Source organism: Notamacropus eugenii, chromosome 2, assembly GCF_028372415.1.
Source record: "Notamacropus eugenii isolate mMacEug1 chromosome 2, mMacEug1.pri_v2, whole genome shotgun sequence".
In the NCBI taxonomy this organism is placed as follows: domain Eukaryota; kingdom Metazoa; phylum Chordata; class Mammalia; order Diprotodontia; family Macropodidae; genus Notamacropus; species Notamacropus eugenii.
Window position 1 is genome coordinate 139,457,064 of NC_092873.1, and position 576,716 is coordinate 140,033,779.

The following is a 576,716-nucleotide window of genomic DNA, read 5'->3' on the forward strand; positions in this document are numbered from 1 at the left end:
TTTGCTTGTATTTGTGTGCACAGTGCCTGCCACACAGTAAGTGCTTTCCATGTTCTTGTTCCTTCCCTTCCTTTGAGGGAGGCAAAAGTAGGGAAGGGCAAGGGACAAGCAGTTTATTTAGGGTTTCAAGTTTCAGATTGGTGTCAGAAACACCAGGGAAAGAACAGCTCCAGCCTGTTTCCCTTCACAGTGAGTGGAAAGTGCTTTGCACACAGCACAGAGAAAGTAAAAACTTAATGAATGGGAAAGTTCTGTAGTAGGGAGATATATTCAATGTGATCTGAACGAGAGCCTGCCTTGATAAGACTATGAACATTCTAACAGTAGGTGCTGAGTTTCTTTGAAGAGATCAAATTGTAAGCAACACAAGGTTTAAGGTATGGTGTCTAGAGCACCTAACTTGTAATCAGTCTAGTTCAAAACCTACCTCAGACATCCAAGCTGTGTGAACCTAGGCAAATCACTTAATATCTTTCAGCCTGGGTTTCCTTATCTGTAAAATGGGGATAACAATAGTACTTATCGTCTCTGAGTTGAGAATACCAAATGAGACAACATGGAAAGCTCCTTACAAACTTTAAAGCGCTGCATAAATATTAGCTATTACTTTTTTCAGCAAAAACCATTTTTCACAAGCCCAATCTTACAAAATCTTTACAGTACACAACTACAAGATCTCAAAAAGAATAAAAAAATTATATGAACAAATAATTAAGTGCCTGCTAGATTCTGATCCCTTGAGATACAAGTACAAAGAATGAACCAATTCATACTCTCAAGATTAGATTCTAATGGGTAGATAATAAGTACATATAATAACAAAAGAGAAAAACATTTTTGATTCATGTTGATTACAAAGTAAGAGTAGGGTGAGAAAGGAAAAACAAACCATCCTAAATATACCTAAAAATAAGCCAATATGATAACATTATTATTGTCATTTAAAATATTTTAGCACACACTGAACTGCCTTTTTAAATCTTCATACATACGTTGGCAGGCGCAGAGAGATTTATCACCATCTCAGTGAATTTACACCTCACAAATCTCACACAATGATCCAAGTGTAGTTGAATGACCTGGGACATTAGCTAAAATCAGTAATAAATTCAATATTGTTGTCCTTGCAATATTTTTCAGCTTCTGGGTTGAAATAATTTGAAAACCAATCTTCAAAACTAGCTTTAGTAAGCCAAGCTTTCTTATTTAACTATGAAAGAACTGAAATTAATTGATGACTATAGCATCTCAGAGCTAGAGGATTTTGAGACCAATAAACAAGTATTGCTTTTAATTTTAAATCCTTTAAAAAAGTGTTAGACAATCCTTAGATATTTTTAAATACAGGTTGAGTATTTTTTTTCTTAGAAATATAAGTCCTAGAAGACATCTTTTTTCCAGAATAAGTCTGCTTTCTCCATATTAAGAATCAGTTGAACACTGTATCCATCTTTCTCCATTATTTTTTTCAAAACATTAGGATATTTAGCTGCCACATTCTCATCTCCATTGGCCACTTTTCTGGTCGTTTTAACATTATGTAATTAAACTTTATTTTTAAAGTCATTGAACCAACTAACACTTGAAATAAAAGTTTATTTACTTTCTACTTCATTTCTAGTTTATTCATTACTTTCAATAAACTTGAAGCTTTTGTCTGAATGGCTGCTCTTAGAGGAATGTGTTTTATTGCTCTCTCCATTCCATATAGTCAAATCAGTTAATAAACTTTTATTAAGGACTTATTATGTGCCAAGCCTGTGGTAAGCATCAGAGGTTCAAAAAGAGGCAATAGACAGATCCTTGCCCTTGAGTCTGATGGGGGAGACAATATGTAAACAAATATATACAAAGCAAATTATACAGGATCAATAGATAGTGCCAGAAGTAATTCTTTTGACTGCTGACAGGTTATCCTAGGAGGAACACTCTTAAAGCTGATTAACATGGAAATATCACACAGACCAATACACACTCTAGTTGGATAAAAACCAGACTTCATGACCTTAAGTTATAGTTGTGTCATTCATAACAGACTAGCTTGTATGGGGCAGCTAGGTGGTGCAGTGGATAGAGCACCAGTGCAGGAGTCAGGAGGACCTGAGTTCAAATCTCACCTCAGACACTTGGCACTCACTAGCTGTGTGACCTTGGGCAAGTCACTGAACCCCAATTGCCTCATCCTGGATCATCTCCAATCATCCTGATGAATATCTGGTCACTGGACTCAGATGGCTCTGGAGGAGAAGTGAGGCTGGTGACCTGCACAACCCTCCCTCACTCTAAACAAAGTCAAGTGCAAGTCATGTCATCATTTCCCTGATATCATGGTCTTCTTCAGCAGCAAAGGACAAACACACACAATTTGTAGTATAAAGGAACAAGGAGTAAGTTTAGTCAAAGCTATCAATACATGTTTTTGTCTTTTCACTCTTCCAAGTTGGAATTGAGATAGTTCAATTCAATCAACAAGGATGTATCCAACCCTACTACATGCCAGTGCAAGGCAGTAAGGATGCAAGACAAAAATGAAGCTTATATTCTGTCAGAAAAGATAACATGTACAGGTATTGGCGTATGCAAAACAAACACAAGGAAATTCTGTCAATCACTAGTAGGGGCAATCAGGAAAGGCCTAATTGAGCTGAAGTTTAAAGAAGCCAGGTTGTTTAAAGGCATGAAAATGGAAGGTGAAGGTTGTAAGTGAAGACCAACAGGCCAGTTTGGCTGAATGGCAGAGTATGTGAAGGGGAATAATATATAATAAGCCTGAAAAGGTAGGCTGGAGTCATGTTATAAAGATGGGTGAAATGGAGAAAGGAGTCAACAGTGCTAATCAAGAAGGTCTCACAATAGTCCAGACAAGAGGTGATGAGGATCTGGACTATTGTGATAGCTGTGTGAGTGGAGAGAAGGAAACAGGTGTAAGACTTTCTTAAGGTAGAACTGACAAGATTTGACCAACTAAATGCATAAGTTGAATGAAAGAAATGAGTAACTAGAAAGGTAGTAGTGCCCTTAACAGAAATAGGAAGTTGAGAAGAGTGGGTTGAAAGGGGAGGGAATGAACACAAAACAGTGATTTCCGTTTTGGGCATGGTAAATTTCAAAGCCCAACTGGTATCTGTTGTTGATCATAGTGTGAGGGATCTGACAAATGGTGTTTATTCTTTTCCAATAATCCACTTTGAGGCCCCAATAGTTTGTAACATCATTTCAACCTAACCATTTGTTTGAAGAAAAATTGTACCAGGGTAAAGCATCTGTCCATAAATTCTTTAAACTTAACTGAATTAAAGTATATACATTATCAGAAACAATATCATATGGCAGTCTGGAGGTTGCACATAATGGGTACACAGTTGTGATTGCTTTCACAGAGGTTTGAGATGAAACTAGGAATCATTTCAAAGAGTTGAAGAAGTTCTGGTAAAATCCTGTTTAAACAACTTTCATTGAAAGTTCTTGGCACATGCCATATGTGCATGTATATGTGCATATATGTGCATATATACGTGTAGATAGGTAGATAGATATTCCTTTAAAGTTATTCTAATATCAGAGTCAAGTTCAGGCAGTCTGGTAATTTCTAGCCAATGCTATCCTATTTCTGGCTATAAACCATTTCTGTATGTGTTCCATCTTAACTGTTTCAAAGTTAACAATTGTCCTCTGAAATAAGGACTCTTTTTTAATTCCCCTTTGTTGACAGATAACTTATGAATAGCTTGAATTCCCAAAGTACTTTTTCTGTTGGTCTCACTCTCACATGCAACCTCTCAATTCAATGCATGGGTCAAACTGGGATCTCACAAAGCCAGTCTTGAAAAAAGGTCAATCAAGGAAGATTCTTCTGACGTTAAAACTTTCAATACAGGCAACAAGCATGAATTCAACAAGCATTTATTAAGCATCTAATATGTATTTAGAAAAGAAAAAGAAAGTTTCTGTCCTCCAGGAGTTTATATTCTACTGGGCGAATACACTATACCATGCACACAAACAAATACAAAGTAATGTGGAGGGCGCGCTAACAAAGGGATAGATTGGGGAAGTCCTCTTGTAGGAAATGGCACTTGAGCTGAGCTTTACAAATTGAATTCCAAAAGGCAAAAGTGAGGAGATAGAAAATAGGATGCGGTAGGAGGGCAAGAAGCTGGACACGGGGTAGAACACAGAGCACGTGATACAGAGTAATGTGTAATCAATCTAGGATAGGTTAGAGCCAATTTATGAAGGACTTTAAAAGCCAAATGAAGATGTTTGAATTTTATCCTAAATTAGAGGTTCTTAACTTAAGCTCCATCAACTTGTTTTTTCATTCTATTGATAAGTGTACTTCAACATAATTTGTTTGCTCTGTAATTCTATTATTTTATTTTGTGCATTTTAAAACATTCAGAGGAGTGGTACATAGCCTTCAGACTGCCAAAGGTGTCCATCACACCATAAAGGATAAGAATCCCGGAGCAGAGGCAATAGGAAACCTCTGAAGCTTTGAAAGGGATTAGTGACATGGCCAGATCTGTGTTTTAGTGACCTCATTGAGTGTTATTCTCAGTTTGATGAAGTGTGTAGTCAGATACACTGAATAAAAGACTCCAGTGGTAGAAAAGAAAAATGTGAGTATTGGCTTATCTTTAGATCTTTAGTCTTGTACTCAGTACAAACTATAAAGGAATTGTTAAAGAAATAGTTGCATAGTTTCTTGACTCCTGTTTGTTAGGGTTTTGTTAGGGCTTCTTTGTCTATTTGCATGTTATTCTGTTCTAAAGTTGACAGTGTTCTTGAATAACATTTGAAACCCGGGAGCCACCTGGCACTTTATCCCTAATGGCAATTCTGGCACATTAAGGTGAAGTACCATTGGTAAGAAAGCAGTGATTTATGTTCATCACAATGTTCTAAAACAGACTTTATAAAGATAATTTCTTGATGTCTCAGAAAGCATACTCATACTTGCAAATATAGGGCCATAGGCATCTTTCTTTTCCTCCCAGTAAGAATGAGGTTGTTCAGAAGAATTTGAAATCTTCTGTAGAAAAAATGGTAGAAATTGGATAATTCCAAAAGTATGTTAAATGTATTTATTTATTTGTTTGTAGTAGAGGCATCATGAATTTTTAAGTTGTCTTCTTGAATGGGGTGAATTTCAGCTGCACTTACGTTTATTAAGAATGAGATGCTGTAAGGTCCAATTCATGCTTCCCTTTTCAAATTGCATTTCTGATGTATTGAAAGAAAGACTTGTAGGACCAGTGCGATATTCACAGAACCTATGGTGGCTATGAATATGCCAGTGTAATTCTGAATCTCAAAATATAACAGACTCTCCACATGGAAGACAGAACCAAAACATTTATTCAAACACCAGAAAGCCGAATCCATCATAGCAACAAAGAAATCTATACACAATAACAATGCAGGGGGTACCACCAACCCCAACCCTTCTGCCTGTTAGGACCTTCCCACAAATGAACATTCATAGCTTCATGCCTGCTTCCTCCCTCTCCCTCAGCTCTAACAGTTGTGTCCCACTTCCTCCCAGCTCTACTTCACCCTTCTTGCTCCACCCCTTCCTGCTCTACCCATTTATAAAACTCATCTCATCACAGACTCATGTGACTCAGGCTTCCATGTGACTCAAGCAGGTCACATGGGCCTATTAATGGATAGGAAAGATCTTCCCACTATGCAAAAATACATTAACAATACAAGGCTGTAAACTTCTTGCCACAGAGAAACAATGTATCATAATGGACAGACAGCTGATCTTGAAGTCAGGAGGACAAGTTCAGGTCCTGCCACTTATACATGTGAGACCATGGGTAAATTACTTAAATTCTGTGATTCTACAGAACCATAGATATTTCTAGATATCATTTAAGGAAGAAAAACCAAAACCAAAACCAAAAAAAAAGTTGGTAGAGAAATAACTACTTAAAATAAAAATTAAATGATTAAATATTTGGGGGAAAAGTTTCTAAGGAAAATAAGGACTAGAATAAATATATCTAAAAATTTATGGAAAAGTATTACTAAGTGGAGAACCATTTACTATGCACAACTTATTATAATTTTGTTAAGATACATCCCAAATTAATCTATAGGTTTAATGCTACACTCTTCAAAATACTAATGGGACACTTCATAAAATTTAATGAAGTAACAAAATTCATGTAGAACACAAAAGAATACGGGGGAAATAATGAAGAACAGGCTGTCAGATCTCAAAATATTTGTTGAAGTGATAACTATCAAAACTATGGATAAATAGAAAAATAAATCATTGTAATAGACCAGATTTAAACAAGATCTAGAACCAAATGCATAGGATAACCTAGTGTTTAATAAACCAAAGAACACAAAACATAAAACTACGGAAGAAATGCATTCTTCTAAATGAAATGCTCAGAAAACTGGATGGCAGTCTCATCACAAAACAAAAGTATTTGGAGTGGATCAGCATCTTATATATCATCATAAATTAAATCTCCAAATATTTTAAAATCACATCTTTGATGAAATTCAAGAATGGAATAGTGTTTTTCATAAATGTGGGGATGAGGGGGAAAAGGTCAACTAGACCTGTCTTACCCCCAAAAAAGATGAATTTCATTCTGCAAAAATTAAAAGCTTTTGCACAACTAAAAGCAATCTATTCAGAATAAGGAGGGAGGATATAGGAAGGGGAAAGTCTGAATTAAGCATTTTTTATAGAAGTCTGACATTCAGATTCCTAGATGTGGCACAGAGTAAGCAAGCACCCTTTAAATGGGAGCTCAGGGTAATAGAACAGAGGTGTGGCCACGCGCCCTGGGGGCGTGGCTACAGGTGGTGATTGGACGTCCCGGGAACGCCCCTTCCGGCTCCGCCCACGCGCTGCGTGCGGCCGCCTCTTGGGCGGAGGGAGAGCGGCCGCCAGGCCCAAAAAGTGACCCGCTGGAGGTCGAGCGGTGGCCTTGGCGATCTCGCCATGGCCGCGGACGGCGCTGTGCTCGCCCGGATGTTCATTCTGGGCCCCTATTCTGGCGCCTCGTGGGCCCCGGTGATGACAAGTAAGGAGCATTCTCGATGATTACCCTGCCCCCCCAAGGGCGAGGAGAGGTTTGCGGCCCGCCCAGGGGTCGGCGAGGGCGGTGGGAGCTGCTGCTTCCAGGCTTCGTCGGGCCCGGGGTGTGAGGACGTTCGGGGAGCTGAGCTCTGCGCTGCGCGTGTGCGCATGCGTACCTGAGGCCTGGCCTCCCCTCCCCCGTCCCTCCCTTCTCCTTCCCACGGCTTCCCCGGTGTTTGGGCTCTGAATTCTGACGGTCTCTCCTTTCCTTCCTTTGTTGTGGCCTTTTCCTTTCAGTTTCTGCCCTAAAGATGGCACCTTGTGGCCCCGTTAATCCGCGCCGACGCCAGGGGAGGGGGATGGGCTGCGCTCGCGGGCCTGGGCCTTGCCGCCCCCTCGGACAGGGGCAGCCAGCCCGCTCCTGTGCAAGTGAAAAGCGGCGCTTCGCTTCCGTGTCGTTCGGGGGTCTGCGCTGCCCAGTTCACGGGCCCCCTGGACGGGCTTTCCGGAAAGGCCGAGATGCAGGCTGGTCTGCCTTTTTTCTCCAGTGTGTCCCCAGTTTACAGACGAGGAGCAGGTGGGAGTTCAGTGGCTTGCCCGGGCAGCATTCGAACTCAGACCTTCCCGACTCCAGGCCTTGCCCTGCCTCCAGCTCTCCATGGGGGGCGGAGGGAGAGAGGAGATTTTAAGTAGGTGACGTAGGCCTGCTGTGCCTCGGCCTCCCACCCCGAGAAGGCTTCCTGGACCCCCACCACCCCCCGCACGCTACTGCGTGCTTTCCGAGGTCCCTTTCCTTGACACCGCCTCTGCCCAGTGTTTACCGTCGTCTCGCCGTTTGAGCCCCGCGGAATCCGAGGGTGATGGGCGTACGTGCTACATCCCATAGCGGTTTCTCAGGGTTCATCCAGTTTCGCCTTTCACGATGGACCGCCCCTCTCCTGGTCACCCTGTCCGTCCTTGGTTTCTGACGCTGTCGTTTCTCAATTCATCTTACAGTTTTCAGTCTGCTTGGAATTTCGTGGGTGTCTCCCAAGGCTCTGTCTTGGGTCCTCTTCTTTGTTCGGCTTCTGTACTGCTCCTTCATTGCCAGGTTGCTGACAGACTCCTCCACCTCAATGTCCTTTTGTTACCTTAGGTTCATTATAACCAAAACGGAACTCAGGCTGTTCACCATATCCAGCTCCTTCTAATTCTCTTTGAAGTAAATATTTCCGTTATTTAGAAAGAAAACCATTTAGTCCAACTCATGGCTAAAAAGGATTCCCTCCACAACATACTGGACACCTTTGTATCTCTCTTTTTTTTATTAATTTTGTTCAGTTAAGAAAACATTCCTGTCTTCAGCCTAACCACAATTGAAAAACAGGTAACACCCGCCCCCCCCCCCCCAAAAAAGAAAACCTCTTGTAACTAACCTACATTGGCCAAGACCCAGAGATGTATATTTCATTCTGCGTTTTGAATGACAAATAATATCCAGCCTTTTCTTGCTCACCTCAAGTGAAGTCTCAGCCAGCAGGTGTGGGGAACCTGCATCTTCAGGACCATACATGGCCTTCTAGATCCTTTGGGGTAGCCTCTTGACCGAGTCCAAGTTTTACAGAACAAATCTTTTATTAAGGGGTTTTATTCGGTGAAGATTGGATTCAGTCAGAGGGTTGCACCAGAGGATCTAGAGGGCCACTTGTGACCTCAAGGCTGCAGATTCCCCATCCCTGTTTAGTGCTTAGCATGTAGTGAGTTCTTAAAAAAACGTATATTAACTGAGTAGGAACTTGCTGTTCCTGAGGCAGCACGTTCTATTTGTATATCTCGCAGTAAAGTTTTTCTTTTTTTTTAAGCCTTAATTAGTCTCTTTATCTTTCTTGGATTACTTCTCATTCTGTTTTCTGTGTGTCATCCTCCTTCCACATGATAAGCATTCAAATAGTTGGAAGACAGTTATATACTAAGTCTTTCTTCTCTCCATACTAAACATCCTCAATTCCTGCATTGTCTTCATATGCCATGGCCTGGAGGCCATTTGCCATCATGATTCCTCTCTCTAGTACGCTGTCCAGTTTATCAGTGCCTGCCTAAAATGTAATATCCAGAAATGAAGACAGTACTCTATTCCTGATGTGGTATGAGGAGTAGGGTATAGTGAGATGATCACCATTTTATTCCTAGGAGTTTTGCTTCTCTTCATGCTGGCCTAAAAATTTTTTAAGCTTTTTTGGCTATTGTATGACTTAATTGGTCATTAGGCAAGGATCTCACATGGATATAGTAAAATTAAAAATCACATAGATCCTACCCTCAAGGAGCTTATGAGGAAGAAATGTACACCACATGCGCAAATTAAAATGTGATAAATACAGGAGAGGTCAAGAGATGGAGAGGGTAGGAAGAGATGGCTTTTACTAGTAATTAAAAGAAAAAATTTCACGGGACAGAAATGTAGAGGGTCTTTTTTCTATATTGATCTGTGCATGAGACCCAAGAACTGTCTGTCTAGTTTGGCAGAAAGGGAGTAACATAAAAAACTGGAAAGAAAAGTAGATTGGAACCATATTGTGACTACCAGAATAAGGTAGTAATATTGCATCCTGTAGGCAGTCGGGCAGCAGTGAAGGTCTTGGAACAGGATAATCACATGATCAAACCTGCACATTAGAAAGATTTACTTTGGCAGTAGTGTTAAGATTGTATTGGAGACGGAAAAGGTGATGCAGAGAGATAAATTAGGAAGCTAATATGTCCTTAAAAGAAATAATGAAGCCCTCAACTAGGACAATGACAGTAGAAATAGGAAGGTGTAGTAATTGTAAACTTTACGTTGTTTGATGTTATAGTTATTGTTTGATATTGTAGTTATAATGTTAGGACTCCAGTATGTAGTCACTTAGCCTAAGTGGTCCTAATGCTCATAAAAGTATATAGGCAAAGACAGACATTTTATACTTTTATACTTTTCACTCTATGTCAGGCTTAGATAAGACTTGCAGATTTTTGGGTGGAAGAAACTCTGGCTTCAAGGAAGTTTCCCCTGCTCATTCAAGCCTGGTGTAGGTAATTAACCTCTAGAATTTCACCACATTTGGGTCTGATTTGGAAGGCCCCCTCCCATCTGGAACCAGTTACCTGTTCCGTCGTGAGGGTATATAACTTTGCCATCTGAATCCCACCTTTGGGCGTGTTTCTTCCCCATACATTTCTCTTACCCTTGTCTTGGAGTTTCTTGCTTCTGGAGCCTCTATTTATATTGTCATGTAAGTTGTATGCGTGAGCTTTTTCATACCTGCTTGCTGCATCGCATAATAAAACTGGATTGTATCACCTTTCTGAGGATCAGGTTCGTTTGGGTTTGGTTTTTTTGTTTGTTTGTTTTTTAGAAATTCCTCATTCTAGATTTTTGCCATAACCTTGAGGTCAAATAAAGCAAAGGCAGTTTAAAAATGCTTTTAAGTAATTTTGAACATTTTTTTTTTATATTTTGAGTTCTATATTCTCTCCCTTCAGCCACTGTTCCACCCATTGAGAAGGTTAGCAATATTGATGGGACTCTGGGAGCCCTCTTGAACTTTCAGTGAATCTTCTCACTTGATCTGACATCCACCTGAGGCTATAAGCCTTTCTTTATCACTACATTCAAATCTGATTACCCCCTTCCCACCCTTGATCATCAAAATTCCATTCTCTTGGTTCTGACCTTTAGTCACAGTCCCATCAAGATCTTCCTTAAGACTCTCCGCTCCACTCATCACCCCACACTACTTAACCACCCCTAGATCCCTCCCACAATTTTCTTAATATAAGAGTCATCTTTCTTCCATGAAAGTACTAAGATTCAATATAGCTCAGATACCATCTGGTTTGCTTGTCAATACAAAGTGTCACAAATGCTCATGTTGGTATTTTGGGGTCCCAAGACCACCTAACCTCAACATTTTGATTCCCTGAGACTGGGAAAGCTGCTAATCTCAAATTCTTCTCCTGCCAAGACTGGAAGGTATGTAAGCCTCCCTCTTTCCTTATCTCCTCACCCTCCAAGCACCTGGGAGGTTCTTTTCAGGCCTGACCTCTCAGGTTCCATTAGGTTAGACAGCCAGGAGGCTGTCTCATACTCAGCCTGACACTCTCAGGTTCTGGGTCCAGTGCTTATTTTCAAGGCCAAGGACCTGGGCACACCTGAACCATGGAAGACAGGGACAGATGCCCTATCTGGAAGTGTATGCCCAATTCTTTCAAAATATCGAAATACCAACACACTTGGTTCTGCTCAAATGAATTGTACTCAAGCCATCTTTCAGCCAAAGGAAAACAGAGTTTATTGAAGATCCATCATATTGGGCAGACCCTTAAGCAATCTGAGAATTTGTGATTCTTGTACTGACAAGTGGACCAGATAGAACCTGAGTCCTTATGATGAGAGCCGGATTGAATCTGAGCATATTCTTGAAAGAGAGATGTCTCTTAAATACGGAAAGACAGGGATCTAGGGTTATTAGTCTAGTAGTCTGAGGTGACTGAAGAGGCAGTCCAGGGAGAGTCTATATGGGAGTGGCCAGTGGACTGGGGTAACTAGAGGGTAGACTTCAGGAACCAAGAGAATGGGATTAAGGATCGGAAGGAGCTGAAGACTACTTGGAGATGACAGACTATGGAGGGCTGGGCTAGGTTAAGGGTAAGGCAAATACCAGCTTAGTTGGGAAGCTCCAAGAAGAGTTCAAAGGGGCTCCCAGAGCCTATACCCCATCAATATGATTCCCATTATGTATGCGAAATTATTCAAAATGTATTTCCATAGTAGCCATGTTGCCAAGGGAAAAAAAGGCAAGAAAAACAAAGTGAAAAAATATTCTTCCATCAGTACTTAAGTTTATCAGTTCTCTCTCAGGGCGTGGATAGCATTTTTCACTGATTCCTTTGGAATTGCATCACTGTATTGATCAAAGTAGCTAAGTCTTTCTCAGTTGATCATAGCTAAAATGTTGGTGTTACTATGTAAAGTGTTCTCCTGGTTCTACTCTATTCACTTTACTTCAGTTTATATGAGTCTTCCCACATGGTAGAGATGTACTTGACACTCAAAAGGGTGTCAAGGAATATTTATTAGAGTTCAGAGGAATTGAGCACTTTGGCCAAAGCTGAATCCCCACTCTCCCAACCCCCCTTCAGGAGGAGGGAGTGCCTTCTACAGACATTATGAACAGGTAGCTTCCCAGTAAGGTTACAGGGAGACTACAACTTATTCAGATTAATGTAAACTTCTTATTCTGTTCCGAATTTTGGACTTCCCATGACACCATGACTTCGTGTTGCCACATGACTTTGTGTTCTCCTCTCTGCTAGGCTTTCCCTCAAACAGCTCAGCAAGCCTGGGAACAAGTTGCTGACCTTTAACCTGGCTGTGCTAGGTTACAACCCTGATCACCCAAAACTGGAAACAGAAGTTCCTTGTTTCTCACATTAATTTGTAAGTGCTCAGATTTCTTTTTATGTATCTCTTATCCTCAACTAACAGAACTTAACAGAGAAGATATTTGAGTGTTTCATAAAACTATAGTAAACTGAATTTTGGACAGATTTTTGTGACAGATGATCTTTTCTTGCTAAATTGGGATTTAACATTACAAAAAGGGTGAAAATTAAACATTTTTTAAGATCAGATAAATATTCTGTGATTCATGGTCACCCAGAAAAACATCCATTCCAATGCATACTTAAAAGGTTTATCAAGGAAAGGATTGATTGTTGATGAATAACACTGCTCATTTATAATATAATACCTTAAGGTTCTCACAGCATTTTTCTGGTTTAGTGAAAAGATGTTGGATATAAAGTCAAAGGACCCTGATTCAAGTTGTGGCTCTGCCACTTTTTATGTGATTATGGTTAAGTTATTTAACATCTGTGGGCCTCAGTTTCCTAATCTGTAAAATAAAGGTATTAGACAAAATAACCTCCTAACTCCCTTCTGACTCTGAATCTGTTTTTTATATGGGAATGCTGAGGCTCAGAGAGGTTAAATGACAGAGACCATTTCTTTCCAGTACACATGAGGGTGGGCCCGAGAGAGAAAGTCACCAATGTGGAGAGGAGTGCTTCAACATGAAGATTTCTGAATGGCAGTGTGGAAGATGAGGAAGGAGGCACTGGAGGGAGTTCAGGTGTGAAATAGATCAAAGGACTCAATTTTCCTATTTTGAGAGTTAAATTTTTAAAATACTCTATTGCTCTAAAAGATTATACTGTTTATAACTACTGCATTTATAACTAGCCTGTTAGTATCTGTGTTACTACTAGCTGCTATTTTATAAATAAGATAATTAATGGCAGAATGTGTACTTAATATACTCTGAGACTGAAATATGAATTTAGAGCTAGAATATGTCACCAGAATGAAAAAAAATTTAACTGAAGATGTGCATATATATTTTATATATATATATATATATAAAATGTATATACACATGTATATTATTTCACTTTTCTTAGCTCCCAAAATTTCTTCCAGCTGATAAATGTCTTAAATATGATACCTTTGATATGAACATATAAACCACGCCTGCACAGCTTGGCTGTAGGGAGGGGCCAAAATTAAAATAGGCTAAATTTATTTGGGCAGCAGATATGTTAAAACTAGAAACAGACCAGTTATTGTTGGTTGCTGTGGGTCACATGACAGAAGAGTGCACAGTAACAGCCCTGCATTTTTCGAAGGCCTGAAATTCTTTGGCCTGCCGCTTGTAGACTAAAGAAATATTACCTTGTATTTTATCTTTTATAATTTTATCAATTTAATTATCCAAGATGTATAAGTTTCTTGTAGGCTGGGCACCTTTGGCAGAGTGTTAATTTATATAACCTGCATGTAGTAGTCATTGTTATCTAATCAGTAAATAATTTCTGGAGCCTGAACTGAAGGGGAGAATTTGAGGAAGGAGAAAGTTCTTATGTCAGCTATAGTGATGACCCTTTTGTTAGTGCTGACTTGCTTTATAGTCCTTTAGAGATACCAGAACCCCCTTAATCTGAGAATAAAAAGCTTGAGGGGACTACAGTCTACTTGGGGAAGTAGCCATTTATTTTCCACTTACCTCTTTTTTTGACTACCCTTATTTTCCTCTCTTCATTTCTCATTTCCCTTTTTTGGGAGTGCCAGTAATCTACAGCCTGCTTTCTCTAGAACAAAGGGGTCAAACTCATCCTGCAAAACTGGGGACCAGATTAAAATGTAATTGGGAAATATTTTAACAAAATAAAAGTATAATATAATTTCTGATTTTCTGAGTCAATATGAAATACAATTCTATTTTAATTTGATACCATTAATCTAAACCTTTACTATTTTATGGAACTCTTTGGCAGTCTGGTGAATGAAGCCTTATTCACTCTTTCTCAGAATGTTTTTACTACGTAAAATTACAAAGGAAGTCAAGTATGAGGAAATACAATTATAAAAAAATTAAGTTCACTGATCCCAGGTATTTAACCCTTATCTCTAGGTGAAGAGAGTATGAGAGGGAAGTTACTGACCATGGCAGCTAAATGGCACAGTGGATAGAGTACTGAGCCAAGAGTCAGAAAGCCTTATCTTTTTGAATTCAAATCTCAGACACAGACCTCAGACACTTAATAGCTGTATTACTTTGGGCAAGTCACTTAACCATGTTTGCCTCAGTTTCCTCATCTGTAAAATGTACTGGAGAAGGAAATGACAAACCACTCCAGTATCTTTGCCAAGAAAACTCAAAATGGAGTCACAGAGTTGGACACAACTCAGCAACAACTGACCATGTTGGCATTGCCCTCTACCTTTTATTTCCATCAGGTTGTTTCTACTTTAGGAAGTTCACAGAGCATTAATGGACAGGCATAATGGACAGGTGTAAAACCATACACCATGTCAGAAAATGTCTTCCTAGTCTAAGGCAGCATATTGGAGTATTAACATTGGCGTATAAAATAAATAATGCTGTATCCAGCTTTGCTATTCAGTTAACATATAATTTTCAAGTCCTACATTAAAGAGAAAGGAGATACTGATCTGTCTTAATTGTCTTTTCTTTATTAAGTATCCACTAAGTTAGATGCTTTAAGAGATATAAAGTTTACCCAGTATTGTCAGTCTCTCAGATCAGTAGCATACATATATAGCTGTATTCACAATATTAAGTAATAAGTTTAGCAAAAGATGTAAAATTAGGGCAGAGCCAAAATGGTGGAGTAGGAGCACCAACCTGGCCAAACTCTCCTAACATTCCCCTCCAAACAAGTCAAATCAAATTCTGGAGTGGCATAGCCCTCAAAAGCTTGGGGTGAGGCTTTTTTTTGCAGCCTAAGACAACATAGGAAGTCTGAAAAGGGGGTCTGTGACAACTGGAGTGGGGGCTGGCCTGGAGTGCAGGTGTCAGCAGCACCAGTAATTGGCCTTGAAAGTGGCTTCAATAACAGCAATAATAGCTTTAGGAGCTCTCAGCTCAGAGATGGTAAGCAACTAGTCAGAACAGGGCACCCTGTCCTGACACTGGGTGCAGGACCGGACACTGTTTGGTAAGTCTATTGCAGTTACCAGTTGAAATTCTAGGGCAGAGAGGATCACTAGTGCTTAGAGCTGCAGGGGAGTTGGTCATAGTTCAGGGGTACAGAAGAACACTAGCACTTGTGGCTGTTGGGGATCAGAGGCCCTTTCTGAGTAAACACCAGAGCTTAGACCAGGAGAGCAGTGACTACACCTCTCTGGGTAATACCTCTTGGAAGCACCAAAAACTTATAGATATTCCCAGAACCAGCTCTGAAAACAACACCCAGAAACGTCTGAAGCTTTGGATAATACCTTCCTAAAGTTCAAGGGCAAAAATAGACTGGGGAAATGAACAAACAACAAAAAAAAACCTGACCATCAAAAGCTACTAAGGAAAATTAAGATATATACACAGAAGAAGACAACAGTGTAAAGACAACTTAAAAGCAAAGCCTCAAGGGAAAGAAATGCACATTGGACACCAGCTCAACAAGAATTCCTGGAAGAGCTAGAGATAAAATTAGTAGAGGAAAAATTAAGAAAAGAAATGAGAGTGATGTGAGAGAATTAACAGTTTGGTAAAAGAGGCCCAAAAAAGATTGAAAAAAGTAACTCCTTTAAAAAAAAAAACAACAGAAAAAAAAATTGACCAAATGATAAAAGACACAAAAATTCACTGAAGAAAAGAACTTAATTAAAAAGCAGAATTGGCCAAATGGAAAAAGAGGTACAGAAGGCCACAGAATTACTAAAAAATTAGAATTAGGTAAGTGGGTAATGACTCCTCGAGACATAAAGAGACATCAAGAAACAATTAAAGTCAAAGAAATGAAAAAATAGGAGAAAATGTAAAATATCTTATTAGAAAAACAGTTGATGCGGAAAATAGAATAAAGAAAGATAATTTAGGAGTTAATGGAATTCCTGAAAGACGTGATCAAGAAAAGAACCTGGATGTCATATTTCAAGAAATTGCAAAGGAAAACTGCCCTGATAACTTAGAATGAAAAGGCGAAATATAAATTGAAAAAATCTACTACCACTTTCCAAAAGAGATCCCAAAATGAAAACTCCCAGGAGTATAATAGCCAAATTCCAGCGCTGCTAAGCCAAGGAGAAAATGTTGGCAAACAACCAGAAAGAAGCCATTCAAATATTGGATAACCACAGTTAAGATCACATAGGATTTAGCAGCTGCCATATTAATGGAGTGAAAGGCTTGGACTATGATATTCTGGAAAGCAAAAGAATTAAGATTACAACCAAGAATAATCTACCCAGTAAAACTGATTATAATCCTTCAGGGGTAAGGGGTGTATGGAGAGAATGGGCATTTAATGAGATAAAGGACTTTTCAAACATTCCTAATGAAAAGATCAGACTAAAATAGAAAATTTGACATTCAAATAAAATACTTAAGAGAAGCATAAAAAAGGTAATAAACATGAAAGAGAAATCAGAAGGAATTTAAGCTTAAATGCTTTACATTCCTATATGATACATGTAACTCTCAAGAACTTTATCGTTATTAGGACAGTGAGCTGGAGAAGGAAATGGCAAACCGCCCCAGCATCTTTACAAGACGACCCCAAATGGGGTCATGAAGAGTCAAACATGACTGAAAAAAGAGACAGATTCTACATACAAGGCACAGATGTGAGTCAATTATGTTGGAATGATTTCAGGAAAAATGGATGAATGAGAAAAGGGATGCAATGGAAAAGAAAGTGAGTTTATACACTTACACACAGTGGATTTAGGGAGACAGTGTTAAAAAAGTCTTTTGAGGAAGGACTGGGTAAAAAGAGGGAAGGATAAACAAAAGAAAATAGGATAGAGGGGATATACATGGTAATTATAATTGAATGTGAATGGAATGAACTCATCCATTAAACAGAAGTGGATAGCATAATGGATTAAAAAACAATCCAACAATAGCTTTTTTACAAGAAGACACAGAGTTAGAATAAAGGGCTGGAGCAGAATCTGTTATGCTTCAGCTGAGGTAAGAGCAGCAGTCATGATCTCAGACAAATCAAAAGCAAAAAACACCTAATTTCAAAGAGATAACAAAGGAAACTACATTTTGCTAAAAGGCACCATAGACAATGAAATAATACCAATATATGTGCACCAAATGGCATAGAATTCAAATTATTAAAAGAAAAGTTAAATCGGTTACAGGAGGAAATAGACAATAAAATTATACTAGTGAGAAACTTCAACTTTTTCCTCTCAGAACTAGGTAAATCTAACCATAAATAAAAAAAACCCAAAGAGATGAAAATAATTTTTACAAGAGTATCTTTGATAGCTGGAGAAAATTAAATAGGATGAGGAATATACTCTTTTTCCAGTTGTATGTGGCATCTTCACAGAAACTGACCATAAGAGCATAAGAACCACAAACAAATACAGAAAAGCAGAAATATTAAAGGTATGCTTTTCAGATCATAATACAATGAAAAATGTTATTATTTTCTACCAGCAAAGAGTTTATAAAATAGATGGTCGTGTTTGTCCTTCGTTGCCAAAGAAGACTGTGCCATCAGAGAAATGATGATATGACTTGCACTTGACTTTGTTTTGAGTGGAGGGCTGTGCAGGTCCCCAGCCTCACTTCTCCTCCAGAGCCGTCTGAATCCAGGGACCTGATATTCCTCAGGATGACAGGAAATGGACCAGGATGCACTGGGAGACCTTGGGGCCTTTAGGCCAAGGTCTTTGCAGGTACTCACTTAGGGTGAGGCAACACCTATTCATCAAATAGGTCTGTTTAAGAAGTAGTCAGGGCATGGCCCCTTTAATGAGGTCTAGAAAACAAAGACTGGGTGGGAAACAGCAGTTACTATTGATAATCACTGTAAAGCTACCAGCAAAGAGTTTATAAACTAGATGGTACCATTTAGTGTATTTTCTTGTTGCTAAAGGGAGTTGGTAATAATGCTTATGAAAAATACCTAATTTTTGTTAATTTGCCTGATTTAATCAGTGCCAAGCATTGTCATCTATACTTTTACAGCATTTCACACGTTTCCTTCTCTCTACTCACATGACCACCCCTTTAGTTCAGATCCTTGCCATCTTTTCTTGGATTATTACACTAACTTCCTAATTGGTTTCCCTGCCTCAATTTTCTCCCCACTCCATCTTCCATACAACTGATTTTCCTGCATGGCAGATCTGACTATATCATTTTTACTCAATTATCATCAATGGATCCCCTTAGGCTAAACATATAAACTCCTTTTTATTTTTAAAGCCTTTTTGGTTTGGCTCCATTCTACCTTTCCAATCTTGTTAATACTATTACTTCCCTTTCCACTCTGTGGTCGAGCTATATTGGCCTTCTTAATATTCATCACGTGTGATACTCCATCTCCTATTTCCTTGCCTTTACACAATTTCTGATACCTGGAATGTACTGTCTCTTTCCTTTTTACTCTTTGTAATACTGTAGTTTTCATCAAAACTCAGTTCAAACACCACCTTCTACATAAATTCCCGACCCCCCGTCAACTGCTAATGCTGTTCCCTTCAGTTACTTTGTATTTATTTTTTGTAAGTAGTAGGACCCTGGAAATAGCTGCTTGCTGATGATAAGTGGTGCTGAAATATTAAAAGTGTAATTGTTTTGGCTCTCATTATTCAGAAACATCTCTTGACATTTGCACTGAAGGTCCAAAAGCAAGGTTGGGTAAAATGCTGCCACTGAACCGGCCTAGTAGTCACTGTATTCTTCACTGCCACTTACAGATAGTAAAAAACAAAAATGTCAGTTTGTTTAAGATAATCATCAATCTTTGATGAAACAATAAAAATTATTAGTTTTATTAAATACCTACCTCAAGCACATAACCTTTTAACATTCTTGATGATGAAATGGAAAGTACACATAAAAAGTTGTGGTTGTCTCAATAAAAAGCACTTGTGTGTCTGTTTTAATTTCTATTTAAACTACCTGCTTTTTTCATTAAATAACATTTTTACTTGAAAGAATAATTGACAAACTAAGGTTATTTGGAAACTACATGTATTTACAGATATTTTCTTGAAAATGAACCAAGTGAACCTGTCACTTCAAGTAAAATTCATACTTTCAGTTGAAAATGAAAATTTTCTAAGACTTGTATTTGCTACTGTGAGTTTGACACACTTTTCTGATACAATGGTAATATCAATGAATGTCATGTTTTGATATTATGTAATGAAACTTTTTAACATTGAGGAAGGCTGCATAACTTAGTAAACCAGTATTTTCCAAATGACCAATATATGATGTTATAAAATATGCATAAGTAAGTCATTCAAAGTGCAAGATAGACTCTTTAGATTTTAATATAACATCATACAATGCTGATTGATGGGATTTCACATTCCACATTGCAGCTAACCTTAAGAAATGACCACTCGTCAAGTTTTGATTTAGTATTAAAAATCTCTTCCCTTTTCTAACTACATATCTGTGGGAGGCCAGATTTTCCTCATATACTTCAACCAAAGCAACATTTCACTACAGATTGAATTGTAGAAGCCATTTTGAGAATCCACTTGTGAGTATAAATGGGTGTTGCAACCAAAAGGTTCAGAATGGCTAATCTAGAATTTAGTTTTTCTATGAATTTCTTCAGTTTTACAGAGGTCACTGAATTTATGTAAAACATTTCTATGGACAGCTTATTTTCTCTCTCTCTCTCTCTCTCTCTCTCTCTCTCTCTCTCTCTCTCTCTCTCTCTCTCTCCCTCTCTCCCTCTCTCCCTCTCTCTCCCTCCCTCCCTCCCTCCCTCTCTCTCTTCTCTCTTCTCTCCCTCTCCCCCCTCCCTTTCTTCCTCCCTGTCTCCCTCTCCCTCCCTTCCCCCCCCACCCCTCAGCTATGAAAAAGCAAATAAACCAGCCAACATGGTAAAAGAAGGAAACAAACATTTATTAAATGCCTTCTATGTGTCAGGCACTGTGCTGAGTGTTTTACAAATATCTGATTTGATTCTGCAAACAACCCTGAAAGGTTATTATTCCCATTTTACAGGCAAGGAAACCAAAGCACACAGGTCACATAGCTAGTAAGTGCCCAAACAGGATTCAAACTCAGATCTTCCTCAGTTTAAGCATCTAGCTGTCTCTTAACTAGTAATCCCATACCTCTAAATCAAAAGAAAGTGAATCCATTTTGTAATCTATTTTCAGTCCTGGGACTGGTTGTTAGAATTACTCAGGTTAGATTCCTTCAGTGTTCTTTTGCATAGTTATAGGCATTGCATGTATTATTCTTCTGGTTCTGCTTTCTTCACTCTGCAAAAATTCATCTAGTACAAGGATGCTGTAGAGTACCATGGAAAGAGCACTGGTTCTCAAGTCAGAAAACAAAACTTTCATCTCATGCTTATTGCTTGCATGTCCTTGGGCAAGTCATATAATCTCCCTAGGCCTAAGTTTTCTTATCTATGAAATGAGAGGTAGACTAAATGGACTTAGAGACTTTTTCCAGCTCTAGATCTATGATTTTATATTAACCATCATTTCTAAACCTTTAAGGTTTGCAAAATCCTCACGTTAACCTTGTGAGGTAGATGTTATTATTTTCCTCTTTTATAGGTGAGGAATTTAAAGTTGAGAGAATCTGGGATTTGTCCAGGGTCACAGTTAAATGTCTGAAGTAAAAATTGAACTCAGAAGTTCCCGACTCTTAAGTTTAGCACTCTATCCCCATTGCCACCCAGCTATATAAAAGTTTTCCCATCTTTATTTGAATTTTGCATATTGGCCTTCCTTTTTTTTGCATTGGAATAATAATCTGTTGCTTCTATATATTATGGGTGAGTCAGCTAATTCTCAATTGATGGGCAACTACTTTGTTTCTAGTTTTTTTCTTATTTTAAAAACTTTATTGTTTTGGTTTGGTTTTTTTTTACAGAAATTCAGGGCATTTAAAAAATTGTAACAAAGCCCAACAGCAAGAGATAGAAAGAGAAATCCCATTTAAAGCTAGGGTAGAAACTATAAAATATTTGGGAGTTTACCTGCCAAAACAAACCCAGGGACTATATGAATACAACTACAAGACACTTCACACAAATAAAGTCAGATCTAAGTAAGTGAAAAAACATCAGTTGCTTGTGGGTAGGTTGAGCCAATATAATAAAAATGACAATTCTACCTAAATTAATTTACTTATTTGGTGCCATACCAATTAAACTATCAGATAATTATTTTCTAGAGCTGGAAAAAATAGTATCAGAATTCATCTGGAAGAACAAAAGGTCCAGAATAATCAGGGGGAATAATGAAAAGAAATGCTAGGGAAGGTGGCCTAGTTCTACCAGATCTCAAATTGTATTATAAAGCAGTAATCACCGAAACCACTTGGTACTGGGTAAGAAACACAAGGGTAAACAAGTGGAATAGGCTAGGTACTCAAAACGCAGTAGACAATAAATAGAGCAATCTACTGTTTGATAAACCCAAGAACCCCAGCTTCTGGGATAAGAACTCACTGTTTGACATAAATTGCTGGGAAAACTTGATAAAAGTGTGGGGCAAACTGGGCATAGAGCAATGCGAATAAAATCCAAAAGGGTACACAATCTAGGTATAAAGATTGATACTATGGACAAATTGGTGGAGCAAGGAATGGTATATTTATCAGATTTATGGAGAAGGGAAGAATTTTTGACTAAAGAAGAGATAGAAAGCATTATGAAGTGCAAAATGGATAATTTTGATTACATTAAACTGAAAAGTTTTTGCACACCCAAACCCAATACAACCAAAATTTGGAGAGAAGTAGAAAACTGGGAAAGAATTTTTACAGCTAATGTCAGTGATAAAGGCCTCATTTCTAGAATATATAGAGAACTGAATCAAATGTACAAAAATACAAGTTATTCTTCAAGATAAATGGTCAAAAGATGTGAACAATTTTCAGAGGAAGAAATTAAAGGTATCTATAACCATATGAAAAAATGCTCTAAATCACCTTTGATTAGAGAGATACAAATCAAAACAACTCTGAGGTACCACATCACACCTATCAGATTGGCAAACATGACAGAACAGGAAGATGATAAGTGTTGGAGAAGATGTGGGAGAGTTGGAACACTAATACACTGTTGGTGGAGCTGTGAGCTGATCCATCCATTCTGGAGAGCAATTTGGAACTATGCCCAAAGGGCTACAAAAATGTGCATACCATTAGATTCAGCAATATCTCTTCTAGGACTGTATCCTCAAGAGATCATAAAAGTGGGAAAAGGTCCCACATTTACAAAAAATATTTATAGCAGCTCTCTTTGTGCTGGCCAAAAACTAGAAATCAAGGGGATGCCCATCAATTGGGAAATGGCTGAATAAATTGTGGTATATGAATGTAATGGAATACTATTGTGTTATAAGAAATGATGAAGAGGAAGACTGCAGAGAGGCCTAGCAAGACTTATATGATCTGATGCTAAGTGAAAGGAGAGGAACCAGGAGAACTTTGGTGCACAGCAACGACCACAGTGTGCGAGAGTTTTTTCTGGTAAACTTGGAACTTCATTGCAATGCAAGGACTTTAAAAAAATTCCCAATGATCTTGTAAGGCAAAATGCCTTCCACATCCAGAAAAAGAACTATGGAATTCAATCGCAGAATGTAGCAGATTAGTGTGTGTGTGTGTGTGTGTGTGTGTGTGTGTGTGTGTGTGTGTGTGTGTTGTGTGTTGTGTGTTGTGTGTTGTGTTTTGGTTTGTTAGATGATTTCTCCCACTCATTTTAATTCTTCAACACAGCATGACTATAGTGAAAATGTATTTAATAGGAATGTATGTGTTGAACCTATACAAAATTGTATGCCGTCTTGGGGAGGAAGGGAAAAATAATAATCTAAGTTATATGGTAGTGATTGTAGAGTACTGCAAATAAATAAGATTAATTAATTTAAAAAATTGTTTCTTGTTTTGTATATTCTTTGATTTTATTTGGAAAAAATAAAATTCCTTGTTACTCATCCTTACATTTGTCCACTTTCATAGGGTTCTTTCTGAGTAGTTCTTTGAAGAGAGCACATTCTAGTAAAGGACAGTCGGAACCAAGCAAGCAAACACTTAAGAAGCCCAAGTTGCCACAAGGACGATTTGATGCTCCAGAAGATTCCAGTTTAGAGCAAGAGCCACTAGAAAGTGAGTATAATAAAAATTTACACATATGTACATACATGTATGCACACAAACACATAGTAAAAAATTTACTTTTTTTGAGAGGTAGTGTGGTATAGCAAATAGATAGGTAGCCCCTATTACATAACGAACTGTGTGACCCTGGGCAAACTACTTAACCCTCTTAGTGCCCCAGGCACAGTGGAGTACCAAGTGTAAGTTGGAGAGTAGGTAGTCATCCACATTTATTACAGAGAAGTTTCTCACCAAGAGTCCTCCATACCAATAAAATCAAAAATAAAACCAACAATCCAAAAAAGAATTTCTTGCCCATTGAAGGAATTATTTCAAAGGTGAGAATAAGCTGAAGGCAGTTGTCAAATCAGTATATTAATTGTCAAACTTTAATAAAGTAATAAAGAATTTTGTAAGTACAAAATCATAACCCTTTTTATCCTGGACCACCAACAGAACCTTCTCAAGTGGTAAATAATTACTTTTTCCTCAGTGTTAATTTATACATCAATCTAGCAAACAACTCCAAAGATATGAATTATTAGTTATTAAGATTTTGTATACAGTTACCTGATAATGAAAAGACTATCAGGGGAGTGAGATGTCTTTAAACAAACTTTTATTTCTTTGGCAGTTTGTACAGGAACCAGTCTACCTTTTCTTGAGGATATTTACAATAGGGATAATAACCAGATATTTCTTGAATATGAGTCATTTCAGTGTAGTCGCAGCATAAAAAATATGTTAGTCTGGAGGAGAGTTGAAAATTGTGGTAAAATACATCATTATCAAAATGAAGTTTACATTGCTTTGTGGTAGAATTTTCAGAACAACAAAAAAGTTTTCCAAACTCCAGTGTTTGTTTATCTGTCTCAACATAAAGGCAACATTTAGGTAATACAAATAATTCTAGACCTTTAAATCAAAATTCCTTGCTCTGAATTCTGATAGGCTATTTCTTTATATATTGATACTGTCCCAGATAAAAAAAGTGCTGATCATGATACAAGTCCCTCCCGTTGGTGCCATTTCAATTTTGTAGTTTTGTATTAGTTAATATTTAATTTGTTTACTTTAGGAGTATAGTACCCACAAATTTTCAGTCTGTCAAGCAGATCAGTCACCATGTCAATAAACTTTGAAAGAATACTTATTAAAAATACACAAGACTGTCTCTTTATGACTTTCACCACGTTTGTGTCAGTAACTCAAGCTTTTTCCAGGTGACAACATAGAAATGTTTTAGAATTCCAGAATGCCAGTAACTTGTGGGACCAAATACTCATTCATTTCATATTATAAAGCACACTAACCATGAAATTATAGTTCTAGCCATCACCAGAAAGGATGAGAACTTCAGGGCACAGGTATTTATTAGGAGAGGGTGGCCACATACAACTTAATTGTGTTTGTTCTTATTAACTGCTGCCCCCTCTGAAAGTATTTTGTCTAGAGCTACATATGCCAGCTTCAATGGGAGAATTTATTGCAAAGCAATAACAGATATAAAAATGTGTTTTGGAGAATTTTCTCCTAGAATGGTACCTTATCAGAGATCTGTCCCTTGCTGTCCTCATAGGTGAATTTGTGTATTTTCTTCTGGGTCAGCCCTTTGAGAAATGACATTAGATAGAGCTTCTTTTTTTTGTGTTGCCAAAGAGAATTTTTGGTTGCCTGCATGTGTCATAAAGGGACTAGGAAACTCTTCTAAACTGCTCATATTTTGAGAAAAACAGCTGATGATTCCCAGCTTACCTTTCATTTAAAGTATTTCCCAGAGACACTCACATTCCAACTATCAAAGGCTAAAACTCAGGATAGAAGTTATCTCAACTAGAGGGCATTTTTTCCCAAAACATCATGCGGATAGGGAATAGCAAAATTCAAGAGTCAAGTCAGGTAATGAGTATGTGTAGCACCAACACAATATTTACAGCGCCTATGACAGCCATGAATATCCGGGTGCAGTTCTGAATCGTGAAATACCACAGAATTCACGTGGAAGACAGAACCAAATCATTTATTCAGATACCAGAAAGTCAAACCCATCATAGCAACAAAGAGATCTATACACAATAATAATGCATGGGGACATACCAGCCCCAACCCTGCCCCCTGCTAGGCTTTCCATAAACCAGCTCCATTAAACAAATCACAAGCAGGCTTCCCTTAAACAAAATGCCTTTCTCTCACTCACAGCCTGCTTGCCGTGTCCTTCAGTTCTGACTGCTCTCACTAATTTCCTCTGAGCTCTGCTCTAGCTCCACCTCTTCCTGTTCCACCCTTCCTGCTCCGCTTCTTCAGCAAACTCCGACCCTGTGCTCTATGTGACTTAGACTGACGTGACCCAGGCAGGTCACATGCACCTATTAATGTGAAAGAGAAAAATCTTGCCATTTTAAATTACCATTCTAGCATGTTTATCACATATTACCAAATAATTTTTTCAAAAATACTAACACTGTTGTCCTAAGAGCTGAGTAAAAGTACAAAAAAATATAAGACATAATGTTAAAGAATTGGTAGTCTGTTGAGGAGAGGAAAGCAACACACATACTATATATGTAGCACCATATTCAATACCTTCTCCCACAGAGACTAGATACTGTATCTTTAAGAGGCAGTGGAATATCGGATATTTATACTTTTAACAGGCATTATATGAGGAGTCTCTAAGGAGAACTGTTAGCATAGTTCCTAACACATAAAAAACATTATATAAATGCTAGCTACTAGCTATTATTATTAGAGAACTAACGTTCTTCTTGCAAAGAAACATGAAGAGAATTGTTGAGAAAGATCTTAATTGCTATCTAGAGACAAGTAAATGATGGGACTGTGTTTCCACAACTGAGAAATCAGCAAGTATGGTGATTGTGACTTTGACTGTGATCTTCCTCACAGCTGATACATTGCAAATAATTATTTAGCTTTGTTATACTGTTAATAAATTTTATTACCAGTAACCTTGGTGTTTAAGCCTAAGATACTTTAGGGTGTTTGATAAATAATAACAGGGATGGGGGAGGTTAGAGCTAATTAACTCAGAAATTATTGCAATTTTAGTGATTTAGTGGGAAGTATCAAAACATCCCCTTTTTTTTTCATTAGAATCCAAAATGAGAAATTAAATAAGAAAATGAACTGGTAGCTAGTAGAGCTAGGGATTATCATACTGTGGAGGCTACATAGAAATGAAGTCTGTGTTAAATCATGATAACACATACGTAAGAAGACATTTCAGGTGCAGCATTTCCAAATCATGAGGCTTAAAGTGTGGATGTGCCAGTAGAAGGCTAAATAGATATGCATGAGACAGTTAAGTTCAGAGAAGTCACAAGCATTTCAAAAGCAAAGTAGAATATTCCTTCCAGCTTTAAAATTGTATGATTCTGTGATTAGGAAATGGAAAGCCTAGAGGCAGTTGTAAAAAACAGTTTGAGTATTTGATAGATACCTGTTACTTTAAGTGATAAATATGTAAATTGAGTTCCTTCAGGATTCCTTAGCCAACATAATATATTAGTCAAGCTAGACTGAATCATTTCTTTCCCTCTTTTAAAAAAAAAAAATGTTGGGGAAACATTTTCAGTTCTTGGGAAGTGGCAGGCAAATTATGTAACTCTTAGATAACCTAAGCTGTACACAAAATAATAAGATGTTAAGTTCCCTCTTCTCTTTTCCACAAATGTGTACTCTTTAATTAATATGTCTAAGGTTCCTTCGTTTGTTGCTCACTGCCAGAAAGTGGTGAGGCATTTTGGTATTGCAGAGATGAATAAAACACTGCTTCTATTATCTAGGAGTTTTCATCCTAATAGGGGAAGTAAGAGATGCTCAACTTTAAGAAGGGTTTACATTGATACAATGATTTGAAGCCTTCGAAAGTATTTTATAGAACTTTGATCCTCAAGACAACCCTATGAGTTAGGTAGTACACATACTACCCCCATTTTACAAATGAAAAAACTGAGGCTTAGAGCTATAAAATCACTTGTCCAAGGTCATAAATCTAGTAAATAGTAGAACTGGGATTCGAACCCATGTCTTTTGACATCCTATCTCTGCTATAAGGAAGAATAATTTTTTTATACAAAGCAATATGTGAAAAATTCCTCAAGAAAAGTATAAACAAATTTCCCATTGGATAAGAAGTGGGGAATTAGAGTACTTAGAAAGAATATTTTTTAAAATAGTTGACAGTGTGTAAAGAGACAAAGCCAGATGAATTTTAATAAATGAGATGGAATTAGAAGTATCAAGGGACCAAAGGAGAAGTACAGATTAGAGAAAACATAGGCTGAATAGGAGTGGGGAAAAGTATATTGTAGATGCTAACAAGATTTGGAAAAACGAATATAAACTGATGAACATGGATTTCAGTAGAGGAGAGTAATGGTGGTGGAACAATACTTTGGAAATGGCAGTAGGGGCAAAAAGTATGCCAAACACTATACTTGCCCTGTGAGGAGAAGGGGAATGGAAGAAAGAGGACATTTCATTGAAGAAGGTTTCATGGAAAACGATCATATCTGAGGAAAGTCGGGTTTCAGTTAAGGCAGGGAGGTTTAGGAGTACTTCTATAAACAACAAAGGACATAGGAAGCAGTTTGCTGACAAAATAGAACAAGAAAGAGGTAGTATAGCATAGTGGATGGAGAGTTGACCTCAGAGCCATGGAAACTTGAGTTCAAGTGTATAACTGAACAAATCACTTCATCTGTCAATGCCTTAGGCAGCTCTCTAAACAGAGAAGGTACCAATCTGTGTGCGTAGTTTCCTCATTTGGGAGTTCCCTATATCAGTTAAATCACAGGTCTAGTCTCTGTCCTTATAGAACAGAATGAATGAATAAGTACATGTCACAGTGACATAATAAGTTTTTACTTTTGTCTAAAGGTTACACATTTTATGTACATTGATTCACATCTTCTTGATGTTCTAGCCCTTCTGGGCTTCAGCTTAATATTAAGGGGAGTCTTTGTCTGGTGGTTTGGTCAGAATTCTAAGTGAAGCAGCTACTTCTAAACAAGTTATTCACTTAAATGTGATGTGCTATGGAAATCTGAGCTGGTATAAACTGATGAACATGAATTTCAAAATAGGGCAGGTATTAGTAATGGAACAATTATCTAGAAGTGGCAGTACAGAGGACAGAGTAGCCTGATCACTGTAGAGAACACAGTATGTTTCAATGACTTGTATATGAAAAATAGAGTAATTGAAGAACATTTAGGTTAATAACTGGAAAAATAGGGATACTATGATTATGGAACAAATGTAAGTTTCCTAATCTTAGAAGATAAGAATTTGGTTATTAACTAACAACATAGGTAGATTGTTTGCTGAGAGGACCTAGAATCTAAACTCAGAAAAATAAGGGACAAAATAACAGATTTCAGAACTTTATCAGCTAAACTAGAAATAATAGGTGTTACATTTTCTCCTCATTAGTAAGTTCAGCTGAGCAGAGGATTAGTTTAGAAGCAGAAAATCAGAGAAGTCACCCAGCAGATCAGCTGCTTTGAAACATGTGTGCCCAGTGAGTCAAGCACAGAGTGGATCAACTCATCAGTACAATCATTCATCCAACACAAAAGCTATCTTTGTAAACGAATTTTAGTGGCCAGTTCTTGAGACAGGAAGAGGGTGTTGAAATTTTTAGTTCAAGAGTTATGAGTTAGAACAATTCCAAGTCTGAAACTATACTACAGAATGGTAATCATCAAAACAGCCTGGTATTGGATAAGTAATAGAATAGTAGTTGGTCAGGGCAACAGGTTAGGTACACAATATACAGAGTTAAATGACTAGTGTTTGATAAACCCAAAGATTCTAGCTTTTGGGGCAGAAATTCAACAAAAGCAGAAACTAGGCAAAACCTAAAATTTTTCAGCATATACTAAGCTAAATTCAAAATGGATGTGGGATTTAAACATAAAGGGTAATATCATAGGCAGATTGGGGAGCATGAAAAATATTACCTGTCAGATCTATAGATATGGGAAGATCATGACTAAACAAGAGATGGAGAGGATTACAAGAGGTAAAGTTAAGTATTTTGATTACATGAAACTAAAAAGGTCTTGCAATAGCAAAACCAATGCAACCAAAATTAAAAGGAAAGCAGAATACCAGAAGTAGGGTATTGCAGGGAGATTTATAGCAAGTTTCCTGATAAAGTTCTCATTTTTCAAATACATAGGGAACTGGACCAAGCTTATAAAAATAAAAGTCATTCCCTAACTGATAACAGTCAAAAGATAGGAACAGTGTTCAAAAGAAATCAAAGCTATCAATCAATAGTAATAGTAAAAAATGCATAAATCACTAAGAATTACAGAAATGCAAATTAAAACAATTCTGATGTATTGTCTTACACCCATCATATTGACTAACATGACAGAAAAGAAAATGACAAATGCTGTAGGGGATGTGGAAAAATAGGCTCACTAATGATGGAGCTCTGAACTAGTCCAACCATTCTGGAGAACAATTTGGAACTATGCCCAAAGGGTATTAAAATGGTACTTTTGACTTGACAATATCACTACTGTGTCTGTATCCCAAAGAGATAGAAGGAAAAGGGCCTATTTGTATGCAAATATTTATAGTAGCTCTTTGTGGTTGCAAAGAATTGAAAACCAACGGAATGTCCATCAATTGGGGAATGGCTGAACAAGTTGTGGTATATGATTGTGATGGAATACTATTGTGCTACAAGGAATGACAAGAGGAATGGTTTCAGAAAAAACTGGGAAGAATTAGATAAATTGATACAAAGAGAAGTGAGCAGAACCAGGAGAACACGTGTGCACAGTAAGAGCAATATTGTCATGATGATCAACAGACTTAACCAGTCTGATCAGTAATGATCCCCAGTTCCAAAGGACTCATGAAAAATGCTATTCCTCTCCAGAGAAAGCTTATGAACTCTTAAAGCAGATTGAAGCATTTTTCCACTTTATTTTTTTTTTTTTTGCAACATAGTTAATGTGGAATATGTTTTGCATGCCTTCATATATATGGTGGGTTTAGTATTTCTTAACCTCCTCAATGGGAGAGTGAGGGGATGGAGAAGGGAGAGAATTTGGCTAAAAATAAAAATTTTAATAGATATGTTAGCCCAAGCTTCATGTTTTCTATGCCAGGTTTCTATAAATAAATGTAAGACCATTCTCTCCCATAGAAACTGAGAGTGAGAACTCTGATTTATGTGTACACTCTGATATATTCATTATTCCTACCTTTACCTTGCGATGTTTTTATTGTGATGTTGTTATTTCTTTCACTTTGTTGTTAAGTAAAGGCTCTTTTTAAGATCTAATGTGCTATCTAGTGTAAGGCAAGTTGGGAAAAATGAGCTAGCTCAGTGAGTTAAAAGTAGGTGTTCACTTGAGGATGCCAGTTCACTTGTTTAGTGCTATATTTTTCTGCCTTGCTATGTCACTGTAATTGTGAATAATAGTAGCATATAAAGCATTGAAGACATAAGAGAAATGGTCAAGTGGGGAAAAAATGTATCCACTATCACTCATAGAAGTCTAAGATGTGGATAGGGAATTTACACAAATTTATGAGTTCAACAGTGATTCCCCAGAAGATGAGTGATCAAACATTTTGAAAACATACTCAAAATCATAAATGGAAATTAAAATAGCATTTGAGGTTTCACTTCATACCCTATAAATTGACAGAGTAGATTTTAAATAGGAACTCTGATGTAGAGACTGTAGGAAAACAGGCACATTATTAGATTTCAAAGAATTGTGAGTTGGTCCAACCTTTCTAGATATCATCTTGAGCTTAGGCCTCAAGAAGACAGAAGCCAAAATATTAATAACATTAATCTTTGTAGTATCAAAGAACTGGAAACAAATGAGTGCCTATCAGCCAGGAAATGGCCGGAAAAAAGTTTGTAAGTATAATAGAGTAGAATCAGACAATAAAAAATGGGAGATTTGAAGATTTACAAAGTACTGGGAAGATTTGCATGAACTGATACAGAGTAAAAAAAGCAAAACTAAAAGGAACAGTATACACAATGGTACAAATAATATCAGGGAGAAGAGCACAAAGAGAAAGCCAAATTCAGAGTAATTGAAAAACCAGTAGTGACCCCAGAGAACAGATAGTGAAACTTGCATTCTTTCTCATGGCAAGGGCAGAATATTGTTTACATTGTCAGAGATAGTCACTATTAGGTGCTTTGCTCATTTTTTTGTTGGTTAAAAAGAAGATTGGGTATAGTGGTGGGGTTGGGGAGAGTTAAGATTTTCAAAAATTATCTATGTAAAAACAAAAGCATCGACAGACTTTTTTTTCCTTTTTAAATAATGATAGCGTTGGCTCATTTGATTCCTTAGCTATTTAAGATAGTATTGAGCCAAATGACCTAATGAAAATCAGGCAGAGGGGAGACCAATTTAATATGATAAAAGTCTTGATTAACCAGTGCTCCATGTAGCATCTTCACACAGTAGGTACTCAGTAACAACCTCCCCTTTCTCCTCCCCTCCTCAACTGCATGAACTTTTATGCTGGTCAGTGCGTTGTGGTAGAGTGAAAAGTGTTGGATTTGCAGCTAGCATGTCTGGATTGAGGTTCTGACTCTGCTGCTTACCACTTGTATGACCCTGGTAAGTCCTCTCATCCGTGCAATGAGAAATTGGACTAAAATGATCTCTAAGAACCTTTATAATTAACTTTTGATCTTATAACTAAAATTTCCTCTCTGTATGCATATTTCAGGGAAAAGAGCTACAAATTAATAACAATTATTTATTTTAAAAAGCAATATCCAGAGTATGACTTCAGTTTAGTAAGCATTCAGTACAATCTCCTTTATCTTCTACATTCTACTGATGTATAATTAGCCAGGTGACTCTGGATAGAGCACTGGGCCTGAAGTCAAGAAGACCTGAGTTTAAACAGGGCTTCAGACACTTACTAGCTACGTGACCCTAAGCAAGTCACCCGCATCCCGGGATTGTTATGAGTATAGATGAAATAATACTTTAACAATGCTTTGCAAACAATAAAGCACTGTATAAATGCTAACTAGAAGAATGCAGGTGCTGAGGCGTCTGTGAATCACAGATTTAAGCTGTTTACCATACTTAGTAAGGGTTAAATCTTAAAGAAACAAGAGTTACAATGCTTAAAGGCCTCACCCCTACTTACTAAAAAATACAGTGAACTATACATACCTTTCTTCAGTATCCCAGTAAGTTGAGGTAATACATTATTGTTTTCCTTTTTGGTGTGCTTTCTCATTATTTTCTGTTGTACCACTCTAGTGAAGGCTCTCATCATCTTACTGCTTCATTACTACAATAGCTGCTAGTGAGCCTGCCTGCCTCGTCTCTCCTCTCTCCAATCTATTCTCCATTCAGCCACTAAAGTGATTTTCCTAAAGCTTAGTTATGATCATGTGTCCATCCTATTCTCCCTCACCACTGTCTGTGTTCAGTAAACTCCAGTGGCTTCCTGTTGCCTCTAAGATCAAATGCAAAATGCTCTGGCTTTCAAAGCCCTTCATAACCTAGCCCCTTCCTACTTTACCAGTCTTCTTACACCTTCTCCCCAACACATACTCTTCAGTCCAGTGATAATGGCCTCCTGACCGCTTGATGACCGAGACACTCCATCAAGTTCCAGTCATTTTCTCTGGCTATCCCCCAAGCCTGGAATACTCTTCCTCCTCTGTTCCAACTGCTGACTTCCCTGGCTTCCTTTAACTCCCAACTAAAATCCTACCTTATGCAGGAAGCCTTCCCTAATCCCTCTTAATTCCAATGCTTTCACTCTCTTAAGCATTTCTAATTTTCCTGTATATACACATATATGTATGTATATATAGCTTGTTTTGTATGTATTTGCATGTTGTCTCCCCCTTTAGATTGTAAGCTCCTCGAGGATTGTTGTTTAGTTTTTCAGTTGTGTCTGCAGCTCTTTGTGACCCTTTTTTGGGGGTTTTCTTGGCAAAGATACTGAAGTGGTTTGCCATTTCCTTCTTGTAATGCCAATGCAATACCCATAGCAGCTGCTATGGATGTGCATATGTATTTCCAGAGTAAATTCGCAAAATGTAAACTATCTTCCTCAAAGAGGAAACCAAGATATTTATTTAGATAACAGAAAGCCAATTCCACCATGGCAACAACAAACTTTGTATCAATAAAGGGAGCACAACCATCCCCAAACCTTCCCTCTGTTAGGCCTTCCCACGAACGAGCTCCCATAGGCAAAATTCTTCCTGTCTCACTCATAGTAGCTGTTCTGCCTCCCTCTTTCATCTTGCTCCACTTTTCCTGCACCACCCATTCAGCAAACTCCTCCTACCATCGGTTCCATGTGACTAAAGCAGTGGGCTGGACCAAAGCTCAAAGCAGGTCACATGGACCTATTAAGGGGAAGGGAAGATCTTCAAATTCCCTTACCATTACACCAGCAAAGGAGACAGAGCAGTCAGGATAAGACAAAGACTGTACGTACAGGAAGATTTTTAAGACTGTTCCTGAATAATCTAGACCACAATACTAAGTTGAGAGAAGGTGAATCTTAAAACTCTTTTAGTCTTCCCACCAAAAATCCTTGAAAGGTACTGATTACAATGTTAGAACTCTGGTTCTTCCTGTAATTCCACTGTTTTGTAGTTAGTTTTCTAGAAGAAGGAGTTTGGGGACTAGGGCAGGCAAGCTGTGGTTTCTTATTTATAATTGTGTGACTTTTTGCCTTGTTTCATCCTAGTAAAGATAGTGCATTGTAGCTGAAAATCATCTGTTAAAAAGGGAAAAGATTTTTAAGAATTAAGATGAATTCTCTAATAGATAAATTTATTGTCAAAGCATATGAACAGTTTTCTAAAGAATCTCCAAATCACTAGAGATTAAAGAAAAGCAAATTAAAACAACTCTGAGGTTCCACCTTACATCCCTCAAATTGACAAAGATTACAAAAGAAGAAAGTGACATGTTGGAGAGGCTACTGGAAAATAGGCATGCTTGTGTAATTAGTGGAGCTATAAATTGATCAGCTATTCTGGAAAACAATTTGGAACTATACCCAAAATGTTATAAAACAGTACATGGCCTTTGGCCCAATTATACATCTCAGTTTAGGCCCATAACCCAAAGAGATCAAAGAAAGCGCAAACTGGAAACTAAAAAAGTATCCTTCTATTGGGAACGTATGAGATGTTATGAATTATGAAATGATGAAATTAACCATTCCATAGGAATCTGAGAAGACATCTGTTAACTAAGACAGAGTAAAGTGAGCAGAACCAGTAGAACAGCTTATGTGACAAGAACGTTATAGAGAAAATAAATTCTGAAAAACATTAGAATGCTGATCAGTGCAGTGATAAACCACAGATTTAGAGGACTAAAAATGAAACGTCCCACCATAGAGGTATTGGCAATTAAAATGCAGAATGGAGTGCGTTTATGGATGTGGCTAATATGGAAATTTGTTTTGCTTGACTTTGCATATTTTTATGAGGGTTTTAATTTTCATCTTTTTATTGTTCAATTAGAGGCAATGGGAGGAAAAGATGATAACTGTAGTAATTTTAAAAGAAGAATGACTTGCAATGGTGTTTTTGAAACCTCTGTAATTCTCAAGAGATAACATCTTTAGAATTGCTATGATTCTGTGATATTTCTTCCAACTTTTCTGAGCTTTGCTTATATTTATATTTTCTTTCTCTTTAGCATATCCAGGTGATATCAATCCTCTTACAAAGGAAAAGGGTGGCCCCAAAGGCCCTGAACCTACCCGATATGGAGATTGGGAACGAAAAGGACGTTGTGTGGATTTTTAGTGGTCCAATTCTTGACAAAATGGTCTCTTCTTCTGAATGTAGTATATTTACATTCAACATGTTTAATTTCTTTGTGTTCCTTTCTTTAACTGACAAATCATCTGATTTGGAGAATGTCAGTCCAAAAATGATTAATTAAATTTTGGAAGTATTTCTACATTAGCACATTTGTTATTACAGATTTGTTAATGAAGAGATGATATTCAGGACTGCCTGTTAATTTATCAGTTAAGTTTAAATTGCTTACATAGTAAGTTCTATAATTTAAATTTTTATGGGGTTAAAGTAGTTCATTGTTTGAAAAGTAGAACATAAAATGCCATAAATTCCCAGATGTGTGTTTCTGGTTCTAGTCTCTGGTCTTCCTAGCTTAAAGTTGTGGAAACAAGTACTTGAAACACCATAATTGAGATCTTAAGAAATAATTATATAATTTATGCAAAATAATTCATTTCAATTCCACTAATTGAGAATTTGTGATAATTTGAAAAAGTATATTAGTAAAATAAATTAGACCACCATGCCATATCATCAGACCACCACCATATCATCTGAGGTTTTTTGCCAAGCAAGCAAGTAGCATAACCAGCATTTCAGTTAAACAAGTCCTCATTGAATACCTTCTCTGTACCAAAAACTGTGCTAGACTGGGAGAGGGGAAAATAACAGAAGGGAAAAAGAGGAATTGACCCTGGCCTTTAGAAGCATATGGTGTACTTGGGGTAATAATAGTATGGTTTTCCAAATTGTGGGCCATGCCACATTTGAACCACAAGTCTTCTGTCTGTAGGGTCAAGAAAGTTTGAAGCAGTAACCACAATTATTAAATGTTTTTAAATATAATTATTGGATAAATGTATCCTTTTATTTAATTAGAAACAAAATTCAAATCAAAATTGACATATGAAACTAGCATCAAATTCTTTTATGTTGGTGAGGGTGTGGTTGTACAGCTGAAGGCAGTGTGCCCCAACATAGGTGACATGCAGGGAATAGGTAGTTAATGGGGAAAGGACCCATTCCTTACACCAGAGGGAGGAATTGGGTACTTTTATCCCCCAATGCTGCTTGAATGCTCCCTACCAGCCCTTCATTATGGTAGGTGGGACTAGAGGAGGCCAGTTAATTGGCACTTGGACCATAAGCACAGCCCTTTCCTCTGGTGGGGGGGGGGCCTAACCTTTTGACAATTAATTCACTTCATTGGTTATTTTATATTTTATGCCACTTTTACTTTTATGTGTAAGGTTTTTTTTGTTATAAAATTGTGATAAATACTTAACTGTACTTGAATAAAATGCAAGCTAAGAAAAACTTTTGTGTAGATTGTTTTGTGAAAAGTAAATATATATATGATATATATAAAAAGCAACACCCCACTTTAAAAAATACACATATACGTACACACGTAATATGTACATGTGCGTGTGTATGAAATTTGGAAACTGTTGTCCTAGGGAGTAGCAGGTACAATATAGAAAAAACATCAGTGAAGAAGAACAGTAAACCATGGAAGACAGTAGGCAAAAAGAAAACCAGCAAACTCATCATGGCCTCAGTTCTATAAACAAATATAACTTGACTTCAGGGGATCATAGAGACATTATGGGATGAAACTTAAGACAAGAATATGTCTATAGGAACATAACAGCATGGGTAGAGGAACACTGTATATTAGGAAACTGTTCACATGGGAAATTTTATGAACCACAGTGGGTATGCATAGTGAAGATGGATGGAAGAAGAAGTATGATATTTAAAACACCAACTTGATGTGGAGTCATGATGCAGTACTAAGAACTTAAAATGTATAGACACTTCGAGGACTAATAAAGCAGAATTGCTGATAAATTCCTGACTTTTTAAAATGATTTCTTTCTCCAAAGGATATAATAAGCAGTAGACTAGATTTATGCCCATTGAGTATTGATTGCTACGCTAAAAATGATGGGAAAATCTTAAACAGAATCAAGAATTTTATCTTTGTGCTTCAGAAAAAAGGAAGAAATCACAAATGTTCTGATGCACATCCAAAATTTGAGAGGAGTGGATTTCATAGAGTTTTGAGAATAAGTGGTTGGTATTCTTTGGCTTGAAGAAAGTTAAACTTTCAGGAACAGTTCTAATGGCACAAGTGATTCTGTTGAGAAGGAATAAACTATCTAAAGAGATCAAAGTGGTTACCCTGGGAATTCGTGAACCAACTTAGATTTTAGATACATGAAGAAGAAAGCAAAGACAAGTAACTGAATATAAATATAAAAAAGCACTATCCTTCCTGAAAAAAGTCAATCCCAACTCACAAAGAATTAAAGCTGTTAATGAATATTAAGTACTACAAAAAGGGTTTGTTTTTTAAACAAAAGGAAATTTTTTTTTTAAGGGAGTGGGACCACTGTTTAACATGCACTAATTAATGATCACATTGATGGTCAGTGGTCTCAATAACCATACACAAAACCGTGGAGATCCCTGAATGTTTAAATACCTTTGGAAAAGGTGGTGCCCCAACAAGTGAAAATCAACCCTGATTGATGAACAATTCATGAAGGTGTGAACATGTTAATGAGGAAGTGGACTAAAAGTCTTTAGCTCCTCCTGCTGAGAACATGGCTTGATTATGAGGCTTGGTCACCTCCAGCAATCTGAAAAAAGGAATCTATCTCTACTCAGACCACTCTGGTTGGTTTTCTCCATAAATTGGGTTCCCCTAGACCCTAAGAGAGGGGTATGGTGAAATGGGCTTATTTCCTAAGGACAATTCACCTAGATTAGATTCTGTTTGTAAAGTCTTCTAGTTGGGTGGGGTTCCACCCCAGATCACCGAGCATGTACCTAGAGGATTTAGGCAGTGTCTTCTGTCAGCAATGTCCTTCAGAGACTGATTGATTGGCTGCTCCCTGAATGAGGAAATAGAAAGGGAAAACCTTAATCCTAATTTAATAATTGGTTATGAATATAATAAAAAAATAATCCCTTCTCTCAAAACCTTGAGTTGTCATTTAACTATTTCTGAATCCATTTAACCTTACTATCATCTAGCTTACATCTTTTCATTTTCACAAAGATTTTTGTCAGATGCTTTACTGAAACCTAGATTATACAAATGTTTGTATCATAAACCTGTCTGGTTACTTAGCTAAACAAAGAAATGTGGTTAATCTAGTAGGACCTGTTTTTGATGAAGCCATACTATTTTGCTAACTACCACCTTTTCTCCATGTCTTCACACCATTCCTTTGACAGATCAGTCAGGAATTTAAATCACCTTTACTGGCTTTAGCTTGTAGATGCTTTCCTGTTCCCTTTTTTGAAAATTTATTAATTTGCCCTTCTTGAGTCCTTCTCCAGTACTCATCTTAAGGATTACTAACAAATTACTTTCTAATTCAGAACAAAAAAATTTGTAAGGAAAAAGATCAGTTACATCTGTCAGTTCTTTCAATATCCTGGGATGTAATTTTAATAGGTCTAGTGATTTGCATTTGATGAGGGTAGTTAAGGCACTTTCAGTATCTCCTCATTTATCCTGGGTTTCAATTGACAGATATTTTTGCTTTATCTTTTCTAGGCCAGAGAGGGGAAGAAGGCAAAAATAAGGTAACTATCTTATTTTCATCATGTTATCATTGTCCAGTTAATGTTGAACAGTGATCCTACTTTCCTTTAAAAAGGATAAACAGACACTTCAACAGAAACTTCAATTGATTATTAATTACCCAGAAACTCTATCTCTTGGCTTTCAATTGGTCCCAGTTTAGTTATTATTGGAAGAATATTAACTATTAAATTGAAGTTTCTGTTGAAGTGTCTGTCCCTCTTTGCCCATGTATTAGTCAGCATTTACAGCTGACCCCTTCTCTCTAGTTAAACAGCTACTATTTTAGTTCAGGCCTTCAACTTTTGCTGTGATTAGTATGTCAGCCTCCTAATTGGTTTCCCTGCCACAAGTTACATATAACTCAAGGGGCAGAGCCAAGAAGGCAGAATAGAAGGGTGGACTTGTAGAAGCTCTGTCCCTACAGGCCCTAAAATACCTGTAAAAAATGATTCTAAAATAAATTGTAGAGCAGCAGAAGCCACAAAAACGACAGAGTGAAAGAAATTTCCAGCCCAAGGCAGCCTGGAAGGCCAACAGAAAAGATCTATTGCACCGGGCTTAGAGCAGAGAGCGGCCCAGCCTTGGCCATGTGGTGCTGGCAGGGACAGGACTGGAGCAGGCTTCAGAATGGCAGAATCACAGGTAGCAGCTATGGTTCTGAGAAAGATGCCAAAGACAGCTTCAAAGGTCAGGGAGAAAGCTCTTTCACTTGGGTGAGAAGGGAGCAGGGTCCTCCCCTAGCCCTGGCCCCAGGCGGTGGCAGTGTCCATTTTTGGAACCCTCAGCCTAAAGACCCTGGGGGAATCAAGCAGCTGATGTGAATCTCAGCCATGAGTGGACGCCCTGGGTGAGGAGGAGCACTGACTGGTGGAGCTAGTGGAGGCTTGGGAGAGGGAATTCTACTCGCAGATCCTGCGCAGAAAAGCTGGTGGTTACTCCCAAACCAGAGCACAGGCCAGGAGAGGAGTAAACTCCTCTCCTTTGATTGTGCCACCTTGGAGGAACTGAGAACGTACAGATCCGTAGAGTATACCTTCCTCTTGACAAAGGACTCAAAAGTCAAATAACTGGCTGGAAAAATGCCCAAAGAAGGGGAAAAAAATAAGACTATAAAGACTTCTTCCTTGGTGATGAAGTATTTTCTTCCATCCTTTCAGATGAGGAAGAACAATGTATACCATCAGAGGAAGACAAAAAAGTCAAGGTTTCTGTATCCACAAGCTCCAAAATAAATATGCAGTGGTCTCAGGCCATGGAAGAGCTCAAAAAAGATTTTGAAAATCAAGTAAGAGAGGTGGAGGAAAAATTGGGAAGAGAAATGAGAGTGGTACAAGAAAATCATGAAAAGTGAGTCAACAGCTTGCTAAAGGAGACCCCAAAAAATGCTAAAGAAAGTAACACCTTTAAAAATAGACTAGCTCGAATGGCAGAAGAGGTCCAAAAAGCCAATGAGGAGAATGCTTTAAAAGCAGAATTAGCCAAATGGAAAAAGAGGTTCAAAAACTCACTGAAGAAAATAGTTCTTTAAAAATTAGAATGGAGCAGATGGAAGCTAATGACTTTATGAGAAACCAAGAAATTACAAAACCAAAAGAATGAAAAAATGGAAGACATTGTGCAATATCTCATTGGAAAATCAACTGACCTGGAAAATAAATCCAGGAGAGACAATTTAAAAATTATGGGACTGCCTGAAAGCCATGATGAAGAAAAGAGCCTAGACATCATCTTTCATGAAATTATCAAAGAAAACTGTCCTTATGTTCTAGAACCAGAGGGTAAAATACATGTTGAAAGAACTAACCAATCACCTCCTGAAAGAGATCCAAAAAGAAAAACTCCTAGGAATAGCCAAATTCCAGAGTTCCCAGGACAAGAAAATATTGCAAGCAACCAGAAAGAAACAATTTGAGTATTGTAGAAATATAATCAGGATAACACAAGATCTAGAAGCTTCTACATTAAGGGATTGAAGGACTTGGAATATGATATTCCAGAAGTCAAAGAAACTATGATTAAAACCAAGAATCACCTACCCAGCAAAACTGAGTATAATACTTCAGGGGAAAAAAATGGTCATTCAATGAAATAGAGGACTTTCAAGCATTCTTGATGAAAAGACCAGAGCTGAAAAGAAAATTTGACTTTCAAACACAGGAATCAAAAGAAGCATGAAAAGGTAAACAGCAAAGAGAAGTCATAAGGGACTTACTAAAGTTGAACTGTTTACAATTCATACATGGAAAGATAATGTTTGTAACTCTTGAAACTTCTCTCAGTATTTGAGTAGTTGGAGGGATTATACATATATATAGAGAGAGACAGACAGACAGAGACAGACAGACAGACACAGAGGATACAGGGTGAGTTGAATAGGAAAGCATGATATCTAAAAATAAAATTAAGGGATGAGAGAGGAATATATTGGGAGGAGAAAAGGAGAAATGGAATGGGGCAAATTATCTCTTATGAAAGAGGCAAGAAAAAGCTTTTTCAATGGAGGGGAAAGGGGGAAGGTGAGAGGGAAAAAGTGAAGTTTACTCTCATCACATTTGGCTTAAGGAGGGAATAACATGCACACTCAATTTGATATGAAAATCTATCTTACACTACAGGAAAGTAGGGGAGAAGGGGATAAGTGGGGTGGGGAGGGATAGATGGATGATAGAAGGCAGGTCAAATGGGAGGAGAGGGTAATTAGAAGTAAATACTTTTGGGGAGGGACAAAGTCAAAAGAGATAATAGAATAAATAGAAGGCAGGATAGGATGGAGGGAAATGTAGTTAGTCTTTTACAACATGACTATTATGGAAGTCTTTTGCAAAACTATCCATATAAAGCCTATATTGAATTGCTTGCCTTTTCAGTGGGCATGGGTGGGATGGGAGGAAGGGGGAGAAGTTGGAACTCAAAGTTTTAGCCACGAATGTTGAGAATTGTTTTTACATGCAACTGGGAAATAAGAAATATAGGTAATGGGGTATAGAATTCTATCTTGCTCCACAAGAAAAGAGAGAAGATGAGGATAAGGAAGGGAGAGGTGTGATAGAAGGGAGGGCAGATGGGGGAAGGGGTAATCAGAATGCACAGTGTTTTGGGATGGGGCAAGGGAAAGATGGGGAGAAAATCTGGAATTCAAAATCTTGTGGAAATGAATGTTGAAAGCTAAAAATAAATTAATGTTTTTTAAAAAGTTACACCTAACATTAGTCCATCTATACCATTGTCCAATCAATTTTCCATAAATGCAAATCTGACCATGTCACTCTTTTCCTCAAACTCCAGTGGCTCTCTGTTTCAGGATAAAGATAAGCTCCTCTTTTGTTTGGAAGGCCCTTCGTAGCTTGGCTCCAACCAATCTTTTCAACCTCTTTTCATGTTACTACCCTTCTCGCACTCTGTGATATAGCCAAAATGACTTCTTTTGCTCACACATTCTGCTTAACTGCTTCTGCTTTGGCTATCCCTCATGTCTGAAATGTACCCTTTCTTCACCACTGTTTCATAGAATTCCTTTCTTCCTTCAGTACGCAGTTTAAGCAACACCTACACATGCATACATCAGAGAAGATGCTGTGCTCTATAAGCAAAGCAGAACTGAAACAGCTCAAAGGAAACTCAGGATGTGCAAATTTAGAGAATCCACCAGATTATTTGTGCTCAGTCTGTTGTAGAGCATTCTGAGCTTGTATCAGCCATAGTCAGACACACTGAAACTTGACTCTAGCATAATGATGATGTCATTTTGGTCCTTCTTAAAGAAAGAAAGTCGACCAATAAGCAAGACTGCTACACACCAAGGTCTCTTAACCTGAGTTTCATGAATCACAACAATTAACATATAGTGCTAACTATATGCCAGGAACTGTGCTAAACATTTTACAGTTAATATCTTATTTGGTCCTCACAAAAGCTATTATTATCCCCATTTTGTAGATGAAGAGATTGAGGCAAACAGAGGTTAAGTGCCTTGTCCAAAGTTACACAGCTAATAAGTATCTGAGGCTGAATTTGAATTCCGGTCTTATGACTGCCAAGTCCATGATCTATCCTCTGCACCATTTAGCTGCCCTATGAATTTGTTTTATTAATATTTTGGTAATTGCATTTCAAGATGATCAGTTTCCTTATTTAAAAAAATTATTGATGTGTTTTGTTTCTACATTACATTTGCAGATTATTCTCACTTCCTGAAAAGTCTCTTGAAACAAAGCAAAACAGTTAAATAAAACTAATATGTCTAATGTAAGTGTGTCTCATTCTACATGCTAAATCCATCACCCCTCCATGATAGATAGCATTTTTCATCATCAGTATCCTGGAATCACAGAGGGTCATTCTATCAATCATAGTTCTTTCAGTTTTCAAAGTGGTTTGTTTTTACAGTGTTGTGATTGTGTAAATTATTCCCTTGGTTCTGTTCATTTCATTCCTCAGTTGATAAAAGTCTTCAAAATTGTTCATTTTAATAATGTTGTAGTATAAATTGTTCTGGTTCTGCTTACTTCGCTGTGCATCCGTTCATTAAGTCTTTCCTTGTCTTTTTGAAGTCATCTACTTTCTCATTTTTTACAATGCAAAAGTACTACATCACATTAATGCACCACACTTTATGCATTTCTCAACCTACCCTCTTAGTTTACAATTTTTGCCACCACAAAAAGAGCTACTACAACCACTTTTTGTACATTTAGGGCCTTTTCCTATTTCTTTGATCTCAGAAGAGTATATATCTAGCAGTGCCATAGCTGAGTCACAACCATAGCTGGATACACAACACTTAGCAACTTTTTCTGTATAATTCCAAATTACTTCCCAGAATTACCCATTACACCAAAAGTGTATCAATATACCTGTTTTGCCACAATTCCTCCAACATTCATCACTTTCCTTTTTTATCTTCTTTACCACTCTAGTGGGTGTGAGGTAGAATCTCAGAAATGATATAATTTACATTTCTCTAATTGGTGTAACATTTTTTTTTAATGTGGCTATTAATAGCCTGGGTTTCTTCTGTTGAGAATTATTTGTTCATATTCTTAAAACCATTTTTCACTTGAAGAATGGCTCTTTTTCTTATAAATTTGAAACATTCCTACATATCTTGGAAAACTAGACTTTTATCAGAGAAATGTATTGCAAAGATTTTTTTCCCACCTCTTTCCCTTTTAATCCTAGGTTTATTAGATTTGCTTGTACAAAAACTTTTAAATTTTATGTAATCAAAATTATCCATCTTATGTCTCTATTCCTTGTTTAGTCATAAACCTTTCTGGTCTCCATAAATCACATAGGTAATTTTTTTCCAAATTTCTCTAGTTTGTTTATCATGTGGTTATATCTAGGTCACACACCCATTTGTAGTTTGTCTTCATATAAAGTGTGAGGTGTTGGTCTAATTCTAACCTTTTCTATATTACTATCTAATTTTCTCAGAAGTTTTTGTCAAATAGCAAGTGTTTATCGGATATATTTTATACCTAATCTGATCCACTGATAAAACTATAATTTTCTAATCTGCATAAATTTTTTTTACTAATTACTGCTTTGCAGTGTAGTTTGAGTTCTAATATTGCTAAGCCCCTTTCACTCCCTTTTTTTTCATTATTTCTCTTGAGATTCTTATGCTTTTTTGCCTTCATATGAATTTTGTTATTTTTTTCTAATTCTCTAAAATAATCATTTGGTTGATGTGGCATTGAATATGTAAACTAATTTAGGTAAATTCTTCACTCTCATATTGACTCATCCTACCCACGAGCAATTAATATTTTTCCAATCATTTAGGTCTACTTTATTTCCATAAACAGTTGTATTTATATAGTTCTTGTGGGTTATCTTGTTAAATAAACTCCCAAGTGCTTTATATATTCTATAGCAATTGTATATGGAATTTCTATTTCTTCATTCTGGGTTTTCTTGGCGCTATGAGCTGGTAAATGTTAAATACTGCCTCTCAAAAAAACAAATTAAAATATGTTCCCAACACACTTTTAAGTTTAATCTACATTATTAAAATTTTCTCCATCACTTCCTTAAATCTAGACAATCAACAAAACAATAAATCAAGCCCAGATGTGTAATGTTTGTCTGGTTTCTGAGAAATAATTGTTCACATTAAAAATTTAATAATTGGCTTTCTTGAGCTGATTCAGGCTGGCTCCAACACACTTTGATTATATAAAAATGCTAATGATTTATGTGGATTTATTTCTTATCCTGTGAGTTACTGTCTTAATTAATTTTAGGTTAATTTGTTAGGATTCTTTATGTACATTATCATATCATTTGCAGAAAGTGATCATTTTGTTTCCTCTTTACCTGTGGTTTTTCCTCATTTCTCTTCCTTGTCTTATTGCTATAGCCAATCTTCTAGTACTTTGTCAAATGGCAGTGGCAATAATAGACATCCTCTCACCTGAATTTTTTGGAAAGGATTCTAATTTTTCTTCATTGCAACTAATGGTAGCTCTTTTTAAAAAAAAAAAAAATATATATATATATATAATATTTTATTTTTTCACCAGTTACATATTAAAAGTTTTTAAACTTTTTTTAAGTTTTGAGTTCCAAATTCTACCCCTTCCTTCTTTCTCTTCCCCTTTCCCTGAGAGAGTAAGCAATCCAATATAATTTATACATGTGTAATCATGTAAAATATTTCCATATTATTCATTTTGTAGAAGAAGCCTCGAATTAAAAAAAGAATGAAAGAAAATTAAAAAATAACATGCGTCAATCTATGGTCAGATAGTATCAGTTCTTTCCCTGGAAGTGAATAGTATGCTTCATCATTAGTCCTTTGTGACTGTCTTGGATCATTGTATTGCTGAGGATAGCTAAGTCATTCACAGTTCTTCGTAGGACAGTATGGCTGTTACTGTGTACAACATCCTGATTCTGCTCATTTCATTTTCCACCAGTTCAAGTAAGTTTTTCTAGGCTTTTCTGAAATCATCCTGCTTGTCATTTCTTATAGTACAGTCATTCCATCACAATCATTTGTCACAACTTGTTCAGCTATTCCCCAATTGATAGGCATCCCCTCAATTTCTAATTCTTAGTCACCACAAAAAGAGGTGCTATAAGTATTTTTGTACATGTGGGACCTTTTCACATTTTTTGTGATCTCTTTGGAATACAGTCCTAGAAGTGATATTGCTGGGTCAAAAGGTCTTCTTGTACAAAATGAATAGTATGGAAATGTTTTACATGATTACACATGTATAAACTATGTTAGATTGCTTACTGTCTCAGGGAGAGAGGAGAGGAAGAAAGGAAAGGGTAGAATTTGGAGCTCAAAACTTAAAAAAAAAAGTTTAAAAAACTTTTAATATGTAATTGGGGAAAAAGCAAAATGTTATATATTTTTTTAAAAAAGTAAGCTCCTTGAGAGGAAAGATTGTTTCATTCTTTGCATTTGTGTCCTCAGTTGCTAGCACAGTGTCTGGCATATATACTAGATACTTAATAAAGGCTTGTTAATTGCTTTATTGATTGACTGTACCAAAGCAGTTTTGTTGTTGTTTAGTCATTTTCAGCCATATCCAATTCTTCATAACCCTTTTTGGGGTTTTCTTGGTAAAAATCTCAGAGTGGTTTGCCATTTCCTTCTCCAACTCATTTTACACATGATACTGAGGCAAACAGGGTTAAGTGACTGTATGAAGCTGGATTTGAACTCAAGTCTTCCTGTTTCCTGTATGAAGCTGGATTTGAACTCAAGTCTTCCTGCTTCCAGGCCCAACACTACCTAGCTCCCCACCAAAGAAGTACAATTAAGCAAAACAAGTGTCAAATCTGACATTTCTTTCCTTATTCCACACTTATACTTAACTACAATGATATCAAAAGTCTAGAGATATGTTTCACAGTTAGTTCTTGGAAATCACAACTGGCCACTGGATTAATCAGATTGCTAAAATTTTCCAACGTCATTTGTCTTCGTACTATTGTGGTCTTCATAGAAATTGTTCAAGTTTCACCTTTTTATCAGTTGCTTTCCTTAGTTTCTCTGAATTCATAATCATTATTTGTTATGCCATAAAATATTTTTTCCAGAGTGAATGAATCAGTTCACAGCTTCACCAACAGTGCTTTACCGTGATTGCCTTCCTGAACTTTCTCCACCATTTGTCTTTTTCGTCTTTTGTCATATTTGACTCTTCTCTCTCCCTAAACCACTCCCTCCTCTTCCAATCCTATCAATAGACAAATCAGATTCATGCTGTCTCCAAAACATCTATTGCATCCCATTCCTTCAGTGTACTCTCACAACAACCACTCAGGCCCAGGCCCTCTTCCCTTCTTGCCATGACTATAGCAATAATGTCCTAATTGGTCTCCTCTCTGCTCTACCCTTTAGTTAGTTAGTAAACAATCAGTTATTAATCCTTTACTATTTGCCAGGCACAGTGTGAAGCAGTGGAGAGATAACAAAGAAAGGCAAAAACATGCCCTCTGCCTTCAAGGAGTTAATATTCTGATGGGGAAGGCAACATGTAAATAACCATGCAAATATAAGACATATGCAGCATAAATGGGAAGTAATCTCTGATGGAAGGTACTAGTAGTTGGATGGCAGGGCATCTTGTAGATGATGAGAGTTGACCTGAATCTTGAGGGAAGTCAGAAAGAGCATTCCAGATGTGAGGCACAACCAGTCATAAAGCACAAAAATGGGAGATGGAAAGTTGTGTCTGAGAAAGAGCAAGGAGGCCAATGTCACTGGATGGTAGCGTACATGGAGGAGAGTAAGTAAAAGAAGACTGGAAAGAGCAGAAGGAGCCAGGTTGTAAAAGACTTTAAAAGTGAGACAGAGGATGTTACATTTGGTCCTGCAAATAATAGGGAACTACTGGAGATTATTGAATAGGGGAATGACATGGTTAGATTTGCTCTAGAAGATCACTTTGGCAGCTAAGTGGAGAATGGACTGAAGTGGGCAGAGATGAGATAGGGAGCCCAATCAGATGAGTGTTATAGTAGACCAGTAGGAGGTAATGGGGGCCTGCACCAAGGTGACAGCTATGTGAAAGAAAAAAAAGAATATATATATAAGACACAGTGTAAAGACAGAAATGGCAACCCTAGGCAATAGATAGCATACAAGAGGTGAAAGTGAGGAGTTGAGGATGGCTGGCACCTATATTGCAAGACTAAGTGACTGGGAAGTTGATGGTGCCCTCAAGTAACAGAGAAGTTTGAAAGAGGGGAGAGTTAGAGAGGAAAGATAATTAATTCAGTTTTGGACATGTTTTAAGTTGAGATATCTTTGCGACATCTGATTTTAAATGTCCAGTAAGCTATTGGTGATATGAGACTGGAGGTTGGGAGAGAAGTTAGGGATGAATAAATAGAAGTGAAAATCATCTACATAGAGATGATAATTGAGTCCATGGAAGTTGATAAAATCACCAAGAGAAATAGCATGAAGGAAGAAGAGAAGAGGATCCAGGACAGAGCCTTGGGGCTCACAATTAGTGAGAATGACCTGGAAGAAGGTAGAGCAAAGGATACTGAGAAGGAGCAGTCAGACAGGTAGAAAGAGAACCGGGAGAGAGCAGTGTCATGAAAACCTACAGAGAGGACCCAGAAGAGGTTGGTCTGTAGCATCAAAGGTTGCAGTAAGGTTAAGAAGGATAAGAATTGAAAAGAGTTCACTGCATTTATCAATTTGGTAACTTTAAAAAGTACAGTATCAGTTGAATGATGAGGTCAGAAGTTGGACTATAAGAGAACTGAGCATCAAATGACAGAAGAGGAAATGGAGGCATCTTTTATAGATAATCATCTCAAAGAGTTGACCCATGAAGACTTCTATGAACTGACACTGAGTGAAATGAACAGAGCTGGAAGAACATTACACACAGTAACAGCCACAGTGTCTGAGAACTGTTTCTGATAGACTTAACCTTTCACAGCAATACAAGGACCTAAAACATTTCTAAAGGACTTGATGCAAAATGCCATCCACATCCAGAGAAAGAACTATGGAGTTGGAATGCAGAATGAAGCAGACTATTTTCTCTTGTGTTATGTTTTATTTTGGTTTGGTTTTTCTCATGGTTTCTCCCATTTGTTTTAATTCTTCTATGCAACATGACTAATTTGAAAATGTGTTTAATAAGAATGTATGTGTATAGCCCATATAACATTGCATGCTGTCTTGGGGAGGGAGGGGAAGAAAATATAAAATTTATGGAAGTGATTGTAGAAAACTGAAAACAAATAAATTTTATATTTAAAAAAGAAAAGAATATTATATTATTTGCTACAGTGTATTTTTAAGAAGTGTTGATATTCATAGATAATTCTGAGTGATGTACTATACAACTACAGATTAAGAATAACAAAAACCCTTAAAAAAAAGAGTTGATCCATGAAAGGGAGAAAATATATAGTTAGAAAAATGGTAGGATCCAGATGGTAGAATCCAGCAAAGGTTTATTTTTTTTAAGGATAGGAGAATCATGGGTATGTTTGTGGGCAGCAGGAAAGTAGCCCATAGGCAGGGAGAGCCTAAAAATTAGAATATTGATGATGGAAGGGGCAATCTCCTGGAGAAGATGAAATGGGTACATATAGCAGGGTTTGCCTTGAGTAGGATAAGGGATTTATCAAACAAGGGTAAAAGAGATGGTAGGGGAAGACATCTAAATAATGTGAATTGAGGAGGAGGGGAGAATAGGGAACTCTTGATGAATGCCCTTAATTTTTTTTTGTAAAGTATCAGGCAAAGTTCTTATCTGGGAGATGGGGGTGAGGGGTGCTATGGGAGACTTGAAGAGGGATGCAAACATTTGGAATAGTCACTGTGTATATGTGTCTGTGTTTATAGATATCTATGTATATGGAATGGAAATTTATTGTTTTATATTAAATCTTCTCTTATGGTCTACTGTGTATATGGCAATGCTTTTTTTTCTCATTTTGTATTTAAGTGTAAAATTTTAAAAAATAATACAAAAAAAAGAGAAATAGTCACTGTGGTGAATGGGGAATTATGGAGATGTAAACAGGTTGCCTTGCTGCAATAAGGCTTCATTCAAGATTATGTAACATAAATTTATATTGGATCCATTCAGCAGTTTTTTGATTTTCTCCAGCTCCAATAGGAGCGGAGGCAGAGGATTCAAGTTGGGCTTGGCAAAACATTATCAATGATACAACAAGAGGACTAAGGAATTGAGTGTAAAGGACTGTGTAGAACTGAACTGATTCACCAACATGTCAGGATAAAGACAGGAGGATGATGTAACCTGTTCATGGATGATGGCCCGGGAAAGAACTGAGGTATGGAAAGATTGGAGATCATGATTAGAATGAAGAACCAGGTTAGGAGAGGTCTTAAAGCAGAGGAGAAAATGCAGTCAGTCAACCAACAAGCATTTATGAAGTGCCTACTTTGTGTCAGATGCTAGGTGTCTGGGGATATAAAGTACTATTGCTGGGGATACAAAGAAAGGCAAAAGAAAGTTTCTGTTTTCATGGAACTTACAGTCTAATAATGGGGGAGGACTGTACAGGTCACCAGCCTCACTTCTCCTCTGGAGCCATCTGAATCCAGTGAGCCATCTGAATCCAGTGGGGGAGGCAACATGTAAACGAATATTTACAAATGAGCTATACACAGCATAAATTGGAGATAATCAATAGAAGAAAGGCATTAATGTTAAGGAGCATTGAGAAAGATTTCCTGAAGAAGGTGGGAATTTTAGCTGGAACTTGAAGGAAACCAGGGAAGTCAGGAATGGGAGATAGGAGTGGGGGTGGGGTGGGGGAAGAATTCTGGGAGACTATTGTCATTCATCTGTCATCTGGTAATCAGCCTGGTGAAGTGCAGAAAAGTTGCCCACAGGAGATAGGTTTTGTTTTTCTTTTTTTTCACGGCAACTCTCAAAGATATTCTACTAAATTATGGAGAGGTTGTGGAAAGTATCCACACTGGCAAAATTATATATAGATCCTCAAAATAATGAATTTTGTAAGCAAGACATCAGGAATGTGTATCATAAAAATTTTCCTACATCTCATAGTATAATATTTAGCCTCTAACAATAACAAAATATTTCATGCCTCACTAAAAGTTATATTTAAAAATGAAAAGATGAATTTTGTAGCTAGGACATCAGGAACATGTATCAGAAAAATAGAAAATGTCAATCTTCCAAATACTTAAATATAGTTTGGTTATAGAAGCTTTCTTCCCTACCTATCGTAATATAAAATATTTCAACCTCTGGCAATAACAAAATATTTCATGCCCCACAAAAAATTATGCTGATAAAATAATGACAAGAAAATGGATAGATGAATTGTATATGCATTGTACATGAGAAGAAAAACATGTAGACTATCAAGTTTCTGATGACTCTTTTTATTTCTGCCTTCTCTCCAGTTTTTGTTTTTCCTCTAGCCACATTTGTTAGACTTTGTTAGTTTGGTAATCAAGAACATGCAAAAATATTTCAACACCATTGTTCAAAGAAACTAGTAATTAAAACCATCCTCTCCACCTCAGTTTATACCAGGGTTATATTCCAGCTCTTGGAGTAGGATCCAGGAGACTTAGCTTGCTGTCCAGACTGTAACACTTACTAGTTGGGTCAACCTGGGCAAATTATTTCATTTATAGCTTTCTTGTCTGTAAAATGAGGATATTGGACTAGATAATCTACAAAGTCCCTTCAAGCTCTAATATTCTATGTTGCTCCAGGACATCATTTGTAGTTGCTTGTTTGGAATTTGAAATACATTTTTCTGTAGGGATAGAATTTAGATGTCTATAAAAGTCTGTTTATCTCCTACTCAAAGTATACATTCCAAGTTTGATAAATGCTTCAGGTGTCCCAGCTTGAGAGACAATGACTTGTGGATGGGAGGAAAGAAAAAAACTAACTTAAAGAGTGAACCCCAAACTCCAAGGATAAACCCAGGTCCAGAGACTCTTGTGAGGGACCCCTCTGGGATTGTAGGTACAATGGAATGAAATAATATCATGCTATAAGAAGCAGTGACTTGGAAGATTTCAGAGATATATGAGAAACTTGAAAGTACTGATATAAAACAAACAATAAAAAACAGTGTACACAACTTTAATGTAAATGATAACAATACTAAAAAGCAGTTGCACTCAGATGAACCATATTCACCATATTGAACCATATCCATCCCAGGAACTGATGATGAAATATATATATATATATCTTTTCTCAACGATCTGGAGAGAGCTAAGGATGTGGACCTCACTTAGGGGGTTGGGAGGTTTAATGTATGTGTATTGGTAAGGAAGTAATAGAGTTTAGAGAAAATTATTTTGGTATAAAAACAAAAGGTAACAATAACATTTTTTTAAACAATAGCATTTTAAAAAATAAATAAAATCTTTCTAACTGGTTCCTTTGTCTTGAGCCACTTTCCTATTCAATCTATCTGCCATATAATTTCCTAGAAGGGAAAACTAAGAGATGATACTCTGTCTGCATAGAGCCAGAGTTAAGTCTGCAGATTCCTAGTCTTCTGTTATCCTTAGAGAAACAGGAGCACCCTGCCAAGATAATAGCTATGCTGAACCAAAATTAGTAACAATAAGAAAACCAGCAACTCTAGGAACCTAGTTTTTAACATATCAATAAAAGACAGCAAGTCCTGTAAAGCCAGTGTTACATAACAAGGAAAATATGCTTGTTGTAGGCATTCTATATTCACATGATCTACATAGGGATGGAAAGGAAGCTTGCATTTTTAGTCAAAGCATGCTATACATAAGTGCTTCCTAAATAGGTATTGATGGGGTGTTTGGGTGCATGTGCTTGGACCCCAATTCTAAAATCACATTTCTCTTTAAAAATCACATTTCTCCCTAGCCTCAAAACACTATCCCAGGCAGTTTCTCCCCAGCCCAAGGACACAGCCTGCCCTAGAAAAACTTTTATCTCTTTTCCTGATACAGTAGTCAACTGTACCTATAGAACTTATTAGTTTGAAGCAGCTGTGTATTGGCTGAACTGGCTGTGTACTGGGTCATAATGATATCTGCTACTCCCTAAGCAATTGTATGTATTCTAAACTTAGATATATGTATACTCCTTTACATGATCTTGTCTAACAAGACATTGATGAGAGCAGCCTTGTATTACTTAGTCAGTCCTGACAGTTAGTGATGGTTTCTTAGTGACTTAGTGACTTAGTGATGGTTTCAGGCCTAAAACCACACCTCCATGTAGCTGCCCGCTTCAGCTATTTCCTATGAACTCTTGGTAAAATACCTGTGCAGTAGATACCAAAAGTGCATGTTCCCTTAAGAACTAACCACTCCCTAATCCCGCCCTGAATCACCTAATTAGTATATTTGGCACATGTTTTTCTGTACAATATCTTATAAATAAACTTTATCTGTACCCCTTTCAAATCGCAGGTTCCCTAATAATTCTTGCCCACTGAAAAGAGTAATAAATCTTTACTACCTTGACCTCAACAATGCTTAAGTCAATAAATTCTTTCCCAGATAGCCCATGCAGGGAGCTCCATTGTTGGTGTTCCTGTACCCTTATCTCTTCAGCCCTTATCAGGATTGCTAGGTCCTAATTAGTGCAAATAATGAATCTCGTTCAGTAGTTTCCTATATTCATTTTGTACTTTTCAAAATTATGATTATGTAAAATATAGTCGTTGGTTCAGTCCAATGTAAATGTATAGTGTGAATTCAAATAATTCACTTCAGGGGATTCCATGTTCTCAATAATTGGGACCTACCTATCTTACTTGAGTATATCTTTATCTTGATCCTTTTCTTTACCTCCTCTTCCTTTTCTTCTCTTGCTTCAAATATCATTCTCCCCTTTTCTTCTTCATTTTTACTTTCCTCCTCCTTTTGACCTTCAAAATACTCTCTTCTTCACTTTCCACATGAAATTTGGGAAATTTCTGTCGGGATGTGGAAAAAAGAATTCTAGGTTTGGGGCTAAAAGACCTGATTTCAAATATCGACTCTATTTGCTACTTGTGTGAATTTATCAACTGCAGAAATTTTCGACAGAACTCAGGAAGGTTGTGCCAGACAATCAACTTTTCCCTGAATAGCAACTGCATTCACATGACTATCAAACCCCCAACTATATACTTTTCTGTTTAAAAAAGTGTTATCCTGGGTGCTGTGCTGTTGGTTGAGAAAGGTCCTTTCCCCTTTGTTTACCAATTATAGGCTTAGAGCTCAGTGTAGGTGTAGCTTTTATTAAAAAGGCAAGTCACTTGATGCCTCAGTTTCGCATCTTAAAATAAGAGGATTGAACTTCTTAGACTCTAGAGTCCTTTTCAACTCAAAGTTTGTGATTCTGCAACCTTTGGCTCCAATATAATCCAACAAACGTTTAGTAAATGTACAAGAATCTGTGTTGGAAAAGGGAATTAAAATAAAAAGCAAAAATTAATTCCTCTCCTTAAGGAGCTTTTATTGAGTTATTGTTCAGTTGTTTCAGTCATGTTCAACTCTTCATGACTCCATTTGGGGTTTTCTTGGCAAAGATACTGGAGGAGTTTGCCATTTCCTTCACCAGCTCATTTTACAGATGAGAAAACTGAGGCAAACACAATTAAGTGATTTACATAGGGTCACATAGGGTCTGAGGTAGGATTTGAACTCAAATCTTCCTGACTTCAGACCCAGTACCCTTTCAACTGTACCACCTAGATACCAGGGGAATGCAGTGTATAGATAGAAGGACATATAAAACAAATTGAGGCATGAGAGAGGATAAGGAGATCAGGAATTTACATGGTATCCTCTATTCAGAACTTACATAACATGAAGATAAAGTCATTCATTTGGTGGGATTTGAGTAGTGTCAGAAAGCTTCTCCATCTCCTGTTACAGAGCCTGAAATTTTATTTTTAGATTATTATTATTAGATATTCATTCCTTTAAGTTATAAAGGTCTTTTTGATCTAAAGACACATACACAAAAATGCAAATATCCCTAGAATACCTATCATCATCTACCACTTTATCAAGTAGCATATGGATATAAAAGAATATCCTTATGAAACCTTCACAGAAAATGGGGTTCTTATCCCAACTCACGGTCACACTGATAAGTCAGGTTGCCTACTGCAAAACTACCTACAGCTGTCCTTCAGATGTACTCCTGAGGAGTAGCATGCATCTTTCTCTAAGATGGGATGCCCATCAGTAAGTTTCCTGTTACACTTATATTGGTCCTCAGTCTTTATCAGGTATTAGTTGAGAACTTGATCATAGCTCAGAAATAGAGAAGGCATTTGGAGGAAAAAATGGAGAACTAGAAATAGCCTAGTAGAGGAGAAAAGTATAGGAGTAGGAGCCTGGGGTTGTGCAAGTCAGTTTACTTGAATCTCATTTTTCTTATTTAGGAACTAGAACTACTAATGTTTACATTATCTATTTGATAGGGTGGTTGTAAGGACTGAACAATAAGTGACTACAATGTTAATTGTTATGATAAAACAGTTAAAATTGATGGGACACCATAACTACATAGAAGACTAGCCTCTGAGCTAGAAAGATCAGGTTTTGCCTGTGATACAGATTGACTGTGGGTTCCTTGACAAGTCACTGAACCTCTTAATGCCCTAGGCAATTAGCTGAGAGTATAAACTAGAGAGAAATTGCCAACTTGTATTGGTAGAGAAAGTATTCTCCTGGAATTCCCTACATGAGTAAAAACAAGTCCATATATTCCTATAGGTGAAGTGGGAGAATTGGCCAAACATAGATTTTGTCTAATTTGTTTTTGCTCAAGGCCAAAATGTACTTTTGTACTAAAATGTACTTTTCCTAATTCCCCAGTTCTTTATTGCTTCCCCTCATTATCCTTTCTTTCAGATGAGGAATCTGGGGGGGAGCTAGGGCCAGAACTCAGGAAGGTTGTATTTTACAACCAACTTTTCATAAATAATACCTACATTTGTGTGACTACCACCCCACCCCCACCCCAACTGTATATTCTTCTGCCTGAAATAGTTTTATCCTGGGTGCTATGTTTGGTTGAGAAAGGTCCTTTCTTTTCCCCTTCATTTACTAATTATAGACCAAGACCTCAATGGAGGTGTAGCTTTTATTAAAAATGATCATATTCTGTTATCACCAGTACCAACTGATTATCAACTTCCACCTATAGGCAGGTAAGCCAGAGTCCCAGGAATAGCACCATCTTACAGATCACTGGCCCTGCTCCCAGTGAGCCCTGCAGTCATTATCCAAGGGAGCAAACCTTGTGGAGATGCACTGTAGCAGATGCTTTTACAAGTGCTGTATCCCTTACCTCCTCAGCTGCCAGGCCTAGAGGCCTGTGTGGGCTACCCGAGTCTTCTTACCTCACCTCCGAGGTCTTCGGTTGGCCAAAACCGGATGCTCATATGAGAGAAAGGACGTTCCAGAGTCGAACAAGGGTTGAGCTTTATTTCAGGGTCTCGGTTACAAGTGCAGAGGGGTCTTCCTTAGGAGGAAGAGGGGGAGATTTCCTAAGGAGGCTAAGATCTTAAGGGATTGGAAGTAGAAGTACAAGCGGGGAGAGAGGGGGAGGGGAGAGAGGAAAGAAGAGAAGCGGAGCCTACTGTCCTCTTGGCTCCTCACGTGCTAAGAGAGCTTTCAGGCTTCCTCAATCCTACTTAACCTTCAGCCGCATAGTTTGCATCTGAATACCGTGCTGTTAGGTAACTAGGTGTGCCCAGATCTGGGACAATCTCGAGGGCGGGGAGATCTCTCTCCCATCACGTTTCTCACGGGAAGAGGCGGAATTACTCGAGATAGCTCAGTTCACCTCGATCCCCTGCCGTTTCCTGGGGGGGGTCTCGTGAGAGCTCTAAGATTTAGAAGCTCCCACCTTTACCCGCCCGAGACTGTCCACACGGAATTGAGCTTCCAATCCCAACACTCAGCAACCACAGTTACTGACTACCTGGAAAAAAATTTCTTGCCTCTGATAAACTTGGCACTACCAAATGATTTGATATCAGAAACATAGTTTTTATCAATGGAAATGACACTGAAGAAGATCCATTGCCATCTGCTTTGCTAAGGCACTGCAAAGACCACTCTATTTTGTGGAAACTCTATTTTTTTTGTATTATACATATTTTTGTACAAACTCCATTTGTAGAAACAAATGGTCCTTTCCATTTGGCTTACCACTGAAATCTTCTACATCTGTTGCATTCCCCTTTTAGAATGGGAGTCCCTTGATATCAAGGACTATCTTGCTTTTTTATTTGTATCCTGCGGGCTTTGCATGATGCTTATCCCATAACAAGAGCTTAATTAGTGCTTTTGCATTCTGTTCCATTTCATTTCATCTCATGACATCTCAGACATGTATATCAAATATATCATTATCACCATCAGTTTTGTAGCTGGCCACTTCTAAGGGTGCTTCACTATGTGATCTGTTGAAAATTTCTTTGGGTGATAAATTGAGATAGTTTATTACTGGTAGATAGACAATTTATCCTGATGCCAAATAAAAATGGAATTGTTTATTTTTTCCCGCAAATATAGGAACACTTTGCCATTAGTATGTAGTTTCTTGGGGAATTTAGACGTAGAACACAGGGTTGAAACATTTTACAAATTCCCCACCTCCTCTTTGTAAAACAACATAATGAGATTTCAGTCATTGTAGAAGACAGCTTTTGTTTTTGTTTTTTTTCTTACAATCTGTTAGGAAAGAGATTGATTAGACAACTGTCAAGGATGATATATTCTAAAGTTTTGCCATCTTTTATGTTCAGAAAATTAGCTTTGACTTAAGTTCCTTCCACACATTTCTTTTTCCATACCTTCAAGGAAAATGAAATATGGTAGAGTTTGAGTTCTTGAGATCATAGATTAGGACTGCCTTTTTGGTCTGTGCAGAAAGATCCTATAAGTCCACTGCAGTGCCATCTACTCTTCTCACTGTCTGGCACATAGTAGGCATTATATAAAGGTTTTCTCCCTTCAGTTTCCCTTCCCCCTTTTAGCACCAATGCTACATTCACAGCATTTGCGGCAGCTATGAATATGCAGGCACAATTCTAAATGAAGAAATACCACAGACTCTCCACATGGAAGACAGAACCAAAACATTTATTCAGACACCAGAAAGCCAAATCCATCATAATCTATACACAATAACAATGCAGAGGGCAACCCCAGCCCCAAGCCTTCCTTCTGTCAGACTTCCCACAAATCAGGTCCCTTAAACAAATCAAAACAGGCTCCCTTAAACAAAATGCCTGTCTCTCACTCACAGCCAGGTCCGGGCTTGCCTGCATCCTTCAATTCTCACTGCTCTCTGACCAATTTCCTCTCAACTCTGCTCTAGCTCCACCTCTTCCTATTCTACCCTTCCTGCTCCACCCATTCAGCAAACTCCTCACACTACATGTGACTTAGGCTTCCATGTGATTTAAACAAGTCACATGGGTGTATTAATGAATGGGAAAGATCTTCCCATTTAAATTACCATTACACTCCTATAAACTAAAATTTATGGCTTCTAAATGTGAAAAAGATATACTCATAGGTGGTCAAAGAATAAATAGTTTTCAAAAGGAGAAATTCAGAATATCAACAACTATATAAAAGTTATCAGAATGCTAAGATAATGCTAAGATAAATAGAAATTAAAAGAACTCTGAGACTTCAACCCCATAGCTCTAGAACATGTAACTGGCAAAATGATGAAGGATAGAAATAGTAGGTGTTGGATGAAATATGGGAAATCAGTCACTCTAATCATTATTAGATCTGTATTCTGAAAAATAATTTGGAATTTGGGAGAAAAATGACCACACTGTTGATTCTGCTCCCTACTACCTTTTGTCTCTAAGACCCGACATCAAAGGCAAAGATGAAGGGTTTCACAATTACCAAAATACTCAAGTAGTACTTTTTGTAATAGCAAAACCTGGGAATAAAGTAGGTGGCCACCTATTGGGAATTGGATGAGCACATTTTAGCATACAAATGTGATGGAATTATTATTTCTTTTTCCATAAGAAGTCAATTAGTAATCATTATTATATGCCAGACCTAAAGAAATGATGAATACAAGAAATTCAGATAAACATAGGAAGACTTACATGAACTGATGCAGAGCAAAGAAAACAGAAACATTTCAACCATACACATAATGGCAACACTGATATAAATGAAAATTCTGGAAAGGCAGATGATTTAACATTAAATGCAATGACTAAAATTGATTCTAGAAGGTAGGTGACAAAATGGTACCTCCGCTGAATGCTACAGGTTCTGATAGCTGTGGTCACTGTTTGGTTGCTTTTACTTAACTGTTTTTCTTTGTTTCAAGGAAGGACTCTATATGGGGGTGAGGAACAATATATTTGGAAATGATTGTATGGTAAAAAGAAAAGGTATCAGTAAGTCACAATGAGCCTCCAGCCTTTCCAGATACTTTCTTAGTTATTTTAAAATATTCTGATAATTAGAAGTAGCATCCCTCTTTCTACTCAAGGTCATTTGAAAAATCTCTGTTCTGATTTTTCCTTAGTTTTAAAACAAAGAATTCCACTCTCAAATGTTGTGAAGTAATTATATAGTAACCTCCTACACAGTGACAAAAAGGCATGTTTCCTCTATACATTGTTCTGTAATCAAAGCATCTGTGCTCATTAGCAGAATGAGAAAGATTAAAAGTCTTAGAAGTAAAATATTACCAACATCTTAGACAAATAATTTGAGGTTTCAAAAGCTTGTAAAAAGATACATTTTTCTTTAAAAGTTTTTTAAATGTGAACTAGAAAATCATTAATACATATGATCGTTTCCACATGCCAAAAAAAAGTCTTTGAAAAAGAGGATTCTATATGAAATCATGAATCTATTACTTATAGGTTTTTTTAAAAATCTAGGTTAAATTGAACATGATAGGACCATTTAACCGCTTCTCTGTGTCACCTTCTGAACTTTTGCTCTCTTGCATTTTTAAATATTTCATCAATGCTCTTTTTCTTTTCTTCTGTTTTTTGCATCTCTACTGCTACTCCCATTCTTCCCCACAGTTCTCTTTCCCCTTTCCAAAATAAAGCCCTTCCCAGTTTAAAAAATATCATGAAGCAAAACAAATTTATGTTGTATTGATTTAATCTGAAAATGTGTTGCATTTTTTTCCCTACAGTCTATTATCTCCCCAATGTAAGGTGTGTGAATCATGTTTCATCATCAGTCTTCTGGAGCCATGACTGGTCATCGCACTGATCAGAGTTCTTAAGCCTTTTTTTTTTTAACTTTACATGGAGCAGTATGGTTACTAGGAGTCTGTTCAGCAGAATAGAATGCTCCTGCTACATGAGGAGATAATTGGGATCTTGATCATCATCTGTAGCTTAAGAGAGAGAACCTTCTTAAAAACCAAAGAGCACATGTGAAGAGTTTAATCATTTAATTACACTAGCAGGGCCATAATCTAAGAGTAACTTGAAAACTCAAGTTGTATCAGTAGGTGCATTTGCACATAATTGAGAAAGCAAGATGAAAAATTTTATTGTAAGTAAAATGATAGTCTCTACTTGTAATTATATGGATTTAGGGTTCATTTACACAGATAGGAAAATTATAGAAAATTATAATAAAACTACTAAAAACTATTTTAAAAATATTGCATCAGTGGATAAATTTGACTCACCTGGTCCCAGGCTTACAGCCTAAATGTCATCCTTAATTCCCCACTCTCTCTCATCCTCTGTATCCGATGTATGGTAGTGGAGCACTTGTGGGTGATAGCAAGATAAAGAAATCACTCTTGCCCCATCTCCATCTCTTTGTTTCCCTGGTTTCTTTCAAAGTTCCAGCTAAATTCCCACCTTTAACAAGAAATCTTTCCCAATCTCCCTTTAATATCTGTGTTATCTATTGATGTTGTTTCTGTTATATATTTGCAGAAGTCTGGTATTCGAATTAATCTGTAGGGACTACAGTTTTTTTCACTGGAGAAGGATATAGTGGGTATGCTACCATCCAGTGATGAAATATTTGCCCTGGCACAGAACATGCCTATTCTAGTGGCACTTTGGGGGTAGGTGATTTGATAGGGAAAAATCTGAGACTGGGAAAAGAGTAATGGAGATCTGGTGGGAATCAGCTTTTCCATGCCATTTGTCTTTGGTGGAATTCTGAAGCCAGGCAAAACTACCTCTCAGGAGAAAACCAACAGATTTTTTCCTGTATTACTAAACAGACAGAGTATAGAGTGATGTACATACCTGTTCTTACTCAGAGTAGAAGATTGATATAACTGGAGGAAGTTGAAACTGATGACACCCTCCAGGGTACCCTGACATTCTTGCATTCATAAGCACAGTTGATATTTATTATCAGTACATCCTGAGCAACTACATGTGAGTGAATTGCTACTGATCAGCTCCTAGCTGCATGTCACCTAGCACTGAACTTGTTTTTACTTCTCTGCTGCTTGAGAGGTTGGAGTGAAAAGCTGAAGAAGGGTTCCAGTCTTGGGTATTTAGATAACTGCTGTTACTATGTTTATGCTTTTTCTTACCCTATTGATAGCATGTTCTTTAAAGTAATGAACTTGGCAAAGGTGATTAAATAAAAAGTATATGTAACCTGAGTCCCAACAACCATTGGTATGGGACTTTTTTCTCATTGGTGGAGATCAATGTCCTACAGTCATGTGAGGTGCAAGGAAAGTTACTGAGAGTGGAAGAGAGGAGAGATTCAGTATCTTTAGACTCTCATTGGGTTCTGCAGACAGTTTGGGAACTTCTGGCTTCTAGCTTAACAAAAGAAGATGAACCATACCAACCCTACTTCAGTTTCCTGAAATGAGAATAAGCCTGGGAAGAAGCCAATGGGAGAGGTACTAGCAGTCTTCATCATGTCTCTATTCCCAGCTTGCTACACTAGAGACTGGAGCAACTAGGTGGTGCAGTGGATAGAGCACCAGTGCAGAAGTCAGGAGGCCCTGAGTTCACTTGACACTCACTAGCTGTGTGACCTTGGGGAAGTCACTTAATCCCAATTGCCTCATCCTGGGTCATCTCCAGTCATCCTGATGAATATCTGGTCACTGGATTCAGATGGCTCTGGAGGAGAAGTGAGGCTGGTGACCTGCACAGCCCTCCCTCACTCAAAACAAAGTCAAGTGCAAGTCATGTCATTATTTCTCTGATGGCATGGTCTTCTTTGGCAACAAAGGACAAACACACACTGGAGACCTTGGCGAATTTCCCCTTGGGGGAGATCTGAAATTCTCTCTCTTAGTTGAGCTGAGTTACCTCTCTCATAATGGGACAGCTCCTTCATTCTATGTTGTCTATTATATATTCTCCTACTTATGCTTTCTCTGATTTCTGTTTTGCTATTGGCTTGGATTTCTTTATTACTTATGATGAGTATTCATTGTGGAACTGGTATTTGGTGGGAAGCCTTGGATTATAAAGCTTGGATCTTCCTTTCTCCATTAATGAAAAGTAATAAGAAATTTAGTTTGAACCTGAAAACTACATCCCCTAGACTAATGATAACTAAGGAGGCAGATAGATGTAATTCTAGCCCTTTACAGTCTTTCTCTAAAAAGAATAGAGTGGACAAGCATTTGGCACCAACTCTCTGCTTCCCCATCTGTGAGGAATTAAAGTCTCTCTTGGAGGAAGATGGAGGAAGAAGAGGCTAGAGACATCTATTCTGCCTCCCTTTGAGCCACACAGTGACATCCCATGCTACATGTGGGTGACAGCTTCAATACATATATTTTAAACTATGGTAATGAGTTTGAATGAAAGCTCTAGGGGGAGAGTCTCACCCCAAAAATAGCCTCACCCAGCTGTAAAATGCTAAAAGGGAAAGTAGGTAGGGGAGCAATAATATGTACATTGATGACGGAATATAAAAAGGGATCCATCGCGGTATATATGGTAAGTAACCTTTCCTCTCCCTTTGTTTCAGGCTAGCTCATCTCTATCCCAAGGGGCCTATTTGGTCTAGGGGATTATTGACTGACTTCAGATTCTTAATCTCTTATATATTCTCTCATCAATCAATTTACAACTAGCTAAGGCATATCCAAAATTTCATGAAAGGTTTATGATTTCCTGGGGGAAGGAGGAGAGGGGAGAAATCATTACTCTGCCATCTTCCCTCCCATGACTCACTAGAAACTAGCTAGGTCTCCTACTTTTCCCAAACTGGTTTTCCCCATTACTGTATCCACATTGCTAGCATTGACTACGCAACTAGGGTCAGGGAGCACTAATTTATTTTATTTGGAAGGGAATAGACAATACATAAAGAGAGGAAAGAACAGAAGGTTGGAAGGATGCAGCCTGTTGGATATAGCAGCAGGGCAGTGACTTCACCTAGCTCTAGGTGCTATTTGACCAAAGGAGCAGAAGCTAGTGTTTCTTGGTTAGACCCCTTCTCTGTCATGGGAAGGAGAAAGAGATAGGCCTCAGAGGCATTTCTCATTTAAAGGGGTAGCATTTTTTCCACAACTTAGAGACAAAGAAGACAGATAACATCTCTGAGGGGCTCTCAGGTTCTCACTAATCATTGTCCTCCTCAACACAACAAAGCACCCTCGTTGACCTCAGCAGTAACGAAGCAGCATCTTGTCATTCTCTCAGAAGGTAACTGCTGGGATGTGGGTGAGGAGAGGGAAGGTGGGTGGGGGAGGCAATCCACAGGGAGAAAGAGGAGGAATGCCCAGGTGCCTGGTATCTCCCTACATGGTACAAGGATGGAGAACTGCACACAAAAGGTGAATGCTGCCTCCTTACTCCTCTCTTTTTAGCATTTTTCTCCCAGAAGTTTCTGCAAAACAGTCCTAGAACTTTCACTTGGCCTTTACGTCTGATAGATTCTGGAGGCAATTTTTGCTATCTGCCCCCCTTCCCCCACATCTCTTTCCTTTGGAAAGACCATGACAAACAGGTTCATTGCTGCTGTTAAAGCCAATGAGAGTATCTCCTTTTTCTTCTACCACTTTAACTGGGGTATAAGGGTAGGTGTGATTATGTTAGAGATAAGCCCATAACTGACTATCGAAATGGGATGTGGCCCATCTTTCCACCCTCTGATTGGTTCATCATATATTTTTGAGGTCAGACCACAGCCACTTCAGGGATAAGGCCCCCTAAGGGGCCCCAGTTCTATGGTCATAGACATACAGATTCTCAGAATGAGGAAGGAAAGAGGCTGATGTGGTTGCTTGGAGAACTCAATGACCCACTCAGATTTTTTTTATGTTTTTAAGGCAAGATTTTCTGCCTGTGTCATCCAGGTACTCCTTAGCATTTTGTGTTGCCTAGTCCCAGATAGCAGAACTAGGAGCAATGGGGTGGGAATTAGAGAAGCATCTTTCAATTTAATATGAGGAAAAGAAAAGGATAAAGAAAAAAAGTTGTTTTTTTTTTAACAATTATAGCTATCCAAAGGTATAATGAGATACCCTGGAAGGTAGTGAGTTCTCCATCCCAGCAGGTTTTTAAGTAGAGATTAGACAATATTTATTAGAGATCTTGTAGAGAGAGTTATTGCTCAGCTATAGATTGGACTAGACCTCTGACATCTCCTCCAGTTTGTTCTAGCTATAATTCTTTGATCTACTTTAATTCCCTCCATTTTGTCAGGAGAAGAAACTAAGACCCAGATATCATTTGGTTAGCTAGTGGTAAAATGAACATTAGAATTTAGGTTGAGTTAAAAAGTTTAAAACAGAGAAAAGAAGTTGTGCAGATTTAATATTTAGTTTTTGGTATTTGAATTGAAAGACTTATATGAACTAATGCTGAGTGAAATGAGCAGAACCCGGAGAACATTGTACACAGTAACAGCCACATTGTTTGATGACTGACTTTGATAGACTTAGCTCTTCTCAGCAATGAAGGATCTAAGACAACTCCAAAAGACTCATGATGGAAAATGCTGTCCACATCCAGAGAAAGAACTTGGGAGTCTGAATGCGAGGGAAGCAGACTATTGGCTCTCCTTTTCTTTTGTTGGTTTGTTTTCTTTCTTTCTTGTAGTTCTTCCCATAGTTTCTAATTCTAATTCTTCTTTACATCATGACTTATGTGAAAATGTATTTAATATGAATGTATACAATCTATATCATATTGTACGTCACCTTGGGGAGAGGGAAGGAGAGGAAAGGAGAGAAAATTAAAAACTCAAAATCTTATGGAAGTGAATGGTAAAAGTTAAAAATAAATAAATCAATTGTTTAAAAAAGAATAGCAAATGGTACATAATAGAATTGTGGTTTCATGTGCAATCATCTTTTTATTATACCATGTTATAGAAATGCTTGTTTTAGTCAACAAATTAAAAATAAAACAATAAACAAAAAATTTAAAATTTTATACTAATATCTTTTGGGGTTTTCATTACCTTTATTTCCTAATAAATGTCTCCCTTCCCTACTCAGTGAGTTATCTCTTATAACAAAGAACAAAGAAAAAAAAGAGGAAAAGGTAGTTTAGCAAAACTAACCAACATATAGGCTGAAGCTGACGGGATATACAATGTTCCACACCCATAAGTCCCCTCTCCACCATTTTTTCATCTCTTCTTGGTAAGAATCCATTATATCTAGCTGGACCCCAATCCTTCTGCTGATTGGCAGGGAACTTCTGACCTTCTCTGCTTCTAACCTGGGCCAGCTTATTCCTGCTTGGGCTGTTCCTAGGAACTCACAATGTTGATGCCAGATCAGTAGACACTTGATTGGCATTGGCCCTACTGCAGCATAGAATTCCTGAGGTTACTTGATGGACCCATTTGCCTCGGCCTCCTTGGTAGCAAGGATTACAGGCATGTGTCACCACACCTGACAGTAAATGCTTATTCATTCATTCATTCTTCAGGACCAAACTTGATCATTATAATTACAACAGTATGGTTGGACTTTTATTCTACTCATTTTTAAAAAGTTAAAACTTATCAAATATAAGAAATTAACATTCAAGCAGATGCCTTTATAACTTTGAAAATGAATTGCTAATCTGAACTTCTAAAAATATGTACCTATCCTATCTATTTTCTTCACTCCCTGCTGAGTTTGATGGCATTACTGTTGGAAAGAGATTTACAGTTGACTTGCCTGGAAATATGATCATCAGGGCTACACTATTAACTTAGTAACTGCCTTTTTGCCTCCAGGAATTTCCCACTTTATCATCACTGTATTCATTTCTTCATGCAATCCATTATGTTCAGGGAAACATTTAGCAGCACATCTTATTGTAAAACATGGAGAATACAAATAAATACGTATATCAACTGTTTAATGGTTCAGTTACAAATCATTTTCATAGAGTTTTGCTGGTGTTTTCTTAAGAGAAAACATTCATACTAACAAAATCATATTTTTAGAGAAAATTCTTCATCTTGATGACTAGAAAAAACATGCATGTGCAATAAATATAAGCAGAGAAAAAACCTCCCCCAACATATAATGCAAACAGATTGTTTTATTAGTTTTCTCTTATCTTGGTCCTTTCTTCTAGAATAAACTATAGAATAAAATATAAAATTCCCCTTTCTCTGTATTGGATTGAGCACTGGTAAATCACTGGATATGGTTTTAACAGATTTGAAGATATTCCATCATAAGTAAGGGTTAAATTAGATGACATTTGAGGTCTCTTCCAAATCTAGGACTCCTGTGATGATAAGTTCTCAAGAAAAGGCAAAAAGATTGCTGGAAAATCACAACACATAGAACCAGGGAACGTAAACTGGTAGGGGTTGAGAGAGAGAGAAATACTAAAAAAAAAAAAAAAAAGAGTATTTATCCTGATTTTGGAAGAAATTTCAGATTTAACAGATTGGTTTTTCTTTTCTTATTAATTTCATTTGTTCATATTACAAACATTTATTTAAGGGCCTTTTATGTGCTTGGTACTTAGCAGAGTGCTTGGAACAGAGTAGGGTCTTAATAAATTCTTATTGAGTTGACTGAAAGCATTGTAATAGGAATTGCAGCAAAACAAAGAAGAATGAATTGCAATGCCTACCCTCATGAAAGTTACGATCTTATAGGGAATGAGACATGACACACTCATAAATCAGAAATAATGGAATTCTTCTTCAACTCTGGACTTAAACATCCTTGGGTTCAATGTGAGAGCAGGGGAAATATTTCAATAGAACCTCCACCTAGTGTCTACTTGCAGACCAGGCAGGGAAAAGCAAATTAAATAGCAAAATGTAAAACTCCCTCCGTGCTACTCTCTTCAACTTACATTTGCTGGCTGGGTCCCCCAAGGGATATTCTGTGAATTTATGTTCCTAAAGCTCAATAACCTTAGCGATGCATTTGCTTTTACTCCAGTCAAAGGATAAAATTAGCTCAAAGCAAAGGCATTTACTGAAATGGCTTGGCCTGAACAGTAGTAGCAAACATCACCATAGTCAGCCTACCTAGAGCACACAAGTAGAGAGGCACAAAAGTAGCATAGATAAATGGCCAAGGCAACAAACGCTGGCACCATAGGATCCCAATGTCCTTTGTCTTAGTCATGCTGCTCCCATGGGCACAGAGTCTCTTTTGGACATGTCTCTCCCTGGGGCTGCTCTGTGATGGGTGTGGTATCTAATCTGGGCCACTTCCTGTGCTACAAGATGCCATTTGCTACTTAGAGATGTTTCAGAGGAGGCCTGACTGGGGCCAGTCCAAGGATTCAGGATGAGGAATGGAATGAAATGAAACTATCCCACACAAGAGTGAAAGTTTACTTCATAATTGCTTGGAAAAAGTACTCAGCAAGGCTATAGTGTTGAGTCAGATAGATGCAGCTCCCTTTGGAAAAGACCAGGCAGAAGAATGTGTGGGGTGGAAAGGATATGATGACTCACATAGCAGTGGGGCACCCCCATCGATTGGTGGAACCTACTCTCCTAGACCTCTCAAGTCTAGGTTTAGTTTTCCTATTTTTTAGAGAAAAAAAACTAGCCTAGCACATGTGTCGGGAACTCTGTTAGATGTTGTTGTTCCTGCCGCAGGGGAGTGAGGACATACTAGCTCCCTCCCTCTCTGCTGCAATATGGAAGAGAAAACGTGAAGAGCAGTTCCTTAGCAAGATCTGGGTCCTTTCTCTAAGCTCTTTCCAGAGATGCCTGAGATGACTCCTTGACTCAAAGCTTGCTAATGCTTCTTTTTAAAATATATATTTTTAAAAAATTTTCCCCCAATGACATGTTAAAACAATTTTTAACGTTGTTTTTTTTTAAGCTTTGAATTCCAAATTCTATCCTTCCCCCTCCCTTCTCTCTTCGCTCCCTAAAAGAGTAATCAATCAGATATAGGTTATAAATGTACAGTCATGTAAAACATCTCCATATTAGTCATTATTGCTAATGCTTCTTAAGGCCACCAAGGGCTGGCTTATCCTTCAGCAAACAAATGGTTACCCTCCCTACAAATTCATCAAGATGGTTGAGGAACTTCAGTACACCTGAAGGTTTACACTTTATACTTCCTTTATATTGATGCATCAAAGTTTGAAAGGGGTAAATCCTATATAAAAAACAAATGAGCCACTTAGAATTTTGCACCCTTTGCAATCTCAACTAGATCACTGGGTATGTGAACCACTCATGCCCATTACAAGCTGTGAATGGAACCACTTAAAATCTGAAAGATTTTACACCTCTTTGCCTGTGTTACCTACAGTTCCTTTGTGACAGGTGAAATATTAGCTGGGGTGTTGCTGTAAGCTGGGCCAGCTTTTCCTAAGATACCACTCTATGTTTCTTAGGCTAGGTCTTTGGTATTAAGGTATTGAAACTTTCCTGGAGACTTGATTGGCTAAGAGGATTGCCTCAGGTAGTCAGTGTGCCTTCCTGGTCACCTGACAATGAAAAGCCACCAGTAGCTCTAGCTTTCTCTCAGACCAGGCCATGAACTGGCAGCATAACAGAAATCAAGAAGCTATGCTCTACTAAATCAATGTGGTATTTTCAAAGATTAAATACTATTAAAATTAAGTACTATTAGATTAAATACTATTAAATACTATTGCCCTGCTATGACAAAGTAAACCTTTTTTTTAACTCTTAGTTGAACCACAAGGGTCTCATTTTGCTCCACACTTGGATTTAACCTTCTAAGGACACCAGCCTCAGGCCAAGCCTACAATACTCTTAAGTCCCATAATTTCATCCAGTGTGTTGGAAGGGACTCTATCAGGGGTCTCCTGATCAACTACCTTTTACAAAAGTATTTAATTAGAACAGGAAACATCATGTAGCAGGATTATTTTCTGAACTAACACTCAACTGAGTCCAATATCTTATAAATTTGTATGTAAGAGGGGCAAGGAATAAATACCTGGAAACTTGTGCTGTGAGATGAAGAGATGCGGTTTAGGACCAGCTATTTTGCATCAACACTGGAAAACCCCTTTTCAGTTCTCAGTTCCAATCTCCTGGCAACCAGCTGTGCCTCACTGTTCTACCTTTCACAAACCGTTGGTGTAGTTAGGATGTTCTTGTCACTGCCATTGACTGATGGGTTTCCAGAGAATATCATTACTCTTTTAGGGAAAGCCACCCAAGTCAACATGCCTCAGTGTCAGTCAGTACGCTCTGCTGTTAATTATATCATCTCACAGAGCCGGATCCCCAAAGCTCTCCTGAGGCAACTGTAGGACCAGCAGACACACCCTTCTCTACAGAAAAGTTCTCAGTCCTTCCTTTTAGCAGAGCTGGGATGGCAAAAGTCTATTCGCCTTTGCCCTGCTCTAGGATGTAGGAGACAGTGTACAGCCTTCCACTCCCAAACAAAAGCAACTCAGCACCTTCTGCTGAGTGTTTCTGATGAGAAAAACGTAGACATCATTTTCATTGTGCCCTTTGAGTTTTTATTATCCTAAAAAATGTCAACATCCCTATGTTATCGATTTGAATCTCATAACAACTTTGTGAAGAAAGTAATGTAAGTTTTATCACTCTTATTTTACCAGTGAGAAGTGAAATAACTTGTCCATGGTCACACAGCTATTCGGTGCCTGAGGTGGGCTATGAACTCTCATTCCCAACTCTAGCTTGCTGCCTTTCAAAAGTAAGGTTAATTGTAAACAACCGGCCTGGCACCTTTAGGGTCAATTTTCAATCTACTATTATTAAACCAAAAATACCTTAGGAAAAGACAAACAAGGAAGGGTAATGTAATTTGTGATGAGGAAGTAATTGCAAAATTGTATCTGGGGGAACGTGTCTTTCCTAGTTGGTACAAGACATCTGCTATTCAACTTTCAAAATCCTTCATCCTTGTAATGGTTTAAAATTTACCAGCTTTACCAGGAACAGCTAAGGTCAGTCAAATCTGTCTGAATATATATACAAGCTAATGCCAATTTATAAATGGCACATGCTACAAAAACCCAATTGTAAATAGACTATTTGTGACCAAAAAAGAGCGTATATACTTGGTAAAGTGATCTTGGAAATTATTTATTCCCAGTTCCAAATAGTGAAGACAGGAATTCAAGAAATTGGACCCTATTTGAGGGGGGTTAGGCCAGATCACCTTGAAGTTTTCTTCCTATTTTAAGATTCTGCTACTCTATAATTTTCATCAACACGGCTGTAGGGGGTTTTGATGGGACGGAATGTACAGGAGTGCGCTGGCCATTTGTACGTGCTCCTCAGAATCTACTGTCTAATTTTCAGTGAAAGCATTTACACTTTGGAAATCAACAAATGCTGCAGATCAGGGCTTAATTTATTGTTTTGTTGATTGTCTAGACTTAAGAAAGTGACGGAGAAAGGGTTATCAATGTAGAATAAACTTAAAAGTGTATTAGGTGTACATTTTTTCAGAGAGCTCGTTGTTAAGCGCTTAGCAGTACACTGTTGCATCCTGGGCCATGACTGGTCATCTTGATTTATATCTTGCCAGTGGACTTCGATGACCCTAGAGGACAGAGTGACAACTTTGCTCAGCTCTGCCTCACTTAAATCCAGTTCACATGAAAGACATCACTCTCATGATGTCATTGGTCCATTTTAAGAATGAAGCACAACCAACAAAATTATGAGCTCTCTGCTCTTGATACGAAATAACTTTTTTTCCTAGACCTTCATGAACATCATCAGATAGGATAGGCAAATTTGACAGTCCCATATCCCAGGTGAGTTCATGGAAAATATCTCTCTGGAAATATCTGTTTTATTTTTAATTTTTTAATGACAGGTGGCAGTATTTCAGTTTGCGATTATTCTCATCTACTAAATTAAGATTTGGCAAGAATTTTCATTCTTAATAATAACTGGCATTTACATAAGACTTTGAAGTTTACAGAGCTCTTTATCTACCTTGTCTAGGTACATTACAACAATATAGTGAGGTCGATTATATAAGTATTATTACCCCTATTTTATTATTAGAAATAGTAGTAGCAGTAGCAGTAGCAGTAGCAGTAGCAGTAGCAGTAGCAGTAGCAGTAGCAGTAGCAGTAGCAGTAGCAGTAGCAGTAGTAGTAGTAGTAGTAGTAGTAGTAGTAGTAGTAGTAGTAGTAGTAGTAGTAATAGTATACCTACAGTAAAGAAACTAAGGCCTAGAGAGGGTAAGTAACCTGCACACAACTGCAAACAGTTAATGAGTATCTGAGACAGGATTTGAACCCAGGCTTTCCTGAATCCTAGGCTAGCATTCTATTCACTAAAAAGTATTTGCCCTAACCTAGCACTCTGTTTTCCCCATCTGAAGCATCTGTGGAAGTGGCTGGATTGACTCTTGGCCAATAGAGGGCAAGGAGAAACAATCGAAATTGCACGGTTATAACTCTAGGAATGACTGAAAAGAAGCTAACAATATCCAAAGGCACCTGAACAGAAAATATCTGATGGATTCCAGCATTCACTCTCTATTGACAAAAGAATTCTTAAAAAGTTTAATAGACGCTCATATTGTCCTGGAAGTAGGTAGTACGGTGATCCTGATTTTACAGATAAACATGCTGACATAAAGGATTTTTCAAGAGATGTAGAAAAGTCAACAACATGAGTAGAAATGAAAAGTGAAGATCTGGGGAGTTTGGGGACAAATTTCTCTGACCTATCTGCTAGATTTCACAGGGTCATTGGATTAGAGCAGGAGAGTTAGAAAGATCCTTAGAGGTCATCTCATCTAATCCCTCATTTTTACAGGTGAGGAAACTGAAGCACAAGGAGGTTAAGAGAATTGTCTAACACAGGGGTGGGGAATCTATGACCCCAAGGCCACTTGTGGCCCTCTACATCCTCAAGTGTGGCCCTTAGACTGACTCCAAACTTCAAATGACAAAATGAAGTCTGTGCTTGGAGTCTGTGAAGTTTGGAGTCAGTCAAAGGGCCACACTTGAGGACCTAGAGGGCCACGAGTGGCCCTAGGGCCACAGGTTTCTCACCCCAATCTAATGTCACCCAATTAGTAGGGATCAGAAGCAGGATTTGAATTCAGGTTTTCTAACCTCAGAGTCAATACTCTTTCTATGGTTCCATACTCCTTCCTGGGTGAAAACACCGAGGCCCAAGGATGTTAAGTGACTTATTAAAAATAATAACATCTCTGTTCTCCAAATATGTATGTGTATATTTATATATGTACATATATATTTGTCTTTTTGTGGATTCTTATTAGGTAAAATATAGAAAGTAGGTAGTATTGCTTTTTGATAAGAAAAGAAAATAACTCAAGGGTTCAGGAAAAGATGATCAGCACTGGGAAACTTTTGATTTAAAAGGCCATTAATTGCTCTTGCTTAGATCTTTTTACATTATACTAAAGATAATAATAATAGCTAGTATTTATATTAATAATTTTAGGTTTGCAAAGTACTTCAGAAACATTAACTCATTTTACCCTTACAATCGTAGAGGGTAAATACTATTATTATGTACTATATCTCCATAACAATATCATTATGTCTTCTGTGTCTTTCCATTGATCCTTACCCAAGTTTCTTCTGTACTATATTTTCCCATAGTACATTTTACAGATGAGGAAAGTGAGACAGAGAAGTTAAGAGACTTGACCAGCGAGTGTCTAAAGCCACATTTGATTTAGGTCTTCCTGACGCCAGGTCCAGCACTTTATCTAGTTTGCCACCTAGATAAAGTCTTCTCTAGTTGTTCTTCATATGACAGAATAGCTAACAAGAAGAAATAAAAATGCTAATAAACATTTTAGCCATGTTCACTATCACCCTCAGTGAAACAAACAGATTCATATTGGTATGTGGCAGACCAATAATAGTAATTCTGGTGCTTGGAGTAAGCACCAAAAAAATGTACCTGAAGCACCTTCTCTGGGAAGCAGGGTGATAACAGGGGAAGACTGCTGGATTAGCAGTTGGAAGACATAGGTTCAAATCCTGGATTTTCCATTTTCTGTCTCTGCAACTTGAGGAAAGTCACTTAATTTCTCTAGGCTTTATAGTTTCCTCACCTATAAAATGAAAGTGCTGAACTGAATGACTTCTGATGTTCCTTCTAGCTCTAGCCAGGTCATGCAGTGGATAGAATGCTGGACCTGGAGGCAGGATAATCTAAGTTCAGATTTGGTTGTGTGACCCTAGGCAAGTCACCTAACCTCTGGCTGCCTGTTTCCTCATCTGTAAGAAGTGGATCTATTCTAATGAGAGGCTGGGGGACTTGACTTTATGTCACTTTTACTCCCAGACCATCTCCTCAACTCCTCCCCACCCCAGCAATCTAGCCAAAGGAATCCCCTCCTCCCCCACATCCAAGCCTATCTGGATGGTTGGTTGGTTGTTTTCTTTCATTCTCAAAGAGAACCAAAATGACATCACTATAGTCAAGTTTCAATGTGTCCAACTGTGGCTGATCAGACTAATATGAGCTCAGTATGCTCTCCCATAGTTCAGGCACAAATAGCATGTGTGAACATTTGGGGTGGATACTCTAAATTTGTGCATCCTGCCTTTCCTTTGTGCTATTTCAATTCTGCTTTGCTCACAGAGCACAGCACCTTCTCTGACGTGGGCATGCCATGCTGAGCAGTCCTGTGCCAGTGTCTCTCATGTCATACAATCAATTCCAATTCCACTTCTGACACATCTGATTGTATTGCCAGATCTAGCTCAGTGTTTGGGAGGCTCCAAAGGAAAACATGGGAGAGAAGCAGTATTAGACTGACTACCAAAACTGAAGGTCTACAGAGCTGGTGTGTTGACCTCGTTGTTGTATTCCCTGACATACACATCTGAGTAGAACACAATGGTCCAGAATTCATCTAGATTAGATTCTTTTTGTAAGGTTTTCTAGTTGTGTGGGATAACAATTCCACCTGGATAAGATAATCTAGGTGGGGTAAAATTTTGAACAAAGTGAGTAATGTCCTTCAAAGACTGGTTGTACAACTTACAAAGGTTTATTGTGAATGAGGAAATGGAAAGACAAATATTTTAATCTCAATTAATAATTGGTTATTAGTATAAGAGAATAATAATATTTTATCTCATGTATGATTGTAATGGAATGTTATTGTGCTATAAAAAAATAAGCAAAATATTTTCAGAAAAGCCTGGAAAAACTTACATGAACTGATCAAAGTGAAGTGAGCAGAACCAGGAGAACATTATACACATCAACAGCAATATTATATGGAGAAAAATTATGAATGACTTAGCTATTCTCAGCAATATAATGATCCAAAACACTCCCAAAAGACTCATGATAAAGGATGCTAAGTCTAAAATCCTAAAGGGTATGAGGTACAATATAAGATGAAACGAAACAGAAGAAAGGATCAGTAAATTCAAAGAAGAGAATATGCAAGAAGAAAGGCAGTAAGGAAACTGCAAAGTGAATTAACCACCGTTATTGGAAGAAGACAAATTTTGAGCTCATAGGTATTACTGATATTTTGTGTAATGAAATTTATGAGTGGAATATTGCTGTATAAGGGAAGACCTTATCAAAAAGAACAGAATAGATGAAAGTGTTGATAAGGTAGTATTATATATGGAAAGTATAAATAAACTGGTGGAAAGAGAGGAAAAGAAATATAGGAACTAGAGGGGGAAAATATGGTATAGAACATTTGATAAGGATCAATGGAAAGAAATAGAAGTGACATTGTTATGGAGACAGTACTGACCATATGGATAGAAGGAGTTAAATAAAGATTATGAGAAATACTGAAATACTTTAAATGTGGTAGAGAACCATGACATTATAGTGATTTTAGATGTTAGAGCACTCACTGCCCACCCCCCTTTTTTCATGTCTTTCCCCTACCCCTTTTCTTTTCCCTAAAACAAAGCTAGTAGGAATAAGCAAGGAAGCCAAGACTTTATATTTGAGTTCCAAGCCCCTTATTCCAGTTGCAAAGAGAGACTCTGGATTATTCTTCATTACCATTTTCTCTTAATTCCTTTTCTTGCCTAGATCTCTTGACATAGTAAACAACTGATTGCTTAAACCTGAGTTAATTTTAGAAGCTGCTCCTCTACTAACTGGCTCAGGAAAAGAAGAACCAGGTGGTGAATGACTGAAACTCTCACAAATTGATCTAAGTCCAAGTGGGTCCCGAGCTGGTTAGGTCATAGGCTACATTTTTTGGACTGAGTTAAGGCGACTACGAATGATAAGAATAACAAAAGGTAACCTGTTTTCCTTTTCAGGCGGCAAGAGAAGAAAGACAGAAGTAACAGATGGGATGCAAATAATATATAATGAGGAGGATAAACTAATCAACTTTTTTGTTTGATTCTGTCTTTTCTAAGAAGAAGGGGCTTAAGACTGGGGAGGATAGAGCAGAACCAGTTAGCATCAATGGGAAACCCAAAGTAATGGGGGTGTAGGGGATAACATAACAGTATCTAGTTACCCTCAGTGAGTTCAAAATTAATTGCTTTCTATGGTACTGAAAGAATTGGAAGATATGGTTGCTAAGGTGCTGTCAGTAACCCTTGAAAGATCTTGGAGAATGGGGAAAATACTGCAGAACTGGAATTGTTTCATTTTTTATAAAGGAGAACAAGATGAAATCTACAAAGTATAGGCTAGTGAGTTTGGTTTCTATCCCTTGCAAAACTAAAAGACACATTACCAAAAAGATGGTTGTAAGCATTCAGAGAAGGGATCAGGGATTACTTAAGGCTAACAAGACTTAATCCCGTCAATCAATGGATTAAGGGAAATTCTGTAGACAAACGATGTTAGATTTAGAGTTGAAAAGTTGTCACCTAGTCATTTTACAAATGAAAAAACTGGGCCAGAGATACTACGAAACTTGGCCAAAGTCACATATTTAGTTAGTAGCAAGAACTAGCATTTGAACCCAGGTTCAAACCCAACAATCTTTTCATTGCCTTTCTTAATATATCTAGATTTTAGCAGCTCACTTATAAAAAAGTCTCATTTAATCCCCACAGAAAAGATGAGAGCACAGTTATGTGCAATTTAGAATTGATTGAATGAACAGATCCCTAAAATAGTCTTTAATGGGCTGATGTCAGCTCTAAGAAAGGTCTTTAGTGGAGTGCCCTAGGGATCTGTTTGTACAGTGCTGTTTCATGCTTTTATTGATGACTTGGATGAAAGAAGGAAGACTTGTTAAACCTGCAGATGACATGAGTCTGAGAGGAATAGCTAGTACACTGGATAACAGCCAGGATCCAAAAATATCTCAGGAGGCTAGAATGATGAACTGAATCCATCAGATGAAAATTTAATAGGGATAGATTGTGAAGTTCTATACATGGATTCCAAACAAATGCTAGATAGGAGAGAGGCCTGACCAAATAATAGTTCCTGTGAAAAATATATGAGAGTTTTAGAGGCCAGTAAGCATAATACAAGTTAACAGTTTGACATGGCAGCTAAAAAAGCTGCTGTAATCTCAGGCTATATTGAGAGGGACGGTACTCAGAAAAAGAGGGAATAGTTCTGCTGTCCTCTGCCTTGGTCAGAACCACAGTTCTGGTTTCACATTTTAGGAGCAGATAGATAGATAGATAGATAGAGATATATATACATAGAGATACATATATATGTATGTACAGATATATACATATGTGTGTATATATATGTATACATATATATATATACTCATATATACATATATACACAGATTATCCTACATCTAGAGAAAGATGCCTGGGATGGCAAGAGGACTGGTGAGCATTATGTAGTAGAGATGCTTAGCCTGGAGAAGAGAGAACTTGGGGGGATGTATATTATCAATCTTCAAATATTTAATAGCTGTCTTAAGATTGATTAGGCTTACACAAGAACTTCTTACCAAAAAAAAAAAAAAATCCCAATGGAGGATCTCAAGGCAAAATGCCTGCCACACTCAGAGAGAGAAATATGGAAGTCACTCACATATTGTAGCAGATCATGTTTGTGTATGTGTATGTGTTTGTGTATCATGTTCTGATTTGTTATACGATTTCTTTCATTTATCTTAGTCTGACTACATAGCATGACTATAGTGAAAACATACTCAATAGGAAAGTATATGTAGAATCTATACAGAATTGTATGCAGTTGTGGGGAGGGAGGGGAGTAGTGGGGAGTAGGTGGGGAAGGATAAAATCGCAATTGTATGGCAGTGATTGTTAAACATTACAAAATTAAAAAAAAAAAAAAAAAGATTGATTAGGCTTGTCCTAGTTCTCCCCAGAAGGCCAAATGAAGTACCACAGATGAAAGTTGCTGAGACAGATGTTTTGCTTCATGTAGTTTGTTGTTGAGTCATTTTTCAGTTGTATCTGACTCTTTGTGGCCCCATTTGGGGTTTTTTGGGGGGAGGGGTAAAGATACTGGAGTGGTTTGCCATTTCCTTCTCCAGCTCATTTTACAGATGAAAAAACTGAGGCAGTGTTATATGACTTGCCCAGGGTGACTCAGCTAGTAAGTGTCTGAGGACAGATTTGAATACAGAAAGATGAGTCTTTCTGACCCCAGGATCCAATACTATTCGCTGTACCACCTAGCTGCTCTTTTATCTATAGAAATACTTCAAAACAACTGGAGTTACTAAAAGTGGAATGAGTTGTCTTCAGAAGCGTGGTTGGTGGCTCTTCTGGATCTGGGTCATATATCTGATTTGACCTGTCTCATAAGTGCAAACCTTTCAGGTTTGCATATGTGAAGGACTAAACAAAAATTCAGAGTGAATGATTAACCTATTTACTATACCAATATAACATATTTTAAAGTGGCTGGTTTAGGTAAATTGAATTAAATTATGTATATAAGCATTTGATAGACAACGTCATGTGGGTCCCCTGACACCTCCTCTTTTCCTTTTGCTTGGTTTTTTTTTTTTACTTTTTTCTACCTTTGCATTCCTGAGCCATGAGGCTCCTTTCCCAAATACCCCCAACCCTGTGATAATAAATATTTGGACAAGAAAAGGAATTGTCCTATGACCCACTTACCTCTGGGAATATGTAAGCAAAAGGTTCTCATGGACCTCAGCCAAAAGATCTTAAGTAAAGTTAAAGATCAAACATTCCAATCCAACATATAGCTTACTCCTGTCTTCATCAATCATGGATCTAGAACTCTTGAGAAGGAACACTGAAAAGGTTTCACCAACATATGACAGAGATGGGAAATTTTAAAAAATGGAGAAAATTATATTCTCCTTTTGTGTTACTTCCATCTCATAGCTTAAGCAGCAGGAGGTGATATTTGTGTTGACATAAGAGTTGACATAAGATTCAGTCTATAGGACCAGATAAGGACATATCTCATCTGCAAACATCTGACAGCACCATAGCAACTGTATTCTTAACTCATGGTTTTTTAAACCAAAACCCAGTTGAGTGTTCCTATAGCTTTCATTGCATTTTCTAGGATATGTAAATTTTTTGTGTGGTTTGTTTCTTCATTTCTTTTGGTCTGCTGACAAACCATATAATGACCCACTTAGAAAGCATTTGCCACTAAATGATAGGGGATGGAGAGGAGAGAATGGTCAACCTTCAGCCTCTGAAAACTAGCTCCTTGGACCTAGGAGTCAGTAAATTATACCTCTTAAATCAGAGGCTGGACAGCTACTGGTTGGAGATGGTATAGAATGTATTTTTGGTCAGTACAAGATATTTGTAATTTCTGAGGTTACATCTAAATGTGATATTTGGTGACCTATTCTATATTGCTCAAATTCAATTAATTTCAATAGCCATTTGTTTATTAATTAACAAATTAATTAACAAATTAATTAACAAATATTAATGGAATTGAATTGTGCTAGAAGGCAAAAGATACAATAATGAGTAGAAGTTACAAACAGAATATTCTTAGAGCAACACAAATTAATTAGAGCTTCCTTTTTAATGAAACTGCCTAAAAATTTAATGAATATTGCCTAAAAATGAAAGTTCTGCCTCTAGAAGTAGAGTTTACTGTCACTGGAAATTTTGAAACATTAAGTCAGTTGACCTACTAAAGAGATACTCATAGAAAGAATCCTAGCATTGGAAGAAAAGTTGGATTCAATGATCTCAAATGTCCACTCTAATTCTGAGGGCCCGCGATTTTAAAAGTTCTTGGTAACATAACTTGAATATTGCAGAGGAAAAATATTATGCAAATGAAAAACCCAAAATAATACTGTAGAAGGTACTAGTCCAGTCCTTTTCCTTCAGAATGTAAAATATTTTAAGTAACATACCTTTTGATGAGTTTTTTCCTTCCTCTACTACATTGTTAATATGTGAGAGACAGCCTGGCATGGTAGATAGAAAGCTGTCCTTAAAGGCAAGAGGCTCTGAGTTCAAGTTCTGTTGCTGCCATGTATTGACAATGTGACCCTGGGCAAGTCACTTAACTTTCTCTAGACAACTGTCTAGGACAATAAACTGCAGCGAAGCTGACCATTATTGACAGAGACAGGAAGTTCCCTATACCAACGAAATCTCAGGTCCAGTCCATTGCCTATGCTATTTGTAATGCTTTAGAACTACAAATGCAACTACAAGGTAAACAATACTTGGAAATGATTGCATCTGTCTTCAAATGTTTATACTTAAACCTTATAAAAACTTATAAGGCTTAATTTAGTTACACTATAGAAGACAGAGCACATTTACTTTATGGAAAATAAGTTTTGTGTAAGATAGTCCAATATTTAATCTGTGACTTAAAGTTGAATTTTGGTAAATGAGATCTTCTAAACTAAGTTGTTTCACAAATAAGCCCTTATGCAATTGATTTAACTCTTGACTTCTGAATTTGCTACTGTGTGATTTTCTATTTGTTTCTCTCTCTTCTCTCACAAGCACACATATATATATATATACACAGTACTATGAGTCATTGATCTATTTGAATCTTTGTTACTAAGAGCACTGTGTATTCAAATTTAGCATGAACAAAACTATTCTTGGAAGATGGAAAAACACTAAAGTTAACTTGTTAGTAAATCCTTTTATGAACTGGTTTTTTAAAAAAATTATCTTCTTAATTTGCATCCCCATAGGTGAAGAAACCTGAGATATTCTTGGACAAAAAAGACAGAGGACCAAGTTGTGTGTGATTTTACTAAATTAATAACCTTAGGGGATGTAACAGGCTAAGGCATTCTGACAAACCTAAATGGCTATATCCCTTTATTCCTGAATAAACTACACTAGTTGAAAAAAAGGTCATTGAGGGAGATTGTTTTAAAATTTTCAGTTAAGGTAATATTTAAAACACTGAAAGAATACATTTCTAAAATGATCAGTTTTCACCTGGGAATTGTTTGCTTGGACTATTTTCAGTTTAAATGGTTGCTCAGGCATTTTTACAAGAGTATTCCAGTGTTTTTGTTGTAGTGGGTAGAAGAATGAAAGTGTTAATATACTTTGCAAAAATGCCTCACTTCTGCTTTGGCTTACTTCATTCTCACAGTAGGATATGGTCCATTAGAGTTTAGATAATGCCAAGTAAAATTCTAAGTTGGATTCATCTTAGAAGATCTCACTGGGGACTCATGCTCCGATGAATAAAATTACCTTCTGTCCTTTTTCTCACTGAGATTTACAATGAAACAGTTGGTCTTTTCTAAATTGAGTTTGACTAACAATCTGAGAGACTAGCCAGAGGGCTAATGAGTATTGACAAATGATTGGACATTTGGCCAATTTTAATCAAATTAACTGTATACAGGGAAAACACTTGAAGACTAACAGGAAAACTAAAAGGGAAATAAATTGCTCTTCTATGCCCTTGTTGTTCTTCAGTCATGTCCCACTCTTCATGACCTTGTGCACCATAAAATTCCAATACCAGCCATGTGGTTTTCTTGGTAAAGATACTAGAGTAGTTTGTCATTTACTTCTCAAGTGGATTACGGCAAACTGAGGTTATTACTTGCCTCAGAGTCACATAGCTAGTAAGTGTCTGAGGTCACATTTGAATTCAGGTCTCCACTGAACCATCTAGATGCCTCCTTCTATGACCTACAACATTATAATTACCTTATGGTGGGTTTCTTGCCCCTGTTCTCATTTGAGAATGGGGCCACCTTGTGGTCAGTGTTATCTTAGATCCATAACTTCTGCAGGGATCCCGTCTCTTCCTGGAAGATGACTTTGGCATTTTTCTTTCCCCTCAGAAATTCCTTTTTCATTTATAATAACGGAGGGTCAATAATAGGTTCCTTTCCTATATATTAGTGTCAGAGTGGGTTTATGTAAAAAGGGCTGGATTTAGGAAAATCTAGGTTAAAATCCTGCCTCAGATACACATTAGCTGTGAGATCCTGGGCAAGCCACTTAACCTCCATTTTCTCAAGTACAAAAGAGGGATAATAAAACCATATAGGATTGTAGTGAGGATCAAATGATATAATGTACATAAAACATTTTATAAACTTTAAACTGCGTTTATTGAAAGATTTAAAACCAGAAAGAACTTTAGAGGTCCTTCAGTATAACACTTTTATTTTACAAGGGAGGAAACTGAGGTCCAAAGTGGTTCAGTGATTTGCCTAGGGCCATATGGGTAGTAACTGATAGAGCCAGGTTTCAAACTCAAGTTCTCTGCTTCCACTGTATCATATTGAGCTATAATTGTTAGCAGCCTCAAAATAATCCTTTTAGAATATTTTGTTAGGAGGAGACTCCCCCCAAAAATACTGAAGAAAATGACACTTTATAAAATAGACTAACCCAAATGATAAAAGAGGTCCAAAAAGCCAATGAGGAGAAGAATGCCTTCGAAAGCAGGATTGGCCAAATGGAAAAGGAGGTCCAAAAGCTCATTGACGAAAATAATTCCTTTAAAAATAGAATGGAGCAAATGGAAGTTAATGACTTTGTGAAAAATCAAGAATTATAAAATAGAACCAAAAGAATGAAAAAACAGAAGACAATGTGAAATATCTCATTGGAAAAAACACTGACCTGGAAAATAGATCCAGGAGAGGTAATTTTAAAATTATTGGACTACCTGAAAGCCATGATCATGACATGACATCATCTTTCAAAAAATTATCAAGGAAAACTGTCTTGATATTCTAGAACCAGAGGGCAAAATAGAAATGGAAAGAATCCACTGATTACCTCCTGAAAGAGATTCCAAAAGAAAACTCCTAGGAATATTGTGGCCAAATTCCAGAGTTCCCAGGTAAAGGAGAAAACATTGCAAGTAGTGAGAAAGAAACAACTCAAAGTATTGTGGAAATACAAACAGGATAACATCTAGCAGGATAACAAACAAGATAAGATCTAGCAGCTTCTACATTAAGGGATCAAAGGACTTGGAATGTGATATTCTGGAGGTCAAAGGAACTAGGATTAAAACCAAGAATCCCCTATCCAGTCAAACTGAGTATAATACTTCAGGAGGGAAAATGAATATTCAGTGAAATAGAGGACTTTCAAGCATCCCTGATGGAAAGACCATAGCTGAATAGAAAATTTGATTTTCAGATATGAGAATCAAGAGAAGAATGAAAAGGTAAACAGGAAAGAGAAATCACAAAGAACTTATTAAAGTTGAAGAACTGCTTGCATTCCTACATGGAAAGATGATATTTGTAACTCATGAGACCTTGCTTAGTATTAGGGTAGTTGGAGGAAAGATAGATAGATAGATAGATAGATAGATAGATAGATAGATAGATAGATAGATAGACAGATAGATCTAGGGCACCGAGTGAGCTAAATATGAAGGGATAATTTCTAAAAAAATAAAGGGGGGAGAGAGGATTATGTTGGCAGAAAGAGAAAGAATGGGGTAAACTATCTCACATAAAAGAAGCAAGAAAAAGGTTTCACAATGGAGAGGAAGAGGGGGAAGGTGAGAGGGAATAAGTGAATCTTACTCTCATAGGATTTGACTTAAGGAAGGAATAACATACACACTCAATTGAGTAAGAGGAAGGGGCTAAGGGTGTGTATCAGAGAATGATAGAAGGGAGGGAAGATTGGGGAAGGGGGTAGTCAGAAGCAAACACTTTTGAAAAGGGACAGGATCAAAGCTGAAAATAGATAAGTGGGGGGCAGGATAGGATGGAGGGAGATATAGTTAGTCTTTCACAACATGATTATTATGGAAGTGTTTTGCAAAACTACACATGCATAACCTATATTGAATTGCTTGCCTTCTCAATGAGGGCATTTGGGGAGGGAAGAGGGAAGAGAATGTGAAATGCAAAGTTTTTAAAAAACTGTTAAAAATTGTTTTTACATGCAACTGGGAAATAAGAAATATAGGCAATGGGGTATAGAAATCTATCTTGTCCTACAAGAAAGTAAGGGGGAAAGGGATAAGGAAGGGAGATAAAAGGGAGGACAGACTGGAGGAAGGGGTAATCAAAATACATGCCATATTGGGTTGGGAGGAGGGAAGATTTGGGGAGATAATTTGGAACTCAAAATCTTGTGGAAATGAATGTTGAAAACTAAAAATAAACAAATTAATTTTAAAAAATAGTTTGTTAGGTTGATCATTTAAAAAAAATTCCTTAGAAAAGTAGTAACCAAAACAATGCTCTTCCCTACTGAGAATCTACAAAACTCTATCTCCAAAGGTAAAACGCTGTTTGAGAAAATAAAGCTACATAATACAAAAGAAAATGGAGACAGCATTCAGTCAGAACTGTGACAGGGCTTATTTTGGGCCCAGTGACATTTTAAAATATTTTAATTTAAGCACTTGAGGACATCTTTCACACCTTTAAAAAGGTTCCAACGGCTGCTTTTTCTCAGGAATTTCTTTTTTTTTAAATTGGCCATGGTGCTACTTACATAGCTTTTGGAAAGTCAGCATGGGAATTTAGAACTCAACTTTCGTCTTCGTGGTCAGAAGAAAGCAACAGACTTGAGAGAGGAGACCTGGGTTCTAATTTTAGCTCCGACAGTTACTAGCTCTATGATGTTGGGTATCTGTTCTCTCATTTGCAAATGAGTAGAATTTAATACTTTTAATTCCTCACTCATAGTTCTGTTTTTTAAAATTTTATTTATTTATTTTTAGTTTTCAACAGACACTTCCACAAGATTTTTGAGTTCCAAATTTTCTCCCCATCTCTCCCCTCTGCTCACCCCAAGATTCTGATGACCACTCCCCCAATCTGCCCTCCCTTCTCTTATCTCCATTCCTTCTATTTCCTTGTAGGGCAAGATAGATTTCTATACCCTATTGCCTGTATATCTTATTTCCCATTTGCATGTAAAAACAACTTTGAACATTTGCTTTTAAAACTTTGAGTTCCAACTTCTCTCCCTTCCTCCCTTCCCCCCCATCCCCACTGAGAATGGAAGCAATTCAACATAGATTATACATGTATAGTTATGCAAAACACTTCCATAACAGTCATATTGTGAAAGACTAACTATATTTCTCTCCATCCTATTGTGCTGCCCATTTATTCTATTCTCTCTTTTGACCCTATCCCTCCTCAAAAGTGTTTACTTCTAATTACCCTCTCTTCCCATTTTCCCTCCTTTCTGTCATCCTCCTCCCCCCCACTCCTCTCCCTTATCCCCTTCTCCCGTATCTTCCTGTAGTATAAGATAGATTTTCATACCAAATTGAGTGTGCATGTTATTCCCTCATTAAGCCAAATGGGAACTCATAGTGTTCTTTTGGGGATATAAAGTATGCTTTGTAATACTAACATAGTATTTTGAATGTGAATAACTATTAAGTATGTGTTCCCTGACGAAGAGACAAGAGGCAGCACGTCAGGCAAGGCAAATTACCACTGCCACTACCTCCCCTCTGACCTTGATATTCCTCAGACTGCAACCTATTTCCAACCCAATACCAATATTCTAGTCAAAATTGAAGGGAGAAATCATTATGGAGAAAAGCCCACCTTCCTCATGGCCACCAACAATCACGGCTCGCCAACTGCCAGCAACAGAGAGAAGAGCATAGGAACTTTGGGAGAAAAGCCCCTCTCTCTCTTCATCCAGGCCTCTGGTCCTAGCTTTTGCCCACTACTCTCAGCCAGCATCCTGGGAAGATTACCCATTACTACCAATTGCCAGACAACTGAAACCCACAGAGCAGGCAAACCAGCCTCCTTGAAGCATCAAGGAACCCTGAGGAGGAGTTAAGAGTCAGCATGGGCCAGGAAAGTCAAACCACTACCACATTCATCATCTCCCCTCCAACCATGGTGAATATAGCTTAGAACACTGAACCCAAGAGCCTTGGGAAAAGCAATGTTTCTAGTCCAGCAACAGCTGGTGGTACAATAGATAGAATGTTGGGCCTAGATCAAGGAAGGCCTGAGTTCAAATGCAGCTTTAGACATTTACTAGCTGTATAACCCTGGGCAGGTCACTTAATCTCTATTTGCCTCAATTTATTCAACTGTAAAATGGTAATAATAATAATAGCACCTACCTCCCAAGGTTGTTGTAAGGATCAAATGAGATAATATTTGTAAAAAGCACTTAACACAATGCTTGGGACACAGTAGGTGCTTAATTAATGTGTACTCCCTTCCCTTTCCCTTTCTCAGTTCCCTCAGTCATCATCCTGGGAAGCAACCCCAGTGGAAATAAAGTCTGGCAGCTGCTCTTACAGGTGCTTTTACAAGCACAGCTACTGAAGACCAGAAAATAAAGTTCTTGCCATTGAAATCCTTGGCCTTATCAAATGATTCAACATCAGAAATTGAGGTGATTTTATCAACAGAAATGACATTAAAGAAGAGTTATGATCATCTGCTTTGCTTCAGTACTCTAAGGACCAAGGGACTTTTCCCTCTGATTTGCAAGTGAAACCTTCTCTACGTGTTGTCTCCCCTATGAGAATGTGAGCTCCTTGACATCAGGGAATGTCTTTTTCTTTATGTATCTCCAGCACTTGCCACAGTGCTATGCACAGAATCAGCTTAATAAATGCTTCATTCATACATTCATTCTCCTTGGTCATCAAGTCTTTATAGAACAACTTTGATATGCCCAACATATGGATGAAACATTACTTCTGCCTTCAAGAAGTGCATAGAGATAGACGATGACTTCACATGAGAGAATTATTGAAGAATAACAGGGAGCAGATACTGAATGCTAAATTGAAAGGTCTGAGGGTAGAAATTCAAAGAAGGGAGAAATCTGTATAAGTGGGGGAAAGTTTAATCAAAGAACTTGGATTTGAGAAGGGGATATTTAACAGGGAGAGTAGTAATTACTGATATGTGCGTGTGTGTATACACACACATATGTACATGTATATATTTATTTATATGCATTTGACAGCTTACAAAGGGCAACTTTTGTTGAGCCACAGAGAGTTTAAGTGGCTTGCCAACCCACACTCTACCTCCACCTCCCAAAGTCCTACAGTAACATTATCAACAAGAGGTCAGCTAGCTTTTGCTTGAAGACTTCTGGTTATAGAGCTCTCATTACCTTTTGAGTTAGCCCATTCTAATTTTGCATCTCTCCAATTATAATGATATTTTTCCTTGGAACTTCTACTCATTGCTTCTGGGTCTTCCTTCCAACGTGGAATAAACAAAATAAGCCTAATCTCTCTTCTACATGACAGTCTTTCAAATATTAGAAATAGCCACCATCTTCTTCGTATACATGAAAACGACTAGATCACCTTCTCTGCCCTCAATCCCAGTCTTCCTTTTCTTTAGTTTAAATGCCTTCAGTTTGTTCAGCTGAAGCTCATGTAGTTAGGCCTGCAGGACCTTCATCATCTTGGTGACCCCTCTCTGTCTGCGCTCTAGATTATTTATTTATTTTTTTGTTCATTTGTTTTTTAGGAATGTAAACAGATTAATTTTATTGAGTCCCTTATGGTTACTCTTTCATGGTTATCTTTTTATGCCTCTCTTGAATTTTGTATTTGAAAGTCAAATTTTCTATTCAGCCCTGGTCTTTTCATCAAGAATGCTTGCCTTGACAAGCATCTATTTCATTAAATCCATTTTTTCCCCCTGAAGGATTATATTCAGATTTGCTTGGTTGGTTATTTGTAATCTTAGCTCCTTTGCTTTCCAGAAGATCATATTAAAAAACCTCTGCTCCTTACTATGAAAGCTGCTCAATCTTGTGTGATCCTGACTGTGGATCTATATAATATTAGTATTGTTTCTTTCTGGCTGCTAGAAATATTTTTTCCTTGAACTCTGAAATTTGGCTACAACATTACTGGGGGTTTTCACTTTGGAATCTTTTTCAGGTGTTCAATGCATTCTTTCCATTTCTATTTTACTCTCTAAATTCAAGATATCAGTGCAGTTTTTCTTGATAATTTCTTGAAGTACAGTGTGCAGGCTAGGGGAATGCTGGGAATGTTCAGCTGGGTCTTGGCCTGTATTCACTATGCTCTAGATTATTAAAGTACTAATTAAATGGCGGGCAGCTAGGTAGCACAGTGGACAGTGTTGGGCCTTGCATCAGGAAGACATATTCCTGAGTCTAAATCTGGCCTCAGACACTTAGTAGCAGTGTGACCCTGGGCAAGTCACTTAATCCTGTTTGCCTCAATTTCCTCATCTGTAAAATGAGTGGGAGAAGGGATTGACAAACTGTTTCAGTATCTTTGCCAAGAAAACCCCAAATAGGGTCACGAAGAGTTGGGTGTGTCTAAAAACAACTCAATGGTAACAAAAACTAAAAAGTGGCCCCTAGAACTGAACAAAATACTCTACATTTACTGTGATTAAAGCAGAATATAGAGGAAGTGTCACTGTATTCTTGGAAGCTATGTTTTTCATTGCAGCACAAAACTTCATTACCTTTTTTGGCTGCTCATCCTGTTGACTCATATTGCATTTATAGTCTAATAAATCACCCAGATCTTTTTTCAGACAAACTACTAACCATGGTTCTTCCTTCTTATATTTATGAAAGTGATTTTTTTTACTCTAACTATAAGAATTCACATTTATGCTTATTAAATTTCATCATATTAGACTTAATCCAATATCTCAACTTTTAAGGTCTTTTTGGAGACCAGGTGTGGTGGCAGATACCTGTAATCTCAGCTACCTGGGAATTTGGGGCTGGTGGATCTCCAAGGGTTCTGGGCTATGCTGATTAGGTGTTTTCATTTAGTTTGGCATGAATATGCCTTTTCTCCTTAGGATACTTAGCTGGCTTCAACAATAATAATAAATAAATAATATTTATATAGGACTTTAGTTTGCAAAAAGTCTTGTATAGATTGTTTCACTTGATCCTCCCAGAAATCTTGTGAAATAATTATTCCCATTCTGTTGTTTGTTTGTTTAGTTGTTTCAGTCCTGTCTGATTCTTCATGACCTCATTTGGGGAGTACTTGGCAAAAATACTAGAGTTAATTGCCATTTCCTTTTCCAGTTCATTTTATATATGAGGAACTGAAGCAAACAGGGTTAAGTGACTTGCCCAGGGTCATATAAGTAGCAGGTACCTGAGGCCAGATTTGAACTCAAGTCTTCTTGATTCTAGGATTGCTCTCAATACTCAACTTAGTTGGTACCTAAGATGAACAACCTTTCCTGATGTCCTAGGTTGTTATACTCTTTCCTCTCTGTTTACATTATTCCCCTGGGAGAATAAAACCCCTTGAGGAAAGGGACTATTTTGTTTGGTTTTGTCTTTAATTCTTCCCTCTCTACATCCTTCCAACAACTGTTACCAAGGACTAAGCACTTCTGGTGTCAGGGCTTGCTGAGCCCTCTTCAGGGCTGCTCCTACACCTTTGGTATCTATTTATCACCCAACTCTCGTCTGTAGCTCCAAGAAGCTGTAACGTGTAGCAATCACCCTGATAAACCATCTTAGCAGATGGGCTAAACCAGATTGAGGGTAACTGACAGTCCTCAGACTTGTTGGTGAGTTAGTTCCCAGCATGGGAAGACTTCCTCTGGCAGAATGATGGATGAGAACACCTTGTTCCAATGGCCATTAAGGTGGTTAAAATTGGCACTGTGGAACATTTAGACCTTGGTCAGGTATCAAAGATATCAAGGTCATCCACTGCACCCCAAGCCATCACCAGTCATGTTTTAAAAAATATATAATTTATTTATTTTTCAGTTTTCAACATTCACTTTCACAAGAATTTGAAATAAAAATTTTCTCCCCATCTCTCCCTACCCCCACCCCAGGACAGCATGTACCCCATCTACCCCTTTGTCCAATCTGTCCTCCCTTCTATTACTTTCCCCTCTTCTATCCCCCTCCCCTCTATTTTCCTGTAAGGCAAAATAGATTTCTATACCCCATTGGCTGTACATCTTATTTCCCAGTTGCATGCAAAAACAATTTTTAACATTCATTTTTAAAGCTTTGAGTTCCATAATCTCTCCCTTCTTCTCTCCACACCCATCTTCATTAGGAAAGCAAGCAATTAATGCAGATCATACATGTGTAGCCATGCAAAACACTTCCATAACACTTATGTTGCAGAAGACTAATCATGGTTCCCTCTGTCCTGTCCTGCCCTCCACTTACTCCATTCTCTCCCTTGACCTGTCCTCCCACAATAGCGTTTGCTTCTGATTATCCCTTTCCCCAATTTGCTGTCCCTTCTATTATCTTCCCTCTCCTATCCCCTTTTCCTCTGCTTTCCTGCAGGGTAAAATAGATTTCCATTTCCAATGGAGTGCATCACCAGTCATCTTGATTATTGTCCTGTCACTGGACTTTGATGAGTCTGGAAGAGAGTGAGACTGACAACTTTGTACAACTTTGACTCACTGAAATCTACCTCATGACAGAGTCATGTCATTGGTCCTCTTTGAAAATGAAGAATAACAACTTTGACCATAGCAATTGCTTAATAAGTTTTTGTTCAGCTGAGCTGAAGGAAAGAGAATAAACATTAACTAGTGCTTACTATGCACTAGGCATTGTGTTAACTATCATCTCACTTGATCCCCATAGCAACCCTGAGAAATTGGTACTGTTAGAATCACCATTTTGCAGTTGATGGAACTGAGGCAAATAGAAGGTAAGAGACTTGACCAGGCTCACATAGCTAGTAAGTGTCTGAGGTTCGATTTTCAACTTGGGTGTCTTCCTGACCACAGGTACTCTATCCACAGTGCCATGTTGTTGTCTCCATGATGATGACTGGTTCAGTTTTGGAGATGTTGAGGTGATGGTGGAAAATTCAAATAGAAATGCTGTAATCTGCTGGTTTCCATTGTATATATGTCTATGAGGCTATAAGCTCTAGATGGGTAAGGACTGTTTTATCTAAATTCTGTGTCTTCTTCAGCATTTAGCACAGTGCTCAACACATAGCTGTTGTTGAGTCATTTCAGTAAAGTCTGACTCTTGGTGACCCCATTGGGTTTTTTTTTTGGCAAATATTCTAGAGTGGCTTGCTATTTCCTTCTCTAGCTCATTTTACAGATGAAAAACTAGTAGCTACCTATAAATATTTGGCTTGAATGGAAATGACTTGGGATTTTGGGAAAAATCAGTACTGTAGCTGGGCACCATCATCAGAGAAAGGCAAGGTGATGATCATGAAAAGCACACTGAACTTGTAATCATTGTTTAGACCTCAGGGAAATCACTTAACCATTTATTTGTTTACATATATGCTTCACATATAAAATATAACCTCCTAGAGATAATGGAATGTTTCATTTTTGACTCTATATTCCCGCTTGGGTGCCTGTGCTTGGACCCCAATTCTAAAATCACATTTCTTCCTAAAAATCACGTTTCTCCCTAGTCTCAAAACACTATCCCAGGCAGTTTCTCTCCAGACCAAGGACAGCCTGTCCTATCTCTCTTCCTGATACAATAGCCAGCTGTATCTACAAAACTTTATTAGTTTGAACCAGTTAAATACTGGCTGAACTGGCTGTGTACTGGGTCATAATGACATTTGCTACTAACTGACCCATCATATATATCCTAGACTGAGTCATAAGTCTAGGATACTCCCTTACATTTATCTTGTGTAACAGGACATTGATGAGAGCAGCCTGGTATTCTTTAGTCAGTCCTGACCATTAGTTGACTTAGTGAAATTTCAAGGCCTAAAATCACACCTCCATGTAGCCCCCTTCCCCCTATTTCCTGATGAACTCTGGGTAAAACACCTGTGTAGTAGATACTAAAAGCTCATGTTCCTTTAAGAACTAACCACTCCTTAACCACTCCCTAATCTCACCTTTAGTCACCTAGGTAGCATGTTTGGCACATGTCTTACTATAGACTATCCTAGATAACTTTAACTGTACCCCTCTAAGATTGCAGATTCCCTAATAATGCTTACCTGCTGAAAAACATAGTAAATCTTTACCACCTTGACCTAAGAATGTTTGAGTTCTTGAATTCTTTTCCAGACAACTCTTGCAGGGAACTCCAACCTTGGGGTTCCTCTACCTCTCCAAACTTCATCACCCTCACCTGGCACACAGTAAATGCTTGATAAATATTTATTGAATAGTTGAATCTTTAAAATGGAGGATTTGGACTAGAGTTCACTAAAGCTAAAGGCACAAAGGCCAGAGGAGAACCATTCCCCTTTTTTAAGAGGTGGTGTCCAGGTTTTCCTAGTTGCTAGTGTCTTTAGCTTTGAGATTATTGCTCATCTACTCCCTACATATATTATGTGTGTATCTAGTCATTAACAGGTTGCCTCTCCCATTAGAATTGGAGCTCCTTGAGGGCAAGGGCTATTTTTGTCTTTCTGTGTCTCCTGAGAATTTAGCACAGTGCCTGATATGCATTAAGCACTTAATACGTATATTTTGGCTGATGGATTAAACACCTAAAGTTAGGGTGTAGGAGGAGAAAGAAAGAGTCACTGAAGGGCTTAGAAGGGAGAGAGTCAGAAAATGCAAAGTCACAAGGGTCAAGGAAGGTGAGTTGTCAGGAAAGACTGAGGAAATGATTGACCACAGTGAGGCTAGATGGGCAGAAAAAACTTCTTGCCATTAGAGGACCAAAAGTGAAACAAGTTGACTCAGAAGATTCCCTCTGTAACTGCAGCTTTTGAGGGCAAGGCTGTCTGTCTGTCTGCTTGTAAGATATGTTGTATGGGGCTTATTTTTTGAGTATGATTTATACTAAGTGGCTGTGTTAAGGTACTTTCCAACTCTGTGATTCTGTGAAATGCCACTGGGAAGTCACAAAGAAGGTAGATAATTCAAGTTTTCAGATTTCAATTTTTCTCCCACCTGAATATAGAGGACAGAAGTTTTCTATGTATGTTGTCTTTTATTCCTTTGCTCCATTTTCCCCTAAATCAAATACTGTTTGCTGTGTTAAATATTACTAGTTTGTTAAGAAGGTGGAAGTGGGGTGGAAGCACTGGTGTGGTTCATAAGCCTTGGGGTGGAGAGGACTTGGCTGCTCTTAAAGGTTAGGATGGGAGCCAAGTTCTAGAGGACTTCATGTCTCCACTCCTACCATAGCAGAACACACCTCATTTGCAATACTGAGTTTGATAGCCATCTAAAAGGCTGGGAATAAAAGTCCACTTTGCTTTGTCTCCTATGGGAAAGCCTTCCCTACAAACAACTATACTGGGTTCATAGAACCACAAATTTAAAGCTGGAAGGTGTCTTCGAGCTCATTAAGTGCCACCATCTCATTTTACAGATGAGGAAACTGAAGCCCTGAAAAGTTAAGCATCTTGTACAATGTCACACAGCTGCTAAAGGTATGAAGTTCAAACCCAGGTTTTCCTTACTCCAGTTTTAGGGAGATAAATGATTATTAATAACTAATTATGGGGGACATCCAGGCTTTTCTCCTGTTCTATTTCCTTGTTTGAAGCCCAGTCTTTGAAGGACATTACTGACCTCTGCCAAAAATTTAGCCCACCTAGACCATCTTATCTAGGTGAATTTCTGCCCATTGTGTTCTATTTAGGTTTTGGTGGGGAATAAATTATTTGATTAGATAGCCTAAGGCTGGGGATGTTTTGGAAGTAGATACCCAATCAAGGTCACATCCCCCCAGCTCCTCATTAGAATAGGTCCACCTCTCATATAATATTTATTCTCTCTCATTATTAATCAATCAGAGTTGATTACCACCCTCAGGAACACCCACTCTTTCAAGGGCACCCACTTCTTTACGGGTTCCATGAGTTGTCTTTGGTTTATGGAAGATGACAGCCAAATGACCATCCTTTTATTAATAATATGCTAGCATTATTAATAAAATGATTGATTACCCATAAATTATGTCTCTTGAACCTTTTAAAATGTCACATTAGTGAGCTCTGTCCACTACAAAAACTATCTCAATTCTCATTTCAGAACAAGCATGAAATGAGAATTTCGTTTCACTATGGTTAACTTCAGCTCATTTTGCCCCATGTACAGTATAATCAATCTTTGCACTTAAGTGTAATGTCTTCTCTTGGCCTAGTAACTGACCCTGGTTCTCTGTACAAGCAAGCCCTGGCAGACACTTTCTGTGGAAAAGCATTATAGAGGTAGAGTTTGAAGGGAAATTACCTTTATTTTATAGATGGGAAAATTGAGCCCTAGGATCTTACTGTTAAGTGACTTGCCGAGAGTCATTCAGGTAGTAAATGGAAGAGTCAGGATTTGAATCCAGGTCTTCTGACTTACTATACACTAGCTGCTTGAAGGCTTGCTTTGGGGTCTGACCTTGTTGTTCTTTGAAGACTCTCTATTTCCTGACTCTGGGCAAATTTAAGCAATTTTAGCTGTCTCCTAAGCTTGGAATGCTTTCTCTCCTCATGTCAAGTCTCCTGGCTTCGTCCCAGTTAAAATTCCACCTGTTGCAGGAAGCCTTTCAGGATTCCCTTAATTCTATTATCTTCCTTCTGTTAATTATTTTCAATTTAGCCTGTATTGTTCATACATAATTGTTCACTTGTTACTTCCCCAGTTCAGAACAGGGACTGTCTTTTGCCATTCTTTGTAGCACTTTGTCTGGTACACACATTAATAAATATCTATTGACTGAGGACTAGGTTGGCTAGGTTTGGCCAACACCTGACAGTTGATCACCAGGTGATAATATCTTGGTCATAGTCACTCATGAAGAAACATCACCCTGGATCCAGTTACATGATATAGGTTCAGATCCTATCTCCATCACAACCAGCTATGTGATTTTTAGAAAGTCATTTCATCTTTTCTGATGGCTTAGTCTTCTTTTGTGCAAAATGAGAAAGTTGTAGTAGATGGGCTCCATGGCCCTCTTCTACCCTAAATTTATCATCCTCTGATGAGTTCCCTTATCTATAAAAGGAGAATATAGGAGTAGAGGGAGTTCTTGCTTTACATAGCGGACTTTTACATAGTCTAGTAAAGCAATTTTTATGAAATACAAATTTGTTTAAAATCATGGGAAGGGAGGCAGGAAGGGAGGACGTATGGGAGCCAGGGATGGAGAAACATGAGCAACAGGAGGAACAGGAATGGGTCCAAGCTAGGAAGGATGGAAGACAGATTCCTGGGTGGGTCTGCTTTCTTGGAGCTCAAGCCAAGCCCAATCCAGCAAAGACCCAGGTTTCTCTAGTCCATTGGGCTTTCACTTGGAGGGTTGTTTTTTTTTGGGGGGGGTGAAGGTACAGAAGGTTGTGGATCATGGAGCAGAAGGGCAGGAGAGAGAGCATAGTACTGTAAAGTTAATTTTTTTTTTTTTGTGGAATGCAGTTTTTTTTCAGAATTTTTTTATATAAAGTTGAATTTGCATAATGTGAATTTATGTAAAGGGAGAACTGTCTGTAAATGGTCTGAGAGAATCCTTTCCAGTTTCAGTTCTACTAAAATGTGGAGGAAATTAACCATCAATGTCAATTTCACGTACTCATTTAGATTCTGGAATTAGAATTTCACATCCGGAAACTTCCCATATTTTGATAATCCCAAAATAATAGAACCCACTTTTCTAAAGTCCAAGGTACTTTATTCTTCCCACTGAAACTCTAGGAGGTCAATGTGGCAAGTTCTGACTACACCAATTTTAAAGAGAAGAAAGCTGACTGCTGCTGAATCCAGGACTTCTGACTCAAGGCTGTATGGTTTCTTTGTATCATTTTTTCCTTTTGCTACTGCTTAAGACACAGTAGGTGCTCTAATAACGTCCTGTGGCTGACGGATGAACTCACATTACATATGCCCCAAACCTAAGCCGGGCAGCGAGCTGGCCAAGTGCATACAGAAGACTCCTCTTCCTGCGTTCACACCTGGCCTCAGGCACTGACTAGGCTGTGTGACCCTGGGCAAGTCCCTTACCCCTGTCTGCCTCGGTTCTTCATCTGTAAAAGGAGCTGGGGAAGGAAAGGGAAAACCACTCCAGTATCTTTGCTAAGGAAACCCTAAACGGTCCGGTGGAGTCAGACACGACTGAACAACTACAAATCTAACCTCAGTACTGCACGTCTTCCTGACTGACCTGGTGGGGGGGCAAGGAAGGGGAACGAGAAGAATCCCTGAAGAAGGCCTTTGCGCATGCCCGCTCGGAGAGCGCAGCCCCGGCGGAACCCTGCGCGTGCGCAGTGAGCCCAGCCGGCTCCGGTAGGGTGCGGGGAGCCGGGTGTCTTCCTTCAGAACCGGCCCGGAAGTCGGCTCTCGCCTCTTTTCCTCCCTGCATCCCGGTGGCCGGCTCGGGCGGTGCGTGCGGGCCCGGCGTGCTGCGAGGAGGCGGAGACACGTCGGCGCTGCCGCTGCCGCCGCCGCCTGTCGGGCCATCTCCTGGCCGCGCCAGGTGCATTCGGCCCGGCAGCTTCCCCGCGGCCCCAGCGCCAGCCCTCGGCTCGGCTCGGCCCTGCTCCCCCCGCCCGGCCCCCCGCGATGGCGACGCGCTCGTGCCGGGAGAAGGCTCAGAAGCTCAATGAGCAGCACCAGCTGATCCTGTCCAAGCTGCTGCGGGAGGAGGACAACAAGTACTGCGCCGACTGCGAGGCCAAAGGTAGCGAGCGAGCGAGGGCCGGGGCGGGCTGCGGGCGTCCTGGCCCCGGGCTTCGCCCCCTGGGGAGCTCGGGCCGGGGGCGCGGTCACGTTCCCGCCCCGCCCTCCGCCCCCACGCCGCCTGCTGGGGAGAGGGGCGCTGCCGGCCGTCGTGACCCCTGCCCCGGCCGCCCCTTGGTCCTCCGCTGGGGCGGGCCCGCTGGGGCGTCGGGGTCCCCTCGCCTTGGCCTAACTTGGGGTTCCCCGGAGGTGGAGGGGGGCGGGGGCCTGGGGATGCATGTGGTCCGCAGGAGGACCCTTTGGAGGGGCCGCCCTGCCCGGCCTCTCTGCCTGGGCGCGGGGCTCTGGTCATCGCTTCCCCCTTTTGTAGACCGGGTGCGGAGGGGGAGATGGCTGCGAGTGGATTTCGGGGGGCGCTTTCTGGCTGGTGCGGTGGGGGTGGACGAGGCTGATCACGAGTCAATGAACAGGCATTTATTTCACGTTCGCTCTTGGAGACGGTGCACCGGGAGCCTGGGGAAACTCTTCCCCGCCTGGCCAGATGCTGGAGCTGTCTCATGCTGGGCTGGGGGCGGGGGACAAGGCAGTTGTCACCTAAAGGTTAGAAATGCATTTTACTGGTCCCGAGGCAGAAAGCACCTGATTGTAGTTTGGGCAGTTGGAGATTTTTTTTTTTTGCCACAGACTGTGACACGGTTCTAAACACACACATATTTTTGGGGTACACTTATGTACCATTTCAGAAACTTGGGCATAAAAAATGTTTCAGTGACTTTGTAAGAAGCTCATGGTTAAAAAAAAGACTGTGGTTGCGTTGGCCTGTTATTCACTGGGAAGTAGGTAAATTTATCCAAAAGCAAAGACTATTCTTGGCAGTGTTTGAAATTCCGGGCATTATTTGACCTAGTCTTTTCCTGAAGCTTCATTATCCATCCCCCATATTAACTACATGAGTCATGTTTTAGTGCCTTGGTAATATAGCAACCTAACAGTCAGAAAGTTTCTTAACCTCTAGTAGTGAATGTGGGCATATCTTTTAAACCATTAGAATAAACATTTTGAATGTAATATTAATTTGAATGATATCTCTTCATCCTATATAACTTTTTGGGTGAAACTTTTGTATCATTTTTTCCTTCCCTTTTTTGGGGGGGTGGGTTAATCAGGGTTAAGTGACTTGCCCAGGGTCACACAGCTAGTGTCTGAGACAGGATTTGAACTGAGATCCTCTTGACCTGATCTAGCACTTTATCCACTGCACCACCTAGCTGCCCCCAAGCTTTTTTTTTTAAACTAAAGATATAATTTTGATGGCAATTGAAATTTTAAGTGTATCTGTTGTGGGATCAAATGAACTTGGGTATATGTTTGAGAATAGTTTCATGTGTAATGGACTGTTCAGTTCATCATTTTGTGTAATACAGTTTATCTTCTGTATAAATGAATGGAGTATTCTGAAAGCTAATATATACCATTTAATGTTGAAATAACAACTGAGTTTCTGTAGTGACAGTAATATGCACACCTACCATTTTGGGTAATATATTTAAATACATACACGGATAAATGGTACTTTTATTAATCTTATTTGCCAGACTCTGTCCTTAACTATTTGTGTAATCTTAAGCAGGGTGCTTTATTTCTCTGAGCCCCAGTTTTTCATCTGCATATTGAAGGTGCTGAACTAAAACCTTGGAGGGTCCTTTCCACTCTAAAATTTTATGAGACTGAGCTGATGTTGTATCTTCTGGTGCTATTTTAAAGCTCATATGCTCATTTGAACGAAAAGTTAACTTCTTTCTTTGTGTTTATCTTTTTTGTTGTTGGAGTGGATAGAAGTAATATAGGGCAAAATAATGTTTTTCCCTACTTAAACTTGGGGAACTCTGGAGTAGGAAAGAGGATATAGGAGGATGTGGCCTGGACCTTGGAATTCATTGGTATAGGGAAATCTTGGATAAGGAAACACTGCCTACCATTGTAGGTCAGCTCCTATCAACTTAGATTAATTGACTTGCCCAAAGTTGAATTGCCAGCATTTGTCAGAGGCAGCACTTGAACACAGGCTTTCCTGCCTCTGAAGCCTGCTCTTCCTCTGCTACCTTTCATTACACTGCAACACTGACTTCCAGATAAGGAAAGGGATATGATTTAATTGTTTCTTTTCTTTTTTTGATCTTTAAATCTCTTTTTTTAGTTATCTTATTTTAAACTTCATGAACACTATATTTAAATCTAACATACTTTTTAAGAATGTAGTTTAATATTATATAAAATATAAGTTTCTTTGACAGTGAAATATATTGTTGCTGAGGCCAGCACTTCATGTTTTAATTAAAATTGGCCATGTAATTTTAACACTTGAAAATTGATGGCAGCTGTGCACTTAATATTTTGGCTTTTGGATAGTAGAACAGAGTTATAGATTTGGATATATCAGATCTAACGTGAAATAGTGTTAACAAAAATATAATTACATAGCTAGAAGACCTTTTAAGCATAAACATACGGCATAAGCTATTTTAGTCTTGTTCTGTAATAATAGTCTTATCATGGGTTCCATTATATGTGTAAATACTTTCCTCTAATGAACCTCTCTGAGTTTTTTCATGGCCTTTAGTATAGCATGCAATCTCCTATTCAAATTTATAGCTAAAAAAAAAGTTTAAGCAAGTATTATTTGGCCTGTTGATCTCCAAGCATATTTACCAAAACTAAAACCCAGCTCCTTTCTTTCAGTAGGTTACAGAAATCTGTAAATCAGATTATAAAATCTTCCTGAGTTGTGAATCTATATTCTTTTCTTATATTGACTCTGTTCAGGAAGTCACTATTGAAAGAGGAAAAGGATGGTACAGACAAATTTCCTGCTGTTGATCCTACCCTTACCAAGACTGTCTGGTAACTTGGGAATGACAACAAACAGATGGAGCTATGTTTCCTCTCTCAAGTCTTCCCTTTGACTCTGTGGGAATTTGAGTATCCCTACTGGGCTGTTAGTTGGTGCTAGATTATGGAACACTTGAGAATTTTGGGCACCTTGCCAGTTTGAAATCTAGATGCAGTAGCTTGAAGCTTCTTCTACTAGGTTATGCCAAAATGAAGTTAAAGGGATTTGACATATATATTTGAAGCTCATTAATGAAAAATTCAGGTCACTTGTCTAGTAAGTTACTGGCAAGGTAACCATGTGAAAATATATAGATAAGAATCACTCAGGGATTCCAGGAGTAAACAAAATCTTAGGATTCATAGATGGAAGGGAATTTAGAGATCATCTCATCTGATCATCCTTTTTTCCAGATGAGGCCTGGAGAGATTGTGTCTTGCCCAGGGCTGGTTTGTTAAAGAAATCTTGTGCTTGCTGAGTGTTTTTATCTAGTTAAAAAAATAAACACTGCCAGGGTATAGGTTTCCAAACCTTTTCTGTTCTCCAACCTTTCTTCCCTAAAATAGTAGACTTGCATTTGATTTATATGGAACAGAAGTTCTTAGCTACCACAGAACTTCTAACTTGACCCTAGGAGGGATCTAGCCAGGGGTAGGGAACCTGTGGCCTCAAAGCCATTTGTGACCTTCTAGGTTCTTGGGTGCAGCCTTTGGACTGAGACTAAGTTTTATTGAACAAATCCATTTGTTAAGGGGATTTGTTTTGTGAAGTTTGGATTCAGTCAAAGGGCTGCACTTGAGGACCTATAGGGCCCCATGGGCCTCGGGGACACAGGTTCTTCACCCGTGATCTAGGTTTACATGCACCAAAATCTAATGTCTCAGCCCTTATTAGCTTTCTTTGTTGTAAAATGGGAACAATGAAGGAAAGCTGAACTCCTGTTTTGTGTCCAAGGAACATTTCACAAGTGTATTCCTTTGTACAATAGCTGTACTTACTCTCTTTTGGAGTGACATTGCTTCTGTGCTTGACAGCTGGAGGTTGCAATACCTACCTACATTCCTCTCAAACTTGTAGAACCACTTTATTTTCAGGAAGGGATCATTACTCTTAGTTGTAGTTACTTTTTTTTGGTCTGTCACTGCTTTGAAGAATTTTCACAAAGCCTTAGGTGTTATGATGGAGCAAAACTACAAAGGTCAAAACTAAAACTAATGGGTAGACTATCCAAATAGAAAGCTAAGTTTTTAAACTATTAGAGCTATCTCCAAACATAATGGGGCACTTTGTGATGAAATGAGATTCTTTGCAATGAAATGTTCTGGCAGGAGCTGGTTCACCGCTTGTCAGGGATGGCTATAAAGGGAATTCTTGGACTGGTGACTTCAGTGGCCTTTATAACTCCTAAGATTGTGCTGATTCTTCTACTTTAATTCCTCTTGTTCCTTCTTTTCCACACTTCTCCTTCCTTTTTCCAGCTGGTGTCTGGAAATATCTACTCCACAAATATCTACTAGTACTTTATGGTCTACAGGGAGATCCCAGGAAAAGGTACTTATTGTAGTCATGAAAATGTACCTATTTTTAAATCTACATGGTAGATAAGTGCTTTTTTGATCTTAAATTCCAATGGGTAAGAAAAGGAATCTCTAGGAGTAACAGATTTAGGCCAAAGACTAGTCCTAGAGGTTATATTTGGTACTTTAAAACTGATATAGAAGCAAAGTATACATGCAAAGTAGTGGAGGCAGCTAGGTGACTTAGTGATAGAGTATTGGCCTTGGAGTCAGGAAGATGAGTTCAAATGCAGCCTCAGACACTTATTCTCTGTGTGACCCTGGAAGCTATGGCATGTGCAGTGGTCCCAGTGGTCTCTGGTAAACTGTCTTGTCAGATACGGCTAAACTGTTGGAGAGGCAGGAGTCTTATCTAGTCCTGGTATGTGAAGGCTTTTCCTGGCAGAATGAGTATATTGAGAATAATGTCTTAATTTTTGTCCTGCCTCTGGACTTCTGGAAGAGACAGTGAGGCTGACAACAATGTACAATTTCGCCTCACTTAAATCTAATTCACTGGAAAATCAAGACATCACCTGTCCTGATGTCATTGGTTCTCTTTGAAAAGAAAGGATGAACAAATGACTTACTTAACCTTTGTTTTTCTTAATCCACTGGAAGGAAACAGCACTCCACTACCTTTGCCAAGGAAAAAACCCTTGGAAGGTATGGTCTGTTGGGTTATGTGAAGAGTAGGACGCAAGTGAACAACAACATAGGATTTTACTTATGGATAAGTAGCCACATTTCTTAATCAGATGGGACAGGGAAGGAATTTTTGCATTTACTAGACTATTGGATTTTTTTGGTTAGTTACAAGCTTTGTTTTTTAGCGATTTTCTCTAAGACCTTCCTTGCATTTTAAAATATATTTTATTGCTGTTATCATTTTTTTGTTGTCATTGTTGCAGAGTTTCAGAGAAAGTATTGACCTGTATCGGTGGAGTTTTTTCTACTGAGTTTCCTTTTCCAGTGAAAATCGTAGATCCAGTCCTTATCTTTCTCTGTTCTTGTTATTGGCATTTAAATTGTCATAGTAGGTATTCTGATTCTGCTTTCAATATTTATTTCTTTGCAGTCACCATTTAAAATGTCTTATGGCACAATAATTCTCATTTACATATTATAACATGTTCAGTCATTCTTCAGTTGTTAGATGTAAAGGTTATTTCTAATTTTTGCTCTTATAAATATGACATTTTAAAAGCTCCAGAGATGTAGTTTCTGAGTAATTAATAGTTTTATTACTAATGCTAGCGTATTATTAATAAAATGTCAGTGACACTCTCAAATGCTGGGAACCCCCTCCTCCCCTCCATGAAACGCACTTATCACTTACATGCCTTTGGAAGGGTGGGTGTTCCTGAGGGTGGAAATCAACTCTGATTGGTTGACAAGTAATGAGAGAGAATGAATATTGTAGTGAGAGGTGGGCCTATTCTAATGAGGGACTAGGGGACTTGACTTTGATCTTGCCATTTATTTCCAAATCACCCCCAGCCTTGGGCAATTTTATCAAAGAATTTACCTCCCTTAGACCTGAGTAGAGCATAAAGGGCTTACCCACCTGAATAGGGTCTGAAGAAGATTGTTAAGAAAGTTAATCCAATCTCCTTATCTGCAATGTCGTTCAGAGACTTAACAAACTTCTGAAAAAATCCTGGTCCTAATTCAGTAATAGATGATTAATATAAGAGAATAAGTCATTTCTCTTCCAAATAAGTGGATCATAGTTTACAAATCACTTTAAGCACCTTTGTCATGCTGCTTCTTCAAGGCCCAGGTTAGGTACTGTTTCCTCCAAGCTTTTCTTGGTCTTTGAGCTAGAAGTGATCCTTTTACCATCTGACCTCTGGTGCCACTGTTTGACTTTTCATATGCACTTAATCATATTACAGCTTGCATTATAGTTAGTCGGGTATTAATTTTCCCTGTTCTACTTCTCCTTCCTTCCTCAAATTTCTGGTGAAAGAGAAAGAACATTGGATTTGGTGTAGGAGAAAGAATGTTGGTTCTACAGTCAGAAGATCTGAGTTAAAATTCTACATATGATGGTTATGATGTGTGACCTTGGCCAAAATGTCTGTTTCCTCATCTGTAAAATGAAATAGTTGGACTAGGCGACCTCAGTGGTTTCATTCCAGCTTTAGAGAGAGCTGTGATCCTATATTTGACTTTGTTTCCGACCCCAGCTTTGCTACTTACGTTTCTGACTTGGGCAATTTCTCTCTAAGCTTTGATTTTCTCATCTGTAAAATGAGAGAGTTGGAAAAGATGACCTCTGAGTTTCTTTCCAAATCTGAATCTATGTTTCTATGATCCCTTTCCATCAATGCATCTCTAACTATATAGGCACTTGTTTACCGAATTGAACATGCTATTATCCACATTTTATAAATGAAAAAACTGAGGTACAGTGCTTAAATGACTGGCCCCAGGTTATGCAGCTAGTAATTTATGGAGCTCAACTTAAACCCAGATCTTCAATTCAAGAATCACAGAGTTGGACTGGATCCCAGAAGTCATCTAATCCAACCCACAAATGAATTAGAATCTCCTCTTGAACAAGGGTATTCCAGACTCTTAATAGGTCTGATGAAGCAGATCATTACTAACAACGAGCATTAAGGAAAGCTTCATGAAGGAAGTGTTGTTTAAATTGATCTTTAAAGGCCAAATAGTAATACAGTGAGTAAATAAAAAGAAGAAAGGAAAACATTTCAGGCATCGGAATAAGCTGGCATACAAAGGTAGGATTTATACAGTGGGTTCAAGGAGGAGAGATTAATCCATTTGGGATTATAGATTATGAACACAGATTATGAGCTGGCAGTATCTATGTAGAGATATATAGGCAGTTGAGATGTTAGGGCTGGAAATGTAAATTTGAGAGGTGAGAACCATTGAGTTTATGAATGGATAGAAATAAGAGGACTAACTTTGACTTTACTTTTGGCACAGAGTTGAATTCTTGTTGCTTCTCCTTCTAGGTTTTCTCACTGTTAAGAGAGTTTTGGTTTTTCTTGTCATTAAAAAAAGAAAAAGAGTCTTCAAAATCTATGAAATCTCCATGCATTCCTCCTCAAGAGAGGTCGAAGGTTCTTTCCCTTTCTACCTCCTATGCAGTAAGCATCTGCTCCATCTTGCCTGGAAGGACATATGATGATTATGGCTGACTTCCCGGAAACCTCTCAGAGAGTTCAGAAATCTCCAGTATTAGTGGCTCCAGTACTTCTGAGACTCACTTTGTCATCTAAAGCGGGCAGTGGGGTGCATGGAAGGAGCATTGGATTAAGCATCAGAGGTCCCATGTTCATATCCTGGCTCTACATTTAGTGCCTGTGTGACCTTGAGCAAGTTACTTAAACTTTGTCTACTTATTTTTCTCAGTCTGTAATGAAGGGGTGACTACATGGCCTTTAAGGTTTCTTGAACTCTAAGTATATGATACTATTATCTCCAAGCAAGTGGGTTATTCAGCCCCCTTTTCAGGATCTCCAGTGAAAAAGAATTTACTGCCTGTGGAGGTATCCCATTCCACTTTTTGCAACATTAATTATTAGGAAGTTTTTTCTTATATCAAGCCTGTATGTAACTTCTAGTTTGTTTCTCTGCAACTTCTGTATCTTACTCCTAGTTGTGCCTTCTAGCAGAAGGCACAAGCAGAACAATTTGTGTCATGTTGTTTAAGATGTTCTTCATCATGGTTCTTGTCCAGGGAAATCTGCAAACATTTGTAGTTCCCCCAAATCATAATCCTATCTTAAATCTATAGGTAACCTTTGGGTAGTTGTTTTGCTTCTGTGGTTTTATTGTTGTCAGTGGTTTTCCCCGTGATTTTATGGAAGGGCTGATGATAGCTAGAATGAGAATTCTTGGACTTTGATTTACAGCCTCCACTTCATAATTTTCTTTCTACTTATTATTTCCTTCTCCCCCATGACTTTAACAAAGAAAAGTAAAATTGCCTTCCTTGACCGCAGCAAGCTTGGTGTGGCACTGTAGTATGTTTTATAATACATGTGGTCTTTGGACTGAAAAGGTGTTATACTTGTGCTCTGTGGGAGATGGTTTTGAATCCAGTTACATATAGCATGCATAGAGGCTGTGTCCTTTCTAGTAGCCTGTTTTATTTACTTACTTTCTGGGTGGAGACTGTGGCAATTTGCTTTCATCCATCTCCCAGTTCTCTTCATGGGAAATAAACTGGTAAACTAGTTTGTTTGGTTCTAGTCACTGTTATTATTATGAATTAAGCTTTAAATACATGATACCTTACTAACCCAGCTTTATAAGTTGTTGATTAAACAAGTAGTTCCTGTCCTGATTATTGATCAGGTAAGTATCAGAGTAGGATTTTAGCATTGATCTTTTAATCCATACTAATTTATTAGAAGTATAATCTCTAGCACCTGATGTCAAGGAGCATTTTGAATACAGATAAGAATAGCACACATGAAGCAATTAGAGAACCATTAAGGTGTATAATGCCTATCAGTGACTACATTCATTAGTTCAGAGCATATTAGGATTAATATTTTGCCTTTTATGAGAAAACATTAAAATATTAGTCCTAACATTCTTTGGACAAGTAGAAGTTGTATGTTGTAATGGAATCTCAGCTTTAGTTTCATCTATTTTTTCCTTCAGACCTTCTCTTATATGATTTATTCTCTAGTCACTTTAAATAAACATAGAGAAGTAACTTAAACCTGGCTAAGTCAGATTATAGTCACTATTATCAGATGGCCACATTTTTACCATCTTAACTGAGAATTAATAGCTGTTAAAGTTTGAAAAACACCGAAGGAAGTTTTGCCGTACTGACTGTTATACTAGAGACCAAGTCTACTGATGATTCTGCTTTTTTTTCTCTTTAAAACATTGTTCATATTCACCTTTTTCTTCATTTAGACACTTTAGGAATTTAGAGTATGAAAGCACCTTTGAGATCATCTCGTTCAGCCTGTTTTTGCAGAGTGAGAGATTACCCACAGTTTTTTCAGTTGTCATAGACGTTTTTCTTACTTAGCTATTTGAAGGAAGAACCATATTTTACTCACTTTGTATAGCACACATGTATCGTTGTGTAGCAGAAGACTTATTGCGTCCACAATATTCATTCTAGCTCTCTCTTCTGCTAGTGTGTATTTTAGGTGATGGATATGATGTACATACGGGACTTCTGGGGAGAAGTTTCATTTCTTTATTTAGCGCATAGTAAGTGAGTACTGAGTATTGTCCTACGGAAGATAAAAAAAAATTAAATAAGGCATGGTTCGTTCCCTCATGGAGCTTCCAGTTCAGGAGGGGCATTATGAACCAACATTGATAGAACATACATCAGAACCAAAACCAGGGCTTTAGAGGGTTCCTTCCTGCAGTACAAACAGCCAGTGGGATGGGAAGTGCTTAAGGAATAATGTTCGTTACCCCCCTGATCTGTCTGAAAACAAAACTCTTCTCTTCAACTCTAAAGAGTTGAAATCTTTGGTAAACTTTTACTTGAATTGTTTTGCCTTTTCCTGTCTTTTGAATCTATCAATTTGACTGTCCTTTAACTTATAGTTGGAAACCTATTTTAGTTCTTAGATCTTAACTCTCACATCCTTTCGAGCTATATGAGTATCCTAGGGCTTTCCTTCAGCTGGACCAGAGTTAAACATGTATGTGGATCAGTGGTTCCCAGAAAAAACCACCTCTAGTACAGTGAGGGGAATCCAGCTGAACCTTTGGCTGAGACGGGATCTCCAGGCCTCTGGTGCGCCCGCAGAGTTTTTTTTTTTTTTTTCCTTGGCTCTGTCCTGCTTACTCTCCTCAGTGACCTTATGGTTTTTTGGAGTCCCTGCTTCTTCCTCATGGGGCATTGTCTGATGAGTCTGTGCTCTCTCAGGTTCCCTCTGTACCTCTTCTACCCCAATTGGATGTATCTTTTAAAATGATTTGTATTCCTTTCCTATTGCTGTGGGTGCATTTCATGGTGCTTGCTGGAAGGGACCGGTGAGGAGGAAAAGGGAAAAAGAAAAAAATGAGTCTCAGAGAGGTCTTGCAGGTAGTTGTGTGCAGAGACAAAACTCTCGCCTAGGTTCTGACTCCAAATCTAGCCCCATCTCCATGGTATCACTCTGCTTCTGAACATTATTGTATGATAAATGTATTAGAAATAAGAGCAAAAAGTGCTAGGTCAGCTTTGTTACGAGTTGCCCTAATCTCTATGAGATCCAGAACAACTTAGTCAGACCATTCTGTCTTATGAGACCACCCATGGTTACTTACAGGTCCTAGTCAGTGTGACTGGGGGCCCAAGTGTTGAAGATTGAGCTACAGAAGAGTTCCTGATTTACCATGTTGAAGAATTTTTGCACCCTAGAATTCTTCCTGTTGATGAAATCTCGGTCTGGGGGAAAGAAAAAGCACTGGCCTTTATGACATGCTTAAAGTATGTGAAGCACGTCACACATACATGTGAGTGGGCATATGTGAGAGAGAAATCTGTGCTGCTCTTGTAGCCACCTGTCTTTGGGTATCATGGAGGTATTCTACACAGGGCCTGCTTCCCACCAGGCTTCACCCCCAGCCTCTCTTTGCTGACTGTCTCTACTGCTTCCTGGCAGATGGTACACCTTTGTTTCATTTGCTTTTCAGTTACCACCAGTTGTTTTCAGGTCACCTACACCTTCTGTCATATCCACTAAGGAATTTGTGGTCAATAAGCCTCTCCCCTCTTTCTGTCACTTTTAACGTCTTCTGAGGGGAAGGGTAAAGGGTGTATTTGTTCTTATTTGTAAGCCTTTCCCCCCCAAAAAGAGAATGCTATCATTTTTCTGTGACTCAGGCTATCATTTTTGCCTTCTCTGTGCCTTAGTTGGAGTCCTCAGCTAAGGTTCTGTCTCCAGCACCATTTGCTTCTGTTTCCTCCACATATTGCCATTAGTGTATGTTCGTCCTTTGTTGCCAAGAAGACCATGCCATCAAAGAAATAATGACATGACTTGCACTTGGCTTTGTTTTGAGTGAGGGAGAGCTGTGCAGGTTACCAGTCTCACTTCTCCTCCAGAGCCACCTGAATCCAGTGACCAGATATTCATCAGAATGACTGGAGATGACCCAGGATGAGGCAGTTGGGGTTAAGTGACTTGCCCAAGGTCACACAGCTAGTGAGTGTCAAGTGTCTGAGGTGAAATTTGAACTCATGGCCTCCTAACTCCTTCACTGGTGCTCTATCCTCTGCACCACCTAGCTGCCCCCATTGCCATTAGTGAAATTCTTTCCTCAGAGGAGCCTGAGGTATCCTCACCCAATGGCTGTGCAGCCTTTCTCACTTAGCTCTTTTAGCAAATGCCTTTGAAGTTCTTTCACTTCTCAGTCAAGTCTTTCAGCCAGATAGTATAAGAATGTAACAGCAGCTAAGATCAAGTCTGTCCTTTGAATCTTCTTAGAACTCTAAGTTCAGCCCCTAAAGATGTGAAATCTTCTGCAAGCTGTTCCTTCAATTGTTTTGCCCTCTACACTCTCTGTCTCTCTCTCTCTCATCTATTGGTTCGACTGTCTTCTGACTTCTTGACAGAAGCCTGTTTTAGTTCTTAGGTTTTAACCCTACCTTCCTCTCTAGCTAGTCAAGTATCCTAGGGTTTTCCTTCAGCTTGAAAAAGAGCTGAATGATACTGTGGGTAGACCTTTTTTTTCCTTTTCTATTCAAATAGTTGTAATTGTGTTAGCTTGAGAAAGTTGAAAAGAAGCCTGGATGCCTTTGTCCAAATCTCTCTCCTCCCTGCCCCTTTATCACACTCCAGTTAATATTGTACTGTCTGACCTCTTCACTCTACTGCTCTTTGATGATGATGAATTTTGGTTTTAACATCTAGCTTCTCCACCTGTTAAATTAACTTAAATTGCTAGTTACTGGGATAATAAAACCTTATATTTTTACATTTCTGTGATACAGTATTGTCAAGAAAATACTCCTAATGCTGACATTTCTCAATCTTCTATCATCATGTTAATATAGAAAACTATTCATAGATAGGAAATTTTCTGTTTATATGTTGAAAGATTTTTATATTGTTTTTTCTTTACAAATGAAGTTGATTGCTATTGTTTTATGCTGTATTCAGTAATCTTGTTTTCTAAGTAGCATGCTTTTTAAGTAAACCTTTTATTGAATTTATTGTACTAATTTTGTAGAATATATAAAATGTTATTCTTTTTTGATTTTTAAATATGAGCAATATTTAAACTCTTAAATATTATCTACCATTCTCTTTGGTTTTTCTCTGAAAATGAATTTAATGATTTATGTGAAGATTCAGCATAGGCTTAGGCTTTTGATCCTGATAAAGGTATGTCTTTGATTTGAGTAATATTTTTTTCTCAGCCTTTTGGAATTCTCACAAATGTTTTTACTTGTGACAGAAAGACAAGCAGTTTGATTTTTATTGCATAAATGTGTTTTATTTTCATGTGACCGTAGATTCTTATGACAGATTTTAATTATCAGATTTCTTGACTATTTATTATATGCTTGGCACTTTATCAGGCTTGATAATAGTTTAGACTGATAAAAATATAGTATATTATGTTATGGAAGAGGTAAGCTAGACAAATTTACTGTTATTTAGAAGAACATATATGGGTCAAATACCTTTAAACTCAAAGAATTTGCACAAATTATTTTATCCTGGTGTTTCAAATTCAGTGTTAGGTCACTGGCTGGAATTTACAAATCATTAAGTGGTGGAATTCATCATAAATGAGGCTGTCTTCTAAACTGTACAAAAAGGGTTTTGTTGTTTAAATGTACAAATAATGTGTATAAGGTAGTCTTGCTTATTATACAGAATCCCCAGATAGTTAATTCTTTTGAGACTGGGCTCTTATAGATTGCTTAGATATTAAAGTATTAGGAGTTTGCTTTTTCATTTCATTTATCTGATGTCTGAACTGTTATTTTTAGATATACTCAAGGAGTGGTCTCTGTTGACCATAGGATCAAATTAAAACTCCATAGTCTTCTACTTAATATTTTCCATCAGCTCCTCTAATTTTCCATTAGCTGCCTCTCTTAGCACAAATCTTCGATGGTCTTGTTTATTTTTACCTCTTTACATAGTAGATGCTTAATAAATATTGAATGAAGAAATGTCATTATATATCCTATTCTCTACCTTGCCTGGCATGCCTGTTCTTTACCAAATCTTATCCTTCCTTATCCTTATCTTCTCCATTCAACTTAATACTTAAGAGCTATATGCAGTAGTCTATAACCCAAGTGTTTTAGATATTTTTCTAGTGTTTAATAAATTTGTGGTTTAATTGAAGTAGGTACTTTCTCCAAGTGGTGCAGATCACTTTCCTTATGTATCTTTTCACACTGAGTTTCATTCCTATCATTTCGACATTTGCCTATGTAAGATCTAGATAACTTAGTACAAACCTTTTTATTCTGTAGCCTGAAGATACTAGTTGGCAGTTGGGTTGTTCCATTTGTTATACTTTGCTGAATGATTTGCCCATCCATTTTCTGATTCTGCATTTCTGACACAATACGTTTTATTCTACTTAACTAAACACAAGTCCTCATTGGTAATATGCTGCTTTAGTCCACTGTGGCTCTCCTTTTCTCTTTGGGTTATTTACGTTGTCATGAATTCCTAGCTTTGGTAATATAATCAGCCTTATGATGTTCTCCTTACTTCTAATCTGTCCTCTCACTCTAACTTCCAAACAGTTACCAGATGAATATGCCTAAGACACAGATCTGGCCATGCCACTCTCCTGCTGAAAAGAACTTTGGTACTTGTTCCTAATGATGCTATAGATGCCAGGTTCAGGAATTTATATTTTAAAGCCCCCATAATCATATTCCACCTACGTTTTCAGAATTATTTAATATTATTATCCTTCACACATTTAACATTCTAGTTGAACTGACCTATTAACTATTCCAGATACCTAATATTCCATCTCATTTTCCTGCTTTCCCCCAGATGCATTCCCTCCTCATCATTGCCCCTGGAAATCTTGATTTTTCCTTCAAGGTTAAGCTTAAGTGGCACCTCATGCAGGAAGTGTTTTGCCTGATCTCCCCATTTCCCCCCTCCTCTTTATTATTAATGTTTTCTCTTTATTCAAATTATAATATATTTACTTTATAATATGTCCCTCCAGTGGAATGTAAGGACTTTTTTTTTTTTTTTTGGTATCTGTATCCTTAGTGCCTGGCTCATAGTAGGCACATAATGTTTGCTGAATTGAATGAGAAACCAAATGTTTTAGGGATATGAAGTATGTATCTTGACTTCTCTATGTGTTAGCTCTGTTGATTGTGGACAATTCACTTAACCTTTTTGAGCCTCAGCTTCCTTATTTGTAAAAAATGCTTTTAAAAATACTGTTTGTACTACCTCATGAGAGGGTACAAATGTTCTGCATTTGTACTTGTGACCCAAAAATGAGATGGCCAGTGACACACAGCTACTTCTCTTTACCATCCAAAGTAACATCTTTCTGGTATGCAGGGTACATGGAATAGTGGACTAAAATTCATATCTGCCTACCTTACAGGGTAGTTATGGGAAAAATACTTTGTAAACTATTAAGATTTTATGTAGTTCTTGTTATTTATAATAAAAGCACCTTGACTTTCAAGTCTTACCCCTCACCTATTATTTGAAAATTCTCAAAACAATTTAATAGGGAGAATCTGGTACTATATGGACTTCTATAATGACATGAGAATTTCACAACAATAAAACCTTCAAAACAGTGGAAGCTCTGTCCATCTCCTGCATAATGGTAAATAAATTACCAATAAATCTTCAGTTTATCTTTTTGTGTATTTTCAACATGATTTTTTCCATGTAAAAAACAAAATAAAACTGTATAAATATCCTTCATGTGACTGGGTATGCATTGTCAGTGTATTGAAATGGACTTTAAAAAAAACCTTTTTTTATCATAAACTTTATTAATTAACAAAAGCAAATAAAGATAAAGAATAAGGAATAAAGTAACATAAAGCTCGTAGCATTTTAGGAAAATGGAATTAAAGGAATTAACAAGCAAACAAATATTTTTATTCAGTGGCTTTTTTGAGTCTACCAGAAGTATAATTCTCTTTGGTTTTTTTCTTTTTTAATATGGCTTTAGTCAGTGTATAATTTTGGATAAGCTAATCTCTGTGTCACTTTATTTAGGTCTTTCTATAGTTTCTCGTATGCTTTAGTGTTTTTGTGGTGCCATAATATTTCTTATCTTTAAATTTTGTACTTTTGTAGCCATTGTCAAATCATTGGACATAGTTGTTTCCAGTTTTTTATTGTTGCAAATTACAGATTCATGGAATTTTAGTATTGGAAGGGTCCTTAGTAGCTCTCTAGTCAATGCATTCCAAAAAAGAATGTACCTCTACAACATGAGCAACAGGAGTTTATCCAGCCTCTGTTTGAAAATCTCCAGTAAAGTAATGCTTTGTTGGTGGAGTTGTGAACTGATCCAACCATTCTGGAAAGCAATTTGGAACTATGCCCAAAGGGCTATAAAACTATACATACGATTTGATCTGGTAATACCACTGCTAGCTCTCTATCCTAAAGAAATCATAAAAAAGGGAAAAGGACCCACATGTATAAAAATATTCACATCAGCTCTTTTTGTGGTGACCAAGAATCAGAAATTGAGGGGATGCCCGTCAGTTTGGAAATGGCTGCACAAGTTGTGATATATGTTGTAATGGAACACTGTTGTGCTATAAGAAATGATGAACAACTGGATTTCAGAAAAACCTGGGAAGACTTACGTGAAAGGATGTTGAGTGAAATGAGCAAAAGCAGGCAAACATTGTACAGAGTAATAAGAACATTGTGTGATGACCAACTCTGATAGACTTAGCTGTTCTCAGCAAGCAATACAGTGGTCTGTTCGAAAAGACTGATGATGGAAAATGCTATCCACATCCAGAGAAAGAATCATGGAGTCTGAATGCAGATCAAAGCAGACTATTTTCTCTTTTTTTTCTTTCTTAGGGTTTTTCCCTTTTGTTTAGATTTTTCTTTTCACAACATGACTAATATGGAAATGTTTATTATGATTGTACATGTATAGCCTGTATCAGATTACTTGCTCTCTGGGGTGGGGAGGGGAAGGAGAGAGGAAGAAACAAATTTGGAATTCAAAATCATATAAAAGTGAATGTTGAAAACTATCTTTACATGTAATTGGAAAAAATACTATTAGGTGGGGAAAACCCCCCAAAAAACAAAGAATAAAAAATCCCCAGTAGGAATGAAAACTCATGTTTTGACACTCTCCTTTCCATTTTAGGATATTGATCCTAAATTTGCTCCTTTTCAATGGTCGCCCCTTACTCTCATCTGTTATCCGGGGCCAAATATCGTGATTGGCCTCTAGCTTATCAGTTACTTTCTTACTATGGTACCCAGAGGTAAACAAAATGCTCTAGATGTGAACTGAACAGGGAGAATATAGAGGAAGTATCATTATTATCACTATCAAAATGCAGCCCAAGATCTCTTTAGCTTTTTTGGCTGCTGTGTCATAGAACTGACTCTTTGTGCTTGAAGTCAGAAACCTCTAGGTCTTTCTCAGCCTGAGTACTTTTGCACAAATAGGCTCTTAAAAAAAAACTTTTTATGATATCTTTAAGATAATAGTTTTAGCCGTGGAATTGCTAGTATGTTTGATTAGTTTTGCTACATTGTATGTTGCCACATCACCCTCCAAAATACTGATACCAGTAAATAGCTCCACTGTTAGTGTGACCGAGGAGGGCCTGTTTCCTTGTCCTTTACCAACATTGAAATTTATAATTTTTTTTTTTTTGCTATTTTTGTTGCCCTATTAAGTGAGGTAATATCTTAAAGGAGTGGCTTGATTTATAAAATAGCCTTGTTTTGAAGTATACTTTCAAATATTTTGAGTATAAGGATAAGAGATCTTTTCCTGTGTTGTTTCTGTTATAACTGCACCCTCTGAACTAAAAACAAATTGAGAATTTTAAAGCACTGTCTCTATTTACACACACACATACACACACACACACACAAATAAAAAAGATAGTATATTAGATCCTATAGCATTCTAGCAAGCTGATGCTATTATCATGTTATATTGGGACTGGAATGAGGCAGCTGAGTGGTGCAGTAGATAGAATGCTGTCCCTGAAGTCAAAAAGACCTGAATTTAAGTGTGACCTGAGACATTTAATAGCTGTGTAATCCTAGTCAAGTCACTTAAAAGGACCTCTTTGCCTCAGTTTCCTCAATTGGAAAATGGGGATGATAACAGTACCTACCTTGCAGAAGGACTGTTGTGAGGATCAAATGAAATAATATTTGTAAAAGTGCTTAGCTCAGTGCCTGGCACATAGTAAGTTCTTGATACCTGCTTATTCCCTTTCCCCTTCTAACCCTTTGTATAGAAAGTGGAGAATTCTTACAGGGATTGCTTTGCTATTGACTTTCCTCGAGAAAGCATTTTGAAAACGTAGATGGACATTCAGGATGACTGATGAATGTTGCCCTGTGAGAGACTAAAAGGTGGTGAATTTAGCAAGCTTGGGCACTGTATTAGAAACTTGAATAGTATTAATTATAAGATGGAATTTCATTTAAAGCAGGACCATTTTGGGTTCTGTCCAAAGGAGTTTATTTTATAGAAGTATTTACTTAAATTTAACAAGTATTTCCAGTTCTGAATTTCAGAATTTCAAGTGCAATACTCTATTCTAGGATGGTTCACTCTTCAAAAAAGGGAGTTAAAAATAGTGATTTTTGTATCATAATAGTAAGAATAGAGAGGCAGCAGTGATGGGATGGATAGAGAGTTGGCCTTGAAGCACACCCAGGCACACTGAGTTCTGGTCCTCGTTTTGACATATAGGCAGGTCATGATTAATGAAAATTCAAGAACATGAAATTTTATTTAGTAGGAATTATGAAGTGATACCAGGTTGCATTTACTATGAATCAAAATAGTAATGCATCATTTGTGAGCTAGTTGATGATTTGAACACACCACAGTGTGGTCAGTCTGCACTTGACTGTTGTGGGTGGATGTGCTTTGCTGCTTCATAAGTTGTCTCAAGAGCAGCCTTTGACATAAATAACAGAAAGATTGAATGTTTAAGATGAAAGTATTTTCAAATAGTACAGGAAAGAAAAGGCTTATTATTACATTAGAACAAAAATTTGATGTAACTGTGTCTTGAATGTAGTCATAGTAATTCTAAAATAAGAGATGTTAGAATGCCTGAATTTGTGCTTACAGGGTCAGACAAGAAAAAGGCAGTTTCATCAGTGTTTTGTGGTTTGCAAACAACTGCAAGGAATAGAAGTGGGACAAGGATGGAAATGGAGCATATCATTAAATATATGGATTAAAGAGTGTAATAAAAAACCAATTCTTCTTGGCAGAGCAGCCATTCAGACAAAAGTTTAAATGGAAATGAAGTTGATGGTGAGGAAGCTTTTACTGCAGGTATTTGGTTGATTTTGTCTCTTTAAAAATTGAGTTCAGATGCATAATGTTAAAATTAGTGGAGAAGAGGCCAGTACAGATGAGAAAGCAGAAGCAAAATATCATGATATTTTGAAGAAAATAATACGTGACATGAATATACTGATAACACAATTTTTATTGTTGATGAAAAAGGCTTATTTTGGGAAAGGATGTCTTTCAGAACTTCAATTTCTTTCTCTTTCTTTTTTTGTGTGTGCTTTTAAAATTTTATTGTAATATTTTTGTCCAACTGCATGTAAAAACAATTTTGAACCTTTTTAATTTTTTTACATTTGTGAGTTCCAAATTCTTTCCTCCTTTCTCTCCTTATTGAAAAGGCAAACAGTTTGTTAAGGCTATATATGTAAAGTCATACAAACCATTTCCTTATTATTAATGTTGTCAAAGAACACTGGAAAAAAAAAACCCAAGAAAAGTAAAGAAAGTTAAAAAGCCCAATATGCTTGGATCTACATTCAGATTATATCAGTTCTTTCTCAGGAGGTGAATAGCATTTTTCATCATAAGTCTTTTGGAACTGTCTTGTAACATTGTATTGATCAGAATATCTAAGTCACATGTAGGTGATCATCATATAATATTGCTTTTACTGTGTATAATAATGTTCTTGTGGTTCTTCACTTTGCATCAGTTCTTGTATTTCCAGGTCAAGTTTTTCTGAAATCATCATGCTTGTCTTTTCTTACAGCACAGTAGCATTCCATTACAATAATTTGCCACAATTTGTTAAGCCATTCTGCGAGTGATAGGCGTCCCTTCAATTTCCAATTTTTTGCCACCACAAAAAAGAACTGCTATAAATATTTTGGTACATATAGATCCTTTTCCTTTTTTTTAATTCTCTTTGAGTAAAAGATTATTGTACAATATGTACATTACCCTTTGGGCATTGTTCTAGATTGCTTTCCACAATGGCTGGATCAGCAGAACTTAACTTTCTAAGAAACAAAAAAACTCAGTCTGCGTTTAAAGTATCTTAAAGATAGCCTAATACTTTTATTGGGAGGTAATAGAGAAGGGGATTTTTAAATTAAAAGAAATGCCTGTTTATCTGTCTTAAAATTCTTGAGTTTTAAGGGGCTATAATTGGCAGTTAAATAAGAAACTATAGGTGACTAAAACTCTTTTTGAAGACAAGTTTTCAAGTTATTTTAGCCCAGCTATTGTAGGACAACAGTGTTGAGTTTAAAGCATTACTAATTTTAGGTGGTGTCCCAGTACACCTGGTTCATTGTGTGAGAATATGAGCGTGCATTTCCCGGAGCAATAGATAAATAGATTCTTTGTACCCACCAGTGTATTTATAAAGAATTAAAGAAAGACAAAACAGATCAGTCCACACTGTTAAAATATTTTAAACCACAGTAATGATGTTTTCATGTTGTCAGAGTAGGTCTTTAGGTAATTTTCATTAACTATAAATTTTTTTTAAATTTTGCTTTATTCCTCTTTGTAATAATACATTTGAATCAGAAATTTTTTATCCTTTGCTGTTATTTCGTTAATAAATAATTCCATTGAACTGGAACCAATTACCATATTTTACATGTAATTATAATTTTGAATAGTGCTAATTGGAATAATATTATTTTAGAGGATTCATTATTTGCACCAATCGGGGGCTAACTATTTCCTGTGTGATCCTGTTTATCTTGCATGAATGGTAAAAATTCTTTTAATCTTGTTATAATGAATAAATATTTTTAAGCATAATTTTTTGGGAGGTGGTTATCAAAAGTTCCAATAGCTTAAACAAATAGAGGAAAAATCTAGGTCAGAGTTTTGTTTTGTTTTGGTTTTTTTAGAGAAGCTACAGGAGTTCCTACCAGCTTCACAGATGAAATATAAATTCCTCTGACATTTAAAGCCTTCACAATCTGGATTCAAACTACCTTTCCAAGCTTATTGCACATTATTCACCTTCATTTCCCCTACATTCCAGCTAAACTGGTTTACATGGTATTCCTGGTAGAGAAGATATTTCATTTCCAGTCATCCTGCTTTTGTGTTGCCTGTCTCCTATGCCTGGGATGTGTGTTCTCCTCTTTACCAGTGCCTCATAGAATTCCTCACTTCCCTCAAAGTGTAGCCCAAGTGCCACTTCTGACAGATGATCCGCTTGGAAACCTTGGAATTACTTTGTATTTATTTGCTTTGTGTGTACACTTTGGGGGCAGGTAAGTGGCACAGTTGCTGAATCACTGGGCTGGGAGTCAGGAAGACCTACCTGAGTTCAGGTATGACTTCTGATGCTTACTGTGTATGACTTTGACAAGTCCCTTAATATCTCTGCTTAGATTCCTCATCTGTAAAATGGGTCTAATATAGCACCTACCTCTTAGGATTGTTGTGAAAATTAATAAAATTAAGCAGTATTGCCAAGTACTTTGCAAACCTCAAAAAACTATACACGTGCTAGCTAGTTCCCTTTTTTGTGTGTGTCCTTATGTACCCCATTAAAATGTAAACTTTTTGGAGGCCTGAGGACTTTTATTTTTGTATTTGTATCCCCAGTGGTGCTAGGAACAAAGAGGATACTTAATAAGTTCTTTTTTAATTTTAGTAATCCATTAAAAATCATGAACTTGACAAATATCAACAAATATGAACCAATATTCGTGTTTATACAAAGAGTAGAAAAAGAGACTTATCAGTGGTGTCAGATAAGAAATGGGGCTACTAAACAATACATGAAGATTCTTGTGGACCTCACATTGATTTAGAAGGCCACATATTAATATTATATATATTTTATTGTATTTTTATTTTGTTAAATATTTCCATTACATGTTGGCACCCATTTGACACCTTTGTTGTATAACACTGCAAATATTGTGAACAACTTCTTTTATTAAATTTAATACAGTAGTTCAACATTGCTTTGCTTTCTGAACTTCTAAACTTCTCTTTCTTTGCATATCTTAAAAATGTTAAATTAATGCTCATTCTTTTTTTTTTTATATTACCATTTCCCCTCTTTCCTCAAGAAAAAATAACCCTCTGTTGTAAAAAGAAGAAATATAATCAGGCAAAGCAAATCAACACAGTAGGTCACATCTGAAAATATGTATGTCATTCTGCACCTCAAGAACATTAAGTTTTTGCCAAGAATGTGAAATGTGATTCATCACTAGTCTAATGTGTCATGATTTGCTGTTGCATTGATCATAGTTCTTAAGCCTTTCACAATCGTTTTCCTTTGCAGTGTAGTTGTGCAATATAGTTTTAAGACATGAGACTTGAGGACCTGTAGGACCTGAAGTATAGACAGAATTGCCCCTTTATCTTCTTATTCTTTTCCCCAGTCTCTAAACCTTAGTTGATAAATTTTAAAGTGTGATTTTCCTAAAGTTGACCCATATATGGAGGAGAATCTGACTATTAGCATGGGCCTCTGGGTGACTTGTGAAGAGTATGGAATTCTGCCTAGAGTTCTTTGGCTCTGACTAGGGAAGATTTGCCCAGTCTTGCCTGGAACTTGAACTTCATGCCTCTTGTGGCCATTTCCCAGACCTGCGGGGCTCTCCACTCTACTCCCTGGCCTTGGGGTCTCTTCATCTCCTGTCTCTCCCTCTCTTTTCTGAAAGGGCCTATCTAGATGACTTGTATTTCTATCCTCAGCAGTTAGCAAAGTGCCAAACTCATAGTGAGCCATTTAATAAATGCTTTATCATTATCGTTGCCAGTAGCAGTCTACCCCCTCCCCAAATCCCACTTCTTACGAGGAAACATAAAAAGTTGGCATGTCATTTTGAAAACTTTGTCAACTTTTTAGGGTCTGGAGTGTTTTAGAAACTGAAAAAGAGACCCAGAATCAAGTGACAATTTGTTAGTGACAGAAACCTTTTCCATTACATGAATGAATAAATTATACTTTTGTCTTTCTGAAATTTTTTTGAGAGTGGTAATTTATCTGTTTGTCTGCCCCTCAAGAATATCCAACTTTGGTGCAAAATAAAAAGGGCAGTGGACTTCGACTTAATTAAATTCTTATCTGCTATAATTTTAATATATTGGCTTAGAAGAAATTGGCTGTAGTTTGGAAAAAAAAAAAAAAGAGCAGTCCCATAAGTATTTGCACAGTTCATTTAAGCTGAATTGGCAAAACTTCAGAATTTAAAAAAGTTTTTTAAAAATAAATTTTTATTGATGTCTTTTTATAACAGCCTGTACTTTTAAAATAATTTATGAATAATTTATAATTTATTAATATCTTTTTATAACAACCTACAATTATATTTTTAAAAATGCTGTTACATACATGGTTCATACTCATAATCTTTCTCCTTCCCCTACCTGTAAAGCAGAGGAAGAGGGGTACCTCTTAATTTTGGGGCCAAGCTTGGTCATTATGATTTCATAGCATTAAGTTTCTACTTTTCTATTTAGTTTGTTGTAGTTGAGAGATACTCACATACACACACATTTTTATATATATCCACATATGTCTGTGTATACATATATACACATACATGTGTGCATATACACATATTGTTTTCCTGTTTTTGTTTATTTCACTTTTTATCAGTTTTTTTTTACATCTTCTCATACTTATTAGTATTGCTCATACTCCTAACTTTTGTAGCACAATAATATTTCATTACTATTACCTAGTGAAATAGTGGAAGCATCTACTTCCAGTCCTACTAGAAAAAAGTGTTGTATATATATGAAGGTAATTCTTTTTGTCATTCAGCTTCTTGGGGTGCTTAGTAGCAAAATCTCTGGGTTTAAAGGTGTGGACATTTTAGTTGTCCTCTTCACATAGTTTAGTATCTGCATGCTCAGCATGATAACAGACATTATTTGATGACATAAGTATGCAAGTAATATATAGAATTTTTGAAAAGAGGGGAAAGGCATTTGAAAATATGAAATATCTTTATATTTCAGAAATGGATATAAAATTTGTAAGCTGGAACTGTTGTAATATGTTGTAGGATAAAGCCCGACTTAATGGCTTAATAGTACTATATTCAAGTCCATAAAAATACATTTTAAGCATAACAGCGTGGCAGAGGGCTGTTTACAAAGCAGCAATGTTGGAAATGGAAAAGTCTTTTGAGGAAATCAAAAGTTGGGCTATAACTGAGACTGGGCCAGAGCCTAAGGTGTTGAGTTGTAGCATATTAAAGATATTACAACCCCTGAGATTTGGAACTGACAGTGAGGAGGATGGCTATTTCCAGAATCAGGAACAGAATCCAGTCATAATCTAGAGAAACAGTTGGGAACAGAGCTTACCTTTTTTGTTTTCTAGGAATTCTGTGACTGTAACATGTAGCTGGAAATGGTAAACTCAGATGCATTTAGGCATTGTTTTTCCAGGAGAAAAGAAATGTATCATGTATAGTTGGGGAAGACACAACTGTGGTGGAATAGGACAACATCATTGAGCTCTAAGAACAGTGTGTATAGGGAGGAGGGTCATTGATTAGAGGCAAAACCCTATGGTTTCATGAGCAAAATTCTCACAAATTAGGTGGACTAGAAAATCACGGAGGCAATTTGGGGCACTGGAAACAGTGCTAGATTTGGAGTCAGGATGTGGGTTCAGATCTTCTCTCTGTTCCTTACCCCCTGTATGATCTTGGACAGGGGTTGCTTCACCTAGTTTTCTCATCTATATGACATGGAGGCTGGAGGAGGCAATTGGATTAGATAATCTCCAATATTCCTTTTGTCTTGAAATCTTTGAACCTCTTAAAGTCTTATCTAAAATGTCTTATGATTCTTTACAAGAGGTTGGAAGAATAGGCAACAACTTGAAACTTACAGAAATTGAGCTTTTTCCCTCCAGGTGTCCCAATGCTTTTTGATTGTAAAGAATTCTCCTTATTAATTTCCATTTGTATAAAAATGTCTGTAGTATTTAGCAGGGAAAAAGATTCAAACTGGGTACCAAGATTGTCTTGGGATTGACTAAAGGCCACAGGGGTGGGGAACCTGCCGCCTTGAGTGTGGCCTTCTAGATCCTTGGGTGTGACCTTTTGAGTGATTCCAAGTTTCACAGAATTGATCCTTTTAATAAGGATCTTTAATAAGGAACTTCTGTGAAGTTTGGATTCAGTCAAACTGCTAGCTGTATGACTCTGGGCAAGTCACTTAACCCTGTTTGCCTCAGTTTTCTCATCTAAAATGAGCTGGAAAAGGAAATGGCAAACCACTTTTGCCAAGAAAACTTGAAATGGGATCATGAAGAGTTGACCAAAATTAAATGACTCAACACTAGGTAGTGTATTACTATTCCCATTTTGTAGATGAGTAAACTGAGTCTCAGATGAAGTGACTTACCCAGGATCACACAATTGCTAAATGTCTGGGTTTTTCTTCCCACTGTACCATATTAGAACTTTAGCCTCGGAGAGTTCAGGGATACTTCCATGCTATGATAATGAAGCATTTAGGTAAGACTAAATGAGTGGTGGTCAAATGGTGTCCTTCTTTAGTGCAGGTTGGGGAGGAAGAGAAGGAGACAGTTTGGGACTTAAACTATAACCAAAAAATAAATTAAAAAAATATTTTAGTGGTGGTATTAAAAGTATAGGATCATAGTGAAAAGGTCAAACTGGCCTACAAGTCCTTTATTTTCTTGTGATTTTAAAAAAACTTAACAGCAATGAATATTTTCATATACATGGTATAATAGAAGATGATTTTATCTCTTAATAAATACACCTTGCCTTTTTTATGTGTATAGTAAATTCAACATAAAGCTTATAAAGGTTTTTCTACTGGTTTGCTTCTTTCTAGCCTTCTGTTCTTTTCTGTGCCTTAAAAAAATATGTTTCAGTGGCTCTTTTTTTCCCCTTTTGGTCCCTATCCCTTCTCCCTTTCGCCCCACCTACACTGGGAAATATGAGAAATCTCTTTTAGTAAATGTGTGTAGTCCTACAAAACAAATTCCTATTTTTGGATATGTCTGAAAAAAGTATGTTTTGATATGCATCTTGGATCCATCACCTTTTGTGTCAGGTGGTTCGTTATCTGCTCTCTGCAGTTATGGTTGGTCATTGCATTGCTTCAGGTTCTTAGGTCTTTGAATTAGAGCCCAGCTGGATTTCAAATTCCTCTAGGACATGAACTCTGTTTTTTATTTCTTTTCTATCCTTAGCACCAAGCACAAGCTGAATTTGGTTCAATAAATATTTAATGAGGAATACAAAATCATTATTATCTAAGACATGGAAGAAATTCTGACTGAGCTGTTATGCTGACCTGTTCTAAGAAAATCACAGTCTACCAAGGGTTCATTCCACTTGCCAAAAAATGGTAAACCTTTCATAATTACCTTGAGTAAATCATTGAAATGCCCATGGATGCCAAAAATATTCAGCATACTTTAGAAACTAGGGGAAAAATTACGACTAGGAGGTCAAAGCTTCTGGTACAAACAACCCATGACAGATAAAGGACATAAACAGAAAAGTGTTATATTATTCCTTGAGATTGGGAGGGCTGAAAATATTCATCCATTCAGTATACTGTAAGGGATATCAGGAGGCTGAAGCATTTCCTTAGACACTAATTATCTAACCTTCTCTCCCTTTCGATCAGAGTTAACTCAGACTGTGGTAACCATTTTTATCAGTTAATTACTAATTAAGTATGGTCATGTGGGTGTCTGAGCAGCAAGATTTAGTGAAAAGAGCACTGGATTTGGAGGAAAAAGACCTGAGTTTAGAATTCAACTCTGCCACATATATTACTTATTATGTGATGTTGAGCAAGTTACTTAGCCTCCTTAGGCTGCATTTTTAGTTTCTGTAAATGAGGCTAGACTAGATAATCTTAAAAGTCTTTTCTGTCTCTAAATTGTACGCTGCATTCCTATGATCTGTGAGTAAGAATAATGTAGAGGCAGTATCATTTGTTTAATGAATGTATAAAGGACTTGCAGCCATATGAAAAGTGTTCTAATAATTAGAAAAATGCAAATTAAACCAACTTGAATATTCCCTCTCCACCCATTAATTGACAAAGATTGTATCACAAAAAGAGAAAATGACATTTGTTAGAATAGCTACAGGAAAATGGATACACTGGTGGACTGTTGGCAGAATTGTCAGTTAATCCAGTTATTTTGGAAAGAAATCTGGGACTATATCAAAAAATTCATTAAACTGGGTATCTCCTTTGACTCATGTGATACCAGAGATCAACTAAAGTGGAAAAGTGTATGTACAAAAATTTTATAGCAACTCTTTATATTATAATGAAGAATTGGAAACTAAGGAGGTATACCCATCAATATGAGAATGGCTAAAGAAATTATGCCACATGAATGTAACAGAATAATAATAATTGCTGGCATTTGTGTGGTCCTTTAAGTTTGCAGAATGCTTCACGGATATCTCAGTGTTGGGAGGTGTGTTTCTATATACCCATTTTACATAGGAAATTGAGGCTGATAGGGATTAAGTGGCTTGCCCAAGGTCATATAGCTTCTACTAAGTATCTGACGATGCATTTGAATTCAGGTCTAACATGCCCTTCAGTGTATCACCTAGCTTACTGTACCACGTTACGTATGTAAGAAATGATGAAATTCATGGATTCAGAGAAACTTGGGAAGACTTCTATGAACTGATGAAAAATGAATTGAACAGATGGGTATGATTCTCCCCATCCCACTTTTTTAAAGGAGGTGGGGGAGTGGGAGGCAGAAGATAATGCTTGTCTGCCTTTCCCCTCTAAAAAAAAGTTTTAAAAAATCTAAATAATCCAGGTGGCACAAGTATGCTGGAGCCAGCACAAACTTGTTTGTGTCCATTGTTATTTCAGTGTGAGTATTTATACCTCAGAAATCAGAAGACACTACAAATTAAGGTTTGACTTAATGGTTGTCTAGACTTAAGAAGGGGATGGAGAAAATGTTAATAGTGCAGATTAAATGTGACATGGGCATATTTTTATTTTTTGGAGAGCCAGTATGCTACTACCATTTGGAATATAGGATATGTTCAGGAAGAGATAAATAACATTACAAAGGTTAGTGTAGGTTGTCCTGAACCTGTGTACGTGATAAGTAGATAAGTAGATAGAATTCTGGATCACACAGGGCTAAGACTTTGTGAAGGAAGTGTAAATGAACTGAATTATGAAATGAGGTTATGAGGTCATTCCAAACATAGGGGGTTCAGTAACGTATTTTGTAGAACAATAAGTAGACCATTGTCCCTGGAGCTAAGGGTTTTTATAATTTATACTAGAAGACAAAGGTGGGGAAAGGTAGGCAGATGGTGGTCAAATACCCCTAATTTTTATAAGGAATTACGCTTTATAGTGGAAAGCCACTGAATATTTTTTAGTATTAGGGTGGTATCTTCAGAGCTACATTCTGGGACAATTAGGATTGTAGATTTAGAGCTGGAAGGTAACTTAAGGGTTGTGTAATCTAATTCTTTCATTTTCCTTATTCATCTTCTGTTGATGCTTTTTAAAAATTATGTGAACTGTTATTCCCAGTTACCTTCTTTCTTCATAGTATTCTTCATAAAGAATAAACTGTAATGAAGAAAAACAATTAAAACAAACTGACATGGTAACTAAACGTAATAGAATATGCAGCCTTCTGTACCTGTTGTCTACCACCTCTCTATAAAGAAATATTTTATCATATGACCTCTGGAACCAAGATAAGTGTAGCACCAATGTGATATTCACATGTGCCAGAAATATCTGGTGCAGTTCTGAATCATGAAATACAACAGAGTCTCCCCATGGAAGACAGAACCAAAACATTTATTCAGACACCAGAAAGCCAAATCCAACATGGCAACAAAAATCTATACACAATAACAATGCAGAGGACAGCACCATCCCTGAGCCGTCCCCCTGCTAGGCTTCCCACAACCAGCTCCATTAAATAAATCACAAACAAGCCCTCTCACTCACACTAGCCAGCTGCTTACTTGCCTGCATCCTTCAGTTCTGAGTGTTCTGATCAAATTTCCCCTCACCTCTGCTCTAGCTCCACCTCTTCCTTCTCCACTCTTCCTGCTCAACCTCTTCCTGTTCCATGTGACTTAAGACTTATGTGACTCAGGCTTCCATGAGACTTAAGTAGGTCACATGGGCCTATTAATGAATAGGAAAGATCTTCCCATTTAAATTACCATTACAATTAGTCATTACACTTAATTTGCATTCTAATACCTTTGTTTATTGTAGTGATTGAATATATCATTCTTTTTAAAATTTTGCTTTACTTGGTTCATCTGATCTTTACAGTGCATTAATATTCTTTTTATATGCTGCAATTTATTTATCCATTTCCCAGTTCATGGGAAATAGTTTTTTGCCTCACAAAGTGCTGCTGTGTATATTTTTGCTTCTGGGTGACCTTTCTGTTTTTGAGCTCCATAGATCAGAAGGGCAAAAGGTATGAACAATTTAGTGATATTCTCTCCGTAGATCTCATATTCTTTTCCAGAACTGTTAGACCAGAGGTCCTTGGGGGTATTTGAGACCCTTTAGGGAGTTCTCTGAGGTCAAAAACATTTTTATAATAATACTAACATAATATTAAAGCTATTAAAACATTCCTCCTGCTTCTAACTATGTACCTGTGTGAGGCTGGATTTTTTTCATATATTTCAACCAAAACATTACAGTTGATTGAATTCAGAAGCAGATATGATACGGCAGACAGTAAAGAGATTTTGCAGAAATATGTAAAACTATTCCTCTCTTCTCACTAAATTAGTTATTTTTCATAAAAATGTTATTTATACTTACATATATTGAATTTCTTATTGTTTTAAAATATATTAATATTTTTAACTTTTTAAGTTTTAACTTCTAATACAATAATATTAAAAGATATAACTCCCATAAACATAAGTTCTTTGGAGTCTTCAATAATTTTTAAGAGTGTAAAGGAATCCTGAGAAAAAGTTCGAAAACCATTGTTTGACCAGTTCATAGCCTATTTTCATCTTTTGTCCCCTCTGGGATAAGAAGTGAAACCTCTCAGTGTTTTAATTTGATTTACTCTAGCTATGAAGAATTGGAATATCAGCTCCCTTGTTTTGTAAGAGATGGGAAACTGAGGTCCAGAGAGATCAAGTGACTTGCCCAAAATTATACAGGCAAGAACTGGCAGTTAGGGTTCAGATGCAGGTTACAGAACTATAAAATTTCAGAGTTGGAAGAGTTCAAATTTCCCCTTTTGCAGCTTGTACCCCACTGCTTAAATGCTTCCTTTTGGTGCCCCTTAAGCAGCCTGGTCTTCCTCTGCTCCTTCCTAGGGGCTTACCATATTGTTGCAAGATCAGCTTTAGCACTACTGCATCTCAAAACTCTGTAGTTTCGGAAGTCTGCCATCTGCAATTTCTCCAGCAATAAGAACTAGAGGTGTGTATCAGCATACTATGCTGGGCTTTGACATTGAATTGTTAATTACTAATAGTTGGGTCCAGCTATTCAATCATGTCCTTGTCCACCTGATTGCTCTATTGATTAGCCTTCATTTCTCTATTTTTTTTCCCTTAAGAATGGCATTGTGGACTTCGTTAAATGTTTTGCTGAAATTCAGGTAGTAAGTATAAATAGCATTCCTCTGATTTACCAGTCAGCAAAGTAAAAAAGGTTAGACTAGCATGTTCTGCTGTGGATGAAGCTAGACTTGACTCAGTGGTTCATGTCTTTTCTAGAAGTTTACTAACCATCTATTTATTTACTAAATCATTCTATAATTTTGCTAGGATGTGAGTCACATGTACTAGACTAGTATATTTACAACCTTTGTTTTTTGAAAATCAGGAAAATATCTTCCTCCAGTCGTGAGATGTGTCTCTCCTATCCCTTGTGCTCTTTTAAGGATCACTGAACAATACCTCAGCATTCACAGTTGTCATTTCTGTCAGTGATTATTGTTACCATACTATTTTAGTCCTTATTTACAAACTTCCTGGACCATTAATTATAGTAGCTTTCAAGTAAGTATTCCTATCTTGACATCTTGTACATTTGATCTGTCACTCTTGTGTAATAAAGCCTTTTAAGCTCTCCTGCTTAGTGAATAAAGTTTATACGCCTTTGTCAGTTGGACAACTCCATAAACTGAGGCCATCCTACAGTTTCCAGCTGTATCTTTATTTATCATCTGATCCCCAATGACCTTGGGGTCACACAGTAATCTGGTTACCTCATGTTGTATTGTGCACCTCTCATGTACTTTCCATTATACACACACACACACGGACCAATATCTCCTACACTGTAAACTCCTTAGGGCAGGGGTTGTGTCCTAGCACAATGTTAGGCTGTAATAAATGTTTGAATGGAATCGTTTGCTGTCTTGTCAGTTCTGTCTTCGTAATATCTCTTAAGTTTATTTGCCTCTTGCTTTAGTCTAATTTAGTCTTCTCCTAAGTGACCATTGAAACAAACTCTTTCCACTCTAGCCCTTGTCTTGAGATCATATTAGTCTTGCTAATACATAGGTATCACTCTACTGTGTAAACTGTTCAGTAATGCCTCCTGAATTACTTGCTGAATAAATTCTGATTGTAGCATTCAATCTCTCTACTTACTGATACTAGTTTAACTTGCTAGCTTTATCTGTCACTACATTCTGTCATTTACAGTTTGGCCAAATTGAAGTGTTTACTATTCACCTGTAGAAGGCCTAAATTTGAGTCTCACTCTGAAACAAACTTCATTTTTTCCCCTTCACTTAAATAAGACTTTATTTTTTTCTCCAATTACTTGTTAAAACAATTTTTATCATTTTAAAAGCTTTGAGTTCCAAATTCTATTCCTCTCTCTCTCCTGTCTCCCTTTTCTGAGACAGTAAGTAATCTGATTTAGATTATACATGTGCAATCATGCAAAACATTTCCATAATAGTCATTTTATACAAGAAGATTCAAACAACAATACAAAAAGAATGAAAGAGTGAAAAGTTGTATGCTTCAGTCTGTATTCAGATACATCACTTCTTTCTTGGGAAGTGAATAGCATGTTTCATCATGAGCTTTTGAGATGGTCTTGGATCTTTGTATTGCTGATAATGGCTAAGTCATTGGCAGTTACTGTCGTTGTTACTGTGTACAATACTCTCTTGATTCTCCTCACTTGGCTTTGCCATCATCTGAACTAAACTTCTTCAAAGTATTTACAAATCTGCTTTTGACATGTAAGGAATTTAAAAAAGTAAAAGCTTTCATATTATAATTAACCTTATTTCTTTTACAGTCTTTTCCTATGTTAAGCAGTGCTTTCAAAGTTATTCAAACTTATGTTTATTTTTGAAGTAAATTTTTATATTCCCCCAGATTTATAAAAGCCCTTGTGTTTTGTGTGAATGGAGATGAATTTTTGGTTTTGGAAATTTACTTCATCTTGGAAATATAAATATTATGTATCAATAGCCTTTGGAAAAGTTCTATTGATATTTCAGTTATTAATGACTTTTTGATCTTTGAGAGGTTTGAAATAGTCGTTTGAAGTGTTTGAGAGATACTGTTTTCTTATGAGGTCAAAAAAGATTATTTTTAGTTTATTTCAGTAATTTTTACTGGTGTTTTCAAGGTGGATTGCTGTTATAATTTAGCTAGTTATTTTTATGGGTGAATTTTGGAATCAGGTTTCTTTTAGATTCATCTGTGTTTCTAACCTTCTAAATCCCTTTTGTAGGGACTTGTAGAAGGAGCGAAATATGAGTTAAGAAGAGAACTAGTTGAGTATCTCTGTGTGGTAAACATCTAATGGTGCCAATAACCTTCTATGTGATTAGATAAGGCAGGGAGCAAATAACAGTACCTAAAATGAAATTCATTATATTTTGTCAAGAAATGACTGATTACTGATGTATTCATTCCCAAATGAGGTGTGTATGTGTTTATATCTATGTATATATACACATACATTCATACATATATACATGCATACATATATATGTATATATAGTTAGACCATGCATGACCTTGTTAGAGCAAAAATAAAAATTAATGAAAGTAGTAATAGCTACTAGCATTTATATAGCACTTTACAAATATCTCAGTACTAACAAGACAACACTTTGATTCAGCTCCACTTAGAAGGATAATGAGAAAGCTTATTACTGGCAACTAAAAGCGTTCCACTTTTTCCTGTTTGAGAAATAGTTACTGTTGCTCCTGAAAAAAATGGAAAATGGAGAAAAGAACAGGCTGCAACACAGACTTGCACTATTTATTGAGGAATTTTAACCTAACAACTTCAGTTATTATGACTATACAAAAAATTTGCAATTGTGTAGCCATAGACCTGGGTTGGCATTTGAACTCCCTATCTCCATCTCCAGTTACTTAGAGAACAGCACCTGAATGTTCCACTGAGCAACTCAAAAACTCCATGTCCAAAACCAGAATTTATTGTGTTTCATCTTAAACCTGGTCTTTCTTTTGAAGTCATTGTTTCTCCCTGTGGTATCATTATTTACTCTCCCACATCTAAAACTTTGGGGTTACCTCCTAGTTCTTTTTCAGGCCCTGCTTAAGTGCTGCTTCCTTTAAGAGATCTTTCCTGATTTTATCTCTCACTTCTCCCTCTCCTTTCTCCCCCTCTCATTTATTTTATGTAAGACTGTTTTCTTCTCTGTAAATAATATTGTATTTGCCAGTAGAATGAATGTAAACTCCTTGAGGGTGAAGATGATTTTGTTTTTGTTTCTCTATCCTCATGACCTAATAGGGGCTTAATAAATTCTTGTTGATTGATCCTTGAATCTATTATTTTCTTTAATTTACTTTTAAAAAATAAAATTTTGCTATCTTTGTTTTTATATCACTTAAGTTTGCCATTGTGTCTCTTTGCCTTCTTTTCTGTTTTTCATATCTAATTGGTTACCAGTGTATTTTCAAATCTGTTTCTTAATTACAACTGACACCATCCTAATACAAATCCTCAAATATTATTATTTGTTTTTTTCCCTCTACCCTCAGCCCCTTAAATCTGTCATTCATATTTCTGTATCGAGTATTATGCTTAGTAAATGTTTGTTGGTTGATTGGTTCTTTACATGGGTTAATTGGTTACATTGGTTCATTTACATTGGTTCTTTATTGGTTAATACAGAATAATTTTTCTGGGTATATAGATCTGGTCATGTTACTTCTCTACTTAGAAATCTTCATTGGTTTCCTGTTGCCACCCTCAAGTAAAATTGATACTCCTTTGTCTGGAGCTCATGACCCTATTTCTTCAGCTTATTTCATATTATTTTCCACCGTGTAACCCCCAAGGCTCCAGAGAAATTGTGCTGTTTTCTATCCCCACCATGCTCTGTACTTTTCCAGTCCACAGCTTTTGCTCATAGTGTTGATTTCTCTTATCTTTTTGCTGCTGAATATTTTTTAACCCATCTCATCCTTTAAAGCCCAGCTTAAAAGCTCTTCATGTCTGTAAAGCCTTCTTTAATTTTCATACTCACTTTTTAGTAAGTATGAAGCTTTCTGACAGACAAACATGTGCCTTCCTCTGACTTGGGTGCTACTCTCAAAGTTGTAAATTTACTACTATACATTTTGACTTCTTAATTTGTTGAAAAATTTTAATTCTATTCCTATTTCAATCAACTGAGCAGTAATTCTAACTAATGCAAATTTTGTGCCATTTCTGGACAAAAATGACAACAAAATGGGTTGCTACAAAGCCTACTTTGAATTCACTTTTTGTCTTGTGTTTTACTGTTCTTTTCTTTGATAATGTGGCAAAACCTGCTATTTTTACCTCCTGTGGTACAGAAATGGTAACCTCTTGGTATTCTACATTAATCATTTTAAAAGTCACTTACCTTGTAGTTTGAACATTAGGTGAACCTCTGGAAACAAAGACCTATCTACTGGCTAGCCAAGCCTTTGGTTTCCTTAAACCTGTAGTTTGCAAGATATTAAAGGCACTAACTGAGAGAAAAATCTATGCACACTAATGAAAAGCAAAATATTCTCTATTCATTCTTAGTTGTAAGAAAAAAACTTGATTAGTACCTTTAACACTATTTCTGATAGCACAGCTACAGTCATGGAAGTATTTTTTGATGATAATAATAGTTGGAGGAAAATACAACTATGGCAATTCATTTGAGAGGACACTCAGAGTAGTTTTCATAATGCCATAAATTTATATTATGTAAGATTTAGAAATTCAAGGAATTTTGTGTTATTTCATTAAATCTTGCTGCAGTATATCGAGCAATTTTCTCATAGTACATTCCAGGGCCTTTTAGTGAGACGTAAAAAGGGGTTATGAAATGACTTCAGTGTATTTAAGACTAGTATTTGATGGACAGAACCTACAATTAACAGAAAGATGATGATGAGGGGCTCCACCAAGTTGGTAGCAATGTCAGAGGAGAAAAGGGGACAAGGATGTTGTGAAGATAAAACTTTTAAGGCTTTGGCAACAGATTGGATATAGGGGATGAGAGAGTGAGGTTTCTAGGCTGGATGACTGGGAGGATGATGGTATCCTTGACAGTAATAAGGAAGTTAGGAACAATTGAAAGTTTGGGTTAGAGAGATAATAGAATCAGTTTTGGACATTTTAAGTTTAAGATGTCTGTAGGACATCCAGTTCTAGATGTCTGTTTGGAGATGGGAGCCTGAAGATAAGGAACTTGGTTAGATTTGAGAATAAATATAGAGCTGATAATTGTATCCATGGTAATTACCAAGAGCACAAAGTAAAATAGTATAGAGGAAGAAGAGAAGAGGGGCCAAGATAAATTCTTTGGGACACCCAGATTTAATGGGCATGACTAGGATGAAAACCCAGCAAAGGAGACTAAGAAGGAGCTGTCAGATAGGAAGAGAATGTAGGTCTTGAAAACCTAAAGAGCCTATCAAGGAGATGAGGATGCTCAACAGTGTGAAATTTTCATTGAATGATGAGATTGAAACCCAGACTGTAGAGAGGTAAGAAGAAAGGAAGTGGAGGTACTTATTGCAGGTAAGTAATTCTCATATTCAAAGGCAACTTTCCATGCGACTTTTTATCATGCCATATTATATTGCCTGTGATATATATGGAAAAAAAAAAAAGGAACCATGAAAAAAATTGTAACTTATGCACCAGCATTTGTTGAAGAAGATTGGGGAGTAAAAAAATGTGAGGGAATCAGTGAAAATCACCAAATTAAATCAATAAATGCTTGAATACTTGATGCCTTAAGTACAAATGGACCCAAGGGAGGATGGCAAAAAATTTGCCAACAAATATTTTTGAGGAGTAAGAAGTGAATACAAAGGCTTATAAATTAAACCGAATACTTATATCTTTATATCACAAATGCTTTGTTTAAAAATCAGTCATGTAAGTACCAACTGTATGCCAGCCACTGTGCATGGTGCTTAAAAAGGTGCTATATGTAGTGAGGACTAAGTAATGTCACACGCACATATTATTGTATTTTAAGTTGGCTACATAGAATTGTGAACTTATTAGAACAACAGAAACAAAATTTAGTCCCCAACCAGAAGATAGAACAAAATGAGCAAAGGATATGGCATGAAATTGAGGCAAATTGACATTGGCTTATTTAAGCAAAATGTTTTTTTGGGCCATGAACTGACTTGATTTCATTGGTGTAGAGAGCTTATCAATGAGAAAGGTTCTTTCTACCACTTCCTTCTTCTACTGAAGGCAGACACCTGCTCTGTAGCTTCTGGTCTTTGAAAGTTGCTTGTGGGCATTTATGTAGTTAGGTGACTTGCCCAGGGTCACATAGAAGACTCAAACCCACTTGTTCCTGTTGATGCTGAAAAATAAGAAACAAAAGAATGGATGTTGATAGAAACTACCATCATTTTCTAAGAAAACCTTTTGAGAGCAAGGACAATCTTTTACTTTTCTTTGTATCTGCGGTGCTTAGGACAATCCCTGGAACATAGTAGGGTTAATAAATGCTTCTTGACTGGAGGCAATACATTCTTGAAGACACTGAAGAGATCTGTTTTCAATGTTTCTGAAAGAGCAGACTGATACCAAAGGTTTTGAAAAAATTTAGTACCTTTTTTGTCACCAAAAAAAAGTATACTGAAGATGCTCATCAGCTGAAGAATGACTAAAAATGTTGTTCATGAATGTGATGTATTATTGTGTTTTAAGAAACAATAAATACGATAGCCTAGGGACTAAAGGCTTTTGATCAGTAAGATATCAGTGGTTGAATGAAGTATTTTCCAAGACTGTTGCAATTGTATCATCCTTTTTCCATCAGATGAAAGTCATACTTACACATACTAAATAACATATCAACTAAAAGACATGAAGCCAGGTCCTGAGCCTAAGTCAGACTTAATGGATTTAAAGGCACACGAGCTCTGCCAGTCATCCAGTCAACCTATTCTGATAAGTGTCTCTCTGAAGCAATGAATGAACTCTTCTTTATCTCACTAAAATCCTAATGCATATTTACAAAGATGTCCCACATATTTACTGTACTAGCTTCAGAATGAATTTCTAAAAGTGTGTATGATTTGAATGTGTGAAAGAATTTATATGAGTATTTAAAATGATTAAAAATAAATGCATATAATTTGTGCCTATTGAAAAAAAGAAACAATAAATACAAAAGAAGTGTGAGGAGATTTGTGTGAACTGATGCAAAGTGAAAGGCACAGAAAAATATATACATTGAATATAATAGTGTAAAAGAGAAAAAAAAAGACAAGCCAATTGAAACTGAATCCTGCAAATTTATAATGAGCAACTCTGGCCTGAAGAACAAATGTGAAGCGTTAACCCCCTCCTCCATTAATATGTTGACTAGTTTTGCTGAATTCTTTCTTTTTCCTATTTTTAAAAGGGTTCACTTTTTGGTATACAAAGGAGAGGAAATAGATACATTGGCAAAGTTAGGTGATGTAAATAATCAGTGAAAATTTATTTTTGGAAAAAGCTACTGAGAGAATATAAAATATTGATCTATACATCTGCTTTTCATCTTTATAAAATTTTTGTAACAGTTATCTAGGCTTGTACCAAGGGCTTCTTCAGTGAAGATATGAGAATTACTGCAAATCTAGAGTACCCCAGAAGAAGAGTGCAGCTGCAAAAGAGAGTTAAAAAGAAAGAAAAGAAAAGGATTTTCCACAAGGCTACATGAATAACTGGGAGAAATGAAGCAAGAGGAAAAAAAAAAAGGAAATAAGAGTCAGAAAAATAAGTTACATGGAAGAGAAAGTAGTAAAAACCTTGCCCTGGAAATGGACTTTCTGAAAATTAGAACACACTAAAAAGGAATCAGTGACTTCATGAGATAGCAAGAAAAAATAAACTAAAAAAGAGAAAAAAAATGTGAGGTAACTGAAACAGCTGATCTGAAAAACAAGTCAAAGAGAGGTAGTTCCAGTTTAAAGAAACCATGAATTATGGTTAGGGTCACACCAAGACCAAGAAGCTTCTACTAAAATGCAGAAATCTGGGATTACAGTATTTCAAAAGGCAAAAGAAATATGCTTACAAGCAAGAATAGCTTTGCCTTTCAGAACTGAGAATAATTCTGTAGGGAAATGAATTTTTATGGAGTACAGAACACTCAAGCATTTCTGATGAGAAGACCAGAGCTGGATAAGAATTTTGAAATACAAATACTGGAGCCCCAAGAAACCAGGAAAGGTACTAATTTATTTGAGCGATTTGAAAGAGCTGTAAAGATGTAGTTCTAACAGTCTAATAAATGGAGAAGAAACGAGTGTTTTCTCTCAAGCTTAATGTTTTCAAAGAGCATATTGAGGGAATTAAATAAGAAATGATGCAGAATAAATTGAGCAAAAACAGGAGAGCAGTTTATAGAAGGATAGCAACCATGTAAAGAAAAATAACTTTGATAGAAAAGAACTGTTGGTGTGACCTAACCAAAATCGTATTTTAAACATTATTATCCTTATTGTACAGATGAGTAAACCAAGGCTCAAAAACTTTACCCATTGTCACAGCTAAGAATTCAAAGCCTAATTCGAGGAGTATTTCTACTATCCTGTACTATAATTACCTGAATCTTTTTCTAATGCCTACATCTCCCCAGTAATTAACCGCAGTATGAATAGTAACCTCTTTCTTTGACAGTTCCTGTAGTTTTTCAACCATATTTCTGGAGAACCTGTGATAGACTATGTTGCTCACCTCCTGGCAAAGAAGGTGAAGACATACATTTTTAGATGTGGGACCTCTATGGATTCATTTTGGTTGACTATACATATTTGTTACACGGTTCCCCCACCCCTCATCTTTCTTTTTAATTGGGGGAGGGATTGTTTAGTAATAGTGATGCCAGACGTACAGAGGGCCGTTGTAACATTTAAAAAAATGCCAGAAGAGAAGGAAACACAAGTAGTTTTGAGTACAGAATTTGGTTATCAGCATTAAACTTTTTTCCTAACAAAGCAAATGGAAAGGGTTTTAAGATAGAGGATTATTAACATTTCTAGAGAAACCAAAAGAGGGTTTTTAAATTAACTTCCACAAATGTTTACTGAAGGACGAGATTTAGTCTTTTTCTCGAGTATTCTTTATGTTTTACATTGATAGTATTTGTCTTTTAGGCTTTTGACTTATGTTCCCTGAGAGTCAGGTCAATGACCTCATGTATTTTGTAGATATGCGCTGTGTGTGTGTGTGTGTGTGTGTGTGTGTGTGTGTGTGTGTGTGTGTGTGTTTGAAAGAGATGCATCTTATATTTTTTAATTTCTTAAAAATTATTTGGTTTATGAATTGGACTACTTTAAAATCATCATCTCCACCTGCACTCAACTTGCTTCCTTTTATTCTCATTCTGTTTTGTTTCTTTGGAACCAGCCTTATTCTTTGTCATTTGGCTTTTTAAACCTTTGGGCATGATACAAGTAAACTTTTGTGATGCATTTCTGCCCTCTATTGGTGAAAATGACTTATTGCTCTAGGAAAAAAATGCTCAGGAACACCATTTGTTTGAAGTTTAAATTTTGAATTTTAAGAGTGATCATAAATTTCCATTTGATGAGAATAATTTAGAAGAATTACATTTTATTTAGCATGATATAAATATTTTTTTAGTGACTGGTTTATTCTTGTTTTTGAATTAGTAAATTTGTTTCCAATTTCACAGTATATTTGAGGCTATATCCACCCTATATCCTCTATCTATACTTTCTGTGAGTTTTTTCTGGGTTTTGGGAAATGGAATCTAGCTTTGGGGCTTTGGCCCTGTTCCTGAATCTGATCTCTGAGAAAGTAGGCATCATCAATGAACATTAGTTCTAATTAGAGTTCAGAGGGTTTAGCTCTGTTAAAAGACCTTACCTAGAGACTTGGTCCAACTTATCTTATTTTACAGATGAGAAAACTGTGGTCCAAAGGAAAATGAAGTGACTTTTCAAGGTCACATAGGTAGTAGTAACTCCTCTGAATCCAAATCCAACACTCTCTACTCTCCCTATTGTCAGAATTTTGAAATCTACGTCCCATCTGCTGCTCTTCTATAAGTGTTTTTTCTCCACTCTGTAGTGAGCCTCAGTAAGTGAGGAATTATTAATACATTAATAAATTATTGAAATTAGAAGGGATCTCTAAGGTCCTTAAAGTCAGCTGATACCTGAAACATGAAACCTCTCTACAGCATGTTCATTAAGTAGACATTCTACCTTCACTTAAACTCCTATAGTTCTAGTTTGGAATTCAGCAATTCCAGAGTCAGTTCTCACCCCATTTTTGTGTAGCTCTAATTGTTTCCACCCCACTGGTTCTAGTTTTGCCTTTTGGAGGCAGTCCTTTCCTTTGTCGGCCTTTCAGATATTTGAAGAGTGCAAATTTAGTCTTTTAAATTTTTTCTCATCTGTAGTCTAAACATTCACCTTTCCTGTAACAAATTCTCGTATGACTTGTTCTCTTACTATTTTGTTTGGTTACATGTTTGTTACTACTTATTAGTATTCTTCCTCAAATGTGTGGGGTCAGGGGACACACAGAGAATGTTCCAGAAGTTGGTCCAGTTAGGGCAAGAGTATTATCACCTTTCTTGCTTAGAACTCTAAATCATTCTCTCCTTTCTTCCTCACCTCTCCTATAGTTGTCTTAGTCTTTGGGTGCATTAGCTTTTAAGGGTGGGTGGGGTGTTGGCATATTATCCTTTTGACTTACTGAATCTATAATCCCTTCCAAAATTCCATAGGTCTTTTTACATGGATTGCCTTATAGCCTCTTACCCTGTATTTCTGTAGTTGTTTTTTTTTAAACACAGTATAAGACTTTTAAATATAACAAAAATATGTTTGTATTGATAAAGGAAGTTCTTCATCAGGAACTCCTTAGACTGATGAAAGCAAAGATTGGATGAAAAAATTGTCTTCCTATTTATGACCCATCTTTCTAAAGCCTGTTGAGATTTTTGTGTCATATAAAGCATCAGAATTCAGATCATTGCAATGAATAATCTTGACTGCAGAGATTTAATGTTGAAACAGACCTCTGTCCTCTTGGTAAAGAGATAGTGGGCTGCAGGTACAAAATGTGGTAGATGTTAAATATTGTCAAATGATGTAGGTTTGTTTTGCTTAACTATATTTCTCTGTTACAAGATTCAGTGGGGCAGGATGGTATTAGGGAACACTGATATTTTAAAGTAAAAACATCACTAAAACTTTTTTCAAAGAAACAGATTAGCAAGGAATCAGTAAAATAAAAATTTTAAGGTGAAATGAACTTTGATCAAGATAGAAATATTTTTTCTCTTGACATTACTATCTTCAAATTTGTCAGCATGGTAATTAAAAATCAATCAAATTTTAAATGATTCTCAAGTTCATAGTTATTAATTTATCTTCAAGCATCTTGAATGTAAAATTCAGGAAGAGATTGCTATTGAGCAAATATAGATATTAGTGACACCTGCATTAAATAGAGGAGAAACATTTTAGGACAAAAATGAGTTTCATAGAAACCTGAAAAAGGAATGGCTTTAGAAGTATAATTTGAATCTTGCTATATCACATTGCTTAGTCTGAATTAAAATCCTGAGCATTTTTATCCCTTTTAAAGTTTATCATGTCTTTTGTCCAAAGCAGAAAACAGATGAAGGCTCCAAAAAGAAAATTCACAATTTGATAATAATAATAGCTGACATTTACGTAGGGTTTACTGTATGCGCCAGACACACTACTAAATGTTTTATAACTTATTATGTCACTTAATCCTTACAACAACCTTGGGAAGTCAGTTCTGTTATGATTCCCATTTTACAGGTGAGGAAACTGAGGCCAGCAGAGGTTAAATGACTTGTCCAAGGTCACACAGCTAGTACATGTCTAAGGCTGCTTTGAACTTAGGTCTTCCTTACTCCAGGTCTGCTCAATCACTGTGTCACATAGCCATGGGATTATAAAAATTTCTGAGATACAGTTTTGATAGAGTATGATTTTATTATTATTGCTTTGTTAAATATGACCTTAAACTGAAAAGTAGTAAAGGCTTTGTTTGTGGTGGTGCTTTGGGGTTACAGCTGGCGCTTCCTATTTTTCCCTGTGATTGCCCATTCGTGACACAACTTAATAACACTTTTACCTGTGAGCACCTCCATTTATATTGAAGTTTTCCTTGCTCTGACCCTGGAATCCTAGTGTGTGTGGGCCTAGGTTATGAAGCAAAGGTCCTTTTGGACCAGGACTGATTATGAAGAGAATCCTGGATCTGTGGACTAGTTCATTTGTTTATTCCCTTGACGGTCCTCTACGTTCTGTGGTTCCACATTTCCCCTAGAGATTCTAGGAAGTATTGAGGAAGCCTGGGCCAAATTGGGCATTCCCCAAGAGAAGTTTCCAAGCTGTGTGTGTGGGTTGTGTTCTTCCTTGACCCAAAAACGTGTCCAAGTTTGTAGTGTCCCCTTGGGGCTGTTCTCGGGAATATGCCCCCCCTGCAGTCCCCTCTGACTCTGAAACTGGAGTATGTGTCTTAAATAAAACTATAGGACCAAAGCCACCTGTGGTATAAATACAAGTATCATGTTTGCCATTTTTATTTATCCTTTTAAATGCATTCACTAATCTCAGGTGCTGAGAAAACAAGATAAAAGTTTTGGGGCTAGATCCGCTTTGAGATCCGCTTTGAAGTTAAGAAGAAAGCTCTTGTCTGCTTACTTTCCTGCAGAATGAATGTAACCTTTTTAAGGTTAGGGATTGATTTTGCTTTTGTATCACCAGTTTCAAGCTTGATAGTGCAATTACTGTAGGTACTTTTAAATAAGTACTTGTTGAATTAAATCTTTTCTCTTGGAGTTGGGTGGGGATGAGGGAAGAGTGTGGAAAAAGCTGTAGCCCATCAGCTGTTTTATCAGTAGGGTGGGCTCAAGGTCCTGGAAGAAACTCCAGCAGAGCCTGTGAATTACGGTTCTACTACTGCCAGGTCAGCCCCCGTTTGTCTTTTTTTTAGGGGAATGTTGGAGGCTTTTGTGTGTGGGGATGGTGGGGTGGGGACGATGGAACAGGATCAGGGAGAGAGAAAGTAAGTGGAAGGGGTGGCAGGGTGAAAGGAATAAGTTCCTTGATGATTTTTATAATTTTCAGCTCTCTGTTTGTCTTCTTGCTTCCTCAACTCCCATTACTCAAAGGAAGCATGATTTCTGAATTTCCAAGCCCCTGCCTGCTAATAAGCTTTTTCTGTTGCTTATTCTTAACAATGTTAAACTTGATATGAGGTCTTCCATTCTACAATTCAAGATAAAAGGGCTTAAAATACAAAGGCGTAGTTGAGATAATATAGTTAAATACATATTTGCTAACGTGTTATCAGTTAGTGAAAAAAGAAGCACATAATTGAGGAAAGAGATTTAGAGGATGAGAAGGCAATCGGTTTCTTATAAAGTAGAGAAGGGGTCATTGGAGGTTGGAAGACACAGGAGAGGGTGAATTGAAACATCTCTGTCAGCTTAACAATTTTTCCTACAGTTGACTTTGATTACCTCTAGCAATGCAAATAAAAAATGAAGTTTAGAAATATTTTTCTTTTACTGATGTGGTTTATTAGGAGTTTATGCCATTAAGCTTGTCTGATACATTTTAATACTGCTTTAGATAATTAAACTTTAAAAAGTTGCCAGCTTTGTTATAATGTAACTCCATTGTCAGAGGATTGATTAATTAAGATATTGTAAAACATTATGATGCTATCAAATGGCTAGATTTTGGGGGGATCGTTTTCCATCCAAAATTAGACTTTGACTTTATATAGAGTTTTAGATTTCTTGTTTACAAAAACCAAGTAGTTTTTCCTATTAATCTTATTAACTGTAGGATTTTTGGTTTTTAACAGTCTAGCACAGTTCCCTGGGCATAGTAAGTGCTTAATAAATGTGTTGTTACTGCTTTTGTTATAATCTAGATATTATCTACAGATGAGTCTGGGGGCAGATTTTCTTTGTTTTCAACCTTCCCAAACTAGGTTCTGGTTACAAGAGCCTTTCAGATTTCAGCCTTTTAAAAGCCATAATCACTCAATTTGAACAAAAAATAGTATTTGCTCTTGTGTATTTAATGTAGAGGTTCCTGCTAGGTACCTTTTCCATGTGATCTTCTCCACAAGAGGGAGCCCTTTTCCACCACTGGAAGCCAGTTGTGATACTATCATAGAATTTGCCACTGAGTAGTCTTAAATTAATAAATATGTTATTTTAGTGATATTTCATTTCACAGATATAGGAATGGTACATTTAGACAGGGTATAGACAGCAGAAACCTCTTATTGGTGCACATGAGCAAATGCTATTTTTATTCAAATTCAATGATCACCATATAATACTGGAACTCAAAGGATCTTATAACCAGTGCCTTGTTTGGGAGAGTTGCAAAATAGAAATATCCTCAGCTCCATTTATACATAAGCATGTGACTTTTAACAAAGAAGTGATGTTTTATGTAAAGATCAGTTTGGACATGCAAGCATATTTTTTAAAAGAGGTTGGAGAATTAAATTCTGTTCTATTGTTTTCTTATTAAAAAATAAGCCAACCAAAAAAAAAAAACCACCTCCATGGTAAAGTGTTTAATAACTTGTGGGATGTTATTTATTATCTATTCCTCAATTTTCCCCTGAGAATATAAGCTGATATAGTATATATAAGCTAACATTAGCTTATAAAACACAAGTCAATGTTATTTTATTTATAGATGGTCACATTAGGATAATAAACTAAAATGTATGATCAGTTAAAACTTTTTAATTATTACTAGTACTAATGTATTGGCTTAAAAAAAAATTTTGTTATCTTGAGTTAGAAGTTGTCCACATTTCTCTCTCTGTCTCGCTTTCTCTTTCTTTCTGCCTTTATTTCCTTTCCTCCCTCTTATTTACAACCATGATTGGTCATATTGCCTTGGGTTTCTTAAAACAATTGCTAAAGGCCAGTCTGGTTTTGACTTGCTCATTCAAATTTTCTTTTACTGTGTTTGTTGCTATGGGATACTAGACACAAAAAACTAAAAGGAGCATGTGAACGCAAATAAAATTTGCCTATCCCATCACAGAGCTTTCATTCTAGCAGGGGAACAAAGCATTAGAAAAATAACCATAATAGAAGGTATAATGTTGAAAGTGTAATGAGACATACAAAGTGCTGTATTTAGATACAGAACAGATTACTGCTGGACAGGGAGGTGGGAAGACTTTATAAAGGAGGGGATATTTGAGGCAAAAGAAGATGGATGGAAATCTGATAGGCAGTGCTGGAGGGGAAGGACATTCTACATGGAAGGAAGGAGCAAAGTAATGGAGATTGAAAACCTCAAGATATTTTTGAGTAAAAGCTAAAAGTCTAATTTGGATGCAGTATGTAGAAGTCATGAACTGTTAAGTAACAATAGAAAGGTAACTCAGGGTCAAATGTTAGAGGTTTTGAATGATGAGCTAAGGAAGTTTGATTTTTTTTATAAGAAGAGCAGTTATCTACTAAGAACATTCTATAAGGATCAAGTTAAATAGTTCTGGAACCTAGACACTGAGGAATATTGGGGCTTTGGATCTTGCTGGTTTATAAAGTCAATTGGGGGCAGTTGGGTGATGCTGTGGATAGAGTGGTGGGCCTGGAGCCAGGAAGACTCATCTTCCTGTATTCAAACCTAATTTCAAACACGTAGTAGCCATGTCACCCTGGCCAAGTCATTTAATCCTGTTTTCTTCAGTTTCCTCTTCTGTAAAAAACCCTTGAGAAAGAAATGGCAAACCACTGCAGCATCTTTGCCAAGAAAACCTTAAATTGAATTGTGAAGAGTTGAACATGACTGAAAATGACTGAACCACAATAGTGAAGTCAAATTTAATTTTTTCTGGTTTTAAGTTGGAATAAAACACGTTGAGGCTTAGGAAGGAAGAAAGGAAGCAAACATTTATATGATATAGTAGATTTGTATGTACAAGACACAGTGCTAAATGCCAGGGATACAAGTATAAGTAGAAATAAAGACAGTCTCTGTGCTCAAGAAGCTTACATTCATATGAGGGAAGATGACACACAAAAAGAGAGCTGTTGAAAGAACTTTGTTTTGAAGTCCAGAAAGTCAGGAATAGGGCAGGGAGGAGAATGTAGGCAGGTCAGCTTGGGCGCTCCCACAAAATGGAGGCTCCAGTAGGAACTCACCAGTGGCTGATGGCTTTGTAGAGAAATATTCCACAATAGTGGTAGACTGTAACTGGGCAAGGAAGCCCCAAGTGCTGAGGGAAGTTCCAAGATGAAACAGAAGCAGAACAGGCATGGTTTTGAAGTCTAGAAAGTCAGCCAGGACTGAGAGGAATAACCAAGAGATCTCTTGTTTCTAGATTCTCAAGCTTTCTTAATTTGGGTCACTCAAAGTGAGAATGCTATTAGACCTAGCCTGAAAGGGCCAGGGACTCACATTGCTTCCTGGGCCATCTCCAGGCCACTGGACCCAGATGGCTTTGGAGAAAAAAGTGAGACTGGTGACCTTGCACAGACAGCCCTCCCTCACTCAAATCGAAGTCAGCTACAAGTCATGTCATCATCTTGATGTCATGGTCCTCTTCCAGAACGAAGGACAAGCACAATTTCGGTTACTAATGTCTATGTATGTGACAAAAAAGAAAAGCAGAATAATAACTTAAGATTGCAAAAGTGTCTTTTCAGAGGTTGACTATTAGTTTGGAAACTTACATGCATGCTATTTACTCTTCATGTAAACAGTTCTTTACTTATAAGGTGAAACTAGTGAACCAGTAGTGCTTTATGAACTTTTGAGTTGATGTTTTTGGCCCAAGGCATATTTCAGGTTTTGAATTCCTGTACTTCTAACATTCTCTCACTGTGTCATCCAAGGGAGCTACAATAGTATAGTGAAAAGACTGTAATATTTAGAATGTGAGGACCCAGATTCTAGTCCTGACTGTTGATAACTTGCTGTGATCTGTGATGAATGAAAAGTTTGAAAGACATAGTTTCTGGGTAATTAAAAATGGATTTATTCATTATGTCTAGCAAATATGCCAGTAGCCCTTTCTAAAACCAAAGACACCTCCTAGAGAACATCCAATGTTTAAATATCCTTGGAAGAGTAGGTGTTTCTAAAAGGCAGAGATAAATTCTAATTGGTTAACAATTAATGAGGAAATGAATATTATAATAATAGATAGGCTTATTCTAATGAGGGGCTAGGGAGTGTGACTTTGATCATGTCACTCTTGGACAAGGAAACTCATCTACCTCCACCTAGACCAATGGGCCAAATTCACCTAGATTCTCTTTATCTTTTAATTAGACAAGTTGACTGGAGTCTGGTCCAAGATTGAGGAGAGTGTTAACCCATTCTCATCATCAACCTGCCTTTCAGAGGCTACCTTGACCTTTAAATGAGGAAATAGAAAGGGAAAAAATCCTGAATCTCTGTACCCCCTATATTAGTAATTGGTTAATAATTATTTCTCTCAGACCCTATGCAAATCTCACTTCTCTGGGCCTCAGTCTCCTTCTTTCTAAAATGAAGGGGCTGTAGTCTTTGGCTTCTAAGATATCTTCCAGCTCAAAATCTATGATCCTGTGAAAATTCCTTAAAAACAATAAGGGAATTGGTAAAGTTTTTTTTTTTTTAAAGAAAAGAATGTCAACTCTTGTTTTATCTTAGTAGAATTATTTGTGATAGTTTTAAAGATCTCAAAATGGTTTCATCTCCTTCTCATGTAGTGTTACCTCCTGGATCTGTTGCGGCTTCTCCAATTTTTTTCTCTTCAAATTCTTAACATTTTTATTTAAACTTTTGAGTTACAAATCCCTCCCTGAGATGGTAAGCAATCAGCTATTATTTATACATGTGCAATTATGTAAAACATTTCCATTATTAGTCATTTTGTACAAGATGACTCAAAAAAAAAGAAAGTGAAAAATATGCTTCATTCTGTATTCAGTCAATATCAGTTCTTTCTCTGGAGGTATGAATAGTATGCTTCATCATTAGTCCTTTGGGATTGTCTTAGGTCATTGTATTGTTGAGAATAGCTAAGTCATTCACAGTGCTTCATCGAACAATGTTGCTGTTACTGTGTACAACATTCTCCTGGTTTTGTTCACTTCACTGTGAGTCAGTTCATATAAGTCTTTCCAGGTTTTTTGAAATCATCCTGCTTGTCGTTTCTTATAGCACAATAATATAATAATATTCCATTACAATCATATACCACAACTTATTTAGCTATTCCTCAGTTGAAGAGCACCTCTTTGAAAGAGATGTAATTTCAATATTAATCAGAAAGCATCAGTTATATGTTAGGCACTATTCTAGGCACTGGGATAAATATGAATATACTCTAAGCAGAGGATAATTTAAATGTGTAAATCTGTTGCAAAAATATAAAATTATATTTACATGTATTCTGTCTCTTCCAAAGCTACTATAAATTATTTTGGATTTTTAAAATTGTTTGTTATTTTTTTAGTATAAAACTGATTTTACAGATAAGGAAACTGAGGCAGAGGTTGAATCTGCCTTTTAACTTAATGCTTATAGCTGTTCCCTTTTTTTAGAGGGAAACTTTAAAGTCTTTAAATAAAGACCCAAGTCGTGATTCTGAACACCTATTTTCATTCTGTATTATTATATCTAATATAAGAAATGTGGAAGAATGGGCCTTGCCAAGTACCCAGTAGTTAATCCTTCAGATCAATAGGCCTCTCTTCATATGCCCTGCAGCTAAACTTTTCTGCTTAGGTTGAATTCTTTTATATAACTTCTGATTGAGGGAACCAATCAGAATGGAAATTTCTTGAGAGTAGAAACAGTCTTCATTTCATATTTGTATCTTTAATGCTTAGGTAGCACAATACTAAGCACATAGTGTTAAATGTTTTTTCCATTCATTTTCATATTTAGTGACTTACTTGAACTTTCATAGTATCTTGTATGTTAAGGCTAGTTTTTACATTTATTGGTCATGTTAAAAATAGGTTTCTGAATTCATGCCCCCCTCTCCCCCGTAAATGCCTCTTTCCTTTCTAGATATAAATGAATCAGCCAGAATATTTGAATATCCACTACATTCCGATTGTTATCTTGTTGCTCGAGTTTGTGTTTACTAAAAGAAATGCTTTAAATTAAACTTTGTTTGAAAGTAGTATCCCTTGTATTGATCCTATGTTTGGGTTTAAGAAGTTTGAGTCGTAAACATTTCTTGTTGACTAAACCAAGCCAGGAAGAAGTACTTGAGTAGACTTCAGAATTAGAATTAGTATTTCTTATTCAGTTAGTAAGCTTTTATTAAGTGCTCCTGTGTGCCATCAAAGTGCTTCATATGCCAAGGAAGGCAAATGACAATCCCTGTGCTTGGGGAACTCCCAATATAATGAGGGATACCTAATGCAAATGAATATGTGCAAACTAACCACATATAGGACACTTAGGAAATAATCCAGAGGGAACCCATTGGAATTTAAGGGCATTGGCAAAAAGACTTTCTGTGGAAGGTAGGATTTTAATTGGGACTTGAAGGAAGCCAGGAGGAGCAGATGAGGAGGGAGGCATTCCAGGCAAGGTGGAAGGAAACAGCCAGAGAAAATGTCCAGGTTTGAGAGATGGAGCATCTTGTTGTTGAAACAATAAGGGGTCAAAATTACTGGGTGAGAGAAGAGGATGTTAGGGTGAGGGTAGGGGTGGAAGGTATGTGAAGATTGGAAAAGGGTGGAAGAGGGGTAGTTTTGGATGGACTTTGAAAACCTAACAGGATTTTGTATTTGATCCTGGAAATTCAGAATAGTAATCTTCCCTGCTGACTCAGTCCTTCAGAGGAAAGGGTGGTGATGAGGTGTGAGAACCAACACTGGTTAGATGTTTCCCTCTTTACTTCTTTGTTCTAGGCTGTTCATTGTATTAGCCTTCTAAATGCCCTCAGTGATCCCTTTTTTCTTTATATTTTACATTCCTTTATGCTCCTGCTGAAGTCACCTTTTAAAATATATGTCTGTTTTTAAGGTTTCATCTCATGGAAACTCCAACCTCTTCCATCCACCTAGCCGTATTCATATTTGTGTTATAGGAATTGTCCACATTTCTCTCAGGCCTCTGCTTTGTGATAAACTCTTTAAAGGCAAGAAGAACTAGGGGCAGTACCCAAATAGTACACCTTTTACGTAGTGGGTGTGCATAAGTATCTGTGGAATTGCCTTAGGCCAAGATAGTGATTTAATTCCGGTTGAATTATCTGCTTGTTGATAGTTTTATACCAGCACGAAGTGTCTGCTCCTGTTATTTCCAAACTATCAACCTTAATATGTTATGGTTTGTGCCTAAGTGTGTTCTCAAAGTATTTCTTCTAATCTCCTTGTGTTCTAATGACTTCGGAATTATGCTGTTGTTCATAGCATATGCTATGCCTGTGGCAGAATGTCATATGATAAACATACTTGATCTGGATTTTAAATAAAATTTTCAAGAAACTACTGTAAAACTTGAAGACTTTTTAAATATACTAAGTTGGGAATAGAGGAGGCCATTGTTAAGCCATTTGATATTTAAAGACAAATTATATAGAGTTATAGGTCATTTATCAAAGGAAATAAATCCTTATAATAAGAGTTTTTTCATATACCTCAGAATTTTCAAATAAAAGTTCAAACTGTATTCTGGAATTGCAGACTAATTGGCTTTATAATGTAACACTTGGAAGACGCTCAGATTTTGTTGTTAGACCTTTTTGTAATGCTGTCTCATTTATTCCTGACATGTACTTGGGAGATGCAGTGTACTGTATCGTGTCCTGAGTAGCAAATGCAAGTATCTTAAAAGATAACTTAATTGGTAACTGAATATGAATGTTGCTGCTGATGTAGATTGATGGACCAGTGGGCTGATTGATGTGACATTTTCTGATTTATGACACTAATCATTTTTAGTTCTAACCTTGTGATAGAACATGAAAGTTATTTCTGTTGTATTGAATACTGATTTTTGTTTTTGTGCTTCTAATTGGTTATCCAGATTTTCATTATGTGACATTATACAAATGTGTAAATTAGATTTCACAAATTTATATTCATAAAAAGTTTGTTGTGGATATTTTTTCATTCACTTATTTACTAGAGAAATCCCCCCCTTTTTTTGTGTTGCCTTGTTTGCTCCTTAGAACAACCATATTTAGTGAACCAGAACCCTTAATTATCTCCACTCCTCTCCTCTATTTCATCCCTCCTCCTACTTACATTTTTGGGGGGATACTGTTTGCAGAAGTGATGGGGGTCAAATTAACAATCCTGTTGCACAGATCTACTATACCTTCCCAGCTCAGGAGGCTCTCCTGTGTCTTCTTATTGCCTCTAGGATAAAATATTGATGGTCTGGTTGGCATTTAAAGTTCTTGCAGTCTGGCTCCAGCCTACCTTTTCAGACTTATTGCTCATTGTTCTCCCTCCATTCAGTCATTTACTCACTCTACATTCCATGTCTGTCTTCTGGTTTCCTGCTCATAATATTCTGTCTTCCATCTCCATGCCTCTAAACAGGTTATATGCTCCAACCCTGAAATGTTCTTCCTCCTCTTAGAATCTCTAGCTTCCTTTCAGGGATTAGCTCAAGTGCTATCTTTTATTCTATTATCCCCTAATTGCCAGGTTTTTCCTACCGGAAATTGTTTTGTATATTTAAAAACTTTACCTGTACATGTTGTTTCCTTCCAGTGGAATGCAACCTTAGCCAAAGGGTTTGTGCTTGGCCCAAATAGGTACTGAATAAATACTAGTTGAAATAAATGAATGAAATGAATGAAAGGAAGGGTCAAACTGCAAGGTGGAAGAGTAGAATGGACTTTAATTTCACTTTTCCATTTCTAAGCTGTTGTAAACTATTATTAAATTCGTTCTTCTGTTGCTTTCTTCTCCTTAATTCCTACAGTGTAGTTATGAGTGAACAGTTCAGGTGTGCATTAGGGTGGATATTACATTTCATTGAAATTTATTTTTTCCACTTCAGTCCTTTCTCTTGTATCATTCAAGGGGAAATGAATAGACCACAAACAACACTGGTAGCCAAGAAGTCTAGACTTCAAATTTTAGACAAATTGCAAAACTTAAGGGAAAAAAAAGCTAGAATATTTTGGTATTCTTAAAATGGAATTATTAGAGAGGCAGTGTATAGCACAGGAGATAGATGACTAGATTTGCTGGCTCTGTCACCCTGCGAAAATCTCTTAACCTCTTAATACCCTAAGGAAACCTTCTGAGACTGCAAATTATAAGTTAATTGCAGATCTACTAGAGGGAGTTTGCATTCCCCCAAATGCAAATTTTAATTATTAGGTTTTTCTATTGTTCAACTTTTATGTGTCAAGAATAGTTTACAACAACAGTAAATAACAACTTGAATTTGTATAGCACTTTAAGGTTTGCAAAAACACTTGTATAGCTATCATCTCACTTTGTCATCCTCAGAACAACCCAGTGAGGCAGGATGCTATTATTATCTTTATTTTACAGATGAAGACACTGAGGCAAACTGATTAAGCTACTTTGCCCCAGGTCATGTGGCTGGTGTGTGAAGCTGATTTGTACTCAGGTCTTCCCAGCTCCCAAGTCCAGCAGTTAATCCACAGTACAATCCTCAATAAATGCTTAGAGATAAAGTTAAGTTTGATGCTATTAACATATTTTTTTTTATTTATTTGGAGAGGGGAAAGCAAGGCATTTGGGGTTAAGTGACATGCCCAAGTCACACAGCTATTAAATGTCACATTTCTGAGGCTGGATTTGAATTCAGAGGCTCCTGACTCCAGGGCCAGTGCTCTATCCACTGTGCTACTTACCTGCCCCCATTAGCATCTTTAAGAGACTCCGTTTTAGAAACTGAGATGAAGAATTTAAAAAAAAAAATCTTTGTGGGGAAAAAAACTTAATTAAAAAATACCTGGCAACTTGATCCGATAGCTTGTTGCAATAATTTTTGTCTTATGCTTACATATTTCTTCTTGAGTAAGTAAATAAATATTCTTGTCAGGTGCTTAACTCTTGGTTCCTACTATCTAGCTCCATTCTCTAACTTCTTGAAAAAGTATGGTCATGACAGATATCGTCCAAATACTTTAAAAGAACAAAAAATAATCTGTTCCTTTTAGGTAAACAACCTTGCTTCATAATTAACGTTTTTGTAGGTTGCATTTGTAGTTTGTTACAGAAAAAGTGATTTGCCTAAAGTAATTAATAAGTGACAGCTGGGAATAGGTAGGACTGAGATCTCTCAGCTCTGCTGTAACTATGCCATCTGGCAAAATGATGACTCTAAAATGTATGTTTTATTGTGTTTATATGGCACAGCATCATATACGTCTGATTTGTACATTATTTTATCTCTTAATTTGACCTGGGCACATCAGCATATTCTCATCTGTTCTCCTGCTACCTATCCTCCTTTCATACACCGTCCCTGAAAAAACACTGATTCACCTGTAGCAGGATGTTGTCAGTGTTTTGTAATGCCCCAGGGCCCACCTCTTCCCTGTTACCTCCACCTGACTTGTGTCTTCACACTTTTCTCGTGTGTGTGTGTGTGTGTGTGTGTGTGTGTGTGATTGATCTCTGATCACTCTCTTGTTTGTGCTGTCCTTGGTTGCTGCATTTCTTCAGCCCTACTGCATTTCTGTTGTCTGGTGTGTTGGAGCAGCAAATAATCTCCTCAGGTCTAATTTTCTTTCAAACAATGTTTCAAATGCCTCTGGTTTAAGCTCATATTTTCTTAGGTCACCCTGGGCTGCATCCTGATCTCCTTACTCTTTGGAACACATTATTCCATTCCCTCCTGTGTTTTCTAGTGGTTGGAAAATAGTCTTGTGATAGTTGAATTTCCTTTGTATTTGAAGATCTTCTGGTTGCCTGTAGAACTTGTTTTTGAATTAGATTGTTAAATGTAATCACTGTGGAGTTTACAGCCTTGGTTTTTTGTTTTTTTTTTTCTGGAGGGTCTCTGAATTCTTTCACTTGATATTTAACTCTCTGTTCAGAAGTTGTGGAAAGTTCTCTTATATTATTTCTTTTGTTATGTTCTTTGGGAAGACCCGTGATCCTTAGGTTGGCTCTGTGTATCTTCAGGTTCAGCATGTTTTTTTGGATAATAAACATATTTTTCTTTCATTAGTGGTTTTTTATTTCTCTTCTTTTAGATCATTCTTCACTTCTTTGTGTTCTTATCCATTATCTGTTATTTTATTTTTGTTTCTTTGTTGAGAGTTTCCATGGCAGATTCAAGTTTTTCTATTCTGCTTATAATTTTTTTTATGCAGGCTGCAAATCCTGTTCTCATAATTCTCGTTTTTCTTTTAAATTTCTCAGGAACTGTGTGTTGTGTTTCTTGTGAGCCCTCAGTTTTGGATCATTTGCCTTTGTTTTGTAATAATTTATTCGTAGTTTTTGAACTCATTCAATAGATCTGGAGGGCCATAATTGCTTCTGATGTTAAAACTTTCCTTGTTGATTGATCATTTAGGTTTAAGGTCTTTGAGTTTTTTTTCTTTCTGACTTCTTTGGTAATTTTAGCCACCCCTCCTCCCTGCTAATTTTCCACTATTGCGCACTTTTCTGATTCTGTCCTCTCTGATGATGTTTTCCCTGAGGATTAGATCTCAGAGCAACTCAGCCTTCTTTCACACTGAGCAGTTCACCAGTCTAGGTCTCTGCCCTAAGTGGCTTTTGTTGTGACAGAACTGATCCAAGCTGGATGCAGAGTGTGGGAGTTAGGAAAGGTTGTTGAGTGAGCTCAGGGTACATGTCTGTATATGTTTGTTCATTTGTTTTTTAAACCTTTTGGATTCTGGTTGACCTAGACCATGGAAACAGCTGAATTACTTTATATTTGGTGTAAAATTTGTCCTCTGGAGAGGTTTGAAAAAGTCTTAGGGATCAGAGAAAATGCCTAGCCTTCTATCTTGTTGATCATGTGATCCAGAAGCCCTGTTTTTATTAATACTGACAAAATTCTATTTAATATTTGCTAAAATATGTATTCATATTAGTTTGGGAGTTTGCCTAATTATTTTGTTTGACTACTATATTTATCTTATTTGTGGAGTTTTTTAAAGTAATAATTAATTTTGCATATAGGTATATTCATTTGTGTTTCATGACAGGGTATAGTTGAGGTAATAGGTAAAATATAAAGAAATTGGGTGAAGGAAAACAGTTTATTAGTTTTCCTTTTAAAATGAATTGCTGAAGAGGTAGTGGGTTTGATTTTTATAAAAATAACTTAGATTTGCTCTGTTTTAGTTATAGGTTAAATTAGTAGAGAAATGGGTGAGATATCATTGATATGAAAACCTTGCAAAGTATGAATCCTTTTGTGGGCATTACTTTGGTATAGGATAGCACAAATATTATGAATGTCTTACAACATCTCTCATACTAGATAGTTTTAATTTATTGGATACTTTATTACATTTAAAAATTTATACTTGAGCACAATATAGTTTTTAATCCTCACCCCTATCATTGTCATCATCATCGTCCTCATTATCATCTTGGTCATCCTTATCATCACTGCTAACAGTAGCAATAGCAAAGGAGATGACATATAGTGCTTTAAGGTTTGCAGAGTGCTTTACATACTTGATCTCATTTAATCTTTGCAGCGATCCTGTGAAGTTGATGATAATATCATTTTGAAGATGAAGAAACTCAGAAACCAACTGGGGTCTGGGTTTAAGTGGTTAAGTGATTTGCCCGCTAGGGTCACACGGCAAAGGAGCCTTCAAGGTCTTCCTGATTCCAGGTCTAGGGTAGCAAACGGCTTCCTAACATTTGTAGAATTATATTTAATTGATTTTTTTATGTTTCTTAAAAATTTTTTTGGTTTTTCGAATTTATTGAGTAGGCCTTCTTATCCCAGGTAACAAATATTGCTAAAAGAAATAAACAATGATGTCTTCAGTTTGGATATAGTAGAGTTAATCTTTCTAGTTAAATTAGAATCATCAACTTTAATGTAACTGTGCCTATTCACTTATTTAGTCTACCACTAGGTTTTCAGTGTCTGAGTTCCAAGAGCTTCACATTCTTGTTATAGACATGATGATGAATAATTGCTGTCTTTTCTGAAGTTTTTAGCTTAAGCATACAAAGTTAATTGCCATATAGAATTTTAAAAAATAGTTTCTAAGAACACTGTCTCCATTTGCTTTTTCAAAAATATTGATACTGTGGTTCTGATTGTTAGAACTCATAAAGAACATGAATCCAGTGACTTTAGTTTAGTTATTTTTTTGGAACAAATGATAATGGTAAGGAAATTTTTCTAGCTACCTTGAATGCTGGACTCTAATTTTACTAGGACTAAAATCTGTTTATCCTCAAGAGAATATAGTAATTCTTTTGGGTTTATTTGTGTGGTCTGTCTGTGTGAGGTGGTGGCTTTGTTAGTGACAGAACTCAGGAGAGGATGACAAAATTATTGATGGTGACAGTACTCTTATTTTAATAGAACCTTGACACTTTTGACTAAATGATGAAAAACAGGTTAATCCGTTGTGTTAATACTCTCCATTCTCTGAAGATTAAATCAGTATGAAGAGGAAATATTTAATGATGTTTTTTATGTATAAATCTGATTTGGTAGTGCTGACAAATATCACAGATTTTAAGTTAAATTTAAAAGATTAAATTGAGTTTTGTAGTATGTTCAGTATTATTAGAACCACTCATATTTAAAAGATCATCTCATTCTATTACTCATAGACATCTGTTTACCTAATTGTGTGGCTGGCTGCTCCCAAACTGATACCGGATTTGGTTTACTATGCGACCTATCTTTTATATTAGAAGTGTAACTAAAGCCTTTTATATTGAGTGGTGTTTGTCATAACTTTTGTTATCATCTAGTTATATGTTGGTATCACTAGCACCTAAATCCAATGTACTTAATAGATGATTAATTATACTTGTTAAAATGAAGGGAGAGTTATATCTGTGTTCCCTTTACTCAAGACTGCATTTCATTGTTGTTGACTTCAGAGACAAAAATGCATTCAGCTCATTCTCTTAGCTGTGGACATGGATAGGGAAACAATGGATAGAGAATATGTACATGTAATTCACAACCTCTTCCAACTTACCAATAATGTTATCTTGGAAAGCAGTGAACTTTTTGTTACTGGAATTGTTAGAGCTTCACTTTCAATTCTTCTCAATTCTACCTCTACAAACTCTACAGCAAACAACCTCTACAGTTCTTGCTTCTGTCCCCTTCTCTACTTTAGACCCTTATCACTTCTACCCCCTACAGTAGTCTTCTTATTGATTTCCTGGCCTATAGACTCAACCACCCTAGTTCAGATCCTCCTTACCACTTATTTGAACTATTGGAATAATCTTCTAATTGGTCTTTCCCAGTGGCTTCCATATGCCTTTCAAAATGACATTCCAAAAGCCATGTGTCTGATCATGTTCCTACTCAGTAAGCTCTAGTAGGTTCTCTGTTAGCTCAAGGATCAAACAGAATCTGTTCTATTGGGTGTTTAAAGAGTTATAACTTGCCTCACCTTTCCAGCGTTGGTTTCCTTCCTATATTCTGTGGTCCAGTCAGACTGACCTTCTTAATATTCTCACACATGTTCCTGTAGCTGTTCTTCACTCATTGCACATCTTCATTTTAGGCACTCATTGTCCCCTATGCATGGAGCAGTTCTTAGAATATCTTGTTTCCTTTGAAACCCAGCTTAAATTCTACCTTGTGTGTCAGTCCTTTCCCGTTTGCTCAGCTATTTGTTCTTCCTGTCTTCTGTCCCAAATCTTCCTGCCAATAATCCCTTCTCCTTTTCCATTCCATGTACTCCTGTTTTCATCCTGTGCAGGAGAGAACTTAGAGTGCCTGATCTCTTCTAACACTTAACCCTACTTTTTTTTCTACAGTCATAGGCCTAAGTTCCTCTAGCTCCTTGGGGACATATGGCCACTCACGTGGTTTTTGGATGAGTTGGGAGTCACTTATTAGAATCTTTTTAGTAATAGGGAGGACCATTAGGTATTACCATCTGCCTTTCCATTATATCCCCTAGCCCTACCATTTCTCATCAACTAGATTTCTTGGCTGCCACTGGATCCTAAGGACCACCAGTGTTCTTTCACCCTGCCCTGTAGCTGAAGCTCCCCTATTTAGAATGTAAATACGAGAGCATTGACTCTTGATTTTCTCTTTGTATCAGCCCTTAAGTTAGTGTTTGGCACACAGTAAACACTTAACTTCATTTATTCTTTCATATATTTATATGTGTCCCTCTTGTATAACATAAAGTTCCCTAATTTTTGAGTTTTGTATCTTAGTTCCAAGTGTGGTAGGCACTGAATAGATGCTTTTGATTGATTTCCAAGGAATGCTATTGAAGAGATTTTTGTATTAAGTGGGAAATTAGACTAGATGATCCCTGAGATCTTCTGATATTGGCATTAAGTATTATTCATAGCAGCAAAAACCATAGTGTGTCTATGGTCATGATCAGGTGACTACCAAGGAGAAATGGCCTTGGTATCTTCTGATTGACACAGAACCGTATGTAGTTGTAATATTAGCAAGAAGGTTTTGGACCAGGAACCCAAAGCCAAATTGGGCTTTTGGCTTTGGATAGATTGCAAATATTTGGCAGTTTTGCTTAGGAGGAGTCAAAGTTTTGAGAATGAATTTGAAATAGCACTAGTTAGTATTTGGTTTTTAAAATTTTCTTTAACATTGATGTAGTTGTTGAAGTTGGTTGCTTTTGCCTTTTCATTTTTGTATGAGATATAAGGAACTTGAAATTCTAAATTAATCACTTAATGATTATAGGCAGTTCCTGATTACTGTGGTAGACTATGGTCACTACTGTAAAGAGTATCATAATTATAAAAGTGATCTTAGAAATTGTAGGAGTTTTTCCCTCTTTCAGTAGTTATGCATTTTAATGCAAAGCATTTATTTTTTAGTACTATTATTTTATTTGTTTTCAGTGTTGTACAATCACTTCCGTATATCTTAGATTTTTTTCCCTCCCTGAGACAGCATGCAGTTTTATATAGGTTCTACACATACTTAATGCAAAGCATTTAAAGAAGGACTTCTTGTTTTGTTTTTTTTTTAAAAGTAATTTTCTAGTATTTCTGAGCTCAGGTTCTTTTAGAGTTTGTCTTTTTTTTCCCCAGGGTTCTACATGGTCCAGACCCAGTTCTTGAAACTGTTCTCTAGAAATTATTTTATACGGTTCCATAAGTTTTAAGAAAAATGAGAAAAGTCTCATGATTGGCAGGATTGTAACAAGCAGAGATTCTATACTTTGTATTTTGTCGATCCCATCTACATGTTCCGAATTGGAAAAAGAGTCCTCTCAATCCCAAAACAAAACAATTTTTCTAATTTCCAGTCAGTCATATACCACCAGATGGCGCTCATTATCAATCCAAATGATCCCGTTTACTCTGTCGTTTTATTTTATTGTAGTTCTTGTCAGAAGGGAGGTGGAAAGTTCTATTTAAAAAGAAAAATTGGATTAAAAATCCATTTTTAAAGAAAAGAATAGAATAGAAATAATTGAATCAATGATGTATAGGGTAAAGATAAAGTAATAAATTAATACTGAACCTGATTTACTTAGGAATTTAGAAAAAGTAGCCTCAGAATAAAATTTAACGTCAGAAATATAATCATTTTCTCATACAGATTTGATCTTCCCCCCCCCCTCCCCAGGCTATCCTATTTGATTAGTACATATGAGCTAATTTTGATCATCATATCATATTTTCTGCATTCTATAGGTTAAATTCTTTTTATCAAATTAAGGAAATGTCAGTTCATTTGTTTTGTGGGAATTTTGTTTTTTGAAACTTAAAAAAAAAATTATATATAGTCATTTAGCCTTTTTGAGCCTTAAGATATATAAGACTCTCCATTAGGAATATTTTTTCCTGTACTTCATAAAACCCTCAGGTGTTTAATGCATACTGGCATATAATGACCAAGTAAAATACATATTTATTATTTTCATTACCTATTTTGCCAAATTGTGGAGGGGAATGCCCATGGCAATGAAATCACAGATTTTTGAAATAGTGAAGTTATTGATAATCATTTAAATTAAATGAATTTGAATACATTAGCCAAGTAGAATGTAGTTTTATCTATATTTAGAAACATTATCCTCTAATGGGTGGTATTAGACTCAGCAGATTTGAAAGTGCACTACCTATGTACACCTGGATAAGTCACTTAATCTCTTATTCCTATTCTTTAAATTGGGAATGATAATTTAGTGCCTACTTCAGTGGGTATGTTATGAGACTCATGTGATATCTGTAAAGTGTTATAAGAATGTAGTTATAACAGAAACCACGTGATTATCTCAAAGATGCAGAAAATGCTTTTGACAAAATGTAACACATTCCTATTGAAAACACTGGAGAGCTTAGGAATAAATGGAACTTTACATAAAATAATAAGCAGTATCTACCTAAAATCTTCAGCAAACATTATATGCAATGGGGATAAGCTAGATGCATTTCCAGTAAGATCAGGGGTGAAGCAAGGATGTCCATTATCACCACTATTATTCAACATGATACTAGAAATATTAGCTGTAGCAATAAGGAAGAAAAAGAAATTGAAGGAATTAGAATAGGCAAAGAAGAAACTAAGTTATCACTCTTTGCAGATGATATGATGATATACTTAGAGAATCCCAGAGAATCAAGTAAAAAACTACTTGAAATTATAAACAACTTTGGCAAAGTTGCAGTTTGCAAAATAAACTCACAGAAATCTTCTTCATTTCTATATATTACTAACAAAGCCCAACAGCAAGAGATAGAAAGAGAAATCCCATTTAAAGCTAAGATAGACACTATAAGGTCTATAAGGGAGTCTACCTGCCAAAACAAACCCCAGGGACTAAATGAACAGAGTTACAAAATACTTTTCGTACAAATAAAGTCAGATCTAAGTAAGTGGAAAAACATCAGTTGTTTGTGGGTAGGCTGAGCCAATATAATAAAAATGACAATTCTACCTAAATTAATTTTTACTTATTCAGTGCCATACCAATCAAACTATCAGATAATTATTTTGAAATGGTAGAAAAAATAATATCAAAATTCATCTGGAAGAACAGAAGGTCCAGAATATCAAGGGAACTAATGAAAATAAATGTTAGGGAAGGTGGGTCTAGCACTCTCAAATTGTACTATAAAGCAGCAGTTATCGAAACCACTTGGTACTGACTAAGAAACAGAGGGGGAGACCACTGGAATAGGTTAGGTACTCAAGGCACAGCAGTCAATGAATATAGCAATCTGTTGTTTGATAAACCCAAGGACCCCAGCTTCTGGGATAAGAACTCACTGTTTGACAAAAATTGCTGGGAAAACTTGATAAAAGTATGATAGAAACTGGGCATAAAGCAATGCCTGACACCGTACACAAGAATAAAGTCCAAATGGATACATGATCTAGGTATAAAGACTGATACTATAAATAAATTAGGGGAGCAAAGAATAGTATATTTGTCAGATTTATGTAGAGTGGAGAAATTTTTGACCAAACTAGAGGTAGAGAATATTATGAAGTGCAAGATGGATAATTTTGATTACATTAAGTTGAAATGTTTTTGCACAAACAAACCTAGTGCAACCAAAATTAGGAGGGAAGCAGAAAACTAGGAAAGAATTTTTGCATCTAGTGTCTGTGATAAAGGTCTCATTTCTAAAATATATAGAAAACTGAGTCAAGTGTACAAAAATACAAGTCATTCCCCAATTGATAAATGATCAAAGGATATGAATAGGCAGTTTTCAGAGGAAGAAATTCAAGCTGTTACATGAAAAAATTTTCTAAATCACTTTTGATTAGAGAGATGCAAATCAAAACAACACTGAGGTACCACATCACACCTGTCAGATTGGCCAACATGACAAAACAGGAAGATGATAAATGTTGGAGAAGATGTGGTAGAGTTAGAACACTAATTCATTATTGGTGGAGCTGATCCAACCATTCTGGAGAGCAATTTGGAACTATGCCCAAAGGGCTATAAAAATGTGTTTACTCTTTGACCCAGCCATATTGCTTTTGGGACTGTATCTCAAAGAAATCATAGAAATGGGAAAGAGTCCCACATGTACAAAAATATTTACAGCACCTGTCTTTGTGGTGGCCAAAAACTGGAAATAAGGAGATGCCCATCAACTGGGGAATGGCTGAACAAATTGTGGTACATGAATGTAGTGGAATACTATTGTGCTATGAGAAACGATGAACAGGAAGACTTCAGAGAAGCCTGGAAAGACTTACATGAACTAATCCTGAATGAAAGAAGCAGAACCAGGAGAACTTTGTACACAGCAACAACTTCAGTGTGGGAGGAATTTTTCTGGTAGACTTAGTACTTCATTGCAATGCGTGGACTTAAAAAATTTCCAGTGGACTCTTGAGTCATAATGCCTTCCACATCCAGAGAAAGAACTATGGAACTGGATTGCAGATAGAAACAGATCATTTTCTTTTGTATCATGTTTTGTTTTGTTTTATGGTTTCTTCCATTCATTTTAATTCTTGTACGCAACATGCATTTAATAGGAATGTGCATGTAGAACCTACATAAGATTGTACACCATCTTAGGGAGGGAGTGGGAAAGGAAGGGGGAATGAGAGGGACAGAGTGGAAAAAAATCTAAGATATATGGAAATGAGTGTCGAATGCTGAAAACAAATAAAATAATTTAATAAAAATGAGGTTATAATCCTAAAAAATAAAAAGAATGTTATTATTGTTTGTTACACCAGATTACTGCAGAGAAACCACATTGCACCTTTAGCAAAAGTGTGGAGGTCCAGAGTGGTGTCTGAGGAAGATTGCCAATCCCTGGATCATGTGGAGTTGGAGTGGCTGTGCTGGGAGATCTTGAGCCTCTAACCTTTTGTATAGAGACTGCCTCCAATACCTTTGTGTTGACCAATAGATGTTTAGTAACATAAGTAAGACTGCAGTGTAGTTACTTATAGCTGCCTTAAGCCACACATAGATGTTTGTTTTATAATCGTGTCATACATACTGAAACTATAGAGCAATTTATTATTTTTACAGTCATTTCCTGTTCTATTCCTTTAGACTAGGGTGGGGAATCTGTGACCTTCCATGTCCTTGGGCCTTTTGACTGAGTCCAAGTTTTGCAGAACAAATCCTTTTATTAAGGGGATTTGTTCTGTAAAGTTTGTAGTCAGTCCAAGGGCTGTACTTGAGGTCCTATTGGGCCATGTGGCCTTGAGACCACAGGTTCCCCATCCCTGTTTTAGACTGGCTGGTATTGGATTCTTTTCCTTAACTATCCACCTTGCTTCTGGCCTATTTCTCATGCTGTAACACTGGGTTCACATTTATTACTTATATTTTTTCTTCCAACCTGCAGAGGTCTTTTTCTATCTGCTCTCTTATTTTCCTTCTTTTCCTCATCTTTTTTCTCCATTTCTGCTTCCATCCCCAGGCCCAGCCAAAGCTATATATGAATATCTTTTTTAAAAATTTTAATTTTTTATTCATTTTTAACTTAAATACTAAAAGATCAAAATATCATTTCCATGTACACAGCACAATCCAAAAAGAATCTCCATTTCATGTTGTTTTGAAAAACTATGTAGTAAGTATCATACAGTTTTCAAAGCTATCCTGCTTTTCTTTGCTTCCTTCTGAGTTTACTTTTGTTCTCTGCTTCCTTCTGAGTTTACTTTTGTTCTCTGCTGTGCACAGATATGAATGTCTTCTAAAAACTTCCTTGATTATCCACTTAAAAATTATGTGCTAGTATTTCCCAACATATAGAATATACATAGTGCTTATTGCATTTGTGAAAAGACCTCCATGAATATGAATATCTTTTGCAAAGGATAAGGGAGAGAAGGCCCTTTTTTTGATCATGGTTTTCAGATAGACCAATAATTTTTAGCTTATCCCTCCTGGATCTATTTTCCAGGTCAGTTATTTTTCCAATGAGATATTTCACATTGTGTGCTATTTTTTTCATTCTTTTGGTTTTATTTTATAATTTCTTCATTTCTCATAAAGTCATTAGCTTCCATCTGCTCCATTCTAATTTTTAAAGAACTATTTTCTTTGGTGAGCTTTTGGACCTCCTTTTCAAGGCTTTTTTTTTTTTCTTCCAAATAAGGTGTTAAGATTAAGTCCGTGGAGGAGTATTATAGTATTTCTTTTTTGTGTATTATTTGTGCTAAAGGTCCACTGTTGTCTCTGAACTCTAAAATTCTATATTTATGAAAACCCAGATTGATGGAAAATATCACTTATCCAGAATATGATGCAGTTCAAGACTGCTAGAGCTAGCCTTCAGTATGTACATATATCACTATTGGGGCAGCTAAGTGGTGCAGTGGATAGAGCACCAGTGCAGGAGTCAAGAGGACCTGAGTTTAAATCTCACCTCAGACACTTGACACTTACTAACTGTGTGACCTTGGGCAAGTCACTTAACCCCAATTGCCTCATCCTGGGTCATCTCCAGTCATCCTGATGAATATCTGGTCACTGGATTCAGATGACTCTGGAGGAGAAGTGAGGCTGGTGACCTGCACAACCCTCCCTCACTCAAAACAAAGCCAAGTGCAAGTCATGTCATTATTTCTCTGATGGCATGGTCTTCTTTGGCAACGAAGGACAAACACACACATATCACTCTTATTTAAGATTTCTTGAAATATTATCTATAGAGACATTTTTTATCCTTTGATATTATTACTGCAAAGTGAATCATAAAGCAGAGACACATACATGCTAGCCAGAGATATTTGTCACTGTCATAGTTTGTCAGGCATTGATGGATTGTGACTTGTTGAGATTGTAGAAATGTCTGTTTATCTATCTGTCTGTCTGCCTATTTATCTATCATCTGATGCAAACTGTACCCATCTTCATATTTTTATTCTCAATTTACTTTTAAAGCATCTGATCCATCCCTATGGGGCCTTTTTGCCCAAGGAAAGGATGTTAAAAGCCACTTTCTATCCTTTTCTCGTAGATAAAAAGGTAAATACAAGTGTGGTGGATTCCCTTTTCTTGTCGATGAGCATGATTTTGATGATAACTTTATGAAGTTAATTGTCAGTTAAATCTTTAGGTTGAGAGCAGGAATGTCAGCACAAGCATAATCTCCTGATTTGTTAGCAATTGTGGGGTTTAAAATATGTGTTTGTCTTTACTTTCTACTGGTTAGAGCTTACATTTCTTGAGTACATTCTACACTAGAACTGAAGGTTTGTTGAAAGAGACTCTTCTTGTAGTCCATACTTTTTAAAAATTTATTTATTTAACTTCTAACATTCATTTTCACAAAATTTTGGGTTCCAAATTTTCTCCCCATTTTCCCCTCCCCCCACCCCACAAGACTGAGCTTTCTAATTGCCCCTATCACCAATCTGCCCTCTCTTCTATCATCCCTCCCTTCCCTTGTCCCCATCTTCTCTTTTGTCCTGTAGGGCCAGATAACTTTCTATACCCCATTACCTGTATTTCTTATTTCCCAGTAGCAAGAACAGTACTCGACAGTTGTTCCTAAAACTTTGAGTTCCAACTTCTCTTCATCCCTCCCTCCCCACCCATTCCCTTTGGGGAGACAAGCAATTCAATATAGGCCATATCTGTGTAGTTCTGCAAATAACTTCCATAATAGTCATGTTGTCTAAGACTAACTATATTTCCCTCCATCCTATCCTGCCCTCCATTGCTTCTATTCTCTCTTTTGATCCTTTCCCTCCCCAAGAGTGTTGACTTCAAATTGCTCCCTCTTCCCATTGCCCTCCCTTCCATCATCCCCCCTGCACCCTGCTTATCCCCTTATCCCCTACTTTGCTGTATTGTAAGATAGGTTTTCATATCAAAATGAGTGTGCATTTTATTCCTTCCTTTAGTCTAATGTGATGAGAGTAAACTTCATGTTTTTCTCTCACCTCCCCTCTTTTTCCCTCCACTAAAAAGTCTTTTGCTTGCCTCTTTTATGAGAGATAATTTTCCCCATTCCATTTCTCCCTTTCTCCTCCCAATATATTTCTCTCTCACCGCTCAATTTCATTTTTTTAAGATATGATCCTATCCTATTCAATTCACTTTGTGCTCTGTGTGTGTGTGTGTGTGTGCGCGTGTGTATGTGTGTGTGTAATCTCGCCCACTACCCAGATACTGAAAAGTTTCAAGAGTTACAAATATTGTCTTTCCATGTAGGAATGTAAACAGTTCAACTTTAGTAAGTCCCTTATGACTTCTCTTTGCTGTTTACCTTTTCATGCCTCTCTTCATTCTTGTGTTTGAAAGTCAAATTTTCTTTTCAGCTCTGGTCTTTTCATCAAGAATGCTTGAAAGTCCTCTATTTCATTGAAAGACCATTTTTTCCCCTGAAGTAGTATACTCAGTTTTGCTGGGTAGGTGATTCTTGGTTTTAGTCCTAGTTCCTTTGACTTCTGGAATATCCTATTCCATGCCCTTCGATCCCTTAATGTAGAAGCTGCTAGATCTTGTGTTACCCTGATTGTGTTTCCACAATACTTGAATTGTTTCTTTCCAGGTGCTTGCAATATTTTCTCCTTGACCTGGGAACTCTGGAATTTGGCCACAATGTTCCTAGGAGTTTCTCTTTTTGTATCTTTTTCAGGTGGTGATTGGTGGATTCTTTCAATATTTATTTTGCCCTCTGGTTCTAGAATCTCGGGGCAGTTTTCCTTGATAATTTCATGAAAGATGATGTCTAGGCTCTTTTTTTGATCATGGCTTTCAGGTAGACCCATAATTTTTAAATTGTCTCTCCTGGATCTATTTTCCTGGTCAGTTGTTTTTCCAATGAGATAATTCACATTAACTTCCATTTTTTCATTCTTTTGGTTTTGTTCTGTGATTTCTTGGTTTCTCATAAAGTCATTAGTCTCCATCTGTTCCATTCTAATTTTGAAAGAACTATTTTCTTCAGTGAGCTTTTGAACCTCCTTTTCCATTTGGCTAACTCTGGTTTTGAAAGCATTCTTCTCCTCATTGGCTTTTTGAACCGCTTTTGCCAATTGAGTTAGCCTATTTTTCAAGGTGTTATTTTCTTCAGCATTTTTTTGTCTCCTTTAGCAAGGTGTTGACCTGCTTTTCAATGTTTTTCTATCATCTCTCTCATTTCTCTTCCCAGTTTTTCCTCCACCTCTCTAACTTGATTTTCAAAATCCTTTTTGAGCTCTTCCATGGCCTGAGCCCATTGAATATTTATTCTGGATGTTTGGGATACAGAAGCCTTGACTTTTATGTCTTTCCCAGATGGTAAGCATTGTTCTTCCTCATCAGAAAGGAAGGGAGGAGATATCTGTTCACCAAGAAAGTAACTTTCTATGGTCTTATTTTTTTCCCCCCTTTTCTGGGGATTTTCCCAGCCAGTGACTTGACTTCTGAGTGTCCTCTCCACACCCACCTCACCTCCAGATCCGCCTAGCCAGTGCTTGGGGTCTGAGATTCAAATGCTGCTCCCCAGCCTCAGGGCTTTCAGTGGGGGTGTGGCTACTATTCAGTGTGAGATTAAGTTCTGGTGCTTAGGTGGGGGCAGGGCTGCCACATGGGGCTCAGTTCCCTCAGGGGGTTTATGCAGAGACCTTCAACAATGGATCCGGGCTCCTGGCTGCTTTGGGAGCCCCAGTCCACTGCTGCCTCTGCTGCTGCCTCCTGAGGGGGCCTGAGTTATGGGGACCCCCGCCCCCCTCTCCACAAACTGAAAAGACCCTCTCACAGACCTTTGGCATCTGTGGGTGGAGGGATCTTCACAGCTACTGGAGATTCTGTCCCTGAAGCCTGCCCGGATCTGCTCCTCTCAGTGCCACACAGCCAAGGCAGGGCTGGGCTCTGCTCCGGTCCGGTGCGGGACGGACCTTTCACCTTTCATGTCGGTTTTTCCGGTCTCTCTGGAACAGAAATCTCCTCCACTCTGTTGTTCTGTGGCTTCTGCTGCTCCAGAATTTGTTGGGAGTTCTTCTTTACACGTATTTTATGGGCTGTGGGTTCGGAGGTAGCATATGTGTATCTTTCTACTCTGCCATCTTGGCTCCTCCGCTGTAGTCCATACTTTTACAACTACAGTAAGTACCCATGTTTTTTTTGTTTTGTTTTGTTTTTTACATTGAAATCAAAAGTACCACCTGTTAAGTAATTCAGTAAACAACATTTCATTAAAGTTGTATTTACTATAGGGGCTTAAAAATATGCCTACCATCAACTCCTGTTTTAGTCGGGACACTGAAGGACTCATTTAAATCTTGGAATAAAAATATAATATTTGAAGTTTGAAGATTTTAGCATCCCATTCAGATAATTAATATTCTGGAACTTTTTTTTGCAATGGTTTCAAATTCCTTTACATTATTGCTCTTGATTCCTGAAACAGTTCTCTTCATGCTGAGGGATTTTTAACATACTAGGGAAAGATAATGCCTACTCTGTTAAGGTTGATATTTCTTTCTCTCATCGTATAGCACTAACAGATTTCTTTCACTATGTATATTCACCATTAATAGGAACAATATATTACATAATCAGAACATGAAATTAATTGTTCCATACCTAAATTTAATTTCCAAAGAACAATCTTTTGTCCTTTTTTGGTTCATATAAAGGCTTTTATTAGAGCTAGGAAATGTGCTGTGAGCATTTTGAATGATCAAAAAAGTTCAGATTCTAGTGATGCTTCATCTTCTAACCTCTAGCATATAATTGATGGAGCATTTTGAAACATGGAAAACAGCATATTACCACTCTTCTGTTAATCAGTATAGTGATGAATTTATTGAAGTTTATAATCTATGAAGGAAACTTTGGCAGTCAATAGTGTTGCCACGTGTCATCCTTTTGTAACAGTACAGAATAACATGAATTTGAGAGAGAATTATTCAGTGACAAACTAGGCCACACTGAAACATAGGGTAGTCGCTTTAAAATATTAAGGAGTTTCCTTTACTCAGTTTTCACTATTTACCTCTCATTGTTATGAGTAGCACATTTCACATTAAAATTGTTTTAAGCAAGATAAACTGTCCATCATTTTGCTGAAGAAATGGGAAACTTTTTTAGAGGTTAAAAATAATTGTGCCCTTGTGTCTCTTTTGTTCCATACCTATACTTAAATTTCCATTTTCCTTTCTTTTTTTTCTTTTTCCTTAGTGTTGCTTTTGTAAATGGAACTATTTCTTATAAAACGTGTGGAGAGGTTATGTGACAATCTGAAAGAAAAATTAAAGGGGGTTCAATATAAATTTATGCAGATTTTTAGTTTAAAATAGTATTTATAGGGAGTTTTCCTAGATTTTTTAAAAGTAACCAAATTTGACTATAATATTTAGTGTTTCTCTAATTCTTTTCTTTTTGAAGTTAGACCTGTAGTTGAACCAAATGTTGAGGAGTTTTTGCTTGCAGATAATGTCAGATGTATAATTTAGGATGCTGACATGACAGGTAAACAGCTTCATGATTCTTTGTAATTTCATATACTCAATCAGTAAGCACCAGGCACTTTGCTAAACACTGAGGATACAAAAATGAAAATGAAGTAGTTATTGGCTTCAGGAAGCTTATGTTATATTTGGGGCAAACAATATGTACAATATTAATAAATAGAAAATACATACACAGTAATTTGAAATACGAAACAAACCAACCAGCAAACTGGTGGGAATCAGCATAGACCTAATGTATCAACTGATACTTGAAGGAAGCTTGGAATTCTAAGGTAAGGTAAGGAGGAAATGTGTTCCAAGTATGGGAGACAAAGCCTTTGTAAGTTGAAGGACATGGGAAATGGAATATCACGAACAGGAAACAGCAAGTAAATAGGTCACTTGGGCTGTTGGGTATAGGAAGTATGAAGGCAACTTCTGTGTAATAAATCTGAGAAGATGGGTGTGAATAGGATATATTGTGGAGCCGTATTTTGTTGGGCTTTAATGCTAGAGGAACCACTGGAGCTTCCTGAGTAGGGGAGAGAGTGACATGGTTAGTGCTATGATTTGGGATTGTTTTGGCACTCAAACAGAACAACAACAAAAAAATGGTAGTAGTGGTAGGGAAATTAATTAATGCATCTGCCTCAGTAAATTTGGTTGTGCCTTTTTAGGAAGCAAAGAAGGACACTCAGAAAGGACCTTATCTGCTAAATAGTTCAGTAGGAAAAAAAAACATGTTTATTGAAGCTAATACTTTAGTCGAGTTGCTTGACTGCTGTGTGCTTACCGTAGTTCTAGAATCTGTGAAGCACATAGCAGAAAAAGACAGTTCCTTAATAGATAGAACTTTTAACCTAATTAAGCAAAATTAGCACATGCAAGAAAAAAGGCTGTAGTTAACTCCACCCCCCAAAGGAAGTAACATATTGGTTTGAGCAGTTGGTTGGTTGTTGTCCTTTGTTTTTGAAGAGTACCAAAATGTCATCACCATGATAAAGTGATGTTTCAGTGTGTCCAACTGTGGCTGATCACATACAAGGTCGGATTGCTTTACCACAGATTGGGTACAGATAGTATGTGTGAATATTTGGGATGGATACTCCAAATTTGTGCATCTTGTGTTTACTTTGTGCTGTCTCAGTTTTGCTTTGCTCATAGAGCACAGCACCCTTTCTGATATGGGCACGCCATGCTGAGCGGTCCTGTGCCAGTGTCTCCCGTGTTGCACAGTCAAATCCAAAGTTCTTGAGAGAGACCTTGAGAGTGGCCCTAATGTATCACTTCTTCTGACCACCATGTGCTCACCTGCCCCATGTAAGTTCTCCATAAAATAGTCTTTTTGGTAAGTATACATTTTGCATTTGAACATTGCGGCCAGCCAATTGGAGTTGTGCTCTCTGAAGCATAGTTTGAATGCTTGGCAGTTCAATTTGAACAAGAACTTCAGTGTCTGGTACCTTATCCTGCCAGGTGATCCTCAGAATCTTCTTAAGACAATTAAAATGGAAGTGATTCAGTTTCCAGGCATGGCATTGGTAGACTGTCCATGTTTCACAGGCATACAGTAACGAGGTCAGTACAACGGCTCTGTAGACCTTCAGTTTGGTAGTCAGTCTAATACCTCTTCTCTCCCAAAAGCCTCCCAAACACTGAGCTAGCTCTGGCAATGTGTGCATCATCCTCATAGTCAATGTGTACATCCCTGGAAAGTACGCTACCAAAGTAAGTGAACTTATCCACAGCATTCAAAACTTCTCCATTTGTTTCAATTGATGGTTCCACGTATGGATGATGTGGTGGTGGCTGATGGAGCACCTGTGTTTTCTTGGTGTTAATTATTAGGCCAAAATTAGCACAGAGGCAGCAAAGAATGGATCCATATTTTGTTGCATCTCAGCTTCAGCGGCTGCATTGGGTGCACAATCATCTGCAAACAGAAAATCATGCACCAACACTCCCTCCACTTTGGTCTCAGCTTGTAGCCTTTTCAAAATGAAGAGCTTACCATCAGTATGGTAGTTGACCTTGATGCTGTGTTCTTCCTCGTTGAAAGCATTTGTCAACATGGCTGAAAATATCATGCTAAAAAGCATGGGAGCAAGCACACAGCCGTGTTTTACTCCACTGGTGATGGGGAAGGCACGAGAGCATTGTCCACTCTCCAGACAAGCATGCCATCATGAAATTGACATACAAAACTGATGAACTTCTCCTGGCAACCATAGTTTTCCATAAGCCCTCACGACTAACAGTGTCAAAGGACTTGGTCAGATCTACAAACCTTGTATATAGACCTCTGTTCTGCTCCTGGCTTTTCTCCTGGAGTTGTTGGGCAGCAAACACCATATCGACTATTCCTTGACCCTTTCTGAAGCCACACTGGCTCCCAGATATATGACCAACTTCTATGTGAAGGGTCAGCCTATTAAGGAAGACTCTAGCAAGAATTTTGTCAGCAGTGACTAAGAGAGAGAACCTCCCCCTGTGATTGTTGCAGTACAATCTATTCCCTTTACCTTTTTGATGAATGCAAATATTTAGCTTGGGAAGGGTAAGTCTGTGATCAGTCCAGCACCCTGCACCACACATTGCCTTTGTCACTCTTACATCTGGTCTGTCTCTTCTTATAATCACATAGTCTATTAGATGCCAATGTTTACTGTGAGCGTACATCGATGAAGTTTTATTGTGTTTAGGTAAACAGAAAACAGTGTTAGTGATAAGAAGGACATGCGATGCACAAGTCTTCAGCAGTAAATGACCATTGCTGTTGCTGTTTTCAACTCCATTCCTCCCTAGGACTCGCAGCCAAGTCTGGTAGTCTGAGCCTACTCTAACATTAAAGTCATCCAGAATTATAAGCTTGTCCTTTTTTGGCACATTGATGATAAGGGTCTCTAGATCTTAAAATTTTTCTTTGACATGGTGGGAGCATAGGCAACGATGATAGCGGCATGGCATTTTCCTGCGAGTGACAATCGCATTGTCATGAGTCATTCACTCCTTTTGGCAGGCATACCAGCTTGCTGGGTAGATTAGTTTTGATTACAAAACCCACGCCAACTTCATGGCACTCCCTTTCACTGCAACCACTCTAGAAAAATGTGTATCCATTTTCAACTTAAATAAGCTGGCCTTCATTTGCCAGCCTTGTTTCACTCAGGGCTGCTATTTGGATGTGATACCTGTTGAGTTCTCTTGCAACAAGAGCAGTTTGTCTTTCAGGTCTACTGGATTTTGTGTTGTCTATGAGTGTGTGCACATTCTATGTGCCGATGGTGAGCGGAATCATTTTTGCAGATGTACATTTTTGTGTGTTTTGACCGCATAGTGGGATTCCCCCCCTGCTGTGGTAATCAGGCCAGGGTTGGATAAGCAGATGATGTTTAGGGCACCTTTTCTAGCTCCATTCCTCACACCAGGAGGTGAACAGTGTGATCCTTAAAAGGCTGCTCAGACACCTGGGGCTGCCGAATTCCATTGCTGCTTCCAGTGAGAAATGACCCTATGACCTAGGCCACCTATGTGCAGGGTTGTGGCTACACCTCCCAGTGTATCTGCACCTGCTGCTTCATCACTTGCCTGTTACTACAGGACTTTGAGGCATAATAGTAAAATGGTATGGGTGATGTCTTTTGATTCCTGTGTAAAATGGATTTAAGTGAGGCAGAGTTGCACGAAGTCATCAGCCTCACCCTTTCCTCCATAGTCATTGTATTCCAGTGGTAGGACAGAGTCAAGACAGTGATGGCTCAAGATGCAGTGTATGATCTTGGTGTCTTTTAACCAAGCTCTAAGAGCTCCACATCACCTGCTTCAGCTGCCTTCATGGCCATTGGAACAAATTGTTCTCATCTGCCTGTTCTACCAGAGGAAGTCTTCACATGCTTGGGGTAGACACCCCCTTAACTCACCGATGGTTTTGAGATCCCTTGATTACTCCCAACCTGATTTGGCCCATCTGCTGAAATGGTTTACTAGGTGTGGCCGCTGCACATGCTGCAGCTTCTTAAGAGCCACAGGTGAGAGTTGGGTGGAACAGGTGGACATCAAAGGGGTAAAGAGCCCTGAAAAGGACTCAGCAGCAATCACACCAAAGGTACTGGTCCTCCCTGAACACACCCTACACCCCTGTTTGAGCAGTAGGCCTTCTTTGAATATGATACTTTGATTCTATGATCTCATCAATAGGGGTATTTCCTCCAGTAATACAGATATCATTCCATTCATGCTATCCGTTTTGTGTAACTCTTATGCATGTATTTCTGTATATCCTTGACAAGGGTGGGGTGGTCCTGTGTGGTAGGGAGTTTATCATCCTCTTCACATTGAATACCATTTTAACATGCAAACTGTTTGCTTTAGCCACCTGACCTGCTCACCTCTTTTCATTTTATAATTCTTTGACATCTTTTATGGTTCTTCTGTTACGTAGTTTATAGTTGTAATTTGTTTTAGTGTATTCATACTGACTGTGTACCTTTCAGTTGCTCTTTAGGTAGCCTAAAACTTTTATTTTTTCATGAAGGGAGCAAAATTATTTATTGTCACATAGCTTCATGTTGTTAAATAGTAGTGGACTTTACTGTACAGAGGAGCACATTTCTGATTTACAAGATGTTAACAAGCATCCAAATTCAAGGTTTCTTGCAGGGCAGTGCAAGCATTTTTCCCAGTGATTGTTCATGGCTCAGCATAAAGCAGTCCCCTTTTACTTTTGTAGGAATGTAGCTAAAGACAATGCCAAATGCAAAGAGCATATGGCAATAGGACTTGCTAGTTCTACATTTCATTTCACTGGTAAATCTAGTGTTACCTATAGCAGTATTTCACTGTGTGCATAATGAAAACACACCCGTTGAGTTTTCTTTTTACCACAATGTTCTAAGGATCAGGAACTTCATAACCTCAATTTCCAAGAAATAATGCTTGATTACGTTTCACATTTATTTCAAACTAATAAAATTTGAAGGAGGAACAAGTCAAAATCTTGAGGATTGAAAAGGCATCCTTTGGCTTCTGAAAGGGTACGGAAATGAGGTTAGGTTAAGGTAACAAATCACAACACACACACACAACCCAAAACTTTTAATTGTTTAAAATTCTATTCTCAGGCACAAGCTGGGTGGTCACCAAAAGCACTGTTAGATTTTTTTTGGATACTTTACCAGTGAGAAGCAATGTTTCTGGCTGCTTCTGTATGATTAGGTATAAAAGTATGAAATACTATACTTTTGGAAAGATTAAAGTTTTGGTCCATTAAAGTGGGAATTGAGTGGCTGTACCATATTTCCAGTGCAATATTGTGAAGGGAAAGTTGAGTAATGGATATAATCAAAGAGATATTTGACCAGATTGAGGATAAATAAACAATCCCATCCTTTGTTGCCATCCATGAAACAGAGGGTGCACTGTGGAGTGTTTGATTTTGAGTCAGGAAGACCTGAGTTCAAATCCTGCCTCACACTTAATAGCTTCGTGACCATGGGTAAGTCATTTCACATCTCTTACCTCAATTTCTTTACCTGTAAAATGGCGGAATAATAATAATAATATCACTTACCTCGCAGGGTCGTTTTAAGAATCAAATGAGATAATTTATAGTGTCCAAAAAATTTAGTGTAGCTATCCTCTATTAAAACGTTAGATCCTAAAACTTACAGCTGCAGTAAGACTTTTGGAAGGTCTCATATATAAAGTGCTTTACAAACCTTTAAGTAGTATATACATTTAGCTATGAAACATAGAATTAGAAAAGGAATGGTTCCAGTGGGTTTTTGGATGACCTGTGATAGAGAATGATAGTGGAGAAGGTCTGTACAGATTGAGGGATGTGAGTGATCACATCAGTGTTTGTGATGTTCATGTATTCAGTTGTGTCCGACTTTTCATGACCCCATGGAATGTAGATACCAGGCCCCTCCATCCTCCCCTATCTCCATGTCTGAGCTCATGTTCATTGTTCCATGACACTTTCTATTTATCTCATCCTCTGCCATCCCCCTCTCCTTTTCCCTTCGATCTTTCCCAACATTAGAGTCGTTTCCAGTGAGTCCTATCTTCTCATTATGTGACCAGAGTTTCAGCTTCAGTATTTATCCCTCCAATGAATAGTCTGAATCAGTTTCTGTAAGTATTGGCTGATTTAATCTCCTTGTCATCCAAGGGATTCTCAGAAGTCATCTTTAGTACCATAATTCAAAAGTGTTGATTCTGCAGTGCTCAGTTTCCCTTATAGTCCAACTCACAGCTGTATATTACTACTAGAAAATCATAGCTTTGACTATGAAGATCCTTCTCAGCAAGATGATGTCTGTGCTATTTAGTATGCTATCCCCAATTCCAAGAAGTGTTTTTTTTTAAATTTCATGACTATAATTGCCATTTGCAGTAATTTTTGAGCCCAAGAATATAAACTCTGACATTGCTTCCCTTTCTTCTCTCTCTGTTTGCCAGTAAATGATGGAACCAGTTGCCATGATCTTAGTTTTTTAGTGCGACGTTTCAAGCCAACGTTTACCCTCTTCCTTTTTCACCATATCAAGAGCCTTCTTAATTCTTCTTCACTTTTCCTCGTCTGAGTAGTACTGTCTGCGTATCTGAGACTGTTTATTTCTCCCAGCAACCTTAATTCTGGCTTTTGACTTCTCTAGCCTGGCGTTTCACTCGATGTACTCTGGATATAAGTTAAATAAACAAGGTGACAGTGTACAGCCTTGTCATACATCTTTCCCAATCTTAATCAAGTAACTTGTTTCATATTTAGTTCTAACTGTTGCTTTGTGACTGGCATATACGTTCCTCAGGAGACAAGACTGACTGTCTGTGGTTCTTTCATCTCTGAGAACTTGCTGCATTTTGTTGTTATATGCATAGTCAAAGGCTTTAGTGTAGGCAGAAGTAGATGATTTTCTGGAACTACCCTACTTTCTTGATAATTTTTGTCATGATATATGCCCATCTTTACATGAAACGTTCTCTTAATATCTGATTTTCTTGAAGAGATTTCTTGTCTTTTCCATTTTATTGTTTTCTTCTATTTCTTTGCACTGCTCATTTAAGAAACCTTATCTCTTTGTTATTCTCTGGAATCCTGCATTTGGTTGCTTTGGCTCTTTCCTTTTTTTGGATAATATTTTGTTTTTTCCCAATTGCATGTAAAAACAAATTTTAACATCCATTTTTAAACAGTTTTGAGTTTTAAATTCTCTCCCTCCCCAGCTATTTGTAAAAACTAATCAGACAGCCATTTGCTTTATTGCTCTTCTATTTCTTTGGTACATTTTTGTTGCTGCCTCTTATACAGTATTTCAAATCCCTGTTTATAATTCTTCAGGCACTCTTATCTACCAGATTTAATCTCTTAAATCTATTCATCACTTTGATTTCATGTTCATAAGGGACATTATTAGGTCGTACCTATATGTTCTAATGTTTTTCTCTACTTTCTTCAATTTAGGTATGAATTTTGCGATAAGAAACTCGTGATATAAGCCACAGTCAGTTCCAAGTCTTGTTTTAACTGGCTGTATAGAGCTTTTCTACTTGTAGCTGCATAGTATGTAATTAGTCTGATTTCAGTATTGACTATCTAGTGATGTCTATGTGCAGAGTTGTCTTTAAGGGTTTCTGAAAAAGAGTGTTTTCTTTGACCAGCTAGTTATTATTATTTTTAGAAGATGTTGTAGGTCTAAGAACTGATGAATTTATCTGAGGTTGTGAACTTAGATGACTAGAAGAATGGGGAAGTTTAGAATGTAAGTTTTGAATGTAAGATAATGGATTCTCCTTGGGAGTGATGAGTTTGAGCTGACAGTGGAACATCCTGTTTTGAAGTGTACAGTAGGCAGTTGATGAGGTGAGACCTAGCTCAGGAGAGAGGCTAAGCCTGGATTTGGAGATCTGGTAGTTATTGCCATAGAAATGGTAATTGAATCCATGGGAACTGATGAGAGAGAGTGACAGAGAATAGAACAGAAATTTGGGAGTACATTCATAGTTAGGAACTATAGCTTAGGTAGAGGTTAGAAGTAGCAGCCACAAGTAGGTATCTAAATAATATACATTTGTCTCTTGATGAACAAAGCTACGTCTTTAACTCAAGTATAGAGATTATTTTTTAGAATCTCGATTCACAGAGTAGAGATGCTTCTTTAAACTCTAGCTCAGCACTTCAGTTTATCATTTAGGAATTTTAAATCTGGCAAGGTAAAGTGAGTTGTTTAATATCATGCAGCTAAATAGTAACATAGCTAATAATAGAGTTGAGTCGTCTGGACCTTTTCCCCCTTTGCAACTTGTATTTTTTCCAGATAAGTGAAACTTTTGTCCTCTGTAGTTAAGGAGCTATTTTGTTTGAGGTAAATCTGCTCTCAAAAAGCTGTATTGGCAGTTAGAGGTATTGTGCGTCAGATAAAAATTTAAAATGGCAGTTTTTCTTATTAGAATAGAATTGTAGTATTTGTAAACAGTCTTATTTCACTAACCCAGACTTGCAATGCCTGCTTACTGGCTTTTCATATCTTAGCTAGCATAGTAGATGGTAGTTTATAATAGTTTAAAATGACACTTAAAAGAAAAAAAAGACGGAGTCCATTTATTAATATTGTTTGCCAACTAATAGTCTTGTTCCCTATTAATAGTCTTTAAAATTTCCCCCCACTTAATAGTATTTTATTTTTTATAATTACTGTAAAAACTGTAAAGACTGTAAAAACTGTGAAGACAGTTTTTAGCATTCCCTTTCGTAAAATTTTGAATCTATACATGTACAATCATATTAGATATATTTCCATGTTAGTCATGTTGTAAAAGAAGAATTAGAACAAAAAGGAAAAACCACAAGAATTAAGAAAACAACAGAAAAAGAGAGAAAATAGTGTGCTTCAACCTGTATTCAGACTCCATAGTTCTTTCTCATCATGATTCTTTTGGAATTATAAAATGACACTAATTAAACTATTGATCTGAAGGAAGGGCTACACACAAGAACATATTCCCTCAGCAAATACTTACGATAAGGAAGTGAAGATAAAATAATAATTTTTCCTTCAATTTTTTTTTTTACCTTTTTTAAAGCTCTAAACTGACAGTATATCTTTTAAAAGTTTCAGCTTTTAGGAAAAATCTAATATAGTAAACACATTTTAAATCAATATTGTTTTCTTCCAGAGCTTATTTTAAGACCCACTTCTCAAAAAGTTGAGAGGAAATAGTTTTCCAGAGTAAGACTAACCAGATATTACAAAATCAATGCATTACAGTTGACCAACCTCATGAAAGAAAGAACTTTCATGAATTTAGAAAGTAAGTAGTTTCAACTTCAGTTGATCTGAGAACTGTGATAGCAAAGTGTGCTAAATGTATGTTTACCCCATCTTTTGGAATTTCTTTTAGCATTATATTACTGTATTTAGTCAGAATTTTTGACCTTGTTAGGGGAAATGTCATGAAGTTTCTGGTTTAAATGAGATGCATGAAAAGTTTCACTCATGAATTGTTTTAAAATGGCAGATAATTTTAGCTAGTGTTGACAGAAATGAAAAAATCAGAAGATGATTTAGATTTCTGAAGAATGGTTTGTAACCTTTTTAGTATTAGCTAAAGCGTTCTTCTTAACATGTTTAAAATATGTTTGTAATTTCTATTTACTTGTACTAGGATTATATTGAAAATCAGACTTTCTAAAACATAGAAATAATACATCCTTTCTTTTTTTCCTTTTTGTGATTTAGGTCCACGATGGGCTTCCTGGAATATTGGCGTATTTATTTGCATTCGATGTGCTGGAATTCACAGAAATCTTGGTGTTCATATATCCAGGGTCAAGTCAGTCAACCTTGATCAGTGGACACCAGAACAAATACAGGTAAAGTTTACTTATGATGAAATTTAATGTTGCTTATAAAGTATTGATTATAAAAATATTTGTGTAAAATATTTCTGAGATATATGTAGCTCCTGAGAACTAACATTAAAAGATATTACTGAAAATTGTATGTATGCCCTTTTGAAGGTACTTCTTCTTAACCTAAGATCTAAATACACACACACATACACACACTTAGTAGGATTTTGATGATTTTTCTGCATTACATTTTACTAAGGTTAGAAAAAGTGATAACCAAAAATAATCAATTCACCTCCTTTGCTTTTTGTAAGAAAGCTCTCTTAGAAACAGTTTAGGAGTATCTTATTTGTAAAAATCAAGAAAGGCTGTTTTTGCACCTGACATTTTCCCCATCCCTTTTTTTAGAACAAGACAAAATGGTACATCTCATTCAAGTTCATAATCAAAGATAATATCTATCTCTTATAGTTTGGTGAATCCTGACTCTACTTTTTTTTGAGCCCGTCTTGATGGAGGGGTTACTTGAGTGTTGTTGATTCTAGGGTGAACATTTCTAATTTTAATAACCTTGGTATTATTTCCATTATCATTTTTTATGTTTTGTAAGAAAATATTTTGTTTTGTCTTTAAAAATGTAAGCAGTTGGAATACTTCAGATCAACAGAGATTTATGTTATAGCATACCTGCTATGTGCATTGCATTTCTTAAAGGTACAGCTTTTCTGTTTTTAAAAGATGGGGGAAAGATTAAGAATCTATATAAGTTGGTGGTTATTTCTGCTTGACTAGCATGGGTACAACTAGAAAAAGAGACATTTTAAACCTTGGATAATTAATACAAATAGCATGGTGAAATTATGCACATTTTAATCTTGGATTTATCATGAGCTACATGGAGATTTTGGGGGAAGGACAGATAAAATAACTTCTTATTTGGTTTGTGTTCTTGTAAACTTCTTAACTCTCTGCGGTTTGTTTCTTTCATTGCACTGAAGTAGCTTTTAATGATCACTAGTAATCTCGTCATTTTCAAGGCCTGGGACCTTTCTCTGTATTTAGTATTTCTCCTGATGTGCTTTATGTCTTTTGCTATTTGTCCTTCTCCAGTCCTCAAAGTTCATTCCTTAGCCTTCTATTTTTTATCTTGTGTTTCCACCTTGGAGAATTCACGGGTTCTCATGACTTCAGTTGTTAGCTATGTATGTGTTATTTCTAAATCTGAATCACTAGCCTTGAGGTTCATTTCAGAGCCTTTACCTGCCTCTTGGTCTTCTTCAGTTTTGTTTTACATTGATCACATTGATCTTGAGATGACTGCAAGATACCATGTCACCATCTCACCAAACTGATTATTTCCTAATTTTCAGTCACTGTGTGTCAAAACCTTAGTCATTTGACTAAGACCTCTTCATTATCTTAACCTTGTTACATCCTTTAATCATTGAATCCTGTCAGTTTTTCCTTTGTAACGTTTCCATCCTACTGCTGCCCCCCTTATCTTGGCCCTTAACATCTCGTGCTCCAGCCTTTTGCAGTAGTTTCCTAGCTGGCCTGGTTTCTAGTTTACTTCCTTTGAGTCCATACCAAATTCACAGTCTAATCTGTGAGCTCCTTTAGAGTAGACAGTGTTTTTTGCTTTTCTTTGTACCTCAGTGCTTAGCATAGAGCTTGTCACATAGTAGCAACTTAATAAATGCTTGTTGACTTACCAGCCTAGATTTCAGTTCAATTCAATAAAATTTTATCAAACACCTACTAGGTACCAGAGGTACTATGCTAAGCTCTGAGGATACAAATAAGAAAAAGAAAGATAGTCCCTGCCCTCTGCCCTCGAAGAGCTTACAATTTAATGGAAGACGATAACATATAAAAGGAAGCTAGGAGACATATGGAGGGTGGGATGTTGAGAAGGACATCAGAACATAAGATGATTTTTTGATCATAGATTTTTCTGCTTAGAAACTTTATATTACCTCTTCATTGTATATAAAGTCCAAGCTCCTTAGCTTATAATTTAAAACCAGTCACGTTATTTTCTTAATATACCTTTCCAACCTTAACTTCAACTTGTATTCTTTTCTTTTAAAATTTTTTTTATTTCATAATTTATGTATTTTTAGTTTTCAACATTTACTTCCATAAGTTTTAAATTTTCTCTTCTCCCTAGGACGGTTTGCAATCTATTATGGCTCTACACATATGTTCCTATTAAACACATTTTCACATTAGCCATGTTGCGTAGAAGAATTATAACAAATGGGAGAGATTTTGAGAAAGAAAAAACAAAGCAAAAAAGAAAATAGCCTACTTTGCTCTGCATTCCGATTCCATAGTTCTTTGTCTGGATGTGGATGACATTAACCATCATGAATCCTTTGGAATTGCTTTAGATCCTCACATTGCCGAGAAGGTTTAAGTGTATCAAAATAAGTCATCGCACACTGTGGCTATTTCTGTGAATAATGTTTTCCTGGTTCTGCTCACTTCACTCAACATTCATGTAAGTCTTTCCAGGCCTCTCTGAAGTCTGCCTGTTCATCATTTCTTATAGCACAGTAGTATTCCATTACATTCATATACCACAACTTGTTTAGCTATTCCTCAATTTCCAGTTCTTGGACACCACAAAAAGAGCTGCTATAAATATTTTTGTACATGTGGGTCTTTTTAAGATGAACTCTTTACTCTACAGACTTGTCTATACTAGGTCTTCTGCACATGATCTTATTTTATTATTCTCCCCTGGTCCTCCCTCAATGCCAGATAGACTGTAACCTTCCAGCAGTTCTGTTAGTCTGTCATCCATAACCCAAATGCTCCTGCTCCATTCCAGGTTGTTGAGGGCAATTTATTAGATTGAATATTTCAATTGTGATACAGGGAAAGCCAATTTCCGGAGTTTGATAAAGTGTTCTATGATGCATATTCTCAGTCTGTAGGATATGACTATAAAGAGATTCTTTAAAAAAGAGAATCATATCAGACCTTACACATCGAGATAAGCCATCCCCTTTAAGGTAACTTATCTTGGGAGAATTATGCTCCTATTCCAATGATTCTGCTGTGGTACATCATCTTCTAAAATCACCCTCCTGTGGTCATGCCTTCATTTCCCATAAACTGAATGTAAAAGTTGACATTATATGGTCAAGTGACCTAAAATGGTGTTACTCACCTGGGCCACCCCCTTTCCTCACTAGAAGTAGCTCTGAATCACTTTTATTGGTTATTTCCAAAATTCAGATCTCCCTCTCAATGTTACATGCTCTCTTCCTCATTTCTCACATTACCAAATACAGCAAAGGCAAAACATAGCATATTTTTAAAGAGGCATAATGTAGAAAATTTTGTTTTAAAATTTTATTTTCAAAAAGCATAATTCAGCTAGAGACATAATAAATTGTCAATAAATGTGCATGCGTAAGTGTATGTTTTTGTATTTAGGGGTGTAATGTCTCTGGAGATTGCATACACGTTCATTTACAAACTTGTTTTTTTCCTCCTTCATTTTGAATGTTTTTCGCAAAAGAGCTTACTTACTTTTTAACAAGGCTTTTCACCCATAGCTTTATGGGCATGAATTACTTTTAGATGGGTTAGAAAGCTTTTCTGTATACTGAATATTTACCCAAATATTTAAATTTATGTTTAAAAACTGCAGAGCAGAGGTTTTAGAGTTGGGAGGGAGGGAACCTAAGACATAATTTAATACAACCTCCTCATTTTGCAAATGAGGCTGTTGAGGCCCTGGGAATTAAACATTTCTTGTTTATTAATACAAAGACTTGTATAGGCCATAGGTAGTGGAGCTAGGATTCAAACTTAATTTTTTTGTTTCCACATTCAGTTCTCAAAAACCTGTACATCATCACAACATAATATACCCAAATGAAAAGTTTACATATTGGAAATAAGCATTTATTATGTGCTCACCATGTGTCAGGCACTCTGCTAAGTGTTGGGGATATAAATACAAGCAAAAAGAGTAATAATCGTTGACCTCAAGAAGCTTACATGGGAAAGGAGCACACAAAAAGGAGCTGAAAAATGGTGCAAGTGGTTTAGGGACTTTTTTTTTTTTTTACATCTAGAAAGTCAGGAGCAGGATGGGGGAGGGGGGTAGGAGAGAGAGTAATGATATAGCAAGACAGCTTGGGACCCTCCACAAAATGAAGGCTGGGAAGAGCTTACCATTGACAGCATGGTGCTAATCATTATGTAGAGATATTCCACAATGAGTAGGCTGCAAGTATAGTACCAGGGCAAGGAGGCATCAGGTTCTGAGGGAAGTTTTAGAATGAGATAGAAATATAGGCATGATTTGGAAGGCCAGAAGCTCTTGAACAGTGCCAGGAAGGCAAAATATTGCATATTTTTAAGAGATGCAATGTAGATAATTTTGTACAATGTATTTTCAAAAAGTATAATTGAATTCAGGATTAGTTAAAATTATCTGCAGTATTTTCTTTTTCTTGGTGTTTTTCATCTCATTTTAAGTTTCTGGAATGCTAGGTAGAATCACTTTTTTAGAGTTTTATTTTGCAAAATACTTCTCTATTGTCCTTGTAGTTCTCAAGTCACATGTAAAAAGAGATTTCAAGATGTCTTTTAGTGGCAACCTTATATTAATTACTGTGTCAAAATAAAAAAAAAACAAGCCCACTAAAGTCTGGTTTCTCATTAAACAATGCTTTGATCTATAAACTACCCTTTCACTTCATTCAGAAAATAATTCTTAATATCTACTTTGTGAAAACTACAGCATTAGATTGTGGGAAATAAAGAGAAATATATATTTCCTATCCTTGTAGAGTTTAGAAGGGAGATAAAGCAAATGTTAATGTGATCACCAGAAAGTTTTTATTAATTGGCAAATTGGGCAATATTAATTTACATTTAATTATATTTTAATTACATCACCAAAAATGTATTTATTAATTTTCACATGGAACATTGATTAGGAGCTAGCTGAGGAAATAGAGGCCATGGAAAGAAGGATACATAGTTCTGTTCTTTCCTGGGTAGCAGCTTGTTTTTAAGACACAGTATAATGTATTAGTAAGAGCATTGGATTAAGAGTATATAGGTTTTTGTTATTTTAAGTTTAACTCTTTGGGTTTCAGTTTTATCATCTTTAAAGGATTTGAACTGTATGATTTTCTAAGGTGCTTCTCAGCTCTAAAGTGCTTTAATTCTCTCCATCAACAAACATTTATTAAGTATCTTGTTGTGTGCAGGCTGCTTTAGTAGGCTCATTTGAAAAAGTTAATTCCTGCCTAATGGAACTTTTAGATTGTTAGGGAAATAAGCTCCAAAAACAGATAACTATAATATACAATATTATATAAGTTTATTAGAGAGTTGTCAAAGTGCTATGTGAACTCCAGCAGAGAATGTGCTATATGAAGTTCATAGAAAAAAAAGAGATTCATGGAGGAGGTAGCATTTGACCTGTGCTTTAAAGATGAAAATGGGTAGGAAAGACATTTCAGGCTTAGGAACCAGTGTGAGCAAAGGCTCAGAACTGGGCAAGGGCGTAGTACTTTTGGATTGGGTTGGGGGGAGGAGCGGGTAGAGTAGTCAAGATCTTCTGGTGTATAATCAATATTGAGGAGAGTAGTATGAGACAAGGCTGGAATGATAAGATTGTTCTGGTCTGAAGTAGGACTTTTAATGTCACAAAGGGGTATGTGTTTTTTTCTCAATTCTTCAAATTTTACTAGCTCTCTTTTGCCTCCCAAGTAGTGAAATTGACCAGATAAATCTGACAATTTGGTTTTTAAATTTTTTTTTTTTTGGTGGTGGTGGTGGTGGTTAGGGCATATGAAGGAGAAAGATATGAAAGATATGAAAACCAGTTGGGAGATTATTACAGCTGTTTAGGTGACAATGAAGGCCTATACAAGGGTAGTGGAAGATAGGAGGGAGTGGATGTCAAAGATGTCAAAAAGAGATGGAATCCATAGGACCTGGCAGTGATGGATTTAGAAATGAGAGATGAGGACAAAGGAAAAGCCACAGAAGATCTTGAAGTTTTGTACATGGGACACAAGGTATTTAGAAAAATGACTGGCAAAAGGTAGACCAGATTTGAAGTGTGGGAAATTATAAATTCAGTTTTAGACATGTTGAGGGTCATGGTGATGGTAGAATATTTAAGTAAAAATGTCTTGAAGGTAGCTGCATAATGGGGACCTGAGTTGGGACAGACTGCAGATGTAGATTTTGGAGTTGTTTACATGGATTTCTAAAGTAGAGAATTGTAGAGGGACAAGAGACAGATTTTGGGGGAAATATCTATCTTTAATAGATTGGAATGAGCAAAAGAAAAGAGCAGTTGTAGACAAAAGACCAGAACCAGAAGAGCTTAGGAATTTTGAAGTCAAGAGAGTAAAAAATATTCAGTAAGAAAGGGGTAGTCAGTGCTTCCAAAAATTTATGTTGGTCAAGGAAGATGTGGTCTAAAAATAAGATAATTGAATTTGGTTATTGGAAGGTAATTGATCTTTGGAAGAAAAGTTTTAGGGAGTTGTGTCTGAGCCAGATTACAGGAGTTGAAGGTGGCCCTTCCTTTTGTCAAGGTGAACCCCTCTACATGTCCAAGTAATCCCATCCCGGGTAATCACATTCTCCCACCTTCTTCATTAGATTAGACCACCTCCTCTGTCATCTCTGCTCTCTCACTAATCTGTATTCTTTCCCAATTTGTTTCCCTACTACCTGCTAACAGGTCCATGCCTTGTCTACTTAAAAAAAACAACAACAAAAAACTCTCACTTTATCCATCAATCTAACTGGCCATTGTCTTATATCTCATCTTTCCTCTCTTTCTTGGCTAGAGTGCTTGAGAAGGCTATATAAAATAAGTGACTCCATTTCCTTTCCTCTTATTCTCTTAACTCTTTGCTGGCTTCAGACATCATCCAACTGAAACTACGCTCTCCAAAGTTATTAATGATTTCTTAATGGCCAAATCTAATGCCATTTTCTTAATCCTTATTCGTCTTTACATCTCTGGAACCTTTGTCAGTTAACCCCATCGCCTTGTTATTCTCTTCTCTAGGTTTTTGTGACACTGTCCTTCCTTGATTTTTCTCTTACCTTTTTGTTTCTTTCTATTCTCTTTTGCTAGATCTTGTACTCACTAGCTGTGAATGTTTTCCAAGGCCCTGTTCTGGATCTCTGTTCACTTTATAGTATTTTGCTTGGTGATTTTATCAGCTGCCATGGATTCAGTTATCATCTCTATGGAGATGATTCTCAGATAGATTTAATCAGAGCTAACCTTATTCCTGACCTCCAGTCTTACACCTCCAGTTGTCTGTTGGACATCTTGAGAGGATTTTCCTGTGGTCATCTTAAATCCAGCGTGTCTAAAACTGAATCATCTTTTACTCTCCCTCCTTCACTCTCAACTTTCTCTTATTCTAAAGTTTCCCTATTACTTTGAAGGGGCTCCACCATCCTCACAATCACCCAGGATTGTAAACCAAGGATCATCCTCAGCTCCTCATTCTCTCTCATTGTCTCCCCAGCCCCCTGTCATATCCAGTTAGTTATCAGATCCTTTAGGTTATACCTTCATGATGTCTTTCGTATGTGCCACCTTCTATCCTCTTACACTCCCACCACCTTGATGCAGGTCCTCATCATCTCACACTTGAATTACTGCAGTAGGCTCTTTGGTTGGTCTGCCTGTCTCAGAGCTCTCTCCATTCTAGACCGTCCTCCACTTAAGCCCAAGGCTAAACTATGTTACTGCATCATTCAGTCAGTTTTAGTGCTTCCTGGTTTTATCCAAGATCAAATAGAAAACTCTTTGAAAGCCCTTCAGTATTTGGCTCTGTCTTGCCTTTACAATCTTCTTATATCTCCTTGCTTTTCCTTGAACATATACCCATCATTTTGACTCCCACCTGGACATTTTCCCTGGCTGTTGTTGTTGTCCTACAACTCTTACCCTACTCATCTCCATTCTCTGGCTTTCATGGCATCCTTCAAGTCTCAGCTAAAGGCCTTCAAAAAGCCTTTGTGAGTCTTCATTTAGTACCTTCCCTTTGAGACCATCCCCAATTTATCCTATATATGTCTTATTTATACATGGTTGTTTGCATGTTATGTAGGGTCTGTTTTATGCCTTTTTAAATATTTTTACGTATTCATATATATGTATTATATATGTTAATACATTTAATATATTTTTGTGTTCCCAGCTGGCACGTAGCACGTAGTAAGTGTTATAGTAGAGTGACTGACTAATACTTGTTAATTTGAGTTAAGGAGTCTACGTAGTGAGGAAGTTTTGGCTTTATACATAGATAGCTTTTCTAAGAAGTGTAGCAGTAAAAGGGAAGAGAGAAATGGGGAATTAGCTGATTCTGATAAAAGGGTCAAAGAAAAGACACGGTTTTGTTTTTTTTTTAAAGGATTGTAAAGATATAAGCATTTTTCTAGGCAGGTAGAAAAAACCCATGGAAACAGAAAAGATTGAAGATTCCAGGAGAGTAGAGGACTAATATAAAAAGGTCAGGAAAAGAAAGGAAGTAATGGGATCAAAGGTATAGACAGAGGGATGAACTTTAGGAGTCTCTTGTTGCTTAGCCGTTTTCAGTGGTGTCTAACACTTCAGGACCCCTTTTGGGTTTTTCCTAGCAAAGATACTGGAAGAAACTGAGACAAATTGGGTTAAATGACTTGTCCAAGGTCAAGTTCCTGAGTCTGGGTTTGAACTTGGGTATTTCTGACCCCAGGCCTGGTGTCCTATCCATTGTGCCACCTAGCTGCCCTAACTTTAGGAGTAGGAGTACCTTTTCTCTAATTCAGAGGGAAAGAGGGGAGCCACATAATCTTCTTTAGAAGGGCTGCGGTACAATTTGTAATTAAAAGAGGTCAAAAAATCTGCATAACTCTTTGATTTGGTGGAGAGGGAATTTATCTGAGAATGTGAAAGACCTGGGCTTAAGTGTCAACCCTGACAGTGCTCCCTATATAAACATGGGGAAAGTTACTTAGAAGAATGCTTGGGGAACTGAGGAATTAAGAGTGAGTTAGGGAAGGGAGTTAGGGGTTGATCTTCATTGCTAGAGTTTCTTTCTGGGAGTTCCTTATACCAACAAAATCACAAGTTTGGACCCATATTAATAATTTGGTATGATAGTAAATATTCTGAAAATACTTAGAATCAGTCTGGGTGATTTTTTTTTCTTTAAGACTTCCTAGGGACATCTCAAAGTGGCACAGTAGATAGAACCATGGCACACTGGATAGAGCCATCAGCCCTGGAGTCAGGAGAAACTGAGTTCAAATGTGACCTCAGACACTTACTAGCTGTGTGACCCCGGGCAAGTCACTTAACCTTGTTTGCCTCCCCAGGGGAAAAAAAAGACTTTCTAAAAACATACTGCTTTGTTCTAGACCTGTCAATTTCTCCATCCTACTACAGCTGTTTGGATGTTTATAGTCCCAAGGATTATGTTGTAGTAAAACCTATATTAAAAATGACTTAACAATAATTGGAATTCTGTTTTTGCTCTGTTTAGTAATAGTTTGCTATCTTATTATTTCCTTCTTTCTCCAAAAAGAGAAAATCAATTTTTTAAAAAAAACTTTCAGTATGTGTTCTTGGTTCTCTTTACATTTTCCCCAATTTAATGTTCACAGTAATGATCCTCTCAAGAAAGGTAGGGTTAGAAGTGTGTGCCAAATGATGATTATACCATTTATATTTTCAACACTAAATATTTAAAAAAAGAAAAAGTTGTTTCCCAGAACATCTTAACTTATTGAGACTAGAGATGGTTTCTTTTTTTGTGTGTGTATCTCTAGCATGCAGTGCCTTGCACAAAGTAGATGCTCAGTAAATTTGTAAAATTTATTGAATTCTGGTTAATCAGAGTTTTTCCATTAAACTCAAGAATGAATAATTCATACTTGTTTCTTTTTGAAACAGTATAATGAAAAGCTAACCTTCAGAATAAATACTTGATTTATTTATTCTGTTATAAATTTTTCTCAATATACTTGTCTTGTTATAATGTTCTCAGGACTACATAAACTACCTCATTGGACTGTTCTTTCAGGATTTCAACTAAATTCCTATAGATCGGTTCTGGGATGGACTCATCGCATACTCTCTAGAGATCAAGTAATGACCTATAAGTTTCTAGTGTACCTATAAATTTCTAGTTTTTATGTTTTGCCATTTATTATGTCATTTGTTTCTCACTGAGTGTCATTTAAATACTAATTGATATGAAACTTGATCAGTAAGTAGAGATGATAACAATGTTACTTAGTTTAGTTCAGTTAGTTATGTGAAACTTTTCAGCTCCTACAAAATCACAACTTATAGTTATGTTTAGTTAATTGCCAATCAGGAAGAATATGTTCTCTGAAAGTTATTTACTTATAACCAGTAGCCATTAGTAAATATGTTGATATAGGCCATTCAGTTATGTTTAAAGACTCTGAGCAGCTCAAAAAGACTAGTAGTTAATTCCACAGCACCATTATTTAGTTATGCAATGTGAGCTGGGTGTGTGGTTTATATTATTGACCTTCCTTTCCTGTCTCCATTGAGAAAAAAAATTCCCACCCACCCCCTCCTGAAAATTTTTTTTTTTTATGAAACCTAAGGGAATGGACTCTGTAACTAATATTTCCTAAGAGTTCCTGAGACCAAAAATGGTGGCCCTTCTCTTCCAGCAGCTGGAATCCAAAAGATCTTGAAACCAGTCCTGAAAGGCTTGCTCCTATGCAAGAAATCCTGATGACTTTTGAGAGGAAGATAGAGAACTATTCTGGAAAAGTTCAAGTGGTAGTAGAGGTGAGTTACTGACTTGGAGAATGTGTTTAGGGACTATAAAAATTCACTTTCTGTTTTTAATAAAATATTTTAGAAAATTATATGCAGTTGAGGCAACTGGAAATTTCAGCCTACATGTTCTAGAGAGATCCTAACAAGTATATAATGGTGGATGTAGGCACTGTGCCTTTATGTTCCTCCTCTCACTCCAACCCCTGTGCTTAATCTTTGTAAATGAATGCTGTATTTTTTATTTTACCTTGAATTTTATGTAAAATGTTAATAAAATGTATTTTTTTAAAAATTTTGTGCTTTGAATTTTGTTTTGAACAACAAATTCTTTGCTTTATTAAAATGGAAAGTGAACATGTGCAGGATGGAAGTCAACATACTGAATTGTTTCATAAATATTACAGTTTTTTTGAAATATCAGTAATTATATATTGACAGTTTGAAAGGATATGAAGAATAAGGATAATTTAAAGTTTATTAACGAGGCAATAAGAAATTTTATGACCTGGAGGTTTTTTTTAAAGAGGTATTTGCATGGACATAGATGTTCTGTAAGACAGCAAACTTGGAGGATACAGTATTGGGTCTGGAGGCAGGAATACCTAGGTTCAGTTCTTGCCTTTGATGCTAGCTAGATATATATCCATGGATAAATCACTTACTCTCCCTTACTTTCAGGTTCCTCATTTGTAAAATAATGATAGTAATACCTGCAGTAACTACCTCACAAGGTTGTGAGGCTCAATTAAATGTAAAGTGTTGTGCATTTACATTTATTTTATATTATGGATATGTGTTGAAGGTAGAATTTCAATTTTCAACACACTTAGACGTATCTCTTACATACTCTTCTCAAATTAAAATGTAGACGTTTAAAATCTTATAAAATAATTGAAGTAAATGCTTACATCTTCCAGCAACTGGTACTTAAAGGCCATTATTTTATGATAAATGCTGAGAAATCTCTCTCAACAAAAACTTTTTCAGCCTTTCCCTCACTATTGAAGCAGCTAAAATTCAGGCACTTCCTTCTAGCCAGAAATACTACAGCTTCTGCTACTGTACTTATGTAGTCACAGGTTTAGAGCTGGAAGGGACCTTAAATGTTATCTAGTCATCATTTTTATGAGAACAACATGGACCCAAATTTGCCCAAGGTACATAAGCAGTAAGAGTCAGAGCTAAAATGCAGACACAGATTCTCTGCTTCCAAATCTGCCACTTCTTTTCAGACTACTTGTTCTCATAAAAAAGGGCTTAACCCAGTGTGTGGTATATAGTGGTGCTTAATATATGCTTGTTTACTGACATGGAGCAATATCATGGACTTCCCATCTTGACTGTGAAGGAAGAATTTCCCAAATCCTTTTGATGAAAGAATTCTTTTCAAGAATTTGCTGAGACCAAAGTCTCAGAATATTATTCTGAATTTATAAAGAAACTTGGGAAAGGGAGAGGTATCAACATGTAGAGGGAAAGAGAACACAACACAGAAAACAGAGTTTAGGAACAGAAACCAAACTTTTCCCCCAGACAAGTGGAAACTTCCTAGTTAGTAGTATATTTCATGGTGTATTCCATGTAGCTACAAATGCACATGATCCATAAAGAGCTTTTTCTTAAACATTATTAATTTCACATAAAGGAACTTGTCCTCAGTAGTCATTTGTTAAAGTATATATAGAGTAGATATTTAAATTTACTTCTGTAAATTTGACATGTACTTATTAGAAAATGTAGACTTTTGAATTTATTTTAAATAAAGTAACCTGAGCAATAGTTAAACTTTTTTGAGTGCGTCACTTGCTATACTTTCTATGTTACAAATAGCATCTTTTATCATGACGTGATCACTTGCCTATTATTTTCTTTCTTCTGTTTAATTACAAACCCTGCCCCCTCTTGATTTTTATTATCGTTTCAAGAGCATATGTTTCTCTCATTCTTCCTTGCTCATTATTACCATGCTTATGCTTAAGACTTTTGTTTTACCAAAAAAAATTTTATTCCCTACTGTGTTATTCCTAACTACAGAAGCAACCCCAGTGAAGCAATGAGTTATTCTTTTGCTTGTTTGAAATTAATATTGCTTCTTATGCTGCTAATTCCTTTTGTCTTCCTGTTTTTCTTGCACATTTTTCTGCTTTTTTGAGTTTCCTTCATGTTTACTCTTTATCCCTTTATAAAAAAGTTCTTTAAAAATGCCTTTCTTCAGTGGATTAACATTGATTTTTATACATTTCAACTTAGTACTCTGAAGACAGGAGGAATGCAATAAAAAAGCAAGCAAATTATATTTTTTCAAGTGATGAAACTGTTGAGATTCTTCAGACTCCATGTAAAACATGAAGGTTTTCAAAGCTTTTTCATTTGAATTTAAAATAGAAAGTGAACATGTGCAGGAAGGAAGTCAACATACTGAATTGTTTCATAAATATTACTGTTTTTCATGTTATAGCTTTAAGAATGGAATTAGAAGACATTTTTAAGCCAGAAATGTTTCAAAACATACTATCTTGATCTTTATTAGTACCATACTGTAGGAGGTTATATGAAATTCTAGTTTTGTATAATGTCTGTAGTAAGGAAATTTTTTCTTTCTCTGTCATACCCCCATTTCTTTTTGGGTGGGATGAAGTTGAGTCTATCAAGGCACAAATGGTTTGGGATATGCATTATAAACCTTATTATATTGTCTTACTCAAAGCCATCCCTCTTTCAGACTTTCATATTTCTGTCAAATATGCCCCAGTCCTTCTAGTCACCCAGGTTCAAGATCTTAATCTCATCTTTTTTTTGTGTGTGTGTGTGTCATCTTTAATATCTCTCTGTCACTGCAGTATAACCAATAAATTGCCTCCCACCACGTTACTTTCCTATCTTGTTTTCTCTACTCACACAATCACCATCCTGTTTGAGGCCTTTATTATTTGTCTCTTGGGCTACTGTAGCAGCCTCCTAATTGGGTCTCCTTGCCCCTTTCTCTTCTCTCCCAGTTCATTCTTTGAATACCTGCCAAAAAGTGATTTTTCTAATTACTCTTATTGATCATGTCATTTTTTTCTCTTAGGCTCTCTTTTGACTCTAGGATCAGATATAAATGGTATCTTTTCTAGCCCTTCACAACCTGGCCCAAACCTACCTTTTCAGTCTTCTTATTCTTTCCCTTTCCTCCATTCTACTGTCAAGCCAACTGGCTCACTTTGCTGTTTTTTACATCCGTACAGACATGAATAAGAAGTTAAAGTATGATTCCATCTGTAGTTACGGTTGCAAAAGAAGAGAGAAATGAGTTTAAGAGGAAGAAAGTTTTTGCTCAGTTAAAATCAGAAAACTCATTTTTTATGTTTTTTTAAAACTTTGTATCACAAATATCTATACACAGATAAGCAACTACTGAAAGCTGTTGTTCATTGTTATGAGCTCTTGCTGGTTTGTTGTATTAGGTATCTTTCGATAAAAGCATTTAAAAAAATTTGCCTTCTTAGCTATGTCCATTGATCAAATTAATTGAATGGTTATTTTAAAAGGCCTGTTATTTACAAGTTTAGACTCTCTCTCAGGATATGTACAGGAATTTTCAGAAACTAATGAAGCATATTCAACAACTTTTGCAAAAAAGATGATTACTAATAACATGTTTAGTGAAGGCAAAAAGTTTTTTGTACCATTAGAATTAAAAAGTAAAATATTATTTATTTTATCTTTATCACATCCTTTAAAGTTTTTGTCCATGTTTTATAACATACATGATATATGAATAGTACCTGTACACAATTTATAAGCATGTTGTGTATGTGCTCAAAAATTTTTTGTGATACGTATGAGCAATTAAATTTAGAGAACATACTTTAGTGTAGTTCAAGCATTTCCAGTTCCTAGACTTCCATGTGATTAGACCTGCTCAGGATCTGTAGGAAGGGGAGGAATTCCATTGAGGTATGTCTTATTGGTTCTTCAATACTGGTGAATTTAGGGATGGGGAACCAGTCTGGTTAAGAATTGGAGATTTCTAGCCTAGAACTTTCCAGAGAGAAGATGGAGGTATAGGACATTCTAGAAAAGAAGCAAGGCAAAAGGGAGAAAGGTTACCAGCTAGGAGAAAGAGACATGACTAAGGAACAGTAGAGGGCTTGTTAGCTGTTGAAGAACTTGGCCAGAAAAGCCAGGTGTTTTTCTGGACTAGTAAAGTTAATAATTTTAGTTAATCACAAAATATGTTTAGGTTCTATCAGTGTACTTCATACCTACATTCTTCAGAACTATGGACTCCATGTGAGGGGAAGAAGAAATTGTGCATCCCTACCTTCCTAGACTCCCCTAAATTGATAGGAACCTCAGAGGTCATCAGTCCAATCTATACCAGTTAGGATTCCCTTCTACAACCACAGCAAGTAGTCATCCTGTCTCTGTTGGATGACCACCATGTGACTGGGCTCTTATTATCTTCCACTATTATCTTTTAGATAACTCTGATTAAAAAAAAATTCTTCCTTTGGAGCTAAAAATCTGCATTTGCAGTTTCCCCCATTTATTATTATTAATAAGCCAAAAAGAATGTCTGATCCCTTGTTCAAGAAACAGCTCTTCAAATATTTGAAGACATGTGTTGTTCTCACCTTTCCCTCAGCAGATATTTTCTTTTCCAGGCAAAGTATTACCAGTTTCTTTAACTAGACGTCACAGAAGTTAAACATATTGACAAAAATAACCCATTTATATAGTACCTTAAAGTTTACACAACATTTTGAGAAAAGGAATACCTTTCTAACAGATAACCTTCTAACTCAAGACTTATCTAAGTGTTCCTTTATAGGGAATATTATTTCCTCTCATTTTTTTTCTCCTTTTAAAAATCAATGTCCTCAAAAAAAAAAATTGTTGTCTTTAGAATGTTTTTTTTTTCCCAAGGAAAAACATTTTCGTATTTTGAACACCTGTAGAAAGTCAGCTCCTTGAAGAAAGGCACTATTTCATTTTTGTTTTGTATTCTCAGGACTCTTCCCAATGCCTGGCACATAGTAGGTGCTTAATAAGTAGAAAATCTTCCACTGTGAAATGTTGTGAAAGAGTACCATTTTGCCATGACTGTTTTTTAAGACTAAAGGAAATATCGTTTTTGATACTCTTGGCTTTTTGTGCCTGTTTGCAAAGACTCGTCTTGACCCTTTTTGCTTTCTTGGCAAGATACTGGAATGGTTTGCCATTTCCTTTTTCAACTCATTTTATGAATGAAGACACGGAGGCCAACAGAGTTAAGTGACTTGCCCAAGGTCACTCAGCTAGTAAATGTCTGATGCTGGATTTGAACTCAAGTCTTCCTGACTCCAGGCCCAGTGCTCTATCCACCAAGCTATCTTGGTTAATAAGGAACTGTGTAAAACATTCACAAAGGGAGGCTGACCTGAATAGTAGAACGTCATTGTTACAGACTCCATTAAGTTAGTGTGTGAAGGTCTTTGGATTTACAATTAAAAGGATTATATGGAAAAATCAAGCATATATAAAATATGTCCTTATAATGTCTATATTGATGCTTCTTCAAGCTCCCTAACTTCCCAATTCCTCAGTGTCTTAAAATCCCAGTCTCCAGTTATACAAGGAGATAGTTACATCTTGTATCTCACCATTATTCACAGGTTCTACTTTTTAATAAAAAAATCTGATATTCTATCTGTAGAGAACTATATAGACTATAACTTATATCATTACATCTCCACTTATACCTCATTCCTCTAAAACCTATTCTTTTCCCCAGTCATGACTTCCAATGCCACTATTTCCCAATACTTTACCAGCCCACTATACCTCTTTTAACTTTACTTTCTTCCCCTTCCTATCTTGACCCTACACCAAACCAGTTCACCCCCATGGTCTGTATTTACTCTCTTTGGTCCTATCACCTCTATCCCTTTCCAAACATTAGTGCCAGATTATTCTTGTCATCTGCCTATTCTGTTCTAACTCACTCTCCATTTATCAGACCTGGAACAGGTCACATAATGTTAAATACATTATAAACTTATGTTACCTAAGTTCACTGTCCTCACATCAATGAGGCACTCCCTTTACTTTCCTCTGATTCTTCATCTCACTTCCCACAGAAACTATTTCAAGTCCTTTTAGTACTCAAGGCTCCCACATCTCCTTCTTCCCCCTCACAGCTGAGAACTTCAACTTTTTTCCCCCCTGAGAATATTGAGGCTATTTGATGTGAATTTCCCCTCTCTTTTTCATTCCCAAAGCTCGTGATTTCATGCCCCCATAACTGTGGATGTTCCTCTAGGTTCTGCCTTGGGCTCTCTTCTCTTCTCTCTCTGTACTCTTTGTCTTGGAGATTTTGTCATTTCCCATGGGTTTAATCATTTCTCTACAGATTAATTTCAGTTTGATATATCCACTTTCCTGAGATTCAGTTGTATTTCTTTTGCCTGTTGCACAGTGCCAAAGACATCTCAAACTCCACATGTCCAAACAAAACTCATTATCTTTCCACCCAAACCTACCCCTCGCTTTTTTGAGCTTCTCAGTGGTACATGTTTCCTTACAGTTTCCCTATAATTTCATAACCTTAGATTATCATTTTCCCTCCCCGCATATGTCCAGTCACTTGCCAAATAGTGCAATTTCTACATCTTCTGAATCTTTCAAATCTGACACTTTATGTTTACTGACACAGTAACACCTTGGTTCATGCCCTCATCACATCTTGCCTAGTTTTTTATGAGGAAAACCTCTAAGGGAGAGATGGTGTTGGAGCTGAGCTTTGAAACTAGGAATTGTAAAAGGTAGACATGAGAAGAGAGTATTCCAGGCATGAAGCACAGCTTCTGAAAAGGCATGGAGATGGGAGATGTCGTGGCCCCTTTGAAGACAGCAGGAATGTCTGCAGCTAGTTTAGCCTGACCAAATAGTACATGAGGAAGAATAATATGATTACAGAGGTGAGTTGGAGCTACTTTATGAAGGACTTTGAATACCAAACAGAGGAATTTGTATTTGATCTTACAAGTAGTAGAAAGCACTGAAGGTTATTTAGTAGGACCTGTGTTTTAGGAATATCATTTTGGTAGTTTTAAAGTGATCTTTGATTCTTCTCTGAATCACTCTATACACTCATTTAATTGCCTTATCCTTGCAGTTTTACATATGAAATGCTTCTTTCATTGGCATTCTCCTTCCCAATCTCAACAATAACCACCTCAGTTTAGGTACTCTTCCATATTAAAGTATTTGAAAAGTCCCTAAACTAGTCTCACTCTGATTTTTTTTCCCTCCATTTCATTCTTTTCACTGCCCCTCAAGTAGAGTTTTCCCATTGTACTCTTCTAATTATGTTGCTCCTCCCCTTAGAAACCTTCACAGGTTCTTTTATTGCCTTGTTTTGAAAGCCCTCTGTAATTTATTTTTTCCATTTTATCCCATAATAACTGCCCACTGCATATCTATGTTTCAACCAAAGTGGACTTGATTTCTCAAAGATTATTTTCGTGAATGGGGGAGTCGTGTGTGTGTGTGTGTGTGTGTGTATGTGTTTCTTTGCATCTCTAGTGCCTACTACAATATTTTGTGTATAAAAGGTGCTTTATATGTAACTATTGCATAAATTAATTCAGATACTTGTCTGTAGTGCAGAAGAAGTAGAGCAATTGTTAGATTTTAGTACGGCAAAGTTTCCCTTCTTTTCATGCTATGCTTTAAGCATGAAGAATTCAGAATTAGTGATTAAATGATGGTGACTTCTGGTATAATTAATAAAGTGATAGTGACTTATGTAAATGGATGAATTTTCAGTGTCTTTGAAATTTCCAACGTTTGAATTACTCTTTAGCTTGTGTCTTTGGTTAAAAGATAGGAGCCAGCTTTGTTCTCAGAGGCACAGGCATGTCCCTTCTGTAGGAGAAGTAGAAAGTTTTTAAGAATTATATTTTTCTTCATTTAAAAATTGGGAAGAGGAGATTATGCCCTATGGATTAGTTTGCTCTCAGAAACTAGACTAGTATTTCCTGTAGCCAGTCCATCACTCTTAACTCAAATTCCTTGCTGCTAGAGACAAGAGGCTTGCAGTTTGAAGATAAATGTGAGAAAAAGCTTAGTTTTTTTTCCAAAATTAATGCATGCAATTTATCAGCGCCATTTCTACACAGCCAATCTGCTTTTTCTCAGCATACCAGGGAAATTGCATCTTTAATTTCCAGGAACATGCAACTTTTTTGGTCTCCTAACAATATACTTCCAACAATTATCTCCTATTTTGAGTAATAGAAGTTATAAAAGAAAAATAAATCCAATGCTTTGCTCATTATGCAACAGGAAAGACTTTTATGGGCTCCTAACTTGCATGTAAAATTTCAGAATACCTATTATTTACAATATTTGAAGATTTTCAGTATACTGTAGAAAGAAGACTAGAAGTCAGGAGACTTGCATTTTACTTCCTTCTCTTCTGTTATGATGCTGCTAGGGCATAAACTAGATAGAATGCTGGACCTGGAGTCAGGAATACCTGAGTTCAGATGCTGCCTCACACGTTTATGAGCTGAGTGATCCTGAGCAAATCATGAAACTTCTCTTAGTTTTAGTTGAAACTCTACACATTTGTAGAATGGGGATAGTAATGCATCTACCTCACAAGGGTGATTATGAGGATCATATATAGTGCTATAGGGAAGTTATTGAATCTCACGTTCCTCATTTGTAAAATAGAAAGTGGAGTGGATGATTTCTTAGTTCCTTTCTAGGTCAGGAATTGAACCTGTTGCCATATAGAACAGATAATGAAACATACCTTCATCCTTTTGTCACAGCAGGGGAGCTACTAGGACAGACTGTTTTATACATTGTCACATGAAGCCATTGTCAGCTTTTAGGGGGTGGGGAGTGGTGATTATCTGTTCTTTGTTACAGGGGAAGGTTCATTCTGGCAGAGGTGGTCACAAAGCACCAATAATACAAAAAAATGCAATAGTCATAGGATCATAGATCTAGAACTACAGAGGCTATTTAGTCAACCTTCCTCTCCAATTTAAAGATGAGAGAATCGAGGGAGGTTAAATGTCTTATCCTGTCTCACAGAGGTATTAAATATCATAAGATTTGAATCCAGGTCCTCACACTCTAGAGACAGTCATCCACTGTTCTCTCCAGTGTACCACCCAGAATTAGGTGGTTTCTAAGGTCCTTCCAAGCTTTTAAAAAAAATTATTGCTGTAAAGCCTCTACCTTCTGATAACCCCCTTCTCCTGTCCCCCAAACGGAACAGCCAAGATTTGTCATTTGTGGGTTGAAGAAGGGAGTTTATAGAGGTGAGGACTTTGCTTTAGATTAGATAGTTTAGAATAGTGAACTGAAAAAAAAAAAAAGACTAAACTGAAGAAATTTTCCTTACTAAATGTCAGGTATTATAATTGTATTACAGAAGGGTGGAATGTCCTAGAATGCCTAAGAAATTTGAAAAAAAACAATTCAACTTTTCCTGTTATTGATGAATTATATGACCAAGTCATATGATTTAATATTTACTTCCTCCACAAAATAGGGATTAAACTAACCAGTTATTTGGCTCATGTTGCCCTTGTTTTGTTGGCTATGAACCAAGTGTTTTTAGTATCAAGACTTACTAATTTTGATGTACTGCATTTGTCATTTCCATGTTGAGGTACATGTGACAGTGCAGACTAATCAAAGAACCTTTCTGGATTAAGCTCAGGAGCCAAAAACTAACTTCACATGAGCCCTAAACTTGCATCCTAATGATGCTTTCTGAAGTCATATTAGACCATAATACTGTCAGTTTTTACCACAACAAAAATATCAAGCAGTATTATTTTTATTTTCTGTCTTGATGACCAAATATGAGGTTATTTTCAGCATAGTAAATGGATATACATCTTAGACTTGACCATGTTTGGTGTATTTTTCTTCTGTCATTGAGTGTTTATGTATCAAATATAATCATTTGTATCACGCTTTATAATTTACAAAGTGCTTTCACATGGGTTCTTAATTAGCTACCGGTTAATGATCATCCAAGGAAATGGCATGCTTACATTAAGGCAGACAGATTGTATGTTTTCCTTAAGCAGTGATTCTTGATGTATTTGGTGCAGGCTGTTTTCACTTGTCTTATATCATAGAATAATACATATCAATATGGTGTTGTCTTAGCAACTTGCTGACACACTGAAACATCATTAAAAGTTTTCTAATTTATATCATTCAGAAGAGTCCAGTGTATAACTAACTTGCCAATTCCTGAAGGTAAAATCAGAAAGTAATTTTCTCCTTCAGCCTCATAAAACAAGTGGAATTGTAGATCTAGAGCTGAAAACCCTGGAGTATATTTGATTTAGCTATTTTCTTTTGCTGCTTTTGTTCTGTAAATATATTTTCTGGGTTAATTTCTTTGTGCCTATTTTTCTATAAATATCTTTTGTATCAAATATTTTTAAAACTTAGACATTTGAAAAGCCAGGTTTATATATGTGCAAATATAAAAAAAATTTTAAATCAAACACAGCACACTTATTTCTCCGAGTCATCTCAACAAGCATTTATTCATTGCTAACTATATACCAAAGTATCATGGTGAAGGCAAAAACAATAATCTTGCCCTCAAAGAGTTCACATTCTTTTGGCAGAGACAAGAAAACAATCATGTGCGACATTCATACACACAAGTATAGTCTCTTGTGTGTGTATATATACACATACATACATATACAGTTATCTCTTCCACATCGTCAGGGTTAGAAGCACAGTATCCCCATGATCCAGAAAATCTGTGTAAAATTTTTTGGCCCTCTCTTCAGACTAAGAAGTTTTCCAGCTTTGCGATTTCCTTCTCTTTTTTCTTGATATTATACAATACTGTATATATTTTATGCATTTCTGAGTTTCTAAACTTTTTCTCTCTTTATCTGTTGGTCTTCGTGTATTATCTGCAACTTCTGTAAAACTGCCTCACAATTCTCATTCAGTTTCATATGCCACCCTGTGATGTATTGAAATTGTGATGGGGAAAGTCATGATGTGGAAGAGATAGCTGTATATATACACACATGCTAAATTGGAGGTAATCTCAGAGGGAAAACATTAAGAGACAGAGAGAGAGAGAGAGAGAGAGAGAGAGAGAGAGAGACGTGCTCAGATGTGTATGCTTGCACATGTTTGTGTGTGATCCATGCAAGAAGATGGTATCCAAGCTGGGTTTTGAAGGAAGCAACTAGAGATCTAAGGAGAAAGAAAATTTTAGAACAGCCAACAAAGAGGCATGACATCAGAAAATGGAATTGTTGTGTTCAAGGAATAGTAGGAAGAAGGCCAAGATCTTGGAATGGGTGGAAGGAAGGAAAAGCACAGGAAGAATGGAAGGCAGGAAGCAGAGGAGGTTGTATAAGACTTCAAAAGCCAGAGTTTTATATTTGGTCCTGGACATGATAGGGAACACTGGAATTTATTGAATGGAGAGGTAACATTATCAGATTTGCAATTAAACATCATTAAGCCACCTGAGTGAAGAGTAGACTGGAATGGGTCAATGAGGGAAAACAATCATAACTATGTCAGTAGTACTGATGTGAGGTGATGAGGGCCTGAATAAGGATGGGATGCGTATAAGCAGAGAGAAGGGAACACATATGAGAGACTCTGAAACGATAGGACTTGGCAACAGAGCGGTGAATATAAGTAAAGGGTCAAGGATGACAAGCCTGTTGTCAGCTTGGGTCACTGGGAAGATGGTAGAGCCCTGTCAGTGATAAAGAAGTTAGGGAGAGAGGAGGGTTGGGAGTAAAGATAATGAATTCAGTTGTGGATATGGAGTTTGAGATGTCTACCAATCATCCATTTATCTAGTAGACACTTGATGATGTGAGACCAGAGATTAGAAGAGAGATTAGTCCTGGGTAGATAAATTTGAGAATCATCTGCATTGAGATGTTAATTGAATCCTTGGTATAACTGATGAGATCACCCATAGAATCTAGAGAAGAGAGAAGAGGGCTAAGGACAGACCCTTGTGAACAACACACCACACAGTTAGATTAGTGGGCATGACCTGGATGAACATCCAGTAACGAAGATTGAAAAGGAGCCAGTCATATAGGTAGGAAAACCAGAAAAGAGCAGTGTCATAAAAACCGAGAGAGATGGGCCACAGTGTCAGAGGCTGCAGAGGGATCAGGAGGGATATAGCCTGAGAAGAGGCCATTAAGACACCACTGGAGAGCTAAGAGGTGGCAGCTGAGATCATTGGTAATTTTGGAAAGGAAGTCACCAATAATAAGTATGTGCCATCATGAGTAAAGAAAAAATCATGCAATACATTCAATGATTTTTTTTTTTTTGGTATCCTACTGCTTTACATGACAAACTACAAAGTCTGCAAATGAATATTTTTCTGAATAAATCTGTACTTTAGAAAATTCCATTTTCCCAAATAAGCCCATCATGACAACTTAGGTACACAGAAATAAAGATGTTTGGAAAATCAGCTTGTTGAGAGAGTGGATTTTGAAGTTGTCCTTGTATACCTCTTTTTTTCCCCCAGGTTATTCTGTTCTTTACATTACACCTTCCTGATCAAGTTCATTTTTAACTCAAGAAATCACTTATTAGAAAACAGTAGCATACTTTTAGTTAATTATCTGAGCTTCATAGCAATACTGCTTTTGAGGTATGGGCTAGTTATCTCTTATGCTCTTTTAAGAGAATTTTGTCTGAAATACAGATTTAGACTATGGCTCAAAAATAAATTGCACATTTGGTTCACCTTTGGCCTGGATAGTTTATTGATCATATATGCTTCAGACAACCACCAAAATTTTGTAATTTAAAAATTCATATTCTTGTGTTTAAACTTGATTCATTCTGGCCCACTACAGTGTTCTAGGTGAAGACAGTAGTTAAATGATCATGAAATGTCTGGAGTCAGGAAGACTTGAGTTCAAATGTATCCTGACATGCTTACTGGCTATGTGACCCTGGGCTGGTCACTCAAATTCTTTGCTTCAATTTCCTCACATGTAAAATGAGGATAACAACACCTCCCAAGATTATTGTGAAAATCACATGAGGTATTAATTGTAAATTAATGTGCCAGTATCTGGCACATAGTAAGTGCTATATAAATGGTAGCTGTTGTTATTATTCGTCTCTGGATGCAAGTAGCACTTTACCATTTTCAAAGCATTTTTCTCCTATTACCACTTTGAGCCCTTTAGTGTCCTCATTTTACAAATGAGAAAACTGAACTTAAGGGAAGTTAAATGAGTTATATAAGGTTGTTGAACCTAGGTCTTGAAATGTATTAGTTGATCAATTAGTTCCTTATCACTGGACATCTTCAAATGGAGTTTCAGTGACCATTTATTTAATCTAGAAATTTTAGAGGTAAATTCCTACTTAGTTCAGTGTTGGACTAGATACCTTTATTTATTTATTATTTACCTTTATTTGTTTGTTTATTTCCAATTGTAAGAATTTTCTAATTCTAAATTTATTGCTTCCCCTATTCCCTAATTACTCTATACTGTTTTAATAGAAAGAAATACAGCAATCTGACAGGCTTACCAATAGCTTCTCTTCCTCTCTTCTCACCTCTCACCCCCTTTTGCATATTTTGCATGACAGGTTAGTTTGTATTGAATACAAATGTTGGAAGGATTTTAAAGCGGGTGAAAAAGGTTGTACTAATTTATATTTTTCTTTGAGTATTTCTTATGAATCTATAGAAATACATCCCACAAAGAATGTGTTAAACCATCTCAAATACTTTTAGTCAGCTATATATGCATTTGATATTTTTTGCAATCATAGTTGATATGAGACAAGTATATATATTTAATTTTTTTAAACTAAAAGATATTACTGTGTCTAAAGCTATGGAAATATATCGTGTGTAATAAATGAATAGCTTTAATTTAAAATTATTTTTCTTTGAAAAAGAAATGTATTTTGTTATAGGTGAAGACTCTCCATGGCTGTTATTTTAAAAGTACTCAAATGTGAAGTTATTTGTTCATCTCTGATCAATTTTTTTTTTTTAATTTTTAAATTTCAGTGCATGCAAGATATGGGAAATACAAAGGCAAGAATGCTCTATGAAGCTAATCTTCCGGAGAACTTTCGACGGCCCCAAACGGACCAGTATCCTTTTGATGTTTTAAAAGATTAAAACATTTGTTAATTTATTTGTCTGACCTTGGTTTGCCTAATAATTTTTAGGAAGATGGAGATTTTATCATACTGTTATTCTTTAAAGAAGGAAACTGACATTCACCTAGCACAGTATTTAGGAGGGTCTTAGGAAATATTTTTTATATACCTATACCATTATTGATTGTTATGGAACACCAATTCAGAAATCCACTATTAACTATAAGATTTGATGCCAGGTTTTTTGTTTTTTTTTTACTTTGGTTAGGGAGGCACTTGTGTTTTTAGATTATGATGGTATTCTTGGATTATGAGCACAATGAGTAGTGATTTTCTTTTTATCATTTTAAAAAGACATCTGCATTAAGAAATTATTATATTTATACAAAATGGTCCTTCACTATATCATAATAAAAGACAACATTCATTCTTATTTATGGATTACTATGGCAATTTGCATTATTCTTTTACTACTGATATTCCTGCTTTAGGAGCCCTCAGGCTCACATCCTAGATGTTGTTCTCAGCCCCTCACTATCTCTTATCACTGTTGTCAAGGCCTGTCAATTTCACCTTTACAGCATTTTCAAATATGCCGTCTTTTTTCCTTTAACACTGTTACCACTGTGGTGCAAGATCTCACCTCATACAAGATTATTTCAATAGCCTGCACTAACAGTGACCCTATCTCAAGTCTCTCTCCACTCCAATCCATGCTCCATTTAGCAAACAAACTGATTTTCCTAAAGTGCAGATCTGACCATGTCACGCTCCTACTCTGTCAGCTCCAGTGACTCCCTATCACTTTCAGGATCAAATACAAAATCCACCATTTGGTGTTCAGAACCCTTCATGACCTAGCCTCCTCCTACCTTTCCAGTCTTTTTACACCTTACTCCTGCCACGTGTTCTTGATATAATAGCACTGGCCTGCTGATTTCTCCTCAAACAAGATGATCCATCTCCTGACTCTGGGCATTTTCTCTTGCCTTCCCATAAGTCTTTCTATATTTCTACCTCCTGGTTTCCTTTGCTTCCTTTAAAGCCCACCTAGTATCTTATTTCCTACAGGAAGCCTTTCTTAATCCCTCTTAATTCTAGTGTCTTTTCTTCATTAGTTACTTTCTGTTTATCCTGTACATGGCTTGTTTGTGCATATTTGTTTGCTTGTTATCTCCTCTATTAGATTTTGAGCTCCTTGAGGGCAGGGGCTCTTTTTTGCCTCTTTTTGTATAATCAGCACTTAGCGCAGTGCTTGCCCACATAATAGGCACTTAATAAATGTTATGGATTGACTGACAAGTTTATTCTTCACTTTATCTATGAAAACTCTTCAAACTACTATGAATAATAAAATGTAAACTCATCATTTTTGCAAGGTAGAACATGTGTATAATAACCCTAAAACAGTGATAGTTAAGGTTTCTAGAAAGTCTAAAGTACTTTTGTTTAGGTATCCACATAATCGCCATTTCTGCCTATAAGCATCAAAAAATAAAAACAATGCAAGTATTTCTTTTCATTTGTAGCAAAATTAGACCATTTAAAAATTTTCCTACTTGGAAAAAAGTCAAGTCAGAATATTATAAATATATTTGAATTGAATTGAAAGTATCTCATTTGTTTTTCACATCTTGAAACAATTTACTATTGTATGTACTGGTGATATTTTAATTATTTTATATTGTAAATAGTTTCATGTGTCACTTAATGTGTCACCTGTTCACTTTAGGACAAAGACAATGTCCAATTTCTTTCCACTTGACAGGACACCAGTTATCTTCTTCCCTACCCAGTAGCTTCGGGTTTTTTTGAATACTTTGGGTGAACTGCTTGATCATAGTATTTTGCTTTATAATATCCTCTACCTAGAAAGTCATTTAAGTCATGTATCTCCTTACCTCCAAGTAGTAATCAAATAAACCTTTGATCATAATCAGAAAATCATTTCGTCATAGCCTATCTTGCTACTGTGTGTAGCCATCCATAAAATCCTTCATGGGTGATAAAAAGATTTGATAGGGAGATTGACTTCATCATTGACCTAATTCATCTTATACATCATGAAAAGCTCTAGAAAAACAAACCTCAGTTCATTACAAGTTTTTTTTGTAGAAAACTTTTCTATATTTATAGTACTCCTTGGATTCAAGTTGTACTTTGGACATATACTGGCTGTAAGCCATTTTAACCTCTTGATGGCAACTCATTGTAAGTTGCAGAGTAGGTGACGTCTTGCATTGGTAGAGAAAAGTCCTTCATGGAATATTCCCTATATCATTAGAATCACATATCTTAGCCAAAGAAGATTATATTTACTCATGTGGGAAACCATTTGCAGTATAAGTAATAAAACTCACTTTGTTGGGTCTGTGATTGCATCAGTTTTTGTACTCCCTGTGATGATCCAGAGCCATGTTTGCCCATTCTGTACGGCCTTAGTTAGTCAGCAAGCATTTATTAAGTATTTTGTCCCAGACACCTGTGCTGAGTGCTAGGGATACACATACAAGCAAAAAGAAAGATAATTTCTGTTTTCAAGGAGTTTACTTTCTAAGGGGGGAAGACCACCCACAAAAGGAAACTTAAAGGGGGGGTGTGTGGAGAAGGGGACAAAGGTCCTGAGTGTGGGGACATGATGGAGGAGTGTAGCCTGGCGGAAAATAAAAAGATGGCTGTCCTGGTTGTCCTCTTTAAATGGAGGTTTTGGGAAGAACCTTCCATTTATAAAGAGTCCCCAGAGGTAGGGTCCTTCCAAGGTGTGAGTTCCAGAACTGAAGTGATTTTTCTAGATTAAAGATATTGCTGGGACATGGTGGGGAAGTCTAAAAGAGGTCAACCTGGTGGGAAATGAAGTAGCGTGGTGGTCTTTGTCCATGTCTTCTCATAAGTCTTCCAAAGGGTGCTCCCCTAGCGTAATGGAAGCCTTTATCTAAATCCCTTGACATTGCATAGTAGATAGAGATAGAGCATGTGTGTGAACTGTCTCTATTATTTAGGCTGCTTATTCCGCATAATTCTTCTTTGGGAGGGTATTGCAGCCACCTTACCTTTGCCTTTTGTGTAACTCTCAAATTTTAATTTAATATAACTAGAGAGTAGTGATAAGATGGATAGCTATACAGCATCCCTGGAAGAATGCTATTTAAAAAGATGGGTTCTTATTTTAGGGGGAAGGTTGGAAAGAGGAGGTCGTTAAAATCACTGTCTGGTTCATCCAGAGCAATCTGCTTTGCTCACTTTCTCTAATCCTTTGTCCAGTATTGTCTCTTTGTAGCATCTGTCTACACAATATGTGGTAGACCAGCTCTGTGGGTCCAAATGTTTATCAGTCTTTGGCTTTCTTCATCTGTTTGAGTTTTTATTTGTGCCTAATTAGGCTGAAGTAATGATTGTGGATTTATTCTTGCTCTTGCTGCCATCAATGCAAAGTTAACCCACTGACCGGAGCATTTGGAAGATCTCAACCTCTTTCACTTACATTTAGATTGAAATCTATTATACTCGAAGCTACCTTTAATAATCAGTTCTAGAGTCATTTCTTCTGTTAATGTTTCTTAGAATCTTGTGTGATTTTGCTATTTGATTGAGAAACACCTTCTTAGAGGAGAATCTTTCAGGTGCCATTTTGCTCTACCAAATCGAATTCTTTTTATAGACAGCAAACAATAAGTACAATAGGATCTTAAATTCTTTGCATTTTTGAGTTAATTCTGTGACTATAAAGAAGTATCCTTCTGTAGAATATCACTTGACAAAACCTACATATTGATTTTTTGTATTTTATCAAGGATGACCTTAAAAACTGGATATGTTTTTCTCATAAAATTTTTGTAGCAAAAGTAAGGTCCCTATGGGTTGGAAAGTAGGGTTGTCATATTGTTATTCTCTTGATCAGCTTTTTCATTTTGGGAGGAAAGTTTAATTAGATCTGAAGTTTGTTTTCAGATGTTTCATATGCTTCCTTTTTTGAGATAACCTAGAGAATAATTTCTTCAACATTTAAAATTATCATCTCCTCCATGGAGGTCCCTTTCTATATATTGGTCTGGTCTAGCTGTTCTTCCCATCTTGGTTTCATTTAGTGACATTTCTACTTTCTCGTGCAGGGTATCTGAGACATTTCATTTTTGAAATCTTTACAGAACTTTTCCAATTTTTGTCTATTATCTTCCTTCCAGTCTTATCTTTTGGTGCCCTTGGGATGACTTTCCTATAATGATAATAATGATAGCAGAAACAACTAACACATTAGAAAGTTATGTACCTGGCACTGTGATTCTCTAAACATTTGGTTCTCATACCAACTCTGGGAAGTAGTTACTACTATTATCCCCATTTTATAGATGAGGAAGAGGCAAATGGATTAGATGCCTTGCTCATGATCAGACAGCTAGTAAGTGCCTATTTGAATTCATGTCTTCTTGATTCTAGACTCTCTGCTCAGTTCACTGTGCCACGCAGCTAGCTACCTGGGTAAGCTTTTTCTTCATTTCTTTTTGCTCTTTTATGAAATCGTAAGGTTCAAAATTTTCCACCCTCATCTTCTCTAATATTTTACAAATGAATTTGTGTTATAAATCATTCTCTGTGTTTGTAGAGATCAGATGGTTATTGTCTGAGGTAGCTTTTAGATGTTCTTGTTCTCTGCATTATGACAATTGACTTTTGTTGGTTAAACTCCTTAGGATATAGTGATAGTCCATGTTGATGCGTGCTGCTTTATCCTTTGCCTATACTTATTTTTTAAAATCATGTTTGGTATTTTGATTTTGATCTTTAGCAAACTACAGACAACTGATTAGAAAATTGCTTCCGTTTTGTTAGTTATTTCTTGTCTCTTAAAATATAGTCAGATTTCTTTTCTGTGTGTGACATTTTTTGGTGCTCAACATATCTCGTACCTCCTGGCTACTTTTCAAAGAAAGTATTCATGATACATAGGTGTGAGGGGTCATGGACTATTATTGTAAATCTTGGTGGCCCTTAACACATTGCACAATTGGATATATTTAAGTTGATACTGTGCATAATTTCAGTGTTAGTCTCATTTGAAACCTTGATTTCTTTTTAAAATAAATAATTGTATATCTGAATATAACGCATATGTACACACACATATGTATATATTTATATTTGTATGTGTTTATGTGCATATTAGGAAGTAAATAGTGTTTTTTCTCTGGTTACTGGAATATAATGCAGAGGTGTCAAATTCAAAGCCGAGACCACTGCAAAACAAGTGAGACCCAAAGCAGATTAAAATAAATTGAGAAATGTTCAACAAAATAAATAAACACAATACAACATAGATAATGTTAATTTGTAGTTTTCTGAGTCAAGTAGGAACCGTTTCTATTTGAGTTTGACTCAGCTGTAAGGTTTGGGAGAGGATTTCTAGTGATGGTGTTTGACATTCATCTTGTTTGCATCTACATTGCAGTTCTTCCTTTAATTCATGTCATGTGTCTTTGTATTTCAAGTATACTTGATTGTGATTTCATGAAACTTGTTTATTTTCCATTTCATTTCAATTCATTTGAACAAATGTTTGTAAAGTGCCAGGTCTGTGCAAGGCAGTTTTAGACTAGGTGTTTTCCTCTTTCTAAATGATAAACTTTTCAAAATCACTTTTAAGATGATGTTCGTAGCTATATGAGGAGAGTGCTGAGCAAAGTATTATTTTTTAAAATGTTTTCAATCATTCTGAAAAAAAGAGATTGTTTTTATTCACAAAATGTACCTAGTGGTTGTTATTTGCAACAACTAAAAATTGTAAATTCTTTAACATAAATTACCTGTGGCTAGTTGGATTGTATACAAGATGGCTGCTGCTTGCTTTGACTTTGGTACTGGTTTCAAATTATAATGGAACCTTTCTAACTTTAACACAGTGACTCTCCCTCTTCCCCCTCATCCCATCCCATTTAATGTGCTGCTAAAAATTTTTTGGAATTTCTCTCATTGACATAGCAATGTTGATTTCTCTTACTGATTCCTTCATTCATATATAAAGGACCAAGAGGTGATGCTTATATTTCAGTAATAAGTTACCTATTATTTCTCACATTTATCAGTCCTCCTGTCCTAAAGCAAGATACTCATGGAACTGCCTGACTTGTATAGATGCTTGCCTTATCCTTATAGGCAACCAGAGGCAAACTGAGTTAAACTGCAGTATTTAAACTAGCATAATATGGGACCTCCCAAAAACTTAACAAGATTTGTCACTTTTTAAAAGCTTTACAATTTTCAAAAGTCACGCAAAAGCTCCTGTGAAAGTGTAATTTCTCATGTGGGATGTGGTTAATTATAGGCTGCATGTACCAGTGCATGACAGATGATAAAGCTTTACATTAAGCTTTTCATTATTGGGATTTTTGGTCTTATCTATAAACTTTAATTACTTCATTTTCATGAGATCTATTGTGCAGCAGAGCTAATCAACAGTTCTCCTTTGAGATTATTTGAGCTTTTCAGAGTTGTTCTACTGTCAGTAGTATGTGCCTAGAAAATGGAATATTGTGTTCTATGGGAGTAGATGGTAATTTAATTGTCTTCAAAAGTGGTGAGTATCTGTAATGAGAGCAGAAATGTTAATATGTGTGTGTGTGTTAAAATATAATACATGTATTGTTAAAAAATTTCTGAACCCCCAGAGTGTTATTTTAAAGGCCTTTTATGGGGAAGGAGATGTGCGGAAGAGAGGGAGAAAAAAAGGTTGCTCTACTGAATATTTTTTACTTTCATTGTGAGAAGGGTTTTTTTTTGAACTTCAGGTTACAAAACCTGTACATTTAAATATTAGTGGAAAATGTAGTCTTTACTGTTATTTCTTGACTAGTTATAGTGTCATTTTTCTCATGTTCATTGTTGTGTTATGTTGATTCATATCAAAATAGCTTTAAGTCCTCATGAAACTTGGCATCTGAATAGTGGGCAGTAAAGATAAAATATTTCCCGATTTTATTCTCTCAATTTTAATATTAGCACTCATTATGTAAATGTTTGATGATATGGAAGATACTGTATAAAGAAAGTTGCATTAGCATGTTTCTTGACTAGTTCTTTAGGTGTTTAGAGCCATAGACAGTAGAGGAAAGCAGAGAAAATGCAGAAGATGAAATAGAACAAATATAAATAGTCAAAATAAAGTTTTAAATATTTGTTTTACATATACGTGTGTGTGTGTGTTTGTGTGTACGTGCGCTTCTTTCCTTTACTATTCTGGATTCTATGAGTAAAAGAGACTAGCTTTTTAAAAATAATAGTGAAGTCAACCAGGGAGTCTTTAAATTTATGAATATTTCATGAGAGAAACAATCGATTTTATTACCAAGTTTTAATACATAGTATAAATCAGATAATGCACTCAAATATTTAAATTTGTCATTAATTTCCCTTCTTAGAAGACAAAATATTAGTCTTTATTCTTCAAATCTCTAAAACAAAAATGTGATTTGAATTTTTAGTTCTTTAACAAGTGAAATATTTCTTATTTCAGAGTTTAGTATTCTTAATACTGGCTTTAATTTTCTTTTGAGTACAAAGTGAAAGCAGCCACAGGTATAATACTGAGTAAATTTCTGTTTTTGTATTGTGAAGAAAAAGAAATCTGACTTCTCTCTTGCAAACCTTGCTTCATAAGATACTGGATTTCAAAGCTTACCCATCTATTTACTTCCTGACTACTAAAATTTTTTTTAGAAAGTAGGGAATTGGTGAATATGTTATTTAACATCCCTGAGCTAACAAAAGCCCCCAAATCATATGGAATATCTTATATTGTGGCTATTTTTGTAGTTAAAAGATATTTTTATAAATATACCAAATAGTAGTTGCCCAGTGTGTGGGAAAATGTTCATTAACTGTCTAGGTAAATGGTTTTTAAGGTATTCCTGAGTCTATGTACCTCAGAAGGTACCAGTCATATTCACTGGGTTATTTACCTGGAGTCTATTCCTTAAAGATATAGGTATAGCATTACTTTCTAGTTTTTGCTTTTTTTTTGCTATCATTATCAAATAATAGTTAAACATTTACTATATATGGGCTTGGCACTGTGTTAAATGTTTCTCTGGTAGAGTAAATATTTGTGTTTTCTGCCTTATAAGTTAGTGTTCAGATTTTGTTAATTATTTTGTCAATCCATGGCATGCTATATGAGAGTTTTAATAGACACTGATGGAGATTGGCACCTAGGGAGATTAGGGAAGAGAGAGTGGGATTTCAGGACAGATATGTCAGACTATGGTAATAAAGAAAGAGAAGAAAATCCAGTTATAATGGTAGCTCATCCCAGAAGTCTTTAGTTTAGGAAACAGGATAAACTCGTCTATTTATGTGATTTCAGGAAAAGATGTGGATTCATTTGGGTTAAGGTGATTAATGATTTCTGGAAAGACCTCGCATAAAGAAAAGCCAGACCTGCCCTTAAGAAAAAGCTTCATTTGTTGTTGTGATTTGGATCTTTATGTCTTGCAGATTTGTCCCAATCCCCTTTTATTTTTCCCACTAGAAAGTCTATTCTGTAGTATACAGTAACAGCAACATTATGTGATGAGCAACTATGATAGACTTAGCTCTTCTCAGCAATGCAGTGATCCAAGACAATTCTAAAAGACTCATGATTGAAAAGGCTGTCCACATGCAGAGAAAGAACTATGGAGTCTGAATGCAGATCAAAATATACTATTTTCACTTTTGTTTTTTGTTTTCTTGTGGTTTTCCCTTTTGTTCAGATTCTTCTTTTCCAACACAACTAACTTGAAAATATATTTAACACGATCCACATGTATAACCTATATTGGTTTGCTTGCTGTTTTGGGGAAGGGGGAGGGGAGGGAGGGAGAAAAATTTGGAACTCAAAATTTTATAAAAATAAATATTAAAAACTGTCTTTACATGTAATTGGAAAAAATAAAATGCTATATACAGGAAAAAAAGAAAGTGCTGTCCTAGGATTATGTATTTTAAAACAAACAGGTGCACCATATTTAAAGTCTCTCCTTAAACATGGTATTCTCTTAACTACCTGACCTAGTCTTCCTTAGATTGTACTTAGTTCTCTGGACCTACTCTGAGCTCTTTATTGAGGCTACCTGTCAGTTGGAGAGAGTCAGATAAGCATAATCATCAGGTATGAATAACTGACAGTAACTAGTTTGATATATTATTGTCATAGACAGTATTTGAATTTTAATAAGGTTCAGTGCCTTAACTCGAGAAAATGAAGCTTTTATGCTAGAATTTCAAGTATTGATGATACAGTTTAGTGGGAGAAATATTTTTAGATAGGAGAACTTTCTGAAATAAATTAGAGGATTATAGATTATAGAACTGAAAGAGACCTTAGAGTTTATCTAACCCCATCATTTTGTACGTCAAGAAATTGAGGCCTAGAGAATTTTAAGAGAGTGACACTTGTCGAAGGTCACACAGGTAGAAGGTAGTAGAATTGGAATTTGAAATCAGATTTGTAATGCCAAATGCTGTGCTCTTTTCATAATGAATGGACGAGCATGAAGCACCTTCTATATATGAGGCACAATGAAATCATCCTTGCCTGCAAGGTAACATGTATGCACATAATTACATAAAAATATGCAAAATAAATACAAAGTGACTGTATGAGTGAGACATTAACAGCTGGGACAGATCACTTAAGCAGGATATTCTGTTTAAATTAAGTTGGATCATAGTGACACACATAAGTGAAAGAAAGCACCACTGACTTAATTCTTGTTGCTTTCTTTTCTCATTTCCCAACCTAGCAAAGCAGCATAATTACCCGTGACTATATTAATACACAGGGATACCTGTTTGATACACTGAATGACATTACGTTGAGAACCAAAATAAAAGGCTAAACATGCTTTATATGTCTCTCTAGTGTTCCTTTCTGTTTTGTTCTGTCTTATGAGCCAAGAAATTTCCTCATGGGTATTAGGTTGAGAGAGTTTTGTTGCTTAAGAAAATCTTTCAGAAGAAAATAAAATTTCTGGAAATAATTGTAAGAGCAAAAGTAGATTGCAAAAGTAGGGGGAGAAGAGGAGATTCTTAGTATAAGAATAGTATGAAAAAAAGGTACAGAGTTGGGAGTGGGAAAGTTCTATTAAGGATGAATGTCTCAGCTTTGGTAATGTGGGTCAAGAGAATGGGTCAGAAGGAAATAGATATTGCCACATAATTTTTTTCCTTAAGTTACTTGTTTTCAGAGCAGTGGAATTTTTCATCAGAGATAAATATGAAAAAAAGAAATACTATGACAAAAATGCAGTGACTGTTACCAATGTAAGTACATTTTCCCCATCTCTTCCTCTCTACCAAATGCTTAGTTTGATGTGTTTGTATTAATGTATCTTGTATGCTAAAAATAGAGACTATACTTCTGAATTGAAGTGTTATAGCTATGGATGTAAAAAAATAAAATTGGACTTGACGCCTGTATTTACTTCATACATACCATTAGTGTGATTTAGCAAGTGAAAAACAGATTTGTTGTGTTTTTTTTAATTTGGAAAAATTCTTTTCTGTGAGTATGCCTTCTATCAAGGATGAATGATACATGTCTGTATTTTATAAGTTTCTGTCTCTGAAAAATTTATCACCTGGTGGCCAGTCTCTTGGTGAGGAGCTTTTCCAGGCTTTTTTGAGCTGGTCCTCAGATACCACAAACAAGAAGTCGCTGTGTCACCATAGCGAGGCAATAAAGTAGAGCTTGAGTGGCAAATTAAGAATACATTTCATAATTAAGATGGATTCAGTGTAAATATGGAATTGTGAAAAAATGTAAAAAGATCAAGCTGATTACAAACAAGTCTTTTTTTTTTTAAATAGCAAAGAATTTAATGGTACTATAACCAGTAGATCAAATAGCAGCTGGCCACGAATTCTTTTAGGTAGACCAAGAAGGCAAATGCATAAGCTTTATGACTTAGATAGTTGGCCAGAGTCTTTGTAGATTATTTGATAAGTAATTAATTTTAACTTGAGCAATTTGGGCTAAGATTTTGTTAGGAACCTTCGTCTTTGTGTGTTAAGATAATCTTAATTGCTTGTTTTTTGAACCAGACCTGTAATTTCTTTAGTAAAGGAAATTCCCAAAGAGGTAACTTTCCATAAATGCTTTCTGACCTTTCTTTGCAACTTAGAGTTTCTAGGGGCATTGAAAGGTTAACAACAGCAACAACGACTAGAATTTGCACAGTGTTTTGGCTGTATAAATATTATCATATTTTATCCTCACAGACCTGGGAGGTGGGTGATATAGTTGTCTCCATTTTACTGATGACAGAACTGAAGCAGATGGGGGTAAGTGCATTGCCCAGGGTCATGCAGTTGTTGGCGTCTGAGGCTGAATTTGAACTCCAGAGCAGCTAGATGGTTCAGTAGATAGACTGCTGGGCCTAGAGTCAGGAAGACTCCTTTTTTCTGAATTCAAATCCAGCTTTAGACACTTATTAGCTTGTGTGACCCTGGGCAAGGCCCATAAACCTGTTTGCTTCAGTTTCCTCATCTATAAAATGAATCTGAGGATGACATTGCAAACCACTCCAAGTATCTATGCCAAGAACACTCCAAAAAGTCATGGAGAGTTGGACACAATTGTAAACAACCAAACAGCAGCTTCCTGACTCCAGGGTCAGAATCCTTGCCTCCAGTGACACAGCCAGCATATGTCAGAGGCAAGACTTGAACCTTGGGCCCCCTCTTAGGGTGGCTAGCTATCTACCCACTCTGTAGCACAGTCTCACAGTAATTTCTTAGGATTGAGGATAGGGACTGGACCTGTGATTTCATTGTTATAGAGCAAACTTGAGTGAGAAAATTTCTTCTACCAGTGCAGGTCAGCATTTTTTCTAGAATTCTTTGGAGAATTCCAGGGTCTTGTAACCAAAATGGATCACAGGAAGGACTGGCATTCAAGTCTTCCTGGTATCAAGGCCAACTCTTTATCTATTGTGCCTTCCTCTCCTTTTTGGCAAGTTGTTATAAATAAAATTATTATTGATTGAACAAAAGCTCAGATTCTCGTTCTGGTTCTTTCATTGTCAGTTATAAACAGCTTGGTGAATTTTGGAATATATTTGTCTCTCTTGTGAACCCTGTGTGTATGTGTGTTTGTGTGTGTCTCTGTGTTTTTGCTTGTTTCAGGATAGTTGGCTTGAACAACTTCTTTGTTTTCTGTGGTGGGAATAGTAATTGAAACCGTAGAGTAGGTAGAAGATAAACCAGTTTTATGCCCCAGGATGGCCCATTGTGAAAGGATTACCTTGGTTGGAATAGCCCAAAGCCAAGATTCTTCTCATTGCCTAAGGATCACTTGAGTGTAGTTATCTTTCAGTAGTTAAGATGTTATAATGATTAAAAATATTACATTCATTCTTCTTTGTTCTATTTCCAATAAATTTTTTCTTCTTTTCAATTAATTACAGTTTAAAGCTAGTTGCCTTTACAGTTTAAAATTTTTAAGAGTTTAGATTTAAGCCCTCCAGTGATATATGCATGATAAAACAATTAATGTTGAGAAATTTAGGGAAAACATTTTTGTCCCAATTTTTCAGACAAGTTAAATTTCCTTTTTTGGTTGCATGAAAACAGTTACTAAAAGTGAAAACAAATTAAAACTACAGAAATCTTTTGGAATGTAATATGGCTGCGAAAGAGGCTCATTCTTATGAAAGCAGTCATCATTAGTATGCTCTTCAGAATGTCCCAGTAACTGTTGTGGAACAGTTGTCTAGGAGTGAGTCATTCTTTTGGTTTGTTGTTTTTATTCCAGGAGCAGGAGGAAAAAATCTCCAAAAGATTTGTGGAAGGTAACTTGTAGTAAATTTTAGACCAAAGAACAAAGAAGTGAGAGTAAATGTAGCATTAAGTCTGATTTTATTTCATGAAGGTTTAAGTAAACCATCTTTTGCTATCCAAGTTTGCATATTTCTAGGACTGTTTTTGCTGATTTTATTATATATCGGTGAAATGTGGAGTACTGCTTCCTCTGAAGTGCTAAGGTGAGTGTCCCAGTGGTAGTGATAGAGAGGCTCATGATCAGTATGAGCAACTTGAAACACATAACCAGTGAAGAATTCCAATAAAAGACATCAACAAGGAATTTTGTGATTGAAGGAGTCTCATGTGGCAATAGCCAGGGATCTAGTGTCTTCCACTGGTGACATCCCTTGTGAGGAAGGGTATTAGATGGCTCCTCTGTGGAAAAGAAATTTTGAGATAACGTGTTATCAGGATAGGCAAGCTTGGGTGAGATGTGATCTGCATTGTTACAGAAATCTTCCAAAATCAGTGACAAACACATTTGAATGCTTAATTATATTTGGATTTCAGATGCAGTTTTCTACGTTTAACAGCCTTTAAAAATCAATTTTTTCTTGACATACATGTTACTTTTTCTTTCTTCCCTGTTTATCAAGTTATCTGTATGTAATGTTGTGCAACTACATGCTTTAAAGTTGTTGAATGAAGATGTATGGGTAAATAATTTGAAAAGTGTCATCTTTTATTACAATGCTTATGCTGTTTTAAAACTTCAAGGGGAGCAATTTTTATAGTCTAAAATTTAATTAAACTACAGAACGGTGTTTTTGGTGTTTAATAAATTATATTGAGGATTTTTGGGGAGAATAATTTTGTTAGGTCCTTAAAATATTCCTATTAGTTTATGCACATGGTGCTTTTCTTATTCAGTGAGTTACAATTATATTACACATTTACGTCTGATTTGTATTTGGTAAGAGACTTCTTTAGTAAAAGATGTAATGAGAATTTTTATTTAGTTCAATAAGTACTTACTAAGTATCTACCTTTTAAACCTCTCTGAGCTTCTGTTTCCTTATTTGAAAGTGGAATACTTCTACTAACAGCCTGTTTAGGGTTATTCTGTGTTTTGTAGCCATATGCTATCAACAGGAGATTTTCGGTGTTGGTGGTCAGGAGTATATGGGGTGTTCCAGGAGGACTAGCACCTCTGGTGTAAGGGCTTGCCAAGCCCTTGCACCTCTACTTATCTTGCACCTTGCTTATCTACCATTGGTGTCTACTTTTCACCTAACTCTAGCTTGTGGCTTCAAGAAGCTGTAACACATGTAGCAGCCACCCACAGCAAACCATCTCAGCAGACAGGCTAAATCAGCTTGAGGGTAACCAGTAGGCAGGCCAGTAGATGAGAACAAATTGTTCCATTGGCCATGAAGGTGGTTGAAGTAGATGCTGTGGAGAGCTTAGATCGTAGTCAGACATCAAGGATACCAATATCATCCACTGTAACCAGGGCCATTGCCAGTCATTTTGACTTTTGTCCTGCCACTGAACTGCAGTGACTCCAGCGCTGCCTTACTTAAATCCAGTTCACCTATGAGTCCAAACATCATCCCTGATGTCATCGGTCCTCTTTGAAAACGAAGGACAAATAACAGCAGCAGCAGCTTGGAATCATTAAAACACCCTTCATGTTCCCAAATATGATGCCACCTTTCTTCCAATTACACAGTTTTGGGGCCATTTGAACATCTGTATCTTCTAGACTGATCTAAAATGGATGTACTCATGGACTAGTTAATGGGTTTAGAAGATAGAAACAATCTATCATGAGCTGTCTCTTCTTTGGTAGTCTGTAACTCTAAACTTCTTATCATCCCCCCATTTTCTTTTCCTTTGTCTCTAATTTTTAACAACAAGGTGGCCTTTCTTCTGGTATTTCTACTTGTGTACTTTTCCTCTCAGGAATTCTTCTCCTCCAATTATCCTTACGCTGTTCCTAATTTCTAATTTGTCTGTATCTACTGTTTCCTTTCTTACACAAACATACTCAGGTTTCTTTGGGAGAGCAGGCAGGTGCCCCAATTTAAGAAAAAAAGGAAGAACAGAATCTACAAACTTGAGTTTGAATTTGATTCCTGGGGACATTTTACAATGGATTCTTAAGGAGATAGTTGGTGAGTGTCTAGATAGAGAAGTGATGATTACAAAGAGCCATTATGGCTCTGTCAGGATGAGATCATGCCAGACTAACTTACTTTTTTGACAGTGTAACTAGTAAGGACATGAGAAGGCTTTTAGTGCCTGTAGTTTACCTTTATTTTTTACAACACCTTTGACACAATGTCTTATATTATTCTTGTGGAGAAGATGGAGAAATGTGGATTGTACAGTAAAACAGATGGATGTAGACTTTGTTGGACAGCCAATTCAAAGAGTGATTGTTAATGGTTAAATGTCAGTGTGGCAGGAGGTCTATAATAGATTATCTAGGGACCTGTGATTGTCCCTGTGCTGTTTAACAGTTTTATCAGTGAACTGCATGAAGGCTAGATTATATCCTCATTACATTTGCACATGACTTCTAGCTGAGAGGGATAACTAATAAAATGAATGATAGAGTCAAGATCTAAAAGGTTCTTGACAGGTTTGAGAAATGGGCTTTATATCTTCAGATGAAATTCAGTAGAGATAAAATCTTGTACTGGGGTACAAAAAAACCAATTTCACAGGTGTACTATGGAAGAATCCTGGGTAGACAGTAGTTGGTTTTGAAAAAGAGCTGGGGATTTAGCTGACTGCAAACTCAATATAAGCCAACAGTTAGAAAACAGTAGAAAAGTCAGTGTGATCTTGGGTGACCTTAAGAGAATAATGGTTTTTGGGAACAGGGAAGCAGTTCCTTGTCACACCTCAACTGGAATGTGGTATTCAGTTTTCTTTTTTTTTTTAATTTATTTATTTATTTTTAGATTTTGACATTCATTTCCACAAAATTTTGAGTTCCAGTTTTTCTTCCCTCCCTCTCCCCGTAATACCTTGCATTCTGATTGCCCCTTCCCTCATTGTACCCTCCCTTCTATCACACTCCACCCTTCCCTTATCCTAATCTTCTCTCTTTTCTGTGGGGCAGGATAAATTTCTATACCCCATTACCTGTGTTTCTTATTTCCCACTTGTATGCAATAATAATTCTCAACATTCATTTCTAATACTTTGAACTCCAACTTCTCTCCCTCCCTCCCTCCCTACCCATCCCCACTGAGAAGGCAAGCAATTCAGTACTGGCTGTATATGTGTCGTTTTGCAAAAGACTTCCATAATTAATAATCATGTTGTGTAATACTAACTATATTGTCCTCTAGCCTACCCTGTCCCCGCCCTTTTTTATTCTCTCATTTGAGAGAATTCCCTTCCCAAAAGTGTTTACTTCTAGTTACTCCCTTCTCCCATTTGCCCTCCCTTCTGTCATCCCCCTCACCCCACTTGTCCCCTCCTTCCCTACTTTCCTGTAGTGTAAGATAGATTTTCACACCAAATTTAGTGAGCATGTTATTCCCTCCTTGAGCCATGTGTGAAGAAAGTAAGCTTCACTTTTCCCCTCTCATCTTCTCCCTTTTCTCCTCCATTGAACAGGATTTTTCTTATCTCTTTTATGAGTTATAGCCTACCCCATTCCATTTCTCCCTTTCTCTTCCCAATATTTTCCTCTCTTACCCCTTAATTTAATTTTATTTTTTTTTATGGATATCATCTCTTCTGATTCAACTCAGCCTGTACTCTCTGTCTATATAGGTGTGTGTGAATGTGTGTGTGTATAATCCCTCCACGTACCCAAATACTGAGAAAAGTCTCAAAGGTTACAAATATTATCTTTCCATGTAGGAATGTAAACAGTTAAGCTTTAGAAAGTCCCTTATGACTTCTCTTTGCTGTTTACCTTTTCATGCTTCTCTTGATTCTTGTGTTTGAAAGTCAGATTTTCTATTCAGTTCTGGTCTTTTCATCATGAATGCTTGAAAGTCGTCTACATCATTGAATGACCATTTATTCCCTTGAAGTATTATACTCAGTTTTGCTGGGTAGGTGATTCTTGGTGTTAATCTCAGTTCCTTTGACTTCTGGAATATCCTATTCCAAGCCCTTCAATCCCTTAATGTAGAAACTGCCAGATCCTGTATTATCCTGATTGTATTTCCACAATACTCGAATCTTTCTTTCTAGCTCCTTGCAATATTTTCTCCTTGACCTGGGAACTCTGAAATTTGGCCACAATATTCCTAGGAGTTTCTCTTTTCACATTTCTTTCGGGAGGTGATCGGTGGATTCTTTCAATATTTATTTTACCCTCTGGTTCCAGAATATCAGGGCAGTTTTCCTTGATAATTTCGTGAAAGATAATGTCTAGGCTCTTTTTTTGATCATGGCTTTCAGGTAGTCCCATAATTTTTAAATTGTCTCTCCTGGGTCCATTTTCCAGATCAGTTGTTTTTCCTATGAGATGTTTCACATTATGTTCTATTTTTTCAAACTTTTGGTTTTGTTTTCTAACTTCTTGGTTTATCTCATAGTCGTTAGCTTCCCTGAACTCGATTCTCTCTTTTAAAGAACTGTTTTGTTCAGTGAACTTTTGAACCTTCTTTTCCATTTGACTAATTCTGCTTTTTAAAGACTCCTTCTCTCCATTGGCTTTTTGGACCTCTTTTTCCAGTTGAGTTATTAGCCTCTTTTTAAAGTGTTATTTTCCTCAGCATTTTTTTGATTCTCCTTTAGCGGGCTGCTGACATGCTTTTCAAGGTCTTCTGTGACCTCAGGCCATTTTATATTCATTTTGGAGGTACTGGGGGCAGAGGCCTTGACTTCCTCTGACAGTATGCCTTGTTCTTCCTCATCTGAAAGGATAGAAGGAGACACCTGTTCACCAAGAAAGTAACCTTCTGTGGTCTTATTTTTTTTTCCTTTTTGGGCATTTTCCCAGCCAGTTACTTGACTTCTGAATCCTTTATCAAGAAGAGAGTCTTAGTACTTCTTCTCTCCCCAGTTTAAGGCTGAGATTCAAATTGGTTGCTCAGGAGTGGGTCAGCCTCAGTGGCTGGACAGTAGACCCAGGCTGCTTCCATGGCCACTGTAGCTGCCCGCCTCCTGCTGCTGCCACCACCTGAGTTTAGTGCTGGGAGAACCCCGTTTCCCCTCTTGTCCAGCTGGGAAAGCCCTCCCGCACTGACCTTTGGGGCTTTCTTTGTTGCTTATGGGTTGAGGGATCTGGGACCCTCCCTGCTGGGAATTCTGCCCCGGAAGTCTGTTCAGGTCCTGTTCCTCCTCATGCTGCGCAACTAGGGCTGGACTCTACTCCACTCAGCATCCTGTGAGATAGACCTTTCCTCTTGGCCTTCCAGGTTACCCTTGGCTGGAAACCTTTTTCACTCTGCTGTTCTGTGACTTCTGCTGCTCTTGAATTCATTGAGAGTCATTTTTTACAGGTATTTTGTGGGCTGTGGGGGAAATGCTAGAGTATATGCATCTTTCTACTCCACCATCTTGACTCTGCCCCCAGTATTCAGTTTTCAAAACCATGGTTTAAGACACAGTGATAAACTGGAATATATCCATAGAAAAGCTACTCGGATGGTGAAAGGCCATGAGTCTATGTCATAGGAGGATCATTTGAAGAAACAGAGTATTTATATTTAGCCTGTAGAAGAGAAGACTGGTTAGGGGAAGGGGTAGAAGATGGGGGGTGTTAGATCATAATAGCTGTCTTCAGATATTTTAAGGACTGTAATATGGTAGAGGAATTTACATTTTCTTGTTTGGTCCAAGAAACTGCAATAATGGGTAGACATTAACCATGGAATACACTATTTCAGGAGGTTCTCAATCAGAGTCCTTGAGCATAAGCAGAATGACTATTTATTGGGTAAGTGTGCCAGTGTGTTTTTGTTTGGGGTATGACCACTAAGGTGGAATGGAATGGAAAAATATTAGTTAAAAGTGCCTTTTATGTAACTAATGCTATGCTAAGCCATGGGATTACAAATGGAAAAGCAAGACACTTCATGTCCTCAAGGACCTGACATTCAGTTAAGAGGAAACAACACATATAGAAGGGTTCAGAAACCTTATAACAATAGGGTTTTTTAATGTTACATTGATTTGTGATTTCATCCTTTTGTACTGTTGCAGAAGGGAAATCCGCTGTTCCTCATTCTCCATATTCTCTTACATGTCCCTGTGTAAATTGTCTATAGAGATTCTCTGCAGTGTTTGGGAGGTCTTCTTCTGGTTCTTTGATATTTTCTATGTAGTAGTGCAGCATGCCAGCTGCTTATTCTTTGTCTTTCATTCTTGAGAGGTGACGACCCTTCCTCCTTTTCTGGTCTTTCATACATAGACTAAGGGAGGGATCTTAGAGTCAGAAGAAACCTCAGAGATGATCAGGTAAATACAAAGAAATGTATTCTTTCACTCTGCTTTCTGGTGTACAGATGTTCTTAATAAGCCACAATTTATGTATACCCATCAGGCATCTTTGCATTACCCTCTGAGTCACCTATAATTTTTATGAGATCATAGCAATAATCACCAAGATTTTATTTTTTAAAAAATAGTCTCTAAAAAAGAAATTAGCAGGCAGATTAATAAGTATCATTTAAAGTAACTGCAGTTTTGACAAATTCAGGCCAACTCAATTTTTCCCTCCTACACAATCTAGGACTTACCTCATTGTTCAATTGTAGTACCTTTTTAGGATACGAGAGGAAGCATGATGTAGTGCAGAGGAGTCAGACTCGGGCACTTGCTTAGAACCAGATTAAAATGTACTTGGAAAATGTTTAACAAGTATAGATACAGCAAAACATAATGTTAATTTTATAATTTCCTTGATCAGTGCATGACTGGTAGGAATGAGTTTACATAGTACAAATCTTGTTTGAGGACAGCCTTTGAAAAACCATTTTTTTTTTCCCCTCTTCACTCCTAAGATCTTAAGAATATATATTCACATTTGAGGGGGAAGATGTTGTGGAAATATTGTAAGTTTGAAATCAGGTGGCCTGGCTTTGAATACCAGCTGTGCCACTTACTACCTGTGTAACCTTGGATAAGTCTCTTAATCACTCTAGACCTCAATATCTTCCATCTGTACAATGAAGGGTTTGGACTACATGACTTCTTATGTCCCTTCCAACTATATGGTATGGGCCTGTCAGGAAACAATGAAAATGTATTAGTATTTGTTGAAAAAAGTTGAAAAATGATTGAAATGATTTGGAAGTTATCTTAATTGTTTTAATTTAAATTTAATTTAGAATAATTCCTAAATGTTTTATTGTTGTTTTGTGTAGATTTGGTTTAATTCAGCAAGTATTTTTCAAACCCCTAAAATGTTAAGTACTACACTAGGTATTGGCAATTCAAAAATGAAATAGACCCTACTTTGAAGAAACATTCTGTGTGTGGCATGACTTACATACAAATAAACCTGTGCTTCATAAGGTTATCATGAGGTTTAAACAAGAATGCATGGATGGTGCTTTGCAGTCTTTAAAGGGCTATGGAAACACCAGTCACTGTTGATATTCTCGGTAAGAAGTGATAGCAAAAGAAAGAGCCAGACAAATTGCTCTAAAAATATTTGAGGATGGAGAGAACTCTTTCATCTTAGGCATCAGGGAATCCACAGAGAACTTGGTACTTGATTGTAGCCTTGAAGTAAGATAAGAATTCTGAAACCCCCAAAGATGAGGATTTGCATTTTAGACATGGGGGACAGCATATGTGAATACATAGAGGTTGGAGGAGGTAGCATGTAAGAGCAGAACAGCTAGGAGTCCAGTTAAAATGGAACATGCAGTATGTGAAGATGGATGATGTAAAATAAACTAGGTTAGTGCTAGATTGTGGAGGTCCTAAAAAGTCAAGCTCAGAAAGTTTGTATTTTATCGTATTGGTAATAGAACTTTTATCTTCAGGAAGAGCAAGATAAAGGATGGATTGAAGAGGGAAGAGACTGCGGATATGGAGACCAGTTAGTAAAGGAAGCTGTTAGAGCAGTACACATCTAGAACTAGGGTTATTGCATTGTGGAGAGAAGGAGCTGCCTGGGAGAAATGAATGAATGAAGAAATGTCAAGATTTGGAAGTCGAGTGGATGTGGGAAATGGAGAGGGAGAGAAAGAGTAGAAGTAACAAGGAGGCCAAGGTTACAAATTTGAGTTCCTGAAAGAAGTAGAAATGGAGGTGTGGATTTAGGACAGAAACTTTATTCAGTTCAGGTTATGTTAAGATTGTGATGTTTGCTAGATGTTCATGTAGTTTAATTGTCCTGGAGTTTAGGAGAGAAAGTAGGATACGATAAGTAACTTTGAGAGTCATATATGTATGCATAGTAATAATAATAATATTCAGTAGTCATTGAATCTATGGTGGCAGACGAGATAACCAAAACAAAGCTCATGGAGAAAGAGAGAGAAGAAAGTCCATTCAAAGGCATACAGCCTTTAAATTTATTCATACTTTCATTGAGCAAGTATTAAATACATTCTATGTACCAGGCACTGTGCTGTGGAAAGAGGGTTATGAAGAAAAAAATGAAACAATTCCTGCCTTCAAGAACCTTACATTTGATTGGGGGGGTGGGGAATGACAACATTTTATATATATAAATAAAAAAGAAATACTTACAAAATAAATATAAAATAATTTGGGTGGGGGAGGGAGATAGGTTAGTGAGAAAAGCTTAAAATAGAGTATTTTGCAGCTTTGTAATAACTCTTTACCTTTATAGAATTGAAAAGAAAAACTAGATTTTTTTACTTTTTAAATTTTCTTGGTTATACTATAATTTAGAATTAATTAATCTAGAGGACAAAATGCATTCTTTTTATATCTGCAGAAATAGTTTTAATGGTTCAAATTCTTTTCACTAATTTCTGATGAAAATAAATCATTAAATATATTGTTATGCTTTAATTTATCCTTAATCACATTTTGAGCGATTTGCCTTTTGCATTGAAATTTATTATATATACCAAGGCAGCATGGTATAGTGGATAAAGTGCTGGACTTAGAGTGAATAAGATCCAAGTTTAAGTCTTGCCTCTGATACTTATTAACTGTGTGGTTCTGAGCAAGTCTTTTAACCTCTCTGAGTTCCAATTTCTTAATCCACAAAATGGGGATACAACTGTACCAAGCTCACAGGGGCTGGGCAGTTAGGTATCCCGGCAGATAGAGTCCTGGGAATCAGGAAGATTCGTCTTCCTTAGTTCAAATCTACCCTTAGGCACTTAGTAGCTGTGTGACCCTGGGAAAGTTCTTTAACTCCATTTGCCTCATTTCCTTATCTGTAAAAGGAACCAGAGATGGAAATGGCACACCGATCCAGTATCTTTGTCAAGAAAACCCCAAATGGTGTCCTAAAGAGTTGAACATGACTAAAAAACAACTGAGCTGAACAAGCTCACAGGGTCGTTGTGAGGATGAAATGGCATGATTTATGTAAATTATTTTACAAAACTAAAAGTCCTATGCAAATGTGAGCATCTATTATTTTATGTGACTTCACCAGGGATCTAAGTGTTCCACATCAGTGATTTTTTTAGTTGCCTGATTTATTATTTCAACTACCAACATTTCTGTGTCTTAACTATTTTTGATGGAAATTGATTGTTCAAAGTCTCTCCAATAATTCACTCTAAAATGTCACACACTTTCAGATTTATATAATTTATCTATTTCTTGATGACTACAGGAAATCATGACTTAAGTGGTTCTACTGCTACAATTTAGTAAATGGTTTTCAAGAGGTGTAGTGGTTGATAAATCCATAACCCAGAGAACAACATAGTGATGAACCTTGCCAGCCTCAGCCAGATTTGTCCTCAGAGAACTGGCTATCACGTTTCCATCTTGGTAGAACTTGATATAATATACGGTCCTCTGGTATTGCCTTTGAGAACTCAGCATTACCTCTATAACTGTCTGCCCATCCATCCATCCCTCCCACAGAAAGTAGTAGAAACAGTATTGGATTTGAAATAAGAGGAGATAGATTCCAGTCCCAGCTCTGTCTGTTACTTGTGAGACCTCAAGTCAAATCCTCTTTGAACCTCAGTTTCCTCAGCTATAAAATAAGGGTTTTGAACAAGGTGTTTTCTAAGATCTATTTTAGCCCTAAATCTTAAGTTTTAGGATTGATTAGTTCTCTGTCTATGAGTACAGTGGGCTTTGTGAAAGCTATATGCTTTAGAATATTTGTTTTAGAGTATATTGTAGATGATTAGGGTTTCTGTAAGTTAGAGTGCCTACCCTTTTAATTTGTATTTTACATGATTGACAGACTTAATCATCTATAGCAGGGGTGGGGAACCTGTGGCCTCGAGGCCACATATGACTCTCTAGGTCCTCAAGTGCAGACCTTTGACTGAATCAAAACTTCATTTGTTCATTTGCATGTTGGAAATAAGCAAACAAGACACATCATGGTTTGGTTTATTATTTTATTGGTTGTCTAGATTCAAGTGATGAAAAAATGTTAATCATGCAGATTAAACTAAAAAGTATGTTTTGTGCAATATTTCTTTGCCTGGAGTTGTTAAGCATTTACTATCACATCCCTGCCCAGTGTCAGACTGCCAGACTAAAGACCCAAGGGGCTATTTTCCATTTTCTTGGTCCTGCTTTTCATCTGCCTCACATCTCTGTCTCAGTGTACCCAGAAGGGCCTCTTAGGGAGTAGCTGGGAGACTGCTCTTTTCTTCCCCTTTTAATAGAATGTCCCAGCCTTTACATCTGTCTGGGTTTTTTTGTTCACCTTTTCCAGCCTCTGGGGCAGACAGGATTCTTTTCCACAATCTTTCTAACTCACCTAAGGCAGTTATTTGCTTATGTTGGATTGTTAAATTGAATTACTGTAGTTGGTATTTGAAAGGATGTTATCCCCTATTCAGGTTTTTTTTTATTTTTAAGGAGTGAAGGCTTGACAATTATACCAAGTATTAAGAATGTTGACAAGAAAAATTAATTATTCCATGAAATGAGATATTTGTAATTTTTCTGAAACAATATTTCCATATTCCTTGATTACATATGTTTGCTATTACTGTCTTAAACTATGTGTATTTTTTAGCATTTTACCAAGAAATTGTATGCAAATCAAATTAACTTTTAATTAAAATCATTCTTTTCCCACCTTAATCTTGTAGTAAACACTACCATTATTAGTAATTTTAGTGCCATATGAATATCATGAAATATAACATAGTGCATTATAATTTTTATAGTCAAATACGTTTGTTTATTTTTTAAAATGTGGCAATGTAGGAAGTGGATATTATGCTTTGAAAAGAATACATTTTAAATTATTGTGAATTACAGCTATGGACATTCAGTTGTCAGATAAAATGCTCTATAATTTTTGGAAAGATCTCCATTTAGGATGGTATAGTGGGAAAATATGTAACAAAGACTAATATTGTTCTCAGTATGGAAGAGGGTTCAAAAATTAATATAGTTCATGAGTGCATGCCTTGCCTTAAGTGGTTTATGAAACCATTTCATTTAGCAGTGCTGATAAACCATTGTTTTACTTTCTAAAAACCCAAAAGAATTTTGATTATGTGAATATCTTAAAATTAAATATGACGTTTCTTGTGGAATTGCCTTCATTGTGTGTTGTGGATGCAGTTTTGTATGTGTGGTAGGCCAGAACAAATGAAGGATTTGTCCTTCTTGGGCTTAACAGTTTTTTATTAGTCTTTAAATTTTTCCTCTATTATTTTATTCAAAAGATTATTTAAAAATATACCTCTTCTATTTTCCTCAAAATATTCAAGATTGAAGTTAAAAAATAAAGCACAATATTTAAATTACAGCATTAGCCTTGGTCTCTTCCCTTCCCTGGATTATTCTTCCCTCAGGCATGGTTAGGACCATGTCTACCTATCCTTCTTGAGAGTCCTTGTATAATAGAGTCTTTATTTGGAGGCAGGAGACCTGGATTCAGATCCTAGACTGTTGCCCTTAATAACTATGTAATCTTAATCATCAAAGTGTAAAGTTCTAATACAATGTAAGATTTATGAAAGCGCAATTAATGTTTCATTTTTTATTCTTTGTAACCACAGCACCTAGCGCAATGCTTGGTACGTAATAAAGTCTCCTAATAAATTCTAATTGATTGATCAAGTCACTTAACCTTTCTCAGACTTAATTTAATCCTTTCTAAAAGTAATAAAAGCACTACCTATCAATAGGAATGCTGCTTTATAAGTCATCCTCATCCTTACCCTCATTATTATCATTATAATAACTTGTGGTTAATTCTTCTTTGGACAGTCGCATATGCTCTTTTCTTCTAACTTTTCCAATTGTATCTATTATTCATATTTTCTTCTACTGTTTCATTTTAAAGTCACATTCTTTTGGAGGTAAAGCAGATATATTCCCATTTAAAGATAAGAAAACTGTACCCAGTGATATTAGGTGTATATTTAGGGTCAAATACTCTACTGTGACCAAAATCCAGATCTTCTAAATTATTTAAAAAGAAACAAAGCTAATGTATTGGTATTTTATATGTAAATCTAAGCTATTACCTGCTTTATAGATGTGTTGCAAAGATGACTGGTGGCATGATATTTATAGAATACTTTGAGTGACTGTGGAATGGCACTAATACTACATAAAAATGACAGATAGAGGATTCTTATTGTACTGTTTTTAGAGAGTACTTGAAGGATAACTAGAAACTCAATCACCTGAGGCATATATGGAATCAAAAGACTTTTCCCCAAATCCACATAAACACTATAGTTTATGGCTAAAGCTGCCATTATTCATAGGGGCAGCTTTTGCCTTATAGCAATAGTGGCATCACCAAACTCCAATAAAAAATATTAAATGCCAAACCGGGGCCCTTACAGCCTCTATAGCCTGTCACACTTGAAGTTCACAATAATCCTTTGCTTCTGAAATCATTGTTTTGAAAGTGAGGAGAAAGTACAATTCAAGTAACGTAGGCCAGCAACTATATTCAGGGCCTTCTTTGTCCTAGGTTTGGGAGTCCTATATTCTCAGTATGTTTTTGCAATAAAAAGAGAGATTCAAAGAAACTAAAGGGCCAGAAGTATTTCAGAAGTTCAGTTAGAAATTTAGCTTCATTTTATTGTTTTAGCAAATTGTATTTGCTTTATCATTTCAATATAATCTGAATTTACTAGTACAGAGGTTTGTTTTTTTTTTTAAAGTAGGTGGTTGTGTGGACAAGTGGTAAAAGGTCAAGGGAAAAGTAAGCTTTTAGAGGTTAGCTATTTAAAATTATTTTCAGTGAGTATTTGAGTGTAAATTTGTGTAAGTGTATTTTGATGGAGCTGCTAAATTAATGCAATTTTTAATCATTGAGTCAATCAATAAGCAATTATTATAGTCTCATCCTGTGCCAGGCACTGTGCTGTAAGCTCCAGGGTTACAAAAACAAAATGAATGAACTGTTATCCCCAAGGAACTTACATTCTGTGGGGAAGCCCACATATGAAGTACAGCAGGTATTTTTTAAGCTCCAGAGAGGACTAATCAGACACATCTAAAGGTCTGCCTACTTTCCAGAGCTTCAGATTAATCCTTTCACTTGGAGATTAGTCCTAACTCCCCCCTTCCCACCTCCCATCAGAAATAAAAGGATGGACCCATTGCCTCATTTAAAATATCCACCAATTGGGATTGCCTTGCTTTTTGCCAGGGGAAGTCTAAGATACATCTTGTCAGCCCTCTATCCTTTTTTGTGTCTTTTGATACAAATGGCCGTGTGCACAGATCCCTTTATTAATAGGTTTGGTGCCCTATTAATAAGCTGTTATCACCCTCAGATAATTGCCTCAGTTTGCCTGTTTGTTAAATTTAACTCGTGACGTAGTTTTACCAATTTTTCCAGTCCTTACCTGAATCAGTATTCATTGTTGACATTGGCCTGTAGTTCTAGCATAGATGTTAGAGCTGTATTTGTCTCGAGTGAAATATGGTAGTGCGTTTACTTTCTCAGTTTTCAAGAATAATTTGTGTAATATTGATGCCTTACCTTAATCCAAGCTTAGGGTTCAGTAGAGGGACTTTGATTCTTAGTGGATTGACCCTTGTCTCCAGTGATTCATTTACCCCAGTGAAGACAGTGCATTATGAAAGAAGAGAAAAGGTATATAACGCTCCTCAGAGTGCTAATAGGAGAGTCTAGTGGAATAATAGGATCTCCAAGGTCATTTAGTACAGTCCCTTCATTTCACAGATGGGGAAACTGAGACTTAAAGAAGTTAAAGTAACTTGCCTAAAGCCATACAGGCAGAGACAGGAATTGAATCAGTTTTCTCTGACTCCAGATGCAGTAACCCTCTCTTTTGTACCATGATTTCAGAAGCACAATACTTTGTTAGACAGTGGTCTGGTGTTATAATAATAATTTAAATCCATAACTTCTGACTTTAATTAAAAACCTGTAGTGGTAATGACAACTATTCAAATGGTTGGGAATTTTGTGAAGGACGAGTTAAGATAGTAGGCTAGGGGAACTGGAAAGGGGAGCTGGGACATTAGATCATCAAGCAGAACCAAATGTCATTTCCACAAGGAAAGGTACTATATTTTTTCCTGTTGGTCTCCAGAAGTTCTTTGTGTGGAAGAGGTATTCAGTAAATTCTGATTGAATGAATGAAAGGGATAGGATTTTTGCTTTGAAATTTTACTTCCAGGAGAAATAGGTTTGTCTTGAGTAGGATGTTTATTGATTGTTATGACCTAGCCCTCTCCCTTTTCAGACTTCTTACACTTTACTCCCTTCCATGTACTCTTTGATTAGTGAAACTGACCTCTTTGCTGTTTCATAAACAAGATTCTCCTTTTCTTGGTTTTCTCTGGTTGTTTCCATGCCTGGCATGCTTACCCTCTGCCTCTTGGTTTCTCCAGCTTCCTTGAAGTTTCAGCTAAAATCCCATCTTCTACAGGAAGTCTTTCCCAGGCACTCTTAATTCTAGTAGCTTCCCTATCTTATTGGCTTCCAATTTATGCTGTGTATAGCATAAATAAAAATACATAAAAATAAAAAAAAACATACTGTACATAGCATAAATAAAAGTGTATCTCCCTAATTAGACTGTACTTCTTAAGGGCAGTGATTGTCCTTTGTTTCTTTTATCCTTAGGGAATAGCACAGTGCCTAATATATAGTAGGCGGTTTTAAATCATATGCTTTAGACACTAGACTTCTGGAAGGAAGAAGTGAGATTGCTATGTTAAAATTCAGGTGCCTAATTTTTATTTTGATCTGGATAAGACCATGTAACTTTTATCTGGAGATGCCTTTAAGTTAGGCCAATTCTACCCTCACCCCCACCTCCCTTACAGCTTTAAATTGGCTCAAGCACCTGGACAAATACTATTGAGACCTTAGAGTTCTGGAATATAAAACATAGAAGAGGCTATTTTGGCTTGAAAAATGTTAAGGGCAGGTGTTACCAAGTTGGCTGTCTTGATCATAAAATAGTCTCATTATTGCTCATGTGGAATATCAGATTTTGAGTAGAACTGGATTCAGAAGGGCCTATCAGGAAGTATTTAGCTCTAAATGTTCCTCCAAGTGGCCAAATGCATTGATATGTTGTTTGATATTGTTCATTTAAATGTTGGAGAATGTCTGCCAAACATAATAACTTTACTTTTAGTATAGTTGATACCAAGCTATTCTTTCTGGGAGTTTTTAACAGGCTCAGCTGCTACTTAAGGGTACTCCTAGTTTGAGATGATAAAAAAAATATATCATACATTACAAGAGAATGCTTGCTTGTCTTTCTGTTTGCTAGGGCTAGAGAATATACATCCAGTAACTATATTGAATATAAAGGTACAAGGTACAAAGAGGAAGATTTCAGATGGGTCTTAGCATGAACTTCATACTAAAAACTGACCAGAAGTGAAATAGACTTTTTTATTAACTGCTAGAGATAGCCCTCTTTTAGGTCCCTTCCAATTCTGAGATTCTGAGAAATAAAGCTAAAACTGTTTTATTGCATTTTAAATGAGAATTTTAACCATCAGTCTTTTCATTGAACTTCTGATTATCTGCAATTTTTATTCTTCTAAAATTGTGTTTTTCTACCAGAGATGTCAGACTCCTAGAGTGCTCTGTGGACTGCAAAATTCCAAGGTCAACTGGAACCAGATTAAAATGGAATTGCAAAATGTTTAATAAAATTAATAAAAATACAGTGCAACATAAATAATGATAATTTGTAACTTTCTAAATAGATATGCACCTTGTAGGGATCTCTTTCTGTTTGAGTGGCTATACCACTCTTCTATATGATATTCTTACTAATATAGCAGCGTAGGGAGAAAGTTTGTTTTTAAAAAATGGATCAGTGGGAGGGCATATTGTAATTTGGCATTGTTGAAAATGCAGTATAGCCACTTCTTCTCTTTCTATTCAATTCTTGGCCCAGTTCATTATCCATCTGCTAAGTCTATCTAAGGTTTGTATACCGAGTGCATGTCATTATATGGTTAATTTTTATTCTTCATCAACTTCATTTTTCTTGTGTGGATTACTAAGGTGATTTCTCTTGAATAACCATGTATCTCATTGAATGGCTATCCTGTGTTAATCCAGAACTCAGTTCAATCAGCATAATGTCATCTCCAAATGGGAGCATCTAAAGAAGTTTACCATTCAGATCAATCAATCAGCAAGCAATTTTAAAATGCTTGCTGTGTGTTAGGCCCTGAGTTAGGTGTTGGGAATAGTAAGACAAAAATGAAATCATCTCTGCCTTCAGGGAGCTTACATTTATAAATGTATATGAAATGTATAAACTAAACTACAAGATAATTTTAAAGAGAAGGCACTACTCAAAAGAATCAGGGTAGACTTCATAGAGAAAGTGGTATGGGGGCTTCACTTATGGAGGAAAATTAGTTTGGCTAGCTGCATGGAGTATGTGAAGGGAAATAATGTTTAATATGTTTAGGAAGGTAGATTAGATCCTAGTTGTGAAGGATTTTAAGGGGCAAATGAAGAAATAGAACTTTATAGATATAGGGAACCAGCTAGAATTTACTGAGCAGGAATTTTCATGTGCTTTGGCACTTTCCCACTTTGGCAACTGGGTAGAATAGATTGTAAATTCCTCTTTTATTTGTAATTTGTGCAGAATGTGAGACTGGAAAATACTATTAATGACTGTTTCCCCCTCTATTAGGCCTGACTTGTTATTGATGCTGAGTGTCATTGAGCTATGATCTCTGGGCTTTTTACATCTCTTTATGGTAGTGACTGAACAGGGCAAATGTGGTGCCTTGGTGGAGAAAGTTTCTACAAGCTTGGGAGAAAAGGGGAGGAGAGAATGAGAGGGGACAAGGCAGAAACTTTATAGAGTAGAAGGGTCCTGTGAATTTTTGTTTCTCTTCCTATTTCCCATAGGGTGTTAATAATACCCAGTGTATAGATGGCAGGCAACAAATATTTGTGGGAAGAATAAATGAATAAACTAGGTAAATTCCATAGAAAATTTACCCTCCTTTATTTTCTTCATTGTGAAGGAGAGCATGAAAACCATAGGGATGAAATAAAGCCTGAACTGATGAGCATATGCTATCACCATTTCAAAGATTTACACATATTATTTGCTTAAAATTCCTTTTACATTTCCTCTTAACTCTTGAAAACAAATTTTCTCAACTATATATTTGAATATTCATTTTAGTTGGCTGTCCATGGCATTCTGTTCCTTTCATTTCACAAGAAATCATTTTTAAAATCAATTGACTTTTCATTGAGTATCATTAAAGTTTTGTGATTGTAAATGTTTATTTTATTATAATATGCAGTAAGACATTCCCCCCTTAAAGATAGTTATTCAAAGAAAAATATCGCTTTATTTTTAAACTTCTAATAAAATTAACGCAAGTATGAGACATACTTCTTTTAGGACAATGACAATAGGATCACATACCATTGTATTCATTTACCTGAAAATCTAACATTTTTAACAGATTATTACTAGGACAGTTGAGAATTGATTTTAATCAGGTCATTATTGGCAGAGGTTATTTAGTGTTCTTGAAAATAAAGAAACTTAGGGGGTGAAAAAGTGATTAGATACTTTGTAACATTTATTTTATTTTGACAATTTATTTTATTATGACAGACAATCATAGTCAAATGGATAACTTAGTATTGAAAAAAAGCCCAGCCGTGAGTCTGGTCTTTCTATGTTTGACCAGGCTCCTCACAGCTTTGCCAGCCCCTTTCTGTACACAATTGCAGAATAACTTCAAACTGCAGTGCGCTGGTACAGGTGCACTATGTTGCTCTCCCAGTTTGATAGAAGTACAGGAAATCTCAAAGCTACTCCAGAGTTGTTGATTCAGTTCAACTTTATTTATTTTTTTGGTGCAGTCAGGATTAAGTGACTTGCCCAGGGTCACACAGCTAGTAAGTATTTGAGGCCAGATTTAATTTCAGGTCCTCTTCACTCAAGAGCCGGTGCTTTATCAACTGTGCCACCTAGCTACCCATCAGTTCAACCTTTTAATAGAATTACAGACCTCTAAAGTCTTTTTTCAGTGATAAATAGATTAATAGCCAGTCAGATAGAAAAATGACATTTATTAAATATTTTCTATGTCCCAAGTACTAGGGTACAAATACAAGGAACAAGACTGTTCCTGCTTCTGATGGAGAAAGACTCTACCTAAAGGGGATCTGAAGGAGGTGGAGGAATGGGAGAAAAAGCTGTGGAGGCCTGAATCCAGGCAAGATAAGGTAGAAGCTTGCCTTGGGTGGATCCAGGTATGAAGTCCAGTTTTCCCTTTGGCAGACAGTAAGGATGGTAGTGAGACTGGAAATGAATGGAGAAGTCATGGCATGGTGATCATGGGGAAGTTTCAGGTATGTGATTTTGTTATGATCCCTTAAACGCATTTTTTTTAATAACCACTTATGATATTGTGGATCTAATGAATTGGAAGCATTATAGTAAGGACTGGCTATGAAAAAGTGTTTTGATTAATTGTTTAAGGGAGGTAAATGCTATATGACACACAGTGTTAATCTGTCTGTGGCTAATAGTGTTATTTTTTTAGTGATAAGGTGTTGTCACTGAGTGGCATTCCTCGAGGCTTGACTCTGGGAGATCCTGCAGCCCAACTCTCTAAATTTTCGTATTACTTTATTTGAACCTTTCTCATTCTCTCAGCATATTTGAATTTGAGTTACATTAATTGTTTATAGATCTTAACTACTCTACTAATAATATTGTATGTTCCATGAGGACACAGATGACCTGGTTGTCTGAGTTTTGTATTCCTATCTCCTTGATGCTAATAATGATTTATACATGGTAGCTGTTTAATAAATATTTGCTAAATTTGTTGATAAAAGCCTGTTATCACTAAAATGATAACAGTTCCAAGTTTCTGTTTCTGTTAACTTGAATTTTTTTCCCCTGAAGGGTGTTTTCATTCATTTGTTTATTTCCACCCCTGCAATATAATATCCTCATTAGGATACTCCTAGGCATTTGATGATGGGAATTGGGGTTACCAAAAAAAAGTCTTCTAGTGGATAGATAAAATTAATGCTTTTTCCAAGTATAATCTTCAGGCCATCCTAGATGTAATTAAAAATAAAAAAATCTATACATATGTTTCTCATTACAGGGTAGTCTTATAGTCTATGATTATGGGGACTATCAGTCGTAACTGATAATTGACTGACACCACTGATGTTCCAGAATAGCTCTTAGCTCTAACCTCATACCTTTCCTCAAGAGTAGAACTTTTAGAATTCTGTAAAAAGGTCGAACATTTAAATTCTTGGTTATAAGGGATGGTTCTCTGAGAGGAAGGATGGAAAGAAACACAGAGGGAGATCTAGATTATTTTAAAAACAAGGAATTAACAAAACATCTATTTTAGAATTTGAAATTCAAGCCTGGAATATAAATTTAAAAGGAAAAGTTGACAGATTTCACACTGCAGAAAGGAGTTTCAGAACTATTGCAATTCTCATACACTTTTAAAAAATAGGAATACTTGGTGACCTTGAGCTTCTTTCTATGCTTTACTCCTCATCTTTTCCACACCCTGCCAAATCCTTTCCATTTTCTCCCCTTCTCCTCATAGACTTTTTTCCTCTTGTTTCTCTATTCCCCTGTACTTTTCCATCTCTAATCTTCTATTTTTCCTTCCTTTCATGTTTAGTTGTTGGTTTCTAGACCTTTTTAACCTCTCCCAGGTTTGTCTTTTTCTTAACTACACGTGATGTAGAACTAACATTTTGTTTTGTTACTTAGATTTATTGCATAAATTTTTAGTTTGCTTGTTTTAAAACTGAAAAGATGCTGAAAGGAAAATTTTATATTTCATTTATTTTGCAAACAAAAACAGAAAAATTGCACTGAAATTAAATTGTGTTTTGTTTTTATGTGATTCATATTTGTCTGTGGGTCAGTAGACTTTTATATAACTTTTCCTACCTCTCTACTATGGAAGTTATGCTTAGTTTCTAGATCAGTCTCATCAATAATACAATAACAATAGCTGGTATTTTATAGTAATTTAAGGTTTACAAAACATTGCATGACATTATCTCAGTTGTTTCTTATTGGAGTAAGTGTTATTATTCCATTTTATAGAAAAGTAAAACCTATAGTAACACAACTGGTAATTAATTGTCAGAGGCAGAATTGCAATTCAGATCTCTTATAACTCTTTCTTTCTACTTTACCATGCTGACTCTTGATTACATATATGCCATAGCTATGGGAGGCTTTAGTAAAAAAGGACAGATTGATCTCTTAGATGATTTCATTACATATCCTTCCAGTTCTAATATACTTTGTATGTAAAATGGTAAGAATGAAATCCTGGTTAGGATAAACTACTGTCAATTGAAATTATAGTTTCAAGCATAGTTTGATTTTCCTGTGCAAGGTCCAAAGTTTGTTGTTTCGTATTTTTCCTAATTTCCTAAATTTCTTTTAGTAGACATCATATAACCAGTTTGGATGATCAAAACAAGGCCATTAAGATTTGTTCTCATATAAATATACGGTAATCTACAGGGAATAAAAAGACCTTCTAAAGTCTATTGTCTTTAGTTATGGTTTCAGAATTAATGTCAAAGCTAACATAATAACTGGAGGATTGGCTGAGTACTTGTCATTTAAGTAATGTTATTTTGACACTACATAATGACCTATCTATAATAGCACCATTTATTTTTAAAAATTCCTTGTAGGCACTATTGATATGATAGGGCAGCATAGAGATGTCAGTTTTATGGCTCTGAAGATCTACTACACATTTTGTAAACGTATTTCAGTTACATTTTGGCAGTAAAGAGAGCAGGAAGATAATGCTTCCATTAAAGTGATCAACTACGCATGTAGAAATTGGGTGGGAAGATGTGTGAAAATGCTTTTAGATGAAACCCATTTTCATGTGTAAATTGCCTCTGTTGCGTATATAACTGTCTCATAATGCCTTCGGGTAATTCAGTGAGTATGGCACTGAAAATAGTGGTTGTACACGCGGATATCAGAGAAGAAGGTATATAAATTGCTTTATAATAAGTCTGGCTGTCGACTCCTCAGATGTTATTTTATATTAACCCACTTTTTCTGTATTTTTTCCCTGTTCTTTTAAATAGTTGATTAAAATTAAAATTAAATCTTTTACCATTCCAGATCTTTTTTTTACTTCTCATTCTTAAAAATGTTACCATGAATAAAAACAAAAACTATATTCTCTGTCCTGCCACATGGGATGATGTGCCTTCATACTTCAGAACATTAATATTTTAATAGTTGGGTTGGTTAAAACTGAACAATGAAAGAAACCTAATTATTTTTCTCATTTGTAGTGTAATATTATCCAAATACCTTTTTAATTATATGCCAGTGAATTTCATTATAAATCATGCTCTCTTATTTGATAGATCCTTTTACTTTTAGAAATGCCACCAGGAAAATATTAAAGACTAATTTTATGCTTTTTTCTTTGTTGCTTTGTTCTTCTACTGCTAACTAGACTTGAAGTGTTTCTGTTTCTTAGAAATACATGAAATTGCATTTCTTTGCTTTTTCTGTCACTTCTGATCACTTTCTTTGCTCTCCTTTTTATCCTTTTCATCTGCTGTATACAGATTTCCTCCTCTGATGTTCTTCAGCCTTTGGTATCCTCTCCTCTGCAAGCTGCTGCTGAGAAAAACAAATTGGAGGTATCTAGTTTTGTAAAAAGCAGATTGCATTTTAGAACACCTACTTTAAGTCTGCCCTCCTCCCCTCTTTTATTGTGTGCCATAATTTGGGTAAGATAAAACATGTTTGATTATATTTTTCTGAGTTCCCAAAATTTAAAGTGCATCATATTTCTATTTTCTGGACTGCATCTCCGTGTATACCTATAGAGTCAGAGTCTTACTCCATACTTTTAAAAAAATTATTGTTTTGTGTACTTACCTCTAATCAATTTTTTTTTAGATATTTCCATATAATTACTGCTGAGTTTATCTGTTTTTAGTGCGTTCTGTGGACTAGCTGTCTTTTAATTTTCTTTTAAAGGTTTCATATCTATAAATATTGGACAGAGATGTTAAAATATCTTTATTTTATCATCAAGGAAGTGCGGCCGGGTCAAATTTAAAATGTTACAGTAATGTACATTATGGGAGTTAAATATATATAAATGTTAAAACTAAAAATACAGGATGGAATGAGAAATATTACTTTTGCTTTCAGTAAAGAGTTTTAGTAGTATGGACTGGATAAATTTTCTAGATTAAGTTTTGATGGACTGGTTGCAACTTATGATCTATAATCTTTTTTGAAGTTAAATGTTTTGAAATAGCTGTTCAGGTAATCCTGGCATAAATGTTAGTATATAAAATTCTGATGAGTAGGAATTACTTCGTTGTATTTATGTCCCAGGCACATAGAAAGTACTTAATAAATACTTACTGATTCATATATACAATTTCTAAAAGAGCTTTATTGTAGAATGGTCCTAATCTGAATAAAATACAATTTAATATCAATAAATATAAATTCTTACTTTTGGGTTAAAAAAAAAAAAGACTGCTTCAGAAGTGGGGAGATGTGACTAGAGAGTAGTTTATATGATAAACTTGAGGCTGTCAATTGCAAGTCATTAGTTCCTCTTCGAACTGGTAAATCAGGGGAAATGCAGAGGCACCATTGTATAATCCAGTCTCATTCACTCACTAGATATGTGACGCCGGACTGTTTGCCTCAGTTTCCCCACCTGTAAATGGGGTTTTTATGAAAATCAAATGAGATAATAATTGTAAAGCTCTTAGTATAGTGCCTGACACATAGTAATGAAATTGTTTATTGATAATAATGATGATGATGACAGTAATAATAATATGGATAGAGAGCCAGCCTTGAAGCCAGGAACGCTCATGTTCAAGTGTTGCTTCTGATACTTTGCTTATATGTGTCTGGGCAAGTCACTGACCTTCTTTAAATGGGGTCATGAAGGGTAGGGCGAGACTTGAAAATGACTGAACAAGTCGCTCACCTCTCAGTACTCTAGAACAGTGGTGTCAATCTCACAGAAATGGAGGTCATTAAACTGCAAATAAGGATCCGTACAGGCCACATACTAAGAAACTCACATACTATCTGTGTTTTATTGTATTTTTATTTATTTTGGTAAATATTTCTCAATTACATTTTAATCCAGTTCCGGCCTGTCTTCAAGGCAGCAAACTGCATGTTTGATACCTCTGCTCTAGATAACTCTTAAGACTATAAGCTGCAGAGAAGTTGCCACCCAGCCTTAGTGGAGGCTTTTTCCTTGCCTGGAGTTTCCCTATATCAGTGAAATCTCAGTTACAATTTTTATTTTTACTGTAGGCACATGGGTGATAAATGGCTACAAAAACAAAGGGAATGTTCTCTTAGCCTGCATTAAAGGTCATCATGTCTAGGACCCGTCCAGTGTTCTTCTCTCCCCTGCCCTTGTCTGATCACATCTAAAGCAGTGTATTCATTGCTGGTCTCCCCATTTCAGGAAGGGCATTGATAAGCTGGAGGGCATCAAGTGGGATGTATGTTTGCTCTTATTCTACTTTCATTTTGAACCATTGAGCATTTTATAGGATAGGATAGGACCTATACCATAGGCGTAGCCTAGGGTGCTACAGTTGTCGGCCTAAATTAGCATAAGGGTATTGGACGTATACCAATCTTGAGAGAGGAGCAGTGGAAGATATGCATATTATCCATGTCTTGATAGTGTGCTAAAAACAAACTGGAGAGCTGCTTCTGAAATATTCTGCCTCATTATCTCTGAACCCAAAATTTAGAGTCATTACATTAGTACTACAGTTCAGTGACATTTTGGATTATATAGATTTCTGAGTTAATTTGGGAACCTAAGAATCATTTATAATATTGCTTCGTTTGGGAATATGTGTGTGTGTGTGTGTGTGTGTGTGTGTGTGTGTGTGTATATATATATATATGCATATGCACACATATATACATGTACTGTAGGAGGTTTCAAATAGGTAGCCTACAGAGGAAATTTTGGAGCATAGTTGAGAATGTGCAGGTTTTATTTGCTATTGTAACCATTTGCTATTGTATTATGGTTATGATATATTTTTAAAAGAGCATTATTCTGAAGCACAAGTTAGATAGTTTTATTTCCTCCAATATAAAATTAGTGAATTTTTTCTTTGCTATATTTATATCTCTCATTCTTGCTAAATCCATACTTGTTCTGATTGTTAATTTAATTTCTTTCCCTTTAAAAAAAGAGGACAAAACATTACATTAATTGCTTTTAGTAAGTAGTACAGTTCAGCCTAAGAATTTTTAAGGAATTAGGGAAATCATTTGCCAAATAAAACATAGATAAATCTGACTTACTCTTTTCTTTTGCTTTTTGGTAGGAGATACGAGTCTTTGCTTTGTATCTCATATACATACATACATACATACATACATACATACATACATACATATATATATGTAGAGAGAGAGAGCCCATTGAGTAGAAATACTTTAATAATATTAATGTCTGTTGCTTAAATATTCCGTTGCTTTTTTGATTTAGAGAATCATCTAAGCATGTACAATCATTTTTATTGTTTAGTCATTTTTCAGTTGTATCCTACTCTTTGTGACCCCTTTGGGAAAGATACCAGAGTGGTTTGCCATTTCTTTCACCACTTCATTTTACTGATGAGGAAACTGAGACAAATAGGGTTAAGTGACTTGCCCAGGGTCACACAGCTACTAAGTATCTGAGGCCACATTTGAATTCAGGAAAAGGAGTCTTTTTGACTCCAAGCCCAGCACTCTACCTGTTGTGCCATCTAGCTATCTTGTATAATCATAACAGCTTGTTTTTGTATCACTTTGCAATTACAAAATGCTTTCCTGCTAACAGTTCACATAAGAGTAATACCTATATTATATGACCCATATTTTGCAAATGGAAAAAATGAAACTCAAAGGTGGTAAATAATTTGAACAAAATTTTATAGCTAGTTTGTGAAAAAATTCAAACCAAGGTACTTCTTTTCACAGTACATCTTGCCTATTTCCCTTTCTTAACTATTAGTATTTACGTGGACATTAGTGATTCAGAGCAAAATTCTTAAAATGTGAAGTATGTTTTTGTGAAAATAATGCTGATTTGTTTTAGATTGATAGTTTATTGGTGCTTTTTCTTTTTAAATTTTTTCCATCATTCTCATTTCCATGTGACCTGCCACCTCTTCCAATTCCCACTCCCAAATTACCCCCCTCTAGTTAAGGAAAACAGGTTGAAACATTGACTATTTCTGACTGTGTGTTTTATTTTGATAATTTGATTATAATCAAACTCTCTTTTTTCAGAAAGAAAAGGAGAAAAAAAAAGAAGAGAAAAAGAAAGAGAGGGAGCCAGAAAAGCCTTCAAAACCCATTTCAGCTGAAAAGGTAAAACACATTCTTATTTTTGGAAAAGAGAATAAGGAATTCTTGTGTATTTAAAAGTGATAGTCTAAGTATATCACTATTTATTAAATTTACAAATGGGTACCCAGTATCTCTTACATACAAGACACTATGCTCGGTAGGCATGATGGGCTAAGGCTGTGAAGGAAGAAGGATGTCTAAGATATTGAACCTATTGCAAAAGAGCTTATAGTTTTGTATACAAGGTAGGATATGTACACAGAAGACAAGGCAATAGGTGATAAATAATAAGAGGTAAAAATAAAGGCCTATATGAATTTAGAGGAGAGAGAATATTTTTTGCTAGGATGATCAGGGAAGGATCCATGAAGGTTTATTCACTCAACAAATGTTTAACTACCTGCTCTATACAGAATGTGGGAGATACGTAAAGCTGTTCCAGCCGTTAAAGGTTTATAGTCGTTTGTGTAACTGTAATATATAACATTATATATGAAGTTAATTAAGGAGTTTTTAAACAAGGTACTATGTAAAGTCTGAAAATGAAGGGCTTTAATGATTTGGAAAATCTGGGAAAGCTCCATGGAAGAGATGCCATTTGAGCTGAACTTTAAATAATGAATATGAACTTAGAAGGGCAAGGGAAGACCTTCTAAGGGTAATGAAAAGCATGAGCAGAAGTAATAAGTGGGAGAGTATAGAGACTATTTAAGGGGCAAAGACTAGATTAGAGTGTAGAGTATATGGAGAGAAGTAATATGAAGAAAGCTGAAAACGTCAATTAGTGCCAAATTACGGAATCTCTATTGCATTGCCAAGGTGTTTGAACTTTATTTAGAAATTAATAGGAAAACTTTGAAGATTTTCAAATAGTGGAGTGATATGGCCATATTTAGGAATTCAAAAGAGTATTCTGGCTGTGGTATGATGGGCTGAACTAAGAAGGGGCAAAAAACAAGCAGGATTAGGATTCTGCTACAGTGGTCTAGTCAGATGGTATTGAGGGTCTCTATCATAGTGGTGGGGATGAGAGTAGAAAACTGAGGATGGGTCTAAGAGATGTTCATGAATTTGAAAGGAATTGATAACAGATTAATTATGAGAGGTGATGGAAAAGAATGTTTCAGTAATAGTCAAAAGGTTATCAACATGGGAGACTGGATGAATGTTGGTAATTCATAAGCAATAGTATTCAGAAGGGAGGAGCAGGTTTAGGGAGAGAAGTAAGTTTGGTTTTGGATACATTGAGCTTGAGGTGTTAGTGATACATCTAAATAGAAATGTATTGCAAATATGGTTCTCCTCATCTCAGAAGGAAAGGTCCAGATTGGAGATGTAGATTTGGTAGTCATCTGCTTAGAAGGGCGGTATTTGATTCCATTGTAGTGAATGGAATTGTCAAGGAAAGAAAGCTTAATGAGTTAAGAGAAGGGAGTATGAGGATGAAGCCTTGAGGATTGCCCTCTTTAGTGAGTGCACTACTGCATGAGTTAGCTAAATAGAAAAAAAGTGGTTATAGAAACAGAAAAATCTAGAATAGTTTGGTGCCCTTCTTTCTTTCCTTTCCTTTTTCTTTCACCCCCTTTCCCAGCCCCAAGTCATCCCAGATCCTTTCTAGGACTGCCACCACAGAGGTTGTACTTCCCCTTTTCTACTTGACTATTCACAGGATTTAAATGAGCTGATCTATTCTTTCCAGTAATATGGAGGACTCTGGCTCCTATGAACTTATCATCTACCATGCTTTTATGCCCTCTGGTCCCCTGGCATTGGTATCTGACATACTTAGCTACCTAAGGACCCTTAGGCCTTGTCATCTACTTTGTTGCTGCATTCTTAGGACTTTGAGGCTCCTTTCCTTCTGCTGTGCAGAATGAGCTTCTGAGAGAAGACATAGGGATGTCATTTATACTTAAGGCTGAGAGACTGGGTAAATGGGATAGGAAACTAGGAAAACTAAAAATGGATTAATATTTTTGGCAGAATTTAAGCATTAGAACATGAGCAGATTTAATCTGCCTGTGTGAGAAGTAGAGTTTGGTGTTTTGGAGTATTTTTGTGAAGTGTCACCACTTGGTATGCTGCTGCTGGTAGCGGATGGTGGTAGATGTATATTAGATGTATTTTTGCATGTTTGCGTGTGTGCGTGCGTGCGTGTGTGTGTGTGTGTGTGTTTTCTGGCTCTGTGCTATAGGGTGTGAAAGCTTGGACCAATGGCTAATTAGTGAAAAGCCTTTATAAAGTCTCTCAGCTGCACCCTTTAAAGACTAGGTGGGATTTTAAAAGGTCAAGATGGGGAAAGGAGAGCATTTCAGGTCGTGGTTAATATTGAGAAAAAGACAAGCTATGTACTTAGACATTTCTCTGTGGCTGGTCATATTGTGGAAGGATTTGAATGGTTGTCTTAGAAATTTGTCCTGTGGTGGACATTTGGAAACTTTTGAAAATTTCTAGTAGGGTAGTTTATAGGATCAAAGTTATGCTTTAGAATTTTTCTGGCCAGTGAATTGAAGAAAGAATATAACAGAGGCAGAAAAACCATTCTCATCCTCACCCTCCAGTGAGTGAAATTGTCTCATTTATAAGGTTATTGTGGTAATCTACATGTGTTAATAAAAATCCAAATTAGAGTAATACCATTGAGAATGAGAAGTGATACATTGCAGATGGAAAATTTGTCGGGACTGGGAGGTAAATTGGATGTGTGTGAAAAGGAAAGGAGTCAAAGATGACCATGATGTTTTGAATTTGAGTGACTCAGAGAATAATAATATTACTTGAAAGTTTATATAAATTGTTTCATTGATGTTTTCTTTAGCAGAAAGAAGGCAGTCAGGAAGACAGTTTGGAAGAGAAGAAGAGAATGATTTTAGACCTATTGTGTTTGAGAGATCGTCTGGGTGGAATTGTCAAACAGGCAGTTGAATTTAAGATTGGAACTTTTGAAAGAGGTCAGCTGGAAATGTAGATTTGGGAAGTTATCAGTGTAATATTGATAATTGAAACTGTCATAGTAAATGAGATCACTTAGGGAGAAAGAAGACAAGAGGGCAGAAGACAGATCCTGGGTATGTCCACAATTGGAAGTAGGAAACGAAAGGTACATACAGCACAGGAGACGGAATGAGAAGTAAAGTAATGGGTGAACCAACATAGTATATGCTCTAGTATTGTGTCAGCAATGGAAAGAAAGTATATGAAGAAAGAGGTTGGTGGCTGGTGTCTAGTTCAGCAAGGTCAGGGAGATTAAAGAATTTAGTGCTTAACAAGGCATTACTGACCTTGACCTTAGTTGGAGATTATTTTAGTAGAATAACAGAGACCAAAGCCTGGTTATAAGATCATGGAGAGAGAAGTAGATGCAGCTAGCCCAGGCTACGCTTTCTAGAAGTATGTGGTTAAAGTTAACCGAGATCTTAGCATATTTGTTGACTGGTAAAAACCTGAAACTTACAATCTATGATGAGTTGATTTGAATGGGTGGGTTTTTTAATGTGCATGTTTTCAAGAATGGTGAACTAAGTAACCATTCCACATTTTTAAAATTCAGGAGGCAAATTATTCCTTTTAGAAGCTCACTTAAATGATTATTTCCTCTTTAAAATAGCTTATTTTATGTATGTACTAAATCAAGATTTTTCTCCTTACACTTAAGGCATTGACTAGGTTGTATTATGTATTTGTCAGCTGTTTTTGAAAAGAATAGTTGAGAGATTTCTTATTGGTAGTTTCAAGGTGATTTGATTAATTTTTATTACAAAAGTGATCTAAACACTTGATTTAGATAAAAACTTAGTTTTTCTAGATTACTGATAACAAATAGAAATCCTACCCACCATGACCGTTAGATCAGAAACACTTTGTAAACTCGTTTTAGGATCATCATCTTTTCTCCTTTGAGTGTCACCAGCCAAACTTAAACATTGACTTTGATGGGAAATGAGAATAATGCAAATGAGTTGGGTCAAGATTGGAGAGGAAAAGTAGATGAACAGAAGAAAAGTAATTTGCTATGGCTTTTTTTTTTGATGAATGTGCTTTAAAATGGAAAAGACTAAAAAAAAAAAAAAAACTGAACCAGAATACCACTTAATATTGGAATAATTACTGTATTGTTATTCTTCATCAGAAAAAAATGTGACATTTTGCATGGGAAATCCATCAATAAGTTTGGCACTATGTTAAGTGCCTTGTAGAACATATAAAATATAAAACCTAAGGTTCTTATAATTGTTAGGTAAATAAAATTTACATAGATAAAATAATTAGAAAATAAAATACTATGCTGCCTGATAATAAACTGTGTGATATAGCCCAAGTACTATAGAAATTGAGAAGAGAAGAAAATTGAATGTAGGTTGGGATCATCAATAATATTTCACATAAGAGAGAGAAGAACTCTTTCATCTTTATGAGCCTAAGTTTTCTTCTCTCAGGGATTCTTAACCTATATCATTCTTTGACATTCTGGTGAAGCCTGTGAACCCTTCTAAAAATGATGCTTTTTAAAGAATAAAATAAAATGCATAAGATCACAACGGAAACCTTTGTAATTAAAGGATTACAATACAGTCCCCCTGAACTCTATCCTCACATGTTTTGGGGATTCATAGACTCTAGCTTAAGAACTCTGCCTTATAAAAAAGATGAGAAAAATTATACCAGTCTGTTTACCTCTCAGGGGAGTAAGGAAAATTATATATAAACTTTTATGTAACATATGAATATAATTATGTATTGTCAAATGAAATATTTATGTGAAGGCTTTTTGTAAACTGAAAGCACTTAGAGATTTTTATTCATTGTACCTTTATGCCAAGATAATCTCCCTCTTATAATTTTCCCAAATATTAATACAAATAAAGATAGACTTTCTCTTCCATCCTGAACCAGTCACTGAGAACAAACATCTTCTTACTTCCTTTACAATTATTGGATCCTTTCCTAAAAATCTATTTTATGGAATCATAGATACCAGAGTACAAAGGATATCTGAGGTCATGTAATCCAATCCATACCTAAATCCTTTGTAGCTGCATTTGCAGCAGCTGTGTTACAGTGGAAAGTATATTGGATTTTAGGACATAGGTTCACATATTAGCTCTGCTGCTTAATACTTAAGTGACCATGGGCAAGTAAGTAGCCTAACCTTTCTATGTCCATTTCCTTAGAATACTTCCAAGTTCTCTCCTAGCTATAAATCCGTGGTCCATATGCATTTCAACAAGTATTTATCTAGCCTCTCCCTTCCATTTGCCTTTTCCTTGTTTCTGGCATTGACAGTTGTTGCTTGACCTGACTTATAACAATCTGGGTTATACTTAGGACTCCTTAAATTCTGTTTGTAACAATATACCTCTTTCTTGAGTCAGTTTATTTGGGACAACCTTAGTTATTAGGAAATTCTTTGTTTTGATGTAAAATTTTTGAATAGTTCTGGTCTTAAGACATAAAACTATCTTCTTGCCTTCTATTGGTCTTGCAAAGGCCCAGCCCTTTGTGAACTATTTATTGCTTGAACTTTTAGCTATAGGAAAGTACAGAGTTTACTATCAGGTATTATCTAATCCCCACTAAAGTATATGCTCATGAATTTTTAATGGTATATATTAGTGGTATATACTAGTGATTAGCTATGTAGATTTTAGCTTGATCAGTATTTTTATCTTGAATCAATCGTTAGTTCTAGTAATCCTCATTAGAGACTAGGTTAAGGACATCAACTACTAGCCATCAAGATTTGTTCCTTTTACCAGAGGATAAAGAGGAATTAATTATAAGGAGAGGCATTCCATTGTCCAGGATTCTGCTTCCTGGGTTCCAGCCTTTCCTTTGCTTCTTCAAGGAATTGAGAGTCTTTTCAGAGGAAAGGTGGTCTGTGTAAGACATATTTGATCAGGCGATTCTTTGTGAGTTGGTGCTATTATCACAGTACTGTACAGTACAACTTAAATTGCTGTTTGTGTATGTGTTGGAAATGGTAATGGTAAGGCTTTTGTTTAGAGGATGTAGATTTGGGAAGTGATAAGCTGAAACCAAATGGTGTAGTGGAAAGAGTGCTGGACTGGGAGCTAGGAGACCTGAGTTTTATCTGTTTTTTTCTCCTGCTTATAACTGCATATAGGACTGTGGATTTTAAAACAAATTTAAAAAAATCTTCCTGAGCCTTAATTTCCTTGTTTGCTGAGCCTTATTGAAAATATAGTCCACTCTAGGGCTTGTTCACCCAGATTACTCCTAGCTCTGTTATCCTGTTCTATCTCCTCAAATCTTATCTTAGAGAGTTGAACTCTGATTTCATCTATGTAGAGAACTTTCACCATAGAAACTCTCCAGTGATGCACATCAGCAACTCTTCTCTAACTTTTAGTGTTAGATAGTTGCCTTGGACATTGAGGGGTTATATGATTTGCCCAGAGTCATGCCAGAGTCAGGACTTGGACCTAGGTCTTCTTGAATCTTGCTGTTTGTCATTTTAGCTCTATCATAATTCTTGCTGAAATACCATGAACTCAGGATTAGATTTCTCAGTCAATACTTATGAAACATCAGCTCTGTTCCTAATTACTCTTCAGTATTGATTGTTATAGTCATAATTTATGCTGAGTATGAATATAAAGTTCTTTGAAATGCTCCTCTTTATATCTTTTTTTTCTAGACTTTTTCAGATGGAATTAATTTTTTGAACATTTCAATAGCTTGAAGATCCCTTAGTGACACTATTCTGAATGAAATGATCAATTTCCACTACAAGTGTAATTAATTTCATTAGTCCAGGCCTTCATCACTTTTTACCTGGACTTCTTGTCTCAAATTTCTCCCCTCTTCTGTCCATTTTTCATATAGTTGGCAAAATGATATTTCTTAAGTGCAAATCTGACTCACTCTTGCTCAAATTCCAGTTACTCACTATTTCTTCTAGGGTTAATATAAGCTCTTCCTTTTGGCTTCTAAAGCCCTTCAAAGCCTGTCTCCAACCTGCATTTCCAGCCTAATATATTGTATCACCTTTTAGACTCTGCTGTCCAGTTAAACTGAAATTCTTGTTAATGCTCACCCAAGATCCGTCATCTCATAATACCATGCCTTTGCACTGGCTGTTCCCTATATTTCAAATGCCTTCCCCCTCCTCCTGTGACACTTGGAATCTTTGATTTCCATAAAAATTCAGCTCAAGTAACACTTTCTACAGAAAGCCAGTCTTCATTCCCTGAGTTGCTAATGCTTTCTCAAATCAATTTACCCTGCATTTATTTTGTAGATACATATTTAGTTAAGTTCCCCCAGAATGTAAGCAATTTTGTGTTTGTATCCATATTACTTAGCATAATGTACTTAATAACTGCTAGTTGATTGACTGAAGTACTAAGAGTACTTTAAATTAATGACATTTATAGCATAACATCCTATTTCAGTTTTTCTATCATTATTTCTCTTTTGCATGTATTTAAAGAGTTAACAGAAAAATCTTTTTGCTTTCTTACTTGCTTACTGAAGAATTTCAACACTTTAGTTCACAAATCAGACTTCTGCATCCCCAAATCAGTAACTACAAATGTTGCTCTTTCATTTGAAAAAATAAGATTTTATAGACCATATTTCAAATGACCTATTTATTTTATTATTTTCTCTCTTTTTCTTGAATACATTTTACTGTCAAGACAGGGGAGGTGAGGATATCGTGTAGACTTTGCAAATGCTTTATTTAGCCCAAAGCATAATTTGGACATATTCTTTCCCACATAGTTAAAATCTATTTGTACAGTAGATTTACTAAATGTGAACATCTTAATTTTTCCAGCATATCTTCCTAACAAAACCTAAGTGTGTTATTGTCTTTAGTGATTACTCTTCTAAGGTTTATTCATAACCACAATTGTCCTCTGTTGTTAACATAGTTAATAACCTAATTAGTTATAGTTAATAACAAAGTTAATAACTTTTCAAATTTCTGCCATAACTATTGGTATCCCCAAACTGTTACGTGTTTCTGTTCTTGACATAGTCACCTATCTTTTTATAATTTGGAATTTTTAGTCTCATTTTACAGTGAATAAATTACTGTATAACTAGTATCTGTTGAGAATGGTACACTGTTGTGTGAAAACTTTTGAATATACTGATGCTCCTTTTAGTTCCAAGAGACTCATCTTAATTCATAACTTCTCTACTTTATAGGTTGCTTTTTGGCTTTGTACAAGCATATTCTATATTAGATCCAGTAAGATGAGGAACACTTCACTAGGCCTGTTCTTCACAGGCTCTTAACTGTTTCAAACATATGTTGGCTGGAACAAGCTTTTCAGAGTTGGTCAAATAAACATTCCTTTCAAAATGTTATCACTGTGGTTTACTTTATCACTTGAGTAAAACTTGAACATCATGATAACATTGGAAAAGAATGCTAGACTTGAAGCCAGAACACTGAGATTGAAATCCTTCCTCAGCTACCAGGTATGTGACTCTCAGCAAGTCACAACCTTACTAACTTCAGTTTTTTCATCTGTAAAATGAAGGGGTTGTACTACATGACCTTTGAGGTCTCTTCCTGGTACCAAATCTGTGAATTACTTGAGAAACTGATGATGAATTTCTGTAGCAGAAAGATTTTTCAAATTTAAAAGTCAAATCATAGCATGTACTATTGAGTAGCATGTATCTTAGGCTAGTAACTCTTTGACAAAAGATGCATAAGTTAGAAGAAATCCAATTTATACTGTTGCCACCAATTCCTAACAAAGTATTTTAACAGCAAAACTGTTGTGTTGTGCATAATGGTCACTAACTTTGTTAAAGTTGGTTTAATGTGCATAAAGTCAAGACGTTTTAACTTGAAGTTTGAAATTTGAATTCAATTTGGCAATAATAATTTGCTGAACTTTTTAAAACATTAAATCAATGTGGAGAAGAGAGTTGGATTTAGAAGCCATTTTAATGCTGATATTACAGTAACTGAGTGGGTAGGTTTTTACTACTAGAACTCTCTATATATTTTGCTAGGTTGTTATTAACAGTTCATGTAGAACTAGTATTTTGACTAGTATTCTGAAAAGTCTCTTATTTTTAAAAAAGTAATTAATTTATTTTTAGTTGTCAGCATTCACTGCCATAAGATTTTGGGTTATAAATTTTCTCCCCATTCGTTCCTCCCTTTCTTCCTCCCTACACTTGCATGAAATTTGATATAGGCTCTACATATACATAATATATATAATAATATACATAACAAACATATTTTTACATTAGTCATGCTATAAAGAAGAATTATATCCAGTAGGAAGAACCATGAGAAAGAAGAAACAAAACAATAAAAGAAGAGGAGAGCCAATAGTCTGCTTCCATCTGCATGCAGACTCCAGAGTTCTTTCTCTGGGTATGGACAGTGTTTTCCATCATGAGTCTTTGGGAGTTGTCTTAGATCCTTGCATGGCTGAGAAGAGGTAAGTCAGTCAAAGTTAGTCATCATACTATATTGCTGTTAATGTGTAAAATATTCTTCTGGTTCTGCTCACTTTACTCAGCATCAGTTCATGTAAGTCATTCTAGGTTTTTCTGAAGTCTGCTTGTTCACCATGTCTTATGGAACAATAGTATTTCATTACATTCACATATCATACCTTGTTCAACCATTCCCCAGTTGGTGGACATCCCCTCTGTTTCCAAGTCTTGGCCACCACAAAAAAGAGCTACTATAAATATGTTTGTACATGTGTATCCTTTTCCCATTTTTATGATCTCTTTGGGATATAGACCTAGGAATGGTATTGCTGGATCAAAGGGTATGCACAGTTTTATAGCCCTTCGGGCAAAGTTCCAAATTGCTCTCCAGAATGGTTACATCAATTCACAACTTCACCAACAATGCATTAGTGTTCCAATTTTCCCACGCCTTCCCCAACATTTATCGTTTTCTGTTTTGTCATGTTACTCAATTTGATAAGTGTGATATGGTATCTCAGAGTTGTCTTGATTTGTATTTCTGTAATCAATAGTAATTTAAAGCATTTTGAGAAGTCTCTTGTTTTTGGACAAAGTCACAGTGATACACCTATCCTTATAAGAAACAAATGGTTTTTACTTGTTTTTCTTTGCCCTAAAAGTTGACAATTCATGATTTATGTAACACTTTTCATTTACAAAGTGTTTTCATTATTTGAACACGATGAGATGTAGGTATAAATCAGTCAGTCGGTAAACATTTATTAAGTGCTTACTATAGGTCAAAGCATCAAGCTAAATGCTAGGATACAAAAAGAGGCAAAAGATAGTCCCTGCCCTCAAGCTTGCAAAAATAAGTACTGCAGGTATGATTTCCTTGATTTACAGATAAGGAAACAGATTTAGAGAACTTAAGTGTCCTAAAGCCATATAACTAATATTCCAGTACAGCAAAGTGTTTGACTTTGACTAAGAAATTTTGACACTTGCCGATGTGAAGTCTGATACTTTCTTATGATAGGTACAGTTACCACATTTTTTATGGTTTCAGTCTCTCTCATGCTTTATAGAACACCTGTGATCTCACATGCCAAATCTCTTGGACTTTCTCTGATAATGCCTTATTCTTATGATGAAGCCTCTTATTCTGCTTTATTGCTTTTGATACTTTTCTCTGTCTTCTTCTCTTTCTTTTGAAACTCTTCCAAGAGTTTTTCTTCCTTTGATCTTTGTATTACTTTACTCTCTTGGCTCTCTGGAAGAAGAATTCTCTGTATCCTTTTCTGGTTTTTTGTCTTCCTCTTCCTCCAAAACTGTGGGTGTTCTTCAAAAGTCATTTAATCATTGGCCCTCTTTTTCTCTCTGATCTACACTCAGAGTTTAGACCAATTTTCTTGGTTTATCCTGACAGTTCCATGCTGATATTATTAGTTTTATCCTTTTACCTGAATGTATTTTCATCTGCTTACTACATAATTTCAGTTTATGTTTTATTGTCAACATATTCCAATTATCATTATTTTCCCTGAATTAACACCACATTCTTTTTTTCTTGCTCTTCGTTAACATCACCACTATTTCATTAGCCGAAAGGTTAAAAATTTTGGTGACATCAGTTTTTTCATGTACAAAATGATGAATTTGAATGAGATGATTTCTAGGGCCTCTCTTCAATCAGCCAGCAAGAATTTAATAAAATCCTCCTATGTTTATTCTCTTTATGGGTTCAAAAGGGGAAATAATGGTAATGACTCCTGTTTGTTATAGGGTTTACATAGTGCATACCTTATAACACAATAGGATGTGTAGTGCAAGTATTATTACACTTTCACAAATGAGGAAACTGAGCCTCAGGTCATATTGTTGTCTAAGGGTCATAGTTTCAGAGATAGGATTTCAATACAGGGCTTCTGACCCTGACCCAAGAACCACTAGGTAATAATCTATAGCCTGTAAAAACCTCTCATTCACTCACTGTAAAATGACTGTGCCCTCTTGGAGTTTGAAGGCATTTTGGAATCAATAAATAAGTTCATGGTCATGACTAGATAGTTTTCCAGATTGAGTGTCCAAATGATTTTTAGAGTAGCTTCATATTGGAAGCCCACTCACTTTTCTGATGATTTAATTATTCTTCTTTGGATTCCTCGTTACTTCTTGATTTGGGGTCAAAGTATCAAGGTTCAGTTTTCACTTCTGCTCTTTACTGCCCATAAGACTTTGGGTAAACTGCTTCACCTATCTCTACTTCAGTTACTTCGTCTCTGAAATGATGTTGTTGGGTTAGATGGCCTCTAAGGTTGCTCTCTGTTTTAAATATGTAATCCTAGGATCCTTTTGTTACCTTGCCCTTGGGTGGAGAGAGTCCTCAAAACTGCGTACTCTTCATTGGCTTTGTGCAAAGGTAGGTGGTTGTTGTTGTTGTTCTCTCCCCTCCCCCCATTTTTTTCCCCTAATTTCCTTCTTTATGATGCTCAACATTTTTGTTAGCCCTTCAGAAGTTTTCCCTTAGTAATTCTTTAGATTGAGGTCATGAAAGAACACTTTATATAGTGACTCGTAGATTTAAGCGATAACTCATACCCTATCATCTTAAAAAGCATAGTTTAGATTATTTTTTTTCTTAAATCTCTTACATTAAAGTTGTCCGCAATAAAGCTCACCTTCCATTTCTCTGCCTACCCACATAACCTCTCCAGATTTCCCTGCAGTTTATCCCTGTCAGCTCAGTAACTCATTATGTGGAAGAGCTTATCTGATATGAAAACTTGAAGACTTCATTGTGTGTCTCTTTCAAATGATTTATAAAAATGCTAAATTACTAAGTAATCCTCCAGTTTTTACTTTTTCATCTAGATAAGGCCTTGTTATTTTTGCTTTTAATTTTTTTTTTTAATCCTCCATGATAACTAAGTATTTTTAGTACACCTTGTCAAAAGTCTTTTCAGAATGTAAATTGCTTGCAAATGTACATGAGGATTTCCTTGTTAAAGTACAAGTCAGTCTAAGTTTTAGGGGTATCTTAGATACCACTTCAAAGGTATTTGGATCCTGGAATATCTGTAAGGTTATACTTTGGAAAAGGAACTCCAAAAGCAGTATTCTAATGAGACACTAGTCTTTTTCCCTATATGTAATGACACATCTTAATGGTAAGTATGGTTAGCTTATATCTTGATGACAAAAAAAATCTTAATTCTATACAGTTATGTGAAAGGGAATGAGTGCTGCTTGGACTTCATATTTTGGTACACCAGAATTGTGCAATAAATTGACATTCTACTGATTAATATAGAAGCATATGAATTCTTTTGTGGGGAGACAATGCTGTGGCCTTGACCATGATACAGCACTCAAAATATTGGGCTGAGAATTATTAGAAGAATGAAAAGTGACCTTTACTTAAGCGATTAGAGTTCTTTTTTGATTATAGGAACAGAAATCTTTTGACAATACTCAACTCAAGTGCTACTAAGAAAAACTTTAGTTTTAAGAGAAATTTTTAGTAAATATAGGAATGAGTGAAAGAGAAAATAAGCAATGTGATTTAGATAAAGTCAGTTTTTTAAAATGACTTATAAAAATTTTTTTTATAATTTTTTAAAATTATTTAACTTTTAACATTCATTTTCACAAAATTTTGGGTTCCAAATTTTCTCCCCATTTCTCCCCTCCCCTCCACCCCAAAATGCAGAGCATTCCAATTGCCCCTATCATCAGTCTGCCCTCTCTTCTAACATCCCTCTCTTCCCTTGTCCTCATCTTTTCTTTTGTCCTGTAGGGCCAGATAGCTTTCTATACCCCATTACCTGTATTTCTTATTTCCTAGTAGTAAGAACAATACTCGACAGTTGTTCCTAAAACTTTGAGTTCCAACATCTCTTCATCCCTCCCTCCCCACCCATTCCCTTTGAGAAGGCAAGCAATTCAATATAGGCCATATCTGTGTAGTTTGCAAATGACTTCCATAATAGTCTTGTTGTGTAAGACTAACTGTATTTCTCTCCATCCTGTCCTGCCCCCCATTGCTTCTGTTCTCTCTTTTGATCCTGTCCCTCTCCAAGAGTGTTGACTTCAAATTGCTCCCTCCTCCCACTGCCCTCCCTTCCATCATCCCCCTACCCTGCTTATCCCTTTCTCCCCTGCTTTTCTGTATTGTAAGATAGGTTTTCATACCAAAATGAGTGTGCATTTTATTCCTTCCTTTAGTCGAACGTGATGAGAGTAAGCTTCATGTTTTTTTCTCTCACCTCCCCTCTTTTTCCCTCCACTGAAAAGTCTTTTACTTGCCTCGTTTATGAGAGATAATTTTCCCCATTCCATCTCTCCCTTTCTCCTCCCAATATATTTCTCTCCCACCCCTTAATTTCATTTTTTTAAGGTATGATCCCATCCTATTCAATTCACTCTGTGCTCAGTGTGTGTGTGTGTAATCCCACCAACTACCCAGATACTGAAAAATTTCAAGAGTTACAAATATTGCCTTTCCATGTTAGGAATGTAAACAGTTCAACTTTAGTAAGTCCCTTATGACTTCTCTTTGCTGTTTACCTTTTCATGCTTCTCTTGATTCTTGTGTTTGAAAGTCAAATTTTCTTTTCAGCTCTGGTCTTTTCATCAAGAATGCTTGAAAATCCTCTATTTCATTGAAAGACCATTTCTCCCCCCTGAAGTATTATACTCAGTTTTGCTAGGTAGGTGATTCTTGGTTTTAGTCCTAGTTCCTTTGACTTCTGGAATATCCTATTCCACTCCCTTCGATCCCTTAATGTAGAAGCTGCTAGATCTTGTGTTATCCTGATTGTATTTCCACAATACTTGGATTGTTTCTTACTAGCTGCTTGCAATATTTTCTTCTTGACCAGGGAACTCTGGAATTTGGCCATAATGTTCCTAGGAGTTTCTCTTTTTGGATCTCTTTCAGGTGGTGATCGGTGGATTCTTTCAATATTTATTTTGCCCCCTGGTTCTAGAATCTCAGGGCAGTTTTCCTTGATAATTTCATGAAAGATGATGTCTAGGCTCTTTTTTTGATCATGGCTTTCAGGGAGTCCCATAATTTTTAAATTGTCTCTCCTGGATCTATTTTCCAGGCCAGTTGTTTTTCCAATGAGATATTTCACATTATTTTCCATTTTTTCATTCTTTTGGTTTTGTTTTGTGATTTCTTGGTTTCTCATAAAGTCATTAGCCTCCATCTGTTCCATTCTAATTTTGAAAAAACTATTTTCTCAGTGAGCTTTTGAACCTCCTTTTCCATTTGGCTAATTCTGCTTTTGAAAGCATTCTTCTCCTCATTAGCTTTTTGAACCTCTTTTGCCAATTGAGTTAGCCTATTTTTCAAGGTGTTATTTTCTTCAGCATTTTTTTGGGTCTCCTTTAGCAAGGTGTTGACCCACTTTTCATGCTCTTCTTGCATCTCTCTCATTTCTCTTCCCAGTTTTTCCTCCACCTCTCTTACTTGATTTTCAAAATCCTTTTTGAGCTCTTCCATGGCCTGAGCCCATTGAATATTTATTTTGGATGTTTGGGATATAGAAGCCTTGACTTTTATGTCTTTTCCTGATGGTAAGCATTGTTCTTCCTCATCTGAAAGGAGGGCAGGAGATATCTGTTCACCAAGAAAATAACCCTCTATGGTGTTATTTGTTTTCCCGTTTTTGGGCATTTTCCCAACCAGTTACTTGACTTTTGGTTCCTTTGTCAAGAGTAGGTTATACTCTGGGAATCTGTGAGATCTCAGTTCCTCCAAAGTGGCCCAGTCAAGCATGTACTGGTCTGGACGCAGAGAGGGATTTTTGTGCCCAGAATCTTAGCAGTTACTTCTCCACAGTCACCTGGCTTCCAGTTCCCCGAAGTCAGCACTGGGGGCTGATTTTCAGATAAGCTGGATGGGCAGGGCCACCATTCAGTGTGAGACAAAGACCACCTTGGCCAGGGCCTACACCCAGGACTGAGGTAAGACTCAGATCTTCAGTGCCCCCAGGGATTTTTACACTCCAACAATGGAGGGTCTATAAGGGCTGCTGTGCAGCCTCTGTGGCTGCTGCCTGCTGCCGGAGCTATGGGAGAGCCCTTCTCCCTTCCTGGCCAGCTGATAAAACCCCATCACTGACCTTTGGCGCCTGTGGTTTGAGGGGTCTGAGGACCTGCTGCTGGTTCTGGAGATTCCACCCCCAAGGTGTCCTTCTCCCAGAGTCCTCACGCCACGCTCCTCCGCCAAGGCTGTACTGGGCTCTGCTCTGGGTCCGGGGTGCGACAGACCTTTGGCGTTGGTTTTTCAGGTCTCTCTGGACCAGAAATCTCCGCCACTCCATTGTTCTGTGGCTTCTGCTGCTCCAGAATTTGTTGGGAGTTCTTCTTTACACGTATTTTATGGGCTGTGGGTTAGGAGCGAACATATGTGTATCTTTCTACTCTGCCATCTTGGCTCCTCCCCTTGACTTTTTTAAAGGTAGTGGAAAAAATCCAACTTATATGGTAGTGATTGTAGAACACTGAAAATAAATTAATAAAGATTTTAAAAAAATACTCTAAATCACTGTTGATTAGAGATGCAAATCAGAACAACTCTGAGATTCCACATCACACCTATCAGATTGGCTAATGTGACAGAACAGGAAGATGATAAATGTTGTAGAAGATGTGGGAGAGTTGGAACATCAATTCATCATTGATGGAGCTATGAGCTGATCCAACCATTCTGGAGAGTAATTTGGAACTATGCCCAAAGGGCTACAAAAATGTGCATACCTTTTTACCCAGCAATATTGCTTCTAGGACTGTATCCCCAAGAGATCATAAAAATGGGAAAGTGTCCCACATGTACAAAAATATTTACAGTAGCTCTCTTTGTGGTGGCCAAAAACTTGAAATCAAGGGGATACCCATCAGTTGGGGAATGGCTGAATAAATTATCGTATATGAATGTAATGGAATAGTGTTGTGTTATAAGAAATGATGAACAGGAAGACTTCAGAGAGGCCTGGAAAGACTTATATGATCTGATGCTGAGTGAAAGGAGCAGAACCAGGAGAACTTTGTATACAGCAATGGCATAGTGTGTGAAGATTTTTTCTGGTAGACATAGAACTTCATTGTAATGCAAAGATCTAAAAAATTCCCAGTGGTGTTTTAAGGCAAAATACCTTCCACATCCAGAGAAAGAACTGTGGAATTCAGTTGCAGAATGTAGCAGATCATCTTCTTTTGTATTACATTTTGGTTTGTTATATGATTTCTCCCATTCATTTTAATTTTTCTATGCAGCATGACTGTGGTGAAAATGTATTTAATAGGAATGTAGTGTAGAACCTATATAAACTTGTATACTGTCTTAGGGAAGGAGGGGGAGGGAGGGGAAAAAAATCTAAGTTATGTGGTAGTGATTGTAGAACACTGAAAATAAAAAATAAATTAAAAAAAATTGTGTGCAGAAAAATGTATTTTTCAGCACTCTCTGGTGAAAGATTACAGTTTTTCAGTGGGAACCCACACCCAATTTTCCATAGGTTTTTGACTTCCACACTGTTTTCCAGGAACATTGCCACTGTGAAAGTTGAGGATTGACTGTAAAAGCAACATATGATCCCAGTGTTCTTGCTACAGTCCTCTTGTGCCATCTGTCTTGGTGTAGTGGAAAGAGAACTGGATTTGGAATCAAAAGCTCTAATTCTGGATCTTGAGTCCCTTTACTAGCTGTTTGATCTTCTATAATCCTCTTGGCTTCTCAGAGCCTCAGTTTCTTTATAAAATAGCATTTGACCCCAGTGGCACTTGGAACTTGTGAAATTTTGCCTGAATTGATAGCTCTTAGAGTTATCGATTATCAGTTATAAGATATCAGTAGCAGAGAAAGAGCTACAGTTGTTCTCTGTTCTCCTCTTCTCCTTCCACCACTGGTGGAATGTGCATAAGGAGGTAATAATTAATGTAGGCAATAACTCATTCTAAATGTACACTGCCCTTTGGTGTATGAAGCAAATACACATTTTCCAAATAAATATTGGATCTGGAAGTTTGAAGGAACTTAAAAAAATTCGATTTTATTGATATGTTTTGGTTTTCTATCATCTTCATTAGAGATGTCCAACTGAAGGCCTAGAAGTGCTCTAGAACCAGTTTAAAATATAACTGGGAAATGTTTAACAATATAATTAAAAATATAGTGCAACATAGAAAATGTTAATTTGTGATTTTCAGGTCACATACTTGAATATTTGATTGAATGAATGAAGGAAATGAATACATTTTGCATTATTCAGTTCAGGGATCTGCTTGTATTTGAGTTTCACATCACTGCTCTACATTTTCCAGTATATCCTTCAACTATCCCTTTCTAGGTAGCCTGCATTATTTTAAAAAAAAAAAAAAAAAAAAAAAGAATGCATGGAAAAAAATCAGTAAAACTAGCCAGTATCTCAAAAAAGCCTATTGTTTTGTGTACAGTGTTTCCCATCTTACATTTTCAAATAAGCAGGAGAAGAAGTGAAGTTATTTGGTACTTTTACATTTCAGCTTTTCTTGCCTTTTTGAGATTTTGGTTTTTTAAAAAAAATTGTTTTGTCTCTCATTTGGAACATAATTCATTGAAGAAGAGATTATTGTGAAAACTTGACTAGATGATAATCATTTGAATAACTGATTGAGTTGTAGATACTTCCAAGTTACATTCATATTTATGGATGGTTTTTGTCATTCAAGGATGAGAGCTGAAAATGGAAAAATTCATTGAGCTTCTGAGTCATGTTATTATATGGGAAAGATAGCCTGGTGGAGTGGAAAGAGTACTAGCTTTGGAATCAGGAAATTGGTGTTTGAATCTTCCTTCTGACATTTCCTAGCGGTATGACCACCACAGCAACTCTCTTAACTTCTCTGAGCCTGTTTTCTCATCTGTAAAATGGGAAATAGTATCTCTGGCACTAGCCCCATAGTGTTACAGAGTTCTTACTAGAATTTGTGAACCTGGGCAGCTCAGCCTCTTGTTATTTTATCTGTTAAATGAAGGTACTTCCTAGGTTCTTCCCAGTGCTAAGTCTATGATCCTATGGAGTAAAAATATGTAGGCATACTGTTCACAAACTTTAAAGCTATTTTTGTTGTCATGAGCATGAAATGCATGTAAACATTCCTAGTTTTTTTTGTTCAGTTGTTTTGATCGTGTTGGACGTTTTGTGACTCCATGTGGGGTTTTCTTGGAAAAGATACTGCAGTGGTTTTCCTTCTCCTGCTAATTTTGCTCATGAAGAACTGAGGCAAACAGGGTTAAGTGACTTGTCCAGGGTCACACAGCTAGTAATGTCTGAGGCTAGATTTGAGCTAAAGGCCTGGTACTCTATCTGCTGTGTCATCTAGCTGCCCCAAAATATTCCCAGACCTAACTCAAAAAAGCCTGATGAACTGTTATCTTATCTGTGAGGTTTTCCCCAGTTTCACCAGTGACTGATTGTCTTTATCCACTGAGACACTTAAAACTTGTCTCCCTTGTATTTTCACAAAATCTTGATATGTTCACTTTATTCTTAACTAGATTATACTCTGTTTGAAGATTGATCTGTGATCACATCTTAAGTTCTTTTTATTTCTCCATCTCTAGCTTAGTACTTTACTTATTACCCTATAATCTTTATATATTTTAAAAATTATTCTTGTCTATTTCAGATAAGACTGAAGTTCCTGAAATCTTGAACTGTTTTTTTGTTGTTGTATAGTTGAGGCTAAATCTTCGTGATCATATCTATCTCGGCGAAGATACTGAATTAGTTTGCTATTTCCTTCTCTAACTCACTTTTACAGATGAGAAAACTGAGGCAAACCAGGGTTAAGTGACTTGCCCAAGGTCACACAGCTAATAAGTGTCTGAAGCCAGATTTGAATTCAGAAGATGAGTCTTCCTGACTCCAGGCCTGGTATTTTATCCGCTGGTTGCCCTCTGAGCCATTTACATGTATGTAGGTGATACTCATTTATGGCATTTCAAATATGAAAAACAAGTTCTCTCTGCTTCTTCCCACTTCTTGTTAATCCTTTCAGAGGTTGGTAGCCCCCTCCAGCTATTCAGACTCATTTAACTTGTTAAGAGTTTCTTTTGTCTTCTGTATTTGCTGCTTTATGTTTTACTCAGCCCTGGTTTTGTCAATAGGATCATTTAGAAGTAATAAATTTTGTTAAAAGTTCATTTTTTTTCTTGTAGGATTATATTCTACTTTTTAAAATCAGTTAATAAGATCATAGAGTTGGAAGTACAATAGAGGTCAGATAATCCCACCTTAATATTTTACAGATAAAGGCTCAGAGAGGTTATATAATTGTCCAAGGTCACATAGATAGAAAGTGATAAAGCTGGGATTGGAACCTAAATCTTCCTTTGACTTCAAATTCATCACTATATCTACTTCTTTAGAGAATACATTGGATATACATTATAATCTAAATATCCAGGTAATTTTATGTTACTTAATGTATTTGACAACATGAGGTTAATAATGATAGGAGTAAAATTATTGTGAGATCTAAAGTATATTAAAACTATGTAATATTTTAGCTTTACAAACCAGTTTTAATATTTCTTATTTCTGTCAGTTTTATTAAAATATCTTTTTAATTTGAATGGAAATTTTGAAGGGCAAGAAACATGACATATATTTGTATGCTAACATTTAGTCAAATGTTCCATTTCTCTTTGAGTGAGTCTTTCATCCAGTAATCATTCAGTTTCAAAGATTATTTTAAAATGTGACATTTAAACTTTTTAAAAGGAGAATTAATTTACTTTACTAGTATTGGTGATATAGTATACTGACCTATGATAATGAAGGTTGAAAAAGTCAGACTTCTAAATGTTGTTCACCAAAGGTCTGTGCTTCTGAAGTAGTAATAATGAGCAATTAACATAACCAATATGAATTAGGAATAAAATTGATCTTTCCACTTGCTGTATTTTCCTAGAAGTCTGAAAAGTAATGAACTGAAAATAAAACAAGCTTGAATAATATAAAATCATTGGGATGTTGTTAATCTAGTGTCAAGACATAAATCAAGTGACTCTTACCCCTTTTCCCATTAACAAATCCTCAAGCTACAGTGACAGGAGAAAGCCTGAACAAAAGGAACAACTCTGTGAAGGCTCCAAAAACAATTATGATTATTCCCCTTAAGCCTAATGTTATAGGGGAGAGGAGCTGGACCTTTGATTTCATTGGTATAGAGAAGAGTTCTGTGAAGCTTATAGTCTTGGAGAGTTGCCAAGAGCCTTGAGAGATTACAAACCATGCCAGGGTCACAAAACTAATTTTGTTAGAAGCTAGGTTTGAATCCAGATCATCAGACTTCATTGATACTGTTTCTTATCCACAATCATGTGGTCTCTCTTGAGCCATATAACTTGTAAAATATATTATGCATATATATAAAAACATATTATGATTTATTTTTTACAGTTTTACATATCCAGTAGAAGATAAGTTCCCTGAGGGGAAGGATTATTTATGGTTTTTTCTTTAGATCCTTTCCACCTATTATTGTTCCTTATTCATAGTACTGCTTATTAAATTGAGTCAAGGTAGTAAGACCAAATGACTAGATTCCCTTTTGTTTCAATAAGCACTTTTTAAGTGTCTGTTATATGACAGGCACTGGGGATACAAATGAAAAGAGTGAAACAATTTGCGTTTTTAAGGAGCTTACTTAATATGAGGGGAGGCATATACCTATGTAAAAACAAACTTGTACATGATAATTGTATCCAAAGTTATTAGAGAAGGAGAGGACACCAGCAGATTCAAGGATCAGGAGAGTTTTTCTGTAAAAGGTAGAACTTGAGCTATATCTTGAAGGAAGAGGGGGAATTCTTTTAGGTGTGTTGAAGTTCCTTCTAAACACTGAGGACAGTCAATGCAAAGGCAGTATTGTCTGTGAAATAGTAGTCATTTTTTGAATGGCCATTTTGAATAGTAGTCTACAATATTCCTCTATTTACAGTGACCACTTTAGTTTAGCCTAACTCTTTACCACTTTGCTGAACTATTATAATAACTGCCACGGACTTTCCCTACTCCAATCCATCTTCCCTCCACTCTGCCTCCAAAGTGATTTTTTAAAAAACTATAGGTCTGATCAGGTAAAAATTTTGTTTGACTTTTAAACCACTTTACCATCTGGTCCTTTCCTATCTTCCCATTTTTCTTACATATTACTCATCCCACCATCTACATGAGACTCCCCCTCCCATCTCTGTTCCCTTACGTGAGCTGTCCTTCATTCCTGGAATGCACTTCTAGCTCATTTTTGCCTTTTGGAATATTTAGTTTCCTTTAGCTCCAGCTCTACTTTCTACATTAAGCTTTTTTTGAACCCCTCAGTTACTAGTGCACTCTCTTGCAAAAATATCTTGGATTCAGTTTGTGTATATTATGTTTATATTTACCATATTCTCTCCCCCACTAAAATGTAAGCTTCTTTTTTTTTTTGGTCCAACCCCTTATTTTATTTTTTTAATTTTATTTATTTTTTTAATGTTCTACAATCACTACCATAAAACTTAGATTTTTATCCCCCGCCACTTGCCCCCCACACCCCCCTCTCTCCCCACGACAGCATACAATTCTATATAAGATCTACATATACTTTTCTATTGAATACGTTTTCACTATAGTCATGCTGTATAGACGAACTAAAATAAATGGAAGAAATCATATAACAAATCAAAACATAATACACACACACACACACACACACATACACAAGCATGATCTGCTACATAGAATATAAGCTTCTTAAGGGAAGCTTTTTTCCTTTGTAATTCAAACTCTTAGCGCAGTGCCTGGCAGATGGCAGTCACTTTAATAAATGCTTGTTGATTGTTTGTCATTGATGTATTGGGGATTCCTCTTTAGGTTCAGGATGGTCTAGATAAATTCTGAGGTCGGTTCCATTTCTTAGTTTCTGTGATTTTGTTCCTGGTGAAAGGCTATCCTAAAGTTGGGTAAAATTTTTTTGGTGGTCTGATCTTTTTATTTTTATTTTTTTAATTTAAATTTATTTATTTAAGTTTTCAACATTCATTTCCACAAAATCTTGGGTTGCAAATTTTCTCCCCATTTCTCCCCTCCCCCTACCCCACAACGCCAAGCATTCTAATTACCCCTATCACCAGTATGCCCTCCCTTCTAACATTCCTCCCTTCCCTATCCCCATCTTCTCTTTTGTCCTGAAGGGCAAGATAAATATCTATACCCCATTTACCTGTATTTCTTATTTCCTAGTTGCAAGAACAATACTCAACAGTTGTTCCTAGAACTTTGAGTTCCAACTTCTCTTCATCCCTCCCTCCCCACCCATTCCCTTTGGGGGAAGGCAAGCAATTCATATCTGTGTAGTTTGCAAATGACTTCCATAATAGTCATGTTGTGTAAGACTAACTATATTTCCCTCCATCCTATTCCTGACCCCCATTTCTTCTATTTTCTTTTTTGATCCTATCCCTTTCCAAGAGTACTCCCTCCTCCCACTGCCCTCCCTTCCATTATCCCCTCCACTCTTCTCCTCCACTATCCTGTATTGTAAGGTAGGTTTTCATACCAAAATGAATGTGCATTTTATTCCTTCCTTTAGTGGAATGTGATGAGAGTAAGCCTCATGTTTTTTTCTCTTACCTCCCCCCTTTTTCCCTCCACTGAAAAGTCTTTTACTTGCCTCTCTTATGAGAGATAATTTTCCCCATTCCATCTCTCCCTTTCTCCTCCCAATATTTTCTCTCTCACCTCTTAATTTCATTTTTTTAAGATATGATCCCATCCTATTCAATTCACTCTGTGCTCAGTGTGTGTGTGTGTGTGTAATCCCACCAACTACCCAGATACTGAAAAATTTCAAGAGTTACAAATATTGCCTCTCCATGTAGGAATGTAAACATTTCAACTCTAGTAAGTCCCTTATGACTTCTCTTTGCTGTTTACCTATTTTCCAGGCCAGTTGTTTTTCCAATGAGATATTTCACATTATCTTCCATTTTTTCATTCTTGATTTTCTTGCATCTCTCTCATTTCTCTTCCCAGTTTTTCCTCCACCTCTCTTACTTGATTTTCAAACTTCTTTTTGACCTCTTCCATGACCTGAGACCATTTCATATTTATTTTGGATGTTTGGGATACAGAAGCCTTGACTTTTATGTCTTTCCCAGATGGTAAGCATTGTTCTTCCTCATCCTAAAGGATGAGAGAAGATATCTGTTCACCAAGAAAGTGACCTTCTATAGTCTTATTTTTTTTTTCCCCTTTTTTGGGCATTTTTCCCAACCAGTTACTTGACTTTAGGGTCCTTTGTCAAGAGTAGGATATACTCTGGGGATCTGTAACATCTCAGTTCCTCCAAGGTGGCCCAATCAAGTGTGTACTGGTCTGGGTGCAGAGAGGGATTTTTGTGCCCAGAATCTTAGCAGTTACCTCTCCACAGGCACCTGGCCTCCAGTTTCTCCAAGCCAGCACTGGGGGCTGATTTTCAGATAAGCTGGATGGGCAGGGCCACCATTCAGTGTGAAACAAAGACCAACTCCCCTAGGGCCTCCACACAGAGCTGAGGCAAGACTCAGCTCTTTGATGCCCCCAGGGGTTTTTACGCTCTAATAATGGTCTGGTTGCTGTGCCTGTGTATGTGGCCTCTGCAGTAGCTGCCTAAGGCGGGAGCTATGGAAGGCCCTTCTCCCTTCCTGGCCAGCTGAATAAACCCTGTCACTGATCTTTGGCGCCTGTGAGTTGAGGGATCTGCGAACCTGCTGCTGCTGGGACTGGGGATTCCGTGACTGGAGATTCCACCCCCAGAGGCTGTTCACGAGCTGCACCACATGGCCAAGGCTGGGCTGGGCTCCACGCTCAGCTCCGTGTCCAATGCAACCAACGTTTCAGTGGGCCTTTCAGGTCACCCTGGGCTGGAAATCTCCTCCACTCTGTTGTTCTGCACTTCTACTGCTCCAAAATTTGTTGAGAGTTCCTCTCTACAGGTATTTTATGGGCTGTATGGGGAGACCCTGCGTATGTGTATCTTTCTACTCCACCATCTTGGCTCCACCCCCCTGGTCTTTTTATTAATAAGTTTAATTGATACTACTATTTTTTTGTAGGTTGCTGTGGACATTTGATGCTACATTGATGCCCTCTTTTCATTGATTTCCTTTTAAACGATCTGCTGATTTCCCTCCTAATTTCTTAGCCACATTTTAACATGTAGTATTATTGGTTGATATCCTTTTTTCCAGTGAATATGAGTTCTTTGGTTTAGCAACCTTTGAACTGCTATGTCCATGCCCTCTCTGCTACCTAGATATAGCCGAGACTATAGAGTAGTCAGTTGGGAGGTAAAAGGCAGAATGTAGAACAGAATTCAGTACTGGATTATTATCATTTAGGCTGCTTTTAAAATTTCACTGGTGCCAGTTGGTTCATGACCCCAGTTATGTCTCATAGATTGTCAGTAAATGGCACAGTGCTGGCTATAACTCAATGACTGTCTCAAGGATTTTTCTATAATGTTTACAGCATGAAGATGGAGTAGTCTCTCAAAGCACCCAAAACATACATTAATAAATATCAGCTTCCAAGTTCATTGTTGAATCCCTGAGTGTGGCCACATAAGGTATAATGAATAAAATTGAATGAATTCTTTAACTTTTCAGTATTTGGGTAAGATGCCATCAACTTCATGATAAGCATTTTTGTTCAGTAATATATTAAGATCTTAGTAAAATATGGTGTATTTCTAAGATTTTCAGTATTGTATAAAAGCGGAAATGATGACTAGAAAAAGCCTTGAGAGTAAGTAGACTGTTATGTGTTAGTAGTAAAAATCCCATTGTTTCAAACGTCTATATACAAATACCCAAAAGTTTAGACAACAAAGCACTATGAAAATCTTAGCAATTATTATTATCTTTTTTTTTTTTTTTTTTTTTTTATTTAGCTTTTAACATTCATTTTCACAAAATTTTGGGTTACAGATTTTTCCCCTTTTCTCCCCTCCCCCCCCAAACACCAAGCATTCTAATTGCCCCTATGACCAATCTGCTCTCTCTTCTATCATCCCTCTCTGCCCTTGTCTCTGTCTTCTCTTTTGTCCTGTAGGGCCAGATAGCTTTCTATACCCCTTTACCTGTATTTCTTATTTCCTAGTGGTAAGAACATTACAGTTGATCCTAACACTTTGAGTTCCAACTTCTTTAGCTCCCTCCCTCTCCACCCCTTCCCTTTGGAAGGCAAGCAATTCAATATAGGCCAAATCTGTGTAGTTTTGCAAATGACTTCCATAGTAGTTGTGTTGTATAGGACTAACTATATTTCCCTCCATCCTATCCTGTCCCCCATTACTTCTATTCTCTTTTGATCCTATCCCTCCCCATGAGTGTTGACCTCAAATTGCACTCTCCTCCCCATGCCCTCCCTTCTATCATCCCCCCCCCACTCTGCTTATCCCCTTATCCTCCACTTTCCTGTATTGTAAGATAGGTTTTCATACCAAGATGAGTAGGCATTTTATTCTTTCCTTTAGTGGAATGTGATGAGAGTAGACTTCATGTTTTTCTCTCACCTCCCCTCTTTATCCCTCCACTAATGAGTCTTTTGCTTGCCTCTTTTATGAGAGATAATTTGCCCCATTCAATTCTCCCTTTCTCCTCCCAATATCTTTCTCTCTCACTGCTTGATTTCATTTTTTTTTAAGATATGATCCCATCCTCTTCAATTCACTCTGTGCACTCTGTCTCTATGTGTGTGTGCGTGTGTGCATGTGTGTGTGTGTAATCCCACCCAGTACCCAGATACTGAAATGTTTCAAGAGTTACAAATATTGTCTTTCCATGTAGGAATGTAAACAGTTCAACTTTAGTAAGTCCCTTATGACTTCTCTTTGCTGTTCACCTTTTCATGGTTCTCTTCATTCTTGTGTTTGGAAGTCAAATTTTCTTTTCAGCTCTGGTCTTTTCATCAAGAATGCTTGAAAATCCTCTATTTCATTGAAAGACCAATTTTTCCCCTGAAGTATTATACTCAGTTTTGCTGGGTAGGTGATTCTTGGTTTTAGTCCTAGTTCCTTTGACTTCTGGAATATCCTATTCCATGCCCTTCGATCCCTTAATGTAGAAGCTGCTAGATCTTGTGTTATCCTGATTGTATTTCCACAATACTTGAATTGTTTCTTTCTAGCTGCTTGCAATATTTTCTCTTTCACCTGGGAGTTCTGGAATTTGGCCACGATGTTCCTAGGAGTTTCTCTTTTTGGATCTCTTTCAGGCGGTGTTCTGTGGATTCCTTGAATATTTATTTTGCCCTCTGGTTCTAGAATCTCAGGGCAGTTTTCCTTGATAATTTCATGAAAGATGATGTCTAGGCTCTTTTTCTGATCATGGCTTTCAGGTAGGCCCATAATTTTTAAATTGTCTCTCCTGGCTCTATTTTCCAGGTCAGTTGTTTTTCCAATGAGATATTTCACATTATCTTCCATTTTTTCATTCTTTTGGTTTTGTTTTGTGATTTCTTGGTTTCTCATAAAGTCTTTAGCCTCCATCTGTTCCATTCTAATTTTGAAAGAACTATTTTCTTCAGTGAGGTTTTGAATCTCCTTTTCCATTTGGCTAATTCTGCTTTTGAAAGCATTCTTCTCCTCATTGGCTTTTTGAACCTCTTTTGCCAATTGAGTTAAGCTAGTTTTCAAGGTGTTATTTTCTTCAACATTTTTTTGGGTCTCCTTTAGCAGGGAGCTGATTTGCTGTTCATGCTTTGACTTCATGTCTCTCATTTCTCTTCCCAGCTTTTCCTCCACCTCTCTAACTTGATTTTCAAAATTCTTTTTGAGCTCTTCCATGGCCTGAGCCCATTGAGTGGGCTGGGACACAGAAGCCTTGATTTCTGTGTCTTTGCCTGATGGTAAGCATTGTTCTTCCTCATCAGAAAGGAAGGGAGGGAATGCCTGTTCACCAAGAAAGTAACCTTCTATAGTCTTATTTCTTTTCCCTTTTCTGGGCATTTTCCCAGCCAGTGACTTGACCTCTGAATATTTTCCTCACACCCACCTCACCTCCTGATCCTCCCAGCCAGTGTTTGGGGTCTGAGATTCAAATGCTGCTTCCAGCCTCAGGGCTTTGGGCGGGGGCAGGGCTGCTATTCAGTGTGAGATTAAATTCAGATGCTCAGGTGAGGGCAGGGCTGCCTCTCAGGCTCAATTCCCTCAGGGAGTTTATGCACAGACCTTCAACAATGGATCCAGGCTCCTGCCTGCTTGGAGAGCCCTGGTCTGCCGCTGCCCCTCAGCTTCTGTCTCCCGAGGGGGCCCGAGCCATGGGGGCACCCCACTCCCCCCTCGACCCACCAAAGGGACTCTCTCACAGACCCCCGTCACCTGTGGGTGGAGGTACTTGTGCGGCCGCTGGAGATCCCGTCCCTGAAGCCCGCTCGGATCTGTTCCTCTCGGTGCCGCGGCCACGGCAGGGCTGTACTCAGCTCCCAGTCCCGGTGCCCAGTCCGCAGCACGAAGGACCTTTTACAAGAGGTTTGCAGGTCTCTCCGGAACAGAAATCTCCCTCGCTCCAATGTTCTGTGGCCTCTGGGTGCAGAATTCGCCGCGAGTTACTTCTTTGTAGTTGTTCTATGGGTTGTGGGTTCGGAGCTATGTGTATGTGCGTCTTTCTATTACGCCATCTTGGCTCCGCCCCCAGCAATTATTATTATCGTGGAATCCTAATGCAGAGGGCAAATTTGACTTCATAGGTATCAGTGAAACTTACTGGGATCAAATATGTGACTCTGGATGTGGGATTAGGGTTGCAACTTACTACCGTTTGAGTAAGGGCTTTTTCTGTGAGTTCAAGGACTTTTAAAATGAGGAGCTTGATTGGTTTCTTCAACTTTTTTCAATGCCAAATAAAGGCATTCAGTATGATGGTAAAGGCCTTTCCAAGTAAATGAGAATGTGGTAATGAAGCGTCTGCATTCAGAATAGGAAAAAGGCAAAAACCCATGCCCGGGATGTAATATCCAAAGCATACTCTGTATCGCTGAAAAAGGCCTCAGGAAATCAGGAGGTGGATGTGAAGTTCTGCATCCAATTTGAGGTAGTGGTGTGGCAGCTACCAAGATGGCTTCCCAGCTTCTCCTTTTTTGAACAAGAAAATCTCATTTTTGTAGGCTGCAAATGGTCCCTGCTTTCCAGGATTATAGGATAGTGATTCCCATGGAAGCAAGATATTTGCTATCTGTTAACCTTTACTTCCAGACCTGCTTTTGGAATTTTTAAGTACTATAATTGGTTAAAATTGATTTGAGGTGGGCTAATGAGGACAATGTAGGGGTTCTTGTCTGTGAACCCACGTATGATGAAACTGGGCTCAAGTGGATGCTTATTTATGAAATTTTAATTGGGAAATGGGAGTCCTTAGTTGTTTTTAGGAGGAAAAGCAAAAGAGACTGAGAACCAGTTAAAACTATATAGTTATTCAAGATGCTATACATTTGATGTTAGCATGAGTATTTCCAGTATTTACCTCTAAATTTTCCTGGCTACTGTCAGGAGAATGGCCTGGGATTTTTTCTCTCAAGTTAGAGTCAAAGGCCCTCTGATGGGTATGTTTATAACTTTTACCCTTGGGATTATTCTTCATCACTGCTGACTTAAGTACTAAAGGGAAGTGGAGAATAAATGTCCAATATACCTTTACATGGGGGAAAAAGTCTGTTTTTAGAATAACTATACGTATATGATTATGTGCATGTATTTTTTATCAAGGCCCATCATTTGCATTTTGCAGAGGAAAGATCTAAGAAGCAAATATATCCTTTTACATTTCATAAAAGTGGCATGAAAACCACAAACTAGAATTGAATCACAGCAATCATAGTTTAATGGCTCTGCAGCAGATATGTTTTATTCTAAATAGGATAGTTAAAAGTGGTGAGATGTGGCAGGGAAGTTGCTTTGTATATTAAGAATATATTATCATGTGAAGAAAACCAGGAACCAAAATGGATAGCATTTGTGAAGATCAGTGGAGGGAGAAACAAGTGATTTTTTCATTGTCTAATTCAGACCTTCCTAGAAAGGAAATCTGAGGAGTTGAGGAGGAAGATATCAGCCTGGCATAGGAGCCTGATAGAATAGTGAGGCTTCAGGTATCCAGGTTTGACTAGAGCTTTCCCTCTACCAAAAGCAGAGTAGTTAATGAATTCTTGATTTTACGTAATGATTATTTCATCCCTTCATTTCAATTCAACATTTGTTTGTAGTACCAATGTGATATTCATAGCGCCTATGGAGGCTCTAAATATTTCGACGCATTTATGAATCGTGAAATACAACGGACTCTCTACATGGAAGACAGAACCAAAACATTTATTCAGATGCTAGAAAGCCAAATCCCAACACCAGGAAACCAAATCCATCATACCAACAAAGAAATTCAACTTAGTAACTAGGAAGTCTATACACATTATCAGGCCTTCCCACAAACAGCCACTCACCAGCTTAGGTGTCTGCCTTTCTCTCTCTTTCAGTTCTGACTGCTCTCACCAGTTTCCTCTCAGCCCTGCTCTAGCTCCATCTCTTTTTGTTCCATCCTTCCTGCCCCACCCCTTCCTTTCCATGTGACTTAGACTCATGTGACTTAAACAGGTCACATAGGCCTGTTAATGAATTAGAAAAACCTTCCCCTTAAGAAGCCCAATTATATTAACTATAAGCAAAAATGCATTATCGATACAGTGTTAAGTGCCAACACTGTTCTGGGTGGAACAGAGATGAATACCAAAGCTAGACTTATTGCCTAGACTGTATGTCCCACTATGGCATGCATGTGGACACAACACCTACTTTATGTAAATAGTACACTTCAGAAGGCCTCCACCTCAAAAAAGGGCTGAATATAAAGCTGCAATTCAGATGTCATTTTAACTTTATAAAGGCAGGTTCTGAAAGGAAAAAAGTGTAGAGAAGTTGCAAGAAAAAGGGTAGCTTCCTGTCAAGGAAAACCCTGTAAAGAAAAAAGAGTTAGTCTTTCAAGAAAGGAATTCAACCTATTATTGACAGTGTTCTTTTCCGTCTTGGACACAAGACCATCTACTACCATTGTCACTTGTTTACTGTCCATTTTTTTGTTGTATCTACCTGGGACAGTATTTCAGTGAAGCAGCAAACAAGAGGCTGGAGATTTGGAAATTTTCATCCCTATTCTGCTTCTGACTCTATCTGAAAAATGGAGAGGCATTGATGGTGAAGACTAAAATTCGTCCTTGAAAAAGTAAAATGTTAAATTTGGACTTTTTATGGTCATTGAGTTCTGAAAGATATGTAGCAATGAAGCACTAGTAGTTCTTTTAAAAACAGAAATTTCAAATGATTTTTAAAAAATTATATCAACGAGTCTTCCTTTTTCAGTGTCCACCACACAACTTATAATCTCACGTTCTAGGCTGCTGGTATTGGTATTTGTGGGTTGGTAAATATTTGAATTCTGACCTGAGTTTTGCAATAAGGGATGCCAAAATAGTTTCAAATTTATGTTTTGTTTTTATCTACTAATTTTTTAAATCATTCACTGCAAATGTTACGTAGAATCCAGGTATCCTGAAAAATTCTTGCAAATTTCAACTTCAAAATATCTATCTCTGCACCATTAAAATCATATTCCTAAAGGTTTTTTGTAGTTTGCCTAGGAAATAATTTGTAAATTTAGATGAGGATAAAAAGTAAAACAGGTTCCAAATGTATCTAATGTGCATGTACATTGTACTTGCCCAATAAACATCTTGCTTAGAAATACAGAGAATATAGACAGCCTTGTTGAAATATCACTTTTTTTTGTTTACATCATGTGAAAAATGTTTATTCCATTCTTTTTTTTTTTAAATTTATTTTTAACACAGTTTATAACAGATAAAGCAATTCAAACTTTTGGTCAGGTGATACATCTTTTTAAAGCATTTACAATATGGACCACAAAAGAATTTTTTTTTTTTAACATAAGCCAACTAAGACACAGATATTTATGTTGCTAACTTCACAATCTCTTGATCTAATTGTCTCCACAGTATTACTAAGAATAAAAGGACCCTAACTTAATGTTGTTGGTCTAAAGTCCTATGCCTAATAGCTTAATTTTATACATACTCGGATGTTCCTCTACCCATAATCTATAATTGAATAGATCTGGTATTAAGCTTACAAACCTTTTGACTATAGGAAATTGCCACCAAGAGTAGGAACATTGCAGGGAAACATTATCTCCCCAACTTCATGTCTATTCCAGGCAGGAGTAGATTGTCCACTTGCATTCAGTCAGGCTTAAAGCCTGCCAGGTGTCAGTGGGGAAATTGAGTCCGGAGAGTCCCACCTCAGCCCATGCTGAACAGCTGCTCTCCCACCCTTCCTTTGAGATCACCTATGCAGTTCATACCAGCATCTCAGCACACTGGCATCATGTAATGGAGGCTCAGATCTCCTTTCTTGGTCCCATACCTGGAGTTAGACTCAGACGAACAGTCACTTAGTAGTCCCATAGCATCTAAAAATGGCAGGTTCCTATAACCAGGTTTAAAATATGATTATAGTTTCACTTTGGCTAAGGAACATCTTTTAGGCAAGTCTTAAATGGCTTACATGTCTTTCTATACATGTTCTAGTTCCTGATTAAATGGCAATCATAAAATCTAATTTACCATTAAAACCTTGACTTTTCCATCAGTGCCAAATTTTATCAGAGGTTACCTTCCTCTTGGAAAGTTAGGCTGAAATTCTTTTTCCAAACTGAAGATGTCACTGATTTATTCTCAGTAATTAATTGTCTGTTGTTTTAATACTAATTGCTTTTACCTCACTTTGTAACATGACCAATTTTTCTCCCTATCACCCCCCTTCCCCCACTTCCTAATACCTTGCATTCTGGTTGCTCCTTCCCTCAGTGTACCCTCCCCTCTATCACACCCCACCCCTGTCCTATCCCCATCTTCTCTCTTTTCTTGCAGGGCATGATAAATTTCCATACCCCTATCCCTGTAATTCTTATTTCCCAATTATATGCAGTAAAAATTCTCAACATTCGTTGCTAATACTTTGAATTTCAACTTCTCTCCCTCCCCTCCTCCCTCTCCAGCCCTATTGAGAAGGCAAGCAATTCAATACAGACTAAATATGTGTTGTTTTGCAAAAGACTTCCATAGTAATCATGTTGTGTAATACTAATTATATTGCCCTCTGACCTACCCTATCCCCCTTATTTTTCCCCCTACAATTGACCTTGTCCCATCTCTAAAGTGTTTATCTCTAGTGACTCCCTTCTCCCATTTGCCCTCCCTTCCAACATCCCCTTTTCTCCACTTGTTGCCTCCTCTCCTACTTTCCTGTGGTATGATATAAATTTTCATATCAAATTTAGTGAGCATGTTGTTCCTTCAGCCACATGTGGGGAGAGTAACTTTATTTCCCCGCCCCCCTCCCCTTCTCCCTTATCTCCTCTATTGAACAAGATTTTTCTTATCTCTGAGTTATAGCCTGCCCCGTTTCATTACTCCCTTTCTCTTCCTGGAATTTTCCTCTTTCACCTTTTAATTTTTATTTTATTTTATTTTATTTTTGTGTGGGTGTGTGTATGTGGATATCATCTCTTCTGATATAACACACCGTGAACTCTCTATCTATCTATGTTTATGTGTGTGAGTGTGTGTGTACAATCTCTCCAACTACCCAAATACTGAAAAAAGATTCAAGAGATAAAAATATTTTCTTTCCATGTAGTAATGTAAACAGTTCAGCTTTAGAGAGCCTTTTATGATTTTCCTTTTTTTTCTTTCCCATTTACCTTTTCATGCTTCTCTTGATTCTTGTCTTGGGAAGTCAAATTTTTAAATATGGACCTGGTCTTTTCCTCAACATGAAATCTTCAAATTTGTCTCTATCACTGAATGTCCATTTTTTCCCTTGAAGTATTGTATTTAGATTCGCTGGGTAGGTGATTCTTGGCTTCAGTCCCAGTTCCTTTGACTTCTGAAATATCCTACTCCAAGCCCTTCATTCATTTAATGTTGAAGCTGCCAAACCCTGTGTTATCCTGATTGTATTTCCACAGTACTCAAGTTGTTTCTTTCTAGCTGCTTGCAGTATTTTCTCCTTGATCTGGAAACTCTGAAATTTGGCCACAATATTCCTAGGAGTTTCTCTGTTCTGGTCTCTTTCAGGAGGTGATTGGTGAATTCTTTCAATATTTATTTTGCCCTCTGATTCTAGAATATCAGGGCAGTTTTCCTTGATAATTTCATGGAAGATAGTGTCTAGGCTCTTTTTTTGATTGTGGCTTTCAGGTAGTCCAATAATTTTTAAATTATTTCTCCTGTATCTATTTTCCACATCAGTTGTTTTTTCAATGAATTCTTTCACCTCTTTAATTTTTAAAATTTTTGGTTTTGTTTACTAACTTCTTGGTTTAACTCATAGTCATTCCTTTTCCCTGGACTCAATTCTCTCTTTCAACGAATTATTTTGTTCAGTGAGCTTTTGAACCTTCTCCTCCATTTGGCTAATTCTGCTTTTTAAAACCTCCTCCTCATTGGCTTTTTGGACCTCTTTTTCCAATTGAGTTTGCCTCTTTTTAAAGCTGCAATTTTCCTCCGTGTTTTTTTGGTTCTCCTTTAGTAAGCTGCTAACTTGTTTTTTAAGGTCTTCTATTGCCCGAGCCCAGTTTAAGTCCCCTTTGGAGAGAGGGTCATTGACTTCCTCTGACAGTATGCCTTGTTCTTCCTCATCCAAAGGGATGGAGGGAGACACCTGTTCCCCAAGAAAGTAACCTTCTATGGTCTTATTTTTTTCCCCCCTTTTCTGGGCATTTTCCCAGCCAGTTACTTGACTTCTGAGTTTCCTCTCCACACCCACCTCGCCTCCCTGAAATATCACTTTTGACTTAGTCATTTATGACAACTTTTAAATGAGAAAAGGCATGTCTGCTTTAGAATAATTGGAAATGGAAGAAATGCTTCATCATGCGAATGTCCATATTACTGTTCTAGTAGATTAATAGCCCTTTAGGGAGGGTGATCTGCTAATGAGCTGGCAGTGTGATGTACTAAAAAGAGGATGTGGTAGGAATCTAAAGACCTAGGCTCAAGCTTCACCTCTTCTACTTTATTTGTTATGTGATTCTGAACAAGACATTTTACTTACTTGAGTTTCTTTACTTACCACATAAGTAAAAAAATACCTGTAACTACCTGTCTGTTAGTATAGTTTTATAAAATGTATGACATACAAATTTTTTAGGAACTGATTGCCTTCTTATGCTAGCCTGAAGCATAATCCTGCCTCCTTGAAATAGATAGATGGTAGACAAAAACTGTATGGCAAAGACTTTGCAGTTTCATTCTGTCACCTTTTTTTTGCCTCTTCCCATAAATTCATATTGTTCAAAAAAGCTTTGGGCATTTGGATTAGCTACCCATCCACCAAATTCTCCTAACATAACCCACATTCTGAATAGAATTTAAAATTGTTCTCTTTAATCCTACTTTACTCATCCCTTGCCCTCATCTCTCTGTTTGCTATATCCTGTGGGTTTGTTTTCTTCTTTTTTTCTCTGTTAAATTTAGCCTTTCTCACTTCTTGAAGGGTATGGAGTCTATTGGATTGGATTTTGGGGCTGGGCCTCTCGAGTTTTTTTTTTTAATTGTATTTGTTCTCCATATTAGAACATCAAAAAGTTTTAGAATGTGGTGATATTTTATAAATCATTGAGTAAATTATAGAATGTTAGAGCCGGAAAGGACCTTAGATATCCTTGTAGTTCAAACCTTTCATTTTATAGAGGAAGAAAAAACAGGCCAGGGGAAATGAAATAACTCTAAATATCCAAATACATTCCATTAGCACTGATCAAGGCACAGAATAATGACATATTAGTAGTGGCCAAATAGTGCTTAGAATAAGGTCAGAGATTCAGGTTGTACTGGAGGGATTTACAGAGCAGTTTAGCAGTGCATTTATGGCATTGGTGGTGGTAGAAAAGTAAAGTACAGTACCATATTTTGAAATTATCAGATGATCATGGTGTAAATTAAAAACAAATATAGCTACAAGTCCTCTTAGTATTTGTATTTAACTCTGCCAGGTACTGCTTCTCACTGTGGAAGGAACTTGAGTTCAGATAAACACTAATATGCAATTTAAGGGCTGGCAAATTATCCATTTTTGTGTGTTGAAGGCCCTCCTTTTCAAGATTCAACTTCTTTGTACTCCTTTCTCCACTTTTCCCAGTCAAAATGATCTTTTCCTTTTATCCTTTTGCTTTAGTCTCTCCTTAGTAATTTGTACTCTCCCTCTATTCCTCTTCTATCTTGATTATTTACATAACTGTCTTTATGCTGTCTCCCTTTCCCCTCCTAGACTCACCTTTTTTAGATTATGAGTTTTTTGACAACAAGATCAGTCTGGTGTGTTCTTTTTTGTATCATCAGTGCCCAGCGCTTGTCTTGAACAAATAGGTCTTAATGTTTGTTGGATGAAAAAGTTTGTTTTGTGTGGGGTAGCATTTAATACAAATTTTTCTACTACTCAGTTTTATAGTTCTTTGTGTTTGAGGATTCTGGAGTGATATATTTTTGTGAGCAAGGAGAATTTCTGAATTGATGGTGATAAGTATGCTGTTGGGGTGTGTGTGTGTGTGTGTAGAAAGAAAATGAAAACTTCAGATATTATATGTGAGGTGATTTTTAATCAGTGAGAGAAATAATTCTGGCTAGGTTAAGTAAATACATTCATTTACTTATTTGTTTACTTTGCTATTTAGATCAGTACAAATTGAGTTCATTTGCTTTCTTCTTCTTTTTTATTTATTTATTTAACTTTTAACATTCATTTTCACAAAATTTTGGGTTCTACATTTTCTCCCCTTTTCATTTGCTTTCTTATAATAAGCATGTGTTTAGAGTCTGGCTCTTCACAGCTGTAGAATGGTACTTAAATAAACAGTTCAAAATCCCTAGACTTCTACTCTGTAAGTAGACTGAACTACAATACTTATACCAGCTAATCAATATGGCTGACAGCAGTTCAGGGGAGTAATCAATATTTGCTGGATTTAGTGCTCTTAGATTCTGGAGTTTGAATTCTCCATCTTCTTCCCAGGGAAAAACCAATTTTGCTCTACTTACAGCAGTTGTAATTCCTGTTAGGATTTTTTCCTAGTACTCTGGAAGACTTGAGAATGGAGGATAAAAACTAATGTTTTTTTCTTTAAACTTAACCAATTGTACTTTGTGTGTGCTTCCTTCTATAAGAACTACCTTTTGCGGTAATGTCAGAAATTCTACTATAGAAGTGAATATTTTAGGTTCAGAATAAGTGAAAATATAGTAGCATAAGTTGATTTTTATAAAGAAAAATGCCTTCCATTGCAGTTTAACAGGGTACAATATATTTGAAACAATTTTAATAGCTATGGTAAAGTTCTTGGTCTATTCTTAGCTTGCTTTGCTTCCTATTGAAAATCGAACTGTTAAAATGGAATTTTGTGTTATAGAAAGCTATAGTCTAAATATATGCTCGTGTACTTTACTAGTTAAATGTATACTAAAGTGCCTCAAAGGCTAAAAAAGGAAGTTACAGCTAACGTTGTTATAGCCTTTTAATATCTGCTCATTATTAAAGTAACCATAAGGGTATATAGCTTGTACTGGGGAGAGATGGTAAGGGGGAGAGTATATTTTCAGTCCTACTGCAAGCTTGTAAATTGCTTACATTTTTTTCTGTGTGGAAACTCTAAAATGTTTGTGCAATCATTTAAAGCTTTATTGCAAGTGAGGCAATTAAAAGGGAAAAAATCCAATTACTTTCCATACAAAACTTACACTTCCTTACCCAGTGAAAGATGGACTTTTTGTTCAGTAAGCATGCAAGCTTTACAATCCTACTTAGTAAATTGAAATTACCTTAAATAGAAAGAAAATAAGAAAAAACCTGCCTCAATAAATTGCTTTTATTGAAGCTACTTTTACAAAATTAAAGTCAGCACTCAGGTTTATTAGTAGGGAAGGTAGAAACCTTTTGAAAATTGAGGTATTGTTTAAAAAGACATTAAAATGAAGTCGCTGACCTCATGTACACATGACCTAGATTCTTGCATTCTGCATTCATGCATTGTAGAGTCTGCGTTAGGGAAGATGATACCTTTCATGAGTGTGAACTCCTTACAGCTTGTGGGCTCATTAGATATTGGTTGATTCTCTTCCATCTTAGACCTGAATGGGTCATTGAGCACATTGTTTTGCAATATGGATTAATTACTCTTCCACTCAGAGTAGTCCTAAGCAGTTGTTTCTTGAATATTGTTCAGCCTGTACATAGCTGCCTACTTTTTCTTTGTATCACATAGAACATCCTAGAACCTCTCCTCCCCCTCTTTTTTTTTTTTGATTCTTGAAGGTATATCACAGTTGAACTCAAAACTAAGGTTTACTTCAGTGTCCTAGGATTAGACCTCACACTCAAATCTACTGCTTATCTTAATCAATTTTAAAAGCTCAGTGACGGGGCAAAGCCAAGATGGCGGAGTAGAAAGCTACACATATGCTAGCTCGCCCCCCACAGCCCATAAAATACCTGTAAAGAAAGACTCTCAACAAATTCTAGAACAACAGAAGCCACAGAACAACAGAGTGGAGGAGATTTCCAGCCCAGGGTGACCAGAAAGGCCGATGGGAAACATCTGTCCCATGGACATTGAGTGAAGTTCAGCCCAGCCTTGGCCACTTAGTGCGGCGTGGCTCTGGAAGGAGGATGTGAACAGGGTTCGGGGGCGGAATCTCCAGTCCCAGTAGCAGTGGTTTGCAGATCTCTCAACCCACAGGCACCAAAGGTCAGTGACAGGGTTTTTCAGCTGGCCAAGAAGGGAGAAGGGCATAGGGCCTTCCCATAGCTCCAACCTCAGGCAGCAGCCACAGAGGCCACATCAGCAGAAGGCAGCAGTTCCCACAGCAGCCCCTAGAGTAGCACACATCCATTGTTGGATCGTAAAAACCCTGAGGGCACTGAGCAGCCCATTCTTACTTCAGCTCTGTGTAGAGGCCCTGAGGGAGCTGATCTTTATCTCACACTGAATGGCAGCCCTGCCCATGCAGCTCATCTGAATCTCAACCCCCAGTGTTGGCTTGGAGAAACTAGAGGCTAGGTGGTTGTAAAGAGGAAGCTCTGCTAAGATTCTGGGCACAAAAATCTCTCTCTGCTCCCAGACCAGTGTACACGCTTGATTGTGCCACTTGGGAGGAGCTGAGATCTTAGAGATCCCCACAGTATACCCTACTCTTGACAAAGGATCCTAAAGTCAAGTAACTAGTTGGGAAAATGCCCAAAAAAAGGAAAAAAAACAAGATTATTGAAGGTTACTTTCTTGGTGAACAGATATCTTTTCCCATCCTTTGGGATGAGGAAGAACAAGGCTTACCATCTGGGAAAGACATAAAAGTCAAGGCTTCTATATCCCAAACATCCAAAATAAATATGAAATGGTCTTAGACCATGGAAGAGCTGAAAAAGGATTTTGAAAATCAAGTAAGAGAGGTGGAGGAAAAACTGGGAAGAGAAATGAGAGAGATGCAAGAAAATCATGAAAAGTGGGTCAGCACCTTGCTAAAGGAGACCCAAAAAATGCTGAAGAAAATAACACCTTGAAAAATAGGCTAACTCAATTGACAAAAGAGGTTCAAAAAGCCAATGAGGAGAAGAATGCTTTCAAAAGTAGAATTAGCCAAATGGAAAAGGAGATTCAAAAGCTCACTGAAGAAAATAGTACTTTCAAAATTAGAATGGGACAGATGGAGGCTAATGACTTTATGAGAAACCAAGAAATCACAAAACAAAACCAAAAGAATGAAAAAATGGAAGATACTGTGAAATATCTCATTGGAAAAACAACTGGCCTGGAAAATAGATCCAGGAGAGACAATTTAAAAATTATGGGACTCTCTGAAAGCCATGATCAAAAAAAGAGCCTAGACATCATCTTTCATGAAATTATCAAGGAAGACTGCCCTGATATTCTAGAACCAGGGGGCAAAACAAATATTGAAAGAATTCACCGATCACCACCTGAAAGAGTTCCAAAAAGAGAAACTCCTAGGAACATTATGGCCAAATTCCAGAGTTCCCTGGTCAAGGAGAAAATATTGCAAGCAGCTAGAAAGAAACAATTCAAGTATTGTGGAAATATAGTCAGGATAAGATCTAGCAGCTTCTACATTAAGGGATCGAAGGGCATGGAATAGGATATTCCGGAAGTCAAAGGAACTAGAACTAAAACCAAGAATCACCTACCCAGCAAAACTGAGTATAATACTTCAGGGGGGAGAAATGGTCTTTCAATGAAATAGAGGACTTTCAAGCATTCTTGATGAAAAGACCAGAGCTGAAAAGAAAATTTGACTTTCAAACACAGGAATCAAAAGAAGCATGAAAAGGTAAACAGCAAAGAGAAGTCATAAGGGACTTACTAAAGTTGAACTGTTTACATTCCTACAGGGAAAGACAATATTTATAACTCTTGAAACTTTTTTCAGTATCTGCGTAGTTGGTGAGATTACACATACACATACACACACACATATACCCACACACACACATAGAGACAGAGAGCACAGGGTGAGTTGAATAGGATGGGATCATATCTTTAAAAAAAGGAAATTAAAGGGTGAGAGAGAAATATATTGGGAGGAGAAAGGGAGAAATGGAATGGGGAAAATTATCTCTCATAAAAGAGGCAAGTAAAAGGCTTTTCAGTGAAGGGAAAAAGCGGGGAGGTAAGAGAAAAAACATGAAGCTTACTCTCATCACATTCCACTAAAGGAAGGAATAAAATGCACACTCATTTTGGTATGAAAGCCTATCTTACAATATAGGATGGTGGGGGAGAAGGGGATAACAGGGTGGGGGGGATAATGGAAGGGAGGGCAGTGGGAGGAGGGAGCACTCTTGGGGAGAGATGGGATCAAAAAAGAGAACAGAAGAAATGAGGGGCGCAGGATAGGATGGAGAGAAATATAGTCTTACACAACATGACTATTATGGAAGTCATTCGCAAAACTATACAGATATGGCCTATATTGAATTGCTGGCCTTCGCTATGGGGATAGATGGGGAGGGAAGGAGGAAGAGAAGTTGGAACTCAAAGTTCTAGGAACAACTGTTGAGTACTGTTCTTGCATACAACTAGGAAATGAGAAATACAGGTAATGGGGTATAGAAATTTATCTTGCCCTTCAGGACAAAAGAGAAGATGGGGATAAGGGAAGGGAGGGATGTTAGAAGGGAGGGTATATTGGTGATAGGGGTAATTAGAATGCTCAGTGTTTTGGGGTGGGGGGAGGGGAGAGATGGGGAGAGAATTTGGAACTCAAAATTCTGTGGAAATGAATGTTGAAAACTTAAATTAAAAAAATGAATATTAAAAAAAAAAAGAAAGGGAAGTTGGTAGTCAAAGCAGAGGAGGAAGAGCATTCCAGATAAGGGGAAAGCCAGAGAAAATGGCAGAGACGTTATATGTCTTGTTTGTAGAATAACAGGAAGGCCACTGTCACTGAAGGTATGAGACTAGAAAGGGAGTCGATGGCTAGGTTATGAAGGGCTTTAAATGCCAACCAGATCATTTTATATTTGATCGAGGAAGCAATAGAGAGCCTCTACACTCCATCCCAGTGGAAATATGTGGTGTGAATGATGAGGTTCAGATTCTGGGAACTCCCATTGAATATTCCCACTTAATCTGACCTTTCATACTCAAATCAGTTGCCCTTGGTCTAGCTGAATTGCCCCACCTGCTTCCCACCCAAGCCCTCCTTGTCTCCCAATTGCCTCCAGCTGTTTCCCCCTTGGTTACATTACTAGTTACCCTAATCTCGTCAAGATTCGTCTTAGACCCTCCTCCCAGACTACTAGAGCACTTCTAGATTTTTCCTAAGGTCTTTTTGTATATAAATTCCATCCCACCTCCATGAAGGTACTCAGATTCAGTCCATCTCTGACTCTGTCTAGCTGAGATTCTATCTGGCCTGCTTGTCAATACAAGTGTCACAAATGGCAAGGCTCATTAAGAGTCAACCCAATATGGTGAACCTTTAATAAACTTTATTTTACTTTGACTGGAAAAAAAAAATAAAAGCTCAGTGACTCAAAGCTTGTAGAACTGGCTTTGTTAATATGGAATAAATTTCGTGAGCAGATTAATTTGTGGGGGAGAGGAATGTTTTTTCCACTTTTCTATAGGTAGCATTTTCAGGTGTCTTAGGTTGTCCCCACCCATTTAGTATTACATATATACAGTAAGAAAATGACTTTTGGATAGACTATATGTTTAATTTGGTTTGTAGCAGAGCACCTATTTTCTCAGGCATCCAAAGGTTTATTCATGTTCATTTGAGTAGGATTTTAATTCTCCAATTTTTCCTAAGAAATAATTTTCAAAGGGAGGGAACATGTTTTTGAGTTTTGCTTGTAAGCTGAATCAGTGAGTCTGAGCACTACTTATCATCCTGTTAATGGAGAATATTAGGCATTTCTATATTGTCAGTTCTTTTTACATCTCCTTGGTAACAGACATTTGCAGGGGTGCAAAGATCTGCCTTAAAAGTAAGCACATACTATGATATTGTCAACATACAAGCTTTGGATGATGGAAATCAGGATGACTTTAGTTCTGGATCAGAGTTAGTTGAGATAAATTAGCTTCACTTAAGCTGGCTATGTGTAGAGGTTAAATGTATTAGTATGGAAGGAGATGTCATATACACATAAAGCATGATTCCCATATTCTCAGGAGATCTCTGATTAAACTTTTTAACAATTCCCTTACAAATAATTTTACCAATTAATTTTCTTTTGTGCTGGCACATGCCAAGATATTTACATATTATGGGAGTTTCTCACTGTTCAGATATGGCAGATAGCTAGAGACAGTGACCTTGAAGATAACAGATAAAGGATAAGATGATTAATAGGCTAAATGGGAATGTACAGGCAATCATATATCAGTATGTAGTGAAGAGTTGTTATCAGACATTTTTGTAGAGAATAGATATTTATATTCCTTCTCAATCTAGCTTGTTTTTAACAATGTGGCATGTATTGCCTTGATAGATTAGATAGGTCTGTTTTTAGATAGATAGTAATAGTAATACTAGTAATAATAGTGATAGAGTATGGAACAAGCAAATAGATATATCCTACCAATTAGTGAATTAGTCCTTTTTTTTCATTTATTATTTTAACCTAACAGAAAACAAGTGGAATTCCTAACTTAGAAATCTTATATAATTGTACATGTAAAGCTCACTGATTCTTAATTTCAAAAAACATTGTATAGAATTGATAGTTACTTAGTTGGGTGGGCGAATTTAACAGATTGCATTTTCTTCAGTTGTAACGAAAGTTTTTCATTCCACATTTATCCTCAGACCATCATACTTAAACTATCTCAAAAATATCCAGAAATACTACCCCTCAACTACTCCAGACTAGAAGAAAGGCAGGACCAGGAAGGACAAACTTAAGCCTTCCTTTTTCTTGTCTGTCTCCTTCCAAAGCCAGAAAAGGAAAGATAGAAAGTAGATCAAGAAATAGTGAAATAACTTGAGGCATTCCAATATACCTGTGTCATTCTGAAGTTGCTTTGTGTCTTTGTAAAAGAATTTAGCTTTTCTCAGAGGAGAGGAAGAACAAGACACATTCACTGTAAACTTGTGAGAGCCCTGCAAAGGACGGCTGTGTAGTGTGATGGAAGGAGCACTGTCTGTACAGGCAAAGGACTTGGGCTTAAAGAAATCCTGTCTCTGAAGATTCCTACCTGGGTGACTTTGGGTCAGTTTACTCATCTATAAAATGAGAGATTGAGCTTGATGATATCTGAGAGTCTTTTCTAGCTGTAGATATGGAATCCTAAAGAAGGAATGAAGACAGTTAGAGTTAGACTCAGAAGAACAGTCACTTACTAGTCTCATAGCATCTAAAAATGGCACGTTCCAATAACCAAGTTTCAAATATGATTATAATTTCACTTTGGCTAAGGAACATCTTTTGAGGCAAGTCTTAAGTGGCTTACATGCCTTTCTCTTCATGTTCTAGTTCCTGATTAAATAGCAGTCATAAAATCAAATTTACCATTAAAACCTTAACTTTTCCATCAAATTTTACCTGAGGTTACCTTCCTCTAGGAAATTTAATCTAAAATTCTTTTCCCCAAACTAAAGATGTCATTGATTTATTTTCAGTAATTAATTCAATCAGTTGTTTTAATACTAATTGCTTTTACCTCACTTGGTAACATGTCCAGTTTTTCTCCCCATCACTCCCTTCCCCCTGCTTCCTAATACCTTGCATTCTGATTACTCCTTCCCTCAGTGTACCCTCCCTTCCATCACACCACACCCTACCCTTATCCCCATCTTCTCTCTTTTCTTGTAGGGCAAGATAAATTTCTATACCCCATTCCCTGTATTTCTTATTTCCCAATTATATGCAATAAAAATTCTCAACATTCGTTGCTAATACTTTGAATTCCAGCTTCTCTCCCTCCCCCCTCCCTCAGCCCCACTGGAAAGGCAAGCAATTCAATACAGACTAAATATATGTTGTTTTGCAAAAAGACTTCCATAATAATCATGTTGTATAATACTAATTATATTGCCCTCTGTCCTACTCTGTCCCCCCTTGTTTTCCCCCCACAATTGACCTTGTCCCTTCTCAGAAGTGTTTATTTTTATTGACTTCCTTCTCCCTTTTGCCCTCCCTTCTAACATTCCCCTCACCCCATTTGTCGCCTCCTCTCCTACTTTCCTGTGGTGTGATACAGATTTTCATATCAAATTTAGTAAGCATGTTATTCCCTGCTTCAGCCACATGTGGAAAAAGTAGCTTCATTTTTCTCCTCTCACCTCCTCTCTTTTCTTCTCCATTGAACAAGATTTTTCTTATCTCTTTTATGAGTAATAGTCTGCCTTGTTCCATTTCTCCCTTTCTCTTCCTGGTATTTTCCTCCTTCACCCTTAATTTTTATTTTATTTTATATTTTTGTGTGGATATCATCTCTTCTGATTCAACACACCCTGTACTCTCTCTCTATGTGTGTGTGTGTGTGTGTGTGTGTGTGTGTGTATGTATGTATGTATGTATAATCTCTCCATCTACCCACATACTGAGAACAGATTCAAGAGTTATAAATATTTTCTTTCCATGTAGTAATGTAAACAGTTCAGCTTTGGAGTCTTTTATGATTTTTCTTTCCTCTTTCATGCTTCTCTTGATTCTTGTCTTGGGAAGTCAAATTTTCTATACAGATCTGGTCTTTTCCTCAGTATGGATGATTGAAAGTCCTCTATATCATTGAATGACTATTTTTTCCCCTGAAGTATTATACTTAGATTTGCTGGGTAGGTGATTCTTGGTTTCAGTCCCAGTTCCTTTGACCTCTGAACTATCCCATTCCAAGCCCTTCGATCTCTTAATATTGAAGCTGCCAGATTCTGTGTTATCCTGATTGTATTTCCACAGTACTCAAATTGTTTCTTCCTAGCTGCTTGCAGTATTTTCTCCTTGATCTGGGAACTCTGAAATTTGGCCACAATAGTCCTAGGAGTTTCTCTGTTATGGTCTCTTTCAGGAGCTGATCAGTGGATTCTTTCAATATTTGTTTTGCCCTCTGATTCTAGAACATCAGGGCAGTTTTCCTTGATAATTTCATGGAAGATAATGTCTAGGCTTTTTTTGATCATGGCTTTCAGTTAGTCCCTTAATTTTTAAATTGTTTCTCCTGGATCTATTTTCCAGGTCAGTTGTTTTTCCAGTGTGATGTTTCACATTATCTTCTATTTTTTCAAACTGTTGGTTTTGTTTACTCGCTGCTTGGTTTAACTCATAGTCATTCATTTCCCTGAACTCAATTCTCTCTTTCAACGAATTATTTTGTTCAGTGAGCTTTTGAATCTTCTCCATTTGGCTAATTCTGCTTTTTAAAACCTCCTCCTTCTTGGCTTTTTGGACCTCTTTTTCCAATTGAGTTTGCCTCTTTTTACAGCTGTTATTTTCCTCAGCGTTTTTTTGGTTCTCCTTTCATAAGCTCCCAACTTGTTTTTTAAGGTTTTCTATTGCCTGAGCTCAATTTAAGTTCCCTTTGGAGGCAGAGGCCTTGACTTCCTCTGACAGTATCCCTTGTTCTTCCTCATCAGAAAGGATGGTGGGAGACACCTGTTCCCCAAGAAAGTGACCTTCTATGGTCTTATTTTTTTTCCCTTTCTTGGGCATTTTTCCAGCCAATTACTTGACTTCTGAGTTTCCTCTCCACAGCCACCTCGCCTCCAGTTCTGCCAAGCCAGCACTTGGGGGCTGAGATTCAGATGAGTTGCTCCAAACCCTCAGGGGCTTTAGACAGGGCCAGGGCTGCTATTCAGTGTGAGATTAAGAGAAGCTGCTCAGGTTGGGGCAGGGCAGCCACACAGGGCTCAGCTCCCTCAGGGGGTTTACAAAGAGACTTTCAACAATGGATGCAGGCTACTACCTGCTTTGGGAGCCCTGCCTGCTGCTGCCTCTACTGCTGCCACCTGAGGAGGCCTGAGTTATGGGGACATCCCGCTCCCTTCTCAGTCAGTTGAAAAGACCCTCTCTCTGACCTTTGGCTTCTGTAGGTTGAGGGATCTGCGCTGTTGCTGGAGATTCTGTCCCTGAAGCCTGCTTGGATCTGCTCCTCTTGGTGCCTCATGGCCAAGGCTGAGCTAGGCTCTGCTCAGGGTCTGGTGGGACAGACCTTTCCCATCTGTCTTTCAGGTCACTCTGGGCTAGAAATCTCCTCCACTCTGTTGTGCTTCTGTTGCTCCAGAATTTGTTGAGAGTTTTTCTTTACAGGTATTTTATGGGCTGTGGGGTAAGAGCTACTGTATGTGCGTCTTTCTGCTCCGCCTCGAGTTAGTCTATTTTTTAAAGTATTTTCTTCAGCATTTTTTTGAGTCTCCTTTAGCAAGCAGTTGACTTGTTTTTGATGATTTTTTTGCATCACTCATTTCTCTTCCCAATTTTTGCTCTACTTCTCTTACTCGATTTTCACAATCCTTTTGGAGCTCTTCCATGGCCTGAGACCAATTCATTTTTAGTGGAGACTTTGAATGGAGGAGCTTTGACTTTGTTGTCTTCTGTTTGCATGTTTTGGTCTTCCTTGTCATCAAAGTAAGATTCTATAATCTGATTCTTTTTTTTTTGGTTTTTGCTCATTTCCCCAGCCATTTACTTGACTTTTGAGCTCTTTGTTAAGGTAGTTCTTTGCTTCCAGTGGGGTTGAGGGCTGTACTGTCAGCCACTTGATCCCCCCACAATCTGTGGACCTAGAGTTCCAGAAACAGTGGCTGCCTGGTGTTCCCTCTACCCCCTTCCCTCTATGCAACCTTTGGGCTGGGACCAGACCACTCCACTCTCCTGTACTGGTCCCACAGGGTTTTTCCACTGACCTTTCAATTTGTTCTCAGTGTTTTGGGGTCATGAAGTCTGGAAACTACCACAGACATGAGAGCTTCAGTACCCCCAAGATCTGTCCCCTCTGTGCCTTCGTGGCCCATACTGGACTGTGCTTTTCTCCCAGTGTGGCGCAATAGACATTTCCCAGTGACTTTCCAGACTGTCTTGGGCTAGAGATTTGCTTCACTCCATCATTCTGTGGGTTCTGCAGCTCCAGAATTTGTTTAGTCATTTTTTACAGGTATTTGGCTGGGCTTGGTGGAAGCACTCTAAAAAGTCCATGCTGTTACTGTGCCAAACTCCCTCTTTGTTACTGCTGCATATTTTGAGGTTTCGTACATAATTCAACCTATGGTAATGTGTTTTGTGTGTGTGTGTGTGTGTGTGTGTGAATAAAAAACTTACTTTGTTTTTAGAGGATTCAATTAAAACACTAAATCTACATTTTTATAGCCCCATTTTTCTATGCGAATGACCACTAATTAGCTTAGAGATATTCACTGTTGAAAAGTACATTTCACTGGACTTGGGAATAGTTCTTGACTTAGTCTTTGTTTCATTTCAACTTCTATAAACCTTTGTTAAGTAAGTGCCTGCTTAATATAGAACCTTTTGCTTAGCCTAAAGATAAGAGAAATACAAAGATTAAATATACTTCATGGAACTCACATGCTTGTCCTCCTTTGAGGTGTAATAAATAGAGTGCTAAATTTAGAGGTGCAAAAGCCTGAATTCAAATCTTGCCTCTGACACTCATATCTATGTGACTCTGGGGAGATTATCTCACCTTTCTGAGCTTTAGTTTATCCCCATCTTTAAATTGAAGGTAATAAATATTTCTTGTAACTATCTCATAGATTTGTTGTACATCTGAGATAATATGCTTAAAGTATGTTTAAAACTGTATAGCACATTGTGAATGCTGGTCTATGCCATTTTGGCTCCATTATAGCACCCTTACCAAAGCCAGGAGTGCAACTACTGTTATCATTATAATCTTCTTATGCTTTATGCCTTGAACTGATGTCTTTAAAGTATTAGTTCATGGTTCCTCATCTTATATATGGAAATAGAACTCCCTTTACAAAAGTTGGCATTCCCACATATAGTATAGATGAACCTATTTAATGCCTATTTTGTCTTTCATCCTCATTTTATAGAAATGTATTGACCTTTTCACCGCAGGCCACACTTCTTTCTCTATCTATGATAACCTAAGTCCTTTGAAAGTGTCCTGTGTAGTTGTTTTTAGTTTCCAACAGTAATGCCATCTCTTAAAGTCATCTCACTGAAAGAAAAGCTTGAAGCAACAGCATACAGTTCATTTAAAAGGTGTTACTTTTAAAGCTTGTTAATTCCGTCCCCCTCTTTGAGTATACTTTCCTCCTTTTCAGCTCTCCAGCTTTGTTATAACAATACACACACACACACACACACACACACACACACACACACACACGCCCAGTGACTGTTTGAATAATGTGTTTCTTAAGCCATTTAACAACCTGAGAATTGTGACTCTGATGATCTTTGCCTTTAGACAGGTTGGTGTAACTTGTTAATATCTTTTATATCTCATTCCTTGTGATACTTCAAGCAAAAACTACCAAAAAATTTTCTCCTAAAAATAAGCAAAATGTAGCATGGCAAAGTGGAGAAAAACACTAGGCTGAAAGGGGGAGACCTGGATATTAGTGTCAGTTCTTGCAGTGATCTTGAGTCACTTCTCCTTAAGGTCTCAGTTTCCTCATCTGTAAATTAAGATTAGACCAGATTATTTCCATGGTCTTGGTTGAAACCCTTTGATCTTAAGAGTTCAGTTTTAAAGGAATGTTGAACATTAACAGCAACATTGTACAGTGATCAACTTTGATAGACTTGACTCTTCTCAGCAGTGCAATGATCTAAGATGGTTCCAAAGGACTCATGATGGAAAATGCAGTACATATCCAGAAAAAGAACTATGAAGTTTGAATGTAGATCAAAACATACTATTCTTTCTATCTCTGTGTCTCCCTCCTCTGCCCACCCCTTTCCCCATGCACTCACCCCCTGTGTTTTTTTCCTTTTGATCTCAATCTTTTTTTCACAAGGTGGCTAATGTGGAAATATGCTTAATATGATTGTACATTTATGGCCTGCGTAAGATTTCTTGCCCTCTTGGAGAGGGGAAGAGACGAAAGGGGGGGGGAAATTACAAACCAATCTTATAAAAATGAATGTTGAAAACTTAAAAACTGAATAAATAAATATAGAGGAATGTTGAGTACAGAATAGTTAACAGTTTGAGGTAATTATTTTAGTCTTAAATTTTTTATTTACAAAAATTAATCTAAATTTTGAATAAATTCTGTGGCATTTAGAGTCCCTTAATTTTCCATTTTATAACATACATGAATGCTATTAGCTAAATCAGTTCACTAAAGCTAGCTACTACTGCAAAATTTAGAGGTTTAACTGATATACTGTTTATTTAAGATGGAAAAGGGAAAAATGTAGGAGTTGGTAAATAAAAGCATTTTTGATTCAATTATAGTCTGTGGGTAGCATTATGAATTATAAGTAGATTGGTTGGTAAAGCTTCTACTAATAAAGGTTTTAATAATTGGAATGAGACATCTGCTCAATATGAATCTAAGGAAATTACGTTTTATAGAATTACTCTAAGTAGGATTATGTTCTCGTTATAAAAATTTATTTAATAAATTATAGATGTCCTAATTTTATCTACTCATAGTTGGCTGCATTCTCCATTTGTTAGAAGACAAATTCCATATACAGTGCTTTTAAGGGAAGAAAAATTCAAAGCCAGAGGGTTTCATGAATATTATCTGTAATTCCTAAAGTTGAGCTTCAGGTTAAGTGAATGTGGCTAGAAAGGCAGAAGCAGGTCCAGACAGGTTAAGGGACTACAGAAATGTGTGTCCTGCTTATCCAAGAAACTCCTGCCTGCATCTTTTTAGTGATTTTCCCTATGACCTTAGTATAGGAAAGAGGATTTCTGTATGTAAGTCTTGGTAAGGGAAAATATTTCATAAAGCATAACGTTATCATCTTTTAAAAACTTTTGGAATAAGCTAGGTACTCAAGACACAGTAGGCAATGAATATAGCAATCTACTGTTTGATAAACCCAAGGACCCCAGCGTCTGGGATAAGAACTCACTGTTCAACAAAAGTTACTGGGAAAACTGGATAACAGTGTGGCAGAAACTGGGCATAGACCAATGCCTGACACCGTACAGAAGAATGAAGTTCAAATGGGTACACGATCTAGGTATATTAATACTATGGACAAATTGGTATTTATCATATAATGTATTTATCAGATTTATGGAGAAGGGAAGAATTTTTGACTAAAGAAGAGATAGAAAAAATTATGAAGTGCAGGATGGATAATTGTGATTACATTAAACTGAAGAGTTTTTGCACAACCAAACCGGATGCAACCAAAATTCGGAGGGATGCAGAAAACTAGGAAAGGGGGCAGAGCCAGGATGGCGAAGTAGAAAGACGCACATACACACAGCTCCGAACCCACAAACCACAGAACGGCTAGAGGGGACCAACCCAGGGCGAATTCTGCACCCAGAGACCATGGAATATTGGAGCGAGGGAGATTTCTGTTCCGGAGAGACCTCCAAGCCTCTCGCGGGGGGTCCTTCGCGCCGTGGACTGGGCGCCGGGACGGGGAGCAGAGGGCAGCCCTACCACGGCAGCGACACCGTGAGGAAAAGATCCGAGCGGGCTACGGGGACAGGATCTCCAGCGGCCACGCGGGTCCCTCCACCCACAGAGGGACCTGCAAACCTCTCGCAAAAGGTCCGTCGCGCTGCAGACGCGGAGCCCAGCCTGGACCTGCGGCGGCGGCCGTGGCTCCGAGAAGTACAGATCCGAGAAGGCTCCAGAGACGGGATCTCCAGCGGCGGCACAAGCCCCCCCACCAACAGGTGACTGACAGGGGTAGGTGAGAGAGTGTCTTTGGCAGGTCAAGAGGGGAGTGGGGTGCCCCCATGGCTCGGCCCCCCCAGGAGATAGAAGCTGAGAGGCGGCTGCAGACAGGGGCTCCCCAAATGGGCGGGAGCCTGGATCCATTGTGGAAGGTCTGTGCATAAACCCCCAGAGGGAACTGAGCCAGAGAGGCAGCCCTGCCCCTGACCACCTGAACTTAATTCTCACACTGAATAGCAGCCCTGCCCCTGCCAAAAATCCTAAGGCGGGAAGCAGCATTTGAATCTCAGTTCCCAGGCACTGGCTGGGAGGACCAGGAGGCGAGGAGGGTGTGAGGAGAACATTCAGAGGTCAGGTCACTGGCTGGGGAGAATGCCCAGAAAAGGGAAAAGAGATAAAACTATTGAAGGGTACTTTACCGGAGAAAAGACACTTCCTCCCTTCCTTTCTGATGGGGAGGAACAATGCTTGCCATCAGGCAAAGACACAGAAATCGAGGATTCTGTGTCCCAGCCCACCCAATGGGCTCGGGCCATGGAAGAGCTCAAGAGGAATTTTGAAAATCAAGTTAGAGAGGTGGAGGAAAGACTGGGAAGAGAAATGAGAGGAATGAGGGAGAAGCATGAAAAGCAGATCAGCTCCCTGCTAAAGGAGAACCAAAAAAATCTTGAAGAAATTGGCACCTTGAGAACTAGCCTAACTCAGTTGGCAAGGGAGGTGCAAGGGGCCAATGAGGAGAAGAATGCTTTCAAAAGCAGAATTAACCAAATGGAAAAGGAGATTCAAAAGCTCACTGAAGAAAATAGATCTTTCAAAACTGGATTGGTACAGATGGACGCTAAGGACTTTATGAGAAAGACATATCAAAGAACATAGCGTGCAGATTCGAAAAATGGAAGATAATGTGAAATATCTTATTGGAAAAACAACTGACCTGGAAAATAGAATCAGGAGAGACAAAGTAAAAATTCTGGGACTACCTGAAAACCATGATCAAAAGAAGAGCCTAGACATCATCTGCCATGAAATTATCAAGGAAAACTGCCCTGAGATTCTAGAACCAGAGGGCAAAATAAATATTCAAGGAATCCGCAGAACACCGCATGAAAGAGATCCAAAAAGAGAAACTCCTAGGAGCATTGTGGCCAAATTACAGAATTCCCAGGTGAAAGAGAAAATATTGCAAGCAGCTAGAAAGAAACAATTCAAGTATTGTGGAAATACAATCAGGATAACACAAGATCTAGCTCCCTCTACATTAAGGGATCGAAGGGAATGGAATAGGATATTCCAGAAGTCAAAGGAACTAGGACTAAAACCATGAATCACCTACCCAGCAAAACTGAGTATAATACTTCAGGAGAAAAAATGGTCTTTCAATGAAATAGAGGATTTTCAAATTTTCCTGATGAAAAGACCAGAGCTAGAAAGAAAATTTGACTTTCTAACACAAGAATGAAGAGAACCATGAAAAGGTGAACAGCAAAGAGAAGTCATAAGGGACTTACTAAAGTTGAACTGTTTACATTCCTACATGGAAAGACAATATTTGTAACTCTTGAAACATTTCAGTATCTGGGTACTGGGTGGGAGTACACACACACACACACACATGCACACACGCACACATACATAGAGACAGAGTGCACAGAGTGAATTGAAGAGGATGGGATCATATCTTAAAAAAAAAAAATGAAATCAAGCAGTGAGAGAGAAATATTGGGAGGAGAAAGGGAGAAGTTATATGGGGCAAATTATCTCTCATAAAAGAGGCAAGCAAAAGACCTATTAGTGGTGAGATAAAGAGGGGAGGCAAGAGAAAAACATGAGGTCTACTCTCATCACATTCCACTAAAGGAAAGAATATAATGCACACTCATTTTGATAGGAAAACCTATCTCATAATACAGGAGAGTGGGGGACAGGGGCACAAGCAGGGTGGGGGGGAGGATGGAGGGGAGGGCATGGGGAGGAGAATGCAATCCGAGGTCGACACTCATGGGGAGGGAAAGGACCATAAGAAAATAGAAGTAATGGGGGACAGGATAGGATGGAGGGAAATATAGTTAGTCCTATACAACACAACTAGTATGGAAATCATTTGCAAAACTAAACAGATTTGGCCTATATTGAATTGCTTGTCTTCCAAGGGAAAGGGTTGGGGAGGGAGGGAGCTAAAGAAGATGGAACTCAAAGTGTTAGGACCAAATGTAATGTTCTTACCACTGGGTAACAAGAAATACAGGTTAAGGGGTCAAGAAAGCTATCTGGCCCTATAGGACAAAAGAGAAGACGGAGACATGGACAGGGAGAGAGGATAGAGGAGAGAGCAGATTGGTTACAGGGGCAATTGGAATGCTTGGGTTTGGGGGGGGAGGGGGATAAAAGGGGAGAAAATTTGTAACCCAAAATTTTGTGAAAATAAATGTTAAAAGTTAAATAAAAAAAAAAAGAAAGAAAACTAGGAAAGAATTTTTGCAGCTAGTGTCTGTGATAAAGGCCGTGTTTCTAAAATATATAGAGAACTGAGTCAAATGTACAAAAATACAAGATATTCCCCAATTGATAAATGGTCAAAGGATTTGAATAGGCAGTTTTCAGAGGAAGAAATTAAAGATATCTATAATCATATTAAAAAAATGCCCTAAATCACTATTGATTAGAGAGATGCAAATCAAAACAACTCTGAGGTACCACAGCACACCTATCAGAATGGCAGACATGACAGAACAGGAAGATGATAGGTGTTGGAGAGGATGTGGGAGAGTTGAAACACTTGTTCATTGTTGGTGGAACTGTGAGCTGATCCAACCATTCTGGAGAGCAATTTGGAACTATGCCCAAAGGGCTACAAAAATATGCATACTCTTTGACGTAGCAATATCACTTCTAGAACTGTCTCCCCAAGAGATCATAAAAATGGGATAAGGTCCCACATGTACAAAAATATTTATAGCACCTCTCTTTGTGGTGGCCAAAAACTGGATATCAAGGGGATGCCCATCAGTTGGGAAGTGACTGAATAAATTATGATATACGAATGTAATGGAATACTATTATGCTATAAGAAATGATGAACAAGAAGACTTCAGAGAGGTCTGGAAAGACTTTTATGATCTGATGCTGAGCAAAAGGAGTGGAACCAGGAGAACTTTTTGCACAGCAATGGCCACAGTGTGCGAGAGTTTTTCCTGGTAGACTTGGAGGAACTTCGTTGGAATTCAAGGACTTAAAAAAATTCCCAGTGGTCTTTTAAGGCAAAATGCCTTCCACATTCAGAGAAAGAACTATGAAATTCAATTGCAGAATGTAGCAGATCATTTTCTTTTGGATTACATTTTGGTTTGTTATATGATTTCTCCCATTCATTTTAATTCTTCTACACAGCATGACTATAGTGAAAATGTATTTAATAAGAATGTATGTGTAGAACCTATATAAAATTGTATGCTGTCTTGGGGAGGGAGGGGGAAGGTAAGGGGAGGGGAGGGAGAAAAAATTCTAAGTTACATGGTAATGATTGTAGAACACTGAAAATAAATAAAATTAATTTTAAAAAAGCCTTTTAAGATGTCTAAGTGAAAGATATTATGTACTAAGTAGCCATAGAGAAGAACTGAGAATGTGGGTCTACGCAGTATGTTAGAATGCTTCACTGTAACTGTCGATGTGCAATCAAAATCACATCTTATTCTTGAACCCAGATTTCCTCCTGAGTTAGAAAGTAAGCATTTTTAATATGGCTGTACTGTAGACTCAGGTGAACTTAGACCTTTAAACTAATTTTTACGTTAAGGCCTTTGCCACTAGAGAATATTTGGTAAACTTGGTTATTTACTTAAAAATTTAAGTCTTGAAAATGCAAGCAACTTTTTATTTATTAAATGTCTGTCATAGAGGCAGGAGTTTTTCCATCACCATTTTGGTTTAGATACCACCATACAGTCAGTAACGCGATTTATGAATGTTCTCTTGTTGTGGGTGTTAACTATAATTGGTGATAGGTATAGTGCACACATGAGTAAAAGAAATGGTAAGGTGGCCCTTTGTACCTTTCCAAAATATGTTTTTCTCTAGTTTTACTGACAGTCTTGCCCTCTGAGTGTAGGAAGACCAAATTTGTTCTCTTTCACATGATAGGTTTTCATTTGAACAGAACTCCCTCCCTCCAAGCCTTCTCTTTTAATGTCCGAACCTTCTCATTTTCTTAAGTTAGTCCTTTTGTGACATGATCTCCATTCTAGTCACTATTACAGTTATCCTTCTGTGACGCTGTCCTAGTTTATCAATGTCTTTTAAAAACTGGTGCCTAGAATTTAAAGTATTATTCTAGATATGGTCATGTCAGGGGCAAAGCATAGTACGATACTCATCTCCTTCACACTTTACACTGTGACATTTTTATGGACCAGTGATTTTATCAAGTGAGTACTGTATCTACCAGTATAGATCATGTGCAGCTATGCTTTTTTTTTTTTTAAATTTTGTGAATTCTCCATTCCCTCCCTAAAATCTTCCAGTGCGCTGGAGTATTTTTATGTTTCTTAACATTTCATGGGAAACTCTCACTACTAAATCACAAAGGATACATTTCTGTGATGATGTCTGTAGCCAGTCAGTAAGCATTTATGAAGCGCTTTAATATGTGTCAGCTGCTGTACTAATCTCTGGGGAATACAAAGAAAGGCAAAAATGTGTCCTTTCCTTTGCAGAAGCTTGCTTTCTAATGGGAGAGACAACATGAATACAACTGTGTATGAGCAAAATATATATAGGATAAATTGGATGTAATCTGTAGGGGAAAAGAATTAGCAGTGTGGGACAGACTTAAGAAGGCTTCTTGCAGAAAGTATGATTTGAGCTGAGTTTTGAAGGAAACCATAAGGTAAAAGTGAGGAGGGAGAAGAGTTTTAGGCATGGGACAGCCACTGAAAAAGCACAAAGTTGGGAGATGAAGGATCATATATGAGGAACAGCAAGGCCAGCATTGCTGGGCAGAGAGAATATGGAGGTAAATAAAACGTCAAAAAAAAAAAAAGCCTAGAAAGCTTTGATGAGTTTTACAAGCCAGACAAAGAGGGTTTTTTATTTGATCTTGGAAATAATAAGTAATGGGGAGCAACTGGAGATTTTTGAGTAAGAAAGTATATATCATTAAATATTTCATGGGCGTGAGCACATTATATGGACTCTCCATCTCTTTTCCTTCCCTTTTGCTATATGACCAGTCTGTCTCCTTTTCCTGATGATGCATTTCTTTGATTATATTTTGTCACTTTTTGAATGCAGATTAATGTGCTATAGCTTTCTTATGCCCCTTGTAATATTTTCAGCACCTTTTGAATTCTTTGGGGATTTTCATGTTCCATGGCATAGATAATCATGTAGTTAGCTTCCCTTGGACAATAGTGGATTTTAAAAGATATATTTTTGTCTCAGAAAACAAACCATGAAACATGATTTCTCATACCTATCATTTATCTTAGTTTGAATGTTTAATTCCCACAACTAAAAGTTGGTTCACTTCACTTTAGGGAGGATCACTTTAAGAGATGATAGACTAGAATACTTTACTCCCTTAACAGCCATGAGACATTTAGAGCCTTGAAAAGGAATCTTAAACTTTCAGCTGTTTTCATTTTAGCAATATTTTTTTAAAAAGATTCTTTTGTACTTTTTATTTTCTGTTGATAGTTTGTAGAACCTTTTACAACACTGAAATTGTGGGATGGAACTAATAGAGGTTGCATCTTTCCTTTACCAGACATTGGTAGATAAAATCTTGTTTTACATGAAATGGACCCTGATCTGTGGAAGGAGAGTACCAGGTACAGATTCAGAGGACCTAGATTCAAATCCCAGTCTTTCTGTTTACTCCTGATGTGACATGGGTGTAACCTCTTAACCTCTAAGTTTTATTTTTTTCTCAGTGATTTTTTTAAATCATAAAGGATTTGGTCTCGTGTCCCTTCAAATCCTAGGTCTGTGATACTAAATATCAGCAAAGACTTGCTTCTCATTGACTTACTGAAAGGATACATTGAGAAATATGAATGATTGAAAAAATGGATCAATGTATTTCAAAGATATAATTAATTTTTAAAAATCAAATGTTTACTGTTTGTGTTAGGATTTTAGGAAAATACAGTCAACTCATTTAAGTAGTTATATGTGTTGATATATTTCTTTGAAGTAAGTGGCCTAATCTTAAGACAAATCTACTCAACACTCTTTTTATTTAAATACCTTTAAAGTAATGAGATTAATTTCTGACTTTTACATTGGTAAGCAAAGCAGAGTATTATTTAAATTCAGCCTGTGTGTTTCTGACTAATACATGCAAGGGAGTGCTTAATTTCTTTTAAAAAAGGTTATAGGGTTGCATTTCAAGTTAATCCTGCCATGCATTAATGTGTAACAAAATACTGCTTCTGCATGATTTTAGGAAACAGAAGTCAAGGGAAGAAGTTGAATGCCATCTTTTAAAATGGAAATTCTTTTTGCTTTTATTAATTTGAAGAAGAGCCTAGATGATATTAAGAGTCACAGTGCTCTTTCATTGAAACATTACATCATGGATACACCTTGTTTGACCTTCTGAGCCTCATAACAAACAGTAGGGTACCTAAGAGTGGTCTTGAGGTTTGTGTGCTGAGATACTAATGTATATACACTCAATGGAAAAATTTGTTTAGCACTTACATGTGTAAGGTACTGTGCTAAGGGTTGTGGATAGAAAGGTAAAAAATGATCAGCTCCTGCCCTTGAGGAGCTTTCATTCTGTCCAGATAGAAATTTAATGTGGTTTGGGGAAGGAAAGCAGTAGCAGCCAGGGATACTGATTCTTGAAGGAATTAGAAAGAAGCAACAGATTCTGCGAGATGGTGGGAAGGAAGAAACGTATTACAGGCAAATTGGCCCTTTATCTCGTCCTCATATAGAAGACTCCCAACTCCAATCCCTTGCATTCACTTTCCCTAGTCCTAAACATCCTTTTTTTACTCCCTTTAATGATGATACTATACTATGGGATCAAAATCCTCTTGCTCTATATCATCTCTTCCCTCCCTTAAAAATAGTAAAAGATCTAAAAATCAGTCATTTCCACTTGTGAATTTACTGATGTGAACTGAAGTAAGTGTGTTTTAAGTATTCTAGTTCTGTTTGTAAAATTTGCCCTTTGTCAGAGAAAGGTTGGAAGATTTTTAAAATTTTGTTTAGCAAGGCCTGTCTTTGTCCTTCCTAATGAAGTATTTCTACGCCCCTCTAGGGGATGAAATGAGGAACCAGCTTTTGTCTAGGGAACATATTCTCAGACAGAATCTAGAGACCAGGGTCTTAGTTCCTGTGCTGCCACTGACTATCCTACTTGCCTTTGGGACCTCAGCTGGATAAGTCACTTGTCTTCTCTCAGTCTTTTTTTTTTTTTTTTAATCTGAAAAATGAAGTGGTTGAATTCTATAATCTATAAGATCTCATTTTAAGTTAATTGGAATATCCAGTTTTCCTTGAGTAAGTAATTTTAAAGTAGATTTAAGGAAGTCATTAAAAAAAATAGAGATCATTAAAGAAAACAATTTGAATCATCATTTGAAAGAAATTGCCTATGTGGTGCTTTGGAGTTATACTTTCTTCAGAAGATTTCATAGTCCTTGTTTAATCAGTCAGATGAGTAGGTTGTACAGATGTTGGAACATAATGTTGGAATATAATAGGATATGGCTGAAGACAAAAGTCTGAAAACTGATTTTCTTCTCAGCTTGATGTTCTGTACCCTAAAGTTGTTAAAGACTTGAGTACTAGCTAAAATTTTGCTGAGGAGAACAGGAGATGTTGTAGAAGATAAAGAATAGATTTGGTCCTGGAGATAATAGATCAATCTACTTAACTGAAATAGCTTAGAAAATTGGATTAAAGCGTACAATAATCCATTAACAAAACAGATCCGATGGTTATGTGAAGATATATCTGACCAATTTTTTGTTGTTAAGTCTTCTCAGTCGTGTCTGACTCTTCATGTGATCCATTTGGGGTTCTCTTGCCAAAGATACTGAAGTGGTTTGCCATTTCCTTCTCTAGCTCATTTTACAGATGAGGGACTGAGGCAAATAGGGTTAAGTGACTTGCCTAATAGAAACAACTAATGAGTGTCTGAGGTCATATTTGAATTCAGGTCCTCCTGACTCCAGGGCTCATAGTGGGCAGTCTATTCACTGTACCACCTAGCTGCCCCTTGATCAGAAGATTCCTTCTGTATAAAAGTGACAAGGCTTGAAACTCTGGAGGAAGCAGGAGACATAGGGGTTTTGGTCTCATTAGTTACATTCTTTGGAAGGCAGACAGATCTGGACCACCGAGCCTAACAGCTAGCTAGAGTAGCATTTCCCAGGGAAAGGGATTGCTACAGAGTCAGCCTAGGAGTGGTTCCTAGGTGGCATGCTGATTAGGTCTCCTCTGCATGGGATGTTATTTAATAAAAATAAAATCAGAGATAAGACTTGAGTGAACAGATAAAAGGTAGGTACGTTTGGGAAATCAGAGGAAAATGCTAAAAAGTAATTGCAATTAGTATAGAAAGTTGATCTACCAGAAAGAGGATGTACGATAAAAGGAAAAAATACACTTAAAACTAGAATTCACTATTAATAACAAGTTTAATAAAAGTTAACAAAAAATTTTCATTCACTGCTTGGTACCATAATTTTTGAGTGTTGTTTTGTGATATTCAGAGATAATTTTGGTTTGTGGTAATAACAATAGCTAGCATTTATATAGTGCTTCAAGATTTGTAAAGCAATTTACAAATATTATCTACTTTATCCTCACACCGTCCTTGGAAATAGGCACTATTAGTTTACAGGTGAGAAAGCTGAAGCACAGAGAAGTCAAGTGACTTGCCCAGGGTCCTATAGCCAGTAAGTGTCTGAGGCCAGATTTGAACTTAGGCCTTACTGACTTCAGGTCCAGTGCTCTAGCCACTGCTCCACTGTGGTGCCCTCATGGTAACGTATGTGACAATTGCTTTTAAGTTGTAGAACTCATGTTAACAGAATTAATGGTGATTATTAGAAACTTACATTATTTAAGAAGCATCCACAAACCTTATTGTTTACTTTTTAAAGCCCCAGAAGAAAGAAGAACCGAATCAGGAATTTAAAAAAAGCACCAGCCCCAAAAAGGCAGCAGAACCCACTATTGATCTTTTAGGACTCGGTAAGTAATAAATAATAAAATCTTTCATTTTTGTTATGGAGCATTGAAAGAGACCTTCATTCAAAATGAACATAATGGCTTTATCTTCAATATGCCAACAGATACCATGGACTGAATTTGAAAATGCTATGATTAAGTCTACTGAGTTCTCCCACTATAAAGGAAATCTTTAATAAGGGGGCTGGTGTCTGTCAGCACTGTCTTCACTGAAATACAAGTAATGAGCTCCTTAGGGAAAGGAGAGATATCAAAGTAATCTTCAAAGGCTTCGTAGACTATGACATTTCAACATTTAAAATAGAAAAGTGGGATTTGGTGTATATGTGAGCTTTTTTTTTCTTTTTAAAGTAACAGTATGCTATGGTGTGCTTATTGTATAATGTGCTGATAATTTTTAAGTTGGCTAAAGCCATCTTCCATATTCCATGCACAGTTCTAGTATCTGAGTTTATTGTTCATTTTTGTCTAATGTCCCTTTTTCCTTAGGCTAGCAGATAACAATATGGACTTTGTCTTATAAGTAAATAAGCTTTGATTCAAGAAGTGCCAGTCATTTGTAGCATTTATCTACAAATATTGTCAATTCTTTTTTATATTCCTCCTCAGAGGATTTGCAAAGCAACCATAATTTTCAGCAGTATCTGTGTTTCATAGCAGTAATGAATTTTTCTTTCAGTTTGGGAAAAACTAAAGGATAAAGTAAGACATTTGGAAGGACTTGCTTTCTGAAAAAAATTATTTTAGTTCTCTTTGGGTAAATTCTTTCCTGTTTTGAGAATCAGTGTTATTATATTTTATTCATTTCTTTAAAAGCTGGTATATATCATGCAAATGTTTTTCCCTCCAGAAGTAAATTTCCTAATGTGGTAGTGAAAAGTAGTATGATAGATACATAAAAAATAAGTGTAATTTTGAAAATGGAATTTAAGACTGGAGGCTATAAACATAATTATGTGAAGTTGCTAGTCCTCGTAATTTCTGTATTCCTTTTTGTACTTTGGCTTATGAAGGACAAGGGAAGAAAAGGTTTCTGTCATATTCCAAATTAAGACTGTCTTATTAAAACTAACCACCTTATAAGATTGTTGTAGCATTTCCAGTTCACTTGAGTTGGTATTGTGGCTGGTTTATTCATTTATAATTTGTATCTGTCTTTAAAATATGCGTGACTACTCCATATAGGTAATATTTACATACTTATTATTGGTATCCCACGTTCTCTACAGTGAAAACTTTTCTATGATGCTACATAGGTAAAGTAAAGATCATTTGAGAGTAACTAGTTTCTTTCTTGAAATGAAGCATTAGTTAATTGAGGTCATGTTCTTTCTTATCCAGCTTTAGTGAATCAGGCTAAATCGTATTCCTTTTGGCCTGTTATTTCATGTCCTTATAAAGTATGATCTACCCAGAGGTATTAATCTGTCAAAGCATCAACTGCAGTATAAGTGGTTTGTTACGGTGGAAGAACACTGCATTATGGAGTCTTAATACTTGGGTCACTTCTCAGGCTCTACCATTGAATACCTGGGTGCGCTTGGACAAATCACCTACTTTCTCTATGCTTCATTGTCCTCATCTATAAAATAAGGGGATGGGATTAGGTAACCTCCAGGGGGCCTCCAGCTTTAAATTTAAGAGGACCTTAGGATCCTTAGCAAGTAGTTATACCTGTGAGAAGAATTATTTCCTCTTCGGAGATTGTTTCCAGAGCAGCAAGGTCACTCTTTACTTATATTACCTGAAAGAAACTAGTTGTTGCAAGTTATGGAAGTAGAAGCTTTGGAGCTAAAAGGAACTTTAGACATAATCCAACCTGACTCTCATTTTTGAGATGATGAAACTGAGCCTTAGGAAGGTTAGTTAAATGATTTACCCAGAGTCACATAGTTAGCTGAAGTAGGAAGGGCCCGAAAAATAGGATCTGGTTCTTTCATCCCAGAAACTGATTTCAGGCCCTAGTTGTGTAACTGACCAAAGTTCTTTGGGGTCTTTTTGAGTTACAATGAGATAGGTAAAATAGGTAAAAACAAGTCCCATTTTACAGATGAGGAAATTGATATTTAGAGCTCTGGTGATTTGCCCAAAGTCATAGAAATTACTATGTGTCAAAATCAGGTGTCAACCTTCAGTTTTGTCTCTATCACATTTTTCTCCCTTTTACATACTCAAGATTCACACCCTTTCCCTCCATCTGTAGACCCTTAACACTCCTTAACTCTTCCTCAGCCTTTTAGGGAGAGAGTGATGACCTTTCTTATTTGATTCCATGTCCGGGGCTCAAAGGATTGAGAGTTCAAAGGGTGCAGGGAGTGATATGCTACATATACACACACATGTGTATGTGTATATTTACATATGTGTGTATGTATATGTTGGGGGGGGAGTTGTCTTAAGACCTGGACCTCCACAGCGTGCCCAGAACCAAAATTAATTCTTGTGCCTACTTTAGTTCAAATGGTTCAAAAACTTTAGGGCAAGAGCTAAATTATCCTTCAGAAAGTCATAAGGCTATTGCCTGAAGAGACTCATAGAGTCATAGAGTGACCACATAGAGCTTTTAATCCCATCTGAACGGTAGTCCTTTCTTAGAACATCCTTGCGATGAAGGCCGTTCAGTTCAGCCAGAACGTTTCTCTGGGTGAACTCACTGTCTAAGAAGGTGGTTCATTCCATTTTTGTGTAACTACTTGTTTATTGTTTATTGTATATCTACACATTCAGCCCCAGGCTCTCTCCTGAGCTTCAATATTATCTTCCCAATTGCCTGTTGGATATTTCAAACTAGATGTCCTGACAACATCTTCATCTCAACCCTCACGTCTTCAGACTTCCTTATTTCTGTCAAAGGCAGCTCCGCTCTTCTAGTGTTACCCCTTCATTATCTCAGTATACCCTCACTTTTCCTCATATACCCATATCACACAGCTGCGACTTTAGTACAGGCCCTCACCACCTGATCTTTAGATTAGTGTGGCAGTTTCCTGATTGGTCACCCTGCCTTGACTCTCTCACCCTTCCAGTCCATTCTATATCTGCAGTCAAGATTAATTTTCTTTAAGCTCAGGTCAGACTTTGCTGATGTGACTTCACTACTCATCATATACCAGTGACTTCCCCTTGCCTCTAGAATATAGTGTCATCTCCACTGTTTAGCTTTTAAGGCCCTATGCAGCCCGCCTTTATCTGCCATTTTAGTCATACTACTACTTTTCTTTGTTTGTCACAAAGGACACTCCATCTCCCCATCTCTGCCTTTGCACTCTCTGATCCTATAATGTACTTCCTTCTCACCTCTACTTCTTAGTCTCCCTCTTCTGTTAAGATGCAGTTCAGATACCCATCTTTTGTGATTTCCTACCTGCTACTGTCCTCCCTTCCTTGTGTGTTTACACATGTGTGTTTGTTAACTTAATATTTGTTCTGTATTTTATATTCACTTGTCAATTCCATTAGAATATAGAAAACTCTTGAGAGTAGGGATTGTTTAATTCTTTGTACTCATTTCTCTGGTGCCTAGCACAATACTTGGTATGCATTAACAAATATTTTTAAATTGATTTATTTTTATTGTTTTGTTTGTTTGAACCTGTGATCTCATTAGTGTTACGGATTCCCTGTAAGGAAACTCCCTTTACCAATGCAGATCAATAACTGTTGTGGAACTTTTGGTCTTAAAGAGTTTTTTTGGAGCATTGGGGAGGATAAGTAACTTTCCCAGGGCCATGCAGTATATATTAGAGAGGGGACTTAAACCCAGCTTGGTCTGACTCCAAGGTTAGCTATCAGCTCTGCCATACTGTCAGTTGTTGCTTTTCTTGAGCAGAAATTTGCCGCCTTTTAATTTAGTCCTAGACATAGTCTGCTAAGTCCTTCCTGCTATGCAAATTAGTGGTCATATATGCTGTTAAATGCTTATAGTGCTAAGGAATCCACCATTATGATATATAACGTAAGTATTATCTTGCTAATGGAAATCCAGCTCAGGAAATAGTACCACCATAGATATTATCAGTGCATGTACGTAGTCTTCATTGTCTGAATTGTATCGATTTAAATTTACCTATTTTCTCTTGCTTGCACAACTTAATCTAAAGAATTTGTCATCTAAACAGTTCACTAGTCTTTTTCAACAAAAAACTTTTAAAAATGTGGCTATGTGGGTATAAGCAGATAGACATAATCTGAACAAGTAGTCTTTATTAAAATGTCTTGAAGCTGAGTGTCAGACTCTTAGAAATAGGTACAACTTAAGAATGTGAGAAAAGCTAATATTCTTTAAGAAAACAGGACTTTTTATTTTAATGCACCATTCAGCTGAAATGGCAAAGTTGAGAGGGTATGATAGCTTTAGTATGACACAATTATTATCATCAAATCCAATTCTTTACCTAATAAGGGAGATAAACAAATTGCCTTTTTCACCATAACAGTCTGTTTCAAGGAGAATTGTATATAGGCACTTATTTGGAAACAAACTTTACAAAATGCTTTTAACTCATCTTGCAAGTTGAAAATGTACTAAGGGGCAGGAGTGGTAAAGGATTACTTTTAAACTAAAAAGTATAAGAAAACAGTTGAAGAGGGAGATAAGTTACAGACAACTAGGGAATGGCTCCTAAGCACTGATGGTTCCTCAGACCCTTCTACTGCCATTTGGCCAAGTCAAGTAAATATAAGTTAATTTTAAGGAACACTGTAACCAGAGTGACTGAAATTTTAGTTACGGTTTCCTATGGTTTTGTAGTTGCTATATTTTTAAAGCGATGAGAATGATAGTAGGTGCCGGTGTAGTAATAATTGCTCATACTTCTGTAGCTTTTAGGTTTGCAAAGTGCTTTACATGGTGTGTCTTTGATCTTTATAACAACTCAGAGCTATGGTAGTGTAAGTATCATTATCCCAACTCATTTGATGAGCTGATGCACAGAGGGTTTGTGATGTTACCTAAGGTCACACAGCTAGACCTTTATATTTTGGTTCTGTAACTCACAGTCTTGCTTTTCAAGAGGTTTGTTTCCATTAAGGATAATTTGTTTAATTACTTTTGGTGGATGCCTATTCCTTCCTTCTTTGGAGAAGATGGATGACAAGGTTTTTAAAAATGGTTAGGGTTTGTTTGGTTTTTTTAAGTATAATCAGAACCTGTGGAGGTTATGAAAATGTAAATGTGTATGTATCAGTGAAGTGATTGATAAAATAGTCCCCTGAAGAAAGTGATTGTGCTCAGAAGTAACCTTCAGCCTCTACTAGAGGCAGGCAAGAAAAGTGAATGATTTCATAAAAAATTTAAGATGGTAGGAGAGCTGAAGAAGGAAGATGAATTGGCAGGGTAGGAGAAGCCTATGAAATGTAGAACAGAAGAGAAGTTTCAAAAGGAGCAGGATCAGTGTGATGGCTCCAGTATGGGGGGAACATAAGAATAGTGAAAAGATCCCACTAGAGTTGTTGTTATGTTCATCCTTTGTTTCTGAAGAGGACCATGACATCAGGGAAATGATGACATGACTTGTAGTTGACTTTGATTTGAGTGAGGGAGGGCTGTGCAAGGTCACCAGCCTCACTTTCCCTCCTGAGCCATCTGGATCCAGTGACCTGATTTTCATCAGGATGACTGGAGATGGCCCAGGATGCAATGGGTAACCCTGTCCGTTTGAGGCTAAGGCCTTTTCAAGTAGCTCAGTCACAGAGATGGACAGAGTAGAAAATTCATTTTTCCTTAAGGGAAAGTACTAATTAAATATCATAGGCCAAAGAGAAGATAGCGGGGAGTGGGGTGGGGGTGGGGTTAGGGAGGTCGGGGGGAGGATTTACAAGAAAGAGGACAAGCATTTGCAAACCTTGGGAAGGGGCAGCAAATGTCAGTGAAATCTGAACGCAAGATCAGGAGGATAAGTCTAGAGTCCAAATAGGAATGAATCTTCTCCTGAGATTAGACAGGGAAGCTGAAAAGATAGCTTGACCTGAGACTAGAAAGCTGGCTGATAATACCTTTCATATTTGTTTTCTGGCCCAGATCTATGATTCTATCAGTCTAGGGATATTTTGGTGTGGAAACTCCTGATAATGATAGGTCAGTTGTAGCCTGTAGATTGAGAGAGTTGCTTGGGATACCAATTGAATAAGTGGGGTTTTTTCTCCCATGATCATATACATAAGAAAGTATCATAGAATCATAGATTTAGATCCTAAAGAGACCTCAAGAGGTCAGCTAGTCAGAGGCAGGATTTGAATCCAGACTGACTCCAGTTCCTACCTTCTATCCACTTGTGATGGCAAGCAAAGTAGGATCTTTTGCTGTTTTTGTTTTAGTATAATCAGGTGCCTCTGATTGAATCTTGCCTTTATCAACCAAGAATCTTTACTAGGAGTAAAGTACAGAACAAGAGTTACTTTTACTAGAAATAGTATATGTATTTGTATTGTTAATTATTATAATGTAATTAAAGATCTTCCTCACCCATTAAGGGGCCTGCCCATTAAGGGGAGTTTGATTAAGGAAGATTTGTAGGAAGGCCCATACCTTTTGTTAAGTTTCTAAGGAGGCACTCATTCTCAAGGGTTGGGAATGCCCTCAGGCTCTAAAAAATGTATAAATACTCTAAGGTGAGGCTTTACTTTGGGGCTTACTGACTGAAAGTATTTGTTTGGCCATATGAGACTCTGGGAAGCCTCTAAGCAGCCTATCAGCTTTGAAAACCCAGATATTGGTGTTTTTCTCTCTGGTAACTCTATGTATGTAATGGTCAGATAGTTGGATCTGTCTGTTGATTTATGATGTATGTATTGCTTGTATCAGACATTTGGAAACTATGTCTCTTGATCTGTATTTTCTCTGAATTTCTAAGTGAATGACATGTGTTTGATTAAAGTGATTATTGATCCCTCAAGTTGCTTCCCTTTTAGAAAAACAGATCCAAGAACCTGTGATAGTAGGCCTTCCTGTGTATGTTGGGGTGCTTGCTTTTACACCACTATGCAGTATTTCCTCTCTTTAATACTACTTCTGGTCATTGTATCCAGATGGCTCAGGAGGAGAAAGTGAGGCTGGTGACCTTGCACAGCCCTCCCTTACTCAAAGCAAAGTCAAGTGCAAGTCATGTCATCATTTCTCTGATGTCATGGTCTTCTTCAAAAATGAAGGATGAACACAGCAACTACTTCTATTTCATTATAAGTCAGTGAAAGGGTTGATTGAGGCCATTTAAACATGCACAGTCTTAATGCTTGACCTGTGTTATAAGATAAAGGTAATTTATGTGTGTTAATGAAAGGGTCATGCTAAAGAGAGACTAATTTAGACCTAAAATAATATCATTAGTAAATATTAATATCATTCTTTTCTAACATTTCTGTAGCACTCTAAGATTTACAAAGTAAATCTGCTATGTGCCATTATTATTCCCATTTTACAGAAGATGAAACTAAAGCTGACAGATGGTAAGTACTTTGCCCAGGATCACACAGCTAATGTGCCTGAGGTGGGATTCCAAACCCAAGTCTCACCTGCTTCTAAGTTTAATTTCTTTCACCTAGGTGCTATAGTAGCTAAAAGTGGTAGACATGGAGTCTGGAAGAACAAAGTTCACATTCTGCCTTAGAATTTATAACTTTGTGGCCCACAGCATTTAACCTGAGGCTGACACTTAGCCTCAACTTCCTCATTTGCAAAATGGGGATAGTAATAACACCCACCTCACTTATTGTTGTGAGGATCTGAGGAGATAATATGTAAAGCACTTTACCACCAGCACTAGGGCTGTTACTACTGCTCAGCACTACTTTGATAATTTAGACCTAAAAAGGAATGTTATACTGTGAAAATCCCTTCATCATTGTAGTCATGTTTACTTATGATTGTATTTTGCTAGTTTGTGTAGACAATACAGATAAAGATGAGAGAAGCCAGAAAAAGAAAGACTTGGCAAGCTTTGATTTGTAAGTACATGGATTATTACCATCTGAGGTGCCAGAGGACAAAATGGAAGGCAGAATGAGGGCACTGCTTAATCATGACCTTGAGCAGCAGCATTATGTTTTATCTAGAAGGGATTTTGGTACTAGTTAGACCATCAAGAAACCGTGGTGGGGCAGAGCCAAGAAAGACACACATATGCAGGCTCTCCCCACACAGCCCATATAATTCCTGTAGAGAGGAACTCTCAATAAATTTTGGAGCAGCAGAAGTGAAGAACAATCGAGTGGAGGAGATGACCTGAAAGGCCAACGGGAAACGTCTGTTGCACTGGACATGGAGCGGAACCCAGACAAGCCCAGCCCAGCCTTGGCTGCTCGGCACAGAATCTCTAGTCGCAGTAGCAGCGGTTCGCAGATCCCTTAACCCACGGGCGCCAAAGGTCAGTGACAGGGATTTTTCAACTGGCCTAGTGGCAGCAGTTCCCACAACAGCCCCTACAGCAGCCCACATCCATTGTTGGGTCGTAAAAACCCTGGGGACACTGAGCAGCCTGTTCTTACCTCAGCTCTGTGTAGAGACCCTGAGGGAGCTGATCTTTATCTCACACTGAATGGCAGCCCTGCCCATGCAGCTCATCTGAATCTCAGCCCCCAATGCTGGCTTGGAGAAACTGGAGGCTAGGTGGTTGTGAAAAGGAAGCTCTGCTAAGATTCTGGGCACAAAAATCTCTCTCTGCTCCTAGACCAGTGTACACACTTGATTGTGCCACTTGGGAGGAGCTGAGATCTTAGAGATCTCCAGAGTATACCCTACTCTTGACAAAGGACCCTAAAGTCAAGTAACTAGTTGGAAAAATGCCCAAAAAAGGGGAAAAAAAAATAAGACTATAGAAGATCACTTTCTTGGTGAACAGATATCTTCTCCCATCCTTTGGGATGAGGAAGAACAATGCTTACCATCTGGGAAAGACATAAAAGTCAAGGCTTCTATATCCCAAACATCCAAAATAAATATGAAATGGTTTCAGGCCATGAAGAGCTCAAAAAAGATTTTGAAAATCAAGTAAGAGAGGTGGAGGAAAAATTGGGAAGAGAAATGAGAGAGATGCAAGAAAATCATGAAAAGTGGGTCAACACCTTGCTAAAGGAGACCCAAAAAAATGCTGAAGAAAATAACACCTTGAAAAATAGGCTAACTCAATTGACAAAAGAGGTTCAAAAAGCCAATGAGGAGAAGAATGCTTTCAAAAGCAGAATTAGCCAAATGGAAAAGGAGGTTCAAAAGCTCACTGAAGAAAATAGTTCTTCAAAAATTAGAATGGAACAGATGGAGGCTAATGACTTTATGAGAAACCAAGAAATCACAAAACAAAACCAAAAGAATGAAAAAATGGAAGATAATGTGAAATATCTCATTGGAAAAACAACTGGCCTGGAAAATAGATCCGGGAGAGACAACTTAAAAATTATGGGACTCCCTGAAAGCCATGATCAGAAAAAGAGCCTAGACATCATCTTTCATGAAATTATCAAGGAAGACTGCCCTGATATTCTAGAACCAGGGGGCAAAACAAATATTGAAAGAATTCACCGATCACTACCTGAAAGAGATCTAAAAAGAGAAACTCCTAGGAACATTGTGGCCAAATTCCAGAGTTCCCTGGTCAAGGAGAAAATATTGCAAGTAGCTAGAAAGAAACAATTCAAGTATTGTGGAAATACAATCAGGATAACACAAGATCTAGCAGCTTCTACATTAAGGGATCGAAGGGAGTGGAATAGGATATTCCAGAAGTCAAAGGAACTAGAACTAAAACCAAGAATCACCTACCTAGCAAAACTGAGTATAATACTTCAGGGGGGAGAAATGGTCTTTTACTGAAATAGAGGACTTTCAAGCATTCTTGATGAAAAGACCAGAGCTGAAAAGACAATTTGACTTTCAAACACAAGAATGAAGAGAAGCATGAAAAAGTAAATAGCAAAGAGAAGTCATAAAGGACTTTACTAAAGTTGAACTGTTTACATTCCTACATGTAAAGACAATATTTGTAACTCTTGAAACTATTCAGTATCTGGGTAGTTGGTGGGATTACACACACACACATGCACACGCACACACACATAGAGACAGAGTACACAGAGTGAATTGAAGAGGATGGGATCATATCTTAAAAAAATGATCACAAGCAGTGAGAGAGAAATATATGGGAGGAGAAAGGGAGAAATGGAATGGGGCAAATTATCTCTCATAAAAGAGGCAACCAAAAGACTTATTAGTGGAGGGATAAAGAGGGGAGGTGAGAGAAAAACATGAAGTTTACTCTCATCACAAGGAAGGAATAAAATGCACACTCATTTTGGTATGAAAACCTATCTTACAATACAGGAAAGTGGGGGATAAGGGGATAAGCAGGGTGGGGGGGATGATGGAAGAGAGGGCATGGGGAGGAGGGAGCAATCTGAAGTCAATACTCTTGGGGAGGGACAGGATCAAAAGAGAGAATAGAAGTAATGGGGGACAGGATAGGATGGAGGGAAATATAATTAGTTCTTACACAACATTACTATTATGGAAGTCATTTGCAAAACTACACAGATTTGGCCTATATTGAATTGCTTGCCTTCCAAAGGGAAGGGGTGGGGAGGGAGGGAGGAAGAGAAGTTGGAACTCAAAGTTTTAGGAACAACTGTCGAGTACTGTTCTTGCCACTAGGAAATAAGAAATACAGGTAAAGGGGTATAGGATGGAGACAAGGGATGATAGAAGAGAGGGCAGATTGGCAGACAGGGGCAATTAGAACGCTCAGTGTTTTGGGGTGAGGGGAGGGGACAAAAGGGGAGAAAATTTGGAACCCAAAATTTTGTGAAAATGAATGTTAAAAGTTAAATAAATAAGTTAAAAAAAATTATCAGGGAAAACTGCCCTGATATTCTAGAACTAGGGGGCAAAACAAATATTGAAAGAATTCACCTATCGCCTCCTGAAAGAGATCCAAAACAAGAAACTCCTAGTAACATTTTGGCCAAATTCCAGAGTTCCCAGGTCAAGGAGAAAATATTGCAAGCAACTAGAAAGAAATAGTTCAAGTATTGTGGAAATACAATCAGGATAACACAAAATCTAGCAGCTTCTACATTAAGGGATCGAAGGATGTGGAATAGGATATTCCAGAAGACAAAGGAATTAGGACTAAAACCAAGAATCACCTACCCAGCAAAACTGAATGTAATACTTCAGGGGGGGGAAATGGTCTTTCAGTGAAATAGAGAGCTTTCAAGCATTCTTGATAAAAAACCAGAGCTGAAAAGAAAATTTGACTCTCAAACACAAGAATCAAGAGAAGCATGAAAAGGTAAACAGCAAAGAGAAATCAAATGGGACTTAGTAAAGTTGAGCTGTTTACATTCCTACATGGGAAGAGAATATTTGTAACTCTTGAAACTTTTTTCAGTGTCTTGAGTAGTTGATGGGATTTCACATACTCTCTCTCTCTCTCTCTCTCTCTCTCTCTCTCTCTCTCTCACACACACACACACACACACACACATGCACAGAGCACAGAGTGAATTGAATAGGATGGGATCATATCTTAAATGAAATTAAGGGGTGAGAGAGAAATATATTGGGAGGAGAAAGGGAGAAATGGAATGGGGAAAATTATCTCATGAGAGGCAAGTAAAAGACTTTTCAGTGGAGGGAAAAGGGGGGAGGTAAGAGAAAAAAACATGAAGCTTACTGTCATCACATTCGACTAAAGGAAGGAATAAAGTGCACACTCATTTTGCTATGAAAACCTATCTTACAATACAGGAAAAATGGGGGGGATGATGGAAGGGAGGGCAGTGGGAGGAGGGAGCAATCAGAAGTCACCATTCTTGGGGAGGGACAGGAACAAAAGAGAGAATAGAAGAAATGGGGGGCAGAATAGGATGGAGGGAAATATAGTTAGTCTTACACAACAAGACTATCATGGAAGTCATTTGCAAAACTACACAGATACAGTCTATGTTGAATTGCTTGCCTTCCCAAAGGGGATGGATGGGGAGGGAGGTTGGAACTCAGAGTTTTAGGAACAATGCCAAGCCTAGTGGCCTGTATTGGGCTACCTGAGTCTTTCTTACCTCACCTCCGAGGTCTTCGGTTGGCCAAACCGGATAAACGTATGAGAGAAAGGACGTTCCAGAGTTGAACAGGGGTTGAGCTTTATTTCAGGGTCCAGGTTACAAGTGCAGGGGGGTCTTCCTTAGGAGGAAGAGGGGGAGATTTCCTAAGGAGGCTAAGCTTAAGGGATTGGAAGTAGAAGTACAAGCGGGGAGAGAGGGGGAGGGGAGAGAGGAAAGAAAAGAAGCGGAGCCTACTGTCCTCTTTGGCTCCTCACGTGCTAAGAGAGCTTTCCGGCTTCCTCAATCCTACTTAACCTTCAGCCACACAGTTTGCATCTCAATACCGTGCTGTTAGGTAACTAGGTGTGCTCCAATCCGGGACGACCTCGAGGGCAGGGAGACTCCACCCATCAGGTATCTCCGGGGGAGAGGCGGAAATACCTGAGCTAGCTGAGCTAGCTCAGTCTGACCTTCTCGAACCCCCGCTGTTCATGGAGGGCCTCGTAAGACTCTAAGATTTAGAAGTCCCACTTTTACCCGCCCGAGACCGTCCACACGGAATTGAGCTTCCAATCCCAACAGAACAACTATTGAGTATTGTTCTTGCATACAGCTAGGAAATGAGAAATACAGGTAATGGGGTATAGAAAGTTATCTTGCCCTACAGGACAAAAGAGAAGAGGGGGATAAGGGAAGGGAGGGCACATTGGTGATAGGGGTAAATTAGAATGCTCAGCATTTTGGGTGGGGGGAGGGGAGAGATGGGGAGAAAATTTGGAATTCAAAATTTTGTGGAAATAAATGTTGAAAACTTAAATAAATTTAAATACAAAAAAAAAGAAACCGTGGGACAGTGGGACTACATTTTTGAACAAATTTTTTTTTGTTCAAATATTTCACTCAATTAATGGTTTTATCACTGTGGGTATTTCTTCTAGTGATGCAGATCAGTGATGTCAGACTCAAATAGAAACGAATCTACTACAACACAGTACATAAGAATCCCTGCAGGCTGCATATTGACTTATCTGCATACTAACTACACATTAACATTATCTGTATTCTATTGTATTTTTATTTATTTTGTTAAGTATTTCCCAATTATATTTTAATTTGGTTTTAGTAGCATTGCTACCCTTGTGTTTGATATCTCTAGTGTAGATTACAACCTAACCCATCCATCCATACTTTCTCATTAAATTTTTCATGTTCATTTAAAAACATTTTTCTTTATTTTATAGCTCAGCATGATCTGAGGGTATAAAATGATATTCATCTGGAGTATGTCTGTTTGCTGAGATGTGTGATGAAAAGGTTGGCTTAACTAAAGGTATCCCTTAAGCAATTTCATTTTGGTAGCTCTCGGGTCACTTTAGATTTGTAGCTCTCTTCTGAAAAGATTACGGTGACCTTAGGGTTTCCTTCATCTAGCAACATTAACCTCTGAGGCACTGTCGGACCTTTTATTCAAATAAAGATCAGATGAAGGAATTTGAAGGAGTTTGCTTTAGAAATGGGCACTATTTGGCAAAAGAACAATAAACATATACTTCGTTTATTTCTTTCTGTGCAAAAACTTTATACCAACTAAAGTTATTGGTAATGGATTTTGTTAGATCTATTTTTCATTGAATCCAAACATACACTGTTTTAACATTAGGAGAATATATTTTTAAACTTTTTTTTTTTTTTTAACATATAACCCTGGTGCCCTAGCTCCCACATTATTAAAAAAAATTTTAAGTAGCTGATTTTATGAGGAAAATTATCAAGACACTTTAATTCAACAAATATTAAGTGGAGGTGCTTAGGTTCTGTGCTAGGTGCTATAATCTCATAACAGTTATTGTACCATTTTGTTAAGTAAAACATAGTTCATTATAAATTAAATCTAAATTTCAGTTTTGAAGCTGGGGCCTTAAGCTCCAGGACAACAGGACATAACAAAATGTATTGTACATAATAAGTTAATGAATATTTGTTGATTTGAACCACTCTTTGAATAGAAATGAAAAGGGTTGTTTTGTTTTTGTAATAAATCTGAGATTAATAATGATAACTTAAATGTGTTGATACTGAGGTGAACATCACTGGCTCACAGAAAAACCACTTGAATAAGTGTTGTGACTACTTTACATTTCTTTCTTTTTTGTGGGGTGTGCAGGAGTAAGAATGCCTCAGTAGTTCCCAGTAAAGTATTGGACCTGACAGTTTTCATTGTATCAAGGGTACACTCAAGGCAGCTTGTTGTGGTTATCCAAAAAATAGTAAGGAAGAACATGACATCCATTTGTTTATTGACATACATAATTGTCCTAGAGTAGTATTCACTAAAGCCTCATTGCTTTTTGATGTTTTTTTAAGATTATTATTGTTTAAGCAGGTAATGACAGAACAGGATGAATTTGGTTACTATTTGCTGAATACCAGATAGGTTGCCACTGTCCTAGGGTAGTTCTTTGTGTGTATAGTAAGAATGGGATTTAGTCAGTAAATAGAAAACAGGGAGACTGAGCCTTCTGAACTTATGAAGTTCATCTAGGCCTTCTGCCTGTGAAGGCATAGATGAGGTAGGAGAGAGATTATAGCACTGAATTTCTAAATTTTTATTTTCCTCCATGGCTCTGATTTGAAGTCTGAGGACGATCAGATATTTCTAATTTATGCAAAATTAAATGGACTGCAGAGAATGATAAGCTTTAGGTTTGGAATATGATTTTATATTTTTATACACTACAGTTTTTATTTATTTCAGGTAAATTCTGTTGGATTCTTGATTCCCCTTGAAGACAATTGAAAAAGAAAACCAACTAAACCAATGTGTCCGTATTGCATTGTACCATAAGATCTGTCAGTATCACTTATATAGTATTTTGTTGCTCTCTAGGTTAAGAAGTAGGACTATTCAAAATCATTAAGTATAGATGGATTGTGGAAAATTATCATCTAGTTCGTAATTAGAGATAAACTATAGGTATTTTCTTGTTGTTTTCTTGGGGAAAGATGCTGGACAAGGAACTTTTTATTCACTTGAGTCAAATAAATTTTACATGAGTAATGTAAATGAAGGAGTAGGTTTGGCATATTCAGCACATAGTTAATGTAAGTTCACTATGTACAAGGCATGGAAGAATAACACAAAATTGACTAGACATAGTCTTTCTCCTCTAGGAGTTTATGATCTCAGTAACAAATGATTTCTGTATGATAAAGACTAGCCTTAGGGACTGTGTCACATTTCAGATGTTAACTTAAAAAACCACCAGTGTCATATGAATGTACTAGAATAAAGTCACACATGGTACATACCCTGTAGTCTTCATAGATATAGCACTAATTAAAACAATAAACTCAAAACATTTTAGCATTTTTGAAAAGATAACACTTTGTGTACCACAGAAAACAAATTTGTCCTTGCATTTTCCCTTAGGTGCACACTGGCCATTTGGAGAGTCTCAAATGTTAATTTTGAACCAAAGAAAAAAATTGACTTACATGTTCAGTTCCTATTTTTTAAAAATCCTCACAGAAATCTTAAAGGTGAGAACTTGTACAAACTGAAAGTCCCTAAGTTTTTGATTTTGTGCCTGCTTTTAATACTAAAGTTTCCCCTATTCCTTCCCCTCCTTTTTAAATTGCATTGTCCCAATTTCTTCTATTTACTCAGTGCCTTTTCAAGGGGCCCTTTGTGCTTCAGTTTTTCTTTAGGAAGTAGTCCCTTGCTAAATTTCTTCCATTTGCCCTAGGCTTTTTTTGTACTTTGGATCTCCCATTATTTTTATTGGCTACCAGTGCCTCTGCATACTGATTATAGAGGCCTACCTCTTTCTGTTACCATCCTGTGCTCTATAGAAGAGCAAAAAGTAAAATGTGTGCGCCTGTCTCTGGTGAATGCTGATTAGCTACTGACATAGAGGTACACTTTATTTTGTAGAGGCATGCTTGGCTATGTACGATTCTGGGGTTCTTTTTTTCCTGGAAAAAGATTTATATTGGTCTGAAGACTGAAAATTATTGTGATACAGATATATTTCTTTTGAACATTGGGTGATAATCTGTATGGCTACTAAATGAGTAGTGTGCTCGAATTGTGGAGCTTGGGGTTTTTTTATTTTTAGATGCCCTTCATTTCAACATGTGAAAAAAGAGAAAAAAATGTATTTTAAATTCATTTTGAGTGTTTCAACTGAATTTTCAGTCCTTTGTTTATATTAAGCATGATGGAAGGATACAATGAATTTCTAATGATCTTGTATGAGTATTATTCATGCGATGTGGGGATACCTCTAAACTACCTGAGATAATCTAGCTTGCTTCCAGATTTGTATCTCAGCAATTTCTTTACTGTCACCCAAGGAAACTGGGTGACCTTTCTTATCCTCCACACTTGAGCTGGGTGCATATTGATTGAGTCAGACACAGAGAGATTTTGAATGATTTTACACATGGTTTTTTTGATTATCCCTGCTTCTGCACCCTTTAGTGAACAGACTAATAATCAATAATACACTGCTGAATTATTCCTTTCTGTGCAATTAGGCACGGCTATAATCAATTTTCATATATATAGACATATATATGTATAGTGTGTGTGTATTGTGTGTGTGTGTATATATACATATGTGTGTCATGTATTTTGCACAAATAATAGGATCACCTCCCCCATTCTTCCCTCTGCCTACCCTCTTCCTTTCAGCCCTGCTGAAATATTGAATATGGAAAAGATTAAAGGCGATTCAAAACCAACTGAAATATCTACACACTAAAACCAACTGAAATATCTACACACTTTGTAATAAAGCTGTTTTGGCTTGTGATAAACACGATAAAATGACAATTGAAGCCCATTTAAAAATGCTTGTGAAACCTTGGGCACAGTGTCTGGCACATAATAAGGTTTTAATAACTGTTCGTTGGCTTGCTTACTTCCTTTGAAAACTTTGCTAAGTTAGAAAGGCCAAAAAAAAAACAGTTTAAAAAATGGTAACTACTTGGGCATGAACTTATTTATGCTTCTCCCATAATGATTATTTGTAGAGTTATCTGTACGTTTGTCCTAGACAGAGGATTCTTCTACTTAGCACAGGCTGGGATTTCAAGTTGAACGTAATACTATATGATGAGACAGAGTCAATATGAGAAAAGAAAAGAGTTCTGAAGGAGAAAAATGTATTTAAATATATAAAGTGATCTGGTACTTAGTTTTTCTGCATAGACAATCTGCTGTACAAGAACAAGGAAATGTGATGGTGTCAGAACCAAGATTTATGAAGATTTATGATTGGCAGTGAGGGTAGCGTTTATCTGGGAATATCAGAATAATTGCAGTTGGGAAAAGGAGTAATTGAAAGGGTGAACAGAAATGCATAGTAAGAACTGAGGCAGTATGAAGGGCAGCTTGGGGGGAGGAGTGGTGGTAAGAGAGGGAATATTCATAGAGCTTTGAGTTAAAAGGGCAGAGTCCTGCTTACTTTATTAGGTAAGTACCAACCAGGAAAACCTACTTCAATTCACTGAAAACTGTTCAGGTTTGCTTTAGGTATTTTCAGGGCTATTGGTTGCCCTATCCTAAATGGCCATATGTGGTTATCTGATTTTATAGGCTCCCATGGTTAGTTGTATGGAAATAAGCAATCATAACCCCCATGGAATATCCAGATTAGATATGAGGCAATTATATATATATATATATGGAACCTGGCTTAATTTTTATGTGTGTTCAGAATCAGAGCGTTCAAAGAATGTTTTAATGAATAGTAAGGGCATTCATTTATATTTAGAAATATCAGGTGGCTGTTTAGATAAAAAAACAAACCATTTTTATTAGAGTTTAATTTTCATTTAGAAGGTATTTCACTCTTGTGAATGTGTTGGCCAGCATTTCTTTGTCTCTTTCATGGGGTTGACTGTCAAGGAACAGTTATAAAACAAATCTTAGTAGCATCCTGTTAGAACTCAAGACCTTGATGATGATCCATTCTCTACCATGGATGGGTTTTTCAGAGTCCTTGAAGGCCTGCTTTAATGTTATGTGCTGTAGGTAAAGCAGCAGCCTTCTGCTACAGAGCCACCTGTGGTTTATCTGCAAGCTTCCATATCTTCTTTATCCGATACATAATTTGTCAGTCTAAATATTTAAGACCAAGGTCTGAATAGTAAACCAAGTATTGTTCCATCTTTTCCCTCCTTCCTATTTCTCTATTTTGATTCCCTGTCATCCTCATCTCCCTCAGTATTTAAACATACAAAATCAGGATACAAGATGCTCTCTCATTTGCCAAATAAAAGTAGTCTTTTCCTGTACCCTCTCACTCCTTGTTGTGAAGTTGAAATAAATTTTGAAGATTTGTGAGATAAGATTTTAAACTGTACTCTGTACATCACCATCAAATACCACTTTTCCCTTTGCATTATTATCTTGCATGTAGAGAAGTCTGAACACTGACAAAGGCTTTTAAATTCATAATTTCATTTGATTTTTAAAATAGCCATGTAAGTGAGCAGGATTACAGCATGGCCAGTGACCTTGCTCATTGTATTCTGGCTGTCTAGCACAACATCTTGTACATTAGTCGATGCTTAATTAACTTGTTGTATTGAACTTTACAGATGAAAAAACTGAGGCACAGAAAGCTTATGTAACTTACCCAAGTTATAAACATCTAGTTAGTGGCAAAATGAGAAGCAAAATCCAAGGATTTTGAATCCTAGTGCACTGCTCATATCTCTCTATATGGTGCTGTTTGGGGGTGTAATATGGGCCATATAAAAACTTTGAACAAATGCTTTGAACAGCCTGCTATCCTATCCTGACTTTACTGTCAGCATATATACAATCTATACGTGCCAGATAGACCACATATGTTGCTTGGTGACAATTTTCTCCCCAAGAAACATGACATTATAAACAAGTATGAAGCCAAACAGCACAGAAATTGAGAAGCTGTCATGCAAATAGAAATTACAAGTAGCTTATGGTCCTATAATTAAGGATAAGAAATGGGAATAGAATACAAAAGGTCTGGCTCATCCTTTTTACACTTATTTTCCCATATGTTAAGGATGCAAAGTTGTAGACAGTTTAAAAATACTCACAGATGCTGTGTGAGGTAATGGACGTGATGTTGTGAATCACTTTGCCGTGCAGTTATGTCTGAGATAGAGCTGCGTCTACTCTTTAAAACAGACTTTAAATTTCTGGTAGTCAGACTCTTTGTTAAGAGTCAAATTCTAAGGATTGATAATCTACCCCAAGATAGATTAAACTTTTGAATTGTTGAGATTCTTTATTGCTAAATATGAAGTTAATAAGTTGTTTTATTTTGTTTTTTTCCTGGTTTAACTTTATATAATATGCGGAGTAGAATAGAGTTAAAAATCTAAAATACCCCTTTAAGGTTTGCAAAGCACCATACAGATGCTATCTCATTTGATCCTCACAACAATTCTGTGAGGTAGATGCTATTATTATGAGCCCCATTTTACAGATGAATAAACCAAGGCACACAGTGGTTAAGTGACTTGTGAAGGGGGTCACACTGCTAGTGAATATCTGAGGGAGAATTCGAACTGAAGTCTTTCTGGCTTAAAGTCTAGCATTCTTGCCACTGCGTTAGCTGGCAGTTGGATTCAGACTCAGACACTTATTAGCATAGGCAAGACTTTACCTCATAGGCAATTTCTTTACCTCAGTTTCTCCATTTGTAAAATGGGATAATAGCATTTACTTCAGGATTATTGTGAGGATCAAATGAAATCATGTGTGTAAAGCATTTTGCAGACCTTATAGCATTATTATAAATGCTAGCTATTATTATGTAAAATATGTATTAATAGAGTTCTGATATTCAGATTATTATTGTCATTTGAAAGGGATTCAATGTAGACAAAAATTTTGTTTTTTTGATGTATTTTCCAGTTACTGGTTTACAAACAAGTTTGCGTTCATCTCATGTATGTCTTATATTCTGATTATTTTAATTGTTAATTGAAAAGCTTACTCTCAGTTAAATCCTGCATGGTATAACTTTTGAAATTAGTAATAACCTCAGAGAAATTTTCTTTGATTGCTTTACCTCTGAATAGCCCATAACTCTTGATAGATAGATATATGATAACTACATGTATTAAGTTCCCTTTTTTATAAAATTATAATTTTGGTAATGTGGTAGTACAGAAAAATGATTTGGAAATAAGTGCAGATGGGTAATCTTTCCAATTAACTTAATTTAGGTCTAACGGGCTATATTTTGCAAATTGTATATTTAAATTATTTTATGCAAAGCCTCATTCATTTGTAATAGTGAAGGGTTATTGTGAATTGCAAATGTTTGAAATGAATGGGAAATAAAAGGATGCCAGATTTCAGTTATACTTGGAAAAACAGAATCTCTATTAGTTTAGAGCAGTCATCTCAATCTGGGCACTGTGAAAGAGTTCCAAGTAGATGGTGGAAATTGGAACTCTGAAGCTCTCCCAACAGCTGTTTTGTGTAGTGGCAAAATCAGCCAGATCTCTGTGCAGTGCCCAGCCTCTGTGCTGTGACTTTGCTCTGTTTCTGAATCCTGCCTGCCTGTTCAGCCTCCCTAGCCCACCATGTTGTTGTAATTTCAGAAGGGATGTAAAATTTTGGAAGAGGGCATATTGAGAAGTGATACAGGAAAGTTGAAGTCACATAGTTTGAAGGCCACTAGTGTAGTCCTAAGTACCCTGAAAAGTCATCCCTGATTAGAAATTTGCTTCTTTAACAGTACTTCATTCACCAGAAGCAGCTGTGCTGAAAAACAAAACAAAGTGTTTTCTCTGAGAATTTTCAGAAAACTTACAAAGGAAGTACTGTGTTTTTGTTTGTTTTCAAATCTGGTTAGTTTTATTATGGAGGAACATGCAAATTGGGACCTAGGTGATTTAATACTTAGAACTTTAAAATGTTCTTTTTTTAAAAAATATAGAGACTGTTGTTAAAGGCAATATAAATCTTAATCATTTGTAATTTTAAAGATTTTTTTTTTTACTTTAAAATGAGAATCTGTACCTTTTTTTTTTTTTTAAGATGGCCCTCCTGAAGCACCTGTGACAAATGGCAGTACTACTACCATCACCACTACCTTGAATGATGACCTGGATATTTTTGGCCCTATGATCTCTAATCCTTTACCAGCAACAGTCATGCCACCAGCCCAGGTATGTTGGAGGGATGTAGTTTTGAACCCTCATTGCTTGTTATCCCCCCAGTGCTTCCGAAAAAAACCTGATAAGCTAAAAAATTCTTGTCCTTTAAGAAAAGTGCAGTTACAGAGTAGAGAATCCAAAGCCTGAAGTTCCTCTTGAGTAGATTGTGGACTTTCCTGGAGATGGTATCTGGTGTTATTTGAGAGGTCATATCCTGTTTGTTTTTAAATTTTAAAATTCATTTTAAAAAAATTATCAATTTAACAAATACATTCACGTGCACAAAAGAGAAAAAAGAGGGTAATCACCTCTTTGAGAAACTATCTCTAGCCTTCCTCCTACCCCCCCCCCCCCCCCCCCCCCCCCATCTTCCAGGTGTTGCGGGGAGGAGCCAAGTATATCCTCTTTTGTTATTAAGAAGTTGGGTGTGTTTCAGGTTTTTTGTTGTTTGTTGTAGTTGTTGTTTCATGGTCCAGGCCAAACTAGTGATTCAGACATAGGATTGGAATAAAATGAATATTAATGTTCACTGACTATAAAAATCAATACAAAATAAATTGATTTTCAATTAGAAATTTTAAAAATATGCTATAACTCTAAAATAGATCCTGCCCTTCTCTGCCTCCATAGGCACCAGTGACGTAGCAAGCTGAGCCTTTTTATGCCTCATTTAACAGGAAAGCCATGCCAGTGGTCCAGGCCCTTGTCCATAGCCCAACCGAATTCCAAGGACAGCCTCCTTAAGGGAATACCATCCCAGCTTACAAAACAAATATCATTTCTGTTATTACTAATCTTGCTAATTTTTTTTTTAATACTTATGTCAAACTATTTTGTATGGATACATTTATATTAATGGTGAAGTAATTTGGTTTTGGTAATGCAGGATTTTAAAATCACCTTAATAGAATTTCTTAAGGGGAAACATGCGCATTTTAAAGATCTATTCTACCATCAAGAAAAACATACCATTTGAGTCATTTTGAGTTTCATTTTAAACTCTTTATTTCCTCCAAAATAGGCAACAACATATTTTCACTAAAATGTGTGTGTTATTCATATTCACAGAACATAGATTTCAGGCTGGAAAGACACATGTTAGAGACCATCTAGTCCAGCTAACTCATTTTATAGAAGAGGGAAACTTCGTCCCGCAGAGGTTAAATGACTTACCTAAGATCATACAGATAACAAATAGCAAAGGCAGGATTTTACCTAGAACTAGGTTCTGATTCCAAATTCTCTTTTCACTATACCACATGACTGTCAGTAAATTCTTTTTAAGTAGGAGATGAAATTCTGTGCCAAATCTGATTTATTTGGACAGCAAGCTTAATAAGAAATCCATCTCAACTTTCTGCTGCATCATCAGAAAATAAGTCGTTCTCATTAGAAGCAGAGGCGCTAGTATATTTGAGAAGAGATTTATCTGAAATAGCCTTAAAACTCATTGTCAACATTTTATTGCTTTGGGAAAATCTGTTTTGTGGAAAGATACCTTTTGATTTTATGTCTGTCCCTTTAAAACTCACAAAATATTTAAAAACTTTGAAGTTATATAGTTTAATTGATGATGATTGCTAAATCATTTACCTTTTGATTGTGCAGAAATGAGTGTGCATGAAACAATAAAAAATTGAAACCACTTCGGTATTACGGCTTTCCAAAGAGAGATTTGGGATATTTGACAATCTGAGCATGAAAAGCAATTTATTTGCTGTGGCATTCTGGTGAGGCTGTTATATTTGCCAGGCTTCTTTGGATTCCTTTGGAGTGCTCAAGTTGCTTTGCAGTAGGTCTAAGAATTACCTTCTCTATGTTAGCCTCCAGTGTGCCATGTGCAGAGTCTGCTAATTATATCTAAACCAATCATTAAACCATCAAGACTGAAACTTGTGAAAGGGGGCTCTGAGCACAGAACATTCTTTGCAGCATTGCTTTTCTTAAGAGAAGATCTTTAATATAGTCTGTTTAATGACCCTCAATATACTGGACGGAAACTATTTTTAATTGGCCTGCTTTTCTTTTGTTACAGATGTTTTCCAATCTAAAGTATATATAGCTTGTACTTATATTGACTCGCACAATATGAAATTCTATGAGTAAATATTCCAACAATTTTCAAGGTTTATAATTTTGATTAAATGGTGATCATAGATTCAAAGTATAACTCATTAACACATGTTTTTAAATAGTGTCTTCTAAATGAAATTTATGACACTCGAACCTCTAAAACATTTGAAATTGGTCAGTTCAGACTGGACTTTTCCTTGCAGCTATGGAGATGCATTTATAAGGTTTTCTAAGTTTATATTTTAGGGCTTGAGCTTATGATACTTTTAGCACAAAGATCCCACTTAGATCTAGGACAGTATTTGGAACTTTTGCCTCCCTTCTGTTACTCCACACTGGATGCTTTGAACCTTCACTGTAACACAAGTGATTTATTGCATTACATAATTGCCGGCTATATGCAATGGGGCAATAAAATATGTACATTTATAAAAAAAAATATTAAAATGTGCTCTGACTGCCCCTTACATAGAATCTAATCATCATAGATATCTCTTGACAAAAACCACAAAGGTCTTCCATAGTACAGGGTCCTCTGTTGCCCTCTCCTATTAGTTAGAACAAAGTACAAGATTTCTCTGTCTTCCCCCAGGGAAGTTAATCTAGTTTTTTTACCTTCCATTTTGGTGTCCTCAGGGAACTCCTAGCATGTGACTGGTTAACTATATGTTGGGAGAAACTATTAGGGAGCTATAGAACCTTAATATCAGTAATTCTAGGACTACTTATATCCAAACCTTTGGGTGGTAGAAACTGTCCCCAGAGGACAAAGTGCCCTAAACTTGTTTGAGCTGAGCCACTACAATCCAAAAGGAAGCTGCCATTTTTGGTAAGAGAAGCATCGCTGCCCCAAGCACACATATGATAGACTCATTGAGGCCACTTCTTTATCTGGCACCTTTTGACATGATGAATAGGTCAGCAAAAAAGGACTTGTATATTTGAGTGCTCACTTAAAGCATACTATTTGATTTAGCTGTGTTAAGGTTCTGTCCATGTGAGGGAGGCTACTACTCATTGTCAGCAGAGAAAACATACATTACATTTACAAGCTATTGAAATGAGAAGCGTTCCAGTGAGAGCTCTTGAGTAATTAATCCCCTGCTCATGGCTGGAGTTTTGACATGATTTTGTATCTATTTAACACAACTTGAAAAAATATGGAGGCTGCAGTGTTGCAAGCAAATATCTGATGATGATGAGTAAAATAAACAATAAAAGTCAGATAATCCAAAGAGAACCAAGAATTACTCACAAAGACACAAACTCAGGCTTTGTTTGACTCTACTTGAATTCATTGGTAGCATTGATTTCAGGGGTCTTAATGATATTCAAAGAAAGTCTTACTGTGTGAATTACTTTTTAAAAATGTTTAGACTGCCCTGATTGTAATGTCCTTTTTCATGCCATGGGTATAAAGTTTTTGGATTTTTCAGTTATAGAGATGTTGTGGATATAATACTTATCTTCTGTCTCTTCCTCATTTTTTTAACTTGTAAAAGAATCTTAGCAACTTAATTTTTATAACATTTTCAACAGAATAAAAAGAGCTAGAAGATGTAGGGGAGAGGGAACAAAGCATATGTATAAATACTCAGTTTATTTTTTCTTTAGTTTTTCCCAGCTAATAGAAATGGTATGTATGTATTTGTTAATTATTTCCTTGGGAAAATGACTGAAGTTAGCCACTGCTTGAAAGAAATAATTTTGAACCTTTCAGCCTAGTGAAAAAGAGGATAATTCTTGTGCTACAAAAATTTAACCAATAGTTACTTCCACATTTTTCTCCATGGGAACCCAAAGGTTTGTATAGTATGGTGTCTAGGGTTTCTCTGAAAGAAAGCCACATGGTGGCCATCACCACAAGGTGATCGGTTGAATGCACTTCTGTAGCATATACTTGCCCTTCATTCATTGTATTTATGTCCCCATTGCCCTGCACAGGATCTAGCATATAGTAGGCATTTAATACCTTCTGATGGATTGAACAGAAATGAGGTTTCAATCATGGTGTGGGGAGACAAAAAATACTCAGAAAATTTGACATTTATGGGAAGAGATAGTACTATTTAGCTTGCTTTTATGCTTAAAAACTTCAGCAATCTGCATTCTTATTGGTGTGGATATCCCTCCACTAATACAGTTCAGAACTGTTCTACAATTTAGAAAATTGACCTAGTGATTCTTATTCTCCGCAGGCAACTGCCTTTCTCACTGGCCTTTTCCACCAGAACATGGTGTTATGCTCAGGAGTGGCCTCTAAGATTCAGTTTCTTGTATATACCACAGTGAAACATCAGTAGGGCTTTGGTGGAACTAATGTTTGATTTTTGTATAGCTGGGATACTAGTAATTATTTTTTGGTTTGGACCGATGATTTAAAGAACTCCCACTGAGTTCCCTTTACCAGTATAAAAATGCAGCTTAAGAATTAGCACCTGGTGGTACTAAAAGGTCAGATGACTTGCCCAGGGTCATAGTATCTGATTCCTGGTCTCAGGTTGACTAACTTCAGCCCTCTGTGCGCCACTTCTTATACTGTTAAAAGTTTTTATGTATAAAATGTTCATTTAAAAATTTCACCAGTTGAAGAAACGACTAAGTATTTTTAAGTGGTATGGACCAACAAATAAGAATCATACTGTGATGTACCTTATAGTATTATGAAAGTTTTAGCAAATTTCAGAAAATATTTTTCAATTAAGTTAATTAAAACCTTGGTTAGTCATGATGTTTGGGGCATTAGAAAGGTTGTTTTTGTTAGTCAAGTTAATCATTGTATCCATGTCCATTTCATCTTATTTTTTTTTTAACTCTAAATTTTATTATTCTCCTTCCTCATCAGGAGCATACCAAATGCAATTGAGTCTTTGATAATTGGAGATTGTGCTATGCTATAGGGACCGTCTTTCTCAATTTGTATCATTTATTTTTGACATTATGGAATTGGGTAACCCCAGGGTATATCCTAAAAGTTGTTCAATTTAATAGAGTAAATGTTTATTAAGCACCTGTCATATTCAAAGCATTGTAGACACAGGTACAAAAATGAAATTACCCCTGCTCTCATGGACTACATTATATTATAGGGACCAGATTTATATCATACTGATTTGCCACTGTCTTTCTTATAAAAGTTGTACAAAATGTGCAAAGGTAATTAGGCTGATCACAATTCTGAATACATTGAAAGCAATTTATAGATAATATAACACTGTGGCAAAAGGTGAATCCAAATTTAGGTTTAAGATTTTATGTGGATTGTGAAGAAAACAAAGGGGACTCCTTGCTCCTGTATTGAACCAACTACAGTACTACATCTGCTTTTAGAGATCTCCTTTAAAACAAGGGATAGCACATCTTAAAAGTGGCAGTGAAGGAGGGGAAGAAGGAATGGGAAACCCCAAACACCCGATTCCCTGGTCTAGCACATGCCCCTTTCTAGTACAGACAGCAGCCACCGCTAGACACACACTAGAGACTCAAAACACTAGATTCTAGTGATTAGGTAAGATAGCCTGACAGCATTACTGTAATTAAGAAGTCTTGAAACTCTAACTTTTATTTGTGTGGGTTTGTGAATTATCCTGTTATTTCCCTTAGTAATTTTATAACTTGTTTATGTATGGATTTTGAGCTACCATTAAATCAGTGAGCTGTGATTTAATTTGTAAAACTGCTCTAAAGTTTTTTCTGCTGCCTATTTTGATGTTTGTGTTTTCAGGGAGCCTCCACAGTACCAGTAGCTACCACTTTAACTGCTGGCTCTGCGGATCTGGATCTGTTCACTGAGCCAACTACAAAATCAGAAGAATCAGCAAAGAAGCAACTATCCAAAGACTCCATTCTATCCCTGTATGGAACAGGCACCATTCAGCAGCCAAGTGCTCCAGGTTAATTTTCAAAGCTGTTTTCAAAGGTTTCAGTTCCATATATGCAGGTTTTAGATATATAAGTGCTCAGAAATTCATCAGTGTAATATCAATTGTATATGTCCTCTATTATTTAGATGTGAGATGGATGCGTTTACTCTTGCAATTTGCACAGCTAAGAAACTGAAATGAAAACAGCATTAAATTAAAGGGCAAGTATAGGATTCAAAAATTTTATTCATTTAGAATTAACAAGCTGTTCACATATCACTTACAGTTTCACAAGCTTCTAGAAAATGAATTTTCTTGGATTGATAAAGTTTGATTTGCATGAAGGTTATAGATGAAATAGTCTCTGCATGTAAACAAAAGCCAAGGTGAATTTCATATATGTTCTAATATTGCTTGAATATTTTAAAATCATCATCAATATAATGAAATCAATATAAATTTTATTGTATACACAGCTTGAGTGTATTTCAGGCAATTTCCACTAAAACAGTGGAACTATTCTCTATTTAAATGGAAACTTGACTCTAAAAGCAATCCATCAAAGCCAAACTATATAGTCAACTCTTATTTATTTATACAACTGAAGAGGAACAGTGTTGTGAGTAATCTTAAATAGCAGATAATTGCAAATCATTTGTTTGGGGGTTAGCAAACTTATTCTATGCTTAGGGTTTTGCTCATGGCAATTTTAATGTAGTTTATGTAAGCTGGTAAGGAGGTGACCTTCTCAAAAGTGTGCTGGGGTAACTAGTAAAATCAAACTAGATTGGCATTTCAATTTTTCTTGTTAGAGATGAATAGAATAAACAGGTGTACATAGTCCACAGAAGGATAATAGAAGAGTGACTGAAGTTGTAAGTAGAAGCAGAGTGTTTAGATTCCTTTTCTTTTTTTTCACCTATAATGTAGGTATGTTTATGGGCCCTTCAACTATGCCATTTACCTCACAAGCACCAACTCAGTTTCAAGGCTTTCCATCCATGGGAGTTCCTGTGCCTGCAGCCACTGGAATCATGGGAAATATGATGGGCCAATCAGTACCCGTCATGGGACAAAATGCAAGCATGATGGTTGGCATGGCTATGCCCAATGGGTTTGTGGGAAATGCACAAACTGGTGTGATGCCACTTCCTCAGAATGTGGTCGGGTCCCAAGGAGGAATGGTAGGACAGATGGGAGCAGCACAGAATAAGTTTGGTATCCAACAAGCTCAGCAGCCCCAGTGGAACCTCTCCCAGGTATGAGGCTTTTGTTTTTCAGTTTAATTCTTAGTTACATGCGCTGCTATGAAAGAAATGCTATTTAGCCATGGGTGATATTTTAATATTTGAGGGCTCACAAAACAAGTGAGTTTAGAAACCTCTTTGGGGGTATTAACATGGTATCAGCCTGGATTCAGAAATCAGCTGATGATTCTAGATATTAAAAAATCAGCACTGTGACGTAGTTTAAAAGGAAGTATCTATCCATACCCCGTTCCTAGCACACTGCCTGAACTATATTGGCACTTGATAGATACTTGAATGTCTAATATGAACCTATTATAATGTTCAAAAGCGGGATTTGTAGAAACCACTTCTCTTGGCTTTTGTGCCATAGAAACCAAAGTTGTAACAAACTCTTTAGCTTTTTCCATAATTGATTTTTAAAATCTATCTTATTCTATTAAATCTAAATCTATTTTAAAAATCTTTTTAAATGTTCGTATATTAGGGAAACATTATGGTCAAATCACTAACATGTGAAAAGTCAGATTAAGTCTGGTGTTCTGTTGGGATGTTATCAACCTAAACAAATTTTTCTTCAGTGTGCAAACGATGATAGATCATTCATTCAGGAATTTTCCATTTATTCCACCACATTGGATAATTGATTCCAAAAGTATTTCAACTAGCATTTCCTTTTGTATTAAAACCATTATACAGAATGTTTTCTAGTTTCTAGTATTGGGTGAATAAGCTCATACCCATTCTCTCTCTCTCTATATATATATATATATATCATATAGATTTTTACATGTGAATTCATACTTTTTAGACTAAAAACTAACTTTTTCATTGCAACCTCCTATGAAAATGCCTCTCCTTTGTCCATTTCTAAATGTCCTCTATTTTGTTATTTTTCAAATGTGACTAACCAGAATGCTGTATTCTAGGTGCAGACACAGCATGGATTCTTACAAAAGTAGGATGTTGTTTTCTTTTTCTAATTTGCTTCCTGGTACTGCCCAGGATTAGGTTTTTTAATTGGTTTGTCTCAGCAGCATACTAATACAGGGAACACTGTATATGGCCATTCCCTTTTTCCTGGGCCATAATTAACAGTTTGAAGTCCTCACCCATCCAAGTATAGGTTTTTTCCCCTTAAATACATTCATCACTTTGTATTTCATGCATTAAAGTTCATCTTCCCCTTTTCATATAATCATACAAGACTTTTCTGCCTATTAAGTCTTAGTGTCATCTGCAAACTTTGAAAATGACATATTGTACACTCATTTTCCTTTCCAGATAATTTGTGAAAATGTTGCATAAGCCTGGTTTCAACACCAATTCCTGGGGGAATAATATCCACTGTAAATATGTTTCCATCCAAAGAAATTCTCATTTATCCCCTTAACTTTTAAAAACCTAACTCTCTGTTGGTGACAAAATACAACTCTCAATTCCTTGGTAGCTTGTTGCCTCAAATTTTTTCCTTTGAGCAGCTTTTCATGTGAAATCTTGTTAGACTTAATAAAGCTCCACAAAGTGGCTCTAGGTTTTGGGCTCATCCCTAAGGTTTATGTATTTTGTGACCTTTAACTTGGTTAATAGGTTACAGCAACTTTGCTGGGTTCAGACAAGAGACTCACCAGTCTACAGCTGCCAGGATCTCATCTGGAGCCCATCTTTAAGGATGCATGTGAGAGCTTCCAGTTCTAGCCAGAGAGGAGAAAAGGGGGCAGAAAGGCAATAAGACCCAGAAAGTTGCGCCTTTATTATATTTATTTACATTTTACTACCATTCTAAGTTTGCTTGGTGAATGAATATTAATCTTTAAATATTTCATAAATATGAGAAATGAGCATAAACCCAATTTATCAGTTTGCTAGTTAGGAGATTCATGGATATCATTTTTTAAACTTGAGGTTTTTAGAATATGTACAGGATCTAAATCCCTATCTTCAAGGAATCTCGAGAGACTACAGCCAGCCAGACAAATGTATTGATCAGGGCAGATAGTTTCTTCACTGAGGATTAGATGCTGCATTTTTGGACAAATGAGTGCCTTACTCTTGACTCACTGGTACACAAGGACAGTAATTTTAGCAGTGCTACGTAGAATCTTTCTTTATTAAATCTGAGTTGCCCCACTTGCCATCTATCCTGAGAGGGTGAGGTGCTTGAAATAATCATTAGTAGAAGATGCATATAAACAGTTTTATAACACCTATCCCTTCACTGAAAGAGGGGAATGAATTGCTCTCGTTAACTGTTTGACCTGCTTTATAGGATATGAGCTAGCATTATTGCTTGTCAATTTTGAGATATGCTCCAGGATATAATCCAGCCAAGTGTATAAGGTTGACTTGAAGTTTTCTGTATAAAAATGCAGGCTTCAAAATAGGATCACAAAAAAGCTCATCTCCTCCCAGCTGCTAAGAAACTGAGCTTTTGCTTTCATGCGTATACCACTCTGTACTACTGACAGATGGCAGAGTTACCCTCCAGTGACTATTGCCATCAGGCATGAGGTTTGGGGGTCTCTTTACTTCAACTCCTACTAAAAGCAGTAATATGGGAAGTAATTGTTCTACCTACTACACCTACACCAATTTGGGCAAGATTGGTCTTAATCTTCAAGTATCATATATACCATGACATATATGATAGTCAAGTAAATGTTAGACGCATCTCAAAATCTTTCCTTTATGCTAGGACTTTGTCAGACAATTCAGGAAGATATCATTTATGATCAAATCTTTGTTTTGGAGGATGTGTGCAGACATCCTATTTTAGTTCTCAAAAAAGTCAGTTCATTAAAGGCAGAAATTTTGGAAGGGAACTATATAATACCTGTGCCATGCACTTTCAGGATAATAGACATAATTTAGGACCATCTGACTTCATAAATGTTTGAATTTTTAAAATATTTAACCCTTATTTCATCGCTGAAATTTAAAAACTTCCTGTTGAATACATTGCTACTGTAATATTTGTAGTTTTTATGGCTACATTCCTGTGGTTTGCATTAAAAAAATAAAAATAAAAAAACACGTTACATTGTTTACATCAGAAATTGGATTCAAAAGCTCAAGATAAGCAGCCCCTAAACACAGACTATCCAAAAGAACCGTATCCATAGAACTCATTATAGGCAAATTGGCTTGGGTATTATTATAGAACATACTTAAGTTTATTTTGGCACACATAAGTAAAAAATACAGCAGTTGCTCACATATTGATGTAAAAGTTGATCCAGGCTGATATGTACAAATTTAGTCTATAATAGAGTTTTGAATTGCCTTTGCCCAAATTTGAATATGTGCATATTTTCTATCTAGCAAGTAAGTGAGAGTAGTCAGACTGCTAACATTTAAAAAAAAACAAACCCAAAGCACCGCCCTAAACCATTCTTTTCTGGCCATGTCAAACGTCTCAAGCTTTAGATTTGGTTTTATTAGGACTCTTTTGCTAGACATGTCTTGTTTGTGACTTTCCTCTTTGTAGCTAGTCTAAAATTCTTTAGAAGACTATATGATATGAATACATTTAAAACACATGTGCCTTCCTTCTCACCTTTGCTTCTCTTAAAACTAAGTAGGCTTTATTTTTCATATTTAGTCTGAGGCTAAGGCTTTTCAGTGTCTGTTATTGGCAGTTCAAACTGCTCAGACCAACATGAGCACATACTTCTTACATCTGATTATTTTTACACTTCACTGGCCTGAATGTTGGTTACCCCTGTAAAAACTTATTCTTTTGAAAGTAAAAGAAAAAAAACCACACACATCCTTAAAATAAAACTTATTCTAGGCTACACTCATCACATTTGGGGGAAAGCATAACCTGTGTCATAATAATGTAATACATGAATTGCCAAGAAATGTGTACTCAATATTTCCCTTCTCCTTAACTACCAAAAGTACTTCTCTGTTTTACAGATGAATCAGCAAATGGCTGGAATGAACATCACCAGTACCAGCAGTGCTGTGGGTTTTGGCCAACCCCCCAGTACAACAGCAGGATGGTCTGGAAGCTCATCAGGTCAAACTCTCAGCACACAGCTGTGGAAATGAAAACTGCAATAGAAGTTTCATCCAGAATTATCACCACCTGACATTCCTTGATAAATGCATCTAGTTCCCCTGTTTATTCATGTACAGATTCTTTTTCTTCCTCCCCCCAGTTGTTCATATTAAGAATTAACTGACTCACCGTATTGGTCTCTATTGATTAAATTTGATGTGGTAAAAAGCAGGTTGAGAATCCATATTGACGTCACTGGCAGCTTTTTTCATGCTACACATGATTTCATAAACCATATTCTCAAAGAAGCTGCTTAGTCAACTTCCATGATCAGTTTTATTCTCAATAAGATTATAGGTCTACTGTTTGCATATAAGGGAAGTAGTTATCATGTTAGTAATACCTCTAACAGTATAAACCCTGCCCCCAAAATAGCCAGTAATCCTGTAGAAAGGTACTCTATGAACCGATGTTTAATCATATAAATAGAATGTAAATGTATCACTGAGCACTGTTTTCTAGTGTATCAAAATTCTTTTATTTCATCATTCATTTCACTGTGATGTTGTTATGGTGTGCTTAACAGGGAACATGGTTAGTGAAAGGAAGATAAACCTGGATGTTACCACAAAATTTAATCTGTTCAAAGAATAAAGAAATCCCGAGTCTTTTCTCTGAGTCTTCTGTAATTGGGATTACTTCTTATGTACATAGTGCTAAGCTGCAGAGCACTTCTTGCACTAGATGCATACAGGGTAGCTACAAAATAGTACTTTTAATCCTTGAAGGTATATCCAGGTTTATGACAGTAATTGTGTTTACATTTTATGGTGCCTAGTATTGACAAAATGTTATTTCCCTATATTAAACAGATGAATCCATCAGCCTTTCTTGTGCATTTTTATTTCCTTAGCTATGTTTTGCCACTGATCTTGAAGGAATCACTTAGTACTGAGAGGTCAGGAACAGCACTATCACTCATTTGTTCTAAAAGCTAGTTCAGTTTCACCAATTAAGGGGGAGAGGAAGAGAAGCAAGAAAAAAACTACATAAAAAGCAAGTCGTTGGAAATCTTCCCTTGCAGCATCATTTTCTCTTGACAATATATATGACTGTAACTGAAGTGGTGAGGGGAAACATGCAAACCGAGAGAAGACAAAACATCCATTTTTACACCATCTGATTTGTTTACACAGAAGTCCATCAGGGCTGTTGCACTGTAGAAGAGTGAGCAATACCTGAACGCTTTTGCAGCCTAAATTTCAGGAGGCATCTGTTTTGCCCCAACCATCTGTCCATCATGGTCCATCATGTCCATCAAGCCCTGTTTTCCCTCTCCAGGTTAGACCTCAATTTTAACTGTGTCCAGGTGGTACTTTGGCTCATTAGCTAGATTGACCTTTTCTGTTCGAGTGTGCCATACCAGAACCTAAGGGAAAAGAAAAATGCTAGTTTAGAGTAGGATGCCTAATTGTAATTAGATTCAAAGTTAAGTAACACTGGTAAAATGAAGGAATACCTTGGTGCAGTTGTTTGCTTTTGGTTCCAGTTCCTCAACTGTTGTTATCTGTTTTAGAAAATCAGATTCTTGCATCCCTGGCTGGGACCCACGGCGTTTAAATACAGCTTTTGGATTGGACAAGATCACCTGAAGGCTCACAGCAAACCCTTTGTGAAAAGTAAAAAGGTTTCAAAATTCAAAAACTGGAGTACTTGAATTTTTATCCATCTTGGTTAAAAAACAAAAAAAGCCAGTTTTTACCACCACTTAGTCCAGGACCCAATTCCTAGCCCTTTCTCTATGAATTTAGCCACAGAAAGACACTAACTCAAAGATTCATCCAGAGTGTAATCCTGTATCTCAGTGTCTATCCCATGTTCCTGTTTACAAATACAGAATTTTCATAGTTCTATTTCACTTTAAGAAATCTTTCTGGACCCATCTCTTAAATAAAGTACAGGATACAAACAGGAATCCAAATCCATTCTGGTTCCCAAAACTCTCTGAAAATAAACAAAACCAATAATGGCCTGAAAAGTTCTACTATGACCTCAGCTTCCAGAAGAACTGAGGGCATCTCAACTTAAAAAAAAACAAACTTGCTAGATATTATCTGAGAGACAGTGTGGTGTAGGGGACAGAGTCAGGAAGGCCTGGGTTCAAATCTCACATCTAGCATTTAACAGCTATGTGGCCTTGGGCAAGTCATTTCTGATGTTCTCTAAGTTTCCTTTCAGTTCTGGATTCATGATTGGAATGAGCGAAACCTGAAATTCCATCAGTATGATCTACCATTTCATTGTGCACTCTGCATCAAAATTAGTACTTATGCTAAATATTAAAATAGTATAAGTTCATGTCCATATAGATTTCTGCCTTACTAGCCTGAACTCTGGGAAAAGTTTAATGTAAAATGCAAAGATCACACAAGGTCATGCTTGTTTCTGGTCATAGAATTTCAGAGCTGGACGGAAAAGTCAAGATGAGTTTTTTCACCATTTTTGAATAACATTATGCTGTAATTTATTACACGGTGGAACAATTATACAACGAAAACCAGACTTCTCAAAGAATCCATTAATATTTACTGCGCAGTGTCATCTCCAATCCAAAGGCATCAGTGTAATTCAAACAAAAATGGAACACTGTGAAGGCCCACTGATTCAAGTGCTTTATAATGCATCCTACCAAGTACTTAAACAATTGGAAATTAGTCAGCCCTGTTAGAAATTCCATGCTTCCCTTTTCTCTTTCATACCATCTGGGGGGGAAAAAGGCATATGCTGAGAGGTTAAACTATTTAACAATCAGAAAATGCATAACTTTTGTGATGTCTAAAACAATGAGTAACTTGACCTTCTTGATCTACCTTTTGGGAAATGTACCTGCACTGACTTCCCCCTTCCCCACTTTATTTTTTCCAATTACATGTAAAGATAGTTTTCAACATTCACTTTTTTAAGATTTTGAGTTTTAAATTTTTTCTCCCTCTCCCTTCCCCAAGAAGGCAAGCAATCTGATATTCTACATGTACAATCATATTAAACATATTTCCATATAAGTCACCTATGCTAACTTAATGGGCCTTTTTCTGAACACTGGAGCAGTCAGCAACTCACGCAAAAATGCACTCAGAACAGCAGATGGGAGATGAGATAACATAGTGAAAATGATCTACTCTCATAATAACTCAATTGCTTAGCCAGTATCGCTTCTCTTTAGTGCCCATATTCCCCATTTGTGCCAGGCAGGCAAGGAAAATCGCTTGTCTTCTCTAGGTGTCAGTTTTCTCATCTGTAAAATGAGGGGGTTCAAGAGAAGTATACAGTGTTTATATATATATATATATATATATAATCTGACAACTCTTAAAAGACTAGTTACAATGAGAACAATCATCCAGCATTTACATTCAAGTAAGTATCCCCTGATTACTCTTGTTTTAGAATGTCTCAAGATTTTAATTTATTTGGAAGGGACAAAAACTTGTGAATAAAAGACTTGAAAAGACTTCTAAAACATCTGTATCATCAATGTTATACAAGGGCCTGGGGCCTTAGGACAAACACAGCTAGATGGTTTGATAGATGTGACCTCCTTAAGTCTAGAATAAGCAAATTTGTCTATTCCACCTCTCTCCCAAGTATGGTATGGACTATACCATGGGAAGTGAGCCAGTACCTAATTCCATTTAGCTTTGGTAGTGATGCCCCTTCTACCCATTTTCAATGAATCACTGTCATACCTACACGCAAAATGGAGTAAAACTTCAATCGTTAAGGCAAAAGCTGGGGGAAGGATACCAGCTAATTTCTTGTTAACTGAGATATCAGGAAGATCCTACTGTTGGAGACTAAAAACACATCTGTCCACTTTCTTGACAATAGAATTCCACTCAGAATATAGTCTACCTAAACTTTTCTTTGAAGATTAAGGCCATTATTGGCCCGATTCTGTATAATAGTATAACTCTAGAACAGTAAAGACAGCTTATTTCAAGAGTTTAAGGTTTATAAAGTGCTTTCCTCACAAAGTCTGTGATAGAGTACAGACATCATCCCTGTTTTACTGATGTGGAAATCGAAGCTTCAAATGGTTCAGTGACTTGCCCACAATCACACCGTTCAGAGAGGTGTGCAAAGACAGCCATAACTTGGAAATGTTGAAAGAAAGGAGGGAAGGAAGAAAAGAAGGAGCCCTGTTAGTTGAGAACCAGTTAATCAAGGTTTTACCCTACAAGAATATGTCTATAAATAGTTTTCTTGCTAGTGTTCTTAATTTTCCATTCTAATTACATCACAGACTCATAAAATTGAAAGAGATTTTAAAGATCTAGTCCACCCCTCTTTCCCTCGAAAAAAATCTGATTTAAGAGAATAAAGATTCGTCTAGGTGGGGGTGAGGCAGTATTAGTCACTTTAACAAATGGAAAACCTGCCACATGGCTTACCCAAGAGAACTAGAGCTCCAGATTTTGTAATAAACTTATATTTGTACCACAACTAGATTCTAAACTGCTTGAGGGTCATTTTTTTCACTTTTATAAATTCCCTCATGAACTACACAGTCTAAAAATTTGTACAACACTACGTTACCTCAGATCCTCACCACAACCCTGTGAAGTGCTATTATTCTCATTTTGCAGATAAGGAAACAGGCTGGAAGGAGGAACTTTGCCTAGGGACATATAGCTAGTAACATTCTGAGTTAAGGTTTGAACCCAGGCCTTCTTGACTCAAGTCCAAGATTATCTACTGTCCCACCTGGATGGTCACAGTTCAAAAGAATTGAAATTTCAGATGGCCCAAGAGGCAATGGAAAGATGCATGCTGGCTGGAGTAGGCAAGACTCACACCCTGAGGTAGGTAATAAAAGATATCGCCCATGACCTGTGTGTATCAGGAAAAGCAGGTGGACTGGTCATGCTGTCAGGCTAACATGGTATGTGTGTTTCATCATTATCAACAAACTATTAAAAGAACCAGAGGTAGATCTTCAATGTTTTGGGTAAATCTTTTATGGGAAGACATGAAAAAAGACCTGTATGATAAAAACAAAGTATTTTAGCATATCTCTAGGAGCATTGAGAACACAAAACTTTGTGAATAGCAGGCACATTTTATCAATATTAGTCAAACTAAATCAACATTTTACAAAGCACTTTCTCACTTGCCTTTATGAGAGCCCTTTGTGATAACTGGGCAGCTATCACCGTGACTTGTTCAAGGTCACAGGGCTAAATTACTGATATAGTTTAGACCAGAACTGGAGTATTCTCACTTTGTACAATATGCTTCCTGATATGACCACTTGAACTTTCTGGGGCAGCAGATCATTGCTGTAACTCTCACTTTTAAGAGTATGAAACCACAGACCCAGCCAATCACCAGGCAATGGTCTAGAGCCAAAGGTGGGGAACTTATGGCCTCAAGACTGAGTTTTACAGAACAAATCCTTTTATTAAGGGGATTTGTTCTGTGAAGTTTGGATTCAGTCAAACAGCTACATGTGGCCTCAAGTTCCCCATCCCTAGCTGGACTCTTGACCATTGGTCTAGATTCTACAGCAAGTCTGTACTGCAGCTGATAGGCCACTTAAGGTCACTTGTGGCATGCCAAAGGATTTCTGGAGGGCTGTGAAAAATACAGAGGAAAACATCCTTTGTAGAGGACACTCTGCTCTTTAAACATTCTACTTTTTAATGAGGATGATAGCCATACCACAATCAAGTTAGCCAGCTTAACATCATTTTGCAACAACAATAAAAATACAAAATAAATAGGCCTCAAATGAAGATATGGTAATGCTATTGGTCCAATCCACAGAACAGAATTTATGCCCACTTAAGTCTATGTTTCTCACAGATTAAATCTACGTTCCTCACTCGTTAATTACAACAAGAGATATCTGGCACAGTGAATAGTAGGCTAGGCTTAGAAATGGGAAGTTGTTCAGTCCTTTCAGTTGTGTCTGACTAATCCATTTGGGGGTTTTCTTGGCAAAGATGCCATTTTCTTCTCCAACTCATTTTACAGATGAGTAACTGAGGCAAACAGGGTTAAGTGACTTGCCTGGGGTCACATAACTAGTAAGTGTCTGAGGCCAGATTTGAACTCAGGAAGATGAGTCTTTCTGTCTTTAGGCCCAGCACTCTAGCCACTGTGCCACTTAGTTGCCCTGGAGTCAAGAACACCTGAGTTCAGATCCAGCCTCAGACACTTACTGGGCAAATCACTTAACCTCCCTTTGTTTGCTTTCCTCATCTGTACAACGGTGATAATAATAGCACCTACCTCACATAATTGTTGTAAGGCTAAAATGAGTATTTGTGAAGTGCTTTGCAAATCTTAAAATACTATTAATGCTATTAGTTATAATAAGTTACATAGTATGTTTACACACATCTCACTTATTCTTCACAAAGATCCCATGATAAGTCCTACAATTATTACCTGCATTTTACAGATGAGGAAACAGACTCAAAATATAAGTTGCCCCTTATCACATAAGCACTTTATAATAAATGTTCAGATTAAGGGGTAATATTTTCATCAGCAGCAGATCATTCACATCAAAGAAGCATCTAGTTGGGTGATTGTCACACTACTCCCCCGCATGCCCACTGGATGCTCAGCAACTGCAAACGTCAGAAAGCCTCATTGTTTGTGCTGTCAAAAAGCCTATTAAACAGCATATACAACCAGTCCAGCCCACTCTCAGGATTTCTTATTAAAACTTCAGGTCTCCACAAAGACAATTTTGAAGATTTTACAGTCCAAATTCAACTACCCTAGAAGCATCTCCAATTTATAATATTGATATAGATCTGACAATCCTCCACCATGCTGTTTCCCTTAGTCATGTTTTCTTAGGACCAATGAACAACATTTGACAGGCTATGTCTATACTTTCCATGTTGACTTCAAGCCAGTGAATGTGTTTGCACATTCTCTTTTCATGAAAAAGAGGACCCCAATTTGTTGGAGGCTAGTTTGAAAATGGTATGTGCACATTTTAATCAAATTCCTCTCATTCTCTTTTTCCTTTCTTTTTCTTAAAAAGTACTCAAAGGAAGTTCTCCCAGCTGTTAAGACAGAGGTCCATGCTGGATGTGCAATTTACGGAGTTTGACAGACTGAAAATAAAATTCTTTAGCTGTGAAGTATTCTTGGGCATCATTTGCTAGAGGAAGAGAAGGGGAATCTACCATTAAATGAATCCATGGGTAGCAAAGTTAGCCAGAAAAAAAAAAAATCCTGTTACTCATAAATCTTCACCTGATTTTATCCATTTTCTAATCAAAAGTAAATAAGACAAGCTTTTGGAACATCTATCTCAGTCATTTTCATCTATTTCTTTCTGAACAAGGTCTTTAAAGGAAGCAGTGCAATGCTGCCTGTCAAGAGCCAGCTATGGCTAATTAGGCCAAGCACTCGGATGCTTCTCCTGGCATCCTGTGATTTACAGTGCCAGTCTGCGCAGTCAATAGCCTAAGTGTTTCTCTGTGCTTTCCTGGGAAACATGAGGATTGAGTTCTGAGCTGATTGTACGTTGATATTTGATGTACTTCTTGGACAACTATTTTCTGAGTGACATAATGACAATTTCTTATCTCCAAATGCTATATTTTTTTTAAAGTGTGATTTAAAAGAAACTATTTTGGAGGGGAGGGTCCAGAAATTTTACAAAAATCTCTGTTGTGTCTGGAGATACGCCAAGGCAGTATAGAAACAGGGTCAGATTCACTGCTCTAAGCCAGCTGTAGAAAACATGAAATAATCATAAGATTGCAATTCCAAACTCTCTATTTTAAAATGTGCAAACTGAGGTCCAGATATGCTAAATATCAAGTGGCAGAGCCTACCCACATCTGATTTGGAGTCCAGTTCTTTTTCCATTCCAGCATGCTGTCTGTAGATTGTATTTCTTAACTTTATTATGATATCCCACTGCTTAGGGAAAAAGTTACCAGAGCACAGGAATCACAGTAAGGCTCCACACTGAGCAAGGGACCCACCAAGAGAACCGGTACAGAAGCTTACTTCACTCCTTCCTACTCTCATTTAGCCAACAGTTAAGATTCTGCCAATGACATCTATTAATTACTTCAATGTATTCCAAGAAGTTTAACACATTTATATCTACATCTCCAGCTACAGAGCTGGTAATAGACATCTCTCTCCTACCTTCCATTACTCATTGCCTCTTTTTAAAAAAGTATATCCTATTCATTAGAATAATTTTTATTATGGATATATATACGTATATATATATATGTATGTATGTATGTATGTATGTATACACACATTTTTATGTCCCAAAGTAGCCTGTGGTAATGGCACCTTTATAACCTGAATACAAGAAAGATAGTATTCTACTAAACATTCTCTCTGGTCTCTATACAGAATAATCACTCACTAAAACTAAGGTACAGGAGACAAACAGCATTGAATTTGAGGTCAGAGGACCTGGGTTCAAATATAAACCCACTAAATTGTTTTCTAATCATTAATGTTCCTTTACTGCCTATTCTACCTCTGACCTGGCATTCTACCTCCCTTCACTGGGGTCCAAGACTTTGGTGATAATTTATCATATCAAGCCTGACCTAGACCCACCACACTTCTCCCTGGCCATCTTCATGTCATGATGAACAGCATATACTCTTTCTGTTATCTCAACCAACTTTATACCACTAGCCCTAGGAACATTAATCGAATCAACATTACTATTCAGAAAGAGGATATTCACTTGCTCTATTGATCTACTCACCATCCCTGTGACTTTTCTGACCAAAATACTTTTCCCTGGCCTCCCTCTCATTAAAGAATAATTCCCTGAGGGCAAAAACCATCTTGCTTTTTTGTATTTGTCCCCCCCAGCACTTAGAATAATGTCTGGTACATGGTAAGCATTTAATACATGCTTTTTATTTCATTCATTTCTAACTCTGCTACTTGCTACTAATTACCTTGGGTAAGGTAATTACATCTTTCTAAGCCTCAGTTTCCTCAACTATAAAATGGAAGGTCTGACCCTGATGACTTCCTGAGAGTCCTTACACTTCTAAACCACTCATATACCACCATATTAGCTGCCTGTTCCCTTGGGAACAACCCCCTCCCCTAAGGCTGATGCGGTAATGGTTAAGTTCCTGAACTGAAACCATTATGTATCATAAGAAGGTCCAGTCATGCTGCTCACCACCCTCCACCTCCATTTATTGTTGCCTGACCCCCTTTACACCTTCCTCCCCAGTATCAAACTTTACCTTCCCTTATTAAATGTGAACTGTTTGAGAGTAGAGAGTGTCTTGTTTTCTTGGTTTTGTATTGCTTAGCACCGTGCCTATCACACAGCAAATAATAAATGTTTTATCTATCTAAAGTGCTTTGTAAACCTTTAAGTGTGTGTATATATGTATATGTATATATGTATATATATATACACACATACACACACACACATACATATCCTATATGCTTTTATTATCGTTATGATCCTACAATCTCCAAGGCCTCTTCCAATTCATTACGAAAGTACTTTCTGAAAGCTGAGTCAAGTGAGTTTTACTACTCTGCCACAACATAATTATGTACCCTTTTCTTTACCCATCTAGAAACTTACTAGAAGCACACACGCATGTCCGTGTGCACGCACACACACACACACACACACACACACACACACACACACCTCATCTCAGAGCTCACTGATGAAAGTGACGTGATAGGAACCTTTAGGACACCTACATTCCTCTAAGGAATTTACAGAACTGAACTGTTACTTGCTAAGGCTGTCTGCCATTCTCCCAAACTAAGAGCATAATTTCAACATGCTCATTATAAACAAATTCCAATTTAAGGGAAAAAATTCGGATGTCTCCTGAAGTTGTGTGTAGTTTTTTTTTTGGAAAGTAGAGGGAAAATGTCACAGTCCTATGATTCCATCCCTATAGGGAACTCCCTTTGAGGAAAACTCCCCCTAACAAGAGAGAGACAAAGAACTGGTTAAATGCTTACTATAAACCATGCCAGGACATGGGAATTCAAATACAAGTAAACAAACCAGTCCTTGGCCTCAGGGAGTTTATATTCTAATGGAAGGAGACAACACATGGGGGGGGGGATGGGGGGATAGTTTGAACCTTGTAACTCAAGTCAAGTAGAAATCTGGGTCTAGGTAAGGTAAGGTGACAGCTCTCCTGTTAGAGCTTGGAATGGGACCAGGAGTGGTGGAACAGTCTTTGTTCTGCAACTTAAGAGCTTTGTTAAGTTGTCTGGTGCACCTGAGAGGTTCAGTGACTTGCAAAGGATCAGAAGTGAGCCTTGAAGTCTATGAGACCGGCCCTTTGTTGTGTGGTGGTGGTGTGTGTGTGTGCGTGTGCGTGTTTCACCTCTACCTGTTTCCCTCCCCACAAACTCCCAGTGGTTCAGTGTTGGGCACCCAGAAGGGATGGTTGTAGGAGTCCTGTGGCCCACAGACAAGGGACCTAGGGGAAAAAAGGGCTTTGTTTCACTAGTTTCCCTAAACTATCTATTTGGAAAAGTGCCTGGAGAATCATCATTTTCCAGTATTACCACTTGTTAGACTCAGGTCAAACACTAGAAATCTGCAAAGTTGCTAAGCGGCATGCATCGCCAAATGACCCTTCTTTCCTCTTACTCACAAAATGCCATCGGTCTGGAGAAGCCCTGAGCATCATCACTCTGGGCTGGAGCCTAGTATGTTACAGGGAGTGCAGGGAGTGGTCACTGCTGGGATGAAGACCTCTTCCTAGGTGAGGCGACTACAGGAAAATAGGAGGACGAAGTTTAACTGGAACTACACCCATCTGAATTCGGAGCTTGTTCTTAATCATTTTCCTCCATGGAGGCAGTGGAAAATAGGTAACGTTTTATCATCTGCTAATGACCAACCAGGAAACAAGCATCTCCGATCCTTAAATTAGCTCACCTTTTTGCACAGGGCTATTGATTGAGATTTTGATCCCTTACTACCAGATGCTGTTCTGCTATCCTGTCATGGTCTAATTTAAAGAACTGCCATTTAGTCCATTTAGCAACCATGGTTCTTTGTGAAATGAAAGGAAAGTGCATTTCTAAGTATTTTCTACTTAACCTGTGACAAATTCATTTAATCCCTTCCCTGAAAACAACCAGTTGTCATAGAAGGCTAAATCTTCTATGGAAACAATTACAATGCTGACAGGGACAGAAAAGTCGATCTTGGGAACAAAAAGAAATTAAAGAGGCTTAATTAACTGAACCACTAAAAATAACCCTGGAGGTTTTCTTTTTTGGAGGGGTTGCGGGTGGGAGAGGGAAGACTAGTAACAGAGAGCTCAGCTGCCCCTTTGAATCAAAGCAATTCCTTTGAAAAAAAGGAAGAAACCATCTAGCCAGCTAACATTCTGCCAGCACATGCGCTACAAGAAGATGCCTGTTGGATGTCCAATGTTGGAATTCTAAGTGCTTTCTTCCATCTCCAAGAAGATATTCCCAGTACACAGTCTAGGGGAGTACATTCATAACCCTGCCTTACCAAAGATAATAGGACCCTTCTAGGGTCCTATTACATATATATCCTGTCATAAATTGGACATACCAACTAGTGAAGCATATCTAAAAATAACTACAATTCCAAGCTTTAGTTGGGGTTTAAGTTTTTGAAGCATCTCTAAAAATTATTTCACTTCTTTAAGATTCTGAGTTTTAAATTTTCTCTCCTCCTTCTCCTTCCCCTTCCCAAGATAGCGTGCAATCTGATATAGGCTCAAACTATATATTCATATCAAACATATTTTCACATTCGTTATGATATAAACAAGAATTAGAACTAATGGTAGGAACCATGAGAAAGAAGAAACAAAACAACAAAAAAGAGGAGAGCCAATAGTCTGCTTCCATCTGTATCCAGACTCTCAAGTTCTTTCTCTGGATGTGGACAGCACTTTCCAACATGAGTCTTTTGGAGTTGTCTTAGATCCTTGCATCCTGAGAAGAGCTAAGTGTATCAAAGTCAGTGATCATACAATGTTGCTGTTACTGTGTACAGTGTTCTGGTTCTGCTCCCTTTACTCACCATCAGTTCATATAAATCTTTGCAGGTTTTTATGAAGTTCATCTGTTTATCATTTCTTATAATAGAATTTTAACCAAATATTTTATTGATGCTTTTTACCCCATATCAATGTCACTTCTCAGTGGTGGAATATGAGGCCCTCAAATATCACCCTTCTGCATAATCAAGTAGTACAACTAAGAAAAACAAACCAACCCACTTGCCCTACATTGATGATGTATGCCTCATTTCACATCTGCTGTCCACCACCTCTCTACCTGCTCCTCATCAGTCCACTAAAGTTAAGTATCAGTCTTTCCATTCATTCTCCATCTTCCTCCTTCAGTAGACCTGTAAGCCTCTTCATGTAAATTTAAGCATCCCTCTGTATAATATAGTTAGACTTTAGAAGTCTATTTTAAACAACGTTTATTTCTCCCTTTGATCATACTTTCCACCCACACCACCCATTTTATACAGCTTCCAAAAGCACTTTGTAGTATGATGTATGTTCAATAAAGATGCTGTAGATAAAATTCATCCCAGCTCAGATTTGAAAGATTTGAACTACATGACATGAAAGCAATGGTTACACTCCAGAATTGTGAGTGTACAGCATTGAGGGAGGGCTGAAGGAGGAAAGAGTGGAACAAGGGCAAAACTCTGAACTAACAGCCAAGAAAGCACCTTTTGCACTTTATCACAACCATCCATCTTAGAGGATGATGACATTCTCATTGGGAGGTGGGGGGATTACTGCTACTAGATTCAAGACAAAGATTAGCAATTTGGAGAAATACAAAGTCAATTGTGCCTCGAGTAGCTATTCATTGCTTGGATATAGAACTCTTCCCAGAGGTAAGTAAGCACAGGAACAGGTGGCTAAGATGCAAATGGAATCATCCCAACCTAGCATGCATTCATACTTTATAAGCAAGATATCTGGACACACAGGCCATTAAAATTTCCAGGATCTATTCTTATAGGCCAAAATGTGTGTATAGCTAAAAATTAGTTGTATGTAATGTAGCACTCTCTTGCACATATATATATACACACATGTATATGTATACACACACACACAAATGCTGTTTATTCACTACCATCAGTTGAAAAGAAGGTGCTTTTCTAAGGACTGGATATGAGTCTGTCGGGGATGGTTGGGTTCTTTCTTCTCCAAAATTAATAGGACTGTTTTGGAATTCAACCCTTATTTCACAATTAGAAGCCACACTTACTGACCCTAACTTCAGCTTATGTGTCATATGAGTCAACTCCTAGTCATCTGGTTTAGAAAATAACCCAATTTCCTGCTGGGAGCCATTTTATGGCTAATTCACTAACTTCTAAAAATAAAAGGGTGAGAAAAATGAAAGTAAGGAAATTCAAGTATTTCACTGTTACCAGTCTTAATAAAGCCTACAGGGGAAAAGGTATGAGCACTAATGGGCTATGGCATACTGAGTTTTCAAGTGACTTTCACTAAGTTGTAGAAATTTAGAAAATTAACCACAAATTACTTAGAACTAATTTAGAATTAATTATTAGAACAAATTATTTAGAATCTAGTCCAACTTCCTTATTTTTGTTTTTTTTTTGTTTTTGACAAGGAAACCTAGGACGTTTTCATGTTATTTAGAAGCTTGTAAATGTACATTTATATGTATACCTGTTGCACATTCAAAATTAAGTGTTAGTTGTACTAGAATTTTGTATGAGTCAATCTTTAAGTTGGTTTTAACATAGTACAAAAGAAAATAAAAGTTCAAAGATGTTTCAATGAAGTTATAATTTAGGCAACTTTTTAAAAGTTATTACAGCAAAATTACAATAATTTAGAAAACTGAAGGTTTAAATGTCACATTATACAAGTAAAAATATACAAGTAAAAACCCTGGATTTTCTTAACAAAGTAAACTCTCATTTACCTGAAATGTAAACCTTTTGATCATATAAAGATCAACGGCAAGTTGACTAAGAAGCTAGTCTGGGAATGAGGAATACCTGGATTTTTCTCTATTCACTTGTTTGAAAACTGGTAGCTAGAAATATAGAATATAATCCAAATCTGAGTTAATCACAATATTTAATTAAGCATAACATTCTCATTTCTCAACTATTCCAGATAAATGGTAGTTTATCGTGTATATTTAAAAACCACCATTATACACGATTGCAAATACTGTCTGTGCTACAACTCTAAGAGGAGTAAAGGATAGGATGGGGGTGGGGAGCTGACCTATGATTTTAAATCCCGGATGAGGAAGTTTCCTCTGCCACTATGGGCACCAATACATAGCCTATGCAATTTATAGTCTTAGAAAGTAACCTAGATCACTGAGAGATTAAGTGACTTACTCAGGATCACAAAGTTCCAGATGGGATATAAAGATACTTTCTGTGAAAGTGATCATAGCACTGGGTCCTAATTTTTTTTTTAACTGAAGAGTTACTGTACCCTATTGAGGAGCACCCTGGGGTGCTCTATGTTTACAGGTGTGTCTGTGTTGGGGAGGAAGTTGGAGGTGCCTGTTTATAAAGCTCACCACTTGAAATCTCAGTGATTTGGGAGGCCTGTGACTAGCAAACTGACTGACCTATCATCATTTAGGTATCTAACAATAGTGTTTATTCAAGTGTGTACTGGTAGGACATTAACAAAACAAAGAAAATTAGATTTTGGAATGATCATAGAATCTTAAGTGTTAGAAGGTACTCTGAAACTAGTTAGTGAAGAAATATCACTTCTACCTTCCTTATCCTTGACTATTTGAACAGATCTGGGAACACTAAACTACTTCATGACGCCATCAAATTCTGTTCCCAGGCAGATCATTGTTACAATGAAATGAATAAGACCTTGTTCATATTTCATGCACTTCTAAAAAGTTAAGGGAAGACAAGTGTTTTAAGTCTTGTCCAAATGGTAAATCACTTCTCATTTTCTTTCTTTAACTGATTAGAGCAGGAGTCTGCCATCTTTATATGAAGACCTGTGCCAAAGTCATAGAATCACTGGATCACAGACTTAAAAATGAAAGGGGTATTACAGGACATTTTTAGATCAACACCCTCATTTATAGTTGAGGAGAATGAGGTCCTAAGAGGCCAAAAGACTTGCCTAAATTCACACAGGTAATAAGCAGCACTGTTGGTTTGTTAGTGTCTCATGCCTGAGAGTATGGGAAGCAATGGGCTGTCTAGGAGGCAGTTATGGTGTGCTGATAGGGCAAAAGATTTGGACTTGGAGGACCTGGGTCAGAATCCTGCCTCTTTTACTCACTACTTGTATAATCTTGGGGAAGTCACTTCATGTCCCTAGGCCTCAGTTTCTTCCTCTGTAAACTGAGGGGCTTGGACAGGAATTGCTGGGGAAACTGAAAAGCAATAAGGCCAAACCAGCATCTTACAACACATACCACAATAATTTCCAAATAGATATCCAACCTAATATTAAAGGTCCTAATAAATGTTGAAGACCTAGTAAAAATGTTGGGAAGAAAATAAAAGGAAATTTTCACAACCATAGCAAGGGGGAAAATCCTTAACCAAATAAATAATAGAGGTGATCATAAGGGATGAAGTAGATAATTTCAATTATGCAAAACGGAAAAGCTTTTTCAAGACAGGCACCTTACAAACTGTTCCAAATCACTAATAATGAGAACAATATAAATTAAACAGCTCTGAGGTTTCACCTCATACCTGGTGAATTGGTGATGGTGATAATAACAGAAATAATCAATGTTAGAAGGGCCACAGGAATACAAGCACACAAGTAGAGTGTCTTTACAGTTGTGAATTAGTTAATCTCTCTGGAAAACCATCTGGAATCATAGAAGAAAAAACACCAAACTGCTCAACTCTGATCCTGAGATCCCACTGCTGGATAAATATCTCAAAAAAGTCAAAGACTGAAAGAAAAGTCCCATATATACCAAAATATTCATAGTAGCACTTTTTTGTGATGGCAAAGAAATTGAAAGAGTGAAGACACTCATGAGTTGGTTAATGGGTGAAAATCGCTGTGGTACATGAATGTAACAAAATATTATTATGAGAATATGAGAAACAACAACAAAAATGAGAAATTCAGTGAAACACATGGAGACTTGTGTGAACTGACACAGACTGAAGTAAGCAGAACCAAGAAAGCAATATATCCAACTTTAACAATATAAACCAAAGGAATAATAAAATGAAGTGAATGTTGTATGATACAGTGGTTAGTCTTGGCCCTGTAAAAGAAATGAGGAAACATAACCCAATCTTTTGATTGCAGAGGGTAGAGGACTAGGGCGTAGAGTCATTCAGCACATGTTAGATATGGTCCAAGAGGTTGTTGGTTTTAGTTATGTTTTCTTTTTCTTTGTCACAGGGGAAGGTTCACTGGCAGCAGAATGGAAGTGTGGGGTGGGGGCGGTATTAAGAAATGACTGTGATATAAAAAAGAAAAGGCTCAGAGGCAGAGCCAAGATGGTGGAGTAGCAGAAAGCAACAGAATAATTTTTCCCCTCAAAATTCCTCCTAAATACACCAGACCAAAGTAAATACATCAGTAAATATACCGGACCAAATTCTGATGGGAAAACCCAAGAGATAATCAGTGAGACATTTTGCTAGCCCAGGTTTGCAAAGAAAGACGGAGAAGCCTATGGACACTGGAGATAGGGTGTGAACAAAAGAACCATTCAAAGAGCACTCCAGCACAGAGAGAGGTGGGACAAGTGGGGAGGAAGGAAGTGTCTGAGACCCATATAGGGCACCCCTAGACTTGTACCAGGGTAACTCAAAAAGGAGAGGTGCCAGTTGGCAGCTTTCTCACCCAATACCCAGTTCTGAGTCACAGAGCCAGGGCGGATTTCTGTCATTCTACCCCCTAGATTAAGCCTAAGGCTCTGTACCAAGAGAGTATGATATGGTCAAAATCCAGGGGCAGAGCAGAGTCTCTTTCCCAGCTTCTATCCCAATCTGAAGCCTACGCAAGAAAAGAAACGAACTATGGAAGACAGGATGAGAAAGGGAATTAACAACTTGGCAAAGACCTACAAAACCCTGCCCAAGCAACATGTTTCCTGAAAATTAGAATGGACTAAATATGACACCATGATACAAAAACACCAAACAACTAAAACAAAGTCAAAAGACAAAAGGTATCTCACTGTAAGAGACATCTTTTGTAAGTATCTTGTCTTGTTTTCGTCCTTCGTTGCCGAAGAAGACCAAGGTATCTTGTAAGGTTGTAAAAAACAATTGACCTGGAAAATAGGCTGAGGAGAAAAAAATTAAGAGTTAATATCATAAACATCATATTTCAAGAAATGTAAAAACAAAATTACCCAGATCTCTTAGAACCAGAGGACAAAGTGGAAACAGAAAGTTACCTCCTTAAAGAAAGCTCCAAATGAAAACTTCTAGAATCATAATAGACAAACACTAGAGCTCTCAAATAAAAAAAAAAGAGTCAGAAAGAAAGAATTCAAATACTAAAAAGTCACAGACAGAATCACACACTAATTTACCAGCCACCACTGTAAAGGAGCCGAGAGCTTAGAATATCATATTCTAGAAGGCAAAGATATATAGGCTTACAGTTGGGAATAACATCCAGCAAAATAGAATAATCTTACAGAATAGAATTTCCCCTACAGAGGAAAAAAATGGGACAAATGAAAATAGAGAACTTCCAAGTATTTCTGATGAAAAGACCAGAGCTAAGTAGCAACTCTGAAGTTCAAACACAGGAGTTAAAAGAAACATAAAAGGTAAACAAAAACAAGAGTATAGGCTAAACAATGAGATGACGCATGTTCCTTCATTGAACCTTATCATTGTCAGGAATGACAGAGAGAGTCTAATTAGAAGTAATAGGATGTTTTGGGAATGGTTCTGTTATGTCTTGATGGACTTAAGAAAAGAATGGGAAGAGAGGGAAAGAGAAATGCATTAGGTGGGAAAGGGTAAGGAAGGTTAGGGAAAATTAGCTCACATCATTTGGGTCCACCAACAAGAAGGAGGAAATGGCTTACACGAACCTTACTCTCAAGTGAGCAGGTCAAAGCTACCCACCTCCTGACTGAGGGTTCATGAAGTTAGACCAAGAGTACTGAATGAGACGTGCTTTTGGACATGCCCAATGCAGAAATTTGTTTTTGCTTGAATAGAGATGTTTGTAACAGGGCCTTTATTTTTCTTTGATTCTTGACTGGGGAGAGGTTTAGAGGGGGCAAAGAAGGTTGATTTTTGCTGATTTAAAAAAATTATAATTCTTTTTAAAAAAGACATCAAAACCACTTAAAAAAATAAAAATGGAGATGCTGGAGCAGATACATCCTAAGGTCCCTTCTAGGTTGAAACTCTATGATACGTGTGTCACCATTGCTGGAATTATTATCCCACTGACTGGAAATTCAGAGGTAAATGGGGAAACAATCTTATGTACCCATATTGGACCTGTAGTTTCATCAGGGTGGGGGAATTCTATGATTTAGCAGCTAAGTCCTAGGGAGTGGGCTGCTCAAAGCAAATTAAGGGACTTACTGAACATCATGTAGCTATTATCAGAAGTGGGAATTGAACACAGGTCTTCTTGACTCCAAATCTAGTATACACTGCATTATGTTTCTGCTACTAAATCACACATCTGGAGGTGCTAGATTGGATAGAGCAGCCTGTGGATTGGGCCCAAAGTCAGGAAGTTCAAATCTAGCCTGAGACAAGTATTAGCTATGAGGCCTTGGGCAAGTCACTTAACCTCCGCCTATCTCAGTTTCCTTAATTGTAGGGAGGATAATAAGAGCATCTACCTCCCCCAGTTGTTATGAGGATCAAATGAGATAATATTTGCAAAGTGCTAAGCACAGTTCCTGGCACATATAGGTACTTAAATGCTTATTCTCTTCTCTCTTATTCCAAAGTCAGAATTAAAATCTGCAAATTTCTTAGTTCTTTTTGAGTAAAATCAAGCATGTGACAAGGAAAATTATATCTTTTCTATTTAGTGAACATACAATATGCGATTTTGTCAGTCTTATTCAATGGAGAACAGTGTTTGTTTATTCTCATGGAGAGAGTGCCCTGTCACACCGATTGAGTTACCAGCTAAAGTGAGTTTAACTAATGTTACCAAAAAAAAAACCCCACCTCGTAAATTAACATTTTATAAATGATAATTTCCTTTGAGAGCTAAGCAGCTTTTGTTTATTATTTTTCTATTTAGCCAAGTGATACAAGAACGAGCATATCCTGCTTCCAAAGGAGTTTTCCTTTAATTACGATTTCTTTACTTTTTCACGTCCTTCCTTTAAAAGCACCAGTAGGACTTTTTGTGGCAAAGAGAATTAGGGAAAGTATATACCCATCAGTTAGGGAGTATTCCTGTACCTTACAAGACAATAAATATGAAAAATACAAAGAGATGTCAGAAGACTTTTATGAACTGATACAAAGTAAAAGTAAGCAGAATCAGGAAAACTGTATACATGATGACAGTGAAAATGTAAACGGTATGGATGAAAACAATAAAGCCAAAATAGAAAGTTGCAACATTGTATCGGCTAGTCCTGACCCCAAAGAGGAGAGATGAGAATGCATTTCCTTTCCTTTGTAGAGGTGAGAGACTTGGATATGGAATACTGAATATAATATGTAAACTGGTTGATTAATGTGTTAGTTTTGCTGAACTGATTTTTTTCCCCCTCTATTTACTTTTCCATAAGGGTTAACTTTCTGGGAAAGGTACACTGAGAGGAAAAAGTGATATAAAAATAAAACAACAAAAAATTTTAAAAATAAAAAGATAAACTGTTTTGTGGGAGTTTATTTGAATCAATGGCCAAGGTTTCCTAATGTGAGGCTATAAATATAACTATAAAACATGAACATTTATACAAATGGTATAGCAGGTGGGTCCTAAGAGAAACCTCCTAATTGGCGTTTTTATGAATTTAAGTAGAGAAAATTTGTACGTGTCTATAGATACAAGTGATTCCTAGGATCACAGAGCTGGAAGAGATCGTGGAGGTCATTAAATCCAACCCCCCTCATTTTAAAGATGAGGAAAGTGAGGACCAGACAGGTTAAGTAATTTGTCCAGACTCACACAGCTAGTAAAAATAGCTGAAGCAGGATCTGAACTCAGGTTTTCCTAATTCTAAATCTAGTACTCTATCTATTATAGTATACCACATTAGACGGGGAAATAAGTGGCTATTTCCATCCAAAAAGAATAAATGAGATATTATGTGACTGAGCTACAAAATATGCCCATGGGAACATAGCATGACAATATTTCTAGTTCAATATGAATCAACATCTAAAGAATATTTTCTGTTTGTATTATGAGTGTTCCTCTTGGCTACACCCATCTCACCCTGTTCACACCCTGAAAGGAGTTTAGCTGCAGCATATAGTCTAGAGCTGGAAGGGATTTTTGAACTCATCTATCCCTAAACCCTTATTTTAGTGACAAGGAAACTGAGGCCCCTGAGGGGAAATGACTTGTCCAAGGTCACAGCAGGGGCAAATAGTTGAGCCAGGATTTTAAAATCAGGCCTCTTGACCCCAAACCCAGTATGGTATAAGGGGACTAGCAGCTAAGACATTGGACCTGGAGTCAGAAGATATGGGTTCAAATCTGTCCTCTGATACTTTCTAGCTATACGACCCTGGGGAAATTTCTTAACCACTCTGGGTCTCAGTTTTCTCCTCGGCAAAATAATAATGAAAATAATAAAATAAAAATACTCATAGTTCCTACCTCAGAGTTATCATGAGGCTCAAAATGTAAAATGCTTTGCAAACTTTAAAAGTTATTATGTAAATAACAGTAATCACTATTATCCTTCCTACTAATACCACTAGCAGTCAATGTAAGGGGGGAAACTGAAATTTTATAAGCTACAGAGAGTGTTTACCAGACCAACTATCTCTGTTAAAAACAAAATGAAATGAAACTTTTTAATTCTGGGATGGGTCAATTCAGTCCAAAGGAGCACCAAATGGTAGATTATTCCCCCTTCCTTGAGCAAGTAAAACTTCTACTTTTGCAGTTCTGTAAATTGTCAAGACAAAATTCTCTCCAAGCCAGAGCTGCAGGGCTCTCCCGGAGAGGCCACACATCACTTCTGTGACAGTCACAGTGCACTGGCCTGAGGACAAAGTCTCAAGTCAGTCCCTAAACCCTGCACTGAAGGACAGGAAATGGGGCTCTGAGGCACATCAGCTTATTCTATGTGGACATTTAACATCTATATCTTATTCATGCAAAATGGTCCCTGACACTGAGCTACCAAAAACAGCTTACTTCGATTATTCATAGCACCAAAATGGTAGGAAGGTTATTTTCTCTTTCCTCCACTTTCTTATGCTATTTATATCTGCCAGGCAAAATTTCCTTTATTTTGACTAATATGGAATTTAGGATCATTTGATTTAAAACTAGGCTGCTATTTAGGTGTGTATTAGGAGATGGGGGACTGGACCTGTGATTTCATTGTGATGGCGAATTCTTAGGTGAGGAAGTTTCCTCTACCTATTCAATCTGGCATCTTTTTTGGAACTTATAGCCGTGGGGTAGCTAGGTGTCACAATGGACAGAGTAGTGGTCCTGAAGACAGGAGGACTTGAGTTAAATCCAGTCTCATATAGCTGGTAAGCCATGTGACCCTGGGCAAGTCACTTAACTGCCTCCCCAAAGCTACAACAACGAACACAGTCTTAGAGTTTCCTAGAACGCTAAAGGTTAAATGATTTTTCCAGGCTCACACGCCTAGTACATGTCACAGAGAAGACTTTAACTAATGTCTTCCAGACTTGGAGGCTAGTTCTCTGTTCCACTACTGTCTGTTGTTTTCTGTCTGTGTTTCCTGTAAGGAAAGGGTTTGCTGAGGAACAAAATTAACAGAGGCAAAAAACACATTGACAACCAAGTTATTTTCAGCTTTTCGCTATTACAAGTAAGTGCTTTCTCATTTACAAATCACTTTCCTTATTTCACCCCTGTGACATTATCTTCTTGACTTCTTTACTGGCCTTGCTCTTGACTCTCTGACCTCCTCCACCTCTGAACCAACAGCCTTCTCACTAGGAAGATGCCTTTCCTCCTCTGACCCCTCCTCTGATTGATGAGTTCCTGCCTGGCACCAGTCTTTCATGAAGAACCCAAGCCATCCACGCTGCTCTTCCTAGCTCCATTCCTGACTTTTCCATGTTTCTCCTTCATGAATATTCTCCATCCCCTCAACTCCACTTTCCAATTCCCTTTTATGTGTTGTGTTCTGCCATTAGAACGGAGGCACCTGAGGGTAAGGACCATTAGGGGGTAAAGAGGGGAGGGTTGTATGAATATCACTGTTGCTTATCACTGTGTCTGGTCCATAATAAGTGCTTAATAAATATTCTCATGCTCTCTCTCTCTCTCTCTCTTGCTCTCACTGCTCTCCTTCCTTCCTTCCCCCAACATCTACCCAGGTCAGGTACTATTTCCTCAATGCAACTTTCTCTGATTTCTCCAGTTAGAAGTGATGCCTCTATTCTCAGACCTCTAGAGCCACTGTTTCACTTCTACATGCTCAATCCTCTTATACACTGTATATATTTTAGATCCATGTCTCAATGTTCTTGGTCACATCTGACCCAGATCAGTCTCTTCATTGTTTAGGTTTGATATTGAAATAAAATAAGTCATTCATAGATTATTTAATAGTTAACAAAAGGAAATACACATATACAGTAGGAGAAGGAGGGGTTTCAGCAAGGATGGGTATTGAGGGCACCCTGATCCCTTGAATCAAGCAAATCTCTCTTGCCTCAGTTACTCACTGGGGATCACCAAATATCAAAGAAAATGGCTGTAGCTCCTCATGGATTTTTTGTACCTAAGGGTCTCCATCAATAGTCAGTCATCAGTCAGTAAGTATTTATTAAGCACATATTACATAGGCCAGGCATTTAGCTAAGTGCTGAGAAAGGCAAGTGACAGTGCTTGCTCTCTCGAGGAATCCACAGTCTGATGGAGAAGACATGTATATAAACTATGAGGGATAAATTGGGATAATCAACGGGAGATGGCACTAACAGCTTGACCCTTTAGTCGCCTAAGCTAACCAAGTTTCTAGGACATTTTTCAATACTTTTTAAAGAAAAACCAGCATAACTTGCATGAGGGCAGGGGTTAGATTATGGCTCCTACCACACTCACCTAACACCTTCCCATCCCATGTTGAGTCAGATGACCTACTTTCAAATCTCTGCCATGTACTATATGTCTGGCCTTGAGCACGTCCCTTTGGCTCTCTGGACCTCAATTTCCTTAGCTATAAAATGAAGTGGTTGGAGTAGATGAGCTATAAAATTTCTTCCAGCACTCAATCTATGATCCTATGAACCACAAAGAAGGATCCTGTATAACCAAATCTTTTCCCTTGCTCAGAGACAGTTAAAAGAAACAAGGTTTCACTTATCTAGTTACATGTTTAATTCTGTACAAGTGCTTTCTCTGGTTCATTCCCATGAACAGGATCTCTGGAAAACAGACCATAGATCACAAGCTATAATGAAAGTTCTTGATTACTATTTGCCTGAAGATAAGCACTGAGAGAACCAGGAACGTTTTTATTTTTGTCTTTATATCCCCCTAGCGCATAACAAAGAGTCTGTCCCACTGTAGACACTAAATGACTTGTTCATTGATTGACTGCCTGATTGTTATCAGACAGAAAGCAAGGATATTGGAACTAGGTTGGTGAATTGTTTATAACTACTTTACTCTGCCATCAAGTATCATCTACCCTTCAGTTCTTCTCGTCCTTTCTCAAACATCACAAGGCCTCAAAAAAAAAAAAAAAAAGACCATCAAAACTACAAAATTATCCAACAGAGGAAAGCACACCTCCAAATCCAAGAGCCTGAAGAAAGGGGAGGCAGGATGGCTGAAAAGCCTCTCTCTTTTCCCTACTAAGTTCAAAATACTTTTCTTTATTCAAATTAACAATTTATTGAACACCAGTTTATTAGTGCAGCAAGACACTGTCTTAGGTACCATGAACACAAAGATAACAAATAAATTAGTCCCTACTATAAGGAGCTTACATTCTACTGGGAATGTTACACATACACAAAGAAAAGTCCAAGTAATCTGAGGAAAAAGGGACAACTAAAAAGAAGTATCACAGAAGGTCTCATCTCATGAGGGAGCTGGCCTCTAAACTAAACCTTAACGGAAGGCAAACCTTCTTATGGGCACACATGAGAAGGTTCCTTGAACTCTAGCATAGGGAACAGCTTGTGCAAAGGCAGGAGATGGAAAGTCGTGTGTCAGGAAAAATTAGATTGTGTAAATGGGAGTAATATGTAATTATCCTGGAAGGGTAGACTGAAGCTAGGTTAGACAGGGCTTTAAATGCCAGAAGAATCTGTATTAGAACCTAGAGAAAAGGGAGCCAAAAAGGCTTACTGAGCAAGGGAATGACATGATCAGACCTATGCTTTAGGAATATTACTTTGGTAACAGTATGGAGTATGGAATGGAGAAAGAACTGGGTTCAACTTCTGCCTCTGATATGTACTTGCTGTGTGATGCTGTCCAAAGCACTTCATCTTTCATTGACTCAGGCAACTATGACTAAGTTACCAGATAAGTTGCCTGGATGGCAGTGTATGTGGAAAAAATAGAGAAAAGGAAAAGAGGAAGGGAAGGAGAAGCAGAAGGAAGGAAGGAAAGGGAAGGGAAGGGAAAGGAAGGGAAGGAAAGGAAAGGGAAGGGAAGGAAAGGAAAGGAAAGGAAAGGAAAGGAAAGGAAAGGAAAGGAAAGGAAAGGAAAGGAAAGGAAAGGAAAGGAAAGGAAAGGAAAGGAAAGGAAAGGAAGGCAGATAGGGAAGGAGGGAAGTAGAGAGGACAGATTTACTAAGTGCCAAACACAATACTAAGATAAGAGCTGGGGATGTAAATACAAAAGTCAGACAGTCTCTGTCCTGAAGGACTTTACATTTTAATGGGGGAAATAATGCCTATATGGGAATGGTGGCTAGGAAGCAGGATTTGATCCACAGAGTGACCAACTGACATAGTCCCTTTCTCCAGTATCATGGTAGTATGGTACTATCAACTTGATTACCAAATTCAAAACAGGAGTTTGAAAGCCTGGGTGGAGAAAGAGTAGTAGAAAAAGAGACGAAGTAGATGATAAGACAGTCAGGATGATGGGATAGGGTGGGATAGGGTGCATGGTCTGAAGTTGGCTAGATATAGTGAGTAAATTGAGTTGGCATTCATGCACTCACAAATCAAGATAGCTCAACCCAAGACAGAAGTTCTAAAACTGAGTGGATCAGGTTTCTCATTTAACCTGGGATTATTCTTTGATTAGTCTAGATTTGAGGTACTGTTCTGGGTGGGGAGAAACTGGGTAGATTGCAAAATTACCAGGGTAAACAGCTGGATGAAATGTGAAGATGGTGAATTTTCAGTTTTACCTGCTGATTAAGGGTAGTAACAGTGGGGTCCAAAGGTCTGGCTGGTTTTAGAAGGTTGAGACATGCTTTAAATATTCACCTTCTAGTCCTCAAATAAACAGGGCTCACTCTAATAATGAGCTCCTCTCAATGGGAGATAATCTGTTTAGGATGTGTGAGTCATTCATTGATCCTGGAGTGGAGAAGGAAAAGTGGAGCAAATGGTAAGCCTCTGGTCCTGACTGATGGTCAAGCAAAGCAGGCTCAACCTAAATGGTTATAGAGGCAACATCAAGAAGCTATTACAATAGTCTTGGTGAGAAGAGCTCCTAAGCTACCACTGAATTAGGACAGAAGTATACACAGAGAGAAAGAGATGTGCACAAAAGGCATTGTGAAGGCAGAATATACAGGACCTGGCAATCTATTAGGTGAAAGTGAGGGAAAGCAAAAGTGAAAGAAAGTACAAAAGGTTCTTGACCCTGATAGACCAGTAGAATACTGGAACCATTAAAAAAATAAGGAAGTTGGTAGAAACTGGTTTTGGGTTGGGTCAGATAGATAAAGAGTAATCTGGGACATAATGAGCTTGAGATGAATATCCACTGTTTAAAAAGCAGCTGGAGTTGTGACACTGAAATTTATGATGATTTTGTGGCTAGATACAGAGATTCAGGAGTCATCTGCAAGGAGGTGCTAACTAGACTCATGGAGTTAATGGGATCACCAAGGAAGATACTACAGAGGGAAAAGAAAAGAAGATGTAGGAAACAGGTTTGAAGGATGCACATACATAGAAATGGGAGGAAAACAAAGAACTTGAAAAAGCAAATAGGAAGTACTGATCAGGTGGATAGGAAGCAAACAATGAGAAAGGAGTGTCACAAAAGTCAAGGGATTAAAAACTTTCCAGAAATATTTTTTCCTAGACCTTTGATTTCATTAGTATAGGGAGCTCCCAGTGAAGAATTTTCTCTAACAATCAAGAAGTATTTATGAAGCACCTCCTACCTGCTAGGCACTAGAGACACAAATGCAAATTAAACATTCCCCACTCACAGGGTACATGCATTCTAATGGGGGAGACAAATACACATAACACAAAGTGAATAGATACAAATGTAAGCAAAGTAAGTAAATACAAGGTAATTTAAGAGGAAAGGCACTGGCTGTCAGGGGAGAGCAAGCAAGGTTTCATTTAGAAAATGGTAGTTAAGAGGGGCGGAGCCGAGATGGGGAGTAGGAACACACAGATGCGCTAGCTCCGAACCCATAGCCCATGAAATATCCGTAGTAAAGAGCAGCCAATAAATGTGGGAGCAGGAGAAGCCACAGAACAGCAGAGCGGATAAGATTTTTGTTCCAGAGGGACCTGTAAACCTCTCGCAAAAGGTCCGTCGCACGGCGCACGCGGAGCCCAGCCCAGCCCTGCGCCGGCACAGAGAAGAGCAGATCTGAGTGGACTTCAAGGACGGGATCTCCAGCGGCCGCGCGGGTCCCTCCACCCACAGGTGACGGGGGTCAGTGAGAAGGTCTCTTTGGTGGGTCGAGAGGAGAGTGCCCCCATACTCAGGCCCCCTCGGGAGGCAACAGCGGAGGTGGGAGCAGACCGGGGCTCCCCAAACAGGCAGGAGCCTGGATCCATTGTTGAAGGTCTCTGCATAAACCCCCTGAGGGAACTGAGCCCATGAGGTGGCCCTGCCCCCACCCGAGCACCTGAACTTAATCTCACACTGACTAGCAGACCTGCCCCTGCCCAAAGCCCTGAGGCTGGGAAACAGCATTTGAGTCTCAGACCCCAAGCGCTGGCTGGGAGGATCAGGAGGCAAGGTGGGTGTGAGGAGAATATTCAGAGGTCAAGTCACTGGCTGGGAAAATGCCCAGAAAAGGGAAAAAAACCAAGACTATAGAGGGTTACTTTCTTGGTGAGCAGGTTTCTCCCCCCCTCCTTTCTGATGAGGAAGAGCAGTGCTCACCATCAGGGGAAGACACGGAAGTCAGTGCTTCTACATCCCAGCCCACTCAATGGGATCAGTTTGGGGAAAAGGTCATAAAGAGCTCAAAAAATTTTCAAAATTATGTTAGAGAGGTGGAGGAAAAACTGGGAAGAGCAATAAAAGACTTGTAAGCAAAGTATGAACAACAGATCAGCACCCTGCTAAAGGAGACCCAAAAAATGCTGAAGAAAATAACACCCTGAAAAATAGGATAACTCAATTGGCAAAGGAGGTTCAAGAAGCCAAGGAGGAGAAGAATGCTTTCAAAAGCAGAATTAGCCAAATAGAAAAGGAGATTCAAAAGCTCACTGAAGAAAATAGTTCTTTCAAAATTAGAATGGAACAGATGGAGGCTAATGACTTTATGAGAAACCAAGAAATCACAAAACAAAACCAAAATAATGAAAAGATGGAAGATACTGTGAAATATCTCATTGGAAAAACAACTGACCTGGAAAATAGATCCAGGAGAGACAATTTAAAAATTATGGGACTACCTGAAAGCTATGATCAAAAAAAGAGCCTAGACATCATCTTTCATGAAATTATCAAGGAAAACTGCCCTGAGATTCTAGAACCAGAGGGCAAAATAAATATTGAAAGAATCCACCAATCACCACCTGAAAAAGATCCAAAAAGAGAAACCCCCTAGGAATATTGCGGCCAAATTCCAGAATTCCCAGGTCAAGGAAAAAATATTGCAAGCAGCTAGAAAGAAACAATTCAAGTACTGTGGAAATACAATCAGGATAACACAAGATCTAGCAGCTTCTACATTAAGGGATCGAAGGGCATGGAATAGGATATTCCAGAAGTCAAAGGAACTAGGACTAAAACCAAGAATCACCTACCCAGCAAAACTGAGTATAATACTTCAGGGGAAAAAATGGTCTTTCAATGAAATAGAGGACTTTCAAGCATTCTTGATGAAAAGACCAGAGCTAAAAAGAAAATTTGACTTTCAAACACAAGAATGAAGAGAAGCATGAAAAGATAAACAGCAAAGAGAAGTCATAAGGGACTTATAAAAGTTGAACTGTTTACATCCCTACATGGAAAGACAATATTAGTAACTCTTGAAACTATTCAGTATCTGGGTACTGGGTGGGATTACACACACACACATGCACAGGCACACACTCATAGAGACAGAGTGCGCAGAGTGAATTGAATAGGATGGGATCATATCTTAAAAAAAAAATGAAATCAAGCAGAGAGAGAGAAATATATGGGAGGAGAAAGGGAGAAATGGAATGGGGCAAATTATCTCTCATAAAAGAGGCAAGCAAAAGATTTTTTTAGTTTGGGGAAAAAGAGGGGAGGTAAGAGAAAAACATGAAGTTTACTCTCATCACATTCCACTAAAGGAAGGAATAAAATGCACACTCATTTTGGTATGAAAACCTATCTTACAATACAGGAAGGTGGGGGACAAGGGGATAAACAGGGTGGGGGGGACGATAGAAGGGAGGGCATGGGGAGGAGGGTACAATTTGAGGTCGACACTCACAGGGAGGGGCAGGATCAAAAGAGAGAATAGAAGTAATTGGAAGCAGGATAGGATGGAGGGAAATATAGTTAGTCTTATACAACACGACTATTATGGAAGTCATTTGCAAAACTACACAGATTTGGCCTATATTTAATTGCGTGCCTTCCAAAGGGAGGGGGTGGGGAAGGAGGGAGGAAAAGAAGTTGGAACTCAAAGTTCTTGCCACTAGGAAATAAGAAATACAGGTAAAGGGGTATAGAAAGTTATTTGGCCCAACAGGACAGAGGAGAGGATGGAGACAAGGGCAGAGAGGAATGATGGAGGAGAGAGCAGAGTGATGATGGGGGCAATTGGAATGCTTGGTGTTTTGGGGTGGGGGGAGGGGACAAGGGGGGGGAGAAAATTTGGAGCCCAAAAATTCTGTGAAAATGAATGTTAAAAGTGAAATAAATAAATAAAATTTTTAAAAAAAGCCACAGTTATGATAAAAAAAAAATGGTAGTTAAGCTGCATCTTTGAAGAAGAGACTCTATGAGGTGAGGAAGGAATATGAGCCAGAAATAGGGGAATGCTAAAGCAAAGGCAAGGGGATGGGAGATGTCACATCATGTGTAAAGAATGGAGAAGTGTGGTAGAAGGGATAATGTCCAGTGAGTCTGGCTCAGTTGATGATAGGTTATAAATGGCTTTAATGGCTAAACAGAGTTTATATTTTATCCTATAGGCACTAGCAAACAATGGGAAGTGACTGATGTGGGGAATCACATGGTAAGATTTGCAACTAAAAAAATTATTTTGGCAGCAGTATACAGAAAGGACTGGAGCAGTGAGAGACTTAAGAAAGGGAAAACCAACCTGAAACCTTGTAATAATTGAAGCTTGAGTTGATGAAGGTCTGAAATATGATTTAACCTGTGTAAGTGTGGAGAAAGCCCAAAATGGCAAAGTATGGCAACTCAATGGGACGAGTGAGCAACTGAGGATAATAAGATCGTTCCAAAAGTTTTCATGTAGTTGTAAGCTGTGAAAGCTTAAAACTTAAAGACTTTTGGGACACCCTGTTTAGAAGTGGTTGCCAATGCAGAGTGGTACCTTCTTTGCAATGTATGGCTGCATGGGAATACTGATCACAGAGCTAGCATGTGTCAGAAGCTGACTTAAATCCAATTCCTCCTGACTCTGGGGAAGATTTTCTATTTACTATGCAATGCAGCTTCTCATATAATAAATTACATTTCTAAAAAGATTTCATTATTTAGACTTCACAAATTCAGGTTGGCCTTCCCCTCGTAGGACTCAATTATTCAGATCTCACTTTATTTGCACTCTTATAAAGGATTTATGAACCAACAAAGAAGGTACAGTGAAAAGACAGTGGAGTCGGAGGAAGCAGAAGAACCCAACTCGCTCACACAACTATTCCAGCAAAGACAGAGGAAAAGCACCTGACCAAGTGGTGATTGGGGAAAGAAAGGAAGAGCAACATTGGGTTCCTTTTTCCAGCTCATGTGGTCACAGCATGACAACCAGAGGACTATGGGCCCTGGAGGGGCAGGTTCAAGGTAAGAAGGCTCTCAGAGAAGTTATCCAGCCTTAAACTAAGGCTGGTGCCTACAGCTGTGGATACATCTCAGGGAAGGCAGACTGCTGGGGTAAGCCTGCTGTTGGGTCACTGACCCTGCTGGGGATGTGGGTTCAGTATTTCAGACCCTGACAGAGGCTGAGCTCTACAGATATATTTATTCATTCATTCATTCACTCATTCAAGGCATAAATCTATGCAAGGGCAGGGACTTTCTTTTGCCTCTCTTTGTACACCCAATGCTTAGCATAGTGCCTGGCACACACAATGCTTACTGATTGATTTTGACCCTAAAACCCAATTTAGGAAATATGACTTGGAAAACGAATAATCAAAGAAATTACCAATAACAAAGAAATATTAAGGATCAAAAACATAAACCTAGTAGATGAGAATAACTCTGAAACATAACCAGAACTTCAACAAAAAAAGGGAGTGAGGGGAAGGAGAAAAAAGAAAGGAAAAGAAAAGAAAAAAGCATAACTTAAACATAAGGTTAGGTAGAATTTCTAGAAGTGAAGTAACAGTTTAAAATTATATTGTAAATGAAATAAGATCTAGGGGAAAAACTAGAAAAGGGAGCTCTAGAGGAAAGATAGAAACAGACATGCAAATAAAAGACTGCTTAAGAATCAGAGTGGAACAAATAAAAACCAATGACTAAGACAATAAAAAAATACTAGAACAACAAAATAAAAACATTGAAAAAAGCAGAAAATATAAAGTATCTCATATCAAAACAAATGAACTGGAAAGGATGTTAAAAAGGAAAAAAAAATCTGTCACTAGACTATCTGAAAATCATTACCCAAAAAGCACCTGAATACCATATTTCAAGAAATCAGGAATGAAAAAATGCTCAGACCTATTAGAACCAGAGCATGAAGTGAAAAGAAATCTACCTGTCACCTAAAAGAAATCCCCAAATAAAAATTCTCAAAAATAACTGTCAAAATCTAAACTTTGAGGTCAGAGATAAAGCACTACAAGCCACACAGGGCAGCACTTGGTAGATATCTCTATTAAGGAGAAGAGAGCTTGGAATAGGATATTTCAAAAGACAAAAGATTAAAGCCTGCAACCAAGAAAAACAAACCTGGAAAAAATAAATATAATTCTATATTGAAAAAAAGTGGATCTTTAATGAAATAGTATAGAAGAGGGGAGGGTCGATGAAAGTAGACTGCCATAAGTATGAATCATTGGTGCTAGGCACAAAAAATGAAAAGATTAACAAATATGAAATCAAAAAACCATGTAACCTATAAATAAAACTACCAGCTAGGGTATTGTTTGGCAAAAATATATTAAATAAATTAATCATTGCTTAGTCTGATTTTTAAAGAGTAAGAAAAAAACAAAACTGCCAATATCAAAAATGAAAAAACCGAATTCAAAACAAATGATGACAAAAGAAATGAAAAAGTTTAATATTTAAAAACACATAAAATACTCAGGTCATCAGTATAAGAAATAGAGAATTCAAATAGCTCATTCTCAGGAAAAAAAAAGGAATAAGCCATAAATGTATTCCCCTAAGGAAAAAACCAAAAACAAACAAGATGGATTTATAAGCTGATTCTACCAAATATCCAAAGAACAACAAATTCCAATATTACATAAACTCTTTGCAAAAATAGGAAAGGAAGGGATTCTATCACATTCTTTATATGATATGAATATTGCTATGATACGTAAACCAGGGAAAGATAAAAGAGAGGAAGCAAGCTATCACTAATGAATAAAGATAAAATTGTTAAAGTAAAATTTTAGCAGGAATATATAGCAGCATATTAAAAAGATTATTTGTATTATAACCAGGTTGGACTTATCCCAGGAGTATAACACTGGTTAAATATTAGAACTATAAGTAAACATAATAAAACATATTAATAATAAAAACCACATGACAATATTAAAATAAACAGAAAAGGCTTTTTGACACAAAATACTAATTTCTGATAAAAACATTAAAGTTTAGTAATAATGGACTATTATATTATTCTTAAATATGGCAAATAATACCTATCTAAAACCAAGAGCTAGCATTATATGTAATGAATGGGGAGAAACTAACTATTGAAACGAAAAGGTTTAATATTTATAAACACATAAAATACTCAGGTCATCAGTAGAATAAACAGAGAATTCAAATAGTTCGTTCTCAGGAAAAAAAAAGGAATAAGCCATAAATGTATTTCCAGCCTTCACAATAGCCAGGATATTTGCTATTAGCACTATATTTGATGAAATGCTAATTATAGTAAAAAGAAAAAAATTGATAGATTAAGTATAAGCAAAGAGAAAACAAAATGATCACTTTTTAAAGAAAATCTGATGGTTTACTCAAAGAATCCCAGAGAGTCAACTAAAAGTTAACTGAAGCAATACCTTTAGCAAAGGAGCAGATATATTGGAAAAAATATGAATATCATCAGCCGTTCTGGGTATTACCAATAAAAATAATCAGTAACAGATTAAAAAAAAGAAATTCCTTATAAAATAATTACAGAATGTATGAAACATCTGAGAGGTTACCTACCAAGTCACACACATGAAACAGGAATACAACTACAAAACATTTCTTATAGAAATACAGAAACCTGAATAATTGGAGAGATGTTAACTGCTGCTGGTTGAGCTAGGTCAAATCAATATGAAAACATGACAATCCTATCCAAGTTAATTTACTTTTTCGGTGTCATAGAAATCAGATTATCAACGTTTTATATTATTAATCTAGAGAAACAAAAGGTCAAGAATTGATCCATTAGCAAATTGATTTCCTTAAGGATCAAAGGAGTGAACTGGAGAAACCAATAGATTAATAAGGCTTTATTAGCAATTGCTACTTATTCATGAATAATTTAGAATGCATATATACCTTTGTAGAAATAGTCCTGTATTAAGCTAACACTTTTCCCAAAGGTTCCTTTTGTCAAGTTTAAGTAGATAAGGAAATTCTCTTTTCTTTAGCTCCCTGAAGTAAATTCTTCTTTCCAGCAGCTACCACAGGTGTCATAAAAACTGCATTCAAAACCACAAATGTCTGGCTACAAAATAAGATAGCTAAGGCAATCTCAGTTTGAAAGCTGGATGATAGGTGTAGGTCCTAATCCAATAAAATACTAGATTTAATAGTTGTCATACTCCAGAAATGCCTTGTTATGCCCCTGACATGCTCACACTTCAAAAGTTGGCAAAAGATCCAAAGTACGCTCAATTTGCTTCAGTAGGTGCCTAGCCTAACCACAAGTCAAGTGACCTGCCTTGCCAATTGAATTATGTTTAAAGTAAGTTCTTCAAGATTTCTGTGACCTGTAATTCCTCTTTTTCTATTATAAAAATGAGCTCTGTAAATTATCATTTGTTTCTGACTATTGAGGGAAGCAGAAGACCTGATTTGGTGTCAATTGCTAGCCTTGCAAATAAATCATTATGCTTGGAAGTTTTTGCCTCAGACTCTTCTATTTTAGGTAATAACAGAATAAATGGGAAAATATTTTTTTCAAAGTAATATGAAAAAGGCTTAACAGTGCTATATCTTAAACCATGCTCCAAAGCAGTAAGTACTAGAACTATTTGTCACTTATTAAGGAATAGATAAGCTGATCAGTGGATATGGATGGAGGTAAAACATACAAAAGTAAACAAATATGGGGCCACGGAGTTCAATTAAACCAAAAACCCTGACTATTGGGGCAAGGACTCACCATTTAAAAATAATTCTGTAGAAAATTACAAAGCAGTCTGAATAGACAAGCATCTCATACCATATACCAAGATAAGTTACAAACAGATACATGACTTACACATAAAAGATCACATCACAAATATGCGAGAAGAGCAATGAAGGAAATACTTCTTGCAAATACCTATAAGGGAAGAGCTTAGGACCAAGCAAGACATAGTCTACTAGAGTACAGGGGAAAAAAAGCAGACAATTTTCAATATATAAGACTTGAAACATTTTCACACATACAGAATGTAGTTAAAACTAGGAAACAGTTAACTGGGGGAAATTTTTGCAGGATTTTTCTCTAATAAAGATCTGATATCCAAGATAAGGAGCTGACTGGAATACATAAGGACAACCAACATTCAAGGAATATGAACAGGCAGATCTCAAAGGAAGAAAAATACAAGCTATCAATAACCACAAGAAAAAACACTCAATCACTAATAGTGAAGTGCATTAATACAACCCGAGAATTTGAGAGAATTGTGGGAATTGAGTGAACCGCACCAACTTGTGACTCAATTCTAGATGTAGCTGAGTTCCCTTTCTTTTCAATTATGGGTCCAGCCAAATTTGTGTCTTGTGGGAAAACTTTTTCAATTACAGGAATTGTGAGAAAACTTTATAGCACTGTTAGAACCTAGATCTGTATGGCTGGGAAGCTGGGTCACCTCTACCTGCTGCTTAGAGATTCTTAATTAAGGACCTAGAGGTTATGCTGACTGGAAATGTAGCTAGATCTAAAGATTAATGCAAGGAGTTTTCTCACAATTACGGATCTTAAGCAACCCATAAGTCTTATCGGAAAACTGGCCACCTACTGGTCAATCAGTTACGGTTTCCTTGTTCCTTTGATTGAATACAGATAGCTGGGAGCAGAAGAAGTGACACTTTCTTTTATTTCAGGGAATTGTACCTGTTGGCTCTCTGCCTTCCAACTTGGTAAGTTCCTAATCTTACTTAATCTTGTATGCTGGTTTATATACTCAAGTTTTAATTTTTTTCTTTCAATGCATAAAAATTTATCTACACCTGCATTTGAGGTCTAGTGCCAAGTGGAGGAGACATGGTCCTGCTTTGTTACACAACTGGCAAGCATTGCTTAATAAATGGATATGCTCAGAAGCTCAAACCTTTGTTTCTTCAATCAATTATTTCAGATTCTACCTGTCTCAATTCTATTGTATACCCCTCAAATTGGCAAAAATCACACAAAAAATAAAAAATAAAAAGGAAAATGGTAAATGTTGCAAAAGCCATAAAAATGATGCACACTAATTTATTATCAGTGGAGGTATAGATTGGTCTAGACATCTGGAAAGCAATCTGGAATTATGTTCAAAGGTCCCTAAACTGAGAATACTCTGACTCAAGGATATAATTATTAATCCTTAAAGAGATTTTTTTTTAAAAAAAGAAGAAAAGTATCCATATAAGCAAAAATACTAATAGCACCTCTTTTTGTAATGGCAGAGAACTAGAGGCTGATGGGAGTTTCTATCAGCTGAGGAATGACTGAACAAATGATGATATGTAATACAATGGAACATCACTGTGCTGTAAGACATGACAGAAAGGATGGCTTCAGAGAAACCTGGGAAGATTTGCATCAACTGACTCAGAGGGAAGAGAGCAGAATCCAAAGAACAACTGACAACAGTAAAAAACCACCCAGAATGACTAATCAATGTAATGACCAGCCTCAGTTCCAGAGGACCATCAGTGAATCAAGCTACTCATCTCCTGACAGCAAAGTGGTAACATCAAATGCAAAACGAGATATTTTCAGACATGGCTCATGTCAGGATTTATCTTTCTTGGTTATGCATATTTAATACAAGGGATTTATTTGTATTTCTTTCAAAAAACACTTTTTTGGGGGGCAGGGAAGTTTTACGAGAAGTGGAGAATTACAACAGAGTTGCCAAAAGGAGACCAAAGAGAAACTTGGAAAAACAAGGCAAGCATTTTCAAAAATATACAGAAGAGAAGTCAGTAGGAAATGTAGAGAAGTAGGAAAAGTATATAATTAACATGCAGAATTTATTGTATATTGGGAGAAACAAGTTATATGTTGCACAGATTCACATTTTCATATGCAAATCCTCTTTTTTTCTGTTCTACTTTGATTATTGAAATGCTTGTCTCATTTAGCATTTGTTAGGTTCAGAATAAAAAAAATGGCAGCATCCCAGGATATAAAAGACAAAAAAAAAGTTTACAGTCTTTAAAAAAATATCATAGTCACATTGTGTACAAAGTAGACAAGAAATGCTTCCACATTTTTTATAGTCGCATTCGTTCATGTAACCATTATAAGGTTTTTAACAATTACAGAACCATAGTTTCAGAGCTTTATTTCTCTACCTTCTCACACCTGTTTTACAGATGAGGAAATGAACACTTTATGAGGATTAAGAGAGTTGACCAAATTTACAGAATGAATGGTAGCTATTGGTAGAACCAGACCTGGAATCAAGGTTTCTTATTCCCACTTGGGTTCTTTCATTCCATGTTGCTGCACCTCTTCTACCCTCCCCCAACTCTTTTTTTTAGTTTTCCAAAGATCTGAGATTTCACTGGACTAAGTCTTCCCTCTCCTGATTCAGGGAACAATCAGTGGATATCTAGATGCAAGACATGGGGTGGAACTGCTGCTCTGCCACACACTTGCACAAAGTGAGCATTTTATAAATAAATGCTTCTTCATTTGATCCTTCATAATACCTGCATGACCTTGGGCAAGTCACTTAACCCCTGTCAATCTCAGTTTTCACGTCTGTAAAATGAGAAGGTTGAATTGTATTACTTCTATCATTACTTTAAGCTCTAAAGCTATGATTCTATTATCCCAAAATCTCTCTTTCTCATTTACTAGATTATTTCAAGAGTTAACTATGGCTCTGGTGGCTCATTTTATTATTTTATTATCTTTTAGAACTTATCTATGCTGAACCAAAGACACATAAGTTCATTGCCAAGTCTGCAGGTGACCCCATTCTGGCTTAGGAAGCTCAGATGGAGTTTGAGGTCCACTGACACAGCTTTTTAAGAACTCAGGGTCCTTGCCATATCAGGAGGATGTGATGGAGGTCTATAGGACAGGTTCCCTCCTTCTCTGAATAAAATATGAGACACAGCTCACTCAATACAAAAATGATTTTTTTAAGGAGGCAAACACAGAAATTTCACATAATTCAAAACGTTCTTTCACCACAAGTTCTGAATTCAGACCTCTATCAGATGCTGTTATTACAAATTTCAATCTCTCAAGCAACCATTCTACAGAAGTGACAAGATTCAAAATCTGACACGCCAACAGAATTGCTCTGCATGTCAAGCCAAATTAAAATATTGGTCTAAATTGTTTCACTTGAGAGTATGTAACTGCTTTGTGTAACTGGGCCTATGACTGAATCAAAAAAAAAAAATATTTACAAACCAATACAGCTATCTCACAGCCATATAAATAAAGAGAAGTTGTACAGTGCTAGGGAGAGGACCAAGTCTGCCTTCGGGATCTTTATCAATGCTTCAGTCTGTCAACAAACATGAAGCACTTACCATGTGCCAGGCACAAATGCAAAGCTATGAGGATATAAAGAAATGCAAAAACGTACTATCTCAAGCTCATGTTGTAATGAAGGAGACAACACATAAGTAACTATGTACAGACATATGGAAGATAATCTCAAAAGGAAAACACCAGGATGAAAGAGCAGAAACTGAGAAAGACCAACTGAAGGAAGTGGGATTTGAAGGGAAATTTGGAAGGAAGCCAAGGGAGGTAAGAGACCTTAGTGAGAGGGCAGAGTACACTAGGTACTTCAGTGCAAGAGCAAGAGAGGGAATCAGGCTAGGGAAGTGGTACTTTAGTGTATGTAGATGGAAGTAAATGACATTATTGTTATTTTCTTAATTGTTATTATTATTAATAAAAATCACTGGCATTTATATAAAGTCTACTATGTGCCAGGCACTGTGTTAATCACTTTACAAATATCATCTTATTGATAGCCTTACAACAACCCTGGGAGGTAGGTACTTTTATTATTCTCATTTAACAACTGAGGAAACTGAGGCAGATACTGGAAACAGGGAAAGACAATGCTAGGAGATCACTCAGAAAACTACTGCAGTAATCCAGGGGTGATGAGGGCCTGTATTGGGGGAAGGGTAGAAGAAGGTAGTTTTTTGAGTGGAGAGAAAAGAACATATATAACAGAAGGCTTATCTATCATTCATTCATTCATTCAACAAATATTTATTACCTACTATGTGCTCAGCCTAATGTAAGCTTCTTGTAGGCAGGAACTATGTTTGTACATTTCTAGCACCTACCACAGCGCCAAGTACATGACACACATTTAATAAATGCTTATTGTTTGACTGACTGATTACAAGGCACTGTAGTGGGATCTAGGGAATACGATGGAATCCTTGTTCTCAAATAGCTTACACTCTAGGCACTGTATTAAACACCAGGGATACAAAGAAAGGCAAAAACAAAAACTGGTGGAGACAACATGCAAATAACTGTAAAAACAAGATATATAGATATGAAATTGGAAAAAATGTCAGGGGGAAGGCACTATCATTAAAAAGGACCATGAAAGGCTTCTTGCAGAAGGTGGGATTTTAGCTGAGAAATGAAGAAAGGTAGGGAAGCTAGGGGATGGAGAAGAGGAAGGAGAGAATTCCGAGCACGGAGGGGGATGAGCCAGAAAAAATGCACAATGAGAATATCCTTCCAGCCCCACGCTGGTTCTCTTGCTATTTCTGACACATGAAATTCTATCACCCTCTTCAGGCTATTCCTTATCCCTGAAATACATTCCCTCCTCATTTCTGTTCCTTCGTATCATTAGCTTCCTTAAAAGCCTAGCTCAAGTGCTTCCCCCTATATAGGAGACCTTTCCTGGCCTCACCCACTTGCTAGTTTCTTCCCCATCAAAATATCACCTCATACCTCTTTTGTATATACTGTACTTGCATGTGTACATGTCTCCCCCTAGAGAATGGAAGCTTCTTAAGGTCAGGAATTGTTTCATTCTTTTTCTGTCTCCCCAGTGCCCATTACAATGGCTGATACATAAAAGGCTCTTAATAAATGCTTATTGATCTGAAGTTTTGAATTTCTGCCACCAAGCCTGGCCTCCTGTTCTCTCCTTCACTGAGCTCAAAGGAGAAAATGCTCTCATTCCATGCTGTCGTTTGCACTTATTCATAGTTTTTACAGAGTTACACTTCTCAAAAATTCATCATCATACATAATTCTTGAGTTGAAATGTTATCCAAATTCAGGTAGTAGGGAAAAGGATTAAACAGTAAAGTTTGGATAAATAGTGAGAGCAGCTATCCTGGGTACTAGCTTGTTAGGATGGAAACAGGTTTCTTGACACTACTGCCTTCCATTTTCCCATGATGTATCACTGGACCTCCATTACCAAAATACTAATAAGAGTAACTCCCTTTTGGAAGTCATGTAATTCCTGCAATCCTTCTCTAGTTAGGAAAACTGCTGTTGCCACATTAGAATTCTGAGCACTGGGGATTCTGTCTTGCAGTTGAGATGTACACACAAAACATTGACCAAGCATGGGCTGACAGAAAGACAGAACTATGCTTTACGATTGAAGATTGATGACATCAATTTTGAAGCTTTTCTGCCTTCATCTAGTGGGTTGTAGATGTCAATGATTTTTCCACTACGCCTTGTGTTTCAAAGTATATCCTGCCACAGTTATCACTGTCATCATTTTATATATCCCACAGAAAATGAGTCATTTCATGATAAAGCAGCTTCTTTGGACACGTGTCCTGTCAAAGGCCCCATTCCACTTGCTAGCGCTGGTTACAGAATGCAAACAGAAAAGACTACATGCAGAAAGTAAATAAACAAAAGATTTATAATCCAATTTCATATTTTAGCAACCACTTCTTAAAAAAGAAACAGATATGTACTGCATTTTTTAAAAAGTCTTGTACATACTGGAGATAATCAGTGTACACAGGATTAATTTTCATTTTTCAGTCAACCTACCCTCTACCCAAGAGCAGAGGTAATAATGGTAGTGAAATACATATGATATAAGCATTTTCTACTTGCTTAATAAATTGCCACTTTTCCTAACTGACTACATTCAATGGTTTGTTAAATGTTCATTAGGCCAAAATAGTGAAAAGTGTAATTTCAGGGGCATGTGGATTCCAATTTGTTTTTTAGAGTTATAATTCTTGTTTGCATGGTTGGGTTTCTAAACAAAAAGGGGATAAGAACAAGATTTATGACAAAAAAAGGATGCCACTGGTGCCCACTTACCTGCCATGTCTATGGCGAATGGCCTATCAGCTCTCCAGCCTGTGTACCAGCCCACGACTTTGCCATTTTCCACTAAAGGGCGTTCATAGCGCCGCCCGCCGACAAGACCCACTGGCCAGACAGAGACCTTTCGTGTTGTACGCATCTATGAGAAGAGAAAAAAAGCTCTGATGTAAATATTTTAGGAAATTAATTACAGAAGGGGAGCATGGAAGTAGCCTTTTGTATCTATCCTTAGAGACCAAATCTGGATATTTCCGATTATGGAAAGATCTTTGACCCATCAGCTACATTCTGCGTTGCTAGATTAACGCAAAATTATTTGCAGGCTTTGTGCAAATAACTGAGAACAAATTCATTTACGTATTTGTTTGGAAGACTCTGGCTCTGAAAGTAGTAAAGTGAGGGTCAATATTTTTTAAAAAATCACTAATGAATGTCAGGCTCTTCATCTTCTGGCTTCATTTTTAGTAACATAACATCATTCAATTTCCCCATGTCACTCCCTACCCCAATGCTACCTTTTTTAGAATTTCATATCTACCTGGAGAGAGGGAATGTGGCATAAAAGATAAAAATCTGGCCTTGGAGTCTGAAAACTCTGGGTTAAAGCCAGGCCTTGGACTGGGACTGCCTAAGTAACCCTGGGCAATTCACTTAACATTCGTACCCCCGCCAGGAAATTCTAAGATTTTAAATTGCATTAAAATGTAGAGAATCATACATTTTTGAGCAGCTCAAAGTGGGAATTTTTCTGGTTTGGATTGTTCAATGGGGAGAAAGGGAGACTGAGCAGCAGGGACAGACTATAAATATATGTAAAAATAAATAAATTTATTATTTTTTAAAAAGACTGTAAGTTGCAGAAAAGACAACCAACCATCTGCCCAATTTCATTGGGGATTCCCTTTACCCATAAAATCACAGGTCCTGTAAAAAACAATTACCTAAAAGCTAAAACTTCACTTGGTTGCAACTAAAACTTTCCTTTCTTATAGTAACACAGATTCACAAGTATCTTGGACTGGGTTTAAATTTTATATATATATATATATATATATATATATATATATATATACACACACACACACACACACACACACACACACACACACACACACACACACACACACACACACACACACACACACACACACACACACTTTATTTTATGGTCCAAAAGGGCATTAAGTACTCTTCAAGACGCCAAGGTTTGAATCACAGAATCTCAGAGCTGAAAGGCACTTGAGAAGCCACCTAGTCTGGTCTACACCTGAAGAATGATCTGTTCTATAAAAATCCTGGCAAGTGGTTTTCCAATCTCCACTTTTATCCTCTGGTAATATATGACTCATAGAGATGCAGCATTTTAGATATTTAAATGACACAATCTCTGAGTTAGAAGGGACACCAAAGATCATCTATTCTCACTTGTATCAGAACAGAAATCCCCTATACACAATTTCTGACAAGTGGTCAATGGATCCAAATTCCTGTTACCTTCAAGTCTTACGACTTGCTGTGTGTGTGTGTATGTTCGTCTTTCGTTGCCGAAGAAGACCATGCCATCAGAGAAATAATGACATGACTTGCATTTGACTTTGTTTTGAGGGAGGGAGGGCTGTGCAGGTCACCAGCCTCACTTCTCCTCCAGAGTCATCTGAATCCAGTGACCAGATATTCATCAGGACGACTGGAGATGACGCAGGATGAGGCAATTGGGGTTAAGTGACTTGCCCAAGGTCACACAGCTAGTGAGCGTCAAGTGTCTGAGGTGAGATTTGTACTCAGGTCCTCTGCCTCCTGTACTGGTGCTCTATCCACTGCACCACTCAGCTGCCCTATGACTTGCTAAAACATCAGGGTCAGAAGGCTAGCGGACATTAACAATAGGAAGGACTCATTTAGCCTGTTGTAAATCTCACTGAATAAAAACTCATTGAATCCCCTTCGATTAATTGGTGTTTTTGTTGCTAGCCTGTTGGATAAATCACAAAAAGGATGCTGATATCAGGCATTGTTTTCTGTTGGGGAAAAAAGCCATCCTGAATACTAACCATGCCAGCTAGGTGGCAGCATGAGCACGCAGGTGACATGGAATAAAAGCACTGGGCTTGGAGTCAGTAAGACTAATGCTCATGAGTTCAAATCTGGACTCAGATACTTACTAGCTGTGTGACCCTGGGCAAGTCACTTAGCCCTGTTTGCCTCAGTTTCCTCATCTGTAAAATGAACTGCAGAAGTAAATGGCAAACTACTCCACATCTTTTCCAAGAAAACCCCAAATGGGGTCACCAAGAGTCAGACATGATTGAAATGGCTGGATTGGATAAAGTATGAGACCTGGAATCAGACCTCAAACATTAGTTGTGTAACTGTAGGCAAATCATTTAACCTTTCTGTGTCATTCTCTATATCTGTAAAATGAAGCTAATAACAGCACCTACCTTACAGTATGGTTGTGAGGATCAAATGGGATAATATGTGCAAAGCACTTTGCAAATCTCAAAGCTTTATATAGATATCATTAATGTTATTACCATGATGAGCTCAGGACAACTCTAGCTGTATGACCCTGGCTAAGTCATTTAACCTCTGCTTCAGTTTCCTCAACTGTGAAATAGGGATAGTAAAAGCACCTCTCTCTTAGAGTTGTAAGGATCAGATGGGATCATATTTATAAAAACACATAAATGCCGGTTATAATAATATTTTTATCATTATTAGTGATTTGGTCCATTTTCCTACAACTTCTGCATCTACAAAACATCTGCAGTGTAACAATCACTGATGTTCAGAATCGCAATCCTGAAACTGTATAAGACAGCATGAGAAAGATGTAGACTTCTTTCTTTCCTACTGATCCTTCTCACACATTCTTTGCCTGACTGGCCTGCTTTAGTCTTCCCAGATGCAGCATTGTCTCCTGTGCTTCCCTGCCTTTATGAAGGATGTCTTTCCTCATCCCCACTCCCATCTCCCTGAATCCCTTCCCAGCAAAATGCCTAGTACATCTTAGGTGCTTCATAAATGCTTCTTAAATTGAACTGCAGTCAATTGGTCTCACTAAAGCAAGGCTGCAGGCATTACTGAAAGTTTTTAATGACTTTTTGGGAGGTATTAAGAAGAGATAGGGATATCAAAAACAGAAAGCATCGACAAAACATTAAAAAAAACCCCAGTAAAGTGACACCAAGACTGGTTAACCCTCAGCCACAACACCCCATTTCTCAGCCACTCAATGGAATGGAGGTTTTGTCTAGTGAATTCTCCCTTCTCTGAACACATAGTACTTGCTGTCTCTCATGACAACTGCTGTGTACTACTTCTTGTATTGCCTAGAACAGTTGTTTAACTCTTGTATCACTACTTAACCTCTCCTGTATTTACCCTTGTACTTCCAAAGGATGTGAATGCCCAGGAAAAACAAAAATCAGTTTTTCATTGTGTGTATGTGTGTTCTGGGGGAAGGGCAAGTCTCTCACAGCTCTAAATATAATGTTAGAATTTTATGAACAAAGCAATTTAAATCTATTGCATTTTTATTTAACATTATTTTAGACTAACAAAGTGACTTTGGATCTGTAAAAGATACTTTAAAAAAAAGGATTAGATACACTTAAGTTTCTTCTCAGATTTCCATTTTCTTGATCCCCAAAATGCCCCTGACTACAGACATTCCAAGAAAATTGCATCCCTATTCAGTCTTTACAATTAAATTTTAAACTCTTTGATGGCAAGCAATGCACCATGTCAGAATTCTTTGTATTCTCCCAGTACTAGAGAAAGATGCTTTGCACCTAGAAACAGCTAGGTGGTGCAGTGGAGAGAGTACTGAATTTAAGAGTTAGGAAGACCTGAATTGAAATCCAGCTTCAAACTCTTACTACATGTGTGATCCTGGGCAAATCACTTAACTGTGCATCAGTTTTCTCATCTGTAAAATGGGCCATTGTGAGGATAAAATGACTGTAGAGCACTTAAAGCTAATATTTAGAAGGTAGGCAATAACCCAATAAGTATTTTTAATATTTTTATTTTCAATTTAAATACAAAATGAGAAAAGAAAAAAAAACCCAAAACATTGCTTCATACGTAGAAGACCATAGGAAAGAATTCAATACAAAACAATACATTTCCATTTCAAGAAAACCTAGATAGCAATAAGTATTTATTATGTACCTATTATACGCTAGGCAACCATGCCAGATACAAAAAGAAAAGTGAAACAGTCCCTACGTTCAAGGAGCTTAAGTTATATTGGGGAGACAATGTGTACACATGCAGAAATACGAAAGATAAAAACAAAGTAATTTGGTGAGAGGAGGGGGTCCTGGTGGTTGGAAGGATGAGTAAAGGCTTCATTCTGAGGGTGAGGCTTGAGCTGCTGAATCTTGAAGCAACAGAGATTCTAGGGTTTCAATCTGTACTGGGCTTCTCACATAAGAGGAGAAGCTGGCAGAATACACTTTAAAACCAACTTTGCCTAGTCTAGCAACTTAAAAGATGGCAGCCATTAGAACTGGAACCCATTACATGTTGTTTCATAGCAGATAGGGTTCAACCAATATCTTTCAAAATCTCCAGAGAAAGTACTACTGTAAGTCTTACACGCATCCCTGTTTTACTTTCCTTTAGGATGAAGAGAGTGAGAGGGAGTTGGTGTCTGTTAGCTAGAGGTAAACTAGGAAGATCGATTTCTTTTTCTGAATATGTTAAAAGAAATCATGATTTGTCACATTACACTTCACAACTGAAAGAGCTCCAGATGCCCTTAGGGGGAAAAACACATTTTTGTTTGTTTTCCAGGACTCAATGTTGAATTCCCAATCACATTCATAAGCACATAATACTGGCCTATGCATCCTCTCTTCAGGAGAGAGCTTGCCAGACATTTCAAAGGAAAATAGTGCAGCTATTTACAGAACCTCTTCATTTCACCCTTTCGATATATCCTTTGTTCTGTGTCCTTTTCACTCAATCTATGCTCTTTAAGGAATTCCTTGACAGCCACTTTCTCTACAGTGAAGGGGGAACAAACGTAACTCACTGTTACCATTAACTATAAAAATGCTTTCATTGAATGAAAATGCTCCTAGGCACTTAAAAGTCTAGTTAGTCCCTTAATGTGAAGCAGCAGTTACATGAAATCTACCACATTTTACACCTTATACGTCTAAATAGCAAAATGTAGGATTTGGAAATCAAGGTCCAGTCAGAAAGGAGGGGACTATTTTTTTTTAAATAGCTTTTAATAATAGCATTGCCTGCATGTCTGGCTTCCCTTCTCCTTCCACTAAAGCAACAGGGAACAGCTAGAAAAATTTCTGGATCTTGGATCAGAGGACTTGGATTCAAATTCCAGCTCTGCTACTGGAAGGTTATCTGTGTGACCCTGGCCTTGACCTGATACAGTCACCTGTGTGACCTTGGCCAAGCCACCTCAGATTCTTCTTTTGTAAAATGAGGGTGCCGGACGAGATGGCCTCAAAGGTCACTTCCATTTCCAAATCTACAGCCCTTTCACCAAACTTATCAATTTGACCAAGCAGTTCCTCCTTTCTTTTATTTTTTTCTGCTCCCTCCAGTCCCAAATAAACCCACATGCTAGTGTGAAAAGATCAAAAATAACCAGCTATAATTCACTGCCAGTATTCATTCCATAGGTTCATTGGCCTGGAAAAGACATAAAGGTTATCTAGAAACAGACGGACACTCCTCCAGGCTAAACATCATTTAGGTCAGCCCAGGGATGGTGTGAATTTATGCCTATCCTTAAAAATGTCCAGGGAAGGAGGCTCTGTGACCTTTCTTTTCTCCAGTGTCTGTTGAACCTTACCAACGCTTGCTTCTTTCTTGTGTATAACCCAATCCTTCTTACAATCATTTTAGCTTATGTTCTGGCATCCACTCAGGTTTTGGAGCAGAGTGCATCATAGTCTCTTCATTTACTTAAAAGTTTCATAAGACTGTGTCTTAAGTAACTGTCAGATTGTGTTTGGGATAAAAGAGGGGAAAAAATTAAAAGATCATCATTATCTAATCTTAAAGTTTGCAAAGCACTTTAACCTATTTGTGGGGAAAACTGGCGTTAAAGAATTTTTTTTCTGAGAAATCTATGGCTATCTAGGGGGCAACTCATGGATAGATTGCCAGACTCTTCTTCTTGAGTTCAAATCTGGCCTCAGATACTTAGTAGCTATGACCCTGGGCAAGTCACTTAACCCTGTTTGCCTTAGTTTCCTTATCTATAAAAGGAGCTAGAGAAGGAAATGGCAAACTACTCCAGTATCTCTGCCAAGAAAACTCCCTAAATGGGATCATGAAGACTTGGATACGACCAAAATAACTAAACAAAAACAAAAATGACTATCATTTTTCCAAGGTTGTTGTTGTTGATTCATGTCAGTCTTGCCAGACTCTTCATTACCCTATTCAAGATTATACATGTAGTTTCTTACTTCAAAGATGATTAGCCCTATAAAATGGAAGACAAAAGAAGACCTGGCATCGACTTGAGTTCTTTAAAAAGAATCAGAGAGGCTATCTAGCATATCTTAGAAAAGAATGAGAGTTTCTAGTACAACTCTGACAAGTAATCATGTCCAGCTTATCCTTGAAGATTTCCAATGATGAAAAATCCCACTGGATAACCCTGTTAGGAAGTGGCTCCTTCTAGGGAGCTAAAATATGCCTTTCTTCATCTTTTCCTCATTCCTCCTAGTTTTGCCTTATGTGGCTAAGCAAATAAGTCTATTCCTTCCTTCAAGGAGACAGCCGTTTAAATATCTGAAGGCAGATCCCACGTCCCCACTACATCTCCTCCTCTCTAGGCTAAACAACCAGAGTTCCTTAAATCATCCCTTACACGGCATGGTCTCCAGTGGTCAGTGTCTCTCTTTTATGTGACATCCAGAATTGAACAGTTCTTCAGATGTGCAAATTAGCAGGGTCAAACACATTAATGAAGGAAAGAACACTGTAAAAAAATCATGTCGGGCACTTAGAGGTCCATTCAGCTATACATAGGAATAAGTTCTCTACAATCTAAAGCTAGGGTCCTTTCCCTGGCATCTCCTGCCTATAAACATCCTTGATGTATTCCCATCTAGCAAGTAAATGAGGCTTATGTGTTTTAACACTGGCCATCATTTTGCTATAGAATGGACAACTAATAATACATCTGCTATTTTTTTTCTTTTTGGTTATGCAGTCTGTCAGACATTTCCTTCAAAGTGGCTTTTCCCTTTTTTTTTTTTTACCGTTGTTCATTCTACATGTTGCTTTCTGTGTCTGATTTCACTATATCTCCATGGATGCAGCTTGACTGTTCAGATTCAGGCAATTCAGTATTTCCATGGCACAGAAATTCTGAGGGCCATCAGTCAATCATTTAACGTAGCAACAGCTTTTAAAAATACTTGCAAAAGATTTTAACCAGCCACCTTATTTTGCAAATGATGATAATCATCACAATTTAAAATAAACAATGAGCAATGAATGAATCAGAAGACCTGATTTCTTTCTCAGCTAATTACCTGGTTTAATGTTAATTAAGCAAGCCACTATCCTCTCTAGCCTCAGTTGCCATGTCTAGAAAATGAGGAAGTTGGATTAGATCTGTAAGCTCCCTTTCAGATCTAATTCCTGTGTGTGTGTGTGTGTGTGTGTGTGTGTATACACACACTACAAAAACTAGTCAGAATTCTCTACATACAATTATTCTCTCTTTGTAACCTTCCTCCAGCTTGGGACCACTCCAACTTCTGCTGAAGATTCTTCCCATTTTTTTTTTTTTTTTGGCAATTGGAGTTAAGTGACTTGTCCAGAGCCACATAGCAAGTAAGTGTGTGAGGCTGGATTTGAAATCAAATCCTCCTGACTCCAGGGCCAGGGCAGTTGTCACCTAGCTGCCCCCTTTCCATTGTTTTCTAAACCAATACAACCAGTAACCATCTAGTCTCTGCTGAGAAAGAAACCATCAATCACATTCTAACCTACCACTAGTGACAATGATACATACACACACACACACACCTACACACATATATACACACGTGCACATATAAGTGACACAATATGTAACAGACAGATTAGTTGCCATGCTTGTTTCTTTTCTTTTCCCATTATATTAAGTAAAACTGAGCAGTGCGAACACTTATGAGATTTCACCATAGTGTTTAAAAGCTGAATCTTTTTGTCAAGTGGAAGGAAAAGCAGGAACCAACACATTTAATTCCAATTATGATATTATTGAAGAAAAAGTTCCATTTCATTATAGGCTCATTCCTTCCATAAGCTTTCTGCCCAAGCATGATAGTCTTATAAAGCTGAGAAATCACTCAGAAGTTCAATTGTTAACCGGAGGATAGAGGAATGGAAATGATGCTGCACAACAAGGCTGGGTACATACAAAGTGTTTCTGATATTAATCCAGGAGTGCCGTCTTTTCCGGGCTAGTGTCCTATTGCCTTTTAATCACTTAACCTCCAATAGTTTTTAGAAAGGAATACTTTAAGGATACAGGAAGAACAAAACCCCAAACATGTCTCTCTACTGTCTTGGGGGCACATTCTTCCCTATTCCACCTCAGTTTCTGAGGAGAGCGGGCTCAGACCTAGCACACGGTTTCTACATACCTGGTCCCACCAAGTTTATATCCAAATAGAAGACGGCCATCACATGAGTTCTTGTCTTGGCTATCCCTGCCCTTGCCCCACACGGAGGGGCTGAGAATCTTGCCTCCAGGAGAGTTGTGATGACAGGTAACACAAGTACCTCGGAATGACTACGGAGCATACACAGACATACTATCACTGGTTCTGGTCTGCTAATCATGTGGAACATGGCAACCTCTGTGACTGACTGCATTTGCAGAACTGATTGATACTTAAGGTGCCTTCAAAAGGCTTTAGTTGGTCTTGGCCATACTCTTCAGCTGCTCTCTCTCTTAGTTTTGTTACTTCGTTTTCCAATGAAACAATGTTGTAACAGGAGAGATCTTAGGCCTTCTCCCCTCTGAAACCAATAGGTGGTCCCTTTAAAACAGGTCTGTTCTTTTGCCTTGTTGTTTGTTCTCTCCCATTTTAGGTGAGGAGATTAGAAACTCCAATCTGATATGTATTGAGAGATCAGGAGAGCAAGCCTCAGGAATTCCAGCGTCTCACAATTCAGGTTTTGAAGCCAGCTCAGCACTGATGTACTAAGGAGCAGGGAACGAACTTCAGGACTCAGTTCAGGGGTAGCTGAGACAAAGACTCATTTGACAGCAGTGTTGTATTTGGATATGAACTTGGTGGGACTAAGAACGTAGAAACTGTGCTAGATCTGAGGTCATATTCCCCAGAGTTCAGTCTCCTACCTCAGTGTAGGAGAGGGAAGCGTGTGCCCCCAAGGTATTGGAGGGAAGTGCTTGTGTTTTCCTTCTTCCTATATCTTTGAAGTATTCCTTTCTAAAACTATTTGATTTCCCCCCAAAATTTATTAATTTGTTTTCAGTTTTCAACAATCCCCACAAGTTTTAAAATCTTTCCCCTCTCACTCCGCCTTCCCTCTCCACGATGGCATGCGTCTGATATGGACTCTACAAAAACATTCTTATTGAACACATTTTCACATTAGTCATGTCGCATAGAAGAATTATAATGAATGGGAGAAACCATGAGAAAAACAAAACAAAACATAACAAAAGAGAAAACAGTCTGCTTCATTCTGTGTTCTGACTCCCTAGTTTTTTCTCTAGATGTGGATGGCGTTTTGCATTATGAATCCTTTGGAATTGTGTTAGGTCTTCGCATGGCTGAGAAGGGGCTAAGTCTATCAAAAACAGTCCTTGCACACTGTGGCTGTTAACTATGTATAATGTTCTCCTGGTTCTGCTCACTTCACTCAGTATCAGTTCATATAAGTCTTTGCAGGTTTTTCTGAAATCCACCTGTTCATCATTTCTTACAGTACAATAGTATTCCATTACATTTATTTAGCACCACTTGTTCAGCCATTCCCCAACTGATCGGCCTCTCCTCCATTTCCAGTTCTTGTCCACCACAAAAAGAACTGCTATAAATTTTTTGTATATGTGAGTCCTTTTCCCTTTTTTATGATCTTTTTGGGACACAGACTTAGAAGTAATATTGCTGGGACAAAGGATATGCATATTTTTATGGCCTTTTGGGTATAGTTCCAAACTGTTCTCCAGAATGGTTGGATCAGCTCACAGCTCCACCAACAATGAATTAGTGTTCCAACTTTCCCACATCTTCTCCAACATTTATCATTTTCCTGTTTTGTCATGTTAGTCACTCTGGTAGGTTTGATGTGTTACCTCCAAGTTGTAAAACTTTTTGATGTTAAGTGATTAAAGGGTACTAGTTCCCATTACCAAATAATGAGGAACAAGACTGGTAGAATATAAGCCAATGGTAGTAAAGACATCACCAAAGCCTTTAGGGAACTCCAAGAACCTAGAAGTCTTTGGCTTTATTCTGGGAGCTTTAGTCCAGAGTACATGTGTTACAACTGAAAAGCAATATTTTAGTCTTAGATATGCTTTCTTATTCTTCTTGCAAATAGCCATCGTCTTGGTTTACTTTTAACTAATAGAGATAAAGGACAGGATCCTTGGATTTCATTGATATACGGAACGGCTGCTTGATGAAACTTCCTCTGCCTGTTGGCACCTTCCTTGCAATTCAGTCTTAAGAGGTAGCCGAGAGCACGGAGAGACTGATCACTTGCCCAGAGTCACAATATGTGACAGAGGTAGGAGCTGAACACACTGAGACCAGCTCTCTGTTATCCATTACTCCCCAATGCCTCTTGTGCCATTCACTCTGAAGTGAAGTCAAAAAATTATTGTCATCATTTTCTCAACAATTATTTACTGAAGCAATCCTATCTGAACAAACTTTCTTAGAGGACCTGAGTTCTAGTCTTAACTCTGCTACATGACTATAAGCAAATCCCCTTAGTCATTCCAGGCCCGTTTCATCATCTGTAAAATAACAGAAACTTACATTTATACGGTGCTTTATAAGCATCAAAACACTTTCACATAAACCATTTAAATGTTTACTTACAGTGATCTTTGTGATGATAACCTTTACTTAAACCCCTTCATTTTAGAGTCATAAAAAACAGTCTCAAAAAGGTTCAATTACTTGTTCAAGGTCATGAAGGCTAAAATCATTGAACTTAAGAGATGAAAATGATTTCAGTCCAACCCTTTCATTTTATAACTGATAATGTCAAGGCCCAGAGAAAGAAACTATCTATTCCTACATTTGAACTCAGGTCGTAAGCAGCAAGGCTGAGATTTGAACTCAAAGAATTATCAACTGAATCAATGATTCAATTAAGAGATTGAGAGAAAAGAATAAACTAGGAGTTAGGGAGATATCCATACCAAGAAAAGAGCCAGTGCGATGGATGTAGAATATTGTATATATTGCATATTTTTTTCAACATGTTGATTATTTTTACAAATAATTTAAACTTCTTTTTCTTTAAAAAAAATCCTTTGTTATATGAAGCTACTATCTGGGAAAAGAAGGGGAGAGGGTATACAAGGAGAAATTCAGGGAATGTAAAATATATATATATATATACACACACACATATATATATAAATTTGTTTGTTTTTAACAGAAGACACATTGAGGGCTATTTCCAAAGCTTAGTTCTATAACCGTAACCCATTCTCAGTTACCTATCAATCCAACAACAAACCTTAAGAGTCTGCTATATGGCAGGCACTGTGCTAAGCACTTGGAGGCAAAAATATAAAAATGAAGCAGTTTCTTCACCCAAAGATCTATAAACTTTACTGAAAACAATGAGGAAAATCTTAACTCACTCAAGACTAGTCATTCTATTCAGAGCCATGTATACCCTTGGCAAACTGCTAGGTCTAAAATGTAAATCATATTTTATGCACTCTGTAATTCTGCTTTGGTTTTGACCCTGTCCCTATGCATTACCACTGACATTTCAAGTCATATTTCAATGGCTCAATGGATCCACAATTTCATCCTCATGGGAACTCCCTCCCCACCAGTGTATAACTTCTCGTCAGATAACTTCTCATCTTCTGTGATTCTTAATCAGATCCTTTGATAATTCTTCCGGAGAGAATCTGCCCAGTGTACCAAAGGCTTTTCTTGGGGGGGGGGTATTTAAATATTTCATAGATAAGAATCCAGCACACACACCTTTCCACCTCTTATCTTTGACTTTTGTGCCATAAATATTCCACCTCCTTTTTCAGTCAAAAGTGTTTTTTACCATGTCTCCTTACAGGCAAGTCATTGTGGCAGAAATGAAATAGCCTACCTGGAACCACCTTAGGTCTTTCCATTGCCCTTTGGGTCACATGCAATTTTGATTCTTCTTAGATTATGGTGTTCAATGATTCATAGCTATACAGGCTCACCAGAAAAAAATAGTGAAGTTAAAACGCTATGCTTTGACAGCATGAGAGGCTGCCTGAAATCACTGAAAGAGCCCTATGAATTCCTAAATTTTGCCCAGTCTGTTTTCCTCTTCCTGTTGAATTTTGGACCCAACTCTACCATCTGAGATTATTTTACACACACACACACACACACACACACACACACACACACACACACACACACACATTTCGCTGCTCACCCATTCAACAGCATGCCATAACCTGGCATTTAGAGGTAGGTTGCACAGTGGAGAGAGTCCTGGGACTGGAGTCGGAAAGACCTGAGTTCAAATGCAGGAACAGATACCTATCAGCTGTGTGACTCTGGGCAAGTCACTTAAACTCTGCTTTAGCTTCCTCAAATGTTAAAATGAGGATAATAATAGCACCTACCTTGAAGGGTTGTTGTGAGAATCAAATGAGATCACTGTAAAGTGCTTATTTAGCACAGTACCTGGCACATTATAGGTACTTTATAATAATTACTTATTCCCTTTCCTTCTCCCTTTTATCCACTTCATTTTTTCCTATGTGAACTGCTAGACTGATCTCATTTGAGGGATCATGGATCTGACTAAGAAAGTCTTGTAGCGTTCTGGGGCTTAAGACTCCCAATAAAATTTCCTCTACCAACACACACAACTAGAACTGCATTGTTTTTAGGTTTTCCCTTTTCCATTTGGATGTGTTAAAAGCCTTCAGTGAGCATATGTCCTGCTTTAAACCTCACTTGATATTGATAATCAGTGAATTATTGAAAACGTTCTTATTGTGGTTGTGTATATCAAAGAATCCATTTTTAGAATCCTATCCTCTATGAGATGTTTTGGAAAGCCATTACTGAAGGTCTTTAAATGTTTTTTGCCTCGGGCACAGATTTCCTCATGTCTGTGGCTGGGTACAGATGTTTTCTATGAGTTCATTTTCCCCAATGCTATTTCCACTTCACATAGTACATCCAAGTCTGAGTCCAAATGTGGTGGTTTTATCATAAATGGTAAGAATATATTATTATAGAAATAACAGCAAATAGAGTCCATTTCTCACCGTTCTGTTGTTCTTCCAATCAGTTTCACCTATAACATTTCTTGAGAATAATCTTGTTTGGGTCTCCTGCTAAACTTTCTGTAGGTTCATTTTCCCCTCCACTGCTTTTTTGCTGCTTTGTGACGTGATCTTGCTTATAATGTTTTGTTGTCTTTCTCTCTAATGCTTTGCAAAAGAGACTTGCTCTTGGCTGCCATGTCTCTCGCCTTTCTTGTCTCCTTATGGTAGCAATTGCTTTGTCTCAGTTTCAACCAATGGCTGTGGTTCTCATTTCAAAGAATCAACAGGTAAGGCTGGCATCGTTTTAATTTTATGCAGCATCTTCTTTTTTAAAATACCTTCTAATTTGATACTAAATTTAATATTTATTCAAACCTGTAGACGATTTGTCTATGCCCCGATGAGTTATCTGGATATAATTCCCATGTCTATAATCAGTCATTACTTAGTTTTTGAAATAAAGACAATTTCCTTTTCTGTGTGTATGCAATATTGTTCACTTCATGCCATGTCCAGTGTCTTTCAACTCTCTTCTTGAAGGAACCATTCATGACACACTGGCATGAGACTTCTGAGGAGTCAATAAGCCTTTAGTCTTACGTTTCTTAGTCCCAAACCAAATTTTCCAACATTTTTTTCTGGCTTCTCCTATACCCACTTTCACTTTGAAGTCACCTAGGTGATATACAGCTAGTGACCTGGTTTTGAGGATGTTATCAAGTTTTTCACAGAATTTCTCTAATTCGTCATGCTCTTCCACAGAGGTGAATAGCAAATATCCTCACAGAAGTCTTTTTTGCTTGTGTTCAACATGAGCACTGCAAAAAAGCAAAGCGGCCACAAAACCCAAGAAATGATGCTTCACGTTGCTCTTGAGAATATTACAAAAGAGTTGGGAGAATTAGTTTCATTTATTCTTCTAAAGAGATTGTAAGTCACTCTTCCATTTAGATACAACTTTTCTCCTAGTTCACTTATAAAATGGATGGTAATTTAGTTCCTCCAGGTGTATATCAACTCATTTGTCATTAGATAAAAATCTTACAGAGCATAGTAATATTAATTTTAACAGATGGTATAAAAACTCTAGGATGTATTACTCTCTGACCCCAAGATTAATACCATCACAGATAATATATCCAAATTTTCATTACTGATGACAATAATGAAGTGAAAACAACATTACAATGTGACCAAATTCCAATTAAATGTAATGACCAACTTTTGTCTTTGGAAAGGAACAATGAAACGCACTGTCCCCTCCCTTTGACTAAAGGTGCAGAATATAGTTTATGCTTTTGGATACTGTATCAGGGAGTTTGCTTTAACTGTTTTTCTTTGTTAGAAGGGAAGACTAAAGAAGAGAAGGGTATATATCTGGCTCCTGGAATTTCCTCACATAGCAGACGACCTCTAAGTTTCCTCCTTTGTTTAAATCTCTAACCCCTTCAGCTACGCTGGAAAAGAATAAATAAGAAGATTAAGGATTGGAGCCTGTTTCTAAGGGCCATTGAGTTTCAGCGGACAGAAGGCTCCAAGACCCTTCCTTTTATTACAACACCCCTCACCAGACTCAGTGATCACAAGTTACCAAGATCCTCCAGACAAGAAAGCAGACTTATTAGATGCTGACCCAATAAAAAAGCTTCACATCTTCCAGATGATTAAGCAGACTAGGATCAGTTACAAAATATCCGTATGTCCACAGTCTAACCAAGAGACTTCCCTTCCACATCATCATGAATCTCCCATAAGCAAGTTTTCCGGCATCCTCCATTGAGAGGTTACATCAGCAGAGCAAACTGATGGGGTGTGTGCAAACTCCTATCCCCCATTACACTCTGTTTCTTAATTTTAAGATGGGGTTGGGGTATTACACTTTATGATCCTGAATATCTCTCCTTCTTATCTTACATTTAAGGGCTTCCATGAAATTCTGCTATTTTTTCCCCATTTTTCTTTAGATTTTGCCACAACAAATACACCTGGAAAACCAGTGGCACACGAACGCAAGAAAAATGACCAAATACACAAATACCTATAGGGGATAGAGCCCAGACCTGTTACTTGGTTGGGTTTTTGTGTCTTTTTTGTGTATGTATATAACACAAACAAATATAAGATTATGGATACATATATTTCCAAGAAATATATAAATGAAGTTTTTCCTAGTACCATGCAAAATGATACAGAACAATGAGTGTACCATTCTGGAATCTAGATTTTCTGAGAGACAGTGACCTACAGTTTCTATTCACAAGGTCAGGACTAGGAGTAATGTAATGCCTTACATGCCTCATTTCAATGAAAATATCCAAACTGATAAACAGATAAAGGCAAGTGATTATTCACATTACAAAAGAATTCACCACAGAGTTCTTTTAAATTGTGTTCTATTTACAGATCATTAACTACTTAATTGGAGAAAGGAAGGAACTGAAGAAAAAGAAGGCTAAAGTGTTATGAGCCACTACTAACAAAAAATCAATAAGAGGGTAAAGCATTTTCATCTTAACAATAAGCCAAAGGGGAAATATTATTCAAATGATAAAACTTTTTAAACTAAGTCTTGTTTAAATAGAAGTACACCTGCCCATCAGCACAGAGATTTAGCAGGAAGAAAACGTTGTACTCCAGTGGAGAAAACAATAGAAAACCAGGGTTCTAATCCAAGCTCTGCCTGTAACTAGCCCTTAACTTCTTCCAGCCTCAGAGGAGGAGTTGAACTGTATCATCTTTGAAAACTTTTTCATGTTAATAGTTTTAATTTAGACCAAGAAATGAGAATCCTTGTATCTATCAAGGAACATTAAAAGGACAAAGAAAACCAGTCAAGGACTATGTATTTTTTTCTAAAACAAAAAACCTTAACTTAAAAAACTTAGCTTATGTTTTTTTTAAGAGAAAAATTCATCTACATGAAATAACATCAATTATACAATCTTGTTTTTAAAATCCAATGAACAGTACATACTTTCTGTGCATATATGTGTATATGTATACATTATATATGCACATAGATGTATACATATATATATTTCAGTTATATATTTTAGCCAACTAATAAAGTGAGTCAGATTAAGGGAACATTTCATTGTTTTACAGACCAGAAGGGCTTCAGCGTAACTGAAGCATCCCAAGTGAGGGACAGGAAGCAGCAGCAGTCAAATCAAATCACTCCTACCCTCTCCCATTAAGCTTGATGGAGACAGCCCAGGCCCTCCCCCACTGTCCCCCTCCCCACATCACCAGACCTGCTTCAAATCCACATCCCACATAGATCACGGAGAACAGCAATCATTGTGAAGAATCTTTCTCGGCATCTCCAACCTCAACTGTTGTCCAACTGCCAACAATGAGTATATAATAAGCCCAAGACACCTGGAAATGTGAATCTCCACCCCCACCCCAGTTCTCAAAGCCATCATCCTGGAAAACCATTCCTGCGGGAGATGGAAGCCCTGACAACGGTTTCTGTGGATGTTGCCGTCCCAGCTACTGAAGACCCTCTGAAGTCCGTAGCACTGCAAGGGTTTCAAGAAGGATTATCCTTCTTCTGTTTGGTCTCAGAATAATGAACAAAAGACGTAAGAAGCAAATTTAGGCTTGACAGTCAGAAAAAACTTTAACAATGAGAGCTGTCACAGTGAACTTGGCTGCCTCTAGAGGTTCTGGGATCCTTCCTAGTGGGAAGTCCTCAAGTCAAGGCTGGATGACCAGTTATCGAGAACATTTGTAGGGAGACTTCTTTTTTTTCAGGATGGACTGGAGTAGATGCCTACTGAGGTTCTTTCTAACTCTCATGTTCTGCTTCTGTGATACCTAACCTCTTGGTGCTCCATGCAATTTTATGAAATGAGGTTCTTAAACAAAGGGCTGAGAGATTTGACAGAGTTTATGAACTTGGATGGGAAAACATTACATCTATCTTTATTTTCAGTAACCTTTAGTTTCCTTTGTAACTTTTAAGTATTTTATTTTTTTCATTATTTTAGAAGAGGTCCAAACTGACATTGGGGCCCATGATGCAAAAAAAGTTAAGAACTCCTATTCCAAGATGTTAAGTTATAGAGCTGCTTATCTGCATTGGTGGAAGGAATATCCAAACTGAGATTTCTTCAAACCAATAAAGTAACAGATCTAGATTCTCTTCCTTCCCTACTTCCCCTAAAATACCTTCAATTACTCTTTTAAAGCAAAAATCAAACCTCAGTTCAGTCGTTTTTCAGTTGTGTCCAATTCTTTGTGACCCCATTCAGGATTTTCTTGGCAAAGAGAATGGAGTGATTTGCCATTTCCTTCTCCAGCTCATTTTAAAGAAGAGGGACTGAGGCAAAATAAGTTAAATGACTTGCCCAGGGCTGCATAGCTAATAAGTGTCTTAGGCCAGATTTAAACTCATGAAGACAAGTCTTCCTTATTCCAAGCCCAGTACTCTATCCACTGAGACATCTATCTGCCCCTCTCTCCCAATCAAACCTAGAAAACCTAAAAAAACCTAACTTTTCAGTGTACTTTTACAGGAAATTAAAAACCTTGTAGTGAAAAGAATAGTTATTACATGTTAACTATGAAGAAAAAAATGAGTGTATCTTAATTACAAAACGGGGCGCACTACATTAATTCTTCTGACAGTATGTGTCAGGAAGTCTGGGAAACAAGAGCTTTTCAACAAGATAAGACTGAAACTCTTCAATGCAGGAAAAACTTCACAATTGTGTCTCTCAGCATTTGTTCCAGTGTGAACAGATGTAGCAAAATAACTTTTCAAAGATATAAAAACACACCAAACTGTCATTTGACCTTTTAAAATGATACTGGCATTTTAATCTTGCAATGCCAAGTTTACTTGAGCAGTAAATAAAGTATGTCCACAGATGGACCATGCTTCCTTGCACTGTCATTCTTATCAGCTAAAGAAGAAAAGACAGGGACCCCTGGCAAGGTCAGAAACAGTGCAGGGCTCATCCTTTGGGGCTTGGCTTTAAAAAACGCAATACATGAATGCAATGGAATATTCCTGTACTTTAGGAAATCATGAATACGGAAAATTTAAGGAAATAGTGGAAGACAATATGAACTGATGCTAAGTGAAGTAAGAAAAAACAGGAAGCCTATACCCAATGACACAGTGTAAAGGTGAAGGACAACAGAAACCATTATATGCTGCATAATTATATGAGCAATCTTTGTTCTTGAGAAGGCAGAAGAAAATGCACTCTCTCCCTTCTCTGCACAAGCCGGGCGCTATGAGTGCAGAAGACTGCACATAAGGCAACACTCAGCTGACGTGCTGGTTGATCTTGCCAGTGTGTTTTTCATCTTTTTTAATTCTTTGCTATAAGAAATGGCCTAATGGTTAAGAGGAGAGAGGGATATAGTTAGAAATGAAGTGGATATAAAAACAAAGATCTGTGCGTATGTGTGTGTGTTGGTGTGTGTGTGTGCATGCGAAGAATCACTATAAACACTCTATCTAGATAGTCTAGCATTCTGGGAAGAAGGGATTTTCTGTCTTTAAAGGGGGTTCATGGTCTCCTTTCTCTACAATTTACCTACTCCACTTTGACTTCTGAATGACATCCAGGATCTAAAAAGATCATAATGGTTTAGAATATTGCACTGAATCTAATTGGACAAAATTTAAGTGAGATTAATGTAACATCTTACACCTACAGCCAGAAAATCTGCAGGTACACTATAGGAGAGGTATTGATGGAATGCAATTCATTTGAAAAAGATCTGAGATGGGTGAAGCCAAGATAGTGGAATAAAGGCAGCAATTCAGCTGAATTCTCCCAACATTCCTCTTTAAAATATTGTCTCCAACTGAATTCTGGAGTGGCAGAGCCAATAAAAGGTCAGGGTGAGATTTTTTCCAGCCCAAGGCAACTTAGGAGGTTGGCAAGAAAAGTCCAAGTGACTGGCCTGGAGGCAGAACCAGCTGCAGGCCTTAAAGGCAGCCACTGCAGTGGCAGCAACAGCTTTGGGAGTGGTAAAGGGGTGAGACAACTAGTCAGATTAGAAGGGACCCTTTGCTGGCATTGGATGCGGGGCCTGGTACTATTTGGCAACTCTATAGCCCTTGCACAACATTGGGTTGCAGTTCCAGGTCAGAGGAGAGTGCTTGTGGTCAGCCACAAGGGAGAATGGGTTCTGGTCACAGTTCCAAGGCAGAGAAGAGCACGAGTACTTGTGGTTACAGGGGACGAGGGGCCCTTCCTGGGTAAAGAACAGAGCACAGTCCAGGAGAGCAGTGACCACGTATCTCCCTGGATGACACCATCTTGGAACCACAAAAACCTTATAGAGCCCCACTCTCCCCTCCCCCCCAACTAGCTCTGAAAACAGCAGCAGAAAAAAGGCCTGAAGCTGAGACAGTGCCTTTTCACACCCAGGGACTAGAATCCAACTTTAACATAAAGTTCAGAGTAAAGAAATAGGCTGGAAAAATGAGCAAATAACAATAAAGGAACTTGACCATAAAAAAACTATATTGGTGGAGAAAGGGAAGACACAAACTCAGAAGAAGACAACATTGTGAAATATAATCACAGCCTCATAAAAAATGCTAATTGAACACAAGCCCAGGAAGAATTCCTGGAAGAGGTAAAGAAAACGATAAGAGCAGTAGAAAAAAATGAGAATGATGCAGGAATATTATGAAAAGAAAATTAATAGCTTGGTAAAAGAGGCACAACAAATACTGGCAGAAAATAATACCTTAAAAACAGAATTAGACAAATGAGAAACAAAAATTAACTGAAGACTGCCTTAAAAAAAATAAGCCAAATGGAAAAAGTACACAAATTCACTGAAAAAAATTCCTTAAAAATTAGAAGTGGGCTAGTAGAAACTAATGACTCCATGAAACTTCAAGAAACAGCAAAACACTGTCAAAGGAACGAAAAGGTAGAAGAAAATGTGAAATATCTCAGGGGAAAAACAACTAACATGGAAAAATGGATCCAAGAGAAATAAGAATCACTGGGCTGCCTCCAAGTCATGATAAAAAAAGCCTAGGCATCCTATTTCAAGAAATTATAAAAGAAAATAGCTCAATGTCTTATATCCAGAAGGTAAAATAGAAATTGCAAAAATCTGCTAATGACCTCCTGAAAGAGATCCCAAAATGAAAACTCCTAACATTATTATAGCCAAATTCCCAAGCTCCCAAATAAAGAAAAAATATCATAAGCAGACAGAAATAAATCATTCAAATATCACAAAGCTACAGTGAGGATCATACAAGACTTAGCCACTTTCATGTAAAAGCACAAGAGGATTTGAAATACTATATTTTGGATGATATTCAGGAAGGAAAAAGAGCTAGTTTTACAAGCAAGAATAATGTTCCCAGAAAACACTGAGTATGATCCTTCAGGGGGGAAAATGGGCATTTAATGAAATAGAAGACTTTCAAGCAATCCTAATGAAAAAATCAGAGATAAATAGAAAATCTGACATTCAAAACAAGACTCAAATGAAGCTTGTTCAGGAAAATATGAAAGAAATCAGAAAAGAGTCAGTAAAATTTGACTGTTTACATTCCTATATGGGAAGATGACAGATGTCACTTATAGGAATTTTATCTTTATTAGGGCAGTTGTAGACAGAGATCATGGGTATGAGTTGATTACATTGGAGTGACTAAAAAAAACAAAGGAGAAAGAGAGATGTACTGAGAGAAGGGGAAAGTGAGAGGGATAATGGAGCAAATTATCTCACATAAAAGAGGTATACAAGGAAAAACTTTTAAAGTGGAGAAAAAATGGGAAGGGGCTGTGGTGAGTAATATGTTCTGAACCTCACTATCATCAGAATTGGTTCAGAGAGGGAAGAATATATATATACACATTCACTTGGGTATAGAAATTTACTTATCCAACAGGGAAGTAGGATGGAAAGGGAGTGAGAGAAAAGGGGTGGAGTGGGGAGAATGATAAAAGGGAGAGTAGATTAAGTGAGGAGACCGTCAGGAGCAAAATAGACTTTTGTGGAAGGACAGGGTACAAAGAGAAAGAGAAGGATAAACAGAAGAAAACAGGACAGAGGGAAATATACAGTGATCATAACTGAATGTGACTGGGATGAACTTACCCATAAAATGAAAGCAGATAGCAGAAAGGATTAGAAATCAGAATCCAATAATATGTTGTTTACAAGAGACACACTTGAAACAGAAAAATACATACCCAGTTAAAATAAAGGCCTGAAATAGAAACTGTTATGCTGAAGCTGAAGTAAAAATGGCAAGGGCAGCAATCATGATACCAGATGAAGCAAAAACACGCCTAATTTAAAAGACAGGATCAGGGAAACTACATTTTGCAAAAAATGAAATATCAAAAAAATTTACAGCAAGTTTCTCTGATAAAGGTCTCATTTCTCAAATATTTAGGGAACTGAATCATATTTACAAAAATAAGAGCCATTTCCCAATTGATAAATGATCAAAGGACATGAATGGGTAGCTATCTAAAGTCATATAAAAATGCTCTAAATCACTATATCGATTAGAGAAATGCAAATTAAAACAATTCTGAGGCACCACCTCACATCTATCAGAAATGACAAATGCTGGAGGGGATTGGGGGAAATAGGCACTCTACTGAACTGTTGGTAGAGTTGTAAACTGTTTCTCCAACTATCTGGAGAACAATTTGGAACTATGTCTAAAGGGCTATAAAACAGTGCATACCCTTTGACTAAGCAATACCACTACCAGGTCTGTATCCCAAAGAGATCAAAGAAAAGGAAAAAAAGGATTTATATGTACAAAAATAACTATAGCAGCTCTTTTTGTAGTGGCAAAGAATTGAAAATTGAGAAGATACCTATCACTGGAAGAATTTCTGAACAAGTTATGGTGTATAAATATGATGAGATACTATTATGCTACAAGAAATAAGGAGGGAGGTGGTTTCAGAAAACCTTGGGAAGACTTGTATGAACGGATGCAAAGAGAAATGAGAAGAACCAGGAGATCCTATACACAGTAACAGCAATATTGTAATGATGATCAACTGTGAATGACTTAGCTACTCTGAACAATACAATGATCCAAGAATTAAAGGGCTCATGATGAAAAATGCTATCCACCTCCCAAGAGAGAATTGAGACTATGAGTGCAAAGTGAAGTATAATTTTCTCACTTTATTTTTTTTTGTTTTTCTGTAATATAGCTAATATGGAAATATATTTTGCATGATCTCACATATATAATTGATAAATTGCTTGCCTTCTCAGTGGGTGAGTGCGGCTTGAGGGAGACTGAGAATTTGGAACTCAATTTTTTTTTTTTAATTCTGTTAAAATAGACATTTTTTTTTAGAAAGGAAAAAAAAAGATCTGAGAGTGATGGTAGACCACAAGTTCAATATGCATCAACTATGTGATACAATAGTCCACGTGATATTGGGCTTCACTGGGAAATATTATTCTGGGGAAATGATTTTGGCAGGGGCTGGGGATATCTTCTACCCTGGTCATATCACATATGAAATACTGTGTTTAATTCTGCTTGCCATATATTTGGAAAGGTATTGTTATTGAGCATACCATCTTTTCAGTCACTCATGTTACTATGTTCTGAGTCACTACTGCCTCTCATTCTCCCTTATTCCTCATGTCTAACCAGGGGTCAAGTTTTGTCAATTCCACATAATTTTTAGACATCTTCTTTCCTTGTCTCTTTATTTAAAGAGCCATCACTCTAGTTCATCATCTGTAGCCTGCTCTTTTGCCTAGACTACTAATAACTTCCTAACTGGTCTCTTTGCCTCAAGTATTCTTTCTCCCAACCATCCTCCACAACACTGTCAGAGTTCCTAAAGCACATTTTTGATCAAGCCACTCCTTAACTCAATAAACTCCAGTGGCTGTCTATGTATATATATATTTTTAACATCAGTCACACTTTTATGCAATATGATCTTTTTAAAAAAATTGATTTTTTTTAAATTCAGCAAAAATACACTTTTTGTTACAAACATGTGAAGTCAAGTAAAATTGATTTCCATATTGTTCATGTTGAACACACACACACACACACACACACACACACACACACACAGTGCTCACTTTGAATCCCTAATCTCTCTAGAACCATGTTGGGTTATTATTCCACTCAGATTTTCTTATCCTTTTAAAGTTGTTTGTCTTTATGTTATTGTTATCATTATATAAATTATTCTCCTAGTCTGCTCACTTTACTTTATATCAGTACAGTCTTCCCAGGTTTTTCTGCAACCATCCCCTTCATTATATCTTACAGCACAATGGTATTCCGTCATATTTATACACCATAACTTCTTTAGCCATTCTTCAAATGATGGACACCCCTTCAGTTTCCAGTTTTTTGCTACCATAAAAAAGGCTATAAATATTTTTGTACATCAAGTTTGTTTTGCTTAGGAACAACCTCTCCCTTAATCTTCTATTCAGAGATGACAGAAAACAACTATACAACAAGAAACAAAAACATTCTAAGATCTCCACTCCTTAATATATTGGTGGCTGCCAAATCACATGTGATTCTCACTATGACTCTTTGGTACTTGAGTGCTTTCCTTCTGGATGCTTGTGGTATTTTTAAATTTAATTTTTTTGGAAAAAGACTTGGATGCTCTGGATTTGGCTATGATATTCCTGGAATTTTCATTTGGACATTTCTTCAGGAGGTGAGTAGTGGATTCTATTTATACTTTGTCTTCTGTTTCTAAGATATCTTTGCAATTTTATTTTAAGATTTCTTGAAGTATGATGTCGAGGCTGTTTTGGGGAGTGGTCATGGCATTCGGATAGTCCAATTCTTAATTCTTTTCCTTCTTCATCTGTTTCCTAGGTCAATTATTTTTTTCTATGAGACACCTTTTATTTTCTTCTCTTTTTTAGTCTTTTGACTTTGTTTCTTACTATCTTATAGAGTCACAGGCTTCTATTTGATCTTTTCTAATTTTCTAAGAGTTTGTTACTTGGGCAAGGTTTTGTACCTCTTATGCCAAGCTGTTAACTCCCTTCCCAATTCTATCTTCCACAGTTATTTCTTTTCCAATTTTTAATTCTCTACTGCTCTCATTTTTATTTATAAAAATATTTTAAAACTTATTTTTATTCTTATTTCATCTCCTTCAGGAAATTTAGGTGAATTTGTACCTTATGTTTTCCTTTGAGGCTTTGCTCATGGATATTTTAGAGTCATTCTCTTCTTTTGGGTTTGTATCTTGAAGATACTTATTCCTGTATCTTTTTATGGTAGGATTTTTTTTTGATTGCTCAATATTCTATTACTCTTCCTGACTTTGGAGTTTATGGTAAGGTCATACTGCTTCTTCAGAGAGAGTCTAGCCTGGTCCCACTGTTGTTTCCTTGGTGCATTAAGTGTTGTATTATTACAGGCTCTAAGGGATTGTTCAGGCTGGAAAGTTTCAAGCTTTTAGCATTCTCAAAGTGGTCTGATCAAGGCCAAAAGCTGATTGTTGCTTCCTTGGTCTGAACTTTGCAAGCTCCGGATCTAAATTTGGATCTAAGCAACAGGTCTGTGATACTATGCTGTCTGGAGTTTCAGCAGACTGCTGCTGGACTCAATTAATCTCAGCTACTTTGAAAACTCCCGGTTCTGAGTAAAAGAACTGTGGGCTTCCCTTTGGTCTGGAATTTCTGCTCTGGTTATTCTTCTGTAGTAGTCAGACAGCTAAAAACTGGGACTGAGACTCTGCTCTGCTCCTGCGGGGTCAGAGCCACACAGCTGCTCCTTTCTTCTTGAACTTGCCCCTTGCTCAGTACACAGCCTAGAGACTGAGACTGCTCCTCACTCTGGATTGCCACCCCTTAGGCACAGGTCCCTTCCTCAGTCTACCTAGAATCTGATCCACAACTGGGTGGTGAGGGACAGATCTGCCAACTGGTACCTGTTCCCACAGCCTACATGAGTGTAGGTCTTTCTTAGTTGGATTTAGACCCTCTTCTTGCCTGGTGAATAGTCTCTCCCTGTTTGAAAAGGCAAGCTCCTAGACAGGATCTATCTCTCATGTCCAGAGACCTCTCTATGTTATGGGGACCTGTGCTGCAAAAATGACTCACTATTTCTCTTCTTGGATCCTCCAATCAAGATTTGATTTGCTGCATTTTCTAGATCTTTTTGAAGGAGTTGTAGGGAACTCATTATACTTCTTCCCGCTATTTGCCTGGCTTGGCTCTACTTCTTGATATGATCTCTATAACTTTTAAAAATAAATACTAATTTACCTGTTGATAATTAAAATCTTTTACATCCTGGAACTAACCTGCCTTTTTGAAGATCATCATTTTGGCCAACCTGCTGTTCTTCATCTTCGCCCGGGCATTCATGTCCTATCTGTGCCTTTGTACAAGTTGTCCCTATGTCTGGGAGACACCCTTACCTCACCCCCACATGTCAGAATTCCTAGTTTCATTTAAAGCTCAATGAATTTACCCTCTTCTTACACGAAACTTTTCATGATCTCCCCAGCAGTCTCTTCCCCTAAAATTACCTTGTTTTATCTTGTATATACACACTTATAAGTTGCCTACTTTCCCTGGAATGTGAGTTCCCTGAAGTCAAGTTTTTGTTGTCGTGTTCGTCCTTCATTTTTGAAGAAGACTATGACATTAGAGAAATAATGACATGACTTGCACTTGACTTTGTTTTGAGGGAGGGAGAGCTGTGCAGGTCACCAGCCTCACTTAATCCTCCTGAGCCATCTGGATCCAGTGACCTGATATTCATCAGGGTGACTGGAGACGGCTCAGGATACACTGGGAGACCTTGGTCTTTTCAGGTACTCATTTAGGTGGAGGTAATGCCCATTGAGTGAACAGGCCTCTTTCAGAAGTAGTCAGGGAATGGCCCCTTTAATGAGCAAAAGAAAAAAATAACTAAATTATTATTTCATTTAATGATTCACTGCTATGTGAAAAAATAGTCCAGGAAGGTAACCCCCATGGTGGAGAGCCTTGTGATGATATCCTGCAAGGATGGATTACAGGAATTGGGCATTACAGTCATAATCAAATATCTGCAGTTCTGTCATTCTGTGCAAGGGGAAATTTGAAGCAATGAAAGAAAGTTGCAAAGGGCAGATTTAGAGTTGATGTCAGGTAAGATTTTTAGCAATTAAAGGTATCTCAAAGTGGAATAGGCTACCTGGGGGAAGGTAGTGGGTTTCTTCTCACTGGACTTCTTTAAGTAAAGGTCAGAAGACTACTTGTCAAAAACACTGTAGAGGGGATTTTTTTAATCAGTTAACCCCAAATGGGGTCAAAGTGAGTTAGACATGATCAAAACAACAACAAACAGCTAGCATTTATATAACCCCTTAAAGTTTGCAAAGCACTTTACAAATATTATTTCATTTCATCCTTACAACAACCCAAGGAGGGAGGTGCTAGTACTATCCCCATTTTATAGATGAAGAAACTGAAGCAAACAGAAGATAAGTTACCTAACTCAGGGTCACATAGCCAGTAAACATGAGGCTGAATTTAAATGCAGGTACCCTTGATTCCAGGTCTAGGGCTCCATATCACATAGCTGCCTTATGAGTAAGACTACAGTTACTGGGGCCCCTTCTCACTCTGAAAGGCCAAAGATTAAGGGTAGTCACTTCATTAGTCTGCTTTCCACTTATATAGTACTATCAGCTACCATTTCTATTTTATTTTTGGTTAAAAATAACTCTAGGGTAAATACCATAAATTAATGTCATTCTCATTTTAAAATGAGTAAACTCAGATACAGAGAAAATTTAGGTCACAGTTGGTTTGTGGTTGAGCAAGAACTAGAACCTATATCTAATGGCATTAAATTTAATGCTCAGACCATACTGCTAAACCAAAGTTGCAGCTATTCATCTTGACCTAGAGTCAGGGCATAGTCACCAAATTCATGGACTTTAGACCCATTTCTTCAGAGGTTCATCATTTCCAGACTGTTGGGGTCAATAAACGACCTACAAGGTCTTTTATAGATTACAATCTATGATTGTATGAATAATAATAGGTCAAAATGCTGAGCATGGTATAAAACCATTACAACTACCCTAGGAAACAGGATAGGAAAAGCAGATTTTAGTCCTGACTCTTATTTGTCCTAACTCTACTATTTATTGACTGGGTAACTCTAGGCAAGTCATTCAACCTCTGTGTCCTTCACTTTGCTCATCGGGACTGAGCTAGATGATCTCTTAGATTTCTTCTGGTCTTAAGATTCTAATGTAGTATGACCCTACAGTCAAACCAGGGCACAATAATGAAAAGATCAGAAGGCGGAGGACCTGGATTCGAATGTGACTTACCAACTGCATGATTTTGGTTGGAACCTCTCTGGAAGTCTTTTTCTCCATCTATAAAATGAGAGTATTGGACTAGATATCTTCTAGCTTTAAATCTATGATCCCTATGAACAAGTCAGGATTTTAAAATATTTTCTGTGTATGTGTCATGTATTCCTTTGACATTAAGTGAAGCCGACAGACATGACTTTTGAATGTGTTAATTGCATGGGATAAAATGCATAGAATTAAGAAGGAATCCAACTATACTGAAAGGCAGTTCTCAAAATATATTTTTTTAAAGTTCATGGACTTCACTCTTTGCAGATGATATGATGATATACTTAGAGAATTCCAGGGAATCAAGTAAAAAACTACTTGAAATAATAAACAACTTTGGCAAAGTTTCAGGTTACAAAATAAACCCAAACAAATCTTCTGCATTTCTACATATTACTAACAAAGCCCAACAGCAAGAGATAGAAAGAGAAATCCCATTTAAAGCTACGGTAGACACTATAAAATATTTGGGAGTCTACCTGCCAAAACAAACCCAGGGACTATATGAACACAATTACAAAACACTTTTCTCAAAAATAAAATCAGGTCTTAGAAATTGGAAAAACATCAGTTGCTCATGGGTAGGCAGAGCTAATATAATAAAAGTTACAATTCTACCTAAATTAATTTACTTATTCAGTGCCATACCAATCAAACGATCAGAAAATTATTTTGTAGAGCTAGAAAAAATAATATCAAAATTTATCTGGAAGGACCAAAGGTCCAGAATATCAATGGAATTAATGAAAAGAAATGCTAGGGAAGGTGGCCTAGCCCTACCAGATCTCAAATTGTATTATAAAGCAGCAATCATCAAAACCACTTGGTACTGGCTAAGAAACAAAGAGTGGAATAGGTTAGGTACTCAAGACACAGTAGTCAATGAATATAGCAATTTGGTTTGATAAACCCAAGGACCCCAGTTTCTGGGATAAGAACTGACTGTTTGACAAAAATTGCTGGGAAAACTGGATAACAGTGTGGCAGAAACTAGGCACAGAGCAATGCCTCACACCGTACACAAGAGTAAAGTCCAAATGGATACATGATCTAGGCATAAAGACTGATACTGTAAACAAATTAGTGGAGCAAGGAATAGTGTATTTTTCAGATTTATGGACAATGCAGAAATTTCTAACCAAACAAGAGATAGAGAACATTATGAAGTACAAAATAGATAATTTTGATTACATTAAATTGTAAAGTTTTTGCACAAACAGACCCAATGCAACCAAGATTAGCAGGGAAGCAGAAAACTGGGAAAGAATTTTTGCAACTAGTATCTGTGATAAAGGTTTCATTTCTAAAATATATAGAGACTACTTAGTCAAATTTACAAGATTACAAGCCATTCCCCAATTGATAAATGGTCAAAGGATATGAACAGGCAGTTTTCAGAGGAAGAAAGTAAAGCTACCTATAGTCATTTGAAAAAATGCTCTAAATAACTATTGATTAGAGATGTGCAAATCAAAACAACTCTGAGGTAACACATCATATCTAACAGATTGGCTAGCATGACTAAACAGGAAGCTGATAAATGCTGGAGAAGATATGGGAGAGCTAGAACACTAATTCATTATTGGTGAAGCTGTGAGCTGATCCAACCATTCTGGAAAGCAATTTGGAACTATGCCCAAAGGGTCACAAAAATGTCCACACTCTTTGACCCAGCAATGCCACTTCTATGACTGTATCCAAAAGAGATCATAAATATGGAAAAGTGTCCCACACATACAAAAATATTTATAGCAGCTCTCTTTGTGGTGGCCAAAAACTGGAAATCAAGGGGATGCTCATCAATTGGAGAATGGCTAAACAAGTTGTGGTATATGAATGTAATTAAATCCTATTGTGCTATAAGAAATGATGAACAGGAAGACTTCAGAGAGGCCTGGAGGGACTTATATGAATTGATGCTGAGTGAAAGGAGCAGAACCAGGAGAACTTTGTACACAGCAACAACCACAGTGTGTGAGGAATTTTTCTGGTAGACTTAGTCCTTCATAGCAATGCAAGGACCTAAAAAATTCCCAATGGACTTTTGAGGCAAAATGGCTTCCACATCTGGAGAAAGAACTGTGGAATTGGATTGCAGAATGAAGCAGACCATTTACTTTTGTATTATGTTTTGTTTTATGGTTTCTCCCATTCATTGTAATTCTTCTATTCAACATGATTAAGCTGAAAATGTATCTAATAATAGTATGTGTAGAACCTATAAAAGATTGCAAGCTGTCTCAGGGAGGGAGTGGGGAGGGAAGTGGGAATGAGGGGGAGGGAAGGAAAAAAATGTAAGATATATGGAAATGATTGTAGAACACTGAAAATAAATAAAATAATTTAAAAAAATAAAGTTCATGGACCAGGTTACAACTCCCTGACACGCTATGTAAAGCAAATATAATAAAATATTCCTACCACTCTAGTTTCCTGATTCTAAAATGGAGGAGTTAACTAAATGTTTCAACACACATGCATTTTTTAAGCCTTCAGCAAAAATTAGGAAAACACATTTTGAACACGTCACTGCCCGGCAGCTCACAGCTGCCCTCTTTAGGGTTCTCTGTTTATCATTCACGTCCCCACTGAGTAGGTAAGATAGGACAATGTAATGTTAATTCCTTGAGAGCAGAGACTGTTTTCACTTTTGGTTTTGTATTCTCAGACACGAGGTGTCCAGCACATAAGAGGAACACTGCAGTTGCACGCTGAACTGAACTGAATTGAAATCTTGTATACCAACCACCCCACTTAAAAAACACATGAGGAAATCAAGAAACAGCAAAAGAAGAGTTAGGCCATTAGATTTGCTCAGGTTCTCCTGAGGCCAAATGCTAGAATGTAGTAAACATCTTTACTCCAATGAAGATTCTCCTTCTAAAACCACATCACACTTTCCAATCACAGCATCCAAAAAAAAAAGTCAGCACCAACTGAGAGAAGGTTATATGGTATATAGAAAAGATTACTAACTTGGGATTTGGAAGACTTGGGATCTCAAACTTGGGGGGTGATATTGAACACCTCACTTCTCCTCACTTTCATCTATAAAATAAGACATAAGAAGTAGTCTCTAATATTCCTCCCAGCCCTAAAAATTCTGTGATTTTCTCGTATCTAACTATAATTTTCTGCTCCAAGTCTATCACCTAATCTCAACTTCAAACAATGAAACTCTGCTTTCACACACCCACATTTCACCCTTTCATGCCTCTGAATTACCACAAATGACATCCCGTATCACTGAAACACCCCTCCCACCTCTCTTCATCTAGAACTTCCTTTAATGCCCTTCCATTCTGTTCAAATCTCACCTCCTCCACAAAATCTTTCCATGTAAGCCCTGCTTAACTCATTACACTAAGCAATTTAACAAGGAAAATGCAACCAGTGTTACACTGAGGTAAAAGTCAATCCTGGGGTGTCAGGAGCCCCCACCACTCCCAGTAAGACTGATATTATGGAGGTGGGGAGCTCAAAGGTGACTGGAAACCTAAGAAAGTGAGGGACAGATATTTGACTGCTTCTCTGATCAAGACAGATTCAAGCCTCTAAGAATCTGCATCAAGCAGAGCACTCATCAAGTTTTCTAGGGTCTTCACACCTGTTTCTCTACTTCATCCTTCCCACCCTCAACTCCACGGTGTTCACGCATTAATGTGTATATCTCTGTAGTGAGATTTACAAAATCATAGAAAAAGAACCGGAATAAACCTCAGAAGTAATCTGAGTGCTGTCAAAACTCAAATAGAAATTTGCTGTTCAGTTGTGTCAGCCTCTTCCTGATCCCCATTTGTGGTTTTCTTGGCAGAGATACTGGAATGGTTTGCCATTTTCATTTCCAGCTCAGTTTACAAATGGGGATACTGATGCAAAGAGGGCAAGTGATTTGCCCAGGGTCACATAGCTGGTAAATGTCTGAGGATGGATTTGAACTGGAAAGATAAGTTTTCCTGGCTTTAGACCCAGCACTCTATCCACTGTACCATCTAGCTGCCCTGAAATAGAGGGCCACTAAATCCTACATAAAGAGCCCTTAGAGCCATGTATTGACTTAGAAAACCACATAATAATATTTTCTATGTTCTGTTATATATTTATTTTGCTATTTCACCAGTTACATTCCCCAGTCCTGTTGGACACCTCTGATCGAGATCCCTCCCTTCACATAATGCAGTCAAGGAAACTGGGGACGAAAGATGCCAAGTGACTTATCCAAGGTCACACAGGTAGTAAGTCCTGGAGTCAAGATTTGAATCCAGATGCTCTGACTACAGATCCAGTTCTCCTTCCATTGTACCCTGCTGTTTCTGTTTAGATGTTACTGCCACCATATTCATAGGCCTTGGCAAGTGCCCACTCCCCTATTAATAATAGTATCTGACATTCATAAAGTGTTTTAAGGTATTTAAAGTGACTTACATAGATCATTTTATTTGAGTCCCATATTTGCCCTTTGAGGTATTACAAGTATTATCATCCCTATTTTATAGATGAGGAAATTGAAGCTGAGAAGGAAAGTGAATTATCCATGGTCACAGAGCTAGGAGAGGCAGAGAAAATACTTGAATTCAGATTCTCCTTTCTCTGAGCTCTTGAAGGCAAGAGACAGGGTGATAACACTCTTCCTTTCCTTCCCTTTCCTCTAACAAATTACTTGTGTTCTCTCTCTATGACATATATGTAAATACATACACCTAAATATGTATATGCATGTATGTATGTGTATGTGTATACATATGTATATAAATAAATATATGCATGCACACAGAAAGAGAGATGGGGGCAGGGTAGAAGAAAGGGCAGGTAGCTAGGTGGTGCAGCAGATAGGATAATGGGCTTGGAATCAGGAAGATTCATCTTCTTGCGTTTAAATCCAGCCTCAGATACTTATTAGCTGCATGACCCTGGGCAAGTAATTTAACCCTGTTTAACTCAGTTTCCTAATCTGTAAAATGAGCTGGAGAAGGAAATGGTAAACCACTCCAGCATCTCTCCCAGGAAGAGCCAGACACATTTGAAATGACTCAACAAAATGTGTGTGTGTGTGTGTGTGTGTGTGTGTGTGTACATACCCACACATACTCTGTTGTTGTTGTGTTCGTCCTTCCTTTTTGAAGACCATGACATCAGAGAAACGATGACATGACTTGCAGCTGACTTTGTTTTGAGTAAGGGAGGGCTGTGCAAGGTCATCAACCTCACTTCTCCTCCAGAGTCATCCGAATCCAGTGACAGATATCCATCAGGATGACTAGATATGGCCCAGGATGCACTGTGAGATAGACCTTGGCCTTTTCAGGCTAGGTCTTCTTACATTACAGCAAGTACTTAAAAATACTGATTGTTTTCTCTAATGGCAGGTATAGTGTTGTATACCCAGGGAAACTTCAAAAATGTTATTGACTAGCTACTGACCAGTTTCTTTGAGCAACTACAGATCAGGGATTGTGGGGTGTCAGGTTGCATAGTATAGAGTAAATTGGGTTAGACTGAGAGTCAAAGGCCCAGGCTCACATCTGGATTTTGTTTCTATCTGATATGACTTTGGAAAAGGGTGGGACAAGATGCTTTTAAGTACCCTGGAGGTTTTCAGCCTCCTGGAGTAGCTTGGTGGGGCAATGGATAAAGACTGGACCTAGAGTCAAAACGACTCAACTTCTTTAGTTCAAATTCAGCCTCAGACACAAGCCATGTGACCCTGGGGAAGTCACTTAACTCTGTTTGCTTCAGTTTCTGTAAAATGAGCTAGAGAAGGAAATGGCAAACCACTCAATATATTTACCAAGAAAATTCCAAATAGGCTCACCAAAAGTTGAACACAATTGAAAAATGACTGAAAACTTCAGCCTCTTCCTCTTGGCAATAGAATTTGGTCTTTCTCTCAGTCCTAAGACTTCTTTCTACTGTACTGAGGACAGGAACTGGGGATGCATAAAGAATTTTCCAGCCTCCCCGTGAGAGTCCATTGCCATCTTTACAATTTTACTTCTGCCTCATCTGCAACCTAAAGAATACAGGAGTATTTGACAAACAGATAGTCTGAAGCCCATGGGAGATAAACTAGAAAGAGAATAAAAACATATTCCTGTTACTGGGATGTATCTTGAAAGCAATATTGGATCTAAAATAAGGAGAGAACTGGGCGCGAATCCTGTCCCTGACGCTTATTTTGTGATCTTAGCCTCATACACCCCAGAGCTAGCCCAATTCTATGATTTTTTTCCTCAGATGAGAAAACAGAGGCCTAGAGAAATGAAGTGATTTGCCTAATATGGCAGTCAGACTGAACCCAGATATCTGGACCCCAAAAGAAACACTTTCGACTATCTCCCCAATTTTGAGTAAACAGTATTACCTCTCTGAACCTCAGTATCCTCATCTATATAATGAGGATAATAATAGCACCTAACCTCACAAGTTTGTTGGGAGAATCAAATGAGGTAATATACATGTCACACTGAAAATCTTAAAGCAATAGTAAATATCAGCCATAATAATATTGTATAATTATAAAAATATATTTATTGTGTGACTCATATATATGTTTCTGAGAAACAACATTTTCATGAGCAGGATTTCAAACCTACTTCTAAATATTGTAGAGCAGGGATCCTTAACTTTTTTTGTGTCATGGAGCCCTTTGGTGAAGGGGTGAAGCCTATGGACTCTTTAAATGCACAAAATAAAATGTACAGGATTACAAGGGAAACCAGTAAGACTGAAATACAATTATAAAAAAAAATATATTTAAACCGGGTTCATAGACCTCAGGTTAAGTACCCCCACAGTAATACATTACAGAATTGTAAAATCATTACCATTACAAACGAAGGAGGAGAAAGTCAGTTGAACCTTATCTTACTGGGCTCAAAATAGGTTCTATGATATACTAAAGATATACTGATGTATTTAAGATGACTACTTCAATTTTTTTTTTTTATTTCTGTATCTAACATCTAGGCATCTACTATTCTGACATGCTTTCAATTTCAACACAAAATCAAATAATGGCTTTGCTCTAAGTGCTGTCCATCTAGGCTTGTTTTGCTGCTGACTATTCAGAGGTCATTATAAAGAAGTCTGTCACACAATTTCCTGTACATCCTGATAATCTGGGTTGAATTAGAGGTCAGTAGATGCTATTTTAGTAGGAAGCATCTTTAAATAGATGCTAAAGCATTGATGTTAAATAAATAAGTAAATACCCAATTGTGTATGACTTTTCCACTTCCTTGAGTTTTCCTGCCATGGAAGTCAGGAGTACTAAGTTCTAATCCCAGGTCTACCACAAGAGTAGTTTACAAAACTGGAGGATACTTTACAGATTATTTAACCCAAGCCCCTCACTTTTCAGATGAAATATCTTCAGTCCACAGAGATTTAAGTGATTTGCCTGAGACAACATAGCAAATTAACTTAAACCTCTCTAGGTTTCAGTTTCCTCATTTGTAAAATGAGGGAGTTAGTGAAGAAAATTTCTCAGATCTTAGATTCATTATATTTTTTAAAACAGCTAAATTTTCATTATAGGCCTTTGGATTTCACAAGAGAATCTCAATTATCCCAAGAATTAAAGTATCCTAGACATTTTAAAATTAATTTTTATTTTTCAATAAGAAATATTATTCGATAAGAAATTATTATAATTTAGCATATTTGGATTCTAAAGATAAAGGCTCAAAAGATAACTATTTGGACAGAATGTTATGAGTTTAAAGCTATAATGTCTTCATGACTACGGAAGTCTCATGTTTATTTAGCATGTGGCTCTTTTGGTCATTTTTTCACCTTTTTGTGGATTCCAAATTTAATAATAAAACTACTGAATTCTGAGTTAAAGTGAAAAGACAAAATGATTTTCCTTTAAGTAATTTTATTTTTACTAACCTCCCTCCTTTCCTCTAGGTTTTCAATTAAAACATAAACATCACTTCTCCATTTAAATAAATAAATAAGGTCTGAGAACTTCCTAATCCAGAAGAAGAAATTAAACAAGGGAATTAACAAAGATTGCACACGCTCACCAGCGAAGGGAGGGGGTAGCGCTGGCCTTCAAAAAACAACATAATGAATATGCCAATGATCTGGCACTGCCTCCTGCAAAACCTGCTGCCCTCAGGGAGTAAGCTGCCTGCAGTACACCTGCTGAATGTAAATCCAGGAAAGTGTCTATTTTCTAGAACTGTTATCACCTCAAATTGGCTTAGACCTCCAGCATCTCTTTCACATTATAAACTTCCCTATTCATCTGAAATAATTCAACACCGTCTCCCTACTGCCATCCCATTCTGATACCTAAGGCTGTTCTGAAAACCATCCCTTCATTCTGCTCTGTGTGCCCTGGCAAGAGGCGCATGCTGGAGATGCAGTTGCTGATGCATATCGATGAGTATGAAATAAATTTTCATATTTTATCTCCTTGGAGAAATGATCAACTCTTACCTAAACTCTACAGAATAAACATTTAATTTGGAAAGACAGACAATAAAGAGCTTGCATACTAACTTTAATTTCCCTTCAAGAAAATAAATGAAAAATCATGTGCTCTGAAAAAACAGATAAGGAAAACAAAGTCAGAGGAAAAAAGCAGGACATAACCAAGGAGAGAAGTTGAGTTCCATTTTGGAAGACAAAACCAGTAACAATAAAGGAGATGCTAGATTATCAAAGATTTTAGTCTATTTCTGGGTTTACATATTAAAAATTATTAACTTTATTTGTGCTTTTGCCCAGACTGCTAACGTGTCATTTTCAATAATTATTTAAAATAAACACAAGAATTACTGACCCTGGGGCTTTGATTTTAAGGTTTTACAGTTTCTGCTAACAAATTATTTCAATCTAAGCCACCTTCTTTTGCTATATATAAAAGCTGGGGTATCATTACTTTGATTTATTTGTGTGCAGATAAATTCTGTCCCCTTTTAGGCTAAGAGCTGAATTTATATGCAAAATTTAAATTTCATGCTTCAATGGCAATGGAACCAAATCTACACTAATGTTTAGGCATAAACTAGACAAAGTATGCTGATATTCTAAAATAGTCCTAAGGCTGTAAAGAGTCATATTTGGGTATTACTGAATTCTATATGGAAAGCACAATCTTGTATATTGTACTTAAAATAGAATGCAGAATACTCAATAAATAAGAGAATTGGCTTTAGCTTCTCCTATTTTGTTTCTGAAGCATGTCTTATAAGCAATCACTATTCTCATTACTATTCATACAAAAGAAAAGTTATAAGCTCACAATCTGGAGGAAAGTGGAGCAGACAGAGGAAATTACAGTCCCCCCTCTACAGAGTCTAAGAAGTACCAAAAACAAGTCCCATCAGCACAGAGCAAAAACAAATCCAAAGAGCCTACAAATAGAAACTGTTTTGACAGGCCTTCAGCTCTATTAGGTTGAAGAAACTCATCCTGTTCAATTCCACAAACATTTATTACGCACCTATTAGACAAGAAAGAGAATAGCATAGTGTATAGAAGGCTAGTCTTAGAATCAGAAAGACTTGATTCAAACCTAGAAAACTCCTTTATGCTCTAAATTTGGCTGTAACTGTTACGAGAGTAGTTACTCATTTGAATCAATCTAAATCTAATCATCCACACTGGGAGTTCCCCATACCAATGAACTCACAGATCTGAAAAGGAAAAAACCCAAAGGTACTAGATTTTGAGGAAACAAGGACAAAGACAAAAATCAAAACAGCCCCTCCCTTCATGGAGTTTCCATTCCATTGAGGGGAATCAACGTACACTGAGTAAAAGCACAAGGAAGGGCACAGGCAGGGTGTTGGAAAAAAGACTGAAAGGGATAGAAGGAAGAATGCTTTGAAATTTAGAATATAATTCCTAATGGTCAATCAAAACATCATCAGCCAAATGGATATCACTGGTCTCTATGCTTGTGGGCAAAGAGATCAAAGATGAACCATCAAACTGCAAAAAAATATAGATATTATACAAATCAAGCATCCATGTACTGGGAGGAAGGAGCTGAAATAGGTTAAAAAAATACTGTGCACACTACATTTCAGTTCTATGAAAAAGGAGTGTGAGTGTGTGTGTTGGTGTGTATGTGTATGTACACACACATACATTCATTTTAAAAATGGACTCATATCCTAATAGACACATGGCATGTTTTTAGTAGAGTAGAAGTTTAGTACTTGTGACACTTTTCCAGGCCAATGCTCTATTTATTCTAGACCTGAGGGACAGATTCTCCTAGTCTTGCTTTCCTCACCATGAAAAGAAAACACTCTAAGTTACTGTATCAAGGTTAAAAGGAAACGTGGACCTCAGGTTACCTATCAGGAGACACACGGGGCACTTACCACTTAAGGTAAATTGGATTTCAACGCTGTAACTCAGATCCTTTTTGGTTTGTGGCTCCAGTCAGAAAACTACAAGAGAGGAGGTCCTAAAAAAAAGGAAGAAAGAACCAGGCCCAAGCCCCATCACCTGTGCCTCTTACTCCTATTTTTATTTTGGAAGGTTGAGGGAAGGGGGCATCCTCAACATGCAACTTTAAGAAGCGGTCTTTTTCAGAGGCCCAATTGGTACTGCTGCTTGTTTTCCTAATCTCATCTCATTAAGATCTTCAGCTTTTCTATCACATCACGGTTTCACAGTTTGTTCTTGTCTGGAAAACATTTTTTTTTCTTTACCCTTTCAATTCAATTGATTTCCAAAGTGAAAACTGACTTTACCTGAGATTAATCAGATACAAATCCTGGAAAACATTCAAGGTCTTCAAGAACAGAATAAACATCTGATCTGATTGAAAATATTACTTGATAATCAGCTATTATTTGTAACCCTAACATTTATTAAGGTGTCTTAAATCCTTTGCAAATGAGCTGTTCTAGGGTATTAGATCAATAGGACATGAAAGGCGGGAGATCAGTGGTGGTGGAATAGGGATTACCCATGATCCAATCATGCAAAAATCTATAAAGGCTGCGGAGAAACCAGCAAAGGATGGTTTTAGTTATATTTTAAGGTTGAAAAGCCTTTGATAACACGCTTCACAAATGACCTGCTTTGTTTCTGTTGGTACAATTCACACAGAGCTTCGTTTGCAAATGGATCTGTGTGTGAATGTGGGGTTGTTCAATGCAAACACTGCTCTTCCAGCACAGTAGAAAGGGGAGTCTGAAAATTAGTTAGCTGGATGTGAGAAGAAACTACCATTCTACTTACTAAGGAGAAATAATTGAACATGGATTGCCTGTTGCGCCTTTAATTTAATTTGGAGACCTTTCATCCTTTACTTTCCTGCCTTTGCAGCCAATACATAGGAAGCTAATTTGTACCTGGTTCATTTTCTTCCTTTTATCTTATCTACTTTAATATCATTCATGGAAATTAGAAATACCATGAATAAAACATGAAGTCCGTCTTGGGACATTCTTTCTTAACTGCTGTGAATCCCTTTAAAAAATGATTTCATATGATTGGGGTATGGTTTTTGTTTTTGTTTTTTTTTTAAGGAGACAAAAAAGATAAAGTAAACATTTCAGCTTTAGGAGTCTCTACTTTTCTTTGAGTACATAGTATTCCCACCCCAAAAAGAAAGAAGTTTTGTTTGTTTTCAGATACCGCTTTCACTTCTACTTACTAGAGTACATGCCATGTTTATATAATACAACACAAAGGACCTGCACCTGTGATTTCACTAGTATTGTGGATTTCCCACTGAGGAAACTCCCCCCCTGCCAATGTGCATCAGCAGCAAGGCAATTGAGACTTTTGAAAGCTACTTAAAACATAAAAAGCCAGTCTATTTCAATAGGGTTTGAACCCAGGGCTTTCTGGATTTGAGGACAGCTTTCTGTCAACTATTCCATGCAGCATTTTTCAAAACATATAAAACCACTAAAGTCTAGGGTGGATTTTGTAATTCTTTTGCAATAATAAATTAAGGGTTTAAAAAGAACTCAACTACTAGGGAGAATAATGCACTAGCATACAGATTTCCAAATTTCATCAAATGGACTTTTAAAACATTCAATATTGCTTATTATACAAATAAAAGAATAAGAGATTGTAAAAAGAGACTAACAGCTAACAGATGCCTGTCCTGCATAAAACACTGTATGGAGGGGGGAATGATAAGAGGACAGAGAGGAGAATTCAGAGGAGTCAGAAAACAATATTCCTATCCTCTAGCTGCTTAATGTTTTAAATTCTAAAAATGTGTCATTCATACCATAAAGTTCTTGCGTATAGGTGTGGGAGTGGGAAGGAGGGGTTCCTTCCATGGTTTTAATAAGAGGCATCTTTCTGTCTGATAGACAACAGATGCACTGCTTCTTTTACACTGTAAGTTTCTTTCCCTCATACATCTTTCTGGTTGTGAATCCATATAGAATACCTCACTGAAATTTTACATCCCCAAAATCTGTGCATATCTTCAATGTAAACTGGAAGTCTATACAGTTTTCCTACCTCCCATACACTTTTTTCTACTCAAGCAATTATTCTTCTTATGCCCCAATAAAAAATCTACAGGAATTTTCTCTTGCTGTTTAATGCTCACTAATTAACACTCTCCCTTCTAGCTTGGGAGACATCAGAAGGAAGGTTGTATTCTGATGATTTGAATTTCCATGTATGTGCCAATTCTCCCACCAGCAGGGGAAAAAAAAGACCTCACATCTCACATCAAGAGGCTAGAAGCGAGGCATAAACTGAAAATCATTTTCCTTTACAATCCAATCTCCTAACAGGTTAATTAAGAGGAGTGTAAATTACTTTACATAAACACATTAGATGTTCACAGTTAAAAGTAACTTCTAAGTGAAGGAGGGGGGTGATTTGCGGTAAAATTATGGTGAATTAAAATTATAATTGTGATTCTGAATGGAAGTTACTTCTAATGAAGACAAATTCCCCAGTACGAGCAAAAAATAAACAGAAGAAGCTGTTATGTTGCTCTGGAACATAGTGGGTGCTTGCCTGATGAGTGTTTGTTGACTTGGACAATGCAATGGCCCTTCCAGTCATCACACAAACTCTAACCTTGGTAGTTTCTGCAGAAAATCACAGGAAAATCATGCCTGAAGGGAAGGAAAAGGGAAAGTCAGTCCTGCTCTGGTTGTTTATGGTTATGTTTATGTTTATGTAGAAGACAGTGAATGAAAGAGATGGAGGACAGTCTCAGGATCTCCCTCAGCCTCTCAGTTGTTACTGCTTTCCCTCCATATAAGGGAAAAGGGATTCCGCATGGACCTGTGATTTCACTGGTATAGGAAAATCTTGGGTGAGGAATCTCCCTCTACCAGAGTTCTCCAGAATTGTCTAGATTATTGAGAGGTTAAATGACTTATAAAGTACTGAATAACCACTGTGTGCCAGACCCACGTGGTCCTGGCTTCAAGGCCAGTTTTCTATCTACTTTCTCTTTTCTCTATAACCTCATATTTTATATATACATATATATGTATGTATACACACACATATATACACATTAACATATAGTTTATACACATACACACACATATGTATATACAAACATGCAAATATGAACGTGTCCACAGATAACACAAAGTATATGTCTATATGTGTGTATGTAGGCACACATGTGCATATATAATTCTATGTTGTCTCTCTCCATACACACACACACACACACACTTTGTATTACATGTGGACATGCTGTTTTCCACTCAATAGAATATAACTCTCTAGAGAGCAAGGACTGCATATGTATGTGTAAATTTATTTATGTATTTTATTTCTATCTCCAGAACCTAACACTTGTACAGGCTTAATAAATGTTTATCTGAATGAATGAAAATTAAGGTTCTGAATGCCATTAAGGAATTAAAGATCTCTACACTGAAGTTAGAAAAAAAAATACCCCACATTTCAGTTAGGAAGGTAGGCACACGGAAGTCAGAGAAGAATCAGAGAGCAGGGCAGTTATAATGAGAATAAACTGTTATAGACAAGGTAGAGAACGTTAAGAAGCAGGGGCAGAAAGGATGGATCCATATTTGATATGAATTGTGTGTATTATTGATTAAATGTCAAATATGAAGGCAGATAAAATATTTTTGCACTCCCATTTTATTTGGAGGGTATGGATGACTAAAAATTTAAGGAGTTAAAGAATGGCTGACTTTGCAACTTAGTATCTCTTACTGGAAAAAAGTTTTTGGTTTTTTTAATCACCACTTGTCTGTAGAAAATCCAGAAACAGTAACTTCAACTGTGCCTGACACCTGTGCATGTATGAAGATATTTAAAGTTTAAAAGGATCACAAGGTAAACATTTATCATGCCTGCCGTGAAGTGGCCAGCTTGAATGGATGGCCTTGAGCCTGTTGTCAGGCACTGGCCTAATGAGTGGAATACTGATGGTGTCAGTGCAAAAGCCACTTCTTCAAAGGGCGCAGGCAAGAGCAAGAGCAAGCACAAGCACAAGCGCACACACACACACACACACAGCCATAATGCCATCTTTCTTGGAAGATGGTTACTTCTAACCTCCAGATCCTAAAGGTTTAAAAGGCAAATTCTGCCATGGAATTGTAAACAAGAAAGGCAGGAAAAAAACCTTGTTTAACTCAGCTACTATCTTTTAATAGAGAACTACCTACTTTCAGTAGATCTTCAGGAAGACAGAGGTGAAGCGAACAGAGGACCAACCCTGGTAAGTCATTTAACTTCTCTGGGTACCTGGCAAATCTCTAATACTGTGAAGTTATAGAGCAGTCTAGATTTTCGTAAGTGGATGGAGTTTCCACACTAGAAGTTCTATACACCAATGAAAATTAAGGTTCTGAATCAAAAAGTGGTTCTCTACCTGTTCTGGTTTTCTCCTTTGCTGAATTCTGTGATTTGACCATTTTCCCTACCCCGATCCCCCAACTCCTTTCTACAATTTAGACACTAATACCATAGTTCACGTTACAACTTTTTCACCTCACCCCAAACTCCAAGATTTCCAACAGGAGAGTGTAAACTTGGAGGTGTGAGACACCTTTTTGTTTAGCCCTTGTAGCCTAAGGGCATAACAATTTGGCTCCTCCCTTCCTTTTAGAAACATTAAATATGGTCACCGCTTCAGGGTGAGGAGGGAACTTAGAGACCATCTAGTTTCACAGCTTTAAGAGGAAACTGAAGCCTTGTGAAATTAAGTGACTCGCCTACAGGTAGTGAGTGGCAGGGCTGGGATTTGAACCCAGGTCTGATACTCCAAATCCAACAGTCTGTTGATTTGACTCTCAAACTAAGCTGGGCTTAGCATAGGCAGTGTGTAGGGTCGGTCCAATGGAAGTTGCCCACTCAGCCTGGGTGTGGAAAACAAGAACAAAGGCCACCGGAGCCCCCCGCTGCGTGTCTTTCTGCCCCTGGGGAGAGGAGAGTCCTGGGTGGCCAGAAACAACACCGGTAAAGTGCAGTAGCACCGGTGGCGTCCCTACCTGCCCCAGGGTGACACGTTAGGGACTGGCACGTTCAAGTGCCAAGAGTGGGGCGGCGCCGCTGCCTCTGGGGCACCGCCGGACTCCCCGCTCCTGAACCCCCCGCCCCTGGAGCGCCCCCGGGGAGCTCACTACCTCTTGGAACAGCTCCAGACTGTAGGTGTTGTCATCGTCCGCGAAGAAGAGCACGCCGGGCTGCGGCCGCTGCGGCTCGTGCTGGTGCGTCTGGCGCAGCCAGGCGAGGCCGGCGTTGCGCTGCTCCGTGGCCCGGGGCAGGCCGGGCCGCTTGTAGCGCCGGGGCGTGGGCACGTGCAGGTGGGTGCTGGGCAGCCCCGCTCGGGCCAGGAAGCGGCTCACCAGCTCGCTGCGGCCGGCCGCGTCCTCCACCAGGATCCAGTGCAGCTGCGCCACCTGCCGGAAGGTGTTGGCCAGCCGCGTGAGCTCCGCTTTCTGCACCGGGCGGCTGTAGGTGGGGGTGATGGCATAGATGGTGGGCAGCGGCGTCGGCGGCGGAGCGGGAGGCGGCTGCGAGCGGTTGCGAGGCGGCTCCGCGCCCCGCTGGGGACCCCCGTCGGGGCTGCCGTCCCGGGGGAGAAACGGGGGCCGCGGGACGCCCGCGCGCGGAGCTGCGCCCCAGCGGCCGGCCGCATAGGGGGAGAAGTGAGGGTGCGGGCCGAGGTGGGGTGCGGGCCGGCGGGGGTCCACGTCGATCATGATGATGACGATGAGTACCCAGGGCAGGAGGATGAAGAAGCGGCTGAAAAGGAGGGACTTCATGGTGCGCTCACCCCCGACCCCTCTCCCCCCCACGGGGCCCCTCCAGCCTCTCCAGGGGGCACAGCGGGGGCGGGGGGGCAGGGCACCTCCGAGCCGCAGCTCGGAACGCGGGGCGCTCCGCGCCCGGATACCGCCGCCGCCTATTCCTACTTCACGGAGCCTGGTGGGGAGCCCTCCCCATGGGGACCGGGACAGGCTGGAGTCCCAGGGCCGGGGGACTCAGTACATGACAGGCAGAGGGAGCGGGGGGCCAAGAGGAGACCCACTGAGGGATGAGCTGATGAGGGATGTGAGCGCAGCGGGCAGGGTAGGGGCCGGGGCGGGGTGCCTCCTTCCACCCTCAGTTCTTCAGTTTAGCAGGTGAGTAGGGGCTCCTACCCGGTCCCCTTCATCTTCTCTTCGAGAGTTATGTTGCAAAGACCCGAGTGGCTGGGAAAGCTGGCACAGGGTGGCCGGAGGGGGAAGGGCGGTGGTCTTTCACTGTCTTTCTTAATAGTCCTTGTAATCAGCCACGCGACTGGTCCAGATCTCTTCTTAGCCGTCCCGGGGCAGCAGAAAGAGGGTCTGCAAGAGACTGAACAGAGAAGAGAGGTCCAAACCCCGTAGCCCCACGAAAGGCTGGAAAGCAGTCTCTGGATCACAGCGGAAGAGTAGCGGGTGCTCCCTTAGAGGAGGGCAGGCTTGAGTCAAGAGAGCAGCAGAAGAGGTTTTCCTTCTTCACATCCTTGATGGGGCAGTGAGGACTTGGAAGGGATGCTGAGGACAGTCTAGCTGCCGCTCTGTGCCAAACTGACCCCAGTGCCGCCACTGCTGCCGGCTCTGTTGTGGTCCCTCCTCCTCTTCTTTGAACATCTCCCGTCTCCAGCAGCAAGATCCCAAAGCAAGGAAAGAAAAAGAAGAAAAAAAAAGGAGGGGAGGGGGAGGGTTGTGATGCAGACTAGCAGTACTCCCAGTTCTCCTGTGGATAACAGCAGCGCTGCTACTGGTGGAGAAGAGGGGTTGTGAGTGGGGAGGATGGGGGTGGATGGGTGTGTTGGGGGGTGGGGGGGAGAGGCGAAGTAGGTCCTCTCTTGCTCTTTGCCTGGGTCTTGGTGCTGGCTAGAATGAAAGCCTGCTGCTGTTACTACTGTGGGTTGTGTGCTGCTGCTGTTGCCACCGCCGCCGCCACTACCACCTCCGCCACTACCACCACCGCCAGCCGCTGCCCTGCGTTCTGGTGGTTCTGCCTGCTGGAAGAGAAGAGGGAGAGATCCCCTGGGGCTGCACTGAAAAGGGAGGGGGGCTCACAAGCTCGTTGCTGGAAGGAGCTGGATGCTGGGAGGTTTGTTTGCTGATCTCTCTCTCGCTCTTTCTGAAATACTGCAGGGTCTTTGGAGAACAGACAGGAAAATCTATTCAAGTGCTGAAAACTCAAGAGACCTCAGGTGGGGAGACAGAGTGGGAGAGAAGCAGGGGGTATTCTTCAAACGGTGAAGGAGAGAGAGCCAAGAAAAAAAGGGGGGGCTCTTATTTAGAACCAGCATATTGGCTCCGAGATAGATCATAGCAGCAGGTTTGTCTAATAGGGGATCATACCAAACAGCGTAAAACAAAATGCACTTTTATAGAAAGGCAAAAAATCAATAAAAAAAAATCCCAGATATGCAGTGACGGATGTCACACAAAGGCTTTGGGCATGTGAAAGAACCCAGGGGAAAGGTTCCAGTTCAAATACTTAATGTTTGTTTCCAGCTGTGTCATTCCACCCACATACACAAAACCCAAACTTTAAGCTTCTAATCCAAACTTCTTTTATTTAGTAATTCCTCTTCTTCCTTCTTCCTCCCCCTCCTTTTAATACTCATGCTGGCTATTATTAATAACTTACCCACGTCTAATGCTTTGTGATTTCACACACAATTTCACACGATCATCACAACAACCTTGTAGAGAAGTAAGGACAGCTAATGCTATCTTGATTTTTACAGCTGAGGACACTGAGGCTCAGAGGTTTCATTTGAGTCATGGAGTGTTGGACTGAAAAGGAAGCTTAAATATCATCTAGTCTTAAATTCATTTTACTGAGGAGGAAACTTCCCACATAGTGAGGTCAGGTGTCTTGTGCACCATCTCCAGCTCCGGGGGCCAAGCTGAACCTTAGAATGTACATCTTCTGACAACTCCAACCACCCCATGTCACAGTATAATGTCCAAGTCCTTTTGCACACCCTGACACACCGCTGGTTTTCTATAAATATTAAATAACAGTATACCATCCAAACCAAATGAGGTACAGTGTAACCAGCATCTATACCTTTCAGCTAGCTTTAAACAGAGCCAATGACTTTGTAAACTATGGATGATTATTTTCAACCTTGTACTGTATGAAAGGAACTTGGCAACTGTGAATCAAGCAGCTGGATCCCTTGCTATCCTATTGGCCCCAGAGAGCGGAAGGAGCAAGGGTAATTAATGTCATTCTGTTCTGTCCCCAAATGCATTATAGACATATATTCCTGAGGGACAGTGAATATGAAAGCTTTATATTCATGTGAGTGCCTGATAAATAATTGGGAAACATATTTCCCTTGAGTTCTGTTTCCTTCACCTCAACTCAAAAATAAATCTTTCCTATTGTCTGTGCAGAGGGAAAATGGGTGGTCTTGCTGGAAAGACCTTTCATAGGGACATACTTTGCTTTTGGTTCCTCTTTCTCTCTGCACTGCTTCTTTCATATTCAGTTGTTCCTTTTTAAAAATTTTTTTGATAAATCTGTCCATCCCTTTGCTTGTTTAACCTTCTCTTCTGTCCCTGAAATGTACAAGGGCAGAATCTGAACATTTAAATTACTGTTTGAATGCTTACATTAAGGGTAGCCACAGTTTTGCCTTCTTCATCTACAATCTCTACTTTATCTGCAGTATTTAAACTTCTGGAATTAAACTGTTCTCCTCTTCCCCAAAACCAACCAAAGAAGTGTTAAGTGTCCATTATGTGTCAGTCACTGTGCTAGGTTCTGGGCATATAAAAACAAAAAAATGAAACAATCTTTGCCCTTAATGGAGCTTATTACATTCTGTTTGCTGAGATGATATGTACACATGAGTATATAAAATATGCAAAATAAGTTTAACAATTTTGAAAGTAGGAGAAGCACTAGCTCCTAAGAGGTCTTAAGTAATGTCTCAGAGGGTGATATATGAGCTGAACTTTGAAGGAAATTTGGAGTTCTAAGAGATGAGGAGAGAGTGAGTTTCAGGTATGGGAAACAAGCTTGTGCAAAGGCATGGAGATGGGGTATTATATGTAAGAAAGAACACATGTCCCTATTATACTCTGTATTAGCTGAATATAGTACAGTGGGAGGGGATGTGTCATTTTCATGTCTCTTTTTATCATGTTTGGGTGAAAACCAATATCAATAGGAGATGGAGCCAATAAAAGAATTTCTCATTGTTGGATAGCATAGCACCCACAACCCATATACTAAAATTTCATCCATATTATTGGAAACATTTTGCTATTTGTTGGAACTAAGCTGGATTAAAACTCAACTGGATTTAACTCATTAAAACTACTGATGGAGGCTCATTGCTTTAATCAGACTATCCTTAAATCATACCATATTTGTAGTTCCACTTCTTAGCAAGTATACATATAATAATATCCCTATGACTGTCATTTTCTCAATCCCTCAGGCTTACAGTCTAGGAGTAATCCTCATCTTCTTGCTCTCACCCTCACCTCCTCAATCCAATCTGTTGCCAAGGTGTTGACTTCACTTTTGTAATGTCTCTCCAGTAGGTCCCTTTCTCTGACACTGCCATCACTCAGGTCCAGGCTGTCATCACCAAATTCCTGGACTATTGCAAGAACTTGCTGGTGGATCAGTCTGCCTCAAGTTTTTCCCCTCTCTATTCTGTCCTCTAAATTCAGCCACCAAAGTGATTTTCCTAAAGATCTGATGATGTCATCCTCTACTCAGTGAACTCTAGTGGCTCCCTCTCACTTTCAGGATCAAATACAAAACCTCCTATTTGGTGTACAAAGCTCTTCATTACCCAGCGCCTCCTACCTTTCCAGTCTTTTTGTACCTTAATTCCTGACAACATATTTTTGATACAGTAACAAGGTCTTCTTGATGTTCCACATACAAGACATTCCATCTCTCTGCTCCAGGCTTTCCCCCCAAGTCTGGAATGCTTTCCTTCCTTATCTTTCTATCTACTGGCTTCCTTTAAGTCCCAACTAAAAACTCATCTTCTACAGGAAGCCTTTCCCAACCTCTCTTAATTCTAGTGTCTTCCCTCTGTTAATTATTTCCCATTTATCCTGTACATTGTTTGTACATATCTGTTTTCCTGTAGTCTCTCCCTTTAGGATGCAAGCTCTTTAAGGGCAGGGATTATCTTTTGTCTATTTTTATATCCATAGGGCTTAGCATAATGCTTGGCACATAGTAGGTGCTTAATAAATACATGATGGACTTATGGACCTCATTATATCCAACTACTCAGACTATTTTAAAATGTTCTTGTTGGGAAATCAAGACTATTCATGTAGGAACTATTCCTCAAAACAAATGAAATCTGGACATTTAATTTGGGACTTTGTTGGAGACTGTGATCGTAGTCAACGGCTCATGGGTACCACACTTGGCCAAATACCCTTTAGTATCTTATCTAAATGCTAGTTGTGGTACCTTAAGCAAGTTACCACCTTTCTGACCCTCAATAGCCTCATCTGTAAAGCAGGAGAATTGAAATAGATAATTTTTAATGTCCCTACCATTCTAACATTATGATTCTGAACTCTATGGATATAGTGTTCCTCAGTAAGACTTCTTTCTTAGAAGGATCATTGGGAAGGTCATTAAGAGAGCTGTAATATAAACTTAAATCTATGCAAAGTGGGACAGACAATGCATCTAAATGGGGACCATCTGTGCCGTGGAGATTGTGGTTAGCATGGTTAGCAGAAAATTTATAGGTTATTGGTGACATAAGAGGATCGTGAGAGGAAAAAAAATGTATCGTAAATTCAAAATTGCCAAGTGGAAAAATTAAATGACTATTAAGAGAGGCAGTTTGATGTAGTGGGGACAGTATGTAGGCTTGGAGACAGGAAGGCTGTGGATTCTAATCTTGTATCTGATCCTTTGTGTAACTATTTGATTTCTCTCAGTCTCAGTTTCTTCATATATCAAGTTACCTAAAAAGACAATAGTGTGATTCATGGAGAGCTGGTCTTACCTAGGAGTCAGAAAAATTCGGGTTCAAATCCTGTCTCTGACATTTCTGGCTATGTGACCTTGGGCAAATTATTTAACTGCTCAGTATGCTGCTAGACAATTCTCTAACACTGTAACAGAGAAGTTGTTGCTCTACGTTGGTGAATAGAGTTTCCTCACCAGAAGTTCCCCATACCAGTAAAATCACAAAGTTTAGACTAAAACAAAATTTTAAAATTTCTAATATAGGAGCAACAATTCCAATAGTAATTTACCTCCAAGGATTGTGGTGAGGTTCAAATGAGGTCTGGTCAACAATGCACATTGCAAACCTTAAAGTGCTTCATAAATGCCAGTTATTATTATTCCTGGAGCATTTATCTCAAATGACTGCAAAATACCATATTGTTACATAGTGATTCAGACTGATGTGAACATAGTGAGACTTGTGAGTAAAAATAAAAAATAAAATAACTTGGGAAAAGTCAAGATTACCTTCAAGCACAAAACCAAGGAAAAGAAGCTAAAACTATTTTAGGAAAGAGCTGACCTATAAACAATTTCTCATTTCACTTGAGGAGGAATGGATTTAGAGTAGAAAGAAACTGACTTCCCATAATCAGGGAGGCATGGTTCAAGCTTCTTGATTATAGGCAAATCATTTAGCCTCTTGGTGTCTCAGGCTCTAAGATTATGCGTTTCTAAACAGCTGCTGGTCTGCATTGGTAGAGGGGTTTTCTAGCCAAGAGTTCCCTACATAAGTGAAATCACAGGTCTAACCTGCAACAAAATGAAATAAGAATAGGAGTGACTTCTTCAAGAAGGAAGCAGGTTAGAATTTGAAGGGATACAGCAATATTATGGACCATGATCAGAGTGGTAGATGAGTCCTTTTCTATATAATTCATTATGTTCTTATGTAAAACAAATTAAACTTGATCTGTGGCTGATAATGAAGGTTGGTGGAAGTCACTAGGGTAATTAGCATAATTACCTAACTTCAGAGTCATGCATAACCACTTCGTGCTTATTTTCATTTAATCTGTCTAATTATTTGTATAACAGAGTGAGTAGAGAGCGTCCTCTGTATGAATGATGACTCCATCTTCTGCTTGCTGGACCTGACCATCAGCTTTGTATATGCAGTTGTTGTCTTTGAATAAACAAACCAAAGGTTAAAAAAAAAAAAAAGCATACCTTCTAGGGAGACAGCTGAAACATGTAATGTAATCACTGAACATTTTAATTTTAATTCAATGGATAAGATATGAATATAGCTTTTGTTTCAAAAGATTAAAGCTGGGCCAGTATGGTGGCTTAGGACTCATCACATTTGGCATTGAGGTCTGGCATTAGACGATTATAGAAGGGCCAATGCTGATGATAAGTATGATGTATCTTCTGGAGTCATTTTTTTTTTTTTTAAGGTTAATTGAAATTTTAAAAAAAGTCTTCTTGAATTATTTTTAAATGTCTGATTAAAAACAACACTCAATATCACAAAGCTGTTTTAATTTAAATTAATTTTTGAAAGTATCATAATACAATCTCAGTCTTTCCAGGTCTCCATCAGAATTCATCATCTATGTGCTTTTTATTCACTTTTCCTTATATGATCATAATGAATGTGTAGTCCATCCTTATATCTCTGCTTTTTCTACCTGATATTATTTCATAGGAGGCTTTTCAGATTCTTTGCATAACTTACTTCTTTGGTATTAATTTCCATACAGTATTGCATTATATTAATGTATTAAAAGTTATTTAACCATTTTCTTATTATTGGATATTTAGTTTGCTTTCAAGTTTTTGTAATTGCAAAGCTACTATTAATATTAGTTAGAAGACACCTCAGAGGTCAGGAGTTAGAGGATCCCAAGATTTAGAGCTAGAAGAACCTGTAGAATTGAATAGATCTATACCCTTAATTTTATTTATTCTCTTTCTTTTTAATTATTATGAACTTGGCAAATATTGACATACATAAATATTTCCTTATAAAAAGAAAAGGAATAGGAATAATAGTTTTTTCCTTTTCATTGCTGTAGTCATTGTGTGTGTATATATATTGTTTTTCTAGTTCTACAGACTTCATTCTTAAACAGTGCATACAAATCCTCCGAGGTTTTGCTGAAATGCCCTTCTGTTCTGGGCACTCTTTGGAGTATAAATCCAGCAGTAGTATTATGAGGACAAAGGTTGTATGGTCAGTTTAGTGCATAGTTCCAAATTGCTTTCAGAAAGGCTCTGCCAATTCACAGTTCCACTAACAGAATTGATATGCCTGTTTTTCTGCAGCCCTTCCAGCATTTGTCTTTTTCCCTTCATGTCAACTTTGTCAATGTAGTAGATGTGAAGTGAAACTTCAGAGTTGCATTGATTTTCATTTCTCTAACTATTAGTAATTTGGAGCATTTTTTCATAAAGGTATTGATATTTTGTTGTTAGAAAATTGCTTCTTCATATCCATTGACCATATAAAAATAGTTTCAAAATATTTACAAGCATAGCTCACATCTCTGCTATTTATTTAGTATGCAAAATTAACATTATCATTAAAACAATATTAAGTACAGTGTTTTGTTTTAGTTCTAGGAGGTATTGTCCTTTATTTGCCAGTGTTGCTATCCTGTCCATGGGCTGTGTATTTTAAATTATTGTTCTATTAGTAATGATAGATTTGTGGCAAACGCAACATTCTCTTATAACTGAGGTCATGAATTCATTAATGTGTACTCTTTCTTTAGCCTCCTGGAATCAGGCTTCTCTCCCTCCCACCCCCACTGAAACTCCTCTTTCAAAGATTACCAGATCCTAATCCCCAGTCAACTAATCACCAGATTCTGTGTCCTCGACTTTGTTCATGTTCTTTCACATATCTGGAATGTCCTCTACTTCTTTGCCTCTTGCAGTTCTGCTCATCCTTTAATTCTTTAAAATAAATTTTTGAATTGTTTTGTCATTATGTAGCCTGTATTTCCCAATGCATCCCTCTCTCCTTCTGTACCAGAGAATAAAAAATCACACGCACACACGCACACACGCACACACACATAATAAAATAGAGGGAAGAAACAGTTTAGCAAAATAATTAAAAATACCTCCTCAAAAAGTCTGACATTATAAGCAGTCTTTCACACCCGTATTCTCCCACCTTTATAAGGAAGTATATGCATATGAGAGAATAGGGGTACTTTCTCATATCTTTTCTTTGGAACCAAACAATGTTTTTATATTTCTGTTTTGTTGATATTTCCATTTCCATTATTGTGTGTATTATTTTCCTGGCTTTGCTTACTTTACTTTGTATCAATTTGTATGTTTTACCATACTATGCTCTATTTATCATTAAAAATTTCTTATGCAATAGTAAAATTCTATCATAGTCACGTCATAATTTGTTTGGTCATTCTCCAATGGAGGGGACTTTATTTTGTTTCCAGCTCTTTACTGTTACAAACAGTGTGGTTATAAATATTTTGATGAGTATATAGGACCTTTGTTGTTGTTTTTTTTATCATTAGCCTTCTCAGGGGTCTGTCTAGCAGAGGAATTTTTGTATCAAACGATGTGGACATTTTAATCTCATTCTTTGCATAGTATCAGATTATTTTCCAGAATATTTGGATCAATTCACAGCTTCCCTAACAGTGCATTAATGTGCATATATCTCTCCACACCTCTAACATTGACAGTTCCCTTCTTTTGTCATTTTTGCTTATTTTCTTTGAAATAAAGCCTCAGATTTGTTTTGATTTGCCTTTCTATTATTGATAGTTATTTGGAGTCTTCTTTTAAATGGTTTTTAAAAATAGTTTAAAATTCTTCTTTGACCACTTATCTGTTGGGAAATGACTTCTGGATGCATATACTCAAGTATTTATGTATATATATATTTGTGTGTGTGTAGATAGAAACCTGTTTTCCATCATCTCTCTCTTTCTGTTTTCTATATATTTTGTGTAGCAGACCCACCCAGTTCCTTTATCCAAGTTGCATTACTTTTGTTCATACAAAAGCTTTTTAGTTTCATGCAATCAAAATTATCAGCCACCTTTTGTATTTGCCTCTGTTCCTTGTTTGGAAGCCAAGGTACTTGATCAGGTTTTCACACACACATGTATATGTGTGCATGCATGCACACGTGTGTGTGTTGTGATCTTTAATATTCAGGTCAAATAACCGTTTTGAATTTGTTGTGATATATTACATAATGTTGGTTTAAATCCTATTTCTGCCAGACTGGTTTCCAGTTTTCCCAGCAATTCTTTTTCAAATAATGAATTCTTTTCTAGATAGTTTAGAAATTCATATTTGACAAACAATAGATTGAATTCGATTATTTTTGGTTCTTCCTTGTTTTGTCTGTTCCATTTTCATATTTTACTTTTTTCTTTCTTTGTAACCAGTAGCAAATAATTTTGAAGATTTCTATTATTTCTCTTGATATTATCAATTTTTCATTAAAACTAATGTCATAAATTTGCCTAATTTTGTAAAGTATTCTCTTGAAACTTTGGTATAGCATTAAATCTGTAAATTAATGTTGGCATAATTGTAATTTTTATTATTGGTACAACCCAGACATGAGCACTGACTATCCATTTAATCATTTAAGTTTCTTTAAGGAGCATTTTGTAATGATAGCTATAGAGATATTGGACTTTGAGGGATTGAATCCCACATATTTTATGCATTTTGTAATTATTTTGAAGGAATTTCCACTTTTATTATTCCCTTCAGGATTTTTCTTATTGCTCTATAGAAATACTATTGATTTGTGGGTTTATTTTGTAACCTTTTACTTTAATGAAGTTATTAATTCATTTTCTTTGCTGATTCCATAAAAATTACAAGTAAACCAATATGTAATTGGAAAACAGGAAGAACTTTGTCTCTTTGTTGCCTTTTATATACCTTTACTTTCTCTCTACTGTCTTTTCATTATCACTATTGCAAATATTTCTAGAATTATGTCAAATAATAGCAGGGAAGGGGCCCATTCTTGCTTTACTCCTGTACTTATTGTGAAAGCTTCTTTTATTTCCCCATTGAGTATAATGCTTGCCTTTTGGATTTAGGGAATACTTTAAAAATAATTTTAAAAAAATCCTTCAATGTCTACGTCTGCTCATTCTTTAAATACCTTCAGGAAACTTTTTCTGATCTTTTCTGTCAGCAATGACCTTTTACCCCTAGCCCTCAGAAACTGAATTATGAAGCACTTCAGGTACTCAAAGACAGAAATGAAACAGCCCTTCTCTTAAGGAATTTGCATTTTACTTGAGAGAAGAAACAACATCTGTGCAGATAAGCAAATAAAAACACATACACAAAATAAGTACAAATCATTTTGAGGTGAGAGGGTATAAACAACTAATAAAATAGAAGCCTAGGGGTTTCTAAATTTAGAGGTGAAGGGAGATAGTTTCTAGGCTTGGAAAATAGCCTGTGAGACACAGAGATGGGACATGGAATATCATGTATAAAGACCAGTGAGAAAGTCAATTTCAATAGATGGTAGAATGCATGAGGAGGTTTAATACACAATTAAGCTAGAAAAATTGTGTGGAACCAGATTTTAAATTACTCTCAGTGCCAAACAGAGGAGTTACATTTACCTTAGAGGCATAAGGGAGCCATTGAAGCTTCTTGTGCAGGAAGTGACAGTCTGCCCTGAGTTTTAGTAATACCAGTTTGACAGCTATGTCATGTTGTCAGGTATGCTGAAGGACCAGTTAGGAGGCTATTGTTAGTCCAAGAGAAAGGTAATTTGTCCCTGTGCAGGAGAAAGGAGACAGATGCAGGGAATGCTGTGGGAAAAGAATTAAAGACTTAATAACCAACTGGATAAAAAAGGGTGGATGAGATTTAAGAGTGGTAGATGATGCCTAGCTTGTGAACCAGAGCACCTGGAAGAATGATGGTGTGTGTCCTAAACAGAAATAGGGAAGTTAGAAAGAAGGAGGATTAGGAATGGCAGGCAGGGGGTGGTGGTGATGCTAGTGGATATAATAATTTTGTTTTAAATAAATTGAATTTGATATGCCTATAAGACATCTAGGCAAAAACATGCAGCATACAATTGAAGAAGATTTGCTTTGAAGATAGAGATGAGGACTGGATATGTAGATTTTAGAGTCACCTAGATAGAGATAACAACAGTGACAAAACCAACAAAAACATTAGTTATAGTAGATACAGTAGAAGTAGCTCATGTTTATATAGTCCTTCAAAATTTGCCAGGCACTGTATACATATTTGATTCTTAGTACAACCCTACGAGTTAAGTGCTATTGTTACGTACATACTATAAATGAGGAAACAGAAGGTGAGAGATGCTAAATGAATTGCCCAGGTCACACAATTAGTGTATAAGGCAGAATTATACTCTATCTTATATCAAGAGTAATCAATCTGGAGTCCATGAACTTTAAAAAAAAAATCTTGGCAAATGTCTTTCAATATAATTGGTTGCCTTTGTAATTATATGCGTTTTATTTTATGCATTTACAAACATTATTCTGAGAAGGGGTCCATAGGCTTTATCAGACTGCCGAAGGGGTCCATGACACACACAAAAAACTAAGAAAACTCTTGCCATAGTTAAACCCATGGGATCTCCAAGAAAGAGTTTATATAGAGAGAAGAGTATCTAGGTCAGAAAACTTCGTTCTGCATCTCTAAAATCTATTCATCATGTAATATTATATGTGGTAATAATCTGTCAAAGGGGAAGTGACTATTTTATCTAACCTTTGGGTCTCCATGACTTCCTAGAACAGTGCTCCACACAGTAGGAAACTGATTTTAATGTATTGTATCAATGTCAATAGTTATCAACATCATCCTCATCATTGAATTGTTGACTTGCTCTGCCTGTGACTAGTGATATGAAGTAGGAAGATGGCAGGCACTGTTGAATCATCTCAAAGAAATGGATCTTTCTAAATCTTCCTAAATTCCAGAGGAAATAATATCCCACTCTTACAAAGTTTAGAAGTGAATTGAAGGTACACACACACACACAAACAAATGTATGTGTGTGTATAATATATGCACTTTTAAAACTTAAATAAGAAATAATACATTTTATTTATTTCCTCTGTCAGGGAATGGTGCTATAGTTCCTTTGAAGTCAGGTAATTTGTTGTTTAGGAATTTTTTAAAGTTCTTTTTATAGTCTATTAATGGTTTAGTTTATGGGAGCACATTTGGGCAAGTGAAGTGCCTATATTTTTATTAAATTATTTACTGCTTGTTGAGTGCCAAAGTAAATGAGGATTATCTCAAGGAAGGAAAATGTGCATCTACTCAATGTGACCTGGTAATCTCTAGAACAAGGGACTCCAGGATATGTACCATTGCTTCATTCTTCTGCACATCAGGTGCCAGCAGCCACAGCCTGAGTCTCTGAGAGCACTGCTTCAGTCACAAAAAGTGCACATTAGGAAGCCTTGATTCTGAAGTGGGAATAAGGAGTTGTAGCCCACATAAGGTCTGTAGGATTGAGGTCATTTTTTTTTTTAACAAGAAAAGTTCTTAGGGTTTTGTTTAAATAAAAGACCAATTAACCCAGGAAAATTCTCAGTCCCACAATTCAGTATAATTGCTAAGAGTCAGGCTTAAATCGACCAGCCTCACTGCCCTTCCCCATCTCAAAAAAATTGACAACTAAATCTAGAATGAATGTCATATATCAGCATAATTTCCATGCTCTCCATCTGGAAAATATCATTAATATTTTTTATAGAGCTTTAAATTTTTCAGAATGCTTTATGTATATTTTCTTATTTGATTCTCACAGCAACCTTGTGAGATAGGTTCTGTTATTATCAACATTTTACAGAAGAGGAAACTGAGTCACAAAGTGGCTTAGATAAATGCCAATTCAGGTCTTCCTGACTCCAAATATTAAAAATTCTTTCATAAGTTTGGCAGAGAACAATGGCCAAAACTTAAGTGAGCTGAGTAAATAAATACTAGTCAACTAAAAATTCACCGTCAGTGCTTGAGCTTGGCTTTCATTACAGGTTTCTTATACGAAATTCATAAGATCATAGATTCAGAGTTGGAAGAGGCTTTAGAGTCCAGCTAGTCCAAACTCCTCATTTTACAATTCAGCATGTGAGAAACAAGGAAGTTAAACTAAATGCCCAAGGTCATGCAGTAAATGGCAGACCCCAAATTAAAACCAATGTTCTCTGATTTTAGGGGCATCTAGATGGCACAATGGATAGACATGGTGCCTAGTGTCAGGAAGACCTGAGTTCAAATATAGCCTGACATTTACTAGCTATGCAACTCTGGGCAAGTCACTTAACTTCCACCTGCCTCAGTTTTCTTAGCTGTAAAGTTGGGATCAAAATAACACCTATCTGCTAGGGTTGTTGTGAGAATTTAATGAGATTATATTTGTAAAGTGCTTAGTGCATTGCCTGGCATATAGTAGGCACCTAATATAAATTCTTGTCATCTTCCTCTGAATCTAACTTTAAAGCCCTTTGTACTCTACTATGTGGTCTAGGAATGTTTGAAATGATAACTTATAAAGAACTTTTCTGATAGGCAAGTATTGTGATTTTTACTTTTCAGATGAGAAAACAGGCTTGGAGAACCACTCCATAAGTGACCATCCAAAGACACAAACCTGAGTTTTTCTCACAAAGATTCTAGCATTTCTGAGATCCATTATGAATGACTCAATTTTACTGTGAGTCAGTTACCTAAAGGGTTGTTAGAAAAAAAAAGGAATACCAAATTGATTTTAACAGAAAGGAAAGCAATATGGCCAAGGGATGAAATTGTAGTAAATTCAGTATGAGATCTGAATTGTAATCCTTTTACTGCCAATGGCTCGCTGAGAAAATCAAGGGAGAATTAAACACTTTCCTGCATACTTCATAAGAATCAGCAGGATGTAATGGGTAAAGGATTGCCCTTAGAATCAAGAAGACCTGGATTCAAATCCTACTTTGACACAGACTAGCTGTGAGTCCCTGGACAAGTCACTTCACCTACAATGTCCCACACAATTATGACTTTGAGTTACAAATGAGTTGTTGATTTGCGTCAGTGAAGGAAATTGTCTCCCTTGATAAATGTTAGTACCAGGGCAAAATAAAACACCCTAATCTTATCATTTTGTAGAGAAAATTAAATATGAAAGAGGATGAATATTTAAAGCAGCTCTCTTTGTAGTGGCAAAAAAACTGGAAATGACAAGGGTGCCTATCAGCTGGGGAATGACTGAACAAGTTATGAAATATGATTGTGATGGAATACTGCTGTGCTATAAGAAATGATGAGTTTAATGGTTTTAGAAAAACATGAAAAGACTTGCACAAAATAATGAAAAGTGAAATGAGCAGAACCACGAGAACATTGTAGAAAGTAACAACAATATTGTTTTAAGAACGACTTTGAGCAAATAAGTTTTTTTATCCATTATAAATTCTCAAATTAACTATTAAGGAGGTATGAAGAAAGATGCTAGTTGCATCCAGACATAGAACTGATAAATAGAAATATGTATAGAATAATTTAATGTATGTATATATATACGTGTGTATATGCATATATACAAGTGTGTGTGTACACATACATCTATTTGTGTCTAATGGTAGCCATCTCTAGTGGAGGAAGGATAAAAAAAGGAAAAAGGAAATTTACAGTAAAAACAGTAAGCAGAGCCAAGAATATACAATATGCACAGTAACTTACAATAGTGCAAATGGAAAGAAAAACACACAAAAACATCAAAAGTGAACAACGATGACAATATGACTCAAATGAAGAGATATGAGAGGACACCTCCAATTCATCTCTTCCTGGAGGTGGAAGGCCCACAGGTGTTATACATTTCATATATTTTTGGACTTTTTCAATGTATTAAGCAGTTGTCCTGGTTTCATTTTGTTTTTCTCTTTAAAAAGTTCTATTTGTTATATAGGATTGCTCTCTGGGAGGGGAAGGGGAAGGATGCATGAGGCAACTATGATGATGTAAGAAGCAAAAGGTATCAGTAAAAACTCATAAAATGAAAAAAGGAAAAAGAAAAAAGGATGAAATTTGTTTTGTAAATGAAAAGTACTGGATAATTGTCTGTAATCCTGCTGTATTCTGAAGTCACTTCATGGTGGCATAACTGTTTTGACTTAACTTGTCGGAACTGATGTGATATAAACAAGCCCATTTCATAATTGTTCAACAGATTAAAGCTATGAAGCTAATTGCAGCACTCTTAATGTGGTTTAATTATACCTTTTGCCCATTAATTCTGTTACATTATTTTACAAGCTCCATATCATTTCAGAATATTTAAGTTGACAGTATATTAAGATACTTTGTATAACTTTTCATAAAAAAAAATCTGATAGGATTTAATTTTTCAATGAAATAATTAACCACTTTCCTATCTTGCCCACTGAAGATAAGCTATTGTATAATTCTCAAATAATATAATTAACATTTTATTTGATAGATCTATATTAGGTCTCTTTTGTCTAGGAAAAGCAATATTGCTTTATTAAATATGCCATTTATTATATCAAATTTATCTTAATCACATTTCAGTTTTCTCTATTTGTTTATTGTATTGCTTCTCAGCTCCACAGTCTGCTCATTCTCCTGTACATAGATTGAAAATTTTAATGAAAAGGTAGCTTTCTCCTACTAAAATGCAAAAACTTAGCATAATATAGAATTACAATAGCACAGTTAGTCACACCTAAATTAGGAAATGAAATGTTGATGTCCTTTTGCTAACATTAATTTAAGAACATTATGACAATTTCTAACTGATATTTAACAGTCTACCAACCCAGAACAATGAGAAAATGCGATGTGGGTGACTTAATGTTGCTAAAGAGCTCAGCAGATTTTAATGTTTGGACCATTGAACCTTTCATGACCTATGATGTGAAAAAATTGAGGGAATTGAGGGTATTGGAGCAGCAAGTGGTAGTGGAAATTGAATGAACCACACTGATTCCATCTTGTGACTCAATTCTGGATCTAGTTCAGTTCCCTTTCTATTCAGTTATGGGTCTAGTCCAATTTCTGCCTTGTGAGAAAACTTCATTCAATGGTGGGAATTGGGAGAAAACTTTGTTGCATTGTTTGAACCTAGCCCCATGTGCATGGGAAGCTGGAGCATTGCTACCTGTTGCTTAGAGACCCTAAATTAAAGACCTAGGTTATGCTGACCAGAAATCAGTCAGATCCAAAGACTGAGAGAAGGAGTTTTCTCACAATTGTACATCTCAACGAACTCATATGTTTTATCTGAAACCTGGCCCCATTCTGATCAATCAGTTACTGTTTCCATGTTCCTTTGATTGTGTATAGACCGTAGGGGGGAGTATTCTTTTAACAAGTATCTTCTCTACTGTGTACAGATACACCTAAATCACCTCCATTTAAAAAATAACCAACCAGCCAACCACCACCACCACAAAAACCCATCCCACTAACTTTTTCCTTTCTCGGTCAAAGTCTTTGAAAAAACCATCTTCATACAATGACCCCAATTCCTTTTTTTCCTGTCTTCTAAACCCTATTGACTATGGCTTTTAACCTCATCACTCAACTAAAACTAAAATTGCTATCTCAAAAGTTACCAGTGATCCCTTAATAACTAAATCTAATGGCCTTTAAATCAAATCCTGATCTTTCTTGACATCTACGTTATTTGACCCTGGTCACCAAATTCTCTTCCAGGAAATCTTTTGCTCTCTGGATTTTTGTGACACTGCTCTTTTCTGATTCTTTTCCAATCAGTTGCAAAATCTTGTTCGTGTCTCCATGCACTTCATTATGCTCACAATCACTGTCCTAGTTCAGGTCCTCATCACCTTTTGCCTAGACTAGTGTGGCAACCTTCTACTTGTTCTACCTTCCACAAGTCTCTCCTTGCTCCAATCCATCCACCATACAGCCTCCAAAGTGATTTTTCCTAAAGCACAGACCTGAATCTGTCACTCTCTTATTCAGTAAACTGTAGTGGTTTCTCCTTAGCTCTTGGATCAAATATAAATTGTTCCATTTAGATGGTAAAGCTCTTCAACAACCTGGTCTTATCTATTCTGAGATTGTGTTTTCATTTTGTATGTGTGTATGTATGTGTGTGTGTGTATGTATACATGTATATACACATGTTTTATTTTTCCTATTAGAATGTATGATTTTTATGGTCAGGGTCTGTTTTGTTTTTGTACTTGTATTCCCCTCTTCCACGTCTGACCTGAATATAGTAGATGCTTCTATACAAAGTCTTTCCTGATCCTCCCAACTGCTATTTCCTCTGTCCCTAGCAATCTTGTGTTTAAATATTTTTGCATTCATTAGTGTTGATCCCCTTACATTTATTCTCTCTCTATGTCTCTCTCTCTGTCTCTATCTCTCTGTATGAATGTACATATATTTTTTGTCTCCCTCACTAGAATGTAAGCTCCTTGAGAGTAAGGATTGTTTTATTCTTAGTATATCTTCAGCACTTAGCACGATGCCTGGCATGGCATATAGTATAATAGATGTTTAATAAGTGCTTGTTCATTGTTTGGTTGACAATTGCTTGTTGATTGGTTTTTAAAGAGTTCCTTAGATCTGATTTTCACATTAGTAAGAATGATGTCACAAACTTTCTTTTTTAATATTTAGTTTTAGTTTTCAACATTCACTTCTATAAGATTATGAGTTCCAAATTTTCTCCCCATCTTTCCCCTTCCCTTCCCAAGACAGTGTGTAATATGTAAAGAAGAATTAGAACTAATGGGAGAAACCATGAGAAAGAAGAAACAGAGAGAGAGAGAGAGAGAGAGAGAGAGAGAGAGAGAGAGAGAGAGAGAGAGAGAGAGAGAGAGAGAGAGAGTAATATGTTTTGATCTGCATTCAGACTCCATAGTTCTTTTTCGGGAAGTGGATGGCATTTTTGGAGTTGTCTTAGATCCCTGCATTGCTAAAAAGAGATAAAGTCTATCAAAGTTAGTCATTACACAATGTGGCTGTTACTGTGTAAAATGTCCTCCTGGTTCTGCTCATTTCACTCAACATCAGTTTATATGTCTTTCCATATTTTTCTGAAATCTGACTGCTCATCATTTTTTATAGCACACTAGTATTCCATTACATTCATATACCACAACTTGTTCAGTCATTCCCCAATTGATGGCCATCCCCTCAATTTCCAGGTCTTTGCCACCACAAAAGGAGCTGTTATAAATATTTCTGGGACCGGTCTGTTGTAGTCTTTGCCTCCTATGCCTGGAACAATGCTTTAACAACATAGTAGATACTCAGTAAATGTTAAATTAAACCTGACCCTTCTCTCTTGCATCCCATCAGCTGTCTACTCAGTCCCTGCAATATTTCTCATGCCCATTCCTGCTACTATCACCCTAGTTCAGGTTCTCATCACTTTATGCTTAAAGGATTGTGAGAAGACTCCTGATAGCCTTGTCTCCTTCAGTCTCACTTTCTTCAGTATGTCCTTCACTTCACTGGTGAATAATCCTTAATGTACAGGTTTTATTTCAGCATTCTGCTGATCCAAAATCTTCACCAGTTCCACAGTCTTCCCTCCTTTCCCATGTTAAAGCCCTTTAACTTGGCATTCAGTGTCTTATAGACTGAAGTTCAGTTTCCTTATCTAATCCTCATTCTTCATATAAACTATCTTCCAGTCAGTCTTGAATGTCCTTGTGCTTTCTTGCCTCTAGTCTTTGATTATGTTATATTCTGGAATTAATAAATCCTGTTTTCCATTTCTTTCTGTTGAGATCCTATAAATTTCTTTTAGGTCTAGCACATGAATGCCTTTCCTGGTAATGCCGAACCAGAAGTAATTTCTTCCTCCTTGAAACTCATTATTTTTATGCTTACTTGTGTTGTACTTCTCTAAGCTACACTACTGGAAATATAAATTCCTAGATGGAAGGAAGCATTAGACTTGGAGTCTGAAAGACCTGAATTCAAATCCTGCCTGAGACAATTAGTAGCTACGTGACCTTGGGCAAGTCACTTAGTCTCTGTCTGCCTCAGTTTCCTCAACTTTAAAATGGGGACAATAATGACATCTATCTCCCAGAGTTGTTGTGAGGATCAAATGAGATAATATATATATATGTTATATATATAAAGTACTTTGCAAAATTTTAAAGTGTTATATAAATGTTGTTATTAATAATAATAATAATAATTGTCTTAACTTTATATTCTTAGTATTTAACATAGTACTAGGAATATAGGAGGTACATAACATGAATTTGTTGATTGATTAATTCTATAGGACAGGGACTGTATTTTGCTTACTTTTATACCCCTCTCAGCATCATCCTTTATACAAGTAAGCACTTAATCCATTAATAAATGTATGTTGAATTGCTTACTTACTGAATTGTTGACTATAGGTATTACTAAAATATAACTGTGTATTAAAAACCCAAAGTATATAAATAATAAAGGTTGCCAAGTTTTTTCTCCCCAGTCTCACATGAAGTTATTCAATTATGATAGCTCTTTCCAGCCAAAATGATAAGTTTCTTTTGAATCAGCAGTGACTTTGAAGTTGGCTACGATTTATTTATATTTTACACAAGATTTGTTTACTTGGCTCCCTCCCTTATCACTCACATACTCTGAGGAGCACTTGAAGAAACCACCCATGAAAATGATGAATTTCACAGAAAGGCTGGAGATGCTGTTTTCTACCTTCCCCCTTCTAAACTGCACTGGGGAAGACTGTACCCAGGCTTGATCGCCAAACATGGAAAGAACCTTTGACTTCCTGATTCAACGTATAATTTCTTTTTTTAAAAAAGTTTTATGGTCACAGTCATTTCTGAATACACTTCCTCTCACCACCATCCAGTCAGCCTTCCCTCATAAAGAAGAAATATAGTCAAGCAAAACTAATCAATAATGATCATGTTGGACAGAGCATGTGACATTTCACACCCATAGTTCTCCACCTTTCCAATAAAAGGAGGGTGGAGCATTTCTTCATCTTAAATAGTATTTTGCTTCACTTGAGTGCTTTTTCGTTTGAATTATTGCTAATTAGAGCTGACAGGGTATCTCCCTTAACATTTCATGACTATTGAAGGTTTACTTTTCTTATTTTTACCTATTTATTCTTATGTTTTGACCAAAGTATAACTTCTTTGTGCTGAAGTCTCCCTATTTTCAAAATAGGTTATGAATTCCTGCCCTAGAATGGGTACTGTGAGAATAGATGGCATCGATGAATCAGCACTATCACCTTTTTTTTTATTGTTCCCAGTTAGATGTTGCTTGTCTGGAAGAGATGTGGTAAAGTGAACATAAATCTGAGGATCAGAAAAGCTGAGCTTTAATGTGTGACCTTGGGTAAGTCATGTAACCTCTCTGAACCTAATTTGCCTCATCTGTAAAGTGAGGACATTGGTATAATAGCAATAACTAACATTTATATAGCACCTACTTTGTGCCAGGCACTCTGCTGCACACCTCACAATTATTTCATTTGAGCCTCACGGCAACTGTGGGAAGGTAGGTGATACTATTAGGCCCATTTGATAGAGGAGGAAGCTGAGGGAAACAGAGGTTAGGTGACTTGCCTAGGGATCACATAGCTAGTATTTGAGGTCAGATTTGGACTCGGGTCTTCTTGACTCCTGGCCCAGCATTCTAGCTTCTGTGTTACTTCCTTATAGCTTGAATATTCTCTGGCTATAATTCTGACAGTTGTTGCAGTAATGCTCCATCACTAGCAAGTACTTATAAGGGTTCCATAACCCTAAACTGCCAGGATTCCATTTCTTTTCACAGAGATAGGTTCAAGAAAATAGATTCAGGAGGGGACGTCAAGGACGCATTGGTTACTGACCTTGTGACAAGTATTACTGCCAGACTTTTCAGTATATTTTGTTCCAGAAACCTTAAGCTGCTTACATTAAAGCACCTTCTATAGTTAGGTAGGCACAGTGGGTAGAGTGCTGGACTTGGAGTCAAGAAGACCTCAGTTTGAATTCTGCCTCAGACATTTGTTACCCCTAGGCAAGTCATAACTTCTCTGAGACTTAGCGTCATTATTGATAAAGTAGGTATAGCATCTACCTTGGAAGGGTTGTTGGGAGGGCCAAATACAGGTTTCCACGGTACTGTAAACTTTATAGCATGAGATAAATATTTTATTACTATATTATAAATATAAATAAATATAATATATATGCTATATACTAAATATCATATACACTACACTGTATTATATATGCTATATATAATAGTCTATATATGCTATATATGAAATATAATAAATATGCTGTAAATAAGTACATTATTACTACCATAGTTCAAAGCACAAGACTTCCTCCTCGGGCAACATAACAGAAAATTGGATGCCCTGGGAGAGCTACCCAGGGAATCATCCTCTCAGGACTGCCCCACTATGTCACAGAGAAGGCTCACCTGCTTCTCCCCTCTTCCCTTCTATCCACACACTCAGAAAGGTTTAACAAACACCCGGCCAGAAGCCTAGGTTACTCTTGTTTCATAAGATGGCCAAGGGCAGCCTTGAAGAGGAAGAGGTGCCTGACTGAGGGCAGTTCACAAGAGCAGCTGTATTCCTGCTCTAGAGATCATTTTCTGTCTTCTTGATTTTGGAAACATGGGTAATGGGGGAGAAGACCATAGAAATAGAATCAGAGTTCAGTCATAGAACCTGAGTTCAAGTTCAAGTTCAAACTCTGGTACTTGCTAACTGTGGAAGTCAGGGAAATAAATAATGTAGCATTGTACGGTTTGCAAAGCACTTCACACAGATCAATTCATTTGATCTTCACAACAAGACATAAATGCTGTTATGGTCCTCATTTTTCAGATGAGGAAACTGAGTTTGGCAGAGGTTAGGTGACTTGCTCAGGTTACACAGCTAAGTAAGTATCTGAGGCGGGTCTGAGTTCAGGTCTTCTTGGGTCTTGTGCCAGTGGTACCTATTGTATCACCTAACTGCCTCTAGGTGTCATGTGGCTCATCTATAAAATGGTAACAATAATAATGCTGTCTCCCAGGATTTTTGTAAAGAATGTAGTTTATAAGTATTAAAGTGCTTTTGAAATGTGAGTCAGGAAAACCTGAGTTAAAATCAAGTTGACTTTGAGCAAGGCACTTAACCTCTGTTTGCCTCAGTTTTCCTCTACTATAAAAGGAGGATAATGACAGTATCTATCTCCCAGGGTTAGTGTGAGGAGCAAATGAAATAATGTTTGTAAAGGTCTTAGCCCAGAGAAGCACTAGAGAACAAGCCTGCTCTACCTGGGAGCAGTTCATTACTTGAAAATCAGCCACCAGGTGATGAATTTTTCTGACTAAAAGGGATTTTTAATCTACTAATCTAATCTACTGAGGCAAGGAGGGATTTCTTTCTGTATAAGTGGATTGATATCATAGATTTTTAAAAAAAATTAATCTTAATTTTATAGATTTTTGTTTTTTGTTTTTATATTACCTCCAGTCCTGGATCTAACCTTGTCCTTTCACTTGCCCAGTGAACCATCCCTTTTTAAGAAATATTGAAAAGAAAGATTAAAAAAAGCCTAAGCAAAATCAACCAATGCAATGCACACAATATTAGACACCTATAGAATTCCTCTTTGTGAAAAGAGAACAAGAGTACATCTTCCCAATTTTCTCTAGGGCCAGTCTTGGGCATTATGATTACATTACATTTAAGTTTTTGCTTTTGGTTTGTCGTGTGTACTTTGTTGTACTCATTACGTATATTATTTTCTACTTCCTATTTATTTCATTATGCGTCTATTTATATGTCTTCTCTTCCTTGGATCCTTTACAATTCCTTGACTTTTCTTACGGGAACAGTGATATTCCACTACATTCTTGTTTCATAAGTTATTTAACCAGTCCTAACTGATAAGCATCTACCTTGTTTCCAGTTTTGTTTTTGATTTTACTAACACAAAAAGTGCTGATAGGAATATTTTGTTGTACATGGAACGTTTTTTCTGTCTTGAACATCCTTCAGTCATATGCCTAACTGCAGGATTTCTGGGTTAAAGACAATGGATATTTTAGTCCCCCTTTATCCCCTTCAAAATTAAAAATTGTTTTCCAGAATGATTAGACCAAAAATAATCAATGCCTCAAATATTGAAAAATGTGCAGGGAAAACAGTCGGTATATAAATATGCAAAATAAGTTTCTTTGTGATCTGCAATAAAACAAGTCTGGACATTGCTTTACTTTTTTTTTTCTTTAATAAGTCACCATTTTGGGTAGTTTCCATCCAAAGCAAATGAGTTCTTATGGTTTTCATTATTACTTGCTGTTAAGATACAACAGCTCTCCTGTGTTTTTCATGAAATAAATACCTAGCAGATATCAACATTTGAGAAATAAAGGATAATTTTCCTAAGAGAAAATTTGCAATAAATTGAAATGTTTAGGGAAAGAGATGCATGTCATTTTACTTGAATTTTCTGGTCAACTCAGGATTAACAAGAAAAACCTTTTGGTTTCAACTGTTGAAAATCTTTAAAAAATGTAATAGTCCATTTTTCTGTCCTTGTTAAGTAGAGCATAATGAATATAATTGAATCTTTCTTGGATAATTGAGGATCCTGAAGTGTATGAGGCCATCATACTGATTATAGTATAGAGTCAGGCAGAGAATATTTAGATCAGCCTAATTTGCAATGAGGCTCTATTGTAACCTGGATTAAAAAAAACAAAACCAAAAACGAAATCCCTGGGATTGGTTTGTTTTGTTAGTGTTCCCTTTTAAACTTTCTTCTCCTCAAAATAGAATATAGCCAAATAATCCAGTTGAGAGTTTCAGGTAGTAGGTTTTTAGTTAATTGAGTTTTAACTATATGGCATAAGGAATTTAATTTTTTTGAATAAACTGAATGAAAAAATTATGCTCATATAATTTTTTTTGATAGTGGTGGGGAATTTTGTCAAACGATAAGAACTAATTCTATTATATAGAGGCAAGTGCTTTGAAAGAGACTTGTTTAATTACAACTCAGGGACCATAGCATAAGAGCTAGCTCGGCTATTACCTATTTCTAAAGATGAATTAACATTTTGGAAAAAATCTCAATTGCGGATCTAATATATTTGAAAGCTCAGCAAAATATGTTTGGGAATTTAAAAATTAAATGAGTCAAGTATTTTTAGTACCATTAACAAATGGAAAGTGTGGCAATGATAACCAAAGTGTGGGAAGAAAGGGGGTGGGGAAAGGCTTAGCTTTCCAGAGTATGATAGAGACTCCTGGGCATAGTTAACCATCATAGAGCAAATTGCTTATGACTTGCTGGCTCAATGTGCAATAACTCTCTACTTCTCTGTTGGTTAGGTGTGTTGCAATTTCAACCATCTTGTCTAGTAATCTCCAAAGGAGGGGGGCCATGCCTCTTCTCTACCCCATCAGAAGTTGGAAAGATAGGTCTCATCCCACTCACCACTTGCAATAGCCAAGTGGGAAGCTTATCTTGGGCAGAACCATACCTATCCTTCCTCAACACTCACCCACTCCACAATATCCCTCTGCATGCAAGTTTCCAAGCTTCTGTCATCTGAACTGCTATTCAGGGAACCCACAGCAGCAATTACACAGATACAAATGAAAAAATCCCCTTCTTACCTTTTCCTCCCACTCTCATCACCTCCAATCTCTATCTGGCACATAAATTTGTAGATATGATAGATACTCCAAAGACTCTGTATTCTAGGGGCAGTAATAGGTGAATAAAGACCTTCCCTCTTTTTGCTTTTGGGTGAGACATAATGAATCTCAGAGGATAAATTGGCATGGTTAGGTTGTACTTTCTAACAGATAATATTACATCATCTTGGCCCCTCCCCCAAAGTCCTTATTTCCACGGAGGGGCAATATAATTTTTCTAGTTACCCAGGTTTACAACTTGGTACCATCTTGGATTCCTTATTGTCTTTTATCCCAAATATTCAACCAGGTGCCAAATCTTGTGTTTCCATACAACACCTCATACCTATCACCTTCTATATACTTATACAAACCCTATCCTAGTTCATGTCCTTTCAAAGGGACTATTTCAATAGGTTTCTAACTGGTCTTCCTGCCCCAAGCATCTTCTTCTAATCCAATCTCCTTTTAGTTGTCCAAGTGGTTCTCTGTAAGCATAAGTCTGACCACGCCTCTCCCCTACTCAGTAAATTCTTGACTAAGTTAAAATATTGTTTATTCTTTATCTTGTGCTTTTTAATTTCTATTTTTACATTTCATTATATACCTTTATATATATATATATATATATATATATATATATATATATATATATATATACAGACATAAACATATTTAGGATATGTAATCAATTCTTTTACAAAAGCTGATATGGGTGTATTATTGAAAAGGTTTAGAGAACCATTGGTCTAGAGAATAGGCTTAAAACTAGAAGGAAGATGTTTAAGCATTAAGGAAAATGCCCATCATCATGCTCACACACTTAATCTTAAAGTCAGTTATAAATCAAGAAGCGTTTATTAAGAGCTTTCTATATACCAGGCATTGTGCTAAGTGCTGTATATATGAAGAAAGGCAAAAAATATATGTCCTTGCTCTCAGGAAGAGAGCAGTCTAATGATGGAGACAAACATGAACATAACTAGGTATATAGGTATCTAGATAGATAGATCTATATAGATATCTATACATGACATATCCATATATGCGTGGATATGACATAGACAAAATGGAAGATAATCTCACAGGGAAGGCACTAGCAGCTGGAAGGGAATAGGCAGGGCCTTTTCCAGATGGTGGAATTTGAAATGAACCTTGAAATTTGCCAGGAAAGGAGAAGAGAGGAGAGAGAACATTTCAGAAATGGGATACAGCCAGTACAAAGGCATGGCGATCGGAGATGGAGTGTCACATACATGAAACAGCAAACAAACCAGTGTGGCTGGATCACAAATGAATAAATAAATCATCAAATAGATCATTGTGGGAGTAAAGCGTCACAAGGCTGGATGGATAGGAAGGGGCCGGTTCGGGAAGAATTTTCAGCCAGAGCTGTATGTAAAATTGAGTTTATTGACTGAGTGAGTTTTACTGTTCGATTTCTTCTGGTATCCTTTGTTCCTTCCCTTGTTACAGTAGGAAGCAGGTTTGTCACCTTGACTCATCAAGAAAATATAAATAATGAGTATATTGTGTTTCATGAGGCAAGAGACTGATCATAAAAAAAATTACACCTTTTGGGGTAAGTTTTATCATTTACAGGGTTTTAGGGGCAGGGCTGATGACAGCAACCTGTTAGTGTAGGTTTGATGTTGTAATAAAATGAGGCAGTCCTAATCAATCATTGAACAGTTAACAAAAGGAGGAATACTTAGCTCTAACCTAACAAGAATGTATAACAAGGAGAGAGTGGCGCTTAGCTTCTACAGATGAGATGTTCAGCAGATAAGATGTAGTGATTCCTGTGTTCTTCAGATATCCCATGCTTCCCAAGACCAGGAAGGGCCAGTCAAGTCCTGGCTTTATCACCTTTTCCTAATCCATGTAGAGAGAGGCAGACGAATCCTGGAAAATATTGATCCTGTGGAAATTTCATCATTGTTGTTCAGTCGGTCATATGTTCAGTCATATGACTTCATTTCTGGTTATTTTGGTTTTTTTTTTTTTGCAAAGATACTGGAGTAGTTTGCCATTCCCTCTCTAGCTACTTTTACAGATGAGGAAACTGAGGCAAATAGTGTTAAGTGACTTGACCAGGGTCAGACAGCTAGGAACAGTCTGAGGCTAGATTTGGTCTCAAAAAGAGTCTTTCTGCACTCTATCCATTGCACTGCCTAGCTGTGCTATGGAAATTTACGGGAGTGGTAAAATTTTGCATATTTGGATAATATACCTTTTCTAATCAATTCTTCCCCTAAGGGTGCTAGATAAGATAGGTATCACTCTATTTGGTCAATATACAGTTCATAATATGATAATTAATAATAAACATTTATCTAGCACTTACTATGTGCCAGGTACTGTGCTAAGCACTTTACAAACACTGCCTCATTTGATCCTCAGGACAACTTTGGGGAGGAAGCACTATTGTTGGCCTCATTTTACCGAAAAGGAGACTGAGACAGATAGAGGTTAAGTGGCTTGCCCAAAGTGAGATGACTAGCAAGTATCTGATATGAGATTTGAACTCAGGTCCTCCTGACTCTAAGCCCTGTGCTCTATCCATTGTGTCACCTAGCTCCCTCAGCTAGTAGTGATTTTTGAAGGGGTGGAGTGGGCAGAAGTGGTGATAGGTTGGGTCCTGACTTGTGATTTTCTCAGTGTGGAGAACTCTTAGTGTTAAAATTCCATCATGGCAACTCATCTGTACATTATAGTCTTAGAGCATTATTTGATTCTCCATGAAGTTAAAAGTTTTGTTCATGGTCCAAAGCTTGTGAAATGTCAGAGAAAGAACTTGAACCCAAGACTGCTGACTCCATGGCGAGTTATCTATTCACTCCATCATACTTCTTCTCTTTTATAGTATGAGAATAGTGAATTGGATCTAATATTGTAAGTTGTCTCTGAGAAGAACTTTTACTCTGGAGGTCAACTTTAATGGAAGATTATGATAAAACATGCATGAATAACTAGATTTATTAAGTAGGAAACATTTTAAAATGACCATTGTCTATAAAAATCTATAGCTTCCTTTGTAATCAATACCTGAATAAGGGTCCCTCTGAATGTAACAAAATACCAGAGCATACTGTAACTGCAAATGATTTGGCAGCACACATTCTTTCCTACCCTCCAAATGGAAACAAGCGAATATGTTGACTAGACCTCTCTTGGTTTATGGGAGCAAATATCTAGCTAGCCTCAAAAATGTATCAGCATTGGATGTAATTTTATCATTTATTTAAAAAATTGATTTGAATTTTAAAAATTGATGTCCTCTCTGGGGCATACTTTCTTTCATTCACTTCTAGGTGTGCTTTTGAAAAGGCTTCATGGGGGTTAGTGAGGCAGGGTTATGGTTGAGCTAGTGGTAATATATATTTAATCAGAGAGAACCTTTATTCTCAGAGACCATGCTCACTTTGTTCATGTTCTCTGTTCTTTCTGATGAACACTTTTCGCCCTACTTCCTCCTCTAAAAGCCACTACCCGACAGACTCTGCTCGCTTTTTTTCTTTCAGATAATGGAGGGACTGATAATAGCCCATAAAAAAGGATTCTGCAAACACCTCTTTAAAGTCTGACTGAATAAATATGGTGGCATCGTCCTCTAAGGGACAAAAACAGGGCAGACATAAAGACATAAAGACGTAACTGTTAGCTGCATTCTAGAATTCATTGGAATTAAGTTGTTTTTGTTCTTGTGGTTCATTTGTTCCAGTCGCATCCAAGTCTTTATTACCCCATTTGGGGTTTTCTTGGCAAAGATACTAGAGTGGTTGGCCATTTCTTTCTCCAGCTCATTTTTACAGATGGGGAAACTGAGGCAAACAGTGTTAAGTGACACAGGTAGTAAGTGTCCAAGGCCAGATTTCAGCTCAGGTCTTCTTAACTCTAGCCACTGATCCACCTAGTTACCCACGTATTAAATTGGGGTACACACACACACACCCTTTTCAGTTTTAGGTTTGTTTCTTTTCCTTTTTTTCTGGTTTTTGCTGCTCAAGCATTTAGAACACAAGAAATTACATTAATTGCGCTGTTACTGATTTCAGACGAAGTGCAAAGCATAGCTTATAAACCAAACTAGACCAAATGGAAACAAGGAAATTGTGCTATGGAAAGAATGATAATGATAAGATAATTAATGATGTTGACAACATAATGTGAAGTAGCACAGTGGAAAGTATAGAGGTCTCATTTTGGAGTTAAGGAAACCTGGGTTCAAGTTTCTTCTCTGACGCATACTGGTCTTGTGACCTTAGGGAAGTCACTTAATCTTTCAGTGCTGTAGGCAATGTTTTAAAATTGTAATTTGAAGAGAAGTTGACAAGTTGATTACTGGCTTTGGTAAAAGGAGTTTCTAAACCTGGGAGTTACCTTTACTGAGGAAATTACAAGTCCAGTTGCTGTCCTAGTAGAATCCTTAAAGGTGCCATAGTTGGCAGTCACATGCACTCAACCTATAGTATGTTGATAAAGAAGCATTGAGGGGATGATGCAAATAATAATAATTATGACATAAAACAGCTGATATTTATATAGACTTGAAAGGTATGCAAATCACATTCCATATATTTTCTCATATCATTCTTATGAAAACTCTGTGAGGTAAGTGCCATAGATATTATTTTCCCCATTTTATAGATGAGAAAATTGAAGCTCAAAGAGGCTAAATGAGTGTCTGAGGCAGATTTTGACTAATACTTCTTGCGTTGGAATTTTAAGTTCTATCCAATACTCTGATGATATTCAATAGCATTACCTATAGAAATACCATGATGTTGCATCTTTAAAATATGAGATGTGATTCCATAATAGAGTAGTGGTCAAAAAATATGAACAAATAGTTCTTGCAAGAAGAATTGTACAATACTGACAACCATACAAAGGAGTGTTTCAAATTACCCATAATAAGGGAAATGCAAGTTAAAATTCCTCTGAGGTTTCACTTCATACCCAACAAATTGGCAAAGATGATAAAAGATGGGCATTGTCAATGTTGGAGGGGTTGTGGAAAGATACATTAATACATTGTTAGTGGAATTGTGAATTAGTACAACCACTTTGGAAATCAATTTGGAATTACACAAATAATGTGACCAGAATATCTGTGCTCTTTGACCTAGAGATTCTGCTGAAAAGGAGGTCGATGATGAAAAAACAATACCCACATATAGCAAAGAACAGTAAACAAATTAAATGTCTATTGAATAGGAAATGAACAAACAAGTTACATGAATATAATGGAAAAGTACCGTGATGTAAGAAATGATGAGCGTGATGAATTCAAGAAATTTAGCATGAAAACACGTTTGTAAACTACTGCAAAGAAAAGGGAGAAGAGACATGAAAACAATATACACACTGACTAGAACAGTAGTTTTTTTGGTTTTGCTAAATTTTTTTCTTTTTAAAAAATTCTTTATTATAATGGATGGCTCTCTTGGAGGAGAAAATAGAGGTAAATCTAGGCAACATAAAAACAAACAAAAAAGCAGTAAATTTTTTTAAAAAGGAAATATGTGGCATGACCATAAAATAGTATGATGAATTTTGTTTGTTTTTGGCAAGGCAATTGAGGTTAAGTGACTTGCCCAGGGTCACACAGCTAATAAATGTCAAACGTCTGAGGCTGGATTTGAACTCAGGTCATCCTGAATCTGGTGTTCTATCCACTTAAATACTAGGGTGTGACCATCCAAAATTAAATTTGTCTTTTTCAAAGTAGCCACATTGGGAAGCTATACATTTACTTCAGCAATATCATTATGACTCAAAGCTTTTCTACATATCCTCTTGAGAAAATGCTGCAAGTGCCTGAAGAAGTCTTCTGGATCTTTTAAAGAGTGGCTGGTTTTTTTCCCCTGAGAGGGTATTTGTTTACCTTAATCCATGGAGGATGTAATGGCAAAATACTCCAGTATCTTTGCCAAGAAAACCCCATGGACAGTATGGGCGATGGGGTCATGCAGAGTTGGGCACAACTGAACAACAATAAAAATTACTTTAAGCAGCTAGGTGGCATAATAGAGTGCTGGACCTGAGTTCAAATCTGGCCTTAGACATTTACTAGTATGTGACCTTGGGCAAGTCTCTTAAACCTGTTTGCCTCAGTTTCCTCATCTGTAAAATGAGCTAGAGATTGTTGTTCATTCTTGTCTAATTCTTTGTGACCCCATGAACCATAGCACGCCATGCCTTTCTATACTTCAATACCTCTTGAAGAATTTAGCCAGAGAACAAAATGGCAAACCATTCCAGTGTCTTTGCCTAGAAAACTTCCAACAGGGTCACAAAGAATTGGACATGATTAAAATGACTAAATAATAACAACAAAAATCTGTAGTCAAGGTTGATGAATGAAATGGAAATTCATGCCAAATGACACAATTTGAGGTCAGAAATGACATTTGATTCTAAAGTAACAAGACTCAAGTCAACAAGCTTTTATTATGTCAGGCACTGAATTAAATGATGATCATATAAAGAAAGGCAAAAACAAAGACAATCCCACCTTCAAGGAGCTTACATTATAAGTGATGAAGGAAGACTGTATGAAAAAAAAGAATGTGGAAGAGTGTGCGTTTGGTAGAAGGGAAGGTACCGATGAGTCATGGAGAACTCTGAAGAGGGAAGCAGAACCTTTCCTCGTAATAGAGGTTCTGGTAAGAACACACCAATGGCAGATTAAGGCTTGTGGTACACAGAAAACAGCTGCAGCATGTGGTTAAGTCTGGAGAGATTTCTTTTTTGGCATGATTGATTTGGGAGGTGAATACCAAGGAGGATTTCCAGAAACATTTTTAAGCTATGGACTCACCACTGAGATACTTGTCTAGCCTCCTAAAGTAAGGCTATTTAATAATATATGCACTGCTTTCAATGGTGAATTCTTTGAAGGGGATTTCAGAAACATCTGTTAAAGATATCAGTCTTATTACCTGAGAGTCACACAACTCACATATATTCATATAAATATCTATATGCTTATATAAATAAGGAGAGAGGTTTGCTTATCTTTGGGTTAGCTTTCTTTTCTCCTTTTTGCTTGGATTTGCTTTGTTCTCATTTTTGATGCTACACAAGTATTTGGACCATCACTTTCCTTGAAGACCATGTAAAAATCACTAGGAAGGTACCATAAAAAGGGAAGAATGACAGTCATTGCCCAGCTGGAATGCCAGTGAGTTAGTAGGGTAGCTGTAGGGTCACAGTTGCAAGGGCTACAATTAACCTTGACAAAACCAAGTGGCAGTTGGAAATTTGGAGATGATGTTCTAATATGAATAAGCAAATAAAGAATTACTGTATGTTTTGCTTTCACAGCAGTAAAAGGGTTAGGTTGCTGCTGGGATCTTATTTGGTCAGGGGGAACTGAGTAACAGACCTACTTAAATAGTTCTGGATGAAATATTTGCAGCCAGGACTCTCTGGGGCTCCTGTTCACCTGCACGCATTTTCTTTCAGAGTCCACAACCATGAAAGCTTTAGATATAGTAACTCAATTACTTTTATTTTATACTTTCATTCTAAATGTCCCAAATTCTAGTAGGTACAGAGCTCTGAGCCGTCTAAATTGCTGTGGCTGTCAAGTGGAGAGATGGATTTGGGGGAAGTTGTAGGAAGAGCAAAGATTGTTTTCTGCCTTGTATTTTAAGCGAAATTAATGGGTACATAAAGCCCATTAGTGAAAGTAATCCCCTTTTATTTCCCAAGTATGTGAATGTTGATTCAGTTCCTTGGTTCAACTCTTTGTGCCTTCTTCAAAAAATTATTAATGCTCTTTTCCACATTGTTATCATTGACTAATTACTCTTTTAAGGAAGACAGCTAGATGGCACAGTAGAGAGTGTGGGTCTGGAGTCAGAAAAAACTGAGCTCAAATTTGGCCTCCCACACTTACTCTGTGACCCTGGGCAAGTCACTTAACCCTGTTTGCCTCAGTTTCCTCATCCATAAAAATGAGATGGAGGAGGAAATGTCAAACCACTCCAGTATCTTTGCCTAGAAGACCTCAAAAGGGGTCAGACATAAATAAACCTTTGATGTTATCTGACAGTGTATGCCTCATTCTACATCTGTAGTCCGGCACCTTTGTCTTCTAATTTATTTTGAACTTATCATCAACAAATACAAACATTCTGGTATACAAAGAAACCAACAACAGGATTGTATTTGACACTGTGAACTTTTGTTTTGAATTGTTTGTTAAAATAAGGGCATATTTGAGCTTAATAAGATTGTAAAGAAATTCATGCTCTGGGTCCCCTTCTGAACTTCTTTATTTTCTTCTATAGGTTGAATGTTTCATTGTTATTTTCTCCTTCCTCCCTCCTTCCTTCCTTCCTTTTTTCTTTCTTTCTTTCCTTTTCTTCCTTCCTTCCTTCCTTCCTTCCTTCCTTCCTTCCTTCCTTCCTTCCTTCCTTCCTTCCTTCCTTCCTTCCTTCCTTCCTTCCTCTCTCTCTCTCTCTCTCCCCCCTCCCCAATTGTTGTTACTTCGCACTAACTCAAACATCATACCAACTTCCTGAAAGACTTGAAGACTCAGGAATTTCCTGAAGTTGGTGCTTTTGTGACAACAGCTATTTTGTCTTTATTGCTTTTCCAACCACAAGTAGATTCTCAGTATCTAGAGCTTGTGATTTTCTTGTGCAAACACATGCTCTAGTTAGTACATAAATGATCTCCTACTGTAATTGAAACAGATCTCTCACTTATTAAAAATCGAGTATCCTTTAATTTTGAAAACTAAGGCCATAATAAGAGAATAATAGCATAGGTTACTTTTGCTTGGTGTCTCTGTGCAGTAATTATAGTGCTCTTGAATCAACGAGCTAAGTCTTTCATCATAACTTTTTGCCTCTATTTTCACTATGTTGCTTTGACTATGTTTTGGTAGAAGTAGTGGGCATTCATTACTCTTGCCTTCTCTTGCCATTTTAAGCTATTCTATATATACAAATTTCATGAGTCTGGATGAATAGGAAGTACTTGACAAATTATTTTAATACATCTACCTCCCCACTTATTTATATAAGCATGTAGCTATTTATATGAATATATGTGAGTTGTATGACTCTCAGGTAATAAGGATGATATCTTTAACAGATAGTCCTGAAATCTCCTTCAAATTAGTCACAAATTATTATTTTTAATTCATCCATCTCATCACCCTTTTCCCGCATGTTTCTATTCACAGGACATTTCTGCTGCTGACATAAAAATAATGAATAATGTACACTGAGGGCAAAGATGAAGCATCAAATTAATGAAGAAAGCCTATATCAAGGGAAAAGTGGTGATTGGCAGTCATATGTCTGTATATGTACACACATACATACACACACACAGAGTGTCCCAAAAGTCTTAGTGAAGGTATAAGCTATTAAAGCTTAAAATTGCACTAAGGCTTTTAGGATACTGTATTTACAATGAAATAAAAGTGAAGATTCACTGTTCTGTAATAGTCCAACCAGATTAATTGTTTTTCATATCCTCATAAAGTGCCAAGCAATTGGACAATGTTAAATCCAATGGAGAAAAATTCAGATGCAAGATCTGGTATATCATGAGAAGTGACTAAAAAAACCAATCCCAAACCAAACCTGCATGCTAATGTAAAATCCCTTCTGGAGTTTCTATATTTACATAAAGAAGTTACCTGTGTGCTCAAACTTCTTTTCTCATTACTGAGAGTCAAGATGATAAAAGAAAAATGGTATTAACTCATTGTTACTGCTTGATAAGAACTGGATGAGTCACTTCTGTTACTGGACCCATGTCATTTAGATGACTGATGGGACAATTCAATTCACTGTGATTCAGCACAATCATTCAACCTCAAGTTAGGATTCTTAGAGCTAGCTGTTCATCTTAGAACTGTATGAAATCATTGCCTGTCATCTATAACCTGCTTGGTATCCTCTGTGATTTTTTTTTTGAGATATCTAAGATTGCCTTTAAAAACAACAATGAAAAAAAATTAGGTAGCATTTCAGGGAAATTCTAAACACAAAGATTTTAATTAGATATATAGATCTAGGTTTAAAAGCCTATCTGCTATCTGACCACAACATTATTTACTATGTGCTTGACAAAGGAATTGTGAAGCAAATCTGAAGATGCCTTGGGGAGTTTTTTCCCCAGACAAGGATGCCATCAATTTAGCATCAAGCTCCAGCTCAAATAGATCATTTAACCTTCTGTACTTAATGCAGGGGTGCTTTTATGTTATATTGGGTTCCACAGATCTTTTTATCATGCTTACCTCTAAGACACTTGGAACATTAAAAGGAAAGCAAGAATGTAAACACATACCAAGGTCTGGGAGATTTTTACTGCTGCTTGCTACCCAAACTGCTGCTATGGAGTCAGGTAAAAAGAGAGGAAGAGGAGGAAGAAACTGAGGAAACAGAGAAAGAAGAGGAGGCACAAGAACACAAGAGCATGGATGTAGAACTGGAAGAGACTTCATCAGGCATCCAACCCAACAGCTGCGTTTTATGCATTTTATTGTGACTAAGAGAGATTGAGACTTGCCCAGTGTCTCATAGATGGTAAGTGTCAGAGGTTGGGTTTGCACTTAGGTCCTCTAACTCCAGTCAGAGGTCTCTCCCCTGTAATATGCTTTAAAAAAACATTTTTTATTTATTTTATTCTGAACTTAAGAAATAAAGCAAGCATTTCCATAACATAATAGAATAGAAAAAAAGATGATTGTACATGAAACCCCAAATCTATTATATATATTTTGTTATTCTTTTTAAAGATGTAATGAAGTTATCATGTAGCTTTTTCCCCTTTATTTCCCTTCCCTCCATGCTCCGAGAACACAGAAGTACAATCTGATGACAGAATGACTGGTTGGAAGCATTGGTTGGAGAATGAATGCAGAAGAACTAGCATGTGATCATTGGAAGCTACTTTTAAATAACTTTGCCTTTGGGAAGTCACACAGCTCTTTTAGAGAACTCAAGGTTTTTCCTGAAATGCAGGATCACTTTTTGAACAGTCATATTCTTCCAGTGTTGTTGTATAACTGTGAGTCTATAGAACTAAAGTTAGAAGATCACCACTCCATCCTCCCCGCCCCCAAGGCAATGGAGGAATGCAAGGTAGACATGATCAGCCTGCTTCTTATTACAAATAAGAATCATACAGGAGAAGCAGTGGAAAGCATGTCATTAGATAACTGTATGACTAGAAGGATATATAGACTTATCACACAAAAAGCAAGAGCAAGAGAAAACTAATTGATCATGTGGTTCATCAGTATCCAGGGACCATTAAGAGATCTAGAAGAAAGTCCCTAGTGTGTTGAACTATGTGAGGAATGGAGAAGAGTCATACAAGAAAGTAAACATATAGACAGATTACAGTGTTGGAAGGAGCCCCCACATCATTGAGATCATAGAGTGTCAGAAAGAACAGGAATCTTTTAGGTGATTGCAATCAACACCAAGCTTTGTAAATGTTGTTTACCATTTGAGAACCAAATTCTCATGTTTATGGAGTGAAAAACATTTGGATGTCTTTCACACAAATATGTACATAGAATAGTACTTATATCATTTGCAAAATACTTTCTCATGTTATATTAAATATTATCTTATTTAACCTTCATAATAACTTTGAGAGGGAAGTGCTATATTATCCTAATTTTACGGATGAGGAAAATGGAGGTGTCCATGGTCACACAGTAAGTGTTTGAGGCAGTATTTGCATTTAGGTCTTCTTGACTCCAAGTCCAGTGCTCTATCCACCGTGCCGCTTATGGGATGGTTGTTCACTATTAGAACAAGGAAAATTGATTAGGGAAGGAAGAAATCCAACTCAATTATATAAACTTTTAATACAAAGGCAATAGACCATACTCAATACCCCCTCAAACAATTTTTTCACCTCCTTTCTCCCTTTCACTGCCAGAATTCTTGAAGGAGTTGATCACTACCTATATTCCTTCACCTATCATTTCCTCCTAAACAATATGATCTACTTTTAATCCTTATCACTCATGGAAACTGTTCTCTCATAGGCATTGATTACCTGCTAATTGCCACATCTAATGCTTCCCCTAACCCTTTTTAGCCTTATCCCCCTTAACCTCTGTGCAGCATTTGATACCCCATATGCAACATATGAAGGCAGTTAAGTGGTACAGTAGATAAAGCACTGGACTTGGAATAAGGAAGATTGAGATCAAATCTGGTCTCACACACTTACTAGCTGTGTGACCCTGTGCAAGTCACTTAACTCTGTTTGCCTCAGTTCCCTCATCTGTAAAATGAGCTGGAGAAGGAAATGGCAAACTTCTTCAGTATCTTTACCAAGAAAACTCCAAATGGGGGCATGAAGAGGTTGAAATGACTGAATAACAATACATTTAAGGTAACCTTATTTTCTGAATCAAAATTTGAAACACATGGTTTGACAAAGGATTTTTTCCATTCTGTGAATTTATTATTCAAGTTTGCCTTGTAGCTGCAATTTCAGGAGTTTTTCTATTAGTGCATGCAGCCCAGGAGCTAATTGTCAGCCCAACTAATCTCAGTAGGCCACCTGCCCATCATACACCCCAGGTATGCCTACTGTAAATATAGCTGTAGACATAATAATATGCAAGCATTCTCATGTGCAAGCACAGCCAATGATTCAGAGCTACCCCTTATGGATCTCAATCTTTTTTGACTTGTGCACATTTTGATTGTAAAGCTGACTGACAATTCATTCAGTACCTGGAGAGTCCTGGAATTTTCAGGGCATTTAGATGGCTTATGAAGACAAAAGGACAAAATAATTTAGATTGTGATTGTTACTGGAAAGCAAAAAATGTATGATTATTAGAGACTGTATCTTATTTGTGCATTTATCTCCTCTAGTAACCAATGAATGGGTGTGGAAGGAATGAATGAGTGGATAAAGGAAAAAAGCTATTTCTTTTATGTACAAATCTAAGTTCAACACATTGTTCTCTCCTTTTCCAACAGTATGGGACTTTGGCCTCGTCCTTGACAGATTTAGCACTAGAAAGGACCTTAGAGACCATCTAGTCCAATTCATTCATTTTATAGATGAGGAAAATGAAACCAAGAGAAAGTGTTTAAGCAACGATTTGGATCCAGGTCTTCTGACCTCAAATTCAGCTTTTGTTAAATATAAGTCCACACACATATACATATGCAGAAACACAAGCATCACACAGACTAACTCATTTAGGCCTCCTTTGCCATATTGACTTGCAAAGGCCACTAATCTTGTCCACTACCTTTATTTAGCTTCTGATTTTATTGATAATCAGTGCAATATGGAGTATTAAGCAAATAGGCAGGGCACCAATTTAGCACAGGGACAAATAGAAAATGCTGGTCAGTGACGTGGGGCAAAGCTACCTCTCCAGTTTTGGTTATCTCTCCAGTTCGTTGCCAACTGCCTCCAACCATTTGACCCAAAGGACCAGACAAAACAAAATGAAAACCCTCTTATTCTAGTTTGGTGTAGATATGAGCAGTTGTTTTTTTTTTTTAACAGGAAGGAATAGGTAATGATTTGTATTTCTTTCCTGGTTGCCTCCTTACTTCTTCCTTTACTGTCTCACCAAAACTTCCTTCTACATACAAACTTCATGATTCTACCTCCTTTTGGTTTATTACTAACCCTCAGTAAATCTTTCTTTACTTTTCTTGCTTTTGATGTTAAATCATCCCAGAAAAATAAAAGCAACATGTTTCAGCTGTATCGGATTCTGCAGACAGACTTTGGTAACTGTACTGGAATCTTTCCTCTCTGCCCATACTACCTTCTCCCTCACTGAGTCCATAGACTGGAACTGAGCCACATGTGGCCCAAAAGTATGCAACTGAATCAATTCCATTGTCCTAGGGTCCATCTGTCAAGGCTGACATGCCAACTAGCTAATGCGGGATTAGTGATACCATTTCCCAAAGTGAATTAAGAACATAAATTGAAACCGGGGGAAGGGATGGTGGTGGTCAATTGCAAATAAGGTTAATTTGACTTTGTTAAATGGATAGGAGCCTGATGGGGTGACTCCAAGCTGGATCAGCCAGATTTATGCTATCAATTAATCAGGCCTAGAAACAAAACAAAGAAGAAAAAGGTAATATAAAACAGAACAACAGAATTAACCTTTGTAGAAAGAATTCAGATTTTCCCCCCAATAGGCAGCATTTCTTGCTCATCCCTTTTCCTTCTTCCTCTCTTCCCTCCATTCTCTACTCCCCCTTCTCCATCCCTCCCCTTCTACCCCCAGGTAGCAGCAATCTAGTAGAAATATCTGGAGAGGAAATTTCTTATATCCTTTGTATTCAGTTAAGAGAAATACAGGGCCCTCTTTGAAACACTGGGGCTTTGCCATGAATTAGACCTTCGATCTTGAAGGAAAAGAAGCTACTTACAATGAGAAGGCTCATTTCTGGCAATATTCCTACTTTGATTTTTTTTTTCTACAGGGTGTTACAAGATGTAGAGCAATTCATGGAGTTCTTAAGAACTGAGCCAGCCAATTTTTACTGAGACTTGTCTCTTGAGATCACAAAACATACTTTTAAGCATTAGGTGTCAGAAATAGTTTTCTTTTAGGAGAGTATTAATTGTTATTTGTTGACTAAACAGCTGCTTTATTTATGCACAGAGGTGCCAGGAGATACTTGTTCTGGAAATGTGTGTGTCCCATGTGGCCAGATATAATAAATGAGTAGGTAGGTTGTAAATTTCCATTCACTTGAATGGACCTTTTATTCAAATGCCTGCCAAGACATATGCACAGACCGGAGTGTTTAAAGGATTAACTTCCATAAATTTTAAACATTCTCTGGTGTTTCACCTGTCTATATTTTTCACTCATCTGTCTACAAGCCCAATGAACTGTTGCAAATACAAGACGAGAGCACCATCTAGTGGAGAGGAAAGGGGGGCATTGTGGAGAAATTGGCTATAAATAAGGCTGAAGACCAGATTTAAGCCTTGCCAAATTTCCTCTGGAATGGTACAACCATATTTTGAGTGGGAATGTGTTAGGAAATGAAATGGGAACTTGTGGAGAGAGCTACTGCTGGCCACGTTTTAGCTGCGTCATCATCTATCGCTCACAGGACTAGCATCAAGTTCAGTCTATTGATCTATGCATTTTGATCAGTGGAAAATCAGTTATTAATCAACAAAAGACTATTGATTTTTTCAGCAGAGTCACAGCCAGGAAGAAGTGCATCAGGTATTACTATTAACAACCAGTGCTGTGGAAAGTTAACCACCAACAGCTAGCCCCCTGGTGTCAGATTCAAAGGGGATGATGAATCCTCTAGAGCAGGGGATAATTGAACTATTTATCAATTCACATAATTGAACTAATTATGTTCAAATAGAGTTATCAAAATATTTTTTTGATCAGGTTAAGAAATCTTGCTCTAGACTGAGGAGTTGAAATAGAATAAAGGCTTAAAAATCACAAGACCATTTAAAATTTTCTTGGTATACATTAGGGTGGTCATTAATTCTATTTAGAAAAAAGGCGCAGATGTTTAGCATTTATATCATCTATAAAATCAACAAGCATTTACTAAGTGTCTGCTATGTGCTAGACCTTTGAGTTCATATGGGTTCTGTGGGAGCAAGCAGAATTACGTATGTGTTGGTCATGGGTGGGGCTTGGGGAATCAATTATCAGCACCAAGGAGAAAATTACATGGCTATTTTTATGTCTATATTTACTTTTTTACAGGATAAATTTATTACGGTGTATTATATTATTATTCTATGACTCTAAGAAATAGCAGACAGCATAAAGGAGATTGTTAAGTCCCAACTCCAGGTTTGTGACAACAAAGGACTCTCCAGCTATTTCTCGCGTCATCACAAGAATCTTAAACTAAAACTAATTTTACCTTAATTTAATTAAAAATTATATTTTGGGGGAAAGGTCGTAACATGTCATAAGATTATTTATCAAGGGATAGCAAGATTGTGATTTCAATGGAGAGGTTACCCATGCCTGTGGAATCATGGATCTTTTAAAGGATTGAGGTAAGTTATTTCCAGAGTAAATCTATATCATGTAATATTTTTAGAACACCAAGGAATATTGTGAAAAGAAATTGCCTTACTGTTATTTTTTTGACTTCTGTCTGGGGACTCAACCTCAGGGACTCCTCTAAGCCATAGTTAGTTAGAATCCTTAGTCCTGAAAATGTTCTTGCTCCCTAGTGGAAATCACCACACTAGGCCATTCATTCAATTCTGTAAATTAAAATGTGCCATTCCATACCCAAGCATACTTGACTAGCTTTCAGATTCTACCAAAAGCAATATTTTATCATGCTGCTAAGGAAGGCCTGCTGTCTTTGGAGTCAGAGGCTAATAGGTTGAAAGGATCATAGATCAAGGTCTGGAAGAGAGAAATGAAATGCCCTCTTCTGCAAATCCCTTATTTTACAGATGAAGAAACTGATGAAGAAGCAATTCAGATGAATTGCCTGAGGTCATATAGGTAATAAGGTCAGAGGTTGGATTTGAATTCAGGTTCTGGGTTCAAATCGAGGTCTGGTCACTATGTATCTGAGTAACCTGGGGCAAGTCACTTCTACTCTCTGGGTCTCTGTTTCCTCAGTTGTAAAATGAGGATGTTGGACTAAATAACCTTGAATGTCTCTTGTTGATCTAAATCCATGTGCCAATCTGTGGACATCAAGATAGTAAAGCTATGACTGGCAAGAATGGGAGGCAAGTAAAAGACATTTTACTTAAAATAGGCGAGAGGGACAGAAGTGGGACAAGGTTAAAGTCAGAAGCTAGAACTTAGATTGTGTAACTCTCAGAAGAATCAATGGTTGAATTTATCTGCCAGAAGGGTCCTTTAAAATGGTCTCATCCAACACTTTCACTTCATGAGGAACCGATATCCTAAGAAGATTATGCAGCCAATTAGCACCAGAACTGTGAATGGAACCTAGGTTCTTGGTTCTTTTTTCTAGCATACATAGTGACCCTGCCACCATGGGTAGGCACATTCAATTTGGAGATGGAAACAGCCTACAATGCACCAGCTCTGACTGCTCCTGAAACCTTTATGGTCACATCCATCATAGGATCACCATTCCCTAGACATGTAAGGTATGAGTTGTCCCAGAGGAACATATGTATGGTGGTAACAGCAGCCATTAATTCCCATGTTCCTCCTAATGATGGCTCTTTGGGCCAGAGTAGAAAGCTGCATTTAGGAACAGCTCCTGGGAAAACTCAGTGACTTCCACCATCATTCCATCCAATAATGGCATTCAATTTGGAGTTTGAGAACCTGAATTTCATGGAAGAGTCAAATCCATGGAGCCCCAGGACTTCCCACGCACACTGTATATATCTCATATATTCATACTTATAGGCATGTTGTCTCTCTCATTAAAATGTGACCTTCTTGAGAGCAAGGATTATATATATATATATATATATATATGTATATGTATATGTATGTGTATATGTATATGTATATGTATATGTATGTGTATATACACATACACACATATATATACACATACATATTTACTTTTTATTTTTTTGGTGTCCTCAGTACTTACCATAATGGCTGGAATGTTTGTTGACTGACTTATTGATTGCCTTTCAAGAATACAATATATCAAGAGTATTCAAGCTTTAATATCAGCACTCAGACTCAGATATTAAACCTGAGATCAATTACAAAGAAAGTTCATTGCCTCACTCAGCACTTTTCTCATCAATACTTCTCATCTTTTAGGCCATGCTGTCTACTGAAGACTTCTTCCTGGATCTATGGAGAGCTCTAGAGTAAGTGCTAGTTAGTGAATGCTAATAGCTTTTGCTTCAACTATGCAGGTTAATGTCTAATTGTCTTTTCTTTCCTAATGTTGAAATATTGCATAAAAATTCAGGTGGTAGAATTGAGTCATCCAGGAAATTGGCAGAAGAATTTGGCTCAGTGTGGAATAGTGAAAAGATCCTTTGGATACTATCTCTGCCACTTATTACTGTGTGACTTTGGGTAAGTCACTTCCCCTCTCTAAATCACAGTTTTCTCTAAGATACCAGTGCCCTGTAAGTAGCAGTATGGTGGTAAATGTTTAACAACTGACTTTCTGGCAGGGGGAAAATGTACTCACAAGCTGTAAGGTGAATCTGAAATATTAACATTTTCTCCACCACTGTCTTAAATCTAGACCATCAACAAAACAATAAGTCAATCCCAGATTTGCATTTGTTTGCTGATTTCTGAGCTATGTGTTCACACTGAAAATTATAACTGTAAGAGCTGACTTTAGCACATCCTTTTCTCTAAAGTCTCTTCAAACTCCCTGCCTATGATCCTATAAATTTAAGTTAATGAGAACCAAAATAAAGGAAGGAGTAGCAATTTACATTTGAACCCAGAATGGGTTTGGCCCAGAATGACTTTCTCAGAATCTTCCAGAATGGCATAGACCTTTATGCCAACACTTCTTTTGCATTTAAGAAGTACAGCCATATGTCCCTTTACTCATCTTTAATTTTATCAACTGTCTTGCTGTCAAGGCATGGCCACCCTTCCCTCAACCTCCACTTTCCAGTTCTAGAATCTTCATGAAATCAGTATTGTCATTGCTGTTAGAAAGAGTGTGCCAACTAACTGTGCAATGGCTCCATTCACCATCCTGGTGACTTTTCAAACCCAAATACCTCTTCTGGTCACCTTTTCTCTGCGATGTTTCCCCCCGTTAAAATGTAAACTTCTTGAGGGCAGGGTCTGTTCTCAGTTTTGTATTTCTATACCAGTTGCTTAGGACAGTGTTTGGCACATAATAACCACTTAATTTTTTTCATGCAACCTTGAGACTTTTATGCTACTGTTACAGTATCAGAATATAAAGTACTTCAAAGTCAAAACATTAGTATGGATGAGCGCAATTCAATTTTCTGAAGCCGCCACTGAGTCACTGTCCCACTGTGAAGATTGGGAACATGGAGAACTTCTCCAGTGTTTCATAAATGTACTTTAGAGATGATGTTTTATCGTTACAAACTCTGAGGGGGCCTGGAGTGTTTGCTGGAACATATGGCATTTAACATATTTATTCTGAGATCAAATATATACCTCTCTGTTTGGCATTTAAAACTCATTACAATCTGGTCCCTTCTTGCCTCTCTAGTCTCCCCATCATGTTATTCCCTACCATGCACTTCACACTGGCTTATTGATTATTGCTTTTACATGATGCTGTCTCTTCCACCACGGTGCCTTTGTACTGTATGTCTCCCATAACTAGAATCCTCTCGCTTAGCACTTCCTTCTCCTGCAAGTCTTGGTTCCCCCTTAAAGATCAGTTCAGTGTCACATTTTGTAGGAGATGCTTCTTTGTCCCCCAGCTGGTAGTGCCTTACCATCCAAGGTTATCTTGTGTCTACTTTATATGTATGTTTTTTAAATATAAATTTTTATTGAATCTCTTGATTTTTTACTTCACCAAAATTTCTCTAAGTATCCCTCCTCCTTTCCCTCACAGAGATCCATCTCATCAAACAAATAAGATTTTTTTCATTTTCATTTTATTTATTATTATTTATTTTTATTTTTATTTAAATTTTATTTATTTATTTATTATTATTTATTTATTTTTAAAAAATAAGTTTTTATGGGTCTCTTATTTACATCACAAAAATTACCTTCAGTATTCTCCTACTTCCCCCTTCCAGAGAGCCATCTCGTATAACAATATTTTTTTAAAAGACAAAAAAATAAGAAAATATATCAGCACAACTGACCAAAAATCTGAAAACATATGCAATGTGTAAATTCTGTGGACCTTCTCCTCTCCATGAAGGGGTGGATTGGAAGTATTCTCTTACATCTCTTTATTCAAGTCTTCTTTGCTCTTTATAATTTTATTACATTTGCCTTTGATATTTTGATGTGTGGCTGTTCTTTTCATTTACATAGCTGTAAGTTTTATGTATGTTGTTTTCTTGTTTCTGCTTACTTCATCCTGCATCAGTTCATGTAGCTCTTTCCATACTTTTCTGTACTCATCACATACACAAATTCTTTTCTCACAGCACAATTTGTTTAGCCATTCTTTTATTATTCGTGATTCTTGAAGACTTTCATATTGTTGCGAAAGCTTTACAATTCTTTTGAGAACTATTTGTTTGTGTCTTATGGGAAATGACTACCATATATTTGTATATATGTATACACACATATGCATATATATACATATATACATATATGTACACACATACATATCTTGGATGCCAAACTCTTCAGAGAAATTTGTAATGACGATCCCTCCTCCATTCAAACACTTCCCTTCTTATTCCAGGTGCCTTAATTTTGTCTGTTCAGAAGCATTTCATTTTCAAGTCATCAAAGTTAAATTTTGTAATTGTCTTTATCTCTCTTTTGGTTAAGGATATATTTCCTACCCATGAGAGGTATATAATTTTTTCCATTCTCATTTTAAAAAATACTGTGATCTTCAATATCAATATTAATATTGTGTATGCATTTAGAATGTATTGTGCAATGTGGTGTAAGATGTTGGACTGAGCCTAATTTTTGCTAGACTGCTTTCCAGTTTTGCCAGTAGTTTTTAATCAAATTTTCTTTGGTAATTTATGGTTTCCAGTTTTTCAAAGAGTGAGTTATTGATTTCCCTTGTTTCTGATTCTCCTTTGTCTAGTCTGTTCCATTGATCTGTCTCCTTTTTTTAAACCCAATACCAGATGTTTTTGATTTTTGCTGCTTTATAATATTTTATACATATTTTATTTATGCTTGTATGTGTTCATGTTGTCTGGCCTGTTTAACGGTAAGCTCTTTGAGGTCAGGGACTATTGATTGCTCTTTTGTCTTTTTATCACCGGAACTTAGCATAGTGCCTGACAAAAGTAAGTACTTAATAAATGTTTGTTGATTGATTGCTTATTTCTTCCCTTTACTTTGACTTCATGGGAAATTCTGCATTGAAGATATTGAAGCTGACTTAATTACAAAGCCTGAAAGCTGAAGAAGAATAATTTTCTAGAAGCTCTTGGTCTCTGGAAGCCCTACTCTGTTAGCTTGGTGTTCTTTGACTGGTAGGAGGAAAGCCATGCTGCTCACCAATTCTTTGTTTGAGGTACTAACTGAAATGTGTTTTTATCATTTCTGACTCCCAAACACAATGCAGAGTAACTTGTTACTATGTTATAACAAAATTTGGTGGGTACTTTGACCATTGTCTATATTCCTAGAGGAATACTTTCCCAGCAGAATTGAGATCCATCATCCAAGGAAAGGGAGGCAGTGTGGTATAATAAAGGAGGTTGAATGTCGGACAGGAAATGAGGAGACCTAGATTCTAGTTCCAAGTTTGGCATTCACTAGCTGTAGGATATTGGGCAAGTCACATTACATCTCTTAATTTCCTCATATGTAAAATAAAGAGGTTGGACTAGACCCTCTGGTGGATCTACTTCTGGTTTTAAGTTGGGTAATCTAGGTAGCAAAGAGAATGGGAAATAGCCTGGCAGAATACAAAAAAGGACATATCTCAGTATCAAAATTGTGATCTAAATAATATTTTTGGAAAGTTTTGGCAACTCACAAAGGAGGGTTGCCTTTTGTATCAGTGGAAGAAATACTTGTCCTTACAAAACCACAGAGTCATTGAGGTATGATAGTTTGGCACCAGAGTTGTTCTTGAAATGTACTAAGTGCATAGGAAGGGCCGAGGAAACTCCTAGGCTCAGAGACATTGACATCAGGACTTCTTGTTCTGCTATAGAATTTCTTACTCATCTTTCCTTGGAAACTTGTGACCTTGACCTCAGTTTGATACATGGCAAATACAACTACCAGAATGTTGGATGACACCCCTCCCCCCTCCTAACCTTCCCAATCTCCCAGTAAACTTATAGGAGAACATAGATGAGAGTCACACAGATACCTGAATCGTTGGAGGGAACACTCACATTGACTCTGTCTGGACTTTAAAGCATTTTATAACCTGCCTCCATCTTACCTTTCCAGTCTTTTTACACCTTAACATATCTCTAGGTACTCATCATCCTTGACACTGGCTTTCTCTCACACACTATATTCCATTTACTGACTTTTGAGTGTTTTCAGTAGCTGTTCCCCATTTTTGAATGCTCTTTCTTTTCTGTGCCTTGACTTCTCTGGCTTCCTTCAAGTTCAATTAAAGTCCTGTCTTCTGCAAGAAGCCTTTCCTAGTCCTTCTTAATTTTAGCACCTTTCCTACAGGTGCAGAATTGAGACAGCACAAAGTAAATGCAGGATGTGCAAATTTGAGATATCCACCCCAAATATTCATACGGACTATCTGTGCCCAACCTGTGGTACAGTATTCTGAGCTCATATTGGTCTGATCAGCCACAGTCGGACACATTGAAATTTCACTTTACAATGGTGATATCATTTTGGTCCCCTTAGAAGATGAAGGACAACAACCAACCAATAAACCCCCAATTTACTTTGCATATACCTTATTTGTGCATAGTTATTTGCATGTTTTCTCCCATATTAGATAATGAGCTCCTTGAGAGCAGAGTGGGTTTGTGGCTTTTTTTTTTTTTTTTGCTTTTCTTTGTATCTTCAGCTCTTAGCACAGTGCCTGGAACATGGTTGGCGCTTAATAATTTTAGTAGATGACTGATAGGCATTGATGAGCTCACAGATTCATCGGAGTATTGGAGTGATTCAAATACAAGAAGTCCATTTGAAAGTGGGTATTTAAAAAGATACTTAGAGCTGGGGAATGATAATAAATACATAATACAAGTTATACCAGTAATATAAAAGATGGCATGGTGTGGTGCATAGGACAACTGACCTTAGAGTCTGGAGTCAGGAAGACCTAAATTCTTGTCCTGCTTCTGACACGTATTGGCTATGTGATATTGGTCACATCACTTAATCTCTGTTCACCAGACAACTCTCAAAGCTTATGAGTTGCAGAGCAGTTGTGAATCTGAATTGGTAGAGAGAATTTCCTCACCAGGGACTTCCTACAGCAATGAAATCACAGATCAGGTTTCCTCCCACCCCCGAAGCATTTATTTATATAGTACCTGGGAGGTTGTGAGAGGCTCAAATGAAATAATGTTGTGCAAAGTGCTTTGCCAATTATAAAGCATTATCTAAATGTCAGTTCTTATTATTACAAGGAGTAGTACTACACGGAAAAATGGGGAGAATGTCAGTAGAATCCAATCCAATACAAACTGAAAACAATATAAATAACCCAGGACTATATAATTTTTAATCTTTGAATCCCCTATTCCTAGAACAGTGTCTGTCACATAGTAGGTGCTTAATAAATGCTTGTTGATTGATAGGAGCATAATATTTTTAATTAGAGAAAAAAAGAATTGATCCTGGATAAGACAGATTGGAACAGAGATATTTGATTTTGAAACCACAAGAAATGTTCTTTTTTTGTTTTTCTTTGTTGTTGTTTTTTTAACATCTGTGCAGTTCTTTAAGTCAAACAGCCATAGAAATTGAACCAACTGTAACAAAGCTCATAAAAAAGAACAAAAGAAAATCAAATGTAAGTTATAGTAAAAACCTAATGGGTGACCTAAATGTTTCAATCACATGCTCACCAGGCACCCAGAGTAAGCCCACTGGGTCTGTATCTGATTCCCCAGGAACAGATCTTCATTCAGCTCACAAACTACAATATTTCTAGGAAGCTCAAATTCAACTTGCATTTTACAATCCAAGTAAAATCTGGAAGTACATCCAGTATATGCCTCTATAAATTCTAGCAACTGGATATTTTTATCATTTGTGTTAGTGGAAAAAGGCAATAAGATGCCATTTTACCTGGCTAATATCAAGGAGGAGAAATAGAGCGGCATACTGGATGAATTAGGGATTCTTAGCCTGTGGTCTACCAATCTCCAGCGGGTCAGTGGATAGATTTCAGGCGGGTCTTCAAACTTGGATGGAAAAAAAAAAACTACATCCTTATTTTTTACTAATCTTTGGTTTCCTCTTGTGCATTTTATTTTATGCAATTAAAAACATTCTGGAAAGGCTTGTCAAAAGGGCCTGAGATGCACACAAAAGAGTTAAGAACCCTTAAGCTCATGTCCTGCTTATAATACATACCAACTCTGTGTTCACGGGTGAATCATTTGACCTAATAGTGTTACCAGACAAATATTAGGAGTACTAAATTACAGATGAGCTACCTCACTGCATCACTGGAGTTAGATTGTGTATAGGGAGTTCTCAACATTGATGAAATAACAGATTTGGGCACACAGATACATTACTCCGTGTAATGGCAAGTAAAATAGGCTCTTTTGCGGTTTTTGTTTTAGTATAATCAAGAAGTATAATGCCTCTATTTGAATGTGACTGAGGAGGATCTTTCCCACCCATTGTCAGACCAGGAAAGATTTGTAAGAAGGTCCACATCTTTTGTTAATGAGGCACTAGTTCTCCAGGGATGTGATGCCCTCTGGCTCTAAAAAGGGAATAAAAGCTCTGAGGTGTGGGTTTTACTTTGGAGCTTACTGACTGGAAGTGTTTGGCCAGACAAGGATTGTGAGAAGCTACTAAAGGAGAGCCCCTGGCTTTGAGAAGCCAGATGTCTTGCTTCCCTCTCTGGTAACTATGGTCAGACATTTGGAACTGTCTGTTGAATTCAGGCAGAGGAAGCCATGTCTGTTGACTTTTAATTTCTCTGTATTTTCTTAAGTTCAGGGTGCTGACTCCCATGAACTAGGTGAATGATATATGTACTTGGTGAAAGGAATGATACATGTGCTTGGTTAAAATGATTGTTAACCCTTTGAAAGTTGCTTTCCTTTTATGAATGCAGATTTAAGAACCTGTGACAGCAGGCCTCTCTGTGTATGTTGGCATGCTTGCTGATATACTCCCCCCATATATGTCAAATAAATAAACAATACCTATGAAACGTGAATTGTGGAGTAATAAATAGAGCTTTGGGCATGGAGTCAGGAAGACCTGAATTCAAATCTTGCCTCTGATACTTATTAACTCTTAGATCCTTGGCAAAATCCTTAACTTCACTTTGCCTCAGTTTTCTCTTCTGTAAAATGAGGGGATTGGACTCAACCTCTAAGTCCCTGTCAAATTCTAAATCTATGATTGTAATAGGACATTTATGAAATAACTACTTTGTATAGGACACTGTATTAGGTGCTGGGGATGATGCATAACTCCTGCCTTCATAAAGTTTGGTGTCTGATAAATAGATATGATGAATAGACAGACAAATATAAATGGCATCTATATATAATAAAATATAATATATATTATATATGTAAAATATAAAATATATGTGTGTGCATATATATGTATGTATATATATGTAATAAAAGTACTAGGTAAGAACCAGAGTGGAGGGAAGGAAGTAGTCATGGATCAGAGGTTTATGAAAAGCTTTATGGAGTAGGTGACTTCAAATCTGGCCTCAACATTTACTAGCTGTGTGACCCTGGGCAAGTCACTTAATTCTGTTTGCCTCAGTTTCCTGATCTGTGAAATGAGTTGGAGAAAGAAATGGCAAACCATTTCAGTAGCTTTGCCAAGAAAACCCCAAATGGGGTCGGAAAGAGTCAGATACAACTGAAAATAAATGAATCATGGAGTGATGAAATGAAACATTGGAGGTATTGAAGAGAAGACAGAAATTATCTCCTTGGTAACCGATGATTGTCAGAACCACTGGGCCAATGAGCTGGGTCAGAGCTGTAGGAGGAGGAGGAGGCCAATAAGAAAATGCAATTGTGGCATTGGCAAAGCTGAATTTATAGAAGGTCTATGGCCATTTCTCAAGCAATTGTCAGGCGTGCCTAAAGCTACAGCTGTGACTCATTTAATGCAATAGATGTATTTCTGAAAAGTTTTGTTTTAAATAGATTTTTGTAAATCCAATCACATTTTAAATGCTCAAGGGAAACTTGCTACTTAAAGGATTCCCAAGGTAATTTAAGAAAAAAAAAACATCCTTTTGTAAATTGAGTAATTATTCTCTAATTGGTCTTTTTGGGGAAGTTTAGGGTTTCCCATCACAGGTTTACATCTTACAGATGGTTATTCATAATTACATAGTATTAAGTAAGGAGAGCAAATTGAACTAGCATTCAGCCATTCTTGGAAAAAGGAGATAACAACTAAGGAGTGCTTTTACTATCTGAAATCAATCCATTGTCAAACATTTAATAACAATCATAACAATATACTGTTTACATATGGTATTTCATTTGGTCCCTTATAACAGTCCAGGAAGGATGGTGCCATTATTATCCTCATGTTAAAAATGAGGAAACAGAGTCTAGGAGGAGTTAAGAGATTTGCCCAGAATCACACAGGAAGGAAACGTCTGAAATCAGGTCTACTGGACTTCAAATCCAGCACTCTATTCATTGGATCATGTGGCTGTCTTGGAAATGAAATGATTATTATATGCCTGGCACCATGGAGTACAAAAACAAATAGGAAACTCTTCCTGCCCTCAAGGGGCTTATATTCCATTTGAGGAAATAAAATTTATGCATATAAAAATATATGTAAAATATATACAAAGCAAATTCAAGATAATCTTAGAATGGGTGTGGGGCACTAGGAACGAGGGGATTAGGAATGTTTAGTAGGAAGTTACTGAAAGCTTTAAAAAAAAAATCCAGGCAAAACTAGCTAAATAAATTATTAGTTAACTATTTATAAAAACTCTAGCTGTAAGAAACCCTCAAAACTATAATCTATAAAATAAACTAACACGTAAGGAACAGGGTAGGAGAGCAAATTCATTCTATCACCTGTCCATGCAGTAGTATAGGCTAGTACGTTATAGGCTTTCTAAAGAGCTTCTCGCTGGACAGAGTACACATCATGTTTGCCATTCACATTTCACATTTCTCTTGCGCAGTAGTAATTTAAAGCCCTAGACCTTCGGCTGTGAATTCATCCTTCTATTTGAACTAATGAGAATCTGCAGGTCCTTTTCAGTGCCAGGACTGTGTCCCTCCCCATGAAAGAGCCTGCCAGAGAACAAGGCTATCCAATAACACCCTCCGGGAGGTAAAAGAGAGAACAGAAGCATTGCAGGCTAAGGCAGGAAGAAGGAGAGAGGGCAATGAAAGGACAAAAAGACAGAGGCAAGGATAAATGCCTTGGCTAAAGAAGGGAAAGCAAATATCTGGTTATTTTTTTAAAAACATTTCATTTTTTCTCAATTAATGAATATTTCTTTCTTTTCTTCCTCCCACTTTTACTTCACCCTCCCACTGAAAAAAATAGGAGAAGCAAAACCCTTGTAACAAATATACATGGTCAAGCAAAGCAAATTCTCACCACACAGTGGCTATTCAGTTGTTCTCAGTTATGCTCGATTCTTTGTGATTTTCTTTGCAAAGATATTAGAATGATTTGCCATTTCCTTCTCCAGCTCATTTTACAGATGAAGAAACAGACAAACAGGATTAAGTGACTTGCCCAGGGTCAGATAGCTAGTAAGTATCTGGGGCTGGATTTGAACTCAGGAAGAAGTCTTCCAGATTTCAGACCCAGTGCTCTGTGCACTATGGCACCACCCAGCTGCCCTATGTTCTCACATTGACCATGTTCAAACAAACATGTCTCATTCATTCTTCATTCTGAGTGAATCATCTCTCTGTGGGTAAGTGGGATGCATGCATGCTCATAGGTATTTGGAATCATGGTTTGTTATTGGATTGATCAAACTTCTTATGTTTTTCAAAGTTAAAAGGGAAGGTTTCAGAGAAAACTGGAAAGACTTGTATGATTGATGCAGAGTGAAGTGAGCTGAAACAGGAAAACAATATATGTAATTATAGTCATAATTTATATAACTATAAACAGAAACAGGAAAATAATGTATATGATTATAGTTACATAATTACATAAATATGATATATTAACAATATATTATATACAAATTTATAATTACTATTAATAATAATTAGTAATTATAATTATTATATGCATAGCAGGGGGTATCATATGTGACTCAAAGGAAGACAAGAATAGGTATATCTCGAATATCATTCCCTTCCCCCACTTCTCCAAAGGGAACATTAATTCCTGACAGTAAGAAAGTAGGTGGTTGGGGAAAGTGTCATACAATGAGCATGTATCAGTGGGAAGACTTGATCCCAGATGTTCTGACTGGGTCTCCATCCACTGATGCCATGCTGCCAATTCATGTAGGTCTCCAAAACCAGAGACTTTTTACGTTCAGCACAGGCACCTAGTTATCTTAATAGAATACTTTTTGCTTAAGGCAGCTAGGCAGGTGAACTGCACCTGGAGTCAGGAACACCCAAGTTCAAATCAGGTCTCTTCTACTTACTAACTATGTGACCCTGGGTAAGGCATTTAACCTGTGTCTGCCTCAGTTTCTGCAACCGTGGAATGGGGATGATAATAGCACCTACCTCCTAGGGTTGATGTGAGAATCAAATGAGATATTTGTAAAAGCACTTAGCACAATGCCTGCCACATAGTAGGTAATACAAATAAATGCTCGTTTCCTTCCTTCCTTTAAAGGTAGAGCAATGTTCTGAAAAGAGCCTTTCCAATGTGTGGTCTCCTTCACACTGAGAAGCAAATGGTACAGGAAAAGCTCAGCTTTTAAAACAAGCTCCACATCTAAAGAAAGCTTGTTGTAGCTTCCAAAAGTCATTTGTTTCTCTACTAATACAAATCCAAGAGTTTATCAGTTTGCATTTATCTCCTGAAGAATGACTCTGAAGTCAAGAATTAATTCTCACTTCTTTAGGGAAAACTTTCTGTGAGACACCACCATCTTTTCCAGCAAGCATTGAAGATGGATAATTCTCTGTCATAATTTCTGACCCAGAGTCAGCAGTGCCTGGTTGATAGAAAGCCCACCTTACAGTCAGAAAGATCTGGTTTCAAGACTGATTTCTAATGGATGATGTCAGTGTGATCCTAGTTAAGTCACTTAACCTCTCAGTGTCCCAGGCTACTCCCTGAGGATGCACGTTACAAATTACTGATCTATGTTAGTGGAGACAATTTCTACCCTGGGGCTATCCCATACCAATAAAATTGTAGGTCTGAATCTTTCACTTTCCCCAACCAAAAAGAAATGATTGGCTACTCCTGATAAATAGGACTTTGAAAACTGCACACTTACAACATAATGCCTGTTATTCAGACACATTTTCCACATGATGGTTCTTGTTGTATGCCTCTTAAAGGAATTACTAGAGTATAAAATATAAAAGTAGAAAGCTTTCACAGAGTGATCTATATTAGTCCATCTTTTTTCCTATAAAAGGTAAGCTCCAAGAAGTTCCTTATCTATTCTAGGCTCTACATTAGTGACTGCATGGTTTAGCCATTCTCTTGCCCTCCTTCCTATTCTCCTCTCCACTTTTGTAACCCACCCTTAATTCTTACTCCAGCCTGGTAATCTATCTCATCCCAATTTAGCCATGACTAGAAACTGACTATTGCCTTAAATGGTACATAGATAGATACTTCCAATCCAGGTGAAGTGTGGGTTCAGTACCATCTTCCCTCCACCTGTTGTTTAGTCTCCTTGTGAGGATTCTGATTCTTGTTACTTAGATCTCCTTTGTAGGTGTCACTGATGTCCCCACTGTTTCCACAGACTCTTTACTTGGGCTTTTGATCTCTGCCGTTCAGGCTGTCTTTCTGAATTCCAAGCCTGCTCTGATCTCTGACACTTTGAGTCTTGCTGGACTATCTAGTCATGACTCCTTGCCTGTTACTGATCTTGGGTCTTGTTACATCCCTTTACTTTAAACTTCTCATTTGGTTCCATCATCTCACAAGTCCAAGTGCTGGACTTGGAGTCAGACTGCATTCGACTTCTTGCCTCTAATATTTACTAGCCCCATGACCATGGCCAAGGCACTTAGTCTCTGAGACTCAGTTTCCTTTTCCCTAAAATGGTGATAATAATAACTGTATTAAAATTTTCTTGAGGCTTGAATGAGGTAGCAGAGTACCATGCAAACTTTAAAGTGCTATATTACTAATATAATTACTAATTAATAGTAACTAAATAATTACTAATATAATAATAGTTATTCTTCTTCTACATTTCTGGGTTTACCCTGACTGCCAGATTTTTGCTCTTTGTTTGTCTACTGGAGTCTATCCTTTGTGCTGCCCATCCCCCTCCCTGAAAACCTTGCTTTAGCTATCCTAGTTGTTCTGTCTATCCTCCTGCATGTTCAGCCTGTTGCTGTCTATATGCTCAGCAGTGACATCTAAACCCTGCCAAGAAGCACACCTCTAGCCATTATGGATAATGTTAATGGATGGAGATGGGTCAGATGCTACCTTTTGAAAGGGGAAAAAATAACTGTCAGAACTTTCAGTTATCCTCAAAAACCTAATGAAGGTAGTTAAAGGCTCCTGTGGGATTTGACGTTCAGTATTTTTATATCTAGTAGAAGTGGTTCGCAGCTTTATCCTTGAGAAATGTACAATCAGTTTTCAACGATTATCTAGCTTCATCTAGAGAGCCACACTTGAGTAATTTCCTGCACTCAAGCTATCTTATTCTAGCTTCAAAAGGCATAATGGGCTCCCCAGTAATTTTCTCTCATGAAAGCATATTGATGGCTTGCTAAACTGGGACTAATGTGACCTAAACCATTTTTATGTTTCTCTTGAAAATACCCATAGTCTGATTAGAGAAAAAAAAAGACATTAATGGTTTATGTAGCAGCGGAAATTGCTTTAGTGTAGTGGAAAGAGTACTGGTCAGGATGTTTGGAGTCTAGTCTTAGGTTTATGTTAAAGATTAGCTCTGTGACCTAATCTCCATGTGCCTCTGTATCCCAGTGTGGTGATTCTCAGCCATGGGACTGGGAAACAGATGTGAGGAGGTAGATAGGACCTGAAGATGCCCATGAAAACAGCAAAGAAAAACCAGAGTGTTGGGTGGAGTGGCACAGCTAAGGCAAGTGGAAGTATATGTGAAGGCCAGCAGAAGGTAGCACGTTCCTGGCTGGGTAGTGGATAGCTTGAGGGCCCTGCCTTCTTCTAGGTGGGCATGGATGGGACAAAATGGGAGTTTTCTAACTGTAAGTTGTCCACACACGTTTTTTTGTCTCCAGTAGAAAGGTACATCACTTTATAGGTTGCTGAAACATTTGAAATCACATGTGAATAAATGAAAAGCATTTATTATGCTTTTACTATTTGCTATCTGATGTGCTAAGTGCTGATGATAAAAATACAAAAGTGAAACCATCCGTGCCTTCAAAGTAACTGCATTCCAACGAGGGAGACAATATATAGAGGGGAGTGGTGGCTAGGGAAGGGGGAAGTCACAAAGATGGTGAGAGGCAGAATAGGATAATCAGCTTTTCCAGAGGCATTTGTAGTATTGATTGGATTACCACTCTTAGACCAAGTGAGGCAGTGTGGTATAGTGGATAGAGAGCCAGTTTAAAAGTCGGGACGATTTGGGTTAATTTCTCCCTCTGATGTAAATTGGCTGCGTGATCTTGAGCAAGTCACTTAACCTTTTTTAGTGCTCTGGACAATTTTAGGACTCTAAGTTGGAGAGGAGGTACTGACGGGCAATGGTAGAATGGATTATGTTGACTGGAAAGTTCTCCTTATCAGTGGCATCACAGGTGTAGTCCCTATTTTAGACAAAGAAAGGAAGGGAACATATGGGGTCAGGGAGGAAAATGACTAAAGAAAGATAAAGCTGCATTGTCCCAGGGAGTGCAAGCCCATCACTTAGCTTCATCCAGGCATTGTGTAATGCTAGCTGATGTGATACAATAGATCAGATGTGAGACAGAACACTTTGGTTGTCTTAATAGACTGCACACAGTCAGTTTGGACTTTCTGGGTCCCTTTGACATGGCATAAAAATGAGAGATACAATGAATTGCATCTAGATTGAATATTTCAGCCTCATCTATTCCATCAGTACTTGTACAGACGCAGAGAGCTGGTCTTTCTTTCCTTTTTCCCAGTGAGCCCTTTTGATGATGTGAGGCTGGGTCAGGATGTACATTTTACTTACATATGCAGTTTTAAAGCCATCTCTGGAAGGTGTGTATATAGCTTTTGTATGTGTGTGTATGTGAATGTGTGTGTGTGTATGTGTATGTGTGTGTGTGTGCATGGGCACCAGTGTGTGTATGACTCTATGCAGTCTGTTAAGATAGACAGCCAAAGGGATCTGTTTCATGTCTGATCTGTTGTGTTACATCAGAAACATTACACAATTCTTGGCTGGGGCTAAAGCACTGGGCTTACACTCCCTGGGACAATGTAGCCTTATCTTCACACAGTTGTTTTCTTCTCTGCCCCCATGTGTACCCTTTCTTTCTTTTTCTAAATTAGAACTAGACCTGTGATATTATTGGTCGTTGTGTATGAGTGTGAAGCTTTCATGTGTTATGGCATCACAAGACTAGATTAACTTTCAGATGTAGATCATATGAAAATCTTGTACCTCTAAGGCAGATTTGGTCTTTTTCTTTTTTTTGGTGAGAAGTTGTCTGTTGAAAATGATTATGATTTTCCTTTATATAACAAGAGTTGAGTGAATAACTTGTTAGGCACCATTCACCTGGGGTGCTAAGTGGGATCTGTCAGTAACCTGTAGGCAAAGCGGTGAGTTCTGTGATGCTCTCCACTTGGGAAGAACCCCTTCTCCCCCTACAATAAGAGATTTGCTAGTCCCTGTTTAAGCAACATTGCCACTTTTACATCTTCAATACTCCTCAGTCTCACAGGGAGAAATACATCTGGATGAAAGATAGTTCCTAAACAACACTTAAATATGAGAAATACCCAGGAATGAAAATACCTTATTTCTGACAAAAGCTGCAGTTTCTAGGAAGGGAAGCTTTGTTAATTTTTGTTTTGATGGTGTTCTGTTTATAACCATATTTTTCTCTTTAGGTCTTCCTTTCTTGTTAATAATACTTAGTAACCATATGTGTCTAGATCCTTGGGAGGTAAGTTAATATTTTTCTTACTATCAAAGCCTCTTTCATTTGCTCCCTCTTATTATATATAAAGTAACGGAGATGTTCGGGTTGCAGTTTTATGAATTGGTTAGTGAGTCCCAGGTCCTAGGTTGATAAATTCCTTGGGGCTTGTGAAATGTGTCCCCAGAGTAACTGTTGACCAGTCTGGCAATCAGTCGTATTTGAATATTAGCATTCTCCTCAGAACAGCTGGAGACACAGCAGCACATGATTCATTGGCTTTATCAGTGGCTTCATATTGAATAAAGTAGCTTTATGAAAATCAATAGAGTGACTACAATTACCAAGTGCATTACTTCAGAGATATTAAGAGCCATAAATCAAGTGTGACAGCTGAAGAATAATGATATTATGTACAAACAAGGAGTGCTATCAGTAGAATAAGCGGTCAGAATACTTTTTTATTATTTCTTTGGTATTTCTTTTTGAGAAGAAGCTACTGATATTTGTTGTGTTTTTTTTTAATCTGACACTGTTAAGATAGTTTGTAGTGATATTTGCAAAGTCACACACATAGTTTTGCAACCACTGGTACACTGTTGGAAAGGTGAAGTAATTGAATTTTAGAGAAAAAATTTGTTAAATGCTCTCTATTATGCTTCAATTCCACGAAATTGAATACATTTATTAAGTACCTAATGTATGGCAAGTATTGTGCTAGGTACCTGAGATACAGAAGGAAAAATGAGATAGTCCCTGACTCCAAGGAGCTCGTATTAGAGGAAGCAACATGGACACAGATAACTAGTAAATACAAAAAAATATACCACGTCAGCGCAAAGTAATTTTGTGGAGTGTTGGGAGCACTAACAACTGGTAGAATCTCTTGTAGGGAGTGGCGCTTCAACTGAGTCTTGAAAAGAACTAGAGATGTGGAGGGGAGGACAGAGAACATTGTAGGTTGGGGAACCAGTCTATGCAGAGGGCCAGAGGTAGGAGGTGTGATGTCATTTATGATAAACGACGAATAAGCCACTATGGCTGGAAGTGGTAGGTGAGGGAGATGGAAGTCAAGCTGGAAAGAGACTGGAACCCAGCTGCGAAAGAATTTAAATGCAAATAGAAGGATTTGTATCTGATAGTCTAGACAATAGGAAGTCCCTAATGTTTCTTGAGCATAGGAATGGCATGGTTTACTCAATGAATGACTTTCTGAGGTAAGGATCTCCTCTATACTGATTCACCTGACATAGAAATATTCTAGCTGCAAGGGACCAGGGAAATCACTTAGAACAACTACCTCATTTTTGGATGAGGAAATTGAGACTCAGGGAGGGGAAATAATTTGCTCAGCATTGCAGAGCTAGTTTGTGAAAAACCTGTTCTCCTGACCCCCAGTGCAATGTTCTTTCAATTATACCCTTGAAGGTTTCTACTTTTAAAATTAGATTTATTTTCATGCAAAGAAATGTTCATAAACAATAAACCATCATATAAGATAAAATGTGTTGGACATATTTGGTGTTTTACTTTGAGATATTAAAAGTATTAAGGTGTTCTTTTTAATACATTTCCTTATTCAAGAAGGGCAGCTAGGTGGTGCAGTGGATAGAGTGCCAGGTCTAGAGTCAGGAAGCCCTGAGTTCAAATTTTACCTCAGACACTTACTAGCTGTGTGACCCTGGGCAAGTCACTTAACCCTGTTTGCCACAGTTTCCTTATTTGTAAAATGAGCTGGATAAGTGAATGGCAAACCACTCCAGTGTCTTTGCCAAGCAAATCCCAGATGAGGTCATGAAGAGTTGGGCGCAACTGAAATGAAGAACAATTCCAGAAGGAATTCACCTAGTGAAATCAATTTGTCTCAGAGGTACCAGAGTATAAATAATCATTTTGGAAGCTTGGCATTGAATAATTCAGCAAATTCCTCTGTTATCTAACTTTGCCTACTTTAGAATCCTCTCCTCCACCTCATCCTACTCCATCCTTCACCCTTTTCCCCTCTCCTCAATTGTTACCATGCTTTTCTTGTTTACATCCCAACATGTGCTTACCTATTCCCCATTACACCCAGCTTTCCCTTCAGCAATCTGTTGGCCATTAAAGATAACGCCATCCTATTACTTCATCCTTTCCCTGACCTCATCACTATCATTTACAGAATTCCATATTGCTTTTCTGCCATCCTTATTGAGTTTGGATCTTTGTATACAGATTCTATTTTGACCTGTCGCTGGACATGTCTTCAATATCCATTGGAAAATTCACCTAACATCCTGATTATATGTTTTCTTTTTATGGCCTCTATCTTAATTCTTCTTCAGCCACCAACTTGGAAAACTGTGTATATGTGTGTGTGTGGTGTTATATTTTGCTGCTTAGAATTGTTTTATGAACTTGAATTCTGAGGTTTCTCTCCATCATCATCATCATCATCATCAGAACTAGCATTTACATAGCACCTTCACTGTGACCTTTAGTACCTTGATCCCTTTCCATTCTTTCAGTTTATTATTCCTGTTATTGCTTCACTTGCCTCCATTGATTCATGGTCATCCATTGTTATGATCCCATGTTCTTACCTTCATTAGGGAATCCTTCTTTTCTTGGCGTTTTGCCACTCATGCTCTATTAAATTCCAATTCTGGGTAATTTTCTTCATTCCTCTTCTCTACTCCTGCTTCAAGGTCAATTGCTAAGTGCTGCTGGAGAAAGTTGTAAACCTGTGTTGATAGGTTCTACTGTAGATTTATGCCACCTAATCTCATTCAAGTTCTCACATTGCATGGATGTCTTTTTGAAAAATCAGTTGCTTATTACATTCCTTATAGAAGGTCTTCAAGCCTTCTCCACTTTCATTAAGCTATCCACTTCAGTATTTGTACCCTCACTCTCAGTGGATGGTTTCACTATCTACTTTACTAAGAAGTTCAAGGACAACTGATATAGGAGTCCCATCAACTCTGCTAATCCATACTCATCTTTTATAGATTTTCATCCATCCTTTCCTCTTTTCCACTGTTTTGATTAAGAGATGGTTTCCCTCATCTTGGCCAAGGCTAGTTCTTCCTTTTGTGCCTCTGATCTAATCTCCTAAGGTTTCCATGGTCAGTCATCCCCTCTTTCCCTTGCCTCTTAAATTACTTCATGTTTACTGACTCCTTCTCTGTCCAATGCAAATTTATTTAGTTTTTCCAAAAACATTTCTCTTGAACCAGATACACCTCAATTTACTATCCTATAACTTTCTCCTTCATTTCCAAAGAGTTGTCCTTGCTGTCTATACTTCCTTACTACTCACTTAGTCACAAACCTCTTGCAATCTGTCTTCTACTTCTAATATTTACTGAGAAGATCATAAAGGCCTCCGATTGCCATAAATTAGCAACCTTTTCTCCTCACTTTTCCTCTTTGACCTTTCTGCAGCATTTAAGGTTGTTGACTACTCCTTTCCTTCTTGGTATACTCTCCTCCCTTGCCTTTATTTTGTTTTTTGGGAGGGTGCTGAATGTCTTTCTCTCACCCAGGTTGGAAACGCAGTGGTCATTCATGTACTAGCAATGAAGCTTTGACCTGATCTATTTCTGATGTTCCTAATGCTTCCTTGCTAATGGTTTTGGTCTAGAAACCTAAAAGAGCCTTTCCAGTTCTAAATCTATGGTCTTGTCAGTCAGTTAGTAAGCATTTATTAAACTCCTACTACATACCAGGCATTGTTGTAGGTGCTGAGGATAAATATATATATGTATATACATACATACATACATACATACACACACACACACACACACACACACACACACACACACACACAGAGTCTCTACCCTCTTGGAGCTTTATACTGGACTTAGTGAGGAAACCTGATCTCTTATAGCTCTGCTGTAGCTCAGAACTCCTGAGCTCAAGAGATCACCCAACCTCAATCTCCCTTACAGGCAGGGATTACAGCCATCACATCTGGCCTCCCTTGCTTTCTATAATATGATACTCTCCGAGTTCTACCTCATTGAATTCTTTAGCTATCTTGTTGGATTCTCTTCCTCCTCTTACCCTCTAAATTTTCACCAAAGCTCTGTCTTCCATGCTCTTCCATTTCTCTGGCCTCTCCTTTGGCAATCTCAACTAAATGTGGATGACTGATAGAATGCTGTTGCCACGAAGGGAAAGTGAAAAATCTGGAGTTGGGCAGGTTTCCAGGAGAAGATCATGAATCCATTTTGGAAATGTTAAATTTAGGTCATGTCAGGACCATCAGGTAGAGATGTCATAGGTCCTGAGCTCTGAAGAGAGATCATAGCTACAGAAGTAGACTTGGGAGTTATCTTCATAGAGGTGATAATTGAAGATATAACCTGCTTTCCATCCTGAGTCCCTTATTTCTTTAAATGGTGCAATCATTCTTTCCCTCTCCCCAGGCTTTAAACTTTGGTCATTTTGATTTCTCACTTCCTGTCACCTCTTATATCTAGTCACCCATCAAGTATAGTGCTGTTGTTTTAACCTTCGTGATATATCTTGCAACCCCTACCTTTCCCACTAGGGTATGGTGGAAAGAGCACTTGTTTTGGAGCTGCCTATATAGTGATAGGAAAGTCATTCAAACATCCTAGGTTTCAGTTTCTTTATGTGTGAAATGAAGGCTTTGGTCTTTCCAGTTCTAAAACTATGATCCTATGAGTCAGTTAGTGAGTATTTATTAAATTCCTGCTATATACCAGGCACTGTTCTAGGTGCTGAGGATATACAGACAAGAATGATAATCCCTGCTCTCATGGAGCTTATACTATATTCTATCAAACCATCTTGATTTAGGTATTCACTACCTTTTATGTGGACTAATGTAAAAACCTCCTGTAGGCAGAGAGACAGGCTCTCTGCCTCAACTGTACTGCCCCCCTCCTATACACTCCCTGCACCCAATCAATTACATTTTCAGAGCAAGCTTCCTAATGCACAATTTTGACCATATGACTACACTATTCAAAACCTTTATTGAGTTCCTATTACTTATTATTGAATAAATAAAAGCTAGGCTCCATAGCCCAGAAATTCATAACACTGACTACAACCAAACTTTCTTTCATTATCTCATACTATTGTCCTTCATGTACTCTATGTTCCATCAAAACTGAACTACTCACTATTCCCAGGATATATGAGTTTTCAGGGAGGATTAGCACCTCTGGTATGAGGGCTTGCCAAGTCCTTTTTAGGGCTGCTTGTCCACCTTTGGTGTCCACCTATTATCCAGCTCTCACCTGTGGTTCCAAGAAGCTATAGCATGTGCGGCTTCGTAAAATTGTCTTGATAGATGGGCTAAATCAGGTTAAGGGTAACTAAAACTCATCGATGAGTTAAGAAGATATTTACGCCAAGCATGTGAAGACTTCCCTTGGTAGAATGGTAGATGAGAACAATTTGTTCCATCGGCCATGAAGGTGACTGAAGCAGACACTATGGAGCACTTAGAACTTGGTCAGACATTAAAGAAATCAAGGTCATCCACTGTATCCCAAGCTATTGCCAATCGTCTTGATTTTTGTTGACACTGAGTTTCAATGACTCTGGAAGACAGGGAGGCTGATCACTTTGTGTAACTCTGACTCACTTAAATCTGATTCATTTATAAGTCAAGACATCATCCTTGTGATATCATTGGTCGCCTTCGAAAATGAAGGATAAATAACAACTCTGAAATTGACCTCCTCTTTTCTACCTCCATGCCTTGGTTCACTTCTATCTCTAGAATTCATTACTTCCTCTTCATTCTTTATCTCTATATTCTGAAATGTTTCCCATTATTTATGACTTCCTTTAGAAGTCTCCTCCTTTTTCTCCTTCATCTGTTCCTGATAGGCCAGCTGGAAGTAACGTTTCCTTTCCAGAAACTTTTATAACATATTGTTTTTACCTCACCTACATTCTTAGTTTTAATTCAATTTGCCAAATATCTATTAGGTACCTAATGTATATAAAGCAGTGTGTTAGGCATGAAGGGAAAAAAGGTAAGTATGATACAGATCTTGCTTTCAAAGAGCTTATGTCTTCTTGGTTGGGGACAAGCCCTAAAATAACTAAGAAGGAAGGGGTCATGAGATAAGTATAAAAGACAGTAAAGTTGAGGAAGGAGAGCTCTTTCTCTCCTGAGGGGAGGTTATGACAGTCAAGGAAGCCTTGATGGAGAAGATACGTGAGTTGAGTCTTAAGGGAAGGGAATGATCACATTCCAATTTATATTATAGTTATTTGTGTCTTTGTTTTTCCGGTAGACAGTAAGGTTATTGAGGGTAGGGACTGTATCTTACTCAGGGACTATGTATCCTCTACAAAGCTTGACAAGGTACTTTGTTTAATAGGCATTCAGTAAATATTTGTGTTAGGGTTTTATATTTGTAGATTATCAAGTCTCTCTGACCTCTGATGCTAAGGAAGAGGGGACAGCTCAGAAGGTCAGGTCAAGGACAGTTATCACTGACCTGATACAGACTCATTACTCCATTACCTTTGGTGTTCCCTGTATCTTAGATCTTGATTACCCTGCAGTATGTATATACACAAGGATCTCCTCAAAATGCATATAGTACAGACGGAGCACACTCACAGACATGCAGGGAAAGGCACGTAGGAATACCTGATCCACAGAACAACACTACTTCATTATAATGATGCCCCATTTATCTCTTTCTTGCTCTCTCTTCCAAGGTTAATAAAGCTCTTCAAAGCAGCGTGATTAGTGCTAGGCTTCAAAATGCCAGCAGGGAAAACCCTACTTCTTTCTGATTTTATGTGCTAGCTGCCAGCAGTCCTGGAGTGGGAAAGAGGTGGAAAATGCCTGGTGGTATCGTTCCAATCCTGCCCTCACAGTGTAGTTGCATGGTTGTTCTGACTGCACTGTTTATTAATTATGTAACTATTTTGGTAACTATTATTCATAACTCAGCTACATATGAAAGAGGTAGCACTTTCTTAAAGAATGAATTTTCTTATTAAAGAGGCTATTGCTCATCCTTTGTACTCAAAGAAGACCAATGACATCGTGAGGTTTGGGGTCAAAGTACAGTATGTACTTTGTGGCTGATTAGTCCAATATGAGCTCAGAATGCTCTGCCACCGATCAAGCCCAGATAGTCCATTTGAACATTTGCTATGGAGATATCTCTAGATTTATGAACGTCACATTTCCTTTGTGCTCCTGTGATTCTGCTTGGCTCATAGAGAACAGCATCTTCTTTGATGTGGGCATGTCACACTGAGCAGTCCTCTGCCAATGTCTCCCATGTCTCGCAAGTGATTCCAAAGTTCTTCAGAAAGAACTTGAGAGTTCCTTGTATCATTTCTTCGACCTCTGGGTCAGTGCTTGCTTTGTGTGAGTTCTCTGTAAAATAAACTTTCAGGCAAATGTATGTTTGACACTTGAACAAGGTGGTCAGCCCATCAGACTTGTGTTCTTTGCAGTAGAGTTTGAAATCTTGGCAGTTCAGCTTGAGAAAGGACCTGAGTGTCTGGTGCCTAATCTTGCCAGAGGATCTTTAGAATCTTCCTAAGATAATTCAGTTGGAAGCAGTTCAACATTCTGGCATGGTGTTGGTAGACTGTCCAGATATCACAGGCTATCAAAGAGGTAGCTTTCTTCACGAATGAAAAGAAGAAAGATTACTTAAGTTCAATTCAATAGTTCAACAAACATTTATAAATAACTACTGTGTGAGAGACAAAATGCTAAGATTATGGATATACAAACATAATACTAATGTTAGCTCTGCCTTCAAAGAACTCATAGTCTACTGGAGTTGGGGGTTGTGAGAGGGACTGGGGAATGGCAATACAGAATGTACACAAATTAGTATAAAATCTGATAGAGACAAAGTGTTCTAAGAATATTTGAGGAGGAAAAGAATACTTTTAGCCAGGGTAGGGGAAGGGATCTGGGACAGCTATGTGGAAAAGGTAGCATCTGATTTGGGCCTTGAAGGAAGATAAGGATTCTGAAAGAAGGAAATGAGGTAGATGCATTTCAGGTGTGGTGGATGACCTGAGGAAATATGCTGAGGAAGGAGAGAGTATGCAGAGCTTAATGAGTAACTAACAGTAGAGTTTGGTTAGAACATACAGAGAATGAACATGTGTATGTACATGTATATATGTAAACATATATACACATATGATATATGTGTATATATGTAGACATATATACACATATAATATATGTATATGTATACATATATATGTGAAATAAAAGTAGAAAGGGAGGCTGGAGCAAGATTATGGAGGGTGTTAAATTTTAGGCTAAAGAGTGTGTATTTCATCATAGAGGCAGTAGGAAACCACAAGGAGCCTTTGAGCATGGAATGCTATGGCTGGTCCTGCACCTTGGCAGGATCATTTTGAAAACTGGAGGCAAGAAGGTCAATTAAGAAGCTATTAAAATAGTCTAGGCAAGATGTAACGAGGATCTGAACTTGACCAGTGGCTGTGCAAATGGAGGCAACAAATGTAGCAGGCAACCACAGAAGCTGCTTTCAGAAGATAGAATACAGGACTTGAAAGGAGCTGACTGGAGCAATCAAAGCTGGTCTCCAGCTATTTTGTTGGGAGCCTTGCTGATTGGATTTGCTAAGAGGTGATTGATCAAAAAAAAGGCAGGTGTGTTTTTTAGTGCCATCTATAGCACAAATGTGCAGCTCTGTGGTACAGTGGATAGAGTACTGGGCCTTGAGTCAGGGAAGACTCATTTTCCTGAGTTTAAATCCAGCCTCAGACACTTACTAGCTGTGTGACCCTGGGTGAGTCACTTAACTCTGCCTTAGTTCCCTCACCTGTAAAATGATCTGGAGAAGGAAATGGCAAGCCATTCTAGTATCTTTGCCAAGAAAACTCCAAATGGGGTCACAAAGAGATGTGATTGAAAATGACTGATCAACACAGCACAAATGAAGGGAACTGTCTCAAGGATTTGCCTGTGTAGCGTTTTACTGTCCTTTCTTGTTTGAGAGGGAGAAACAAAAGGGGAAAAGAAAGTCTTTCCATCTGTTTTGCTGTGAGAAGAGAAATGGCTTTGCTGAAAGGTGGTTGGGTAAAACAGAGTTCCCTGCTCTTTGAAGAGCTGGAACAAGCTATATGGCCCTATTTCTCTCTACTGCTTGAGATGAAGAAACTCCTCAGACTTCCAGGAGAGACAGAAGAAATCTTCGTGGTTCTCCTGTTTAAGAGAAATGTATATTGCTGAAAATAGCTAATACTTTTCCAGCAGACTGCTGAGGGTGGTTGTGTGCTAAAATGGTTCTCACTGTGTCACTGGCCTGAGAATAGCAGAGAATTGGCTTTGTCAATAGATGACGTTATTACCGATACACTAGACTGCTGCACATTGGTGGGAGAGTGTGACTTCCTTTGTTGGTAGAGTATTATATTTTGGTTGTTTCTGCTTCCTTCTTTCAAGTAAATGTTGCAATTATTCTCCTCTTGCCTTACAATGAAAAGTCATTGTGATTCTTTCTTTTTACACCTTTTCATTTAGCAAATATTTTATGTTTGTGTTAATGATGTTATTATGGCTGAGTTTTTATAAATATGGAGTACACACATAAGATATTTAGGAGCTACAGTGGTGAGTAGTAGGAATGTACTCCCCCATACCAGGATTACCTCTAGGACTCTTAGTTTTTGAACTAGTAGTCACATAGCCATTCCTCTGGGGTCACTACCTCCATCTGCCAAGAAAGTTTGAGTAGACTGAGTAAACCAGTTCCCATACAGGAAAAGAGATCCTCTAGAGTTGAGGTTGTCACCATACTTTGTCTATAAGTTGATAATTGAGCGCATGGGAACAGGAGAAATCATTAAGGAAGAGGTTGTAGGGAGAGAAAAGTTAGGGGGACCCTCACATATAGGAGACAGCTTATGGATAGTGAATGAACAAAGAAGATGGAAAAGAAGAAAGTAGAAAGAGGATGAGGAAAGTATAATGACCCAGTAGCTTGGGAGGAGAGAGTATCCAATAAAAACTCCAATCCAAGTGGAAATTTTAATTAGAATACTTTGTGTGCGGTTGAAGGCAGTATGAATAACCTACACAACATCTGTTACTACTCATGGAAGGTAAAAACATTAGGTCTGACTCTAAAAATTTAACCTTCAAAATTCAACTTGAATTTGAAAATATAGCCATGCACTATTCATATAAAATAACTTGTCTCAGCCTATCTTAAAATCAGGCTCCTTGAAATGTAGTGGGTAGGCTCCCTATGGGCATGCATGAAACATGTCTAAAAGCAAAAGACCAGATTTGAGAAGAATTTCTTCAACAGTATAGTGCATCAGTAATAATGTCCGCTATTGGTAAATGAGCTGTCATGTATGAGGCTGACCTAGATTCCAACAAGGACTTCACATTTTTACCTATTGTCAGATGAAGACAGGAAAAATTACACAAGAGGAAGATTCAGCTGTTGTATTGATGTTTGGAAAGGACTAGTTAGTTACAGGGAAGAGTGGGTTCTTTCTTTTATTTAGGCTGTGTTTACAAAGGGCAACATAAAGGGGGTGTTTCCTCAATTATTCGGACAATATCAGTTACTATATTGATTATATTAAGCCAAGTAATACCCAAACTCTATGGATTTTGTCTCTAAAAAATCAAAATACCTTGAAGCCAAGGACTATGCCATTTTTGTTTTTGCGTATACAATGACTATATTATTACCTTGTACACGACAGGTGTTTAATAAGTATTTGTTGAAAGAATAACTGAATTAATGTCATTCTAAATTTTATTATTAATTGTTATCTGTGATGACAGATAGGAGCACTGGTATGGATAATGAAAGTAGCAGGTAAAAATCACTTGTACTAATGAAGGAAGAACTACAGATCTTTTCCTCTATATGGGTGCACACCTTGGTCCTTTGAAATAGGCACATGGGCTGGGAGGAGTGGGCCCTTCCCCTTCTGCCTTTTGTAGAGCTATGAGAAATAGTTGGAGGTAATTTGTGTAAGCAGGAGAGCGTCTGGAGAAGGGCAACCAGTATAGTGAAAATCCTGGCGTGTATATCATGGGAGAGTCAATGAAAAGAATGAGGATGTTTATTCTAGAGAAGACTCAGGGTAGATGTGCTGGGTGTCTTCAAGAGTTTAAACATGTTCCCTTTGGCTTCAGAGGATGTTCAGAGAAAGAAGAATGTCAGGAAAATCTTCCTAAAAATTTATTATTGCTATTCAGTCATTTTTCAGTCATGTTTCACTTTCTGTGACTCCATTTGGAGTTTTCTTGGCAGAGATACCAGAGTTGTTTGCCATTTCTTTCTCCAGCTCATTTTACAGATATGAAAACTGAGGCAAACAAGGATAAATGACTTGCCCAGGGTCATACAGCTAGTAAGTGTCTGAGGCCATATTGGAACTCAGGAAGATGAGTATTTTTGACTTTAGCCATACTACTCTATCCATTATAGCACCATTAGAGCTGCCTAAAAACTTTATGGGCTATCTTGAGATGTAGTATGATCCATCATGGCAAGCCTTCAGGCAGAGGCTGATCAACCACTAGTTAGGTATGTTATAGGTATGAGTTGATCTAGCTCAGTGGTTTTCAAACTTTTTGGTCTCAGGACCTTTTTATACTCTTAAAAATTAATGATGACCTCTCCCTTACCCAAGAGCTGTTGTTTATGTGGGTTGTGGGTTATATAAATTATGTCTTAGTGTTATTAGGAAAATAGTTTTGACCACACAGACTCCTGAAAGAACCTTGGGGACCCCAAGGGACCTATGAACTATGTACCTTGAGAATCTTTCTACTAGATGGCTTTCATGTCCTCTTCCAGATCTCAAATTTGGGAATTCTATGACCCATTAATCCTTGAGGGAGGCTGGAGGCAGAAAGGCAAATGGATAAAGGGGAAATACCTTAACTCTGAAAGACTAAAACAAAAACCTTGGAAAAACACATATGATTATATCTATACATGCAGAAAAAAAGCTTTGAGAAGCTCCAACAATCATTCATAATGAAAACACTAAAAAGAGTAGATATGTAATATGTTTCTCTCAGAACAATATAAAGTACATACTTTAATCTAAAAACAAATATCATGTGTTAGAGAAATATTAAAAACATTCCCACTCAAAGCAGAAATAAAGCATAGATGGCTCTCTTTACTGTTTTAATTTGACATAGTATTGGCACTTCTATTAAGACAGGAGAAGATGTCAAAGGGATTAACTTGGGAAACAAAGGGGTTTAGAAGAATGTAGATTGCACTGAGAATGTTTTCTTCAGGTTGAGATGGACTGGGTTATTGGATCTCAATGTTTATTTGTTTGACGAATTTCTTTAAACAACAACAAAAAATGTGTTGTACACTTCCAGGGTAATTTAATAAACTACTCATAATATTTTGCAATTATTTCTTGCTTAAGAAACCATTAAATAATTTTTAGCATGAATCCCAAAAGGGTTCACAAACCACTAAATGGGAAGCACTGGATGAAATGGATACTGAGGTACCTTCCAAATCAAAAATTTTGTGAGAGGGTAAGATTTTGGGATCCAAGTGTGAAACAACAGACGTTTTAAAAAGATCCTAAGTATTCTGGCCCAAGTGCAGGTGGTACAGTGGATAGAACACCAGCCCTAGAGTCAAGAGAACCTGAGTTGCAATCCAGCCTCAGACGTGTAATACCTGTCTGACTCTGGGTAAATCATTTAATCCTGTTTGCCTCAGTTTCCTTATCTAGAAAAAGAGCTAAAGACTCCAGTATCTCTTCCAAGAAAACTCAAAAGGGGGGTCATGGAGAATCAGACATGACTCAACGACAAATTCTGACTCAAGTAATCTGAAACTTGTCACCTTGTCAGCAAAATGTCCAGGGTAATCCTTCCAACATTTATCTTGGAATGCAAAGTTTCCTTCTAAAAGCTGGTACCACTTCTAGGAGGTAGGGAGTAGACATAAAAGTGAGGATAACACCACTGTCTTCTTATAATAAACAGTGTTGAAAAGGACCTACGACTGGGAGGAGAGGAGAGTCATAGATGAATGGTGGGGCGATGGGAGAGAGGCTGGTAAAAGGAATGTGGCAAAGAGCCAGAGAGAAGAGGCTGGCATCAAAGAATGATGTAATAGCAGAGCACTGATTTGGGAGAGGGAATTCCAAATCCTTCCTTCTTGTTAGGCCCACCCATAGTGTCATTATAAATAACAGATATTGTATAAGGCCCTGAGGGGAGAATGGTCCACGAGTGGGAAAGGGAATCTTAACTCTTGTCAGGATTACATTCTATGCCTTTTACTGTGTAAATAAAACTATTCTGTTACGAGACTTTTTGAACCTGAATGCTTTTTTTTTAAAATTTATTTATTTAACTTTTAACATTCATTTTCACAAAATTTTGGGTTCCAAATTTTCTCCCCTTTTGTCCCCTCCCCCCACCCCAAAACACCGAGCATTCTAATTACCCTTATCACCAATCTGCTTTCACTTCTATCATCTCTCTCTGCCCTTGTCTCCATCTTCTCTTTTGTCCTCTAAGGCCAAATAACTTTCTATACCCCTTTACCTGTATTTCTTATTTCCTAGTGGCAAGAGCAGTACTTGACAGTTGTTCCTAAAACTTTGAGTTCCAACTTCTCTTCCTCCCTCCCTCCCCACCCCTTCCCTTTGGAAGGCAAGCAATTCAATATAGGCCAAATCTGTGTAGTTTTGCAAATGACTCTCATAATAGTCGTGTTGTATAAAACTAACTATATTTCCCTCCTCCTATCCTGTCCCCCATTACTTCTATTCTCTCTTTTGATCCTGTCCCTCCCTATGAGTGTTGACCTCAAATTGCTCCCTCCTCCCCATGCCCTCCCTTCCATCCTCCCCCCCACCCTGCTTATCCCCTTAACCCCCACTTTCCTGTATTGTAAGATAGGTTTTCATACCAAAATGAGTGTGCATTTTATTCCTTCCTTTAGTGGAATGTGATGAGAGTAAACTTCATGTTTTTCTCTCACGTCCCCTCTTTTTCCCTCCACTAATAAGTCTTTTGCTTGCCTCTTTTATGAGGGATAGTTTGCCCTATTCCATTTCTCCCTTTCTCCTCCCAATATATTTCTCTCTCACTGCTTGATTTCATTTTTTTTAAGATATGATCCCATCCTCTTCAATTCACTCTGTGCACTCTGTCTCTATGTGTGTGTGCATGTGTGTGTGTGTGTAATCCCACCCAGTACCCAGATACTGAATAGTTTCAAGAGTTACAAATATTGTCTTTCCATGTAGGAATGTAAACAGTTCAACTTCAGCAAGTCCCTTAAGACTTCTCTTTGCTGTTTACCTTTTCATGCTTCTCTTCATTCCTGTGTTTGAAAGTCAAATTTTCTTTTCAGCTCTGGTCTTTTCATCAAGAATGCTTGAAAGTCCTCTATTTCATTGAAAGACCAATTTTTCTCCTGAAGTATTATACTCAGTTTTGCTGGGTAGGTGATTCTTGGTTTTAGTCCTAGTTCCTTTGACTTCTGGAATACCCTATTCCATGCCCTTCGATCCCTTAATGTAGAAGCTGCTAGATCTTGTGTTATCCTGATTGTATTTCCACAACACTTGAATTGTTTCTTTCTAGCTGCTTGCAATATTTTCTCCTTGACCTGGGAACTCTGGAATTTGGCCACAATGTTCCTAGGAGTTTCTCTTTTTGGATCTCTTTCAGGAGGTGATCTGTGGATTCCTTGAATACTTATTTTGCCCTCTGGTTCTAGAATCTCAGGGCAGTTTTCCTTGATAATTTCATGAAAGATGATGTCTAGGCTCTTCTTTTGATCATAGCTTTCAAGTAGTCCCATAATTTTTAAATTGTCTCTCCTGGATCTATTTTCCAGGTCAGTTGTTTTTCCCATGAGATATTTCACATTATCTTCCATTTTTTCATTCTTTTGGTTTTGTTTTGTGATTTCTTGGTTTCTCATAAAGTCATTAGCCTCCATTTGTTCCATTCTAATTTTGAAAGAACTATTTTCTTCAGTGATCTTTTGAATCTCCTTTTCCATTTGGCTAATTCTGCTTTTGAAAGCATTCTTCTCCTCATTGGCTTTTTGAACCTCTTTTGTCAATTGAGTTAGCCTATTTTTCAAGGTGTTATTTTCTTCAGCATTTTTTTGGGTCTCCTTTAGCAGGGTGCTGACCTGCTGTTCATGCTTTACCTGCAAGTCTCTCATTTCTCTTCCCAGTTTTTCCTCCACCTCTCTAACTTGATTTTCAAAATCCTTTTTGAGCTATTCCATGGCCTGAGCCCATTGAGTGGGCTGGGATACAGAAGTCTTGACTTTTGTGTCTTTGCCTGATTTTAAGCATTGTTCTTCCTCATCAGAAAGGAAGGGAGGGAATGCCTGTTCACCAAGAAAGTAACCTTCTATAGTCTTATTTCTTTTCCCTTTTCTGGGCATTTTCCCAGCCAGTGACTTGACTTCTGAATATTCTCCTCACCCCCACCTCGCCTCCAGATCCTCCCTGCCAGCGCTTGGGGTCTGAGATTCAAATGCTGCTTCCCAGCCTCAGGGCTTTATGCAGGGGCAGGGCTGCTATTCAGTGTGAGATCAAATTCAGGTGCTCAGGTGGGGGCAGGGCCGCCTCAGGGGCTCATGCAGGGGATTTATGCAGAGACCTTCAACAATGGATTGGGCTCCTGCCTGCTTGGGGAGCCCCAGTCTGCTCCCGCTTCCACTGTTGCCTCCCGAGGGGGCCCGAGCCACAGGGACACCCCACTTCCCTGTTGGCCACCCAAAAAGACTCTCTCACCGACCCTTGTCACCTGTGGGTGGAGGGACCCGTGTGGCCGCTGGAGATTCTGTCCCTGAAGCCTGCTCGGATCTGCTCCTCTTGGTGCTGTGGCCAAGGTAGGGCTAGGCTGGGCTCTCGGTCCGGGGCGCGATGGACCTTTCGCGTCAGGTCTGTCTGGAACAGAAATCTCATACGCTCCGTTGTTCTGTGGCTTCTGCTGCTCCAGAATTTGTTGCTCCAGAATCTTTTTTACAGATATTTTATGGGCAGTGGGTTCGAAGCTAGCGTATCTGCGTCTTTCTGTTCCACCATCTTGGCTCGGCCCCCCACCGAATGCTCATAAAGGGAGCTAATGGCCACCTTTAGGAATACCAGATTTAGAAGTTCTCAGGTTTGACTCCAGTGAAGACTATGAAGAAGATTAGTGAGAGGTCTCCTAGGCACTTACGTCAAGAATGTACATTTTTTGAGGGGTTATTTAATTTTTTTTTTTTGTATTTGTATCCTTAGAACCTGGCATAAAGCTGATGCTGAAAAGATGATCTTTGATTGATTTAGGGACTTACTTGGCTTCAGGATGTGTGATTGAATGTTTTGTTTTACAAATTCACCTGTCTGATTGCTTGTGCTACTGTTTGTTAAATTAATATTTATCAGGTATCTACTGTATACAATACATTATGCTGGACAGTGGGGATAGAAAGAGAAAACAACATATAATTCCTGCTTTCCTACCCTAAAGGGATGTTTGAGAAAATAAGAAAATTATATAGTTAACTATGATGTGTTTTAAAGTAAGTACCTAGGAGATTTCTAAACACGCTTGTATTAGAGATTCAAGGAGAGGTAGTGATGTCTTGTTGTAAAGGAATCAAAGAAGGTTTCGTGTGTGTGTGTGTGTGTGTGTGTGTGTGTGTGTGTGTGTGTGTGTGAGAGAGAGAGAGAGAGACAGAGAGAAAGAGAGACACAGAGAGAGACCAAGAGACAAAGAGAAAGACAGAGAGACAGAGAGAGAAAAAGAAACAGAAGGAGAGAGAGAGAGAGAGAGAGAGAGAGAGAGAGAGAGAGAGAGAGAGAGAGAGAGAGAGAATGCATTTAAATTGGGACCATAAGGAAAGTAAGGATTTTATCAGGTTTTTTCACCTGTTAAAATTTTATCAGGTTTTTTACCTTGTAGAGGCAGCATGCAAAAAGGGATGAGGTGGTAAAGGATACAATGAATGGTTCAATTTGGAGGGAATATAGAATCTGTAAAAGGGAGTAAAATATGATGAGGCTGGAAAGGTAGTTGGAGCCAGATTGGGGAAGGCCTTGAAGGCTAGGCTAGGGGGTTTATATTTTATCCCATAGGAAATGGAGAGACATAGACAATTTTTCATCTTGAGTTGGGTGGGACCTGTGCATTACCTGGAAAACATAAAGGATAGATTAGAGAAGAGATAGACTAGATAAAATGGGACTGAGTAGTAGCTATGAATATATTGGGATAAGGGCTGATGTGAGCCTGGACTAGAGGGGTGGGAGTGGGAACAGAAATTAGGGGTTTGATGGGGGACATATTGTGGAGTTTGCAGACAACTGATTGGGCTGGGGAGGATGAGGAAGGAAGAAAATTCAGAAGTGACTGCATCCACCCCCTTCTCTCTTCTCACACTGGTACCCGCAGTTTTAGCCCTCTTCTTCCCTTGCCTCTGTTACGGCAATGGCCTCTTAATTCTTCTGCCCATTTCAAATTTCTAGTCATTCTAAGTCGTTTTTCACAGAGGTGCTAGTGAGTTTCCTAAACTATCGATCTGTGTCACCCGCCAACCCCACTTAATGAACTGCATTGACCCCCCTAATACCTCTAGGATCCAATAAGAAGTAGCCTGTTTATCATTTAAAGGTCTGTATAACCTGGCCCCCCCCCCCCCCAAATCCTACACTTTAATCCTCTTCTAATCTTACGTACTATGCTCCAGCCACATGGGTATATTTGCCCTTCCTCACACATGACAGTCCATCTTCCATCTTGCAGCCTTTGTGTTTTTCTGGGCCCCATGCCTCTAATGCTCTCCCTCTACACTTATACCTTTTGGAATCCCTGGGTGTCCACCCCTCACCCTAAGACTTAGTTCTAGTGAAATCATCTGCAAGAGGCTTTTCTTGGTCCTTTGAGGTCTTTGTACCTTCCTATCCAGGTTACTTTATATCTGCTTTATGTATACAGGCATACCTCTGCGATATATAGGCAAATATTGCAGCAAAGTGAGTCATGTGAATTTTCTGGTTTTCCTGTGCATATAAAAGTTATTTTTACAGTATACTGTATTGTACACTATTAAGTGTACAATAATATTATGTCTAAAAAACCAATATATATCCCTTAATTATAAATATTTTATTGCAAAAAAAATGTTAACCATCATGTGAGCCTTCAGCAAGTTGTGATCTTTTTATTGTGGGTTGGTCTTGGCTTGGTGTTGATGTCTGCTTACTGATCAGGGTTGTAGTTGCTGAAGATTGGGTGACTGTGGCGATTTCTTAAAATAAGATAACAGGAAGTCTTCCCATAGATTGACGCTTCCTTTCACTAGAACACTTAGAGGCCATTGCAGCGTTATTAACTGGCCCAATTTCAATATTGTTGTATCTCAGGGAATAGGTAGACCCAAGGAAAGGGAGAGAAATGAGGGAACCACCAGTTGGTGGAGCAGTCAAAACACACACACAACATTTATTGATTAAGTTCTCAGTCTTACATGTGTGCAGTTCATGGTGCCCCAGAACAATTACAAAAAAACCCTCAAAGATCATTGATTCTAGGTTCCCATAATAGATATTATAATAATAATAATGGAAAAGGTTGAAATATTGTGAGAATTACCAAAATGTGACACAGAGATATGATGTGAGCACATGCAGTTGGAAAAATGGCGCCGATGGACTGGCTTGATGCAGGATTGCCACAAACCTCCAATTTGTTGACAAAAAAGCCATATCTTTGAAGTGCAACCAAGCAAAGCACAATGAAATGAATGCCTGTACAGTCTTCTCTGATAGAATGTAAACTCTTTGAGAGCAAAGCCTGCTTTGCTTTTTCTGTATCCCCAATGCTTGTTATAGTGCTTGACATATAATAGATTCTTAATAAATGTTTGTGGATTGACTGAGGTTTTGAGCCCCTGTGACTGGCAGAATGATGGTACTATCAACAGAAATAGGGATTTTCTCTGTATTCCCTGGTCATGCTGGAGGAGGAAACTGACCTAAATTATGCTTAGTGGCAGAAGAAGATAATCTTGAATTTAAACTTGGCTGTGAATAATCTGAAACAAAACTCAGAGCTGACTATTTGTTAAATAAATAATAACAGAAAAAACCAACACCACAAAAAGTCTTCCAAACAAAAGCCAAAATGACAAATTCCAGGCAGCCAACAAGAGTGATAGAGGGGAAGATGGGTGCTACATAAAATATTCCTATCAGGTGGGCTAATTTTCCTTGTCTCTGAATGATGCTTTTTGCCACTGGGGTACACAGGTACCCCAGGTACTTAGTTGCCACGTTTTATTCATGGAATATCTCCCCTAAATCTAGGGATAGAGTGAGCAACATTTATATGCTGTGAAATAGATTGCATCCCCAGGTTGTCTGTCAGTTACCCAAGTCCTATTCAGATTCAGTCCCTGTTTTGAATTTAAAGTTCTGTCTGTCTTGCTGAACCCGAGGCCACTGGAAACTGAAGCTAGAGGAACACATGATCAAAAAGTCGAGTGCATAGGAGAAAAGAGGAATGAGCCATCTCATCTGTCTTCCAAACCTGGCCTCCCTGACATCTCCTCTGTGGGCTAGGGAGGGGAAGAATGAATGATTCAATTTCTCAAGGCTTTGGAGTTCTCCACTGAAAATGAAGCCAGGGTATCAATTTAGATGTGGCTTCAGAAAGTCAAAAGAAGAAAGGGAAAACTGAAGCTATGTTCCTTCCTTGAAATAATAATGGGAGCAACGATGCTCTGCTTCAGGAAGAATTTAGACAATGAAGGGAAAAATACCTTGTATGCATCTATTTCTGGATTCAGTTTGCTTTTAAAGGGATGATTTTTTTGGTGTATAGTTTACAGTGAGGAGTGCCAGATTCCCAAATAAACACTGTTTCAGAATTTTTATTTACACAAACTTTCCAAATGTTGTTAAATGTTTTGTTCTTGCTCTTCAAGACCCTTATTTTACTTAGTGAAGAATGTCTCTAGTGTGGCTAAAAAAAGAAAAAAATGTTTTTGCAGTTTATAGGCTCACTTAAACTGGATTTGTACAAGTGGCTCCCCGCGCCATGCAGGGAATACACACTACTTCTTCACATCCATCTTGAAGAATTTTTAGTTTTCATTAAAGCCACTACCTGCCACATGAAAATTTTCCTGATTTGTCTAGCTATTAGCTTGCTCTTTCTTGAAGTTACATACAAAATACGTTTTTTGTTGTTCTGTCATTGTTTAATCATGTCCAATTCTTTGTGACTACATTTGGAATTTCCTTGGCAAAAATACTGTATGGTTTGCCATGTCCTTTTCCAGTTATTTTCTCGATGAGGAAACTGAGGCTGAGTTAAATGACTTGCCCAGGGTCACATAGCTAGTAAGTGTCTGTGGCCAGATTTGAGCTCAGGAAAGTCTTCCTGACTCCAAGCCCTGTGCTCTATACACTGAACCACTTAGATGCAAAGTCCAAAGTACATACATTACATTTATTCATTTGGGGACATTTGCATCTACGTTCCCAAAACAGAATATATTTTCCTTAAGGACAATGATCTTTTCATATTAGTTTTTGTATCTTTAGCACCCAGAACAGCGATTCACATGTAGGAAGAGCCTGAAAAACATTCAATTAAATTTTTCTTCAGACTATGGAAAATTCTCTTAAGGAAAGAAACTTAATTTTCACAAAATCCTTTCAGCTTGTTTCTCTTTTCCTCCAAGGGGTAAAAAAGGTTGAACTGCCAGCCCCTGTTTCCATGTTCCATTGGAATTTTGGGGGCAAAAAATAAAAAGCAGAAAGATTCCATTCATACTTTTTTCTCTTCTTTTTCTGGCTGTGACTTGTAGTCTCAGCTACTCACAGGGCTCTTCACATGATAGAAATCATCATTACTCAAACTTTTGCACCTTTGTGATTGTGAACACTGAAATACCCCGAATCAGTTACAGTCTCCTGCCATTTAAACTCTCCTAACCCTCTTCTTCCAGTTGTTTCATTCATTCCTATTCCCTCTGTCCATAACTTCTCCTCCCCCACACTGACTTTACTTTGCTCCCTTTGTGTTGATCCTATAGTTGTAGATATTGATTCTAAAGTTTATCAGTTCAACAAAGCAATATTTTCTATTTTTGAATCCCTTGCCCTCCCAAAATTCATGCCTTACAAATTCTTCACCATGCACCGTCTCCACTATTTGCTTTATTTGCATGTACCCCTGAGCTATTGAACACTCTCAGAAGAAACCATTTTTGAGTCCACTGCAAATTTATTTTATCTCACCATAGCTGGGCCCTCACTGCTGCACAGTGACACTAATGTCCGAGGTATATTACACTTGCTACAATGGGTATTTCCCTCTTCAAACCCTCAGTATAAATCCCAGTTCCCTGTTTTCTCCAGTAATTACCTAATTTCCTACTTTCCTGAAAAAATCAAGACCATCAATACTGAGCTCCCTCTTCTTCCTTACTTGAGCTAGTGATACAGTGGATAGAGTACAGGGTTTGAAATCAGGAAGACCCAAGTTCAAATCCAACCTAGGCACTTAATAGCTGTGTGACTCTAGGCAACTCATTCTTCCTGCCTCAGTTTCTTCAACTGTAAAATGAGAATAATAATATAAGCATATACCTTCCAGGATTATTGTGAAGATCAAATAAGTTAATGTTTGTAAAGCATTTAGAAGAGTACCTGACATGTAGTAGGTGCTCAATTAATGCTTGTTTCCTTCTCCTTCCACAGATCAAAAACCCTCTACATCTTTACTTCACTTTACTTCTATGGTCCTGTTTCTAAGAAAGAGGTGGTCCTTTTCCTTGCTAAGGCTGCTACTCTACTTATTCTGCCTTCTGATTCCTTCCCTCCTCTTCCTCTGTCCCACTGATTATTTCCCCCTTTTGTCATTGTCAATCTCTTTATATCTATTGGTTTCTCACCTACAAACATGGTCAAGTCCATTTGATCTTAAAAAAATAACAACAAACCTTCACCTGATCATTGTGATTCCCTTACAGCTATTGTCCTATACCTCTTATTCTTTTCACTGCTAATATCCCAGAAAGAGTAGTCTATATTTGCTTGATCTTCTTGCTGACTTAGTGACTCCTCAACCCATTGCAATCTGCTTTCTCATCCTACTACTCTTCTGAAACTGAGGGTAGCAAAGAGCTTTAAACTATTAATTCTAATGACCTTCTCTTAGGTCATCCTTCTTGACTTAGCTTCACATTTATTTTAATGTTGACTATCACTTGCTTCTCTTGGATACTGCTCTCCACTTTGGATACCACAATACTGCCCTCTCCTGGTTCAGCTCCTACCTGTCTGATCCCATGTTTTCAACCTCTTCTGCTGTACCTTTACCTATCTCTTACCTCCTGAGCGTACCTTCCCCCAAGGCTCTGTCCCTGGTCCTCTTCTCTGTTCTTCATTCTCTACGTTCTCTCCTTTGTGATGATCTTATTTGCTACAATGAGTTCTAATCATCTTTATACAGATGATTCCCAATCTATCTATATCTATCTAGCCCTATCTCTCTCCTGAAGTTTAGTTTCACACCTCCAAATGTCTACTAAATTCACCTGAATGTCTTGTTGGCATCTCAAACTAAGCATCTAAAACCAAACTAATTTCATTTTTGTTTTCTGCCTTAAACCCACACCTCTTCTAAATTTCCCTATTTTGTTGAGGGCAGCACTATCTTTCTAATAATGTAGGATCATCTTTGGCTCATCCGTCTTCCCCACCCCCAACTTGTCACATACAATTTGTTTCCAAATATAATAACTTTTACCAACCCCAAATCTCCATTGTTTCTCCATTTACATTACCACTATTCCATTTTAGAGAGAGGGAAAAAGAAATATGAGAGAGAGAGAGAGAGAGAGAGAGAGAGAGAGAGAGAGAGAGAGAGAGAGAGAGAAGGAGGCAGGGGGGAGGAAGACGAGAGAGAAAAGAAGAGGGAGGGAAAGAGAAATGGGAAAGAACAAGAATGGGGGAGGCAAATGGGGAAAACAGAGAAAAGAATAGGAGAGGGATGGGAAAAAAACAAAAGAAAGGAAGTAAGAATGGGAGGAAGGAAAGAAAAAAGAATGGAAGGATGAAGGAAAAGAGTAAGGAAAGAAGAGAGAAGGGGAGAAAGGGAAGAAAGAAGAAAGGAAGGAAGAAAGGAAAGAAAGAAACAAAGAAGGAAGAAGGAAGGAAAGAAAAAAGGAAGGAAGGGAGTGAAATACAGAGGAGAAAGCCAGGGAGCTTAAGTTTTGTGAAACAGAAAGGCACAAATGATTGACCATGGTCAGATTGTAATTATATCACTTACTGAAGGCCAAGATCAATGGCTTGGGAGTAGAGAAGTAGAAGAAGGGAATGGGAGACATAGTATAGTAATTCTAAATCAGTCTGGAAGAAGGTAGAGTATTAGAGTAAGATTTCAGTAGCTTGGAGAGGGAGGAGGAGTGTGTAAAAACTGGTAAGTTGTGTTTCTAACTTCTATTTCTATCACTTAAAAAACCTGTTCTCCCCTGATACAGTCAAATACACCCTGAAAGCAGGGTCAGCCCTTTGGGAGGCATGTTTGCATTAAAGTCTTTGAAGAGTTGTGGATGAGTTTCCAATTCTGCAGTCTCTCTCACCTGGCAATATGATGAGCGCTTACTGCAGAGTTTCGACATTTACTGTCTGGTGTGGACAAAGGAGTTCTTTCTAACAGCAGGGTAGGAGGCCTGTCCACTTCTTAAGAAGGTAATGAATCACAGAAGCCTGAGACATTAAATGGACCAGTAATGAGCTGACCTTGGCTTAGATCACATGAGCTACATTTGAAGCACCTACATTGTCTGATTGAAACCAACCTGAAAAAGGACCAAAGTTCCATGAGTGGCATTGGTATTTCTTTTTGCAGGAAAAAGTGTCACTTTCTGACACCCCCCGCCCCTCCAGACATCAAACAGAGCAGCCTTTCACCATTCTGGTTGCTCTCCATTGGAATCTTTCCATTTTAGCAAGGTCTCCTTCAAAAGGTGATACTTAGAATGGAACACAATATTCCAGGTTTGGTCTGACCAAGGTAGAGTATAGTAATATTCCAGTTCTGGACACCATGCTTATCTTAATGTACCACAAATCTCCATTATTTTTAGGCTAGTCATATTATGCTGTTGATTCATATTGAGTTCACGGTTCACTAAAAACCCCTGGATCTTTTTTTTTCCCAGACAAACTGCTATCTACTCATAGCATTTCCTTGCTGTACTTAAGAAGTGAGTTTTTTTGAACTCAGATGTAAGACTTATTTATCCTTTATCCTTATTTATGTAATTCTTTTAAAAATTAAGTTAATTAAAAATTTTTTTATTTAATAGACTCTTATTGTTTCATTTTATTAGCTGTAATCCAACCTTCTAAATTGACAATTTTTTTGATTTTGACAGTTATCCCTCCAGCTAACCATCCTTCTTAGTTTTGTATCATCTGCAAATTTAGTAAGCATTCTATCTCTCACTTTAAGATAAAACTTTTCAGCAGCACAGACCATGGACAGATTCCTTGGGTACCCTACTAGAGATATTCACATTTTGGTTATGACCAGTTAACCAAGTCTTAACCCATTTAATATATTATCATTTAGACTGTACCTCTTTTTTCTATCCATATGAATAGTGTGAGACATATTGCAGAATACTTTGCAAAAATCTAGGTAAATGATATTGCTAGCAATCACTTGATTAACCAGTCTAGTGACCTTATCAGAAAATTGAAATTAGGCATGACCTATTCTTGATGAAATCCCATTAGCACTTTTTGATCATTGTTTCCTTTTCTGTAGATTAATTGATCATCCAGTCAATAATACATTAAAAAAATTTGCAACAATCATAGGATCAGAGTTATTGGATCAGATTTAGAACTTAGAGACTTTAAAGGTTATCTAAATGAGCCCTCTTATTTTATATAAGAGAACCTGTCTGGGGTCATAAGGTGCTAAATTGGGGGATTAGAACTAGATCCCAGGTTTTTTGACTCTGCACCCATTTATGTCTTTACTATGCCATGCTAAAGTCAAACTCCTTTAGTTTACAGTTCATCTACTCTTTGCCCCTTATTTTTTTGGAGAAATTAGGATAATATTTGCCCTTCTCTGATTTTGAAGTACCTTCCTCTTTCTCTAGGATCTTTTAAAGATCACTTACACTTTCAAAAATCACATCTGGCTGTCCTTTCAGTAGACGAAATGTAGGTCTTCAAGATTTGGTGACTTGAACACAGAAATAGCAATTGGATCCTCTCTTATTTTGTTTTTCTTGGGTAGTGACTCTCTACTATCAATTTTTGTTCAGTTTTTTCCAATAACAAAGATCATTTTCCTTGTTTCTGATTGTTGTTCAGTCGTGTCTGATTCTTTGTGACCTCATGTGAGGCTTTCTTGGCAAAGATACTGGAATGGTTTGCTCTTTTCTTCTCCAGTTCATTGCATAGATGAGGAACTGAGACAAACAGGGTTAAGTGACTTGCCCAGGGCCACATAGCTAGTAAGTATCTGAGGTCAGATTTGAACTCAGGAAGATGAGTCTTCCTTGATCCAGGCTCAGTGCTCTATCCACTGTGCCACCAAGCTGCCTGGATCCTCTCCTATCTCCTTACTTACCTTGGAGATTAACTCTCTATTAGCAATTTCTGTTCAGCTCCTTTTAATGCAAAGATCATTATCCCGATTAGGGAATGTCTTTCAATGAGCATCCCCTCTGCCACCACCACCATGATCAACATTTCTGTATGGTTATCATTACTACAAATCATCACTACACTCTCCATGATCATGACCATGGCTATTACCACCACTCTCACCATTACTGTCACCACAGTCCCTACAGTCCTCACCATTACCATTATGATTACTGTTATCTATTGGTATCAGAGCCTGCTGTACAAATTCATACAAAGACCTCAGACCAGACCCAGTCTTTCTGGAAAACTCCAGGGTGTTTTTCTCCTTTTTAGCTCTAAAGGGAATTGTATCAGTGAACTTAAGGTCATCGACAAAAACCAACTATTCCCAATCTCAGAGCAAAAAGACTGATTCCCAACTTTTTACCTATAATGTAACTCACTATAGAACCTGAAGAATTGTAGAAGGGCAGATTTTAAGCTAATTTTGAAGTATAAAAAAGATAGTCATCCATCTGCCTTAGCATCACAGAGTAGATTAAGCTTTTCTCATTTTAGTTTGTCAGTGCTAGTATTTATCAGGCTAATGGGCTGTAGGGGCATCCTGACCCCATTGAGAGAAGTGGTCCAGTAGAGAGTATATAGGGGGTAATGAATAGGAGGATATTATAAAAAGAACAGAAACCAAGAGCAAATACTCTCTCTCATCCCTATCATTATAAAATATATTAGCAGGAAGGAGAAGTCTGCTGCATGTAGCATGAGAGGCAGCTAAGTTACATGAGTGACCTGCCTCTTTGCCAATTCTCTAAAGTTTTCTCAGCTCTGACTTGGATCTTCTCAGCTGAAGGCAGACAAGCCAGAGCCATCCACTGGAGAATATTTAGTTAAAGTTCAAGATTGAGAACAATTGCCTTCTTTATGTTTTTTGTAATGGCTATATAACAACCTGGTTTGTTAACTGAGATGCTGGGAAAGATAAATGTTGACCCTGGTGAGGCTGTTGTTAGGCAGGCATTATGCCATGTTTTTGATGTTAATAACTAGCATTTGTATAATACTTCACTCATGTTATTTCATTTGATCTTCACAAGAGCTTTGGGAGGTAGGGTACTAACGTTGTTCTTTTTCCATTTTTAAAGCGGACCAATGACATTAGGTTGATGTCTTGACTTGCAAATGAATAGGATTTAAGTGAGGCAGAGCTGGGCAAAGTCATTAGCCTCACTCTCTCCTCCAGAGTCATCAGAGTCCATTGGTAAGACATAGGTCAAGATGACTAGTGATGGCCCCTGCTAATATTATATGCCTTTTGCAGATGAAGAAACTGAGGGAGAAGAGGTTAAGTGACTTTCACAGTGTAATATGCCTAGTAAGGGTCTGAGGCAAATTTGGACTCAGATCTTCCTGAGTCCAAGACCATCACTTTACTCAGTATTCCATCTAGTTCTCCCCACTTCTGGGAATTGAAGTTGGTTCTGCTGCTGTACTGTATGGACCACTCAGGCATGTCATCCACTCTGAAGCTGTATAGTCTCCTCCTATTAGCATGTAAACTTATTGACAGCAGGGACTACTCTGTTTTTATTTTATTATTGTTATTATTTTGTTTGTTTTTAGTGTTCTACAACAGCTTCCATATAACTTAGATTTTCCCCCCTCCCTCCCCCTCCTTCCCCCTTTCCTCCCCCCTTTTTCCCTGAGATAGCATACAGTTTTATATAGGTTCTACTCATACATTCCTGTTAAATACATTTTCACCTTAGTCATGTTGCAGAGAAGAATTAAAATGAATGGGAGAAATCATAAAACAAACCAAAACATAATACAAAAGAAAATAATCTGCTACATTCTGTGATTGAATTCCACAGTTCTTTTCTCTGGATGTGTAAGGCATTTTGCCTTGAGACCATTGGAAATTTTTTAAGTCCTTGCATTGCAATAAAGTTCTAAGTCTACCAGAAAAAAGTCCTCACACACTGTGGTTGTTGTTGTGTAAAGTTCTCCTGGTTCTGCTCCTTTCACTCAGCATCAGATCCTATAAGTCTTTCCAGGCCTCTCTGAAGTCTTCCTGTTCATTATTTCTTATAGCACAATAGTATTCCATTACATTCATAAACCATAATTTATTCAGCCATTCCCCAACTGATGGGCATCCCCTTAGTTTCCAGTTTTTGGCCATCACAAAAAGTGCTGCTATAAATATTTTTGTACATGTGGGACCCTTTCCTATTTTTATGATCTCTTGGGGATACGGTCCTAGAAGCGATATTGCTGGGTCAAAGGCTATGCACATTTTTGTAGACCTTTACTCTGCTTTTCTCTTTGCATATCTAAGTACTGTGGTTGGCATATGATAAAAACTTGATTAATATCTTTTTTTTATTCATTCCTTCATCTTCAAATTTTTACTAGCCACAGTAGGAGAGAAGCATGTGTACCAGAAAACATGCTTTTTTTTTGCCTTCAACTAAGCTTCATATGATTTTCAATCCTGAAAACAAATCACAAATATTTTATCTGTTATAACAATAGTTATACTTTAAGATCTTCTTCTAGAAAGGCACCATGGAGTAGTGGGGAAAGAGACAGAAATTTGGGATCACAAAACTTTACATAATTTTCTCTAAAGGACTTCAGAGACCATCTAGTGCAACTTTTTCATTTTATAGATGAGGAAACTCAGAGGCCCAGAAAGATGAACAGTCTTGCTCAAGATCATGCAAATGTCCAGTGGGAACCCAGGTGTCCAGGACCAGATTTCATTTTTGAGCTGACCTCAACTTCCTCATCTATAAAAAGGGGAATAGACTTTCTGAATTCTAATACAGCTGTCTCCCTCCATTACCCTACCTTTTAATAGAATCGTCTCCTGAAATAAAGATGCACAAGCATGCAAAACAACCCAATGGCTGTGTTTGATAGAGTAGGTTTCATTTTGTACCTTAATCCACCTTCCTTCTACTGAGATGTAGGAGGCACATTTCATATTTTGTCCTTTGAAGTCATGAACTGAATTGATCAGAACTTGGAAATTTCTCATTCGTATTTTCCTTTGTGTTACTGTGATTATTGTGCAAATTGTCCTCCTGGTTCTGTTTTCTTTGCTCTGTATCATTTCCTATAGGTCTGGTTTATTTTCCACAGGTAAGACTTTGAGCACATATTATTTATATGGTTCATGTAGGGCTTCTTTGTGCCTGCAAATCTCTATTAGTCTTACTACCCTTGAGACTATGGGGATAACAATTCAATAACAGAGGCTTTAGTCTTGATTTTTTTTGACAGTTTCTGCATAGGCAGGACTTGGGGAAGAGAACCAGGCCTTATCTCCAGCTGCTTTTGTCCTTAGTTATAAAGGCTAACAGGTTGTAAGTGCAAAGCAGGAATGTGAAAAGGAGAATACAAGAAGGAACTCTTTGAAAACTAATGGCAAGTGATAAAAATAAGTTCCCCAAAGGAATCAGTTTGCCTTTAGATCCAGTGGGTACTTTGATTCCTATAGTGCTAGCCACCCCTGGAGGAAGCATACAGTGATGGAAGCCTGGGCCAGTACAACCCTAAGATGAGAGCTCTAATAATTTCTGCTCCATTCAATTACCAAGGACTTTACGCATTTTGGTGGTAAGGATGCCATTCACCCAGACACCCTGACCCTGTACATATCAGAGTCTGTGATCCTGGCAGAGGCCTCAGTCAGCTGTTCTGAGATGACCTGGGGGTTAAAAAGCCTGTGATATAGCTGGCAAATATGGTCAAAGTGACCCCTCAGAAATGATGTTTCTCTCTTTGGCAATGAACCTTTGGGAATTGCATTGAGCAGACATACCTTTAAAGAGGGGTCTCTCAAACCTCTTTCAGTGATCACTCTGTAGTATGTGTCTAGCCACAGAGATGTGTTATCACAGTAAAAAATGATAAAAACAGGCCTCTGTGAAGCATAGCCATTGTGCTTGGTGTTTGGGGAAGTAGGTCACTGGAGAGGGAGAATCAGTTCCTTTCTTGAGTTGCAGGCTGAATATGGAAGGGAGATCAGAGTTTTAGAGTCCCTGCCTCAGATTTTCTTTTGAATTGATGCAATAATTCATTCCCAGAAATATGGTATAAAGAAAAGAACACTCACTGCACTTGGAATCTGCTGTTCTTACTGGTTTCAATTCCATGGAACAAGTACCCCCCCTACCCATCTTGGTACCCCTCCTCAACCCCACTTTTCTGCGTCCTTTTGTGTGTTGTCTCCCCCTTTAGAATGTAAGCTCCTTGAGGACAAGAACTGTCTTTCTTTTTATTAATTGTATCTTCAGTATTTAGCACAGTGCTTGGCACACAGTAGGTACTGAAATTTTTATTGGATTGGAGTGGAAAGAAAACGAGATTTGAAGCTAGAGGACCTATATTTAAGTCTGAGTGTTGCTAGTTAGCTCCTGGGCGACCTTCGGCAAGTCACCTAACTTCTTTGGGGTTCAGTTTCTTTATATGAAAAAATAAAGGGGTTAGACCTGATGACCTTTGAGGTCCCACCCATGATCCAGGGGTCAGAAAACTGGCCAGGCACCTGTTTTTGTATGACCAGTAAGCTAAGAATAGTTGTTACATTAAAAAAAATTTAAATTATATTTAAAAATGTAACAACCATTCTTAGCCAGTGGCCATACAAAAATAGGCAGCAGATTGATTTGACCATTTGTTGTATTTTACCAGTCTTGGGTGTATGATCCAATAAACTCCGGTTGCAGGGTAATAACAGCATTTTTGCATCTCAGACAAATACCAGAAATCTCACCAAGGAGAAGTAGCAGGAAACATGCCTTTGGTTGGGTTGGAAAAGGTGAAAAAGTACTTCCCTCAAGGAGTAAGACAGAGTCTTAGTCTAGGATTATCAATGTAAGGTGACTGCTTAGGAGGCAACATGGGTAGGGGAAAGCAGGGCAGAATCTCAGAGAAAAATCACCCCACTGTGCTAGCAGATTCTAATTTTAACTCGTGATTCCTGATAACCAGGTTCTAGATCTAGAGTTATTAACATGGGGATCACATACCCCAAAGGGGTCTGGGGATAGATTTCAGGGGGCCTATGAATTTGGATGAGAAAAATATTACATCTTTATTTTCCCTAACCTCTAAATGAAATTTAGCATTTCCTTTAATTATTTTGGAACATTGCTGTTCTGAGAATAGGTCCATAGGTTTTACCAGACTTCCAAAGGAGTCTATAATACAAAAAGGTTAAGAACTCTTGCTCTAAACTCTAGTTTTTATGCTCCCAAAAGACTGCAAATACTTCAGCACTCTTTAAATTTTCTGCCCTCTAAATTCAGTGTGTCAGGACAAAGTCCCAGTTGTCTTGACCTAGTTGTGGGTCTTCCTGATGATATGATCTAGTGCTCCAAGTTTTTCCCTACTGCCATCCATCCTCCACTCAGCTGACAAAGTAATTTTCTTAAACTATAAGTTTTGACATGTCAATCATCTTCACTCAAATAAATTCAGTGTCTCAAATATAAAGTTGTTTGTTTGGCTTCTAGGGCTCCTTTCCAATAGGCTTCTTCAAACCTTTCTGGTCTTCTTACACGTTATTCCCCATCTAGATGCTCTAAAATCCAATTATATTGACCTTCTTGTCATTCCTTGTTCATGATGGGTGTTGCTTAAACAGATGGAGACATCACTCCTGACTGGCTGAGAGACCTCTGAGCCAGAACATTGCATGTGTGCACAGAGACTGTTGAGAGAAAGAGAAGTAGAGCTTGGAGCCCTGGAGCCCATCCCTAGCATATCCCTTGACTTTCAGGAATTTCAACCCTAGAGACCACTAAACGTAACTTCTCTGGTGAGAATATTCTTTCCTTGGTTGGGATATTTTATTTTGCTTTCCAGTGAAAGATCTTGGGTAATCTTTCTTCTGCTCTAATATGCTTGATTCCCCCAATTTTTGTTTGTTGTTCACTTGAATAAATATGTGTGCTTGCTATGTGAGTCTGTTTAGGTAATGTGCATTAAGTGGGAGGGCATTTAGGCATGAGCAGACTAAGGGTCACCCTCCCCTTCAGACTAACTAAAGAAAGTGGCATTTTTCCTGATCCCAAGAGAATCATACCCCAAGACATTAGAGGAATGGTAGATAGAAATAATTCTAGCTTAATACCCCTCCAAGATAGGAGAGTAAAGGAATAAACTCCAAGCCACTGCTGTACTGGATCCTGCCTGCCTCTGAAAGAAATAATTATTAAATTACAAGTTATTGGGAAGATCCATGACCTTTACTGAAAATTTTCCTTTCCTAGGCCATCTTATCTAGGTGGAGTTGCTGTCCCACCCAAAAAAAAACCTTACAAAAACCTTACCTTTCTCTAATCAGAGAAATCCTACCCATTGGGTTCTACTCAGGCTTGGGTGAGGGTAGATTCTTTGTCTAGATTGCCTGAGACTGGGGGGTGGTCTGGGAACTAAAGTGATCAAAGTCATGTACCTCTAGCCCCTCATTAGAATGGGTCCATCTCTCACAATGTTCATTCTTCTTATGAATTATTAACCAATCTGAGTTGATTGCCACCCTCAGGAAGGCCCACTCTTCCAAGGGCATATAAGTGTTGAATAAAAGGGTCTCTGGCATTCGAGGGTACCACTGACTCCTTATATTAATTATCTACTAGCATGATTAATAAAATGATTAATTACCCAGAAACTATGTCTCTTAAACTTTTTTATATATTACACTTCTCCCAGGCTAGGCTACTGGCATTGCAGACAAAGCTCTCCTCCCATTCTTTACAAAGGTGGAGATTACAATTTCTCATTGGATACATGGAATGGGGCTTTCAAGATTCCAGCTCAAATATCTATTTATCCAGACCACATATGGTCCAGTCATTTTATGCTAGACAATCCATGCATTGACAACATCCAATCTATGTTACATATGGTTTGGGAGAGTAAGAGAAGAGCCTGGCTACCTGTGTTCATGTGGTCTCCCTGACAGAATGCAAGCTCTTTAGAGCAGCTACAGTTTCATTTCTACCTTTATATGCCTAAACCTAGCCCAGTGCCTGGCACTTAGTAATCATGTATGTGAAAGTATTGTTAAATAATAATGAAAATGAGTGATATAATAATAAAAATTATTACTAATACTGAATTATAATTATTAATACTGAAAGGCTTAGTGAATGAATAAAATGAAAAGTATTTTTTAAGTGATGCTGAGTGCTAGGAACATGGAAAAATGAGATAGTTCCATCTCTTACGGTCCTTACATTTTAATAGATGGAAACCACACATAGAGGGTGGTTCAGTGGGAGGACTGATGAGAAGGCCCCATGGAGGGTAATGGACAGAGAACTTGCTTCTTAGTTTTGAATTAGGGAGGTCTGGATTCAACCTTGTCTTTAAAACATACTGGTTTTGGAACCACGGGCAATTCTCTAAGACTATTTATTGCAGAAGGACCTCTCATCTGCCTGATGTCCTCCTTGCTCCCCCACTCCCATTTATTATTTGTATCTTACTGCCTGAATTTCCTGAAGAAGGTGAATCTAAGGTCCCCAAAACTTCTCAAGTATCCAGTATAGCAATAGCGTTCAAGCTTTAATGTCAGTATTTGTACAAACTTAGATGTTCAAGATAGGATCAGTTAGAAGGTCTGATCAATACACCTCATCTTTCAGACTGCACTATCTATTGAAGGCCTTCTCCCTGCAGTGTGGGGAGTACTAAAGTAAATGCTCATTAGTAGATGTTAATAACTCCTTCAAATGTCTAGGTTAAGGCCTAATTTTCTCTATTCTCTTGATATTGAAATTGTGTATAGAACTAATTTAGGGTCATCTATCCACGGCTAGAAGCAGTGATGTGATGGAGCCAGCTCTTTTGGGCTTGAGATAACTGGTAAATTGTCAATGTGAGCATTTCCACTTCAGAAATTGGCAATTGCTACAAATAGGGGCTGGATTTGCTTTACTGATTGTCTAGATTTAAGAAAATCATGGAGAAAATATCAATAATACACAATAAATATGTGTTGTGTGTGCATATTTTTTCCTTTGGAGAACTGGTTGTTAAACATTTATTAGCATATCCCTGTCTAGAAGGGACCGAAGAAGCCATTTAATCCAATATTCTCATTTTGAAGGTTAGTAAAGAGACTGAGAGAGGCTGAGTTGTCAATGAACATTTAGGTAGTTAGAATCAAGACCTCTATTATTTTTTTTCCATTTGTTGTTCAGGATTTTGGTAGAAGAATATGGCATACTATTTGAGGCCATGTGGAATAATAGTCTACTTGGATGTGGAGCCAGGAGAGCTGACTTTGAAAATGTGTATTTGTATGTGTGTGTGTGTATACCTGTAGTTCAGTCGTTTAAGTTACGTCTGACTCTTCATGATCTTATTTGGGGCTTTTTTGGCAAAGACACTGGAGTGGTTGGCCATTTCCTTTTCTAGCTCATTTTGCAGATGAGTAAACTTGAGGCAAATAGAGTGTAGTGATTTGTCCAGGATCATACAGCTAGTAAGTGTCTGAGGCCGGATTTGAACTCAGGTCCTCCTGACACCAGGCTCAGTGCTCTATCCACTGTGCTACCTGACAGCCGATGAAACCTTGGGCAAAAGTCCTTGTCCTCTCTAGCCCTCCGTTTCCTTTTCTGTAAAATAAGACTGGACCAAGTGATCCCTTAAGATCTAATATAGCTTTAAAGTGTAATGTATGATCACTCCAAGGTATTTTTGTTTGTTTTTGACTCTCAAGGTTATCAAACACTGTCCTGAAGCTCAAATCTTGTTATCTCAAGGCACCATGATGTAGTGGAGGGTTTAGTAAAACTCAGAAGACATCAGTTCAAGTCACATCACCTCTGATCCTCTCTAAACTTTACTCTCCCCACCCCCATTAAAGGCGGAGAATATTTGCAATACCTATCTTACCGTGATGTTATGAGTGCTTCTTACATGTCCAACAATGTGCTTTTCTCAGTGGGAAAAATGCCTACTCTGATGTCAATTGCAACGTCTTCACACTTTAGTTGATGGTTGTGAGTGGTTGCTGCGGCCCCAAAGAAACATTGTCTGGTGGTTAACCTATTGGGATGAGTCTCTCTGAACTTAGCTAGGCTAGGTTGTGGAGGATAAGTAGTCTGTTGCCAGAGGAATACTCAACTTCTTTATAGCCTGGTAGCCAGTGCTGGAGCTTGTACTTCTTTGGTATTCCTTTCAAAAACTCAAGGTTACTTCCATATTATGGAGAGCCTTCTGAGGAGAACTTTAATAGAAGGAGCTATCACACACACAGTACCAACCTGCCTTGGTAGAAGGAGTTTCTTTACCATGATACCCCTATACTAAGGAAATTATATACCCTGTATACTGCTAGTGAGGAAACTACCACTACCAATTCCGGTTGTCATTTCTCTTTGCTTTAATCTTAGAGAGTTATCTAGGGTCACTGAGAGTTTAAGTGACTTGCCAGAGTCACACAGCTGTGATATATTAGAGGCAGAACTTGAACCCAGAGCATCCTGGTTCCAAGACCAGTTCTATCCATTATGACATGGAGACCTTCATAAAACCAATAAACTAAATGCCACTGAAAATTACAAACTTCAACATAGACACATAGACTTGTATAGTAACTATTTGGAGTTAAATCAATTAATTTTAATTAGGTGACATAGTGGATAGAGTGCTGGACTTGGAGTCACAAAGATCTGAGTTCAAATCCTACCTCAGATACTTGCTAGTTCTGTGACCATGGATAAGTCACTTTACCCCTCTCAGCTTCAGTTTCTCTATCTGTAAAATAGGGATAATAGCACTTACCTAATAGGGTTATTGTATGGACCAAAGGAGATAACATATGTAAAGTGATCTGCAAACTTTAAAGTGTTGCATAAATGCTAGCATATTTACGTGGGTAGGTATTTTAAATACCTCTTTTTCCCTCATGTCTTTTCCTACCCACCAAATTACATTTCAAAATTCTTGGCCCCCTTTTTTCCCCAGGTCAAAGGCTATTATAACAAATATCTATCATGTTAGAGGACGTGCCTGGTTCTCTACCTCTAGTTCATCAACTCTCTCTGCCAGTGATTAATAATGTTTTATCATTCATCTTTTGAAGTCATGATTGGGAGCTGTTTTAGTTAGGTCTTTGTAAGGTCTTTCATAGTTGTTTTCCCTCATATTGTTGGGCTCATTAAGTAAACTGTTCTCCTGGTTCTACTCACCTCACAACACACGTCAGTTTATACAAGCCTCTCCATAGTTCTCTGTCACCATCATATTCTTCATTCTTTAAGGTAAAATACAATTTCATTAATTCATATACCTCAGTTTTTTTCAGCTGTTCCTCAGTCAATGGATAGCTACTTTGTTTCCAGTTCCTTACTACAACAAAAATACTCCAGGATAAATATTTTTATATGTTTTCCTCTGGTCTGATTTCTTTTCAGGGACATGCCTAATAGTATTGCTGGGTGAAAGGGTATGTGAAGTTTAGTGATTTTTGGTGTATAGTTATAAATTGTTTTCCAGAATAACGGAATGCATTTTTGTTGTCCAGTCATTTTTCAGTTGCATCTGACTCTTGGGGTTTTCTAGGCAAAGTGACTGGAGTTGTTTGCCATTTCCTTCTCCAGCTCATTTTCCAGATAAGGAAACTGAGGCAAACAGGGTTAAGTGACTTGCCCAGGGTAACACAATGAGTGTGTGAGGCCATATTTGAACTCAGGATGTTCTTTCTGAAGTCTTTCTGATTCTAAGTCCAGCACTCCATCCAGTGTGTCACCTAGCTGCCTAACCAATTCATAGCCCTACCTAAAAGTTCCCTAGTGTCACTGGGAGTGTAGTATAGTGGACAGACCTTTGGGCTTAGAGTCAGGAAGATCTGGGTCCAAATCCTGTCTCAGTCAACCCTTTTGATCTTCAACTTCTTCATCTGTAAAATAAAGGTGTTAGATTTGACAGCTTCTAAAGTCCCTTCCAATTGAAAATAGATACTCTCATGAAATCTCCCCAACAATCACTATTTTCCCTTTTCTTTGTCAATAAATAGGTACAGGGTAACATCTCAGGATTGTATCTTTTTAATAAACTGAACCATTTAAAAAATATTGACAGCTTTCATTTATTCAGTTGAGGACTGTCTCTTTATATCTTTTGACCACTTATCTATTTGTGAGTGGTTTTTACTCATATATTTGTATCAATTTTTTTCATATCTTGGATAGTCAACTTTTATCAGAAATTTGTTGTGAAGATTTTTCCAACCATTTTTTCTTCTGATTCTAACATTATTTTTTCTTGTGGTAATTTTCAGTTTTTATGATTGTTCATTTTATCTTTTATAATTATTTTCATCTGTAGTTTAGGTAAGAATTTTCTCCCTTGCCACATTTGCATCTTTTCTCCTTTATAATTATTTTTGTGATAAGATCTCTTAAACATATGCCATTTATTTATTTGAAGTTTATTGTGATATATGGCAGGAGATCTTGGTCTAAATCTAATTTCTACAAGTCAGATTTCCACACTGAGAAAAGTGGGTTTTTTTTTGTCAAATAGTGAATTTTTACCCCTATAATTAGTATACTTCATTTTATTGAACACAAAGATATTATGTTCAGTTACTTCTGATTCTTGTTACCTAATCTGTTCCATGGATAAACTTTTCTGCTTTTAACTAGTACTTATTGTTTTCATTATTATTGCTTTATAGTATAGGCTAAAATCTGGAGCTGCCAGGTTCCTTTCCTTCCTATTAAAAAAAATACTTTTCTTGAGATTCTTGACTTTCTGTTTCTCCAAATTAATTTTTTACTCTTTTTTCTAGACATCTACAATAATCCCTCAGGAATATTGCCATAGCATTGCCATGGAGATGAGAGATGTGCCAGGCCACATCTTAGGAGTGCACAGATTAATAATGTTTTGGAACCAGAATTTTGGGGAGGGTTGTTGTGAAAATTATTGAGAAAAAGAACCAGAAAGAGAGGCTTTGGGAGTACAGAATTTGTGAGTTCATAGCCAAAGAACATGTGGGCAATCACCACTGTGGTAGAGAAGATCCAGAATAGTGTTTAAGTTGAAAAAGAATATCCTGTACACAGTGAGATCCTTCAGATGCTCTTGTGCATGGAAGAGAATATATTGATTACTTCAAACTGAGAACATTTGGGAGAGATCTACAATCACTGAAACTGGCATAAATTGGTAATCCATGTAGGAAAAGGCCAAATAGATAAAGAATTTTTATTGCTTGTATTTCAATATTCATTTTGTTGGATACCCTATAGAAATTATCCAATAGTATTTATATCTGGGGCAGATAGTATAGATGGACAATCAATTGGACTCAGAGGTGAAAAAGAGGAAAGTGGGTTGGAAGGCTTTCAGAAAGTTCCAAAACTATTTTAGTGACTTCAAGCTTCTTAGGAAAGCGAATGGCCATCTTTTCAATACTAATATTTAATCAGAGTTGCTATATGAAAGTAAGAAGTGGAAAGTCACTCCCTCTGAAGAAGTGAAGAAAAAGTAAAGAAGTAAAAATGAATATCACACAGAAGGCAATAGGGAGGCATATATTGAAAAAGGCTGCAACATAAAAGGAATGAGGGTAAAAGATGTCATTAAAGAATTGTAAAACGAGAAATGATGACCAGGAAGACTTCAGAAAAGCCTGAGTGAAGTGAGCAGAACTAGGAGAACATTGTATACAGTAACAGCCACAATGTGCGGTGACTAACTTTGATAGACTTATCTCTTAGCAATGCAAGGATCCACGACCACTCCAAAGGACTCATGATGGAAAATACTATCCATATCCAGAAAAAGAACTATGGAGTCTGAATGCAGATTGAAGCATATTATTTGCGCGCTCTCTCTTTCTTTTCTTCTTTCTTGAGGTTTCTCCCATTGTTTCTAATTCTTTACAACATGACTAATGTGAAAATAAGTTCAATATGAATTTATATGTACAGCCTATATCAAATTACATGCCTTCTTGGGGTGGGAGGAGGGGAGAGATGAGGAGAAAATTTGGAACTCAAAATCTTATGGAAGTGAATGTTGAAAACTAAAAATAAATAGAAAAGAATTGTATGATGGAAAGAGAAGATGAGATGATCACATGTCAAGAGTAAGTGATGAGAGAAGAGAGAGAGGGACAGAGAGGGAGAGAGAAGGAAAAGAAGAAGAAAAAGAGGAAGAAGAAGGAGGAGGAGGAGGAGAAGAAGAAGAAGAGGAAGAAGGAGAAGGAGAAAAAGAAGAAGAGGAAAAGGAAGAAGGAGGCAAAGGAGGAGAAGGAAAAAAAAGGAAAAGTTAGAGTGAGAGAAGGGGGAACTGTTTGATTTGTTGCTCTTATAATTTTTTATTTGTGTTCTTCTTTCTCTCTTGCTTATCTCTTTTGTTGATAAATTTATTTAAAGGTATACATTTTCCCCTGAGAACTTCTTTGACTATGTTCCGCAAGTTTTGCTATTTTGTTGTTTGATATATATTTGGTTTATTATTTGGCATACTGTTGTTTGGTATCCATTTGGTGCATTTGTTTTTTTATGTGTGACCTCTTGTCTGAAATTTTTCCTTAAGTTACCCTGACTGATTTTATCTCTCTGTCTGTCTATCTATCTATCTATCTATCTATCTATCTATCTATCTATCTATCTATCTATCTATCTGTCTGTCTCTGTCTATCTGTCTGTCATCTATCATCTATCTATTTACCTACCTATGACTGATGTAATTTCATTTTATGGTGCACAAATTTAAGCACAATGTGCTTTCCTTCCTTATTTATTTTTACCTTGTCTATTTGCCATCTTGCTTTGAAAAATTCATCTGTGACATAATGTCTTCTACTCCAGCTCCTTATCTTAACTCTGTGTAAATTTTCATGTTTAATATATGTTCTGTGCTTTACTTTTCTTTCTCTTATTTTAACCTTCTTTCTATGATGTATCTTTCATGTTTTACTTGGAATTATTCCCTCTACAACTCTATATGCTTTCTTAAACTTCCTTCTTCCTTTCCTCACACATTTCCTTATTAATATATTTCTGCACTATGTTCTCTCTGTCTCTGTCTCTCTCTCTTCAATGTTCCTTCTTCTGGTTCATATGAGCAAAGTTAACAAAATACCCACTGCTCCCATCTTTAATTTCCATGTTTTTATGTCCTAGTCCAGAGAACTCTACTAGAACCTGAGTGTGTCTTTCTTTGTTTCTTCTGGACATATGGGTTTTATGGGGGAATGTTCTTTTTTTCCTGTTAGGATTTAAATACTTGATCATCATTTAGTTCCTTTAAATTGCTCCATTATAGTTATTTTTCTATGTTCTTCCATCTCTTCGGTTTGTATTTTGAGATTCTACTCAGCTCTTGTTTTCTCAACAGGAATGACTGAAAGATCTCTACTCTATTAAAAATCCATTTCCCCCCAGTGTGTAGTAAAAATGATACTCTGCTGAAGAGGTTAAGTTTTATTGATTGCAACCCATCTTCTCTTTCTTTTGGTATGTCATATACCATAATTATCATTCTTTATAATAGTTGCTGCTAAATCTTGTATGAACTTGTTATTTCTTGATTCTCAATCTCTTCATTATTACTGTAAGTTTTTCTCTTTTATTTGAAAACTCAGGGTTTTGGTCCTGAAATTTCTGGGTATATTCAACTTGAGGTTTCTTTCAGGAGGCAATTTTAGTGGATTCTTTTTATTTTCATTTTGCTTTCTGGTTCTAAATAGTTTTGGGCAGTTTTCTTTTGTGATATCTTGAAATATAGTGTCCAGATTTTTTTTCCTGTTTGTTTGGTCAAAGGTTTCTCAGACTCCAATGATTCTTAATTTATCTCTCCTTGTCTTATTTTCCAGATGAGTTGTTTTTGATGGTAGATATATCACTTTTTATAGTTTTCCAGGCTTTTGACTTTGTTCTAATATTTCTTTTTGCTTCACTGAATCATTGAGTTCTGTTAACTCAATTCTATTTTTCAGGATGTCAACTACTTGGGTAGGGTTGTCTGCTTTTTGGTTGAAGCTGTTTATTCTTGTTCCTAGTGTCCTAATTTCATTTTTCATTTCATATTTCAGTTCTTGCTACATTTCTTTTGTTTACTTTTGGAGTTTTGTGGCCAATTCATTTTCTCCCTCTCCCTCCCCCTCTCCCTCCCCCTCTCCCTCCCCTTCTCCCTCCCCCTCTCCCTCCCCCTCCCTCTCCCTCTCCCTCTCCCTGTCCCTGTCCCTGTCCCTGTCCCTGTCCCTGTCCCTGTCCCTCTCCCTCTCCCTCTCCCTGTCCCTGTCCCTGTCCCTGTCCCTGTCCCTCTCCCTCTCCCTCTCCCTCTCCCTCTCCCTCTCTCTCTCTCTCTCTCTCTCTCCCTCTCTCTCTCATAAGTTTCTAGTTGTGGTTACTTCAGAGTTATCTTCTTCCTCTGAAATTTTTATTTTGAAATTCTTTTAACTCACAGGTTCTTAATTAGGGATTTATGAGCCCTGAAGTAGTTCATGAATAAACTTAAGTGGGTTCATGAACTTGAATAAAAAAAATTACATCTTTATTTTTACTAATCTTTAACTGAAATTTAGCATTTCCTTCAGTTATGAATGAAGACAATAGATAATTATTCTGAGTATGATTCCATAGACTTCTATGGACCACCAAGAAGGTCCATGACACAGAAAGTGTGAAGAACCCATTATATTCGTTTATTATAATGATAGCTTTCTGTTTGCTCATATTTGTTGCTTCAGTTTATGTGTTAAGACTCTGTACTGTTTTCAGACTCATCCACATCCTGTACTTTTTCGGGGTAGTGGGAGTAAGGCCTATATGCTTTCTCCAGCAGCAATTCCATAGTGGCATGATGTAACAATGCTATATTCTGCCTTGGACACAGCCTGAAAGTGATTGCCCTGTAGCCTCCTTTTCGCATTGCCTTGGCCTAGGATTGTTGTAGTGGACTGGGGCCAGGAACTGGCCCTAGAATTGGTACCAAGCCCTGACTATTGCTTCGGACCCCAGACCTTATCCTCTGGATTGTCTTGATTCACATCATGAAGGATTTGTCCTGGTAGTCTCAGATCCCTGGTCTCACAAACCTTGGGCATTTTCCTGTCAATTACTTACATAGACTACCAAGGTTTCAGGCTTCAGCACAGACCTTAGCATATTGGGCAGTACTTCTAGAGTTAGTAAGGTTAGCTCGGTGTCCAGTAAACAGAGGGTAGGCCTGGAGTCAGGAAGACTTATCTTCTTGAATTCAGATCTGGCCACAGATACTTACTAGATCTGTGACCCTGAACAAGTCACTTAGCTTTGTTTACCCCAGTTTTCTCATCCATAAAATGAGCTGGAGAATAAAAAGACAAACCAGTCCAGTATCTTTGCCAAAAACACCCCAAATGGGTTCAGTAAGAGTCAGATATAACTCAAATGACTGAACAACAACAACACTTGGTGTTGGCTTTGCTGATTTCTTAGGGAATCTTCAGAATCTAAATAGACTGGTTTTGGTCCAGTTTCTTTTTCACCATCTCCTCCATGTAGTCCTCTATCACCTTTAACAGCATTTTCTTTTGATTCCATCTCCTTTCTTTATGCTTCAGGAGGAGGAGGAGCTCCATGGGACTTTTCCTTCACTTAGGAATCACATTTGTGATTCTTACTGTTAGTAGGTGGTCCTTGTGAAGCCAGATCATTGTAGGGAAGGAGTTCTTAGCCTGAGATCTATGAACTCATTTAAAAAATGTTTTGATAACTATTTCACCTTAATTGGTTTCCTTTTAATCTTATGTATTTTATTTTGTGCATTTATTATGAGGTGCGGTCCATGGTTTCATCAGACTGCCAAAGGGGTTTATAACATAAAGAGGCTAAGAACCCATGGCCTAGACTCTTTCATATCATCATCTTAACTAGATTTTCTCTGTTATATATTAATAAAATACTTACATATTTTTCTCTACTACAGTCCTAATGCAGTGCCTCACTGTGTCACAGAGGTCACTTTGAATTGCCAAAGTCTATGCCAGTGGGAGCTCAAGCTCTAGCAGATCTTTCCAAGTTGCAAGACTTTGACTATGGTCCCAGGGAAGGCCTCTACTTTTGTCATGCCAAAATCTACTTAGCTAAGCTGAGAGAGGTTTATCATCATGTTGGTTATGGGGTAATGATCTTTTGGACCACAGCAATTCTTAAAAGGAAGACTAGCTACCAAATTAAAGAAGCGTATCAGTCTGTATCAGTAGAAAGAGCACCCAAAGGGATGGAATCTTAGGTGCTTGATGTATAAATATTAAGTATGCATATACCTATTCAAAATCTTTTTGGTAGTTATGGATCTGTTTGGGAAAATGACATTATGCATGCAAATTGAATGAGCTTTCTTAGTGATGCTCTAATCCTCTAGTGTATCTGTATTGGGTATTCCTTCCAACAGTGAAAATTGCAATCCATCTAGTCCTTCCCAGCCCAATATAGTTTTTGCCCAGGTCTTCTCCTTAGTTCAGAATTGGTGTTCTATATATGTGTTGGATATTCCATTATTCTCTGGACTTCATGAAGATACCACTGAAACACATGGACCTCCCAAAGTAACTGTCTCCACGTGACCATGGCATCATCTCTTTTGGTAAGTCAGTAAGTTAATAAGTATTTATCAAGTGCTTCCTATGTGCCAGGCACTGAGCTAAATATTGAGGGTACAAAGAAAGGCAAATGACACAGTCTCTGCTTTCTGGTCTAATGGGGGAGACAACATATAGAAACACAATATATACAGGGTTAATTGGAGATAATCAAGAGAAAAGTCAATGACATTAAAGGGAATTTGGAAAACTCTTTGTGGAAGGTTCATTTTTAGCTCAGAGTTGAGGGAAGCAAAGAAGTAGAGTTGAAAATGAACTGAATTTCAGGAATGGGGGTCAGCCAGTGGAAATGCTCATAATGGTCATACATTTATTTGATGATCTTTCTCCCCATAAGAAAATAACAAATTTTTAGGTCATTGAAAATTTATAAAATGTGTAGATCATAAAGAATCCCTTTCGGGACTTACTATATACTCATAGTAAGTGATTTCTGAAGACAACTTCTGAATGAAAGGGAAACCTGGTTTCAAACCCAGCCTCAGACACATGCTAGATATGTGATCCTGGGCAAGGTATTTTGCTCTTACTTGTAGAATGAAGGGGTTGGACTCAATGACTGCTAACTCCCTTTTCACTCTATATCTCTGATTCTATGATCCAGTAAGAATGGTGTCTCAGTACTCCCACACTGGAAAACAGTTTCAGCTAGTCAATTGAATGTCTCTGAAGACTATCCACTGACTATTCAAGTGAGTATTTAATGCATACCATGTGCAAAGCATGGATTTTTTTCTCACTAATATAATTAAAAGTCACATTTTTTTTTAATATGGAAAAATGAACACAAATAGTTGTGGAGTCACATGCCTGAGATGATAAACCAGGAACAAAATAGTTGGTTTCAGTTTTATTATAGATTCTTGGACTGAGTGTAATCAACTTTAGTTTTATTGACATTCCAGGAGTTTAATTGCTCAGTATAGTCACCCTCTAAAGAATAAGGAATTGCTGCTCTGTATTATTAAAATATCTATTCTGCATCTCACTTTTGTCATCCTTTCTTGCCAATATGTTTAATAACATTTTCCCCTAAAGGATCATTTGCATGTTCTTCTTGTATGAAAAGAAGGAATCGGTGTACAGGGCTATAATTGAGGGAAAATATTGCACTTTCCCCCCTAAAAGAGAGCCCTGTATGACTCATACTACTCTTCAGAATTACTCCCCCCCCCCCCCCCAATCCCAACTCCATCTGGAAGGCAAGAGGCTGGGCTTCCAGGATATACATTAGTGGAGGCAGATTCTTGGAAGTCATCTTTGGCTTCAAATAATTTAGATGAGTCCTCCTTATTTCCAGTGGTGCCACAAAGGCCAAACACTTTTCCTCAGTATGTTCACTTACTATCTACCACAATGCTTCTATAAAACCCAATGGCCACAGAGCAAGCAGGGGAATAAATTAAAAATCATAGGTGAGAGAGTTCAGCTTTCTGCTTTGGGCTTAGTGTTGGTGACTAAGTCATTACGAATTTCTTGGGGATGGTAAACAATTTACTTGCAGTGTGCTCTGTCAGTGCAACAGGGTAAACATGTACTCATTATACCTGGGACCCTTTTCACAATGGTCAGATAGATTAGTCAGTTCTTGGTATTATGCTAACAGTAAGTGGTCAAATCTGTTTTTAAGAATTGATTTTTTTTTAATGAACAAGATTTTTTTCTCCTTCCTCCACACCTGTCATTAGGGGAAAAAACAAAAGAAAAATGAAATATGCATAATTAAGCAAAAACATGTTAAAAATAGATCTCATTCTTGAGTCCGTCCTTTTTCTGTCAGGAGACAAGTAACATGCTTCATCATCATGCATCATGCATCATCATCTGGAACCGTATTTCTATCTTTTCTATGCAGATCTATTTATCTAGACTTAACCTCTCTCCTATTCTCCACTTTCATATCACCAACTGCCTCTTAGCCACCTGAAACTTGATGTGTTTTCTTCCACTGTACTGATTAGAATTCTTACATCTTATCAGAGTTGTTAGTTTTACAGTGTTGCTAATGCATTGTATAAATGTTAAAAACGTTATTATATAAATTGTTATCCTAGTTATGCTTGCTTCTTTCTGCATCAGTTCACACAAATATTTCCTTGTTTCTCTGAAATCACTGACTTTATCATTTCTTAAAGCACAATAATATTCTATTACATTTGTATACAATTTGTTTAGCCAGTTCACAATTCACAGTTCACAAATGATAGCCTTGCCCTTCGTTTTCAGTTTGTTTTTTAATTTTTGATGCAAAAAAGAACTGATACAAAAAAAAGAACATCATGTTTGTTTCTTCAGTTTCTCTCTGACTTGAATGTTTCACAAATGACAAGTCAGAGACCTTCCTTTTCTTTTTAATTTATTCATTTATTTTTTGTTTTCCACATTCACTTCTAGAAGATTTTGAGTTCCAAATTTTCTCCCCATCTCACCCCTTCCCTTACCCCAAGACATCATGCATTCTGATTACCCCTTCCCCAATCTGCCCTCCCTTTATCACACCCCTCCCTTCCCTTCTCCTCATCTCCTCTATTTCTTCGTAGGGTAAGATAGATTTCTATATCCCATTACTTGTATTTCTTATTTCCCAGTTGCATGTAAAAGCAATTTTTAACATTCATTTTTTAAACTTTGAGTTCCAACTTCTCTCCCTTCATGCCTCCCCACCCATCCCCACTGAGAAGGCAAGCAATTCAATATATGTTATACATGTGTAGTTAATGCAAAAGACTTTCATAAAAGTCACATTGTGAAAGACTAAATATATTTCCCTCCATCCTATCCTGCCCCCCAACTATTCTATTCTCTCTTTTGATCTTGTCCATCCCCAAAAGTGTTTACTTCTAATTACCCCCTCCTCCCATTTTGTCTCCTTTCTATCATCCCCCACACCCCACTTATCCCCTTCTCCCCTACTTTCCTGTAGTGTAAGATAGATTTTCATGGCAAATTGAGTGTGCATGTTATTCCTTCCTTAAGCCAAATGTGATGAAAGTTTCACTTTTTCCCTCTCACCTCCCCCCTTTACCCCTCCGTTGAAAAAGCTTTTTCTTCCCTCTTTTATGAAAGATAATTTGCCTCATTCTATTTTTCCTTCTCCTACCAACATATTCCTCTCACTCACTCCTTCATTATATTTTTTAAGATATCATCCCTTCCTATTCAACTCACCCTGTGCCCTCTATCTATATGTATATAATCCCTCCAACTACCCAAATACTGAGAAAAGTCTCAAGAATTACAAATATTATCTTTCCACGTAGGAATATAAACAGTTCAACTTTAGTAAGTCCCTTATGATTTCTCCTTCCTGCTTACCTTTTCATAATTCTCTAGATTCTTATGTTTGAAAGTCAAATTTTCTATTCAGCTCTGGTCTTTTCATCAAGAATGCTTGAAAGTCCTCTATTTCATTGAATGATCATTTCCCCCCCTGAAATATCATACTCAGTTTTTCTGGGTAGGTGATTCTTGGTTTTAATCCTAGCTCCTTTGAAATATCATATTCCAAGCCCTGTGATCCCTTAATGTAGAAGCTGTTAGATCTTGTGTTATCCTGATTGTATTTCCACAATGCTTGAATTGTTTTTTTCTGGTTGCTTGCAATATTTTCTCCTTGACCTGGGAATTTTGGAATCTGGCCACAATATTTCTAGAGTTTTCCTTTTGGGATCACTTTCAGGAGATGATAGGTGGATTCTTTCAATATTTATTTTGCCCTCTGGGTCTAGAATATCAGGGCAGCTTTCCTTGATAATTTCATGGAAGATAATGTCTAGGCTCTTTTTTTGATCATGGCTTTCAGGTAGTCTCATAATTTTTAAATTGTCTCTCCTGATCTATTTTCCAGGTTAGTTGTTTTTCCAATGAGATATTTCACACTGTCTGCTATTTTTTCATTTCTTTGGTTTTGTTTTATAATTTCTTGATTTTTCATAAAGTCATTAGCTTCCATCTGCTCCATTCTAATCTTTAAGGACTTATTTTCTTTTGGATCTCCTTTTCCATCTGGCCAGTTCTGCTTTTTAGGGCATTCTTCTCTTCATTGGCTTTTGGGATCTCTTTAGTCATTTGGGTTAGTCTATTTTTTAAAGTGTTATTTTCTTCAGCATTTTTTTGGTCTCCTTTAGCAAGCAGTTGACTCATTTTTCATGATTTTTTTGCTCCGCTCTCACTTCTCTTTCCAATTTTTGCTCTCCTTCTCTTACTTAATTTTCAAAATTCTTTTGGAACTCTTCCTTGGCCTGAGACCAATTCATATTTTTCTTGGAGACTTTGGATGGAGGAGCTTTGACTTTGTTTTCTTCCATTCATGTGTTTTGGTCTTCCTTGTCATCAAAGTAAGGTTCTATAGTCTGATTCTTTTTCTAGTTTTTACTCATTTCCCCAGTCATTTACTCTACTTTTGAGCTCTTTGTCAAGGTAGTTCTCTGCTTCCAGTGGGGGTGTGGAGTGTAACGTGAGTCCCACGATCCCCCCACAATCTATGGGCCTAGAGCTCCAGAAACAGTGACTGCAATTGCCCCTGCTATTGCTCTGGCTGCCTCAGGTTCCCCCCCCTCCCCCCTCTGCAGCCCTTGGTCTGGGGCCAGACCACTCCACTCTCCCGCACTGGTCCCACACGCTTTCTCCACTGACCTTTCAATTTGTCCTCAGCATTTTGGGGTCACAAAGTCTGAAAACCACCACAAGTGTGAGAGATTCAGTCCCCCCAAGGTCTGCTCAGGTCTCCTCTGTGCATGCATGGTCCATACTGGACTGCACTCTGCTCCCAATGTGGTACACTGGACATTTCCTGTCTTGGACTGGAGATTTGCTTCACTCTGTCATTCTGTGGATTCTGCAACTCCAGAATTTGTTTGGAGTCATTTTTTTCTACAGGTATTTGGCTGAGCTTGGTGGGAGCTCTCTAGAAAGCCTGTGCTGTTACTCCATTATCTTGGCTCCACCTCCACCAGGGATGTTTTATTAAAAGGCTCTTGCTGCTACTTTTTGAGTACTCTAGTTAAAAATGCATATTTTCAGTGACATACAATGGAATGAGCACTAGGCTTAGAACCAGAAGTCTTGTGTTCAAATCCAGGCTATGGTATTCTTATTAGCTCTGTTACCTCAGTAAAGGCTCTCTGAGCTTGTCTTGGTACTTGCACTGATCTCTTTGTAGAGTTGTTGTGAAGAAAGCACTATGTTTAAACTTTATATGAGTGTGACTTTGTTATAAACTGTAGAATAGTCCATTAATAGTCCATTAACCTTATGAATAGTGAGCAAGTACAAGAAGAAGAAAGTCATCTTGGTAAAGGGACACAATCAGTTAACAAGTATTTACTAAGTGACTACTATGTACTAGCCCCTGTGTGATGTGCTATGAATCCAAAACCAAAAATGTTCTTTTCCTCCAGGAGTATACATTATCATCTAGGAAAACAGCATGTATACATCTAATGTCTTTCACTCTAGGTTCTGGAAAATTAAAGAGATTTATGTTTGGCCTTTCAGAAGTTTTCCTATTTGACAAAATAAATGGATTTTCCACCTGAACTGTCAGATGCAAGGTACTGGCCTTCCTGTTTTCCTCTGACAGATAATAATTGGCAGCTCCTTTAGGGTCTAGTCTGGCCATTTCCTTTGTGTGGGCGGGCTGAACTCAAGCCAATCCCCTGTCATTTTAGGTTCAGTATTGGAACAGAATAGGACACTTCTAGGTCCTTTAATAGTTAACATAAGGAGATTTACATAGCCATAGCAAGAGAAGCAAATTCATGAAGGATAGTCATTAAGAACTCATGTGAAGCTCCCATTATGATCCATTCATTAGCTGTAGCTGTATTTTATTCAGGTGTTGAAGGAGTAATATTAAACAGCCTGAGGCCTTAATCTACTGAGCCAATGAAAGTTTGAGGAAATGTTTTAATACCTTTTAAGGAAAAACTAACCTAACTTTCTTGGGAGTGAGGTTAAGATATTATTTCTACCACACCCTTGATCTTGCCTTCACCCATAAATGTTTCACTTTAGTGTTCATGAATCCTTATATTCTTTTATATGATCAGAATCTTTTTGTTATTCCATTTGCCTTATGACTGCTGTTCTCCATCCTTACCAGGATCTTCAATTTCTCTGCTGTTTAGTTCTTTTCTAGGTCATCATTAGCCATCTTGTCTTCTTTTCCCTAACTCAACTCATTGATTAATTGGTTCAACTCTATATTATCCTTTATACTTGAGCCCTTTGCCCCCTAGACCTACCTCTGATCATGCCTTGATACCAACGTTGACTTGCCCCCACTATCTGTTATTTTGATTCCTGTCCACATGCTGCTGAATATAGCTGAAAAAAATGATGAAGCTCTGCTTATTGAACTGGGCCATCACTTCAGCAAGGCAATCCTTTTGTATCTTTTTAAAAAAATCATTTGAAAGTTTATTTAAATTTCACATAGGCTCTTATAGATTAGTGAATTTTGAACTATACATTTAAAATTTTAATTTTAATGAAGCAAGGCACTTCATGTCATTATGTATTTCATGTATGCGTGCATATTTCTTAATGACACTTTCTCAGAAAAATGGATTTGTAAAAGAGATCCTCTCCCTTGGCTGCTTCAGTCACCTGATCAAGACTTTTTTTCATTATTTTGTCATTATTCATTCTTCTTTTATCATGTTTTCACATCAAAACTGTCATGTATGCATACAAACCTTGTTCTTTGGTTGATCTTAAGGCCAGGAGTACAAATGCAATTGTTTCAGACTCCTTTTGTAACTTTGTTATCCTGTTCACAACAGTGGCTATTACAAACCTTTCCAACCCTCATAAAATTTGTATGACATTCCTTCCTCCAGCTCACTCTTTTCCTTTCTTCCTCATCTCATATCAGTCAAATGTCTTCCCTCCATCATCCTTTTCGTCTCTATCTTCTTCTCAGTCTCCTTTGCTAGATTTTCCTCTAGGACATATCTGATACTTATGGGCGTTTCCCATAGGATCTGTTCAAGGCTCTTATTTTTTCTCCTTCTATACCATTTTACTTGATAATCTTACCAGCTGTCATTATCATCTCTATGCAGATGATTCTCAGATCTATTTATCTAGACCTAATCTCTCTTCTATGGGCAAGTAGGTGGTATAATAACTTAAGTGCTGGGTCTGGAGTCTAGAGGACCTGAGTTCAAATCTGGCCTCAGATACTTGCTGTGTGACCCTGGACAAGTCACTTACTCCTTGTTTGTCTTAGTTTCTTCATCTTTAAAATCAGCTGAAGAAGAAGGTGGCAAGCCATTCCAGCATCTTTGCCAAGAAAACCCCAAATGGGGTCATGAAGAGTTGGACAAGACTGAGAATGACACACTCTCTTCTGGCCTCCAGTTTTACATTACCAACTGCCTCTTAGACATTTCCAACTGGATGTCCTGTAGCCATGTAAAACTCAACACAGCCCAAAAAAGAACTCATTACTTCACCCAAACCCTCTCTTCTTCTGAACTTCAACATTACTATTGAAAGCACTGACCCAGTGACCCAGGTTTGCAGTCTCTGTGCCATCTTTGACTCCTTACTCACACTCATTCTACATAACCAATCTATTGCCAAGTTTTGTTACTTCTACCTTAACCAATTTATTTCATACATTTCATTTTCTCTAGTTGCACAGTCACAACTCTGGTGCAGATCCTCATTATCTCACACTTGGACTATAGCAAAACCTTTCTGGTCAGTCTCTTCCCCACTTCAATAAATCAGTTGTCAAAGTGATCATCTTCCTATTCAACAGACTCTAGTGGTTTCAGGATCAAACATGAAATCCTTTGACTTTTAAAGCCCTTTATAACCTGATTCCTTCCCACCTTTCCCACTTTCTTTCATTAGACTCTTTTCCATTTACTCCATAATCTAGCCACACTAGCCCTCTCTGCTCATATGATACTCCATTTCCCAACTCCTGCCTTACTTTTTTTATTGGCTATCTCCCATGTCTGGAATACACTCCCTTTTCACTTCTTGGTTTCCCTCAAAACTTAAATTGAACCCCACCTTCTGTGGGAGGTCTTTTCTTGCATCCTTTCAGACCTCCAGGTTCAAAATATTAGTACTCTCCCTCTGAAATTATATTCCATTCACATTGCATATATCTTGTGATGCACTTTTTTGCATGTTCTCTCCACTTCCCCCCCCCCCCCAACTGGAATCTGAGCTCCTTAAGGAAGTTGCTATGTTTTTGTTTTTCTTTGTATCCCTATAATATGGTATCTGGCACCTAGTAAGTGCTTAATAAATGCTTGTTGACTGGTCTGGAAAAAGGTAAACCTAAAAGTCTGGAATGTTCAATATTCCACTGAGGAATTTGAATGACATTGACGCTGGGTTAGTCATAATCCCTCTGCGACTAAATTTCCTGATATATAAAATGAGAGATTTTATTTTTCCAAATTTATTTATCTATTGGTGATTTTCAACAATCACTTCCATAAGTTTTAAATTTTTTCTCCCTCCCTCCCCAAGATGGAAGCACGCAATCCTATATAGGCTCTACACCTACATTCTTATTAAACACATTTTCACATTAGTCATGTTGCATAGAAGAATTACAATGAATGGGAGAAAGTATGAGTAAAACTAAACAAAACCAAACATAACAAAAGAGAAAATAGTCTGCTTCAATCTGTGTTCTGACTCCATAGTTCTTTCTCTGGATATAGATGGTATTTTGCATCATGAATTCTTTGGAAATGTTTTAGGTTCTTGCCTTGCTGTGGAAGACTAAGTCTATCAAAAACAATCCTCACACACCGTGGCTGTTACTGTGGATAGTGTTCTTCTGGTTCTGCTCACTTCACTCAACATCGGTTCATGTAAGTCTATCCAGGTATTTCTGAAGTCTGCCTGTTCTTCATAATGAGGGATTTTAGTAACCTCCAAGGTCCCTTGTGACTTTAAATCTAAAATCCTGTGATGCTGTCTGGGGGCATAATGGATTAGGGGATAGAGAGCTGGCTTCAGAACCAGAAAGACCTGTGCTCATATCCTTCCTCTGATGCATACTGACTGTATGACCCTGGGCAAGTACCTTAACATTTTAGTATTTTTAGACAACTTTCTAAGACTTTAAATTTCAGAGTTGGTGTTGATCTGCATTGATATAAGGAGTTTCCTCATCTGGGAGTTCCTTCTAATAATAAAAGCACATCCCCAGTCTATTTCCCATAAGTCTATACCATGATTCTACTTCAAGAGAAGAATTCCTAGGCTATAGTGACTGAGCCTGTCATATGAAATAACTTGTCATTGAGGGCATAGGAAGGCCAGAAAGAGCTTGGTCATCATAGGCGCTATACCTCTTTAGGTATTATTTTTCTTCAAATAATGAGTCTCCAGGCCAAAAATGTGCAGGACCTTAACCCCACGCACCAGGGGAATTTCAGTTCCTACCACCTTCAATCATATAGTCATACCTCAAATTTTCTAACTTCTATTCATGATGCATCTAGCTTGTTTATCTCTCTCACATTACCTGGACCACTTTGTGTTATTTAACTTAAGGATTATTTGTCAGATACCTCTATGGTTCAGGGAATCCCTGTATATTGGTCAGGCAGCAAGGCAAGTTGAGGTGCCTAGCAATAGAAGCTATATTTTGAATAAAAAAATTTGATTTACCTTCTGGATATGTATATCTTGTCCTGCTATACTTATAGCTCTGGACCAGAGGCTGTTTAAAGACACAAAGTACCTGGGTGGGAAGTTTTTTGTTCTTTGGGGGGGCAGGAAACTTAGGAAAATTTATGCATGGTACTTGTTTGAGACTACTGATTTCCTAGTTGGAAGCTTGTAATTAACAATACTACACTGATTCTGTGTTCTGATCAGTGTGTGTACTCTTTCCAATGTGCAGATCATGACTAATTTGTTCCTTCTTATCTTGTGCAATTCTTTTCTGAGTTCTTCTGTAGGTACTCCCTAGATGACCTACTTCGAAAGACCCAAAGAAATAGCTTCAGATGAAAGAAAAAGTAACTGCTGGATGGCTAATTTTAAAAGCATATTTTATTGTGCTGGTATAGGGGAGAGAGCAGGTAGGTGGTGCAGCAGATAGAGAGCTGGGCTTGGAATCAGAAAGATACATCTTCATGGGTTCAGATCTGGTTTTAGGCACTAACTGTGTGACCCTGTAAGTCACTTAACTCTGTTTGTCTCAGTTTACTCATCTGTAAAATGAGCTGGAGAAAAAAATGGCAAACTACCCCAGGATTTCTGTCAAGAAGCCACAAATAGTGGCACAAAGAGTCAGACGTGAGCTAATTGACTCAACAACAGGTGAGAGAAAGCTGACCTTGGATCTAGAAATATTTGGGTTCAAATCCTGCCTCTAATATATATTTACTGTGTGACCTTGGGTAAATCATTTAACCTCTCATTGTTCTAGGCAATTCTATAAAACTGTAAATTGTATAGAAAGTGTCCACCTCCATTAGTGGGGGAAGTTCCTCACCTGAAGGTCCATTCATAGGAGTGTGCTGAAGCTGAACAGTTCTCAAGAGCTGATTGTTAAATTTTTAGTGCAAAAATTCAAATTTTCAAACTACAAGTCAGGGCTTGATTTATTTCTTTGTTGATTGTTTAGACTTTAAGAAAGTGATGGAGAAAATGTGCATAATGAAGATTAAGCTTAAAAGTGTGTTATACATACTACCCCTCCCCGCCCAGAGCTGGTTGTTAAACATTTACTAGTGCACCCTTGTCCACACACCAGTGAAATCACAGGTCTAGTCCTGATGAACAACTTGACTGGCTACAAAGTGGTGTAGCGGATAGAGTGCTGGATTTAAAGTCAGGAAGACATGAGTTTAAATTCTGGCCTCAGTTACTTACTAGCTTTGTGATCCTGGGCAAGTCATTTAGCTTCTCTTGACCTCAAATTCCTCATCTATGAAATGAAGGTAATAATAACACCTGATTTTTGTTTTGTGGATCAAATGAGATAGCATAGGTAAGGAGCTTTGCAAACCTCAAAGTGCTACATAAATGTTACTTATGTGATGTTCATAGAGTCCAAATGGAGCAGAGCAGCTAGTGAAAAACGAGGAGTTAGTTGGAAAATTTGGAATCCTCTGTAAGGGAAGTCTTTAGGAAGAGTTTATTGCTTTGCTTTCCAGTTAGAGGGGAGAGGCAACTGAGGGTGCCTACTATTATGCTATCATTATTAGAAAGGTAACATCTTAGGATATTTGCATATTATACTCATCTTAGATACATTTTGGGGGCAGGTAGGTGGTATGGTGAACAGAGTACCCGGCTGGGAGTCAGCAAATCTGAGTTCAAATCTGGCTTCAGACACTTCTAGCTCTGGGACACTGGCAAGTCACTTAACTCTGTTTGCCTCAGTTTCCTCATCTATAAAATGAACAGGAGAAGAAAACAGCAAACTACTCCATTATCTTTGCCAAGAAAATTCCAAATAAGGTCACAAAGAGTCAGACATGACTAAAACAACTGAACCACAAATATACATTTTTTGTCTCCCAGTTTATAAATTTCATAAAATAATAATTGTAGAACCGAGAATATGTTTGCTTTTGTGTTACTTAAGAAAAGTTCTCTCTCTCTCTCTCCCTCTCTCTCTCTCCCTCTCTCTCTCCCTCTCTCTCTCTCTCCCCCCTTCCTCTCTGTCTCTCTCCCCCACCTCACATACACACACACACACACACACACACACACACACACACACACACACAAAACACCACTGTAAAACCAAAACAAAATCCAAATCAATACCAGACATTATCTAAGCTGAAAGGCATTGGCTAATAAAGATTCATCAATAATTCATAAACTTTGTGAGAAAACCTTTGGAGACAGGGAGTTGTTCTAACTTTCTTGATCTTTTTTTCTTTACCGTTTGTTCACATAGAATCCCGTATTGAGAGGCTACTTTAGCCTGATACATTCTCGTTGGTGAGTGATTAATTTAGGAAGGAATCAATAAACCCGAAATAATTTGTCTTGAACAGCTGTCTAAACAGATGGTAGAACAAGAGAACTCAATGCCTGTGGCAGAGGGGCTGCAGGGAGTGGGAAGGAGGCTTTGGGAGGTGTGTGTGGGGGAACTCATGAGGGAAGCGGAAGAAGAATAGAAGAACTCACTCTAGGAGGCATTTTGATCACTTTTTGCAGCTTTGTCCATTTAGAATTCTCTGTCTCCCTCACCCACATCATCAATCCAATACCAGATTTTTTTAAATTAAAAATTATTTACCTATGTTTTCTTTTGACATCCTCTACACTTTCCAATTTATCCCTTACCTCTACTCCAAAAGAACCACTTCTGATATTGTGGTTGTTCAGTTGTTTCAGTCATGTCCAACTCTTTGTGACCCCATTTGAGGGTTTCTTGGAAAAAATATTGGAGTGGTTTGCCATTTTCTTCTCCTTGTGAAGATGAAGAAACTGAGGCAAACAAGGTTAAATTACTTACCTAGGGTCACACAGCTAGGAAGTGTCTAAGGTCACATTTGAACTCAGGAAGATGAGTTTTCCTGACCCCAGGCCCAGCACTCTATCTACTGTACTACCTAGTTGCCCCTTATAAGAAAAGATGAAAAAAAGAGGAAAAAGAACACATAGAGAATATATGTAAATGCTACAGCTCTGTCCATTAGATCAACCTCCTCTTTAACTGAAGAACAAGTATCATTTCTTAAAAATCCATTACCTTTCTCTACCACTTTCTATCTATCCAGTATTTATCAAGTTAAGATCATAGTAGATCTAGAGGGGATACCAGGGTATCATTTAAGTTATCTGGGCCTCACTTTCCTCATCTGCAAGATGAGGAATTAAGGTTAGATAATCTCTAATGTCCCTTCCTGCTCTCAGTCTATGATTCTATGAACATCTATACAGATAAGTAGAGGAAGAGGATCTATATCTCATCTGCATGTAAGGAAAGGGAGGGAAAGTGTGAGAACACCTGGGGGTGGAAGAGAGGCATTGGGGAAGACTTCATCAAGGAAGTAGCATCTTGAGGGAACTAAGTAGCCAGTCTAAGATCATATAAGTAGCAAGTGTCAGGGCTGGGATGGGAACCAAGATCCCTTGACTCTAAAAACAATTCTCATTCTATTGTGCTGAGCCTCAAAAGAAAATAAGTGTTCTAAGAGGCAGAGATGAAGAGGAATCAGATTCCAGACATGAGGTACCACTTGCATGCATGCACAGAGATGGGGGATGGAGTGCTGATTTTAGAAACCCCTAATAGTGGAGTTTGACTGGAAGACAGAGCAGCTAAAGAAAATTGATTTGAAATAAAGCTGGAAAAGTAGCTAGGAGCCAGATCATGGGAAGATGCAATCTAGTTCAACCCCCTCTCATTTTACAGTTGAGGAAAGAAAATGAGAACAGGGAGGTTAAGCAATTTTGTCCAAGATTTGCTCAAGTAAACTTCAAAGGCAGCCTTTGAACCCAGATCCTTTGACTATAGTGTATTTTCTACTATACTACATTGCAACTAGTCCAATCCCTTTATTTCATAGATGAGAAAACCTCCAATGAAAATTGTCACTTTTTACATAGTCAAAGATGGTACTTAATAAGCACCAGGGACAGCACCCTTTGACTGTAGCAGTCTATATTTCTTTAACTTTACAGATGAAGTCACTGGAATTCTAAGAGGTTAAACGATTTGTTTAAAGTTACGCAGGTAGTAAACTTCAGTGGCAGGTTTTGAAACCAAGTCTTCTGAGAACTCCAGAGCCAATATTTTCTCCACCACACTAAATTGCTTCCTTTTAGTTACATTAAAACACAATTCAAGATTGTGCTTGTCTACCAGGATTTGTCTAACGGCAAAAACTGATGATGATTTTAAATGCTTTTTATTCTATTATTTTTCATAGTTTCTTTGGGGGTATTGAAAGAGGAATGGTAATTTCTTCATGCCATTGCTCCTCAGGACCATATGGCATCCAAGCAGGGGATGAGGGAGTAGAAATATGTGTCCATATTCTATAATCATACACTGATCATAACAGATAATTGGCTCCAGTCTCAAGTGAGAGTCCACTTTCTGATGAAAATAAGAGTAACACTGTCAATATTCTAGGTACACTTAAAATTTTGTCCAATTAGATAAATTTTGAGGCAATTTCCAGCTGGAGGAAGGTGGGTATGAGCAGCAGGTAAACAACATTGAAGTTTGAGGTTGAGAAACAAATGACAGTGTAAGATAAATTCACTTAGGAAGTTTGGATTTACCAAATGCACTGTAAAGGACTAAGAACTAAGAGATTAAATTATTTGGTACATTCATAGAGTTGGCATGACAGAGGCAGGAGGACTTGAACCCAGTTTTGTGTTCAAGTCTGGCCCTCTAGGCAACATGCCACACTCTCAGTGATGGGATAAAAACAAAAGCAGAACAATTGCTATCTTCAAAGATTTTGCAACGTATTGGGAAGATATAATGTGGCTGTAATCCATATTAATTACAGTAGTTGGGAGAGAATTGGATTTGGGGTAAAAGGACATGGGTATATGCTTGAGGCAGCCGGTGACAGAGTGGATAGAGTGCTGGCCTGAAATCAGGAAGACCTGAGTTCAAGTTTGACCTCAGACACTTACTAGCTATGTAACTCTGGGCAAGTCACTTAACCCTGTTTCCCTTAGTTTCCTCATCTGCAAAATGAGCTGGAGAAGGAAATGGTTTAACTACTCACATATCTTTGTGTAGAAGCACCAATAAAGAATCATAAAAAGCTGAACATGACTGAAAGGAGACAATGAAGGTTTTTTGTGAAGGGGTGATGTGGCTTGACTTGGGCATTAGGATATTTTGACAGCTGTGTGGAAGATGCATCAGAGAAGGAAGCAGTAGTCCAGGCTAGGGGTATAGAGAGCCTGAATTAGAGTGGTTTCTGTGTTAGTGAAGGAGATAGATTTAAATGAGGTCATGGAGAGAGAATCAACAATACTTGACCTCAGATTTGTTAAAGGGGACAAGGGAGAGGGAAAAGGTCAAGGACAATTTCTAGATCACAAACTGGAGTGATTGGGGAGAAATAGGAAGTTTGGAGACTTAGATAGCAGAATGGAAAAAGGTAGTAAGTTCATCCCTCCTGGTCTTTAAGCATGTTATGGCAGAGATTCATTTGGTATGTGATTTATGCTAGATGGTTGCTGGGGTCTTTTTCAGCACTCAAATTCCGTGATTCCGTTTTGGACACACTGAGTTTCACATGCAGACAATACACGCATGTGGAGATGTCTAACAGGCAGTTGGTGATCTAGGACTAGTGCTTGGGTGAGAGATTAGAACCAGATCCATAATTCTGGGAGTTGATCACTGAAACCCTAAAAGTGATGAAATTATCAAGGCAGAAAGTATATACAGAGAACAGAAGAGAACCCAGAATACAACCATTCTTAATGGGCAGGAGATGCATAATGATCTAGCAAAGGAAATAGCGAAGGATTGATGAGAAAGGTAAGAGAATGGAAGAGATATAAGAAATCATCTAGGCCAGTTCCTTGGCTTTACAGGTGAGGAATCTGTAAAACACAGAACAGTAAAGAGATTTACCTAAGATCACGTAGGTAGCACCAAGTTCAATGCTCTTTCCATTGGATCGTGCTGTTTCTAGAAGAAACAGGAGAAAATAGTGTTATGGAAGCTAAAGTAAGAGGAGATAGTTGCTTAATGTATATTTATTACTTCTAAATAATGGGTATGCCATACTTCCATCCTCTGACTGCAACACACTAAATAATTTAAATATTCTGTATTTGCAGTGGGAAGGGCCTGTACACAGAGCTCTTACGAAGCAAATCCTAGACAATTTCCCAAAAGTCATAACGATAACATTGAGTGATCATTATAGTAATTTGTAAAAATAAATATGATGAACACAGCAGCTGTCTTCATGAACCAAGACAACTAAATTTTATTAATGAATTGAATAGTTCATTTCAGGGCTTAGAATAATGTCAGCTCTGCTTAGCCATGTCTTATTAATTGATCTGAACATCTAAACAGTAAATCTAAGCTTAATTTCTTCCTGCAAAATCATTTAGTAATCTCTTACTTGCTCCATGCACTAAGGCACTAATTATTAGCTTCAAGTATATTATGGAATAACAGGCCATTTAAATTACCTTTCATCAGATATCATTAGTGTCATCTAAGGTTTTAAGGTCCACCTCAGGATCATTCGACGTGTTGGTGAACAGATTTACCAAATGGAGCATTTAGCTCTATTTCCTAATGTTATTGAAATTTCTTTTTAAGAGTAACTTCTATTTATAACTTTAATATATGTATTCATGTATAACACATGATACATTATCACTAATGTGTTTTAAAGCAACTGTTCACTTGGTACTTTAATATTTCTTGTGTATCACTCAGTTCAATTTCAATCATAAGATCTTTATTAAGTACCCACTATGAGGAGTGCACTCTACTAGATGATAGAAGAGACATAAATTTTAGATGAAACAATTGCTAACCACACCACAGAGTTTTTGGTCTAGGAAGGTGATGTGACACATGTACATATAAATACCTTAAAAAGGTTTTTGATTTACCATTGACTAGACTTCCCATTAAACAACCCTTCCAACAGAATATTTCCTTTAAAAAATTTAACACAAACTGATCCAGTGATTACTACTGACAGCATACACAAATTTCTGTTCTTACGATTTATCTTTTCTTTTAACAGAAAAGAAGGAAATGTCCTTTAATATTGGTTAATTGGAACCAATACTGGCTAGTCTCTCAAATTCTGTTCCAATAAGTTCTTACTGGGGTGGGTGTTCCCTTCAGTGACCAATGTCTTTGACTGAAACATAGAGTACATGAAGGGGAGTAGTGTGAATAAGGCTGGGGGTAAAGATTGGAGTCAGATCATGGAGAACCTTGAATTATAGACTGAGGAATTTCTACTTTTTAATCCTAGAAGGTATACAGAGCTACTGGAAGATTCTGAGCAGTATCATAGAATCCTAGACTTGGAGCGGGAATGTGAAGGTGTTATTTCACTTCACCAAACCTGACTGTTAAATTTTCAGTGGAGCATTTATATCTCATAAATCAGCAAATCCATCAAATCATGAATTGATTTATTGTTTTATTAAGAAAGACTTAAGTAAGTAATGGAGAAAATGTTTAATAATGCAAATAAAATTTAAAATGTACTTTGTGTACATTCTCCCAAGAAAACTGTTAAATATTTACTAGCACATTTACCATTGATTTTAAGGGTCTTGTAGGTATAATCCCTTATTTTATAGATAAGGAAACTAATGTGAAGCTTCCCCTTATATGTCATCTAGTGTAGCCTTCTCCTCTTACATGTAAGGAAACTGAGGTGAAGCCTAGTGAAGTTGAACTGATTTGCCAAGGGCAGACAAATTCAGGATTATGATCTCTGATTTCAAATCCATCACTCTTATGATGACACCACATCAGTAAGTGATATATAGCATGTTGGATAATTATCGACAATCATGAGGAGGAAGGACCAGAAAAAGAAGAGACTTGAAGCAAAGAGGCCAATTAGGAAGTTTTGATAATATTTCAGATGAAAGGAGATAGCATCGTGAAGATTAAGGTAGAAAAGGGAAAAGATATGAGAAAGTTTTGAGAAGCAGAGTAAACAAATATCAAATGATTCTATGAAAGGGTGAAAGAGAGGAAGAGCCAAGAATGACTATTATTAGGAGAGTGGTGATATTATCCTCAACAAAAATAGAGACAATCCAAGAGAGGAGAGAGTATTCGGGAGAAGCAGATGGTTCAAAGCAAAAATGGTCAGGGAAGTCAAAGAACAAGAGAATGTAGCAATGACAAGCTCATCGTTCACCTTTGTTAGCAATGTCAGCAGAGTGGTAGAATCAGGAACAAGATTGAAAAGGAGTGAGAAGAGGGGGCAGTTATTCCTCAAGGTGGAGGAAGTAAAGGTAGTTAGTGCAGATGAATTTTTTTTCTAGGAGCTTGTCCAAAAAATATTCATTAGTTGATTAATCCTTTGATGGTAAGCTTCCCTGAATTGATCTTAAACTGGTCTTTGGATAACAAACAGTCCAGAGGTCTGCAGCAGAATGATGAACTGACAGTCTCACAGGACCTGAATCTGAAACCCAGCTTTGCCAATTACTACTTGTGTATCCCTGTGAAATCACTTAATCTCTCTAGGCTTGAGTTTTCCCATCTAGTAAAATGAGGGATTTGGATAAGATCACCTCTAGTCCTATCCTGTTCTAGTTTTGCAGTCCTGTAGTTCTACAGTTGGGATTGTGTTTAAAACTTTTCCAAGTGGGTATATCAAGTCAAAGATCATGTTCTGCTGGTATGACCTTTGAGAATCCACATTGCCATATCACGGGAGAGCTACACCAATGGGATAGAAATAGCATATTGTACAGATTTTGATGTATAGATCTTTGGATAGGGAGTTAGCTAGATAGAGTCAGATGGGTGGTAAAGTAGATGGACCTGCAGTAAGGAAGACCTAGATTAAAATACTTCCTTAGGTAATTACCAGCTGCATTACTAGTAAGTCACTTGACCTCTCCGTGCCTCAATTTCCTCCTCTGTAAAATGGGAATAATAATGGCAGTCATCTTTCACAGTTGTTGTACAGATCAAATATGATAATATTTGTAAAGCACTTTGCAGACCTTCAATTGCTATATAAATGTGGGCTATTGCTATTATTAGTTCATCAATAGAAATATCTCAGATGCTGAAACTTAAAAATGAGCTAGGTCTAGAATTCAATCTGGCTTCAGACACTTATTCATTGTGTGATCCTGGGTAAGTCACTTAATGCTGTTTGCTTCTCTTTTCCCATCTCTAAAATGAGCTAGAGAAGAAAATGGTCCACTCCCACTCCCATTTCTTTGCCAAGAAAACCCCAAATGGTGTCACAAAGAGTTAGACACAACTGAAAAACTACCGAAGTGAATTGTATAGGAACTCAAGAAGCATTTCATTTGAGAAAGGACACGGTACCTTCAATGATCACAACCTGTCTTGTTGCTGCAAAAGTCCAGTTTTGAAACAACATTTTAGTGACATTACATGACTTCAAATCAGAACAAAAAGGATAAAAATGATGGATGATCCAAAGGACAATAGGAAGACAATTGAAGAGAAGCATTATGCCATAGCTGATAGGGCAATGAACTTGGAATCAGGAAATTTTGGCTTCAAATACTGCCTTAGATACTTACTAGCTGTCTGACACTGGTCAAGTCACTTAACCCTTCTGTGACTCAGTTTTCTCCTCTGTAAATTACGGGGTCAGACTTGATGAACCCTTTCTAATTCTAAACCTAATCTACGATCCTATGACCACTGATGACATATATAAGAGACAGCATATAAGACACTTTCCAAGATATGTACATTTTAAAAAATGAGGATGGGGTAGTAGGATAACTGGTCACATAGAAAGAATAAAGAGTAGTAATAGATAAATAGTCTGGATGTTGCCCTGGGATCACCCCAATTATAAAGGACCAGAGAAAGACCTCCAGAAAATCAGGTGGATCTTCTATAGAATATTTAGGGAAAGATGTGGAAAAGAGTTATACCTAATAAAAGGGTGGGGATGGATAGTGATATTTATTGATGAAAAGAGTAGCTATATTAATAATCATAGAGTTGGAAGAGGCCTCAGAGGACATCCAATCTATTCCCCACCCCCACCCCCACCCCCATACAGGGAATAAACAAGAGAGTTTAAATGATTTGCCTAAGGTTATTGAGATATTAAGCATCAGAGATAGTGTTTGAACCCCATCTTTGACTTCAGTGCCTTTTCCATTGTATCACGAGGTTTCTCTAGATTACGGATACGCTGATGGATCAAAGAAATCCACTAATGTGACTAGTAAACTGAAATATGTAATTTTGTCCTTGTGAATAAATAATACCAACAGTATGTTAAAGAAACATAAAATCAAAGTATACATCTAAATTTGGAACATTTTCAGCAGAAAGCAAGAGTCAATGTTCATAACTTATGTTCAAGATTCTCTTTTCTTTTCCCTGACAGGACAGGGTACAGAAGTAAAAGGTATTTTCAGATTGCTTCTGCCAAGATGCCAAGATTTCAGTCTGAATGCAATGGACCACTAGCGCCACCAGCAGGAGTTGCTAGTAAGGAGCACAGCACACATGGTCAGTAAATACCCTTGGATATTTTGATCATTCACTTTTGATTGTTCAGGAGGACGAACACCTCTAGTATTAGGGCTTGCTGAGCCCTTACCGGGTTGCTCATCCACCTTTGGTGTCCACCTGATTCACTGCATTCTGGGCCATTGCTGGCAATCTTGACTTGCTTAATAAATGATTATTGATTGATTGTCTTAGAGGATAATGTCCCCCGACAGCTTACTTTTGGCCTTTATTTGCTGCCAAAGGTAGGAAGGAATTGTATCTGACCTTAGGTTGGTTGAGCTACCAGCAGGTCAATGACTAGTTAGAATTCTGTCTGGAAAGCAATTTTTTATACTTCTGCCTTAGTTAGTGACAACAACAACAGCTAGCATTTGTATAGTACCTCCCATGTGGCAGGCATTGTGCTAAGTACCTCATAAGTATTATTTTATTTGATCATCATGACAACCCTAGGAGGCAGGCACTATTATATCTCCATTTTATAGTTGAGAAAATAGAGGTAAGCAGAAGTTAGGTGACTTGATCAAGGTTATGTAGCAATAAGTATCTGAGGTCCAATTTGAACTCAGGTCTTCATGACTCCAGACCTAGCATCCCTAGCTGTATGAACTCACAGAAGAGTGAGTAGACCAGAAAAGCAGGTAGAGAATATTAGATACCACAAAAAGAGGCTTAGACCCTGAGATGGTTTGCCTGATGGCACAAAAAAATCCATCTCCAAATTGTAGACTTGTTAATAGAGTCTTATAATAGTGCTTGTAAGGAAGCCCCAACTCCTCTACTCCTGGTTGCCCTCATGTTCCTGACTCCCAATCACTTTTAACATGTACATATGTATAACATACATGTACATATATACACATGTATATAGGTATGTGTGCATGTCTATATACATACATACACATTTTGCTATTTTGGAAGTCCTCCTTCTCCCTTCAGGCATCTATTCTTCTTCTGCTGAAATCTTTGGCGTTCATTCATAAAGCAGTTTTTTATGATGAAGCAATATGAGGAGAGAGCAAAGTGGCTATGCCTTCCAGCACAGAAGGAAGGGTTTCTCATCTTCAAGGTTGTCTGGATGGGTTTGTTTCTTAATAAGATGGTCGACTTTGATCCGAGGTGTCTGACCTCATCAGTAATTTGTCTTATGGGCGACTTACAATGGGCATGATGAGTCATTTTGAAATAAAGTGTGAAATGAAATGAACTGAGATGCCAAGTGCAAAGTATGACAGATTCTATCTACCATAAATCAGAAAGAGCAATAAGAAAACACTTGTTCAGCACACCATAATCTGTTCTAAAGCTGATTCAGTTTGCATAAGATAAATTGATTTTTGCATAATATGTGACTTGAAACAGAGCTAGTTTGAATATTGAGAACAGAGATCTTGGCTTTGTCTTGGAGTCAGAGAGAATTGGGTTCAAGTTCTGCCCCTGACACATTCTGGCACTGTGGGTCTGGGTAAGTTACTTAATCTTTTAATGCCCTATGTAATCTTAGACAAAGCTACAGAACAGTTGTTAATCTATGTAAGTAGAGGGAGTGTCTTTACCAGGCTATCCCCATACCAAAGAAAGTCGTAGGTTTGGATAACTGGGTAAAAAGGTGACTTAAGAGTGCCGAGGAGTAAAGTAGAACTTAAAGTGGTAGTGTTATGAAACTAGAAAACTCCTGAGGACTTTTGGAAGGTCCTCTTAACAGCTACACTTTCCCCTAACTAGCTGTTCATACATTTATATGGTCATTTCATTGATCTCTTGCAATTCTTATCTTTACTATTAAGCCCTTTACTTTTCTTAACTTCTCTATTATCAAGGGCACCACCATCCTACCTTCAAAATTATTGGATGGGGAAATAGAAAAAATGGGAAAATCCCTCCACATAACACTTACTATGTGCTAGGCATTGTGCTAAGTGCTTTACAGTTATCTCATTTGATCCTCACAATAAACCTGTGATTTAAGTGCTTTTGTTACCACCATTTTACAGCTGAGGAGACTGAGGCAAAAAGAGCTTAAGTGACTTGTTCAGGGTCAGACAATTAATGTGTTTGAGGGTACATTTGAACTTAAGCTTTCCTGACTCCAGGCCTAGCGCTCTATCCAATATATTACCAGCTGCCTATGGAAAAAGGATTTTTGAAGGATAAAGATGAATCAGTAGAGATTAAATCTCACGTTTCTTTTTTTTTAATTAAATTTATTTATTTAACTTTTAACATTCATTTTCACAAAATTTTGGGTTACAAATTTTCTCCCCTTTTATCCCCTCCCCCCCCCAAACACCAAGCATTCTAATTGCCCCTATGACCAATCTGCTCTCTCTTCTATCATCCCTCTCTGCCCTTGTCTCCATCTTCTCTTTTGTCCTGTAGGGCCAGATAGCTTTCTATACCCCTTTACCTGTATTTCTTATTTCCTAGTGGCAAGAACATTACTTGACAGTTGATCCTAACACTTTGAGTTCCAACTTCTTTACCTCCCTCCCTCCCCACCCCTTCCCTTTGGAAGGCAAGCAATTCAATATAGGCCAAATCTGTGTAGTTTTGCAAATGACTTCCATAATAGTTGTGTTGTATAGGACTAACTATATTTCCCTCCATCCTATCCTGTCCCCCATTACTTCTATTCTCTTTTGATCCTATCCCTCCCCATGAGTGTCGACCTCGAATTGCACTCTCCTCCCCATGCCCTCCCTTCTATCATCCCCCCCATCCTGCTTGTCCCCTTATCCCCCACTTTCCTGTATTGTGAGATAGGTTTTCCTACCAAAATGAGTGTGCATTTTATTCTTTCTTTTAGTGGAATGTGATGAGAGTAGACTTCATGTTTTTCTCTCACGTCCCCTCATTATCCCTCCACTAATGAGTCTTTTGCTTGCCTCTTTTATGAGAGATAATTTGCCCCATTCAATTTCTCCCTTTCTCCTCCCAATATATTTCTCTCTCACTGCTTGATTTCATTTCTTTTTAAGATATGATCCCATCCTCTTCAATTCACTCTATGCACTCTGTCTCTATGTATGTGTGCATGTGTGCATGTGTGTGTGTGTAATCCCACCCAGTACCCAGATACTGAAATGTTTCAAGAGTTACAAATATTGTCTTTCCATGTAGGAGTGTAAACAGTTCAGCTTTAGTAAGTCCCTTATGACTTCACTTTGCTGTTCACCTTTTCATGGTTCTCTTCATTCTTGTGTTTGAAAGTCAAATTTTCTTTTCAGCTCTGGTCTTTTCATCAAGAATGCTTGAAAATCCTCTATTTCATTGAAAGACCAATTACTCAGTTTTGCTGGGTAGGTGATTCTTGGTTTTAGTCCTAGTTCCCTTGACTTCTGGAATATCCTATTCCATTCCCTTCGATCCCTTAATGTAGAGGCTGCTAGATCTTGTGTTATCCTGATTGTATTTCCACAACACTTGAATTGTTTCTTTCTAGCTGCTTGCAATATTTTCTCCTTGACCTGGTAACTCTGGAATTTGGCTACAATGTTCCTAGGAGTTTCTCTTTTTGGATCTCTTTCAGGTGGTGTTCTGTGGATTCCTTGAATATTTATTTTGCCCTCTGGTTCTAGAATCTCAGGGCAGTTTTCCTTGATAATTTCATGAAAGATGATGTCTAGGCTCTTCTTTTGATCATGGCTTTCAGGTAGTCCCATAATTTTTAAATTGTCTCTCCTGGATCTATTTTCCAGGTCTGTTGTTTTTCCCATGAGATATTTCACATTATCTTCCATTTTTCCATTCTTCTTTGTTCTGTGATATCTGTCTTTCTCATAAAGTCCTTAGCCTCCATCTGTGCCATTCTAATTTTGAAAGAACTATTTTCTTCAGTGAGCTTTTGAATCTCCTTTTCCATTTGGCTAATTCTGCTTTTGAAAGCATTCTTCTCCTCATTGGCTTTTTGAACCTCTTTTGCCAATTGAGTTAGGTTAGTTGTCAAGGTGTTAATTTCTTCAACATTTTTTTGGGTCTCCTTTAGCAGGTAGCTGATCTGCTGTTCATGCTTTGACTTCATGTCTCTCATTTCTCTTCCCAGCTTTTGCTCTACCTCTCTAACTTGATTTTCAAAATTCTTTTTGAGCTCTTCCATGGCCTGAGCCCATTGGGTGGGCTGGGACACAGAAGCCTTGATTTCTGTGTCTTTTCCTGATGATAAGCATTGTTCTTCCTCATCAGAAAGGAAGGGAGGAAATGCCTGTTCTCCAAGAATGTAGCCTTCTATAGTCTTATTTCTTTTCCCTTTTCTGGGCATTTTCCCAGCCAGTGACTTGACCTCTGAATATTCTCCTCACACCCACCTTGCCTCCTGATCCTCCCAGCCAGAGTTTGGGGTCTGAGATTCAAATGCTGCTTCCAGCCTTAGGGCTTTTGGCGGGGGCAGGGCTGCTATTCAGTGTGAGATTAAGTTCAGGTGGTCAGGTTGGGGCAGGGCCGCCTCTCAGGCTCAGTTCCCTCAGGGGGTTTATGCACAGACCTTCCACAATGGGTTCAGGCTCCCGCCCACTTGGGGAGCCCTGGTCTGCAGCCGCCTCTCAGCTTCTACCTCCCGGGGGGACCTGAATTATGGGGGCACCCCACTTCCCTCTCGACCCGCCAAAGAGACTCTCTCACCGACCCCCGTCACCTGTGGGTGGAGGGACTTGTGCGGCTGCTGGAGATCCTGTCCCTGAAGCCTGCTCGGATCTTTTCCTCTCGGTGCCGTGGCTGCGGCAGGGCTGCCCTCAGCTCCCAGTCCCAGCGCCCAGTCCGCAGCATGAAGGACCTTTTGCGAGAGGTTTGCAGGTCTCTCTGGAACAGAAAGCTCCCTCGCTCCAATGTTCCATGGCCTCTGGGTGCAGAATTTGCCATGAGTTACTTCCCTGTAGCTGTTCTATGGGTTGTGGGTTCGGAGCTATATGTATGTGCGTCTTTCTACTCCGCCATCTTGGCTCCACCCCCAAATCTCATATTTCTTTATGAAAGCTGACTTTTCTTTGAACATTTCTAAAAATGCTATGGCCTACTGAGGATCTCAAAAGGGCCATTATGAATGTTATCATTCATTGTTTTTCAGTTGTGCCTGACTCTTCATAACCTCTTTTGGGGTTTTCTTGGCAAAGTTGCCAAAAAATGGTTTGCCATTTCCTTCTCCTGCTCATTTTACAGATGACAAAACAGAGGCAAACGGGGTAAAGTGACTTGCCCAGGTTCCCACGGTCAGTAAGTGTCTGATGTCAGATTTGAATTGAAGAAGATGAGTTTTTCTGACTCCAGGCCCTGTTCTTTATCCACCTAGCTGACACCAGGTTGAATAACTCAGTTAAATTATGCATTATAGTCCTATAAAGACTCCTGACCTAGCTGTCTACCTTCATTTTGTAAACATGTTACCAGGTACCTCTTAACAATTCTGTCAGCTTCTTTTGGAAGATAATTTTCATGATTTCAATTTTCTAGTCAATTGATATGTACTTAATTTGTTTTCATCAAGTTAATCAGTTGAATTCTAATTCATTATCACAAGCACTTAGTAAGAGTTTTTAGCTGTCAAATAGAGGGGAGTGTCTTCAAATTTGTATTTGTTTATTAATTTATACCAAGTCAAATGTTTCCTTAAAGCAAACAAGAAGTGAAGCAAAATCTTAGATTCACTATGGCATCTAGTACTTTAATGAAGTACTTTAGAAAATGATCTGTGAAGGTCTAATTTGTAAGTTTCTTAGGTTTTCATCAAGGATCCCTTTCATTTGTACCTAAACCATTGTTCATGGAGATTTTGTGGACATGAAAAAAGGTGACATATGGTTTGGTAGTAACTGATACCTTTTCAGTTTACTTTCTTTAAGGTAAAAATGCAATGTATGATTTTTTTCTTTTCTTTTGGAATCTTCCTGTTGTCTTAGGAATAGGTCCCCCAAAGACATTAAATAATGACCTTAAACTTATGTCACCTCCTGTGGAGATTTCTTCTAGATATATTTGATCATATCCAGGGACTTTTTACAACTTTATTGTTTTTGGTACCATTGCCATGTGTTCAAAAGGTATTGCTTGCTTTCTTGGTACCATTGCCATCCTTCCACATGCTACACTGGATACAGAGTTGGTTGAATCCAAGTGTGGATTCTACCACTGTTGCAAATGAGAATAGATTATGGTTAAAAAATACCAGCAGGACTGTTCCATTTTGTAACTGTTTGTTATTTTCCTTGACTTGGCTTAGCTGGTTCTCATCTCAAATTCTTTATAGGTTCATTTTCTGTTCTATGACCTTTTGTTATCTTATTTTGTGCAGGGATCCTATTAATCTTCCAACATTGGCCATAGGGTTTTGTAAATAAGCTTCTATTTTGCACTAGCATTGTGCTACACTTTGTCAGGGATTGTTGGTAGAGCAACGTACATAGCTATATAGCCACTTTTCAGCTGAAGGAAAAAATGGATAAGCATCTCACTCTGGCATTCAGCTCCAATCTGGAGTGATTAACACAACTTTTTGTATCTTGATCAACTTGGTCTCCAATGCTGGGATCTCTCAGGAACATCAACCTGATTTGTTGACATTACCTCTATTTAGCTCTGTTCCATCTCCTCAAGGATATTGTGAGGCTTCAGTGAGATAATGGATATGAAACACTTTACAAACCTTAAAGCACTATGTAATTGCTAGTAATGATTATGATTATGGTTATTTTAATTATGATCATTAGCTATAGTTACTAGAACTCTAGTATGGTGATAAATTCATTCCCTGAGCCTTCTACTGTGTTCCTGATGAGCTCAAGCAATGTTTATAGGGCAATATGCCCTATAAACCAGTGTGCTGGCAAATATTTAACAACTAGGCTCTCTGGGGGGAAAATGTATACACACACACTTTGCAGTGGATAGAGTACCAGAGTCAGGAGGACTTGAGTTCAAATCCAGCCTCAGACACTTACTAGCTCTGTGACTCTGGGCAAGTCACTTAAACTCAACTGCCACTAAAAATTTTTTTCTTACCACTTAAAACAATATATTTGTAAGCCCTGATTTTTAATGATGGCTGATTTCTGAGATGTACATGATCTGACTGAAAACCACTTAGAGCTGACTGCAAGATATCTCTGTACCATTCCCATAAAGCCTGGAAGCCATTCCACTGTGTCCTCCTTCCTTGGACAGCGCTATCCAGGCACCTCTTAAAGAGGAGTTTCTAGTTGACTTCCGTCTTGCCTTTTCAGACTACATCTCTCTATACATATTTACATATAGATAGGTAGCAAGCTATATGCAGGATAAAAAGGAAATAATTAACAGAGGAATTGCACTAGAGGGATTGAGAAAGGCTTCCTATAAAAGATGGGATTTAGTTGAGACTTAAAGGAAGCCAGGGAAATCAGCAGGTGGAGTTTAGGAGAGAATATTTTAGACATGGGGGACAATCAGAGAAAATGCCTGGGGCCAAGAGATGAAGTATCTTGTTCATGAAACCACCAGGAGACCAATGTGGTGGGAGCAAGGTCTAAGAAGACAGGACAGGTAGGAGGAGGCTAAGTTATGAAAGGCTTTAAATGCCAGAGATTTTGTATTTGATCCTGGAGGTGATAGGGAGCCACTGAAGTTTTTTCAGTAGGGGACTGACATGATTAGACCTGCACCTTAGGAAAATCACTTTGGTGGCTGAATGGAGAATGGATTGGAATGAGGACAGACTTGAGGCAGGCAGAGCTACCAGTAGTCTATTGAAGTAGTCCAGGCATGAGATGATAAGAGCTGGCACTAGAATGGTGGTAGTGTCAGAAGACAGAAGGAAACATATTTGAGAGATTTTACAGAGGTTAAATTGGCAGGCCTTGGCAACAGATTGGATAAGGAGGAATTGAGAGATAGTGAAGAAACTAGGATGATGGCTACAATGTGATCCTGAGAGACTGGGAGGATGGTGTTACCTTCTACAGTAATAGTGAAGGTAGGGGGTGGGGAGGAGAAGGGTTTAGGGGGAAAGATAATGAGTTCTGTTTTAGAGATGTTTAGTTTAAGGTATCTACTATACATTTAATTTGAGATGTCTGACAGGCAGTTGGAGGTGTGAGATTGGAGGTCACCAAAGACTCTGGGGCAAGATAGGTAGGTTTGAGAATCATCAGCATAGAAATGGTAATTAAAACCCTGGAAAGTGATGAGATCATGGAGTGAAGAAGCATAGAGGGAAAAGAGAGGAGCACCCAGGACAGAACTCTAAAGAACGCCTATGATTATAGGCCATGATCTGAATATTATTTGGTGCTTATAAAAATCATATGAGACTGAATTTTCACAGAAGTCATAATGTGTTTGACAGTTCTCTGGATGTTAACAAATGAGATCTATATTTATTTTGGGCATTCACTAGGATCATCAAAGATATCCTGCATCAAATTCAAACAAAAGATGGCAATTCATGTTTATACAGTACTTTTTTGGGCAGCTTGGTAGCACAATGGATAGAGTACTGGCCCCAGCATCAGAAGGACCTGAGTTCAAATCTAGCCTCAGACATTTACTGGTTGTGTGACCCTGGGCAAGTCATTTAACCCCAATTACCTCTAAAAAAATATTTTCTTACAACTCTGTGATTTAGCTACTGTAAACATCATTATTCTCATTTTATAGAAGAGGACACTGAAACTCAGAGCTTAAAGAATTTGTTCTTGGCTTATATAACTAAATGCTGGAGTGTAGACTCAAACTTAGGTCCCCTGATTCCAAATCCAGTCTTCTTTCCACTTTACCATGCTGATGAATGGATAAATGAAAAAGCATATATTAAGCACCTACACAGTACTAGGCATTTGAGAATTCAAATAAAAATCAAGCTAGTTCTTGTCCTTAAGGTGCTTGTGTTCTAATAGAAGGAGAGAACAAAATAGGGAAGTAGTGGTCAGGAAAGAGTTTTGATCTGGAGATACACAGAGATTGCGAGTTGATCCATGTTTGATCCACTTCTCTTCTGTGCCTAGAAAAAGAGATAGAAATAGGGGAGGTGGGAAATGATATTCTCCAAATGGGCCAATTCATAACTGCATCCGACCAAGAATATTACAATGCCTGCTGGTTGAAATTCCCAGTAATGGGAAAAGGTATTGACCTAACTATCCAAACTGAAAAACAAACAAACAAAAATCATAGGGTATTTAAATTTTGTATTGCTAGGGCTATGTCTTGGAGTTGGATGGATAGTCCATTGAATTAAGCTATCAATCTATTTATCCTGGATGGGTGTTGTAGGTAGAAAATGGCTCGGTTCCAGTAATGAGGAGGAAAAGATCAGGTTGAATTCTATTTGGGAAATTGTACAGCACTTTTGATGATTCCAAACTGTGCATTTACAAAATTTTCTCCTGGTAATGCCATATAGCTGCAAATCACAGAAAATGAAAAACTTGGAGAGATGACAATTAAAAATAATCAAAAGGTCCATAGAAAGTCGCATTGTGCAAATAGGCTGAAGCATCACCAGTAACAACTTATCGGCAAGAAATGGCAACCCATCATTATCAAAAATAATAAGCTAGAATTTATATAATGTCTTAAGGATTGCAAAGTATTTTCAAAATGTTATTTCATTTGATCCTTACAACAACACTGTGAAAAAGACGATATCATTATCCTCACTTTATGGACTAGGAAATTGAGACTGAGAGAAAGAAGATAAGTGACTTGCCCAGGATCACGCAGACAGTAAGTTGTCTGGGGCACGATTTGAACTCCTGTCATCTTCATTCTAAGTTCAGAATCCTATCCACTATGTTAGGGCAATGTACCACCAGTGTGCCCAGCTCATACTCCATGTAAGGCTACGGATACATATGGATCAGAAAGGAGGTGAGCTGGTCTTGGAATGAAAGTAAGGAAACTGACAAATAGCTTAAGAGGTATAATGATATCTCTATGATAGGATAAGGGATAGGAACTAGACTTATTATTTAATTTATAAAGGGAAGACCTGGATGAAGAAATTCCCTCTACCAATGTGGATGGGTACTTGCAGCCTACAGCAATGAAAGGTTAAGAGGGTCTATGTTCCAGAGGTTGGATTTGAACCTAGGTTTTTCCATCTCCACCTATGGTTTCTTGCCCAATGTCATTGAACTTAAAAAAGCCAGGATCCAAACATTAGCCTTCTGACTCAAGAGCAAGGACTTTTTCCACAGCTGTTTGACACAAAATATGAGTATGGCTTATAATTGTAATCTTATGAAGAGAAGGATAAAACATATTGAATAACGAGAGATGCAAAGATAAAAATGAATAAACTTCTTTTAATTTTTGTATAGCAAGAAATGCTTTTTAAAAAACCCACCTGTTTGTAATTAACTCATTTTCCCTTGGAAAATGTGTGTGTGTGTGTGTGTGTGTGTGTGTGTGTGTGTGTACCTATACTTATTTTCTCCTTTCAAAGAACATTTTATGTGAGTGGTTTATATTTGGAACATGCTATATTTAGATCAATATGGCAAATCTCTTTTTTTCTAAAAACTGCTTTTTGGAGGCTCATCATAGCACATGGCATCACCAAGGCTCTTCATTTCAAAATTTGATTGTTAAGAGGCAATATTCCATGGAGAAAGGAATATGCCAATCCTCTCATTATTTTTTTTTTGTAATGAAGGAGAGACTAGTCTTTGGGACTGCAAAGGCAATCTAGTCCCACCCTTTCTTTTTATAGATGGAGAAATTGAGTCCCAGTGAGTTTAAGTGACTTATTCAAAATTACCTAGCTAATAGTAGGTGGCAAAGGCAGGAGGTGAGTCTACTTCCTGTAGTGTCCAGAGCCCATATCTTTTCTGCTGTACCGTGACTGCAGATAAGTAAAGGAACCTGTCCCATGGAGGATCATGGCCATAATTTGAGATCTATTATTTAATTCCATGGACAGCTAGGTGTCACAGTAGATAGAGTGCTGAGCCTGGAGTCAGGAAGACTCGTCTTCCTGATTTCATATCTGGCTGCAGACACTTACTAGCTGTGTGACCCTGGGAAAATCACTTAACCCTGTTTACTCATCTATAAAAAATGGTCTGGAAAAGGAAATAGCAAACCATTCCAGTACCTTTGCGAAGAAATCCCAAATGGGAACATGAAGAGTTGGATATCACTGACACAAATGAACCAAAACATCAAATAACAACTGCTGCAGCAGCTGCAGCAGCAAACGACAACAACTTAATTCCAATGAATTCTAGAATGTATCAAAGGGCTGGACATAGAGCCAGAGGAGATCTGGAAAATCCTGCTTCTGACAGACAGGCCTCTCTGAGCCTCAGTTTCGTGGCCTATAAAATGGGGATAATAATACCTCTAACACTTACCTAGAAAGGTAGTTTTGAGGCTTAGTTAAAATGTGTAAAATACTTTACACATAATTACAAATACAAATTTAAATTATTATTGTGAATGCCTTAAATCATTACTAACTTGATCACTACAGCACAGGGAAAAATTTCCCATTGAAATGTTAGAATCCTAACATTCCTAAAAAGCAAGACCATTAGGAAAATGATACAATGCCACCTGGTGAGTTTCCAGCTAGGGAAGATTTATGTTCTCAAACAAAATATTGCAAGGGTAGCTTAACGACTGCAGCAAATGCTGACTTGGAGAGATGTGCAAGTTATGAGTTCCTACTGGGGGGAGGAGGCACTGGAAATATTTCTCCTTGATATTTCCTCTTTCGTCAGAAACTCAAGTGAAAAGTCCAACTGCTTTGGGAAACAATCTTCATGAAAATGATGAAAATTTATATTTCATCAGAAGAATAACTGAGGCATTCAAAATGCAACAGAAAAACTGAATGAAAACATCCCAAGGTTCTCATGGAAGGAGGGATTATATGGGTTTGTACATGCTATTCTATAATCTAACTGCTATTTCCATTTCCCTCCTGGTTAAGCTTGACTTTCCCAACTTCAACATGAGGTGTCACATGTAGCCTCAGCCTGGCACATCCATTAATCACTGAAGCTTTCTCACTCAGGATTGGTGGAGTTGTTGTCCGTCATTTGTTCTGGAAGATGACCAATGACATTGTCTTGACTACAGCTTTAAACCCAAATCACTCTGGCTTTCATTAAATGGACAATAATAGCCCCCAATCCAACCCTCTCACCCTGGAACAGCCGTATGCTATACGGGTCCTCCTGCCATTTGTGAGGCTCATCTACCACATCCCTCTCTTGGTTGTGCCTCTGATTTTTTGGACATCAACTCCATATCCTTTGGCTGGGTTGCTCCCCCACACCTGCTTTTACCTCCTTTTTATGTATCTTTTTTGCCTTTCTTTTTGTCTTCTTTTATCTTTATTTGTCTTCATTAGATTACAAATTTTTTAAGGATGGCAATTAATTTGTGCTTATCTTAGTTGCTTAGCACAGTTCCTGACACACAATCAGCACCCAATAAATGTTTGTTGCCTTGTAGATATCTCCCACCTCACATCTGAGGGGCTCCTGTAGCTCATAATTTGTGGCAGCAGAGAGATAGGTATGTACATACATACATACATATATATAACATTCACTAAGAGCTACATGCCAGTTACTGGGCTAAATGCTGAGGATAGAAATATAAACAAGCAAGACAGTCCCTGTCTTCCAGAAACTTACATTCTAATGAGGGAAGATGATGGGCATAGGGGAGCTGGAGGAAGAAAGAAGGGAGCAGTCTGTGGTGGAAGTTAATGACTCTATGACAAATCAAGCAATTATGAAACAAAACCAAAAGAATGAAAAGAAAAGGCAATTTGAAATATCTAATTGGAAAAAATAGCTGACCTGGAAAATAGATCCAGGAAAGGGAATTTTAAAATTATTGGACTATCTGAAAGTTCTCTAATCAGAGATGAGGAACCTTGCATCTGAGTCCAAACTCCTGAGGGGCAATAAATAGAAGGGACAGTTTGAGTACAAATGGATGTCATGGAGCTGTCTGGGAAGTTAGAGCAAAAATTCAACTTTCAGAAAGTCTTGACAAAATTCAGGTATGGAGGAGGTGGAGGTGAAGATCCAATTTGATGATCCAAGGAGATCTAAGTACAGCATGGTCTGGAGCAGTTCAGTGACATGGAGGTCTGGGCGCTGTATTATTAAGAGGAAAATAAGAAATAAGGGGAATCCCAATCAACACTCCTGATCTATATTCAGGTCTTCAGACACAGGAGCTGGTGGAAGGATAGATAGGATTGTTTTTTTTTTTTTTTGTAGGACAGGGAATAGTTAGGAAAAGATGAGAACCATTGACTATTCTTACGATGTCTGCTTTAGTAGAGGAAATTCTTCACAGGGATCACAACTCTGGTTTAAAAAAAATGGCAGAAGTCACTGCAGTTGTGGATCAGCAAGCTGGATGGTTATAATGGTACAGGGGCCTCTAGGAAAATGCTGCCAAAGGGGGAATACAAGAGAATTATTCCATTCCCTTCCACAAATATTTGCTGTTGTTCCGTCACGTCCAATTCTTATGACCCGTTTTGGGTTTTCTTGGCAAATATGTTGGAATGGTCTGCCATTTCTCTCTCCAGCTTATTTAGCAAGTTACTTGCCCAGGGTCACATAGTTAATAAGTGTCTGAGGCCGGGTTTGAACTCAGGTGCTCCTGACTCCAGGGCTGGTGCTGTATTCACTGTGCCACTTAGCTGCCCTCCACAAATATTTAGCATGATTTTTATGTGGAATATACTGGATTAGGTGCTGGTGATAAAAAGACAGTTCTTGCCCTCAAGGACCTTACTCTCTGTGGAGGGATTAAAACATATACACAGAAAAAGAAATACAAGGTAATTTGAGGAGATAGAGAACAGTAACACCTTGGGGATCAGGGAAGATTTCACAGAGAAGGGAGCCACTGGACTGAGCCTTGAAGGAAGCTAAGAATTCTGAGAGGCAGGCTGAAGTTGGAGTGCTTTTGGTGGGGAGATTGAGTGCCTAGTTTGGGGAAGAGCTAGTAGTCTAGTTTGGTTGGAACAAGAAGTATATGAAGGGGAATAATGAGAAATCAATAAGGCTGGAAATATTAGTTGAAGTCAGATTGTAGAAGTCGTTGAATTGCCAAGCTGAGAAGCTGGTATTTTTTCCTAGAGGTAATGAGGAATCTCTGAGGCTTTTTTTGAGCAGGGAAATGACCCAGTCAAACGTATGCCTTAGGAAAGTTATTTTGGAAAATTTGTAGAGTATGGGTAGTAGAGAGGAAAGGGCTGGAGTCAGGGAGACCAATTAGGAGGCTATAATAATGGTCCAAGAAAGAGGCTGTGGTGTGTCTGAACTGAGTGGTGGTCATATTAAATAAAGAGATAATTGCAGTATCAGAGAATATTAATATTTTTAAAGGAAACCAGTGACTATCTAATCCAACCCACATATGAAAGAAATTCCCACTCTAGCAAGTCCTACAACATCAGAATTTGCACTGGCATTTGAAAAACTAGGCTTACCTCCCCATTGCAGTGAGGCCATGGAGGAGGATGTCTGTGGAGGCCAGCTTGAATAACAAAAATGAATTTTAGTTGCAACATTTATTTCTATTTCTATTAAGTAAACGATCTTCAGCTTTTAACATGATAGTGAAACTTGCATTTTTGGCAATGTAGACATAAAATATGATGCAGACAGATGGCTTAGCACTACTGAAAGGAATCAGACATAACTTGTTGTTGCTTTTCGACCAGATCTGCTATTTCATGGTTATAGGCAACTGCCAATGAGGAATTACCCTCTACAACTTATGTTCTGAGAGACCTGGGTTGCTCAAAGGTGAAATGATTTACCCAGGGTCATACAATCAATCAGTCAACAAGCATTTATTTAAGTGCTTATTATTTGGCAGGAGCCAGGCTACAAACACAAAGAAAAGCAAAAACTCTGGCCCCAGCCCTTGCAAAGCTCAATTCGATTGGGGAAGAAAATATGCAAACAGTTATGTACATTCAAGATATTCTATAGTGTGAATTAAAGGTAATTTTGGTGAGAAGTGGAGAAGACAGTGCAATGGGAAGGAAAGGAAAATCCTTTCCAAGAAGGTAGGATCTGAACTGAATCTTAAAGGAGATCAGGAGACACAGCCAGTATATGCCAGAGGTAGGACCTGAATCCCTGAGTTGCTGGGTGGCACCATAGTGCACAGAGGGCTGGACCTGGTGTCTGGAAGATTTATCTTAATATGTTTCAAATCCAGCCTCCGACACTTACTGTGTGACTCTGAGCAAGTCACTTAACCCTGTTTGCCTCAGTTTCCTCATCTGTAAAATGAGCTGGAGAAGGAAATGGAAAACCACTCCACTATCTTTGCCAAAAAAACCCCAAACGGGGCCATGAAAAGTTGTAAGCAACTGACATGGCTGAATGACAAGCAGGTTTTCCTATCTCTGAGGCTGGCTTTCTATTCAATACTCCACAATGACTCTCAAATGCAATGTTAAACAGTATCAAATGTTCCTCTTTCCCACAGAAAGATGAAATGTAGTGGGGATGGAGACAGGGGGGTTATGGGACTCCAAAGACCAAACTGACCTTATTATCTTGACACAGCTATGGTGGATTTTTGCTTGTCAGACTTGCATGGCTATTTCTTTTTGTTAGATGATCAAATACATGTTGAAACTTACAAGAAGAATGTGAACAAAACAAAGCTTGTGTGCAGATATCTCAACTGTCAGTCAAGGATAGGGCTTCCAGGTCTAGCTCTGCCACTCAGTATGTAGCCTTGGGCCAATCATCTAATCCATTGGTTCCCAAAGTGGGTGAGGTAGGTAATACTGCCCCTGGGGAGCACTGGAATGATCTAGGGGTGTGGTGATAGCCTCAGGCGCAATTGGGGGGCATTGAATAAAAATAACAAGGTGTTGGAAACATAAGGAAGAGGAAAAGATAAGAATATTCTGAAAAACTGTGTGTACATGTTCCATCTGCTGGATAACAGAGTTAAAATTGTAGTAATTACATTATTTTCCAAATAAACACACAAAAATGCAGCTATAACCCATCTGTCAAGTCCACTGACAGGTCTTAACAAGCAAGTGTTGGCAGGCAAGCTTGTCATGCATTTTTGGGAAATCCAGAATGCATCAGCATGAATATGTGCATATAATGACTTGTTTCCAATATGATACTGTATGGTTACATGATGCAAAATTTCAATGCAGAAAAATCCTACAGATTTACAATAAATTATTAAATTCAAGATGCATTATTTAAAAAAATTTGTATATTTTTGAAATGACTCAAATTAAAAAAAAGAACATTTAAGGATTAAAGAAAGGAGATTTCCAGGGGGCACTGAGTAGATATTTTTTTTGAAAAGGGGGCAGTAGGCCAAATAAGTTTGGGAACCTCTGATCTAACCTTTTGATGCCCCAGTCTTCCCACCTGTAAAATGGTGATAATATAGGTCTTACACATCTCAAAGGACAAATGAAAATGCATATGTCTACCTGTGAATTTACACAGTGTCCTTTCCTCTAAAGTTTGCTGTTGTTAGTGTTTTTTATCACTGCAATTCTGAAAAAAAATTTATACCAGAAATAACCCAAACCAATATCAATATAAACACAGGAATAAAGCTAAATGCAAGAGAGAAATAGTAGTAGTTTGGGATTAAAGAAATTCACTTTCAATATAGGTTTGCTACAGCCCAGAACATTTAATAAAGATTGATGAATTAGCTTAAATTCTTGACACATGCCAAGATGAGAAGGGTACTAGAGTAGCAATGACAACTTGAAATACTTACATTCAGGGTTTTTAATTGTAATGATCCTCTTTCATACATTGTATATGCAGCAGAATAAGATAGGCAGGCTGTCTCCAGCTTCTGAAAAGGTTACTTTCCAAAAGCTCATTTATTTGTATGATAGTTATTTGGAATGTGCAAAGAAATAATATTAAAAATAGGTGGTCAAGTGAGAGCAGCTTGGTGGTACAGTGAATGGAAATGTTGGACCTGGAGTCACAACAATCTGAATTCAAAGTCAGCCTCAGACATTTGTTAGCTGTGTGACCCTAGGCAAGTCACTCAGCCCATTTTGAGCCTAATAATAGCACCCACATCCCAGGATTGTTGTGAGGACCAAATGAGATAATAATTGTAAAGGGCTTACTTAGCATAGTACCTGGTACATAGTATGTGTTATAGAAATGTTAGCTATTATTATTACCAGGCTACCCCACTATTTTAGTTTCTTTTGATATTTTGATTAGTGCACACATCTTTTCTATTGAGGCTGGTGACTTTACACAGCCCTCCTTCACTTACTGTTCTCTTGTAAGTCATGACATCACCTTCCTGAGGCCAGAGTGACTGTCTTTGAGGACTAAGGACAAACATCAAGAAGAACGTAACCAGGCAGCTATGTGGCACAGTGGATAGAGTGCCAGGCTTGGCGCCAGAGAGACGAATTCAAACATGGCCTCAGACACTTGTAAAATGTGTGACCTTGAGCAAGTCACTTAATCCTGTTTTCCCAGTTTCTTCTTTATCTGTAAAATGAGCTGAAGGAGAAAATGGCAAACCATTTCAGTATCTTGGTCAATAAGACCACATGTGGGGTCATAAAGAATTGGACGCGACTGAACAAGAAGATCATAACCTTCTTGAGGGCTGAAGTTGCCTCTAATTGAATCTTAATAGCATAGTCCTTAGAAACAGTGTGGAGTTGTGTATAGGCAGCTGGCCTTAGGAGTTAGGAGGACCATTTTCAAGTTCTTCCTCTGGTACATACTAGCTATATGACTATGGGCTAGTCACATAACCTCTCAGGGCTTAAGGTAACTTTATAAATCTATGTTAAAAGAAGTTGACCTTCTCTGGTGTGACCATCGTAGTCTGAGCATTCAACTTAGAGTCAGGAAGACCTAAGCTCAAAAATTGCTTCTGATACTCACTAACTGTGTGATACTGGACAAATTATATGACCTCCCTCAGCCCAAGTTTCCTGATCTATAAAATGGGAATAAACAATAGCACTTTTTTCAACTCTTTCTTTATTGTGGGGTCCAAATGACAGAATATATTTTAAAGTGCTATATAGTTGCCAACCATCATTAATATTACTTTTTTTTGTGGAAGGATTTCCATACCAGGAGGTCTCTACAAAAAATAATGATAATCATGGTAGTAGTGGCTAGCATTTATATGGTGCTTTAGGTTTGCAAAGGGCTTTATGAATATTATCTCATTTTATCCTCATAACAACCCAGGGAAGTAAGCGCTAGTATTATTCCATTTTACAGATGAGAAAACTGAGGTAGATAGAGGTTATGTGATTTGCCTGGGATCATATAATTTGTAAGTACCGGAGGTCAAATTTGGACTCAGGTCTTCCTGACTGCACTTTGACAGCACCCTAACACCCTACAACCTAGCTGCCTCCAGGTGACACCGTGGCATGATCTTTCAGGTGAGAACATCTTTCAGGTGGCGAAAACATCTGGGAGTGACTAACACAATTGTGAAAGTAAGCTGGTGAGGATTTTTGTAAGAAATAATGATCAATTTAGAAGATGGATTTGACTACAAGGATAAAAGAGAGTGTAAACAGAAAGGATGGTGTGGGAAGCCTGGCAACATTAGAGAAAGTTATGCACATGAAAGCAAAAAAAAATGAAACATCAAAAATTATTTTTACAGTCTTCTGCGAAGCAATACATTCTTAGCACTGTTGGTGTTAAGAGAAAAGTAATGTTTAGAGGCAGGTAGGTTCAGTGGATAGAGCGCTAGGCCTGGAGTCAGGAAGACCTGAGTTCAAACGTGACCTCAGACACTTACTAGCTGTGTTAACCTGGGCAAGTCACTTAACCTCTGTTTGCCTAATCCACTGGAGAAGGAAATGTCAAACCACTCCATTATCTTTGCCAAGAAAACCCCAAATGGGGCCCAAAGAGTAGGCCACAATTGAACCACAACAGCAAACTGTGTAAACATTATATCCCCTCAGTAGAAAGGGAGTTCCTTGCGGTTAGGAATAGTTTCAGTTCTGATGAATACCTCATATCCAGTGCACTCCCCGGAACACCGTGGGTATTTAATAAATTGATTTGAGGCATTACACTGGATTATCATACTCACAATCTGCTCAAGGGAACATTTAGCATTCAAAGCCCACCTTTGGTATGGGAAGTATGTCATTGTGGATAGAGAGATGGACTAGAGTAAGGAAGAACTGGGCTTGAATTCCTCCTTTGACACACATCAGCTATGTGGCCCAGGGCAAATCACTTAAACTCTCTAAACCTTCGTTTACAAGACCATAAAACTATAAGTTTAGAACTGAAAGGTACATTACAGCAAGAATGTGCTGGAGTCAGCTCATACTGGTCCCTAAGAGCTGATTGTTAAAATTTCAACATGAGCATTTATGCCTCAGAAACTGACAAGTTCTGCAAATCCGGGCTTGATGTATTGTTTTTGGATTTTGTAGACATAAGGAAGTAATGGAGAAGGTCTTAATAATATTGATTAAACTTAAAGGTGTACCATGCATATGTATATTTCTTGGAGAGCTGATTGTTAAACATTCACTAGTCTATCTCTCCTTTAAAGGCCATCGGAGTCAATCTTATCATTATATGAGGAAATATTATATTATTTTATTAATATTCATATTATTTAAATACCATATTATTATATGAGGAAACTGTAATACAGAGAAATGTAGTGACCTTTCCAGGGTCATGTGGCTAGCTAATACATTTGTGAGGTGGCATCTGAATTTGTATTAGAGTTGGCTCTAAGTCCAGTTTTCTAGTAGCTAACATTTATATGGTGCTTGAAGATGTGCAAAGTGCTTTACAATTATTATCTCATTTGATCCACACAAGGATGCTGGGAGGCAGATACTATTATTTTATGCGTTTTATAGATGTGGATAAATAGGGGATAGATTCACTCTGAAATAATCTAGGCATAATGCCACATCTTTACAGGTATATATGAATGTTCTTTCTCACTCTTTCCTCCCCCTAAAGATTCATCAGAAAGTTTTCCAAGTCAACAATGAAAATCAACAAGGAACTGAATATTTTGAAGAGGTGGGGGAGGCTTTATTTTTCATCTGAATATATTGTTAGGGGTTAAAGTCAAACAGTGAAGCGTTGTAAGTAAAATAAACTAGGTTTAGAGAGTGTGAAGTTAGAATCTGTAATTTCCTTCACTTTCTTTTTTTCTTTCTTTTATCTTCGTAAGCAATCAAATCTACCCCCAGTCCCTCTCCTTTCACTGCACAGTTAGCACTTAAGGACAGTAGGCATTGGGGGAGGGGTAGGACTGAGGTTCCAGAGCGTGGCAAAGAGCTTCAATGTGTTTCTTGTTACCATGGCAACATACACTATCTCTATCCTGAACTAATGACATTATCTGAACTATTATTGTGTTGGGGGGAGGGAAGGGATTAAGAATTAATCTTTACTCCCAGACAGTTTAGAATTGTATTTCTGCTCTTCAGGGATGCTACTTAAACAAAATTTGAAGTTAGGGCTGATCTATAAAGGGTATATTTCTAGAGAGAGTATTTTCAGCCAGAAATGGAATCCTGAGAGTTAGAGCTAGGTGAGACCTCAGAGTCCACTTTATCCAATCTGTGGTCATTTACACACTTGGCAACAGCGTTCGAAACATCCAGAGGAACTTGCTTGAGGACATGCAAGAAATATATTACAGGATCATAGAGTTAGAGCTGGAAGGGACCTTAGGGGCTATTGCATTCAATTCCTTCATTTTACAGATGAGAAAACTGAGTCAGAGAGGTGCAGTGACATACCCAAGGTCACATAACTAATCAATGTTGGAAGCAGGATTTGAACCCAGTTATTCCTAATTCCAAGTCGAGTATTCTGCTACCTATCAGAGCCATACTGTAAATTCACATCTTTTGGCTCCAAATCCTTTCTTTCTTTCATGTCATGCTGCCTTTTTATACTAAAGTCACTGTGGTTCTGAACACAAATCCCTGAATCTTACTTTTACTCCAATGACAGACATGATTATTGCAGTTAACAAGAATAGAAGCATATGTTAGAATAGTATTTTACAAAGCCACAACCTAGTAGCAACCACCCTACACTGTGATCCCCATTTTATGGATGTGAAAATTGAGACTCAGGGAGAAGGTTGAGGTGACTTGCCCAACACTCCTAGTGGAAAGGGTGGTACTAGATTCTCAGTCCTCTAATTCCAAGCCTAAAGTCTTCCCATTACCTAAAGTAAATTCACATTAATCTCTAGAAAGGCAAATAGTGGAAAATGATGAATTTCTTCTTATTAACTCTGGTTTTTCCCCCCTCTAGGTTTTCTAAAGTGATTACTGAGGAAGACATATAGAACTTGTCAGCATTAAGGAAGACAGGAACCATGTTCCTGACATAATCTATCTTTCATTATTTAAAACTTCGAATTAACAGCATAACCAGGAATAAACAATATACTATTGATCATGCCCTGGCAGCAGAGTAGTATTTACTCAACTCTGGAAATATTAAATCATCAAGGTAGAGAGGGATCTTGAAAATGCTAAGGATATTATTTTCTCATCACAAATGTGTAAAGGAATAATTTACCATCTGATCAAAATTCATACCCAGGATTTCTAGTAACACCTCAAAGGAAAGGGATTACAAAGGCCAAGTCTTCGTTTGAAGGGCTTATAATATTGATCCCCTTGGAAACAAACCCAGGGTTGCTATCAACTGTAATCATCATGGGAGCTCTTTGCATTCCAGTGAAAACAGAAGGCACTATAGCAGAGGCATGCCTGGTGACTCCCTAGCAGTTAAATGATAAATGTTTCATTATTGGATCTTAGTAAAGAAAATGAAATCTTTCACTCAAAATAGCAAGAGATGAAGTGTGGGCCACTTGCCCAATTTAGTGTTTCTTTACCTATCTCTTCTCATCAAAATAAGACCAGTTCCTCAAAAGCCATCAAGTTCTTACATACAGAGACAAACTGAGCATGAGCAAATCATACAGTTATGGTTTAAATAGAGGGTGGAAAAATGCAAAAACCCTCATTATAGCAAATCTAAATGACTATACTACATAGTAAGCAGTAAGCATAAATTCTGTTTCCCATTCTTAAAAAGATTAGACAAGGACTGCTTAACATAGCAACAACTTGCTATAGAATTCAGTGTAACTTAGCAAGGTAATTATATTTTCCAGTTATTTTCACTCAACATGTAAAAATATGTGCCAAAGTACATGGGCAAAATAAACTCACTGAATAATAATAGAGAGGGAAAAGAAATGGAAATTTCACATTCAACATTCTTGCTCACACATTCAGGAAATATTGGGAAGTCATCTTATTAGTTCTCTATTTTGCCGGTAAGAAACATGGTGTTCAAATATGAGGTCATTTGAAATTGAAATGCATGATTCTCCAGATTCTTCTGGGCTCAAACGGATGTTTATTAGTTTAAACTCTATCAGTGCAAACATGCGTAGTCACATTATCATCTGATGTCTCTGCAGCTTAACTACAGGGCATTTCTGATCTGAAAAGAGCTTAAGGGAGCTTTTGTAGGGGAAAAAAACAGATAGGAAAACATGAGCTAGAATTGGTGGATAATGAAAACAGGTTGAAATATTCATTGCTTCATTCATTCCAACCTCTTTCTCCCATTTGGTGCTTAGCAGCCTCAGCGGAATGGGACCTAAGCATTTAAAATTCATTCCTTCACTTATTTTTAAATTGTTTTGTTGATGTGGTTTTTTAAAAAAAATCGCGGTGAGTTTTAGATAGAACCTCATTCCCAGACAGAACTAGTGAGTGAATGAATGGAAGTAATGATAATAACAGCTCAAATTTATATAGAGCTTTGAGGTTTACACATCTCTTTATACATTAACTCATTTGATCCTCAACATGACCTTGTGAAGCATGTGCTATGATCACTCCCATTTTATAGGTAAGGAAATTGAGGCAGTCAGAGTAGCGTCGCACAGCTAGTAAATGTCTGAGGAGGGATCTGAATGCAAGTCTTCCTGACACCAAGACCCATACTCTATTAAGCTCCAGCTATGTGAAAGGCATTGCATTAAGCAAAAGTACAAATGAGAAGGAACTTACATTCTTTTTCAAAAAAAAACTTCAATTTTATGTCTCAAATTCTCTCCATCTCTCACTTCCACACCCACTGAGAAAGCAAGAAAAATAAAACCCCTTACAAATATGTATATTCAAGTAAATCAAATTCCTACTTTAGCATTGTCAAGAAAAAAAGAAAGGAAAGAAGGAAGGGAGAAAGAAAGGAAAAGAGAAGATGCTTTCTGTTTCATTCTGAATCAGCTCTCTATCTGAAGGTGGATAGTCAGCTTCAACATGAGTCCTTTGGAATGGTGGTGGGTCATTGTATCTATTACAGCAAGGAGCTTATGTTTGAATAGGAAGAGACATCACTTATGATGTCCAGGCAAGGGATTTCCCCTGTCGGGGAAATCTAAGGGGTGTCGTTCATAGGGAAGTCAACTGACACACCCTTTCTACCTTTCCAGGAACAACAGTAGGTCGGAAGTAGTGATTTGATTACCGACCCCAGAGTGAGAACCCAGAACAAGAGATGGAAAGGTGGGATACAGAACAAGTCAGATGGTAAAAGTGCAATGATAGATTGCTGGAGGAAAGTGTATGGTCTGGTCTGGTGGTCTGGAATAGGCTGGTGAACAAAGGAAAACAACGTAGCAAAACCAAGCAACGCATTAAACATTCTGCCCTCAGATTTCCAAGTCTATCTGCCAAAAGGAGAAAGCTTATGTTTTTTATTATCTGTTGGTGTTCTTCTGTTACTACCACTACCACAACTACTACTACTACTACTACTACTACTACTACTACTACTACTACTACTACTACTACTACTACTACCACTATCACACCATTACCATTGCTGCTGCCACCGCCACCACTAGTACTACTACTACTACACTACTACTGCTACTACTAGCATTTATATAGCACCTACTATGTGCCAGGCCCTGCATTAAATGCTTTACAAAAATTACCTCATTTGATCCTCACAACAACCATAGGAGGTATTAATGTTCCTATTTTATAATTGAGAAAATAGAGGCAGAAGAAGATTAAGTGTCTTGGTCAAGGTCACACAGCTTGTAAGTATCTGAGGCTGGGTTTGAACCTAGACTCTGTGCTGTCCACTATGCCACCAAGCTGTTTCTAGATCTCCCTCATCTCTCTAGTTATGACTTCACAGATAAGTGTTCTCTTGGGCTCCAGTATCCCTCAAGCATTTAGTACTATAGATAAAATCATTCATATTGCCCATATCTGACCTTGAGTAGATGAGGTGACATTTCATTCTTCATCCTCCTCAATCATTTATAGTGCTCAAAGGTCTCAGTTCCTAGATCTGAATTTGGAGGGAACACATTCTTTAATATCTTCTCCCTCCTATTCATCATGTTGGGACCCCTGAAAAGCTAGGAAACATCCCTGTAACACACGTGCAAGATGGGACCTTTCCTGTATGCTCATAAGGATAATAAACCTTCTTAGTTAATCCCAGTTGCTATCATTATGTATACAAAAGGGGAAAGCTGGAAAGTCATTTTTGGAGCTACAGACAGATTCAGAAGACTGCAATGTGCCTCTCTCTTCTCTAGCCTTCCTTGAGAGCTCAGCCAGCTGTATAGAACACCTTTTAATAAACCTTACCTAGTTGCATGTCTTGTGTATGTGTTTCCTCCTTTTCTGTTACCAGTGTGCATGGTAGTTTGTCATCCATTAGACTGCAAGCTCTTGAACTTTTACCTTTCTTTGTATGCCTAGTGCTTAACACAGTGTCTGGTACACAGTAGGTGCTCAATAAATGCTTACTGACTTGGAGAAGGCTTTTTGAACAAATATAGGCATTGAAATATGTAGGAAAAACTGATAAAATTTCTTCATTTTAAAACTACTATTCACAAGGAGAACCCTCAATCAAATTGCTGTAATAAGTGATGCTAATTCATTATCACTGAGTGGACTATAAGCATTCTCCATCCATTTGATTTTTCCTGTATGGATAGTGTTTTGATTGATTATGAGTCTTCTTTAGGATGCTCTTCAGTATTTCAGGGCTTCAGCAAAATGTTGTGTTTGAACAGGTGTGTTGAAATGATTTTACTCTCTACAAGTCTTTTTTCTACCCTCCCCTGTACTTTCTTTCTCAACCCCCATCCCCAAATACTTTTCCCAATGCCTAGAGGCAAATAGACAATAAATGTTTCATCAGTCATTCGTTCTATTTGGATATATTTGGCAATTATAAGTCACAACTGTTGTTGTTTAGTCATTTCAGTTGTGTCCAACTCTTCATGACTCCATTTGGGGTTTTCTTGGAAAGATATTGGTACAGTTTGCTATTTCTTTTCTGCAACTCGTTTTACAGATGATGAAACTGAAGCAAACAGGGTTAAGTAACTTGCCTAGGGTCACACAGCTACCAAGTGTCTGAAGCCAGATCTGAATTCAGGAAGATGAGTCTTCCTGACCTACTCCAGCCCAGCACTCCATACACTGCACAACCTAACTGCCTTATTATAAGTCATACTTTATAGTAATATTCAGAGAAGCATCAAAGTTATCTCTTGTTACATCTTTCAAAGAATTGTGTACAATTTTAACATATTTGTGGGAGAAACTTCATTGGAGTAGAATGTTTAAGACAGTGTTTTGCTCAACTGAATTGATTGCTTTCTTAGAGTTAACTGTCAATAAGCATGCTGGGAATCTTTATTTTAACTTCATGGTCAAATGTATTGCTATACAGATATGTTCTGATGTTTACAAAAACCTGCTTATTCCTTTCTCATACATTCATCAAGTATGCCCTTGATACATTTGTAAATTTTGCTCATAAAGATTTTATAGAGATGGGAAAGTGGGCATATGGATCATGGAGCAGTAGTTATTAGATTGCCTTTTTCAGTAATAGGATCTGTGATTTTCTTCCAGCATTATATCTTCCCTATTTTCAGATATCTTAAAAACTAATAGCTTAATATTCTTCCAACTCTGTTGCCTCCAGCACAACCTATTCTGTGTACACTTTATGTAGTCCTAATATTTTTTCCTTTCTTTGTTTTCTTTAGTGTCATCCTTGTTTCCTCATGGTACACATCAGAGACCTTTTAATGTCTACATGTGGTAACTCCACTGTCATGATGGGGGAAAGATTTTGTAACAGAAATCATAACAGATCCATTCCATTGATTATTTGATTATTGTAATATAATGTCATCCTTCAACATCTTTGGGATGATTTGACTTAGTCAAATCCTCTGCCAAACTCTCTGTAAAGTTTTCCCCTCTCCTGCTTCTCATTGTTTTATATTGACTACACTCTACCATTTTCCTTGGCAGTATACTTTCCAGGGATGTATATATTGATAATGAGTTTAACACACAACTAGTTCAGTGTTTGAGAGGCACCAAAGGAACGTGTGGGAGAGAAGAGGTAGTAGATTGACTACCAAACTGAAGGTCTACAGAGCCTTTGTGCTGACCTCATTGTTGTATGCCTGGAAACCCTGGATAGTTTACGAGTTTCATGCCAGGAAACTGAATTGCTTAGGATGATTCTGAAAATCAGCTGGCAAGATAAGGTACAGGACACTGAGCTCCTTTCTTGAATTAAGCTGCCAAACATTCAAACTCTCCTGAAGAGACCACAACTCTGATGGCCTGGTAATTTTGTCTGAATGCTAAACATATACTTGCTTAAAAGAGTACTAAAAGAACTCACACAGGGCAAGCACTCACATGGTGGTCAGAAGTGATAGAAGGACACTTTCAAGGTCCCTCTTAAGAACTTTGGAATTGATTGCCTGACATAGGAGACACTGATACAGGACTGGCCAACCTGGCATGCCCTCAGCTAAGGAAGTGCTGTGTTCTATGAGCAAAGCAGAACTGAAGTAGCTCAAAGGAAATATGAGACGCACATTTAGAATCCACCCCAAATGTTCACATGGACTATTTGTGCACGACCTGTGGTAGAACATTCTGAGCTTGTATTGGTCTGATAGGTCACAGTTTATTGTAACTTTAACATAGTGATGTCATTTTGGTCCTCTCTGAGAACAAAGGACAACAACCAACCATTTTCCTCCAAAAGATTTTATAAACAGCTTCCTATTTATGTTGATTTAATTTGGAGTCCTTTGCAGAATTTTTCTGCCTTTTCATCCTTAACTATAGGTGTTGTCATGTTCACTACAATTATCTTCATGGCTCTTTTCTTTGTGAGAACTCATCATGAGCACAAGCATTTATGAGATGATGAGTACCTTATTAAATGATACTTTGGGGGTACAACAAAACCAGTTCTGCCATCTCTTTTATCTGCCTCTTCAAGGAGAATTTATGAGCCATCCTTTTATCTATCCACAACTTTCTTGAAATTGAAGAAATTCTGCTTTCATTTATATCAGGAGTTATTCTCTTTTTTTTTTGTCATGGCCCCTCTTTGGCAGTCTGGAAAAGGCTATGGAACCCCTGTTTAAACAATGTTTTTAAATGAACAAAATAAAATGTGTTACATTTTATAGGAAACCAATTATATTGTAATACAATTATCAAAATATTTTTAAAAGTTTATGGACTTCAAGTTAAGAACCCCTGATTTATACTACTGATATAAGGTTTGCTTTGATTCAATTTTTCTTGTAGTGTGCCTATTTAGAATTACAGATTTAAAGGTATGAGAAACCTAAGAGATCATCTAATCCAATCATCCTCATATTATAGATGAGGAATCAAGGAATCAAAAGTTAAATGATGCCCAAGATCATAAGGCAATAAATGGCACAGAAGGGATTTAAATCTAGGTCTTTTCACCTCAAATTCTGCGCTGTTTTTACAGTACCATGGTGCTTGGGCACTGGAAAAGGATTTCACATTTAAATTATTAGTAGTTAAATTTAGGTTTATAGACAGGACAAAATCCATGCGATTGTTAGGACCCTCCGTTCCCCTTTCTACCACTCTACCATTGTCACTGCAGAAGAGGAAGAGAGCTGCACATGCTTGGTATCACTGAATATTTCTTTATTGTTTCAAGGGTTAATCTGGCCAAAGAATTCAATGCCAAGCAAGTAGCCTGTTGGTGGTGAGCTTTGTACATATTAAGCACTTAGTGATATTTACTGAATTCATTACTGCTTGTTTCTTTAATGGCTGGGTTGATTTTTATGTTACATATACATGATAAAGCACACTCTCTCCAAATCTGTCTACAGTACCTGTTGTCTCTAGCTTGAATCAAATACTTCCCACCTTCACCCCCGTCGCTTTTTCAACTAAAGAGATACTAGATGCATAAACACATTTTTCCTTAATTACTTTCCTATATGAGTAACTAGATGAAATCTGTGCATATTTAGTGAACTTAAGTAACAAAGTATATATACATATATACACATATATTTATATATGCACATATATTCATATATACATATATATGATGTAATGTAGAAAGTCATCATTTCACTCTTTTCCTTTCTGAACTCCTATAGTACTTGCTCTTTACAGGCACACAGTTTATTATATAAGCATGTCCTTTCTGTTATTCTTTTCTAAGGGTTCCATGCAGTGATGCAGTGGAAAGAGTAGTTTGGAGTCAGATCACCTGAGTTTTAATCTCATCTCTGAAATATGCTGTTTGTGCGATTTGTTAAGTGTTTAAATGAAACTGGGATACAGAGGATTCCTAAAATCAGGAGACTATCCCTGGTGGAATAGAGTCTCATCATGAACCCAGATCTCACTTGGTGATGAATTATTTAGCCATGGCACCGTGTGAAGCAAAGAAAGAGATAAGAGAAAATCATTAGATCATGGACTTCACTGGTGATGTGATCTACTTCTTCCAGTGCAGGTTGGTACTGTCTCTACAATTTTTAGCCTTAGAGAAGAGCTAGAGGAGAAGCTAAATGACTTGTCAGGGGTCACACCATCAGTATGTGTCAGAAGTGGAACTTGAACCTAAGTTTTCTTGACTCCAAAATAGTCCTCAGTGTTTTGAGTCCCAATTCTGATGCTGGTATGACAGTGACAGACTTGCAAAAAGAGGGAAGGAAAGTGGAAAGAATCACACATTTAAAAGTTGTTTTTAAGCTTTAATTTAATTGTTGCTACTGTAAAAGTGAGGTTCTTGTCTATGACTAACAAGTGGACATATTGTTGGACTAATCAACTAAATCATATCGATGTTAACATTCTCATTGATGATCAAACCAGAAGAAAATAAGGTGCAGTTAAATAGAAAGGTGGTTTGATGATTTTTCTTGTCTTATTTTCATACCTAGTAATTTAAAAATAATATCAAATAATAGTAGTTACAATAGAAATGCTTGCTTTAGCCCTGACATGATTAGAAAGACCTCTAATATTTCTGCATTATAGATGATGCTTCCTTTTGGTTTATTATCTTAAGGAAAGGTCCAATTAATTCTATTATTTGATTTTAAAGAACTTTATATTAAAGACTTTTTTGGTCTCCTTTTACATAACTGTATGATTGTATTGTTTCTGTTATTAATGAGTGCAATGCTTTTTAAGAGGCAGTCATGATATAATGGACAGAGGGCTGGCCTCAGAGCTAGGAATATCTGGGTTTAATTCCTACCTCTGATACATATTGGTTTAGTGACCTTGGAAAAGTCACTTAATCTTTCAGTGCTCTGAACCCCTTTCTAAAACTGTGAGCTGCAGAGAAGGTATATTGGTAGAGGAAGTCTCCTCATCTGAGAGTTTCAGTGAAATCACAGGTTTAGTTTCTATGCCTTTTCTCTATGTTTATAGTTTTTTTAAATGATAAACACATTTCTTACATTCCTGGTATAGTCTTCATGCCTTCCTGGGTGAAGCTTGAGATAGAAGATGAAACCAAAAGGGAAAAAAAGTCCTTCTTCAGTTCACTGCCTTTAGAATATGGATGTCTCTAAACCAGGACCAGCTATATCTTGACTCCTTCCCTTAGGAGGCTTCTATTCTCTAGTTACTACTTTTGACTTGAATCCAGCCTAGCACTTTTTCTTTACAAGCATGGGGAAGTGAGGAAAGGTTGAGTGAGAACACATGTCCCTATAGCTGAATCCTAAAATAATAAAAATGGCACAATTCATTTTTAGAGTAGGACAAAGTGAAGAAAAAGCTCCAGATGCAAATTAATTTTACCTTTTGGGAAGTTTATTTAAAAACTTTTTAGAACTGAAGTCATAAAATTCTCAACTATCCCTCTGTAAGGAAAAAGTCTGGCATTATAACTAGTTAGGGATCAAAAAACAGGTTATTTCTGGATCTCTCTATACCAGTTCCTAAATACTGCTCTTTCTGCTGAAGTCTCCCATTTGCAAATAAGGCAAGACAATACACAGTTCAACAGCTGTTAGGTTGACCATATTTATCTAGTATGCAAAAGAAATTCAAACTGCTTAAGCAGACATTAGGAAAGCAAATTTATAAAACAGAATAAACATTGGAATCAGTTTCTGTTCTATTTGGGCACTGTGGGGAGCTCATACATTATAGTCAGCTATGTCTTCTCCCAAATGGAAAATCAGTACCTTGGACACCTCCTTAGTGCCTCCAGTCCTCCAATTTGACTACTAAATATGAAGGCAGCTATAGAACCTGGAAGTGCAGAAGTAATCCCACAGTCTGCTATTCCCAAGACTCAGGCAACAGCTCTAGTTTTCCATACATTATCCCATTTGAGCCTCACAATAACCCTGTGAAGTAGGTACTCTAGGTAGTATTCTTTCAGTTTTATAGATGAAGGAACTGAGAGCTTCAGTGACTTGCCTTTGATCAAGTAAAATCTGTACCTACATCTTTCTGAGTAGCTTACCAACTAGTTGACTGGCTAGATCACAGTCTGTTTTAAGTAATACGTGACTTAAAAAAACAACTTCCTTTCCCTAAGGAAGTAAATCTTAATCATGGAAATTTTAGTTCTATTAGATAACAATAATTGCTAATGGGGGAAGTACTTTCATTACTCCTAATTTTTCTAGTCCTTTATTTCCAGTGCTTAGCACAGTCCCTGACACATAGTGGGTACTTAATAAATGTTTATTGATTGATTAATTTGAACCACACATATTGCTGTTCATTTCAAGTATATTTACATGTACAGGAATGTTATTGGGTGTAGGTAGGTTGAAAGAATTTGAAGGCTAGTGGTGGCATCTTCTTTTACTTGTAGCAGTGGTGTCAGTAATTGGTGTATGAGATTGAAAGTGGAAACTCTTAAGTGTTTCATCTAGGCTTGCAGCTATGGTTGTTGTTCTAATGAAAAAGTGAGCTAGTGGAGTCTATTGAGAGGAAAATGGTTTAGAGTGAGAAATCCTAGTTCCAGTTTACCTCTTTGCCTGAGAGTTTTCTTATCTGTAAAATAAGGGAATTGGATTAAGTGATCACTAGGGTCCCTTCCAGTTATAACTGTTTATGATTCTATGAAATTTAGACTTTGGAGATGACAACAAACTGGGCATACAAGTTGTTGTTGTTCATTTGTTTCAGTTATTTCCAACTCTTTGTGAGCCCATTTGGGGTTTTCTTGGCAAAGATACTGGAATGGTTTGTCATTTCCTTTTCTAGCTCATTTTACCGATGAAGAAACTGAGGCAAACAGTTAAGTGACTTTCCCAGAGTCACACAGTTAGTAAGTGTCTGAAGCTGCACTTGAATTCAGGAAGGGGAGTCTTCCTGACTTCAGACCTGGCACTCCACCCACCATACCACTTAACTGCCCTGAATATAAAGTACCAGACTTTAATGTATAGTTATACATACTGACATTTTAAAACATTTTCTTGTGATATTTTATCTTGTCTGCTTTGTGTTGTTATTTCATTTCAGAGTTTTGCTTTTCTTCATATATTTTGCTGTATTTCAGTGTGCTTATTTTTTCCCTTTCTCTGTGTGTTTCATTGCAGTGGAATTGCTTGTTGCTTATTAGAGATAGCAGTAGGACTTTTTGAATTGTTATGTTCCAAATTTTGTCTTTTCCCTGCAGTGGATAGATAGCAGGAAATAGGTTTTATAAGCTTTTATTTTTTTCTGTCCTATATTGTTCAGAAGCCAGGTTCTGTGAAAATCAGAAAAATTAGAAATACAAAGGTTATAAACCATCTCACATTCAGTTGAATATTTCAATGTGACTTAGAAGGCATTTGTTATGTACCTACTATGCACTGGGCACTGTGTTGAGCAGTGGAGATGCAAAGACAAAAATGAAACAGTCTTTACCCTCAAGGAATTTACATTCCATGGGATAGGAATAGGGAACAATATGTACATGTGTAAGTTATTCAACTAGTATTTATTAAATGTCTTCTCTGTGCCAGGCACTGGGCTAAGTAGTAAGGATACAAAGAGAGGTAAATGTCAATGTCCCTGTTCTCAAGGAGCTTATAGTCTAGTGGAGGAGACGATGTGCAAGCAACTATATACAAGCAAGATAGATACAAGGTAAATTGAAGATAAGTAGTAGAGTGGAGGTACTAGAAGTTAAGAGGATAAGAAAAGCCATGGAGAAGATGGGACTTTAGTGGAGGTTCCAAGGAAACTAGGAGAAGGGAGAGACCAGGGGTGGAGATTTGGACTAGAGAGTCACAAGAATGGTAAGAAGAGCCATTGGGAAGTAGATTGCTAAGCCCTTTCCTATAGCAACGATCATATTGATTTGATTATTTAGTCAATACTCCAATGAAACTAAGAGGAGGAGATGAAGGGGGAGAGAATTAAATGCTTATTATCTGCTAGGCAACAGGATTCAAATATAAAAGAGACAGGCTCTATTCCCAAGGAGCTAACATTCTAATAGGGTATGATAACACATATAATGGGGTGCTGGCTAGGGAAGTGTGAAATCACAGGGATTGTAAGTGGAACCATAAGGCAATTGAATCACATGGACTTTCAAGAAGAGTAATAATGTTGATCTGATTACTGTTCTCAGAGGTAGAGATGGATTGTAGTTAGGGACATGGCAGGAAGATGGTGTGATTAAGTGGCTGAGGTCTAAGAAGATGTGGCACTCTCTAATCAGCACTGGGTGGGGAGGGGAGTGGGAAGCTAAGGATCTGATTGAGAGGGTGTGGCAGGAGGCAAGAAAGGCATGGCAGAAAGATAGAGTGGCTAAGGATAGTTAATAGGAAGATACTGAAATTGCACTTGGAAAAATTCTAACTCAAAGTTGCCTTTTATTTCTTCTCAAAACTTTCCTTATTTTTATTCAGGCAAATTTCCTTTCTTTCTTTCTTTGGCTGGAGGGTGGTGATGGAGATTCTGTTAACATTTCTTTTCCTTTGCTTAACATCATGTCTTTTAGCAGCAGGGTTTTAGACTTAGAGATTTTGAGATTTCATTTGAAATACATGTGAAGTACCACTTTGTGTAGAACTAGTTGCTTCAAGGACTCTGTTTGCTCAATTCTGCCTACTCTATGTGCTATTTCCCAATTAGCTTATTAAGACAGGCAGAAATAATTTACCTTTGCAATCAAATTCACTCAACTGACCACAAGGGATTCAGCACATGTAAGCCAAGATCCTCTAATCACAATCTCTTAGCAGCTCAGAGATGTGGTTAATTATTAGAGGTGGAAAAAATGATCTGAAGCAAAGGAAATTCTTGCCTGTCTATCTGGATTCTGCCTGGCTTTTCTCCCTTTGGATGTACTAAAGACCTTTTTTGGGTCCCCAATAAGCATTTATTAAGTGCCTACTGTATGCAAAGCACTATGATAGTTACTGAGAATACAAAAACAGAAAATGAAACAGTCTCTGCCTTCAAGGGGTTTATAATTCTTCTGAAGAGATACAACTTGTATACAGATGAGTAAATATAATATATTCACAAAGCAATTACTAAAGAAAAAGTACTAGTTGTTGGCAGGGGGATACCACTCCTGTATCTTTGCCAAGAAATCCCCATAGACAGCATTGGCATGCTAGACAGGGTCATGAAGAGTTGGAAATGACTGAGCAATAATAGCATGAGGAAGAATAAGAAGGCCAGTTTGGTTAGAATGGACAATGAATGCAATAAGCTTGGGAAGATAGTTTGGAGCAACATTGTGGTGGCCTCAAATGTGAAACAGAGGTTTATCAGGACAGTGCTAGCTTTGCACTAGACAGTAACAGGGATGGTGAGCAGAGCCATTGGGAAGCAGCTTGCTATCCGCTTTCCAATGGTGATGATCATATTGATATGATTATTTCTAGGCAAAAACAAGGAATGGAAAGGAATGGGGAAATCAGAGAATAAACAGAAGTAGGGCTGATGGCAAGATGCATATCTTGGGTAGATTCTTGTGTCCTGGTAGATGACTAGAAACAAGATATGAAGCATGGTCCAGGGCTAACCAGACAGAGTGAATAAGGTGAGTTTTCATTCATTCTATTGCCAATTAGACTAGTCCAATACAGGAATAAGTTTGAACATTAAGCAGATCACCTTTCTTGGATTGGGGTGGAGGTGGGGGATGATGATCTTTGGCTTTCTAGCTTGCTTTTCCTGGTGGGGAGGAAGGGATGGGAGCAGCAGGACACAGGCAAGATGTTGGGTTAACCCTTGTGTCCTGCTGTTATATTTTGAGAACACTTCCAGCTCTTTGGACGTCATGTACCAAAAATATCTTGAATCCAAGAAAAGACATATTTTCCTCTTTTTGCTTCCATAACCAATATGAACATCAAGATCTGGCCTTAGAATCTTCTTTGCACTTTATTGTTAGGGTTTCTTGGTTTTTCCTATAGTATTTCATCTTTGTCTATTGGTCTGCTTGGTGTTATATACACTTTTCCATTTAATTTTTGATGATTTTAGGTGTCATGAGGAGATTGGGGGCAGGTATAATGTTAGCTCCAAAGTGGCAGATACCTTGCTTAACAGTACTAAGGAAGATAGAGAAGAGAAGGGTTGAAGTTCTGGGGACAATAATCAAAGCCACACGACCACTGCTACTGGAAAGGGCACGACAACCTACTGCCCTATGGCTCTACTCACTATCCCTGTGACTGCCTATTCCAAAACTCCCTGGGGTATCATTCCCCTATATGTGTTGTAGTACCTTATTAGAATGCAAACTCTGTGGGAAAAGGAATTGTCTGCCTCACTTTTGTATTGGTCCCTCTATAACATAGTGCCTAGTGTAAAGTAGATACTTAATAAAACGATTGTTGAGTGATTGCATGAGTTTTTTGGCAAGGCAACTGAGGTTGAATGACTTTCCTAGGGTCACATACTAAATGTCAAATGTCTGAGGCTAGATTTGAACTCAGGTCCTCCTGACTCTAGGACCGGCACTCTATTCCTTGTGCCACCTAGCTGCCCCTGACTGACTGAATCTTACTGTGTCTTTGAATTGCTCTCAATATTTCACTGTTTCTTCTAAAGTCACTAAGTCATCATGGAGATAGCAGTCCAATTGACCAATAAGGGAGCATTTCAATTCTGTTCTACAGAATGAAGAAAATGAGTCAACACCTTGCTGTGTATTTCACTTGAATTCAACAAACATTTACTAAGCATCCACTCCCTGTACAGAAGTCTGTGCTAGATGCCTGGGGAGATAGAAAGTTTGGATAGGATCTGGTCCCTGTCCTGCAATGAACTTTGGTGCATTCCATTTGTTTTAAATAAAACCTAAAACATTCACCTAAAATAAAACAAAGGAATAGAAAAAGACAGCAGGAGAGTAATAAGTAAAATCTACCAAGTAGCGTTCAAGGAAAAGAGCTTTGTGGCAGATTTTTTTTGTGTGCCCAGAGCAAGTGACACAAATTACATCTTCCACTCTGTTCTCTAAGACAAATCAGTTGGGTGGGTGGAGAACAAAATAGGGCCAAGGATGATCTCACTTATGGCCCATCCATATGTTTGGGGAGGAAGCTTGCTATCTGATAACTTCCTATTTGAATGAATTATTCTTACTAACTAGGTGCTAAGCTCAGTTGTCTCCTTATGGCCCAAAGACTACAATACCTGTCAGCACCATTAAAATTTCAGTGCCCTAGACTTGCCCCATCCTAATTATGGCTGACTTATGATCCAATATGAGCTATGGGATTTGGGACAATTGGAATCTTAGATCAAGAGTTGTAAAGGATGTCAGAGGTCATCTAATCTAACACACTTACTTTGAAGAGGAGGGAATATCATTCCTAGGGAAACTGTGACTTGTCTAAGTCACACAGATAATAAGGCTTAGAGACTAGATTTGAACTGGCCTCCCTGACCCTGCAGCTAGGGCACTTTCCCCTTGCTTCTAAGAAATTTTGGTTACTCAGTTGAAACCAAGAACCTAACCATGAAAGAAGAGGAGATGTTCAATTACAAAGATTGGTGATTAAAGAGGAAAACCAAAAGTGAATTAATTAGTTCTCTTTTCTTCCACCAAGTGCCAACTAAAAAACACATCAAATTTCTTTCTCTGTTAGAAAAGTTCTGAAATCAAAATCCTGTGCCATCATACCCCATTTTAGCCTCATATGCCTTAAGGGAGCTGAGGCTATTTTTAGAAGAAGCCAAGGTCAAAAAAGCTTAGAATGTAAATAAAGGGGCCTTAGAAGAAAGAGCTGTAATGGTGGAAGCTTGAAAAGGTAACAAGACTTTACAGAGGAATGGAAAAAAAAAGAGGAGAATAAAATAAAATCAATACCATTTTATGTCTTAGGTCTTTGCCTCTTAATTGCTAGAAAATAAAGCCATAAGTGACTCTATTGGCAATCGGATGGTTTGATATTCTGTAGAATAAGAAAATCTCTGCAGTTAATGGAAGGGAGGGACTATGCCTCAGTTAGCTTCAAATGCCACTAATCCAGGAAATCATTTGTCAGCTTTATTTATATTAATGAGGTGAAGAGGAGAAATGTGGAGAAATAGAACTTGAATGAATACCCAGGAACATATCTGCAGGCAAATGTGGAAGGCGAGCATGTAGGGGAAAAAAAAAGGTAAAGCTGAGATAAGGGAGAAAAGAAAACTGTAAAATGAAATGTCTATTATACTACCCGCTGCTGGAAGCATACATATTAAGATTGATGGGTGAAAGGAATACCTCCTGAGGAAAAAAAGTACCATATCTTTAGTATTACACAGACCTAGTTAAAATAAGGACACAGTAGCAGAGAAGATTAAAAGTACCAAAAAAGCAGTGTATATAGGAAAGGCACCAACATGATAAAGAAGGAGATGGATGACGTTAATGATGAAGGATGATATAATATTTTACAAGCGAAACGATGATATTAGGGCTCTGGCAGACAAAGGGAAATGGTTTGGACAAAATTTGCAATAAGGACAGAAAGAGTGGAAAGATAATTTTCAAGTCATTCTGATATGGTGAGAATTGCATCTTGGGACATATTTTCAGAAAAATTCCGGAGGCTCAAAAAGACAGGAACATGGATCATAGGGGATCTTAATTGACCAGACATCGTTTAGGGAAACAGCGATAGAAAAATTAAAGGAAACCAAGTGACTAAAGGTGCTGAGGTATCTGTTTACTACATTCACAGAATTTATTGAACCGTCAACATCCTAAGAGCACAGTAAGGATTCTTTCATTTAGTCCTGGGAAATAAATCCAATGTATAACAACTCAGACTAAAGAGGAAATGAAGACTAGAGGGGATCATGTTATTAGATTTAAAATGATTTGGGGAAGTCAAGTATAGATGTGCAATTTAGCAGTTTAGGTGAACTTAAAATGTGGTTTAAAGAATCACTTACCCTCTCTCTGAACCTCTATTTTATCATCTCTAAAGTGAAAGGGTTAGACTAGATGGGAGGTTACTCCTGAATAAAAATCTTATGATACATACTGTCCTTTCCCCCATACCTAATCTAATCTAATCATTTATTTCCTGAAATTTAATATCGTAATTGTGGATCATAGATTTAGAGCTAGAAGGATCTTTCAAGGTCATTTAGTCTAATCTTTTTATTTTATAGATGAAGACACAGGCTCAGAAAAGTAGGGGACAACTTGCTCAGTATCACACAAAAAATTTATGACAGAGGAAAGATTTGAACCCATGTCCTTTGACACCAAATTCAATTCCTTCTCTCTCCACTGCTTCAAACAATAGTGTATACTTTTAGATTTTGATTCTAATTTCCTTCTCCTTAACATAATTCAAGTACTCCTCCCTTTATCCTTTCACAAAAATAACTTTGCACACCCTCTTTATCTCACAAATGGACTATTATAAACTCATTTTTAATGGCTCTCTAGTCTTTCACTCTCAAAACTGGGTATACAACATGTAATTTCATCACTTCTG

At 37.4% G+C, this 576,716-nt stretch overlaps 2 protein-coding genes and 2 long non-coding RNA genes across 13 annotated transcripts; 2 read left to right on the forward strand and 2 right to left on the reverse strand.

The window, feature by feature from the left end:
• Positions 1-5,338: 5,338 nt before the first annotated feature.
• LOC140526400 (uncharacterized) lies at positions 5,339-8,334 on the reverse strand. The gene is made up of 2 exons (XR_011974355.1): positions 7,876-8,334; positions 5,339-7,708 (listed from the first exon to the last, which is right to left on the reverse strand). It is a non-coding gene; the product is annotated as an uncharacterized lncRNA (long non-coding RNA).
• Positions 6,761-333,244, forward strand: SMAP1 (small ArfGAP 1). 10 transcript variants are annotated; one of them, XM_072642575.1, is made up of 12 exons: positions 6,761-7,058; positions 23,572-23,718; positions 176,034-176,167; positions 201,028-201,113; positions 211,340-211,415; positions 236,089-236,163; positions 239,819-239,899; positions 299,886-299,976; positions 321,053-321,183; positions 326,969-327,137; positions 328,038-328,366; positions 332,276-333,244. In XM_072642575.1, exons 1-12 carry the CDS (start codon positions 6,977-6,979, stop codon positions 332,408-332,410), a joined length of 1,536 nt encoding a protein of 511 aa, XP_072498676.1. In that variant the 5' UTR covers positions 6,761-6,976; the 3' UTR covers positions 332,411-333,244. The 10 variants fall into 10 exon arrangements, with proteins under 10 accessions (XP_072498676.1, XP_072498677.1, XP_072498683.1 ...); XM_072642582.1 differs by lacking the exons at positions 6,761-7,058; positions 23,572-23,718 and adding exons at positions 96,298-96,419; positions 186,854-186,974; XM_072642583.1 differs by lacking the exons at positions 6,761-7,058; positions 23,572-23,718 and adding exons at positions 96,298-96,419; positions 186,857-186,974.
• B3GAT2 (beta-1,3-glucuronyltransferase 2) lies at positions 332,875-417,983 on the reverse strand. The gene is made up of 4 exons (XM_072642585.1): positions 416,438-417,983; positions 373,008-373,152; positions 333,880-334,028; positions 332,875-333,789 (listed from the first exon to the last, which is right to left on the reverse strand). The coding sequence occupies exons 1-4, from the start codon at positions 417,077-417,079 to the stop codon at positions 333,703-333,705; spliced, it is 1,023 nt and encodes a 340-aa protein (XP_072498686.1). The 5' UTR covers positions 417,080-417,983; the 3' UTR covers positions 332,875-333,702.
• Positions 417,984-518,854: 100,871 nt separating this feature from the next.
• Positions 518,855-528,405, forward strand: LOC140523699 (uncharacterized). Its single transcript, XR_011973442.1, has 3 exons — positions 518,855-518,934; positions 526,978-527,091; positions 528,190-528,405. It is a non-coding gene; the product is annotated as an uncharacterized lncRNA (long non-coding RNA).
• The last annotated feature ends 48,311 nt before the right edge of the window (positions 528,406-576,716 follow it).

Excerpts from the sequence above, each read along its gene's own strand:
- SMAP1 (XM_072642575.1), top strand. The coding sequence starts at position 6,977 with ATGGCCGCGGACGGCGCTGTGCTCGCCCGGATGTTCATTCTGGGCCCC. Across the intron at positions 201,114-211,339 it reads CGACGGCCCCAAACGGACCA|AGCAGTGGAATTTTTCATCA; the intron begins GTATCCTTTTGA and ends ACTTGTTTTCAG. Across the intron at positions 328,367-332,275 it reads CCCAGTGGAACCTCTCCCAG|ATGAATCAGCAAATGGCTGG; the intron begins GTATGAGGCTTT and ends TCTGTTTTACAG.
- B3GAT2 (XM_072642585.1), bottom strand. The coding sequence starts at position 417,079 with ATGAAGTCCCTCCTTTTCAGCCGCTTCTTCATCCTCCTGCCCTGGGTA. Across the intron at positions 334,029-373,007 it reads ATTCGCCATAGACATGGCAG|GGTTTGCTGTGAGCCTTCAG; the intron begins GTAAGTGGGCAC and ends CTTTTCACAAAG. Across the intron at positions 333,790-333,879 it reads AAGCAAACAACTGCACCAAG|GTTCTGGTATGGCACACTCG; the intron begins GTATTCCTTCAT and ends CTTTTCCCTTAG.